A 576,716-nucleotide genomic window follows, 5' to 3' on the forward strand; every position below is an offset into this window, starting at 1 on the left:
ATGACACCAAGCTGAATGGTGTGGTTGACACACCAGAAAGATGGGATGACATCCAGAGGGACCTGCACAAGCTTGGGAACTGGACCTATGTGAACATCATGAAGTTCCACAAGGCCAAATGCAGGGTCCTGCACCTGGGTCCGGGCAACCCCCAATATCAACTCAGGATGACGGATGAAGGGATTAAGAGCAGCCTGCCCAGAAGGACTTGGTGATGGTCATATCCTCCATATTTCATCCATATCCCGATGGATGAAAACCTTGACATGAGCTGACAACATGACCTTGCAGCCCAGAAAGCCAACCATATCCTGGGCTGCATCAAGAGAAGGGTGGCCAGTAGGTCGAGGGAGGTGATTCTGCCTCTTTACTCCACTCTGGAGTACTGCATTGTCCTGATTTTGGTTAAGACAGAACCAATTCTCTTTTAGCGAATTTTTTTTCAGCGAAATTCTTTTAAGTTACTACATTTTTCTGAAGCTGGCTGCATATTTCTCAAACAGTGTCCACTCCAGAGCTGATGATACCTTTTATAGTTTATATATAATTTACAGTTTTACTAAGCTAACGATAGGAACGGAATGCAGAAAAGGCCAGTGTTTGTAATTATTTCTATAGCAGTCAAGGTCATTTATAGACCTCTTATGTTCCACAAGTGGTGGCTCATAAAAGGGTCATACTTGTAGAGAAGGGTGGACAGAACAGGTGGCCCAAACTGGCCAATGAGGTATTCCATGGTGTACAAGTCATACTCAGTTTAAAGCTGGGGGATCACAAGATTCTCGCTCTTCTTTGTCCACGGCCAGCTTCTGAAGAGGACCCTGCTTGTCATCCTGTCTGTGATCGTGATCCATGCATTCCTGAATCCAGTTCCCATCTACTGCTGAGTCCATTCCAGGCCTACTGGTGTCTGCCCTGCAGGTGTTGGCATGAAGCCAGCCCCTCCCCTCCCCCCCCCCCCAATTCTGGAACACCCAATATTGATTTTATATATTTTGGGTTTATATATTTTGCATTATTTCTCTTATTATTGGTATCATTAGCAAAGCTGGTTTAATTTCCAATTTGCAAATCTCTCTCCTTTTTCCTCCTTTTCCCCTTTCCCTGGTGGGGAGGGTGGGGGGTAATAGAGAATATCTGTCACTTTGTTTATTGCTGCCCTGCTTTCGATGGTGACACGAATCCAGCTCTGGAGCCGTCAGCACAGGAAACACAGGGACCTGTTGGAGCAGGTCCAGAGGAGGGCCACAAAAATGATCCAAGGGCTGGAACACCTTTTCTGTGAGGAAAGGGTGAGAGAGTTGGGGCTGTTCAGCCTGGGGAAGAGAAGGCTCCAGGTAGACCTTACTACAGCCTTTCAATACTTAAAGGGGGCTAATAAGAAGAGTGGGGACAAATATTTTAGCAGGGCCTGTTGTGATAGGACAAGGGGTAATGGTTTTAAAGTAAATGAGACTAGATTTAGACTAGACATAAAAAAGAAATTTTTGTCAGCGAGGGTGGTGAAACACTGGTACAGGTTTCCCAGAGAGGTGATAGATGCCCCATCCTTAGAGACATTCAGGGTCAGGTTGAACAGGGCTCTGAACAACCTGATCTAGTGGTAGATGTCCCTGCTCATTGCAGGGCAGTTGGGCTAGATGATGTTTAAAGGTCACTTCCAACCCGAACTATTATACGGTAGATGGTTCTATGAACATGAGACTACTATTGTAACAATATAAACCATCCGAGAATTTCCAGTTGTGGGCAAAGCAAAGCAGCATAGCATGGTATTTTTTGATATGTGATTTCATTATTAAGGAACATTAGCATTATATTACCCATGAATATTACCAAAAGGTTATTGTGATTTCCTCTCAATGTCAGAAAACTAATTTTCAGTTCCATCAACACCCTTTTTGCACTCTTTGTCCACGTTTAATTCATTTTAGGTTTCATATAGGTTCTTCTGTGTGAAAATTTAGAGTTCACTATAGGGATACTGTGTCATGTATACAGAACCCTGTTGTGTTTCCATTGAAGTAACTACTTTTTTTTTTTCTTAATCCTAATTCTTTCATTACAAGTGAATGAAAAATGTGGACAACATTTGAATTAAAATTCAAATACCGAATGAACTGAAAGCCTAATCTTGCTTCTACAGCTTTTGGCATGGACTCCTATACATCTCTAGAACCTTATTACAGATAGAAAAAACAAACAGCCTGCAACTGATCCTGTGTTTGCCCTTACTGAATTCTAGCAAGATTTTTTATAGTTAGTTAGCATCTTGAAAGCATAACAACTGCAACGTAACTAGAGAACTGACTGAAGATTGAAGGAACGTAAGTTAAAAATGTACTCTGATGTAGTTAGGATTTTTTGCATAATGCTTGTTTTTCCCCCGAGTAAATAAAATACTTTGTTGAGCAATGAGAAATGAGGATTTTACTGAAATGTTAATAATATATGCAAGGGCCCAGCTTTTCACCGAGATCAGAATGACTACGTAAGTATTTCCCATAAATTGACAAAACTCCAAGATGAGATAAGTAAGATTATTACGTCTCATAATACTCCAGTTAGTTTAATAGAATATAGAAAATGAAAGAACAGATAGATGGGTTCCCTCCCCTGTGTTTGAGGAAGAACAGATGTGAACTTTGATCCTTCACTTCAGATGAATGGCTTAACTCTTCTTCCTTTTAGAAAATTTTAAATTATTTATGTGTGAGATGTCGCACATGGATCACTGGACTATCCTGGAGATAAGAACACAAAGGTAGAAGGGCTGAAATCCAGTATTTACACATTCAAATTATTTACATAGAGCCGAAAAGCAACACTTTCATATATCCAATAGAGATGATTAGAGCCATTTACCCAAGCCCTGCACAGAAAAAGAAGAGGAAAACATGGTGAGGTGCATTTGGATGAAGTGGGTAAGGTGGGTTCAAGTATTAATTAAAAATTTAACCCTTGTTCTTTTCAGTTAAGCAAGTGTTCTGCCTTCTGAATTGCTGCATTGGAAGCATGAAATACAGCTGCTTCCATCCAAATAGCACTGGGACTACCAAAACCCTGTGTTTGACTGGGGATTTTTGAGCAAATTAACCATTCACTAAGGAAAAAAAAACCTTCCAACTCCACAGTGGTTACCCAGTATACCAAGAATACTGATTTGTTATTTTCTAATATCGGTTAGCTGCCATTTGTCTTGAGATAACTTTCAGTGAGGAGCACAGCTCTGAATTATGTAAACAGAAATGCAGTAGCAAAGCTCTCTTGCTAATGATGATTATTTCTCCAGTAATTGTATGTATCCTTCCAGTAATTATAATGTTATTTATTATGTTAATTTACTACAGTATCCCCATTAATTATTTCTAAATGTGATTGGACTACTTGCTTTTTCTGTCACTTGATGCCTTTAGGAATGAAGTGACCAACATTTTAATTAATTTGTTAATGTTGCTTTTGTTTGGCATGTGCTGTACTGCGTACTGCTTATTTTACAAGTTTTTCTTCTTTTTTCTTCCCTGCCTTTCCTGATGAAGCAGATTGTTGTAAAGCTGCCGTATAGAACAAAGGCATTTGCCAAGTTAAGAAAAAAACAACTTACAAATAAAAGCCTTTGTATATGTTCCCCAGTGCTCAGCTCTATACTTCTACTATTAGACGGAGCCTTAAAAAAATTAGGGATTTTATATGTACATGTTTATCTCTCAGAAACTAGATATAAATTATACAGTAGCACCAGCAGAAAATGACATACAAGATCTTAAATGCAAGATCTTCTTCTCAAGTTTGGAAAGGGTGAATTAACCTCTCGGGAAAGATACTAGAGGTGTTATTGAGCGCTCTGTTGGCAGGGTAGGAAGGGTTTTCACAGCTTGACTGGTTCTCAGATAACTGGGAAAAGAAGTAAAAAGGAAACACTGCCTAAAGGCATTGCACTTTCCCGTGCCTGATCCTGATTTTTCTTCTGGAAGTTATCTGGGCAAGAAATGCATTAAAAAATCAAGAAAGAAATCAACAAGGCTGGACAAGAAAGGATAAGTGCAAGAGGTGAATGACAACTAAAAGTAATCTGAATGAGTACAAATGGAAGTTTTAACTTTAAGTGTCTTGCTAAGCACAAAACATCTCTGGCCTCAGAATCCCCAGAAGACCATCTCCATAGCAGGTCAACCTATTTAAACAGAAAGGTCAGACTGTCAAAGAAACTAAACCACTTCACAGAGCTGTAGAGCAGATGATGAACTGGGAGGTAATTTAATGAACTCCTCCAACCTGCTATCCTTCGATATTTCACACTCGGAGATATTTTGTCTCCACAGTTAGCAGTGCAAACGCTACAAGCTCATTGAGCTTCAGGCAACAGTAATTGACCTGAAGAGTAGTAAAGGGGGAAAGCAAGCTTTAGGCGCTTTGTGCCAGTAAGACCACTCTAGTTTCACAAGAAGTTGTCTTCCATAATCTGTTCGCCTTTTCAGAACTGTCTGATTTTTCCTTTAAAAGCAAATACCTTTGATGCTGGATAATGTCCTTGCTGCCGACACACAGGGAAGAGGAGAACCCTCAGGAGTGGAGCCTTCAGGTCATTCCCCCATCCCACTGTTTTCCTGGTCAGGGACTACTTCTGGTCACTCCAGACGATGTGTGTTGTCACTGGCATTTTCAGATACAACTCAGCAGAACTCATGTTTTTAGCTGACTGGATAGTCTATTTCCTCATAATAAATATGCAATGAAAAACACACAAGCAGGTTCTTTGATATAAGAATTGATGTCAGTGACTAAAAGTACTTTTGTTTTACTCTGTCCTGTGAACACCAATACATTTCATTTCTAGGTTGAAAAAATTTCTTTTCATCAAACTTAAAAGCAATGACAATTCAACTAAAAAGCAATTTTTTATGTGCTGCCCTGCTTCCCAATTCAATGGGCACAAATATACTTGAAAAAATGAAATGTATGTGTGTTTACAATAAATTTTTAATCAATTACTATAATTAATTTAACAGTGACTTACAGTATGTTATCCCACATGAACTAGGTATCTGTGAGAATGCAATGGTTTGCCACTGTGATGAAATAAAAAGCATAGTTAGGAACACATATTCCAAATACTCTCAGTTATCTCAGGCAATGTTACTTCAGTTCTCCGTATAATTTTAAATATTCGTAATTAAATCATCGCAAGCATTTCTGTGTGTACTTTGAAATTGACTCTGCAAATCATCTCCTATTTATTTCTTGTTTGTTGTTTTGAGCAACTTTTGCATTTGTTTAGGATCTTTTCATTTTCAAAGTAAAAAATATTATTAGCACTATGTTTCGAAAAGAGAAATGGGAAAAAAATTGAGGAATGATGGGATCTGGTGTGTTCTGAACCTTCTGAAAAGAACAAATCATTCATGCTGCAAACATTTTGATCCTTTATAAAATGAGTAAAAGCTAACATTCAGACCACTGAAGAAGCTTAAGAAGCTGAGGCTTTATACATCCTTCTCCTAAAATGCAAACAGTTCACAAAATTCATTAAGAAGAAAATAAAGAAAATGTTTGGGTGTTCTTCGATAAAATACAGCTAGTCAAGATGCAATTAGAGGTTAACAAAATTAATAAAGGGCAGTATTTTTATTATTTTGTGTGTATTAATGTACTGTGGGACTCTGATCATAACTGTGTAACACAGTTTCATGCAGTCACTCGTATCAGAACAAATTGCATCATACAAAAAAAGGTCAAGGGTACCTGAAAAGCAAACAACTGTAATAAGTAATTGTAGTATTCTCAAGCTCAGAGCCAGTAAAGAACTTAAAAACTTAAAAGTTCTATGCCTCAAAGCCATAGTGGGCCTGAAGTACAACGGGCTCTCCTGACTGCCAGTAGTGCCCATGAGGGAAGCTAGAGCTTTACCTCACAAGAATGAAAGTTTTCTTTTAGAAGACAGACCAGACTGCAAGTCATCTCTGTCTATGTTTTCCTCTTCTTCTGCTCACAAAGCTGCCCATGAAACAGATGAAGGCCTGCCAAGAAGTTTATAGCTGAGTGTTTTAAAATCAACCAAAGTCCATGATTGGTATTCTGAACCAATCTGGCCTTGGAAACTCCAGTTTTCCTAATACATATACTCATAAACTGAATTCCATTTTGCCTTAACTGTGGCAGTTCTAGAGCTCCTTCAGAGGGCAAACAGGTAAGGGTAGCAACTCCATTATCCACCTCAAGGCAAGTCATTCCCACTTGCAGAAAAAAGGTCTGTATTATCTGTCTGCATTCTTGTTTTCGTACGGTATCTCCGTTGTTATAGCCTTCTGCAGGGAAACAGAATATTCAATTACCTGATTCAATTTTAGCACTTACAGGGAAAGGAGGAAGCAATTAGGCTATACCTGCCTAACATAGTGCACTGACTATGAGTTCAAAATGTGTTTCTAGGCCCTATTGATCACTCCTACTGAATGCTTTGTGCGAGATAGTGATCCTGCAACCATTGTAAGTTCCGCTACACACATTAACTTCTTCTCTATTCAACATTATGTTGCTTATCAGTTTTCCTGAGATTCTGCCTCTAGACACGTATTCCAAAAAAGTCATCACAGCATGTCAAAAGTTGTTGTGCATGTTACCTTATCAGTGGGAAATATTATTCAAATTGTATTGTAGGATCTCAAACCATCTGACCACAGGGCAGCCAGACATAGAAGAGAGAAACTCTCTAAGACTCCAAGACTCTAACTAAGACTTTGTTTCATTTAACCCCAGCGATGACACAAACTACACAGGAGGACTGAGAAGGCTGCAAGAAGTACCAAGGGCAAGTCCTGCCTGACCAAGGGCAAGTCCTGCCTGACCAACCTAGTGGCTTTCTAGGATGGCATGACTAGATCAGTGGACAATGGAAGAGTTATGGATGTGATCTGTCTGGCCTTCTGTAAAGCCTTTGACACAGTCCCTCACAACATCCTTCTCTCTACTTTGGAGAAATATGGATTTGATGAGTGGACTGTTAGGTGGCTAAGGAATTGGTTGGAAGGTCACAGCCAGAAGGTAGTGGTCAAGGGCTTGATGTCCAAATGGATGCTGGTGGAAAGTGGTGTCCCTCAGGTGTCCGCACTGGGACAGGTGCTCTTTAACTTTTTCATCATTGACTTAGCAACCTCGAGTTCACCCTCAGCAAGTTTGCAGATGACACCAAGCTGAGTGGTGCAGTTGACACACCAGAAGGATGGGATGCCATCCAGAGGGACCTGCACAAGCTGGAGAAGTGGGGCTCTGTGAACGTCATGAGGTTCAACAAGGCAAAGTGCAAGGTCCTGCATCTGGGTCAGGTCATCTCCTGCTATCAATACAGGCTGGGGGGCGAAGGGATTGAGAGTAGCACTGCCCAGAAGGACCTGGAGATGCTGGTGGATGAAAAGCTTTACATGAGTCATCAATGTACGCTGACAGCCCAGCAAGCCAACCATATCCTGGGTTGCATCAAGAGAAGAGTGGCCAGCAGGTCAAGGGAGGTGATTCTGCCCCTCTACTCTGCTCTGGTGAGACCTCACCTGGAGTACTGCGTTCAGCTCTGGAGCCCCCAGCACAAGAAGGACACGGATGTGTTGGAGCGGATCCAGAGGAGGACCACGAAAATGATCAGAGGACTGGAGCACCTCTCCTATGAGGACAGGCTGAGAGAGCTAGGGGTGTTCAGCCTGGAGAAGAGAAGGCTGTGGGGAGACCTTATAGCAGCTTTCCAGTTGCAGAGGGGGGCCTGTAGGAAGATGGGGAAAATATTTTCAGCAGGACTTGTTGCGATAGGACAAGGAGTAATGGCTTTAAAGGAGGGGAGATTTAGACTAGATATAAGGAGGACTTGTTGCGATAGGACAAGGAGTAATGGCTTTAAAGGAGGGGAGATTTAGACTAGATATAAGGAGGAAATTTTTTACAATGATGGTCGTGAAACACTGGAACAGATTGCCTGGAGAGGCAGTGGAAGCCCCATTCCTGGAAACATTCAAGGCCAGGTTGGACGGTGTTCTGAGCAACCTGATCTACAGGTAGATATCCCTGCTCACTGCAGCGGGGTTGGACTAGATGACCTCTAAAAGTCCTTTCCAACCCAAAGCATGCTATGATTCTATGGTTCCATGATAAGTACGGCAAAATGGAAGTGAATGTTGGCTGTCCCAGGTGGCCATGATAAAGTCTCTGAATGATGGAAAAATTAGTTTTGCATGGCACTTCGAGTGACTGATGGGAGTATGGGAGTAGACAGAAAAACAGAAGAAAGATTATTCTGACACGTGAACAACAAGGAATTCCAAAAGAACTGTATTTCCTATGTCAGTCTGTACGATCAGACCATGCCTAATTGTAAGGTCATCTGGAAAGATGTAAAGTTAATTTAACGCGTCCTATAGCTGCATATGTCACACAGTTACATATCAGTCAAACCGTAAGTGACTGATAATACAGTCTGTTGTTCTAGTCACTCCACACATCAAAGTGCCAAGGGAAGTGGGGAGAAACTTTTGCTGCCACCGTAGGGCTCACTTGCCACCGGTGGTCTGTAAGAACCGGCTGATGAGCAGGCAGCACCCCTTCCCTCTGCTCACTTGCTACCGGTGGTCTGTAAGAACTGACTGATGAGCAGGCAGCACCCCTCACCTCAGCTGGCTGCTTTGACTGATGAGCACCACCAGTGCTGCTCAAGCAAAGGGCAATTTCTGGCTCTCTTGCCTTGTTCTTTGTCTAGGGTAGGAAATTTTTGCCAGTGTGTTTTTTTGGCAGAAGCTGAGATTAACTGCTACAATGAAAGAATGTACAACAGCAAGCCTACCCTTAAGGTACAAAATACATCTGAAAGTGGTTTATGAGATTTTCTTCCATTTTTTGTCGTTAGTATCTTCATAGAGTTAATTACCAGGCTCAGCTGTACTGTGTTCAAGATTAGGTCAATTTATGTGACTAATTTGCCACAGAAATCTTCCAAAATTATAGATGCTTAAAAATAAAATGCCTCTTAAAAATCAGATTTATTGTGGTACATAAAACAGAAGAAAATTACAGACAACACTCCATTTATGCTATTGTAGCAAGAATATTGGTATACAATGCAGAAAGTATTTGTTGTCTCAGATGAATATGTTTGGTAATTTCTCCTTAATGAGCACGAGAATTGCACTATACACATATCTCCCATAGACATACAGTATGTCCTCAGACAGGTTTTCAGGGAAGCAGTTGCAGAATTTTCAGTTCATTTTTAAAAATCACTTTCCTATTGTTAGTGTACTTCATTTGGAGTATGGAGTTTGGGTATGCAGTAGGCAACCGATACAGCTTATAACCAATCACTGTATAAAAATAGTGGTGCCCTTGTCAACTGGCAAAGAGTAGGTTCCTCCTGCCCTGTCTCTGCCTGGGCTCTGAAGCACCAGTAGCCTCATTTCAACAGGTGGAATGGAGACTTGCTCCCTCTTGTGTTACCTTGTTGCTGTTTATTTGAGACACTTGAAAATTGGAATGTGTACTAACCTTTAAGCTGTCACTTAAAACCTCACCACTTTCATTCACTAAGAGCTAGGCTTACTCCAAGCAGAGTTTTTGTACAGCGACTAGGATGGAGTGGGTCCTGACTAAGCTGCTGAAGCAGAGGAGGCGTTTGCTCAGATCATACCCTGTGCCACTTGCTTCCCTTTGGCTGGGTCTAAGCAGCTCCCTCATCTGCTTGTAAGAGGCATGAATCACCATGTGCAGCCATCTGGAACCATCAGAGAGGATGAGAACCCTCTTTCAGTCCCATGGTATCATGCTGTGACAGCGAGCACCTGGAGCTCTCCGGCCTCAGGTGGCAGTGGTCAGCCAAGGAGATACAAGAGGTTGGTCCAAACATGGGCACAGTGCCTTGCACACCACTCTGGAATCCTTGATGGGATGGATGGAGTTGTATTTTGGGCATCCTATCAAAGAAGTATGTAGCCAGGTAACAGGGAGCATTGATCAGTTTTTGTATCAACTAATGAGTAGAAATCTCTGGAGGGCACATAGGACTGTATTATCCTTCAAAGCAAATGGATGTGCTCTGTAAAAGGAAGATGGTGTGCAGGGGCATCAGGCAGAGCAGGAAGGAGAGTACAAGCAAGGAAAACTGACCCTAGGTTGTGAAAAAAGAGCTTTTGGTAAGTAGCAAAGTTTTGGCCAGCCTTTAAAGTCAAAGACAGACTTTTATTCTAGAGATCTATATATGACTCGGTAAATTTACTTCTAAGGTAGGAAGATTGCAGGGAAGATATCGCTCTGACAAAACATGGTAAGTAGATTTTGTTAGCCTTTTGTTTAAATAGCCTTACCAAGCAGAGCTGAATTTTTTCTGTTTAAAGGAAAAAAAAAACAAACTTTAAAGGACTGTTGTTTTTAGTGGGGAGACATGTTAACAGAGCGGTAAGGCACAGGAAGATCAGATCCTTTGAGACAGGATTTTACATGCAGTTACCTTAGAGTCCAGGTGGAACACTTGGGTACAATATCTGTATTTTTCTGCTGTAAAGCTCCCGGTCAGCTCCTCAGGAGGCCAAGTAAGCCTTAAAGCATGCATACTAGATAATATCACATTATGAAATTGTGCGTGACCCTCATCTATGAGTATGTGTGTATCTTACATAGCACTTACTTAAACAGCAAGTTTATGTAAGGGAGAGAGCTTTTACTAAACCATATCAAAGGACATAATGTATGCTGCATAAGGAGTGCAAGAAGAGAAAAAAAAACTGTGTAGAAATATTCAGTTTTTACCATAAGACCATAGGAACTGCCTTTTGACATATTTTCATCAAAGAGTAGGAAAGCAGACAGCTAATGTTCTGAAACATGAATACATTCTAGCCAAGAGTTCAAAAAAAGAAAATAGCCTTAAAATATTGAAATCAAATGCTAAAGATATATAAAATTGTTAAAAATGAAGAATTGAATGTGAGAAAGAGGAAAATACCTCAAAACATTTCTTTTTCAAGCCTTGAGGCAAATAAAACACTTAGATCACAGCAGATGATTACTCGTAACTGTAATGGCAGGCAAGATACTAAACTCATCACAACAAAAATATTATATTTCTGCCTTTTATCACCTTTTATTATCCAATAATATGAAATACATGAGTGAGAGATTTCCCTTCTCCAGTAGGTAAATTCTTCTGATGCATCATTTTCTGAGAGTTTGACAGTATCACAGTTTCACTGTTCATCTGTGGCAAGGCACAGACAGACTACAAATAGAAAGTGGGCTTGAAGGTACAAGACAGAAAATGCAAACGAGGTGAAAAAGAGAAATTGTGTCTAGCTTGGTTAAATGGTAATTGAACTTGCCAGGGGTAACTGTGCCTGCGTTGCCTCTAAATAACACAAATGACCTACAGAGCAGCACTACAGGAAACAAATCAAATGTGCTGATAATGCAGTAGTCATTGAAACTGAGACCTCTGTTATTTCAGCGAGCAAAAGTAAAAAGCAGTAGTAAATAAGCTGATGAGGCAAGTCATACTGAAGTGATGAATATCAGGTTTAGAAGTGAACGTGCAGACATCTGTAATGTGTCTAAAAACAAAAAACAAACCTCAGACATGCACTTACATTATTGAACAAGTGAGGGGATACATAAAAGCTCCCACAGAAGGGAAAAAGCCTTGCTGTGGATCACAGCCAGTCATACTGAAGATAAGTTCATTCCATACGTGCAAAATGTTGATGTTATTTTCTTCAGCATGCATAGTTACTGGATTTCTTGCAACCCAAATTGCAGCTATGGTAGGGACAGTCTGGTGTCATTTGTGTCTTTTCTTGAGTCACAAGACCTCCTTTGAATGCTTCTCTTCTGAGTTGATCAGGTAGGGATTGGGTAGAAGATTCATCAGGTAAGTATTCTTGCCTTCTATGCAGCTGAAGAAAAGGCAACTTTCTGATCCCTTGGCAGTAGAGATCGGTTAAACAAGTACCTAATTATTTGTAATTGGTTGCTTTATTTATCATTTTGGGGTGATAGGGGACAGGATATGCTGTTACTAGATTTTAATTTCTGTTCCAAAAAGCATATTCTTTCACCACGCCAATGGAGCTCTTGCTTTATATTTCCTGAAAGACGGGTCGCCCAGTGAAGTGTCACATCAGGTTTTGTCAGCCACATTGCCTTGCTTAGTAGTGAAATGAATATATTTCAACTAGAGCAGAAAGTCTGGAAATGTTTTAAAAACAGCCTTGAGGTAACAGTGAACTTGCCCTTTACAAATACCTACAGAGAAACAAATTAGAGAGGATAATGTTCTTGCAAACAGAAGATGCACCTGTTCCCCAGCACCCAAGACAGTGTTTACATGTCATTATTGCAAGTATGATTCCCCAACTACTTGGCTTTAGCCTGCAAATCTGCAAAGCATATTACCTCAGAGCTATTTTGTAAAACCATCTATCAAGAATCTGGATATAAAGATATGTGTACATATAAGAACTAAAAGCTTAAAATTATTTTGCATAGTATTGTTCTTACCTTATAATGAAAGAGTTACTGGTGTGATGAATTTAGAAATAATATGTGATATAGTGCCCTGTTAAACATTGTGGAAATAGGTGCTAAATCACTCGCTGTGAAGCACTTCCTTACTCACTATGAGCACTCTTCCAGTTCATCCAGAAGGCTGCCTTCTGAACATTCCCCCTGCAAATCATCAACTAGCAGAATTGTATATTATATGACCATAGAAAGAGACCTGTGGGTAAAGAAGGGGGAGAAGCAGTTTATCTACTTTTGCTTTGAAACCAAGTCATGATCCCAACTCACTTTTTCAAAGAACAGTCTTACCCTCACAGTGGGACTTCCATGACAGGGTGAACATGTACACTGAAGCTAATCATGTATGTTGCTTCATAGTCAAAGGAGACAAATACATGCCAGTCATCTAACTCATTTGAGGTATCTTCTTTAAGAAGAGATGGATTCCATCAAAAGTCCTCTTTCTCTCCTTTGGCTGATAAAAGGAACCTAGTATGACTAGCTCAGAGGTAGATACTCACATAGTCAATGTCTGAAGTTAGGTGAGACTGTCCCATCTTTACTCCTTGGAGAGGGTTTTCAGTGTGGATTCTAGGTATAGAAATTTCACCATAGTCAAATAAGGTAGTTTCTGGGATATTTAAGACGTACTTATACTTCAGGACATTTCAGGGGTTCTCCTGCCATAAATTTTGTAGATCAGAGTAGTGAAAGCTACCTTGGGCATGGACTCTAGGACAGTGGTAGCATCACGCAGTAGACAGGGAGCTTAAGTATATAATGCAGAGCTGTGAATTTTACTTTAAGGGCCAGATACCTGTATTTTCCTTCAGAATTGCTAAAACTTTCCAATTTCCTCTGAAAACGATCTGTATTCAGAGGGCAGTCTTGTACTAAACATAATGCTACATGTAATATATAACCCTAATTATCGGCTTTGATATCTCAGTGAACTACAATAGAGTCTTTAGCCTTGAGTACCTGGTGACTCACCAGAAGAACTGATAACATGGCTGAACTGCTTAGAAGGATGAAAATATTCTGCTGAGTGACAATGAACCTAGACCTTCTGTGATAAAGGCTAAGTAATTGTTATTATATATTCTTAAAATATGTCTGACTCAAGGACTTTGGTCCACTTTTAGCATGTTCTACCTTTGAACAGGAAGGCTTCAGAGTATGAAATCTGAATGAGGTAGATAGTTTGCAGCTCAGAAATTATGTTTGCAGCTCAGAAATAATGTTTGTGCTCATTATTGGGAAAAAATGACCAAAAATGTAACACAGCTGCTCTTCTATTTTAGCTTGCTTTAAAACAAATGAGGCCACCACTCTTGGCTCACCTAATTAACAACAGCTGGGAAATGCTCTAGGCCAATTTTCCCGTTAGACGAATAGCTATAGGATTTAACAGAGAACAACAGTTATCCCAGCACAAGACTGTAAACTGTTATCTAGGGTATACTGACGGTATGAGAGATGATGATTTGAAAAGCAGTAGATATTTTAAGCTTCCAGTGGAACTTCTCTCTGGGCAAGTACACCAGCATAGTTCTTGCATGCGTAAAAATTGGTATGGATGATAGTAGGCTGGACATATGTTTTCCTTGTCAGATAACTTAATTCCCTAGGGTCTGATGCCCTGATCCACTCTATATGTAATTTGGTTCATTCTTGGACTCTCTTTCGAAGGAAACAAATTGGTTGCTGCTGCATGTAAATTTCAGATTACTTTGCTCCAGGGACTATTCTGTATAGGGAAAAGGAATGAAACTGCACAAAAAATTCACTTTGTTCATCCTACTTTAGCTTGTAAGGCCTACATTGATTCTCCAGGTGGCCTCATATCCATTTTCCTTCATGGAAAGGAAAACAGATACTTAATGTTATGCTACATATGCTTAATGTTATATCTGCAAAACAGATACTTAATGTTATGTTACAAAAATTTCACTTTTGAAAGCCTATGAAACAAGCCTCATTTTCAAGCACTGTAGATTCAGCCTGGGGCCAAGGGTATATCACAGGGAATACAGAAGATAGTTCTGTCACATACAGTGCAGTGTAACAGCAGTCCATGGAGAAGGGTTCATCATTAGTACGGACAGAGGAGCTTCTGCAGTTCTTGGCTTGGAGGCCTGGAATCACTCCCAGGCAGAATGTCTTTAGCAGTTTAAGTATAGTCTGTGCATTTGTCACTGAGCCAAATAATTCCACAGTTTCTGTCTGTATCTGATGCCTCCATTTAAGAAAGACAATGATATTTTGTTCATGACAGAGTTGCAAGAATGATTAAAAGATTAATTAGAAAGTCATACCATGAAAGACTCAAGAAAACCAACTTCTTTAGCTTAACCAGATGGAGGTTAAAAGGCAACCTCATTACAACCTATAAGTAGTTACAAGGACACCAGAGATGTCAGTGTGCCAATATGTCTAAGTAGAAAGTAGAATATAGATATATTCAAGTGAGGAAAAAAAGTCACCATTTTTTTGATAGTGAAGATATTAACCTTTGGAACATATTACCAAGACGAGTGGTTGATTCATCATCATAAAGATTTTTTAAATTGAGACAAGTTTTTATTATATTTTTCCAGAAGACTTGTTCTAGTTCAAACAGGAATTAATATTTAAAAGCTATTTCTTTTTCAGAAGGTCAGACTACATGACCCTTTCTTGATAGGTAATCTATGAATTTATTAATATAACAGAGAAATATGCTGATGATAGAACTCAACCAGCCATTTGTCCTGTTGATAGGATACGTCCTCTATATCGTTCAGACTTATGTTTATAGAACATCATTTAATTTTAATCACAAAAATTCTTCATGTTGGGCTGACCAGACATCTGTTTTCATTGTATAACCTACCAAAATAGCAGCATCTCAGTTCTGCTCTTCACACTGATAACCCAAATTTATTTCTGTACTGTTCACAAAATTTCTGATATAATTAGAAAAGTAAAACTGATTCTTAAATTTTCTCTATTTTATTACTGTGATTTTTATCTCAATTTTTTCTACAGATAAGCTTCAGCATACTTTCCTGTTTCATTTCAGGTTTTTGGCCTCAGTATTCTGTATTGTACTAGTTATATTTTCCACTTAATAGATTCCTTTTAATGACTTCTGTGTGGATCTAATCTATCATGCCTAGAATCCATGTTTTATTTTCTCTTCATATTTTCCTCCCAGCTTGATACTTTCAGATTGTTCCTGCAAGGTTCAAAATCATCCTATCACATAGAAACAGAAGAATTTGTGTCAACATCAGATTACTGCTTAATCTGGCACATGAAAATACACTCATAGTTTGCATGTACTTTTGACTTTGCCCATAACTTCTCTCTCTCAGGGAGAAGAGTTGAAGAAGAAGCATATTTGAGTTTGCAGTAGAAAAAAAAAATACATAAGAAGTTTAGTTTATTTGACTTGGAAAGGCATATGTTGAACTGATATTGAGACATTGTTATCCTCCAGCTTTTCTTCATATCCTAACTTGTGACTCCAAAAATTTAGTGTTTCAGAAATCTCTTTGCACAGCTATTTGTTCTCCCCTGCAATGTCTCATAACACTCTATACGAAGAACATTCTGTATGAATTACTGTTCTGCACACAGATTTGCCATTTTCCCAACAGAATAGATTGGCTTTGCTCTTTACCGGTACTGGGAAAAACAGAAGATTTGTTTGGATTATTTGAAATCCTCCTTCAGTTTCTTATATAAATACAGCAATAAGACTTGACTCTTCAGAAATCAGGATGGAGTGACTCGATTTTGGTACTTGCTTCTGCTACTTCACTCTGTTCTACTCAGATAACTACAGCAAGGAGGATCTAAATTTTTGCAGGAACACTACATTTCTTTGATGGAGATTCAGTACATATATATTCCTTTAGTTTCTGGCTGGCTTTCAGTGGCGGTATTTTTGTCAATTATTTGTTATGAAAAAGAAAAATAATTTTAAATTATTTGGTTTTATGAGAGACCTTTTTGTTTTTCTAAGTATACACATAATATCATGTCCTATTACCACACTAGTCAGATTTTTCAGTTATCTGTATGACACACCGAGACACACGTTATCCAAGTTGCTGATTAAAACGGTACCTTTTTTCACAGAATCACAGAATCACAGAATGGTAGGGGTTGGAAGGGACCTCTGTGGGTCATCTAGTCCAACCCTCCTGCCCAAGCAGGGTCACCTACAGTAGGCTGCACAGGACCTTGTCCAGGCAGGTCTTGAATATCTCCAGAGAAGGAGACTCCACAACCTCCCTGGGCAGCCTGTTCCAGGGCTCCGTCACCCTCAGAGGGAAGAAGTTCTTCCTCATGTTCAGACGGAACTTCCTGTGCTTCAGTTTGTGCCCGTTGCCCCTTGTCCTGTCACTGGGCATCACTGAAAAGAGTATGGCCCCATCCTCCTGACACCCACCCTTCAGATATTTATAAGCATATATTAGGTCCCCTCGCAGCCTTCTCTTCTTCAGGCTGAACAAGCCCAGCTCCCTCAGCCTCTCCTCGTAGGAGAGAAGCTCCTGTCCCCTCACCATCCTCGTAGCCCTCCGCTGGACTCTCTCCAGTAGCTCCTCATCTTTCTTGAAGTGGGGAGCCTAGAACTGGACACAGTACTCCAGATGAGGCCTCACTAGGGCAGAGTAGAGGGGAAGGAGAACCTCCCTCGACCTACTGGTCACTAATTTTTTGATTAATACAGTTCTTTATAATCCTGACTAAGCATAATCTGATATGGATATTGCATATTTCCTGGCCTGACTGCCCTTTTCACACTGAAGCGAGTCCTTTTTTCCCTCAGATGCACATCTCGAATAGAATTCACTTGTGAGGCTGATGTTCCGTTGGTTTGTATTGCATTTCACTGAAGAATGATGCTATCCATATTACAGACTACATTCTTTCTTTCCCTTGATATATACTTCTTGTTGGATGTATTTTGCATCAGTGCTATGTCATGTTTTTCTTCCTATATTTATTTTGGATTGATGTCAATACAAATGGCTGTGGCTTGGATTTCATCTCTGTTCCAATACTAGTCCTGCAAGCAGGATACAAAGATCTTGTAGGGTTATATGATCTAATATTATCCATTATTATTATGGAAAGACTACTGATGTACTGAACCTGTGAAGTAAAATGTTAAATATGGTAGGTACTGGGCAAGCGTGGAACAAAGATTCTCTATCCCAAAACACCTGACAAGATGAATGTGAAACAGAAGACAATATGGGTTATATTGAGAAAAGACATTTTGAGAGGACAAAAATTTACCCTTTCAAGTTTCCAATGTGCGAAATCACTGGTCTTCGTTGCCCATTACTCTGTCTCTGACTGCAGCTCTTAACAAATGTTTCTGAACTGTTAAAACAATGCATGAATAGAATAACACCTCTCCAGAAGAATCCTGGTCAAGTTTTAGCTGCACAACCTTTTGATTAAGAAGTAATGTATTTGCAGTTAATATCCCTTCACTGATATTTCTTCCATGAGACTGTCCAGCTACTTTTCAAAACTATACACAGTATTAGACAAAGAATTTCACAGCTAGTTTATGTGATATGTTAATAAATGTCTCCTTCTATCTGTCACCACATAAGAAGACTTATACCATTATTGAGTTGGATTTTATTTCAAAATTACTTCCACCAATATTTTCAGGTCTTAGTGATTTCTTTTTTTCCATCAAATTAAACTATCATGTATTAAAATACATTTTTTGAAAAAGATAGCGATTTCACTTACAATGGATAGCTGCCATGTTAACTTGTCGTCTTTGAACAATGTTAGTTCCTACTTATAGGCCAGATTCTGCTACTCTTTCTGACACACAGTAGTCATTTAGGGCAGGATGAACAAAGACAGATGTATAAGGTTAAATGTAGGTGCAACTTAAGCACCCAACTCAGTTTTTTTTGGTTGTCTTTAAACCATAATTTAATGACATCTGCAAAGAGGTCTAAAATCTGCAGGTATCCATATCTCGATATGAGAATATCTTCGTTTCCATTGTTTCGTTTCTAACTCAAAAGTGACTTCAACTGTGACAAAGCCAATCAACTGAGTATTTATGTCTGTTTTGGATTAATACATATTTATTTTTCATTCACCCATTTTTCTCAAGAAGCTCCAGCTATTAATCCTTAAATGTGTGAAGTATTGTATGATTCATCAGGTTTTGCATAAACTGCAGTGATATCTACCCCTACATTTCTGAGGTTAGACAGAAAGAAAGGATGAGTTGCCCATTTCTTTACAGAGGGTTTTAAAGTAGATGATTACATCAAATTCTACATCTTTATTTAGAAAGAAAGCATCCCAGTCACCAAACACAAAATCCGTTCTTTCTAAAGAAGTTCTACTTACCAAAAAAGTATATTTAAGATGGGTTGGTTGTAAAGAGCAAGTTGGAAAGGTCAGAGTTGCTGAGCTCTGGTGGGTCAGAGGTAGATTGTATACAAATGTAAATATGCTCATATGTTGTAGTAAATAGACTTATTTTTGGAAATGAAAGTGGAGTAATCCTCCTTCCCTGTGTCAGTTTGTTCAGAGAACAATTACCTTCAGCAAAGAGATTCTGCAAGTAGGATACATAACAATATAAAACAACTACTTATTGCCTAGTGCACACAATGGATAGCTAAGATTAGCTGCTGGGTTAAGCATTAACAAGTTCACCACTCCCAAAAGTCAGCTAATGACTTTTGACTGGCCAGGCAGATGCTACTCAGATGGAAAAGGTTGCCTCTGATGTTCTTTGGAGTGGCCTGGCCCTTTATATTGCTGATTTGGTGTCTCCTGTTTTTTCCCCTTAAAATTTTTTTATCTTACTATGGTAACACTTTTTCTCTTTTATTCTTCAGCTGCTAATAATCCTCATCTCAAAAATCCTGCATCTGTCTGCAGTTCTACCATCCTTATCCTGGATGGTTTTTCTGCTGTTCTCACCGATACTTCGCGCAACTAAACTGTTTCCTCAGGAGCCTGAGCCAAGGTTACACAGCTGGGTCATATCGGAAGTAGGTCTTGTATAACAAATGTTTGAACCCTTGATAACAGTGTTAGGGTGGAATTAATCTGTGTAGGCCAAGAGTTGCTTATATGCTTCTAAGAGTTGCTTATATGCTTTATCCTGCAGCTGTTTAATACCAGTATGCCCAAACTTACTTCCTCACAGTCAGGAAGGGACCTAGAAATATACTCATTCCTCTTGCCCTCTGAAACCCAGCAAACATGTTGTTATTTTCTTCAGAGGAAATCCACTTCAAAGGCTGATCATGCTCCATTCTCTCTCCTCCCTACTCTTCTGTCGTGCTCCTGTTTATAACTGTTTATATTCTGGCTGTTGGTACACTGTGAGACACAGATATTGTGGAACCGAGTGCTTCCAAGCAAAGATAAGATCCTTACTTCACTGGAAAGTGTGAGTGCCTCAGTAATGATATCTTCCTTTCATGTCTTCCGGAAAGATTAATATTACTTAGATTTCCATACCTTGGATTCCTAAAGAAAGTTGCATCTGTCTCTGAAGTGAGCAAAGAGCTGTAAATCCCTAGCAGATGAAATGTCCCATGCTGTCATGATAAGGATTTTGGGGACTCTCCTATTCTCTGCATTTCCTACTAGATATTTTTGTCATGTTCCCCTACAGGACCCTGGCTTTTGCAGAGTTCATTCAGAGGCATTCTCGCAGCTCTGCCCTTAGGGAATCTGTGAGACTGATTTAGGTCTGGATTCTTCTGCGGGGTCAAAAGCCTAAAGCTTGAGTACTGCCACATGCAATCCCCTTGTGAATTTGGGACTTATTCTCTCTGGATTGTTTCTAATTGAGTACCCTGTGATCCTGTCATATACCATTTCACTGCATGGCTGGTCAGTGCTTACACAGTTGCATGAATACAGGCCATTGCAGATTATAGTGTAGTTTTTCTGCTTTTATTTCCTATTTGTGATCACCATCAAGATTATGTAACGTCTTGCCCATGGAATAAGATTGTACATGGATTTTTTGTTGGTAGTTGCTTTGGATATATTATCTCCTGTACCCTTTTAGTATCAGTATGCTCTCACTGACAGCTTGTTAAGTTTACAAGAAAAAGAAATCTCTTGTATTCCCAGATGTTAAGCTCATCTGCCAAACTGAGAACTGAATTAGGAAGTGGATAATTAGAAGGTGACATATTACAGAACATAAAGCAAGCTAAGGTTATACCAACTCAATAGTCTTGAAGTCTACAGAAACTGTTGCTTCCGTTAGTGTTTTATACAAGATTTTAACCTAGGTATTTTAAACAGTATGACACATTTATTATTATTTCTCACTTAAATTTACGTGATTTTTCATACTCTTGAGAGCAAACTGTTGGAGACATTAAAATGTGCAAACATAACTCTACATTGTATTCCAGCTACATAGGTAATTAGTTGGTGTTTCTTTTTTTTTAATGTACACCTCAACTTTTCTTAGTTTCAAAACATCAGATATATACTAAATTACACCTTCTTCTTAAAAATTCACACACCACATGTTGAAAAGCTTAGAAATAAAACAGGTCAATTTCCCATCACCAAGGAGAAATCATTAATACATGCCTTCCCAGAAGACAAAGAAGAGAGGGATTGCTCTCTCAGAAGAGAAATAAAGTAAGTGTTATCAATCCAACCAAAGTAATAAAGAATCTGCAATAAATAATTGAATTTCAGTCAAGTTCAGGCTTTCACTCAGTTTGAGTAATCAAGAACATCTCTTCCATAGTACCGGAAAACGTCATGCAATTTATCCTATTTTGGGCAAGCTTACGACTTGAGCTATTGCACCCAACAGAGAAATAATTCTGTTGCTTATTTTAGGCCAGTTTCCTCAACCAGCCAGAATTGTATTTATATTGCCCCACTTGATATAGTATTACAATGTGTTACAGCCTATAGCCTTTATATGTTCACCTTGGTTACATCCATGTAGAATAAGGAAATAAGACTATTGCCATTTTATGGCAACAAATTGTAGCAGATGGTTCCACAAGGATTTCTAGGCCTTTAAAAATGACGGTACCTTCATTAAAGCAAAGAAGCTAACATAAGTCTTTAGAGACCTATGGTAGAGTTCTAATCTATATGATATCCTCAAGATCCAATCACACTCTGACTTGTTTCCCTTAGGCATTGTGGACATCTCAAATGTGTGAGCATGTTCTTACTGAAGCATTCTTTTGTATGATCCAGTAAAATGTACAAGCATACAAGTAAGTGTGCAATTCTTAATGACTTCAGTGGAGCAACTCATCTTAAAATTATTTATATAGATTCATCTAGTTGACAATACTACTTATTTTTTTTACTGAAAGTGCTTATCTATTTTTATGGTTGTTGATATCCACTATCAGCCAGTTAGCTGATTTCATTGATAATGCCTTTTCTTCTATATGTGAAAGATATTCAGATGGTGATCCTTGAAGGTTTCTGAGAAATTTCTAGCTACTTAAGATAAATAAATAAATAAAATTGGCATGTGAAGAAGAACCAAAGGAAGTTGCTTTGTCTAATCCACTTTTTTGTAATATCGCAAAGGGCTCAGGGCTATCACAGTCTGAGTTTTTTGACCTGAGCCATTTTAAGTCTGCCCATTACTGACACTATGTCTATGTACTCTTGTGTTTCTATGCTTAACCACAGCTTGAAATATTACTGATATGTATTTTTTTGGTGGGAGTTCAGTATTGGTTTTTGGTGGTTAGAAATTAGATAGATCATTGCTAAACAGCAAATCCTGCAGATAATATCAAGAAATAATTCATATTCTTCTTTCATACCTATCTTTTAAGTAAAATTCCCTTCCATATCCCGGTTTATCCTTTCATCACTACATTCTTTACTAAAATCTTGAAGTAAAAAACTAACTGTGATGAAGTCCATGGAATTAGACCAGACATAGGATGCCAGATGCCTGTGTTTCTGTTCATACTAGTCAGAGGAAAAAAGGGGCTTTAACAGAAAACTTGTCAAGATTTCAAGACACGTTTTATAAGCTCTAAAGATATTTACAATGTCCACTTCCCAAGAATAAACCTTTTGTATTTGTACACACAAAACTACATGTATTTTTCCAATTAGATGTCTCTGTAGTCAGTTGTTTGGCTTTCAAATAGTTGTTTTGGTGTGCAAACAGGTTTGTACAAATTTAACTGGCAACATTTCACAGAATCACAGAATCGTACAATGCTTAAGGTTGGAAGGGACCTCTGGAGACCACCTGGTCCACTCCTCTGATCAAGGAAGGCCACTCTTGGCCAGTTGCCCAGAAACATGTCCAGACAGCTTTTGAATATCTCTAAGAAGGGAGGGTCTGCAACCTCCCTGGGCAACTTGTACCAGAGCTTGGATACCCTCACAGTAAGAAACTGTTTCCTGACGGTCAGAGGGAACCTGCTGTGTTTGATTTTGTGCTTCTTGCCTCTGCTCCTGTCACTGGGCACCACTAAAAAGAGACAGGCTCAGTCCTTTTTGCACTCTTCCTTTAAGTATCTATATACATCAATGAGATCTTTTCTGAGGCCTCTCTTCTTGAGGCTAAATAGTCCCACCTCTCTCAGCCTTTCCTTAGGTAAGAAATGCTCTAATCCCTTAAGCACTGTGGTGGCTTTTCATTGGACTCCAGTATATCCATGGCCCTCTGGTACTCTCAAGCCCAGAACTGGACACAGTGCTCCAGATGTGGCCTCACCAGTGCCGTACAGAGTGGAAGGATCACCTCCTTCAACCTGCTGGCAATACTTCGTCTCATGCAGCCAAGGACACAATTTTCCTTCTTTGCAGCAAGGGCACGTTGATGGTTCATGTTCAACTCCGTGCCCACCAGGACTTCAAGGTCCCTAGGTTTGAGAGATTTTTCAGAAAATTTGGTTATATGATGCTGGAAAATATATAAAGTATTCCATTTTACTATCCATTTTAATATAACTGAAGAGAAATATACGTTAAAACTAAGCTTTTTAGAAAATATCTAGCAGCAAATATCTCTGAGTAAATCTTGATTACTAAGATATTTGTGGTTTTACTACTATAATTATCATTATTTTATCTGAGCTTTTGTCTTCTTTATTGTTAAAGAAACATTTAGACAGATTTTTTTGTCAACATTTTAAACAAGATTGTATCGACCAAAAGAGGTTGCTTTTTGAGAAAGTCAGTAATCTGCTGTGTAATAGCTGAGAGATTTCAGACCTAGTTGCGGACAAACTTTTCAGTGAAGAAAATCTCTATACACAGTGGGTTCCAAGTTTTTTATTTTTCAAATCATTATGCATTTCTGTTATTTATGCATTTTGCATAATTTTAACTTTAACAGTAATTTTAATTACTCACTGCTGACACGTTGGTGGTATTTTAACATACATTGTAGGATTGTGAATTGAATAAATTTTTGAATTTTCGTTCTATAATGATCAAAATGATTGTCAAGTTTAAGACTTCCTTATCTATGTTTCTCAAGCCATGTATTCTTAGCCATCCTTTCATCATTCAGCTTAATTTTAATATCAGTTCTTTATCCTTAAGCTACTCCATTACTGAATGAATACTGTTCCAAAGAGATTTTTTTTTTTCCAGATGAATTATATATAAATTAAAGATAACTGTTTTCACAATGGAAATACCTCTCTTCTGCTCCAAAAAGATTTGCTCGCTGTATGCATCTTAGTCTACAAGTATCTATTTTTACTGAATGAAAGACATTTCAGTTTCGTCAGCGTAACTGAAAAAAATGCAAGTATCAGAGAGTTAACTAAAATACTCTATTTTATAGCTTCTCAGTAGGATTTGCATTGCAGAACAAGTTCATTTGTTACATATTAAAAATTCAGAATTGATAAAGGAATCTGTATGCAAATCCTTGCTTGGCAGAAGGGTTTTCTTAAACAACCTCTGAACAGATCTAGAGATGCATGCTTCCATGCTCTTTCTGTACTTGCTGGTCCTAAATGACAAAGTTTTGCTACACAGTTGCAGGCACTACTCAGAAGAGGGGCTTGTCTGATTAAAATGCCTTTGGGCATTTGTCCACAAAAGGCCTTAGCTTCACCCAAATACAGATCCTCTAAATTTCCACTTAACTAATCCCGGAACCATATAAACTCTCCAGAGAGCAACTCTCTCAGCATGTAAATCCCTCTAAATAAGTAAATAGCCTTTTTTTTTTTTCAGAAACTCCTTTCATACAAAGGTAGTTACAAGTTACAGGATTTGAAACAGATAAACAACATACATTAACTTCTTCAGTCATTCTATTTCATAACATCACTCCTATTGCCCATATATGTTATTGCTTCTCCACTTTCCCATTCTGCTCACAGTTGTTTTCTTACACCCAATCTATCTCCTGCTATGGTGTGGTAAATCTGGTTATTACTAAATTCAGTCACTTCAGTTAAGAATAAATAAATGTTTGCTGACAATTAGTTTCAGAAGTATTCAAACTACCACGAAATGCTGTCTTGAGGACATCTCAGTGAAGGTCTTTCAAGGAGTGTCAAACACTTTACATGGAAAAGATTCACCTGTTTAGAATAGTGGATTTCCACATCCCAGATCTTTTGACTCATGTTGAACAGTTAGGATATCATACATTTTTCTTCTTTGTTTTTTATCAAAGAAATCAGACTTGGTTTGTGTGATTACCTCTAGAGGTTGCAAAGGGTTTGTGATCTATGCCTCACCAGATCAGGATTGTGTGAATCCAGGACAGTGTTTGGAAACCTGGGTGTCTAGTCCTAGGACTGTGAGTTACGCAATGCAACAGGGTGTCTTCAGGCTAAGCCAAGAGATAGACCTCAGATTATTTTTGAGTTCAGTTCTTGTACGGACTCACATGTACCTGAACTTGCTACCACGTATTTTCATTTCAGGTAATCAAAGACTCATGAGCTGATTCATTAGCTTTAAACTCCTTCAAACCCATTCAACTGAAAAGTCTTATAATAAAAACTGCAAGGAGTTCTACAATAAAGCAAAGGCCAGATTTCAACTTCTCTTCAGTAGAGACACTGGGCACCATTTGGCCCAGTCCATTTCCTTCCACCCCTCTCCCTGTGTCTATTATTCAGTATTGATGAACTGGAGAGAAACTACAGCCTGAGGCTGAGGCTGGGGACAGGGCTCTGAAGCAGAGAATGGGAGATGAAGGCCAGATGGGAAATGTAGGAAGACTCACCTTCAGTCCCCTGGTGAATCCATATGTGCACAGAAATACGTATACACAGAGAGAAAGCATGCCAAAACATCCATCCTTGGGATGATCCGGTTTTCAGTTGAACTGTAGTTCTGAAGTTCTGCTGGTTTAGCTTCAGTTTGTGTTAAATGAAGAGTTTCACTCCAGTTCCAAGTTATTTAAAAGAAGTTATAGGCTGCTTTGAACTGGGTTTTAGCGTATTTTGATTTTCAGTCTAATCCTCTGCGTGCAGCACTGTAATGCCTAAATTGCTTTGTGCATTTCCCTCAAAGTAGCAGTAGCTTTGTGGCACTGCTACAGTACCAGACACTGTGCGCAAGTCACAACCTTCATCACAGTTCTCAGCTATTCATTCTCTGCTCATTTCCAGGTTCCTCTGAAAATATCTTTGCAGGAACTGGATATGGCAGACAAGGTATTGTAACAACCAGGTTTATTCTTTAGACCGCGATAATTTAGCAATCTGGAAATCAGACACTTCTATTAAATTTGTAGCCTCCTGGATGTTTCAGGGAGAACAGGATGCCCTCAACTCTCAGGACACGCCTGTATCTTACAGAAAACCTTGGGTTAATTTCACAATGAGTGGCAAGGGGGGAAAGCCCTCCTGTAGAGTCACAAGGTTCAGAGTGGACCCCCTTGCTTTCTAAACTACTTCTCAAAGAGAGAAGCCTTGGTGTGGCTATATCCAATCCTAGTCCAAGACTTGCTCAACGGTTTATGTCTAAGGGGTTAGTTATGTAGCCATTTATCAGAGCCAACATGTTCCTGTCAGAGCCCTCCCAGGACTTTCTACTGAGACGGTTTTGCAAAATTGAAACAAGAGGTATAATTTATTCGAGCAACAGGTATCACAGATTTGGGATTGCCATTGACAAACGCACTATCCACAGAAATTGAGCTCAAGTTAATAGTTCAGCGCTTTACTTAATAATTCCTGTGGATATGTCTGACAAAGCTGGAGGCACGACTTTTACAAAAAAGGAACCCCTTCTTGAGGTGGAAGAGTGGTCCAGGCCCATTGACCTGTCTGTCAGCTAAGGTTTTCATTTGACTCCTCCAACAGAAGGTTTTCAGGTGCCAATATTACACTTTTGAAAAACCTTTGACAGAAATTATTGAGGTGGGACTAGGTCAATTATTATGTGATGATTTGCTCTTGGCATAACATGTTGTGTCATCAGAAGCGGGAGTCAGCTCTGTGGCACACCCTTGGGGCAGGGAACTTAGTAAGTGCTTGCGGGGTACTTTTAGTCTTTAACAAAAGCAATACCTGGCTGTGAAGCTTTTGCTTCACCCCAGGTGTCACACAGTTGATTGGAGTGTTGGGCCATTACCCTTTACTTCTGTCTGATAAGATAATGGAAGCTCCTTGCTCGAGTCAAAGGACACCCTTTTGTTAACTCTTTGGTGTTTGACACAGGAGTCTGTGCAAGTCATCCTCTGGCATCGACAAGTCCAGCAAAGCCATCGACCCACAACGTCAGCCACACATTTTATATAGATAGACATGTACAGGCATTAGCAAATAATGTCATATTAACTTCTACACTAAACTACAGGCATTAGACATCAGCTTAAAGTATGATGAACACCGCTTCTATGTAGAAAGGCTGAGAGATTTGGGGCTGTTCAGCCTGGAGAACAAAAGTCTTCGGGGAGATTTATTGCAGCCTTCCAGTACCTGAAGGGGGCCTACAAGAAAGCTGGAGAGGGACTTTTTACAAGGGCATGGAGTGATAGAACAAGGAGTAATGTCTTCAAGCTGAAAGAGCGTAGAATTAGTTTAGATATAAGGAAGAAATTCTTTACTATGAGGGTGGTGAGGCACTGGAACATGTTGCCCAGAGAAATTGTGGATGCCCCATTCCTGGAAGTGTTCAAGGCCAGGTTGGATGGGGCTTTGAGCAACCTGGTCTAGAGGGAGCTGTCCCTGCCCATGGCAGGGGGGTTGGACCTAGATGATCTTTAAGGTCCCTTCCAACCTAAACCATTCCATGATTCTATGATTTTATGATGCTGAGCCACATGGAATACATGAAGTGACATATACCTACAATGAAAAGTTTGGATTTTTTTACCTTCTAGAAATGAAAGGAAACAAACATGAAGCAAATTCCAAGCAGATGCCAGGAAAAACTATTTCATGGAAAAGACTAAAAGTGCGTGGAGCAACCTAGTGGGCATTATCATTAAAGCAAAATCACTGGAACTGTTCAAAAAACAATTACATTAGATGACTCCCTGGGGGGGACTGGAGCTCTGAAGGAGAAGTAAGTTCTGGTAGGATGAAAAGCCTTCAGTCCCTAAGCTTCATATCTATTAAACTTTGACTGTATTGAGTACACCTATGGATCTAAGATGCTTACTGTAGTTAAAAGATATTGGTTTACGTCATCAAAGCACAGGCTACTATGATAAGGTCAATTAATAAATGCCTGCTGCAGATAGATCACCCTGGTCTGACAAGTTTGGGTCGTTCTAAATAATCAGGCAGGCAAACAGACAGACACACACACAGAGTTTGATTATCTGATAAATTGATTATCTATTCAGATTAACACCATAATAAATGTCTTCCAGACATCTGCATCATACTGGATTCTTTTTGAGAGACAACATCTTCAAATTCTCTTTTTCAAAGTGATGTGTCAGTTATTAGATATTGTATATATAAGGAGAAAGCACTGTAGATTACATGCATATACATCCTCTGAAGTCAGTGCTTCCTACTCACTATTTACTGAATATCTGCTGTTGTAGTTCCTCCCTCTTTTTAGTCTTTTTTATCTGTTTGCTATCCATTAAACTTAGGACATATTGCTTCTCCTTTTGTTTTTTTAAGTCATTTTATTTAGATTGCTGTGCTCTTTTAACACTACACATGGCAGTACTACTGTATGATGAAAGCTTAAGAAAGGCAGAACCTATAGCACTATAGTACAGAATCATACAATGTGGATCTATTGAAAGAAAGTTATCAAACAAAAGACGTAATCTTATCAAGGAATCTGTCACTGCAAAATTAAATTCTGTTAATGGAATATACATTAAATATTAATATATTGAACAGGCTGGTGTAGTACTTTTTCGTCCTGCTGGTTAAAGTGACGTTTAGAATAATCATGTGTTTAGAGACTGAAATGCTGCTACAAACAGAAATATGATTCCTATTCAGAGGGATCCAGTTCACATACTGGAATGTCCTGTGCCCCTTATTCACACTTCAATGCTCTGTTTCTAGTTAAGAAAACTCCTAAAATAAATGTCTAGATTTACTCTCTAGTCAGTAGGAAATGATGAAAATTTCATAATAAACTGATATACCCCTAAGATCACCATCCACAGACATGCTGCTAATGCAACAGGGTCCTGTGAGAGGAAGACACAGAACCAAGCTCATTTTGCCCATGATGTGACTTTGTTGAAACTGTGTAGCCACTCAGAGCCATATCATTAATATTGACAAGCTATGGCTGACACCTGAAGCCTGCTAGCCAAATCACTCCCTCAATTTCACCTACAGATTTCCGTCATAAATTTACCAGGCAGCAAGACTTTCCATTTTAACTGTTCAAGTAACCTGCTACTTATGTCTGAGGGAGATTAAAGAGAAACCACACAACAAAATTATTTGGCCTGTATAATGTACCAACAGTTTGGGGTTTTTTTGCATATGTCGTGTGTGAAGGAATATCAATTCTGTCCTAGGGCTATTTATGACATTTTCAGTTTTTCATTCCACTGGGGACTTCCAGTCAGCATCTTTCAAGTGTTTTCAAAGTAAGAAAATTATGTTCAGCTCTAGACAAACAGTATAGTATTTCAGTTGAGAAATTCTTTAGTCCTGGGTTCTCTCATTGTTTCTGATCACAGGCAATCTAAGCGGACAGCACTGTTACAGAGTGGAGCTAATGTATGCCAGTCACTTCTTTCCTGTTTTCTGTGAATTACACGCACAGGGAGTTTGTTAAACTGTGTGTGTCTTTGTTTCAGGCTAGTGGTTTAACCAGCAACTTGGAGAACAGAAGAATGTTTCCAAAAACAAGTAAAATCCCAGACTATCCTTAAACAGTGAACAAAATTTGACTCATTGCAGACTTGACGAAAAATGGCAAATTATTTGAGTGTCTCAATACATCTACTGTTATCTTTAAGATTAACTCAGCAGCTGTGCTCCTCTAGATACACTTTCTATGAGCTCAAGTACATTCTTCAGAAGCTGCTGGTGAAATGCAGATTAATGTTCTTATACAGCTTGCAAATTCTTAAAAAATAATAATTAGTATATATCATCCTTCAACTGGATTCCACCCATGAGCACCTTGGTCAAAAAGATAAATGACCTTGTATTTAAATGGTATGAACAGCGCATGCTGCATTTGATGCAATTCTTAAACTTCTCCTCGTACACTGTAGTTTGTAGGACAGTTCATATAGATTTATGTTCTTTGGCCAGCTTCTGAGTGTGCAGATGGGGACTTGTTGCCAGAACCAGATATACTGAAGTGCTGATGGAGACTCTCATGAAGAAAGCAAGCACAGCTTTGCATATTCCTAAATTCATCTTTTGTTGTACGTCTCTGAGGGCTCACTTGCACATGCTGATTTAACTTGATGCTTACATACAGAGAAGTATCTTCCTGAAGTCTGTCAGGTTCACGTGTAGCCACTTCTGCCCATGTCCTGGGCTTCTACTGGTGTCAGTCAGTGCTGCCACTATCTGGCAGCTAAAAGTTTGTAAATAAGGAGTAGAACTATAGTACATAAAAAAGCAGTTATTTTACTGTAATCGAAATTTTCATCAGGTTCAGCAGTATTTTATGTAAAATATGGAAATTATCATGTACCAAATGCCAACAGCCAACAATTCTTTGTAGGATATTCTAATTATTTCTTTTCACAGAATGTAGGATAATTTGTTTTATCTTAATGCAGGAGACTTTCCACATTTTTTGGTGCAGGAATAGTACCTCTGTAGACTCATTTAATTGCTCAGCAAAGATCTGGCTGACTGATTACTTTGATCTCTTTACATGTCAGCACGTTGCTATTTGCATTTCATATCTGAATAGAAAAGAGGGATACCAGGTATGTCAGTCAACCTCCTTATTTGTCTTTCTGTCTTTCTTTCTGACAGTCTGACTCAGTTTACCCAAAAGGCAGCGTAAAATTTGTAATGCTGGCTGTGTATTACATATCTGATTGGTATCAAATTCAGCTTTCAGTGGAAGTGAGGGAGGTGAGTGGAAAACAGAAGTGAAGACATTGTGGATCTTTACAAACGACCTGGTACCAGTCTCTTCAGTTCAGTGTCTCCAAGCAACTAAAAGTTAATTTAATGTAAAATTAACTTCATAACCACCACCCCACCAACCCTCTATATGGTTAGAGAGGTTTTATCTATTGGAAATTTGACAATGTAACTGAAAGAAACAAAACCCATGACCTACCTGTTACTGTCGCTTTACTGGATAAACAGTAACATCTGCATCACTGGTCAGGATGTATTGCAAGTCCCAGGTTATGCAAATGTTTTTCATGTGAGTTGTGTTTCTTCCCCACAGCAGAGATCTGGGGGTCTCATTTGCATCAAGAGCACTCCAGGCCTTTGGCCCTGGCAGCTGGCAGCTCAGCCCCACCATACCAGGCAGGAAAGGTGACATTACACTCCTGCTCTCCAGAAAAGGTCTTGCTTTTGTCCCTGACTTCATATCTATAGGAAGTTCACCCAGATGGGAAATAGTTCCAGTGATGTTTTCCTACCACATAAAACATTCTGCTGTCATTAGTGCTGCTTAGGGAAAGCCTGTCTCTCAAGCACAACCTCATCAAACGTAGGTCAGGAGCTGGGTCAGGTGCCTTGGTGCTAGGAGGTATACAGTAGGATCCAGTGGTGGAAAATGTGTAAAACACCTGCCTAGGACAGGATTACTTTCCCCAAATGGAGAGAGGATTCATTAAAAAGAGGCCTTCTGCCTATGAACAGCTGATCTTTTTTGTTCTTGAAAGCAAAGTGTGATGTGTTTTCAGGAGCCTTATTACAAGGGGATCATGAATATTGTTCTTTCAAGAAAAAAACACTGGAGCAAGTCATAGTACCGTACTAGAGACTTTGCTTATGTGTAGCACCGCTCTGTACGTAGAACAACCAGAAAGTATGCTGTGATTACTTTTTGTGAGCATATTACCCAGACTGTCTCATTTCTGTTGTCTTAGCATGCACTGAATTAGTCAGACTTTCCGAGAAAACAAATTATTTCTTTCTTTCACCTGTAATATTTATGTTGTTGTTGCCAGTGCTGTTGTTTCTCTCTTTTCTAGTTTTATATGTGGCCTGTTTCTTGAAGTAACAGTTCATTTTTCTTAGGTGAAGAAATAGGTTCTGAAACATCATCATTTGAAACTATCATCTCCAGAACACACTTTCAAGGCATCTGTCCTTAAACTTTCAATGTTTTAGGCAATAATTTATAAAGTACCATCAGCCTGGCATTTGAAATAATCACATTTTTGTTATTGTATCTTGCATATTGTGCACTTCATAGCTGTCATTCAGTGAAAAATACCCTGAATTTCATATAAACCAAATCTTTCTGTCACTGCTTTTTTAGTGTCGTGCTGGAGATGGTGGCAAAAGATGAAAACTCTCACAAGAAATGATTACCTCTGTATATCAAAATGATTGCAACTTGTTCTGCATTTTCAGATAAGTGTATGAACTATAGAAATGAAGAAATAAACAGCATATGGCTTTTAGAAATGTCTGTCACTTGTGATGAAAAACTATGGGGAGATGGGCAGAATATATGGATACAGTTATATTTACAACTCTGTATCCTCTCTCAAGAACAGCACGTCTGAGTTAAACACAGCAGGCAAGCAATGCTAAGGTTTACTTTTTACAGTCTGCAATACGTGTGACGTGTAGAGAAACAGATAAAGAGAAGTATGTATAGGTTTATCTCAGATGAAGTTTTCATATTCTTGTAACAGACAAGTTCCCAAAAGTTTGGCAGTTCAATATATCATATCCATCTCCAACATTCATTTTCACCTGTGCACTCTCTCTTTCTTTATATTTTCGGTATTTTATTAAAATTCTATCCAAAACAAATAAACAGAAAAAGAATATGGGTAGCATTCAAAGACTTATCCAGTGGCTGAGATTTTCTGAGAAAACAGTAAGCCACTGAGACAGACTTCCAGCAGCAGCCTGTGGAAGCTGTCTTTAGATTTGATTCTTCAGTTCCTTTGAAGAAAGCGATCAGGCATCTCTCTAACCAGGAATTTTTTCTGGAGTTGTTTTACCTTCTTTAAGTACTTATCACCCTCTTATTCCTCAGATTTGACTGTTGTTGCTGTGGATTTACCCGATTCATATGTTTTCTTCCATGATACCAGAGTCCATACTTGGACAAAAAGCTCTAAAGAAAGTACAAAAGAGCTACCAGAAGCTGTATTGAAGAAAGACGGCAATCAGTCATAAATAAAAACATATCTATTAGAAAGTTCACCAACGCTGTACCAAGACTAGAAAAAAGAAAATTTGCAAATGAAATAAAAATAATTTATTTTCTGAAGTGTCATACTTATTTAATATTGGCAGGCAATCATCACAAAGACAGTAAAGACACTGCAGCTAACCTGGGGAGTAGGCTCCCAGAGACAGAGTGTATGCTGTATCAGGTAAACAGGAAGCCAAAAAGGCTTTGAAACTAGCATTGCGCATGTAATTTCTTAATTACATCAATCTTGCAGAAAAATTATGCAGAACAACGCTGAACTTTGGCTTATCACCTGTTCAAAGAGGCTCAAAGCACATTTGCAAGAAACAGGAACTGATACAAGCAATGCAGTTTATGTTTTGCTTCCTTTGGGATCTGGATTAAGTTAGTGCACTTGCAGTGTTGTAGATATTAGATGACGCCGTGGACAAGAGACTCTGTAATGTTTGTATTGGCCATCGTGTGCATTTCTAGGTGTGTGTTTCTTCTACATCTGACTGATAAGCACCAAGACCTTCCAGCAGATAGTAATTAAAGCTATCAGACATACACAGCTGAATATGTTTAATATACTGGTGAGCTGGAAATTTAGAGTTAGTTTTGTTAAACATAGTGAGAAAATTTCAATTTTACAGGGAAATTTTCACTTTGTTTTGAAAAATAATTTCCAGTTCCCTCTCAGACTAGGATATGATGGGCCAGAAAGGCTCCAGACATTTTCTGAAATCCCAGCACTGAATTTGTCATTGACAAAAGAGAATGAGCTAATTCATTTGCAGAAAGACAGATGCCATATTAAAGGATATGTTGCAACCTTTGATGCCAGCCTATGTATTGTGAACGAGTGTTAAAATATTTGTATTTTCAGGTCTTTGCAGAATTTGTGTGTACTCCTTGGAAACCAGCATAATATTTTCTTGAATTTCAAAGAAAAATGAGTTTATGTTCTCTTTTGCTACCTCATCCAACATTAGCTCTGATGGCTCCCATTGATTATTTTGTCGTGTTTGCTCTCTGCAGTTCTGTGGATTATGTAAGAATAACACATACTCTGGGCATGTGCCCTTGACAGAAGTCAGCATGGATTCTTTGGAGCTGACACAGTTCTTTTGACAGTGTAACTTTCTAACATTTTCTGCTGCTTCCAGTAGGGTTTTAGGTAGTGTGGTTCAATCACTGCTCCTTTTTTTTCTTTCCTGTCCGTACTCCTCTGCATGTTATATTGCTCCACTTCTACCAAAAGACAAGTCATGTGTGTAATACAAACAAGAGCTTTGTTTGCCGTTCAGAATATTGTGCATCTTACTGTACTTCTAACATTGTTTTAGCTCTGGGGGACACTGCTGTTTTCTCTTCTCTTCCCTGCTGCTGTACCATCAAAAACAGTAAGTTCCTGGGAGCTAACCACCTGCTGTCATACTATAATGCCAAATGAGAAAAACTATTGCTCTCTGTTAGTTTAGTATTTCAATGTGATGGCAGAATTTAGAGTTATCAACATTCATGAAATGTGCAAGAGTTCTGCAGTGACCTTTTACAGACAAACTTTGAAAATCCTCATAAGACTTTCACTGAAACAAGTTTAACACAGTCCTAAGTAGTTCATTTCCTGATTAAAAAAAAAAAAAATAATGGACTCATTATTAAGGCTTCCATTTTCCTTTAAGTTGCCATAACCAAAATGTTTGCAGAGGAATATGTCTTTCACATCAGCCAACTAGTTTTCACTGCACAGATGCAACAGATTATTTCCACCAAAAGTATTTTGCAGTTTTCATTATCTTACTAGTAAATTCATGCCATATAAGAAGCTAAAATTTAAGCCAAGTAAGAAGCTATAAGGAGACAATACAGCTTACATATATTCAGAAGTATAGGATGTAGTCCACAAATAAGCTCTATTCCTTTTTATATTTGCTTTATCCCATTAATCACAATCATTTACTTCCACAGGAAACATAATAAGAATTAGTGACACATATTCTTTGCTCTCGTACTACTGAAATGTCAGGAGAAATTCAGAAAGAAATGGCTTCTTGCTGAGAAACAGACCATTTCACAATTAGATTGCAGGAGGTAATCATCCACAGCAAATGAAACAGCTCAGAAGCCCATGGCAGAGGGGTTGGAACTAGATGATCTTCAAGGTCCTTTCCAACCCAAACCCTTCTATGATTCTATGATATGATTCCGTGAAACATGCATGTAAAATAGGAAATGGTGTTTTCTTGATGCAAACAATTGCAGTACCACAAGTGCTAAAGGTGCCATGAGGTTAGATACCAGTGAAACTGGAACAAGTGATACTTAATTCTTCTGTCATTGAATTTTGCTCTTTAACCAAAACATGTAGATCCATTTGTAATTTCTTAATTATACCACATGGCACATAAGCTATTTGAAAGCATAGTGATGGGTTATCATTTTATTTAGTGGCTGATGTGATGGCAAAATATGCTGGATCATTCATGTACATTTTCAAACCAAAGCATTACAAAACAATGTTGCAAGAAAGACATTTTCTCTTTATCCATCAACAATGCTATGTCTTCCACTTTCACATTCAGCCTTTAAGTATATGCAGAAATTAGTAAATTGTATTCCAATACAAAACATTTACAAACTGGATCTGTTAGGAATGCTTTCCTTCATTTCTTTCCTTGGTTCTTAATAAAAATTTTGTATGTATTCATTGGAAAAGAGACAGTGCTATTAGTTAAAAACCCTGCTGTGGAAATTACTATTTAGGCATGTCTTGAAAAGGGGATTTTTGACAAATTGGCTCATTACTCTTTCTATAGAACAGTTAAAGTACTGTCTATAAATTCTGTTTAATTTCTGGTTCATTGACCTGATGCATGAAGTCATTCGGATCTCATTGTATCTATCTTGCAGTCACAAAACAACATTAAGGACTTGTTCCTGATCTCAGTAAAAGAAAGTTGTGTGTCCTGATGGAGTTGCTTCAGCACACTCGTGCATAAATGACCAGTAATAGCAATTTTAAAACTGTAGTCTGCTTCTTCGTGATCAGAACATAATTTTGTACAATAAAGACTTTGTATAATTTTAGACGAAAAATATGTTACTGTTCCTGCACAAAAGTTTAGCTATTAAACTTCAAGATCTCAACTACTGAATTACTGTGAAATCTGAGTGGACTGAAAATACTTGAGACAAACTCCTATTTTAAAAAAATTTGGATAATCACAATTTCAGACACTGTCTCACTAACATGAATAAGCCATACCCTGCAGGCTTTCATTAGTATAATACTTCAGTCACTGTGCTTTTGTCATATATCTTTTGGTCTTCCCACTGGGACCTCATTCATGACAACACTAGTTTCTTGTGGATAAAAATTAGATTGGAATGTATTTTGACATTGTGTATTGCCCATCTGATTTATAAGTAGAATCATTGGGTGCTTCTGGGTGGTTCTGGCTAAGTCTGCTAAAAGACTTCTGTGAACTTCACTTGGCTTTAGATCAAATCCTTAGCATACAGTATACCTTTGGAGTTTCTGGAACTCTATGGTTAATAGAAGAGAGTAAATCTTGCCAACGTATACTAAAACTAGTATGCATTGGGTTTATCTGTTGGGACAGATTCTTTATCTGAAGACAGTGCCATTGACCAGGGATCTCACCCTGTCACCTGTCTGCAAGACAGAGACACCAACCAAGGCTTTGGTCAGTATGCATTTTAATTTTTCTACAATGAACTGCTCAAATTTGTGAAGCGAGGCAATGAAATTTTGCAGAACCTAAGTTGCAGGTCGGTTCAAGACCTTCACACATTCCTTGTCTATAAATAGAAATCTCTCAGATCTAGATCCTTTTAGGTGTTGAGGTGTTTAACTTCAAGTAGTCCTGAATAGAGTTATCTGTCATAGTCTATATTCCTCTAATGATTTCACTATTTTGTTCTTTTCCCTTCAACAATCATTGTTTCAGATCAGGTGAAAAAAATCCTCTGCAGCTGTAGTTGCTGTGCACTTTCATATACCAGGGAAGGCTAGGAGATTTAACAGTGTCTCGTGTCTCAAAGTCAGGCCAACAGATGATCTTAGCCATCCCATAACATTATCTAGTTCCTAATACCTAATTTACACTGTTTTTTATAAACACGTGAGTGATTCATACACCAGTTACTTGTATACATACAGCATTTTAAGGGTTATTATTGTGAATTAAAATACAGCTAAAAATTGATGTATTATTATTATGGTTTTCCATGACAGCCATTTATTCAAAGCAAATAGTTTAAAAAAGCTATAGTTTAACTGAATGATAAAACATCTGATGTCTAATCTCAAATCTGCTACATTAGAGATAAGACCTTCATTAACTTGAACGGTTTTTACATTAGGGCTATAGGTCCTCAAAAGAGATTTTGAAGGGAAGAGAGTGAAAAGGTATGTGAAAATGGATATAGAATATTTATATTTTAGTATGGTTCTTTCCTATAATTTTTTCTTTGATTTTTCTAATTATATTGTTTATGACTATAACATGCCATATTATGATCATTAGCCAAATCTCAGTTTTGAAATTGTTACCACCTGATTACATCTGCCTCAGGACTATATTTTTTTTGTAAGATTTTTATTTTAACACCTAAATAATTCTATTTTTCTATTTGCGTTCTTTTGCATATACACTAAGACAATACATTACAAGTTTCAACCTGCAGAATCTTTTTGTGTGTTAGATAATATCATTCGTAATGGAAATGTTGATAATGGTTTAACTGTAGCTTCATGAATATCAGTGACAAAGAGAAGAACAAGGTAGAAACAGAGGTTGTTAAAAAAAAAGCAACTAAAAAAAGACCCAAATAGTGATTTTTTTTTTTTGTATAGAAAGATTAAATGATGACTGTTTCATAAAAAGAGAAGAAAACTGTAGGCACAATAACATCAGACTCTGCAGCGATTTCTCTTCTTATTGTTGACTGAATTCACCCACTCTTCTCATAAAAATGGACCTTATAATATAAAAACTAAAGGACAGTGGAAGCAGTTTTCCTAAAGTTCATCATTTTTATACTCATGTTGCAAAATTCTAGCAATTTTTCCTTTCTTTATATTGTACCATTCTCTGGGCCTTGATTTATAATAATATTTTTGGGGGGGATGTTGCTTTTTATTATAATAACTAAACTGGAGACAAAACCCTGATAAGCTCGATAAAACACCACTAAACCTAATTAGAATCAATCATTGAAAAATATTTAATTCCCTCATCTGGACTGTTTGTGTTCAATGATGATTCTGAAAAAGGTATATCAGTCTTGGTTAGAGGCTGTAGGCTGCAGGCTGCAATACCTTAATCAATAATCCCCCAAGTAGGCTCAGGTGGGGTCACAAAATTTAGGTCACCTAACCTAGAAGTTAGAACTTGTAGAGCTGTTTCACCATCTATTGGACAAACAGGATTTGAAGGTTGGAGGTAGACTGTGAAGGTTAGAGGTAGACTCGGCTGCAGTGACCATGAAATGGTCGAGTTCAGGATCCTGCGTGGAGGAAGCAGGGCGATAAGCAGGATCAAAACCCTGGACCTCAGGAGGGCTGACTTTGCCCTCTTCAAGGAGCTACTGGGAGGAATCCCGTGGGCCAGGGCTCTCAAAGGCAGGGGGGTCCATGAGTGCTGGTCGCTCTTTAAACAACACTTCTTCCATGCACAGGAGCAATGCATCCCCCTGAGAAAGAAATCTAGCAAAGGAGGCAGGAGACCTGCATGGTTAAACAAGGAGCTTCTAGCGGAGATCAGGCAGAAGAGAAAGGTCCATGGAATGTGGAAAGAGGGGCAGGCCACTTGGGAAGAGTACAGGAACGTGGTGAGAGTATGCAGGGATGCAACGAGGAAGGCCAAGGCTCACCTGGAATTGAAGCTGGCAAGGGATGTCAAAAACAACAAGAAGGGCTTCTTCAACTACATCAGCAGCAAAAGGAAGGCTAGGGACAACGTGGGGCCGCTGCTGAATGAGGCGGGTGTCCTGGTGACGGAGGATGCGGAGAAGGCAGAGCTACTGAATGCCTTCTTTGCTTCAGTCTTCAGTGCTAAGACTGGCCCTCAGGAATCCCAGGCCTCGGAGGTAAGAGAAGAAGCCTACAAAGAGAACGACTTTCCCTTGGTCGAGGAGGACTGTGTGAGGGATCGCTTAAGAGATCTGGATGTCCACAAATCCATGGGCCCCGATGGAATGCACCCACGAGTGCTGAGGGAGCTGGCGGATGTCATTGCTGAGCCACTCTCCATCATCTTTGAGAGGTCCTGGAGGACAGGAGAGGTGCCCGAGGACTGGAGAAAGGCCAATGTCACTCCAATCTTCAAAAAGGGCAAGAAGGAGGACCCAGGGAACTACAGGCCGGTCAGCCTCACCTCCATCCCGGGAAAGGTGATGGAGCAGCTTATCCTGGAGGCCATCATCAAGCAAGTGGAAGAAAAGAAGGTTATCAGGAGTAGTCAGCATGGATTCACCAAGGGGAAATCATGCCTGACCAATCTGACAGCTTTCTACAACGACATGACTGGCTGGGTAGACGAAGGGAGAGCCATGGATGTTGTCTACCTTGACTTCAGCAAGGCTTTCGACACAGTCTCCCATGATATCCTCCTAGGGAAGCTGAGGAAGTGTGGGCTGGATGAGTGGTCGGTGAGGTGGATTGAGAACTGGCTGAATGGCAGAACTCAGAGGGTTGTCATCAGCGGCGCTGAGTCTAGTTGGAGGCTGGTGACAAGTGGTGTCCCCCAGGGGTCAGTACTGGGCCCAGTCTTGTTTAACTTCTTCATCAACGACCTGGATGAAGAGTTAGAATGTACCCTCAGCAAGTTTGCTGACGACACCAAACTGGGAGGTGTGGTAGATACACCAGAAGGCTGTGCTGCCATTCAGCGTGACCTGGATAGGCTGGAGAGCTGGGCAGAGAGGAACCTGATGAGGTTCAACAAAGGCAAATGCAGGGGAGGAACAACCCCATGCACCAGTACAGGCTTGGGGTGGACCTGCTGGAGAGCAGCTCTGCGGAGAGGGACCTGGGTGTCCTGGTGGACGACAGGTTAACCATGAGCCAGCAGTGTGCCCTGGCTGCCAAGAAAGTCAATGGGATCCTGGGGTGCATCAAGAAGAGTGTGGCCAGCAGGACGAGGGAGGTTCTCCTTCCCCTCTACACTGCCCTGGTGAGGCCTCATCTGGAGTACTGTGTCCAGTTCTGGGCTCTCCAGTTCAAGAAAGATGAAGAGCTACTGGAGAGAGTCCAGCGGAGGGCTACAAGGATGGTGAGGGGACTGGAACATCTCCCCTACGAGGAGAGGTTGAGGGAGCTGGGCTTGTTCAGCCTGAAGAAGAGAAGGCTGCGAGGGGACCTTATAAATGCTTATAAATATCTGAAGAGAGGGTGTCAGGAGGATGGGGCCAAGCTCTTTTCAGTGGTGCCCAGTGACAGGACAAGGGGCAATGGGCACAAACTGAGGCACAGGAAGTTCCGTCTGAACATGAGGAAGAACTTCTTCCCTCTGAGGGTGCCGGAGCACTGGAACAGGCTGCCCAGGGAGGTTGTGGAGTCTCCTTCTCTGGAGATATTCAAGACCCGCCTGGACAAGATCCTGTGCAGCCTACTGTAGGTGACCCTGCTTCGGCAGGGGGGTTGGACTAGATGACCCACAGAGGTCCCTTCCAACCCCTACTATTCTGTGATTCTGTGATTCTGTGATTTCAGGTCACCTGAAGGTACAGTCTTGGATGCAGAACTCACATATCAGGTTGCTAGAAAAAAATCTTTGGAGCTGCTACTGCCTGTACAGGAAAGTCTCCGAAGCTGAAGAGAACAAAGTAAACATTTCATTCAGAAATAAAATGCATTGTTCTTCCATAGCTCTAGAGCAAAACAAGAGAAGAATGTGCTTTTGATCCTTTATAGGAGATGGATATGCACCATTCTATGCAAATGCATAAACTGTACATATCTACTCTATAGAATTGAAACCTGTAGACCAGTGCTGTTCTGTTGTATTCTGAAAACACCCGTTTCATTCTGTAATTCAGACTGTGTGCTTATTTGTATGGTGAGTTACACTAATACCAGTGAGGCTTAATATACTGCACATTTCAGACAGAATGACATAGAAAACGCACAAAATAATTTTCATTCTGTTTGTATTCTACTGTTCAACCAAAAAAAGTGTATATTGGTCTCAGTAAATCTGTTCAGAACAACATTTCCTTTGGACTACTCTGAAACTGGAAGGTATTCATATATCATATACTAATCTTTATGTGTATATAAAAAGTTTATCTGTATATGAAATGTGTTTTAAAGGCAATTCCTATGTATTGTTTTTTCGAAAGCATACTGTTATATTATTATGTATAGATATTACAGACAAAAGATCTGAAATTTTTTGTTGTTGTGGATTGAAAATGAAACTTTATAAAGGTTTCTTGATAAGAAACTGTGCCAATACATTGGTTTTCAGATAAAACATATTCTCTCTCTTTCTCTTTTCGGAAATCCATCCTAGACATGGAAGTCTAACTTGTTAAAACATTGATCTAATCAATGCATTTTCACAAAAACCATCAATTTGATGAGGTATTATTTAGCAAAACAGAACTGAAACTGGTTTTATGAAAAGTTTTTTCAGGTCGCATTTCATTAGCTGCATTACTCAAATGCCTAAAATTAAGCATATATTAATTTATAGGTTTGAGATTGACATGATGTGGTATAGTCGAAAATGGAATTTTCACACAGTATAAGCACATGTAACAAATACACAATACCACAATGTACGAAAGCAATTATCAGTTAATAATTCAGATATTTAAATGCTGGGAAAAACTAACTATGTTTTGTCAAATATCTTGAACACGGAAATTCAGTATCATGCAGTTTGCTGACTGTGCTGCGGTTTAAATGTTGACATGGTGACAGAAGAAGGTTCAGTTTCAGATACTTCAACTTTCATTCATGTAGTTTACGACGCACCACAGCTTCCTCAAGATATGTTATAAAAATACAGCTCCTTTGAAGAAAAAAAGCACAAGGAGTCATCCAGGCTAATTCAGGATGAGTAATATTTAATAACCAACTGATTGTGAAGACCCAGTGACTTGACAAATGATAAATAGCGTACGGAGTGGAAAAGTCTTAAAGAACATCACAGGTATAGTACCAAAGCAGAAAGTCCCCAGCTGTCTTTTTTAAACTTCTTTGGAGGGGTTTATAAACTTGATAGACATCTATAGGAATTTCTCTTTCTCTTTGCATAATCTTTTCTAACGCACACACCACCTTTTGACATGGGAGTTAGAAGATGTGAAGATTGCACATGGACATCTATTTCTTTGATATTTAAGTGTTAATAAGGCAATAATACATATATCCACTAGGTCACCACTTTCCAAACTCTCCATTGATATCTCTCCTGTTATTTCAAAATCACCTTTATTGAGATAAGCATCTGCTACATTCCCCTGTCAGAGACAGGATACTAAGCTGAATAGACTTCCAGCTTAATCCAGTCTAGCTGTCATGAAGTCTTACAAACTGTAAATTCCAGAAATTAAAAGGATTGAAATTATTAGTGGAGGTTCAGAAATAGAATACAATCATACAAAATAATTACTGTCAGGACTCCTTCACTTACAAACATATAAAATGCACTTACTTTGAGGGTGAGAAGGGGGAAAAAATCCTTCCATTAGAAAATACAGTCACAAAGCTTTGAACAAAAAAATTCACGCACTGCAGAGTACACACACACATACATACATGCTGGCATGCACCTATGTACACGCACACATGCACACATACACACACACACATGCTTAGAGTTTACACTGCATTCTTCTGATGCCATGATTTTTATTTTATTTGTACACCCACCTTTACTGCACATTCTAATCAAACAATAGACAAGAGTGTAAGGACTTTTTTTCCTTAAAACTGCAACAAAACAAGTCTCAACATTTGTAAAACATTCCTTTATTATTAGAAATAAATTATTTTGTATAAAAATTAGCATGCGTTGATCATTGCATTTATTTTAGCGTAACCCAGGACTTAATTCAGTCAGCCGTCACAAGAAACAAACTCTTCTTTTACGAGTTGAACAATGTAGGACAGGAAAGGAAATTGTCACAATCACAAAAAAGTACTTACAGATATAACATCAGACATGATTTATTTCAACAGCATTTTTTATCACAAGCTAACATTTGTTTTCCTTTTGTGATTTACTTCCTTTTGTGAGTGAACTCTTCAGAAGCTGGACACTCTGTCTCTGTGTTATAAAACTGGACTGTTCCTTCCCCTGTCTCTTTTGCCTTTTGCCTCTGTGTAATCCGTGTCCTTTAGGAGAGTGACTATTGATTTGAATGTAGTTTACTGATATTTCCAAGACTGAATTCTCGTTGTGGTACAGTCTATGTTTGCAAGATCCCATCCTGCAGGTCTTCCAGTGAATTTCATCCCTGCTCAGTTTGCCTGACTGCTGTAACTGACATAAGTTGTCTTGGTAGAGAAGGCTGTAAATCAAAAAACCAAAAACAAACAACAACAAAAAATAAAGTTCAGGATTTTTAGAATCGACAAAGGAGAAAAAAAACAAAACATATTTAGCATTTGAACTCAGACAATGTCCAAGTATATTTCCAAATAACATCGCCGGTGTTCATGGAATAAAATAAGAAAGTTTAAGCATGTATATAGGCAGTGAGTAAGCTGGATCTCAGGTTCTGTGTTTTTGATGATAACATTTTGTTTATGACTTGGGGAAGCAGAGGTCAATAGAGAGGAACAATGATGAGTGGTTTTAGCATACTTGTAACAGAATTTCATCATACTGTTTGTCTGGTATTATTTTGGCTGACTTCTGTATAGACTTTTTTAATTTAGAGCTTGGATTTTTCTATCTCCTCTGCTGGTTGAAGGTAATTTTGCAGCTACTGGTGGTTCGTCCATCCAGAAAAAGGCTTATGCTCCTTGAAAGGAGCAAAACCTGATACGGGAACCATCTCTCCAAGTTAGTGAAACAGAGCAGCTAGTGCCTACAGCACATATTCTCCAGACACCCTTCAGACACAGAGTATCTACATAGCAGTGAGCCAGCAGAAATGCTTATGAGACCCTAGGCTGTGTTTTAGAGCTGCCATGCTATTACGCTCTCCTTATGTTGATGGTCAGCTAATTATGTCTTCCTCTGAGCAAAGCTGACACCCCTTGTTCAGAATGAGGTAGTATGTTGAGAAAGTTAAACATTTCTATTATTGTAAAAGAGAACAACTGTGAATCATACAGGGAAGTTTACATCATCTTCTATGCCATTGTATCTTACCCCTTTGCTGTTAAAAATATGGCCCAAGTCTCCACTGCTGTGTTAACGTAGTGGTGGGAAGACAGAAATGGTGACACTAGGTCCCACAGTTAGCTCCCTAATTTTAAACCAGTTGGCTACATGGCAAATCAGTCTGCTGGGGGACTAAGTCTCTTTTTTGTCTCTGTAATAAGGTCTATGTCATACAGCATACAGAGGAATTTGGCTTCCCAAATAAGTTTTATATTCCATCTGCTACAGACATGTTCTGCTTATGTTAGTGAAGACTACAACTGGCAGGATGAAAATAATTTCATGGCACAAAAGTTGTCTGGTCTCTAGATTCAAAGATCTTCATTCTGTTCCCATATGTTCCTTCCTTCCTTCAGTTTCTTTTTTTATATAGAATCTGGTGGGAAGAGCTGAGATAGATACGTAAAAGATTCTTCATTCTACCTCCTAAATCCAGTCTAACAATCTGATGATTTGGAAAGAACAGAGTACAGAAACCAAGAAACTACAGCTTGTCTGTCCTGAACCAAGGATTAAACTAAATCAAAGATGACTAAAATTTCTGCAAAATAATACTAGGTAGCATAAATAACTAAGTTTGCTGCTTGCTTCATCTTCATGTTTTCTTTGGATTTCTGAGCAATTTGATTCTGATATTACATTTGACATTTTGTAAGACACAACAGAACCAGACCATTATAATTCACATATAACTATAACTTTTGTTCCCTAAGAATGTATATATAAGAATGAATAATCAAAAGCAAGCTGCATAACATAGTATTTCTTACTTCCACTTGCACAGATAGCTCCAGTACTTTGTGCCTGGAGGAGCTAATTCATGACAGGATTGCTTTTGGCACATTAAGCAAATATTTCACAAAATCAATCACAGTATTCAAGCACCAACATGAAGTAGATTTATTTGCCAGTATTGGGACACTTGAAGCAAATATAGCCTCATTTACATCTTTCAGATCTTTCAGAAGGAATGTACTGCTCCCATCTGAACTCTCCCATGCTCCTACAGCTGGATTTCTGAGAGGATTCTATTTTTCTTTTGGCCTGTTAAGCTCCTTCGAAAATAATGCAGGACTGCTGAAATGGTATGGAGTTCCTCAGAGCATAAAAGCATTTGTTCCCAACTAAGAAATAACAAATAAATGCACATCTGCAAACTCTGCACGCTTGGGAACAAAAGGACAGAGGGAACAAAGCTTATTTTTTTCCCTCACCATGAAAACAGGATCGGTTAGGTGATCAGGTTAGGTTAAGCTAGCTTGCCACATTACCCTTTATCAGCTGAGTTCTACGATAACTTTTTATGTATATGTTTTTAGCCCACAGCGATGTAACATAATCGGATTTATCACAACCCAGTAAGCTGAATTATGTGAGGACATTTGCAAGAAGCTCAAAATGCAAAAATAAGTAGTTACTGCACCTCAGCTGATTGAGAGCAACTTGTGAATTTGCTGTAACATTGCTGTGTATCTAAGACTTAAATAGATTTGACAGAATTAATCTAGGACTGATCAAGAAACAAAAGTTTTCCTACTGAGTTTCAAGTGTTGTTACTTTAAAAAATGACAATGCAGGAAACTAGTGTAGATAGTAATTTTAAATGCATTAAATCTAATCTCTTCTGCAAACAATGTTTTTTTACTTGATAAATATTTCAAGTGTCTTCATAGTTCACTGTAATAAGCCTAGAGTTTCTGTCTGGGGATCTGAAAGCTTCAGCAGCTGCTGTCCTGCTCTTTAAGACTGTTAGTATTTCATAGTAAAAACATGAACCAAATTTGGCAAGCTTAGATGGCCAGAAAAAGTAACAGACTTGGCTCAAAATATTTCTGGGTATGAACAACGTTTTCTAGCTCCAGTTACCACATTGCTGTTGGAATGAGACAAAAAGAAAAAGAATAATATAAAAGAGGATCTAAAGCAATTTAGAGTGATTATTGACATCTCACCTGTATGCATTTAAAGTCATTGCTATGCCTTCTATAATTATATCTGGATTTGTTTTTTCATCCAGATTCCCAGATACAATTTGTTTTCCACTGAATATGAATGCAGTTCAAAAAAAAAAAAAAAGACTGTATTCGTGTCAGGGACAACATGGAGTAAAGTCTGTCACATGGAACAGGACAAACCAGACAGAGCAGATTCGTCTCTGGTTGAGAAGCAAAAGGAATTACCTGACTGTATCATCTTCTTCCTTACCTAGTTATGAGCATTGTTATCACCACCAGTATTTGTGCTTGGGAAATAACGGGAAAAACTTACTACACAACTCTGGTTTACTAGGAATAGCCTGATTTTTTGTGATCAGATTCATATACTGCCAAAGAGAAGACAGATCTACCTCACACAGAGTCAGTGCAAGGCATTTTGCAGTGTTGAGAAGTTGTTACTATGGACCTAGTGAAAAGGTCTTATGTGGAATTATGCACTGATAATTCACAGGAATGATCAAAAGTTTGACAATAACTAATTTGGCAGAAAAGAGGGAAGATGCTCAAATCCAAATGGTACAGAATAATTTTGGGGAAGAGAAAAACCCATCTTGAGGCCAAGAGCTGTATTATATAGGGACAGCTTTCTGGAGCGCAAATGAATTGACTCTGAATTTTTGCCTATGGAAGTATTATGATGCCTGGATCAAAGCCTAGTCAGGATATACTCCTAGTGAGCTCAGAATTATATAGATGTGCTACTGTTAAAATCTTGTTTGCAGCACAGTAAATAAGCATTACCCTGCATACCTCACACTACTGGAGAAGCGGACTTGTTTCCAATAGCAGCTATTTCTATGGATTATGCATAATAATAGTTTAAGGAATATCAGGCACAGCATTTCTTAGTTAGGCACAGTAGATAAACATCAGATACCCAAGACTTTCTTAGTAACGCTCTTTCTCACCCTACTGTGGGATCTCTCCTTTGACATTTCGTCAGAAAATTATAATTTTGCAAACTCAGCAAAATCCACATCACTTTCCCTTCTGAATTTTATTTTCATGGCTTCTGAAGATTTGAGAAATTACTGAGTTCTTCGTATTTCCATACTATTATTTGTTCCACAAGGAATTTCATTGCCTTTCTCCTTTTGTCCTTTGTTATATGTCATAACCTGAAGCTGTATAAACCCTTAGCTCAGTCTAGCAGATATACACATTTTGAAGGGTCATGAGTTTTTTAAGTGAATTGGTTTGCACTCAGTAGCCTCCAAGCATCAGCAACTATAGTATGGTAAACTTATGGACTATATTTATACAGTCTTCGATGTGGCAAACTCTGATTGAATTCAGTGGGGGGTTGCATTTTTCTGAAAAAAGTACAATATTTTTCTGCAGACTAGGTACTGACTTGTCTGAATGTGCTCAAGCAAAATAGTACTATTCAATCTCCTGTCAACATCATCAGAAAGTAATAAGAATTCAAAAAACCCCTCATTTGCAGTAAAATGACTGAAAAAAGGTCTTTAATTATAACAGCTGACGTCCATCCCACGTGACCTCTAACTCCTTAATAGAAACCAATTCTCCATTACTAAGCTCTGGGGGTAAAGTTGCTGGCTTTATTCATATTTGATTATTCTTGTTGTGAAGTCCAGTTTATAAGAGAGTGTGTCTTCATGCGGTGGAATGGAAGCTGTAACCTTTGTTTTCTTCTATACCAGAGCAATTTAGAGACAGGGAAAGAATGAAGAACTTTTCTGACATGGGAAAGAACTTCTTCCCATTACTACCCACGACATACCAGAACACATAATGATTAAGCAGTGTATGAATTACCATGATTTTTTACCAAAATGAAGAAAACCACAACAAAGACCTGGATGGGAAATGTTATTCTGGGAAGTGTTAGTAGTCATGAGTTGTGATAAATGAAAAAGTCAACAAATATTGAGATGGAGAGGTAGAAAGCATTATTTTCACTTCCATGCCTAACTGCAAAATAAAAGCAATGTTAACTGGTTTTATTATTTTTTTTTCAACAAGCTTTAGTTTTGAATATACAAATATGACCATAAAAACACCTGATGAACTGTCAGGACATACCACAACTGGCACAGCAATGCACAACACATCAAATTAGCACTAGCTAAAACAGATCATTTTCAAAAGATGTGCCTTTCCAAAATCTGCTTGTGCTTTTTTTTTTTTTTCACTAGCCTCCTGTGAAAAACAATTTGTCTGAAACAACTCTAGGCATTCCTGCATTCAGCAGTACATGAATTCTGACACATCTCTGGATTCATGCAGAAGAAGCAACAAAAAGAATAGATTTTATTATTATTATAAAGTGCATTCTTGTGAACGTACATCTATTAGGAAGTGCTGCCACTCTTGACCATGGGAAAGTCTACAGATGACTTACTGTTGGTTTCAAGACTTTCACACAGTTCAGTTTTGACCTCGCCATTTGGTCTGTCATTTCCTTTTTGGGTCAGTTTGCTTTGCATTGTGGCAGCTGTCACTACAGCCTTGAAGCTCCGCTTCCGTTTTTGAACATTCTGCTCTGGATGAAAAATGATAATATAAACCTTGGGCATGTAGAGCATGCCCAGAGACACAGAAGCACTTAAACTCATGGAGACAGTAAGTGTTGTTGTCTGGATGTACATCTGGGGAAGGAAAGAAACAACAACATAAAAATCATTGTTATATTGATTAAATATAAGAAGGAAACCAAAGTAATTATCTTAAAATATTAGGTGGAAAGGGAACCAATAACAGTCTTCCTTTTCTGTAGGTATTATCAGAAGGACCCTTAACTTTGGTTGCCTTTAATTATACGAAGTATGGCTGTTTCATGTTGTTTTTTTAACCTTAAGAGTAGGTGGTAGAAACAACCTAATATTTATTGAACTTCATTCTCATAAAAGTAATTGAGATGCTGTAGCAACTACATTTTCAGAAAAGAAAACAAATATGCCTGTACAGGAAAAGAGGAGTGACAATAGGGTTAGCCTTATATCGTCTACTTTAACACACTGAAGCCTCTACAACAAGGTGCCCCATGGTGATTCAGTAGTGTGTGCAACATGGCTCAACCGGCAGCAGGCATAATGCATAATCCAACGAAATCTTTGATATATTCTTGGAGTTTCAAGCTCGGGAAAAAAAAATAAACGTTCTCCATAGTGAAGCTTGAATATTACTGAGTTTCTTGGGGTTTTCTTTTATTTGTTTTTAACATTTCCACCTTACTGCTTAATTCTAGTCACAACTTTTTTGGCATGGCCAGTGTCATAATAAACCAGAAAATCAAGGAACCGTGACATCAGGTCATGAAGGACCTCAGTCCCCTACAGATAAAAAGGAAAAATCTGACATTTCTGAGTGATTCTGTCTATTGTTTATTATTACCTACAGAAAGAAAGCAACTCTGGTCTTCCATAGTCCCATAAAAGAAAATGACAATGATCACTCCATAACAACACCAGAGACAACTTTCTATTTGGAGAAGTATTCAGATAGTATATTAGAAATACTAATTTTAGTTCTGCTGAATATTTCTTTTTTCTTAGGAAATTATGTTTTATTAGACATTTTATGAAACGACAATTTTATTTTACAGTTCTGTGTGATTTCCTAAACTAAGTAGCAAATCTCTCGGTAATCATGTTGTTATCATGAAACAGATACTGAAGTAAAACCTGCTCATTGCCTTGGCAGAGAATTCACTGACATTGTTGTCAGGCATGATTTTAAGCACTGGCCGGTACTAGCATGTTAACCTGGAGATAGGGTAGTAAGGCTGTCTGCAATGTCAGCTTCAGATCATCTGCTTTTATTAAGTGCCCTTGGGTAACTTGGCCCTTGGCAGAAAAGTAGAGATATAATAAAATGGTGTGCCACCACTACTATAGTTGAACACTTTTTAATGTCTTCCAGTTTACAAAGTTTTTTCATTAAGATACTTTCTCCTTGGAGATCACAAATAAACTGTTCTCTCACTTAAAGCAGTGAAGAAATGTAACAAATGTATTTGGGAAGCGTGGACTCTCACCCTGAATCACCTTGCAAAGTATCTCTGTAATCGTACAGAAAACTGCCTTATATTACCATAAAAAGAGGGATAGCCCAATCTAAGAAAAGGCTGACAATGCTTGAAAATTTTTAAGAAGCTGAACCTGCTTTCAGGGACAGAACCAGTCCTGCACTTGGGTCACAACAACCCCATGCAACACTACAGGCTTGGGGAGGAGTGGCTGGAAAGCTGCCTGACAGAAAAGGACCTCGGAGTGCTGGGCGACAGCCGGCTGAACATGAGCCAGCAGTGTACCCAGGTGGCCAAGAAGGCCAACGGCATCCTGGCTTGGATCAGGAATAGTGTGGCCACCAGGAGTAGGGAGGCGATCGTGTCCCCTTACTCAGCACTGGTGAGGCCGCACCTCGAGTACTGTGTTCAGTTTTGGGCCCCTCACTACAAAAAAGACATTTAGTTGCTGGAGCATGTCCAAAGAAGGGCAGCGAAGCTGGTGAGGGGTCTAGAGAACAAGTCTTATGAGGAGTGGCTGAGGGAACAGGAATCGTTTAGTCTGGAGGAGGCTGAGGGGAGACCTTACGGCTCTCTACAACTACCTGAAAGGAGGTTGTAGTGCGGCAGGTGTTGGTCTCTTCTCCCAACTAAGTAGCAATAGGATGAGAGGAAGTGGTCTCATGTTGCATCAGGGGAGGTTTAGATTTGATATTAGGAAATATTCCTCTAATGAAAGAGTGGTCAGGCACTGGAATAGGCTGCCCAGGGAAGTGGTGGAGTCCCCATCCCTGGAGGTTTTTAAAAAGCATGTAGATGTGGCACTTCGGGACGTGGTTTAGTAGGCATGTGTAATGGATGGCCTTGCTGGACTTGTCAAATGCAAGAGGAAAGACAAACTCGGACTGAGGTGTCTCTCGACTGAGGTGTCAAGAGCCCAAGAGCTAACAAAGGAAGTAATTAACTGGTGCTTATCTTATCAGACAAAAGTAAGGGGGGATAGCCCATCACTGTAAACTAAGTGATCTGTGGGACCCACAGAGGCTGCACAGACAGAGATTGCTTCAGAGATTGCTTTGGATAAAGCACAGATGGCCACCGGATGCACATACCAAGATGCCCACTCCGAAGGCGTGTCACACTGCTGAGTCTCGCTTCTGAAAACACGACATTCCATGCCAAGAGCCAATCGATACACAACAATTGACATAGTCCCACCTCGCAAAAAGATTTCCAAACATATAAAAATTAGCACTTGAAAACTCTCTTTGGGAGGAGGAGCCAAGAGAGAACTTCACCTGACAGATGGGTCAATGGACTGAACCTCTTTTCCCCCCCCAAGAAGGGAGGCGTTTTTGGTAAGAGTCGCACCTCTGACTTTGTCAGACGTATCCCCGGGAACACATTGTTAACTAAAGTGCTAAACTATTACATTGAGCTCACCTTTTGTGGACAGTGAATTTATCAACAGCAATTCTGAATCTGTGATACCTGTCACTTGAATAAATTACCTATTGTTTCAACTTTGCAAAACTGTTTCAGTGAAAGTCCTTGGAGGGGCTCTGACAGGCAAGTTGAATCTGAGAAGTGGTTACACACTTAACCCCTTAGACCTAAACCGTTGACCAAGTATGGTACAAGGAGTTGATCCAGCTGCACCTAGACTCTCCTCTGAGAGAGAGTTTAGAAAGCAAGGGGGTCTTCTCTGAACCTCGTGACTCAACAGGAGGGCTCTCCTTTTACCGCTTATCAGACTCCCCTTACCCCCCCTTTAACGCGACAGCATGGTGGTGTTGGGTTGACAGTTGGACAGTCTTTTCAAACCCTAATTATTCTATAATTCTGTGATTCTATTTTTGTTCCTAGAGATGCATATATTTCCTAACGGGATTTTCAAAACTGATATCAATGCAAGTAATACCTTTAACAAACTGTATTCTGTGTGAAAACTCCATTAAATATAAAAAATCCTTTCTTGAAGCCTTATCATTTTTTTAAATCCAACTCATGACAGTTAAGTGGTTAGCTGAGCCTCATCCACAGAAAGTGTAACAATGTCTGGCATTTAAATACATACTTTTTCAGTGCTTATCAAGTGCCCAAGCTGTAAGTTTCATCTTTCTCTCATGGTTCAGTGTAAGAGTTAGAAGAGAAAAAAGGATAAAGAACGTCTGGATGTTATAGGGTAAAATACGTATGTTCATGTAATAGTTCTAGTCACAGTAGCAAAGAATACATGCATTGTGGTAGATCTCACTGCGGTAAGAAGTTCCACAGTGCCTAGCTCTTGCAAATACTAAAGAGAAGAAATGTCTGCCTGAAGATTTACAGTCGAGTAAGCGTCATAAGTGAATCAACTCTAAATCTGATAGTGCATTCACTCAAATAATGACTCCATGCATTTCAGTGCATTTAGTGCAGGTATTTTGCATGAGCTATATCATTACATCTGATGTATCTTCTGTGGATTTAATTGAAATGAGCAGCACAACAGGCTATTTTAAAAAATCCAAGTCACAGATAGTTTCATGTTGCAGATTACTGTTCATACGCAGTGGGATTTATTTCTAATGATTGATGTGCTTTTGAACCAGCCACTATAACTATCAAAACATTAAAACCAGAGAGAGCTGGGAATTTTCTGACAGAACAGTTTTCAAATATTGAATATAGTCTTTAGAGACCTGTGCCCTTGGGGAATATGTTTTGCATGGATCACCCTTACTACTTACTCTTTAATGAAGCTAATGAGAAAGAAGGGCTTTGAGAAACTTGCTAGATCTTGAGAGGAAGGCTTTGAACATATACTTACATGTACATGTTGTGTGTGATGAGTATATCAGTCTGACTCCATACGCTAATGCAATTGCATACTTAGCTGGAGAGTAGCTCTCTCCAGCTCAGAAATCAGTTTGGATCTTATTCCTTTTCCTATTAGAATCATAGAATGATTTTGGTTGGAAAGGACCTTTAAAGGTCATCTAGTTCTACTTCCCCTGCAATGAGCAGGGACATCTTCAACTACATCAGGTTGCTCCGAGCCCCATCCAACCCGATCTTGAATGTTTCCAGGGATGGGGCATCTACCATTGCTCTGGGCAACGTGTTCCAGTGTTTGACCACCCTCATCACAAAAAAATTTCTATCTTACATTTGCAGGCTGAGAGTCTGTTTTTAAGGGTAGGAACACCCCATGTATCTAATCCTTACCGCCTTTGTAATCCGTCTTCTTGCAGCATGATAAAGCATGAGTCTAGCAAACAGGATGCTACACACTTGGTTTGACTTTTCTCTGACTCTTATCTTGTTTTATCCCTGACAAGAGGACAATGATGTTTTATGGCTGTGCATTCTGGGTACTTTTATTATTCTGGGAACATAACTACCTGTAACTTTTAAAGAATCAGCTGCTCTAAAAATCAAGGAGCAACAAAAGTAGTTCAGTTTAATAAGATATGAGGGCTGAATAATTTTTCATGTGTCTCACAGTGGTAGCTCACTCTAAGTTACAGGAGAATAAAGGTTGCTTTCTCACAGCGATATGTAGTTACACAGAAATGGGTTTCAGCACTCCTCACACTAAAATCCTTTCTGAACTACAAACATTTTGTCCAACAATACCATTCACAGATGTAACAAAGACTGCTTTTCTGTTCTCCTTTTTCTTGACATTCAGAAGATATAAGACAGAAAACTAAAATCATGGTAGCACAAGAAAAAGAAAGTCTTTACACTATCGGAAAAACATGAGACCTTCCTATCTCCAACCCCCACCCCAAACCCACACCAGAACTGATACAGGACTTCTTACATGCTGTTTTCCACCTCCACAATTGACAAAGGATCCCTCACAACAGACTGTATCTCATGTAAATTATCAAGATCCCCACTCAAACACATGATCTGTCTGTCTCACAAATGACCTGGATCCTTTCCTCATCAGAAGGATTCTGCAAGCTTGGTAATATAGCTTCTGACTGCCTCAACAGCTAAAATAGACAATGGCTGTGTAGGTATTTGGGGATTTTCTATCTTCTACCATTGATTCAAGGACTATGTATCTCCTTCTTTGTACTTTGAAACTTAAATTGTGACATTGGAAATACTGGAGCATCAAAAAGGCTTCTTCTATTTGGAAGTACTTGAAACTGAATTGCCTCCTTGGTAAGCTGAAAAATTCCTGTGCATCAAAACAGGTCTGTGCACCAAATTGTCCTAGTGCAGGTAGCTGAATGACTATGTCTTAGCTAGACGTCACAGCTTAATGTTTAAATATCCCCATAAGTCCCCGATAGTGTCGCATCAGTTTGGTACTTGTAGAGGCAATGCCATGTACACAGCATACCTCGAGTTCAACACAAAGCAACCACTTTCATTACAGAAGAGAAAACAGTGGTAATATCACAGCTTTTGTTCAGATTGTTTCCTTGGTTTGAGTCCTCCCCTGCTTTCACACATAAGATTACATTCAGGCTCTCTCCAGAATTGCTGATTTTCTCGTGCTATTTATTTTTCTTTACCACACAGTTTTAATAGGTCAAACACAGGGTACCTCCCATCTAGCCTGTTCCCTAATCTGGTTTTAATCTAGCTAGATATCCTAGGTAGGCGGGAGATACATATATTGCGATTTCTTCAGGGAACTGAATCTAACTTTTCCACTTTGGTGCAAGTTCTCTAACTGCTAGTATTTGTAACACAGAAGGTGAACAAGTCCAGCAGTTACTGAAGTGCTAAACCACAGAGGGAAGTCTTGGTACATCTCAAGCTATCCAGGTGCCTAGTGTAGATCCAACTCTGCTACTTGCATTCCAAAAAGAAGTGGATGTTTAAGAAGACGCAGCTGGTCTAATGTCTCTTATTGGCTAATTCTATACAACCTGCCCTTTAGAAGTGCCTTTCTCTGCAGGCTTAAGACACAGCCTCGGTATTAAACACTGGAGTCTGAAACACCTATACCCAGATAGGCACTCTTGAACTTGTCCCACACTGCCAGTAACAGAGCATAAAATTGGATTATGATTTAATTTTTCCCTTATCCTTGTTGCCAAATACTTTATAGATCTTATGTGCATCTTCTTCGCTCCTTCAGCAAGTTTAATTTTTTAAGGCCTGAATGCAACAAGCTTTGTTTCCCACAAGGGTTTTTTGCTCTCATTCTCTCCTGCCACTCTTGCCTTCCTCCCAGCTGTTGGAAGCCTTTACCAGCTCGTTTATAGCCGGAAAATAAATGATACGTCATAAAATAAAGATACACGCCATCTATCCACAGGCATCCCACAGACTGGGAAAGACAGCAAAATGGTCCTGCTCAGTTTGCGGTGGAGAGAGCATGAGTCTCTTCAGTCTCAGAAAAACACTGAAAGCATTCATAGCCATCCTCCCTCCGCTACAGAATCTAGAAGGCTTAGGAAAAGACAGTCTCTTTCTTCTTTTAAAGTCATGCACATACGGTAACACTACGATTGCTTCTGCATGTGTTGCAGCTTGCTAGGGAGCTGACTGGATGATAACACAGGTTTCACAGTTGTGTTCACAAATCAGAAAGAAACGCCGTGCAATGGATTCCACACCGAAAATCAACATAGAAAAGGCCAGCTGCAGGCAAATATATTTGAAGCCAGGAGAATCTAAACAATACTGGCAAGATGCCAATAACTAACAAAAGGATTCATCTTTCTCTGCAGAACCTCCATCCCTGTAAGCTTAAAGCTACAGATTTTCATTGTTTCCAGTGCACAACGTACTTTTCTGTCTGGACCTATGGGAAGAAAATTAATCTTTTCCTGAAGAAAAACATTATGCATGGAAGCCAGTCATTGTTCTGCTCATATAACAACATTATTTGCCAGGTATAAAATATACTTCAGGAAATGAGTCTTCTTCAAACATTTTTTCAGTTGGAAAACATAAGAAGCTACTTAACATATATATTTTTTAACCTTTTAAAAACATTCTTTACCAACCTACCACTTCAAATGAGGCTTTGAGAGAAAAAGTCAAAGCCTTCTCACAAACATGAAAGTGCAACATTCATTAGGTTATTATCTCAAGCAGCAGATGTAGGCTGTAATTCTGTACATTACAAAGAAAACTGAGAACACAAATCCTGTTTACTTTTACCTGTACATTTCAGTAGCTTCCAGAATCTTTAAGAGAAAAGAAATATCTAATAACTGATTTCAAATTAAATGTGTGCCAGCTTTAAAAAGTACGAACTTTCATTAAAGCTTGCATGTGAGAGAAGCTATAAAAGCTTGTAGTCTCAGTGGAACATCTATATACCTGCATTTCAGAAACTGAATTATAGTAACGATTTCACTGTTTAGATTTTCCACTTCAGTCTAATTTTCACCTTTCCTGCAATATTTATAAGTATTCCCTTTCTACCCATAAATTATTTTATGCAAAGAAAGGAATGGCTTTACTAGGCCTTTTTTTAGCATTGTATTTGTTATTTTAAGGTAGGTAGACACAGAGAACTCAGAGTTGTCGACTGCTCATTGGAAACAGTATGTTCCACAGCTGCACATTGCAAAGTTTGCTTTGCATAGTTATCCCTCCAAAGTGTTATGTCACAACATGCTTAAAACTGACTGTAGGTCATCCAAATATTGTCCAGTGATTTCTCAATACCGGATTTTACCACGGAGGTAAAGCAGAACAGATGTATCCCAAACAAAGACAACTCCTGCAACTCAGGTAAATGGGCTTTTGAAGACTCTCACTTCACCAAGCTTTGCTAATTTGTCCTGTCATTTGGGAACAACTTCTCCTCGGACCAGTAATGGCTGTCCAACTCTGTGTATCTCTTCATCTCATTTCCTAAAAAGGCATGATTCCTTTGTCACACAGAGGGTATCAGGATACAATTGGAATGTATCAAATAAAAAGAGGAATAGTTGATTTCTAGGACTGGTAAAAAGCTAATATAAATACAACACTGTGTCTATGTAGTAGACAATGAAACAATGCTATTGTATAGACCTGGGCACTAGGAATTCTTGTAATGTTAAACTCCTGGCATGAGTGGGCTTGGGCCTTGACTAACTCACACTCTCCCAAACCACTCCCAGGAGTTCGCCCACAGTTTGGGACTATTCCCACTATGTGATGTTGATATACCCACACAGTTCTTGAAGAGAAATTAAGAGATTTTAATACCATAAACCTAGCAAGACTAAGACAACTGTCTATATGGCCAGTGAATGTTATTGACAATGTGCAGTTACTATTTTAGACAGAGCCTAAGACAACAACACAGGAGACATCCATGAAAACTAGGGCATGAACTGATTGCGAGCAGACCCAAAGAGAAGTACTTGGGGATACTGGTGGATGAAAAAATGGATATGAGTTGATAATGTGTGTTTGCCGCCCAGAAAGTCAACTATATCCTGGGCTGCATAAAAAGAACCGTGACCAACAGGTCAAGGAAGGTGATTCTGCCCCTCTACTCCACTCCCGACCTGGAGTACTGCATCCCACTCTGGAGTCCTCAGTACAAGAAAGACATGGACTTGTTGGAGCAGGTGCAGAGGAGGGCCACGAAAATGATCAGAGGGATGGAACACCTCTCATATGGAGAGAGGCTGAGAGAGTTGGGATTGTTCAGCTTGGAGAAGGCTCTGGGGAGACCTTAGTGCGGCCTTTTAACGTACAAAGGGGGCTTATAAGAGAGACAGAGAGAGACTTCTTACGAAGGCCCATAGTGACAGAACAAAGCATAACAGTTTTAAACTGAAAGAGAGTAAATTTAGATTAAATATAAGGAAGAAATTCTTTACTATGAGGGTGGTGAGGCACTGGAACAGGTTGCCCAGAGGAGTTGTGGATGCCCTCTCCCTGGAAGTGTTCAAGGTAAGGTTGGATGGGGCTTTGAGCAACCTAGTCTGGTAGAAAGTGTCCCTGCCCATGACAGGGGGGGTGGACTAGATGACCTTTAAAGGTCCCTTCCAACTCAAACCATTCTATGATGATTGTATTCATGATTCTACAACTCTGTCATTCATTGCAACGTGGTACTTCCTCAATATGGTAGACATTAACGCCAGCTGTCACTTATATCGGCAAATGTCACCTCTAACCATAAAATTTGAGAAAATTGTCTTTTTTGTCTTTTTTAATTACTTTGATTTGTTCCTTCCTCTTCCTTTCATTTGTTTCAGTATACAAGCTTCAGATGCTTTAGCTCTTCTGTAATTGTTACATTTGTAAAACTTTCTGTTGATGTATAACTCCTGTAGACCTAGTCTGTGGTTTTACAGGTAGCATCATAGAACATTGCCATCAGAAATCATGCCGTTTTGTGACAAAATATGGAGAAGATTAGACTGAAACAAGTGCTGCATTATCAAATATTCTGCTCATTGGGAATGAGCAACATTTTTGAAGGGGAAAAAAATGTCCAGTTTTACTTCATCTGCCATACTTATTACAATATTTTATTAAGAACAGTAATAAACTAAAGTCTGCTTCTTTACCGTTGTCCATCCTCAGGACGTGCATCTCATGGAAAACACTAGGCACTGCATTCAAAGTAATTTAAAATATTAGAAAGTAATTTGATTCTTTTTTCTTCTCATAAGTGAGGTTAGATATCACACTATCATACAGCTTACATATACCACAGCACACAATTTATTGCAGTATTATGGTTTTTAATGGGCCATGTGATCTCATCAGCCTGACCACAAATAAAGCCACAGTAGTCAATCACTGACCAAAGACCAATCTCTACCATGTGTGTGTATGTCAGTCCTGATGTTCAGGAATACTGAACTCCAAAAGCCCAAGTACAAAGTATGTACTCACAGTTTGTAAAACTAAGATAAGTAATCTCCAAATACCAGTAAAAAAAAAGTCAACATTAAATAACCACATTGGAAAAAGTCTGTCCTGCATGGAAAAACTGAGGAAGGAGATTATTTAAAAGTAGTTCTTAAGATATACATTAATTAAATCTTCAACATAATGTAGAAATAGAATTTTTATGGTATACTGTGTTACACTTAAGATCTTACAGACAAAATGCAAAGCAAAGAATTTACTATTAATCTAATTAAAATCTTAATGGCCTAATCAAAACTATATCAAACATTATTATTAATACAGTTATAATGGTACTAGCTTTTACTGTTCAAATTACTTAATTATTACAGGAAAATCTCAGTAATAATGCAGCTAAATGTGTTATACATGAACATTAATCCCTTTTCTCCAGTGATACACCCCCTGCCCATGCTCCTCTGGTTCCTAAGGACAACAGATTCAACCCCCCACAAGAAGAATAGAGGGAAGCAGAGGTTATGTTGAGTAGTCAACATCCCAAGTCCTTCACCAGGAGAAGATGCATGATGTTGATAACCCATGTTCCCTCCTCCTTAGTCTTGGGTCCAGCTGAGGTTACTTTTACACATTTTGTAACACTGTGTGTGCATTTCGGCGAAGCTACTTAAGGCGAAGGGTTCTGGAGCAGAGGCTCGCGCCGAGGGACCCTTTCTCCGGTGGCAAAACCGCAGCGGCGAGGCGGCTAAAAGCGCCGAGAGAGAAGGAGGAGACCCCAGCCCCCACCCCCCCGCCACGAGCGGGAAAGCGGGAGGTGCCAACGAGCGGCAGCTCTGACTCAGCGGGGGCGGAGTCGAGTGTGACAGCGGCCAAACCCCCTCACGGATAAGAGCAGCCCCCAGGGAGCGCGGGCAAACAGAGCCGGCAAACAGAGGCGGCGCAGCAGCCCGGGAGCGGCGCAGAAGTTTGCGCGGCAGTTTGCGCGGCAGTTTGCGCGGCAGTTTGCGCGGCAGTTGGCGCAGGCAGGGCAAACGGGGAAGGCGACTGGCAGGGTACAGCCGCCCCTTCTGGCAACTCAAGTAGTAGGCATCGCTCTTCCAGGAGATATTCTAGCCATGGTTACCACCCATGGTAAAGCTGTTGCTCGAAGGAGTGTGGGGACCCAGACGGAGGCCCCACGCAAGAACGCGGGTGTCCAGGTCTCTGGCTGCAGGGAGTGCCTGAGCCTGGTGCTCGTACCGGAGGACAGCAGAGACAACGGCTGTGTTCGGTGCGAGCAGGTGAATGACCTGCTCAGCCTGGTGGCAGAGCTGAAGGAGGAAGTGGAGAGGCTGAGGAGCATCCAGGAATGTGAGAGGGAGATCGACTGGTGGAGCCGCACCCTGCCCTCCCTCAGGCCCAGGCAGCAGGAGGCAGCTCCACAGAAAGCAGAGAACCCCCTACCCTCTTGCCACCGAGCAGAAAGAGGGGGCCTAAGAGATGGGGGGGAATGGAAACGGGTCCCTGCTCGGGGGGGCAAGCGAATCTCCCCCCGGCCTCCCTCACCGGCCCAGTTACCCTTAAGCAACAGATACGGGGCTCTGGAATGTGAGGGACCGGCCACAGAGGATGTGGGTGAAGGTGAGGCTCCATCCAGGGGGTTGCCTAGAACGAGTCAGACAGCCCCAAGAATTACGACTGCCTCAACTAAGAAAAAAAGGAGGGTCATTGTCATAGGTGATTCCCTTCTGAGGGGAACAGAGGGCCCGATCTGCCGACTGGACCCATCCCACAGGGAAGTCTGCTGCCTCCCTGGGGCCTGGGTTAGGGATGTTGCGAAGAAACTCCCTGGTCTGGTGCGGCCTTCTGATTACTACCCCCTCTTGGTAATGCAGGTTGGCGGGGACGAGATAGCAGAAAGAAGTCCCAAGGCCATCAAAAGGGACTTCAGGGCACTGGGGCGATTGGTTGAGGGATCAGGGCCGCAGGTGGTGTTTTCCTCCATCCCATCAGTGGCAGGGAACAGCGCTGAAAGGGGCAGGAAAACTCACCTGGTTAACAGGTGGCTCAGGGACTGGTGCCATCGGTCAAATTTTGGCTTCTTTGATCATGGGGAGGTGTACACAGCACCGGGCTTGCTGGCGACAGGTGGAACTCAGCTATCTCAAAGGGGGAAAAGAATTCTTGGCCACGAGCTGGAGGGGCTCATTGAGAGGGCTTTAAACTAGGTTTGAAGGGGGAAGGGGATATTGCCCAGCTCACTAGGGATGAGCCTAGGCTTGGAGTGCCAAGGCCAGGGGTGAGATTGACAGCCCAGCTCAAGTGTGTTTACACCAATGCACGTAGCATGGGCAATAAACAGGAGGAGCTGGAAGCCATTATACAGCAGGACGGCTACGACTTGGTCACCATCACAGAAACGTGGTGGGACAACTCGCATGACTGGCATGCTGTCATAGATGGCTACAGACTCTTTAGGAAAGACAGGCCAACAAGGAGAGATGGGGGAGTTGCTCTATATGTGAGGGAGCAAGTAGAATGCATTGAGCTTGGCCTGGGGGCAAATGAGGAACAAGTTGAAAGCTTGTGGGTTAGAATTAAGGGACAGGCTCATAAGGGTGACATTACGGTGGGTGTGTACTACAGGCCACCTGACCAGGAGGAGAAGGTTGATAAGGCCTTCTACAGGCAGCTGCAAGCAGCCTCACAGTCACAGGCCCTGGTTCTCATGGGGGACTTCAACCACCCTGACATCAGCTGGGAAGACCATACAGCTAGGCAGGCGCAATCCAGGAGGTTCCTACAGAGCATCAATGATAACTTTCTGATACAAGTGGTGGAGGAACCAACAAGGAAAGGCACTCTGCTGGACCTTGTATTAACAAACAAGGAGGGACTGGTGGAGGATGTGAAGGTTAGAGGTAGACTCGGCTGCAGTGACCATGAAATGGTCGAGTTCAGGATCCTGCGTGGAGGAAGCAGGGCGATAAGCAGGATCAAAACCCTGGACCTCAGGAGGGCTGACTTTGCCCTCTTCAAGGAGCTACTGGGAGGAATCCCATGGGCCAGGGCTCACGAAGGCAGGGGGGTCCATGAGTGCTGGTCGCTCTTTAAACGACACTTCTTCCATGCACAGGAGCAATGCATCCCCCTGAGAAAGAAATTTAGCAAAGGAGGCAGGAGACCTGCATGGTTAAACAAGGAGCTTCTAGCGGAGATCAGGCAGAAGAGAAAGGTGCATAGAATGTGGAAAGAGGGACAGGCCACTTGGGAAGAGTACAGAAACGTGGTGAGAGTATGCAGGGATGCAACGAGGAAGGCCAAGGCTCACCTGGAATTGAAGCTTCCAAGGGATGTCAAAAACAACAAGAAGGGCTGCTTCTTCTACTACAGCAGCAGCAAAAGGAAGGCTAGGGACAATGTGGGGCCTCTGCTGAATGAGGCGGGTGTCCTGGTGACAGAGGATGCAGAGAAGGCAGAGCTACTGAATGCCTTCTTTGCTTCAGTCTTCAGTGCTAAGACTGGCCCTCAGGAATCCCAGGCCCCGGAGGTAAGAGAAGAAGCCTACAAAGAGGACGACTTTCCCTTGGTCGAGGAGGACTGTGTGAGGGATCGCTTAAGTGATCTGGATGTCCACAAATCCATGGGCCCCGATGGAATGCATCCATGAGTGCTGAGGGAGCTGGCGGATGTCATTGCTGAGCCAGTCTCCATCATCTTTGAGAGGTCCTGGAGGACAGGACAAGTGCCCGAGGACTGGAGAAAGGCCAATGTCACTCCAATCTTCAAAAAGGGCAAGAAGGAGGACCCAGGGAACTACAGGCCGGTCAGCCTCACCTCCATCCCGGGAAAGGTGATGGAGCAGCTTATCCTGGAGGCCATCATCAAGCAAGTGGAAGAAAAGAAGGTTATCAGGAGTAGTCAGCATGGATTCACCAAGGGGAAATCATGCCTGACCAATCTGACAGCTTTCTACAACGACATGACTGGCTGGGTAGACGAAGGGAGAGCCATGGATGTTGTCTACCTTGACTTCAGCAAGGCTTTCGACACTGTCTCCCATGATATCCTCCTAGGGAAGCTGAGGAAGTGTGGGCTGGATGAGTGGTCGGTGAAGTGGATAGAGAACTGGCTGAATGGCAGAACTCAGAGGGTTGTCATCAGCGGCGCTGAGTCTAGTTGGAGGCCTGTAACAAGTGATGTCCCCCAGGGGTCAGTACTGGGCCCAGTCTTGTTTAACTTCTTCATCAACGATCTGGATGAAGAGTTAGAATGTACCCTCAGCAAGTTTGCTGATTACACCAAACTGGGAGGACAGGTGGATACACCAGAAGGCTGTGCTGCCATTCAGCGTGACCTGGATAGGCTGGAAAGCTGGGCAGAGAGGAACCTGATGAGGTTCAACAAAGGCAAATGCAGGGTCCTGCACCTGGGGAGGAACAACCACATGCATCAGTACAGGCTTGGGGTGGACCTGCTGGAGAGCAGCTCTGCGGAGAGGGACCTGGGTGTCCTGGTGGACGACAGGTTAACCATGAGCCAGCAGTGTGCCCTGGCTGCCAAGAAAGCCAATGGGATCCTGGGGTGCATCAAGAAGAGTGTGGCCAGCAGGACGAGGGAGGTTCTCCTTCCCCTCTACACTGCCCTAGTGAGGCCTCATCTGGAGTACTGTGTCCAGTTCTAGGCTCCCCACTTCAAGAAAGATGAGGAGCTACTGGAGAGAATCCAGCGGAGGGCTACGAGGATGGTGAGGGGACTGGAACATCTCCCCTACGAGGAGAGGCTGAGGGAACTGGGCTTGTTCAGCCTGAAGAAGAGAAGGCTGAGAGGGGACCTTATAAATGCTTATAAATATCTGAAGGGTGGGTGTCAGGAGGATGGGGCCAAGCTCTTTTCAGTGGTGCCCAGTGACAGGACAAGGGGCAATGGGCACAAAGTGAAGCATAGGAAGTTCCGTCTGAACATGAGGAAGAACTTCTTCCCTCTGAGGGTGACGGAGCACTGGAACAGGCTTCCCAGGGAGGTTGTGGAGTCTCCTTCTCTGGAGATATTCAAGACCCGCCGGGACAAGGTCCTGTGCATCTTGCTGCAGGTGACCCTGCTTCGGCAGGAGGGTTGGACTAGATGACCCACAGAGGTCCCTTCCAACCCCTACCATTCTGTGATTCTGTGATTCTGTGTGCTTATTTGCTCTTTTAAAAAATAAGTTCCTATCTACAATCTGTCTGTCTCCACCTATTTACTGCTTCTTTATTGAAATTAAGTCCTGATGTTGTTACTGAGTGGTTTTACAGGTCTGTTAGATTTTTACCATATACAGCATTCAGAGAGCTAAGCTGAAACAACTTAGGTGGTAGTCTCCCAGCTGCTGGACAATCGTTATCACAACGAACACAAGCTCACGGCACGAGCCAAAATATATCCTGAAAGTCCATGTTGCCGGGTCAATACAAAGCCTGTAGCCTTTTCTCAGAACAAAAAATTATACTTATTGGGCTACAAATGGGTAGTCTGTGCAATGGTGAATTTCAACCTTATTTCCAATTTTATTTAATAAAAAATATTCCTTTATTATAAGACTTCCAAAGATTTTCTACCAGACTTGTAGTCTAGCCTTCAAATCACTTTCATACTCCTTTCAAATACTTAGAAAATAAAAACTCTCTTTGGTCAAATGTATTCTGATTTGCACAACTTAGATCAATTCATCTAGATAAGATGCAGCACAACTTAGAGAAAAATCTTATTTTTACACTTTTGTAATTTTTAGCAAAGTTTATTTTTCATACAACGATTATTATTAATTCAGTCTTCAGGTATCTACTTTGAATGCAGATTGTATTTACCCTAATGCTAAATATCAACTAGAAAATGTGGCAGGTAGACAACTATTCAAAATAAATTCGTGTGGACTGGCACATTTTCAATTATAATCCATTTAAAAATATGGGAGCTGACATTTTGGAACACTTGAAACTCAAGGAGCCAGTTGGCAATCCCAAAGTTGTCACCTTCATATGCATAATTTTCTAGTGATGAAAAAGGGAAAGAAAGCAAACTGCCATATAGAGAACTAAGGAACGATGTTACCAGGAAAAAGAAAAAAAGATATGGCTTGGATTTTAGTCATACTCCAGGTTTAAAATAAAAACTAAATGGTTTGCTGTAACACAGAAAGACCATTATTGTTGACTGACAAATTCTTATAACTAGAATATAGTGTTGAATAGAAAACTACCTTTTTTCCTTGTCTAGATCTGAAATTCATAGAGTATTAAAATCCTGTCTTTATAAATGACTAATACTTACTGAAGATCTATTTTTTATATATTCACAAAACACAGAAAAATGTTGACCTTAATTACTAGTTTATAATATTATTAATTGCCTTTTACTTTCTGTTTTTTGAAGTCTTAATAATATGCATTATACCTGAGCTAAAGAGTTAGCTGTGTTCTGGAAATAGTATAAACAATATCTAATTCTGTAATAATTAGCTTGCTGTTAGGTTTAATTTTAAAATGTGTTTATTTACTTGGCGCACATGGATTAAATGTCAGAGTTCAAGCACCTGATAGAGACAAATATTAAGTGAAGTACACTTGTTCAGAAGATAATTTTCTTTAGCATCTTCAAGCAGGGAATAATTAAATTACTCTGTCATACAGAATGATGGAGTCCTAAATAAGTAACAGCTGGTTACCCCAATGGCTGTACAACTACAGGGCAGTCTTTGGCAGAAAAAGCTGTGCAAACACAACCAATACATTATGCTAATGGGAACAATGTAATGAGCAAGGAAGCAGCTAAAACGGAATGACAAAAAGAAAAACAATCAAACAAGTTCCTACAGATCTTAGAATGCATTTCAATTGCAATTTGTGAGCAGAAGTCTTACAATGGCTATCCTCAAGTACTAGTCTTATCTTGAAATGTTTGCTGAGTCCATTCCTTGTGTCAGAAAAAGTTTAATGACAGCAGGAAGAATCCACTATGGTTGCTCTCTGGACTTCAATGAATTTACACTGAATTTCTCCAAGTGGTGAACTGATCAAAATATATAAGCTAATAAAAATATTTTTTCATTAGCTTCTCTCTGATCTTTTAGAAAAAGAAATTACCTTAACTGCAGTATAAGTGGCCAAAATTAGACTTAAAAATACGTACATTATAAAAGTATTTCCTCCCTGTTACTAATAATCTCTTAAATTTTCACTTGAGTATTTACTTGCCTTGGTGTCAATTTGATTTTTTTTGTTCCATAACTCATTGTGACACTGCTCCAGTTGAGTATTTCTGTCAGATTTCATTCACTGCAGAAGGCCATTGTGAATTGTCTGTCTAGTTCTGGAGCAGGATGAAACCCCAGCTAACCTGATTTGGATTTTAGAACCAGGTGCCATGTTCCCAGCTGCAGTGCAGAGGGAATGTTGCATGCTACGTATGATATGTTCTGTGCTGCATCTAACCCACAGCCCCCTTAAATTCTACTCCAAAAGGACATTCAAAATAGGACTTTTAAAAATAAGTCTTTCCAAATAAAACTTTTGAAAGAGCCTATACTGCTTTATAATCTAGGCCAAAAATCGTAATCTAGATTACTCAAAACAGCAGCAGAAGACACAAATTTCAAGGGATGGAGACAAAAACCTGGAAAAGTTTAAGAACAGAGCAGAAACTGGAAGAGAAGGAATACCTTAAGAGCAGTTAGTTTATAAACCGTTGGAGGCAGTAGGAATACAGAAAGGAGTCTTTAACATACATTTTCCCGTGTCTTTTTCACATGTAAGTATAACTCGCTGTTGCTGAAATGCTGGTGACCCACCAACCATACACAAAAGGAATCTGGTGTACATTGAAAATTATGATCTTAGGCAAAAGTCCAATATGAACAGTAACAAAATAAAAAATCTTAGGCAATACATTCACACTATCTGTATTAGGAAGTGCACAAACACAGAACACAGAGCAACTGTGTCCATGCTCCACAGAATTTATTACCTAATTATACATGAGGAATGTCAAAAATATGTCAAATAGCAGAAGACACTGATTTGGTAGAAACTACGAGAGCACAAGCAATTTAGCAAGCAGAACTTTGCTATGGGACTTTTCATGTCCCTCTGTGGTGGCACATGATTGCTGTATAAACCTGGCTGGTTTCATTTGTGTTGGCTACCAAGGATTTATTGGTTAAGTGGCTCTGCATGCTCTGAATTTAACTTTGGCAGTCTTTCTCTGAGCCTAGATTAATGCATATATGCAAAATTTCAGCTCTGTTCCCTCAGTGTCTGTGCACCTATTATGGCAAGTGACCTGAGTACACCAATTCAGAAGAGAAAGGGAAGAACTACCACCTCTTTTAGGTTATACAGAAGTTGGCTTCTGTAAGCATTGTTATTATTGACTCCCTGTGTTCTTCTCAGAGAGAAAGACTGGTAAAAACTCACCACTATTTCACTTATCTCTAGGTGCAGATTTTCTCAGAGGCAAAAAGTACGCCATGGCTAACATATCTTCATTTCTCCCATGGAACTAACTCAATAGCATAGCCTTGCGAAGTGTCATGACTTCAGTTTGCCCTTGTGCCTCCCTGTGCCCAATGTTTTGACACGCCTTCATTACAATACTGGCATCTTCTTGCTCAATAGCTCCATCTATCAGCGCAAATCTTTACACCCAGCAAATAGTTGCATCTATCAAATAAGGGTCGTGCATGGAAAGAGAAGCAGGGGCATATTCTCCAGCCGAAGAAAATTCTATGCCAGAGCATCTGTTTAGTGCTGCAGTACTGATGCCAACCCACAAGCATGGCTGTTCCCGCAGGCACAGACAGGACTGTTTTATGACACCATATGCATCCTTTGTGCCACGTACAACAGCCTGTCATGTGACAAATTAAATCATCAGTTATATAATTTCAGGCTAACCATACTTCTTTTCAAGCCCAACCCTGATATTCTGCTACCATGGTTCAATCCATCTGTACTTACTGAGATCCGAATTGCCTCATTTCTTTCGGATGTGTGTATCCTTATTTTACATACAATGTCATAGGATGGCATGAAGTCCCGATTCTTCATTGTCTGAACCAATATCTGTTCAGAGTCCTACAGCTCCCATCTGAAATGCATGCCTGGATTTCCTGTGTATGGAAACTTTTCTGGGTAAGGGATGAAATGGAAAAATTGCAATCTCAAAAACACGGGCAGAAAGTGTCTGACTTGGCACTAGCCAGGGGTCCAGGTACCTGGGTAGCTATCATACCACAGTACTCCTCAACCTACAGGACAATGACATCAATTTGATTACCACAGTGTTTACTTACACCAGAATTCAGCAAGCAGACCACAGAGTGGTTTTAATGTGGCTTAGCTAACTGTTCCCTAAACTCCTATTTGTCTTTGAAGTTTCTTTATGATCTACAGACTCTTCCCAGTTTCTTTACTAGGTATACACATATTTATGGCATAGACCTGACACAAATACTATTTTTCCGTGAACACTTGGATAAGCTTTACATTTCTTCTTTGTCTGCCTGGAGGATTCTCATGACAAGGCAGGATTTTGCCAGCTCCCACAGAAATGTGCAGTACGAAGATACCTTAGAGGAACATCTCTGAGGTATCTCAGGAAGTGATCTCAGCAGACCAACAAGATAGAGCAGTGATGACATATGTACCTCCCCTTCCAATCCCCCCTATCCATACATACAAAACCTCCTTCTACCTCTTCCAATCCCCCCTACACATACATACAAAGCCTCCTTCTACCTTTCAACTTCTTTTTGCTTTCTGTGTTCAGGGTGAGTCTCACTTCTTTGAACTATTCTGCCACATTATGTATTATTTTTTTAATTCAACTGCAACCGTCTCTGTTGAGGTTCCATTTCATTTCTCCTGGATAATAACACAGTGTAGTGCTTCCACAATTTCTATGTATCATTATCGACAATTATTTCTGTATTTGCACCCTCACCAGCTACTATGTCATCCACAGGTAATACTGGATCTTTACTAGATTCATCACTAGAATCTCTCTGATGTCAGCATCTGACTTCTGCTTTCCCTCTGTCATTCCTAACTGTCAAGAATTTTGCTCCTGAAATAAAACCTAACATGTTAATTTTCCTGGGGGAAATACCAGAGGTAGGAAGTTATGTATAGAAGGTACACAGCAGTAGATGTATCTAAATTGCACTGCCCTACCAGCACAAAGGTGGGCTTGTGACTGATTCAGGACTGACTCTAGTATACTTTGGCTGGTATTACCCAGGGGAACTATGAATGACCCAAATATTTGTGTTACTCTCCCAAACGTACTTAATCACACAAGGTCAGTCTGGTATACTGGGATGTATCCATCTGTTCTTGCTATGGTAATACTATACAGAGAAGACAAGCCAGTGCACTTCCCTTTAGAGATCTGGGATACTTCCTATATAGTCAGTGTCATCATCTGCCACAAGAGAAGAAGAGATTTGTTGTCAGCTTGTACAAGGACAAAACAGACCTAGATTCAAGCAGAATGTGAGGCATAGATACCAAGAGATTTCAGTTTCCTACTGTTCAAGTTTGAGCTCTGAACCTGATAATACGTTGGCCTGAGCCATGAAAAGATGATGTAAAATCATATCTCAACTTTTAAACAGCTGCAGTACTCTTTGATCTACTGTGTTATACAATGGTGTCAGCATCACTTCTGAGAGAAATGGCTGGTTCCTTTTGTGAGTATTCTGTGTGCAAAAAGAAGTTTTTGTCCCAGATCAAGAACTGATTTTTTCTCAAACTGAAAATCCAAAAAAAAAACCATAGAAAACTCCAGATCAGTTCAACTGAAGAATTTGGTCTTACCCTTTCCAAAAAGATTTTGCTTCATTTGTATGTATAGTTAGCTCAGGTTGGAAGGGATCACAAGTCTCTAGTCCAACATTCTCCGCAAAGCAAGGTCAGCTGTGCAGTCAGACCAGGTGTCTCAGGTCTTTATCCAATCAGGTCTTGGAAACCCCTAAAGATGAAGAGAGACTGCACAGCCTGTCTGGGCAACCCATTGAACTTGACTGTCTTCAGAGGGAAAAATGGTTTTACTTTTATCCAGTCTGAATAACTTTTATTTCAATTTATGCCCATGGTTTCCTGTTCTCCTACCACGCCCCACTGTGAAGACAGAATCACAGAATCAGAGAATGGTAGGGGTTGGAAGGGACCTCTGTGGGTCATCTAGTCCAACCCTCCTGCTGAAGCAGGGTCACCTACAGCAGGCTGCACAGGACCTCGTCCAGGCGGGTCTTGAATATCTCCAGAGAAGGAGACTCCACAACCTCCTTGGGCAGCCTGTTCCAGTGCTCTGTCACCCTCAGAGGGAAGAAGTTCTTCCTCATGTTCAAACGGAACTTCCTGTGCCTCAGTTTGTGCCCATTGCCCCTTGTCCTGTCACTGGGCACCACTGAAAAGAGCTTGGCCCCATCCTCCTGACACCCACCCTTCAGATATTTGTAAGTATATATTAGGTCCCCTCGCAGCCTTCTCTTCTTCAGGCTGAACAAGCCCAGCTCCCTCAGCCTCTCCTCGTAGGAGAGATGTTCCAGTCCCCTCACCATCCTCGTAGCCTGGCTCCATTCTCTCAGTGACCTCCATGTAGGCACTGGAGTCTACTCTTCAGGCTGTCCAAAACTTTCTGTGCTTCATGGCTAAATAAGACCAGCTTCATCAGTCTCAGAGAGCAAGTGTTCCAGCCACCAACCATCACAGTGGTTAGTGCTGAACTTGCTCCAGTTTACTGATGTGTGTCTTGTACTCAGAGGCCAGTATTTCAGAAGTGGCCTAATGATCTAGGTAGAGAGGGAGAATCGCTTCCCTTTATCTATCTGTCTGCTTCTGTTAATACAGCCCAGGAGGGTGTTGACCCTGTTTGCAACCATGGCACTGTTAGCTCATGCTCAGTTTACTGTCTGTGAGGCCTCCATGGCCTTTTCCACAGACCTGCTCCCTAGTCAGTCAGTTTCCAGCCTGTATCATTGCAAGGGCTCTGCCTTTCCAGGTGCCAAACTTTGCATTTGTCCTTGCTGAATTTTATAAGGTTCCTGTTTGCCCATTCCTCCATCCTATCTAGGTGCCTCTGGATGACAGCCCTTTTAGCATATCAACTGTTAACACCCAACACAGGACCACATACAAACTTCATGAGAGTGCATGCCATTGCCTCCTACTGATCATTGGTAAAGATTTTAAAGAGCACGGGTTGCAGAACAGACCCCTTGTTACTGGTCTCCAGGTAGAGTATGACCTATACCCATGCCCCTCTGAGTCCCGTCATCCAAACTGACTCTTACCTATTTGGTTGTACACCCACCCAGACTATGACAGCCTAACTTGTGTACCAAAATATTGTGAGACACAGTGCCAAAAGCCTTGCTAAAATCAATGTAAATGATATTCCCAGCTCTCCCCTCATCCACAAACTCAGATGGCCCATCACAGAGGGTAATCAGGTTGGTCAGACATGTTGGCTGTTTCCAGTAACATTTTTCACCTTCATGTGCCCAGAAATGTGTTCCAAGAGGGCTTGCTCCATGATTTTCCCAGCGACTAAATTAAGACAGCCCTGCCTGCATATATACCTAAATGTTTAACAGCTTTTAAAGTTGTTCTTCAAATTGAGTACTACAGGAAAATGGGGGAAGAAAAAGTGTCGCCACAATCCATATAATAGCAGTAGCGATAATTAGGAGGTGTTACATCACAGAAGTCCTGTAATGGTAGTAGTAATAATTAAGAAGTGTTGCTGAATTATCTGTTATAAAAATTAAGATGTGTTACTGAACTATCTAATGATTTTATTAATATTTTTTTCTTTCTGTGTCTCTGTGGTATAATCCTGACATCTTGAGCTTCCCTATTCTGTCTTCTTGAACCAAATAAAGAAGACTGAGACAGAGATCACATTTTAATTTGCTTTAATGTGCTTCAGTTTGCACATTGTAGATATTTAAATATCCTAAATAATAATGATATCAGTAACAAATTAGTATTCAAAATGAAATGATAAAATATGGTGAAACCTGTGTAAAGTAGCTCAATTAATAGTCTGTATTTTATATGGTGTATTTTACTTGACTGCTTTATAAAAATTAAAGGATTCTATTCCTCAAGGTGTTTTATAAAAGTTAATTATTAATATAAATTAGAGCCTTTTCTTCAGTATTGTGCTCCCAGTGCTCAAAACCAACACAGAATTCAACAGATTGCATATTATTAAGATGTTGCCAATGTTTGAAACAGAAAATCCCTTTGGTTCACATTGCTATATATTCAGATTGTTGCTGCACATCTGCTGTAATGACTAAATAGGACATTCCATCTCTGGAGAAAAACCAACTCAATTAAGTGAGAGAACTAAAACATAGTTTTCTTTCCCCTTCTTGAAAATAAATTTAAAAAGACACTTCTGTGTTTTCTACTTTTAAACTGCAATTAATACCTGTATAACAAAATGGCAGAGAGAAATTACATGCCAAAAGGAACATGACCACACAATTACTAGTTACTAAAAACTGATTTTCTGTCATTAAAAAAACTTGTTAGTTATGGTTCCAATGCATCTAAATAAAGGGACCAACACTCCTTGTTCTTTCAAACTAAGGAGATGATCTATTTTCTTCCCTTTCAGTGAACATGATTCAGTGTGCTGGAATGCAGTCTGCAGCCTGCAAAATGGTGGCCACACAAAAGAGTCAAACTCGTATGTTCCCTTAACTGCTTTCTTGAGCTATTCCAAATCAAATCCTTTATCTTGCCAGATCACCCAGTTTTTCAAGACAAAATTTAATGCTTGTCTAAACTAAAAAGCCTCTGCCACTAGCCAATCTACTGGGGCCATGCTGTCAAAGGCCCTTGATGTATGCCAGGAAGAGATGCTCTCCTGCCAGCACAGTTACATCACCCCACTGAATGGCAGATGCAAAACTAACATTAGCTTTTCTCTCTTGGCATAACCACACATTGGGGTTTTGCCAGTGTAACTATGTTAGTCAGCTTTGGTATGTGAGTGTGGGGTTTTTTTCTAGTTTCCACTTTCTTAGCTTTGTTGGCAAGTCTTTGTAGATATGGCCGAAGAATGTTACTATTAATGATCAAAATAGCAGATGATAATAAATTCCATCTATAAGGTATTTAATTTGCTAAAACATACCTGAAAATTAAAAAACTACACTTGAAGACCATAGACTTCTGTTTGATTTGATTAGAAACAAACAGTTCATCAGAGTGTTTCTTCTAGATGCTTGACAGGAGACTCCAAGCAGTAACAGTCTTGATCTGAAATTTTTCTCTGTTGGAATATTCACAAATTTATTCTGCAATGGAAGGATTATATCTTAGAATATTTTATAAGGTGTTGTTCACACTTCAGCTTGTTCCTCTCTTCTCTAGCTGTTCATGTAGCAGTTCTACACTTCTGCATAAAAGTTGGCTGAAACTGGATGCCAAACTATTATTTTTTTAATTTGTGGTGGAGTTAAGATTGCTAGGGTTGGTCATAAGCAAACTTTAAGTACTTTTGATATACAACTGCATATACTGTCCATACTTCATTCTGTCCACCAGAACCTCATGTTAGCCTGACTGTATTTCCTTCTATCTTTCCTATAAACCTGGAGAACCAAGTTGTTGCTGTGATTCATCAGTGGTTAGTAGATCTGGCCTGTATTGCAGACATCTACAATACTCGTTTTCTGAAAGGAAGGGGGTGTTTGTCTCACGCTTTGCAAATCATCTTGCAATATGATGTATGTTTTTATTTTATTCATCATTTAGCTTCATAATTGTATAAATAATCTGGCCTGAAGAAGAAACAGTCCAGCCAAATTTAGCACACCATTATTTTTATGCAGTAGTAGTTTGTGTAAATTGTGTTTGTGACAGGTTATAATAGTATGAGGAAATATTTTGCGGGGAAGTAACAGAGGACTCATGATAATTCTAACTAAAATATAATACTGGTTTAACACAGCTAATAAACCCATCATATTCCATCTACGGAGCTTCACTAAGAGGCAAAATAATACGTAGTGCATGATAAAACAAATATGAAAAGGCAAGCCTTGTTATTTACCGGCTACGTAAATCCTCTAACAGCCAAAAGTGATCCTAACCACTGTCTCCCTCCTGAGCCTTTTAGAATAAAACCTTAGCTCAGGTCAATTCCCTTGTTTTCTTGTGGCCTACCTTGTAACCTCTTTTGCCTTTATCCCTGAAAACATTTTTAGATTTTTGTTATCTGACAGGTCTCCTACATCACTGGTACTGTATCCTGCCTTCACTGTCTTCCCTGATTGGATGACCTAGTTTTTGCTGACAGGAGCACTGAATGAAGAAATTATTAATGCCTTAAGACTATTCGGGTGAAGGCTAAGAGTGCTTTAGAATGGGGGATATAAGAGGAGACAGTAAGTATAGGAACACTTAGGACATTAAAAATAATTTCCTGTCACTCCCCACAGCATTTCCGCCCATCCTCCCAACAACATTTTTTGCTTTTTGCATGAGGTTTATTTTTGGATCTAAATATGAACTCTAGAATTTATATCAGTTGCGTTCCTCCCTTCTGCAGGCAAAAGTGAGAGTGAAATCTAAATCAGATGTAATGTTTAGCAAATTTTGCAGACTCTTGTCAATTTCTTACCAATTAGTTGCTATTTCTGACACCGTTCTCAACATTCCTTTACCAGTGGTGCTCACCCTGATGACTGGCAGCCCCTGGCTTTCACTCCTTGAATATGTCCAAGGTACGTTTGAGGGCTACAAAAAGTTTCCATGGGGCTTTTGCCTTCAAATGATGAGCTCTTGTACCATACTGTTGAGGAAAGAGGTGGTATACAATATTTCTCTTCACAGGTAATTTTTCTGTTGCTCATACATACATGACATTTGTTTTTCCACGTTGGATGATTTGTTGCATATATTGAGCTTGATAAATGCAGATATTTTGCAGTAATGTCCTTTTCTTATCCATATTACTCATAGCCTTCCTCCCCTTCCATGAAAATGCAAAACCTACAAAAAAGTAGGTATGCCAAAGAGGGGTTGAAAGCCCATTTAGTCTCCATGCACATGCTCCAAGCCAAATTGCAGTTTTTGTAGATGTAACAGAAATGTCAGAAAGCAGGGAGAAGTGCTTACTGAATCATAAGTCAAATCACATAAACAGAATCATAAATATATTATTCCACTGTTTCCTCTGCTCTAAACCTGACACTTAACAAGAAACATTTAGCCACATGAGACAGGAAATTGCATCTTCTCACTTATCCACATTCAAGCTCTGTCTCTTGCATTTGATTTGTGTCAGGTTAGCAGGAGAGTGAGGGATGAGGCTAAATTGTTCCTCCCTCTGCAGAGAGAATGCAGAGGTCTCCCAACAGCAAGTGGCTTTCCTCACCATATGTGCTTCTTCATCTTGGCCCAGCAGGGCAGGAAAATGAATTTGAGGATTTTCAACACAATGCATGTTATGTAAGCGTTAGTTGCAGTGCTTTGCTCCATTTTTGCTTTCAGTGGCTTATTCACATGCATTTCACAGAGAGTGGCTAAGCCCAAAAGGTAGAAAAGATCTAGTATGTGTGGCAAGATCTACGGAATTCAAGTTAAAATTATTATAGGAGGGTGAAATTCAGGCTAGCACCTTACATATAATCGTTATGTAGCTCTGTAAGCAAGGCTGTGTTTTTGTGCACATGCAGCATACTTAGTCATCAGTTCCCAGGGTAGTCCAAAATCAGTCTTGCTATTCTCAGTGCTGATAAAACAACGGACTAATTTAAGACAGTAGATTCACTTGAGACAACGTGACTGACTGAATAAGAAAGCATTTGGCTAGTTGTTGCAGAAGTTCTCTAGGTAGGGATTTTGGACAACACAGGAGATTCTCTGAGCAGGTTCTGCTGCCATAAGCCAATTGATAGGCACCGTTTGTATGTTGTTCCTATAGAAGCAGAAAGGGTAATGCAGGAGAGTCTTTTGTAAATAGATATAGTTAGGGGATGCTTTGTACGTAGTTCAAGATAATAATAGGAAAAGTACATGAATTTACTGGAGAGGTGAACTTAGCAAAAAAATAATTCAGGGAGTCTTATCCAAACCAGTTGAAAATGCCGTTGCAAGGACCCAGACAGTGACAAGCCATTCTGATTGAGAGATTCCTTTCTTCACATGAGAATTACCCTATGCAACATATTACAGCAATTTAGGGGATTTTTTAACAAGCATTCTGTTTGTGAATGTTTGCAACACATGAATCGTACAACCCCAAAGGACATTTTCTTTAATGATAGACTATCTTATTGTAATCTCATTTACCAAAATATGACCTCCCCTCAAGAAACAGCATTTCAGATGCAGCATTTAATGTTGTTTCTTTAAATGATAAATGTTCATGTCTATACTGTTTTCACCAAGTTGCACGATGGTCAGACTCCAATTAAGCACAGGTGAAACCATGGCTATCCTTCTTTCCTGCCTGCATTGTATTGATTAGTATTCCTCGTTACAAGAATATATATAGTATTGCTACCAAAAGGGATAAGATCTGGAAGTCCCTGTAATTTTGGTGCCAGTTGTGAAGTCCATACAACTTAATCAATGCCCTTGGAACTAGGTGACGTGCACTGCCTTCTGGAAAAAAATTGGACTGCTGGTCAGACTGTATGATGCATTTTACCCTTGTATCCCCATCCAAGCAAAATCAAGCTGCACCATTAACAGACAAGAAGCCAGTAAATCTTACCTCTGCAACTGTGAGTAAGCAATATACTCCTTAATACTATTTTTATGAGTGTGTAAATGGAGAGTTTCTTAGAAAAGAGGAGATTTAAGGGAATCCATAGTTCACAATGTTGTCCATAGATATTTGTATGCTGTATCCCTCCATTCTTAAAAAACAAATTGTAGTTTGTAAGTAGATGAAAAGACCTTTCTTTCATACTTTTTTGACACAATTTATGTAGCAATCGAATGCTTAGAACAGTCTTTATTCCTAAGCTATTGACAGAGTTGATAAAGACATCTCATATCTATGTAACAGATTTAAGGTCTTTTTCCAAAATTTCAGACTTTAATTTATATCGTATCAGATGATCTTTATCACCTGCAAACAGGCCCATGAAACAGAAACAAAAGTACTCAGCTGTGTCCAGACTAGAGGAATGTAACCATTATATTTGTGGATGCATGTTTTAGGTTGCTAATACTTTGTAAATGATCCCACAAAAAATGCCCCCTCCCTTGAAATAATTGCTCTATGACCACTGCTACTCAAAAAAAGAAAACTAAAAATCAGAAAAATAGAAGTACAAAACTAGGGTAAACTAACTACATATGCCTACATAACTACTGAGCTAAATACATATGCCCCTTTATTTAAGGATTATAAAGTTATATATGATCATTCTGAAATTTATTATTTGTAATCTTGGAAAATGGTAAAGATTTTGGTGACACATTACCTGACTGAAGAAAGCGTGACTATAAAAGTTATGTTTTGCACCAATTAACCGAATATTGAAATGAATTCAAAAAAAGCAATAAAGACTAAATATATCTCAGGAACATTTTTAATCTCAAAGTTACAATGGAAGACTCTTGCTATGATATCATACGTTATCATAAAACTCTTTAAAGTCTCAATCGTGGATCTTAGTGTACTTTAAAATCACAAGTGTCTCCTTTCTTCTCAGTGAAAACCTCTTCTCAGTGAAAACCTTTCATGTTAGCAGCTATTTGAAGATTATCATTTTCTATGAGTATCACCCCATGAGGGTTTTCTACCCATGCCTTTTGGGGGGTGAAAAGTACGCTAAATTTCATTCTTTAAAAACAGAAGCTACAGGGTTGATGTTTGTGGCTAGCAAAAGTTGAAAAATTGATATAGCTAAGATATTTAGTAAAATTGTTGTATGATACAGTAAGTATTTGCTTCTTTAAAAGCCATCATTTTAGACCACTAAAGTGCTCTGAGTGTAAGGACTCCATGTATTTCACTATTTAAAAAAAAATCCTAGGTGATTACTGTGTATTAATCATTTTAGCAGATATAAAATACTAGCTTCTGTGCTACAGAAACATTAATTGTTACATTTGAAAGCTTCCATACATTGCAAGTTCAGAGACACAAAATTTTGTAAATATTGTACTTGTAAATGTGAAAAGATGACAGACAAGTCATTGACAGGTGGGCACTGACATTTCTATGATTATTCTAAATGCGATTTCTAGTAAGACCACGGGTGTGGGATTCAGCATACTGACTATAAGCCTGGGGTGATTAGATTCACATACACCACATGTTTGTATACCATCAAATAAATCCCAGATTATCTGTCTGGAGAACAATTATTGCCATAAGGAAACTGAATTGTCCAGCTCCCTTACGTTAAGCTTGCTAAGATCGTGTGTTTCTTTCTTCATTGAGCTCTATCCACCAACCCTGTACAAATACCCATGTGAGCAGTAAGCAGATAAAAAAATTATCTCATTTACCTTTTTTGTTGAAATATACTGCAAAATGCTTTTTTTTACAGTAAGTATACATTTTAAAATCTGTTTTTAAAAGGGCTTTTCAGCTTACTAGATTTCAGTGGAGATGTTCTACAAAGTCAGTTTAAAAGTGCTGCAGTCATGAGAGAACTCCCATCCCCTGAAACACAGCTATGGAAATGCTGAAACATGTAACGGCAAAGAGTTCTAATTGATGGGTCAAGATGGCGATGCTATCTATTCCTACTCCACTGGAGTGCTCATAGATCATACTACAAAATAAGGCCTAGTTTGCTACAAAACATTATGCCATTCGATTAGTCACCGATGCACATATTACATTCTGCTTGTGGGTTGACTGCAGATTCCCCACGTGCTGAGCACTCCGGCCATCCTTATGCGGAGTCAGGATGCAGTCACATGCTGTGAGGTGAACATGTGCAGAAGAATGCCAAGTGAGGGAGGCCGTCTGTCCCCATTTTACTTCCAAAGCAGTAACTAAGCAGCCTGTCCACAAGCCACACATTATTTTCCCATCAGAACAGGCACCCTGTAGATTAGGGGCCTCCTCTAAAAGAAGAGGTACTTCTTAAACTATTGGTGCCACAACAATTATGTCAAATTAGGAAATTTCACGAACTGCATAAAACCTAAAAGCTTCCACTAGGATGAAAAGTCATATATTATGTATTTTAAAGGTATTAAACACTGTGGTTTGCATTATCAAATGAAAGCATCTTGGAGTAATCACGAATAATTGAGTGACACAAGCATTTGGTATCTCCACTTAAAAAGTATACTGTTACTATGCAAGCGGAAAATCACAGCATGTTTGCAGATGCACATTATCTTAGCTGCAGAGAATACAAATTTCAAACTTTCCAGGATGAAGACATGAATAAATGAAGACATGATTCAGAATGAAGGAATGTTCTTTTTTGTAACCACAGCTACCTAAACATGGGGGGTGGGGGAGGTGGGGGTGTTTGGTTTTACTATCTTATTTTTTGTGTGTTGTGTGGAATGACTGACCAGATCTCTCACATAAAGCAGAACTGCAAAAAACAGATGAGGAACAAAATTCAAAAGCTTGAACATCATAGAAGATTTTTCAGGAGCTCAGAAACACGAACAAAAGTGCCATAAAAAGGTAAACTGAAAAGAAGGGAAAACCGGTGGCAAAAAACCCTCACCCAGTTCTACACACTTCTATTACAAATAGCCATTTTATTTTTAAAAAATATATAATAAAAAATGCAGATTACTTTGTTTTCTAAATGTTTAAGAACGTAGAAGTTACCAGATTAGATTAGCAGTGTGAACCATAGAATCATAGAATCATAGAATAGTAAGGGTTAGAAGGGACCTTAAAGATCCTTTGGTTCCAACCCCCCTGCCATGGGCAGGGACGTCTTCCACTAGACCAGATTGCTCAGAGCTCCATCCAACCTGGCCTTGAACACTGCCAGGGAGGGGGCAGCCACAGCTTCTCTGGGCAACCTGTGCCAGTGTTTCACCACCCTCATGGTGAAAAATTTCTTCCTAATATCTAATCTAAATCTGCCCTCTTTTAGTTTACAGCCATTCCCCCTTGTCCTATCACTACACACCCTTATGAAAAGTCCCTCTCCATCCTTCCTGTAGGCCCCCATCAGGTACTGGAAGGCTGCTCTAAGGTCACTCCAGAGCCTTCTCTTCTCCAGGCTGAACAGCCTCAACTCCCTTAGCCTGTCCTCACAGGAGAGATGTTCCAGCCCTCTGATCATCTTCATGGCTCTCCTCTGGACCCACTCCAACACATCCATGTACTTCTTATGTTGGGGGCTTCAGAGCTGGACACAGTACTCCAGGTGGGGTTTCACGAGAGCGGAGCAAAGGGGCAGAATCCCCTCCCTTGACCTGCTGGCCACTTTTCTCTTGAAGCAGCCCAGGGTACGGTTGGCTTTCTGGGCTGCAAGCGCACATGTGGTCAAATATCCTGTCGTAGAGTGTGGCCAAAGAAAGATGCTTTAGTAAAAGTTATAAAAGTGATCTTGTTGCACGAAAATCTACTCTCATGAAGATCTTATCTTCGTAACTAATCATTAGAGACTGTATTAAACCCTTAAGTATCATATTTTATCCCCTTACAAAATTGTTTCAAGATTTAGCAAATGCTACCATATGCTATTTTTAGCCTTATTATCTAATTCCTTTTGAATATTGTTAGATTCTTGGTCTCTGACAGATCTGTGTGCAGGCTTATCTGTGTATCTGCAAAATTATTAGTTGTTTTGGGATCTACATCCTCAGTTTTGTGGGTGTGTAAAAAACCACAGTGATGGGTATTGGCACCCAGAATTTAGCCTCTCACTCCTCTGCTTACAGGTGCTAAGTATATTTCCCTTGGATAGACAAAAAGCTCCCACCGCAGTAGAAACCCTACAAAGTTCCCTACAGCTGAGGACCCAGTCTGTATTTTTATATTCAGGTACAACTGGACTTTCAATCATGAAGCTGTATCTAAATGTGTGGGAATGTAGGTGTATAACTGCTTTCAAATGTCAGGCACAGTTGTGGGCCAACATGTAGCTGCCTTGGCTGCCACTGTATTTGGGGAGCACTGCACTGAATTCTGCATGGAATTGCCAATAAAAAAAGACTGCTGTCATACTTTTTAATGTCACTAACAGATTTAAGGACAACAATAAATTCAGTGGAGATATCCTGGGATATCCTTTATCTCATGGGAAAGGAGCTGTGCATTTTTTTTTATGTTAGTCATCAGTTTCCATTTACAAGTAATTGTAGCCGAAGGCTGTGTTTCCCCTAAGGCTACTGTAGGATATTGTGTACAGTGCTGCCATGAAGGAAGGGCGAAAAATAGTGAAGTTAAATCAATGATTTTTTTTTTTCCCTCTGATTTTGCAAATAAGCCATCATTTTAAAATTGTTTCAGATTGAATCAAATTTATTTATTTTGGTTTTGCACATAGAAAAAACAAAGTCAATAACATACACCATTTTTTATTAATGAATATTTTATTTGTCACTGAATCATATATTTTATTTTCAGGCCCTTGAAAGAAAAACAAATTAAATCAGAGATATCAGAGACAGAACAGATGGTGACATCCTTTTACCTCACAACTGTTTTTAGATATTGTTTTACCTCATAACCATTTTTTAGAATGGAGGGACTTTGGCTCATATTTCCCAGAACACTAGCTTCATAACCTTGCTACAGATCATCCTGGAATTGCATTTTGCTATAACTTCAAATGGAATTTTTCTATATGAATGAACAATTAAAGATTCACTGAAACTGGAATCCCGGCTTTCTCTGTCTAGTCAGTCTGTTGCTAGTAGTTTTCACAATCAGCTCCTTTACAGAGCGTCATTCTCAGAGGCAATGTTCAGGAGCAGTTCAGGGATAAAACCAACAATCATTTCCAAAGGCAGTATGGACAAAGCTTTGATAAATATGCCTGTCTCCATTTCTACAGTTACTATCCCAGCAGGAAATGAATTCACAAATTCTACATGATCTCATGGTAAAGGAGCCACATTACAAGGTGAGATTTCTGTTACAAAAGCTTATCTCGTATGCTGTATGCCCTCAAATTATTTCAGTCACTTTAAACCAAAAAGAAATGCACAAAAGAGTAATAATTAAGTCTCAGGTCCACAGATGCACCACATGGGACCCAGAAGAGATATATTTTTAAGTGCTCTGTTGTATGGATATAGGCATTGTAGTTTCTGTTCCTGCTTTGTTCAGCACAAAAGACGTAACTGATGAGTCTTATATATTGGAGATCTTCCTTGAATTTTTTTTATTTCTTTTTTTTTTTTTTAGTTGATGACTTTTCCCCATTTTTTTATAAAGAATATTTCCTTTCTCTCCAGAGATTTCACACTAATAATTGAACAATATCTTGGACAAAATTCAGCTATCTAACCCAGGTGATCAACACCGTGCCACTTCAGAGTGGCTGCATCCCAGAGGACACAACATTCCATAGAAAGGTTGTTCACAGTGTTTGAGTTCTACTGTGGACAGTTTTATATTGATCTTAAAAAGGTATGGTTGGACTTAGACGTGCTATGCTCACTAATTTAGATTTGCTCTTCCACATTACTAGTGGTGGGAGATCTGTAGTTCAGACACGCATATTTCTGTAAAAAAGTAGCCCAAGCTCAGAAAATTAAATTCCACCTGACCTTGCACTAAGCAACACAGCTGTATGAAGGTTTCATTGGTCACATAACAGTGCTGCAACTGCAGAGACACATGGCAGTGACTGACCACGCTGCAGGGACACACTGAGGTCCACACCCAGAAGTAATGACTCCTGGTCTTTTCCCTGAGTGCTCCTCTCCAAGGTACTCCAAGCTTCTCAAAGTGCTGTGCAGAAGTAGATCCTCTGATCAGCTTGAGTTATATGTTCTATCTTGTTTTGCAATTAGTCATACTTATCATGTGAGTTGACTGGAACATGGCAATCTCCTACAGCACAGGATAATCTTTTCTCCTAGGAAAAACGATCATCCAAAGCCATAATAAGCTTATCAGATGTTTCTGTCATCACTGTGTCATAAGAGGTCATGTATGCATTACCCTCTACCTTCAGAATTTGTAGTATATGATCTCTTTGTGCAGCTAGTCAATCCTTTCTCTTCTCTTGTGCTCCATTTCGGGGTTTTACATATCCAAAATGTTAGCTTGAATAGAATGTATACTCGAGAAAGGACACAAACTGATATTTTCTGCTCTTTCCCTTTCACTCTTTGGCACAACTAAAAAGAAAAGGAAGCTATTTCAGGAGATACAGAATCTATGTGTCCCAGAGAGTCAAAATTAAGGTTGCACAAAAGCTTCAATTATGAAAACACCACATTTATGGAGAGGTTTCTTTTGTATCTTTGTCAACTTGCATAGATTTTGTTCTGAGGAAAATGGAAATTCATTTACTTTAAACATTAACTGAAAGCAGAAACAGGAAAATCAAAGTAATCCAGTACAGCAGATGTGGCTCTTTGCCCACTTTAAAATGTCCTGTGTGATATGAAGTAGATAACCAAAAGGAGCTCCACACTTCTTGCTAATGAGTTAAATCTTTTTAGTTGATGTGCTGACGTGTTTCATTGGACTTCGTGGTACTAAAGCAATTACAATATCTTGCTGGATTTCCAGAAGTGCACATTTGAATCTGGCCCTGAAGTGGCTAGGCAGTTGGACTAAATGATCATTGTAGGTCACTGCCAACTGAAACATTACGTTCTATTCTACTCTACTCTACTCTATTCTATTCTATTCTATTCTATTCTATTCTATTCTATTCTATTCTATTCTATTCTATTCTATTCTATTCTATTCTATCCTGTTCTGTTCTGTTCTGTTCTGTTCTATTCTATTCTATTCTATTCTATTCTATTCTAGCTCTTTATGTACAGCACTCCTGATGGCCATGTAGTAATGGCTGGTTGAACCATGGAACCAAATGTAGCTGTAAGTAATGTTTGCATGTAATTCCTCTGCGTGCCTTGGGTGTGCAAGCGTGTCAACAAACACACGGATTAACCCAGCCTTCAACTTAAGAAAGTGGCTTAACATAGCTTAAATCCACACAGAAAACTTTTAATGAAACTGAAATTTGAAAAGAGATCTTCAGGCCTGGACTTGTAAGAACACTAGGAACAGAGCTGATGACCAATGACCAGGCACTCTCATGCTGTGAAAAATTATCAGTATCTATGTTCAAAACAGCAGCATTTTCCCTGAGAGGACAGGGGGACATGGTTTCACCAAATGTCTTTCTCACCTTTAACAACATTATAAGTGACCTAAATGTCATTTGCTGAGATTTTATTCCATATTCTCACAAGTAATTTTCCATCTACTGACAGCTAGTTTCTCCTCATCTGCATACTTATAGCAGAACACAGAAATAAAAGAGTAATCCATTACTAAAACTTTCTCCCTGTGCATAGTCCTAGAAGATCTCTCATGACAATCTTTAGCTACTCATTCATTCTCATAACGCAGGAAAAAAGTCCAGGAAGGTTGTTCAGTGAAGGCAGAAACTTCATGCCTCCATAAACTTCCCAGAATTGCTACTGGATGTGTTGTTTCTTCCCAAAATTGTTCTGTAGTCTTAGAGGACAACTGAATATATGTAATAAAGACAAGGAAGGATGTCTTTTGTGCATATTGAGTCAAAAGACAAATACAGCATTAAGGGGTTGGGCTTTGCATGAACTGTATATATCTACCAGACACAAAATTGTCAGGATTAGGAAATCAGGTGTTACATGGCTGGGTTTACAGCAGAATATCTTGTGCATATTCAAACTTTAGGCTTCTGGCCTTTCCAAACCACCAGCTCCTTCTCTCAAGCTTCTCTCCAGCCTGCTCCCCAGAACTGCTTCCTAAACACACCCAACCAGGTTTGTTAAAACATTTCCTTGTCATTCGTTCTGTGTCTGTGAAATACACACATGTCCTAGTAGATAGCTGTTTATTCATCTGAAATAAGCAGACATGATCTCTGAAACTGCAGACAAGTGGATTTTCAGTTGACTGCAACAGAGGGTGACTTGTGTAAGAGAATAAGCAGGACAAGACTCACCTTTAAATACTACATGTACTCTAGTTCCCTTAATGCTCTTTGACAATTCTAGGTACTTTAGGCTTTTAGGAAGCAACAGAGGGTTTTCTTTTCTTTTTCTCTTTTTTAACACAGATATTACTCACACACTTTAACTAGATTATAAGCAAAATGCAGTCATCATCTGAATAAGAAAACACATACACTTAAACCTCTTAAGGAAAGAGCATGTGATTCTTCAAAATAAGTGAGAGAGGCCTTGGTTAAGGAAAAAAAAAGGGAGAGAGAAAGATGAATTTTTAATTTAATAAAAACCTGATTTCAACAAGCAGTCAATAAGGCACAGAGTTTGAGGCCTCTGTGAAATATCCTTCACACAAGTGGATGGCTTTGTAGGAGGAAGACACTGTTGTTTACCAGAGCTGAAAGACTAGAATAAAAAAGGAAAAAATCACAGACAAAATAAGCGCACTGGTGCTCTGAAACACATCACTGTTGCCAAACCTGACAGGTTAGATCTGAGTTACGTCCTTATACTCTGTCATTTTAAACAGCATGGTAGTGCTAACTGCAGTAAAAATAGGTCTTGGTATTGATTCTGAGGCATTACGTGTGTTGGAGAGGTGCCCATGGTTTCATTTTGCAACCATAGGGATCTAGTCTTCTGTCAATGTGTGTGCACAATAACTTTAACGTTAAGAAGAATATGTGTGTTCATCCATGGGTAAAGAGGCCCGAAGAGCTTGTGTTAGTATTTGGATGACACAATTAGAATCAGGCTTAATCCTTCTTATTCTGTAGATAAAAAGTCTATCATAATTTTACAAAAACTTTTATTTCAGTGATGTATAGGAGACAGAAATTATTAATTAAGCTTACAGTCAAAGAGTGTTCTGCAAGATTAAACTGACAGCACTTAAAAATCTCTTTGTTGCAATTAAAAAAAAAAATCTATACAGAGTAGATCTTAAGCCTATTGGCAGTGTTTTGAAATACAAAGAACGTTTTCCAGCAGACAGGTGTAGAAACCACATTAACTTATGTCATACAGAAGAGGCCTGTTCAATTGCAGTTTTGCCATTCTGTTGTATACTGAGATGACCTTGAGCGAAAATGGATATATATAGGCACCTGCACAAGCTCAAGAAAAGGGCCTGCATGAACCTCATGAGGTTCAGCAAGGCCAAGTGCAAGGGAAGGTAGATTTAGACTGAACATAAGGAAGAAATTTTTTATGATATGGGTGGTGAAACACTGGAACATGTTGCCCAGAGAGGCAGCGGAGGCCCCATCCCTGGAAACATTCAAGGCCAGGTTGGATGGTGCTCTGAGCAACCTGGTCTAGTTGAAGATGTCACTGCTCACTGCAGGGGAGTTGGGCTAGATGACCTCTAAAGGTCTCTTCCAACCCAAAGCATTTTATGATTCTATGATTATAAACACTTAAACTCCTAGCTGTGATACTAAAAAGCCCAGCTCTGAACTAACTTCTCAAAGCAAGTGCAGCTGGAGCAACACCAGCGGACAGTGCTTCCCTCTAGGTCACAGTCTAGCCTGAAACCTGTCCAAGTACCCTACAGAGCTACACGGGTACAAAGAGAAAGGCCAAAAAAGGAGTCAGTCAGTCAATGAGATCTGCTTGTTGCATCCCTGCCTAGGAGACAAGAGAAAGCACACCACATATTTCTCTTTCCTATATCTACGCCTCCTTCATGCTTACAAACTTCTAGTGTAACAGTAATGCAATGTATGACACTGTTTAAGGACATAATGTATTTAGTATTTTTCCTGTTTTGGATGTTTAGAAAACCAGACCTGCCTGCAGTATATTTTTATACCATTCTCCTGGTGTGCAGGAGAATTCAAATACACATATAGCTGTGTTTTAAAACTACTCAAAAGCACAGGATAGCCAGCTCAAGACAAAGCCAAGTAATATATGAATTTTATTTTAGATAAACAATGAAAATTATACTGTCATATTCCCCTATTATTTTGTTGTATAACACAAATGCACAAAATTGTAACTTACACAGGTTCCTGTAGAAAAGCTTCCAGCAGCTTGAAAAATAGATGGGATACATACAGAGGAAGAATTAAAGGAAGAGTTAACGGCAGTTGGGGCAGTGACATCAAAGGTTTCTTGACATCATTGGCAAAGCTCTCCCTCACCTGAATGGGGCTGTGGCTTTACCTCAGTCTTTCAGAAAAGGAGCACTAAACAAAGGAATTAAAACTTAGATATGAGAATGCTGAATGAAGAAAGAAGGAAAGAAGGAAAGAAGGAAAGAAGGAAAGAAAGAAGGAAAGAAGGAAAGAAAGAAAGAAAGAAAGAAAGAAAGAAAGAAAGAAAGAAAGAAAGAAAGAAAGAAAGAAAGAAAGAAAGAAAGAAAGAAAGAAAGAAAGAAAGAAAGAGAAAGAAAGAAAATAATTTTGTATACAGAAGTCAGAATAAAATTTTACTGAATTTAAGAGTGAAAGCAACAAACACCAGTAGCAAAAAGCCAACATCAATGTCAGTGAGGGAGCGGAGGAAGAGACACAGCAATAACTGCAGGGTTTAAGTCACACAGAAAACAACTAGGATTTTGCATATCATGGAAGAAAACTGGCACTGGCTGGAATGACTGTTATATCTTGGACAAATTATAAAGTAAGCAAACAGGGAAACACAAGAGGAGGGTATAAACAGTAACAAAAAATGAAGGTTGATAAGGACAAAGGTTATGGCTTTGGCGGTGATTGGAAACAAAGAAATTACAAGCCTCATTGACAAGGCAAATAGTGCAGAAGGAATAGCAGAAAAAATTCCAGCTTGGAAATCTGGAAGCCTTGATGGAGATCTGTGATCTTTCTAGGTCAATAAAATTTTATGCAGTGTGATGGCTCAAAGGGATAGAAAGTCATGTGTTCTGGAGGAAGCTGCTTCAGACTGTACCATAATTTGTACTGTGTGTGTAGGACTTCTCCTTCTAAAACACCATTTCAGTAGATCAGCTCTTAAGGAAAACATATGGTGCAAACAAGTCCCTTACAGAGACTATTTGAAAAGCAGTTTTGGGCTTTAGGACCTATTTCTGTGTCATGCCACATTGGTTTGTCTGTGTCTTTTTGATGACTAGATTAGGAGATAGATGCTTTGCCTGCTGTGAGCTCTTCTGCTATACCTCACTCAATTACAAGTGCTAGCTTACTAGGAAAGACACTTGCAAAATGTCATGTGTTCCTCAGCTTCAGAACTAAAAATCTTTTCCCATATTTGCTATTGAACACCACCTTTTAAGTAGTTTCCTGCTTCTCTTCTAACCTCCTTCTGACCTTGCTGTTTTGTAATTGGGAAATTTTGTGCTGTATCTCTTTGAATGGCATTCACAATACCTGTGAATACCCGCTGTTATTTCATCTGAGTTCAGTGGAGTTAAAAAAAGGACAAGTCCTCTGCCTTTCTTCCCTTCATTGTTCAACTATTCTCATTGTAATATGGTAAAGAGGAGGATATTTTCTGTAAAAAACAGTTTTATGCAGGTGCTGTGTCATCAGTTCCATCAGTGAGTCTGGTAACATCACTTTAATCCCATCCATATTTTTCAAAATATCAAGTAAACCTGACCTTGATAATCGCCATGAAAACAATCATTTGACCATTGTACTAGGGTCAGGTTTCTGGTAAACTGACTGATTATGAAATCACTCTCAACTCTGGAAAGCACTGTTTTAGGAAGAGAAAAATTTGAACTGTATATACACACTGAAAATTCATGTCTAAAGGTAGGATGGTATTTCATAATTAATCCATTTTTAGCAGAATTACTAGGAAAAAAGATAACATTCTGCTACTGTTAAATTCTGACTCTCAGCTTGATTAATATGGATCTCTCTATCGCCATTTTATCTTTTGTTAAGAAGCTTCACTGAAAGAAAAATAGTCTTTCAAAAATATAGATGTATATGACCAATTAAAGTCTTTGTTTTGCAGGAATGAGTTCATATATGTATTAAAAGTTATTTCTTTTGCTTGTCCTTTTAAACTAATTTTTCTGGCTTCATGAAAGAAAGAGTTTACGGTTACATAAAATTAAATATTTGTACATACACACTTACATGCATATTTAATGTTAACAATCTAGTTAAAGATTTATTCCCATGATAGATGTAGGTTTGCTTTTTAAGAGTAAGCATAAAGCTCACTGGTCTGTGTGAAATCAGACTTCCACAATTTTCTGGTTCCTATCATTTCCATTTTCATATGTTATTAATTTAACATTCAGTGTCCCCTACATGAAATTTTAGACTCTTATTGTATTTATCCAATCTGCTAAAAATTATACTGGGCTTATATCTAATTAAATTTCTGGAATGGATCTTGTGGTTTTGATGGATATTCAACTTCTTGGCATATTCTCAGCTACACAAACTATGATAATTCTTAAACAACAGAATGGTAGCAAGGGGATGAAACACACTTCAGCTTACTGTGTTTTACATAACTAACACTTCAGTTGAGTTATAATTGCCCTTGAAAATTTTTTTAGTTTAAAGGACTTGTAGGGTAATGTGGCTTTGAACAGGTTCTGATCATGAGTCAAGTTCCAGATGTGGGACGTGATAAGCTTGTACATGCATCGTTACTGAGACTCAACCTATGCATGGCAATTCACCAGTCCACACTGTTTTTTTCTTCACTTTTACTTTTTAGAAAGAGTTCCAACCCAAGAGTTCCATCCCAGAAAGAGTTCCAACCCAATATCTAGAGAGTGTTCTATTTAAAGATTTTCTATGTTTCTTAACAGAAGTAAAAGTGTAAAAGACAATCACAATTAACTTTTTATTACCCATAGAGATATTTTTTTTCCCAGTATGTGGTTTTATCATGTCATTCTTAACTGAAAAATATCGGTCTTCCTGTATATTTACACATATATTCAAATCCATTTTTCACTAAGCGATGAATTTGCTTAAAGATATTTTCCATAGTTTGTGTTCTCAGTAATTTTGCTTTATCCAAGTTAAACCAGCGCTTCCAATGCCCCAGGAACCTAAGAATTTATAAAGGGCAAGTCACTTCACTGTTTTGAAGCAATGGCTGATAGGAATGGGGTCCTATCAGGCCACAGGGCAGCACTGAAGCTATTCCCTGAAAGATTCATTGGTCAGCAACACATCAAGCTGCTCAGGTCTCAGTCTGAGACTAGACTTCAGTCTGAAATGGAAACCTGAATGAGTTTGTAGGCACATATACCTTTGTGAGGACGAGCTTTCTATCAGGCATCTAAGTCTGAAAATTGCTATATATCCCTTCATTTGAACACAGAACAATGGACTGTATTGAATACAAAATGAGATGCAGGAGCTGCATTTCACTCAATCCATTTTTTGCAGAAGGTCCCATGATGCAACATTTTATGTGCATCCCTTGAATCCCCAAATCCATTCTTGTTGCATACAGAGAGGCTTGAAATTGGTCAAAAGAAATATGATTGCTTTTAAAGAACTGTGAAACACTCTGTGGTCATCTTCAGATGTGTTGTGGCTGGGAGCCAGTTGTCAGTGCTTTACTATCAGGGTATGAAGCAGCTGAGCATGTATTAGAATGTATTATCTACTTTTTCTTTTTATGCAAAACCATTAGTAACTCTGATACTGTCCTGTGCAGAATAATGACATAGAGGACCCCATCTCACAGTTAGACTAGTAGATGAAACAGAATTGTGACAGTTTATAGCATCTTAATACCAGCAAGTGAGCTCCTTCTTACTGTGCAAAGGTCACCTAATACAACTGGAAGGATTTCTGTTTACCTGCATGTGTTGAAGACAATCAGATTTTTGGCACTGAACAAATCAGAGCCAAAAGATCAACATTTTTATGAGGTAAACCTGATTTCTTGAAATACAGTAGATAAGGCATAATTTTTTTTCCAGATTATCTCTGTGAAACATTTGTGGTCTTTCACAAACTGCCCTCTGTGATTACTGATTATTCTTTTCTAAAGTAGATGAAGATGACAGATTTATTTAGTGATCTGTGCTTCACAAAAATATTTCTGCTTCTCAGTTAGAATTAGGTACTTATCACAGAAGCCAGTAAATAGCCAAAATGTTCTATTTAAAGCTCTCTGGCAAGCGTTACTTCTTTGTATACCTGTTACCAGCTCTCTGACATTCCCCAGGAAAAGACAGGAAGATGATCACAGGCTAATTTAATTTTTCTGGCAGGTCTTTCCTGCCTGCTCCTTTCCCAAAGACCCTGAAGCTATCATTCACCATGGGACCAGAAGCAAACATGTCAGACAAGCAAAACACTGGTGTTTCCCATTATGTGACAGGTGCACATCTCTTCAAAGTACACAACTAGCTATGCCAGCTCAGTGCTCATACTGCAACAGATATGTAATCATGCAGAAAAGAACAGGGTATACAACCTTCAGTGTATACATGAGTGTCTCACTGAACTGAAAAAAAGGCTTCATATTTTATTAAATAATCCACCTTTTTGTTAGAGAAACTGGCATTTTCTTTCTTCCTGATACCTCCTAATAACCTTGTAATTAAAATCAGTGCTCAGTGTACATACTTTAAATGTTAGTGGCTTAATTAATATTAAAATAAACAGAGAAATTAAATTACAACCTAAAGACTGTAGACATATCTCAAAACAATAAAGTTGAGACTTTGCACAAAGTCCTTAATTCAGCAAGAACACTCGCTAAAACCTGGCTACACACTATGCTGAATAACAAAAAATCTAAACAGGGGACAGAATTTTAAAAAGTAGCTGCATTCATTCCTCCTCCAGATTTTGTTGAGTGGGTAGCACAGTCTGAAAGAAATTTTCCCCTTAGCTTACATGGACTTTAAGCAGGCAGGTCACACCTACATGTTAGAAGCTGGCAGAAGCAGAGGGATCTTTCTTTTTCAGTCCAAGGAGGTTTCAGCAAACCTTTGCAGATGCATTTCACCTCAAAGAAAGAACTTTGGAACTTTGCCTCTTTGTCATCTAATCATTCACTTCTGGAACAAAGCAGCTAAAGGAGGGAGCAGATGACTACCCCACAGACAATGCTGCAATCTTAAATTATCATAATGAGCATAATAACATCTAAGTGAACAGAGCTCAAGATATCTTTTTGCACACAAGATTGACTTGGCTGAGTACAGTAATCCCTCGTGATTTCTTAGTCTAATGCAGTTTAGATAATTACTCTATAGTACAGTTTAATTTCTAAGAAAGTCAGTACTTGTCCTAAAAGCATTCAGAAATGTTTTTATAAATGTTTCTCTAAATGCAAGTCTGGCATTACAGTCCACAGTTGGTTCAGACATTTTTCACTTTAAGAAAGTGGGAACAGTTTAAAAGTTGTGAAGTTATCCTGTTTCAATTTCAAAACTGCTCTGTTTTCAAAATTAATTTCAAACTCAAAAAGATAGAAAAGTTTGAAACACATAAAAAAGCTTTCTAAGTGCCTACAATAATTTAAATGACCCAATCCATCCATTTTTGTCTCAGCTATTAGCTAATAACTTTTTCCACAATTTCCACTTTTGATTCTAGTGGGAACAGGGCAGCATTTCCTAAGAAACAACTTGTGGAATGGCTTCCCACCAAGTGACTTTTGAAAGAAAAGAGGATCACTATATTTAACTGGTTTCTTATTAGGAGTACCTTTTATGCAGCAATTTATATGGCCACCCCAGAGAACTACGACCACTGGTCTGCCCTCTTGCACCAGCTCATGGAAGGCTGGGGAGGGAAGAGAAGATTTGTAGGACTGCTGCAACCATTATATTTGTTCAGCTGATGGCTGGGCCCGGCTGTCCATCACCTGCACTGCACTGAATATCTTCACCAGCTGGAGGGAAACATGCTGTCTTGGGGATAAGCAAGGAGTGAGGCATTTCCCTCACAGAGGGAAAAGGAGAAGAGGAAGATTGGGAGAAAAGTTGTATCTCTGTCACACTTTTATTCACAATATTTTTCCCACTCTGCTTCTACAGCAGAATAACAAAGTCCTAATCTCTTCTGAGGATTAGGTCACACATCCTAGGAAATTATCAAATTTAGAAATAATTTAGCTCATGAAATATTTACATCTGGAAAAAAATGAAATGATAAAACATTTCAAAAAGCATCTCCTTTCTGAACATACACTTTACAGTGAGAGGGAGGGATATTTCTATCAGACAATCTGGTGAATTTTATCTGATTTTCTATGTTCCAGAATATGCAAAAAAGATTTTATTTAATCCTCTTTGTCCTCCCATATTCTAAAGATTCTGAAAAAAGTCAGCAATTGCACAGAAACTGAGTTTTGAAGAATGATAAACTGTGGAAGGTATCATTTCAGCTTCATACCAGTTTTCCAACTTTGGATCCCTTAATAATGAAAATTAGAAATTGTTCCAAATATCCCTTAGACAAATCCTCATGCTATGCAGAGTGTTGGCACTAAAGGTTCTGATTTAATCAAGCCAAATATTATTCATCAAATGGAAGAAATGGTAACTTAACTTAATAGATAGTTGTCTTTACTTTTTCCTGTGATATGTACTGCACGGACTACCTGCAGAGCTAAGTCTTTGCATATGATCAGAATTAGAAGAGAATGCTCTGAGATGAAGAAATTACTCAGGTTAGCCTGCTTCATTAACACAGCCTGCACTATTAAGATGCATTGTTTCCTTATAGTCACAGGAATACATTTATGCAAGAATTCATAACATAAGCACACAAAAAAAGATGACTAGTCTAAATTTTGTAGAAATGTGGGGCTAGTAAGAGGTCTCTACCTGAATTGTCACTAGCAGTTTTTTGGTTTTATTTTAAGCTAAAGAACATATATTACTAGATTAATGGAACTACCTCTTCCTCCCACTGAGAACTGAGTAACTTCCTCTTGACAACTTCAACAGTATCTTACCAGTCAAATTAATACTGAGATACTCTTGGAACTGTTTCTTGCTTCTTTTACTGTTACTAACAGCTGGATATAAGCATAAGATCCACATGATCAGCAAATCCAGGATGAAAACAGCTGGAATACTAAAATCATAAGGATAATTTATGGGAAGATTTCTATCACACTTTACAACTTGTTTTGACTTTACTGCAGTTATGACGAGAGATCAGACTTGTCAGAATGATTGGAAAATATGTTAAAATTTATCTGCCTTGTTAGATTACACCTTGCAATTGCTTCTGATGAGAGGAGAAGAAAGAAATCCTTCAGCGCTTTCTATGGTGTTCTTTCCTTAGCAGAAAGTGTAACCTCCACTCTGTCACAGTATGGGAAACAAGTATTCCTCTTCTCATTCAAAACCAAGTATTTCCAGGTTATATATTAAATGATGTCTTTATTATCTGTGAATGAATATGATTCACCCACTTGTCAAAACTGGCAAAAGGAAGGAAATTTTAAAAGTTCAATTTGTCAAATAGGGATGTACTTTAGACAGCCATCTAACCTCAGCTGGTTTTTCTGCTGTCTGCCATGGCAACTTCATTTTACTCAGAGGTTCATCAAATATCTGCTTTCACCACTAAGCTAATTTCATTCTTTTTTTCTGTGGCATTCCAGTCATCGTGACATTTTAGATATCTCTATTCCAGATGATCCCAGTACTTCCAGTGTTTTGCCATGTACATGTGCATGACATAGATGAAGGCTATATTCATAAAACGCTTTCTTACAGAATTTCATTCCTTTTGCTCTAAAACACCTCAGTGACATTTACTCAAGTGTCAGAAAATTGGTACGTTATGTCTTTGAGTTACATTTTTCATTCAGTTCAGTGACGCACTGGAATAATTAAATTTTTTGTAGTGGATTCCTTTCGTAAAGCAGCAGCTGTCAAAACAAGCTTGATCGCAAATGGACAAAACCATGAATTAGACAAAAAAATCACACAGGACTTAAAATTAATGCTCTTATTGTTCACTGAAGAACATCTGTAGAAAATGACAGTCTAAAAATGGTGTGTTTCTTAGCATGTTTTTTTTTTTATTCTACTGCTTGAGATTAAGGACAAAAAATAAACATGGAGTTCCATAAAAGCCACCAAGCTTCGGTAATGCAAGGTTATTTCAGATTAGCATTTTAATCTTTTTTTTTTTTTTATTGGCCATGGACATATATTATTTTTAATTTCTTGAATATTATACAGTAGTTTTCTCAATTTTGTATTAGTTTTAAACTTATACTTGAACTAAGATAATATATATGAGTAGAAACAGCATCTGTTATAAAGGGCTATTAAAAATGCTACAAATGTCAAGACTATATATCAACATCTTCCCTGACTCTTGTCAAGCTACCTTAACTTTTACCTTGTTTTCTCTTATGGATGTGTCACACCATGCAGATTCAGGCATTTAACTCAGCTGTATCCACCAGCAAGAGACCCAACTTTCCTCGTATGCACAGTGGAGAGATGAGTTTCCTATCGTGTGCTTCACAGCAAAAACATATGAGCAATATTCACAGTCTGTCTGCAGAAATGTGCTTATGCTTATTTACATGGCCTTCATCATGCATGTTTTAAGCTTGACGGACACCAAGACTCATTTTATGGACCTGTACCAACTATACAGGTTTATACTCCTCTAGTTTCTACCCAGAATCTCTTAGCAAATTTACACTTCTGCAAATTGATCCCAAGGTCACTAAATGTAAATGTAACCTATCCATGATGAGCTGTGCATTTTGGATCTAGCCACTTGATTTTAGCATTAGTGGTCCTGTTTTTTTGTTTGTCAGTGGAAATATTTTGACAGTAAAATAAATATAAAAGGTTCTCAATATGCTTTCTGCTTAATCCGTGTTCATGGAATGGTTAATTACATAAATATAACCTCTCTTTCAAAAAATGCATGACTTCTGCGACTGTAAGCACTACTAATGTTTAGGAAAACAGAAGATCCTCAAAACATTTTGCAGAAGTTTTAACTGCTCTTTATTCAATGAGAAGTGTGTCTAAAGCTAGCGTTTCAATGAATTTCTAGTTGGAAGTACACTTGGCTTGTTATGAACACTATGTTAAATTTTATTACTGTCAACATTTCAAAAAAGGAACCATTGGATTTTAAGACTACTTTAAGTTCCCAAGCTTATTGCTCTGTTCACTCTGAATGAAGTCAAGCCACAAAAAAAAATAATTTCAGGATTCTAAAATCAACTGCAAAGTGAGTAAACACCTAACACCTAACAATTATTTTCCTTTTCATTTTTTTCATCCTTAAAAAAGATCACAATACTGAATATCCTATAATATATGAGTTTGTTTCTAAAATGCTCCTTTTGATGTTGTGCATTAACTGAGAAACCTATAAGTAACTTTGAGTTTATTCAGACAATGTATACATGTGTGCACTAAGATATGACATTTTTGTCCTATTCAGACAAGCAATATAATTGTAGGAATGCACGACCTATTACGATGATGTCCATAAGATTCTGTATGGAAACATGTTTTTATTTGCAGCAAAAGATAGAAGCACTGTGAAAAGAATTATTTGAATTACAGAGCTACTGGGTTATCATATTAATTTATTTTTTTTCCTCCTGAAAGTTGTTATCTGAAGAATAACAAATCATTTAGAAAAAAAGGCAGCTAACAAGTGAAATTTAGTGTTAGAGGCTGTGTGATTTAGTATAACTTGTGTGTTCAGTCTTGGGTTTCATAACAGAAATGCAAAAGAGTTGTTCATTAATCTCGTCTTTAGAGATCAAAACCAAATCATCCTTTACTACAAGCTAAAGTGTACCAATGGTGTAAATGAAAACTCTCTGTATAGTTGCCAGCCAAGCAATATTTTCTGTGTTTTAATACTCAGAAATACATTTCTTTTGTTATAGGTAGTTGTCATAAAACTGACTGGCCCAAGCTGTTAAAATGGAAAGCATCACAGATTTACATATCAAAGTATTTTTTTTGACTCATGTCTACACGTACCAAAAATTCAGTCTTTAAATACAATTCACCTAAACATGTTTTTCTATATCAGACAGGATTTTTTAATCTTTACTTATTGTATATATGTTATGCCATTACCTTTCTACTCACTTCCTCTGACTTAATCCAAAAGGCCATGGAAATCAAGCCTGATCCAAATCGGCAAGCTTTCTTACTTCAATTTTTAGTGAGGAAAATATTTTCCTGGCACACTCTTTCCCCTATACAATTCCCCTGCTTGAATTAGCAGGTATTTTATCAAGCTATACCGACCTATTCTTCAATTCTGCAGGAAAGAGTACCCTCTAAATCAGAAACATTTCAAACTTTTGCACGATTGTAAGTGGACACATGTTGACTTCTCCAATAAAATTAATTAATTAAAAATGTATATTTTAAAACATTATAAAATCATCTGCTAGAAGAAAAGGAGAAAGACTTTATGTAAAACACTGATGACTTTAATTTCTTCTCTTTAAGATTTTCTGAATTGTGAAGGTTTGCTGTTTTGAAGATTGATGCTGGTATTATTGCTCTTTCCTACCTAACTTGTCATTTTCACCACTATCAGCTGGATAAAAGCTCACACAGTCGACATCTACTTCTGCCTTCCCATTAGAACTGAGAGAAGGAAAGTTACGTGTCTGATGTGTTCTGTACTGCTCACCATGACTGATATCAGGAAAGATCCATGCCAGCTGAAGAAGAATTAACAGATATCCAAGTATGCAACATTTAATTTCTCATTAAAACATCAGGAAAATGTTTTATTTTTGCTCTGAGATAATACTTAGTGAATTGTGCTTTGTATGCTGTTACATACACTTCCTTTACTCCTCATGTTCTCTTTTTTTTAAAGTTATATGTTTTAACCAGACAGAAAAGTAATTCTTTTCATTCTGCCCAGGCATTCTTCTTCATTATTTTTGACGAATGCAAGTTGATCTTCTTACACTTTTGAAATGCAACCATTTCTATCAGATCTGTGGATGATAACAAAGATTTATAGTCCTTCATGTAACAGCCTGGAGCATCACTGAAGGGTAATAATAAATGTTAGAAGAAACAGTCATTTAAGGATATATTGAGAAAATGTCAAGATTATTACGCCAGCCAAACCACAATCACATTCAGTTTCTGGTGTTAAAATACAGGAAACCCACCTTTGGAATCGCATATTTTATTAGGTATGAATCCTGAGAGTTTACTTGCAAGAATTACTCATTTGTAAGAGTGAAAATATTGTAGTGCTAAAAGTATTGTGAGATGAAAACAGAAAAATTATAGTATTTGATTCATAAACTTATCATCGCTTACCTTCTCTGCTGATTGGGCCGTACCAAAAAAGATTGGAATAAAAGCTAACCAAATTATGCAGGTTGTGTACATGGTAAATCCAATGGGTTTTGCTTCGTTGAAGGTCTCTGGAACCCCTCTTGTTTTAATAGCATAAACAGTGCATGTGACCATCAAGAGAATACTGTATCCAAGGGAACAAATGAGAGAAAGATCTGAAATGTCACATTTGAGAACTCCCCTGGCATTTTCTGGTTCAAGTGTCCTCTGCTCTCCATAGTCTACAATGGTATGTGGTGGATCGATGGCAAACCAGATGAAGACTCCAAGGAGCTGCATGGATATTAGACTGAAAGTGATCACCAGCTGGGAAGCTGGACTAATAAATTTGGGAGCTGTGACAGATTTTTTACCTTGTTCAAATATTCTGTGAATCCTGTTTGTTTTGGTAAGCAAGGCAGCATAGCTGAAACACATGCCAAGTCCTAAAAAGATCCTTCGAAAGGAGCAGACCACTGTATCAGGAGTTGCAATCATTAAAAAAGTAATGGAGTAACAGAGAAAAATCCCAGTCAAGAGCACGTAACTGAGCTCCCGTCCAGAGGCCCTGACAATCGGTGTGTCGTTGTACCGGACAAATGTCACAATCACAAAGGTGGTGGCAATTATACCGAGAATAGCTATGAAGACGGGCACGATGGCCCAGGGAGAATGCCACTCCAGTTTGATTATAGGAATAAGCTGGCAATCCGTACGGTTGGCGTTTGGTCTCTTATTAATGGGGCACAGTTCACAGTTGAATTCATCCACCTGGTAATGGTATCCCTCACAGCGTTCACAGTGCCAGCAGCAGGGCACTCCCTTCACGGTTTTCTTTCTTTCCCCGGCTTTGCAGGGCAGGCTGCAGACAGATGCTGGATGAGTGTGTTCTCTATTAGCCCACTGCATGTCTTCTACCTGTGGGTATAAAAAACTAATGAGCCTTCTATTTTCCCCCATTTATAATATCCTAATCCTGGCCACAGGTTTGTCATAAATCACTGCATACTGACAGTGCAAATACAGTTTGCCTTAGTAAGAACCTGTTTCTTTCCCTTGTATTGACTTTATGAAAGTGTTAAATGATTGTGTCCAATAAATCATTTATGCCACAGGCTTGATTAGTGTCATTAGTTTCTATTTACCTCTTTACTGCTGACCAAATTGACGTCTGTAAAGATATTTATTGACTCCAGGCGAGTTTAAAAGCGAAAAGCCCTGTATACAGTGCTTTAAAAGTTAATCACATGCAAATACAAATAGCAGTAGTTCTCAAACATTTCATTACAAAATAAGGCTATGTGAGTTTCAAATAAGTTTCTGGTACAGTAAAGATACAAATTAAAATCTCTTTGCATCAGCTGTGGTAGAACAAAGAGTGCCAGAAAAAAGATCCGTGATGCCACCTCTTCCACAGATGCGGATATTTTATACTTTTCCACTTTCTAAGTCTTGAAATACATGAGTGCTTTGTTTACATTTCGAGAAGATAAAGATGGGTGTATGCTACTTTCTGAATAATAATAGAAAAAGATGTCGTGGCTACTACTTTAGTCCTCCTGATTTAAAAAGTCCAAGGATCTTTTTGTGGTACACAACAAATGCACACAATGCAATCTTGTTTCAGAAATCCCAGATTTCTCCACAGCAGTGCATTAATAAAATACACTTTTTTCATCCATTTGCCCACTCTTCCTGTATGTGCTCCCCAGTAAAATCTGAATAGGAAATTAATGAATTTAAAGCACCTTCTGCTTAAAATTACCATTCAGTTTGGTCTCAGCCCTCTTTAGCCCACCCTTAGTAAAACTGTGTTCTGCAAGAGGTCGCACTGAGTGAACCAGAGCAGTGTGGGAGGCAAAGAGCTACTTGTAGGCACCAGAATGATTCTGTGTTCCTCCCATGCTCCACCTTTCATTCCTTTGTTAGGTGGTAAGCACTCAAGGACACAGGACTTGCCTTGTTCTTGCCTTGTTAAGTGCTTAGCACTTTTGTTTAATTTGTAGGCTTTATTTATAAATGAAACAGCAGTAACAAAATTTCACATGTCAGGAATGTTTTCAGCTCCTTCTGGAGGAGGACAGAATGAGGACAGCTTAACAAGAGGGATAATCTTGGTCTTTACAATTTATTTTTCCAGCATTTTTTCAACAGATTTGAGAGAAAATCACAAAGTAACATTGCCAGCCTCATTTGCCTTCCTCGGAGAGCTGGTGCACCGGTTACAGCACCATGCAGAGTGAATAAAGCAGCAACAACGAGCCAGGCTCTTTGTCTTCTCTGTCCACTCCTCGGCACACTGTAGGACTTTGCTGTTATTCGCCACTCAGCGGAGCGAATAAGGGACCACAAAGTAATGGGGAGACAAGAAACTTGCTCATACAACCTGGTCTGTGAATCCCCCATCACTCAAGGGCTTCAGTGTGGTTTGAATTGGTCCTGAAGCTACAGAAGTTAACCATATTTTATGTCAAGGACCACATTAATTATACAAAAAGCAGCATCTGGTGACTATCCAAAAGGAAATCATTTAAGCAATTAGCTTCCTAAAAAGCAGAAGAATTATCCAGTTGCATGAAACCGCTTTGATAGAGCGCTAGCAGAGCACTTGACACTCTAAGAAAATATTCACCTCTGTTACAATCTCCTTGTTCTAATCACTGAAATTCTCAAAACCTGCATAACACCTACTATTTCATCTACTAGACAGGAGAAAAAACATGTTAGGAGGAAATCAGTGTGATAGCAAAGACATATTCTCCTTCACAGTGTTGTTAGGAGAATAAATACATCAAAGCTTGTGATTTAGGCAGATACTATGATAATGGGGGCAACAGGAGGCCATGGTCTTTAATCCAGATCTGTGGATGAGTTTGGGATGACTGAAAACAGAACCGTACTGCATCTTTGCCAGATTATAGCACACAATACAGAATCACCAGGAGAGTACATAACGCCTGATCCAGCATATACTTAGAATGGCAGGGACAGCAATATCTGATCTGGCAGAAAGCCTGACAGGATAAAGCTAAGGTGTCCAATTTTTTTCAACACATTTGAACTAGCAAAGTGAGTTTGTACCAGATCAGCATTTAATACCATGAGGTTACAGTGGTTCTTATCTAGCATTAAGCAACATAAAGCCACATTTACTGTATTGTGAATCCATAGCTGAGATAAGTACACACAATTCCTTTGTGTCTTTCAAAGTTTCTACCTTAATAAAAGTGAAATATATTTTTATTGTACAGTTGCATTTTATTTCACATACTTTTGTCTTGATGGTGCTTTAATTGACTAAAGACACACTTAAAAACTCTTCCTGGCTGGCAACAGTCAGGTTACACATCCCAGTGGCAACAACGGATAATAAATTCCTGTTTTTGAAGGTCACTGGTAAATATTCATATTATGTTTTTCATTCTAGTACATCTGACGCATAAACTACACAAGATATCATTTCCAGCTTGGCAATACAGGGTTATGAATGTTGGAAAACTCACTGGCTAAATAAACTTGAGTCTTTCCTTTTTTAAAAAATTAAATATGAGTATAAGCACTATTAGCTGTTAGCGATGGAATGATTCAAACAAGAACAGACACTTATAGCATAAAAAAATTCTAAATCAATGTAGAGAATAATCAGGATGAATGGCTGGTGCAGGTGCATTTTACAAGGTGTACAAGTTATGTCTTACAATCTGTCTTGTCTGGATTACTTTTTCTAGGCAAAACCTACAGTTGCATTTAGGTTGACCTACATTTCTGAAAAAGCTCAACAAAAATGTTATGAGTTCTTACTCATGAGTTTTTTATTTCATTTTCTATCTAACCAGAAGGAGAAGATACATTCCCAACAAACATTGGCCAGTGTTGGACATTTGAGATCCCCTTGGCGATACTTACAGATCTGAAATTCTGGCATTGTAGAATTTTAACTCTGCAAGTGCATGCAAAGATGGGATTCTCCCATGAACCTAACCATTCTGACAACTCAGTTCATAGTTACATTAACAAGAAACATGACATAGTAAGAGCCGATCCGTGGAGCAAAGGTGTTGGCTCTGAGAACTTGATGTTCAATTTGGTCACTCTTTGAAATTAGTATAGGAAGGAAGGATATACTGAACTAACTTTGACATAGTTCAGTGGACTGAACACCCGGTGATGACTAACGAAGATTAGATGTCCTTCTGGAAAGCATCTTCTGTTTTCATTTCAGCCGAAAGCAATCCTGTTAACATAGTCCAAGGCCCACTCCACAACAAGCAAGTTTGCTAAGTGGGAATAATTAGCAAATTCATTTCAAAAGTAGTCTCTTGTTTGAAACCAAAATACTAATGTGTGTACATGCTCAGACTGCTACTCAGACACTACTGTAATAGAGGCAGAGTAAAGGGCAGGGGAAACTATCTCAGAGTGAGCATTGCTTGCTTTTATTACTTTCTGTCAGGTCTGCTAAGGGTTTCAGTATATACAGCAGTTAAAGACTGAAAAGTCATGCTACTCCTGGTCACTTGGTTCATTCCCAGCTATCCATAACCTGCAGCACTCTTTACCTGTAACATATTTTTGAGCTATTATTTTGCATAATATGAATGTAATAAGGAAATCCAGTACAAGACATAATTCCAATGGTCTTAAAGCTCTATCAGTTTTTACATTCACTGAATGCAAATACGAAAGGATACAGCTTCTCAAACCGACGTAAAAGATTCACCCTGTCACTATTTTTCTGTCCTTAGGTTATAGTACTATTGATCCTGCTTCTTCTCTGAGATTAAATTTAGACAATAAATGATACTAGACATGGTTAAAAAACATGAAAGTGAAGGAGGATCATTGGGGAACATAGAGAGAGGGACATGGTATAATTTTCAGATTTGCTGAAAACCTGTAACAGTCATAAACTTTAAAGGGAGTTGCTGGATGCTCAGCCTCTTTTGAAAATCATATTTTTTTTATGTAGACATAAACAGTTAGTGGAACTTTCAAAAGTGCCAAAGGGAACTTACTTGATCCAGCTAATTAATTTAAATGGGAGCTAAGTGCCTTACCTGTTTAAGTGCTTTTGGAAAATCGCACTATGCTTCCATCTGCAGTTTTCACAATGTAAATACTTTGGAAAACCTGCCCAAAGTGATCTAGAAGTTCAAATGTTACAAAACTAACTTCAGGGGAGCTTAACTTTAGGCACACATTTTTAGTTCTCTCAGCGAAAGAAACTGCCAAAGAAGCCAAAGCCAGACAAAAGCAAGACAGAAAAAAAGGGGTTTTTTTGACATTCAAAAAGAATAAAAAAAGTTCTGCATCTCTTCAGCCCTTACTGAGCAAAATATCTGGGTCTGCAGCAGTCTTTATACTGCTCAGACCCTGCTAAGGCTGGGTGACTCTCAGAATATTAAGTAGCCTTAGGAAAACTTAGTTTTTAGAAGACTTATTTTGTCACCTTCATTTTCATGTGACATCTTCTAGCTACTGTTCTCTACAGCATGATACATGACAAGGCAAAGTTCATTCTTAAATGCATCTGAATTCATCATCTGGGTCAGACAGACTAGAATAGCCTAGCTCTGTATTATTAACGATAATTTAAACATTATTACTAATTTTATTTGAGTAGCTTCTCTGAATTTGAAAAGTGACTGATAGATTGATGTACTATCACGAAATACCTCACATTCCCCTAAGAAGGGGTTTCATTTTCTACTATTGCAACACTTAGCGGAGTGGAAACATCAGAAAGAGTATGACAGCATGTAAGACACGTACTCATTTTCTGTGAAATGCATCATGACACAAAAAGAGAATGGCTTCATTGCTATTTAAATAGACATAAAATCATTTCTATATGAGATATCTACCTGATGGAGCTGCAATTTGCTTTAATTTGCAGCACTAAGATTCACAGTTCACTAAACCATTAAAATACAGACAAAAAGCCATTTCATATCAAAATTGAGTAAACACTTCTATCCTTCATGAACATTACAAATACAATTTCCTCTAATATATAATAATAAAGGTAAAAATTAATGATGTGAGAAGCAGGCTAAAACAAGATGAGATTTACATGGCACAGTAGAAGTAGCACATTCTCATTCCTGGCATCTATGTTCTTCCGATAATCAAGCAACTCATTCATTTAGCAATGCCCTCAGCAACTGGAGGAGACTGATCAAAAATGCTGTTAATAGGTCACATATAATTTCTGAACCATTTATGTGTACAAAACCACTCTGTTTGCCATTCTTAATGATCAAGGAAAAATTCATCACTTGCATAATTCAGCAACCGATGGACATAGGAAGGCACTTGATCAGCCTTCAGAGAATTTATATTAAGGACAAGCGTGGATAATATTTTAATGTTTCTGACTATGTTATATTACCACTTGCAGGAATTTGCATTTTCTTAAATCTTATCTCAGAGATAAATATTTAAACTATTGAAAAATATGTGTTTAAGGATATTATTGTAATGAATTCAATTACAGAAGATCTGGACAGAGGAAGTAGTACATTCTACCAGCATTACAGGAGCAGGCAAGCATCATATTTTGTAGTCAGTTAGCCAAGACTTTCAGAAGCATCAAGGCTTTCACATAAAACTTCATATGGCTTTTAATAGATATTCAAAGTCTCAGTTATAAAAATGACAAAGAACTGAAATTTCATCTCCAGCTGTCACTAAGAGTTGTTCTTATTTTTGTCTCAAATTCCTGGTAATATTTGTCTTCTGACGTAAAAGTTCAGAAGAGGATCATAGCTAGTGAGTGATCTAAGGCAATTTAGTCTAATATTTAGCTTTTTAAATTGTCTAATGAATCTGTTCTCACAGTAAAAGTTCAATTCTCTAATGTACCTTGCCCAATCAAGTCACCTGAATCACCAAAAAAAGAAAATTAAACTGAAACTCGTCCAACTAAAGTGAGTTCATTATGAGCCTAAATATAATGATCATTGCATTCAGTCTGTTAGACAGATTTTATCTCTCTAGAGAAAAGCTGGGTATACTTACAGACTAAACTTACAAATATTTAAGAGGCATGTCCAGAGGGGAAATACATCAAGGACAAAAAAATACAGCTTTAAATTAAAAACCAAAGCCCAGAATTAATCCAGATTATCAATGGCAGTATAAAATCACTGTCGTTACCGAAGATGTGATAATTGCTATCAATTATTTACCTCATTGATCCCATACAGATGTTTTCCTAACAACTGAGATGACATTTTCTGGACTTTCAGGCATAGACTTTCCTAGAGGTTTGCGAAGAATATCTTTGGTTTTACCACATACTGGTTCAAAATTAACGCAGTTGAATGTCAGTTTGACGAGAAGTCTGAGAATCTTGATTAGATGCAATGACCATTAAAGCACCAGTCTGAAATACTATGAAGAAAATCATTCTTTCTCTTTTTCTTTAGAAACAGAAGCACAGGTTGTTCGTATAACCCAGATGGAAGCTGATTTCTCCTAACTGTGAATACACCTGCTAAAGTTCTTCCTAGGCACACCACTTACCATCTCTATCTCACAGCTTCCCTAAAGGAAAAACAAAGACAGTTAAATTTGCTGTCATTTAACTTTCAATATCTATTTGCATGCATGTATGTATAATTATTTATACGCATGTATATTTTTTCAAATAGTTAATACCAGAAACAGCATAAAAATTCTGTGCTTCCTCAGCATGTCAAAATCTTCCTTGTCATCTCCAGCTTCCCAGCACTGCAATATCACCAATCCCTAGAATTACTAAATCTAAGAGAATGTATTTTTAACTTTCTGGCCATATTAACAAGTCATTCTCAGCTAGGACAAAGTAATTAAAGGGAAGGATGCTCTGAGGTAATATATGCAAACAGAAGAGTATGGTGTACAGAAATATAAAATTTCTTATGCTCATAAACAGAAAATATTAAATATTAGCCTTGTTTGATCAATGAAATTATGGTTTTTAGTGTGCTGAGACTGTAATTTTACATCAAAGAAACCAAACTCAATTCCTAACTGCTGAGTACTTACATAGAAGAGCATACTGTGGAAACCTTAAACAGGGAATCATCGTACCACTGTATCATAATCTAAATAGAGTGTTCATTAGTGTTATGCAGTCTTTAAAATCCAGTCTTAAAATGCCTTTGAAAGTTTTGGGATTTGTTTATTTTACTTCTTTTACTTTTACTTTTCTCTAACTGGGGTTTTGTGAAGCTTGGAGGTAGACTCGGCTGCAGTGACCATGAAATGGTCGAGTTCAGGATCCTGTGTGAAGGAAGCAGGGCGATAAGCAGGATCAAAACCTTGGACCTCAGGAGGGCTAACATTGGCCTCTTCAGGGAGCTACTGGGAGGAATCCCATGGGCCAGGGCTCTTGAAGGCAGGGGGGTCCAAGAGGGCTTGTCGCTGCTTAAACGTCACTTCCTCCATGCTCAGCAGTGGTGCATCCCCCTGAGAAAGAAATCGAGCAAAGGAAGCAGGAGACCTGCATGGCTGAATAAGGAGCTTCTAGCAGAGATCAGGTGGAAGAGAAAGGTCCATGGAATGTGGAAAGAGGGGCAGGCCACTTGGGAAGAGTACAGGAACGTGGTTAGAGCGTGCAGGGATGCGACAAGGAAGGCCAAAGCCCACCTGGAATTGAAGTGGCAAGGGATGTCAAAAACAACAAGAAGGGCTTCTTCAACTACATCAGCAGCAAAAGGAAGGCTAGGGACAATGTGGGGCCTCTGCTGAATGAGGTGGGTGTCCTGGTGACGGAGGATGCAGAGAAGGCAGAGCTACTGAATGCCTTCTTTGCTTCAGTCTTCAGTGCTAAGACTGGCCCTCAGGAATCCCAGGCCCCGGAGGTAAGAGAAGAAGCCCACAGAGAGGATGACTTTCCCTTGGTCGAGGAGGACTGCTTGAGGGATCGCTTAAGCGATCTGGACGTCCACAAATCCATGGGCCCCGATGGAATGCACCCATGAGTGCTGAGGGAGCTGGCAGATGTCATTGCTGAGCCACTCTCCATCATCTTTGAGAGGTCCTGGAGGACAGGAGAGGTGCCCGAGGACTGGAGAAAGGCCAATGTCACTCCAATCTTCAAAAAGGGCAAGAAGGAGGACCCAGGGAACTACAGGACAGTCAGCCTCACCTCCATCCCGGGAAAGGTGATGGAGCAGCTTATCCTGGAGGCCATCATCAAGCAAGTGGAAGAAAAGAAGGTTATCAGGAGTAGTCAGCATGGATTCACCAATGGGAAATCATGCCTGACCAATCTGATAGCTTTCTACGACGGCATGACTGGCTGGGTAGATGAGGGGAGAGCCGTGGATGTTGTCTACCTCACCTTCAGCAAGGCTTTCGACATGGTCTCCCATAACATCCTCCTAGGGAAGCTCAGGAAGTGTGGGCTGGATGAGTGGTCGGTGAAGTGGATTGAGAACTGGCTGAATGGCAGAACTCAGAGGGTTGTCATCAGTGGCGCTGAGTCTAGTTGGAGGCCTGTAACTAGTGGTGTCCCCCAGGGGTCAGTACTGGGCCCAGTCTTGTTTAACTTCTTCATCAATGACCTGGATGAAGAGTTAGAATGCACCCTCAGCAAGTTTGCTGATGACACCCCGCTGGGAGGAGTGGTAGGTACACCAGCAGGCTGTGCTGCCATTCAGCGTGACCTGGATAGGCTGGAAATTTGGGCAGAGTGGAACCTGATGAGGTTCAACAAAGGCAAATGCAGGGTCCTGCACCTGGGGAGGAACAACCCCATGCATCAGTACAGGCTTGCGTTGGACCTGCTGGAGAGCAGCTCTGCGGAGAGGGACCTGGGTGTCCTGGTGGATGACAGGTTAACCATGAGCCAGCAGTGTGCCCTGGCTGCCAAGAAAGCCAATGGGATCCTGGGGTGCATGAAGAAGAGTGTGGCCAGCATGTCGAGGGAGGTTCTCCTTCCCCTCTACTCTGCCCTAGTGAGGCCTCATCTAGAGTACTCTGTCCAGTTCTAGGCTCCCCACTTCAAGAAAAATGAGGAGCTACTGGAGACAGTCCAGCGGAGGGCTACGAGGATGATGAGGGGACTGGAGCTTCTCTCCTACGAGGAGAGGTTGAGGGAGCTGGGCTTGTTCAGCCTGAAGAAGAGAAGGCTGCGAGGGGACCTAATATATGCTTATAAATATCTGAAGGGTGGGTGTCAGGAGGATGGGGCCAAACTCTTTTCAATGGTACCTAGTGACAGGACAAGGGACAACGGGCACAAACTGAAGCACAGGAAGTTCTGTCTGAACATGAGGAAGAACTTCTTCCCTCTGAGGGTGATGGAGCACTGGAACAGGCTGCCCAAGGAGGTTGTGGAGTCTCCTTCTCTGGAGATATTCAAGACCCGCCTGGACAAGGTCCTGTGCAGCCTGCTGTAGGTGAGCCTGCTTCGGCAGGAGGGTTGGACTAGATGACCCACACAGGTCCCTTCCAACCCCTACCATTCTGTGATTCTGTGATTCTGTGATTTGTTGGTAGTGACGGGATACAAAAGGGGTGACCCAAACAGACTCTTGGTACAAGAGTTTGTAGCAGGAGCTGCAATATATTCCCTTCTTCAGTTTGCCAAACAACAACTGTTGCATGTAGTACCTGAAAAACAACATTTTATCATTTTATTCTCAGATGCCTTGGGGAGTAGACTAGCACAAAATGCAGTGATTAGCAGGTCATCAAGTAAACAGCTACTCTTACTGCACTTTGTAAATATCCCGTGGAATTTTACAGCAATTTAGTAGGCGCTTCTATTCAATATAAGCACTTTTTTTTTTTTTCTTTCTTGGAAGCATAAATTACAATTTTTAAGCACCTGTTTCTGGAGATAGTCTATTTCTTTACAAATAAGACCAAAAATACAAACCAAAACAAAAAATCCAAACAAACAAAAATCCCCCACCATAACTATTTCCTTAATAATTTTACAACACAGAAATCTCCTACTCAAGATGACACCAGAAGACTTCTTATTTTTTGGAAGTGTCTTGTATGATCTATTGTCTGTATTTTGAAAATGTATAATTACTATCGATGGATCAGACTGCAAACCAGGTTTCCGAAGTTATTCTTCATGCAGGCCATTTTCATACAGACAATGTCTGTCTCATATCCTTACCTAGAGGTCCTCACTGCCCTTACACATACCTGACATGCACTTGAAGAGATTTTAATGAGCATTTGCATATATAACTTACGATGTACACACAGCGACTGAAATCATTACATGTTACCAAAAGTAGCCTGTGCCATAACTTCATGTTTAAAAAAACTTAAATTGAAAAAAAAACTTGTGAGATTTATATTTTTCTTTAACAAAATGCTATTTTGAGAGGAAACTTTCCACCATCACCCTCTTTTGTTAAGTGATAGGTTTTGATCAGTTCTAGTACTAAGGCCATTTGAACCATAAGGCTTGGAAGTACTTTTTTTCCCTGCAGTTGATCATGCAACAATAGCTATCTAGTTCAAAAAAATGTTGTACTTTGAGAAGAAAAAAAGAGCCTAGTTCTAGCAAAAAGTTTTTTAACGTCACTTTCCCTGTGCCTACGGAATCTTCTCATTTTTGCCTAAGGTCTATGCCACCCCTAGTTTAATGGAAGAGTTGTATTTTTTGATGAAGATTTTAATACCCATAAAAAACATGCTCCCTCCCAAATCTGTTGCTTTTATTTACAGTTTCCTCAGTTAAAATTTGAGTTGGCCTGTCCCAGGTCATCCGCTCCATAGCTAGTTCCTTTCCCTCCAATTTGTGCCAGAAGCCCTTCATTCCCAATGGTGCTCAGATTCTCCCCCATTTCACAGCTCAGAATAAACAGAAGCAGCACAAGAGGCTAAGCACAGCCACCATTTCACTTTAAAGGAATTTCACATAGATTTTCTTCTTTAGTGTTAAGACTAATTTGTTTGATAGATCCCATTGTTTAATGAAAAAATAGTAACCATTACATGCTTTTAATCACTCTATTGATTTAAAGGTGTTTCCTCATCAAAAAAGGAAACTGCTGTCCCCAAACACCTTCATGATGGCCTGCAAAAAAAGGTACTGGGCTGGACCTTCTGAGGATCTAGATCAGTCTAGTAACTTCAGTAGAGGTATGCTAACAAGGGCATACACTTATGTAATATTACTTAAGGAGAGGGCCTGTTACCGTTTTTCTTATCTTTAATATTTCATTCCTTAAAACTAGAAATTAGCTAATCACAAAAAGCTTCAATTCAGTATGAAAAAAGCTGTTTATGGGTTTGCATTAGTTTTAATCCTGTCCCATCAATTTTAAATGGTTTAATTTATTTCCTGTTTCTTCATCAGTGCAAAAGATGCTGTGCATGTGAAACTGAAGAATGAATGCCTGTAAATTCCAAGCTGCACAACCTTTCCTACAAAATAAATACAATATACAAATAATATATTCTTTTTATTCCCACACTGCTCACAGACCAAGACCTCAATTGCACAAAGGGCCATACAAATCCGCAAGAAAAAATGATGGTCTCAACCCTAAAGAATTCACAGTCAAACCATAAGATAAAGGAGAGCAGAGTATCAGCAGAATGCAGAAAAGTATATCCTGAAAACAATAAGGCAACACTGACTAGCGTGATAGCAGCCATAGAACACCTTCATACAGATGTTTTTTGAAGAAATTGTAGCAAAAAGATTTTTAATGAGGGAACTGAAAGAAGAGACCAGGGCAATTTTGCATCTGTTTCCTGAGCTTTTCACCCAAGCATAAGCGGCAACAAGACAGAAAGCACAAAGGCAGTAACTTCATCACTGACCTCTCAAAGAATAACAGAAAATGGAGCTGGAATAGTGTGTGATCCTGTGCTTCTCAGTTTCTAAACAGTGTTTCAGCAAAGTAAAGCACTTGAAATACTGAGCAAAGCTGCCCTCACCTCAGCAACTTTGTACCTTAATTGACTGTGACAGAGGAACAGACAGGCTTGGTTGAAATGTAGGCATCCAGTTTATTTCCCTGTCTCAAGAAAAAAGGCACTATACCCAAACTGTTCCTGACATATTTGTCCATATTTGCCCTGGTTTTAGGAAAAAAAGACTGTTAATATATGTAGTACATTCTACCCTGAAGCACTGCAAAATCCTGAACACTGAGACATATGTTGTGACATTTCTTTAAGGTGATTTTCCACTACAATAACTCTTATTTTCTTGGCCAGTTCCTCTTAGTGAACAGTCAGATCTTTCAATGATAACAATTTTGAATTTTCAGCGCTACGTAAAGAAAAGAAAATCACACTGGCCCTTTAAACACAGTTCCAGCCAGATAACAAAGTCACATATACAAAGTCTGAAAATCTGAGCTAGTTCAGAAGTGGCAGAAAACAGACTGTGTTTTATACTGAGATTTTCAGCAGCAGGGGAAGATGTCTCTCTGCCAAGTCTATGCTGCTGCTTAGAATGAAGAGTCAATAATTAAACTGAAAATTCTGTGGAGAGACTTAGTGATTTGGCAGGCAGAAAACAAGCATGTGGAAGAAGTTTAAGCTGAAGAAAAAAACAGACAGCACATTTAGTCAGAAAAAAAGGGTGGAAAAATCCTTGTTACTAACAAAAGACGAACACATTCAAAATGAGAGTACTTCAGGAAGTCAGGGTTTTTCATACGGACTGAACATATTGAGATGCATTCTATATACTTAAAGAACTGGCTGAGGAGATAGAAAGCTCTTGAGACTTTATGGGGAATTAGGGAGAACTTGCAAATGGGAAACCTAGTACTTATGCTCAGAAAAGGGGGGAAAGAAGAAGCCAGGGAATTATCAATCATTCTGTTTAACTTGAATTACCTGAAAAATCCTGAAAGAAATAAACAAACACAGTTCAGAAACACAGAGAAAATAAACAAGACAAATAACAGCCAAAAGGGACCTGTCAACAATGAGCTGTCACATTTCCTTCAGTGAGAGGGTAACAGGCATTGTGGATGAGAGGCAAGCAACTAGGTATCATTTATCTTAACAATAGAAAGATTTTTGACACAATCTCAAATTACACTCTCAGTCATAAGTAACGTATTGAAACAGATCTAGCCCCTAAGGGCTAGGTGCAAATTATATCAGAAAGCTGTGGGAAGACAAAATTTGTCATTGATTCACTGTCAGAATGGAAGGGATGGTACAGGGAGGGGCCTGGAAAGGTCTATTCTTAGTCTGCTATTATTCAACACTTGTAATAACCACTCAGTGCAGCTTGGATGATAAAATAGAGTATCTGGTGATCAAATTTGGGCAATAACACTGGAAAAGGTTGAAGCTATGCTAAAGGTTAAGACACTTATTCCAAATAATACTACAGAGAGTCTGAAAAAAAGGAGCATGCAGTTTAACAGGGACAACTAGCAGGTAGCACATTATGGGTCAGGAAGGACAGATAGACAGCAACTCTTCATAAAAAAAGAGATCTCAGGGCTCTCGTTGATTATAATATGTTGAACCAATGTCATACTGTTACAAAAGGGGCAAATGCCATCCTGAGAAATGCAGATAGATAAAATAATCTTTCGCCTCTACTCTGCACTCATGAATACATGAAATTGTGTTTTTCCTGTACTCTGCACTAGTGAGACTATAGCCAGAGCACTTTGTAAAAGCTGGATCTTTGGGTTTCAGCCTGAAGGATAATCAGACAGAGTCCAGAGGAAATCAGCAAAGATCAGAAGTGTGTCTGCAAAATATGATTTATGTGACTAAATTGAACAAATTCAAGCTATATAGCCTGAAGAAATAACACAGCCTAGCAGGTAAAACAGCAGCCTTCGAATACACAAAAAGGATGTGGATGTGCTCAATGTATACTGAATAAAAGAAGAACTAGCTTAAATTATAGGAATGAGGAGTAAAGTCAGGCATTTATAAGACACTTCTGAGTGATAACAGTAGTTAAAAAAATGGGAGAGAATGCCTTCAGGGACAGTAAAGTTGTCCTGGTTTTGGTTAAAACAGAACTGATTCTCTATCAGTGAATATTCCTTACAGCTAAGTTCTTCTAAGTAACTCCATTTTTCTGAAGCTGGCTGTATATTTTACAGACAGTGTCTGCTCCAAATCTGATGACACCTAATGTTTATAGTTATACTGAGCTAACGGTAGGAAAGGAATCTGTTTATAAGTATTACTATAGCAGCCAAAGTCACCGATAGACCCCTTAGGTCCCACAACTGAGAAGTTGTAAAGGGTCGCAGTTGCAGGGAGGGGTGGAGAAGAACAGGTGACCTGATGTTGACCAGCGAGCTATTCTATGCCATGCATATCATACTCAGTTTAAAGCTGGGGGATCACAAGGTTCTCGCTCTCTTCATCCGTGGCCAGCTTCTGAGGAGGACCCTGCTTGTTGTCCTGCGTGCGATCCTGATCCAGATCCTGACCTGTGCATTCCTGAGTCCAGTCCCCGTCTACAGCTGAGGCCAGGCTGGGACTTCCTGGTGCTGCCTGGCAACTGCTGGCGTCCCACCACCCAGCTCTGGGGAACTCAGTATAGGTTTTGTACATTTTGTTTTATTCCTCTTATTGTTAATATTACTAGTATTATTAGTGCTCTTAGTAAAACTGGTTTTATATTCAATTTGTAAGCCTGTCTTCCTTTTCCTCCTTTTTCCCTTCCTGTGGTGGGGAGGGTGGGGGTTAATAAAGACCATCTGCCACTCTGCTTATGGCCGCCCTGTCAACAGTCTTCATCCTTGGAGTAACACAAGTACAGAAGATGCTAAGTTTATGTAAGGGCTAGATAGTCTCTTGAGATCCTTTTAGCTGTTTTCTATAGTGCTAGGGCAGATTTCAGGCTCTAAATGTTTTGGGCAACAATAAAAAACTAAGATCATAACTAGACCAGCTAAATAGAAAAATTTCAATATATTTTCACAACAGTTAAAATCATTAGACTGCCTTTTGTGGTTTTACAGAATATCTAGTTAAGAAACCATTTTTTAATATTTGTAAGAATAAAGTAAATAAGAATTGCTGATGATCATACTTTTCCTACTTCTTGGCTAATTAATGATGCATTCTAAATATTGTTATGGGTAGAGCTGCTGTATTGCTTTTGGTTACAGGGAAAATGCTTCTCTGGGAAATCACAGAATCATAGAAAGTTTTGGGTCGGAAGGGACCCCTAGAGGTCATCTAGTCCAACACCCCTGCAGCGAGCAGGGTAGGGAAAGAAGTTCTAAGCAAAAGAAATCATCACTGTCACAATAGTAAGCTGTTTTCCACATGGATGTAAAGGAACATAAATCAGTTTGGGAAGTATTAAGCAGCTCTCATGTAAAAAAAGTCTAGTCTGGAGTCCTATATGTGAATGGAAAGCTCTCCAAGGATTCATAGGAAAGCTATCCTTGCCTATTAATAAGATGCATAACCTAAAGCAAGTGAAGATCCTAAATAAGTAACCAAGTTTATAAACCAATAAATCTGTTATGCCATTCTTCTAGAGCTCTTGCTAAAGACACCCACAGTCTTGCATTCACTCAGGAAACTTAGAGTGTAGGAGTCCAGTTGCTTGCATCCCTCCCAGGATTTTCTCAAGACATACAGGAAATCTACCTTTGCAATAGTTACTAGCAAATCAAACAAACCAAACTAACAAAAACCAGAAAACTGAAGAAATAATGCTTGAGAGAGATCTCTGGAGTACTGCTCTGGCCCCAGCTCTGAATCAACTATGCAAAATTAGTCTGTGCAACTCACCTGCTCCAAGCAGCCCATAGTGCTGGGGATTGCCCAGCCTCCCAGGCAATGCAGCCCAGTGCTTGACTATCCCCACCATTAGAATCTTCCAGCATGTCTGCATTAAATCTCTCTTACAGTAATTCAAATCCACTACTCTCCTGATAGCCAAATTGACTAGGACTAACAGTTTGTTCTTTTCCTGAATAATCCTTTTTGTACTGAAAGAGATTAACATAACTGCCCTCACTTCAGTCTTCTCCAGACTAAACAGTCCTAGTTTGCTCAACTTTTCCCTACAGGCTTACTTTTAGATGGCTGATTATTACGATTGCTTGCAACTGGACTCTCTCCAGCTACTCTCCTTTTTGAAGTGAAGTCACAGTTCTGCTAACAAGGTCACAGCACTGGGGAAGAGAACAGATGAATTACATCACAAGTCTAGAAGTTCCTTGCTGCAATGGCCTCTGGCAATGCAAATTTCAGTTAACCTTGCCGAAGCCATTGCTTAGCTTTATGTCCATGCTTTCCATAAAGGGGGTTTTACTTCAATTCATAGAGTTACTGGAAACATTACTGCAATCCTCCCTATTTGACCCAGTCATTCCCGTCACATCCTATTGTCCCACTCAACGCTAAACCTGTTTACTGTGAGCAGAAGTTACAAGGAGATTAGCTATGCATTCTTCATCCCCTAACTTAAACTGTTGTTATAGGTTTGTGTGGCAAGGTTTTGGCAGCAGGGGGGGCTACAGGGGTGGCTTCTGTGAGAAGCTGTGAGAAGCTTCCCCCATCTCTGATAAAGCCAGTGCCAGCCGGTTCTAAGATGGATCTGCCGCTGGCCAAAACCAAGCCAATCAGCAATAGTGGTAGCGCCTCTATGATAACATATTTAAGAAAGGGAAGAAAAATAATCGGTGGTGAAACGGCAGGGTAGAGAGAAGAGTGAGATGATGTGAGAGAAACAACTGCAGACACCAAAGTCAGTGAAGAGGGAGGGAGAGGAGATTCCCAAAATGTCGGAGCAGACAGCTTTCCCTTGCAACTCGTGATGAAGACCGTGGTGAGGCAGGTTGTTCCCCTGCAGCCCATGGAGGTCCATGGTGGAGCAGATCTCCACCTGTAGCCCATGGAAGGGACCCCACGCAGGAGCAGGTGGATGCCTCAAGGAGGCTGTGACCCCGTGGGAAGCCCCGTGCTGGAGCAGGCTTCTGCCAGGACCTGTAAACCTGTGGAGAGAGGAGCCCACGCCTGAGTAGGTTTGCTGGCAAGGCTTGTGACCCCATGGGGGACCCACGCTGGAGCAGCCTGTTCCTGAAGAGCTGCAGCCCGTGGGAAGGACTCACATTGGAGAAGTTTGTGGAGAACTGTCTCCCGTGAAAGGGACCTCACGTCGGAGCAGGGGCAGAGTGTGAGGAGTCCTCCCCCTGAGGGACGAGGAGCGGTAGTGACAACATGTGATGAACTGACCATAACCCCCATTCCCCATACCCCTGCACCGCTCGGGGGGAGGAGGGAGAAAAATGGGAGTGAAGCTGAGCCTGGGAAGAAGGGAGGGGTGGGGAGAAGATGTTTAAAGATCTGTATTTATTTCTCATTATCCTACTCCGATTTGATTGGTGATAAATTAAACTCCCTTTTCTTCCAAAATTCAGTCTGTTTTGTCCATGACAGCAATTGGTGAGTGATCTTTCCCTGTCCTTATCTCAACCCTGCAGCCTTTCATCATATTTCCTCTCCCCTGTCCAGTTGAGGAGGGGGAGTGATAGAGAGGTTTTGGTGGGCACCTGGCATTTATCCAGGCCAAACCAAAACAGCTGTACTGTCACAATATCATCACTATAACCAGCAATACCGTTTTGGAAATGCAGAAAATAATTCACCTCCTGTTTTTAAATGATTTTTAAAAAAGTGTTTGGGGATTTATCAGTCTAAAAAGTCCTGGATAAAGATGACTATCCTAAAGAAATGAAATGAATGCTGTTGCAAGATGAAGAGAAATTGCAGCAAAGCAAACAGAAAAAATAATCATATAGTAATGTTCTGCTAACTGCTATTTATTCTCTTTTATCATATCATAACCACTGAATGTCTCTTTGGTTTTCCATTTAATGATTTTTAATTTAGTAGTAGACTTCCATTATGTAACACAAATGAACAATAATTAAAAAGTCATCTAATCTACCATTTTTGCTTTTAGGCATGAATATTCTGCTTCTAGGTTTAAAGGGCAGCTCAATCTTCAAATTATAATACATATATAAATTTCTGTGTGGGAGAGGAGAAAGATGGAAGAGACTGGGGAATAAACACACTGATACTCCATGTTTCACACTGGTACCTCACAAAGCAATTCACTCCAGACTTGCTGCCAGCCATGCATAATCCAAACTACCTGCTCTGCCCAGTAGCTCTTCATCTATGCTAAAATTTCACAACATTAGCTGGTACCAGGGGAGCAGCTAACCCTGCCCTGAAGCCCCATATATGAATGCAGAACTCTCCAGGAATACATATAAAAGCTCCTGATTTTTCATTGTTCTGTTACTGCACGTTTGGTTTTATTGTGAAAAAGATATCTTAAAACACAAGTCATTTATTATATTTGTCATGCATGGTAAGACCTCCTTTCTGTTTTTTTCAAAAAACAAGAACACTCCACGATCTTGTTGGCTATGGTTATTTAAAGAACAGTTCGTTCTAATCATAACACTTCTTACAAAAGATGATCACAAAAAAACTGTAAAATATCTACCATCTACTCAAGAATCATGTGACAAATTCACAGCCAAGCGTGCAACTGCAACCCCGTGCTTCTTTTGAGAAACCTGACTTTCACTCACCCTGACAAGGTGGGAAAAAATCCCTATTCATCCTAACTCCCAAGCAGGGTCTGCTTCATTGGCAATCTGGTATCATTCTAATGAAGAACAAATGGTTATCCAAGTTCAGGATATTTTCTTTGCAGCTCTCTTTTTTCTGCTCTTGTTGTGTATTTCATTGTGTGTTCTTCGGTTAAACACAGGCCTTAGGTTCAGCAATTTGAAAACATCTATCAATTATATAATAGCTACCACAGGAAAAAAGAGGCTCCCTGGCTTCTTTAATGAAATATAGTGGCCTACAGCAAAGCTTGAAACTTCTTTGCTGCAGTTAGAGAAAACATGAGAAGATTCTTGAATTGTTTTCTTTTACTGTGTCACAAGAAAGGGAACTAATGCATTTTGAATCTGTTTCTTCCAAAAAGAATTGACTAATCTCAGTGTTGATAGTTTCGTTCAGGGTTAGATACATAATTTACAAGAGTCCTAGAAAAGACTGAATCAAATACTGATTCAAATCTTCTTGTGCCTGAAGGGAAGCTCATTGTCGATGTGGGGTTCCCAATTTTTACTAGTTCACCAAACACTGTGCTTAAGGCTGATGATGATTATGGCTGTCTCTCTGATAGCTCATCATATCAGTGTGATTTTAATTTATTATTTTCCTAGTCATAAATCAAGAGCATTGCAGAAAAATGGAAATCCCTAAGTCATTTATAACCTCAGTGTATACACTCCATAAATCTGAAAGTTTAGGCATCCTATTATTTCTAAGAGAATGTTAAAAATTTGTTATTGTATAATTTCTTTTGCTTTTCAACAGAAATCTGGTGCTTTAGTGAAAAAAAAACCCACAACAGAACAAACACAAGTGAATTCTGGCATAAAAATTTCACTGTTTTCACTTGAAACATGCAGTCTTTTGATACACATTGATTTGTTCTTAAGGAATAGTATCACATAAATGGATAGCCACTCAGGTTTTTTAACTGCATCAGCTGAATACATGATTTTGAAAGCACCAATATTTGTGTCTGCCTGAAGTCACATCAGTCAAAATAATTAACTTGGAAGAATATGGATTTGGATCTACATAATTTTTTTCAGATTAGGATCCTTAAACACAGATTTTGGTAGACCAAAACAATATATAAGCTTGAAATGAAACCTAAGAATTCTTTAAACTTTATTATTTTTTTTAAAATCCAAATTATTAGATTTTAAAATTCTTAAATATTTCAACTTCTCTTTCTCCAACTGGCACTTAGGTTTCAAAATAGAACATTTTTAAGGAGGGGGGGGAAAAGTCCCTCAGAAATGAGCCAGAACAAACTGGATGGGTTCCTAAGGAAAGGAAACTAAGAAACTTGTTATTAAAATGTTAGGACTGGGACTATTTCCATTTACTTCCACTGACAAAAACCATTGGTCAACATCTTGATTTAGCCCTTATTACAACAAGTGCAATACAGAACACAGTTTCTAAGGTGGAATTCATTATTAATCATAAAAGAAAATTGAGTTCAAATCATAAGTGCCAGTGAAAGCAAGCTTGTTTTTAACAAATTTCCACCTACAGAGATTACATGGTTGAGAGCTCAAATTTGCTAAACCCACACATTTATAGGGAACTTTTACATGTGACCTGGTATGCAAAATACCATTGCAATATGAATAAAACATAACCTTTGCAGAAACTGCTACCTTTTCCTGGATTTATATTCATTATGAGAACTATAACATTTTTTGGAATAAAGTATATCAACTATCAGAGATTCCTGAAAAATAAGTTATCTTATTCGACTGATAAAGAAAAGAAAATGAGGAAAGGAAACAACAGGAATCCCTGACAGTTAATGTGTAGTCAATGATCAGAAGTTCTACGGCACTTATTTTTTCCTTCAAAGTGATACTAAAAATTTTGAGAGTCTGGTTCTTTCCAATACATTAAGATCATTTAAAGTTAAGCAACCTTAGAGAGTGAAAGGATTTTAATAGGGGTGTAAATTTACATTGTCAGAATCATGTAAATTGACAATTGTATCAAAGGCAATCAGATTCTCTGACATTAGTTTAGCGTTTCTAAATATCTGCTTTCAGAATTGCCTTGCATCTGTCAAAGATTGAGATACCTTATTCAAACTCAAGAATTACACAAAAGTTAAAATTTTGGATATCATAATTCTTTTTTAATTTAACTTCTATACTGTATCTCTCAGCATTGTCGCACATGGTTTTTTGTAAGAATTGCAAGAGTAGTACCGATCAGTAATCGTGAAGTTCCTATCTATATCTGGAAGCTATAGCTGCTTCAGAGGAAACCTGAAATGTCAGTCTGCCTAAAGGAGAGCATTAATATTACTGAGGACTACAGGGAGAAATCAGCATCACAGCCAGAAGGGTCTCTGCAGATGGTGAAGCCTGCTGACAAAAAGCCCCTTAGGGAGCATGATACAGAGTCTTTACCTAGCCAGAGTCAGCACTTTCTGCCAAAAGGGAAAGCCAGCACTGCACCAGGAAAGGAATAAGTTTGAAGCTTGACCACAAGGATCCTGCAGAGTCCATGAAAACTTTGAGGAACCAGAGACCTCCGCAGAGGAATCCTGAATCCTCAGGGTCGGGGTCAGAGACAGGACCAGGGCTGGCCACTGGATTAGGAGATATAGCATGCACAACACTGACCCGCAGCCAAAAACTGACAGAGAAAATATCAAAGAGCATCCTAAGGAAAAAGAAAACAAAAAAAAAAGGGAGAAAAAAATCAGAAAGAAAAAAGGAAACCCTTTGATTCAATTATTTAGATGCAAGACATGTTCTAATCTTAGTTACATTAATTGTTCCAAAGGCTGAACTGTACTAAAAATGTAGTACTTTCATGATTTATTTTTCTGGCATAGAAGATAAATAAATGAATAAAAGATATAAATTTTCTGAAACAATATACCAGCTGTATAGACGAACACAATCATAAACACAGTTGTAGCTACAACACGTTACTGCACAATCTGAAGTAGAAATATCTATAAAAATAGGAGTAGAAATATCTACAGAGGATATCTAACTGACAGATTCATTAAAAATCATAGTTACATGTGTATCCATTAAGAGGAAACTGCAGCAGAAAGAAGGATGCAGTGGGAAAAAATATTATATTTTAAAAGCATCTCCTTTATAGAACAGTAGGGTAAAAGGCGCTCTGCCATCTTAACACTGCTTTGTCTTCAATGAATATAGATGTTTTCACTGAAACCAATGAGAAAAACCACGGTGTTCCCTCTGATCCATCGGCAGTCACAGGCACTACCTAATTTGCCGTATGATGATTTGGAGTATTGACAATCATTCACAAAGACTGCTTGGGTTTTGTACATATTGCCTAGTGAGCGGACGCAACAGCTTTGCCACAGCAGGTCATCTTGCGGCGTAACTACCACTGACATGCTTTAAGTAATTTCTGAATACACAAGCAGATGGAAACTATCTGTAGCACCCCTATTACGACTTCTTTCCTCATTGTTACCACATCAGCACCTGGAAAGACCAAGGGAGAACAGCACCCAGCATCTCAACCCCTGACAAACTTTAACAAAAAAAGCCAAGTCTTCCGTTTAGCAGTCCTCCAGCCTTTAGCTAAAGGTGAGTAAGTCGAGACACAGGAGTAAAAGCTAGGGAGAGAAGCCTTTCTTCCTACTTGCTGAATCGATCCAGTTGCACCGTGCATGGGGGGATGGAGCACTGCGCGCTTGCTCGCACCCTGGGCCGTGTGAGCAGGGGGTGTGCAGCAGAGCAGGGGCAGTGCGACGAGAGCGGGGCCATGGCACGAGAGCAGGAGCAGAAACGCTTGCTGCGGAGCATTGTGCCAGCCTGTTCACATCTCCACAACTCCACAGGCTAGACAGAGCTCACCCACGAATTTGGACAGCCGGTTGTATCCAGCACGAGCCCATGAATGCAAAACATCTTAACACATCTATTCTTAATGAGAGTTAATAAGGGGTCTCCTTACACAAATCCTTTCCTGTTTGCTTTGTGGTCAATGTGGTTAGCATGGTGTGGTTTCAGTAGTCTGAGTAGCAGCATATCCAACACTTTTTCAGAGAACTCCCTGGAGTACACATACATGAGGCAGAAATAATGGGACTAAAAAACTACAGGCTTAATGAAAAATGTAGCAGTCTAGGGGAGGTTTGAAAAAGGCAAATTGGAATGAAAGTAGAACTGAAACAAATTCTGAGGTAGCTTTTAGCTACCTTAGCTATGTAACTGCTCTGTTAGTACTAACACTTGTGCAAAATGTGTGTATCAGTTTTTCATCTTACTTAATAAACACTAACTTTTCAGAAAACTGTAACAATTATGAAGATCTGGAATGTATGCCATAATAATTATGATAAGCGTCTAACTCTAGTGTTTTCCAGAAATTACTATTTAGTATTAATCTTTAAACTTGATTAACCATTTTTTTTCCTGTCATGCATTTCAGCAGACAGATATCAGGTTACTGGAGGGACATAACACTGCCACACAATCTGCTACATGCAGTTTCTGTTGGTAGATTTTCTCCTATTTGGGCAGAAGAATTAAATAAATGAGTCCTTGCCAAGCAGTTATAGATATTAAATGGTAGTTGATTTAACAGCTGTGGCTGAAAATGGGAAGATATCATATGTGTTACTGTGGGTAGCACTCAGGTAATTATTGCAAAGTAATCTCAACAGGAGAATAATTTGCAAATATTTACTACACTGTTACCCTTCTTCAGGAATTTCTCACATGCAAAACCAGAGATGTTTGAAACCTGCTTTTTGTGGTTTGATTAAAATCATTGAGTAAACTCCCTTTGGTGAATTTACACTGTTGCCCTTCTCACCAGCCCTTCGCAAAACAACACTCGATATTTCGGATTTGCAGAGCTACCCAGATGGCTAATGTATCTCAGGTAAATCCTGTAAACACTGCACAACTAACAAGAAAACAGGTTAGCTTTGCTTTCTTTTCTCTTAACTGTAATTCTCCTCATATGGAGACAACTTCTGACAGAAAGCGCCTTGGACCCAACAACTTCTCAAGTTACAGCTGTGACTTGATTGTTAGCTGCCATACAAGTATTCTGGAATGTTATATTCCCTGAATCTTATTGGGGTGGCAATTTTTGAAACAAATATAATTCAATGCACGGGTGGGACTTAACTACTGCAAAATTTGCAGAATATTTTAAGGCAGCAGTTAGAAACACCTCCTAAGGATGGGTGAGTTCTTGTGACTTGTTTCTTCTGCTATTAGGTAGTAAGGTACTATGCTAATTCTAGTTGACTACACAGAAATACTCAAAATTCTCCCTTTTCATTGAAGTAGTTCATCATCCCAGTGTTTCGACTAAATCAGACATTAGAGTTCAAACTTCTCTTACTAAATACACTTTGGTCCAGATCACCAACCTTATCCTGGGCTGCATCAAAAGAAATGTGGCCAGCAGGTCAAGGGAAGGGATTCTGCCCCACTACTCTCCTCTGGTGAGACCTCACCTGGAGTCCTGCATCCACCTCTGGAGCTCTCAGCACAGGAAAGACATGGACCTGTTGGAGCGGGTCCAGAGGAGGGACACAAAAATGATCCAAGGGATGGAACACCTCTCCTAAGAGGAAAGGCTGAGAAAGTTGGGGTTGTTCAGACTGGAGAAGGCTGCAGGGACACCTTATTGTGGCCTTTCACTACCTGAAGGGGGCCTACAAGAAAGCTGGAGAGGGACTTTTTACGAGGTCATGGAATGATGGACAAGGGGTAATGGCTTTAAACTGTAAGAGAGTAGATTTAGACTAGATATAAGAAAAATTCTTCATTGTGAGGGTGGTGAGGCACTGGCACAGGTTGCCCAGAGAAGCTGTGGATGCCCCCTCCCTGGAAGTATTCAAGGCCAGGTCGTATGGGGCTCTGAGCAACACGGTCTAATGAAAGGTGTCCTTGCCCATGACAGGAAGGTTGGAACTAGATGATTTCTAAGGTGCCTTCCAACCCAAACCGTTCTATGATTCTATGATATTCATCCTCATTTTATTTGAAATATCTGGGCAATGCATATGTACCCATCATTTTGTCTGACATTCCCTTTTGTAGGATGAGATACTGTTTCCCTGCCTAACTTCATAGCCAGTCTGAGGAATATAATGTATATAATGATTTTAAAATATCATTTAAAGGAGTAGGTAAATACAAAAAACAACATACTTTAAAATATAAAGAATTTGATTCATGTTATTATGGTATCTTTTGCTGTCTTTTCAAGAAGAGAATGGAAGAGCTATCTTCTGTCAATTGACAGAGTAGAAATCTTCAATATTTTTGCAGTGTTTTGAAATAGAGTATTATTCAAACGAATATTCTCTAATGTCAGCATCATAATCAAGCTAGTACTTACATTTAGACGAAGTTGGTTAGTCCACTGACCAATTACTTTGTATTCTGTACTCTTGTTGGTGATTTGATACTGAAAAATATCATAGCGTCCAGGAGCATCTCCATTTTCGTTGAAGATAACAGGTGTTCCAGCACTCCCTACAAAATATTAAAAAGCAATTTGGATAAATATCTGTAATGCAATTTTCCATAAAATGTATTTTGGAGGAAATGTACTAATTAGAGATTGCCCAGGTTCTTCATAATGCAAGGCTAGTACGGTAATAAATCAAAATATCTCACAAAGAGGAAGTGTGTGTTACTATCATCACCACAAAATCTACCCTATCTATGTATAATGAAATAGTTTTAAAATATAATCTTTTGTAATTTTTTGTTTTGGTTGGTTTGTCGGGGGTTTTTAGTGCGTGTATTGCAGAACATTAGGAAATTCTGTGATAATACACATGCGGAGAAACTCCTTGACTTGCAGAAGGGCACAATTCCACTTCAGGATGTGAATACAGTGCTGTAGGCACAAAATAGCAATCTTGTAATGAACTTCACAAATAATTTCCCTGTTAAGTATGAAAATAATGTCATCAACATAGGAGCCAATGCTTATAAAGGATCTTGAGATGCAAGGGTCTAAATCTGGTCACGGTTAATGTGATCAGTTTCTAGCATTGACCACCTGTGTAAAAGTGCTTTATTAAAATAAATGAAGGCTAGCAGCTGTGATTGTTGCTCTGTCCTCTATACATGACACTACCTGACAGAAAGGGCCATTGCTGAAGCTGTCAAAAGTTATAAACCAACACTCTGTTCCCACTTTGATCAACAAAATGTTCAAAGATTGAAAACTACACTTCTACTCAGGCAATCAGGCCAGCCAAATTAGAACACATTTTGATGAATTCCCTGAAGATGACATCAAGGATCTGCACTCCTACAGAGACTTTTCAAAAACTACACAAAGTAGTAAAACATACTACTATCTTTACTAGAGAAAAAACCCAGACCACCACAAAACCTACCTCCCAATGTTTTCACATTTCTCCATATGACCAGCCAAGAAAAGGAGAATATCCAATTCATAGTATATTCCTACAGTATGACTTGTTAATGTAGTGCTAGTGCCTAGAGGCACTAAGTCCATCGAGAGTGGTTTCCAGAGAATGCCAAAAAAAAGCTTGAAATTTTCCATACGTATAAAGCAGAAGCTAGCCAGTAGAAGTGGGGCCAGCAATTTACATACTCCAGAATTTCAACATAAATACTTCTTCTTGTATGTCTGTCTGTCTCCCATAAAGTATTTTATTGTCTTTTTTTGTATAGCAGCTTTTATATAAAACTGATATCCAGAGAAATAAACAGTGCCTTGAGAGTGACAAGTGGCATATTAACTACTGTGACAATTTCACAGTACTGCCAGAAAAAATCCGGCTGCAAAAATTAGATGTGAGCAACCATGGAAGAAGAGTATCAAAAAATTATGTGTGATAAAGACTCAAGACTCCATGAAGATACAAGAGACTCCACACAAAATTTTTGAAAGCTCTTTGTGCTTTGCTTCCAATTTGACAGAATGAAGGGCAAGAAAAATGCCAGTGTACAATCTTCCAAGCAATGAAATTATTCTTCACTGCTCAAACAGAAGGTTGATCCAATAAATTTCTTCCACCCAGTAACCACATACTCAACTGTTGTTGGTACATAGGTACAGAGGTAACCTTCAAAATATCATTCTCAAGTAATGATGGAATTCATCTTTCCATTCAGCAGCACTTAAAAAGCTCATGGAAAGAACAGATATCTTTTACCAACAGATACGAAACATACTTTGTATCCCTTAAGACTAATGGGAACTTTGGATGTTCTTATGCTCAACAATAACAGTGTAAGCTTATGATCTATTGATGGTTTTAGAAATGTCATATACAAAGAGACAGACTATAGTACAGGCTAGAAACATCCTTCTCTTTGATGTAGTGGTGTTCTCAGCTAGAGTGTTACAGCATCTCACGCTGTGCACCTCAGTCGACAGGGATATAGAATCCTGCTGAATTCAGCTGTGACTCCAGCGGAGTCTAACAAGATCTTTCTCATATAGAAGAAATTAAATCAACCTTTTCCAAGTTAGTAAAATTAATCTTATTAAAAGCTGGGAGAAGTCACAGAAGATTCAGACCCACAAACACTGGGAAGAACACACTAACCCTCTGCTGAATAGCAAATTTTAGAAAGTACAATGACTGTCACAGTGCCTACTGTAAAGTAAATTTGCTTAAGTTCTAGAAATACTGCCATAAGTAGTAGATACTCTTAGCAAGCATTACTAGACCATTATTTCCATCTGCCATGTTTTATATTTTATGACTTATGTATGTCTTTCAGGTCATTGCTGCTTTGTGGAATGAAACATTTAATGGACCTAAACCAAGGAGGTATGCATGGATGGATTGTGCTAATAAACCATTAGCTACTTAACCAGGAAAGCAAAACTTAAAGACATTTGAAAAAAATCTTGGGATTTTACCAAGGGTTCTAAAAATTATGATTGCAAAACGGTAGCAGAAGCATTGAAAGTGTAAGGACATAATGAAACTAGAGGCCTTCAGGCTATAAATAAATCACAAATGGTTAATTAATGTTCTTAAAAAAATGTTAATCTCATCTGAAGAAAAATATACCTTGGTGGATGATCCAGATGAACGGTACATCTGAGAATGGATAGTCCACAAAATCAAACAGTTTTCTAAGAAAATATACATTGTTGGATAGTCCATCAAATTAAAGTGAACACTTCTGTGGAAAAACTGATTAACACTGTGTAGAAATCAGATAATTGAACCATGTGGAGAAACACTGTTGCTGACCAGAACTAATACGATAGCTGGAGACATGTTCAGATTTGGTATATAACACTAACAAATGCCATTGGGTTGTAGAATTGCCTGTTTTCTTGACAACCAGATATGCAGAACTCAGCACTCTTGATATCTGGTTCTGCACTGCCACATACGCTTATACTGTATCATTACCATTACAGGAAATGTAATCTATAAAGCCTTTGACACGGTCCCCTACGACATCCTTCTCTCTAAATCAGAGAGATTTGATGGGTGGACTGCTCGATGGATAAGGAATTGGTTGGAAGGTCAGAGCCAGAGCGTAGTGGTCAACAGCTCAATGTCCAAATGGACACCGGTGACAAGTGGGGTCCCTCAGGGGTCCGTACTGGGACCAGTGCTGTTCAACACTTTCATCAATGACTTAGACTGTGAGATCTAGTGCACCTTCAGCAAGTCCGCAGATGACACCAAGCTGAACAGTGCAGTCAACATGCCAGAAGGATGGGATGCAATCCAGAGGGACCTGGACAAGCTCGAGAAGTGGGCCTGCAAGAACTTCATGAGGTTCAATAAGGCCACGTGCAAGGTCCTGCACAGAGATCGGGGCAACCCCCTGTGTCAATAAGGGCTGCGGGATGAAGGGACTGAGAGCAGCCCTGAGGAGAAGGACTTCGGGGTGCTGGTGGGTGAAAGGCTGGACGTGAGCCATCAATGTGTGCTTGCAGCCCGGAAGGCCAACCTTATCCTGGGATGCATAAAAAGGAATGTGGCTAGCAGGTCAAGGCAGGGGATTCTGCCCCGCTACTCTCCTCTGGTGAGACCTCACCTGGAGTCCTGCGTCCAGCTCTGGAGCCCGCAACACAGGAAAGACATGGACCTGTTGGAGTGGGTCCAGAGGAGGGACACAAAAATTATCCAAGGAATGGAACACCTCTCCTAGCAGGAAAGGCTGAGAGATTTGGGGCTGTTAAGCCTGAAGAAAAGAAGGCTGCAGGGACACCTTATTGCAGCCTTAAAGGGGGCCTGTTGGAAAGATGGGGAAAATCTTTTTAGTGGAGCATGTTGTGACAGGACAAGGAGTAATTGTTTTAAACTAAAAGAGGGTAGATTTCGACTGGATATAAGGAAGACATTTTATGATGAGGGTGGTAAAACACTGGAACAGGTTGCCCAGAGAGGTAGTGGAGGCCCCATCCCTGGAAACATTCAAGGCCAGGTCAGACGGGGCTCTGAGAAACCTGGTCTAGTTGAAGGTGTTCCCTGCTCACCACAGGGGGGTTGGGCTAGATGACCTCTAATGGTCCCTTCCATCCCAAACCATTCTGTGATTCTATTCTATGATCTTAGTTCTAGTTTTATGCACTGTTTAATTGCTCCGCTTAATGGTCGTTGAGGACTGGCTGCTGAATCTATATGCTTTCGTTGTTGAGAACAAGTAATACAGAATACAACATGGACCTGAGGTATTAAGCCCAGGTTATATATATTCCAGCTTAGATAAAAAAATTTGGGAAACCACACTGAATAGTTCTTGGACAGGATATTTATCTTAGAGAATGAACTTGGATATCCTCCTCCAGGAAACACATTTATTGGGCACCACTATAGGAAAACTGTACCTTTTGCTTAGGAAAAATGTCCCTGTAATGCTAGTGTAAACTACCTGAGAAAATAAAAGCAGCCCACTTTTTAAAAATAATATAAATTGATTTTTTTTTTCTTAATTTGTCAGCAATCACGTAACAATATAGTTAAAGAGCAGTGAAGGAACTGTGCCTTTGGGTCTTTTCACATTTTATTCTCTGTGTGGTTATGGTGCCATGAGTAATTTTAACCCATGTTTGACTCAGGTAATTATATTCAATCTGTCACCACCTTAACTAAATTTTTAATGCATTCTGGATGCCTAAAACAGAAGTATGTCATAGAACTTCAACAGTACATAATAAGCTTGGCTAACTATGGAAAATCATGTGTGGGCCTTTAGCTTCATCTTTCTTTCATGCCAATCTTTTTTTTTTAATATATAAACATAGTTACCAACTTATTTTGAGATCTGCTTCTGAAGTCGCTCTTTGTTAAGCAATTCCAGAATACTTTTAGAAAATCTTTATTTTTTTTTCCTGATGTATAACTGTAGAATGACACGTGTAAGCAAAATTTCAAATTTCATAATGAAGCATTGTTCAAAAGGTTTACAGGCTTGTTTTGAAACCACACTCTTTTGCAGTTAAAAAAGTAAAACAAAATAGGAAAATGCAGCTCATTTAATGTCCTTGGTTTGTAACGGAAAGACCAGTAGTTCAGTGTCATGGTTAGTATAGGGTGGAAGTGTTCATTTTTCGTTACAGGATCTACTTCACCGAAAGTGACAAAAGGGATAATATAGAGTGAGAAACACATGGAGACAGAACTCCATCCATTCCTCTGTTTCTTCGAAGACAGCGCAAAGCAGTTACTTTGCCCTGACAGCAGAGCTGTGGCTACGTCCAATAGCGTGATTCAAAATACAAAGAAATACTGGATTGTGCACCTGAACTGGTATCCTGAGATTTTCAAGCCATGAACATAAGCATTTGTCTGCTACTGGGCACCCTTTTAACAGCCATATATACTGTATGTTGTGGTCACCTAAAAGTTTTGGACTCTTTGCTGTATTGCATACCAAGTCGCTTAGATTTTTTTTGAACACTGAATGGCTGATAAATAGATCCTGCTTCAAAATCATTCCAAAACCAGACTAATTAAATAATCTTCTATAAACCCTATAGAAGGATGCTTTGTAGAATAGTTCTGTCACCATTCATTTGAAGACAATCCATATGCACAGCATAGGAGAATAAGCTACATTTTATTAAGCCAAAGAACATATTTACTTATTACAGATATAAAGTAATAATCTGGCACTGAAAGAAATTATCCCTCCTCCTTACCGGTTTACAGCCAGCAGCATTAAACAGCTCAGGGCGTTAAGCTAGCACATTAGCTAAACATTACTGAAGCAATGTGTCTGTGACCTCAGCTGTTTACAAGCCTTTCAAAATGCAGCTTAAACTAGCCAGAAATGTTATTTAGAGAAGAAAAAATGTAAAATGCGTGAGGTTTTTAATTCAGAATCAAAGATGTAATGGATCTTTTTGAATATTTAATGCCTTACACTGATGTCAAGGAGGACTCTTTCTGATAAACAACTATTTTATGACAGGTTCTTTGTATACTGAACTTGAAAATTCACATTCTTCTGAATAAATCCTTAAACAAATACCTTGATATTCTTAAGAAGCTGCTCAGCAACTACCTTGTCCTGCATATGTCTACTTTGTCAAGTTACATTTCACGTGAATTTGAAACATCCCCACTCCTAATGCAACTGGTAATCTTAGTTTCCTGTGAGACTATGGAGTGCACTTGCCCAAATGCCTTCCGGTGAAGTTGTTCTCTTACATGTCAGGTGGTGGAAATGAAGTGGAATCATATGAAAAACACAAGTTCATACGTAGTAGTGGCCAACTGCATATTAAGGTGATTGATCTGTAACTGTTCCCCGAGCTAAGAATAGTGGTGAGCCTTATTTAAAAAAAAAAAAAAAAAAAAACAGTTAAATCAACAACCTTGGAGTTTTCTTATGTGAAAATATTTACTAAAAATTTACTTATTACGAGGCACAGCTACTTCAGTGTCTTGACAAAAGCGTAGAAAAGGGGCTGTGCTGGCAAGTCTCACAACTGCCATTTACAGAATATCCCAACTCTAGTGGAGCTGATTTCATTACAGACCTTGATACCAGATACAAATCTATCACTTTACCAGGTTTCGGTGGTTTGATATTAATTTCATTTTTTAAACTCAAATGAAAATTACTTCTGCTAAGTCTTCATCCTTTGAGCTGCTCCACATAGGCTGTTTTATCTGTCACAAACCCTAATGCAGTCAGCATGGATTCAAGGGTATGTTTAGTGAATGGAAGTCAAGCAGTTTATTGTACACTGTAATAGAGTTAACTGTTGTGTATCAGAAATTTCAGAACGCACCGTCTGTTAGAAATTGCCTTTACTGGAAAACTCCTCAGATTTGTAGGATCTACCCTTATTTCATTAATTTATACTATTAGTTTCAAGTGCTAGAGTTGAGGGTTCAGGGTTGGTTTTTTTGTAATTAGCATTTCATTTTAATTAGCTCTTAAAAGGAAAATGTACTGCAGAGATGTACATGAATTAAATTGTTCATACTAAAGTAGAAACAGGGAGAGTAACCATTTCAACTTGCAGTACTGAGAGTTCCCATAGAAGAATGCATTTGTAAAATTAAACAAGAAATTTGCCACCAAGAAGTATTTCGAGACAAATGAAATAATAGAAGGTTGAAATTGAATCAATTTAAAGAGTAAATACTAGATGTTAAAACATTTAATACTTAAAAAAATATACCAGAGAACTATAAACAAGTAATCAGAACTAACAAAAGTTAATTTGTGAATATGAGGCTGACAGACAGGGGAGGAATGCACAGCGTATCAAACTATGAAAGATTTGTGATAAACGAAGCCATTATCAGCCCAGTGTCCATGCAGCAGACATTTTCAAACAATAAGCAATGTGGTTACTAAAGCAATAAATGATGATTCTTTTACACCCATTCAAAATCTGAAAAGACTTCTCTTTATGCTTACCCTAAATGTCTTAGTTCAGGATTAGGACAATAACACAGGATTGCATGCAGTTGCTGTAAACATAGGCGCTTACTGCTGTTTTAAATATCCTAAGATACTAGAGACATCCACACAGATATGCAGAATATGCATATGACAGAGTACCTGTGCCTTTCTGAGGCAGCAGCTGGAGGCCAGATGGATACCCTGAGGTATCTGAAACGGCATTCGATGCCCGTGTTTAGGCAATTTATCTTACTTACCACGGGGCAGATTCTGGTTGTTCATGTATGATTGCACAAAACAGAACCAAAGAGAAACTGAGAGTGTCACAGGAAATGAATTATATACACATTTAGGGCATGTGTGTTATAAATTGTGGTGGTAACCACTACAAGGCTTATAGAGAAAGTAACAAATCTGATATTAAAATAAACTGATATAAATCAATTCCATGTCAAGCAGTACAACTTTATATTATTAAATCTGATAGACAAGATAGTTGCGATTCTGCAGAGATAGGTATAATTTATTTGATGTCTTGATCCTCAGCACAGAGAATGATTAGAATTATGTACTTCTGTGAAAGGAAGAGTTCATTCCACCCCTGCCTGAGAACATCAGTCAGGGGAGGGTATCATGAGCACATGGTATTTAAAATAAGAAATATCAAGTATGTTTATCAGTGCTTATTAAAAACAGTGATCTAGATGAAACTCTGGTTCATGTAGTCCTTCTGCTACTAATTGCAAGAAAAATATACAAGACAGAAATTCTTCTACATATTCTTTGTTCCCTACATTCTCTTCCCGGACATCTGCTATTGGCCACTCTCAGTAAACATATTACACTCATGAAGTTTTTGTTCATATCTTCTAACCAGTAATACTCAGTCCAGGATATAAAAGAACAGAACTCTAGCTCCACTCTTACAGCACCTTGAGTCTACTCACAGATGAGAAGTATACCTGTAATACAACTGCATCACAGATTAAACTTCATATTTTGCCAGATAAAGAATTAAAATTGCTAGACACCAGTCCTGCTACAGTGACATAGTATCGTGAAGGAAGCTTCTTATTTCCCTGCCTGGGCTGATCCCATTCTTCTCTGCACAGTGAGGCTACGCCTCTACATTCACCTCTCCTCCCAGACGTGGGGCAGTGCTATGTGAATGACTTTCCCCACTCCAGGGCTAACTGGGAGGGTAGGAGATGTAGATGAGCTTCTTCACAGGTAGGTGCTAAAGCAAGACAGGCATTAGCACCATGCTATTGGCAAAAAAATCCATCAGTCCCGGGAAAGGAGTGTGAAGAAAGATTCTGGTGGGGTAGGAACTACTGAGGAACAGAAAACAAGCCCCTTTGGACATCCTCCACCACCTTATCTTTGTTCCTTTCACCTCTGCAAAAGGGACAGCCCTGTCCACACAATTACACTAGAGTAGATAGGAAGGGGGATTTGGGAAGAGAGGAGACAGAGAGTGAGAGAAAAAGCTTGCCATTCCCTACATGTAGCCAAAAAATTCAGTTCTACCAGCATACTTGGAACAATCCAGCATGTTTTTATTCTGCACTCAGGAAATCCATAGAGACAAGTTTGTCTTAAAATCTCAGCATAGATTGTGTGCCAGAGAAGACTGGTTCAGTCCTGCAGCTGAAGAACCCACTAAGCCAAAAAAAGCCAACGGGCTTTGTTGTATGCAATGGGGACACATAACTCAATCCTTTAACAATCAACATGACAAAATTGAACTGCAAGATAAATAACACTCTAGTAACATACTAAAATATTCACAAGCTGGTATGACATCTAGTACAAGCTAACAATTTGTACTGGAAAAGGAAGTTATAAGAGGGTCATTAGGTTTTGTGGGTAACGACTATAGAAATGTGTAAATAAATGCATAACTTTTTGTTTGCATAATATTGTAGACTGGATAGTATCAAATGTTCTTGGGTGGAAAATGTTAATTTTAATGTTATCAAGTATATGTTCATAGTTTTTTAAAATGTTGTTGCTGGGTATTTTTTCTTTTAAAATGTATTTTGCAGCACCAGTAATAGCATTTCTTGTAATCCTTCTGAGAAGAGTTCGTAATTATGATTTTCCACAAGAAAAAAAAGGAAATACGGTAGCTTACACATATACTGGGAAGTAAGTGGGAGTGAAAGTGTGAGGAATCTTTACCACAAATATAAATGCAAGCCATTTGTTTCAGTATTGCCAAAATAAATATACTTCAAGTAGACATGTATTTCTCAACAGAAACACAATTATCTTCAGTCCTTAGCAAAACAATCATACAATAGATGCCCAGTTTAAAAGGGTCTTCATATCATTTACTTTCATTCCCATGATTTTACGGGCAAAAGAACTCTTCCAAGAAGCTGTAGCTACATGGTTCCATTGGAAGAGATCAGAAGAGACTGAGGACTTCCAGGAGTGTCCAAGAACTTCTGCATTAGCAGTTTTTTGTTACCTAAAACTCTATTTAATATATTTCTAGGAAGAACAGAACAATTCACACCTGAACATAAATCTGTCCATCATCTTATCTCAGAGTATACAAGAAGGACACACCAAGATGCGTGAGAACTGTTTGTCACGAAGAGCATGGGTGCGCCCTGCCTGCATCTGTCTTCAGCAATAGCCGGTCTCCAATGCTTCATCAGATACTGATACCTTTTCCATTTTTACTGCTTTCTGACATTATATGGGAAGGCAGTGTGGCGCTTCACCCCTCCTTCACTTTATACTTTTTTTATTTGTTGTTCCTGTTTTACTAGTCCCAGAAAGATGTACTTATTTCAGCACTACCGACCTCTGTCACTGAATACACAGTACTTCCACTGGGGTCACCTGCCATGGTCATCAGGTCCTATCTAAGTAGGTCGAAACTAGAACACTGTGTATTATACAAGAAAAAAACCTGTTCCCTTCCTGGATTAATGCTCATGCATCATTCTACAGCAGTGGTCCTATTACAACAGATACAAGTATGAATATTCTTTTTTTTCCCTCACTCTTTCTTTATTATTTTAATCTTTCAAAGACTTCTGGCCAAAGTTTTGTATGAAATTCTGGTTTTCTAAGGCTCCTCCTTTTTTGCATTGATAATTAACTTATTTCATGTGGAATAAGCATTTCTGCTCAGTTCTAATAAAAGGTACACTTGCAGCACAGTTTCTACTCCGCATCTCACTTTTGTCACTCTGAAACTTTTCAGGTAAGGCCCTATCAAGATGACAACTGGAAGAATGTCTTTCAGGTGATAACCAACTTTTCTCATCAGCTTGTGCTTACTGAATATGGGAAGGCAGAGATGAGTTACAGCTCTCCCATTTCAGACTCCAATCTGAGTATTTACTTCAGGCCAGGACAAAAACGTGCCATGCAGGCACATACACACCTATGTGGACTTTGGAAGTCAAAAGACACTAAGATAAAGTGTTTCAGATAAGGAAGCAACTTTGTGAATATCAGTAACTCGCAAGTGCCTGTACAGTCTCGAAAGATTTCTTCCCTTTCCACTCCAGAACAGTACCTCTGGTACTCAACCATGTGAGAGAAAGGAGAGGGGAGATGTGGAGCTAAGTGAAAGCCCTGCCCAAATGGAGGTGGTGGTCCTGTAAGGAAGTGGATCAAAGAAAGCCACACATTGCTACAGGAATCAACACAGAGACTGTGATGGTCGGGAACTAGTTAAACTGCAAGGGATGTCTGCAGAAAAAAGGATTATCTGAAGAGCTATCTGTACTTCCAGCTGCTGTGGGACAGAAGTTTTGGGAGTTTATTCAGTTTCTCAGGAAGCTCTTCCATACTAACAGATTCCTGAGGCCGATAGGAGGCAAATAAAAGTGCTTTGCCACAGGTGACAGCTGCCTAGGGAGCAAGGCATTATCCTAGTGAGGAAAGGTAACTACCATTTTCAGTAATTGTCAAAACGGCATCAAAATGGGAAAGCGGGTAAATGGTCCTGCTAAGAGACATCATCCTCAGTACAGGGACTTCGCTCCCAACTCCAGCAGAGCTTTTATTTGTGACTCTGCTCCTCTGTCTCCAGACTCTTCTTTTGAAGTCTTCACCTGATGAGCTCTCTGTTCAGCAAAGTAGGGCTTTACATGGAGTTACTCTGCACTAAGGTCACTGCATGTACTGAAGCTGGTGGCTGGGCTTTGACACAGCTTCTGTCATCAGCTTCTTTTTCACCATGATAATTTTAAATAGAAAGTTTGGAATTAGACAGGAAGGATAATAGTCACTCCCTTAGTTAACCTAGACCATGGTCACAGTTCTCAAATATCAAAATGTGATTCATCATGTTAATAGTGATGTGTAATGACTGTGGTATTTCACGTCTAAACTTTCATTCTTTTTGCAGAAATTGCATATTGTTAGAATAAAAATGAAGAGGAAACAAACAAAAAAGAAAAACATTGTCATATTATCACAGTTGAAATAATCGATTGCAAAGAAAATGAACTAAACAATTTCCTGTCTAAGGCTATACAAAGTGTAGTTGATCTACCAAAAAAAAAAACCAAATCCAACATACAAACTTCATCCAAAAGCCATGTCCTATGAGGATGTTCTGAAAGCACACAGGCAATTTAAGATTCCTCAAACAAGACACTTCTGCATCCTTAACTCTGTCTTATTGGGATTGTCATAATGACACAGATGTTACTCCATTAGCATTCAGACACCTGAAACATAAATGTCATTTTCTTCTCTGTCTGACTCAGCTCCACTTCACATTTTCCTTCACAGGCAGCTTAGTATGACCAATGGACTATCAGTCATCCTTGAGTCTGGTTCGTCTTGCCAAGCAAGATCCTATTTGACATCAAGCTATTTCCCGTTGCTTCCTGAGTGCAATAAGCTGTGTGATAATTAGAATAATTAGGCATGTTAGAAGTATATCAGGAAATTTTCTAATATTGGTTTCTATCAGTTGACAGGGATCACAAAAGGACTTCCTTCCAGGGGTTCAGCTGGGGCTTAAACTCTGAGGTTTAGAGAGGCACCATTGCAAAGTGGAATTGTTAAATATCTGTAATTGCTAAATATCCATAACCCATTTTGTAGCTAGATTTCTTTTCTACAGTTTACATCAAAAATGAACTAACTCACACAACCATGCACACATATGCACACACAGGTCACACTTGGGTCACACCTCAATTATCACAAAAATTTTTGAGAGAGACATCAAGCAGAGATGTCCCTGTCTGAATCACAGCTTTAGATTTTCCTAAGTATCCACGGTAACGTTATTTCAGCCTCATGACCTTATCATGTCTTATTGTTTCATGTTTCTAGAATGCAAAACAGTCTAATACAATTCCCAACAAATACTACGTTAGTCATTAAAGTACTACTCTGTGCCGGAAAGATGAGGCAGACTAGAGAGCAGAGCAGTTAGTGAGAAGTCTGATGTGCTGCAGCAAGGAAAAAATGCCTGAAATTCCTGAGTCCTTCAACTCTGCATGGCAATAATTAATGTATTGAAGTCAAAGGATAACATATAATTTCTGGGTTTTTATTATCTTATTTCTTTGTAATTACAGCAACCATTAGTGAGTAACTGGTGCCCAGTGAAAATTTACTCTGTTGCCATGGTTGTTTCAGGTAATTATAGACCTATTAATCTCCAAAGACGCAAACCAATACTAATGCTATATCTATAAAACATTTAAGAAGTAATTTTAATTTACAATGTTTTACACAAAGTTTATGGGTCACAGCCTTACTGAGGAACTGACTGAAATTTGGAAGTGAAGTTATTTAATACAGCTATAACCTACATACTAACTCCCACACTTCCCATTATTTAGAGACTCTGCTTTAGAGATCATATTGACCTTCCAGGAGGTCAGTCAATGGAATCTTTCACTACTTGCTTTTCAGAAACTTCTACAGCAATGTCTATGCTAATTTTGTATCTTCACAGTTGTTGTGAAAGAGTATAACTGATTTTTTTATCACTGACTCTTTTGCCTAGGATAAAAGATTATTCACCTGTTTACTTGGAGCATATTAGAATCTGTTGATATTCAGAGAAGTAATTTACTTTTATTGAAGGCAAATGAGCACAATGTTTTTTAACAGCATAACAAATCTATATGACAGGAACAGTATATTTTCTGAATGGCTAATCTCTCCATTCAAGGAGACTGATGATGAGTGTACTACATTAATACATTTTTACAGGTAAAGTTCTGCATTGTCAGTGAATAACACAGGCCTTAGTACTAACGCAGTAAAGATTTAGATTGTACATCTCAATCTTGTCTACTGCTATAAGAAATTAACGTTCCAAAAATTACAAGTAGAAATACTGACCACTAACATTTTTACTATTACTGAAATTTTACAGCTAATCTTACAAATCTTCTTTTTGGACCCCCGATATTAAGTTCTTCTTGTAAACGTGGGAGAAACTTTTTAGCTTTCTTTAAGAAGTTCTGAATCCTCAGGGCCACAGAGAAAAGCTTTCATATGCAACCAAGATGTTATTCAAAAAAACACATGGTGCAAAAGAATTGCTCAAATTGTATTTTTAATCTTAGAATTTAAAGGCTTCTTTGCGGGCCTGACTCAAGACATCTTGGCTCATGGTATTGGAATACTTAGTTATAGTAAGCAATATAATGACAAGTGCTAATATTAGACTTCCTCCAAATCTTGACATTATCTTCCCTACATAACTAAAATACGCAATGATTAAAAGACATATTCATCAAACAATGTTGAATTCTTCCTTCAGAATCATACGGAAGACATAAACTCTGTTTAATGAGTTAAATCAGGTTTGCAACTGATCTGCACTGTGGCAACTAAATGAAAGTTAGGAAAAAGTTGCAAAAGCAGGAGAGAAATTTTATAAGTATGTTTGGCTCAGAATTTCTAAAATAAATCTTTATAGTTTATCACTGTGCAAGGAGAGTTACATAAAAACATAAATCCACATTTTTTTCTTCTTTTGCCAGGTTATCAAGGTTTTTAACATTTAATATGCTGGTTTACATTTAAATCCTAAAAATATATTATTTTCAAAGTCAGCAACAAAAACGGATACCATTCTTCCCTCAGCTCATACTCAATCATAGTAACGACGCTATCCTGATTACCTGCTTATGACAAAGGGTATTTTTTATCTGATTAAAATGTCAATAGGCCTATCAGAAGCTCATGGAGTGCAGGGACCTGTTGAATTGCCTAGAGATGAAGTCATATATCTTGAGTTGGCAAAAGGCATACCTAGCAAGAGGGCCGAACCCAGTAATATTGGCTTGAAAAACAGACAGACACACACACACAAAAAAAAAGACAAAAATAAGACCATCAGACCATCTCTCTCCTGGTGTAATTCAGTGCATGTAAAAATAAGCTTTTAGGACTGATTTGGAGAAAGTGTAGATTGGGTTATCAAACCCATCTGATTATTTCTAGATGTCCAAAATCTAAGATTACAGCATTTAAAAATAATTCATAATGGAAAGTCTAGTACCTAGATTCCATGCAGTTACTGGAACTCATATAATCCTGGGTTATGTCAAGTATTTAACATAAGCAGAATCTTCCCAGATGTTTGAAGCCTTGTGAAGTCTCTAATAATAGCCACAGATTGCGTGCATTTTGTGTTTCCTTGTCATCATACCCTAGTTTGTTATTTTAAATACGTCAGTAAATCTAGTGTTTTCACTGGTAACTGTGATGCAATACGAATATTTAACTGCTACCATGAAGTATTTCAAAGATCACATAAAAACACTAATTTGCCAATTATAGCTGTACCTGCTTAAAATAATTTAATCACTCTTGTGGTTTGTTAAAGGAAATGCTGTACTATTTTTCTATTGCACTAGGTATGTGCCACAGATACCTGGCAGATTTAAACTGGAAAAGGTCTTGTACAAATTCTCATTTCCTTTTGCTATTTCCCTGTAAGATGGTTGGACTTCTGTACCCTGTATGGGTAAAAATCAATATTTGCCTCTGAGCCTTCAGAGCAGACCAAATCCCCTTACAAAAGAAAGCAATTTTTTTGATCCAAATTTTGCTTTGGTTCAAAAGACAACAAAAAAAAGTGTGATAGTGGACATCTCTTCTTATCATAACCTAAGCAAGTGCAGTGGGACACAGCCTGTGCTAATTATTACAACTTGCACAAGCTTCATTCACAGTTGCATCCATCTATAGGTGGCATTAAGTCCAAAGAGCTGAAAATTTAGAATTTGCTGATCCAGTTGTGTAAATTTCAACACTACACATGACCACTATTTGAGGCTTTTAATCACATTGGCTGATTTCATAAAAAGATGATTTAGAGACTAATTCCCTCCCAGATCCCTACAAGGACAAGATTCTAGATGCTAATCTTGCAGAAACTGCCAAAGAGTTACAAAAAATGCTTCAAGGAAGGATCCTACCTCAGAGAGAGAATACTGTGTTTTTACCACACTTTTACTTTCTTGAATATTTAAACTATAAGTTCAGGCCACTCAAATATTGATGATTTCCATGCCCATATTGTATATCCTTATCAACAATCACTTTATCACCCATTAAAATCCCAATAAAATAAGAGAAACAAAATGTGATTTCACATTCAGGAAAATATCACAAACGCTTTTCAAATTCTTAAAGTAACTTTACCGCTGCAGTTATTTGGAGCCTTTTCAGATTTTTTTCCTTTTAAGGGGAAACTGGATTATGTGAGGTGTGTAGTTACAATCCTAGTAAGTTAAATAAATAAGTAACGTAAATAAAATCCTGTTTTCTTGAAACGCATCTGGGCTTTTTGCTATTTTTACAGCCCAAGGAAGCCTTAGGTCATACTTACAGCTGATTGTCCCAACACATCTAGCCAGGAAAGACTGCAGGAAGGTAATCCTTGAGCTACTGCAGAGAAGCCAGTGCGTTCACATAGTATAGTGCATTGTACCTGAGCAGCACAACCTCCGCAGCCAGCACAGCTTTGTTAGTACCATGCTGGATCAGGTTTAGTAAGCCCCATGTTGCAGCACTGGCATAGATTTCCTGCTCAAAGCAGTCACAGGGAACTAAAACAACCCCTCATCACTGCTTTCCACTGTACATCCTTACTGCCTTTTCACTCTTTCCTTTCTTTGTCAGCCACCTACACAACTCTCTACTCCACCTCATGAAACCTGATAGTGCCAGCCAGGACCTTCACCATATGCTGTGTATCATCTAATCTACTATGGATGTATAGCTCAGTACTTGGAACTATCTCACAGTATTTACTGAAATTTCACTCTTTAAAGGGGCTTTTCTGACACTTGCATTTGGCAAACATGAAAAAGTTCTAGTAAAACAGCTTTAACATATTCTTGACTGGCTCATCTGATTGAAAACATCTCATAATAATACTCCATTCTGTTATAAAAGCTGCTGATTCCTTTCTTTCTCTCACATCCCTGGCTGAAAATATATTGTCAAAAACCATCGTCTCTCATTAAAGGAATTCACTTTGGAAAAGAAGCCAATTGAAATAAAAGAGTGTGCATATACAATTTTTTCGCTCCCCCAAAAAAATCGTAGAATCATAGAATCAAAGGTTGGAATGGACCTCTAAGATCATGAAGTCCAACCATCCACCCAACACCACCATGCCTACTAAACCATATCCCGAAGTGCCATATCTACCCATTTTTTTAACACCTCCAGGGATGGGGACTCCACCAACTCCCTAGGCAGCCTACTCCAATGTCCGACCACTCTTTCAGTAAAGAAATTTTTCCTAATATCCAAACTAAACCTTCCCTGATGCAACTCGAGGCCATTGCCTCTCATCCTATCACTAGTTACCTGGGAGAAGAGACCAACATCTGCCTCACTACAACCTCCTTTCAGGTAGTTGTAGAGAGTAATAAGGTCTCCTCTCAGCCTCCTCTTCTCCAGACTAAACAACCCCAGTTCCTTCAGCTGCTCCTCATAAGAATTGTTCTCTAGACACCTCACCAGCCTCGTTGCCCTTCTCTGGACATGCTCCAGCAACTCAATGTCCTTCTTGTAGTGAGGGGCCCAAACCTGAACACAGTATCTGAGATGCGGCCTCACCAGTGCCAAATACAGGGGCACGATCACCTCCCTACTCCTGCTGGCCACACTATTCCTGATACAAGCCAGGATGCCATTGGCCTTCTTGGCCACCTGGGCACACTGCTGGCTCATGTTCAGCTGGCTGTCCACCAACACCCCAAGGTCCTTTTCTGTCAGGCAGCTTTCCAGCCACTCATCCCCAAGCCTGTAGTGTTGCATGGGGTTGTTGTGACCCAAGTGCAGGACCCGGTACTTGGCCTTGTTGAACCTCATACAGTTGGCCTCAGCCCATTGATCCAGCCTGTCCAGATCCCTCTGCAGACCCTTCCTACCCTCAAGCAGATTGACATTCCTGCCCAGCTTGGTGTCATCTGCAAACTTACTGAGGGAGCACTTAATCTCCTCATCCAGATCATTGATAAAGATGTTAAACAAGACTGGACCCAAAACTGAGCCCTGGGGAACACCACTTGTGACCGGCCATCAGCTGGATTTAACTCCATTCACCGTCACTCTCTGCACTCGGCCGTTCAGCCAGTTTCTTTATCCGGCGAAGAGTACACCCATCCAAACCATGGGCAGCCAGTTTCTCCAGAAGGATACTGTGGGGCACAGTGTCAAAGGCCTTACTAAAGTCCAGGTAGATGACATCCACAGGCTTTCCCTCATCCACTAGGAAGGTCTCCTGATCATAGAAGGAGATCAGGTTGGTCAAGAAGTCTTGCCTTTCATGAATCCATGCTGGCTGGGCCTGGTCCCCTGGTTGTCCTTCACATTCCCGGTGAGCGCACTCAGTATGAATCGCTCCATAATCTTGCCTGGCACCAAGGTCAGGCTGACAAGGCTGTAGTTCCCCGGATCCTCCTTCCGGCCCTTCTTGTAGATGGGTGTTACACTGGTGATCTGTCCGTCATCTGGGACCTTCCCTGTTAGCCACGACTGTTGATAGATGATGGAGAGTGGCTTGGCTAGCTCCTCTGCCAGTTCCCTCAGCACTCTTGGGTGGATCCCATCTGGCCTCATAGATTTGTAAGTGCCCAGGTGGCATAGCAACTCATTAACTGCTTCCTCCTGGATTATCGGACGTTTGTTCCGCACTCCTTCCCTAACTTCCAGCACTGGGGACTGACTACCCTGGGAATAACCATTCTGACCATCAAAGACTGAGGCGAAGAAGGCATTAAGTACCTCAGCCTTTTCCTCATCCCTGTTGGCAATATTACCCCTCACATCCAATAAGAGATGGAGACTCTCCTTGGCCCTTTTTTTGTTGATATATTTGTAAAAACAGTTTTTGTTTTCCATGACAACGGTGGCCAGAATGAGTACTAGGTGGGCTTTTGCCTTTCTAATTTCCTCTCTTCATGAACTAATGAGACCCCTGTACTCCTCTTGAGTCATGTGCCCTGTCTTCCATAGGTGGTAGACCCTCCATTTTTTCTTGAGTCCCAGCAAGATCTCCCTGTTCAGCCAAGTTGGTCGTCTTCCCCATTGGTTCGTCTTGTGGCACATGGGGAAAGCCTGCTCCTGTGCCTTTAAGACTACCTCCTTGAAGAATGTCCAGCCTTCCTGGACCCCTTTGCCCTTCAGCACTCTCTCCCAGGGGACCCTCTCAACCAGCGTCCTGAACAGGCCAAAGTCTGCCCTCTGAAAATCCATGGTGGTGGTTTTGCTGGCCCCGCCTCTTCACCTCGAACTGAGAACTGAGAACTCTGTCATTTCATGATCGCTAAGTCCAAGACAGCCTCTGGCCACCACATCTCCCACCAGTCCATCTCTGTTAGTAAACAGCAGGTGTAGCAAGGCACCTCCCTCGGGAGGCTCACTTATTAGCTGTGTTGGGAAGTTATTACCCACACACTCCAGGAACCTCCTGGACTGTTTCCTCTCTGCTGTGTTGTATTTCCAGCAGATGTCCAGTAAGTTGAAGTCCCCCATGAGAACAAGGGCTAGTGATTGTGAGACTTCTGCTAGTCTGTTGTGGAAAACTTCATCTGCCTCTTCATCCTGGTTGGTTATTCTATAACAGACATCCAGCAGGATTCAACCTTTTCATCACAATCATCGAGCTCTATACAATTGACGCAGTCCCTAACATACAGAGCCCCCCCCCCGCCTCTCTTTCCTCGCCTATCCCTTCTGCAGAGTTTATGGCATCCATCGCAGCACTCCAGTCATGATAGTCATCCTACCACATTTCTGTGATGGCAACCAAGTCCTAGCTGTCTTGCTGTACAATGGCTTCCAGCTCCTCCTGTTTATTGCCCATGCTACGTGCATTGGCATAGATGCATTTGAGCTGGGCTGTTGATCTCACCCCTGACACTGGCATGCCACGCCTGGGCCCATCTCTAATGAGGGTTATGTCCCCATTTCCCTTTGAACCTAGTTTAAAGCCCTTTTGATGAGCCCTGCTAGCTCGTGAGCAAGAACCCTTTTTCCCCTTTGAGACAGCTGGGCTCCTTCTGTCACCAGAAGCTAGAAGATCTCCTGGGAGGGTGATGTTGGGATGCCAGGAGCGGGACTGTACCCTGCCCGCACGCCTTCCCTGCATGCCCTGCCTGCGTCAACTGCTGCACTGCGCCCTGTTTGCCAGCACTGATCACCACGTTCCTGGTCACTCGTGCTCCCCGGGGGCTGCTCTTGTATGCGAGGGGGTTTGGCTGCTGTCGCACTTGTCCCTGCCCACACCGAGTCAGAGCAACTCCCTCTTTCCCGTTCGGGGGGGGGGGCAGGAGGGGCCTGGGGTCTCCTCTCTCCCCCGGAGCTTTTGCTGCCTTGTCGCTGTGGTTTTGCCACTTCAGAAAGGGTCCCTCGGCGTGAGCCTCCACTCCAGAGCCCTCCGCCTTCAGTGGCTTCGCCGAAAAGTCAGTGTCTTCCAGTTTCCCCAATTACGCAGATCAGTACTTGAACCTACATGGGAAGGAAGGCAGATTTGACTTCTAAAAAGGATACCTTTGAAATGTTGTGTACACAGGATTTATTCTCAAAACGGACGTCTGGTAGTCCTGACAGGTACCTCCAGCACAGGAATTAACCTCAGCAGAGCAGCACATGACCCCTTGCTAGTTGTTCGTGACTGCCTTTTCACTTGGGTTTTACAGATATTACTTACAGTTTCAACTTGTACACCTAGACTTAGCAAGGATCAAACTCTCCAAGTAAAATATTGTTTGGTTGGTCACATACCAGCCTCTTCTCATGGGTTTCCTTCTCTTGGCTTACTCTGTGGGTGTGGCTTGCTCCCAGCACTGTTACTGTCACAGCATCCTTACCACCCCTGTTGCCACTAGGGAAAAGCATTCTGTGCACACCATGCAAATTTGTGGAGTCCTGGCTGGACGAGAGGGGACATAGTTTGGTGCGTTGAGCAACCCAGGTTCTGATCCAGAGGTGAGCCTTGGGAGCAGCTGACACGGAACCCTGCTGGGAAGGGAGAGCGACGAGCTCGGGACACTGGAGCAGGGGGAACGTCACCGTTTCCTGCCACACTGTCACTTCCTTCCTGCCACGTTGCTGTTTCCTGCCACAGTACTGTTTTCACTTCGAGATGCAGCTCTGCACCAATCACAACGAGTTGCAGTAGTTTTGCCTATATATGGGTTGGGGTTTTAACCATTCAGATGCTGTAATAGTTTTGCTATATAAACCTTGTTTTGCTGACTAATAAAGGTGTACGATCATACTCATATTGGGGTCACATCGTTACAACGGTCCGTTACCCACGCCTACACAAATTAACCAATTAGTTAGTCTTTCTGCTCCTGTATCTGATAATACCACTGATATTGCTACTTACTCCTAACTATCTGCCAGTTTCTATTCAGCAAAATTCTAAAGCTCGTAGTGCTGCACTCTGATATCATTCTCAGCTGCACTCTGATATCAGTCTCCAAGCATTATATGCAGTTCTGCAGGGTTTAGAGGTTTTCTTGCAATCAGTGTGAATTCTTCAGGTGTACAAGTGCCAGACTGAGAATTTTCACCTCTCTTCTTGCATTCAAAGTATATGCATTCACATGCCAAGGTTCAGCTGGAGTGGTCTCACCTGATGATTATGCAAGATTGTCCCTCATACCTGTCAGATGATATTTCACATTTTGCCTTCTGTTGCTCTTTTTTCACTCTCTTTCTCACTGTGAAAATTTTTATCTAAAGATTATAAAATCCTGTTCTGATCATTACATTCCTTTTATGCTCTGCTTTTATTTCTTATTGCTTTTCTCCCTAGGATGGCTCTCTATCAGAATAAAATCACTTCATGGGGCAGAGTTCCACTTCATAAACAGTTCTTGAATAAATGCAGGTTTAAATATAAGTAATCACCAAAATCATGAGTTGGTTTCTGGAGAAACATCCTCCTGAAATTCATGCACCTAAACTGATTTCCACTGCTTGATAATCTGATGGACTTATTTAAATGAATGAGGAATGGTGTTTCACTGAGCAAAGCAAAGTTAATAAATCCTGACAGATCATTCAAGACCCATCGAAGAGCCTGTCCAGAAAACAGTTTATTCACAGTATTATATTTACAGCTTGTGTCCAGATGTTACACTGTCAAAGCAACGTTAAAAACAAGAACAAAACAAAAAAATCTTCCTCTTTCATTTTGCAAAAAGACACTTATATTTGCCGGATCATTTAGAACATTTTCTTTACAGATAGCATCCAACATATTAAAAAGGTTTCAGTCTTTTTTATACAGGCTCTCTACAGCTACAATCAGCTCTATAAAAGAAGATCCTAATTTGCTCCACTCAGGCTATGCATGGGAGCTAAAATCCACCTGTGCACCATCCGTTCTAGGATTGAGAATGTGGAGCAATGAACAACATTTAGAAGAGCAGGATAATGATTCACAACACCACAAAGAGAGCATCAAGCTATTCATCTAAGTCTGTAATGATCATTTCCTAATACAGTGACCTAAATCTAATCAGTGATGCATGGCAATATATGAACATGCAGTCTTTACCAACTAGCAATACATCTCTCCTGTAATACGTTGCAGTCATTAGACTCCAAGTTATATATAATCAGTTACAGTCTGCTTATCTAAATATTCCTCCAGTGTTCATATAGACTGTTTCTTTCTCCTAGGTCAAAAACTTCACTGACAGCTAAGAAATTTTTGTCATTTAATTCTGCTGAATAAATTTCACCATTTGTTTAAATTGTTCTGGGATGTAAATGTTAATGTACGAAATTAAATGCTCTTCTCCAGAATTGCTGCATATCGTGGTGAGAAAAAAAGACTCTTTAGCAATATATTTTAACTGTAAAGCTCTCTGAGTCTCATGGCACTATATAGATAATGTAACCAGATTTGAACTCAGGATCAGTTTTTGCTAAATTAATTTTTTCTAGTAATTCTTATATCATTTTTTACAAGTCCTGGAGTAAATATTTTTGAAGATAATGAAATGCTTATGAAATGACTCTTCATGCCAGAACTTAAAAATAGAGTTAAGAATAAATATTTATATTATGAAAGCGATCAACCAAAAATCTCTTTCAATGAAAATATTTTTGTGGCTTTTCACTGAAAATTTTTGTAGTTTTGTTTCAGAGGAAATCTAAAAGACTTCTGAATTTTTAAAACAAGTGTTAAATTAATATAACATCAATTTAATATAAAACTGTACACATTTAAAGACAAAGAAATCAAGTTGAGTTAAGGCTGGATGCATTGCATTAAAAAAAAAAGAAAAAAAAAGAAAAAAGAGTGCTATCTGTTCCATCCTACCACAGCAAGAGATTTCATTGTAAGGTTTTGTTCGCAATAAAGAAGAATTCTTGAAAACCTTGGAAAACAAGAAAACAAACCACACTCCCACATGCTTGCTAGATTCCTAGACCACACCACACTGCAGAAGGTTGAACTATCTTTGGAGTAAGCAGAAGAAACTCTGGAAGCTTTCGTGAACAACACACAGTATCTAAACTGTTAGCTATTTACTTATTACCAATTTTAGCACCATTCACTTGGTGGGAAATTTTATCAAAAATTTAATATACATTTTTGTTGTTCAAAGACACGAAACTCCATTTATCTGGCCTCCTAACTACCCCCAAAGAATGTATTAATAAACCATTAAAGCTGCTTGTTGCGAACTATTACATTAACCCATATTAATAAGTACATCACATGTACCATATTTCTCCAAGAAATAAAAACAAATTAAGCAAATTTTTCTATCCTGGTCTTGTGCAAGGTGTTTGAAATGGCTTAAGCAAATCTTGTTTCAGCTTAAGAAAACCATGCACTCATGATTTTATTCTTAATTGAGAAATCCAAGGGTCAGATTTTCTAAGTCCCTGTGTCTGGCATTTTAGTGTCTGGTTTATATGCAGTGAAAGATTAAATGCAGAAAATACAGAACCAACAAAATGCACAAATACGAATCTATCAGTTTCAGATACAATGTTTCAAATACAAACAAACAAAAAAATCTCTCTATTATCGTTCATTGTTAGCATATTTAATACTAAATTGCAGAAATAGGCACATAAAATCTGTGCAATACTCACACAAAGGCCAATCAAATAAATCCTAGTTAGATAGGCTTCAAAATTCAAGGAGATATTTTTTTAAATTTTACTGCATATTTCCCCTTTGCAAAGGGATTCTGCAGGCATAATGGTACAAAGGCATCCTTTTGGTTGTTGAGAACTGTTTCAAAGACATCCTGTGGAATTTATTTGTGGGTGTAATATGGGACACACTGACCTTCCTTAGACTGTGCTTTCCAGGGCTTATCAAATAAGCTGATGATTATTTCTTGTAATATCAATAGTTGGGGAAAGAATAAAAATGCTTGCCTGGAGCTGTCAAAGACAAAGAGCTTTATACCGAGTCTGGGATGCACTTCAGTTTCAATGCACAGACAGGAAAAGTGAATCCATATGGATATACACATAGAAATGACTAAGACTTATGCGAAGTCTATACCATGTTGACTAACATCCCTTTTCATTGATCTGCACATATTTTGACAGATAAAAGACTGCTTTAGACCACAGCTGCACTGAATGTGTTGAAAACAATAACACAAGGACTAGACAAACTATCAAAAAATTTACTATGATACAACATATACAGTAGATTTTGCAATGGTTGTAACTTCACAATCATTATAATGGATAAATGAAACTGTTAAAGCCATTATCTTCCATCTGAAGCTTGTCTGAACACAGAAATTGTGCTAAACCACTTTCTAATAAGCAACTTTGGCTCATTTGGCAGTGTAGACTTTATCACTGAGTAGCAAAACATGACTGCAAAAGAAAATTAAGTTCAAGACCATCTAAGGAACCTGAAGGTGCACAAGTCCATGGGACCTGATGAGGTGCATCCGCAGGTCCTCCTGGAACTGGCGGTTGAAGTTGCTAAGCCACTGTCCGTCATATTTGAGAAGTCGTGACAGTCCAGTGAAGCTCCCACTGACTGGAAAAAGAGAAACACAACCTCCATTTTTAAAAAGTGAAAAAAGGAAGACCCGGGGAACAACATGCCAGTCAGTCTCACCTCTGACAAGATCACGGAGCAGGTCCTCTTGGAAAGTATGGTAAGGCATATGGAAGATAAAGAGGTGGCTGGTGACAGCCAGTATGGCTTCACTAAGGGCAATTCATGCCTGACAAATTTGGTGGCCTGATACGATGAGGATACAGTGTTGGTGGGTAAGGGACTTGACCAAAGCATAAAACGCTGTCCTGTATGACATCTTTGTCTCTAAATTTGAGACACGCATTTGAAGGATGGACCACTTGGTGGATAAGGAATTGGCTGGATGGTGGCACTCAAATGGTCATTACGGTCAATGGCTCAATGTCCAAGTGGAGACCAGGGATGAGCAGTGTTCTTCAGGGGTCAATATTAGGACCAGTGTTGTTTAACATCTTTGTCAGCGACATGGAAACTGGGATTGACTGCACCCTCAGCAAGCTTGCCAACGACACCAAGCTGTATGGTGTGGTCAACGCGCCTGAGGGAAGGGATGCCATCCAGAGGGACCTGGAGAGGCTTGAGAGGTAGGCCTGTATGTACCTCATGAGGTTCAACAAGGCCGAATGCAAGGTCCTGCACATGGGTCAGGGCAATGCCAAGCACAAATACAGGCTGGGTGGAGAGTGGATTGAGAACAGCCCTGAGGAGAAGGACTTGGAGGTACTGGTGGATGAAAAGCTGGACATGACCCAACAATGTACACTTGCAGCACAGAAGGCCAGCCATATCCTGGGCTGCATAAAAAAGAAGCCTAGCCAGCAGGCTGAGGGAGATGATTCCCCGCCTCTGCTCTGCTCTGATGAGACCCCACCTGGAGTCCTGCATCCAGCTCTGGAGTCCTCAGCACAGGAAAGACATGGACCTGTTGGAGCAGGTCCAGACAAGGGCTACAAAAATCATCCAAGGGATGGAACACCTCTCCTGCAAGGAAAGGCTGAGAGAGTTGGGGCTGTTCAGCCTGGAGAAGAGAAGGCTGCAGGGAGACCTTATTGCATCCTTCCAGTACCTGTAAGGGGCCTACAAGCAAGCTGGAGAGGGACTTTTTGCAAGGGCACAGAGTGATAGGACAAGGGGTAATGGCTTTAAACTATAAGAGGGTAGATTCAGATTAGACATAAGGAAGAAATTCTTTGCTATGAGGGTGGTGAGACACTGGAAGAGGTTACCCAGTGAAGCTGTGGATGCCCCATTCCCGGAAGTGTTCAATATCAGGCTGGATGGAGCTCTGAGCAACCTGATCTAGTGGAAGGTATCCCTGCCCATGGCAGGGAGATCGGAACTAAATGATCTTCAAGGTTCCTTCCAACCCACACCATTCTATGATTCTGTGATTGTTATACTTCAGCTCCAATCTGCAGACAGTCCCAAGTTCCCTGAAATAGGAAAAATAAACACAGCTATTTTTTGGCGTGTAGCAGTCCGTATCAAATCTGCCATCAGAAGAAGCTTGTCCAGGCAAAAAGACTGTTCCTTTTGTTACCAGCATTTGTTCTCTAGGAACAGACAAATGACTGCAATTTAAAAATGAAAGCCATGATTTTTGGTGAGCATTTTTTGCATGCTTTCAGAGGAAGGCAAATAAAAAAATATTTGCTACAGATTGCATAACAATAGTTAATAAACAAAGTCTGTTGTACCATAAATTCTGAAGTAACTATGAAAGGAAGGACAAGAAGAAGGGTAGAAATTTTCACTATGCGCTTAGGATAATACTAATTCCTGGGAAAAAAAAGGGTTAAGAAACAAATACCTCAAATATTACTGGACATCTCAACAGGTTTTTGTAATAATTTTGGATTCATCTTGACTTTCATCCCGCTCAAACCAATTATCTCAATTCTTAAATGGAAAGTTGCAGAGAAGAGGATAGAATGACCTAAGATCTTCTTCCATCCTTCATGCCTTCTGTACAAGTATTTATGTTGTAAATAACAAATCATGGGGCTGAAGCCAGAAGTCTTGGAGTGAGAAGGAAGAGAGAAGAGAAGGCTGTAGTAAAGAATAATGCCAAGAAAATTATTCTGGTAGTCTTTTAAAATCTTTTATTCTTTCATTTTCTCTCTCATCTTAAATTTTAGCCTGACATTTAGATGTTTACACATCTGTAGTACTGAAATTCTTACTTCAGTGTAGTTCATTCATTATTTTTTTTTCTCAATTCATCTTTTTTCCTTCCAGAAACAGGAAAGTTGCTGTTTCATCACCACTTAAAAATATGCAGAATTTACATTTTTTAAAGAAGAATTTTTAAGTACTAAGTTATTTATAGTGTAAAATCGAGAGGAGTTATTCAAACATTCTCTCTCTTATACATAAGATTAGCTAAAACTGTTTCAAGTTTAGCTAATATACCAAAACTATTCTCCTACATATTGAACAGATAGAAGATGCAGTTGTTCATGAAGGACTCCTGTTCAGTATCAGGCAGTTCAGGATGACAAGTGTCATGATTTTGTTTTTATTTATAAATACTAAAACTCGTGACGTTTTTAAAGTAAGAGAATTCTTTAAGTCCCAAGATTCTGATCTGTATCTACAATGCATATTCATCATATGAATCATTTTATTAACCTTAAGGGCTATCAATAATCTTGAAGTCAACACAACCCTAATTTTCTATTTATCATGACTACATTTTAGACACAGTCAACCATCTTGGCCATAAATAAATTCTACATTTAGAATAAAGTGTAATCTGCTGTACAAGGCTGTTTTAGACATAATTCAAAGTACACAGACTCTAACCTGGCAGATCACTAACATGCAAAACATTAACTAATAAATTCGTTTGAAGCCTTCCTTCTGTAAGTCTCCCAAAAGGAATATTCATTGTTTGGGGGTTTTCTTACTGATGCTTACCCCCTACTTTCTTATCTGTTCATATGGTAAGTATTATAATTTCAAAAGTACAAGACATTTAACTGTGGTTCTTCAAAATATTATTGAATTTTTTTTTCCCCAGAAAATATCTATAAATCAGGCAAAGAGAAAGTAGCAGGAGGGAGACTAACATAAACTTTCCCTTGCTCTTACGTGTATATCTGTATATCTCAGCCACATCATGGTGGTGTAATTTGATTTCATTTTACGTATTGTGCTGTATTGTATTGTATTAAAACAGCCCACAAGTTTTACCATGCAAACTGTTTTTTAACTTACCCAGACTTCTACCCAAGGAAGTCAGGTAATCACTCACTTCTCACATTTCTGTTGTCCCTCTGGCCATGCTGCAGGTACAGAACCGATGCCGTAAAAACAGTAACATTAAAAGATTACACCTTTCATCTTAGGCTGAATATATCTGAGTCTGAAAGATCATTTTCAGAAAGGATTCAGGTGACAAAATGTAAGCCCACTGGAAGGAGGGATTGGGTTTGCCTAACTTATTTCAAGCACTAAAGACTCCTTAAATTACACTCTCTGGTGTCTCCAGGCAAGATGCAGGAAGACAGTTCATTGTGCTTACACTTTTTGCTACGTGGAAGTAACTTCCAAGCTCAAGCTTTGATTTGCCTTTGTTTGTCTTAAAAAAAAAAAAATGGGACTAAAGAACAAATGAGTAAAATGGTAACATGTTTATCTTCTACACAGCAAACTTTCTATGAACTTATGTCCTCTGCTGCTGAACAGAAACGAGCAAATGGATGGCTAAGCCTTTCTTAATCTGCTCATAATGGAGTTAATCTAGTTACGTTAATTCACTTTTAATTTGTAACAACAGAAGCATATTTTCCTAGCTGGGGTGCATCTATTGAAGGCTTGAGATGTAATCTCCATTAGCTAGAAATACCATGCTGAAAACATGTCTAAAAACAAACAGCAGTGAAATCCTACCAATTTAAAATATCATTGTCTCCCACTTTCCAGTGAAAGCATAAGCCACTGTCGAACATTCTGTAGCCAAGTGAATAAAAAATTCCTTAAGAATGCATAAGAACATAGAACGCATTAAGAGGTATAAGCATCCATTAATAAACTTAACGTAGTGCAGGAAACTCAGATATTCTGGAAGTGGCCCTGGGAAGATCAAGTACCAAAAGAAGGGTGATGTCCTGCCTGACAAACACCAAAGCATTTGATCATGTGAATCCTGCCTCAAATCTGTAATTATGGATTGCAGCATGTCCCAACCCAGAATCCTAAATCATTTTCTCGGTCTCCATTCATTAGGACACAATTCAATGTCCATTAAGTCCATGATTTTTTTGTTTTTAAAAAAAAAATTAATGTAAGGTCCGGAATATAAGTTCACAAACTAAAACATCAATGGATTTCGAGTCACATTCTTATCTTTTGTAACTTTTATCTTAAGCCTACAAAAGATGATAAATCATTAAGCAATGTTAGCAATTAAGTAAAATTATTATTTAATTAATGTCCTGGTGAAGTGAGAAAAATGGAGCTTTGTATACCAAAAGATGTAGAAGAAGCATACTGCAAAAATGTTGATAGCGTCATTAGTTTGCTTGCTTGAGAAGTACTATTAACAGTACCAACATGCAGTGTATAGATTCCTCTGATGCATAATATAAGAGCAAAAACCGAAAGGGAGAAAAAAATAGATATGCCTGTTCAATGCCTAAAGTGACTGCTTAGATACTTTTGATTCTGTTAGAGCATAACCAAAAATTCCCTTGAGCCTGATTAGATTTGCCCTTATTTTTTTCATTTTCCTGTGAAATATAAACTAACTTTGCTTTACATGCTTTATCTGTACTTGTAATAGGGAAATGTCAATATAACAGAAGATTTTCTTTAACCAGATAATATAATGCTTGTACCATTCCAAGTCACATTTTAAATCATTAAATACATAGTGTACCATATACCCGTATTATTAGGTTATTAGTATATCATAACTAGTTCAGAAGTCAGCTCATTAAAAAGTTTTGTAAGTTTCCAAGCCTAGGGCAAGTTTAATTAAAGTCAGTGAAGAAATTTAAATTGAAAGGAAATTGAAGTAGTAGGAAACATAAAATATAATCTACTGATTTCTTTGAAAGTTGTCCAGAAAAAGCAAACAGGATCAGTTGTTAATGATTGTTGATTAAAAAGCTCACATACCTTACAGCCTAGGTTAGAAATAGCAAAGGAAAGACAACTTTGAAGAAATCTGCCTCACATATGTGTCTGCTGGGCTGTAGGAGACACATTTTTAGTTGTATGGTACTTGATGAATTAGTTAAAAGAGCATGGATTCAGTCAGCATGTGTAGGATTCATTACACTTCAGTTAGCTATTTTAAATTATTGTATAATAAGTGGAAAGAGACAGACAGTGTGATTCATCTTATTCTGAAGTTGGTTATTAATACGAGTGGGTGAATCACCCCTCTGAAGATCCCTAGGCTTTTGATAAACTGTTGAAGGAGTCTAAATGGCTAAATTAAACTAAATGCCTGGTTTTGCACAGTTAATGTTAGGTGAAAAAAAAATGATGCCTTAAAAGTTTAGGGTATGTAATGAAAAGTAAAAAAAAAATGTTCTTTAGGCCTACATCTTGCTTTTCTCCAGAGAAAACGAAACTAATTGAAAATGATAAAATTTAATCATAACGTACTTTTGAAATAAAGAGCTAATTTGAATCATTCAAATTCTTTTTTTTTTTTTCTGCAGATGAAGAAAAGATCTTCCATTCAGGAAGATAAGGTTCAAATGTATTATGATATTTTTTGATTTCTTTTCAGAGGATTTAATTTCAAGAGTGTATTTTGAATTGAACAAATGTACTGACCTCCCTTATCAGTTAAAGACTTTCCTTCATCATCTATAGCAGTAGCTATCACAACGTGGAAAATTCAAGTCTTGGTAATCATTAATGGAAAATCCCAATGTCATGGTTCCTACTTTTTTTTTTTGTTTTCAGTTTAGTGGATTCCCCCCAGATATTTACTTTGCTTGTGAAAAGCAAAGCTATTTTTCAAGGCAAGAAGGGATGTTTTGGGCCCAAGAACATATTTTTGTATCAAATGACAAGCTTTCCTGGTGACAAAGCTAATAGTAACTAAAAACACTTGGTGCTGCATTTTTCAGTATACGTATGCAAATGTTGCAGATGCTAAAAGGAAGAGACAAACTATTGAAATGAATGTAGTGCTACATGTCCAGACTTTTTTTATGTTATCTCATTTTGTGTAGAAAGTATATCATCTGTGCAATGCAGTCCTGCCACCTAATCACGAACCAGTTGTTATTCCCAATATAATCAACTGTTGAAGTTAAGCCCAACAGCAGCTGCTTCAATCAGCTTTCCCAGTTTTGTTCCATCCAACTGGACCAGCCGTCACAGGTCTGTTTTTCAACATCCATGTATTTACTGTACACATCCATAGATTAAAATCAGGTTTCACTTTGACATTATATGTATACATGGAAGTTCTGGTTTAGCCTATCATTAATTAAAACACCAAGCTGCACTTCACTCTTTTTTTTCCTATAGTGTTTCTTACTGTTTTAGGGATTATGGCTTTCCTGGATAAAATGCAGCAATAAATATAAAAGTTAGACCCACTGAACATGAAAGTCAGGACTGGGTTACTGCTCTAATGGGTCTCACTTTATCTGCTTTCTGCAGATGGACTGAAAATGTCTTCCATAAGAAGGCAATAACATAAACGTATGTAATAACTTATTAAGAAAGCACAGCATCCTAATTCCTTTAGGATCCAAGCAAAGGTTAGTTCCCAGGCTGCTTTTAAGCAAGCTTCCATTACAGGATTTCAGGAGTGCCTGTTTTCTGACCTGTTTTAACAGCAGATAACTATCCCAAACTCTGAGCTGCCAGTCAGCAGACTGCCAGGATACTTTTACTCGTGTGTTTAAGAAAAACGATCTGGGTAATAGTCTTACAATATTTCCAAACTTTAAAAAATAATCTAAAGGTAGGAGTTTCAAGGCTAATTAATGGGATTCAGATTCCTAATCTGTGGAAGAAATGAAAGAAAAATCTTTTCTACAGCTCTGAAATCACAAACTGGTGAACTATCATATTTATATATATATATATGTATAATAAATTATTACAAATATATGTGATTATAAAATGTGGTGGGTGGGTGTGTACAAACACAAAGAAATTGGTCTGAAACATAGGCTAAGCACAAGTGAGTAAGACAAATATGCTCCATTAATTGCTATAACAAATATTACACCGACCAGGCACTATTGACATTGATTTAGCTGGAAAGGGAGACTGCCAAAGAATTTTATGAGATTTTTCCATATTGCAAGTCATCCTTATGAAAGAAGGCTATGAAATTGATCACTTTACTGAATTCTGATTGTAGGAGTATAACTACATAATTAGGTCTTAATTCATTACAGCATCCTAGACGAACACGTATTTGATACCAACCGTCTAGCAGACCCGGAAAAAAACAAGCATAAGATAATAATATATATTTCTTCACCAGGATCAGGCATCGAATTTAATTCTATAATAGACCCAATACTTTAAGCAAGCAACAAAATAATGTCAAGAGAACTATACACTATTGCTCCCTCTGTTTCCCTGGCGGCTTCTCTCACCATTTTTCTGCATCATACAATTCTGTAAATGCATATGAGGGCCCTGCCTAAAGCAGAAGAGAGACCAAGAGCATCGGCACAGCAGTCTCTTAGGACAGAATTCCATTAGGTTTGACATGAGCTTCCCAGAAGGGAGTCAGCGTAGCTTTAAGAGAGAGCACTGCTGTGGTTTGGTTACCTCCTCGATCACGCTGTCAGAACATATGTTTACTTCCATTTGATCATTTTTCCCCTGGTATTTTTTATTTAATTTGGTATGGCTAGTAGCACATAACAGAATTTGGTTTGTATTTATACTTAAAGTCTCAACTGAATTGTTAGTGTTAAGTCTAACACAATGTAACTTGAATCGAGCAAAGAAGGAATGCTGTAGTTTTACCTTCTGACATCGCTTAACTAGAGATTCTATAACAAGGTTAAATTTCTACACAAAATAAAAATCTCAGTCTATTTCGATGACATATTGCTCTGATTTATATGAGAAGATAAATCTAGACCTTCCAAAGTTAAAGTTAAAAATTTATTTCAGTTATCAGTTCTTGATTCTTCTTCAAACTACTTCATTTTCCTTTTTGCTCATTCTGACTAGTACTTTTTTATTTAAACATCTCTCTTAGTTTCTCTGCTTAGGGTAATAGTAATTACAGCTCAAGCAAAATTTTCCATGCAATAGCAAGTTTTCAGGGTTCTGTCTTAAGCATGCCTCTCACATATTTCTCCTGGCTGGTAGTGATAAAAGGTTTGACATCCAAATGACAGTAATGCCACAGTGAGCTTGTGAAACAAGGTCAAAGAGTTAAAACTTCAATAATAGAATATTGCCAGAGTTTTCAAGGCAAATTACTTAAATATGTTTATAAAAAAAAAATGACCTAATTCTGGCCAGACTCATACCCGGGTTTCAGGTATTAGTTCATCTGACTTGAGTAGTAGAAGGTTATAAAGGCAGGCTGAGGGAAAAGAGAGGGATGGTTAATAAACTTGTTGTGACAATGATTAATTAAAAAATTAGCTGCCTGGGAAAGGTTGTGGAATTGACAGATTATCAAACAAATTTTCCCTGCCCAGTAGTAAAAGCATGGACTAGACAACCTCTCAAGGATTCACCTCACTCTATTTTCTGGCACCAGTATTTGAATATGATAAAAGAAAAAGTCATTCATAGTAGCATAAACATTAACCAGAAGTTTACCATTTCATTTTTATTTCACATTTAGAACACACAGGCAAATAACCCCTGCTCAGATATACTATCCACATACCAATTTGTTTTCATAGCAACGTTCTCTAAAGCAGAATGGCAACCCATAATGAAACTGCATCACAATTGCCAGTGTACATAACATCTGTATTAACCTTCTTAACATTCTTTAAAATTTCCCAGTTTCTTGTTTTCAGCATTTTCAGCATTTATTTTCAGCATTTAGGAAAGCAGAGTAGTCCAAAGTGCATAGTAGTTTATTACCGGGAAATAAATTTCAGATAAAGACATCATTACCTTAGAAGACAGGAAGAAAACACAACTGTAAGTACTGATCCTGATTTTAATGCAACTTAAGGTATTATCTGGGCAAGGAAGCAGTTTTCAGGAAACAGGAAGACTCTATTAGGTGTCAGGAGGAAACAGGAGAACTGAAATAACAGGACTCTGTCCTCTTATTGCCATAGTTGGAAACTCAGTGTGATGCCCAGAGAAGCATATCAAACCTCACCTTTCCAGGGGAAGTGTCATAATGTCAAAAGAACTAAGTATGGCTCAGAAGTAAATTTCCACATCATCACTGAGTCTACAAAACAGTGGAAGAAATTAATCACATGGGAACTTCTTTTTCCAAAGGACTTCCAGAATTTAAACCACTATAAAATGCTTGAGTTGGTGTCCAAAATATGATCTTAGGTTATTAAAATGATTATCACTATGAGTAAAATAATGCATCTATCAAAACAGTCATTAGTTTTCATATCAGACACCACAGCCAAATTATAGTGATTGCATGACAATTCGGGCATTTCTGTATCCAAGCTGCTCACTACTATGAAAAAAAAATCTATCCACTTCTTTTGTGAGCTTTGCTAACGTCATATAGATGAGGAAAGTAAATTAATCACCATAACACCTTTCTCCATAGAAGTGTGTAACTTGGAGACCTTGGCAGTCTTTAATAAAATGTAACCACATAAACAGCATATAAATAGATCAGGCAGGAAACTAATAAATTAGGTCTATGCAGGCATTGTTGTCACTGAAATCACAGCTAGAAATAGGACAAGGTCAGGCCTTACAATCCTGTAACATGCAATAATACTGACAGTATGTTGGTATAACCATATTGATTTCAATAACTATATTTCTGATTTATGCTGGTGTCAGCTCAGAAGCAAGTCTACACACATTTTCATGTCCATCTCAGTTTAAACAAAGCCCACTGACAGAGTCGTCAGCACCAGCAGCTATTTCACACCTCTGCTGTGGACTGCTCACTGCAAGATTGACCTCACTAAGCCACCAGCAAGACTTTGTACTAGCATGCTATCATATCAACATATGTTAGTAAAAAGTGGGTGTAACTTTTCAACAAGCAGCTGCTGAGATAAAAGAGAGTCTCACGCCTGAGATAAAATGTGCAATGGCTGAGTTTTCTTCAGAGATTTCTGATTTGGAGAATTTAAACCTCAGTCCCAGACGGTGAATCATTCATAAAATTATCTTCACTGACATGCATAGCATCAGTTTATCATATATCCCTTTCTTCTTCACTTATGATATCTATGCAATCAATGACTATTACAGCTTCCAGACTGTTTTTTAAAATACTTCATAATTACTCTAGTGACATCCTCTTTCCTGTCTGTGACACTGGGCTTTTACTTTCTGCGTGGTGAATTAATGACATTAATTAGCTGTGTGCCTTGAAAACACATAATTTCTGCCCAAGGTCCTCCTCAAACAAGAAGGAGAATAAGATCAATTAAAACAAATGCACTGAATTTAATGTCTTTTGAAGACAAACAGTCAGATGTAATACATATGGCAACCTAAAGATCTAGATCCCGTTCCTGACTTCAATAATATCACTTCAGGTTTAGACCCACGTGATCAGAATTAGGTCAATTACACACTTTTCAGCCCCAGGGTAAAATTTGGGTGAAAGGTTCATACTTAGTTTGCAAACAGATCAGTTAAATGAATAATAAAAACTTAATTTCTTCACTACTGAATCTACCAATCCTCACAATCCATGATGACTATGGGGTAAATCTCTTGATTTCCCACTTTGGAAGTGCAATTACTCATCTGTTGCTAAATGCATCTAAAGGCAAAGGTTGCTCAAAAAACAATCTCTATATTTAAGAACACAGATCTTGTGGGATGCACAGATGCAAACATAAAATATTTAGAAGTACCTGCAAACTTGAGTGTGTGTCACTCCCCCTAAGCAACACACATCAATTCTCATGTGTGAATTTTGCAAATGCAAATGCAAAAAAAAAAAAAATCTCTAAGTGAACAGGGGCGGCTTTAGAGGCACAAAGTGAAGACACAGCCCATGAAAATCAAGCCCAAAAGACCACACAACACAAGAAATAATTTTACAAATTACTACCAAAGCTGGATTTTCTGTTTGGTCTGCAAATAGCAGTTGCACCCTGAGAAGTAAAATTTTTGCTTCCAAGTATTCACATCATTGCACAAATGGAAAATTCTAGTATGCAAATAGTGCACAAATGCACAGCCCTGTGTGGATGGATGAGAAATTGTATCTAAATGTTCAAAGAGACAACAGAAGAAACTGTAAATATGTTATGAGAAGTATAGAATTGTGATAGCATAACATCAGTTGCACATAAGCATTAAAAGTTAGTGGAGTGCTTGGGCAATCCACGTAACTCATAGAAAAGCAGTGAAGCTGCTTTCTAAGTAGGAGCAAAATAATTGCTTCCCCCCACCCACAGATTATTTTAGACATTTCCTGTCATGTTGAATTTCTGAACTGAAGGCAACGATGATATCCATTTATATTACTGTCATTCTTTTATGGAGTGTGACACACATTATATGAGGCATCTCAACAAGATACAGCAGGCCAGAAAACTGTACCAGGGGCTTCATATGAACTCAGTCTCAGCTCCCCATCACAAAATATATTTTCTGCTTTCCCTCAATATTTTTATACAATAAAGAAGAATTACATTATTTTTTCTGTTCCCCAAACACAATTAAGTGTAGCACATCTTTAGTAATTAATATTTCATTAGAACCTGATTTTCTGTGAAACTCAGAAGGTAAAGAACTGCACTCTCCGTTTACTAATTTAGATGGGATGAGGTCTGGGGGAAAGATTTACTGCACTGATGTGGCCATTAGCACTGTTCTGACTGCACATGGAGAGCTTTGGTCGCCTTCAAAGTCATGCTAGGAATTCTAATATAACATTAATGCAGTGCCACAGTATTTTGAGGGGTAAAAAGGCTTGTTGTTACATAGTATACCCCTCTATCAAATACTGTGCAAATGCCTAATTAAGTTAAGGTTGTTCTGATGCTGCCCTAGTCTCAGCATAATCTTTACTATAGCATTGAGAATTAACATCTCTGACAGTAGGCCTGGCCAAAATAAGATAAATTTTATGAAAGCATTTTCGATTCCAGCATTATATCAATCACAAAACAGAAACAATTTTAAGGGGTTGTGGATTTTTTAGAAAAAGCAAAACAGACAGCCCATATGTTAGGGGATCACAATACACTACCAGTTCAAGTCCTTTCCCTGTACAAGGGTCTCACAGATTCCAGACAAGGAGTTACTGTTCATCTGTTCATCATGTTTATTTCCCACCCCACCCCCTTCTGTTGTTTTTATCCATCTCCATTCCCTGAGAAGTGTTCACATGAAGTTTTGATGATGAAAGTGTGGTCAAAACAGCTGCCCTTCTGCAAGAGTTTAAATTTCCAGAAATTAGCATTTTGAAGTTAGAAAGGGCTTTTGCAATGCTCTCAGCCTCCCCTACATATCCCACTTGAGAATCATGACTATCCCAAAATACCCTGGGGAAATGGAAGTTAATATTTTCATAGTAAGGCTAGGGAAGGACTGTTATTGCATCCCTAAAAACTGAAAGGTCTTTTAAAAGGAAGAAAAACCCTGTTTCAAGATGGGAGCCTTAGGGTGCTTGTTCATGTCTGTCTATTTAAGACTCTGTATTGAACCAGTCACATCTAATTAATGAGTTATTTTTAAAAGATGTAACCTACAATGATAGCTTAATACCCTAACATCTTTGGTTTCTTCAAGCCCACCACATCTCATTATTCTCAGTATAATATTAAAGCTAGCATAGACTGGAAGTTTTTAGGCTGTTTATTCTTCAGATAAAACATTACCTAGGAGCTAAAGAGGAGAGATCAGCAGAAATGTTGTGGTATCAATACAGCCCTATTTATGTCATGCATAATTAGTGTATTAGGGTTTATGAATATATATTTTTTCCTCTCAAGAGATCCACTGAATCAGATAGCTCTTAAACCATTCAAACGACAAGCTTGTTTTGACTAGTCGAAAAGAAACAAGAGACAAACCTGCTTTGGTGAAGAAGCATAAGGCAGACCAGAAAATTTGTTGAGAAGTAGTTTACACAGCAATGAAAGAACAAGACATGTATTGGTGTGAGCAGACTGAAAATGTCTTTTAAAAACAGGTCTGATGCTGACTCAGTGTTGAGGGCACTATTTTTCTATGCTTATATTTACAATAGCCTGCCATTTAGTATGAATTAGGCAGGAGAAAAGCTTCAGCCCGTGGCTGGCAAGGGTGAGTCCGACAGTGGGTGCACTAGAATTAGGAGCCTGCTGCACTGGAGTCTCAGCAATGCTCAAATCCACATTGACGCTAATCCCTCCTCACATCCAGCAGGCTGGCAATAGTCTTCATACTAGTATGCAAAGCCATTTGTTATTGGAAAAATGCAGTTATTCCTCCTTTTCAAGATGTGGATGCATTCACTCCTGTTTATTGGTTAGCTTTAGCAGAAAGTGGATTTGGTTTTTACAGCCGTTCTTTAAACCTTTAGGGAGAATAAGTCCTGGCATACATACTGACCATATGCTCCTAATCGCCATAAAACTTCTTTTTTTCAGACCACTTTTATATGTGGTATGTAGAAAGGAATCAAATAACATTTAAATCATTAGCAGTAAAGGATTGGTTTCTATTACTGTAACACATATAAGAATCCAGCAAGTCTACCTCTCACATCTATGATTTTGGTAATGAGTAAAGGTACTTGTGAAAACTTGCCTTTTAACTTTTTCTGGAGACACAAGCCTTAAAAATCTCATCTACGTATATCATCAGCAAACTAACATTTTTAGGAGTACAATTGCAGTAAATCCTGTGAAAATGTACAGCATAAAAAGGCAGTTAAGAAAATTATTAATGATGATAGCAGCCCAACCGTAAAAGCGTACCTGTTCTAAAGTGCTTCCTACAGAAATCCAATATGTTACTTTATTTTAATAAGTTCTGCCAAAAAGTCTGAAAATATACAAGCAAACTCTCTTAAAACATCTACCTAAGAATAATTTGCTGCTCCAAAAACTATCTGAAGCAATTTTCAGCCCTGCAATTAAACCATGTTTCATTTCCTTTTTGTTTTCTTTTTAATCCTCCCTTTGCAGAGATAGAGGGTTTATAACTTTTACAGAAAACTGTCAGGATGAAAATGAGATACAGATATACAGAGTATTTAAAGACAATCTATTGCAGATTGCATCAGCCCCTGAATTGTAGTTGCTAGTGCATCAGTAATGTAAAGGTGACAGCTTAGCAAATATTTCACGCGGATGATTTCACAAAGAACTCAGTCATAAGAATTCACATTGCATTGCCCCAAATGCTCAGGTGTTATAGGCTTACAGGAAATGCTAGTCAAACACAGTCTAGATAGATAGAAATGCCACTATGAACAGAATCATTTACGTCTTTCAGTTATCACGAATTTTGTTAAAATGACGGATTAACGACACTTCACTCCCCCCCACCTCCACCCCCCCTTTTCTCACACATATACATACACATTTAGAGTTTGGTCTTCTGCATTAAATTTTCCATGCCAGAAAAGTTGTGACTACGTATCGTAAAGTGGTTCTGACAAGGCTATTACAGATTTTAAACTCATACTGATTATAACAGTGAATATATTCATCTTTTTTTTTCTTTTCCCATTTCATTTTCTCTTTTCCAACCACATGAAACACAAAACCAGTTACCAACTGGACTTAGTTACCCATAGAAGTTACCAACACAGGACTTAAAATAGTGAAGAACAACTGATAAGGAAATTTAGAATAAAATGAGGTTTAGAATAGATAGATGTTAATTATACAGGTTGGGGTTTTTTTTATAAACTAGGCAGATGCATAATGGAATGCAGTTATATCATCATTTAGGATTATCAGTTTACCTCATAATGTCATTCAACATCACAGTTGAAAAGGACTTACATTCCACAGTGAGGAAAGAAAATGGTGGTTGTAGTGAACATGTTTTTAATAGTTACCTGAGGAGAGTTGACATTGTAGAGATTCAGTAAGACTGCCCTGGAGAGATGTCAATCATTTCATCCATTTGCTAACTCACTGTACTTTAAGAATGACTGTTATCAATGTTGCCTTTTTTTCTGTTTTAATTAGTAATGAATACATTTGACATTTTCAGTTTGTTCTCTTAATGTTATCAAATGATTAAATTTAAGAGACCACTTCCTCCATAAAACACTACAATTTATTCCAGAAATATTCACTTTTTCATTAAATGCCATAAAAAATAAAAAGATTTCACGAGGACCAGCTGGTCATTTCTAGGATTGTTCTGCATAACCCACTTGTCAGATCTAAAGATGAATATTCCGGAAGTTCTCTGTAGGGAAACTGAAAAGCAAGTCAGCACCGAAATTTTCTGGAAAGGATTGAGAAGGAAAGTTTTCATCACAGAACCTTTTCAAAACTGTTGGTCACAAAAAGCAATCTGATGTCAGTTTTATGAGAACAGCAGATGCTTCTGGCCTTTCAAAATTCACACCCTAAACGTCATTCTTAATATTGCAAGTTTTGAGCACTTCTGTTTTGGCCCTCTTACTGCATCTTCTGTGATTCTTAAACTTCTTTAAATATCATATTGTTCTAAAACAATTGTAAGATTTTCCAAATAATTTATTATATATAGCAATGTGCTATACAGAATAATGCATTAGGTGATACCTTCGAGATTTATTCACATTTCTAAAACCCAGAATTGAGAAAAATACAAATAAAAGGGGATTTTTACTGTGATTAATATATTCTAAACAATGTCTGCTCTTACAGATTTTAATGATCTTCAAAAGTGTTAATAAATTACGATTTTCCTTATTGAGACAATATTCTTAATAAGGACTGAGGGAAGATAAAATTCAAAGAAAGTGGAATTAGCTAAATGTGGTTCTTGACTTGAAGTAGGAAAAGGAGGGAAAAGCCACAAAATTCAAGGCCAATTAGCTCAATTTCAGTTCCTAAAAAGTGGTAGAACAAATAATCAAACACTGTCTGAGCACGTACAAGATAAGAAATATATGAAGATGAGTAACAATGACAGAGGGTTCATCAAAAACAAGTGATTTCAAAATAATTTTTTTCCATAACAGGCCTTTTGGATAAGGGAAAAGCAGTCACACTGTCATATGGCTGCACTTTAGAAAGCCTTCTGATGCTCTCTCACATGACATTTTGATAAGCAAACTAGGGAAACACTGTCTGGATGGAATTACTCTTGTGTCTCTTATTAAGAGTTCACTGTCGATCTGGACAAGAGTTCGCAGTACTGTTCCACAGGTGTTTAAGCACATTCTTTATTTTCTTTAAAATTTCAGATGAAATCACAAGTATGGTTATTACCTATGGAAGACAACACCTTGCTGAGAGAATTGCAAATATATTGGATCAAGGTAATGTTAACAAATTGAAGAAATCTGAAGAAAATTCAGTACAAATAATGGTAGAAAAACTATCCATGTCATTGCAGCATAAGAATAACTGGTAGAGAGCAACAGTATCCCATTAGTACCAGTGGCTCTAACTGTCACAGGATGACCATAACAATATTTTATGCAAAGATGGCATTTTGAGATGTACAAAGAGATTATTTTTAAACACTCTTCCATCCCATTCAAGATCAGCAAGGCCTTAGCTGGAATATTGTATCCAATTTTGAGAACAGCATTTTATGAAGGGTATGAAACAGCAAGAGAAGCTTCAGAGGAGAGATTAAGAAAAGATCACCTACAAAAAGTGGTTAAAGTAACCAGGTCTGTCTAGTCCAGACAAGAAAAGACTGAGAGACAATGCAATAATATGAAAAATCTAAAAAGGTAGGAATAATAAGAAAGCAAAAAGCTCTTATTCTCATCCACTGTGGATGTGACTTTAAAATAAGCCAAAAAATTAAGATCATTATTCCAAGAAATGGAATAACAACTTTCATTTGCAAGAATGAAGACTTAAGTTAAACCTAAGGAAAAACTGCCTAGCAGAAGGCAGTGAAGCAACGGATTGCCTGCAAGGGCTATGAAATCTCTCTAGCAGATTTTTTCTAGAACAGGCTGGACAAGCATCTGTCAGCAGTGACAACAGTACAGTTAATCCTGGCTTTGGCAGTAGAATAGAACTGATAACTCTTCAAAATCACTTCCAAATTTATTTTATACTATTTTTATACACTGATTGATAATTTATTACTACACAAGTAGAAACTTATGGACTAAGTCACAGTGTACAGTATATAGTAACATATTTTTAAAAACTATCTGTAAAATTAACACATATGCTTGACTTCTATGAAACTTGACCAGAGCATTTACTCAAGGTTTGAAACTATGCAAATCATTAAATGAGTGCCTGAATTTCAAATATAGATGTGAGGGGTAACAATGTGAATCTAAAACCGCACAGGTTTCTACTAGTGAATAAAACTGATGGGCAGTTCAAAATGTCATTCTTCCCTAGACTTACATTCACACATCACAGTTGAATGTACTGTAATATTGATTTTGTTAAAAATAAACAAATAAACAAACAAAACTACAAAGAAAAACAAAAACACCAAACTACCAAACCACCAAATAAACAGACAAAACCAAAAAACTCCAGCACCAATAAACCAAAACCAAAATTTTTTTTCAGTTTCAAATATCTAGAGAGTCACGATATTGTGTATCTGGAATGGAAACAGAAATGTTCCACTTTTCACCTCACAACCTGCAGAAACCTGTCTGACAAGTTTTAAAAGTGATTCTGAACCAAATATCAGTCATAAACCACACTGCTAACCCAAACACCACTACATCTGAGGTGAGCCCAGGGGAAATATGTCAGTCTACACAAGCAGAGATTTAGTTCTGCATTAAAGCTTAAGGCTAAAAAGCGTATATCTCAGATCAACAGGAATCATGAAATAAATTATGTCCCTCTTTTTTTTCCCATCTTTCTTTTTTTCAATGGGTTTTAAGTGACTTCTCCGTTAACATTGTTTGTATAATCAGAGCAAATATTGAGCATTATGGAGAAGATAACAGTTTGGTGTTCTCCCTTCCAAAAACAGAGCCCACGTCTTTCTCTTTCAGAAGATGAACTCCTCAAGCCTGCAGGTAATGGTGATTAACAAAATATCCAAGAACTTCTGAAACTGTCACTTCTTCCCTGCACTGCTCAGGCCGGATCTACAGTAGGTAAGGAGCCATAAGGCAGGCTGTTCAAGCAGAAGCAGTGATTTCCAGCTGCTGTTATTCTCCTCCCTGCTTTCACTGGGGTGTCTACTCAAGTCACACCCTTTCGATGGTTCTGACGATGGAAACCTCATTGTCCTTTACCTGGAAATGAGTACAATTTTTTTAGTGACCGTCTCCTGTCATTTCAGAACCCCATTTCTTCAACTAAGTTAAGGGAATATCTTTAACTCTGCACAAAGTCCTTCAGTTGTAAATATGGAGCAGATAACACTTTTTAAAAAAAAAATTACTGTATGTGTTTGACAGCCAAAATCGTACAACGATAATGTTGATTTTTTTTCTTTCTTCTTTTATTGGACTAGAAAAAAGCCAAAGGAACAGGAATGTCAGGGCAGAGCAGAGCTAACAGAGGCAGGCAGCAGATAGAGAAGCTTGCTCAGTGTTTTTTGGGCTCTGCTTGTAGATCTTCTATGAAGTCTTTCTGGGATGGCCGGGGACTCCTGGGAACTCCTGGACAAACAGCAGGATGCTTGCTGTGCCAAGGAAAGGCAGCTGCGGGGGGCTGTGACTTCCAGCAGCTTCTAAAGAGGCTGTTCCTGATCAAAGTGTGCTTTGAGCTTGGAGCTGACTCCGAGCAGGTAGAGTCAAGCACCTGCTCAGCAGGTGCTGGGAGCGCTGCATCTAAGGGCCAGCCCAGACTGTAGTTCCTGGAGAAGTGGTTTCTGCAGAGGGTGCACAAAAGCCAGCTAGAAACTCTGCTGCTGAGGCAAGTGTTCATGTGCTTAGAGTGCATCCCCAGCACACACCTGAGCAACTACCCCAGCATGCCAGGGGCTCAGACCAAGCTCCCAAGGGAGGATGCATCTCTGCAGGCTTCTTACTGAGGCTAAGGCAAGGGGATGATGGGCTCCCTGACTGCTGCAGGTGCCTGCTGGGGAGCATCCACACCACCAAGTAGAGGAGCTGTGCCAAAGGAGGGGAAGGAAGAATTTGTGCTTATTTCGTTCAGAAATGGAGACTGCCAGGATGTTGAAGCCTGAGACTTACAACGGCAGGAGAAAAGCTTCTTCTCTGATCAGCAGCTACAGAACAGGCTCAGTATGCTGGTAGCAGATGAGGTGTTAAGTCTGAGCAGAAGGTTGAGTGGGTGATCCTTTCCCTCTCCTGAGCACTGGTGAGGCCACAGCCGGAGGACTGTGTCCAGTTCTGGGCTCTCCAGTAGAAAAGAGACATGCACTTAACTGTAGTGAGTCTGACAAAAGGCCACAAAGATGATTAAGGGCTTGGAGCATCTGTCATACCAGGAGAAGCCGAGAGAGGTGGGGCTTTTCAGTTTGGAGAAGGAAAGGCTTGAGGGGGGGATCTTATCAGCATATATAAATAGCTTAGAGGGGGAAGTAAAGCAGGCGGAGACAGACTCTTCTCAGTCGTGTCCAGTGATAAGACAAGACAAAAGGAATAGGCACCTACCAAACCACAGAAAATTCTGTTTGAGCATAAGAAAAAGCTTTCTCAGTGTGTAAGAAGCCAAACAGTGGAATAGGTTGCCCTGAGAGGTTGTGGGGTCTCCATCCCTGGAGATATTCAACATTCAACTGGATGTAGGCCTGAGCAACCTGCTGCTGTAGCTCAGTCTGTTCTGAGCAGAGGGGTTTGGACTAGACATCTCCAGAAAGCCAGAATCAACTGTTCCGTGATTTTATGAGCAGTAACTCTATTTCTGAGGTCTAGTGATCCCAGACTTTCAGAAAGTTGCAAACGATCAATGAGAATGACATGAATATTTGCAGCCATTTGGCTGTACCACCAGGCCAGGACAGGTGTAAAACAGCCAGAGTGCGCTGTCTTTGCTGCTTCATTTCCCACTGTTAAACATCAAATGAGGAATTACTGAAAAATCAACCTGTTTCATGAGCCTCATCTCTAAATGCAAAGGAATATTATAATTCTATGCAAATACTGTCTGTGTGAGTCTATGCAGTGCAGACTACACAGTCCTGAATGAGAAAGGAAGATTACCCATGAAACACCTACGCTATTAATTGTTGTCAGCCCAGTGGCAAGGCTTCAGGAGCTCAGCCATCAATAGCTTTGTGTTGGAGGAGCTAGCAAAGGCTCAGGCATTTAAGAAATTATACCTTTAGTCAAGGCACTTTTATGATATGTATGATTCTTATGCTTATTCTGGCATGGAAGTGTATAATGCTTTCTCTTTAGAAGTAAGTAAGATTGAATAAAAAACTAAGTAGCTGAAGATATGTGTAAATAGAAACAAATCTTTTCATCTTGCTGTAAAAATGTAGATTATAAACAGAAATTAATAGGTAATTTTGTTCTAATTTTTAAAGCATATAAAATGTAGATATTACCACAGCCAAACAAAGTTTACAATGTCACTTGCAATTTCAGTTGAGGCAACAGAAGAAGCAGCAGATGACACTTGTAACAGATCCAACGAAATGACGAAAAAAATACATAACACATCGGCAGAGTGAAAATCTTTGTTGCAATTCCACAGATGTTGTCTGTTACAGATAATTCTTGACAACAAACTGAATATTCCATTCCATTCCATAAGAAATTAATATAAGTAATGTAAATAAAAATAGACAATTTTTTTGGAAGTGCTAGTTTTAGAAGACCTGCTTCCAGGAATGAGAGTGGACAGGTTGGTGCAGAAAATTGCATAGAAAATGATATAACCTTAGGATATACACAATGGAATGGGCTGTAAAACTCTTCTGTTACAGTCGTTTTTCTCATTCCTGTGAACTGCTCTTTTAGGATCCATTTAGCAATTAATTGCAGTCCTCACTAGATGATAATGCTGCAACAGAAATCTACAGAATAAATAGTGCCAGAGCAAAAGAGGCAGTGATTGGCAGGCCTTTCTTAATTACAGCATTAGGTTTAGCACTTGTGTTAATCTGAAATTCATTAACATGTCTCCAGATACTACTAGTTAAATCCAGTTTGCCAACAGACAGAGTCAGCTCTGAAACTAGTGCTTCAGAAAACCTTGTTTACTGCCTGCTGTCTTCTGAAAAAAAATCCACTGAGGTCAGGTTTCTTGGTATGTTGTTTGACTCGATTCCCAAAACAATTCTGTGTTATTCTCAAGGGGCAACTCTGGACACACAGAAGCTAGCATGAGGTTTGTGCCAGAACCACTTATCTGCAAGTAAATCTGTTATTTCTTCAAAAAGATTCTTAATTCCTCTTTTCATACTTTATTGACATGATCTTTCATGCTCCATTCTCACAATAAATAGTTATTCTACCCTTACAGAAATCTCCGTAGAAGACGCAGACAGAAATGCAAATGAGAATAAAAGTTACACAAAATTTTCAGAAATGGATCATGCCAATGATCCTGGTGTCTTTCTTTGACAGATAAATTGTTACTTTACAAGGAAAAGCATGATAGATATAATGTCTCCAGAATTCAGAATTTTGTTCCATGGGAAATTACTGATGAAAACTGAGAAGACGGGGATCAGAAGCTGGACTGTAAATTGCATAAGGCACTGATCAAAAAGGAGAACAAACAAGTTGTACTGAAAGTGTCTGGGTATTAGCGGGTTCTCAGTGCAGCTCTTTATAGTTTAATTTTGAAAATATTCATGTTTTCACCAGTGACTGCCCCCAAGGGGAAAAAAAATGCCCTTCAGGGGCACAGACCGTACTAATGAAATGTGCGGATAGTGTGAAGATGGGATGCATCAGTAATACTGAACAAGATCAAACATTGCATTGCTCTATATGTGAGGGAGCAACTGGAATGCATTGAGCTTGGCCTGGGGGCAAGTGAAGAAGGAGTTGAAAGCTTCTGGGTTAGAATTAAGGGACAGGCTCATAAGGGTGACATTACGGTGGCTGTATACTACAGGCCACCTGACCAGGAGGAGGAGGTTGATGAGGCCTTCTACAGGCAGCTGCAAGCAGCCTCACAGTCACAGGCCCTGGTTCTCATGGGGGACTTCAACCACCCTGACATCAGCTGGGAAGACCATACAGCTAGGCAGGCACAATCCAGGAGGTTCCTACAGAGCATCGATGATAACTTTCTGATGCAAGTGGTGGAGGAACCAACAAGGAAAGGCGCGCTGCTGGACCTCGTGTTAACAAACAAGGAGGGACTGGTGGAGGATGTGAAGGTTGGAGGTAGACTCGGCTGCAGTGACCATGAAATGGTCGAGTTCAGGATCCTGCGTGGAGGAAGCAGGGCGATAAGCAGGATCAAAACCCTGGACCTCAGGAGGGCTGACTGTGCCCTCTTCAAGGAGCTACTGGGAGGAATCCCGTGGGCCAGGGCTCTGGAAGGCAGGGGGGTCCATGAGTGCTGGTCGCTTTTTAAACAACACTTCTTCCATGCACAGGAGCAATGCATCCCCCTGAGAAAGAAATTTAGCAAAGGAGGCAGGAGACCTGCATGGTTAAACAAGGAGCTTCTAGCGGAGATCAGGCAGAAGAGAAAGGTGCATAGAATGTGGAAAGAGGGACAGGCCACTTGGGAAGAGTACAGAAACGTAGTGAGAGCATGCAGGGATGCGACGAGGAAGGCCAAGGCTCACCTGGAATTGAAGCTGGCAAGGGATGTCAAAAACAACAAGAAGGGCTTCTTCAACTACATCAGCAGCAAAAGGAAGGCTAGGGACAACGTGGGGCCGCTGCTGAATGAGGAGGGTGTCCTGGTGACGGAGGATGCGGAGAAGGCAGAGCTAATGAATGCCTTCTTTGCTTCAGTCTTCAGTGCTAAGACTGGCCCTCAGGAATCCCAGGCCCCGGAGGTAAGAGAAGAAGCCTACAAAGAGAACGACTTTCCCTTGGTCGAGGAGGACTGTGTGAGGGATCGCTTAAGCGATCTGGACGTCCACAAATCCATGGGCCCCGATGGAATGCACCCACGAGTGCTGAGGGAGCTGGCGGATGTCATTGCTGAGCCACTCTCCATCATCTTTGAGAGGTCCTGGAGGACAGGAGAGGTGCCCGAGGACTGGAGAAAGGCCAATGTCACTCCAATCTTCAAAAAGGGCAAGAAGGAGGACCCAGGGAACTACAGGCCGGTCAGCCTCACCTCCATCCCGGGAAAGGTGATGGAGCAGCTTATCCTGGAGGCCATCATCAAGCAAGTGGAAGAAAAGAAGGTTATCAGGAGTAGTCAGCATGGATTCACCAAGGGGAAATCATGCCTGACCAATCTGATAGCTTTCTACGATGACATGACTGGCTGGGTAGACGAAGGGAGAGCCGTGGATGTTATCTACCTTGACTTCAGCAAGGCTTTCGACACAGTCTCCCATGATATCCTCCTGGGGAAGCTGAGGAAGTGTGGGCTGGATGAGTGGTCGGTGAAGTGGATTGAGAACTGGCTGAATGGCAGAACTCAGAGGGTTGTCATCAGCGGCGCTGAGTCTAGTTGGAGGCTGGTGACAAGTGGTGTCCCTCAGGGGTCAGTACTGGGCCCAGTCTTGTCTAACTTCTTCATCAACGACCTGGATGAAGAGTTACAATGTACCCTCAGCAAGTTTGCTGATGACACCAAACTGGGAGGTGTGGTAGATACACCAGAAGGCTGTGCTGCCATTCAGCGTGACCTGGATAGGCTGGAAAACTGGGCAGAGAGGAACCTGATGAGGTTCAACAAGGGCAAGTGCAGGGTCCTGCACCTGGGGAGGAACAACCTCATGCACCAGTACAGGCTTGGGGTGGACCTGCTGGAGAGCAGCTCTGCGGAGAGGGACCTGGGTGTCCTGGTGGACGACAGGTTAACCATGAGCCAGCAGTGTGCCCTGGCTGCCAAGAAAGCCAATGGGATCCTGGGGTGCATCAAGAAGAGTGTGGCCAGCAGGACGAGGGAGGTTCTCCTTCCCCTCTACACTGCCCTGGTGAGGCCTCATCTGGAGTACTCTGTCCAGTTCTGGGCTCCCCAGTTCAAGAAGGATGAAGAGCTACTGGAGAGAGTCCAGCGGAGGGCTACAAGGATGGTGAGGGGACTGGAGCATCTCCACTACGAGGAGAGGTTGAGGGAACTGGGCTTGTTCAGCCTGAAGAAGAGAAGGCTGCGAGGGGACCTTATAAATGCCTACAATTATCTGAAGGGTGGGTGTCAGGAGGATGGGGCCAAGCTCTTTTCAGTGGTGCCCAGTGACAGGACAAGGGGCAATGGGCACAAAGTGAAGCACAGGAAGTTCCGTCTGAACATGAGGAGGAACTTCTTCCCTCTGAGGGTGACAGAGCACTGGAACAGGCTGCCCAGGGAGGTTGTGGAGTCTCCTTCTCTGGAGATATTCAAGACCCGCCTGGACAAGATCCTGTGCAGCCTACTGTAGGTGACCCTGCTTCGGCAGGGGGGTTGGACTAGATGACCCACAGAGGTCCCTTCCAACCCCTACTATTCTGTGATTCTGTGATTCTGTGATGGCAGAAACTGGGTAATATTAGGGACAGTGACAATAAAAAATAAGATGATATATATATTCTGATGCATTTACAGACTAATAACAGGAATTTTGCTAAGATTAGAGAGTAAATGTGTTTCCAGGCACAAGAGAAGAATCAGTGTGTAACGGTTCAGATAAATCTCAAACTAGGTTTCTGTCTTTCTCTTCAGGCCCTTTCTTCAGGCACTTTAAGGATTTATTATCTACCTTCATAATGTTGTAAAATCATTTTTATTTCATATTTTGATCTCTAATATGATTACACTGGGATTCTTTATATTATCAAAACTTTTTCCCAGGCTAATTTAGTAGACCTTTCTCATCATAATCTCAGAGCAGTGAATTTGATTTCATTTAGATCTTCTCAGTTCCCAAAATAGGCCATCATATAAAGTCACAAAAGACAATCTGTTATTAAACTTTGAAATTCGTCTCTTCTAAATCTAGCTTCCAGCTTTCATTCTTACTTCTTTTTGACTCGCAGATCAAATGATTTTATATACAGTTCATAGAATATACTGCATCCTTTCTTGGAAACGCTTCGTCGTATTGCACTGGATGGACAGATGCCATAATGATGGATTGAGTGAATGTTACAGAACAATTAACTATATAACTCTTTTCCTCATCTCATTTCTATAGCACGATTGTCAAAATATCTCCCTTTCTTAGCAGAGAGTTGACAAATAACAACTGAAAAATAGAATTATCTCATCGGGCTCCCCAAATTCTCCAGAATTAAACAGAATACTCTTCTGCCACATCTAATTCTTTTTCACAGGTAACTTCTCCAGTTCACTTGCATTTCAAATAATAAATAGCCTTGTAAGTACTGTTGCTTGCTCCCATGCTCTTTCTTTTTTTGTTTAATGTTCAGTTCCCCAGCCTTGTCAACCCCTGTCACTTATTGTCAGAATTACTTGTCTAACTGCTATACCAACACACACTGTTAAATTCTGCATTTACACATTTCTATCCAACAATTTTTCCTACTGGTTTCAGTAGGCTCATTGAGATAAATTTTATTTTTATTTTCCCTGAGCTTCTTCCTTATTGGTATTTTCTCCTCCCTTCCTTTCTCATTGTCAGTTTTACAACCTGCAGCTTTTTTATCAGTTTTACAGGTGCTTTCATACAGGTGTAATGTAAAAGCATGTTTGACAAGATGAATCTTAATTATCTTAGTCTAATTTCATTATTAAATAATTTATGGTCATTGTTACTGGTATTGTTACTGGTAATTAGATTAACACCTCTCTGCAAAGTCGTGTTATCATATGGCTTCTGCACCTACTCTAAGTTTCCGCCATTTCTTCTTTCATTTGGTTGACATTTTTCAGATGATTTATAATAATAACTCATCACTTTATTTCTAGTTTCCCTCCTCAAGCTCATTTTCTGCCCAAAATACAGAGTAGTATTGCAGTCATCTCACCTGTCTTTGGAAACAGACGTCGAAAGCTGATACAGTTTTATAGATTTGCTCTCTCAGTGAAGGCATCTCTATAGCACAATTCATCTGCCTTATTTTAGACAACTAAATGATGAGGTGAACCATGCCCCACTAAGTGACTTTCTCTCCATTCAATACAAAAGCAGTGCAGTCAACGAGTTCATGTATAGACATAATGTGAAATAAATTTAATTCCATTCCTATATTGTTTGGCTTTATGAATAGCTGAAGTCTCTGTGTCCCTGTATTATTCTGCTTTTATATTTGTCCCCTCTTCCACTTTATCTAGTTACAAGACACACACAAAATACGGTGAACCAAACAGATCACAGTAATTTTGCTACTACCTTTTACTATGCTAGGAAAAACTGCACCTTTTATCACCTGCATCTTTATGTGTGTGTATTGTTTGCTGTTATTTCTCATGGGGAAAAAATAAAAAAAAAAAGGCAATACCATTATAAATCGCCCTTGTCTCTAATCTATCTACTGTTCAATTTTTGTAGCATGTCAATCTGCTGAAGTTATAAGCCCTTCTGGTTTTCTGTGCCTAACCTTATTACTTTCCATTTCCTGGCAACAAATCATACGGTTCAGGCACCAGCTTGTGACCCTGTACTACGGGAGTCATGTTCATTTGTACTCACCCTCAGTGCTTGTCCACATTTTTCTATTTTTATCAGGTTTCATTATCCTTCTACATTTCCCCACTCAGAACCCCTCCTGTTACATATCTATCTGGCAATTCATGTCAAGGTCTGTGCTCATTCCTGTTAAATACTCCATTAGAAACCATTAGCAAGTCAGAACCATGAAGATGAAAGTTTTACATTTTCAGAAATCTTTTTTCATTGATCTGGATGTTATTGATTCTGAAACAGGGACCTCCGAAGGAGGACAAAGAAGCAATTGTAGCAGCAGCAAGGGAAACAAACTAAGAAAAATTATAATCATCTTTACAACATGTTAAGAGTAACAGATGCACATACCAAACCAAGAAAATACAGGTGAACGTTTATAACAATAGATCTGTATTCATTTTTTATATATAAGCCTCAGTAAAAGATATATGCGCAATCTCTGAAGATGATGAACCTCATGAGAATTATTCCCTTACTTGACCAAGTCCCATTTAACCACAATATATCTATATTTACGAAGTCTGTGTTGTCAGAGCCCAAGGACTTCACAATCTGAAGATCACCCGTATGAAACAGGAAGAGTATTTTACAGGAAAAGGATCAACAAGAAGGTCAAAACTTCAGCTGCCTATTTTGGTGACAGAGACCTGAGTTGAATTTAGTTATCCAAGAACTATCCAAGTGGGACTGATTTGCACCTCCAAGTTTCTGAAGGACCAGCATTTACACTCCCATTTTCAGAAGCTCCTTAGTCCAACCAGTGAGGTGCACAGCTTCTTCTTTAATCCCTTTGCAGCTCAGACCCAAGAGAGAGAGGCAACCCTCTTTTAAGCCTATGTCTCTGATCTGTCTTGTCTTCTCTGGAGAGAATTCAAGAGAAATGCAGTTACAAACTCACAGGGATCCTGGCTGCTGAGGGAGGCAATGCTCAGCTCTGCTGACATGGCACTACCTTGGCACAAGGGAGCCCTGCCCAAAATTCAGAAGGGCCTCCCCTGAAGGTTAGCAAAGTTATAAGCTAAGAGATTCCATTCCTGGAACTGATTTCCCAGAACTTTTCACTCAAGGACCAGAGCCACAAAAAGAGTTCCTTGCAATAGCTCAAAGAAGCCAGCATCCTTGTCAGGAATGTCAATTAATTACTGGTTTTCATTAGTGATTGAACTGATGAGAACATCACTCACCAGTACAGCTTTAGGGCCCAGAGAGATTCTGAATTTAGTTTAATTCAGACCAAAAAGACACAATTTAACAATAAGACAGAAGAAAAAAATATCCTTCAAATCAAAGTCAGGCTTTGGTATTTTTTCAGGTGACACAGGATAAACTGGCGTTCTGGATTCAGCTGGGACAGGATTTAATTTTTACAAGACACCGGTTGGGCTGACCCAAACTAGCCAATCCAACAGGATATTCCTTACCATATGACGTCATGCTCAGTATTTAAGTGTGGGAGATGGCTGGAGCAGAGCGATTTGCTACTCAGGACTCAACTGAGTACCGCGCAATTGGAAAAATGAGCTCTGTATATTCTTTTTATCAGTATTCTTGTTGTTACTTACTTCTCTCTTTCTGGTCTGTATAGCTGTTTTTATCCCAACCCACGAGTTTTGCCTTTTCCTTCTGATTCTCCTCCCGATCCCACTCAGGGGGGAGAAGTGATAGAGTGGCTGTGTGATTCTTTGTTTCCAGCTGGGGCTAAACCATGACAGCTGGATAAACAAATTTCTCTCTAAAGCCCATTTATGCTTTGTAACACTATCTCAATCTAGTGTAAGAATCGAAGTATTTTATAAAGTTTTTTATTTTCTGGGTCTTTTTTACCATTTAATGACTTCAGAATTAGAGTATACTATACTATCCCATGAACTACTGAAAAAAAAACCCCATACCTTAGGAAATGCTTTTTAACGTTTGATGCTAGAAAGCTTGAGCTTAGTACACTTTATTAGGAGCGTATAATGACCTCTTCGCTGCACGGACTCCTAGACATCTGTTCACACAACATGGTATGCACTCAAGTAAGAAATAGCCCCTGGCCATGGAGATCACATGGTATGCATTTATGGGTGTTAGTTGGCTGCTTCTGCAATAACAAGTTGTCTCTTCCTTTCCGTGCATAAAAAAAAAAATCTGTACTTCTCAAGTGACACTGGTGGTGTCCCTCAGGGGTCAGTACTGGGCTCAGTCTTGCCCAACTTCTTCATCAGTGACCTGGATGAAGAGATAGAGTGTACCCTTAGTGAGTTTGCTGATGGCACAAAACTGGGAGGAGTGGTGGATACATCAGAAGGCTGTGCTGACATGCAGCGAGACCTGGACAGCCTGGAGACTTGGGCAGAGAGGAACCTGATGAAGTTCAACAAGGGCAAGTGCAGGGTCCTGCACCTGGGGAGGAACAACCCAACGCACCAGTACAGGCTCAGGGCGGACCTGCTGCAGAGCAGCTCTGCGGAGAGGGACCTGGGTGTCCTGGTGGACGACAGGTTAACCATGAGCCAGCAGTGTGCCCTGGCTGCCAAGAAGGCCAATGAGATCCTGGGGTGCATTAGGAGGAGTGTGGCCAGCATGTCGAGGGAGGTTCTCCTCCCCCTCTACTCTGCCCTAGTGAGGCCCCATCTGGAGTACTGCGTCCATTTCTGGACTCCCCAGTTCAACAAAGAGGAGGAGCTACTGGAGAGAGTCCAGCGGAGGGCTATGAGGACGATTAGGGGACTGGAGCATCTCTCCTATGAGGAAAGGCTGAGGGAGCTGGGCTTGTTCAGCCTGAAGAAGAGAAGGCTGAGAGGGGACCTTATAAATGCTTATAAATATCTGAAGGGTGGGTGTCAAGAGAATGGGGCCAAACTCTTTTCAGTGGTGCCCAGTGACAGGACAAGCGGCAAAGGGGACAAACTGAATTATAGCAAGTTCCGTCTGAACATGAGGAAGAACTTCTTCCCTCTGAGGGTGACGGAGCACTGGAACAGGCTGCCCAGGGAGGTTGTGGATTCTCCTTCTCTGGAGATATTCAAAACCTGCCTGGACGAGGTCCTGTGCAGCCTGCTGTAGGTGACCCTGCTTCAGCAGGGGGGGTTGGACTAGGTGACCCACAGAGGTCCCTTCCAACCCCAAACATTCTGAGATTCTGTGATTCTGTGGTGTTATTCGCTGTTTGGCAAGTATAGGCAATATCTATTACCAGTTTATCTTCCTAGGAAATCTTTAATCTGATTATACGCAAATACAGAACACACAAAAATCTCCTTATGTGTATTTGGACTCCTCAAATAGAAGGTGAATTTCTCAGCTGGAATTTGTTACTTTCTTTCTTTCCCCCTCTTCACCTTACTCCTTTTCAGCAGCTACAACCTCTCATCTCTACATCAGGGGCAAATTCCTGACATTCATACCAAAATAAGTTAGCTTAAATCACCTCTGAACACAGTATCAGACTCTTTATTTAAAGAGAAATGTTCATGTCTTCATTTCAAAAATTTGGTGGACTGAGATAACAGCCAGTTATGTCTGCTACATACCATGCAATATTTCATTAGAGCACTGTAGTTAAAACATGTTCACACAAATGCCTTCACTTTTGCTGTGCAAATCAGTAAAAGCATTAAGAACTTGAATTCCTAAACAACAACAGACATTGTAGGTGCATATTGCAGATGGGTATTCCTACTACAGGATTGCTGGCAGAAAGCACATATCTTTGCTCTGACCCTTCACACCTTGCAGTATTGAACTTTAGCAGACCTGACAATCCAGTTCCCAGAACTTCTGAAACTTACTGGCTAAAAAATCTCTGCATTATCTAAAAATGCCTTGAAAAGCTAAAATGTTGTCCCAGGACTAAGTAAACAAAGAAACAAGAAAACAAATAAATAAAATAACATTTGTAGGTACTTTCTTCTTAGTAATGCAGTAACCCAGAGTCACCGGGTGTCAGGCAAACACAGAAACATGAGAAATCTTCCAGAGATCAGACTAGTTCTAGGACAAATCGGTGGAAATAAAGAACAACCTCAACATTCAGCTGTAACTGGAACTAAAAATTGACAGCTTTCTTAGGTTTGGGAACATCTGCTTGAACATTACTTTCTTTTTATTTTACACATTCCTCAGAATTTTCTGATTCACTGTACAAGGCTCAGGACAACTCACTTACTACAATAAGAATAAAACCATGTGCGTGTTATGCTCAGGTAAGCAAGAAATCCTGCCTAGGCACTTTATGCTTGAACAATATCCCTTGCTGGTGAATGTGCAAACAGTGAATGTGCAAACCAGAGAAAAAATTATCAGTGTTTGAGCCGCAGTTAGTCCATGCATAAGGGAGGATCAATACAACAATTTGTAACTATCAAGAGTTGGAGCCTTTAAACGCCAGCTGGCTTAGCAGAAACCTTCCCACAGTGGCTGTATGTCAATACAAGGGTGATTTCCAAGCACCTTTAGTTGTTTTTCTCCAACATGATAAGCATTGGACTCTAATATCCTGAGGTTTTCTCTTCAGATCTCTGGGTAGGGACTTGGAAGAAGAACCATGGCAGAGATTGCACTAAATAAGCCTTTCAAGTTCACACAGTTTGGCGTGTGCTGAGGAGTCTGACTGCCCTGCAGCTGCATATCCTGCATACAGATGACTTGGGGCTCCATACATCATTTTCACTTTCCTTTAAAATGCATAATAATTACCCCCAAAAGTGGGACACAGCCACAATGAATGGCAATATTATGAACTGTGACTTCATGCCACCACATGTCACATATAAAATGTGATTATGTGTGGCATGGGAACAGTGCCAGTACATTTTTGTCTCTCAACCTGAGATCAAGCTACATTGGAGCAAAGCCAGGGTAGTCCTAACGTGGCTACAGGGCCAAACAGGAAAAGCAAACATTGATCCTGCTGGAGCTCAGAGTGAGCAATAATGTGTCTTCTGTGATTATATCTGTTTGCTTAGCCTTACAGTCATAGAAAGCAATCTGCTACTGAAGTCTCCATAAGATGCAACATACAGAATTGTGGATTTCTTGTTACTTTTAAGAGTTTGATGAGTATATGTATGGTAAACCTTGAAAGAAAAGAAATTCTAAGGAGACAGTAGGATACAGTGAGTGGCTGATACAGAGCTGCTTCCTTTCCACCGAGTCTGTAGAAACTGCCACCTTTGCCTCCCACAAGCAAACACAAACTCCCTCGTCTTTCCATTGAAAAACATATAGCTTCCAGGGGAATATTCACTTAGCGAATGTCAAGGACTGTCTCTTACTGTGCTATTCTTCTGTTCCTGCAGACAGACATATGTGACAGAGAGCATGTCTGCAAACTCAGGATGTTCTGAATTCCCCACACAGGTCAGGTAACCTCTATGTTACTTTGATGCTCTCCACACTCTTCGGAACTGTCTTCCTGCACACAGCAAGCACACCACCTAAACTTGAAACCACATCTAAGTAAGTAGATGATACTCATAATAAAAATAATCAATTGTAATTGCAAATGGTTTTTTTTCTATCTGTTTGCTTGCTAACTGACCTGGATTTTGCTTTAACTTATTTTTTCAGAAATTCTTGAAAATTGTTAGGGTGACTACATTTTTACTGTTGGTTTCCAGTATGGTTGATGAACACCAGTATTCCAGATGCACAAAAATAAACAGTAAATTTTCTGTTGACCATAGTATGGTTGGAACTTCATAAACCTAGTGTTCATAAACATAATATTGCTGGATTTTTGTGGTTAGTTGATAGATTTTCCTTTTCCAACTAAATCACGAACAGGTAACATTTGTTACCTACTTTTCAAGAAATATTTCAGCAAACTGAATGACATTGTTCCATTTCAGAATGTGAAATAAAAAGCATAGCTAATATAACATAGAATTTCAATAATTCTAATCTCAGAGCATTCAGGTTGGCTCAATGTTTTTTAATGCTTCCAGGTAATGGAAAAATCTGAACAATAATCAGCCGTGTTAATTTCAATCTGCTGTGATATTTGCATGTCAGTGTACTTTTAGGACAAGATGACAGGTTAAAGATGAAAAAATTATTTCAGTCATCTTTTAAGAACACTTCTTCCTTGATTAATTTAACTCATGAATAGATCAGAATTTCTACTTCTTTATTGCTGATTATATTGGATACAAATATCTTAGCAACTGTGAGTTCCTATTTGGTTTAAGTTAAAACATGCAGAAAAATTTTACAAGGAGACACGCAGATAGCTTAGACCTAGAAATGCAAATGCAAAAAAGTACTGCAGGAACAGAGACATAGCAAATCTAATGCTTGAAAAACAGCAAAATTCTGGGCTTTTGCAAGAATGGACTCAACCAATCACTCAAATTTCTGCGAAAATTCTTTTAATCAGGGTGCTATCTAATCAAGCTGTATTTCTCACATTGCAAGGATGTTATAAAAACTTTGAAAGATAATAATTTCATGATAGCATAACATCTAACTTCTCATTGCTCATTGAAAGAAAATAAAGTGATTGATGAAATAATCAACCATCATTATTACAAGAAAACATTTTTTCCCTAATATTAAATTCTCTACTTTATATTAAAACTATGGTAATATGTTGAAAGTTTCTTTCTTTAACCAAAGTTACAGAATCTCAGAATGGTAGGGGTTGTAAGGGACCTCTGTGGGTCATCTGGTTCAACAGCCCTGCCAAACCAGGATCACCTAAAGCAGGCTGCACAGGACCTCATCCAGGCAGGTTTTGAATATCTCCAGAGAAGGAGAATACACAGACTCTGGCCAGGGCTCCGTCACCCTCAAAGTAAAGAAGTTCTTCCTCATGTTCAGACGGAACTTCCTATGATTCAGTTTGTCCCCTTTGCCACATGTCCTGTTGCTGGGCACCACTGAAAAGAGTTTGGCCCCATTCTCTTGACACCCACCCTTAAGGTGTTTATAAGCATTTATAAGGTCCCCTCACAGCCTTCTCTTCTTCAGGCTGAACAAGCCCAGCTCCCTCAGCCTTTCCTCATAGGAGAAATGCTCCAGTCCCCTAATCGTCCTCATAGCCCTCCGCTGGACTCTCTCCAGTAGCTCCTCCTCTTTGTTGAACTGGGGAGTCCAGAAATGGACACAGTACTCCAGATGGGGCCTCACTAGGGCAGAGTAGAGGGGGAGGAGAACCTCCCTCGACATGCTGGCCACACTCCTCCTAATGCACCCCAGAATGCCATTGGCCTTCTTGGCAGCCAGGGCACACTGCTGGCTCATGGTTAACCTGTCGTCCACCAGGACACCCAGGTCCCTCTCCGCAGAGCTGCTCTCCAGCAGGTACACCCCAAGCCTGTACTGGTGTATTGGCAGGACCCTGCACTTGCCCTTGTTGAACTTCATCAGGTTCCTCTCTGCCCAACTCTCCAGGCTGTCCAGGTCTCACTGCATGTCAGCACAGCCTTCTGATGTATCCACCACTCCTCTCAGTTTTGTGCCATCAGCAAACTCACTAAGGATACACTCTATCTCTTCATCCAGGTCATTGATGAAGAAGTTGGGCAAGACTGAGCCCAGTCCTGACCCCTGGGGGACACCACCAGTTACCAGCCTCTAACTAGATTCAGCGCCGCTGATGACAACCCTCTGAGTTCTGCCATTCAGCCAGTTCTCAATCCACCTCACTGACCACTCATCCAGCCCACACTTCCTGAACTTCCCTAGGAGGATGTTACGGGAGACAGTGTCGATAGCCTTGCTGAAGTCGAGGTAGACAACATCCATGGCTCTCCCCTCATCTACCCAGCCAGTCATGCCATTGTAGAAAGCTATCAGATTGGTCAAGCATGATTTCCCCTTGGTGAATCCATGCTGACTACTCCTGATATCTTCCTTTTCCTCCACTTGCTTCATGATGACATCCAGAATGAGCTGCTCCATCATCTTTCCCGGGATGGAGGTGAGGCTGACCGGCCTGTAGTTCCCTAGGTCTTCCTTCTTGCCCTTTTTGAAGACTGGAGTGACATTGGCCTTTCTCCAGTCCTCGGGCACCTCTCCTGTCCTCCAGGACCTTTCAAAGATGATGGAGAGTGGCTCAGCAACAAAATCTGCCAGCTCCCTCAGCACCCATGGGTGCATTCCATCAGGGCCCAAGGATTTGTGGTTGTCCAAAATTCTTAAATGATCTCTCACACAACCCTCCTCCACCAAGGGAAGGTTATCCTTTCACCAGGCTTCCTCTCCTCCAGGAACTGAGATTCCTGAGGGCCGGCCTTTGCACTGAAGGCTGAAGTAAAGAAGGCATTCAGTAACACTGCCTTCTCTGTATGCTCTGTCACTAGGGTACCCACCTCGTTCAGCAGCGGCCTCACATTTTCCCTAGTCTCCCTTTTGCTGCTTATGTACTTGAAGAAGCCTTTCTTGTTGTCTTTGACATTCCTTGCTGGATTTAATTGCAGGTGCACCTTAGCCTTCCTCGTTGAAGCCCTGCATGCTCTGAAAACATTCTTGTATTCCTCCCAAGTGCCCTGTCCCTCTTTCCACATTCCATAGACCTTTGTCTTCCATCTGAGTTCTGCTAGAAGCTCCTTGCATATTATCCATGCATGTGTCCTGTCTACTTTGCTAGATTTCTTGCTCAGGGGAATGCACAAATCCTGAGCATGGAGGAAGTGATGCTTAAACAGAAACCAGCTCTCTTGGACCCCTCTAATTCTAAAGCCCTGATCCATGAGATTCCTCCAAGTAGGTCCTTGAAGAGGCCAAAGTTAGCTCTCTTGAAGTCCAAGGTTTTGAGCCTACTTATTGCCCTGCTTCCTCCACGCAGGATCCTGAACTCCACCATTTCATGGTCACTGCAGCCAAGGCTACCCCCAACCTTCACATCCTCAACCAGTCCCTCTTTTTTGTCAGTACAAGGTCCAGCAGCACACATCTCCTTGTTGGCTCCTCCACCACTTGCATCAAAAAATTGTCATCAATGCTCTGCAGGAACCTTCTGGACTGCATGTGTCTGGCTGTGTGGTCTTTCCAGAAGATGTCAGGGTGGCTGAAGTTACCCATGAGAACCAGGGCCTGTGACTGTGAGGCTGTTTTCAGCTGCCTGTAGAAGGCCTCATCAACTTCCTCAACCTAGTCAGGTAGCCTGTAGTAAACACCCACAACAGTGTCACCCTTATAAGCCTGTCCCTTAATTCTAACCCATAAGCTCTCGACTTGTTCTTCATCTGCCCCCAGGCAGAGCTCAATACATTCCAGTTTCTCCCTCACATATAGAGCAACTCCACCACCTCTCCTTGTTGGCCTGTCTTTCCTAAAGAGTACGTATCCATCTATGACAGCATTCCAGTCATGTGAGCTGTCCCACAATGTCTCTGTATTTGCAATGAGATCATGGCCCTGCTACTGCACACAGATCTCTAGTTCTTCCTGCTTATTGCCCATGCTGTGTGCATTGGTGTACAGACTCTTCAGGGAGGAACACAAGCATGCTGGTTTCCCTGGAGAGGTGCAAAAGGATCTGCCATGGCCATGCCCACCCTTAAGGTTGTGCTTTTTCTTCTCAGCCTGGGACACAGCTGAGGAACATTTGTCACTGCTCTGATTGGCCACACTTATTCCCCAGCCAGATGGGATGGCTTGAGCATTGTGACTTTGCCCCCCACCAAAGAACCACGTAGGTTGGTTATGGTTTCGCTTTTTTTGTTTTCTTATTGGACAATAATAAAAAATATTTCTTAGCAAAAAATAACGTTTAAAAATCATGCTAACTTCTCTAATCCTTTGGAGATAATACAGATATATTGTTTTCTTCCCAAAAGGTAATTTGTAATTCATCTGCTATCAACAGAAAATTTTAATCTGAATGAAAATGAAAAATAATCCTGATGTTGATGACAGGTCTTTTATTGTGCATGGTGCACAAAAAAAACCCCTCAAACAAATACACAATATTTGTCCTGTACTGCATTAAAATTTCTTGTTTCATTGCTGGCTGGGTAGAAACATGGAGTGATACATTAACAGCTTCTTCGACTGTGCTTTCGCTGGAATAAAAACACAATAAAAACTATGACTTTATATAAACTAATAGCCACTTCATGCTACTAAGATAGGGTATTCAGAGTCCATTTGGATAGGACTGCTAGGAAGCCTTGCATTCTTAGCTGCACATTGACCCAAATGCAACAAGACTAAAGAATATCCTTTCAGTCATGCCCTATACTGATTTAAGGCTTGCTTCTGGGACATGGCTTCAGTCTCCTTTAGATTAAAGCCCTACAAGTCAATTACTTTATTTCTTTAGTGAAGACTTGAATCCCAGACTAATATGAAAAGTTTAGGGGAAGGACCAAGCTCCAATGTTTCTACCATCTTCATCTCAAAGCAGAGTAAGCACTGCTGTATTAAATATTTCTGTTTCCTTCCTGGAACTGTTCAGAGGCATAAACCTCTTCCCCTTGACTTAACACAGAAGAGTTGTACCACACCCTTTTACCCTCCAGTTGAACTCATAAAATTTAGTCAAGTTAACATCAAAGTAATCCTACTGGATAATAAACCTCACCCATTGCAATTGGCAGGTCTAAGGAGAAAGCTATAATTGGTGGGTAAATTTTGATACAATAGATAAAAGCACGTCCAAATTTTCATATTCTGAAATGTAGCGGAGTATCGTCTATGAATTTACCTTTAAACAAATAGCACAGCTACCAGAAAATAAAACTTTACTCAAGCAGAGTACCCATTAAGCTGATAATTTATTAATAGAGCTGTAAGTAATAGGGAGAAACACCATTTTCAGATCCATCTCACTCTGTAGGCTCCTATGACTTGGCTTAAAAGAGTTTAGGCTTCCAAGTGTAACTAATAATAAAGAGTATTCTGTATTTCCTATATTCAAAACTATTCTTCTTTATTAAATGCTAATATAATTATGAAAGTTAATAACCTAAAGAAATCGACACAAATTGAAAATATTAATATGGAAGCCACACTCTTTGAAAGTGTGCTATGCACAGAAACCACAGAATTGCAACTAAATTCTTTACTGCAGGTAATTTTACCTTTAATTATCAAATGTTCAGTTTTGATGCTAGAAATAAGAGGAGAATTGAGAAAAACAGTCTCTCTATTTAAAATAGAATGCCTTGGGAATTTGTGCATTAAATCCATTTTATTTCAGGCTTACAAGGAAGAGATTTGGCTAAGACTATGGGGAGCAACATTTTGGGTGCAATCTGTTCAGCATAAAACATAACCTGCTGTGTGGCCAAAACGGTTGGGTATCTTAATCCGCAGGAATAACAGAAAACGCTTCCTCTGCTGGAGCAAAGTAGGGAAGCTTCTAAGATAAAATATCTTCCACATATTTAATATTTCATAGTATTAGAAATGCTTTAACCAGCCTTTGAGAAAATGTCTCTGACTCATAGCTGCTTGCAGAAAAAAATACAGAAGTAGATGAGTTGCTGTGGTACCTACATGCTAACAGACAGGTTGCCTTTAGAGATATCAGCCTTTCCCATCAGCTATACGGAGAACTAGACTCTTTAAACTCCACTAGCTACTAAAACTGAGAGAAATCTATTTGCCTGCGAATGATGAACTGAATGCCATCACTTTCCTCTTGGACTTCTTGTTTAGCTTGCTTGGTTTCTCACTGGTTTTACTTAAGATCATATCTGGTAGCACGGTCTAACATGTCTATCTTGCTCTTCAATCCAGTGCTGCTTTGACTATGGATCTGAACTTGATTGACTACTGCTGAATACAACATCTCCCTAGAGTAGAAAAACTAAATAGTGCTGTCTGGTAATGTTGGCTATATCTGTTAATTATAAATTTATTCTCTCCTCACTGTAATTCCTGCCCTGCAGTATTAAGTCTACCTGATTTCACTGTCATTCCCACTCACATAAAGACATGGTTATTTTCCTCCTTATATGCGAATTTAAGATGTGTCAAGATAATTTCACTGACAGTTACCTCCCTGAAGATTTGATCTATTTTTTGAATTTGTCACTTCTCAGCCATCACGATTTTGATCACTTTTTACATAAATGAACTATAAACGGGGCTTATTTATACTACCGAATACCCTTAATAAAATCCTTGTTGCTTTTTTTCCCTTGATATTCTTTCTGATCTGTCTATTTCACTTTGTAAAAAAAAATCGTTGTAGGAAAATGAAAAAAGCTCATATTATTCTGTTACAGAGGTACTAAAAAGCAATTCATTTGCTCTCATGTCTGTCCTGCCTGCTTACAGAACTGTTGTCTTACCAAACAGGTCATAAATTGACATATTGAAAAATTAATAACTCATACAAACATTCTTACTTGATTTGATAGAATCAAGAGGGCATTTTAAATCTAAACATTTAAGTTAGGAAGCTTGTCTAGCTATTCTTTTCCTCAAAACATGTAGAACTCCTTCTTCCTATTAAGAAATGTAATAAAGATATCTGAAGGACTTAATAACACTGCAGAACTGCAGCTGAAATTTTTCTTGCAGTGACTAAAAGATAAAAAAGTTCATGCATCATGTATCCAGTTTCTTTGCACTCAGATACTTTTCCACTCAGAATGGCAAGGGTTAGTTTGTACTGCTCCTCACTGTTGCTTGAGTTTTTCACTTGATTCTATTAGAAAATTGTATTCTAATATATCTGAATAACCTCACCCATCAGGAGATGCAAATCAATTTTCATGGGTAATGAGGGTAAATCCTTTATCACCTTCCTTTACATATTAATTGTTAAAATACCTTATGAATTAGACCTTGTTTCTCAAAACAGAGAATTGACCTCAGTCCTGTTCAACATCATGAATTTTGTATGTGGAGCATATATATCGCTCAATTAATCAGTACTTGAGATCTGTACATAGGCAAAAGCACAGCTATAAATTGCACTTACTTTTAGGTTCTACCTTCCAATTTCATACCCAGCATTTTCATAATCTCTGATTTTAATCACAGGGATTCATGAGGGACTTAAGTATCACAACATCTCCAAGCTTTGCCTGCCGCGCATGCTTACATTATAACCATACATTACTTAAACCCATTAAGAGTGATTCAGACCACTGTGCAATTTTAGACTCTTGTATAGCCACCTGGATTAATTCCATCAAAATAATGAGCATGCCAGAGCAGAACTTATTTGAAATCATCCCCTGCTCATTCTCAAGAATAAATTAACAGAAGTAACAACTCCTTTCTTAAATTAACATAGAGGTATGGAAAACTAGATATCAGTATTCTTTATTACAAATGATCTGCCATAGCCCCAGTGCATTCACTACTCAAATTAGACACCTCTGAAACCATGACAAAAGTACATTAAAAGAATAAGCTCTTTCGAATTCTGGGATTTTGTGAGTTCAGGTCTATGTTAGTTTAAGCTTTAGCCATGTTTTCAAACATTCCTTTGTACCACCAAATTTTTTTAAAAAATTACACAGAATTATGTCATGTGATTAACTTAAGACAGAACAAATATCACAGATCTTATTAAACTTGCAGCAGACATTCCCCCTTCCACTCCCACTCCACAGATGAAAGCAGTATCTGTATTTCTTCAGCAGAGTACAGATTAGTAAAACTAGGGTTGCTACCACAGTGAACCCTAGCAAGGTCAGCAGAGTTCAGCCCTTCCCAACTCATTAATCTTGCTTGTCTATCTGATCTACTCATCTACTATCTCCCATTATACTCAGATAGTTTTTAAGCCCATCAGTATACGGTACCAGTGGCATCGTATGGTGCTGCTTCTGACAGTATAAACCCCTAAATTATGAATATGAATTCATAACTTTAAAAATCACAGACGTGCCCAACTTCAACTATTTAAAAGAGGTTTATTCCTCTATTAGCTGTTGTAGACCTGAGAGTTGGATTTTCAAAAATCTGAGTTTGGAGCATAGCTCCAGTACATTTTAAGTGGGACTTACAGTTCTGTTGGGCTTAATGCCTTAAAAAATGTCAAAACTTATCACCCTCAAAGGGCACTATTTTAAAGCTTCTGTTCTAATGATAAATAAAGATTTGAGAATACAAATTTTATACTCAGTGAAAGAATAGAGAGGTGTCAGCTTTCTTCAGGAAAACGGTGTCAGCTTTCTTCAGGAAAACATTTACAACAGTCTGAGCTGAATATAGTCAGGACAGTTTTGCATAGATTGATGTCTTAGCAACTTCAAAGGGTAACAGGAGAAGACCTATTTTGTAAATGGCTGATTCCACAGTAATGATTGTCTGAAGGGTTCAAAATTCTCTATGAGAAGCCCCATTCTTCATTTTTTTAAAAACTGTCCTTTACTGATATTGCTTTCTCAGAAAAAAATATTACTGTGTAGAGTGATCATTAATTTTCAGTTTACAAGCCTTGACACCTTATTTTGAGTTTGCCTGATAGTTTCTGTTCTTATGTTCTCATTCTCTGGTATTATTCTACCCTTTCAGGATGAAATTTTGCATGTTTGCTCTACACATGGGGCTGATGCTGCATGCTTGTGTGTCTGTGTGTGTGTAGCCAAAATTAATCTTTTCTCAAAGGCATTTAATTAACATCTCTAAAAAGCAAATAACAGCTAGGCTTACTAGTCCACTCAGACTATGAAATTAGTTCCAGAAGAACAGAGTAAAGGTAACATATGTTCATTTACTATTGTAAAGCAAGAGCAAGTGACAGAATTTTATTTCTTTCAAGTCCAGCTAGGGCTATAGAATCAGAGCATGGCTGAGGTGTGAAAGGACCTCTGGGGATCACCTACTCCAACCCCTCTGCTTAGAGCAGGCTCAGCTAGAGCAGGTTGCCCATGTCCAGCCAGGTTTTGAATATCTCCAAAAATGGAGACTCCACAACCTTTCCAGGCACCCTGTTCCAGTGTTATTGTAGGTTTGTCACAAAATCCGAGCAAGCAACAAGGTTGCTTTACTTTGTTCCAGAGAACACCAAAGTATGCAGACCAGAGTAAAGGTTGCACAGTCAGACTCAGCACTTCTTTCCTGAGTCTCCTGTTCACCAGGAGTGGAAATGATGTTGCAGTGACCTCTGGCAAAAGCCGACAGCATTTATCTAAGCATTGGTGGCAGAGGGGAGTCAGCGCTTCCACCTATTCTGTGTTTCCTTCTCACCTATCTCTGCTCATCTAAAAAGATGTCAAAGTAGCAATTATCCCTGTTCTTCCACATGATTAGTATCCCATCAAAGCAAATAAGATGTCTGTTTGCATGTATGAGAGTACAGGTCAAGTTCTGCTCTTACTTTCAAGAATAAATGAAAGACTTATATTGTAATATTTGTAAATATGTTGTGTTATAGTGTGTGATGTTTTCTAGATATTTATCTCTGGAACTACTACAGTGTGTTAATGTAAATACAAATACAAATATGTGACTACAGGTAGGCAAAATACAGCTACCCTATACTAGCTATAAATCCATATATATAGAAAGAGTGAATTTTCTTTTATATGAAATGTTCTATGTATAATATGAGCAATGATCTTTATCTTTGTAATTTAACTATAGATTTTCATCTTCACTTTTGTAGTGGGACAGGGACCCAGTGGGGAGGCAGGCACTGGTCAGTCATATCACTTTGTGTTTTATTCCCACCCAGGAAATAGAACTGTATTCATTCTCTTAATCATAAAATCATAGGTTGGAAAAGACCGCTAAGATCATCAAGTCCAACCGTCCACCCAACACCACCATTCCTGCTAAAGCATATCCTGAAGTGCCATATCTACACGTTTTTTAAACACCTCCAGGGATGGTGACTCAACCACCTCCCTGGGCAGCCTATTCCAATGTCTGACCACTAATGTTGTCGTGTTGTCATCCTTTTTCTTGCTTTATCCAGAAGGAAGTACAAAGAAAAATCTTTTTCTCAAAAAATAAACGAAAACAAACAAAAAACACCTTTGAAACACCTCCATCCACCATAAATGCATGTTCATATACTGTTTCTGTTAAATGATGAGCACTTATTTTGAAATCAGCAGAGCACTTTTCATAAAATGCTCAGCACATGCCAAGGTAAAGACAGAATAATGAAGTTAAATAGAGTGAAAGCACTAGAGAAATGTGATCAGAGAGCGTATTGAGCCGTGCTACAATTACACTATAGTGCATATCACCATTTATAAACATAATTAAAAGAAAAAATATTCAATTTATATAACTTTAAATATGCAGCACCAGTTTCACACAAATATCTCATTTTGTTTGGATACAAAAACTGGTAGCGAAAATCTTTCAAATGCGACACTTCTATTAAAATAAGAACACCATGAAGTCACAACATTCATTTATTTCCTGGGAAAAACAAAGCTAAGTAGGAGCATGAAGCTTTTGAAAGCTCTAACTATTCTTTGATCAAATAGACAGAAAGAGCTGGTTATGGTCTACTAGCAGTGACCGTCAAGAACACAGAGAACTCAATATGCCACATCTCAGCACAATGGATTTGTATTTTCCTGTTGTTTCAAAATTCATTCGATGTACACAGCAATAGGCTGTACCAGTCACATTAGAGGTTTCTTTTCCTATGAAATTAAATTGATTATCAAACTGCCCATTAGAAATGAAAAGCAAGTGGCTTTAGACACCATACTTTGTTGGCTGTCCTAAGAAAAACACAGGCTATAGTAAAACAGGAGATGACACTCAGCAGTAACACAAATCTCATGCACAAATAAATTTTTGTAATCCTGCTACAAATGAAGAAGTTCTACCCCCTTCGAAATCATGCTGAACTGTGAGATTTTATGCATTTAGCATACAACTGGTAGAAGAATATCTAAGCAGAAACAAATGTCGTATCAATTACATCAGTACACTATGCGCCTGTGGTTACGATCACCCTTCAGTCAGGGAGGTGGCATGGAATATCACACAGATGAATCCTTCAGGGAAATAAATCTTCTTCATAATTTTTAAATAAAGATAAACAGAGTAAACAAAAATAAACACATTTCAATGCCATTACTTGAAATTAAAAGCAACAGAGTTACTCCAATAAACAGCAATATGTCTGGCTTATTCCCCTTGCAAATACCCTCTGAAAGGCAGACAGGTGTCCTTCTTAACACAGGTCGTACTTCGTGAGGTGAAACCCACTAAGTTGAATCTGACAGCATATTAATTGGACTTGCACCCACTGCTTACTACCTTGGTTAAGAGGGATATACTGAATTAGGAGAGGTGAGATATTTGGTTTGATATGCATAAGGGTAGAATCTTGTGGAGAAACTGCTACTGAACAAAAGAAAAAATAGCCTGTCTCAAAAAAATGCCAGTTACTTTTTGATATTAGATATTATTATCATCTTGAAGAACGGGGCTCTACTCTAAAAAACAAGAAATGTTGTTTAAGTATAAGAAAAAATTTTACTGTGAAGATGGTCAAATATTGGAACTGATTACTCAGAGAGGATTTTGGAGGTTTTTCCCCCCTCATATATATTTAAAACCTGGCTGGACATGGTCCTAAGCAACTTGATCTGGCTGATCCTGATCTGAGCACAGAGTTGGATTATGTGCTATCGAGAGGTCCGTGGCACCTTCAGCAATGCTGTGTTCCTGTGATTGTTAGGACAGAAAAACACTACCTTAAACGGCTGTGAAAGCTAAGGTTTTCTTTTCATGCATCAGTTCAATTTTGACATACTACGTTATTAGTGACAGAACATAAGATGCATGCTGAAATCAACACACAGCACTACTGTCAACTCCCAGCATAGGACGTCTAGCTACCTACCTATGTATCAGTTCACCTCTGCAAACCAAGTCAGACACAGCAGCAGTGCTGTCCTGAGGAACAGGAATTTGGGATTAATAGGAAAAGGTAAAGGGTTGAAGACTGTCCTCTGCTTATGCCTCCCAAGTCATGACCCAAAAAAAGGAAATATTTGGGCATATAACACACCAAAAAAAAATGTGTGTTATAAAATAGAAAAAATATAATATATATTATATATAAAAAATAGTGTGGACTACCCTAATACAGGGAAGAGCTAATGTATCCGATGGGATATAAAGCTAACTGCAGATAAATATTTCTTTATTTTCTTTTTTCTTTTTCCTCTCTTTCAGTAAACCACTAGTTCAAAAACAGATACTTTTTCATTAGTGTCCAGAATGTTTCATTCCACTCTTTCATCTCCCCTTATTGCAATACTTAGAGTCAGCCAGAGAAATCATGACAGGCATTGATGAAATACAACAATCTAGGGAGGGAAAGGTTTCATATAAAATGTACACCTTACCTTTTTATGCTAAACTTTCATGCTCACCAAATGAAAATAGATGAATTTCCTTGTTCTTTAACAACACAGACCCAGAAGATTATCTAATAGAAATGTAGATAATTATCACTGCAAACCTTACAATATGTTTTGTCATCATGACAAAATTTTCCATTTGCCAGCACATATTTTGCTTCAGATTTTCTTTCAAATCACTAAAGAACTGCTTAAACTCCTATATTTATATTCTTGGAGACAGGGATTCCCTTTTCATGAAAATTACATGGGAAGAAAAGAGGTTTAGAAGAAGAAAAAACTGTCCACTACAGCCAACATTCATATGAACCAAAGGGTCTGGTGTATTACCTAAAGCAAAAAAAAGCTTCCAGTTGGAAGCTAAATTCAAAATGACCTTGTGCTTTTTCAAAAAGGCTGGCAGCTGAGGTCATTGGAATAAATTGTGATAGACAGTGCTTCTCTCTGTATAGTTAGAAGGCATGTCCAGTACGTGAATTACCACCAAGCAGGGAAAAAAACACCGACAAACAAAACACAACAAAAAACATTCCTCCATTTCTTTGTAAAATAATGGTGAATAGAGTCTACTTTAATTATGACTTTCATGAAATAATGTATGTTTTCAGGAACTTTATTTCACCATCAAGGATGCTCTACCCTTTTCAGTTCTACATTAATAAATTAATCCTGTTCTTTATTGGCCTCTACTGTTAACAGCATAAGCATCTGTAACCACATGTCCCCAGCAGGCAGTTCCCAGCTGCACAGATTATGTAGCGTTGTTTAAAAATATATATTGTAGTTGTGTTAAAGGTCACCAAACCACTGAGTCAGAAAGAATGAAATAGAAAAGAAGCCAGAATTGCTACTGAGTATTTTATTTGAGATTAAAATATGCAAATTGAAAGCAAACTCCTCACTATTCACTTTTGTAAGGACCTTGTTAACAGTAACTTCAGAAGAAGGCAATTTTTGTAAGGGTATTTTTTTCAATTCATTCTCTTGCAAACACATAAGCAACCTCTGTCAAAGGATTTTAATCTGTCAACAGGACTGCATGAGTCTTCAACTGGTTTTTATAATAGTAGCTTTTCACTGGAATATTTTGATTGACAGATTCTTATATTTAACATCTGCCTTTTTTGGGAGCAGTTTAATGTTAAGACAAAAAATACACTTGGGTTTTCAAAGCAGGTGGAAAAACTCACAGATCTGATTAAAGGAGAACTGCTTCTAATCCTGTTTTGCACCGTGCCTTAAAGCATCTTATATAAAGCAGAAAACACATCTAGTCACTTCTGAAACATTTAAAGAATAAAAAATAAGGGGAGGGGGAAGAATACATGCAACTTACCATTAAAGTTTACTGCCCGGATATAGCTAAGTAGTTCTTTACCATCAATTGTGCTCATCCTTGGGCATAGACCAATATATCCAGGACAGAGATCTTTATGCATGTTGTGCAGTGCATAGGCCATGGAATATACTGCATCAATTACAAACTGAACTTTTCCTTCTTGCTCATAGGCTGAATCTCTTGCAATTCTTTCTAAGCCTAAGGAATAAAGAGAAAGAGTCAGTTTACTTCTATATGTGCGTGTGTATACATGCATGAGTATTTGCATGCAAAAACTCACAGTAGAACATAAATAATGACAGTCAGATTGATAGGTGAAGTTAGGACTCATATATCCGTCACCTAGATAAAGAAGACAAGGAAAAATGGGGCCATCTGGTTTTGCCTCTAATTGTTGTGTGCTGTGCCAGGTATTAAGACAGAATGTTGAGCTCTGGCCTGGGAAAGAGGACAGAACATTCCATTACTAGAAAAAGAAATACAGATATATGTATTTCTACAATCCAGCAGAAAAACTCTCTTTCCACCTTATTGACTTTCGTTCAACAGCTGTTTATTGTTATTTATAGGACACTTCTACAGCACCCTGCCTTTCTTTTTTAGATAAATTTAAGGCTACCTTGATTTTTATCAGTGTCTATTGTTTGATAAACATTTAAACATGTCAGGGAAAAAAGCTGAATCCTTGCCAAGTGATGTGGCCATCTGTCTCCATATTGAAAAATGCTTATTCTGAGACTTTTTTCCAGTATTTACTAGTGAATTATACTTCACATTGAGAACTGTGTACCGTCTGCTGTTTCCTACAGGGACATTTTTCATTCAGGGAGAATACAGAGCAAATCAATACATTATGAAATTTTGATTCTGTGGGAATTGCCCACATAAATCATCTATGTCTAAATCCAGAGCACCTTTTACATTCATAGGTGACAGGACTAAGTGGAAAAATTAAAAAAATATAGTTTAGGAAAATTGTATTTTAAGTAGACAACCAACACGAAATCCCATGTCCTATGTAGGAATTTGGCCACCTATTTCAAAGGCTTACAATCTTCATTTACAAGTGGAAAGAGGGCTCTGCAGATATCACTGTGAAATCCACCCTGCTGAAATCTACAGTTAAGTTTTCATTAACTCAGTGAACACAAGCTTAAATACCTAGGTTATCTACCAGATTAACAACTTGTTCAGTTTGAAAATAACCCATTCACATTATGTAAGACTATTTATAAATAAATCAAAAAATTACACATTTTCTTTTTATTTTAACATTCTATATCTTTTTTTTTTTATATTTCTTTTTTATCTCTACAGGTGGGCTTTTATCAGTTCAAGACACCAATTTTGTTGTATCTAAATTTTTTAAAGTGCATGCCTGAAAATACACTGCATGCAAGATATTTCTTTAGAAAGCCCATATGACATGTAAAAAAAAAAACAGTCTACTCAGAAGCCTTTCTTCTTTTCGCCTGCTGCATTTCAATGCCACCGTCTGACATTACAATGGTAACATATGAACAAATTTGTAATCTGACAAATCAGCATTGTTTTGTGCTTTTAACATTCCTGAGCACTGGGAGCGATAGATAGCCTTGAAAAATCATCAAGTGCTTTTATTTCTCCTCAGGGATTAGCTAAAAAAAAAAAAAATTACTACCTCTTGAAAAGGTGCTAACCACTTGGAGAGGAAAGCATATAATTAATTTTTGTGATTTGTTACAAGTAACTTCACAGACACTTTTCAAAATATGCTATCTAATGATCAGCAAATAAATAGTAAATAGTGTGACTCTACTGCAAATAAACAGAAAAACTTTTCCTTGCACATGCTGAAAATGACACAAGTATTTGCAATGCATTTCCCAGACATAAAAGAAGATATGAAGGATGGAAGAGATGTGACTTCACTAGATTGCAACTTCATTAACTTATTTCAGTTGAGAACTAGCTTCCAACAGTAAGTGATGGGTAGAGCTCAGGATCCCTACCTTAATTGTCCCGGCCTTGTTAAGGACTGATTGACAAAACTGAAGGAAAGGGTTTACAGAACTTCTTCAGGCAAACAGCAGTCAATAACCTGTATGTGCTCCCATGAGCTTCCTCATCCTCTAAACAGGTTGGTCAGGACAGGAGGAGTTTGAAGGACTTCTATTCATTTTAATTGCTAAGCCAAATGTAATTCCCCTCACGCATCAAATGGATGGATGTGTATGTTGAAGAGTGAAGGGTTGGTGAAAGACAGAAGGGAATAATTTTCTATAATAAATGCTAAGTCATAAAACACTAGATGCTGCGAACACTAATGCAAGTACATTGCACTAAGTGGTACAGATTTTTAAAGGGAAAAAAATCAGTATTACACTCCCCTATGCTATACTGTAGTTTAAACACACACAGAAATTGCATAAATTCTTCTACAGCAGAACATTTTACTTTTACTCTTCACAGATATGTGATCATAAACTACTTTACTTTAGAATGTAAATTACAGACAAATAAAAAAAAAAATTATTAGGACTGAGTGTGTTTCTTACACACAAACCGGTGATGAATATGACAGAATTATCAGTTTTAAACTTGTCAAACCCAGAAGGCAATAGACCAGAAAAGTCTCTGTGCTTTGCATAATTAAAAAAACTAATAAATTGGATTATATGCTCTTTCTTTGAGGTTTCTCTTCATCTTCTCTTTCTAGAATTCTCAAAAAATCTAAAACAATGATTTATAAAGATGACTAGAACTCATCAAAATAAAATACTTTACACTGCCCTAAATAAATTTCAATATATAGTAGTAAAATGATGCATATTGTCTAAGCCATAAATATGGTCAGCTACTACAGAGATAATATTACATATTTGGAAGACATGATTATAATTTTTCTGCAGACTTGTATATTGGGTAATAACAGTTTCATTTGTAGTTTGACTCTGAGCTCTACAAGGATTGTTTCTACACACATTGATGATTTGAATGCGTATAACAATTTGTATCTTGTAATAGAAAAATTTAATTCTTTTGTAATGATGATTTCAATTTCTCATCATACAGTTTTTTCTCTGGAAAAATTGCTTAGGCTGTGTCTTTATCAAAAAGAACAAGAAGATGTTCCCAGCTCTTGAACCTGGGCACTTGATACCACCGTGGTCTGACAGTGTGACAAGAACTGGGCTCACACTGTCCCTCCCTATTCCAATCTCCAAACAAAGGAAACCTAGGGAAATGTGCCATGGTGCTTTCCAGCAGGTCTTCCAGTCCAGCTGTTGAGAAGTGCAAGCTCGTAGGGAATCTCAGCAAGATGCCAAGACTTTTCCCTATCAATGGAGAAAATACATAGATACATCTAATAATGTCACCATCTTGGGCTAGGGAACAGCTAGGAGAGGTGTTTCACTAGCCCAGGATAAGTGTCAACTGTTCCTGGCTCATTCCATTTGAAATCTCTTTCAGGAACCCTAGAGTGAGGAGAGGAATGATCCTATGAGCCTGTACATTCGGAAGAGTTGCTACAGCTACTCTTGCACTTCCCGAGCAAGAGTGAGAAGCTGGACTGCTGCAGGAAGTATTGCCTCCATATCTTCTAATCATTTCCCTCTTTGTTCCTATAGAAAAAGATCTGCATCCTGCTCAGGGTGGTGGAACTCACAACAGGGAAAGATAAGAAGCACAACAGTAGTAAGGTAAAATGTGGATCAGGTGGATAAGGGGGTGTGGCTGGGGTTACCAGTCTGGTGACATTGTCAGTTACCCAGGTATGAACTGGGAATCAACAGATTTCAGGGAATGTAATCAAGAGAAATTAGGCCTTTACAACAGTAAATTAAAATGTATCTTAATTTAAAACTTAATAAGAGCACACAGTAAGTAAACAAAGATTAATGTAGTATAGCTAAGATAATTAATTCATACATGGATGATGATATCACCTGTGGGATGCAAACAACTATCTTAAACAATCAAAGCTCAAGTTTCTGATCTCACCAACAGGGGCTGTTGAGCTCTGCAATAAATGTTGTGTAATTTCTCTAAGTTATAGAAACCATCTTCCTAATGATGATCTTAAGCATATGTAGAAGAAACTTCTGCACACATAGAAGTCCCTGGCAATAGAAAAACTTCAGAACAGAGTTCCTAGTTATTATTCTTTTAAGAATACAAAAACTTCTAAATAAGCCAAATTGATATACCGGCTTTGTGTCTTGTGCAATAGGGAAAAAATATTTCTTTATTTATTTAACTACCCTGTTTCTGGAAATTAGTGGTTCACCTAACATTTCTGAGCAATCCCATTCCTGCTGTCTCACAAATCTTTCTGTTTTCATTTCATATTTTTGAAAGCAATTTACGTGAAAGTGCAGCCTATATTATTTCTCACGGGTATTTCTATAGTTTCAAGAATCCATCCCATACATCTAGTTAAAATTTTAATTTATGCTACTTGAAGACCAAAGGTTGAAGTCAAGGACCTTGTATACAACAGCTAGTTAGAGCTTCGGACTGGAACAATGTTGTGAGGGTCTGAGAAAGGTTTTTGGCACACCTTTGGGACACAGAAGTGGAGCTCCATAGATTAGAGAAATAGAGTTGTCTGGTATGAGCATGAGTGTGCCTGGGTACAGCATCCTAATTTTGACAGAATAATCATCATGAGCTCAGGTTCCAGGCTTAGAAAAATAGTGCAGTCAGAGACAAGAAAGTAGAAACACATAACTAGAGCTCCATGTAGGAAACAGGATGCATCAAGATGTTATCTTGATTTCCTAATCTCTAGTCAATGCCTTTTCTTTTTTCTTATCAATCTCCTTTACTATATTTTTTTATTTGTTTTGTCTAGGATTGATTGGAATACAACTGGCCAGCTCACTTTTCACCTTCAGTTCAGATATTGACTCAGTATAAGCCTCCTTCCATTGTTTTGCGGTACTAATTCTCAAAACTTGTAAAAATCAAAGTTAAAAACACAGAAAACTTCCAACTTCCCTCTTTGAAAACTCGAAGGGGGAAATTATAGAAATATTCTTTTCTTAAACTCTCACCTTTAGTTGTTGCAATGTGTCCTAGTCGTTCACTTAGTTTAAATGTAAATTACTTTTTCAGCATCATCTGGTAGGTTCACATCTTTATTTTCGCTAGCCTAAAAATATTAATGTAATGCTTGTGATTTTTCTGTGCGATTATTTATACATCTAGCAATGGGCTGATATTCTATGTCTGCTTGAAAAACTCAACAGCTGAATACAGATTTCCATTTATCCTATTTTAAAGCCACTTATTTCTATGTCTGCTATTGCTTGATTTATGTATCTTAGTCCGGTGATTAGCAATGTTAGTCAAAATCAGTACTTATCGGGAAAAAAACAACAGCTTAAAAAAACCACCCAAGACTTGCACGCCTTGTCCTTCAGTTGGGGAACAGCAATGTGAAGAGTTGGCTTAGCAGTGACAGAAGGCCTACTACAGGAGGGCCAGGAATCTCCTAACCATGGATTTGTCACCAGCAAGGAAAGATGGCTTTCTGAGAGCTTGTATTCCTCCCTTCTTTCCACATTCCCATCCACTCTTCTGCCTCTCTGGCCCCTCCCATATGTGCTGAGTGATAAATCAGCTCTTTTATGGACTGTGCTCTAAATAAGGAGAGAAATCTTTCTGGGGTAACAGTGGGAGGACAAATAATGTGAAGGAGAGGATAAAACTGACAATAAAAATTATTATGAAAATGGTAACAGGCAAAATGGTCACTCCTGAGCAGCTTTTATTCCATTTGCTTCCCTTCACCTGCCTTTGTTATATATGCTTGTATATGATTACTGCTTAAAGAGAGTTCGTGCATCTGTGCAGCTCATGGGATTTTTTTTCCAGACTTCTGTTTTGACAAGTCTGAGTCTAGGCTATCTAGTAACAACTTTTCAGTTCATAGTTACAAGTCACATTTTTTACTCACTGCTAAATTATTTATCCCCATTACTTGGCTCACAAAACAGTTTTACTTAAGCCGCACTTGGAAGTAAACAAAATCAAAGATAAATATTATTGTGCTGAGATTGATCTCTCTGTGTGTGCCAATCACGGTCACAACTAAATCACAGTAATTTGTAAGCAGGCTCCCACTACTCTTCAGCTCAGGCATGATAGTCCTCTATTTGTCAGAATTGGTTAGAACTTCCCATCTTCGCAGCAACAGTTTTTTCCTCAGAAAGTTGGCGTCTGTAACTGTAAGCCGTTTCAGCAGGCTCAGCAGGAAGCACTAGGAGCATATGTTACTCCCATTGAAGTCTTCCTGATTATTCAGCTGTTTTCCTCACACATTATCGGGTTTTCTCTCTCTGAACAAATAATGCAGTAGAGATCATCATCTTGTGTTACTCAGACTTCAGGGGATGATATACTTTTCCAGTGGGGGAGCTGAGTTTTCTAATAGCTGCGTGGTAAGTGTGATACTTGTTTTGTGCATGAGTTAGTCCACAGAGAGCACCATAAAACCCGTGGCTCTTCTGTAATAGCATGGTGTCAGTTTAGGAAGCAATTCAGAGAAGAAGTTAAGGATTATATCAATTTTCTCAGCCATTCCAAAAAGAAAATTGAGAATGTAGAAGCAGTGACAGTGAAATGAAGCAGTTTGGCTGTCTACTCCAACAACTGACAGATGTGGTTTTGTGGTTTAATGAACTGGCACTTGATGTAATTTTTCTGGGGTTCTGCCTTTTTACGCCAACTCACACAAAAAAAATAAAAACAAGACAGCAAGACCAATTAGCAAAAGTCTGAGAAAGAAACAGTTTTTCAATCCCTAGGACAAAGTAGAGATTTTAAAATATTTCTTACCCAGAACTGGGCTAAAACCTCACATTTTTAAAGAGCTTTTCAAGCAGAAAATAGCAAAAGGAGCATTTCATGTAAGTGAATATGTTTCAACAATTTTCACTTTAACACCACCACAAATGAGAAACTAGATTTTGTTACCTGGGTCTTTAAATGAAGTACCTTAAAAATTCTGTCCCTCCCCACAAACATCCCTCCCGACAAATGAAATACCATGACATATTTCCTGACCTTCACAGTAAATCAGAAATTTTTTTCAGTAAAACACTTCTAACAAATCCACAATAGTATATGTCAAAGTGGAATTGAACCATTATTCTAGTCATCTTGGGGTTTTTTGTTCCTGCTACTAAATGTGACAGCTACTACAGTACTTTTTCTTAGAAAAACAAACTGAAGTTGCATCGCTAATAGAAGATGCTTTTTTTCCTCATTTCTGTGCTCTGAGAGAGTCCCTAACAGCAGTTTGAATGTTGTTATCAGAATGAAAACTTTCCCTTTTCTAGTTAATGCCTTCATATTTTCTGATTATAGCTCCTTGAAACAGTTTCTAGAGTTAGAGAACACAGGCATTCAGAACTCTCAAACATTTAAAACCTTAAGAGTCTGCTACACCTAACAGCAGCAGTGTTGTGTAAAATACCGTCTTGCTAAGCCAAGATTTGCTGTGATGTGTATGTTAGGCTAAACAATAATGACTGCATTCAAATAACAAGGAGACACCGTTGGATATGGTTTCTGCCAACCACACTAAGAACCGCACCACATCTGTAAGTGAAAAGGTGTATTAAAAATACAATGGGATAAGAAATATTTCTTTCAGGCATGTCACTAGTCAGTATCAATACAATTGCCCATGTAGAATACATTATTTGGTGTGGACAAGACTCGAAGCTGTGTATAACGTATTAAAAAGTTGTATGTTCTTGTTGCCAACAGATCGCAGCTTTGAAACTTCAGGCAAAGCATTATCAATATGAGTGCCAGAAGATTCTTGCACCTTAACAACAGTGCACTGGCAGAGATCTGTTCAGCTATACTGGTTCACTTTCTAGCTACAATATGTCTGAAGAGCTGAGAGCGCAAACCCACCTCAGAAATACCTGTAGAAAAAACAAATACATTGTAGAAGTTTAAATACAAAGGAGAACAACTATTGCACTACTAAGCAAGCATCCATGGCAAATAATAAATCTTACATCGCAATAGGTATTGTTATATTTTCTCCAGGTTTTATGCTAGAGAGCAAACCACAGCCAAAGTTTGCAATTTTTCTTTATAATACATTCCATGCCTTTTGTAGGTTTCCTAAACATTTACATAGTTATTTAAGTATCACTCAAGTCCCCTCTTGCTTCTCCTGGTTTTGTTTTAGAAAAGTCACAGAAGTCAGAGATTCCCATATTAGTTTTGCCAAGTCTTATACTTCTGCAAATTTTGAACCATATATCATTTAGAAGTGTTAGTGATCCACTGTCTCTTTCTTTCCTCTTTATTTCCAGACTTAGTCTGTATTAAAATAATGCAATCGATTTGACTCTATCTTACGATAGTATTGCACTTTTTTAATGCTCTAATTATATCTATTTTGCTTTACTTATGAAAATCAAAATCTAATGCAGAAGTAAGTTCAATTTATGTATTTTTCAGATTTAAGAATGTATTTTACATATATCAGTACATAGTAACAAAATTCAGTTTCAAATGTAAAACCATCAATTTTACCTTTAAAAACCATTCCCTAAATTCCACAAATATGGGGCATTTCAGCCTCTAAGGTTATCAGTGTGATTTGTGAGGGAGGAATGTTATTTTATTTTACTGATTTCTTGACCAAATCGAAATGGTACAGGAAAAAAAAGTATTAATTATGTTATATACAGAGGTGTTTAGATATGTTAAAAAGAGAGGTGTCTTTATCATAATTAAACCATGTTAGAATTTTTATTTGAGCTTTCTGAACAAAATCACATGCAGATAAAGGAGAAAACTTGCAATTTTGTTTGCTAACAGAGATCTAAGGACTACTTGATCAAAGGCACTTTAAATGTTGTTTGAACTTTAACTCTCAAAGTTAGGTCAACCTTTTTGACTCTACTTTGAATTTCCATACCCATAAATATGAATGTTTTCATTAATAACATGGAAGCATTTGTCAGCCTCCATTCTACTTCAACTTCTGTAAAGTCTATGAAGAGTTACCACAGCTGTGTATCCTGTTCATTTCATAACTGGGATCCAAAGACATGCTAAGCAATTCAGTCTTGCACCCCAGTAGCCTAGCACACTCCTTTAGGTCTGTATGATAAGAAAGAACACAAAATTTTGGAGAAATCCCACATTTCTTTATCTCTCAGAATAGTGTCAGTATACAGGTGAGCATTAACACAAATAGACAGCCAAGTATTTTGCTGAATTTCTCAAGTTTAAAACAAATCAAAAGAAGGGGCGTGTTTTCAGATCTCGAGGTGAGTATGTAGGCAGAACCTACATTTTCTAAGACATATTACCCATGGGAATTTCTAAGTATGGGAAGAAATTGCTAGTGTACTAGTCCAGGCACGTAGGTGGAACTAACTGATATCACTCTAAAACCCCACAGGCTGCAAGCATTTCTAATGCAGACTTCAGTGTAGAACTACAAAGCCTATAGCGATGGCTACCAGAAAGAGAAAAGATCCAGTACAAGCAACTGAATTTATTCATTGTCTGTTAGCATTAAATCTCAGAGGACCTTCAGAGCATAGAAACAGTATGTATAAAAATCCTTCCCTTTGCTTATTGACCATGAGAGCTTTTAAGTTAAGCTTCAGACCAGAAACTCTAGGGACTTCTGTCCTCAGGAGCATCATTTTTACTTAAAAACTTGATTGAGATCCTGCTTAAGAAAGGCCTTCCTAGCAATTGGAATGCATTTATTGCAAGCATAAACAGATATAGAGGTATCTAAGCACATCACTTTCTTAAGTATTTGTGGCTACTATTTGGTGTGAGTCTATTTGGAGACTATTTGGAGAGTCAAATTACAGCAAGATTTCACCAAAAATATTGCAACATCTGAACTAGTCATATGAACGACTACTGACCAGAGGTTTAAGCATTTTCCTTTAGTTTGATGAGAAGCTCTGTAAAAGTGAACTAGGTTAGGCTGAAAAAAAAATTATCAGCTATTTAACAAAGAAAAGTATCAGATTGAGATGTTATTATACCCTTTTCGTCACCTGTTACTTGTTACTAATCTGTCTGCAGGAATTTAAGGCCTCCTCAGCTGAGCTGAAGGAAAGAGCTTTTATGTCTGCTTCTGCATCAGATGAGGACCATGTGTGATGGATGTCTGCTCTGGCTTGGTTTGAAGTCTGCAAGCTAAGGGGCAGCAACATCCTATCAGGGCCATTTCTGCAGTGAATATCTGATAGCTTGTTTATGCAGAGCATTTAAATATAGATATAGAATGTAGCGAATTCCCACTGAGGCTAAGTGTTTTGACATCATGATTTCACATCAAGTATTGAATAAATTTTGTTGCTTCTCAAAGGGAGCTTTCATCAGCCTGTGGTATTTTCTTGCAGTTAGCTGCTTAGGCAGGCTGCACTTCATGCAGCTTTAGTCATCTAAGAGTTAATTGTCTAACCTAAAGAAAGATTTTTTTGTGTCTAAGCAGAAAATTCACTCACCCTCCCTGAAAATAAGCATTTATTAACATGGGTTAAAGTGCCTTCCTTAACCTACTTTCTCATGTGACTGGCTTAGACTACATAGTTAACTCCTGGAGAACTAGTATTATGCAAGATAAATCACAACTATAAAAAAGCTGGAGCTGGACAAGATAGAAGTACTCATGACAGAGTTCATATGTGGAAATAAAGTGGGTTTATTCAGGTAGAAGAAGTGGGAGAATTTTTTCAACTACAGCAAGAAAGGAAGGGAAAGAAAGATTGCTTTTCACAGAAAAGGGACAACTACCAATTTAAGCATGTAAAAGATCCAATAGCAACTTTTTACAATATTAAATGCTGAAGAAAATTTTAGATTAACTTTTCCATTTGCCCTATCCACTGCCTCTTCCTGCTGTGTCTCATTTTCATGATCCAATCAGACTGTAAGAAGTAGGGCACGGTAAGGAAAAGAAATAGCTGATTTCACTTAGTGTAACCAGTAGGAAGAAATACTACAATGTCATAGAAAATTAAATGCTTTCTTTGTTTACTTTTTTCACTTTTCTTTAAGACAAAAGGCCATTTTTGATGGTCAGAATGGAAAACGTGTTCAAGAGCTTTGAAATGCTATAAGCTGTAATTTATCATGTATTACTGACAAAGTAAACCTATGTGGCTTTCATGAGATGGTCAGATATCACTTCATTCTACTACCTGTGTAGACAACATCTGAAATATAAGATTGTCACAGATGAAAATCTGGAATTTCCTCACGACTCACATTAAAAGTGTTTCTACAGAACCTGGTAAAAATAAGAGCACCATAAAATAGTATCCGAAATGGACAACATTGTCAATGAGGGAACTTTTTCTTCGAGATTGTGATTATCCCTGTTTTGTCCCGGTAAGGATGGGATATGTGCAGCTGTAAGACTGGTGCCAATGGAGCATGTGCAGCAAACCTACTGAGGGACCAAACCCCCTTAATGTCCCTAATTTAGCAATGAAGTCAATCAGTGCAATTAAAGAACCAGCTATCTTCTAGGTTTTGGGAAGACTAGTGTTTGTGGGTAAACTGTCTTTCTGTTCTATATTGAAATCCCCTTCCAGAAGCCAATTGTCCATGTCCTGTTCATGGCATCAAGCAGTCCATTAACTAGAATCATACAATCATAGAATCATTAAGGTTGGAAAAGACCTCTAAGATCATCTGGTGCAACATCAACCCAACACCACCATGCCTGCTGAACGATGTCTTGAAGTGCCATATCTACACGTTTTTTGAACACCTCCAGGGATGGGGACTCCACCACTGCCCTGGGCAGCCTGTTCCAATGCCTGACCACTCTTTCATTAGAGGAATTTTTCCTAATATCCAAACTAAATCTCCTCTGACAGAACTTGAGGCCATTGCCTCTCAACCTGTCGCCAGTTACCTGGGAGAAGAGACCAACATCTGCCTCACTACAACCTCCTTTCAGGTAGCTGTAAAGAACAATAAGGTTCCCCCTCAGCCTCCTCTTCTCCAGACTAAACAACCCCAGTTCCTTCAGCTGCTCCTCATAAGAATTGTTCTCTAGATGCCCCACCAGCCTCGTTGCCCTTCTCTGGACATGCTCCAGCAACTCAATGTCCTTCTTGTAGTGAGGGACCCAAAACTGAACACAGTATCTGAGATGCGGCCTCAGCAGTGCCAAGTACGGGGGCACGATCACTCCCCTACTGCTGCTGGCCACACTATTCCTGATACAAGCCAGGATGCCATTGGCCTTCTTGGCCACCTGGGCACACTGCTGGCTCATGTTCAGCCAGCTGTCACCCAGCACCCTGAGGTCCTTTTCTGTCAGGCAGCTTTCCAGCCACTCATCCCCAAGCCTGTAGTGTTGCATGGGGTTGTTGTGACCCAAGTGCAAGACCTGGCACTTGGCCTTCTTGAACCTCATACAGCTGACCTCAGCCTATTGGTCCAGCCTGTCCAAAACCCATTTGCAGACCCTTCCTACCCTCCAACAGATCGACACTCCCACCCAACTCAGTGTCATCTGCAAACTTACTGAGGGAGCACTCAATCCCCTCATCCAGATCATTGACGAAGATGTTAAACAAGACTGGACCCAAAACTGAGCCCTGGGGAACACACACTGGTGACTGGCCACCAATTGGATTTAACTCCATTCACCACAACTCTCTGGCTCGGCCATCCAGCCAATTTTTTACCCAGTGTAGAGTACACCTGTCTAAGCCATGAGATGCCAGCTTCTCTAAGAGAGTTCTGTGGGAGATAGTATCAGAAGCTTTACGAAAGTCCACGTAGGTAACATCCACAGGCTTTCCTTCATCCACTAGGCAGGTCTCCTGGTCATAGAAGGAGATCAGGTTGGTCAAACAGGACCTGCCTTTCATGAACCCATGCTGGCTGGGCCTGGTCCCTTGGCTGTCCTTCACAAGCCCAGTGAGTGCACTCAAGATGAACCACTCCATAATCTTGCCTGGCACCGAGGTCAGGCTGACAGGGCTGTAGTTCCCCGGATCCTCCTGCTGGCCCTTCTTGCAGATAGACATCACATTGGCAAGCCTCCAGTCATCTGGGACCTCCCCTGTAAACCAGGACTGATGACAAATGATGGAGAGTGGCTTGGCAAATTCCTCTGCTAGCTCCCTCAGTACTCTCGGGTAGATCAAAAGAGGGTATGCTGTCAGAGCTTTTGTAGCAACTTTGAGAAATATTTTGGCTGAGACATGTTAAATTAGATAGTGCTGAACAATATGCTCATGACTAAGCGATAAGCATCACCCGGAAAAGTATAAAGTTCCCTACAGTATGATTTAGGCACCTAATACTAAAAAGTAGTCACAAACATCCTTAACTGCATAAACACCTTTAAACCCTAAAACTTTACCAGAGTATCTGAAGTTCTGCTATTTCACACAGCCAAAACCAGAGGCATCTTGAGAATTTGAGGGCCTTTTCCCTCTGCCAAGGGCCATCTAGAGTTCACAGTGCAAACAAGTTTAATTCCTTGAAGGGGATGAATCCAAGAAATACACATGAGTATACCTAACTTACCCTGAGTTTACTACAATATATAGACATCTGATACTCCTCTTTTCCTTAAAAACCTTTGTAATTAAGTGCTTTCTCAGGAACTAAATCTCTCCTTTAGGTGCTGGCACACTAGTAATAATAACATAAATACACAAAGTACTGTTAAAAGCACAGGCTTGCTCTTGATAGGAGGTACTCACATTGTCACTTTTTACGTATCTATAACAGCAAAGCCCCTATCATGAATCATTACGAGCACAGTGAAGCTTCAGACTTGCAATTCACTGTACAATCTTACAACTGTATTCTGAGCCTGAAGTTTTGTTTTCATCAGTGATTTCTGCTGGCAGTACGTAGAAACATGTAACATTGAGACAGTGAGCACCTGGTTGAATGTTCTAATGCACTCCGAAATCAAATGGAAAAGGACACGACTTTTTAGGTATTCTTGCTTTGAAAGAAAAGACAACCTGTGGTAACCATTATATTATCACAAGCCTATTATAGTAACCTAAGGCTGGTCAAAAGTCATTTTTCACCTGATCTTGAACAAAATTGAAATGCTTCCATCTAGTTTCTTACGACACATTTTACAATTATAGATACACTTTTGTAGAAATCAAAACTCCTCCACAGAATTCCACAATCTTGTGCAGTTCATGTTCCAATTTACCAAGTGCAGTTTGATCTCTTTTTTCTAAGGCTGTTTCATTTCTCCTTATTCCTATAACTTGTATCATAACCTTTAGCATACACACTGGTAGGAAAAGCCTCAAAATCATTGAAGTGTTTCACCAGTGCGTTAGATGTGTAAATGTGTTTTGAACAGCTTTATATGAGAAATATATCAATACACTGGAGCAAGTTCAGCAGAGGGTCACCAAGATGTGCAGGCGGCTGGAGCACATGCTGTCTGAGGAAAGGCTGAGGGAGACGGGTTTGTTCAGACTTGAGAAGAAATGGGTTTAGGGTCAAGTCCCCCAAACAGCAAACCCCAAAGCCTATAGGGAGATGGAGCCAGGCTCTTCACAATGGTGCATGATGCAAGGACAGGACATAATGGGCATAACTTGAAACAAGAGGTTTAGACTGGTAAAAACTCTTTTCCAATGGGGATGCTCAGGCAGTAGAACAGGCTGCCCAGAGAAGATATGTGGTTTCTCTCCATACTTGGAGCTTTTCAAAACCTGACAGGATAAAGTCCTGAGCCACCCAGATCCAACCTCAGACTGACCTTTTATGAGCAGCAGGTTGGACTAGAGACCTCCTGAGGTCCCTTCCAACCTGAAACATCCTCTGATCCAATGTTCAGATGCCACTGCACCAAAAATCTCTTAGCCAATGCTACTGAACAATCCCAAGTGCCTGTGTACATATAGAGTTGTACAGGTGCATGTGCTCATGCAGATAAGCATGTGGAAATCCACAACAGTCTAGATTGAGCTCATTTAGGAGGGGATTCTGGAGGCATCCCAGGTGAAGAACTAACCCCCTCTCACCTTGTCTCCAGACCCAAAAGGCAGATTTGGATAACAAGGGTTCTGACAACGGGGCCTCTTGTTGATTTCCCTCTCAATCCTTAGGTGATTAAGAACAGTTCAAGGAAAACAGAAATCCAGGTAGATTTGAATGAAAAACATTACTAGATTTGACTCCATCATGTAAGATATCTGCATCTTTAAGGACATGTTGAATAGACAGGGGTACAATATATTTAGTGTTTTCAGCTTGGATACTTATTACTGTGACTACAGTATCACATATTGCAAGAGTCATTTAACTAAGACTTTTTCACTCATTCCCATGAGGCTGGAGTCCTGTGACAGTGGGAGGGAAGAAAAAAGGTTTACTGATGGAAAGTGGTGGCGAGAACTTTGGTCCTTTCTTAGATATGTTTCGAACATATTAATCAGTAGAGAGCTCACTCACTGTGACCTCAGTGGATACCAAAGTTTTAAAAAACAGCAAAAAAAGCCAAAATGTGCTTTGGTAAGATCGTTTTTAAGCCAGCCTAATGATCTGCAAGTGACCTGTTTCACGACTTAGAGCATTCGGAGCTCTTGGCACTGATATCTTCTGCTGGCCTAGATCAGCTCAGTTCCAGCAGAAGTCAGTTGAGTAAGGGTGGTTTACAGCCTCTCCAATTTTGTCTCAAAATCTGGTGTAATATGAGAGTGCCAGAGGGCTAAGGACAAGAACTCTATTTTTTTTTAATACAAATTGCACTATTTTCTGTTACTGTAGACTGATTGCTTCCTTACAGTGGACCGATTCTGACATTCTGTATTTTAATTTAATCGAAGAGAGAGCACCTGAAGGGATAGAAATTCATATGATAACCTAGACCGTGTACATCAGAGAAGCTGTGGTCATCAGCCTTTCATTTTAACATTGTCCAGTCTCATGGGTACATGCACTTAGTTACACTAAATTAATTAGTTAGTAATATATAATAGCTGATACATAAATTGCATGATGACCACCACTGTCAGCAATGTAAACAATATTTTGTAATTTATGTTTCCCAAAAGCTATATTAAAGCCTAAAATAGATCTGATAATGTTCAGAAAGAGCAAAAGAAAGGGATGGGAGTCAAACACAGTAACACAGTAATTACTATTCAGGATGGAGAATAACAGAGTCTTTTTTCTAGCTGTAATCAGTGTGTAATTATGGCCCCACAAACAAGACAACACATAAAGAAACAGCTAGAAACTAGCGCCTTGGTCTATGGCATAAATTTGTGGTCTCTTCAGGCTTTTTATCTTCATTACCCTTATGGACAATTGGAAATCTGTATTTTTTAGGCTGCAGCATTCTCCATCAGAAGCACTATTCAGAGGTACATTTTAATGCTCTGGAGAAGCCATTTTACTAAAAAAAGGGCCATGGCAAATGACAAATACAATAGAAACATTTATTTATTTCTTTCTTTTATATAAGGAAAAGCAAGAGGATAAAGTGATTCCATTTTGTGCACAAGAAATAATTCAATAGCAAACAAAAAATAATAGATCTTTTTGTGAAATTAAATAGTAAACATACACCACAGCTTCTTAACACGAAAAAGATATCCAGTTATCTTTTCTTACTGTTTCAACTCTTAATATCTGGAGTTCAAGGAAGCCTTGTCAAACAAAGAGGGAAAGGAACTTTATCAACAGCTTCCTCAGATCAAAAGCGCATTTTCAGAATTCTGTTTTCTCCATTGATTTATAACATATTATTTGGTTAGGACACTGAAGCAAAACATATGAAATGTTAGTGAAATCCAAGTGACGCCATTCCACATTGATCAGTGGAAGATCTGGCCAATAACGGTTGTGGAAAGAGCTGAGAGCTGAAAGATTATTTGCTTCATTTGGTGAATAAATCTACTAATTTATCCTTATTAGTTATCATCGTTATTCAATGCAAAATTAAAAAACAAACAACATGTATTCTACATGAAGAGTATTAGTTCTGGATATTTGGTGATTGGTTAAACCTGATGAAGTTGGCTTTATTACACATTTTCCACTGCTGTAAATAATCCTATTCTTAGAAATGCAAAGATATAAAGATACAAATGTACAGTGTACTGAAAAAGTGGGTTGCAGTTAATCAGTGCAATCTAGCAGACTGGAAAGTCATGACTCAATGCTTGCTATATTTGAAGAAAATTTTTGAATAGCTGTGGTAGGACCTGTGACATGCTGGTATGAAAAACTAGTTCAAGACAACTAGCCAAGAGAAACCAAAATACTCTTGCTAATCATGTAGGCAAAAATGAATTTTTGCTGCCCCAGGATGGGCCACTTTTGCCACAGAAAGAGAAGTCAGAAAAAGAAAACAGAAATCTTGTAGACCTCTGAAAAACTAGGCTTGCTTTTAACACTGTCACCAAAACATTAAACAAAGATGGAAACAGCATTTTCCATAACCACAAGCGACTTCACGCATTTCTCAGTTGAAGCCACTGTTTCTTGTAACTACCAGGGAAGCTGGCAGCAACTAGCTTGGCTCTCCAGGCTGCTGGGTGGGGGAGACATAGCAAAGTCTCCAAACAACAGCTGCTTTTGCCTGAGTCAAGTTTGGTTCCATCTTGCCCTTGCTTCATTCAGAAAACTTTCAGGCTGACATGGACAGAATCATTTAAGGCAGGCAGCTAAACAGGAACAATGGGAGCACTGTGGTTTAAATCCCTCTAAAAAACATTCCTACTATGATCTGGGATAACTGCAAATGAACTTGTAAAATCAGTCTGGTTTCAGTGAAACAGTAACAAAGATCTTACAAAATGATATAAAAAAAGAGTATTATGCAAGAACTTGTACTTCGGCAAAACTCAATGAGAGCTGTCAGGGAACATACCTTGCTAATCCTTTTTCAGGATTTGACCTCCAAAATTATTTTCCGAACAACCAGTCTGCAAAAAGCCTATGGTATTGTTCCCCAAGCCAAAAACAAAGGCTACGTGTGAACAACATGCCACCAGAGGAGAGCCATGGCTGAGGAGGCCTTCTTTGAAACACAGACTTAACGTAGAGATGAGAGCTATGACTAACAGAGCAGTAGCACTTCTCGATAGCCTATCAGTCCACTCATGTTCCTGTTACTACATTACTGTTATAGTGCACTCATCTGCATCAATTCTGCTTTCAGGGGATTGATATAAGGCTAATTTTTTTTATCCAGGCCAGAGTTCTCAACTGCTAACTCCAAAGTAATTACCTTTATTAGCAGTTGGACCTCACAGTCCTGATGTCACTAGGATGTTGGTAGCATTTAATTTCTACATCACTCAGAATCTCCTTTGACAGCATCATACACACAATGAATAAAAGAAATTACAAGATTCACCTGTGTTTTTAAGACTCCACAGCTGACAGCTATTGCTGAAATAACTCAATATTTAAGAGAGGAAACATGATGAGGGCTTGAGCTTTTTTTTTAATTCCAATGACCCTATTAGCAGAATCAAAGCATATTACTATTTTATTTCTCTTTGTTCTAGATTCTTCTGAGAGAAAAACTGTAGTCTTTCTTTAAGGAGTTTAAACTTTTATTCTTTTACGTAAAATTTTTTTCCAGTCTAAAACAACAGGTTCATCCCAGCATACAAGCATAATGACAAAAAATACCACGGATATCGTTATCAGCATTGATAATAATACAAATCGTAAATTTGTTTTTTATTGTCCCACTGATGCTAGGAAAGCAGCACATTAAGCAAAGCTACCATTTTTGTTACCAGGTGACACAAACACTGCATCGGGGAAGAGTTTCAGAACATCCCTCTGCTCTACTGCTGTTTAACTGCATTAAGTTCACAGGCAAGCACTGGTTTGATTTGAGCCCTTATAATTCAAAAGAGCACAGACTCTCAAAAGAGAAAGTCTATTTAGTCTGTCTCTATCACCATAATGACAGTAGGAACACAAAATAGCCTGTGGCTCTGGGTGAGTTCATTATCTACTCTTTTTTTCCTAGGACACTGTCTTGAAATACTAACACATTAACCTTGCAGACTGTTCTCTTAGACCTTCTGTGCAGCATGAGATTACTACAAGTCTCAACTGGTTAGTGTCAAGTCCCCTGCTCTCCAGGGTTACTCAGGTCACTCCTCATTGCCTGCAAGATTAATTTCCCTCTTAGGGACAGGGTAAGTTTAAGCATAAAAACACATGAATTAAGTGATGGAATATATTCTGAATAGAGAAAAACTAAGTGAAACGAATGTACTATTTGTCCTGATGAAACTGAAACACTATCAGCGAACAAGATCTTTTTTTCACTGAAGTATTTATTCATATCTATTCTAAAAATAAATCTAAAGTATCTACTTTAATGAAAAGCACTAGGAGTCTCCAATACTCTTTGGTTTGTCAATACCACAAATGTCATAAGAGTTCCTTTACATAGAAATACAATATATTTATATACCATACAAGGGGTGAATCTTTGTCTGCTCTAAGTCACTTGTATTTGTGATTTCCTTATAATTCTTTATATAACTATCCTTCTTGTAGGACAATGATTCACCAAGCTGTATCAAATGCAAATGCAGTAAATATTTTGCATAATAATTTAACTACGACACAAATATTAAAAACTAAATATATAATTTCCCAGTTCTGACTACATGTTTTCAGTTAAGCTTTTATTTTTTACTTTTCATTGACTTTGGACAATGGAAATGGATCCAACAAATTTACATTTTGGTTCTTGGCATAAACACTACACTCTTGAAAGGACTATTGATTCATTTAACTGCTTGGAAGTGTTGCCTTGTAGCTTCACTGGAAACAGCACATCATTTTTTATTCTTTCAAGTCTGAAGGATTTCTTGGGTTTGCCTTTTATTAGACATTTGCTGATAAAACTTTTATTAATTAAATCATGACAACACTCTAGTTAATTGAATTGTAACTTTTTTAAGAGAGATGCAACATATTGCTATCAAAAAATTAGTATCTTTTCTGAGCAGGACAGAGAGAGCTTGCATTCAGTTTCACGTAAGATGCTTCACCTTTTTGAATCTAAGAGCCTGTTTCTTGATACCAGTGTGGATATCATTGATAACTAAGCAACTGAGCCAAAAGCTTTTAGATCACTGTACAGTTTACAGAATATTGACCTTCGTCAGGAGCCATCACCTTTGTCTACAGGTCACAGAAAAATTTCTTCAAGACATCTGACATTAAGACTCAAAAGAAGGAAGAGACAAACCATAAAAAGATACGGACAGTGGTTTACATCATGCCTTCATAAAGGAGTCTTTGTATACTCTGTATACTTTAGAGATTCTTCTTTCAAGCTCTCACAGCACATATCTGTCATACAATTTCTGGGAAATACAATAAGACTAGTATTACCTTTCGGTAAAATTTAAGTTTTACAAGTTACCCAGTGAAATGTCTGGTTATGAATAGCCATGTAAGGCCAAATAATCTTATAAGGCTGCCTGAAAATTTGATCCCAACGTAGTTTAGTTTTGGAACGAGCAAAAACTGGTCTTCACCAGGAAGAAATTGTAAAAATCAAATTATGCAAATCTCAGTCATATCTAAGTACTACATGACATCCACCGTGCCTTAAAATAAACTCTATCAAGATCACAGCCAAGCTAGTATAGTTATTCTGTAATGATTTAGGTAACATAGTTACAAATCCCACAGAAACACAGAAGATAAGATACACAAAACAGTAATCACGAACCATTTGATTCAGGTGATCACTGTGTGCAATAGAATTATCAGCTTTTAGGGAGCATTCTAATAAATTATTTACTTCCCAAGATGCTCATATTGTTGCTTAGGTGTATTTCTTCTCACTTTTGCTACGATATTTCACTACTCTTAGCACCCTACCTAATGCTGTTTTTGGGAGGAGATCAATCCTGTCATGTCCTTTTAGTCTCAGGCAGAATTGAAAGGTTTAGCAGGTGAAACAGAGAAGTCAGCTTCATCGTACATAGCTCCATAACCCTATTACCTTGATAATATATTCAACAAATTTGAATACATGCATTTGATCGCCATTGCAGTATACAGAAGGCTAAGAAGTCTGAGTTGCCTGAGTAACTTTACACAGATTTGTGTCTACATAGCTGGACAGACAGATAGATATGCACTCACACAAAATACTAGAGTTTCAAAGCAGGACATGGATCTAATTTATTTGAAATCATTTTAAAACACCTCCATTTTTATGATTGATAGCTGAAGGTTCTCAAAAGGGTTTATTTAAGGAAAATCATATTCATCTGAGGTTTTCCTTAAATAACCCCATGAAAAATGCAAATCAGAAATTTCATCTGAAGGAATGAATTCAACACTTAAGAACTATGCTGGATTTTTCTTGTATACAAAGGGATATTGTTAGGCTCTTTGTTTCTCTACAGGATTCCAGGCTCAGATGCTAATTTTATTTGCACACGTTTTGAACCTAAAATAGTATTATTGAAGTAGATTTCTTCTGGCACAATTGGCCACATCTATATTAGTGAATGAAATAGGGCTGGTTTTCTAGCCTAAGCATTAGTGTGCAGTCATCCGTACTATTAAATTTTTAGCCTGGACTAATAATGCCTGGTCCTGTGGAGTACTGTATGCTGCCAGAATGCAGCCATTCTCTTTTGCAAGGGTAAGAATGTTAAGCCGTACTAATGTAAGTTCCCTCACAGCAATATCTTCATCTGTTGCCAGTCTGCTTTATCTGTTCTTAATTGCTGCTGTCACAACCTGACTGGCTTTCCCTGGGTCCCCCTCATCCCACCCCGGGGGCCCAGAAGCCCAGTTTTGGCTCAGCCTCTGGCCCCAGCAATGCCGTAGAGGAGCATGGCCCACATTTGGTGACTGCAGTTCCAGGGTGGACCCCAGAAAGGACAGCCATGCCTGATGATCACTGGCTGGGTGGGACCTGCTGCTGCAACCTCCTGCCTCTGCTTGCACTGCTCAGGGGCTGCAGGACCGCAGCAGTATCAGGGCTGGTCCTGCTGCTCCCCAGCAGCTGAACCTAGAAACATCTCTAGCAGTATTCTGAAAAAAATACAGTTCACATCTACAGGTGGCATAGAAAGAAAAAGTTACCTTTGCGATATTTGGTTTACACCTTTTAAACAACTCTTCAGTAGAAATCAACTTTCAGAAACTGAGTGATACGATTTCCCCTTTTGTCTGCTCATTCTATAAGATTTAATTTTGTCTAAGGTACATTTCAGAAAGGGTCAGTACTAGAATTCCTGAGTTTAGTTGATTTACTAGCTGTATTTTAGCTAGCCTTTGTATGACACACTTCTCTTCTAGCAACTTCAGTAAAATAAACAGCTAGCTCAGCCATTGACACACCTTATTGTCAAAAACACATTCAGTCAGCAGGTGGTTCAGCTATTATTGAATTATTGCTGAAATGTCTTCAGCTTTAATTCCTAAAAACCTTTTGACAATATTTTAGGGGAATATTATTTCTCTAGTTCAAAAAGAAAGCGATAAAAAGAAAGGTGGAATATTTGTCTTAGAGGAATTTCTATTTCTTAAGTCCTAAGACTAGCATTAATAAAATATATTGACAGGACTCTGTTATCTTTCACTCATTTCTAAAGTAAAATTTTTCACTCATTAAAACCCAGGAAGCACCCTATTAGATCCTCTAAGTCAACTTATTAGTCATAAAATAAGTGGAGTTTAAAAATAATGAGCTACTGATGTAGGATTAATGCTTGATTATTTTTGTTAAGTTGATAATAGTGACTCTTACACAGACTTGTCAGAATTAATGGGCCATATGGAAATGACACAGAAAGGGCAGCCATTGCTCAATTATTTTGATTAGAATGTCTTTTTTTTAATGATGGAATGTCTTGCAAAGCACATTATGCTTCACTTTCACTTGAAATCTGAAAAATATGACCATCAAAACCAATGTATCGTGGCTGTTTCTAATTTATACTATAATGTTAGCTTGTTTTGTCTTTTTTAACGTGGCACATATTTGAGAGATTGTGATGGGTACAGGGAAATAAAAGGATTTGCAATTAAAAGATAAAAACAGAAACAAAAATACAAACTGTACACAGCAATACAAATTTCTTTGTATTTCCTTCTGGATTGGTAGTGAAGCAAAGTTACAACATAAATAAGCCAGTGTTAGGTTTCGCAAACCAGAATGAGCCAAAAATATATGGCAGATGTCAATGATACAGGGTTAAGTGTATCCACTCTACCCAATCAGGAGACATACGCAGGCTGTTCTTCAGGTGTCAGTGCTTTAAATTCACCCATCTTTACTCAACCTGGCTATTACACTTATTATTTATTTTGATTCATCTCAAGTTCACAGTCAAGAGAAGACAACGTAAGGAAAGTAATCATACCCTCCCTATTTCACTACCTCCATAGGCTCAGATAGACTTAAAGGCAATACGAAGCAGTGAAGACCAGAAAAAACAGACAGTATTCTGAATTACGGTTGCTGCAGTCATCATAAACTCTCCATGGTATCTGACATCTCCTCAAAATAGACCATCCCGCTTCCTCAGTAACAAATTTCTTTCAAATTTGGTGGTCTAGATTAATTCAGTTGTGCTACTCTGAAGGCTGTAATAAATGTACAAATATATGTATATATACACTTTTGAATTCTGATTCCCTCTGAACTCTCGCAGAGGAATAAGGACTTACAGTAGAAGGACAATCTCATTAATCTGCCTTTTTAGAACAGGATTCCATGTAAAGATTCCAGCCTTGTACAAGTCAATGTAATTTTTACAGACAAAAACAAGGTGAGTGCTAAGTTCGTGGCTTTCTAGTGCATTGAAGTGATGAATGTTTTTATTCCTTCCCTCCCTGTGTTGTATTCCCATCCTGCATAGATCATTCAGACTGACACAAACTATGACAGAAAGAAGGCAATTAAAAAAACAAGGCTTAGATCTCCAGTAGCTGAGGTACTCTCATAAACCCCTATGGCTGTCCTGATCATCCAGAAGACTGGTCTGGTGCAATTAAGAAGTTGCTGTTGTTTTCCTGATGTCTTTGTGCTCAGAGAATCAGGATTAACCTGGTAGCAATTTCTTTTCCTCAAGTGTTCCTCCCAAGTAAGGTACTGTTAGCATAGTAACATCCTAAGGATTCTGTAGGGTGAACCCATAAGCAGCCAGCTGAGCTGAATTTGTGGCTGCTTTCTATTGCAGAACAGTGATGGAGCCTGAGGCAGACGAAAGTTCTTACAAAAATTTCTAGTGCGATCTATTTATCTCTGATAGAGGAAGAAAGAAGCTCAGCCACACTGAACTAAATTACACTGAACATTGATACGTGAATATGGTGTCAAAGTTAAATGAAGTGCTATGTGGAGATAATACTCTTTTTCATTGCAAAGACCCAGAGCTAATCAAAACAATTAACTAAGCTATTAACCATACAGAACATACTGACTAGTGTTGTTTATTATGCTTCCCAAAAGAATTTCTCATGTTTCTATGATGATGGAAGAAGAAAATACATTACCTTAAGTGTGGCAAGCGAAAATTATGATGATCCTAGAACTATCTCTGAAGAGTGTGTAGGAGAGCTAATAGTAAAGGAATTACAGCGAGTAGACATGTTGGCACTAAATGTGTCAGCTTTACACTATTCATGGGGGTGGGCTGTAGAGAAGCTGTAGAATTAGTCTTTTTCAATATACAATAATGTAATTTTTCACTCTAGTTCTTTAGTAAAATGCTAAGCAAAAGTGCTGTTCTCACTTTTATTCTCTTTGATTGATAGACAGCAAACATAATGTGGTAGTTCTTCTCCTGACTCTAAGAAGTTCAGTTAGAGGACCCTAGTTCTACAAAATGGCATTAATTATCATCAATTACTTATTTATCAAAGTGCTGTATGGACCTTCAAATTCTTTAAAGATGTGCAGCAATAAAGTTTTGTAAATTACAGACCCATCTGGATGTTATGACTTTTTTCAAAAAATTATCTTCAGCATATGCACCATTTGGTGAGGCTCTATGGAGTTTGGCTACCATGTAATTCGAATAGAAAAAGACAGACCCAGTTAGCTTGTTCACATCTTTTCCAAACCAGGACTGCACCTGACACTAGTATCTGAAGAGGAGGCTCTTTGCACGTTTACTATTTACCTGTTCTTGGTCTAATGCAAGCCTGACTTTTTAAGTGACTATCTCTCCTTAAGGGAGAATCATCTTCAATTTTCTTATTACTGTTGTTGTGGTACAATGCTGTAACATGACCTTGTGCTGACTCAAAAGCTGATGTTGTTCTGGGAACAAAACGCTGTATAATGAAAAAATAATTTGGCAACTCCTCTGTGTAATTCTAGGCATCTTGTGAGCAGCTCCAAGTTAGCAGCCCCAGTCCTCTGTATCTTCTCTTCTCTTTTTTATCAGAGAAAGTAAACATCAAAGGAAGTTGTTTCAGAAATCAAATTGACACACAGTCTTTCTCTATCAATCACATTGCTAAACTATCCAAAGCTGTGGATTAAAGCAAAAATGTGAAATCAGCCCCACAGGAGTGTCTTTCTGAGAGCCATCAACCTGCTCTGAAACTTCAGCGTGATAGCTGAGTTTTCTCACTCATATAGACGGGTATCTGTAAAGTACCTGTAGCCTCATGAGCAGTCATTCTGTTGGGAAATAGATATTCAGATGTCAAAAAGAGTTCCAAAAATTTCAGCCATCATCTACAGAGCTATCAAGTAAGATTTTAAATGTGTCTGTTCTGCCATCACGAAGAATGGAAATTGCAGGTTCTGCAACAACGGATGGAAATAAATGTTTAAAAGACTAAATCACAACGAAGGAGTTGAATTACTCAGTATATTTTTTTAATAAATTTGACAAAAGGAAAGGAATCTTGATAACTTACATTATGAATATAGCCTTCTCCTCTAAGCATTAGTCTCTATCTGTCACCTCAGTCATAGAGGCACTGTAAGGAATTCACCGTGTCACTTTTATATTAGTATGTAGAATAACAAGTTCAATCACCAAAGTAAAAAGGAACAAAGATGAAGAGTAAAAAAAAAAACAAGGTCCAGGAAATTATACCAATTTGCAGAAAAAAATCTAAAGAAAAAGGCAACTTTGGTTAAATCCTGGAAGTTGCAGTTATCTGAAGGTCAAACTAGTAGTGCAGTCACCGATACTGTTGGCAATAACAGTAACCGCAGCACTGATACCAAAGTACTTTACACTCAGGAAAGCAAAATAAGGAGACTCAAACTTCAAGAAAAAAATATAGCTGGCTCTTTCTGCATCACTGAATGTGCAGTAACTTTCTGTGTAATGTGAAGCTCTGTGCCCCAAAAAGTGTGACAGTTTCAAAAACTTATGAATGAAAAAAGGTGTCATCAAACCAAGTCCAGAAGGCATTCTGATAATATTTAAGACTGTCTCAGTAAAACTGCCAGGCCTTTGAAAATCTTTTGCCTTTTCCACTCTCTAGTCTGTACAAAACATAAAACAAAATGGTATTTTTTGCACAGATTATACTTTGGTACCCAGCGTGCAGTACTTGAGAAGATACTGATGATAGCTGGCTGTGCAGAATAGATCAGTCTGGAGCATTCCGGGAAAAAATCTGCCAGTCAGTTCATCTGTAGAGAGACTGCTGGAATGAAGCGAGGCATTAGCAGGGTGTCAAAAAGGGGAAAGGGAGAAAAGAGAGTGGTGGAAGACTGATTGCAGCAAAAGCAGTGGAAGAAGGAAGAAGAAATGGAACTGGATTGTGAGGCTGAAGAGCAAACGGAATAGCAGCAAGGGTAAAGCTGATAGTGAGAGAAACTCATGAGTAGCATGGTTCCAGATGCTGTTTTGGATTTCTGTGCTACTTCAACATTTGAAATTATTTGGTATAAATCTCCATCAGAGTTTAAATTATATGATGTTGCCATTCTGATTCATAAGCCTAATTAAAACTGAGGAAAAATACTATGCCCTGTATTAAGAGTGAATCTTCACATCTTAAAACCTTATTTCTACTGTTAATTTGTTATCTTTCAGATTACAGTACTGCTTTGAAGTTCCAGACAACATCAGAACTTAAAACAATCCCAAAACACTTAGTCACGTTTATAAAAAAAATTAAAAAATATGAAAGTGAGATACCCCTTTCCAAAAGCTGAGGTGCCCAGCAGAACACTGAGCCTCCCTTACATGCCCATCTTCATGCCCAGGATGAGGAATCCACATGGTTTTAAAGCCTTTAAAAACAATTCACTTACAAATCCACAGTAGCTATAAACCGAGTCAGCTGCCAGCAGCACCAGTAGCCAGTTAAGAAACGCTGGGTGCAGGAATAAGCCAGAGCTGTCCATTGGCTTCTTCTTCCATTTTTGTTTCATTCTAGCTTCATCCTCAAGGTTGAATCTTCTAAACCTGTTCTTTTCTTTCCGCACCTGGTGGTGGTGCTGTTGCTCCTTCCTACATAGCAGCTTAATCTGTCCAGGTTTTACCTGGGATGTGAAAAACCCTGAGTTTTTTACCTAGCACACAGTGTTTAGGGTAGTGTTGCTATAGTCTCCCAGCTTCTCCGTGGGCTGTTAGCTCAGGTGTCCCTTCACTTCATAAGTGTGTGCTAAACACCTTAGAAATCCACTGGAAAAGGACAGTCCTTGTTTTTTAAAAAATGCAGCTTAAATAAGGAAAAAAGACAGTAGGATCAGAGCAGAAAGTCAGTGAATTGACCAAAAGTGTTGAAGTTGGAAAAAGAAGGCAGACCTCCTGGATCTGCAGCAGTGTCATATCTACTTGTTCAGGCACTTTTTCAGGGAGGAATTTCACTCATATTACTAGTCCTATTTACTTCAGAGGACTAAACTTGATGATTTAGATGACTGTAGAGACTGTAAAAATGTAGAGCTGTAAATATACGCCAACCTGCTGTGCATGTATTTATAAACAGGAATTATCATTAACAAGACACGTGGCTGCTAAATCTGAAAGTCTCTTGCCAGTAATAAGCACGGCATAGTTTCTGTATACCTTCACTGGTCAGAATTTCTAGCATTTTATAAGACAACCAAATTCTAAAGGAAGAAGTCTGTTCCTTTGATTTATTGTTTATGATTAGTATCAGGTACACATCACAGGAGATGAAAAGCTTGCTTCAAATGTAAAAACTAATGGTGCAGGCTGAAAAAAAGTCAAGCCTTAGCAACAAGAGAATTCAAAATAAAAACACGGCAGAGCTATGTAAATTTGTCATAATCCTGCTAATTATTTAAGCTTATTTAAAAAAAACACAAAACAAAACAAAAAACAAACAAAACCAACAACAAAGTTCTGATAAGAGAACTCTCTTTTAAAAGTTCTCATATTTATGAGCTGAAGGGTATGTAATTAAAATGTATGAACCAAAACAAATTAAGCACTAGCAAGGGCTTTTTCATGGTTTGCAAATCATCTACATGTCAATATAAAGCTAACCCATTAAAGAAAAAAACAAACACAAAAGACAAAAACACGACTAAATCAAGCAGGACCACATTAACACTTCTGCACTGTAGGTCTGAGATTAGAACACCAGTTTTTGCAATAACACAATGAGATTGGAATCCCAGCTTTCACTAAAAAAGCATGTTTCTCATCCCTGCAGTGGGCAGAAGAAAGGAACAGAGAAAGGGGAGAGCTTAAAAACAGAAATGAGAAGTGATTCATGTCCATGTCTGCAGATAACTCCAATGGATTTAAACTGTGGCTCTGAAGTAAGTCGTCACAGAAAGAGTTGAATCACACTCAAGACAAGGGAAGCAAGCAAAGTTGAAGATGAGTTTTGGTGTTGTCCTGTATTATCTAACACCCTGGATTCTGTTCTTCACTCTTCGCTGACTTGGGTACCATACAGCATATCACATCTCCCTTCTTTCTGCTTCTGAATAATAAATGCACTTAAAAATGAGATACTGAGTGATCTTGCTTTTGAAGAACATTTTTCCCGCCTCTCTGCTCTTCTTTTTTGCTGGTGCACATTTACGGTCTTCAAAACCTAGACAGTCCTCAATCTTTAATAAAATCAGGAAAAAAGAAAGTTCAGGAAGGGTGAAGGAAAAATAAGAACTGGGGAGTAGGGGCAGAAAAAAAGCCCATGTAGCTAAAGGAAGTAAAACCAGAAAAATAATGACTAGTAAGAAGAAAAAATTGCAGTTATCATAGTTATCAAAATATTCAATGTTGAGAGAAAAGAGCACGCAGCAAATGTGAGAATAGCATCATGAGCAAGGATAGACACAGTGGTGATGGGAACGGAATGACTATGCGTCTGCACAACTGCATCTACATCACCTGAGCACGAATTAAGCTTTGGACACGGCAATGTTAATCCAAAGAAAGGAACTGCATCCCTCTCTATTAGTCACACTCATAAATCCATGCTTGTGCAGTGACATCCTTCCTTGTTCTGAACGTCAAGCATGGAAAAATATTTCATCTGACATCCCAGCAACTATATGTCTATGTCAGGGAAATCTTTTCCTAAACTGAACTGGACCGAGACATCCCTTCTCTGCTACAGCAATTGCACAATTTGCACTATCATTTCATGATTCTTTATTTCTTTTTCACCTAGATAAAGCACCTGAAATAGAATAAGAAAATAGAAATTTGCCTTTTCAAAGCACTTTCTCATTCGTCACCAAAATAAACACTGCATCTATCATACCAAAAAAAGTCACAGGCAATCTGCTGCTGAATCTCAGCAAATGAAAAAAGAAATTATCATTGTCCATTCATAAAGTCTGTGATTCGATGTCACTCATTTCAATGTGATTATTACAGTACAACTCACCTTTAGGTGCAGATATCTAAATGTCACAAATGTAGATGTATCTATGTGTGTGATATTTCTTACCCCCCTTGAGGTCATGGGAAATCCAATCAACCAAGCTAATAGAATCTAATAAACTTCCTAACAAACACACCCTAAAAAAGACATTTTTGCATTGGGTGAGCTGCATAGACCTCCAGACTTTTGATTCTCTCTGTTGACTACAAAGAACATCTAAATTTAGGTGTCTGAATATGCAACTGAATTCCACTTCTGGGGCTCAATTCAGTCCTCCCTACATAGGAATAGTGTCTCCAGCTGCCACTCCAGAGGGCACATGTCACTTCAGCCAGACTTGTACAGACTTGTTGGATACCGAGCATCTCAAATGACCTATGTCTGAAGAACTTCATCGATTTACTGAAGTGCCAAAACCAGATGCTTGTTCTGTTTTTGCAAGGATTTATTAAGCATATAGATTTGGTTCCATAAGTTTGTTTAGAGATTTCAAACCCAACCATACATCCGGGGCTTTATTCAGGTTGATGGATAAACATAAATCTTAATCTCACTGACCTCATCCTGACATCACTTGAAAAGTTATGCAAGTTGTCAGAGAAACCCTCTCTGTGATATGTATGGGAAGTGAAGAAACCACTCTGTGAATGTATTTCTCACAGTCTTCCTAAACGGCCTTTTGCTGTCTGGAGAGTTGTGAATTGCAGGGATTATTCAACTTTCTATCAGAAATCCTTCAGCTGAAACTTTCTGCGATTGTATTTGCCTTTTCAAAGCCCGATCACATTAGTAATTCACAACCGCTCTTTGATCGAATACTAAATCCAGCCTTCCATCTCTGTTTCTTCCATGTGATGAATTCTGACTCTACAGTATATATTCTTGTTAGCTTTTTATGAACAATCCTTACTAATTCTCATTCCAACTCTATTCTCCATGCCTCAGGAACTTGGGTTTTTTTAGTATCAGTGCCAGTCTTCCTACAGATTGGTAATGTCTCACAGGTTTTTTTCACCAGATGATTTCCTCAACAAAAATCTTAATTTCTGTCCCCTGGCCACTGATAAAATAGGATGGGTCATAGGGCAAATGTTTGAGAAATCCTGTTAGTCATCTGCCTATGCTTTCCTTTGAATACAACAACTCCTCCCACTCCTTTAGCTAGTTACGTTAGTCTTACAATATAGTAGCTTGATAGTTACAGTTTTTACAGCTCTTACTAATACCAACACTCTCCATTTCAAACTCATTATTTCTCTTCAAGCATTGTGTTAAAACCTAAACTGATAACCTCAGATATGAGATCAGATACATTTTCTGGATTTAGGAAAAAAAAGCAGCACTAAGTTATAACATTCTTTTCAGATGTTTAGGTAAAACAAATACTCATATGAAAACACACCTCCTTCCCCGAAAGCTACGGCTTATCTGTAGTCTAACTGAATCCCAGACAGCTTCAGGCTATGTTTAATATCCTGAAGCATTTTCTGCTGCTGGTTGTGCCTATCATCCCAGAGTTCAACTAGCATTAAGCTGTGCAGAATCCACTTCATACCAAAGCCCTACACAACCCATACAAAGTTTTTACTGGTTATCTCAGAGTCAGGACCTAATCTCAGAAACACAGTCAAAAAAAAAGCCCACTGGGCTTAATACACCACCTAACCAGGAATACGGTGACACTCCTTTTAACCAAGCAGCCAGTCACTTAAAGTACTTACTCATTTTTCTCAGGATATTTATGGATGTAAATGGTGATTCTGTTTTTTTTTCTTTGAGAAATACTGTGGTAGGCAGGGAGGAGGAAGAGGTCATGGCATATATCTGTCTTCATGGTACTGACAGCACCTGTTGAGAGTTTTGACTTCTCAGTCCATTTTGTTGAAGCTCTTCTGTCATCTTTAACAAACTAATCACATGTAATCTAAGCAGAGATAGGCAATAACTTCACCTTAATTGTTCACTGGGCACTTCATTTGCTCCTGTGAACTTTGGTTTTATGCACTGTTCTCTCCCTTTCCAGTGTTTATCTAGACCATCTAGGTCTGGCCAAAGAACGTATTTTAATACAAGTGTTAAAACCTATAAAATAATCTATGAAATACTGTATATAGATTAGGATTCTAGTGCCGTGCTAACAGATTACTAGGAAGTCATGCAACAGAGGAGACCAGAACTTTGTGTGTCTCTGATTTCAGAATTTTCGTTGGGCTTAACCAACTGCCAAACATTTCACAGACTCTGTGATACTTTTTTTCTTGTTCAACCAACACTATATCAAATCTTTGAACTTAATGATGTGACAATGATGTTTGTCCTTGAAATTATTAATGTCAAGATAAGAAGTAACATGTTAAGCAAATGCATATTATTAGAGATTTTCTTGAATTTCATACTCAAAGTTTTGTACCTGTCTTTTTCCCATCTCCTAGGTCACAATACAAAAAGTAGAAACTGAGAAGGAAAACACCTTTTAGAAGTTAGTTTGCAAAAATAGAAGTAGGTAAATTCTAAAACTGAAGCAAAATCAACTCTTTCTGGAAGACATTTCTGCTAATTTCTAGTTTTACTTGTGAGAGAAAGAAAAAAAATGCAGTTTTGAAGGATAGCTTCTTTGGCTTTTTGCAGAGCTGGTTTTGGAGATAATATACTTTAATCTATCAGTCTGGTTCCTCTGCCAAGCATTCCTCAGACAATTCAAATTAATGAATGAAACCATATTACATAGGACTAAACTAAAGTAATGATACAACTACAGGAAAGGTCCAAAGGAGAAGTAACCTTTAAGCTGTTTCCAAACAATGTGTTATGATTACAATTGTGGTCATCTTTCAGGACTTAATTCACAAAGAGGAAGTCATGTTTGACCAACCTGCTAAACCTTTATGATGAAATGACTGACTTGGTAGACAAAGGGAGGAGAGCAGTGGATATCATCTACCTTGGCTTCAGTAAGGCTTTCAACACTGTCTGGCATTAGATCCTCATAGAGAAGATGTTGATGTATGGGCTGGACAGTGAGGTGGATAGAAAATTGCTTGAACAGCTGAGCTCTGAGGGTGGTGATCAGTAGTATGAAATCTAGCTGGAGTCCAGTAACCAGTGGTGTACCCCAGAGGTGAATACTGCATCCAACACTGTTCAATATCTTCATTAATGATCTGGATGACAGGGCAGAGCATACCCTCAGACAGTTTACTGGTAACACAGAAATGAGACAAGTGGTTGATGCAACCAGAGGCTTCTGCTGTCATCCAGCAGGCTGTGGAAATGGGCTGGCAGGAATGCCATGAATTTCAGCAAAGAGAAGTGCAAAGTCCTCCACCTGGGGAGGAACGCTCCCATGCACCAGGGAGTGCATGAGCCACGAGTAAAATAAAATCTAGAAAATTGGAAAAAGAGGTTTCCTTTTCCAGAGGAGATGGATTTTGAGTATTCCAACATTCCTTTCTCCCAAATCTGGCAAAACAGAATGACGGAGGCATTTATAGTTGAAAACAAACCATCAGATTTATAAATTAGATTCTGTAATCTAAGAGCCTGCATTTACAGGGAACTTAAATCAGTGACCCATGAGACATCTTCTAGAGCTTTTCTCTTACATAGATATTTTTTCTGATTGTTATGAGTAATTGAGGATTGCTGCCATATCACAGAACAGGAACTACCATAATCTATTGTTATTGACTTTGATGTATATTTTTATCTTTCTACCATAAAGACAACACAGTTTTTGTGAAGAAAGAAATTGTGATGAAAAATACATTTGTGGTAATCATCCATAAAGCTTCCAACTCATAAAATCAGAAAAAGTTCAACATCAGGCCTCAATGCACAAGAAAGTGAATGGAACAACCTATTTTAAAGTATAATTTTCTATCCATCTGCTTTTCCAACTCCTTTGTTTCAGCTAGGCTTGCCAAGCCTTTCCAATAAAAACTTTTTTTTTCCATGGATTATTCACTGTATGAAATCAGAGTCTGCTTTCCAAAGAAAATTATGAACAATGTCAGGCAAAAGTAGTAAGACAATCATATTTTTATATTTTGATTAAGGTACCTCAACAGAATTTCAGTTGAATCACCTCATTTTCTTGTAACTGTGTATGAGCTGAATTCTGTAGTCTACTTCTCTCTCCCATGATGTGCTGTGGACATAAAACTGACAAGATATGCAGACTCTGCTTATTCAATTAAGAAGATTATGATATTGTCCCATTAGGAACCATATCAGTCTTGGTATTGAGTAAGATACACTGTTCTGTCAGTAGAAAAGGATGGCAGCAACAGGCAACTAGAAATGCATTCCCCTAGAGAAGTGTAACAGCAACGTCAAAGCAAAATATTTCTGAATTTCAATACAATATCATCCTTTCCTCACACACTCCTGCCTGAAGCCACTCAGTGATTGGAACAACACTAATCCACAGTACTCATTCACCTCTGTCTGCCCTCTCCCTCTCTTTATGGGCAGGCACCAGCAACAGCTGAGACCCTGCTCACAAGCAGAACCGGAGCTGGCAGCAGGCTGCTGTAGTGTCTGGAGTCAGGAAAATGCTCCCAGCTGCAATCTGTGTTTGCCAATGGACACACACAGGTGATTCGCGTGGTCCGGGGAGCACACACACAGTGGTTTGGGAAACATCTTACCTAGAAAAATGAAAGCCTTAAGGAGACTCCAACAAGCATCTCACAGCACTCATTCCCAGTACTGTGTTTAGTCTTTCAGATACAGGTGCTCAGCATTGAATCAAAATCCTATATTCCTGCTGACTTGAGATGGAACAACAGGTTTCCCACACAAGCACTGATAAGCTATGAAGGATTCCTCACAGTCTTACGATGACAGGCACACATTTAAATCCTTACCAAACAACAAATTCAGCACACAGCAGTAACTCGCAATAGCTGAAGAACAGACCTCTTTCTTTGACTCCTCACTGGGGTCAAAGCTGCAGAGATGAGTAACATTTGTCAAAAATTCCATCCCATCCAGAGGGAGAAGCTTGAGAAGTGGGCCCATGTGTACTTCATGACGTTCAACAAGGCAAAGTGTAGGGTCCTGCACCTGGGTCGAGGCAATCCCCAGTATCAAGACATGATGGGGTATGAAGGGATTGAGAGCAGCCCTGATGACAAGGACTTGGGGGTACTGGTGGATGAAAAGCTGGACACGACCCTGCAACGTGCGCTCACAGCCCAGAAGGCCAGCTGTATGCTGGGCTGCATGAAAAGAAATGTGGCCAGCAGGTCAAGGGAGGTGGTTCTGCTCCTCTGCTCTGCTCTGGTGAGACCCCACCTGGAGTCCTGTGTCCAGCTTGCAAGCCCTCAGCATGGGACAGATATGGACCTGTCGGAGCAGGTCCAGAGGAGGCCACAAAAATGATCCGAGGGCTGGAACACCTCTTCTATGAGGAAAGGCTGAGAGAGTTGGGGCTGTTCAGCCTGGAGAAGAGAAGGCTCCAGGGAGACCTTATAGCAGCGTTTCAGTACTTAAAGCGGACTTATAAGATAGATAGGGACAAACTTTTTAGCCGGGCCTTTTGCAATAGGACAAGGGGTAACTGTTTAAAGTAAAAAAAGGCAGATTTAGACTGGATGTAAGGAAGAAATGTTTTACAATGAGGGTGATGAAACACTGGAACAGGTTGCCCAGACAGGTAGTGGAGGCCCCATCCCTAGAAACATTCAAGGCCAGGTTGGACGGGGCTCTGAGCAACCTGGTCTAGTTGACAATATCCCTGCTCACTGCAGGGGGGTTGGACTAGGTTACCTCTAAAGGTTCCTTCCAACCCAAACCATTCAACAATTCTATGACATTCGTGCACAATGGAGACAGTGTTTTTCACGGAACACTTTGTGACACAAAGGTCAGATTTGCCCGTTCTAGTTTAAGTTGCCATTCTGACTAGTGACAACTCTTCTGTCAGAAAAGGCAAGTGACTTCTTCTACCAAAGACAATTATTTCAAATTTTTTGCTAAATGATTTCTGATAAAACCAAGGTGATGAACTATTAAACACTCAGTTCATTAGCTGTCATCCAGCTTGACATTTCCATCTTTCAAGCAGTATTGCAGAAAATCAAAGATACACAGGGCTGCACTTCCAAAGCTGCAGAGGTAGCCACACTACCTTCAAGAAAAGAGACCATGAAGGCTGTTGCTAATGGAATGTGGAAGATTACAGCAACCCCTAAGCAGATAAAAAGTCTTTGAAAATGGTTACTTCATGTGTCCTTTAGACACACAGTTCCAAAAGGAACTAACATTAATAAAACAGAATAAGAACATACTAACAGAACTTAATAACTTAATAAGAACCTAACATTCTGGAGACAGAATAAGAAAAAAATCTTGGCACAAATGACTGATAATTAGTTCTGGCACTTTTTTAAGTCATCCTGTGTAAATATTGCACTCTATATCCATGTGAAAGACAGCTATGACGTATAGAAAATAGGTTAAAGCAAAAGTGCTTATTAACTGAACATCTTTATGGCAAAATTCTCATACTAATACATAGGCAGAGGAAATAATCACTGTTCTATAATACATTCTATGTGTTATGTTACAGTTATTCTTTAATAACTGTTTGCTTTGCCTACATTAAGCTTTAAGCGATCTGATATTTGAATCACCTTCTGCAAGGGCTTGTCAACTGGATTCCTAGCTTAGGAACCCTCTTTAAAAATCAAATAAAGTTTTTTGCTTTTCTCCTGTCCAGCTGAGCACTCTAAATATAAAGAAATCTTCATTTTTTTCATATTCTATTATTATTTGCTTCTTTAGAGACTTCTCTCCCTTCTACACTCCCACTTTTTCTTCATGGATTTTAAAAATAATACTTTCTTGGCCTATTTAGAAAACACAAAACCTACTCTAAAATGCCCTAGAATCTACACATTCTTTAAAACTTTTCCAGTTTTCTTCCAGAAGACAAGTACTTTGTGTTTGTCAGTACCTGCTTAAGTGTTCAGGGCATCTAATGCTTCCAGTCATCCTGTCTGCCTCTGTTTTTTGAAGTGCAATCGCCATCTATATGTGACATGACAAGGATGACACAGGTATCAATGTATTGAAAGAAATGTATGATGCCTGTGATTTACTCCCTGGATCAGAAACTGTGTGTGCTCTTTATACTGATTCATTCAGGGCAGCTCCTCTCCATTGGCACTATTAGACTTCAAACTGACTCCGACAGAGTTGTAAGAAAATAATGCCCAGCTCCTGAGACTCCTCAGAAACCATATGTAGAGCAAGCCTGCACACTGCTGCACTCTGAAACTTGTGCTGTTGCTTGAGCTGGAAAGTGCTCAGTGTTAAATCACAGAATCACAGAATCACAGAATAGTAGGGGTTGGAAGGGACCTCTGTGGGTCATCTAGTCCAACCCTCCTGCCGAAGCAGGGTCACCTACAGTAGGCTGCACAGGACCTTGTCCAGGCGGGTCTTGAATATCTCCAGAGAAGGAGACTCCACAACCTCCCTGGGCAGCCTGTTCCAGTGCTCCGTCACCCTCAGAGGGAAGAAGTTCTTCCTCATGTTCAGACAGAACTTCCTGTGCCTCAGCTTGTGCCCATTGCCCCTTGTCCTGTCACTGGGCACCACTGAAAAGAGCTTGGCCCCATCCTCCTGACACCCACCCTTCAGATATTTATAAGCATTTATAAGGTCCCCTCTCAGCCTTCTCTTCTTCAGGCTGAACAAGCCCAGCTCCCTCAGCCTCTCCTCGTAGGAGAGATGTTCCAGTCCCCTCACCATCCTTGCAGCCCTCAGCTGGACTCTCTCCAGTAGCTCCTCATCTTTCTTGAATTGGGGAGCCCAGAACTGAACAGAGTACTCCAGATGAGGCCTCACCAGGGCAGTGTAGAGGGGAAGGAGAACCTCCCTCGACCTGCTGGCCACACTCCTCTTGATGCATCCCAAAAGGTCATTTCTATAACCCGCTATGGTTAAGATTTCATTTAGAAAAGGAAAATGTTACACACTTCATTAGGAATAGGAAATTAAATTTTTAAAATAGTAAATATAAAACATTTGAAATAGTCTCAGGACTTCACAGCCAGCTTACTATGTTTTACTCCTAGTCAATAACTGCTGCATCCATTTTAGTGCTGAGAGTTTGGGAACAACTCCAACACCTACTCCTGAAATTCTGCTTGCTTGAGCTGATCTCCTTCCTTGACCACTGTGCAACTTGAGTGCCTTACTGAGGAAGCTAAACCTGCTGTCTTTAGCCCCGATTTGCTCAGAACAGACCGTTCTCCAAGCAAGACATCTTTTGCCAGAGATAGTCTCCCTTTGTCTTTCAACCTTCTTGGTTTATTTATCAGCAGAACCAGCAGTCAAGATTTATACAAAAAGTTGTTGTGAGGAACAGGGCTTGGTGAAATCTCCTCAGTCTACTTTGAGTACCTAACTGCTACCTTCAGCTTATATGAACCAACTCTCCTACAGCTACCATCTAAGCTACTTACATTCTTTATGATGGAAAGAGGCTGGATGAATTCAGGATCTCAGGTGTAAGAACCGGTTGTTAAGCTTAGGTATCTAAGTTATATTCATGAGACCTTGAAACACAAATACCCTTGTCATTAAAAGAAAAAAGAACTACGGCATTCATTTAAAGAAGACTAATTTGCTAGGCACTTGATATTTCAGTACAGTTAACTGCATATATTAAGCAGAGATAGGTACAACCTCAATTTCTCTCCCCCTTCCCCTTGGAGACGGATTACAAAAATGCTGATTTGATAAATACGACTCTCCTCACACTTGCACTGAGGGTGAGGTTTCTGCTTCATTTTTGTAAACAACTTTGTAAGTTTGAACATACTGCCTTTTTCAGACTTTTTTGCAAGAAGGATCATTTTCAGTATAGTGAGATCAAGTGACATGCCTGTTATTAGACTCATACATTTGAATTCACTGTGACATCTTCAAAGAGTCTGCACATGAAACACTAGCAGGACAAATGACAGATTTGGGACCCAATATTTTCTTGTCTTCCTCAAATTTTGTGAACATTGTAGGTCTTGGACTGAGATTTCAGAAGCTGATAATTTTTTTTCTTATTCTAAATTAATTTACTTTTTAATATCATCACTGGTGATGGATCTGTAACCTAAACCGCATTTGTAGGTTTTTCATAGGGATGACAGGTCACTGATTTCCTCTGGCACTAAAAGGTGGCCATTACTTTTTACAGTTTAGTCATTTTCAAGATTCAGAGTCTGCATTCATCTAACTCAAAGAACTGGCACATATCAATGAGAATCTCTAAACATTTATGCATTCCTGCTAAGATCTCTTTATGTGACTGCATACAGTTAAGTTTATTCCTATGCATATAAAAGCCTGATGGTTTTATTTCCACACAGTAAAACTGAAATAAATACTGAGAGTCATAAAGAGTTCCTTTATTTATTTAGGCGGTACACTAAAGCAGCGCAGAAGAGTCTAATAGGTTCTGCAAAGCCGTTGCTTTTTGCCCTTGTACAAGTGAGCAGGACAGGATAGAGTGACTGAAAAATTATTGTGACAGGCTCTCAGCTGGCAGTAACTCTAAAGTTGGAACCGCTGTACTCTTCCCTTAAAAGTGACCAAACTAAAGACACTAAAATGGCTTGCAGCATCAATGATTTATTAAAACACACACTAAAACAAGTGACTTTTTCACGTCCAGTTAAGTGTAATATGGCGAGACAGAGTAAAATAAAAAGGTTTGCAAACAAATCTTCACCTTACTCACTGTACCTTGCAGAGTAGGTCCTTCCATTCTTGTTTCCTAGGTCAGTAATTTTTAGTAGCTTCCTGGACTCCAAATTCATTATGGTCTGCTCAGAAACCCATCAAGATCCCCTTTCCTGCAGGGATGTTTCTGGAAGCTCCCCTGCAGATTTTCTGCCAGCTCCGTGCTCCCCTCAGGAGTCTCCCAGCCTGCACTTGTGCAGCAGCATCCCTGCTCATGGCATTTGTCACTTCCCGTATGTCCTACCTCATGCGCCAGAATCGTCTCCCCAATAACCATGCTCAGTTGTCCCCAGGGAAAGAGCAATTTCCCCCTTTCCTGCTGGTACCACGAGACCAGTACTGTAGCAGCCTGAGCATTGCCAACAGGCAGCTTTCCTGCCTGTGGCTTAGCCATTTTCTTTTTTTTAAGAATTGGTGCATGTACATGTATAATAAAGTGAGTGATATACGGTACAACAGGTGCCACTTATCACAGTTATTTTCAGTGACTGATCTAGCCTGTGTGCAATTGGTACACAGTTGCATGACGAGATATCATACTTATTATTTTGAAAATCAACGTGTCATGGACTTCTTCAGCCACATTAAGGCTGACTACAGGAACCCAGCCACAGCAGTAGTCTTATTCAAAGAGCAATCATCTGTTCTTTTTAAATTTCCAACAACCCTGCAAGGTAAAACAGGTTGGAAATTCCTGTTTCTCTGAGGCAGGAAGGACATTGCTCTTCGGATGATTTGATCGACACTTATCCATTGCAAGTGAATGATTTTGGGCAGCCTCAGGGTTGGACTACTGTAGGAACAGAAGCTCCACTTTGCAAGGACATAAGAATTGCATTTACCTTATGCAAACGGAAGAGCCTTGCTTTGCAAGAACCAGGAAATGTTCTCTCACAAAGAGGCAAGGTGCTATCGGTCACCGGTATCTTCACCGTCAAAGAAGCAGGATTTTCTCTTGACTCAGAAACATAGGAAGGTACTGGGAGAGATGGGGGTTGTCACTTGGAGCATTGCTTATATTAACACACTGGAGATGCCATGACAAATTTGAACCAGATGCAGTTTATGCTTTTCCAAAGTAGCAAAAAGAAAGCAAAAAAGTTTGTGACCTACAACACCTCTCTCTCTCCCTAAATGCACCAGAGCTGTCCAAGAACAAGTCATCCGTTACTGCTGGCTATCCTACAAATGAGGTGAGGAAGACAACTAGATACTGAACTGTGCTAGGCTGATGCAAAAAATTCGTTCTATTTATTTTCCTCTTAAAACAAGTGATATTTTGTGCTGAAGGTTATTTTGCTGGATATTATTTTAAGGAGTCAATGGCTTTTCAAAATTGCTTTGAATTTCAATACTTGTTTTATAATGAGAACTTCTATCATTAAAAAAATAGCTTTCCTTTCTTTTTTAAGCCCAGTTACATTTTTTCTCTCTAAGCCATTTGGCTATTTTGTGCTCCTGTATGACTGTAAAGAGGAGTATGTTATTATTTTTGGAAAGGTTGCTTTTTATATTCTTTCTTTATTACCTCTCCTAGTCTCTTAATCTTTTTTGGATATGTATGGGTGTTCTATTCATCTGGAGGTTTATTTATTTTCTTCCGTGTACAGTATGTTCTGTACTTCCAGAACTGCTAGATACTACTTTTTCTTAATTATCTCTCCTTAAAAGTTCACCTTCTTAAAATTATCCCTCCTTAAAATTTGTTACTATATGTTGCAGACTTTGGGCTTTCACAAAATACTTTAAAAATATTCATCGCAGTTTCCTTTCCCTCTCAAAATCAAATTTCCCTTTAAAAAAAAAAAAACAAAAAGAAGACTTAATATTTCATTTATAAATGGAAGGGAATAAAGGACATTTAATAATGTGTTAACAGGTAGCATGTATTTTTAATTAAATTGTAATAATGGAAAAAAGCACAGTATTTTAATATTATTGATGGAATTGCAAATCTTATTTCTGTATCAGTTGCCAGATTAACTGAACAATTTCAGGAAAAGCTTAGAATTTTAATATAGAGGGTATATTTCATTTTAGTGAATATTTGTGTATGAGAAGATTAAGAAGACTGATGTAGCATGCCAATGAAGCTTTGTGTTTGCAGTCCAGAGATTGTGAATGTAGTCATCACAGGTGAAATTTGCACAAGTGGAGATGTCCCACACAAAGGCCCCCATTCCTCTTAGCTATTTACCTTTTTAATTTCCACAGAGCTGGAAAGGTTGTGTCCAAACACCAGTTTAGCTCTGTGCTACAGCCTGGTATTCTGGCTGCACCCCGGGGGGTCCCACCCTGGACACCCAGGTGCCTACAACAGGAGCAGGTCACAGGTCGCAGCATCCTGGCCTATTTTGTTCCTGACACAAACTGACACCTAGCAAGTGAGAAATGTTGTGGGTTTTTATCCCCCAGAGAATGAGATAGAAGTGGATCTTCAGTCTTATCCCCAGTCTCTGTCCTTGCAGCAGTTTGTTCCATAAAGATGGATTACACTGATGTTTTTACTGGGACTCATAAGTTGCTTCCATCCTGAACACGTATTCCTTGTTTGACAGCTGTATTTGATTTTTGTTAGATCTCTGGAAGTATTTGTCCGCCTTTATAAGAAACAAAGGCATCTAGACAGAGTGATTCTGCCCACCTTGGGCAGATCACTAGCAGTTTTCTTTCATTTCAGACCCATTCACACTATCGTTGCATATGTTTTGAGTCACTCAGAAGTTTAGGTCCTTAAAGTCCACCTAGAGACACTGCTTAGGCGGTCTTGCTCACAGTCCCGAATACTTCAAGAAAACCAAGGTTATCACAATTCTCCACCTTCTTGTTATTCACAATTGTCAATATTCCTAACAACTTTTTAAATGAATGCAGAAGGAACCATGGACTTTCCGAATACCAAAAATTGTAGTCTCTGTTCCAAAGGTAACATATCTTATTTCTTTGAGGTCTCCAGCCTAAAACATTTCCCATCAGTAGCATTTGGTTCAACCTGGAGTTGAAATTATCAATTCCATTCATGGGTCACAGTTTATAATTATCTTTTCTCTCTCTCAGATCTTATTCATCAGGCAAACCAGCTATAATAGACTTTACAAAAGGCTTTATTTTGCCTGGTTATGCACATAAATACTGTGTTTGTATTTACTTCAGATACAAATGGTGCCACCTGCTCCTCTTAGTACCCTGACATTTGGTGCTAATTAGATGGACTTGCATTATCAACAGCAAAGTAATACCGCTCTGCAGCAGGCATGGTTACCATGGATTCTAATGCACTCAGTGTTCCACAGGAAATTTAGCAGAGCATAAGAAAGAAATCTATTCCTATGTGAACCTGCACCAGTTCCGTGACACTGTTAAGGTACATCCTCAAAGTCTGCTAAATCCAAGGGCAAATACCATTATTATTTCTAATCATTAATTAATGCATTTCACCATTGAGTCACCATGTCGGTGAAACAAAATTGCAAGTTGATTTTAAACACCCTGACAGTGCTAATGGAAACAAGTTGTGCCATTCAAGCTGTAAAGGAGAATGAGTCTCAACCGGGGATCAGTTGCCACAAAAAAGATTACTGGCATCTGTAAGTGAGAACAGTGAAAACAATTCATACTTGTAGGACTGTCGCACTGAATAGTTGCAGTGAAAACTCACGCTATTTGTTCCTTTTCAAGCCTACCTGAATGTACCTAATTATTATACTATGATTATAAAACCTAACAAACACGGGCTAATCCAAAAGTGGTTTCTACAGAGTGATTTGACATAGTTCAATAAACTCTACAGATCAAATTAAATGAGAAGGAGGAGGAAGGGATTATGGTGAGAGCAGAAGGTGAAGAAATAAAACCATTAAATAAGAAGGCAATACAAAAATAAAATTCTTTCTTTTCTCCATTCCTTACAGCAAAATGCATAGAAAACTATAGTTCTTCCCATCTGTTCTAGGGTCGAACCACTCCATATTCTATAGTTGAGATAATTTAGCATTTTCTGCTTCATGCATCAGCCTCAGACATTGTTTTGGTTTCCTCATTCGTTGTCAGAACTATTTGCATTTCTGTCCTGTACACTACTTCGAGTGCTGTGGAGCCAGGCTTCGATGAGCTTTAAGATTTTTTCACAGTTCTACCCAACCTCCCACATCTCAGAAAGGAAAAGGGGAGCACCTGAGTTAAAAATTGCACACCCTGTATTCTCCAAATAGGCCTTTTTAACAAACTACCAAAGGCAAGTTTGAAACTTTATCACCTTCCCCTCGTGATTAGCATGATTTTCAGTAGTATGGAGCAACACACTGCATTCAAGGGAAAATCAGGGAGACATCCACTCCCCAAGGCTGAGTGCATCATAGCACAGTGCTAGAAAGCATGCGGTATGGTACACAGTCTCTCCAAACTCCGGCTGCTACCTCCATGTGAGTCCTCTAGGTTTCCTCACAATTGAATTCTAATTAAAATTTTCAACTCTTAAAAGATGAAATTCATTTGAGAATCACCTCATTAAGCTCAGTTTATGCAAGTGACATAGCACAAGGGAAGTCGAATAAGACAGGCCTGACAGCATCTACAGGTGTAAAAGTTGTTATGGGGTAGCACAGACCTACTGATCAGGAAGTCACAATTAATGTGTCACTGCATGCAACAGATAAGGTATCACGCAGGGAGGCAACACAGGGTTTGAGACAGGATAGAAGTAACATTTCCTCTCGCAGTTTTCTTCTCTCTTTATTGACAGGTATGAATGGACAATGGACCTAGATTTGTAGACGAAAAATCAAAATCACACCCTAAAACATTACCAATCTGTCTACATTTGAATTAGCAATCAGTTTCTAATTGCAGCGAAATTTCTGTATCTAAATTATCAGTAACAGAATTGGCAGTGAAAGCGCAGTGTATGGATACAACACACAGTTTTGAAAGAGTAAATCTCAAAGTTTACACATGGCCTAACAAAAAGTAAAATATCCACTAATCTGCCTGGAGATTTTGCTTTGTTTGGAGCCCTGAAGACTGTTCAGCCTTCAGTCATTAGATGCTTCCCCTCCACTAGAGTCTGCCAGCTGGCATAATTTCACAGCTGGGCTGAAATCTGCGTCCATGTAGCTGAGTGCATTCTTACCCTGAGTGGCTCATGAATAACCAAGAATTTGTGTTGTGCAGCATGAATATTGAAGAGGAAGGAGAGAGCTGCTCTAACGTCTGGCCAAGAACAGTTTATCCATCAGTAAGAGGGCCTCGGTTTTTCTAAATTTTGGAACAATACAATAGTGCCCAGAAATAAGGAAGAACATTAAGGAATCTTTCGAACAATAAAAGCTTCTGTTAAAGATAAGATTTCCACAATCGTCAATGTACTTTGAACTAAAAACAAACACAGAAAACCTCAGTTTTCTTGAACAATAACTTGTTGTGAACCAGATCTACTTCATTTCTAATGTCATGATACTGCCAAAACTTCGTCTTTCAAAAAAGCTGAGTAACACTTCCCTGTGACACATGTGCAATAACTTGTTAAAGTTTTCATCCTAATTTTTTCAGAGGGTCACAGGCCAGGATAAGAGAAGAGACATGAATGTTGCAACTTTAGGAAATAAGTTTAAAACAGAAAAAGTTCTGTAAGAGCATCACATCTGCATTCTCCAGAGAGCTTCAATCTCTTGTAGTTATTGACATAGCTGGGTTTCAAGAAATACATAAATTTTAAGTGGTGAGTATACCCAGCTCCCGCCTGACATTCAGTTCTACAGTCACATGTTTGATTTTGAGGAAGAGATGAAATGCATAACTGAGATATTCTCTTCTGAAAAAATAGCCCCATAGAAAGACAAATCCTTTGTCCAGAGACATGGAAAATTACTAGACATCAATGTCAACATTTTTGTCTGTGATTCATGATAATCAGCATGTCATTTCTACACACTGTCATGATTGTCTCAATCAACTATGTGCTAGATAAACATTTGCACAGGTAGCTGTTTACACATGTACTGTATACAATAAATTATTGTATAGAGCTCTGATAAAAATTACTTTTTCTGGGTCCTAAATCATGCATTTTTTTCTCATCTTAAACTATAGACTTATGGGGAGGCTTTGTTACAGAGTTACATTTCACTAGAGAACATATTTCCATCACTACAAAAATACTTTCTGAAAAACTCACCAACATTTTGGTTTCTAGGGAAAACAACACAGAAAATGAGCACTATGTTGAAAATACAGTTGTTATAGTTTGAAGCTTATGGTTACATGTATTTGATTTTTATGTTTGATAACACACTAGTATTTTCAATGAAGTAGAATAAGGTTTAATTCTCTTTTGCTTTGAATTTTAAAATGGTCTGGTTTAATTTCAATTCCAAATGTCAAATCCTTTTTGAAATAGAAGATTGCTCTTCTTTGCAGTTCTACTTCTCAAGAGGATTTCCTGAATAATAAATTGAGAAAAAAGGTTTTGACCCTTATTCTATTTTTTCCCCACTTTCCGAAATTGCTCCTGAATGTATAACAGCAGTCATTGGAAATACTCTTCTTTCTTGAACAGTTCAAATATAACATCCATGATTAGGAACAAGGGAAAGGGGGACTGGGAGCAGTTCCCGTGTGCCCTGCCAGTGCTTTTCAACACCAAGAGGTCCAGCCTCAAGTCTCAGCTCCCACACCTTCAGCTCCCCTTTCACCAGGCAGCCGGCTCTGACTTGTAATAACTCCATCAGCCGTTCTCCACCTCCAGCTCAGAGCTTCTATGCTGGATTGAATATCAGTAACACAAAGATTAGGAGGAGAGGCAGATGGGAAAGGTAAAATATTTTGGTCCAAAAGCATCCTCTGTGGACTTGCATACAGACAGGGATGACAATGGAATTAAGGTAGAGGGAAAGGAGATTTTATACAGGAGAAAAAATGCATACTGAGCCACATACACATGCATGCTGTACACTGTAGTAATATTTTAAAATGGAACACCCCAGAGAGTAGAACTGTGTGGACGTGAAAAACCAAGGAATAAGGGTGTATCATCCTCCTTTGGTCAGAAAATGAATCACATAAAGCTGAAGAGCAGAAAATATGACCAGTACTAATAATGTAGTTTTTCCAATAATCACCTGCTCTCTAGGAAGGTGTCATAAGAAGGCAAAGTACAGGCTCTTAAAATTACTATTAGTTTGTGGAACTGGCTATGGAATATTTTTACATGGGTAGAAAATAAGTTTAATATACGCTGCATTTTGCCATAATAATTCTTAAGTCCTTTCAGCTGTGGAATGCTACAGAGGTCAGGGCAGTACTGCAGAAATGCATAAGTGGGCCCCATAAAGCCTACCTTGCAGGACTGGAACTACATTTCATATTCTAAATATATTCTATATATTTAAATTTCTGTGAACCTCATGAAGTTCAACAAGGCCAAGTGCAAGGTCCTGCACATGTGTCAGGGCAGTCCCAAGCACAAATACGAGCTGGGTGGAGAACGAATTGAGAACAGCCCTGAGGAGAAGGACTTGGGGGTGCTGGTCGACAAGAAGATCAACTTCACCCTGCAAGGTGTGCTTGCAGCGCAGAAGGACAACCATATCCTGGGCTGCATCAAAAGAAGGGTGGCCAGCAGGTCGAAGGAGGTGATTCTGCCCCTCTACTCCCCTCTGGTGAGACCCCACCTGGAGTCCTGTGTCCAGCTCTGGAGCTGTCAGCACAGGAAAAACACAGACCTGTTGGAGCATGTCCAGAGGAGAGCTACAAAAATGATCAGAGGGATGGAAATCCTCTCCTAGGAGCAAAGGCTGGTAGAGTTGGGAATTCTTCAGCCTGGAGAAGAGAAGGCTACAGGGAGACCTTATAGCAGCCTTCCAGTACATGAAGGTGTCTACAAGAAAGCTGGAGAGGGACTTTTTACAAGGGCATGTAGGGATAGGAGAAGGGATAATGGATTTAAACTGCAAGAGCGTAGGTTTAGGTTAGGTATAAGGAAGAAATCCTTCACTATGAGGGTGGCAAGGCACTGGAACAGAAGTTGTGGATGTCCCCTTCCTGGAAGTGTTCAAGACCAAACTGGATGGGGCTTTGAGCAACCTGGTCTAGTGGAAGGTGTCCCTGCCCAAGACAGGGGTTTGGAACTAGATGATCTCTGGGATCCAACCGAAACCTTTCTGTGATTCTATGGCTCTATGATATTGCATAGTAAATTGTTTGAAGGTATAATTATACCTGAAATGCTTGATGATAATGTAATTAAGTTCCTCACCGTCAAATAAGAACTAATTTAAACTACCATTCAAAAGTCCATTTAAAAAAGGAGGACTTTGGAGAACAAAATCCTAATCAAAAACACATTAATAAAGGAATTAATGTACTGAGCTATAGTAAAATGTACGTAGTCTTATAAAAGGGTTACTAAGCACTTGAACACCATGAACCAGCTGTCTAGGAATGACAAATTTTATCAGATCAGGCACAGAATTAACACTGTATGTTACAGAGCAGACAAGGTAACAAGATAAAATTTAACCTTATCAACAAGTGTCACAGAACTGAACTCCCTGAGTGATCAGAAACACTGAGAGGATGATGATTTTGGCCACTCAGTCACAACAGCAGCAAGAGAAATGAAATACTACAAAAAGTTATAGAGACTGAAGAAGCAGAAAACATGACCTTTTGAAATTTCAGATAGCCACATTTCTGGCAAATAAATATCTTAATGAAGCATTAGCCAGAGATTCTGTAGATGACCCACAAGCAGAGAGCCCCAGGAAGAGAAAGGATACTGGGTCTTATCTGGAAGAGTGCACCAGACCCAATTCCAGATAGGACTACAAATTAGTGCCTTTGTAATCACGACCAAAATATGAACCTTCCTAAAAGAGAATAAAAATAAATAAATAAACCAAGAAAAAATAAATATAGTATTTTTTTTTTTAAGATCAGTATAAAATGGCAAAGATCGGAAAAGCACCATGAAAATTCTGAAAGCTTTTTTTTTTTTTAATGTCACCTGTGTAACCAAAATTAAATGTATAGCCCTGCAAGGGTCTAAAAGCAAAAGCCAATATGATTCAATATTACAGTGAAGGAGGCTGAAAGAAATTTTAATTCTTCATGTCAGAAGAGTGATTCATGCTAAAATGAGAAAAACAAAAAGGATAAACTGTGGAAAACAGAACCACATAACAGCAGACCAAAAGAGATTTCAAGGAGTAATACGCACTGCAGTTCTCTCCCACATACAATTTTCTTTTCATCGAACCTACAGAATTTTAGAACTTAGTACCACTGAGGCCAAATTCTTGGTTGGTTACCCTTTTCATAGGCTGTTCAAACTTCTTGTCTCTATTTCAAGGTTCTGTGCTACCTGTCTATAAAGCTCTGCTTATTTTCATCCTACTTTTAAGGTCTAAATCTCTCGTCTTCTGAAGTGAAAAGCAATGTAGCTTCCCTTCTGATCTTTCCTTTAAAGCTTTTCTTTTGCTACTCAGCCTTTGATTACTGACCTCTCTGTGATTTCCACACAAAAATCAAGTTATTACTCTCATTTGGGGGGGCATATCCTCTCTAATCTCATACCTCTTCATGTCAATAAAGCAACACTTGTGTACAGTATGGAAGATCTGGCCATTATACCTCCTTTGTATTTTATCTCTGTGCAGCCAAGTTGCAAAATGTTTGGTCTCATGTTCCAAACCCTGTTTCCTCTATAAACATCATAAATTACATGAAAGACAATTTCACAGATGTATAAGTGAAACCAGTTCAGATAAAATGGAAAGTGACCTTAGTACTCATCCAAAATTCAAGCCAAATCTTTACGCAGACCTGAAAGTCTCACACTGCAGCTTGCAAAGGTATGGGTCAATCAGAGCCTCTGTAAAGGATCAATGTTTACCAGAAAGTGCCAGGAAAGTTTTACCAGGAAGGATATCCAGGCCATAGGTAGTTCTACTGAAAAAAAGTGCAGAAGCCACAGTGTAATACGTGGGTTTGTTTGCCCTTTTTCCTGCAGGCTGTCAGGTGCCAATCTTTACACTTCACCCTATCCCACTGCACACAGAAATCGCAAATGTTTAAAACCTTTGCATACCCATTTCCAGTTCTGTTAGCTGACATGAAGACTTCTACATTATAATATAGCAAAGTAATTCTTCCTTTCACGCATTTTTTTCCTCTCTCCATTTAAAAACAGTGCTGCAACTACAGATTTCACCTAAAATCCAGTGGAGAGGTATCAAAAGTTCATGAGCAAGTTTTTTCCTATTAAATTTCTACTCTAATATTGCAGAAAAGTTTGAATGATATATACCTGGTCTAGTTAAAAAATAAAAGCTATGATTTCCAGGAATTAAATTCCTAAATGTGTGTGCTTTATCTATCAGTAAATAATTAGCCATTTATACAGCAATTTTAGCCTCCTTTCTCTTCCCAAATTCTGTGAAACCATTTGTAATCTTGTGTTCATTAATTATTTGGAATTACTAATTGCAAAGCCAATGGTTAATTTGTGGTCTGTACATTGTTCTTTCTGGATAGTTTTTATCTAGAATTTGAGGAATGTTACATACTTTTAAGTAGGATGCAGAACCCACGACAGCTCTTTTGTCTCACAGTCATACTATTCAATTTTGTAAATTTCTTTTCTCTGCTGGAGCCTTTTGGCAGATGCTAACATTTCTGTCCAAAAAGTTAAAAAGAAAAATCAATTACTCCAGTAATCTACACACATGGACTGTTTGTTATATTTTCAGATTTTATATGTAATATATCTTGCAAGAAGGTTCAGTGAATTACAGAGCTTATTCTATCACTCTCTGAGACAACACTAAAAACTGTCGCTTTTAGAGCCTCCGACTCTTTTTTAAAATTTAAAAGGAACACAATTAATTTATTGCTTGTTTGCTGTAGTTTCAAAAGTCACAGGAAGAGACAATCTAAAATTTTACCTTGAAATGCTTCTGCTGCTGGAAATTATTTGTTCATTTCAAAATGAGAGAACAATTGTTGATCTATTTGAGAGCCTCTGAAGAACTGCTCTGTCAAGGGTATGGCTCAGGAAGAAGTCTAACAATAGTCAGAAGTGATCACTGAGAGTGAAAAAGCACCCTTGTTTTCTAAGACAAACAATGTTTATGGGGCACTTCAATTCCACTGGACTTCTCCGAACAGGTTTATGACATATGCAAATGCCAACTCATTTTTCTTCCTCTTTGCTTGAAAGAACAGAACAGGAAAACAGTTAAAAATAATAATAAAAAAAAACCAAAACACAAAACCACTCTGCAAAATGCAGTCTCTGGCCCAGACTTTATACTCAAGCACATGGAAAAGTAGGGAACAGACAGGAAGCAAGGGAAACCTGAACAGCATGGTAGACCATAGCCTCAGCACACCACCTGCACCACAGCTGCAGAGCTTTTGAAGGCATTTGGGTCTTGTTATGTTGTGGGGTCAGGTGTAATGTATGTAGTGAATAGGCCTTCCCTTTCACTATCTTGAATTTTAACTGAGACAGCAACAAATCAACCAAGACCATCCTTGGCTGCCAAAACTTCAGTAAATGCTGAAGACACAGCAGAAAAACTCCACAGCATTCATTACCCATTATTTATTGATGCAGCTGAAGACACCACTAATGGAAGAACACCTTATCCCGCAGTATCACTTCAATAAATTGAAAGTAACTTCTTTTCCACAGGGTATGTAACTTGTGAGATCACAACACCAGCTGCTTCAGTCTCAGTGATAGATCACGTACATTATGTAGCTTCATCAAAGATTTCAAAGCCTTAATTTGTCTATCTCCTGGGATTATCTCATCACAGAGTAAAAGGATCTTGGCTATAATTAAATATTTCATTTAATTCATAAATATAATTAAATACTTCTTTTTTAAACAAAGTCTAAATATAAACCTGAAATATAAATATTTGTCAACAAGTCACTTTGAAATATTTTGTGTAGTTCAACAGGATATTACAGCCTGAATATCTATAGAATTATCAATAGGCAAATAGTAACATATTCGGATTTGAGGAATACTTGCTGATAATGTATGGAGGACTGCCATGTATTGCCTTTGCTTTTGTTTCTATCTTTGAAAGTACCTGCAAGCATGCTAAATTACCTCTAAACATTTAAGTAATATGGTCATAATTAACGTAAGCAAATATTATAGTTATCACCAGGATCTTACATGAACTGGGAAGGCAGATTGCTTTGTTGAGAAGCTGGTGATCCACGCAACCATGGAGTGGGATTCATTTCACTTCACTTGAGCAATCTATAAGTGGAGCACCCCATCCAAATTAGTCATCTAGATCTATTTGCAGTCCATAAAGAGAGATGGGCATCCTCGCAGGGTACGTCATATCAGTCCAAGCAGCTTACTAAGACGTGTGGAGGTGGCCTGCCAGAAGTTAAAGAATTAAGTAAATCCCATCTCACAAGCTCCACTCAAAGGCAATCCTGCCAACCTTGAATATGCACTAGTCCAGAGCTAGAATTTCGGTCAAAATCATTATGTCCAGCCATGCAGTTAAACCAGTGTAAGTTCAATGTAATAAATACACCTCTCCTCCCCTGTACACTCATTTTAACACAAACTGGGGACACTTGTGCTTCTACCTGACCTTTCATAAGAACCCTCCACACAAAAACACCTATCTTAAGTATTAGATACAATTAATATTCTGGAAATATTGAACTGTAATTGGTAAATTTAATGGATACACTTATCCATCAAAAGTCAAATTCTGACCTCCTTTCCACCACTGGTTTATACTACCGCCCATTATGTATGCCCCATTGATTTTGCTGGGTCTATTTCTGCAATAAAACTCTACTCAGCAGATTAAAAAGTATCTGCATCTGTTTACAGATGACCATTCTGAACTCCTTTCCACAAAAGGTGAGCAATTACTTATAAATCAGGGGCATTTCACAGGAGAATAGTTATTCCATATATTTAAAATGTTCATGATCTAAAAGCAGTCCACACAAAGTATTTTCATTGCAATTTCATGAAATTCTGAAAACCCTTAGTTTAGCTATACTAATTAGATTATAAAATTAATATAATTATTAAAAATATTTATTTACTTGGGGTGTTTGGGATCTAGCATCAGAATAAGTTGAAACTTTTTTTAATACTGAACAGAATCAGTAGAAAGATGACAACACATAGATTAATTTCCTTTTTTTATCATTTTCTTTTCCCTTGTGCTCGTATTTGCTTTAACTTGATGATATCCTGTAAATCAAGTATTAACTAATAGAGAGAACGCTGTTTTGTGTGAACATCTGCATAAACAGTTTATAACGTAGGTCACTCTCTATTCTTATATATGTGTGAGATGACACTTCTCTGCTGTTACAAAACAGGACTAACAAGCTACTTTTTTTTATCTGCTGAGAAACTAAGTGCTGATAAATTTGAATATATATCTTCAATCTTTGCATACTCCAAGAATATTAAAAATAGCTTATAAATTGTAAGCTGTGTATTAAATAGACTTTTTCCCTCTCAGAACAGGTAATCAGTGGAATAATACAATGTCAGTTTGTAGTTAATGGTCTTCTGCAAATCAGGGCCAAGAGCAGTCAAATCCTGCTTGTTCGCAGGAACTAAGCCCAGAGTGCTTTATATCCTTCTGACTTACTCATAGGGATCAGCGTCATGAGCAGCCAATACAGTCTCTGAAAACGCTAGATGTGGGAGTGTCCACCTTTCTTTAGCTCTACCTGCTCAGTCCCCTGAGTGCAGATATGCTCGTGTTTCATTTGAACAAGGAACGCACTTTTGAAAGAAATTTCCTGACTGCCCCCACTTTCACATGGTGAAGTCTTGCTGTGCACAATCCCAGTGCCTTTCAGAGGAAACCAAACCACAGTATGAGTGCCAGCAATACAGCTATGGTGCTCCAGCTCAAAGGACCATATTAACCTGAAGTAAAATCTCTTGAAAAGAGGACAGTGAGGACCTCAGATTCTTATCATTGACAGCTTCACTCTGCAGAGGTGCACTGTTTGATAACAGAGACATGGTCTCAGGGCACCTGGGCCATCTGGGGAAGAAGGTACTACACAAAGGCCACTCTTTCTCCTCCTGACTGGTATCTGCCACCACGCAGTAGACCAGGAAAAAATGTATCATGATCCACTACTTGTCAATGTGGAAGAACATTTTCAACCAAATTAACACGCCTGCTGCTGATCTGGGACATAGAGTTTCTCCTCCAAAGTTCTCAACCAGATTAGTTCACAGAACAGTGCTAGAGTGATTGGACAGTGGTCAACAGGTCTGAAGGATGAGTAACCTATGAGGTTACAAAGAGCAGATCGGCCTTCTGACCACCTCCAAGGACATTGAAAACTATTCAGTTAATGGCTGTTTTTGAAGACTTAAACTATTTTTCACTGTACCACATGTATTCTAACAAAGCCTCTAGTCAGGTAGCAAGTACAAACACCAAATGTGCATACGCAAATGTGCATACTTATAAAATGCTTAAGCACTGTAACCTGAAATGAATAATGGCAAGGATTATGAATATACCAAATTAAAACTGTTCTTCTAGTTCTTTCACAAGGCAGGATTACAAGAACTTGCTCAGAAGGGAAAACAACAAATATCTTTCATACCTGAAGAAGGATATCTGGGACTTAGGCTTGTACAGAACATGTCTTCCCATTCACAGCAAGGGTCTGTTTGTGGCAGACCAGGAGTACAAACTGATGAAGAACAGCATGCAACACTTCGACTATCAACTTTCCCATTCTACTAGCATCTGTGCAAAGTGGTTGGGCTGCTACTGGAAATGACAGAGTAACTTACTATTGTCTCCCAGGAGAAAGGATTGGGTACAGATGACATTTTTACATGTGTGACATCTAAGTTACATTATAAGTAATACTGGTTACTAGTTTTCTGAGGCTACAGTTGAGAAGATCCAGTTCCAGAGTTCACACAAAATTGTACTTAAAGCAACAATTCATTCACTAGGTTATGTTATCCTTGCAGAGGCTCTGAGCTGGAATAAGAATTTCTAGATTTGTAAGTTACTAGCAAACACATCCACACATATGCACATACATATGCATATTAAAAGTATTCCAACTTGGCAGCAAGGGTATCAAATCTAAAATGGCAAGATACTCTGTTTAAATGATTGTGCAGTGGAATATGACGCATAACTTTGTAAAACACTATAAATCTAGAATTGATACTTTTCCTGACAGAATACAAGACTTGAATTCCTATTTATGAATAAAATTATAGAGAAACAAAGACCTCTATGGAGTATATCAACAATTTCTTCTTCATGTTAGAATAAAAACCTTTTTTAAACTATACATTTTGTAGGTGAATCTAAGCTCTGACAAGAGGACTGAGAAGTGATATTCCACTGGAGGCAGTATAAAGAGATCAAAAAAATACTAACAACTGGTGAAACAACAAAATGGATGACAAAATGAAATTAAGAAATCAAATCAGTGAATGGGCAGGGTATGTTACTCTCAGACATATACTTATGCACATTAGCATTTGCTGGAATGAAATACTGCTCAGCTTGAATCTTCTGAAATTCTGTAGTTCCTGGAATAAGAGCCAGAACTGGCCCTTTGTAAGACAACTGAATATGTATATTTTGATCAAATATACCTTAAGCTATGGTCTTCTATCACTTATCAGTCTATCAGACACTGACAGCAGAGAGATGGCAAGGTTCATGCCTGCCAGTTCTCTACCATCAAAAGAGAATTTGGTCTAAACATTCTGACCTGATGTATAGCATGAGAAAGTCCTTATTTCAGACTGGTTAATTTTGGCAGAATGTCTCTCACCTTTCCCAGACATCAACTTTTCCTTTGGAATTGACTACCCAGGCTTCTGAAATTGGGAACCAGACCAAATTTGCAAAAATGGTGAATTTATGGCCTATGGTATACCATAATAAAGAGATTAAGTTTAATTTAAGTTATTGGAAGAGGTCCTGGTGCCACCTGGAACATCATCTATTTCCTAAAACCAAAAGCAAATGCTTTCTGGCTCCATATATTATTTAATGACACATGATGCAGTTTGATTTAATGTTACATCAGAGGCAGCATGGGACCACTGCAGTGCAGCTACCTGTAACGCACAATTTTCATATTTTGCAATAATGTCCAAAGCAGAGTAAGAAACAGCTCAGACTATGACAAATACTCCTCAAAGTCTTTTGTGTCCAGCTGATGTGATGGGTAGCAAAGATTCAACAGTCAATTTGGCTCCTGCTTACCATGCTGCAAATCTGACTACTGTGATTTTTACAAAGAGGAGGTAGACTCGGCTGCAATGACCGTGAAATGGTCGAGTTCAGGATCCTGCGTGGAGGAAGCAGGGCGATAAGCAGGATCAAAACCCTGGACCTCAGGAGGGCTGACTTTGCCCTCTTCAAGGAGATACTGGGAGGAATCCCATGGGCCAGGGCTCTCAAAGGCAGGGGTTTCCATGAGTGCTGGTCGCTCTCTAAATAACACTTCGTCCATGCTCAGGAGCAATGCATCCCCCTGAGAAAGAAATCTAGCAAAGGAGGCAGGAGACCTGCATGGTTAAACAAGGAGCTTCTAGTGGAGATCAGGCAGAAGAGAAAGGTCCATGGAATGTGGAAAGAGGGGCAGGCCCCTTGGGAAGAGTACAGAAACGTGGTGAGAGCATGCAGGGATGCGACGAGGAAGGCCAAGGCTCACCTGGAATTGAAGCTGGCAAGGGATGTCAAAAACAACAAGAAGGGCGTCTTCAAATACATCAGCAGCAAAAGGAAGGCTAGGGACAACGTGGGGCCGCTGCTGAATGAGGCGGGTGTCCTGGTGATGGAGGATGCGGAGAAGGCAGAGCTACTGAATGCCTTCTTTGCTTCAGTCTTCAGTGCTAAGACTGGCCCTCAGGAATCCCAGGCCTCGGAGGTAAGAGAAGAAGCCTACAAAGAGGACGACTTTCCCTTGGTTGAGGAGGACTGTGTGAGGGATCGCTTAAGTGATCTGGACGTCCACAAATCCATTGGCCCCGATGGAATGCACCCACGAGTGCTGAGGGAGCTGGCGGATGTCATTGCTGAGCCACTCTCCATCATCTTTGAGAGGTCCTGGAGGACAGGAGAGGTGCCCGAGGACTGGAGAAAGGCCAATGTCACTCCAATCTTCAAAAAGGGCAAGAAGAAGGACCCAGGGAGTTCCCTGGCCGGTCAGTCTCACCTCCATCCCTGGAAAGGTGATGGAGCAGCTTATCCTGGAGGCCATCATCAAGCAAGTGGAAGAAAAGAAGGTTATCAGGAGTAGTCAGCATGGATTCACCAAGGGGAAATCATGCCTGACCAATCTGATAGCTTTCTACAATGACAGGACTGGCTGGGTAGATGAAGGGAGAGCCATGGATGTTGTCTACCTTGACTTCAGCAAGGCTTTCGACACAGTCTCCCATAATATCCTTCTAGGGAAGCTCAGGAAGTGTGGGCTGGATGAGCGGTCGGTGAAGTGGATAGAGAACTGGCTGAATGGCAGAACTCAGAGGGTTGTCATCAGCGGCGCTGAGTCTAGTTGAAGGCTGGTAACAAGTGGTGTCCCCCAGGGGTCAGTACTGGGCCCAGTCTTGTCTAACTGCTTCATCAACAACCTGGATGAAGAGTTAGAATGTACCCTCAGCAAGTTTGCTGATGACACCCCGCTGGGAGGAGTGGTAGACACACCGGAAGGCTGTGCTGCCATTCAGCGTGACCTGGATAGGCTGGAAAGCTGGGCAGAGAGGAACCTGATGAGGTTCAACACAGCCAAATGCAGGGTCCTGCACCTGGGGAGGAACAACCTCATGCACCAGTACAGGCTTGGGGTGGACCTGCTGGAGAGCAGCTCTGCGGAGAGGGACCTGGGTGTCCTGGTGGACGACAGGTTAACCATGAGCCAGCAGTGTGCCCTGGCTGCCAAGAAAGCCAATGGGATCCTGGGGTGCATCAAAAAGAGTGTGGCCAGCAGGACGAGGGAGGTTCTCCTTCCCCTCTACACTGCCCTGGTGAGGCCTCATCTGGAGCACTCTGTCCAGTTCTGGGCTCCCCAGTTCAAGAAAGATGAAGAGCTACTGGAGAGAGTCCAGCGGAGGGCTACGAGGATGATGAGGGGACTGGAACATCTCTCTTATAAAGAAAGGCTGAGGGAGCTGGCCTTGTTCAGCCTGAAGAAGAGAAGGCTGAGAGGGGACCTTATAAATGCTTATAAATATCTGAAGGGTGGGTGTCAGGAGGATGGGGCCAAGCTCTTTTCAGTGGTGCCCAGTGACAGGACAAGGGGCAATGGGCACAAACTGAGGCACAGGAAGTTCTGTCTGAACGTGAGGAAGAACTTCTTCCCTCTGAGGGTGACGGAGCACTGGAACAGGCTGCCCAGGGAGGTTGTGGAGTCTCCTTCTCTGGAGATATTCAAGACCCGCCTGGACAAGGTCCTGTGCAGCTTGCTGTAGGTGACCCTGCTTCGGCAGGAGGGTTGGACTAGATGACCCACAGAGGTCCCTTCCAACCCCTACTATTCTGTGATTCTGTGATTCTGTAATTACTGTACTTACACAAAACAGCAATAGACATTTTATAAATACGAATAAAAAGTCAAAAATCTTTCTGCAATTTTTTTATAAGCTACTTTTCAAATGGGAATCGAGAAAATGCCACAGACAGCAAAAGAAAAGAAAGAATAAGAATTGCCCTTTCTACCTCTTATGCCTAAATATATTGGTCACAATACACAATTCGCACAAAGAGGGAGAGCATGCAGCTCTTTCTGTATGCTCAAAAACAGTCCCTCGTGAGCCTTGGTGCCTTCCACGAATTGTAGTACAACTCATCATGTGTCTCAACTGCATCTATCCTGATTTCTTTTAACCTTGGGTAGGTCTCACCCAGAAAAAAAAAACTACTTTAGGAGTGATTTTATGGTAATAGAACCATTATTCAAATTAAATACCAATGCACTGTACCTCTGTGAGATTCACATTCTGCTAGTGAAATTTTCAACTTGTTTTATAAATTTTTCAGAATGTGGCTGCATACACATATGAGTAAATCTACTTCTTTCTGTTCATATTTTTAGGTGCAATTGTATTTTTTTAAAAGGTTAGTTAAGAAAAAAACAATTCAATAACGTAACATATCTGTAAAGTTCCTAGGTATGCATGATGTGTATTATACTGTGCTGTGATTTTCTTCAGTGAAACAAACAGTTCGGTTTGATAGAGCAAACTGAAATTAGACTAATTTACACAGGTCTCTATATGCTTTTGGAAATTCTTCCATCTTTATTTTTAGCAGTGCAGTCAGTCATTATAGGCAGTTAAAGGTTGATTAGGTTTGCAGAGCAGTTAAAATGCTAACCTTACAAAATAAGGGGAGAGACTACTTCTGTAGGGATGTGCACAAAGGAGCTTTTTTAATTAACGCATTCATTGAGATTTTATTAAAGGGCCACATTTTGCTGTTCAAAGACTGTAACTACTATGATAAATGTGTGCCTTGAAGGGATGCTATAGGGAAAATCCAGAACAAATCTTGATGGCACTATATCTTCTTATGTCAGATTTGAATTTGAGGCTATGGTTGTACACATTACAACATGATACAGTAAGCAACTTTACTTCATGTCAGATCTCTATCTGCTTAAGCATGCAAACACAAACAAATATCTACAAGCGTAAGCACATATATATGTAAAGAGGACTTCTTCAGAATGTTTTGTTAGAATGAAATCAAATATTAAAATTCTGCAAGGTTAATGGAAGCAAAACCGAGTATATTTTGTTTAATTTTTAACCTTCTTCCTTAACTCTTCATCATCAATGCTGCTTTATTTTTCTCTCACTGTGTTTTGGTCTTCTGAAAGAGCGATGGTGCATACTGTCAGCCCCACAATTCAATGCAACTTCTAAAAGAATACTCTGGGATATCTTTGTTTCATTTTCAAATCTTTGTATTCACTCTTTCGTACGTTTCTTACAAAACACAAGGTCTAGAAATTTACCTTAAGGTGGGGCTGACAATTAATAGCTCAGCAACCAAGAGCTGGAGTTAACAACACAACACTAGGAATAAATCTGGTCAGTTCACAATGTTTCTCAGTAATGCTAAATCTTCAGCTACCAAAAACTTGGCCCACCAGTTGAGCCAAGTGGGAACCTAAGTGTATGCAAAAATTCTCTAGGGTGCTAAATTTAAAGTAGAGCAAGAAGCATACCATCTCTGCCATCTGCTGCAACCATGGTGCAAGCCCTTCCTCTTGAAGAATGTAGATAATCAAAGGATGAATGCTGTCTCTGTCTTTACAGTCTTCTGCTGGGGCACTGGGATGAGTGAATAGCTTCTCATTGCCTCACTCCTCATTCCCACAAAGAGTTTCCAATGCTAAAGAAAGGCCGTTGAAGGTCCCTGAAAGATTCATGTCTCGCTAAAGACCTTTTTATTGAATACAGAAAACCTGCACCTTGAATAAATACGTAAAGTGAGGTTTCTTGTAACTTCTACAGACAGTTTGATCCATATAGCGCTCCATTCTTTTCCACCTTGTTGTAGTAAGACAAATGAGTTTCCTCTGCAAATGCCTTTCCCCTTCCCCGATTAAAAAATTTTAAGGGTAGTCATTGAATTATTGTTTCATGTTTACTAAATTAATTGCCCAGTTTGATTATTTTTTTTAATTCCAGAAAGGTTGGAACAAAAAAATCTCTAATATTTTTCAATGAACTACTCTAGTCCTGATGATATGATCAATGTACACTCACATTCAGAAATGCATAGAGCTAGTGGCAAAACAATTACTTTTTCAAAGTTCAGGTTAATCATTGCTTTCTGTAACCTGGTAAAAATCAGAAAGTAAATGATAAGGCAAGCTCAGAAGAAACTTATTTTTTTATGTATCTCCAAAGCAGAAATTCTTTTAGGAATATGAAGCAACAGCAATCACAAATAAACAGTATTTTTAAACAGTTCTAATATACCAGTTTTCTTCAAATAAACTAAGCTAGTTTAAGCTGGTACAACACTGGACTATAATAACCAGTAATGTATAACAACGGAAGGAGATAAGAAAGCTTATGCCCTTCTGTAATTCTTAACCTTGAAGGAGAGGAAATCCCTTTCAGGACTTTCAGTGCTAAAAAGACTGTTGATTTTACACGGAAAAGAAAAGAGAGAAATATTTTTTGCTATGAAGCATTTTCTAGTGTCTTCATAGGAAAAAAAATGCTTAAAATTGGATTAGGTTGGTAGCATCCTGACTGCAGGTAGTAAAAATTTAAAGCTATGAACAGATAACTTGACTAAACAGAGAAAAGGGATATCAGTTTTGTTGTTGGGAATTACAAATGTCATATGAGAAAAAGATTCAAATACCTCCTAGCTATGATAAACAGGAATGCCTAATAAAACACATCTCAAGCCTGAGAAAGCTTCATACCTATCAATTTGCCTTTTAACATCTTTGGAGAGGGAGATTTTCAGATTATGGCTCTGTCTGAAGCTTTTGGACTTCTTTCAGTGTATCATTAGCTATTGACATGATATACAAATTCGTCTGGTGGGCAAAAGACAAAGAGGATCTCATTATCTGCAGTGCCCGTATAAAATATGGGAAAATTAGGATAAATGGTGGTTTTAAGTTCAGTCTTCACGTCCTGAACTAGAGATGGGAATACATTCCTTTTAAGAATTGAGCTGAAATTTAGGACTAAGAAAGTGCACATAAACTTTCAGAGAAAAACAACTGGACTGACAACTGGCAACTGGGATAGGCCAAGTATCAGTCTTCAATATTAATTTATAAACAATTAAACATAACAGCTTCTATATCCTTATTGAATTTCGGGGGTTCATTCATTTCTTTCATTCAGCACCATTTTTTCAGACCAGACTTGTCTATGAAGTAACATCTTTGGCCTTTCAAGGGAGAGATAAAATGATAGGTGGGATATTCTCCTCTTTAGTGATGTAGAAGATCACAGTAGACTGACTCATCTGCTCTGAGGGCTGTGGTGTGAAGAACCAGCCAGGATTTCATTGCTGCCTCTCTTTTGTGGACAGGAGGCCATGACAAATGCACTGGGGTGGGAAGATGCCAATTGTGATTCTCTAGGTCTGGACTGGGGGGGTCATTCCCCCATTCTCCACCTAGCTTTCCTCCTTAAATCACAGGAGGTTTATTTTGAACTTCCGCCCTCATCTCTTGATTCAGTTTACTTAAAAAGAACACATGCCTCTTATTTTTATTACACAAGCCTTCAAAATTGAGTTAGATAAGCATAGAGATCATGATGAATCATCAGCTTGTTTCAAGTCTGCTGCTGTTCAAGCATCTTTTCTATTGTGGTCAGCCACCTTTAAGTGGTTTTAGTCAAAGGTCCTATCACTCACAGGTGCACTTGCTTGCAGAAGAATTCATAGCTTTTTCCTCTGGAGGTGAAAATGCATGTGCAACGTTCATATGAGATTGCCAACATCTTAATCCCATCCCTCGACACATTGCTAACTTTCTGGATGCAGAAAATATGTTTTCTTTCTGTTTTCAGGCACAGAAAGTATACCATAATTTTGTTTCATAAAATATACGGATATGCATTTCAAATTGCAAATGACTTTGAATCTATCAAGATACGGACTGTGCATTTTATACACTACTTTTTGCTTCGTAATTCAATTTGACAGATGTGATGAGGCTGAGACAAGTCATACAACCATCTGTGGTAACATTTAGAGCTTCTCAAATTACTGCACATACACCACTCATTGCACCTGAAGATCTTAAAAAAGCATCTATTTTCCACTTAAAATAGTAAAAACAAAATAATCCTTTCCCAGACATGGGTAACTACCCAGCCATGATTTACTGCTATATGAATCCAGGCCAAGGAGTAAAGGATTAGAGTAATGAGCTATCATTTAGCTCAGTGAGGAACTGAATATCATCTCTTTTTTTGTGGAGTATGTGGTAAAAGGCAGAAGGCAAGGCATCGCTGTCGAAAGAAGAGAGTGCATGCATAGCTCTCATATTTCTGTGTGAGATATATCTGTGCACTGCAAAGCCCAGTGCTGTAAGTCTTTAAACGGATGGCATAGTACACATACAATAAATCTGATGGTTCAGGAAGCACAGGACTAACGGTGCATGTACTTGGAGACTGCACGATATGTCTGTCTGACAAACCCAAGAGAAGTGGGGTGCTGGTGTTCAGCTTTTGTTTACAGAAAAAACATGTTTGGAAGGGCATCCCCATAACAAGGGCTGCACAACAGCGTCACCAGGCAGACAGAAACCTTGGAACAGCAAGTGAACAAAACTGTTCACATTCCATGTGGAAAATAGTATTGGTGAAAGAAAAGACCACAAAGGAAATCAAGGCACATGGATGACTTCTGTATGCTGTGCAGAAAATTGAGTATTACTGTTGCCACTAGTCACAGAGGTGGTGGTGACTACCAGTACTGCTGAGGGTGGTGGCGGTAATTAAGCAAACAACTCTGGGAGCCCTGACATCAGGCAATAACTATCTATACAAAAAGTAAAGTAAAGGTAACAATCTTGCAGTAAACCCTGCAAGGAACTGCAAAAAGCAAACATCTCATAGGTGAGATGAAACTCAGAGCTACTGATGCAACTGCTGTATTGACCATTGTGACAATCATGTCTGGATATGATGCCTGTGCAATCAGGTTTGAGAACACCAGTGCCAGTTACATAGAGTTTTCGGTCAAACTCCATAGAGACTTTCAGCTGTATAATAAGATATAAATACTGTTCTTTTCATGTCAGGACAAGTAATAAGGACATATTGATTTGATTTTTACTTCATCCTCAAAAAAGGTTTGTAAACTAAATAAGGAGCTCGTGACTTGACCTATCACCAAGACCTCAATAGTTTAAACAGAAATTTAATTTTCTCTGTATATACTTCGGGGATAACAATATGAGAATTACTGTGATGTGCCCATTCATTAAAAAAAATCACATTGACAATTATAGATTGGGTGAGAGAGGAGGTGATTGAAAACATGAATTGAATTAAAACACAGCCACAGGTCTTTAACAAAATCTGTACTATCATTGTATTTGTATAAATCAACTACTAACTTTCTCAAACATTGCCCATGATTTTTTTCTTCAGGTTTGAGAAAAAAAGTCACACTTCTCATACAACACAATAATTTGTATTGGAGAATTGAAGGGAGCCAGAAGAGTGATCATCAGAAAGCAGTTCCTTTCCCACACTCCAATAAGCAACTTATAGATAATGTTCTACTTCCACAGTTACCTGTGCATTTCTTGATATTGCTATTTCTTTTTCCATGTGATCCTAACTTGCATCCAAAGTTCTCCTCCCAAAATTCTGCAAACCATACATTTCTTCGATTGTTAGCAAGTGTTCGGCTCCGAAAATATCTATCAAATCCTACATTTGTGAGAAGTGAAAGAAGTATTAAAATATGATACAGCATAAAAATAGTATTTAAAGACAATAATAGATTTTGTATAAATATCAGAACAAGAAAAGCTTTAGGTACCAATTATTATAAAATTTTAATATTTAATTTAGCATAGTACTATCTAAGGATTAAAAGAATGGTATATTTGTTACTATCCCATATTTGCTGTAGAAGAAGGTTTTTGTTTTAAATACCTACAGCAATTAAAGAGTCTCTAAAGCTTAACCAGAACTCTATAAATAAAAAAACACAATGCAGATTGTTAGGGATATAGCTTAATTTTTAGTGCACAGATGACCCATATAAATAATTGCATACCTACAAGAAATTAGACAAACTATAATCACTACTTAGTCAAAGATGGTGATCCAAAAAAATTTCATTTTAAGGCCACCTAAAATCACTGGGTGATTTTGTTGCCTCTCTGTTGAACCAGAGAGCTTCCAGGATGCTTAAAGTTCTACTTCTATGTATATGTTTAATGACACTAGCTAAGAAACTAAAGATTCCTGCTTAAATCTGATCAGATTCTGCACCAGCCTCACCCCTACAACCCAGCAGCCATAATGAAATAATGACTAACACATACCATCTGGATTAAGCTCTTTATGAATTTTTCCATGTGGCTAAATTCTCCAAGTAGCATCAGTAGTGCTCAGCTTTTATAATCATTTAGCAGTTTAGAGCAATTATCCAGACACTAAGAGATGTTAGTATGTCCAGTACCCTCCCGGGAATAAGGTGCTTCAAATCAACAACTTCCACTTGATCCACCAAGTCAGAAACTTTGTTAGTATAGTGGCTTCTTAAAGTAAGTTTAGGAGAAGAAAGCAGAGCCTAGATTGATCTCCTCACAGGAGAACGATTTGACATCAGATCTGATATCATCCATCCAATACTCTCCTTTTTTGTCCTACAGACCCACCAGGCTATGGGTAAGAAGCTCTCCACCACACATGCTCTAGTTATTATTATTACAATTATAAGACTGCCTAATTGAAGATGCAACATCTCCTCATCTCAACAGATATATTGAATGAATATTATATCAGGGCAACTCAAGTCACTTAGCTGGAAAGTTTTCTCTGATTTCCTTGTAAACAAGCAGTACGCAATTTTTAAATTACTTTTTTTTAAGAGAGCTAGCGTGCTTGAACATTTTCAGAAAAATGAGGGGTTTATGCCACGTGCATTCCTACCATCTATTGATGTTCTTTTGGGCAGAATGGTTACTGCTCCTTCCGCAATCTCCTCCTGCTGCTGAACTGGTGAAATTTTTGACCCCCAACTGTCTGAGCCAATCCAAAGGAAATGTCCGGATTGATTAGCTTTTTTGGCTGCTTCCAGTATTCGCCTGCAAAGAAACAACAAAAGACTAATTTAAAAAGTGCATTTAAAAAGAACTTGAGAATCCCAAGCACTAATTCTGGCTAAGCACAAGTAGGCTCACAGTAACAAATCAGTCAATTGTTTTCACGGTCTAAAGTGTATTCAGCTGTAATGAACTCAAGATACAGTACCGTACAAGTTAATTTATTTCATCTTTAGCCATATTTTACTAGTATTCTTATTGGTTTCTTCCTTTCCAGTCACCAGATAACAATCTACTGGCAATGCACTCTTAGGAGCTAGGCACAGATTAGATCTCCACAGAATAAAGGACCAGCACACTATAAATTGCAGCCCAATTTCTTGTCACCATATTTCCAGTAATTTTTACATGGATTGAATCTGAAATCTCCTCTGTTACTCTATTCTGCACCAGCCACAGCATCTCTGTGATGAGAGAACATCTTTAACACAAAAAATTAGGAAACAGGCACCTAATATCATCTTCATTCGCAAACATGATCACTGCTCGAGCATTTGGAGTTTCCAATAAGCGCCTGATGATCTTTTCAAATTCTCCTGGTCTTGGTTCCCGAGGGATTTTGAGTGACTGAGCAATGCAAACACCTCCTGAGAAAAATCAAAAGGAAAACAAAAAATAATTTTATCATGTTAAATACCCACACTTCGGACAATCCATAGTTAACCAGTGAGGCAAAGAAAACAAGAAGCTAAACTGAGATAAGGCAGCACAGCCAAAATTTACCCTACCTATTTATTTTGAAATATGCACTGTACAAACTTACACACTCAAAAAGTATTAAAGAGTTCCACTCAGGTACCTGTTACTTCATTTTTAACGTCAAATTTAAAAAATCTTCCTGAGCCAGATCCTAAAGCACCGTACTCTGTCTCAGCTGGACTGTGTTCCACAGACCTACCCCTACTTACGGCAGCTGAGAACCCAGTCTTGACACAGGATTGAATCTAACTGTGAAGCTGTAATTTGACAGTTATCTTATGTTCATAATGTGCTTCTTCAGTATCAGGTACTATCATACACCTCTGCCTTTTCAGCAGAGAGTATCAGGTTAACTATAAATGCTGTGGTTACAGAATCAGGTAGAGAACTTGAAATGTTCTCTTATGAACAAACACATTCAGATCACTTCTAATTGTTATTATGACATTCTTAATTAAATTTTCTTAATTATTAAAGAGATTTTGGGCTGTCATTGAATATTCTAAATTACTAATCAGCAAATGAACACAAACTCAGAGATGATATTTATATCTTCTCCTGACAGAAGGAGGAAAGTGCTAAATGAAATCTGTACATTTTACCTGTCCTACAAAAAGGGACAAATTTCAACATAAACCCAGTAATTTCTAATGGCTTTCATACACCAGTGCAGGGGAATCATGAATGACACTGTTATCAATGTTGAGATGAGGAGCAAGATTTCTTGAGCCTGTGTCATGAAGCACTGAGTCCAGATTGACACCAGCTTCCTATGCCATATTGATCTTCGTGTGATTGTTTGCTGATTTGTTTATTTTAATTATTTATCTTTAAGAACTATTGCCTGATTTGCACTGGTACATCTAATTCCCACAAGTATTTGCTGTTGTTCCAACAAGTATTTGTTGTCATTCCCAAAATAAAAGCAAGAATCTAATTATTAATAAAACCAGGAAATTAAGAAAATGAGAAAATGTTTATTTCTAACAAAAAGTGACATGCTACTTGACAAAGGCAAAGAAAGTGAGAATTTTTGCATCTCTGCATCTGAATACTTCTACATCAAAGATTGCCTTCAATGTAAGAATAAGACTACATTTTAAAGGAGCTGTTCTATTTTTAATGAATGCTGGTATTTAGTTTCTGGTGTATAAGATCATTTGGGGTATATACATGTCTACACATTAAAGATAATTAGACAACTGAAGCCACAGTTAGATTGCTGTGTTGTATGTGGGGAGGCTTTCCAACTTCTCTACAGCCTTGTCATCCTTACCAAAATATCAACCTCATATTTTTCCAAAGTGCTTCACAAATTAGGCTGATACATACTGTCAGTGATAGGATTTGAACAGAAACAGGTGTCCAGCCAGACGCAGCTTGGGATGTAGAGCTACACGAAGAAGTTACAGAGGTCTCATACTAGCTTTCTTAAGTGGAATGTATTTAATCTTTAAGCAAAACAGAGAAACAAAATACAGGTATTTATGAAGCCTTTGTTATTTCTTTTACTCAAATTTAGTCTTTAGAAAATTCTGGGCATTCATTATTAGTTCTTGCTCTGCCTTTGCAGAATCTCATTGACCTCAATAGTTCTCTGCACAGGCAGATCTTAAGTTTGAATCAAGTTTAGACATGCCATAAATGAAGTATGGAATTATCAACTGACAGTATGAAAATAACAACTTTCAAATGAAACCAGCCACTTTCAGTCACAGGCAAATGTATCACCTTTTTCAGCTCTGCATCAGTTTCTTGGGAAGTTACATTATTATTTTATTAAACTGAGAGTTGCATACTACCATATAGATTTATCCTGTATTATTCTCTGCTTTACACGAAAGAAATAATATTTGCAAATCAGAACATCTGCCATTTCTAACAAAAATTGTTTGTACACATCTCTTTATCGTCTATAAATAGTATAAAGGTATAGCATAAATAATTTACTCTTATCTGCTTTAAAATGGAATATAGTGCCTTTCTCTGACAACATATTTCTTCACATTTTTATGAACTGCCTTGTTCCCCATGATGGACAGCTAATTTGCCAGTCAAAACAGATGAGTCCAGATAGCAGATGACCCTCATATTCATCAGATGTCTTTGACAATCCAGTGACAAAAAGATGGACATTGTACCGTGAAAAGCTTTAGCCAATTTTCTAAACTGATACTAAGCTGTTTCATAGACACTCAAAAAGTCCTTTACAACAATCTTTCTCAAGTAACAGGGCTGAAACATAACAGAATTATTTAGCAGACATCCTGTAAATTTAACAAACAGCAATTCACTGTTAAAAAAGAAAAACTGAAAAACAATACCAAGCTCTCAACTGTCCCCAAAGTCATTCAGGCACAAGAAGTAAAATAGATCCTAAAAATGACATAAAGGAATAATTTGTTACCTCATAAATTCTGACAGTGCATTTTTCAACTATTTCTATTCATTCTGTGGCCCTTAGGAAAAAAACATTTGTTCCACATAACACTCAAATGCAAATATTGCAAAATGCGTATATGTAATACATTATAGATATCCATCTACAATCCAAGTGGAATGGATATCAAGCAACGAAAAACTGCAGTATCTAAAAAAGCTATTTTCAGTCAGAATGGTGCAGAAGAAACACCATTCCATCATTGCAGCAGCAAGTTCAGTCATGACTGTACAGAGCATCTTAGCATCTCTACATTGAAGAATGTGTTAAGTACTAATACGAACAAAATAAAATGCACTTCAGCCTTGTTGCTACATTTATAATGAATTGTGTAAGCTATCTCCAACACACACAATACTTTGTGTACACCCTTATCTATATATTGCATATACAGCTGTTGCTCAAACAAATAACAGAGTATCAATTTTCAGCTAATGACGGAATGCTAGATCTACAAAGGTACTTACAACATTACAGTGTCTAACCTCTCAGCACCCTTCTGCCTTTGAAATCCCCAGCCTGGGCTAAGTGCCCAGACAGACAGAGAGATGAGTGTCTAGGAAAAGCATTCAGAAGAGCCAGCAAACTGGGTAAGGAATAATTATTCCTCCAAAACAGCTAGCAGAAGTACAAAAAGGACAGGTTTTAAGGCCAGGATAATCTTACAAAGTATGAACAAAAGAGAAATTTCCCCATATCAAGGCAAAATAGGGTTTGAGAACAGATAGCTTGTACCTGATACCAATGGATTTCCCATTTGCTGCAGAGGTGCCAAAGGGCAGGTGGTTCAGACACCTATTGCCCCTGGAGGATATATGGCTGTGCATCATAAGAACAAACAGTGTCTGCATGTTTCGCTCTGTCAGCATTTCTGACTGATTTGGCATGATGACTGCTTGTCCCTGTTACTGGCTTCTAAAATGTTTGTTATCCTTCACTGTCTGGAGATGTACCTAAAAAAATACGTTGGTCTAAACTTCCTTTGGCTGAAATTATGATTAATCTAGTATTTGTATGAGGAAATGAGAGCTAACTGTCTTCTTAACACAAAGGAAATGCTGTGTTCAAACCTGGTCAATGCAAAGGACTTATGAACAGGCTTCAGAGAAGACTGCACTAAAGGCTGTTACTGAGACTAAGAAGGGAGTCAGCCAGACAGACTCATGTCAGGTGGCTCAGCTAGGAACAGATATCAGTAATTGTACCCACTCCTATTATACCCATTCCCTAAATCATATGTGATTTATGAGATTAAATTAAGGGTTTGTATCTCTCACACATTTTAAAGACATTAAGATGGCATGGATGGAAAGTAGTTCTTCAGTTACTCTGAGTAAAAAAAACCCTCAGTACCAAACTGTGCTAAGCTTCTTTTGTCTGTTCTCAGATCTATAAAAATACGGTTGTACTCAGTCAACCTAGAGCTTGAGTTGAGGAATAAAACAGTTAATGCAAACTGCACTGTGTCAGTGATGATAAGTATCCATTTGTCTTCTATCTAACAGCTATCAAATGGGATATCCAGCACCTCGGGCCAGGGGATGATGAAGAGAGGGAGAGCAGAAGCGGGAGCTGGAAATCAGGCTCACGGCAGGTGCTGCCCCACTCATGATCAGGGGCTCAGTCCAGCCCCTGGGCACCGCGATCAGCAGCTGGTAACTTGTGTGCTTTTTAAACAGGGACATAAACAGACCTGACCTATAATAATATGGGTTTGAGTTGTTTTCTCCGTTGTGATAAAAATCACATCTTAAACAAATTGTTCCATGCTAGGCTTGGCTGGCTTACAGGTGCTCTGTCTAACACAACTTGTGGGAAATACGTTATCATCAAACAAAAAAATGGCAGATTTTGAAGATATTGTCAGTACACTGCATCAATGAGCTTTTTCCTTTCTTTTTGTGCTCTTACAACAATGATTCTACCAATGAAAAAATAAAGTAAAAGGGAAATGTAGTACCTGCATCATTTCGGTGGTTAAACATATGGTGATTTTATAATGACAAATATTCATTTTAGCTCTCATGGGCTCTGAAGTCATGAGATGGCATGCTAATTGTAAACCATTAAATACTCAAGTATGCGGAGGTGGGTGTCAGAAGAAGTGATGCTGAATGTGTATTTGGAAAATAGCATGCAGACTTGCTAGATAATTTGCACTAACAAATCTCCTAAAGTAAAAGCTGAAAGATTAAGCTAAATGTAAATAAAAGGGCCATGTTCTCTCCTTCCGCAGCTAGGATCGAGCACTACATTATGGACTAACTAAGTAGGATACACAGGAAAGGGCAATGTCTTTGTATCAAAAAAGCTGAAGACAGTTTTCAGTTCAAGTGTGTTCAGTGTTGGGACCACAACCGTGCTACTCAGAACCAGTTTACCCTCTAAATTATTTCATCTTCCCATGTGTACAACTAGCCTTACCATTGCAAAAGGGGAAGGGATCAAGCTATGTGCTTGCTTTGACAAGCGATCTGTTTCTTAGCATGAGGAGGATTACCTCACCTGACTCAGTATACATCATTGCACGTCAATTATTTCATGGCAGCTTCATCACAAATCACATTGCTCCTGCAAGACCTCAAGACAAATAGCCAGAGCACATCTGGGACCCAGTCCTACCTGGCAGGACTTTCTCAGCTGCCTTCAAGTATGCATTTTCTTTTTTTAAGATGAAATATATGTGACTGGTCACTAGGCGAAGAAAATTTTAATGCAGGCCTGTGGAAAGTTTCCAAAAGACATTACAGAAATATGTGATGGCATAGAAGTTCTTATTCCAAGTAGGGTAACAGATGTCAGAGACTCAGAAGTAGCCTCGGTAAGAAACTCTCCTGTGAGGCACACCGGGCACTGCCACAGGCGGACACAGCCACTGTCTGACAGGAGACTTCTGACGGTATCACATGATGCAAGAGACCATGAGGAAAACCAGACAATTGTGTTTCTCCTCCTCTTCCAGCCCTTCCCCTGGTTATATTGAAGGTCTATAAAATCTAGACCTGGTTATACTGAAAGTCTGTTCCAATTGCCAGGAATCTAGTTCAGTATGAAGACTGTTGGAGATATTAAAAACTACACAATGCTCCATACTCAAGCTCTGTTGACAAAAATCAGGTTAGCCTTGTGACTTAGTCACAGGTGTGACTTGCTGCCCAGGGAGGTGGTTGAGTCACCATCCCTGGAGGTGTTTAAAAAATGCGTAAATGTGGCACTTCAGGATATGGTTTATTAGGCATAGTGTTGTTGGGCAGATGGCTGGACTTGATGATCTTAGAGGTCTTTTCCAACCTATGATTCTATGATTCTATGATTAGTGAATCCATCAAGACATTCTTTGTAAGCAGACACTTCAGTATTTGACAAATTTGGGTGCTAAGAAGTCTTAATGTTAAAGAAAACCAAGGTATGTGGCTGTTCTGCATAGGAATTTCACTGCTGCTGATAATCAGGAATCTTCAGGAATGACTATTTAAACCACAATCAACTTCTTGCCTTCCTCTTGTGAATCCCTAGATGCCCTTAACAATAATTTTCTAGAATATGAGTCAATAGGGAGTGACACCTAGGAAGATACAATGACAAGTTGAAGATCAAATTTCTCATGCAATAATTCTTCAACAGGTAAATGTCTCCTTCATGCCAAAGTACTATAGCTGGCAATTCTGCACGCAGCCATTTATTCATTCAAGAGCTACCCTCACTTAACTACCCCAGGAGACCACATGATCACCAATGTGGCTATATGGACTTCAGGGTAGCTTAGCTTTATGAATAAGAACCTGAGCCTTCCGCAGGCTCTGCGTTCCCACTGAAGTCCATTCCAAGCCATTTTCTCTGCTATTCCTGTGTAAATTTAGTTAAATAAAATCTCACTGCAGTACACTTCCTTTGGTGCTGTCACAAACCAGCTACTGTATGGAAATATCTAAATCTCTTGTGGCTTTTCACTTCCTCAGAAGTTCACCAAATACCTCAGCAAACAATTCACTTACTTACTCTCACAAAGACAGTTAATTCTTCAGCCAATAGTGGCAATACTCTTTTATGTAAGGTAATAGAATCAAAATAATTTTTTAAATTCAATATTTTAAATAATATTTCACTCTAAATGGAAGAAGTGGCACTCCTTGTCCAATACCCTAAACCATAATGGAGGATGAGAGATTTTGTTCTAATCTTTTAACAGACAAAAACGTTCTGTATTTTGAGCCCATACATTGGTGTTATTTTTCTTTTATTTAAGTAGAAATGCATTTTCTCAAAATCCCTTAATATTTATGACAAAGATGTTTTTGTTGCACAAGCAGGTCGATGATACTTTATCACTAACATGTCAACCACAGTCATAAGCTTTTCTACTCAAAACTAACAGCCTTTAAGAGATCAAAGTCTCTCTCATTTATTTCATTGTATTAGAAAAGGTCTTTTAGCAATATTTTTTGCTGGGTCTTCCTTTTATTCATTCTTTTGGAAAAAAAAAAAAATTAGAAGGCATTCAGTGAAACTGTGAAAGAATACAAAACATCCTGATAAATACAATTCACCCATTCCTTTTAGATCTGTTTTTTTACATTCCTATATGTATTCACAGGCATACAGCCATGCATATTTCACAAATACATGTGCTCACACAGATACTTACATCATGGGCAAAGCAGATGTTAATTTTAAAATAGAAAAGGAAGAAAGAAAAAAAAACAACTGTGGCTCCATACGAGACCGCTGGTGATTGGCTTCAGTCATTAGTCTGTCTCAGGTGACATGAAGCAAGAGAAATCTGTTAGTTTATAATTCCGTTCTGAAGAGTAAAAAACTATTTTCTTTTTTTTTTCTTCAGAAGGAACAGTTCTGAATGTACCACCACAGCTTCCATTAACACCAGCATCTGATGGAAAATAACTTCTCACCATCACCAAACATACTGATCTTTTTTTTTTTTTTTGCAGGTTTGAATAAAAAAAAACACAAACAACACATTTTTTAACCTTTTGACTTTTTAGTGCTATTTGTGTAAATGAAAGCCAGCCTTCACAGTCTTGAAAGTGAGAGGCTAAAAGAAAAATTCATCTGTAGCAGAGATATTTATGAATGGTAAAATCACATACCCAGGAAAAAAAGCCCGAAAATAGTGAATTCTGGAAGGCTGTGCGAGAGGAACTATCATCTTCACAGTGAATCACTGCATAACTACTTCATAAAGGACATGGAATGCCCAGTCAAACTTCAAAACAATCTGTGGCCAAAATAATGTAATTGAAATTGGTTTCCACTTACATTTACTGGTTAGCTGTTGCAATGCTTTCACAGCTATGTCTTTTTTTATCATCACAGTGGGTATGAATATCTCCCTCTGGGGAAACATGGTTCTTGCTACTTGCAGATTTAGAACTTGCAGAGGCATAATATGAAAAAAAACACACCAACCTGCTATTCTCTGTTTTCTGGCTTCATGCCAGGTACATCCTAAACGACGAAAGGAGACCCTCTTTATTTTTGTTTGTTTTTGAAAAATCAGAAAAACATAGGTTATGAAAAGAAATTTCATAAATGCCTAAATTATAAAAGATTTTTGAATTTTTTTAAGTAACATCAGTTCTGATTTATAACAGTAATAGTGTGAACTCAAACCCAGGCCTGTGTTTACCTAACCTATTTTTATCTGAAAGTAAATTTGCTTGAATATGGCCCTTGTTCTTTCTTCCATTTCTCTAAAATTCTCAGTACTAATGGGCCTGAGTAACAGCAAAGTTTTAGATTTGACATTTTAGGGAGTTCAGATGCAAATGGCTGCTTCAAAAAATTCTAGAGATGTGTCAGGCTTAAAAGTCACCAGTTCACCTCCAAGTACATCATGAAGGTGCAATAGGAGCTTATAGCATTCCTTACAACTATGTTTCAGCAGAAGAAGAAACCCCACCACAAGAAGGGATGGATTTTGTAAAAGCACTTATTTCTAAATAAATATAACCTTTCCTCTTTTAGGATAATCTGTTTCCTTTGGGTATCTTGGGCTTAATATTTTTTTATTCCACTCTCTGCTCTGTTTATTTTAAATATTCTATAAGTGACATAAAAGACTGTTTTCAGCTAAGTTGTCCTGGATTGCCTGATTTTAAAGGTAGGCTGGTGTCCTATTTTTCCCTTGCATGCTTCTTACTGCTGCTGTGGTGTTCAGAGATTGCCTTCAATCACCTGCTTTACACTTAGATGCTGTACACAGGCAGCAGAACCTGAGTCTTAATCACAACTTCCAAAAAAAATAGCAGCAGTGATTAAATTTCTCATTCTGAAACTTTTTGGTCTGCTCTTGCAAGTGAAGACTTTCTTCTTCGTGGTCATAAAATAGCCACAGATTTCTCGTATTCACTGGAATTTTTTTTAAAAAACTCCCTTCTGCTTTTTGCTGTCTTCCAGAATATTGGTGGCAAAAGCAATTATTTACATCCTTCTTTAGGTATTCCTTTAATCAAACAGTCTAGCGTCAGGGAATTATTCTTAAAATAAGGCATATGTTGTTTAGCTTAGGCTATCTCTAGTCATCAAATATTTATTTTCTCAGAATTTGAACTATCAAAACATTTTGCATGCAAAGACTTAATTAACTTCAACGAAGATAAGCGTAAGTTTGATTACTGATGTTTAAGCTTGAATGTGACGTTCAAAAAATAGTCTCAAATTTGAAGTAAAACAAAATAACTGTCAGCTAAATTTTCTCTGAAGCTCGGAAAAGAGAATTCTGTGGTTTTGTCTACATGAAATTATCAGCCCAAGTTTTTAGTGAAAATCAAGAAGGGATCACTTCTGACAGGGAATCTTGTAGGTAAATCTAATCCCCAGAAATCAAATTTAACATAGATTCACAGTCTTCTACAACAAAATCTTGCACATGGGGGTAATGGATTTTACAGCAAAAATTCTCCAAATAGCACACCTAAACTGAAGTTCAGCCCATGCTAACATTGCTCGAGTGCTCACTTGCAACCTTGTGCTCAGAGAGCCTAGTCTGCTTTCACGGAAATTGTCACCAGAAGCCACACTGACTTCAGCCATGCAGGAACAAGCCGAGGTTCCTTTCAAGTCGTGATTTTCTTACAGAGATGACATCATATGTGAGGAGCTCTGTTCATGGATTAGACTAAAAAAACAAAAGCTTTTCAGGCCCGAAGAGACAATTGTTATAATCCATTTTGGTCTATTCCACACTTAAGGTAGATTAGAATTTTTTTCAAAGGCCTAAGTTAGATTTTGGAAAGGCAGTTTCACTAAGATTGAAATATTTTGCACTTGTTTGACAAAATTTTACAGGACAAAAAGACATACTGATTGATTTTTTTCCTTTTTCCTTAACAATACAAAAATATTAAGATAAAACATGATTTTTTTTATTTCAAAATGTATCATATTGAGGGATTTTTTTTTTATTTTTTTATTCAGTACAAGATAAGCATTATTGAGAAAAAAGTTAAAAACCTGAGAAGTAAATGTTTTATTTTTACTGTGGAAAATGTCAGTACTTTTTCAATTGTTTTATATCAGAATTTCCAAATGAAATGGAAATACAATTTCTGAAATTTCTGAGTGGTTCCCTGTGTAGTGAGTCAAAGAATGTTACCCTGTGATGTCTGAAACCAGCTGGTTTCCATCTGAGCGAAAGTGTATATAGCTAAAAAAATAAACACTTCAAGGTATGAAGGGTGTGTCACACTCCTGTAGAAGTTTCTCAAATTATTCATAATACTTCTTACTGAAAAGAAAATAAAATGTTCTTTTTCACCAGTTTAATCCTTCTAACTCCAGTTTGTAATAACTGGGTCTAGTTACACCTTTTTCATCAAACTAGAGATCCACCTCCCTCTTTCTTCCAAACACAACAACTTGTACATTATTGAGCTATGGGATTAAGTTACAAATTAAGCAACCTTCTCTTATACAAATTAGGAAGGCTGAGTTTTTTTAGTTAGGTTTCTAGACTGAAAGTTACATTTGCAAAATCCCTATATCTATTTTTATGTTAGTACCTAGCTATATTTATCTGATTTTAAAGTACTTTGAGAGCTGGACACTTGCATAAGACCACCATTAGGATCTAAAAATACTAATGAAATTTATCTGCTGACTTCTTACCATTGAGGGTTATAAAATGTGAAGAGAATAAACCTAAGTATTGTATATTGCTTCAGATCTTTTTGTTTCTTTACACCAGTTGAAGACATAGTGATATTAAGAATGAGCAATACTTCTTTTATAACACAGCAGCAAAATGAAGGAATGAGTTAGCGAGTGAATAAGAGTCTCCTTAGCCTTCCACATAAATAAACCCACATAAGCCTATCTTAATTTTTAAAATGAAACTGAATTAAAGTTGGCTACACAGCCACAGTGGCTGTAAGAAAGTCTGCAACACCATGTTGTGAGATTTGGACCAGAGAACAGTCAAAGAGAGGAGCCTGATGTCTCTATGTGTTTAGTACCAAGTGGTAAAATATCTCTTGAGAAGAAGTTCAGGAGTGAGTGGATCTGCTAATCAGTCTTTTTTCGAAGAATACTGGGATGAAGGATTAGCTTAATTCATAAAGCCCTAGAGAAAAAAATGCATCAGGTCAAAAGTGACTAATGAGGAGACATGCTTAGAGGCCTGCCATGGGCCTGAGGAACTTCTTGCTGAAGGAAGAAGCAAGTGTTCAGAAGAAAGCTTGCAAATTGAACGCGTTAGCCTGCTTTAAGGCATGTAACAACAATGTAGAAATGATGGGAGAAGAGTAAAAACACTGAAATAGTTTTAATTCTGGAGCACAATAAATGCTGAAAAGGTATTTACCTGTTCTTGGATGAAAGGTACCATCTACGTACATAGAAAATAAATTGCAGAAATACAGGAATGTTTACTTTTACTAAAAGTCTAATTACTCACATCTGTCTTTTGTTAGAGGACTCAAAGATCAGATTAATCTTCTGAATTAATCCTGTCTTCTAAATGATACAGCAGGCACACGTCTACTATGTGTTCTCAGTCCTCGTCCAGGAAAGAATAAAGTCCTTATTCAGGAAAGAATAAAGTCCTTATTCAGTAAGAACACAGGTAGCAACTCTGTAACTGGAATCACTGAAAATTTCTTAGATTCGAAGTAAAGATTCTGGATAGGAGGTCTGAGAAGTGATCTGATCCAGGCCCAGTCCCACTATTTCTAAAACAGTGGGAATGCACTGCCTTGCCTTGTTGGGAAGTGACCAGCAAGTAGGATCAAAAACTGCTTTTACATAGCCTGTCAGTAGTTGTACTAGAATGGGATTTAACTTCGTCTATTCTTTTTTCAAATGGTAGAAACATGGCTCCATTCTCACTAACATTCTGAAAGGAACGAAGGCTCTACCTAACATCAAAGAAGGAAAAACATGGGGAGAAAGCTGCTATCCATGCAGGACGAAACAGAAGGACCTGCTCTTTCCATCAAAGCACACAGCTAATGTAAAACCCCCTGTAGAGAACGGCAGCTAATGGGAAGAAAAGCATTTGCTCTCCTAAGCCAAACTTGGAAAGCTTCAGCCAGAATATATGGACCTCAGTCAACCTCAACCAAGCTGCTCAGTGACATCAGATGAACAAACACAACTGTGTTTAGAATTAAATATGCTAACAGTACAATACAGTAAAAGGGAAATCCGGATACTTTCACTAATGTAGCTACCAAATGGATGAAAAGCAATGTCTGTAAGTCAAGGAAGCCTTAGGACACAGAAAACAGATCAAACACTGGGAAAGTGGTTGGACCACAGTTCAGTCCTTGCCACAGAGTTGTACCCTTCTTTGTTCTACCAGAGATTATATCTTGCAAGTGCTCTTCAGGTTTTGTTTCTGCCTAGATTTTAATGTTATAAAATTAGAAGAATTAAGACCCAACTCCTTCCATGCAAATAATAGCTGTGCTACAGGAAATCACCATTAGCTGTAAAAGAAATGGAAGGAAGCGGTTGCTTTGTGATAGATTATGTATTGAAGGTGTTTAGTAACTGACAAAAGACGTCTGCAGCTCACCCCCTTCTAATAAAATATCTGATAGATCCACCATGTTTTGCAGACAATGAAGCAAAAAGAACCATTTACACAAAAAACCCTATAATCACTAAGTATAAAATTACTTTTACTGAATATTGCACAGTAGTGGATACCATTATGCTGTTAATACAAGCTGAAATAAAAGCCTATTTTAATGTGTATCTAGTCTCCACCTAGAACTGTGATCAACTATGTATCTCATGAAGGGCCTGAAGGATTTTTCTATGCCCATGCTACTCAACTGATCACATGGTTTCAATAATTTGATACAACTCTTCTATCACATATAATATTTTTATGCTTCCTTCATTATGTTTTTCTTTTGCCCAAAAGCTATCAAAAATTACACCAGACTAAAATCTATTATCCATGGAGCTCTTATATCTCACTCATTACAACAGAAAAATGCAGAACTAGATGTTTTCCAAATTAATTAATTCTGAAATGTATTGCCCATCGAATCTGTCAAAAGATATAACAAAGGGAAATGAAGGTACTTCAATTTATTCTGAGTTATACCTTGAATAAAGACATATGATTAGCTCCATGGATGTGTGAGGAAGAAACTCCACCTTGTAGTAACAAAAATTCCATTCTATATTACTTGATGAAAGTAACTACTGAGGATAAAAAATGAAGATAACACAGAAGACAGGGAAGATAACAAAGCAAGTAAGGACTGGAGAGGTGTGCTACAATCACTCATTGTTCGGTCTAATGCACAAATAACAGTGCCGATCCTAAAACAAAATCTTCTGCAAATGCCTAGTGCTAAAATAATAATATACCTTTGCTTGCAATGCTTTATGATTAATCACTGTCAACTTTGAAGTGGAAAAAATATGCATTAGGAATGATTCCTTTATTCTCCAGACTTCCAAAGAACTTTCTTGCTCTACTTATTTAAGAATTTTCGTCGGTGAAATACATCTACTTCTGCCAAGAGAAAGAGTAGAGGAACAAGTATAGATCTTCCAAACCCTCCATAATAAAGCTACCTTGGGAGTTTGCATTGAAATAGTCAAGTCAAATGCATGTTTTCAAGTCCCAGAAGAGCTCAGTAAAAGTTACTAGAAATTGGAATATTGAAATTTTAAAATTTTCAAATTCTGAATTCTGGTAGCAGCCAAAATACCACAACCCCAAGGCAATATTTCTGCATATGAGAATGATCAAAATTAGCCAAAGATGTACAAATTTCCACTCAATTTAGTATTTCAAAAGGCAGTTTCATTAGAAATGGCTTTGCAACCATTTAGACAGTTTCCCATGATGGAAAGATGCAAAAGCAGAAGGAAATTATTTTCAACAATAAATAACAAGTGACAGCCCTGAAGAGCACAAACAACTTCTGCCCTCTCTTTTCTTGTGTTTGTTTACTGTACAGATGGACTGACTTATTTTAGAACACAGAGCAGCCAAAAAATGAAAATAAAAGGAATACGGGAGGAAAAAAAAAAAAAATATGAACGACAGAATAGCACTAGTGATAGCCTGTCTGAGGATAAATTTAATTCCAGTGACAAAAAGCGGCATAATATATATATATACACATGTACACAACAGTTTAAGACACCCAAGCACCTGTATACAATATCTCTCTACAACAAGAGAGGACAAGACAAACACAGTGAGCATGCTATGCTCATGCATTTCCACACTGTGGCAAGTGCACGTGAGGTCTGCTACATCTCATACCAGCCATTTGTGTACAGCCTCCGAGACACACTCCAAGTTCAGGCTTCAGATCTGGGCTCTTCGGTCAATACTTACGGATGTCTGTCCAAATACAACTCCTATGAATTTTTGTAAAATCATAAATTGATTACTAGCCTGGGGTAGCCCTTTTCCCAAAGACTGCTTTTACTTCTTGATAAATAAACTAATTATTGGCAAGTTATCCATATGAAGTAAACTGTATGCCTAGCGATCCCAGTGACCAAAGACCAACCTTTTTCCACTCCTACAGTCACAATTATATCCTTCTTTGTGAAACTTCAACTTACTTGCTTTAAAATTCATCTCTTGCATAAAGAAAAGCCATGAAGCATGAGATTACAGTTGGTAGGGGGCAGAGGAGCGAAAAGGGGCACTCAGGGTCTTCAGCTCGTCTGTTAGCATCCTATCACCAAACCAACATAGACATTCCCAATATGGCATAATTCTCTGGAAATATCCTCCAGATGAGAAAACTCACAAAAAACCTACACTGCTGCACAGAACCTATGTCTTTGTCCCATACCATACTTCTCCCATGTCCCATGAGAAGGACGCTGTCCTACATTGTCTTACATGACAAAAAACAGGAATGCTTAGTCTCCTCACCATCACCATACCTGCAGTCAAGTCCAAAAGGATTTCATGAACGAATATGTCTGCCATGCACTGCAATGCTACAGCGGTGTTGGAGTAAAAATCTTACATGCAAAAAGGACATTGAGAGTGCAAAACTACGTGCAGTAGAATTAGCCATTGATTGGCTCCTCTGAGGATGTCTCATTGTTTGTTGGAAAATAATATACTAATGTCCTAGTAATCACACGCAACATCTGTGTGGCTGCTAGATTCAGGTCAGTCCTGTAGAAGCTGAAAGGCAATGCTGCCCATGCCAAAAGCCCAGAGGTAATCCCACATGGGACTTCCTAAATTGAATTCCTGCTCTTACAGTGCTTTCCTACAAGTTGCATGTCCAAGACTGGCATTGCAAGCCAAGCTCAACTTGGGGACAGTGAGTGCATGATTTAAAATCAAAGCAAACAGATTCTGTCCATTTTTTAATAAGGCACAGTGAAGTGATTGTTTATGGCACTGGAGAATATGCAGACAGCCTAGGTCCCTCAAACGGAGGCAGTGAAATGAGACAGGCAAGGATCTATCAAAAACAAGCACAGCACAAGGGCATGTAGGCAGTTACCTACCAGAGTTGTAAATTCTGCGAAGCCATCAAGATCATGTCTTAACAGATAACTTAAATTTCATTCTCATAGCTAGCCAGAAAGAAGCCCAGCTTCTCTGAAGTGCTAAATCTAGTGACTAGTGACTAGCAAATGAGAAGATAAGAAAATATTTTACTTATACCACAGCCTCCTGGTACTTTGCCATCCAGCATATTCTCACTATTTTCAGAACATCTTTCAAAATCTGTCTCCAAGTTTCCTCAGGTATTTCTGTCTACAAAGCCAGGATCATCCTTTCCGAGAATGAACCAATATGATGGGACTTCAATGACCCACTCAGAATCAGTTTTCCCAGAGAGGAATGACTGAAAAAAGGCACTCTAATGTAAGGTTAGGTATGCAGGTTTCCACCACGCCAAGAGATGGACAACGCTACTCTGTCTGAAAGGAAACCTGTTCATTACAGAAAAACAGCATGTATATGGACAGTTACAGTGGAGTTTGAACATAAATTCATCCCCTGGCGTGTTTCACAATAACTTCACAGAGAGGGGAAAACTCTCACCAGTACTTCCCAGACAACATATGAGCAGCAAACACGTTTGCTGGTAATTACTGAAGAAAAATGGTAAGTTCAAAGAATAAATTATTTGTTGCATTTTTTTTGTCACTGTAGGGACTAGGAAAAAGGCATATTGTTATTGTGACTTACAGAAAAAATGGACAAAATGCTTCCCTTCTAATAATATCGCATGTACAACAGGAAAGGATCCTTTTTGTATCTCCTCAGAAGGACTTAGTTCTGTATTTTTATTTTGAATAGTCTTTTCTTTTTCTTTTTCTTTTCTTTTTTTCACATTTGTGGCTGAAAGCTCCCTGCCAGATGTCAGTTTAATTAAATCTTGCTAACAGAGACCAATGGATTTCCAGTTGCAAGGGAATCTCTACAGAAGAGAAGCCATTATGGGTCTGACCAAAGGTTTATCTAGCCTGATAGTCGCTTTTCTGGATATGACATATAATGGAAGAGCAGAAGAACAGAGTGAAAATATGTGCTGGCGGCACATTGTCCCAGCCTTCAATAATGTCCAGCTTAAGGTCTTCTGAGAGAAGATATCTACGTGCTCATTAAAAGTCCTTGATAGAACTTATCTCTGTTAATATATCTAGTCCATTGAACACAGGTAAAATGTATGTTAGATGTTCCAGGGGTTCCCTCAACATCACTAAGGCTAAACTTCACAGTACCTAAAGATCCATTTCCTTTTTCTTTCTCCATGATTACAATCTTAAGCTTCAAAAATCATGGTTTGATCCTAATACTGTGACAAAGTCTTTCAATGTTGCATGTATATTTTGGCTTCGTCTTTTAGTTAAGCTAGTGGTCCCATGCACCATATATACACACCACTTTTTTCCCCTTCTTTTACAAACACATCTGTAAAGTATAGTTAGATACATTTCTATGGAGCTTCTTAGAATACCGAAGTACTTAAAACTCTAGGCATATTTTTATATCACCATATGTGTGTCTGCAGATTTTTTTCAGGGACTGCAGAAAACTGTCCAAGAAAAACAGCATATGCAAGTATCTGAAGGTACAGTCATATATGTACATCTCTAAAGGCTGCATGAAAGTCTTTTGGAAGTAACAGGTTCTTCAGTTTCTAGAACAACTTAAATTAAGGATCTATTATATTTGACATGCAATTTGATGTTCTGGAATCAAGACAACTGTATATTTTTAATGAATGCTTCGAAATACTAATTACAGAATAATCCTGGTTATCTATTCTTTGTGGCTGACAGTTGATCTTGTACTTATATATTGAACTGCTTTATATTATGTATTCAAATTTGGTGATTTCCTATGTCTATTTCTGTTTGTACGTACCTAGTAAGTGCACTGTTTTAAAGTAGAGTTCTCATATGAAATGCTGAAGAAAATTTTTCTCATACATCTAGAATAATTGTGTTTATAACAATAAATTGAACAAGACAAAATTGGTTACTGATTTGAGTTTACCAATTTCATTAAGTTTGCTTCTAGAAGTCCTATTTCATACTGCATAGCTTCCACTGAAGTCACTGAAAGGGTTTCATTTTTCATAGTTTGAAATGTTCATTAGATATTTATATGAAAAATGAGAATGAACTGTGCTACAGTAGATAGAACAAAAACAATTTCATAGGGCAGTAAACACTCTTACTCCAGGGCATAACCCAGCCAGTAATTTATAGGGTTAGACAGAAGCTTTGCTCACAGACAAGTTGTTCTGAAGAGAACACAATTAAATGTTAAGCACCTTCCTTCAAGGCATCCCTTTCAGCTGGAAAGTGGACAAAATATGGTATTGCAATTTCTTTGCCTGAATCTTTGTGAATCCAACTCCCTGCCTGCTGTCCTTGCTCGAGTGACTTCCATAGTTCTCTTTCTCAGTCCAGTCTGCTCTCAGTATTGTTCACATAATCAGATGTCAATTGAATCAGCTGATGATATTCTCTAGGATTTAAAAAGCATTTTCTAGCCATTTTACTTCTTCATTTTACTTTATTCTGTTTCCTACACTCTTTATTCTTTAAAATATGAAACAACCGTTTTATCAAGTAAGCAAGGCAAATTCTCCATATATTCCTTGTATACTGTACAAACCACCCTGAAAGACACCTACATCTGAAAGCATAAGTTACCTTCTTCCCTCATTGCACATGGATTCTTTCAGTTGTAATCCTATTTCCAAAGCACAGATATGTGCAATATCTAAAACTGTTTTGATCAAATTTATGCCAGGTTTGCATTAAATGAAGATAATGAAAATGCTTTTTAAAAGCAGAGAGGTTTAATATGTAAAACATGTACAATTATCTACCTTGTTCTTAATAATCTGAGAAAAATATTGGAAGAAGCAAACCCCTTCATCCACTGCAGCCATTGCTCAAAGGGTCTTTACAAAGCACCAAGATTAACTGTTTCAAAAGCGATCAATAATCCAACTGTCCTTTGAATTCAAAGGTGTTTCTCATTTGCTTCAGCACAATTTACCATACATTTACCTTATAATTTAATATCATTACATCTTTGCACTAATTTATCAGTGAATGTATCTTACAAAATTCCTTGCCTACAACTTCTTTTCTCTTTGGATTATATCCTACTTCTGGTGATAAACTCAACCTTAAACAAATGCTCAGATAAATCATCACAGGGAAGGTATTAAAATAAGGAAAGCAGAAAGTGATTTGAAGTTTTCATGAGAATCCAAAGTGACTGTACACAGCAAGACAAGGGCCTCTCACTCAACATAAAGCAAAACAGCAGTCGAGATCTGGAGTGCAGCACAGTGAACTGTGAAGACTTAGCCATCAGAAGTAAAAATATACTTTCCTGTCCTTCCTCCCCACTCCTTAGAGAAGAAAGCTAAAATGAGAAAGTTTATCCAATTTTAAGTGTACAAATCAAAGCAGGGAATTTGTTCGCACTGCTCCCTTCCATCCAACAACCACGCATCACCGACTGCAGTTAGCTTTTATGGGTGAGCGGGCTGGAGGCAGTTGCTGCTGCACATTGTACCTGCACCAGAAGGAACTGGTGTCAGCTCCTCCCAAAGAGACAGGCACTAAGTTAAGTTCCAGTGAGATATGGCACAGGGACAGCCTGGGGTTTCAGGAGCGACAGCCACGCACTAGCCTCCTCTCCGACTCCGGTGAGTCAGAAGACACGTACCACAGCAGCCAGGGACCTGCCTTGCAGACATCCCAAGCCTGCCCAGAGCCAGAAAACCCACCTTGTCTAGGGTGGTCAAGGTCAGAGATTGTATCTACAGCCTTCTGTTACCCTTTGCTGCCCCCAAAGCCGAGATTCCTCTCAGAGAAGGGAAGTTAAAGTTTGCTTTAACAAGTCCCACAGCATAAACTGCTCAATAACTTAAAATAGGAAGAACTTCTGGGGCAGTCTGTTAAGCTTTGCTTGTCTGCTAAGAGAAAATAAACAAATAAATTCTGCTCAGAAACAGAAATTCTGATCCTTGCATGGCATTTAAGAGTACTGTGCTTTCAGAATGAAGCAACATGATCTGCTTTCTGACATACCCTTGTGTTTGAGATGCCCATCTATTTCATAAGCAACTCCTCACTACCTCACGGTATACAATTTGCAGCTATAGCTCTCTGCAGTTTGGGCCAGATTCTACCATCTGGACTTCAACTGAGAAGTCTGTTAAATAATAACAGAAAACATTTGTCACAGAGCTATATTTTAAAGAAAGGAGGTTGAAAGTAAGACCTTCTTCTTACTTTAAAGGTCATTCTTTAGGTTCACCATGGTTTAGAAAAACTATTGATAATAGGAAAAATAACTTCCCAGTATGATGACAAATTATAAACATAAGAGAAGTTATCTGGTTACTTCTTTGCTAAAAATCCAATATCGGTCTGCTGATGCTAGGTGAAAGGGAAGCATAAGGACAGGTTTAGACATCTTGTATTTCTGAACCCATCCTTGGGACAGCACACATTTTCTTCGGTGTTTCTTTCACATTTACTCAGAGCATGATAAATATATCTATCCAAGCAACTATTTCGACACCAGGAGCTAATTTTACCTAAGATCAGGTGCCTTATGTTGTTATGTAGGTGGAAAGGCAGATAAGTTTCTCCTTCCTTGAGATGAGTAGGTGTGTGGAAAAATGCCATACGAATCAAATTATCTTTGATTCATCATCATAACATTCATATCATACAAAATGATTTGCATTGAGGAAATGTTTTTTACCCCTGCATTCCTGGGAAGTATACAGTACACAAAAGAAAAGATCAGAATCCAAGGAGTCCACTGATTTGCTCTGCACGGATTTATTAATACTTTAACAATTATTTGTATAATACTGTTTAGCAAATTCCTTTTGCAGCCAAATCTTTTTGTTAAATGCCTACTCCAGCACTTAGAATCCCTTTCTTTCAAGTACCTGCAGTTAGAGTAAATCATATTATCTATAGCAACCATCTGAGCTCAGTTCAACTGTAAGTGTTCTTTTTTAATCTACCTGAATGTCCTCTACTCCTCCCTACACATTTTGTGGGCAAAGAAAACCAAAGGTCTTGATTACACAGAATGCCCCACAGTATTTTCTTGTAGAGCGTTCAAGCACAAAATTAGGGACACATTCCACCACTCCTTCAGAAGTCTACAGTAGTGGTATTATCGTAAATCTCAAACTGGCTTCCTTATTTGCTCTTTTCCCAGCATGTGAACATGCAGGTGCTGGAAGCATCTGTGGGATTCTGGATACATGTGAAGTAATGGGCACATAAGTCCCCTGCTGAATGGGTCTTAAATCTGCAGTGTTTATTGTTCAGGCCACTGCTTCAAGTTGACTTGCAGTGCAAGAGGATTCCTGCAGAGGCTTTATTAAAGTCCAAATTCTGCAGTCTGACATAAACAAAATGCAACTTCTCAGCTTGTTACATGCAAAATATGTCTCCTAACAACACTCTATTACAATCGCTTGACGTGAAAAGCCAGTTGGGAGAGTGATCTGTGGGGGAAGAAATAGTTTTGTAGTCTCATTCCAGTCAAAAGATTGATGATGTGTTTCTAGCTGAGCCATAAGCAACTCTGAAGAATCATAACCTCTTCTTCCTCCGTCTGTAAAAAGTGGTATTTCTTATTTCACATGTAGACCAAGCAGGCTAAAGTTTTGTTGATTTGTGATGCTATAGGAGTGAAATTTTTTTTAAAAAAGAGCATTGACAATAAAAAAAAATGGTAAAATGGCTTCTTTATTTGAACAAAAAAAAAAAACACAAAAACATTTTTCCCACACTTATTCAGTCCCACCACAGAAACCACCTAAGCATTGAAAAGTGACAGGAATATACTGGGGAGTTGGGTCTCCAGGTTTTTGCTCACATATTCATATAGCAAATTCAGCTAAAGGTATTATTCGTTCTCTTTCTCCTCGGTTCATCTATCATGGGCCTTTCTGCTTATTCACTCAGTGTTATTATTTCTAGGTGTGAATGCCTTTTCTGTCATGTGAAATTAATACCCTATCTCATTAACATAATATTTCTTTTCAGATTTCATTTTCTCTCTTGTCTATAGCTAGTATTCTCTGTTTTACTTTTTGTTTTCTTGGTTGTTGCCGGTCTTACTCTTTAATGTGTTTTGGAATGTAGTTTACATGAAAGATGCTATACAAAAAGCTAAGGATAATCTAATTTCTTTCTACCAAGGAAAACAGAGTTCTTTGCAGGCAAGAGTTATATCCATTATTGTAGTCATTCAGAGGGGCTAGATGATGAAAAAGTCAGAATAGCTAGTGAGGTTGTATTCTGCATTATTGCTCTTCTGTAAGGGCAGAGGGAATGTAACAGGAAATATTGTTTTGTTTGTGGTCATTAATTTCTGCATTGCAAAAAAAGTAACACTGAGCAGATGCACCTTTTTTTCTGAACAGAAGTGTTTTCTCTTCCTAATTAATTGGGGACTTATTCAGAACCGGATCAGCAATACAGAATTGACCTTTGAAGATCAAAGTGATAAGCCATATGGGGCTAAATCCCGCCTCTCTTATGTATGCAAAATTCTCACACATTTCAGATGAGTTTGCATCAGGAGTTAGACAAGTGGTCATCACATACGATGAAAAACAGCTCCTGGGACAGTTTAATCTGTACAACCAGAACTTTCATGTTTCACTTGATTTTCTCCCCTTTCCCCTCCAGTGTCCACCTCTCTCTTTTTTCTGGGTTTCTTCTGGGAAAGTTTTACCCCTACCCACATCTTCCTCAACCATCCCATTCTGCTTTAGCACAGTTGGCAAGCTTCTTGTTACACACAAAATCTTGGGAGTGAGAATACTAGCACTGCATAATTTAAGAGAACCTCCTCGTTACACTGCCTTTTCATTTCAATTGTTTGAAATTCTTCTGCACCTTAAGGCGTATGTAGAATTCAAACCAGGATCCAAGTGTGCTTACATTATACTACTATTTCTTAAATGAAGTGTTTTAATACCAACATCCAGAGGGTTAAATTAATAATTCAGAATCAAGCAAATATTTTTCTTATGAAATACCTTACAAATTACACTGACTATATAGTTTTGTATTGCATATTTGTAGTTTATATTAAAATATTCACTGCAATAATACTATCTCTGCTGCCATAAGGATTTTTTTATCAATTTTTCCTGAGAAATACTTCTTAAATTTAAAATAAGCTCTGCTGTTATCAGAAGGTGAAAACTGTGAGATCTCAACACCACCAACAACAGCCAAAAGTATATTAGAGATTTGTGTGTTCCATGTACTATACTCCCTTCTCACTGCCACAGTTGTCTTTCATGGTGATTAACTATCCAGGTAGAGAATGTAGTCTATAGTCTATAGTCATTCAAGTCATTAATAAGAAGTCTAAAAAATTCTAGTGTTCTGACATTTTCATAACAGCCAAATGACACAGGTGCAAGGTGTTCAGAGTGTCCTACTAAATCCTCAAAGCCCGTGATTACTGCACATCAGCCGCACGCACTGAGGGCTGCACTGCACCAGTCACACTTTAAGTAGGGACAAAGAAGTTGTTTAAGTTTCAGGCAAAGGGCAAAGTCCTGCACTGGCATTGTTTAGACAGTATGGGAATATACCCTGGATGGTGTCAATCAACATAGTTCATTGATCATCTGTACAGCTATGCTTGATAACACAGCTGTGACTATGACATTTTTAGCCTGGTCACTGATGGAAATAAGAATAATGCAATCTTACTGCATGCCATCTCATAATCGGCTAACAAACTGAAAAGAATAATATTTATCAAGTTGTTTTTATATTAGGAGACAGGAAGACAGGACAGACTTGTAGTTCACCTGGAAAAAATTCCAGGCACTTCAAGCATGGTGATAAGGAGAAACAAAAATACTTATAAAGAATCTGCCAGAAATGCTTTGATAAGACCTTGTGCCTTCAGTGACACCAAAGTCAATTAATATAAAGGTGCCAACTCACAAGAAAACAATCTTCATAAGTTCTACTATTTACAGAACTGTGCCGTAGCCATGCAATGGTTTGCACAGAGCAAAGATTTTTAAGTGTTCATTAATATCAGGTTCTTCTTATTTTAAGACATCTTCCTGGGTGTTGAAAGTGTAGACGGCTAAAAACCACTACTCAAACTCTCCATCAGTGACCTTAGAAGGTCAGATGCTCAGGGCCATTGAGGCAATAAGTATAAAACCAGGTACTAAACTATGTTCAGACTTTGTGCCCTGTTATGCTTTTAGGTTACATATTAAAAAAAAAAAAAAGCCAACATATTAAAGTAAAATAAAGAAGGCCTCTTGAGGGTGAGATGCACCAATGCTGCAACTGGCTGCATTCCATGAAATGGTAAAATATATACCTACAAAAGAGTGGAGCTGTGAGGTTCTCTAAATTAATGTTTTTGAAGTACCTCAGATATCTCTGCCTACATAAATTCTGCACAACAGTTCCACAAAAACACTCAGGATTAAATTCTACACTGAATTAAATGCCCCAGATTCTGTTCTACTATGGGCATCTGGTTCTCTCAGCAGTGACAGAAAAAAGTATTGTAAGACAAAAGGGCTATTTAAATAAACCAGAATGTTAACACAAGAAGAAATGGATGGACACAGACTATGAACATGTTTAGGCTGGAAATCAGAAGCTTCCTAATTAGCTGTGAAACACAGAATATTATTTCAGTAGGTGTAGAGAGAACAGTAAAGCCCAGAGGTTTTAAGAAAGACCTGTCAGTTTATGAATGGGGTCATACATCCTGATAGCCCTGACCAGTGTCCGGTATCTTTTCAATCATATACACTTATAGAGTTATGTGACAGACATTCCCGGAGCTCAAGTCAGAATTATAAGTGATCACAGAGAACCACAGCACTTCACTGCAGACCCAGGAGGATGTGTGATGCTGCAAGCAAACACAGGCCATGCTCTTGCCTAGGAGGCTGGGATGTGACCTGGATTCAGATTGCTGCTCTGTTATTTGTCTCTCTTGTTTCCTCAGGCACATCATCATCCCTAAAGTTTTTCATCTGTGACAGAAGGAAATACTTAACACCATCAGAGGTAGGTACAAGGATCAATATCATATGGAACTTAGATACCAAGGTAACAAAGATCATACAACTACCTTTACAGGGTGCTTTTAATCCAAAAATCTAACTTTTTATGGGCACAGACCCCTCAGCTCTGCTAGCACACCTAGCTGGCATTTGCCTTTCAGGCCAGGTGACAGAAGTGCTGCTAGGAGGGCACAGACCAGCAAGCGAGGCAGCTCGCAGAGAGCAGGCGGCAACCAGGGATGATGCAGCGCCCATGGTCCTGCTGCCGACTGCGACCAGGCTGGAGCCCTGGACTGCACTGCGGCTGCTGCACAGAGGGAATAGGGAGTGTGTGCTTGTGTCTCTGTGTGTCTGTGGTTCTCTGTGTGTGTGTGTGTGTACATGTGTCAGGGGCAGGGGTCAAACTGGGGGGCAGCTTTGGACCCCTCTGAGCATAAGGCATTGTTGTCCTCTGCCTCCCACAGCCCCCCAGCATGAGAAACACATCTGCCTCTCTGGGTCTTTCCACTCAGCCTCCTGGTTCACCTCCATCCTCCTCCACTCCTGCCTATGCCAGGAGCAGCAGGGCTTTGGCCAGGCCCCATCTGTCATCTCTGATGGAATAAAATTCAGTTTCACCTGCTCTGCTGGGAACCGCTGAGCTGGCACCGGCTGCTGCATCGAACGATGACTCTGCCACGGTCACCATCACAGCTGCTTTTTAGTTCGGGGGCCAGTACTCTGGCAGGTTACTGCATATCTGCTGGTTTGGTACTGCCTGCCGGATGCTTTGTGATGACTGCATCCCCAGAAGAAAGCACTGGGATTAATATGCAGCTTATCTGTATTTAACAGTCAGTCAAAATATCAAAAAGCTATGCATAAAATTGTATCTCTGTTGCTACCTAAAGGAGCCTATACTCCTCTGCGTTTTTCCTATGAACACTGCTTTTGTAGTATCTTATCCAATTAGGATTTATTTATACTTATTTTGTAGGTGAAGTCATGCATCCAGCTTGTTAGCCTAAAATTCACAGATTGCCTCCAGTTTTAAACTTCCTCTTTTAGCAGTCCACTCAGATTTCTGTTTACAGAAAGTGAAGGGAAAATATAGCTCCCTGTGGGGCATTTCAGAACATGACTCTAAATAAGCCAAAGACAGTATATTAAAGACCAGATCTTTGTTACAAAAGCTTATAAATTCATGGTAACTGGCAAGAAAGGAAGGCCACAGAAAATTCAAGAAAGTAGACTAAATTCAATAAATACACTTAATTGATGGGTTAGTGGAGAGTAGACAGCACTGCAGAAACAACAGCTTAGAAGACAGATCACTCTCTGAGCTAATAACAGTTCACACCCGTATCTGGCTGGAATTCCAATATCCCCATATGGAAGCCAAGGCTAACTCAAATAATCAAAAAATCAATATAGGATTTGGACTCTAAGCCCAAACCTGCCAAAAGGTCAAGAGAATGGAAGGGCTCAGCGCTAATTAGAAGCTGAGTGCCTCATTTACATCCACAGCTTCTGCATGCGCATAGCGACAGAAAATGAAAGAAGCAAATTTTTTGCAAACTGACTCACTAGATTGTTGTCTTTGAAACATATCCTGCTTCAGAGCTTGTTAAAGTAATTCTCACCACAGGGCCTCCTCACCTTTTTAGAACTGAAATTCAAGTCTATTAAATGCCATGTGATCTCATGACGGGAGTATTTTAGAATCCTTTACCCTCATGTTGAATGAATAGCGTTGAGTGAATGCATCGTGATGCACAACTGGTCATTTTGGGGCTTGTATCTGGTGAGGCTTTTGTGATTTTTATTGTTTTGCTTTGGGTTTTTGAGGGGTTTTGTGGGCTTTTTGCTTAATCACTTGGGCCCCATCAACATTCTTATTTTGCTGAAGTAAGCAATTTCTTTGTGATACAAAATTCTGACTAAATTCTTTAATCAGCTTTTGCTGAGAAGCTGTTTGTTTCCATCTGCATTACAAATGCAGGATTTAAACAATCTATCAACACAGCATAATGTAGCAAGTGATCTTGTCAGTTTGTCCTTTCCTCTCAGGGATGCAGCTACTGTATTCTGTACTTCTGAAGAAAGGAAATAATAGGATTAGAAAAACATTGAGGACAAGGGGATGTCAAACAAAAGAAAAGCATGCTGCAGTTCTAAAGCATTCTCATCTAGTATTGGGAATTGTAATCCATTTGTGGTAAAGACTTTGCCTCTGCTCATTATATGAAAAAACATAAAAGACTCATATACTTTGATACTGTAGTTTGGCCTATAGGGAACCGTAATTAAAACACATTTGAGCAAATGCAATTTTAGTCATTATTAAGCAACCTAAAGCACAGTCAGCCACACAAACACAGCATTATCTAAGGATTACAGTGTGTGAGACAGCCAGCAATCAAACAACCTTAAAAGTCCAGTGCTTACTTAGCATATCAAAAATTAGTAATATATAATGCCCAACTACTTTAGAAAAATTATTCTATACATCTATGAAAGAAATCCAAAATATGGTCCAACAGGAATAACTAATTTCTGTAAGTACTTGCAGCTATTGTGCAGAAGTTATCTCAGTTCATTATTCAAATAAATAGCCTTTGTTGTATAGCATAGAACTCCGAGCAAACCCTCTACTTCCAAACACCGAAAGCCTTCCTTTGTGTGACCATTAGACAGTTTATTTAAAAAAGAAACACTGTTTAAGTCACAGTAACATCAGATATACAGTAGAACTCTTAAATAAAACTTTCGTGGCTTGTTTTTTTGATTGTCATGAGACATGAATCAGGTTTTTTTCATGCACTTCTGTATTGCCTCAGCTTCAGATACTAGATTAAATAAGCATTCACTTAAGACTCAGTTCTGTTGAATTAGGATGGTATGGAGAAAAGTGACCTTCTCTGCATATTAAAGTTTACATAAGAAAGGTGAAGAAACGTTTGTGACCTTGTAAAAGGCCATGCTTTCCATTTAAACAGAGCAGCAAGCAAGTACAGATCATCCTTATGGGTGTTAAGGTTGTGTGCTAATCACTCTAAAGTCTGTAAATGTGAGTGAATAGGGTTTGACTGTTGGTCAGGAAATCACACAAAACAAAAGATGAAACCTACATTTACTGGTAACGTGTCAACTCTAAAAGCAATGTCAAAGCCAATTTTGAAATTCAACATTCAGGCCTAGGATATTTCTCCTATCAAGGTCAAACTAAAAATAGTAAAAACTAAAACCAATACCAAATAAAAAATACCACTTCCCCACCCTTCCGCCTCCCCTGACCCTTGAATAAAATCAACCACAACTAAAACCAAAAAAGCCTAACCACTTTTTCTCAGAACATGTTTTCCTGTACCTGGAATAAGTGAGCTGCGAGTCTCAGAGAAGAGGACTTTTGGGATTGCAAATACAGTAAAAGAGAGTCCAGTGAGACTGTGAGACTCAAGGCATCAGTCTCTCTTACGTCTAGATCAAGGTAATTCAGGCAAGAATTCACCATTTCAGAGATGAGTCGAACTCAGAGCAGAATGGGAGTAATTTGGCATTCCCCAATGCTGCAGTTAGCAAAGCCAACTGATGTTTACAGAGATTGTACCTATTGTTCTCACAATGCCATTCCTTGGCCAGTTCTGGTATGCAAACACCATAACAATATAATATAGTGACACCAGCCTGCTCTAGCCCCCTGTGTTCCTCAGTGCACATTCAAACAAGGCTTATGAGGTTTTGCCCAGATGCGTGTAAATTTCTGTGCACAAAGGTATGCAGAGGAAAAGCCGAGATCAAAGCCTCCTCTCTCCCAGGTGAATCGCAGAGCTACAGAGTCACTCTCCCACCCCACTGAGCTTAGGTATTTATGAGGAGATACAGGATGTACATCCTGTCAGAAAATACTTCTCAAGCAGGGTAAAGCTCTCAGTGAGCACTTTGGAAAATGCTGCTGGAAAGTACTGTAAATGTCCATCTGCTCTCTGCAGACAGTAGGATGTTGAGATGTGGAGATAACGCAAATGTTCACAGAGAAATACAAGTTACTGAATCTTTCTGACCCACTTGGCTGCTGGTGTATCTATAAACTAAAACACTAAAAGCAGTCATCAAATATATGGCTGCCTACCAACTGCAGCAGGGTTTGCAGTTGCAAAATGTTTTCATATTGCTACAATCAAATGAAAGATTGCTTCAGTAGCAGCATTACTGTCAGCTGTCCAACAAATCGTAAAATCATTGGATGCCACCTGGTCTTTCACAAGACCTCTTAGTGTGGCATTATTTTGAGTGTCTCTTCCTCACTCTTACATATCATAGCAAAAATCATGAAAAGCCATAAAGCTCTACTTTTCAGAGCCACTCAAGCATGCTGCAGCTGTAGTTCCACTGACCAGCTCCCTCACAGGTCTGATCGACCTCTGTTTCATAGGACTTCCACCAGACTGCTCCTTCCTGGACTATTTCTAGTGCCTGCCTAACAGCACTTTCCTGAGAACTAGATCCCCTAATCTCCCTGCTTGTTTCCCTGTGCTAACCTTAGAGAGCGTCCCCTGACTCCGCCAGCCAGTCCTTTCCCCAGGCTGCATGCCATAGAGGCAGGAGACTTAACCTCAACCTAACCATGTCACACTGGAAGTATTCAGTACCCAGAGATTAAAGCAAAATTGTTCACTACTAAAGCATGAAAAATACATGGTTCTCAACATAGGTAAGTCTTGCAAACATGCAGAGTTCGATCGTTTTAAGCTGTACCTTAAGTGTCTTCATGACATGTTGGTTCATCTCAAGGGTGACTTCTGAACTCTGGAGTCTTTTCAGCCCAGCTCACCTTAGCAAGACCAATAGCTAAGCCATGTACACACAGGTTACTCAGTGGCAAAGTTCCACCCATTAGTTCCTTTCTTTACCTGCTGTGCTTTTTGCCAGGCTTTCCAGGTGATTCTGGGAGTCTGTCTATACATAAAAAATTTGGCCTCTTTATTCTGTGTTTAGTCATTTTTCCACCCTCTTCCTGCAGATGGACAAAGTATGTTCCTTTTTGGTCAAAGCATAGCCACTGTATTTTAAATATTGTCCCAAGGCTGAAGGGTATGTGTTGGAAACCTTGGCAGTAAATGTAGATAAGCATTTACCAAGAAGTATTCACAATGCAGCAATCTTCATAACTACAGAATAATCCTGTAATATTGATTGGAATCCATGTATCATATGCAAGTTCCTCTAATCATCACATGTACCCACTGATGTCTCTTTGAGCTGCTGCAAGGACGGGCAGCATCTGCAGTTGTTGCAAAATGTGCATTTATATAACAATATAAACGTATCTATTCTAATTTTAGCTCTTGCCAGCAGGCGAAAATGTTTGCAGCTAAAATACAAAGTTTGAAATTTTTCTAAACAATTTATTCATACTTACTGTACCACCCACTATACTCACACATGAATAAAACCCAAAGGATTTTCCTGTTAATTTGTTCAACTTATATTTAGAATTTCAAATATGTTCAATTACAGCTTAGACAATTTTCTACATTTCTTCTTATTGTTGTGTCCCTGCCCTTTAAATGATGAGACATCTCTCTGCTGTAACTGCGGTATAGACAATTTCCTTTCACCATTAATAATCCCATTGAGAAATAGGAAGCAGCCTGGCAAGGTTAGTATAAGCTTTATTATTTTCCTAATTTCCCCAAATTGAGTATTTCCCTAGTTACTACAAGGATAAATTAGATTTACCACTGCTTTGTCAATTCGAAAATATTTTCACATTCAGAAATATTTGCATGCTATCTGATATACTACACAGTAGCAGAATAAAGTGGCAGAGGAGGATGGAGTATCCTTGAATGTGGACAGTAAACTCCTTGCTTTTCTATTCCTTCAGTTTATATTAAGTTTGAGTTAGGGGAGTTTTTGTTTTAGCTGGTTGCCATGTGAACTGGTAATACAGCATATAGCCTTCTATACCTGTTAATGTCTTCCCGTTTTGAGAAAACATAGGCAGCTTTTAATGTATCTCTCTCTCTGAGAACAGACCGTGTTGCAGATTAGACCTCATGCAAAAGAAGAACTCAAGGTATCCTAAGAAACTCAGCAAAACCGCAACTTCCACCAGGCAGATCTGCCAATACATTTAATTTGGAAACAAAACTGCTGATTTTATTGCCCCAAATACAAAATCATCACTAACAGGACTAACAGGAAATGCTAACAACGGAATAGGTCTTGAATATTAGGATTTGGTTATTCATCTGCACTTCATAAGAATTGAGCACTTATGAACGAAAAACTTCTATAATCAGTATCCATACTCTGCGCAACCCACATTATCTTGTAAATCAAGAATAAAGTAAAATTCATGGGAGTATAGAAGTGTTTGTGACAGGGATGGAGAAAGGAAAAAAATGTTCCTTGCAAGAAAACAACACCTAGATTTAATGCCAACAAAATAACAAAATTGCTAAATATGATGGGAAGGAACTCTTACATTCCAGCCATATGCTGAGATTAATCTTTTCTAGAAAAACTGCATTCCATACAAGTATATCTGGAGAAGAGCACTTAGCCGGGTACAAGTCATAGACACTTGTACTCGATTTGTAAGCGGAGGAAATGGAAGAACAAGAGGGAGAGGAAAAGCTATATTCAGAAGTCAAATTGCAGGAGCCCTTTGACAGCTATTACAAACTGAAGAACATCTTCAACACTGAAAACCTGCCATTAATCTCTTATTTACATGGAAAACACATGCTTCTTTTTATCTGAAATACCCACAGTAATGACAGGAGCTGGGACTAGACAGATAAATACAATATGTCTGGTTATCAAGAAATTTAGATTTCTTATCTAAATTTGGGTTTGAGGCTGATATTTGCCTACTGTGAGCAGACAGTGCATCTGCTTAGTGAAGCTTATGTTCCCATCATTTTTACTGTTACTAGCAGTGGTGAAGTAACATTTCCATGGGGGTCGATTTTTCAGCAAGCAGTCATTCTTAATGGGGAGCTAGTCCAGTTACGGAATCCTCCCCTAAAGCACGGATTAAACAGCCTAGAAGTTTGCAGTTGTGAAGTCCAGCAAGAAGTTAGACATAAATCCATAAAATTCACTGAAAAGTTTTCAAGCTCAAATTGTCCTGAGTAAAACATTTGAGTTAAACAAACAGGCATTTTGTGATGCAACCTTTCTCAGAAAATTTCCAGGAAGGGCTGCCTCTTGCTGCATTTTTAATCAGAGTTGATAAATACAGCAGCTGTATGCATCTGCTTCTTTCTATGCATGTCTGATCTGAAAGTGGGTAAATGGGAGTGGCCATGCTTATTTATCATCTTTAGTTAATTTTTTAAGAGTTCTGGAAGCACATGTGATCTTTAACCGTAGACTGTGCGGTCCTTTGAACATCTGTGCTGTGTGATGGAAAACAGTAAGTTTCTGTCTTGCTTAACCAGCTAAGTCAAAGTCAGGAAAACAGAAGGCCTTGACACTACTCATGCAAGGAAGATATAAAGTCATCTCCAGTTTTGTTTTCAGGGTATTTTGTCATGTAATTTATTGGCCTTGATAGAGGCTAACGTACCCAATACACATCTACTTTGATCACAGCAATAATTCTGGTGATTGGCTTGAAGTCAGCACATGGATACTCATGTCACCCAATGTAGCACTTTGAAAGTGAAGGCAGAAGAAATGCAAATATAGCAGTTCAAGCTTAACCCTGTCATTCATTAAAAAGCTACATTTTTTCTCACTGTGTTACGTGTCCATCTCACACTCTCTCTTATTTACATAAAACTCCCACTGATTACACAGATGATGGTAATTAAACTAAACCTGTCTACGGGAGTGCTGCCAAACACAGATAAATCCAGGTCCTGTTGTATATGTGTCATATAATGGGGATATCAATTTAAGTGCCCGATACTGAGCACAGAGATTATCTTATTTTAACATACCCACATACTCTCACTTTTCCTAATTATAAAGCCACAGTTTATCTACTGATCTACAAGCAGATTCTCTGCTGTGGGACAACATTAATTAAGACTGCTAGAAAAGTGTTTATACATATCTCAAGTTTATACTCAGTGGTTCTTTTAATACCATTGAGTTGTACATAAAAAAGGTGTGGGCAATGTCAACACCACGTTTGTCATTTCTTAAGAGTCATCACATCTCTATTCCTAATCCACTAATAAAACTTACTGATTCTTGAAATAATTAGTTTTACTCCTTATTTTGAGGCCTCACTCTTCACAAGCAGTTGAATGCTGTGATGCCTGTGAAGGTCCAAGTCAGGATTGACAGGAGGACTGAGTGACTACTTACACCTCATATGCTGAATGCAAAACGATTCTGCCAGCTGCTCCTGTCATTAAGGTAACATTGCGCCTCTGAAACGAGTTGGTTTATATTTTAATGGTACTCTACTGCTTGGCTTCCTATCTCACGTTTGCTGAATCAACACTATCGCAAAACAGCAAAGCCTGCCAGACATACTGAAGTTTCAATACATGATGATTCATCGTGACAGGACACTGAAAGCCCTGTGGCATGTGCAGAAAAGCTTTAAATAGTACTTAGTTGCTAACTTATTTTAATTAAAAAGGCAAATACACAAGAGAGAAGAAAACAATCTTTCTGTATCACATCACTTCTATTTGCCCCACTTACCAGCACAGGATTGTTTTGAAATTCTATTTTAAAAAAATTTTTCCTTCCCTGCTTTCATATTTTCCTTTCTTTTCTGCATAGCATATCTAAAGGCACACAGCTACTGGCTGCAAATACTACAGAGAATCACTAAATATAGGACAGCATGAAAATATGTTGAATACATTTGTCAGCACTGTATTAAAACAGAGCTGTTTAGCAGAAAGATTCCCACATTGCTAATAGATAATGGCTTTATCACCTTTCCCAAGGTGAGAGCACCCACACAGGTATCATATTCAGTGACGTTTTTGAAAATTGGTTCAGGATATTTTATTTATTTTTCCCTCCATAGAAGGCATGCTTAAAATGTGCAAATGAAGGTTACACAACTTTTTAGTATTATATTATCAGCAGAAATTCATTATTTCATTTGTAACTACAGAGGTCTGAATCTCCCTTGTTTGAAGTGTTGCCAGCACAGCTGCACAGTGCATCTCAGATTAATGGGAGCCATGACAAACAGAACGAGTTACCCCAGTGCAAACTTTCCATCAAATATGCACAGCAGGTAAACAATTGCAAACCTCCGTATTTTCTCTGCACTGTGAAGTCATTGCAGATGACATTCTGTTGTTATGTAGCAAGGGACATCAAAACAGTATGTCACATCAGCAGAAAATCCAGAAATAGCACAAGAAATATTATCACAAACTATTTTCAGCCTTTCCCAGGAAAACTACTGTGAAGGTGCGTGGTAGAGCTAAAAAAATACAACAGTTTGCAGACTTACTAATCCATGATATAGAAATGGACCAGTGTTCCTTAATGAAGAGCCTTTCAGCTTCACAACAGTTCTGCAGAACAGGAGAACAGCTGTAGAATTCTCTATCAAAAAAAGGAGTTTTGCTAATGATATGACTCCATCATTGATTTTTCCCTTCAAACACATCGGTGAGATTCATGGCACTACTTGAAAGTCTCATATCCAGAGCAAAAGTGGCAGAAACCATCCCTTCCCCAGACCTTAAAGTAAGATAGTTACTTACAATCCTTACAGGTAACAGAAACTCCACTGTGCATGTCAAGCTGTGATGAGAAATGTTGCCAATCATGTTTTAACACCATGACTATACGCGAAGGCAGCTCTTGGAATCCACTTTTAATCTGTTCTGTGCTACCAGTTGCTGCTTCTTTAAAGCCTCTTCCAGACCCTGGCAGGGTTAAATGGCTGCCTCGAACATGTTCTACAGCCTATGAAGAACTGATGAGCAGTGCAGGGAAATTCTGTTACTGGTACCTTTCAAAGCACTACAAAGTAGTTCGTACATCACCACTGCCAAAAATCTTATTTCAGAAATGACAAATTTTTTGTGTTGATTTTGGTACAAATAGTTTTGCCATTGGGAATATATAATGAAAGAGAACACGGTGGGGTTGGTAGTAGAAGAGTTTATCTTTGGAACAGCATCTCAACAATAACCAAGTATAGGTATATTCATTTATTAACAAATGTGGAGATCATGACTGTTTTCTTTCTGTTTTGTTTTCTTAACATTGGCTACTTATTGGATCTATGTATTTAGATCTATACATTTAGCTATTGTAATAACTACTAAAAAAAAAAAAAGTCCAAATTCTCTGTCCCTTGATGACTACACATTTGTACTGATTCTCCCCTGTTCTGAGCAAATTACTTGGGTCAAGTGCAAGATAATCTTAATACCATTTGTTACCATGCGGGCTTCTGGTAGATACCAGTATCTTAGGTTTCCACTATCATTAAATGGCCATGTAAGTGTCCTGGTTTTAGCAGATATCTTGCCTACTGTTCTTTTCTTTCCAAATTTAAGTCAAAAATCTTCCAGTCAAATTAGTCATACCTAAAAAGCTTACACCTATCTGCTAATTCACAAAAATAAGTAACAGATGAGATACAATGTTATATGAAATATCTTACACAAAAGAAGATATGAATATGTCCTCTACACCCATGGTATAAAGGGCACAAAGTAATGAGACTAAACTGCAGCAAGCAAGATTCAGGTTAGACAGGAAAAGCGTCCATAGAACCAGGGCAGCTAAAATACTCAAGCAGAGTGCTTGGGGGTGCTGTGTCATGCCTGTCATTGGAGGTATCTACGAGCACAAACAAAAATCTACCTTGAAGTGTTCTAGGTCTTGTCAGTCTTGCTGTGGGTGAGACGGACTAAATACTCCTTGCAATGCTTTCTTTCCCCATCATTCTAGAATGTGCAGGAAACACGGAAAACACAAAGTTCAAAAATTGGACTAAAAAGAGTTTATGATACCCTCTAAATTAGTAGCTGAACTGATCTCTAGAGCCTACTTTGCTCTTTCAACACCTATTAACAGAAAGCACACCCCCAGGGAACTGATACTTCTAAAGCAGAGAGTGGGAGAAGGAAGGGCAGAGAACAAACACTAGATATCACCAACACTACAACTGATAAGAAATTCATCTTCTACTCCTCTTTTCTGGCTGGGATTTAGAAACTTACAGAAGTGACATGGGTCAGGTGAAAAGAAGGAAGCATAAAGAAAGTCCCACCAAAAATGCTATATAACACAACATTCCTTAACATTATGGTCATTCATAATAACAAGGTCTAATTAAAATATTAATGACAATGACACTGTCTTATACCTGACTCAGACATAACTCTTCTACCCACAGTTTCAATTTCTCTAGTGGTTCTCTGCACACCATTAGATACACATTTTGATGTCAGAAACATTTGAAATGTAGTAAAATAAGAAGAACCTTGAAAGCATGTACATATCCAGGAGGAGGCAAGTAACCCAAAGAAATCTGAATCTACGATCCATGGAGCCAGAAGCCCCATGGCACCATGGCAGCAACCACACAGCCTGCTCCACTCCATCGGAGGGGATCACCATCTGCAGTCATCCCCGCGGGCGCCCCTTTCTGCCTTTTCTGATCTGCCAGTGCAGGTTCACTGCCTTTTCTGATCTGTCAGTGCAGTCGTTTGTGCAGCAGCACAATGATAACAACTCAATTCAAATGTGTGATCCAAGCTACAAAAGCTTCTGTAGTCATAACTCGGGTAGGAGTAAACTACTATTTACATTATTTGCACTAGCCCAGCTCAATCTGAGTTCACTACAATCAGCACACAACAACATGAGCAGCTGAGTTCGTTACATGGAGCCATGAAGCCGAAGAGTGACCCAGGTAGCTGGGCTCATACACTTCCTAGCTGGCCCAGCAACATCTGAAAGAGGATGTGTGTTCAGGCCACCAGAGAGCAGGGAAAGGTGATTGTGCCTTTCTTTCCCGCTAGTGGAATGCAACTTGGTGTGACACGTCTGTGTTTAACAGCATCCCTGTCCCGCAACATTGTTCTCTGTGCATGTGAAAATAAATGTCCATCCACAAAGACATTCTCCCACATCCATTTTCTTTTATTCTTTTATTGCTTTAGAATACTTTACCGAGAATTCTTTGGTAAAGATAAATTTCTTCTACTCACTCCTAACCTCAGTCTTTTAAAAAATTGTCATTGTTGAATTCTAGCTCTATTTTCAGGCTACAAAGTAGTCATAAGATTAAAAAGTTAAGAAAAGGCAGCTAATTTTTGTGCGTAAAGAATATTCATGAACAAATTGCCTGCTTTATGGAGACAAGGAAGCTAACAAAAGTTCTCTGATGACAGTTACAAAAGAAACAAGATTTCCATTCTTCAAAGCCACATGGAAAAGATCAGTAGAACGCTCTGGTATTCAATACTTTAATGTAAGCCTCTATTATTAAATGTTAGATTTTCTATTAGAGAAATGATCAGATTAAAGATGGGTTGATCAAAGATTTAAATTTAATTTGGCCACTTTAGATACTCTAATAAAGATGTTCTGTTGATTCTCAAACCAGTAGTACTTAAATTCAGAGCATTTCAGGGAATGCCTCATCACATCATGAACTACGGTATGTTCTTCTGTACTGAGCAAAAAATTCTGTCCCTTTAAGGAAAAAAAGAAAATCACACAAGATTTTATGCTGATCTCTGCAGGCTAAAACAGTAATAAAATTTATACTGTACCCTACCCTTTGCATTTTCTCAGACTAATTGCTCACTACACCCACTGACTCATGTTTCTAGAAAATAATATTTTAATAGACTTTAACCCATACCTTTTCAACAGCACTTTTTATTTTACATTTTAATGTAGAACGCAGTTCTCAGCAGAGGATCAAACCTGTATCAACAATGCAAGCTTCATCCTGTTTCCTGTGTAGTATGTGATGGATAGGCCTGTCAGGATAATGCGGCAATCCCCTTTTTATGTCAGCTAAAAAGGGAACTCCTTGGACACCAATATCAGCTTTCTTTATCTTACCCTGTAAAAGCCTAAACTAAAAGAAATAACTAGAACACAATGGCTTTCCTGCCTTGTTTTAGTAAAACAACAGTACAACAGGTTGCATTCCAGACACCTGCGAAAGAAGGATATCAACAGCATGAAAATTTTAGTTCATAAAAGAGCTAAATGTGTATAGCTCAACTAATTGATAGGACTGAAATTATACAGTAAGTGAACAGCATGAGCAATTAGTCTGTCTACCAGCATTTCAAATACAACATAGACATTCTTAGCTCAACTGCATAACTAACATAATTCTGAAAAATGATTTTCCATTGCATCTATGGCATGTTTCACCACATATTGGGCAATTTGATTATTCGTGTTCTCAAGCCAATAAAATATGTAAATCTGACCATCAGGTATCCTTTACTTCAGTCTTTATTTCTTCAGTTCTCTTCTATTCCTTCGAAGTGGCGCAGACTAAATGCTCATTTATTTCCACTGCCCCAAAGACTATGCAGTCTAACTTAAAATACGTAACGAAGTAGATGTCTACACAGAGACCCTTTATCATTCCTGTCTCTGCATTGTCCATGGAAACATGACACTTGGTCCACACGCATCTCAATGAATTTAAAATCTCTCTCTCTCTTTCTCTCACATGTAGGTAGGTAAGGGTATCTAAACCGAAGTGAGAAGAATCAGGGCCTTAGCTGTAACCATAATCAATATGGATTAAATTATTCTACTTACCAGCTACATAACACTGAATCTGAGCACTGGAAGATATCAGAATCTGAACCCAATCCAAAACAAAAACTTGAATCTGAATCTTAGACCGGATTCTGCATCTGGATCAGTCTTTAAAACACCACCATAGCTAATCCTCAATTGACTCTGAATTCTCAGTTTGGGTTCCAAGTGACTTTCTTTAAAAAAAAAAAAGAAAAAAAAAAAAGTCTGTTCCAAATGTTAAGGTTAAGGTAAATTACTATAAATTCTCCCATGGCCCTACTGATGATCACAACGGGTGTGATTGTTTCAACGGTCTAGAATTACAGAGGAAGGAACTGTAGGCATTATGTTGGATGATCCAACACATAATAGTAGCAGCAACAGAACAAGTTGAATGTCAGGAAAGATTGCATAAAAAAGAATGTCATAAACAGTGAAACAGGTTCATAGAATAATCACAGAGGCAGTAAGACAGAGCAACCTAATGTTAGACATACAAAGGCACGTCATATGGTAGACAAATATACATAATACTCCTATAAGAACAGTTTTTCTTCATCTACAGTTATGCACATACAATTATTTCCTCACACGTATATGTGACAACAAAGGTGAAAAATGCACCTTGTTTATATTTAAAGCTGCACTTGCAGGTGTTAGGGCCAACCTTGACTATTCTCATGCTTAGAATATTGCTGCTTCCTAATCTCCCTTATCACCTGAGTACGGGGAGGGGAGAACTGACAATACACAATGTCTGATAATATGGATTATTTTAAAAACACTTCATTTCTGAATTTATTTTCTGATCAGTCAGATGAGAATTGTAAAAGTTTACAATGCTTCTTAGTTCATATGAAAGGATACCACCTGAATTCTCAAAAGCCAGAATATTTGATACCAATATTGCAAGAGACAATTCTTGAAACAGACTGATAAATCCACATAAAAGAGATTAAGTGTGATTTTGAGAAGAAAAGCACATACACTATGGCAAATAGGTAGAAACACAGACATTGCAATCTGTGCACGAAGCACTCTTCCCCTCTTGATCATTACATCTCAGTATTCCTTTCACAATTGTTTATTCAATTTTTTATGATTTGGAAACTTCCTTTTTATTATATATCCTAAATAACTCTCTGAAACTTTGTTTCTTAACCCATTAGAACGACTTCTTTACCACAAAAAGATTTGAGATATCTAGGTACCCTCCTTAAAACCCCAAAAATAGCACAGAGGAAAAATCTGCTCAAAGCAGAATAATTTTATAGTTTTCTCAACAAGCAGGAGATATCAGAAGCACAAGTAGCATGAAAAAGAATAGAGGCCTCTGGAATTCTAAAAAAGTGATGTAGCCAGGTTGAGCAAGAAAATGGCTGTTTCTCCAACTTCTGCAAAAAATGGCAAACCGCTCCAGCAGAAGGTAGGTAGTTCCATTTGCAAACATGCACATTACTGTTAGGAGTCTTTTGTTTTTAGTAACTTCTGACTTTCACAAGACATATACTTAATGTTGGGACCTTTTTTTTGATCTACTGCTCATCAATCACTTGTGCTGCACTTCAGGTTTTTTTACTTCAAAGCACATCTATATTTCAACATATATTTTTTTAATTTTTCCTTTACCACTCAGTCTTTGAAATGCTTTTACAAATTCTATCTTCCCTCTTTCCTCCTGTTTCCACTTGCTCATGTTCCAGACAAGTGTTCTAAGTGTGAGCTCTGGGAGTGTGAAGAGACATGCCCCTTTCCTACCACCAGGAAGAGCCCTGGGTAGGTCTATCACGAATGTCTCCATACAACCGGGTTACAAAAAAAGACTGTAAGTCTCTCGGACTCAAAAAGGCCAGGATCATTGGAATTTAATCTATGATAAGTAACTTTTTATATAGAGAAAATTCAAAGCAATCAGATAAAGATGTGTAGAAAGAAAGAGAGTTTTTAAACAACTCTCCCCCACGAATAGGTCTTTGATGTCAGGTTTGACTTCAGCCTACTCAGCAGCATAGGAAGGGACAGGGAACTCTGCACAATCCCCACCAGCCCCTCTAAAACCTCTCCCCAGTCTGCTGGGGCTGGTGTTGCACCTGGCTGTTCTCAGCCTCCTGGCAAGATCTGGATTGTCCTCTCCCTCACTGCTCAGGAGCTGGCAGTAACAGAAAGTTGTGATATCCAGTGAAAATTGCAGAACACAGAGATTTCCTTATATCTTGCTCTGAATGCCCAATACTTATTCTTTCATGAAATTTTAATTTGCATTTCTATAAATATGTGAAAACAAGATTTTCCTACCTGAGACATGTCACCTATTCATCCACTCCCAACATGTAGTATCAGTAAAAGCAATCCTTTCTACCCATCTATTGACAGCCATGACTGTTATAGGTTCACCGATTTGAGTCAGCTTGGTTGGCCAAAATTGTTATTACTAATCCATGACATAATTAATCACAGATTTGGAAGCTTCTCTGTAATTGCTTTATAAAGTTCTGTGAACACATTAAACCCAGTGAAGTAATTGGAACTTTTTCTCAGAAATCCAAAATTCATTATACAGGGTGAACTTTTTTTTTTCCTGTTCTCAGTGGTTCATAATAAATGAATAAACCAAACTTCAAGATTCCTGTTCAGCAGGAATATCCTGTCACCCAGCCAGTGACCTGTTGCAACATCTATTATTGGATGCACTATTTAATTAGGATACACACTCAGGAGATCTGCTTAATCAGGATGTCTCCCAGTGAACACATTTAAGTCCAGCAACATTCATCGGCAATGACTTTCATAATGGGAACTGTAACTTTCCTTAATTGGGATGCCTTAGGGTGAGTTAGTGTGTTAACTCGAGTCTTGTACTACTTCTGTCTCCTCTGACAACAGTTTTTAGATTTTCTCAAGCTATGACAGAAAACACATGAAATATGTATCTGCTGCCTCCTCCTAGCTCTAACTGTGAAATAGTATCAGAAACAACAGAGCTAAGGAGTGTGGGTTTGAACCCCCTTCAAGCCAAGTTAAAAAATGAATTTTCAGTGAATGTTATAAATTCCAAAGAATAACATCAGGGAAAAATCACATTTAAAATTAATAACTCAATTTTACGGAAAGTTTTCATATAGACCTGAAAATATCTTTCTGCAAGGGAAAAAAAAAATCTCCCTGCTTGCATTGGGAAGGCTTCTGTCAAACACAGCTTATGTTGTTTGATTTGTACTATAATTCAAGGTACCTACTGCAGGCCTGTAGAACCAGTAATGAGGTTAGCTTAACAAGAGGGATAACACTGAAACATCATAAATTAAAAAAAAAAAATCAATGAAACATCTTATTTTAATATGTTTCTACACAAGGAGAGAAGAAAAGTTTAGGAAAAAGATTATCCAAATTGCTCAGTCGTAGGTTAAACAAAATACCTAGTAAAAATGTGGCCTTATAATAGGCACATAATTTGCAGAGCACAAATGGCAAGCAGATACCCAGCTCTTCAACAGTTTTAAAGTCCCAGCAGAGACACAGTCAATGTCTGCATACAAACTAAATTTTAATAGGCGTATTGGGCCCAACACTTCAGTAAAATGCTTGTGCCTGGCTGAACATTTTGTCCAGTAACACCAATGTAAAAGGTGTTACAAAAAGACCAATGTGAACACTAATTCAGCTCCTAGGGTTTCTGTATCTGAAAATTGGGCAAACTGGGGCTTCATAGTAAGAACTGATATTAGAACTACAGTTTGAATCACAGAGACCCTATTATACATGTTATCAATCACTCTCACCTGCCAAAGAATATAAAGGCACTGAGAAATTGCTAGACTCACTAGAAATCTTGCCTATTTTGTAAAAAGGCTATTTCTTTTATAGTACAAGTCATAAGCATTAATGATACCCTTTAATCTCCATGTCTTAAAGGATCAGCATTTTGGGGAAAATTATTGTAAAATAACAAGATCATTTGAATAGGATTCCTTCCCTGCATATAAAGGTTTGCTGCAGATATTTCACACCTTTGCTTTTGACTAGACTAATTATTTCTTCTATAATATCTACAAATTCTGTAACAGCAGTTAGCTGATCACTATTGCAAAGATGAGGTTAAAAGAATGTAATTTGAAAATTTACTTTATTAGCTCTGTCTCAAATGCAGCATAATTCAAACCAGAAGATATGAACCCAGAGCACTTTTACTTTCCTTACTCAGAGACAATTTTCTTGTGAAGTTTTAAATAGTAATTTGAAATTAGTAGTGACCTTTCTTTCAAGTTTTGCCTCTTCTGCTCATAGCTCTGTCATTACTCAACAGCTTTCAACACCTGGAAATGCACATTCTTTTCATTTCTAGAAGGATCTCAGTTCTGATGGTATTTTGGTATATTCACTTGCCTAAAGCCAGTTTTATCCTTTTAAACTGTGCACTGTTGACAGCTTTATGTCTGAACAAACCATTCTAGATCTTGCATCATGTATATTTCACCAAAAAACAAACAAAGTATGTATTTAATGTTGGCAGATCAGTGCAGCACGTCCCTGACTGTCAGGGCACTCACACTAACTATGTTCATATACAGGGTGCACTTCTGAGTCCATCTGTAGTTTTATTGACCCTTCTTGACTCTGGAGTGAAATCTTTAGTCCAGTTCACACTGGAAAGTGTGAACTCTCTCCAAGTGGAGACCAGTGACGAGTTGTGTTCCTCATGGGTCAGTATTGAGACTGGTGCTGTTTAACACCTTTGTCAACAATATGGACAGTGGGACTGAGTGCATCCTCAGTAAGTCTGACAACACCACCAAACTGTGTGGTGTGGTTGATGCCTTGGAGAGAAGGGATGCCATCCAGAGGGACCTTGACAGGCTTGAGAGGTGGGCCCTTGCAAATCTCATGAAGGGATATCAGACTGCAGCTCATGTACTGAGCCTCAGTGCCACCAGCTCCTCCAGTTGATACTGGGGAATCTGTTCTAGCCCAACATCTGGTGCATCTCGCTTCTTTCTCAGACCTGGTTCAGGCCCCAGTCAAGAGTCACGACCCCCTGCAACACAGGACTGCACCATCTCACTGCTCTAGCCCACTCCCTCCATCTGTTTGGGACAGGACATCGAGCAGTAAACACCCAGGAGGTTTTCCTCTACCTTGCTGCTCCTGGGATGACTCAGTTTACCTTCATGGACGGGCCTGTTTACCCAGCTCACATACTGTACAGTTATTTGGTTTCATGCTTATTTTTGTTCTTTTACTCCTTTTCAAAACACCTTTTTTCCATGTCGAGAACCACTTTAAGGTCATCAATAAGGCCCAGTCATGACAGCTCCTGCTGATTAGAAGAGACCCAAGGCTGAAAGCCATAATCTGTCACATGATGTCAGAGTTTAGAGCTCATTGAGAAAAACTACTCTGTATCCACACGTTAGAGAAAAAGCAAGCAAGCAGCTGTGTTATGTGCCTTGATTAAATTGCCTCTTTATTCATCATCTATTCTATCAGCCTCAGATGAAGAAACATTACCGACAGGCAATTTTTAAAAAGAAGAAAGAAACAAAATCTGCAGTCTTTATGTGCCCATACTCAAGTGTCATCTCCAAGAAGAACATCTATGGAAATAATTTGAGCTAGAAATATGCTGCTCATTGACAATCTAAGATAACCAAGGGCTTATTGATCACACTCCTCCTTCTCCTCCACTAAGGGAAAGAAACAATGACAAAGAGCTGCTGTTAAGATGCACCATACTCAACAACAAGTACCACGCACAAAACTACAAAGTTTGGGATTAGCTGGGTTACTGTCAGCACAGTATCAGTGAATGACTTTTTTTTTTCAGCACTACCTTTGCCTCCTAAATTCTATAACTGATGGAAAGAAAGCAAAGGTAATCTCAGATACTTACATCCTGGGAATGCAAAGTTGCACAAAATACTGTGTGATTGTACAAGCATATCCTCATAAGCAGATGTTGTTACTTGTTCACTTGAGGTGTGAGCTGGCTGGATATAAGCCGGTTCCAGGACAAAAACTACAGAACCATGTTATCTGGTTTATTATTTTGGATTAGCACTATGATAACACATGCTGCTGGCTTGAACCTAGCTATCTGAGAGCACAGATGGAACAGGAGCACAACTGTCCAAACTTGCACATGTAAACATGGCCTGCATGTCTTTGCAGATCTCCATTTGAGGAGCCAGGACAGGTACTCCATGGGATATACACAATGAATCTGATTCTCCCTTCACTAACATTCATACAGGAAGTAATGTCACTAAAGACAATGAAATGCACCCACGAGCACAGATATTAAGTGCAACAAGAACCTGGTTTAGTAGCATCTTCAAAGTATATTCATTGTCCCCACTGTTCTAGTGTTCATTTGTTTCCTGCTCCAGATTCTGGGGTTTTTTCCTTGCATTTTAGTAAGGCCCGGATGGATTCTGACAGCATAGTATATGGCCAAGTGCTATATTTTCATGCCTGGACACTTAACACCACATTAAGGCAGCACTTCATGGTTCCAATTTTCCTGAATATAAATTAAATCACTAAGAAGAAATTATATGGCTAATTTCTTGTCAAGTCACATTGATATTTGGTGCAGAGGTTCTCTGTGTTGTGGCTCTGTCCAGCAGGATACTGAGGATGGTCTGGATGGAAACAGTATTCTGAGCTCTTACTGGTAACTGGGGGCTGGGTTGCAGTTAATCAGCATATTCCAGGAAGAAATCAGCATCTTGGGACATGAAGTAACTAATTCATTGTCCGCCCTAATTGACTGTGTTTACTTCCATAGACATTTGATCAATAAAGCCCACACAAGTAACAGAATGAATAAGATTGGACGCCTTTGGTAATGTTCAATGTCTAGCCGGAAGAAACTACAAGAGAAGTGGTGGAGTTTTAAAATCATATTTTCACCTCTGCGGTGTTTTCACATGACGTATGCACTGGTTTTGTGAATGACTGATCATATGTAGCTCTATCACACTGAAAGAGTCAAATACATCCTCCTTGTTCTTAGCTGTGCACCGAATCAGTTAAAATATGCCTCTTCCCAGGACTTCTTGTAGATTCTTCTATGGATTTCCTAGTTCCTGTTAACTTTTATACATCCAGAGAGAAAAATCTCCTATTTGATTACCTGATGCATCTTGTTCTCACTGCATTCTTTATGACATATCTCCTAGTGTTTTACCTACTCTAACCATAATGGCAGGATCTAATCTGCATTTTGGTGTCTCAGGTGGAATTTATTTTTAAACCAAAAGCAGGAAGCATGGAGAAAACATTTGTTTCCTTCTTGTCTCTGTGGGCACTTCAACCTTCTAGATGCCATTGTTAGTGATGTTACAGTTCCCTGCTGCCTAGAGCCCCACTTCTGCTTATGCTTAGGACTGTCTCACCCTCAACAGGCTTAAACAGTTCAGCATCTATGTCAAATGAAAGCTCTATTAAAATCAAACCTGAGTTCTGATTCCCATTAAAGTCCCTCAAGGGGTTTGAACCATAAGCGCATTTCCAGTCTAACAGAACAGGGCTTTCCACAAAACTGTTACAGCTGTCACTTTCAAAGGTGACATGGTTCGGTGAATAGCCTACCATTTTTTCTATAAAACAGGCTACAAGAGAGACACTGATATTCCATGGCTACTTCAACCTTCATCTCCCCTCAGGTGGACCGAGGACAGCCTTCCAACCTCCAGCCTGTGAAGCGGAGAGTGCCCACTCCTGATAACATTTTAAGAGCAACAATTACGCTCTGCTCCTGCTGAAAGGACTAAAAAAATTCAGTGATGAAAACTTAAAAGGAAATGAGCCCCAACAAAAGTTTTCAAAACCTGCTGTTTCACCTCTTGTCAAGAAAAACAAAAACCTTAGTAGTGAAGAGGAACTTTTCTTTTTTTTAGATTTTTTTGAAGCTGCAGAAAGAAACTAGACACAATTTTCTTTTGCTAGGTGTATAATGACCCCAGTTTAAGAGATTATAGAATAGCTCTGGAAATGATAATCCGCTTGTTACAACAGAGGCCTGCTTGCACTCAGTAAAGGAGGATTCAGTAAAGGAACCCTAACAGTGTGTGCCTTATTTAGTGAGCCTACATGATCAGAACATTTTTCTTTCATGTCTGATCACTCTCCTCTTTCAGCAGCCAGTGTTGGATGTTTTCTAAAATGAAAAGGTTTATACTACTTTTTTCACTCTGTTCCTATTCTAAGCTGCAATCCATTGATTTTAAAGAAAATCTAGAATTTATTGCTAAAGCCTGGTATTATCTCCTGCACAATATACTCTACATCACCCAGAAGTTTCTAATTCAAACCCATACCTTTAGGCTGAACTGGTAAATTCCATTTTCTTTTATTTTCTGCTTAGTTTCTGCATTCCCAGGTGCAAAGATCATCTTTTTGTTCAACAGCTATCACATCACTAGTGCTCTAAAGCATTCAGATGGAAATATCTCCAGACTTGGCTGGAGTTATTTGCTTAACTTTTCTTATCTTAGGTAATGCTACTGGTAAACCAATTTTTTCTCCCTGAATTCGCCCAGCACCAGTTTTAGCTATCGCATACTGTAATATCCTTTGTTCTACAAAGGATATCATCGCTTCCTGAGTTATGCACTGACTAGTTCAAACCACTTCTTGACCTTCTCTTCAGTGAGCTCCTTATGTCTCGCATCTTAAGATATACTATAAGTATATCTTAAGATATACTTTCCAGCTCTTAAACTTTTTCTTTCTCTGAACCATTTGTTTTAACTGCAGTGTTCAAAACTGAATACACTGTTTCAAGATTGGGAAATGATTACTGGGATGAAATTTAACAAGTCCAACTGCTGGATTCTACACCTAGGATGGAGTAATGCTGGGCACAAGTATGAATTGGGAGAGGAGTGGCTGGAGAGCTGCCCTGCAGAAAGGGATCTGGGGGTGCTGTTTGTCTGCAGGCTCAATATGTGTCAGCAGTGTGCCCTGGAAGCCAAGAGGTGGGGTGCATTAAACACTGCATAACCAGCTGGCCAAAAGAGGTGATTATCCCGCTGTATTCAGCGCTGCTGCGGCTGCACCTTGAACATTGCGTACAGTTCTGGGCCCGACAATTTAAGCAGGATGTGAAGGTCCTTGAATGCCTCCAGACATGGGCAACGAAGCTGGTGAAAGGGTTGGAAAGCATGTCCTGTGAGGAGTGGCTAAGGACTTTGGCTTGTCTAGTTTAAAGACGAGGAGGCTGAGGAGAGACCACATTGCTCTCTACAGCTTCCTGATGAGGTGACGTGGGGAGAGAGGTGCTGGTCTCTTCTCCCTGGTACCCAGTGCCAGGATGCCTGGGAATGGTTCAAAGCTGAGTTGGGGGGGGTTATACTGGACGTTAGGAAGCATTTCTTTACCAAGAGGGTGGTCAAAAACTGCAACAGGCTTCCTAGAGAGGTGGTCAATGCCTGAAGCCTGTCAGTGTTAAGAGGCATTTGGACAATGCCCTTAATAACACGCTTTAACTTTTGGTCAGCCCAGCCCCACCCCCTTCTCAAATTTTCACTTTTGTACACAGGAAATACATCTCTGTTTCTGGCCAAATGATGCATGTGGCTATTTTAACAAGTTTACACCAAATTATCAAGTGAATTAGTTATGCAGGTTAAAGTCCTTCCAACTATACACTGTAGATCTTTCACAACGTCTGAGTTTACATACCAGTATAAGGCTCATATTAAGGAGGCTAGACTCTGCATACTGAATCATTTTCCAGAAGACACCGATCTTTCCCAGACTTCATGGACCACCTGAACAGATTAGCCGTTAACCTTGGCTAAGTAAGTTGACAAAGGTTAGATCACAAGATACTCTTTTCCTCATCCTACCTCCACGTGCAGTCTTTTTTGTACAACAAAACATCTGTTAAAATAATATCGTGGTTCTGTGACATAGTCTTCACTTCTCTTACTTCTGCAGAGCTATCTGAGAAAGCAGCTAGGATTCATCTGCAAGAGACTCATACCGAGACGCAAAAGACAACAGCAAGCACATAAACAACTAGAACCCTAAATTGGCTCATAGCTTAATGTCGCACCAGACCCTTACCCATTTTTGCACAATTTATACACCAGACAGATTTTCTCAGCACTTTGTCTGACTTGGAAAACTCTATAAATTCAACATACTAGAATGAAAAGTCCAACTTCAAGTCCTGGTTAGTATTTTTGAAGAATTGTTTTGCAATATCCACACAATCAATATCTGCAAACACCTGTACTATGTCTATGTGCTTATATGCACAAACACACACAGAGAAAGGTAAAATTTCTGTGGAATTTGACAATTAAGCTTAAACAATCACAACTGGGGGTCTGATGTCATGTGCTATGAGTTTTATATATCCCGGGTTATTAACCTGATCAAAATAACATCAGCACTGAATAAAACAGCTTTGATCATTTCATCAAGTGAAATATTTAAATTGGATGTAGGGAAAGAGATCAAAAAATCAGGTTGCCTGACAAGTTCTCCCCATTCCAGACTCCTGTTTTAACTCATTAATACTGTTCTACTCATTCTGCAGAACCCCAAGTGTTGGTTCAGTGTTGTTCAAGTGCCACAAGTGTGCACGTACAGGAGACTATTCTATTTGTATAGGTCTTACAAACACGCCTACCATACAAAAGTATTTGTTCAACCACATAAAGTAAGAAAGACTTAGATATCGAGTATTTGTTAAACAAATACACTTTTTTTGCCTATTTGGAAGAGGATTGAAAGATAGGTGGAAATCTCCAAAAACACCTGCTCAACAGCTTCCTAGCCTTGCTCGTCACAGCAATTCTGACCAGGAAGGTATAGCACCTTACAGTTCTTGAAGCTCAGAAGCTTCTTGAAGCTGAGAAGACATCAATGGGAGTTGATGATGCTAAGTGATCAGCCAGCACCTTAAATAATTGTATGATGCACTGCATATCTCTAAAGTCTGGTCTAGTTACAAAAAGTAATATGAAAAGACTCGTAATGAAACTAGACAAAAATCATCCTAAATAATATTAATCCTTTGATAGTGTACAGACTGATACATACTGGTTGTGTAAAAAGCTCATGTCGCACATTACAGAACATAAAAACATAACAAAACGAGTGCTTTTTCACTTGTGTACATGAAGACATTTTTGTTGAGTAATAGTGCATTTTTGTACAACACACGATGCGTTTTTGCATTTTAGTTGTACGCCTTGTCACAATTTATCATACAACTTGATGCTTTTTCTGTTGTTGCTAAATCAATTTAAATACTTCTACCTTGCATTAACAGCATTTCATGTAGCATAATCCATAAAGACATTTCAATTTTCATCACCTTTTATCCCTCTTCCCCACTCCTCTTCATTGGAAAGATTTGGAGGAATACCGTTCTCTTAAAGACATCTAACAGATATCATTTCATTGGTCTGAAGTGCACAGTTCAGACTGTTATTTAGTCCAAACAATTTCTATTATAATATTTTTGCCTCAAGACTTTAAAGAAAACAAGTTTATATGCTGCTCATGTTCATTTATTATCTTTAATTTAGGTACTAAAAAAAAGAATCAATATCAACCTTCATTCCTTCTAAAGAAAAGAGGATCAAACTTTCAAGGGTACACTCACATAGGGAATTTGAGTATACACAAGATGCATACACAGAGAAAAAGAAAGAAAGTAATTTGTTTTTCAAGGATTCATTCCTTTTTCAGAACACTTTTTTCCCCTTTGACACTAACCAGCTTTTTTGGAGGGCTTCTCCATAAAACTGATATTCTTAAGTGGACAGTCTTACCTGGTAGGTGGGGTGGGGTTAAAAAGGGAAAGGAAAGAAGTATCTAAATATAACAAAGATGCTGTATAATGATAACTCCAGATGGCTGTGTCTCAAACGAGTATGTCACCTGATCTCCATGCACACAAAATCCTTTTCTTGATTCCTGTCTTTATCACTAAGGTCCTGGCAACACTGTTAGAATCTCCTCACCTCCAATACATCAGGTTCTTACAGATATACTAATACTGCTAGGGTGGCCACGTCCAGTCATCCAGAAATGTTTGCTGAAGAATCAGTGAACAATATTCCAGATTTATCATGGGTGAAAAGGCAAGGGCAACTGTGGGGTGGTCAAAACTGGGTGGTCAGCCTCATCTTTTCTGTCCCTTAGAGCAAGATTCAGACTATCTTACATCATCTTAGCTTGAAATATAGAGATTTTAGGCACTGAGGAGCCTCAAGAACAACCAAGAAAACCAGTCATCCTGAACTTATAGATCAAGTCCCATAAACACATAGAGAGCTCAAAACTCTTTGCATATCTACAATTATACATCTGTGCATGCTCAGAAGTGGAAGATTCCTGCCTCGGGTCTACTTAAGGATCCCCTGGTCACCTTCAGGCAGTAGTAAGTCCACCTTTGAAGTCTGCTTTAGTTGACATGCTCTGAGCTTATCGTAACACTACCAAGTGAAACACAAGAGTCATTTAATTCCAGTATTTCTTCTACATGACAGCTGAGCAGCTAACATACAGATTGACACTCTAAGAAGGTAGATGGTCTGGAAAGTTGTCCTAGCAGTCATATAGATCCTCCTTGATTCTTAGACATCCTAGCTAATCTCCTTTCATTCTATACCTCATTTTTTACCTTCCATACTTTTTTGTATATTGATACGATTTTGCTGGATTTCTATCAGAAGTAGAGACAATTTCTGCTCTTTAGAGATGTTGGTTTTTTGCCATCTTCTTTAAAAACAGAAATTAAGAAAGAAAACAATAAGAAGAAATTGAAATTATTTTACTTAAATGCTTTATGTAGAATTTAGTCACACAAAATGGACATTCAGAGCTGTTTTAGAGGCAGCAAGTGCCTAGTCTCCTGTAGACCCAGCAGCATCGGAGATACTGACTCTGCCCTGGCAGGTGAGGCATGGGAGCAACAGGAGACCCATGCCTTTTGGGAGTCATAGCTGGAGAAAAAATGACCTCCCCAGAAGTAACTACAGATCACTAAGTGCCTCTCCTTCAGCCACTGAATTCTGCCCTTTTTCTGATAATGTAAAACCACCGCACAAAATGTAAAATGATAAGGTAACAAGTAAAAATACCACATACCAAAGTAATTTCTTGTAATGTAATAACACCATATATGTTTCTAAACAAAATTAAAGTATAAAGGAGCAATCAATGGAGAAAAATCAAAATTCTATTTTGATAAAAATAAAAATTTTATTATCTCAAAAATGTTTTAAGTGCCTACAAAGCCATATTTTCAAGTGTAGGAAACAACAACAACAATCGCCATCACCACCACAAATAAAACACATTTCCATTTTTTCAAGTTGCATTAAGCAAAAATAATTTCCAGTCTTTACTCTTCCTTCTCAAGGTAATAGTTTCAGGTTCTTCACCACTTTCCTGACTTTATTTAGCATCTTCCTAGTTCTGAAGTGCCAGCACTGTAGCACTTCTTCTAGCTGTAGTGTTAGCAGCAGTTGTCAGAAAGGGGCATTATCACCTTCTGTTCTATCTGTGAGGCCTCTAAACATGTCGCAGTTCTAAACTGTTTTGACTTTTTGCTGCCATATTTCACAACAAACTTTTTATCTAACTGCCTATTATTGCCCATAGGTCTGTTCTTCAACATTATTGATTTCCATCAATCTTCTTCCTGTTGAAGATGTTTGGGATTATTTTTCCCCAGATATAATCAATCTTCTTTCCCACTCATTCTTTAAATCTTCTCTAGGTACCTGCCAGTACAGTTCTGTAAAACACTATCTCAGTGGTCGCAGATGAAAAAAAACACATTGTAAATGCGTAATTATTGTTTTTTAAATTCTCTCCGGGAAAAATAAAGATGATTTTCACTATGAAGGAACAGAAGAATATTATTCAAAGGGGTAGAGCTGAATTACAAAACCACTTGCAGCCAATGACACCTTTCTGAATTTCAACAGAAACAGTGAGATTGCTCCAGTAATTTCGCCACAAAGGTGAGTTCAGGCTGAGTGTGAATGGAGGAGTTCAGCCCACACTGAGCATGCAGTATGACATTGCCCTTCTCACCAGGTCATGTCAGGCACAACACTAAGGTAGCAGGAAGTTAAGAAAGCCACACCAGAGACCCACAGATTTCTGAAGTAACAGGAGGGAATTATGGGACCAACTGCTGAGGACTGAGTCCCTCCTCTGGCACCCTCCTACTTAGAAATTTAGAAGTTATACAGAATCCTATTTAACATCAGTACACACAGAACACCTTAGCCTTTCCATACTCATTTCCATGAAGAACAAATGTAATTGCAGTGTATAACCAGAGTAGCCTTTTTACTGTTGCAAAATAGTTTTTTAGCATTCCTTTATTTGATGGCTATGAAAACCTCATGTTTTGGAGGTGTGCAGTATTATAAAATAAGAAAAAAGTGCCACAATAAACATAGTCTGAGAAACAGAATTTCCAGTGAGATTTTTAGAGCCATTTCTTGATGTGGCGTTAGTATTAACCAATGTAATACCTTGACAAATCTCTATGGCAGAACTGTTCTGTTTCATTTCAAATCTTACTTTTGTAACTACTCTGCTAACGCAACTTGAACAAAAAGAATAATTCTGTCTCCTTTCTTTACTTGCAGTTTCCTTACTGAGCTTGATGACAAGAAATTATTTTTTAGTAATAAAGTTTTAAAATTTTCCATAGAAAACCACATGACATACATCAAACTGTGTCTTATAGTGCAGCATAAAATCTATCTGAACTAGAGTTTCTCTACAGATTTCCACTGCAAGGCCCATGTTGTGATTCAGGTCATCCTGAAGCTTCTTTAATGAGTCCAGAATATGCCACTATTTTCACCAGTAAGGTTGTAATCAAAACAAGATGGTGAAAGCCAGTTATCTTCTGAAAAAAAAAAGGCACCGAATACTTTTTAATAATGGTGTCTCAACCCCAGCAAGATATTCAAACTCAGCTGTTCATTTTGAAAATTCTCCTCTTTGAAGAAATGTTTCAGTCAACTTTTTATTACAATTTTTCCTTCTCCACAAGGCAAGATAGTATCTTTGAAAAATCCATCAAACATTCTCCCTCTTCCCTTTGGAGGAACTCCTCAATACACACTTTTGTTACAACTCCCATGAAATAATCTGTTGATTATCAATGTCCACCTGCTCAGTAGAAAAGATTGTATAGCTACATATTAACTAAAAAGAAACATCTGAAATGCACAGAGAGTGATTTATATTCCTCTACATTCATTATCATAATTTACTTTCTTCCAGTCCAGCCGGCATTTATTATAATTCACATTCTGTTTCCATATACTATAAAGTCATGGGGCAGGGACAATCTCTGTTTATCAATACAGCGAGTAATATGTAAGCATCCCAAATTTGACTGAAACCTTTGGGCATTATTAAGAGCAAAAGAGAACTACAACTATTTCATGAAATTAAGATACAAAAAGACAAGATTGCAGTCTTATGAAGCAACTCAAGCAAACAAGCAGTTTGATTGACTCATAAAGGTTTTAAGAACATAAGCACAAAGCTCTTTCTTGGTTTTGGATGATCTCAAAGTGTCTTAGAACAGACTGGGAGAACAAAACTGGCAAGTAACGAGGCACTTCCCTTTCCAGATGACATTAACTCTATCTTCTCTGTCTTCATTATAAGTAGTGCACTTCATACCCAGATTAACTTTGTTAACGTGAAATGTGAGATCCCTGAGCACTTGCAAACTGAAGCCATAAACACTTCAAACAAGTGCGTGTCCTAAATACCCTCCAATAGAACTCAGAACAGCAGCAAGAGCATTTGTTACTTCTTGTTTTAATGCGTATTTTACGCATTTTTAAGATTCTTTCTACCTCACAGTCTGTGCTCCCCTTTTTTTTGGTGTTATCTATGCTACAGATTCTCACACCTACGCTATCAGTGCTCTCTAGTACAGAAGCAGAAGGAGCATGACTGTTTCTCACGTCAAGATGACAGCTGCACCAGGCAAACATTAGAATGCAAACCAAGCCATCATGACACTAAAACCAAAGGAGTTAGAGCAGTGTGAAAAAAATAGTTTCACAGTAAAAATTCAGGCTTGGACTGTATAGGTCATCTGGTTACCTACGGAACTGGGCCACAGACAAATTACAGATGTGCTGCTACATTAATGTAAAGGCTATTTGCCACTGCTCTGCAACAGATGCTTACATACATGCTCCAGCGACAAGTTACTTTGCATTTAGGGCAGAAGCATGTGTCCAGACTGCTACTGTCACATTATAAATGGTGCTTTAAATTTATGTCCCCTCATAATTTATCCATGTGCCTTTACCTGAAGTGATATATTCCAAATGATGAAATTACAAAAATGGAGATACTTACTGGAGAGCTTGCAACTCTCCCAGAGGAATATCATCATTCAAGTCTTGAAAAGCATAAATAAGAAACCTGAACAGATCTGAAGGCGGAGTTGGGAGATTTTCAGCAGTAACATTAGGAAAGCTTAGCAGATGTTTATGTTTTCCAAGTACAGCCCAAGAATAATGTCCATCATTCTGCGAAAATGGCTACTGGGTCACATCAACTTCTTGCAGCTTTAAATAGTTGATTATTGATGAAATAGAGTCACTGCTCTGCATCAGAAAAGCAGTCCTGTTATAATTAGTCTTCAAAAAAGAAATTCCAAAGGAAAAAAGTAATGACTGGCACGTAAAGGAGATCTGGGAACCGATTTTCAGACATGCTTAGTTCTACCACTCCCATAGACTTAATTTGAAAATTCAGGCACTCAGACGAACTGAAAATCTGTCCTGCAAACCACATTCAAAGATCCCAAATTGCTCTGAAAACTTTACGACTATATTGGAAAAATGGTATGAATGCACAATCTCCCTTATTACTAAAAGTGCAGCCTCTTCCTAACCTAGAAGAGAGGAAATTTATAGAACATAATCTTGACAGTTATTCTAGTAGGAAACTGGGACCGATAGGCTCTGCTGCTGGCTAAACAGGACAATTCCTCCTGCTCAAGCAGACTCATATACAGTTCAGCATCAACTTACCACATTTTATTCCACCTCTGTTGCTCCTATTCTTTCTCCAAGATGCTTCATTGATCTCAATTGACATCTTCTGAAACTGTGTCAGAACTACGCACAACATTTGCTATGGGCCTTTACTGGACTTTGTGATTCCAGCAAGACTAGACCTAGTCCCCAGATTTGAAACTGAAAATAAATAATTTATGACAGCTCATAATCTGGTAAGAAAGGTGAAATATCAGGCTTTGTACAGCTGAAATCCACAAAGCATTATAGGTATGTGGTTTTGCTTTGTTAAGAAGAGGATAAAATCCATTGGCAAAACACACACTCAGATCCAAGCCAAACTGCCTGTCCAAAATGATGGAGGCGTAGGTAGCCTCCCAATTGATCTTGTCTGTCCTACAGGCAACCCTGCCAATAACAGGACTATGTTGTTACTTTTTAAACTTCATAACAGGGGCTCCTTAGCAAGATCTGTTTCTTCATAATTCATGCTTTCTAAATGTATTTTAAAACTTCTTCTTTAACTTGCCTACCTTCTGCTCTCTCTAGACTCCATTAGAGGACATATTGTGTTTTCCACCAAGTGGTGACAGGTCTATCGCCTTGAGAATGCATTGCTCAAGGCAGCATTTACCTCGAATAAACAGGAGCCAATTTGTGCATCAGATGAGAACAACAGAGCAAAAGCCTTTAGTTTCATGAAACCATCACAAATACAATTGAGAGCTCTGACAGACATTCTCTAGCAAATCTCGCTGTCAAGGTTTAAATATTGTTATATTCACTTGATCAGTGGTCTCCAAGGTTTTTTGATCATGCACCCTTATCAGTAAAAAATTTTCAAGCACACACCCAAGTATATTTTTATTTATAAACTACACACATGTACTACTGTATTATTAAAAATAATATACTGTTGCTGTTATTATTACCATATTGATAATAATGTCCTTATAAATATACACAAAACAAAAATTTTCAAAGGGTAAGATAAAGACAGAATAAACACTACTGTTATTTTTTTATTTTATTAATACTAAAAAAAAAAAAAATTTTCCTGCACCCCAATGGGGTGTGCAAACCACACTTTGCAGACCATTGCACTGGACCACCCGGCTTCTCTGCCAGATAAGATCTGTTGGAGATATTCAAGACCCACCTGGACAAGGTCCTGTGCAGCCTGCTGTAGGCGACTCTGCTTCGGCAGGGGGGTGGACGAGATGACCCACAGAGGTCCCTTCCAAACCCTACCATTCTGTGTGTGTGTGTGTGTGTGTGTTTGTGCTATGGTTACACCAATACAGAGATAAAATGTAAGTACAATGCATATTTATAAGAAGTTTATCAACATGGAACAATTGCACCTTAGAGGTGACTGAGACCCAGAAACACAATATTTTCTGCCACCCTTGTTATAGGTACTCTGTTCTATAGCAGTGGGGCTGGGCAGACAGCTGTAGAAAGCAGGGGAGTGCATCCTAAGCAAATCAAAATCAGAGTCACTACTGAACATCTGTTAGTGCCGAAAGGCACTCAGCTGATTGTTCCACATAGACCTCCTTGCCCTTATTTTCATTGTGCTGTGAAGCAGTGTGTGTAGAGTGAGACCGTATAGGGAGAAAAAACAGTCAAAATGTTCCACTAGCCCTAGGCCTGAATATTTTGTCTGTTCTCCAAAAAGTGCACACAAATCAGGTAATCACAAATGACAGCAGTATTAACTAAATTTCAGTGTCTAAAAATTAGATAACATAATACGAGGTAGCCATCCAGGCTGTGCTTATCATCATCGGGGAGAAACCAGCCCTACCAGAGTGCTTCTCATCTGATCCCATTACAAATATTTAAGTCAAATAATTTGGCGTCTGAAGCTTCCTTTATCTTTCCATGTTGTCTGTGAGGCAGATTATGATAACTCATCCCAGCCCAAACACATGGTGTTTGAACCCTTAAAGTAGGGCAGGTGAATACTACCTGGTAGACCTACCTGTTCCACTGCACACGCCACAGACGTGGACTTTTATACTTGGAAATGCTTGAGACAGTTTCCGTCACTATATATAACCAGATTCATTTCTCACCCTACATTCTTCTGATATGAACACCAACGGGACAACAAACACTACCGCAATAACTGTTACTGTCACCCTGTTTTCATACGGTTTCTTATTATAGCTCTTCTTTAATTTGTGTCTGTGGCATTTAGAAAACCCTGTACACCAACAATATCAGTATCCAGAGAGATGTCTTGTGCATTCATAATGAATCACAGCTTTCTGACCTTTAAACAAGAAGAAATAGAGGAATAATTATTCATGGGATTATATACATTTTGGTAATGTCTACAGAGCCATACCATTTTACCATATCCTTTGGACTCACTATTTGCCCTGTCAACCCCTGATTCAAAAAAAAATCAAAAAAAAACCCCACAGTGAACATATGCAGCACTCAAAAGAGTTACTTAACAACAGCCTTTGGTATGACAGTCAGGAGGAAAAAGAAAAGTTAGGAGAAGAAAGTTAAAGAGTAAGGAAGGATAGCAACGAGGAAAGGGAAAGAGTGGGAGGAAGGAAGGGACAGGCAGTGAGAATAACAGTATGAGATGGCACGTAAGAATAAATACACAGGCTGCTAAATGAAAACAGCGGTTTCCAGTGATGCTCCAGCGCGTCCGGAGCAGCCTGTGACCAGCAGTGAACTCAGTGCTTGGCAGGCTGAGATGGTGGGTTTCTCTCTACCACCCAACAAGGGTTTTTAGCTATGGGCAAAAAAATTTATGGCACTTCCATGTATCAGGGCTGCTTCAGGAAGGTCATATTTTGCTACAGCTCCTCTCCCATTGCTTCAGGGATTTTCTTTTCCATCCCAAGAGAGAACGTGTTATCTTTTCCTCCTAAGTCCTTGCTTTAGGGGTTGTGAATTACAAAAATGTGGCAGGTGAAGGTGAAGCATGTGGGTGAAGGCGAAGCTCCATCCAGGGGGGTGCCTAGGATGAGTCAGACAGCCCCATGTATTACAACTGCCTCAGCTAAGAAACAAAGGAGGGTCATTGTCATAGGCGATTCCCTTCTGAGGGGAACAGAGGGCCCGATCTGCCGACCGGACCCATCCCACAGGGAAGTCTGCTGCCTCCCTGGGGCCCAGGTTAGGGATGTTGCTAAGGAACTCCCTGGTCTGGTGCAGCCCTCTGATTACTACCCCCTCTTGGTAATGCAGGTTGGCGGGGACGAGATAGCACAGAGAAGTCCCAAGGCCATCAAAAGGGACTTCAGGGCACTGGGGCGACTGATTGAGGGATCAGGGCCGCAGGTGGTGTTTTCCTCTATCCCATCAGTGGCAGGGAACAGCACTGAAAGGGGCAGGAAAACTCACCTGGTTAACAGGTGGCTCAGGGACTGGTGCCATCAGTCAAATTTTGGCTTCTTTGATCATGGGGAGGTGTACACAGCACCGGGCCTACTGGCGACAGGTGGAACTCAGCTATCTCAAAGGGGAAAAATAATTCTTGGCCACGAGCTGGCAGGGCTCATTGAGAGGGCTTTAAACTAGGTTCGAAGGGGGAAGGGGATATTGCCCAGCTCACTAGGGATGAGCCTACGCTTGGTGTGCCAGGGTCAGGGGTAACATTGACAGCCTAGCTCAAATGCATCTATACCAACGCACGTAGCATGGGCAATAAACAGGAGGAGCTGGAAGCCATTATACAGCAGGACGGCTACGACTTGGTCACCATCACAGAAACGTGGTGGGACAACTCGCATGACTGGCATGCTGTCATGGATGGCTACAGACCCTTTAGGAAAGACAGACCAACAAGGAGAGGTGGGGGAGTTGCTCTGTATGTCAGGGAGCAACTGGAATGCATTGAGCTTGGCCTGGGGGCAGATGAAGAACGAGTTAAAAGCTTGTGGGTTAGAATTAAAGAACAGGCTCATATGGGTGACATTATGGTGGGTGTGTACTACAGGACACCTGACCAGGAGGAGGAAGTTGATGAGGCCTTCTACAGGCAGCTGCAAGCAGCCTCACAGTCACAGGCCCTGGTTCTCATGGGGGACTTCAACCACCCTGACATCAGCTGGGAAGACCATACAGCTAGGCAGGCACAATCCAGGAGGTTCCTACAGAGCATCGATGATAACTTTCTGATGCAAGTGTGTGGATAGTTAGGGCCTGGTGGTCGGAAGATGTCGTGCTGTACGGAAAGGTAGGCCCCCCCCTCCTCTCCTGATAACCAGTAGCGTTTAGCCCATGGTGTAAGCAGACAGAAGTGACGCTGTAAACCTAAGCTATATAATACTGTGCTACCCGTCAATAAACGGCATTTGCTGTCCACCACGTTGGTGTCTGCGAGCTGATGGCCCGAGCGGCCGGGGGGTAGGTCGCCGTGCCGTTCCTGAACCAGGTCGCCACGCCAACAAAGGCAACACAAGTGATGGAGGAACCAACAAGGAAAGGCGTGCTGCTGGACCTTGTATTAACAAACAAGGAGGGACTGGTGGAGGATGTGAAGGTCAGAGGTAGACTCAGCTGCAGTGACCATGAAATGGTCGAGTTCAGGATCCTGCGTGGAGGAAGCAGGGCGATAAGCAGGATTAAAACCTTGGACCTCAGGAGGGCTAACTTTGGCCTCTTCAGGGAGCTACTGGGAGGAATCCTGTGGGCCAGGGCTCTTGAAGGCAGGGGGGTCCAAGAGTGCTGGTTGCTGCTTAAACGTCACTTCCTCCATGCTCAGGAGTGGTGCATCCCCCTGAGAAAGAAATTTAGCAAAGGAGCCAGGAGACCTGCATGGCTGAATAAGGAGCTTCTAGCAGAGATCAGGTGGAAGAGAAAGGTCCATGGAATGTGGAAAGAGGGGCAGGCCACTTGGGAAGAGTACACGAATGTGGTGAGAGCGTGCAGGGATGCGACGAGGAAGGCCAAGGCCCACCTGGAATTGAAGCTTCCAAGGGATGTCAAAAACAACAAGAAGTGGTTCTTCTTCTACTACATCAGCAGCAAAAGGAAGGCTAGGGACAACGTGGGGCCGCTGCTGAATGAGGCGGGTGTCCAGGTGACGGAGGATGCGGAGAAGGCAGAGGTACTGAATGCCTTCTTTGCTTCAGTCTTCAGTGCCAAGGCAGGCCCTCAGGAATCCCAGGCCTTGGAGGTAAGAGAAGAAGCCCACAGAGAGGATGACTTTCCCTTGGTCGAGGAGGACTCTGTGAGGGATCACTTAAGTGATCTAAATGCTCACAAACCCATGGGCCCCGATGGAATGCACCCACGAGTGCTGAGGGAGCTGGCGGATGTCATTGCTGAGCCACTCTCCATCATCTTTGAGAGGTCCTGGAGGACAGGAGAGGTGCCCGAGGACTGGAGAAAGGCCAGTGTCATTCCAGTCTTTAAAAAGGGCAAGAAGGAGGACCCAGGGAACTACAGGCTGGTCAGCCTCACCTCCATCCCAGGAAAGGTGATGGAGCAGCTTATCCTGGAGGTCATCAACAAGCAAGTGGAGGAAAAGAAGGTTATCGGCAGTAGTCAGCATGGATTCACCAAGGGGAAATCATGCCTGACCAATCTGACAGCTTTCTGTGATGGCATGACTGGCTGGGTAGATGAAGGGAGAGCCATGGATGTTGTCTACCTTGACTTCAGCAAGGCTTTCGACACTGTCTCCCATAGCATCCTCCTAGGGAAGCTGAGGAAGTGTGGGCTGGATGAGTGGTCGGTGAGGTGCATTGAGAACTAGCTGAATGGCAGAACTCAGAGGGTTGTCATCAGCAGCGCTGAGTCTAGTTGGAGGCTGGTAACTAGTGGTGTCCCTCAGGGGTCAGTACTGGGCCCAGTCTTATTTAACTTCTTCATCAACGACCTGGATGAAGAGTTACAATGTACCCTCAGCAAGTTTGCTGATGACACCAAACTGGGAGGACAGGTGGATACACCAGAAGGCTGTGCTGCCATTCAGCGTGACCTGGATAGGCTGGAAATTTGGGCAGAGAGGAACATGATGAGGTTCAACAAAGGCAAATGCAGAGTCCTGCAATTGGGGAGGAACAACCCCATGCATCAGTACAGGCTTGGGGTGGACCTCCTGGAGAGCAGCTCTGCGGAGAGGGACCTGGGAGTGCTGGTGGACGACAGGTTAACCATGAGCCAGCAGTGTGCCTTGGCTGCCAAGAACACTAATGGGATCCTGGGGTGCATTAAGAGGAGTGTGGCCAGCAGGATGAGGGAGGTTCTCCTTCCCCTCTACTCTGCCCTAGTGAGGCCTCATCTGGAGTACTCTGTCCAGTTCTGGGCTCCCCAGTTCAAGAAAGATGAGGAGCTACTGGAGAGAGTCCAGCGGAGGGCTACGAGGATGGTGAGGGGACTGGAGCATCTCCCCTACGAGGAGAGGCTGAGGGAGCTGGGCTTGTTCAGCCTGAAGAAGAGAAGGCTGAGAGGGGACCTTATAAATGCTTATAAATATCTGAAGGGTGGGTGTCAGGAGGATGGGGCCAAGCTCTTTTCAGTGGTGCCCAGTGACAGGACAAGGGGCAATGGGCACAAACTGAAGCACAGGAAGTTCCGTCTGAACATGAGGAAGAACTTCTTCCCTCTGAGGGTGACGGAGCACTGGAACAGGCTGCCCAGGGAGGCTGTGGAGTCTCCTTCTCTGGAGATATTCAAGACCCATCTGGACGAGGTCCTGTGCAGCTTGCTGTAGGTGACCCTGCTTCAGCAGGGGGGTTGGACTAGATGACCCACAGAGGTCCTTTCCAACCCCGAACATTCTGTGATTCTGTTCCACTCCTGAAGTGTCTGCCTTTTAACAATGTAGAAAATAGTTCTCTCGTAGGCAAATTGCTACTGCTTTAAAAGAGTTTTAAAACTTTCTAGGAAGGATACATCGTTACATATATTTATGAAACAGATAATAAATGGCAATACATTAGAAAATATTTAAAGGTCCCTTTTTGAAGAGAGGATATTCTTAAAACAGATTATCAGTTGTTCTTTCTTCAGGGAATTTAAAAGCACTGTGTGTTAATTTTTCTTGTGTCACTCTCACGCTTTTAGGACATACAGCCAGAAGTAACACAAGGCACTCTGAACGGCAAAATACCCACTTGAATTAGACAGGTAATCTTATGCTTGGACAGCCTCAAAAATGTCACTTGTTGAAAACACTTATAATTAACTTTTCATGTTCTTCAGTAATCCACATCTTTGTAGCTTCTTGTAACACAGTACAATAAGTATTAAAAACTGAAATAACAAATCCTGTAGGCTTAGGGCTAAATTTTTTCTGTCAGATCCAATCTTTGTAGCTTTTACTCATTGTCCAGCTTCCTGCCTTAATAGCTGTCTTGTTTAAAATATTCTTGGTGACAATAAAAAGAAATAAAAATATACCATGAAAATATATCAGGGGAATTGTGGGGTTTGTATATACAAATATATTTTTAGAAAGCAAGCGAATAAAAAAAGACTACTAAATTTAACAAATGACAAAAGTTAGTTTAGGCTTTCACAAAGACCACTGTATGAAGATACTTTATTTAATGAAGTCTTCAGTACATACTTCACCTCTGCAATTCTCAGCACATTTCAGTCTGCATCTTCAAGCAATTTAGTTTCGGAAAGGCGATCTTCAAAAGAACAGTTGCCATACCACCAGGTGATACAGTGTAAGAACACACATATCGTCTGTTCTTCAGAGAATTTGAGGTACTTTTTTGCATATGTGAGGGCTTTAACCAGTATTTAAATTTTACCACTTAGAAATCCCATTTTCAATAGCTTTAAGATTGTTTAGTTTTGATTTATAGTCTTTTTTGATACCTCATAGAAAGAGCATCTATTCAGTAGTCTCAAAACTTTACAATAATTAAAGTACAGGCTGAAACCCCTGCTTTTGCTTCGTAACCTGGGAAAACATCAAGCAACTACAACAGACACAATTTATCTGTGATTAGTTGCAGTTTCTAAAAGCCTCCTACAATCACAAATATCCGAAAGACCACTAATTCCTACACACAGGGGGGTCACATCGTTTTGCCTTTCCATTCCCCAGTGTAACTAGTGAGAATACAAATATTCTCAGCAGACCCAATGACCAACAGCTTCATTTTGTTATGAGCCAAGGAAAGAGACAGAGACGCAAATGTTGGTCAGGTGTCTTCTCCAAATCCTACTCAGAAGGCTCCAGATTGATTGCTTCCATAGTCTTTATACTATCAGACCAACTAGGTACCCAGTAATCCAGAAGGGATTAAAAAAAAAAAAGTGGGGGTGGGGGCACTGCTGTGAAGGTCCATTTAATACCCACAGACCAGTAATCATAATAGGAAGATTTTCTGAATTCAGAAAGAAGGTACAAAGCTACATATTACAACCCTTCTAACTCTTCTGATTTATGCAATAATAGATCAATGGTATCTCCCAGTCGTTCAAGAGAGGAGAAGACAAGAATATCCTCTACATACTGATTCCACTTTATTTAAAGGCTCTCTTCAAATTTAGCAGGTGGAGAGTTTGGGTCTGTAACCAGCTGACAAACTGAGAAGGGAGAACTTAAAGATCACTCTCTATAGGACTTACTGTTATGGCATGACATTCCCTAAACGCATCAGTTACCAGCATTTCACAATTTCAGATACATTTGTAGGCAACTGTGATGGTTTAAACATTGTCAGTGTTTAAAAATCAGTATCATAATGTTAACTATCTCAAATTTCCATGTGTTCAGATTCCAAAGCAACGTTTACCTCCACATATAAGATCAAAACATATCTGAGCCTTTACTGAGGCTCAGATAAGCCTTTAGGCTAACACTGTGCTGCATGGTGATCCCAGTGGGCCAGACAGACAGGCAGCTTGGCTGATTTCTGCATTGGCAGATATGACCTCAGTTTTATACAGTCCAACAGTCTTTCATATGTCCTAAAATTCACTCCCGTGAAGACTTGTAGTTCTTGAACCAGGCTATTTTCTCTCATAGTGCTTTTTACAGTTCAGTTCCGCTGTCTTAACAAAGATTTTATACACTGTCTGCATTTGTTATTTATATCTACAGTGTATAATTGAACTCAAAGATTAGGATTTGAAATGTAGAAAAAACAACTATTCTCACTATAGTCCATAACACAACCAGTTCGGCTTCTTTACTGAAGTTTTCTAGGGACTGCCATAATAGATTAGAGTTGTAAACCATCTTTATATAGTACATCCAGGGAGCAATCTCAGTTTGAATTAAAATTTGTGCGTTTCTATCACCAGATACCAACAGATGCACGACACTTTGGCTGTCAGAAAGGGTCCAAATTCATCACGGCTGGTATTTTCCCAGATTCTCAGCTCCACATTTTCTTTAGTTGCAGTTCATATTCTACAGTCAAAGGAAAAACTGTTCCCAATGATACTGTGTGACAGCTGCTACACATGGCATCAGTGCATGCACTGACTGTTGTAATCACCACCAACCAAATTAAATGCTACTAAGTGGTACAAAGTTGTAGTGCACGCAGTTGTTCATTTTATTCAAATGACAGTATCACTAAAGCCATTGAAATATTGGAATTTGTCATGTTTTAGTTCTGGAACCTTGCACTGCCTATCATGGAAAGATCTTGAACACGCTGTACATGAATGTAGACACCTCAAGGCCAGAAGCTTTGCTGATGGTACGAATATTTCGGTCAATTACAAAATCATAAATAAATTAATCGCTACAAAGACACAAATAATGTTCCAATAATATTATTTAAAAAAAAAAAACCTATATGAATGTATTGTAATGTTGGATGCACAACCCTAGTATCCCATAATTCTGCAAAAGCCATTTCTTCTGCCACATAAAGAAAAAAATAGCACGTTCAGTGACATTGCACTGGTTCTGAAGGCGCAAACTGCTCGCAGAATTACAGAAATGTCTCGAGATGGAAGTTAAAAGAATAGGCAGGTACATTAGAAGAAATCAAGTTAGGCTGGGTGAGGTGAAAGAAATAATTGACTTCAGAGAGTAACTGAGTGATTTAGCTTGAAAACAGTCTAATAACAAACTTGTCCCAAATGAGATACTTCTATTATGTTGCTACCGATGACTGCACCTAATATTCATGCAGTCGTCAGGAACACATTCTTTTTTATTAGATGATCTTTGGGCAAGGTTTGCATGTGCCTATCATACTCTGAGTGCCCGTGAAACAGCAGTAATTAATGATGACTCATTTATTCATGGATTTTGTCTCTTCTTATGCTTGAATACTGACACAATTAGTCTGCAGTTCTTAGACTCATGTTTTAAAACTGGTGTATCTGATTATTTTCCGTGAACATTTTTTGGTAGGCAGCTTGAACACGAGCTGTTCTTACTGAAAATGTCAGCGCATCAGGGTTTCAACAGGCAGATGGAACGGGTTACATTCAACTGCCTTTGAAGGAAAATGTTTCCAGTATGGCCCATTTCATTATGTCAGATATCCCAAACTCTTGTGTTGAGCTAGGTCATTCATGCTGTCACATCAAGAGGTCACATAGCCCAAGAAAGTAATAGGGGACTCTGCACAATATGCCATGTGCCTCAGCAGGAAGGAAAATGGATGCCATACGCCCGCTCTTCTGCAGTTACAAGGTTAGGGGATTTTGTTGTTTACCACATTGCCTCTAAAAGGCAGTTACACTATGTGGCTTTTACCTCAATGCCAAGCTTGGAACCCATCAGGACAAGCTGTGAAAGCCTTTTAAACGTATTTTCTCCTTTTGTTTCAATAAGGCTGAGAGGGTCTTTTTCCTCACACACATTGCTTTTCCACAGAGTAACCATTTGAGGTACTTGTGTCTGGTTTGGAGTAGCGCAAGGGTACACAGTGTCTCTTGTTCTTCACACAGCCAAAATAATCAGTCTGAAGAAACCACCCAGCTGCAGCTGAGCATCAAAAACTATTCTTAATTAAACTATAAAGAACAGTACCTGCACATTTATACTGCAGCTCTGGTTTCTAAGAGCTTCTGAAAAGCAGCATATAATTTGTGATCTGCAAAAACAGTTGAGACAGACATACCCAAGCAATCCAGCTAATTTTTTCAGTGCTGTGAGGCACTGGGATCCGAATGCAGTCAAAAGCAAGAAGAACTTGTGGTGCCTATTCAAATATGTACAGCAGCCAATCTGTTTGTGAGCCAGAATCCAACTGTAACCCACAGAATACCTTAATATTACTTCTGAATTGTTTATTCTGCTTCCATTTGTCACCTTACAGTGATCATCAGTCTGTTTTCTTCATACCTTCTATGCATTTTATTAAAAAGAGCTACTTCCTAAAGCATCATTTCCATAATTGAACATGAGCACCTAACACAACAAAGCAATGTGCTGAGAGTCACTGGGGCAGAATTATAATGGTATAAATAGAATTCAGCTTTTCCCCTTCTCCTATGGTGAAAAGAATTAAAGACATTCTTTTCTTTTGAGAACAAAATATTATGCTATGGGACTAACCCACGCATTTTTTTCATCCATTTCCAGATTTCAGCATATTTTTTTCCATGCAATCAGATAATGTATAGTGCAATTAGGTCCTTTGGAAAAGGAGTAATAATATTGTTTAAATGTTATGAAAAATCTCTTAAAACGCTAACTGGAGAATACGACAAATGTAATCAATATTTCTTTTGTCACCTGCAACAAACTTAATTCTTCTGAGATATCCTAAAAAAGCTGGAAAATCTCTGTTTGCCTAGAAAAGAACAGCTTTGCTATGTGTTTCTGTCATTCAGAGGACACTACGCTTAGGTGCATAGGAACATGGGATTAGATGGAAGTGGGTAGGTCCCCAAGTCCATTCCCAGTGCCTGCAGACAGTCTGACAAGAGATCCACTGAATGTCACTTTAGGCCCCTGTTCAGTAACAACCAAAAGTTTAAGGCCTATCTCCAAACACTTTCGAAAAAACAGCAAGCCGAAGAACTAACAGCAAAGCACTACTGCAGTCCACATAATGCAACAGAAGAACATAAAATGCCTGCAGTACAATCTTGCCCCTGGGATGAACACATAAAAGCCACTGACAGGGGTTGAGAGCTTACAGGGAAATTTTTTCAGCAGCTGAATTGCAAATTTGCTTTCTAAGGCATCTTTATGCTAAGGTCCAGGTCTGTCTTTTTTACATCCAGAGCTAGCCTGCAGCTATCTAGTCACACAACTGGAAGGTATAGGCAGGGAGAGAAACACCCTTGAGGGAGAAGACCCAGCTCTTTCTCCCTGTGTTGTGTTACAGCAAGGAATGAAAGCAGCATAAAAACACTCGTGGACCAACTCTCAGTACTTCGGTTTCTATCTTTGGAGGAGTACAGGACATACATGTACGAGCTGCTAATGCAGGAACACTGGACAGCACGTGTCAGGCTAATGTAAGGGAGAAGAGGGTTAAACTCTCTTTAGCCCCTTGGTAAATCTTCACATCAAACAAGACCACTCCAGAGGAAAACCATTGCGCTCCCTGGTGCTGGAGAATTAAGGAAAGGTCAGAAAGGGGTGCTGAAAAAAGGGCTCAGGTAAACAAGTATTTTCTCTTCTAATCTGTGGTGCCAGAGGAAGGAGATAACATTGAACTCCTGCAACTTCACCTCAAGCACACCTCCACAACGGAAGCATCTTGGTCATTAGTAACCACAGTGGTAGAACTGACATGGAACTTTGTGCTTAGCACATGGCTGAGACCTTTTACCTGTCCTAGTACAAGCTGGCCTGTTCCTCAGGCAGACCTGGGGCTACCTGAATCTTTTGTGAAAAATGCCCGCAAAAGCCAGAACTGTAAGGGACTGAGTCAGACCTGCATAGTAAGAACTAAATTCAGTTCGCAATTGAAGAAAACACTCTTACACCAGCTGAGAATTTTGCAGGGAGTTAAATTCCTCTATTATTTGTTTCCAGCTGCAGTCTTTGACAATGGCCTCATTATTTATATCCTGCAAAGGTTAGGTAGCATCTAGGCAAAAAGCACACTATGGCACTGACAATTTATTTAACTGTGGTGATATTAAATTGCTGTGTACGTGGGAGGTACATTATCACAGAAACACATTTCTCTTCTTTTTCCTTTTCTCAGGTTCTGGTTTTTACATCCTAAAGCTACATACTAACAACTTCACCCATAGAGCAGCATCAGGTAAACTATGTTGATGAATCCCTTCATCGTGTAACTTCCTGGGGAGATGCTCGTTACATGCTTCTTCCAAAGCAGCAATAAGAAGCCTACGGCTTAGTAGGTGCAATTAAAATCTTGACATTTACCATACACAGCACTTACAGTTACTGCGATATTTACAGAGTGCCACACTGAGTTCTGAATGCCACAAATACTATAGGGAAGGTAAATATTACCATGCATGAAAGATGTAGGCACTGATAGCTTTCAGTGTCTTATAAACAATGTATAAATCCTTGATAAATAAAATCCTTCCTTTTATTCCTTTGTTTTTCTCTTTCGGGGGGAGATAATTTTGGAAAGAGGTTTTTGTCCCCTTTTTATCCCCAATAATTACTTTCTAAAAGGAAAAAAACCACAGTATTTACTACAATGGCCTTAATTTCAGAGGGTAAATTGAGTTTTGACCACATGATTGGCATGCTTTATATGTTCCAGAGATTTTTATTTCTCTTTTACTAAAGAAACTAAGCTTATGCAATCCTGCCATCATATTTTATGTGGAAGGATGTAGCCTTTTTCTGGCATATTGCATGAGGTCTACCATCTTTTTGCACAGTTTTGCCAAATTTGACAGAGAGATAGAGGTCCAAAAGCTTATTAAGTACATTCATCTTTTGTGAAAGCACAAGGCTGATTAGAGACGAGAGATCCAGTTAGTGGTCTCACTAAGGGAAAGACTAATCTCACCTTTTGCTACCCACCATAGCATCCACACAGGACAGAGCCATTTCAAATGCCCCAACAACAGATATAACTTTAATCAGAGTTCTCAACCAATTCAACTATGAAATACCAAGCCATAGTTAACGAGACTACATTATGCCCCTGCTCACAGAAGTTCTTGCTTGTTTAGCATTTAGAACCAGATATATCTGCAGTTTAGAAAATCCCAAAGCCTTTTATCTTCTCTCAGGCTCCTACGAAAATTAAATAAATTCAGGGAGCACAGATTGATCAAATAGCTATTAAACAAAATGGTCCAGCTACAATGCATGGTCTAGGAAACCCTGGTGAATCACTTTACACACACACCCTGTTCCTTAGCTTTTTTTTCTGTGAAATTCCTTTGCCAGAGACAGTTACCTGAGCTATCTGGACCTTTGATTAGACCCCATTCAGCTGCATTAAGGCTCTTATGTTTTGCGAATTCTGGATAATTACTTTAATCATAATTAAATTTCACTGACCTCTCTTACAAGAAAAACCCAGATATTTGCTATCCCTTCCCTTAAATGAAATGGTGTCAGCATTTCATAATATTAAATAATGGATTGATCAAAACCCCCTGATTCCTTTCCTACAATCTATTGGCACACAATACAGATGGGATGAAATACAAGTCTGCTAATGAGGTGATTAAGTTAGGCATGGCCTGACTGAAATTTTAAATGTCTAGGCCCAAATGGGGACTGCTCAATCCACTTAAATTGACTCTCTAGAGAGTTTAGGCAGTCAACAGAAAAATGCAGAGGAAGATCTCGTTCTCCTGTTACACCTACCTCCTTCCTCAGCAGAGCACTGACCCCCTTTTTGTTAACATACGTAAATCTAAAAACGCTCCATTAGAAGCAATGTTTGTTTTTCATATAAATGGGGTCTGTTCACAGAAAAAGAGAAACAGAAATGGAAGAAAAGGGGAAAAGAAGAAAGGAATGAAAGCAAGCAGGTCCAAACCCAACACCAGACACTTTGATTCGTGTAGTGCAAAAATAAAGGACAGGTATAATTCCCCTTACTTTACTCATAAAGCAAAGCGAAGCACTCACTCTCTCACAGACTCTTTCTTTCTCTTTTCCTGATGCTCTTAGAGGCTTCCACCTTTAGTGAGTTGTTTCTTTAACTTGTAATTGGATGATCTTCCAGATTCTGGGGGACTCCTTTGTCACAGGAATTCCTGTGAATATAACCCCTAGTTGATGAAACTAAGAGCTGCTAAATTAACACAGGACTGACTACATATATGATGCTTTGTACGTAGTAGAAATACTGTTTTAACAGTAACTATTTTTAAGGAACACTATAAGAAAATAGATAAGATTGTACATTCATGTTCTTATATTTGATTATCTGCCAAATAAGCATCTCAACTTACAAATATTGTTTTTCTCTGTGTGTGTGTGTGTGCGTGTGTGTGTGTGTCTCTGAAAGTGTGGATCTCAGCTTGCATGTCTGCTACCTTCAACCTTAGAGATCCCAAATGTACAGGCATTACTTGAACTAATTTTCCCAAAACATTTTTAGTTTTGCACTCTGAGTGTGCATGTGGCTTATAATCACATGCAACAGCGCTACAGGTAACAGCACCCTCCCAGCCAGCTGGGCTCTGGCTGCAACCAGCCTGGAGAGGGCATTCACACACCGCCAGAAACCACCATCCACTGGCGCTAGAGTGACCATGCTCTAATGCAAGAGTGAAATGGCCACAAATTTCTCCAACGTGGGTCTTTCCCATGGGCTGCAGTTCTTCACAAACTGCTCCAGCATGGGTCCCTTCCACAGGGTGTAGTCCCTCCCCACCGTGGGGTCACAAGTCCTGCCAGCAAACCTGCTCTGGCATGGGCTCCTCTCTCCATGGGTCCACAGGTCCTGGCAGAAGCCTGCTCCAACATGGGCTTCCCACAGGGTCACAGCCTCCTTCGGGCATCCACCTACTCCAGCACGGGGTCCTCCACAGGCTGCAGGTGGAGATCTGCTCCACCGTGGACCTCCATGGGCTGCAGGGGAGCTACCTGCCTCACCATGGTCTTCACCACGGGCTGCAGGAGAATCTCTGCTCTGGTGCCTGGAGCACCTCCTCCCCCTCCTTTTTCTGACCTTCGTGTCTGCAGGGTTGTTTCTCTCACATAGTCTCAATCCTCTTTCTTCTGACTGCAGATGCTGTTGTGCAGCAGATTTTTTCCCCCTTCTTAAGTATGTTATTACAGAGGCGTTACCACCATCACTGATGGGCTGTGCCTTGGCCAGCAGTGGGTATGTCTTGAGGCCAGCTGGAACTGGCTCTATCGGACACAGGGGAAGCTTCTAGCAGCTTCTCACAGAAGCCACCCCTGTAGTCCCTCCCAGTACCAAAACCTTGCCATGTAAACCCAATACAGTCTTACACTACAGAATTCATTCTCTATTCTTCATCCTTAATTCCTCTTTATCAATGAACTGCATCTCTTGTTTTCCTTCTTTTCCCCTTTCTTGTTCTGAAAGACTGTCACAAGCAAATGAATAAGAAATTAAAGCGCTTTTTTCCACCACAAAGATCTTGTGGTAATATATAGCATCTGTAATGCTTTCATTTCACCTAGTATACTGCCATCAGCTTTGGGACTATGATCACTCTCTCTCTACTTTCATTCAAGCACCATTCCACTCCTCACTGCCACCACAAATATGTAAGCATACACATCTTAAGTTCAGCAACTCATCACAATGAATCAAAAACCCTATAAAAGCAGGAATGACACAGTTCCTGGAGAATGTAGCACAGGATGTGGCATCTAAAACTAAATCAAAAGTAACTAACACCGTGGCAAAAACTTCTGGCAAGTAGCTTAAGCTATGGAAATAGTGCAAGTCCATAAGACACCTTTACTTGCTTTTTTTTTGTAAGTCTGCCACGGATGGACAAATACCGGATTATTTTCTGCCTTCCAAAAGTTCTTTTAGATTGATAACTGTGTTCCCCTTGTTAGCTGCCAGCAATCAAAAATCAAGTAGTTTAACCTGATATTCATTTTAGTAATGAACCTATACTAAATGCAAAATATAGCTGAATATATGCCATTTTAGCATTTTTGTTGTGTCCATTATCTTAGCCCTACAGAACTTCAGAGAAAGACTCAGTGATATTGGATCACTTTAATACACAAATGATAGGTTCTTGTCCTCCATCCCCTCACACTGCTTCTGCAGTGGAACGATTGCTTTCTTTTCCATTTGGTGAGCCGTGAACAATAATTTCAGTAAGAATAAAAAAGTTGATCAAGTAAATTAATCAGGGGGAGAATGAGGCTAATCTTGGTGTCACATCATGCTGGCTGTTAGTGGCATTGGTCTTATTTGTATTCCCTCACTGTCTAAAATCTATTTATTCACATGCATGGAAAGGAATGAATTAGAACGATGCGAAATTCAGTGCTTGTAAAAGTGGAGAACTAATAATGTTGGGTAAGCAAAAGCAACAGCACTGTGTAAATTCTCTCACCGTGCTCTCAGCACACAGCACAGATTGCTAAAATAGTGAATTATGAAGGTCTCATAATATTTTAATATCTCCTGACAGGAAGTTCGGAGACAACAAAGGCTCTTTTGCACCGATAACTAAGATTTGAGCTCACTTGCAGATATGAATGTTTGGTATCACATAAATCTGTTTATTGTTTATGTTATGGGTTTTTTTAGCTACTTAACAAAAAGTCCACAAAAGCGGTCACTGAGATGAAATCTTGACTGCCCTGTAGTCCACAAAACCACAAGTGTTTCAATAGGAACCATTTCTAATTTAAAAAGTGCCTTATACAAAAGTGAATGTACTCTTAAAATCTGCATTCTTAGTTGTATTTGAAAATTGTATCTCATAACGGGAGTGAAAAAACAATATTTGTGGATGTATTTCATTTCTGTTAGTTAAGACAGAGTGAGCTACAGAATAAGGATTTTGTGCATCACCAAAAGGAACATTTACTAAAGACTTGCGATTTCATTTGAATAAATCCATTTAAGGTGGAATAAAACTCCAGAGTCATCAATAAGAATACCATCCTAAAGAAGTGTCAAATTCATGGCTTGAGCAAAAAAAGATGATTTGGAGGGGCATATGGAAGTCAAGCTTCACTCTCAAGGTTGGAGCCTGCACAACCATTCTGTCCCCAGGGCATGAGCAAAGCCTAAGAACAACACAGCATGCGAAGGCATCAGCCGGATTTCCGAGTCACATCCCACACTGCCTCAAGAAAACGTATTGAGCAGTCCCTTTTATAAATTGGTTAAGATCCGTTCTTGAAACTTATTTTGTTTTCCTTCCCATGAATAAATTATATCAAGTTGGGCAGAATTCAGGGTCTTGCTTCCCGGTTCAGCAAAACATTACACTGCCTACAGCATCACTCCCTAAGAAAACGTAACTAGGTTTTGTTAAGTACTTTAGTTTACATTATATTCAGCTTAATAAAGGCCGATAATAGATAACAGAAGAAATCCACTTTGTTTCCCCTTTCTTTATGTTCTTTCTACCCCTTCTTCATTTCTCATTTTCCCTGTTTTCTTCTGTGTAGAGTCTGTAATTGGACTAGGAAAAAAAAAAGCTTTTGGACACAATGTATTTTACATTTAAAGCCTGTACATCATCTCTCTCTTGCAGGAGTTTCTCTATGCCTGAATAACAACTGAAATAACAAATGAGCAAAAAGAGTTATTTAGAAGAAAACAGAAGGCAGCTCTCTACTTGCCAGAGAAGTCCTTGAATGCCTTTCACCACTCCTCCTGAGAGGCACCTGAAGTGCAGGTAGCCCAGAGGGGCTTGTCACAAGCTTGTGATGCCTGTGGCAAGTGCACATATGGGAATGGATGCTCTCCCACTACTAACAGATTTCCCGAACACGTCCAAATGTCCTTCTAACAGACAACTGTCTCCTTTGCAATTGTTTATCACAGCAAAACAAAGACAGCTAAGACAACTCAGTTAAACTGACCTTAGTTAATGAACCTTATAATTTCATGAACATTACTGTGGAAAACCGGCCATTACCATTACTCCCTAGTTGGGAAGTCATTCTACATCTGGATTGAACACTCGCCATCACTTGAAATCCTTCTCCCCCCCACTGTTCTCGGACTCTACCAAAGTCCACATGGGAAGAAAATCATCTTCAGAGTCCCATGACTTTTACAGCCTCTCTACAGACATTGTTGTTAACTCATGTACATCTCATTAACTAAAATATCAAAACAATGAAGGGATTGAATTTCTAAATGCCCATGAATGTCAATAAGAAGTCCATAACTAAGTCTGTAAATATTTGTGCCATCAGTACCATTCTGTAGGTTACTGTTTTATTTTTAAACCAAATTCTTCGCACTTCACTGAAGGAAAAAGAACAAAAAAATCACATGTTTTGCATATGTTTAGCCACAGAAAGAATATCTTCAGGTTGCCTCATCATCTCAGTTCCATGAAAGGGACATTGTACTTTGCAAAACAAATGATTCTGTGAAAAAATTAAAAACATTAACAAATTAAAATAATTTAACTGAAATTAAATAATAGTTCTACCTCCTGAATAAGCTCTGAAAGGATTTAATCCATAAAATACTACAATATAATGGAAGCAATTATGAGGTTTGACAATTCTTATAAATTGAGCAGTGTGATTATCTGCACTTCATTAAGTGCATTAACATGTTGGATAAAATACTTATAATCGTATCACTCAATTTACTGGCCTTAGTAAATGTTGTAATGCATTTTACAGCAAATCCAATATGCTAGCAAAATATATTACAACACACCTGCTAGACCGTGCCCTCTTCTGGCTAGTATCTGAATATAGTAATGAGTGGGGTCTCTGCTTTACGGATTTGTGCTTTATTCCTGTCATCCATGGGAAATTTTAGAAAGTTACTATGTGGAACAAGGATGGCACAGAAGACCTGGGCAGTCTCTGCTGAGTTGTACAGCCTCTCATTCTACAATGAAAGCAGGCTTTCATGGTGCTCATGCCAAACTTCAGCCTAAACTTTCACAAAATGGCAGTTGTTTATTTCCTGCAGCACAATACCATTCCTTCTCATCTTTCTAGGGCCTTTCTATGGGTTTATCGGCATCCCAGGTAGCACTGGTGAAGTTTAACGAGATGTAATTCTCTCAAAGGTTAGAGACTCTCTCAGATGTTCTGAGATGTGCATGCTGTTTTAAAATGAGTAGCCTGTGCAGAAGAGAAACAGAAAGACACATCCCCAGCCCAGACAAAGCAAGAGAATTAAAGGGGAAGATGGGAATGCCTACAAAAATAAAAAACTTTGCTGCGAATTTGGTTAGGACTTTTTGTTCTCATTTTTGAAAGAAAGCAGAGCTTGCCTTGCTACTCCTGAAAACAGCTGCGGTTGTTCTTAACTTGGAGAGCATTTACATCCATGGGATTAATGACATCCTGCGAATGTCATTGATCATTTAATTGCAATTGAACCTTACCAGCATACATGTTTTCAGGAATCTTTGAGGTGTTGGGACAGTTTTGTTTTTCATATCCCCTCCCCCCCGCCCCGACATCTGCAAATTCCATATGTGCATGCACTTCAACGGACTCCGTTCTCAATCTGGAGACAATCTACAACTGCCTTGTTCTTTTGTTTGCAAGGTTTTTGAGTTTTGTTCCTCCTTCTATGACCAATCACAGCATTTTGGCAAGAGAGCCAAGGAGAAGCTGACTTATGAAGGCCTGTGAAGGGTATTTTACATTTCTGTACACTATTGCCATAGTATGCTCAATACATACATGGGGGGAAGTTTTCTGGATGCATGCAGCCACAGCAGCACACAGGGATTTCTCTGCACGACACCTCTGCTACTCAAGGGTATTCTTCTGTAACTCATTCTCTTGGTTAATGCCCAAGTCAAAATATCCTGCTTTAATTAACAATGTTAAAGAAAGGGACAGGCATTTTTGTTAGAATTTCAGCATTTGAAACAATTAGTTCTATTTCAGTTTCTTCTAAGAAGTGACGAAAAGCCACTAATCATTCTATATTGAAAAAATGCTAAAAAGCAGAGGAACAAGCAACACTATTTCCATCACAGAAAATCCTTGAGAGGACTTTGACCCAAGGAACAGTTTCTTTTCTAGTAAGAGCAAAAAAATTATCTTTTTTATAATCTGTAAGGTTTCACAAGATGCATATTTCTGCCATTCTCATTTATAGTGGTGGTATCACAGCTTGTAATTTGCATAAAAGTCATGCATTTCTAACAGAAAAGAATTCAAGGTAGGAGTCTTTCCAACTATTAGTGAAGCACACACATATGCCTGATTTTTTCTGGAATGAGTAATAGTAATACTTTGAAATATTCTATTCTTTGAACAGAATTCTTTGGAGCTCTGTGAGCAGTTCATTAGGTAGCAGAACTGAAGGCATGACATGTAGCTGACTAAAAGGGTTACCCCAGTCTGAACGTATTCAGATTCATGCCAGCATCCAAGAAAGAGCTGTTACTTCTAAGCTACCTCACTGCAAGCTGTTACTTCTAAGCTACCTCACTGCAAGTTTAACAACGAATGCATGCTTGCTGTGACTCAGTGCTCAATATGGCCCCCTGCCCTTCAACACAAGAAAGAAAATAAATAAAATGAAGACAAGAATGTCACTTTGACATTTCCAGTCAGACATTCTTAGTTTGTAATCTTGCAAGAATATTGTCAGCACTGTAAGATTCGACTCATTCAACTCTTCTACATCGTGCAGATGAGCAAAGCTCAAGTGTCTTGTATTAGCAGAGGATATTAAAAATAGCAGTCAGTGACAACTGCAAACTGTTGTTTCTCATATAGGCCCCGAATATTTCTGTATTGGTGAGGAGGTGGGAGAGATTAGAACAAGTAGGGAAAGCCATATAGAAATAAAAAGAGAAGTGAAAATCCTACTGATAAGGCCCAGAACATTGTCATAATGTAAAGGAAGAAGATAGTGGGCATCTCTTTAGTAGGCCATGGTTTGGGTTTGGTTTTATTTATACCATCCTTTTTGTCATCTCTTGGATGTTCCCAAAAAAACTCCAGAAAGCCAATCATAATGTTAAGTTTGGCAAGTCCTAATAATTTTTTTCAGTCTTAAAAAAACTAGTGTGAAGCTATAACAGATTGGGGAGACTTGACTATGTATATATCCTACTACTGAGGATATAGTCATATATGTCACAGCACAGTACATAACATAATGTGCATAAAGTCACATATGTTGTGAAAACATACAGAATGATGAATAGTGATTTTCTTGCTTTGCTTTCTCTTCAGAGAAAAAAACCAAAACACTGTCTGCTTTAACAGCTTCCTAGATCTAGGTAGAACTGACTGGGAAAGCAGACCATATATCATGTACATAGACTATTTATCACTTGTTCTCAAAACAGAATTTGGCCAAAGAAAGGAAGAAGAGCTGATACTTGGGTAGCATTAAGCATTATGTTTATTTTTTTCTGATGGATATTACCATTTAGCCAAAATTGATGAAAATCTTGAAAACAAACAGTTTTAATTTTATTTGTTCATTTTTTTCTTTTTAATATCAGAAGACATAATTCAAAGAAATCAGACAAAAAATTAATTTTCTGTTTCATTTTATAGTTTTGTCAAAATGACGTTATACTGAAATCTGAACAAAATGTGCTTCAGCTGAACTGCAATGAAGAAGAAGTTTGCACAAAAAATGTAATGCAATTTCCCTGTCTCAATTCATAGGGAAATTATCAGTTGTGAAAAGTTCTAAAAAAACAGAAATTTCAAGTTTCATTCAGGGCTAATCTAACACTTGGAAGTAGTTCCCTGTTACATGGGCTTTCAATACGACTGAGTCAGTGGCTTCATGATAACAAGAATTCAACTTAGAACATTTTGAAAGTTACTAACCTTCACCCTCAAACTACCAGCACTATTGGTTCATTAACAGATAGTGTGATCCTGCTTAATAGGGAGATGTACAAGTTTAAACCACCTTGAAGAATAAATGCATTCAGGAGGGCCATATAGTCCTGCAAGATAGATTTCTCAGGTAAGATCAACTCTCTCTGCATTCTGTTATTGTTAGTACTTATATAGAAAGTAACAGTAATTAGTACCAAAGCAGATATATCATCAGCCTTGCATGTAGCATATTAAAGTTCATAACAGAGTTTTTAGAAGAAAGACTTCAGGAACTTGGGATCAATAGGCAGAAATTGCAGGGTGGGGAGAGGGAAAGGACCCCTAAGGATCAAAAACAACTAACAGAAAGAAACAGACAAAATCCAGCACTGGAAAAGGCTAATAAACGTGTACTCTAGAACTGGCTACTAGGGCTTCACTTGCATAATACAATACTCTTCAAAAAGGGAGCAGGAGACTATTGAGCAGAAAGATGAGAAAATTTGAAGATGGTATAAAATTATTTTAAATCAACAAGAGCAGAGAGAGGATGCAAAGTATTCACAAAGCTAAATAAACAAGTACATCATAGAAAAATATTGACTATTGACAAATGCAAGGGAGTGCACACTGGCAGGAATACCTGGAATTGTTCACACACATCATTGAGTTCTAATCAGTTGCAGCCATTTGTTAATAAACCTTGAGTGTCAGAACAGATAGCTTTTGGAAATAATTTGCTTGATACACAGCAGCTGAAAAAAAAAAAAGCTGAAAAAGCACAGAAAAAGCTGACGATTTGTCAGGATGTATACAGAATGGAGCTGAGAATAAAAATGAGATTACAACGACACTACATACATCAATGGTAAGGCTTTACTTCGAGTCTTCAGACATGGCAACACAGCTTAACAGAGATAAAGATGAAATAAAGGATCCAGAATCTGACAACAAAGCTATTAAACTGCAATTAATTCATACATTCTAGCACAGAGTTAAAATAAGTAAAAACGCACTCTACGAAGGCGGTTGACTGGATTCTCTTGCGTACCAAAACAAGAGGACACTCAAGGAGTGAGGTTAAAATGGTAACAAGAAGAAATCATAATGTTTATAAATTTTCAGGCTTTGGGAAATCTCAGCACCAGCCACTAAATACCTGGGATTACAGAACACTGTATGGATAGGTAAATCTGCCAGTGACTGTCAAGTTAGATTTTAGTATCTTTCTCTTCCAAGTAATTGAGGACACCAACAAAGACAAGATACTGACCAGCAGCGTCTCATTCACTTGGACTGTTCCAGTGCGCCGTTGTTTAAACTGCAGACACAGATCATGAAGGCGCTGATACTAAGAGCATACTGCTAATATTCAATCAAGAAATATTTCTCATGTGATTTTTAAGACCTACAGTCTCTGGGTAGAAAGTAAAGCTGCAAAAATGCTAAGCATTTACAACTACCAGCAACTACTTGAAGACAGAAAGACACACAGGCAGGAAAATGCATTTTTCTGAGCAAACTCAAGGGGTAGGACCTTCTCTTTACCAGGTGCAACTTCTTAACGTGAATGAGACTACTGACACGAGACCACTGAAGCACAACCAGGATTACAATTCAAATACTGTGAACCCTTAAATGTGTTAACAAAAACGAATGTTTAAATACAGTCCAAGCCCACGTCACCATGCTTCTTCCTGTCACTTCGCCTGGATGGTTCCCGTAAGTACAGGCTCTCCTTAGAAAAATCTGCACATGCTGGGAAAGCAAAACCATTAAATGCTATGTTGGCAAAGTTCATTCACACAGACTCTGACCAAGGATATGTCATGGTCCACATATTTGATCACTGATTTGAGCTGGACTCGCAACAGTCATTCCCACCACTGCAATACAAAAGGTGCCATGATGAATCCTGTGTGAAAACAAGCTTTCTGCAGAAGTAACAATAACAGAAGTTCATAAAAGCAGTTTTTAGTCAGTTCTTGATAAAGGAGGACAAAAAAAAAAAATCACTAACTGCAAAATCTGTGAAGTTTCCGGGACTTATTATTGACAGATTTATATTCTTTTTAAACAAGTTCAGCACAAACACCATGGAAAATAAGCTGTCAAAGTATTTCCCATAATTGTCCTCTGTCTTGCACCACAGCAAAATTGTAATGCAAAAATCAAACACGGGCAGCTTTATTCAGACAGCAAATCGTATTGCATGTCTTTGATGCCTTCTCTTCTAGTATCACCTTTACAAATGCTTTCAGTTAAAACAAGAATATCCACTGGGATTAACTCTGTTAAAATCCACTTCCTGATGATGGGATTTTTTGAAATTCAGTCATAAACAACTAGAATGGCTACAGTTTGATCCAGACATTTCTGAAGTTTGCTTTCATAGGAGTTTTTTCAGCATGTGTGAATTATTTGCTCTGGGACTCCTAGCAAAAGAGAGTCACAGAATCTAAGAGAAACTACAGGCTCTACAGTAATACATACTAATACACAGAACTGCAGAAATTAAGATATTTCATTTCTGTCTTTGTAAAGATCTGACAGTATATTAATACCTGTGTATTTATCCTAACTTTTACTGAAGAAATTCTGATAACAGTTTATATGTCCAGAAAGCACCCTTATAATCACAGAGGTCTGATTAGCCTGATTGATATGACTGTATTGACTACAGTTTAAGCAGTGATTTCTAAATGTGGCCCAATGTTTTGTAGTGAACTTCCATTTAGAAAGATTTATCTTATTGATTTATTGCTTTAAACCTCAAATAAATACACCAGTATCCCTTAGTATTCTTTAAAGGCTTATTCACATCTAATATTAAACTGCACACCTTGCATCTTATTTGAAATATTTCCCTTATACTGACTTCGGTTGATAGACGCTGAAACTTGTAATCCTCAACCACTGCTACAGAAAGTTCCATATTTGCAAAACCACTTCTTGAAAATGTATAGTCATTAAGACCACCACACACTATATTTCAACAAAAGTATTATTTTAATCTAATAAGATTGCTTTCTTAAAATTAGCATGAACAAATCAATAATTTTGTTTGTATTTTTACATTTGAAAATCTTGAACTAGATATCATGACTAAGTTAAAATGTTCTACAGACAAGCCATTGCACTAACAGCACTGCTGAAATAAAACTTTGCTTCCTGTTTTTTTAACATTCTTTGAATTTGTGCTCACAATCAGTGCAAATATCTGGTGTTCATATGATGTAAAAGAAAAAAGTCATATAGTCACATTACTTCTATAGTACTTACAGGAGTAAGTTAAATATTGGAATATACACATAAAGGTGCAGAGGTCCTCAACATTATAATGAGCTTCCAACATACATTTTTCAGAGTTTTCTGAAATTTCTAGGCATCACTTTGGAAACACTTGTCCTTGCTCTGAGTACTTTACTTGTCTCAGTTTCATTTTTCTCAGTTTTATTTGTTTCCATTTCAAGTGCATAGAAAAGCCCCTGTTTCTTGCACAGGACTGCTTTCAAGAATTAATTTGCAAATTGTCTCCTGTAGAATGCAAATAATTTGTACAAGTAGGGGACCAAGCGTTTAGTGTACAAGCACATTCTTTGTAGCATAGGGATGGTATCTATCCCTAGCTCCAGAATAAAGCCTCCTTGGGACCTCCTTTACCAACTCTCATAGCTACTTAGTTCACTCCAGAAAAACTGAAATATAATGGTGGTTTCAAACATATGACAACATTGCTTAGACAACCCATGAAAAAATTATATTGTCTGTAAATTACTTTGACTTCTTTGTAACTGTTTCTGGCATTTTTTGTCATAGCACCTTAAAAGCACCCCTGTGAGAGATACTATTATTTGAATTTGCCGCTTTGGGGCAGGTACAAAATGCAGTTCTACAGAAGCTTTCTGCCTTTCTTTTTTCCCCTTCCTTTGTAGCTAGTGAGCTTTCTACAGGAGGTTTAAAAAGTACTTCAACTAATTCACTGAAGAAGAAACCCCTCAAGAGCTATTAGAGATAAAGTCCCCCTTCCAGCAAGCACTGGAGGGTCAGAGAGTGTACCAGGAAAGTACCACTGTATGCTTACTGCTCAAAGACACCTCCTTAAGATTACAGAGAAAAAAACACGAAATTAAAGCTGAAGAATGTCATATTGATTAGCACCACTGAGAGAAATTAAAATGGTCCTTCATTATAAAACCCTATATATTACACTGTTCTTTATCAGGTATTACTTGGTACAAATATTAAAAAATGCTGGAATAATTTTCAAGCTTTTGCAATATTAACACACCTACCACCTGATTTTGTAATTTTTCAAACATTACTTTGACGCTCCTTTAGCCAATTACATAGTGTTATTATTAATTAGATCTAGCATCTTGAAATACAGAGTTATCAATAGAGTTCAGCTGCATAAATATAAAAGTAAAACTTAAAATTGAATTAAACTGTTTCCCCTTTGTGAGGGTATGCTAGAATATTATTAGTTGTGAAAATTAATTTGTTAAGCTTGAAACCAGTCTTTTAAGCAGAAATCTCTCTGGGGAAAAAGGTTACATTTCATGTATTGTATTTCTTCAGTCTTCATGCTGGAAGATTTTTTAATCTTCTATTAAATCACATCTTGGAGGGAACAACAAAAAAAGAAATCTATTCACCAGCTTACTTAAAGAGACATAAAAAGCTTTAGCTTTATGTCAAAGACATACAAAGATTACTGCAGGAAATGTGAATTAATCTTAACAGCAATCCATCTTACTTATTTCTAAATTGCCAATGAATAGTCTAAGTGGAGAGGAAAGGTTACACACCCTTAAATTTTATTTTCCTGCTCAATCCTCCCTCACCACTTCCCACTAAACTTTCAATTTATCCACTGAAAGCTTCAGAAGTCCATACGATATAAAAGGTAAGAAGTAATTCAATAATTTGGAGAAAAGCAAAGCTACAATGCACAACTGTAGACACACCAAAAAACTGACAAGATACAAAGATAACCTAAGAACTATGTTAAAGAAATGTCACAGACTGTTCTCTATGTAAGAAAAACACTGCTGGCTATGTTGAAGTCTGAAACAATTTAAATAAAGCTATTGTAGCATTCATTCAGTATATGTATTCATTACAACTACGTATACAGTTATCAAGGTGACTGTAAAGGTAAAATATTACGAAGGATCATAAAGTAACTGTGGTCTCCTCTCAGAAAAATGCTATTGACTTCAACATACCAGGGTAAAGGGAGTAGGTAAAACTACAGACCCCTGTTCCTGGCATTTAAGAGTACACACTGATACAAAGGACACCATTCTCTTCTGGGGTAAAGCTGCTACAAAGCTGTGTCATTTTGGCTCAGTCAAAGATCTGGTGCCAAATCCGCTTTGCTATCTTCTTTACGCCTCTGGTAAGACATACAGAACTGATTGACAAGCAAAAAGGGGCCAGCAATGCCACAGTTCCTCACCTATTCTTAATGATCAGCTAAAGTTCCCTGCCTTTACCGTTTTTACCTCCTCTTCTGATAGTTTCATAAGCATTTCACTGCCAGTATCCATCAGCGCTTCTGTCAATTTTTCGCTGACCACTAGTGAGGATAAAACCTGACGCGTAGCATTTCGTACACTATTTGTGCATGTGTTACATTGTCCAGTACAAACATTCCACTAGCTGAGCAAGTATTCTGACACCAAAGAGGTTGTTCTGAACCAAATGTCTGTAAAAAAGCGAAAAGGATCCCATGGTCTTCTCTCTGATGGTAAATTCATTTGGTATTTAATAGCGGGGGGAATGAACCATTAAAAGAAACCCTGATTAGAGACTTTCCAACATTTATTTTGTCAAACATCATTAACAGCAAAGTAAATACGGGAACAATTTTCAGCAAACAGTTTAATAAGGACTTGGTAAAATGTGCTTCTTTCTTTTCCCCTATTTTCTCTATGAGTCAAGTTTCTCTCAGTTTAATGCTTAAACTCTTACGCATTATCATTTTGTATTAATTCATTCCTTTGGCCAATGTACCAAAATCATTTGATCACAATGCCAAGAAGATTATAATGGTATCATTGATTAACTTTGAAATGGGAGCAGAAAATACTGTAAATATAATCATTGTCTTCAGACAACAATGCATGGAAGAATGCGTTGGAATAAGTACCATTCCCTATTCTCCTTACAATCATTGTCATGTAAAATATTTAATTTCCAGCTGTGCTTTATCCCAGACAGAATCTTTGTCATTAAAATGAAAGTAGGTTTTGATATGTAAGATATTCTGCGACATGTCAGGGTGGCACCACTTTGACCTTTTCAGTATTCCACATTTCATTTGGGAGCCTGTTCCTTCCTTTCTTCTTCTGTTACTGATCAAGAAATAGAAGTTTAACAGAGGGCAAATCAAACTGGAAATTATAGGCCAAGTGTCAAGCTCATGACAAATAAGTACCTGAAATTCCAAGTACATGAAAATAATCTTTTTTTAAAACATTTAAAACCCTGTCCCTTCTTAATTCTTAACTGCCTGCAGAAAACTTAAAACAAACAAACAAACAAAAAAACAAACAAGATTTTATATTTTCAAAACTGCTATCTCACATGTCCTCTCAGGCACTGAACGTTTTTCAGAAATGCATAAAGCAATTTCTTTCACATCCTTTCCTCAAATTTATTGCTTCCCATTATGCTTATCTTCACATTCATTTTTGTTTCCAGTTGTTCATTACTTCTCTTAAAGAGGATGCAAAGCACTGAGAAAGCAGTTGAGCTGTCGAATGGATTTGTATGCCAGCAGCACAGGGAGAGCTGTGTCCTGATTAAGTTCTCCTAACACAGAGTTTGCTAACACAGACTTGGGAAGTTTTGCTGCTTTGTGTGCAGTCTTACACTACGTGATGATTTTTATAAAGCTACCTAGACTCTATAGTCTCAGACCTCATAATTAGATGCTATTGGAACTTTACATTTGAAAAGTGTTTCCAGCCCTGTGGTTCAGGTGAAAAGTCTGAGGACAATAAATAACAGAATCAGGCTGGAAGGGACATTAAGGAATCATCCAATCCACCTCCCAGCCCCAAGGGAAAACTAAGTACACTTATATAATCCTTGGGCAGGTGTTTGTCTAATGCATTCTCCCAGATCCTCAGCAACAGAGACTCCAAAATGTCCTCAGGCAAGCTGGTCTAATGCTTTAATGTCTAGACTTTGAAAGTGGCTTTCTCCAAATCCAAACAGAATCATGCTACAGATTAATTCCATTACTCCTGTTCACACACACTGTATCTGGATGAACAAGTGGTCCTCTACCTTTTTCTGTTTGAAAACATTATTTTTCCATCACCTTCCCTTCTCAGCCAACTCTTCTTCAGGCTAACCAACAACCTTGCTCAGTTGCTCCTCAGACCACCTTTTCAAGATTTGTGATTGTCCTTTGTTCTTGTTTGCAGAGCCTCTCATCTTTTGTGAAAGTGAGGGTCAATAACCTGTACTGAGTCAAAATGAGGTTTCACAACTGCCGGGGAAATTGGAGGATTACTCAAATTGTTGTACAGATGGTATGCCTGTCTGTGTGTTCCAGTGAAACATGAGGAATATAGGCAGGTTATAATTTACTATAAAGCTCAGATCATTTTTTGAGATGGCATTTTCTGACCAGTCTCTCTCTATTCCTCATAGTATAGATTCTTCTTGCTGAAGCACAATGCCTTGCATTTGTCTTTTAAATTACACACTATTTTTCAGACCATATCTTCAGTTTTGAACTCTTAGAGTCTCTTCCAGTACACTCCTAGTCCTTCCCAGCTTGAAGTCACCTCCAGATTTTACAAGCATATCCTTCATTCCAAGTCTACCTGGACTAAACATGAAAATATTGGCTAGTACCAGATCCAGCATAAAGACCTGCCAAATACCACACAACACATTCTTCTTTTTAAACAGAAACCAATGCTAATTACTGCCTGAGTAAAGTTTTCTAAATAGGTCTGCATCCAGCCTATGATATTTTCACCTAGATCACAATTCCTAAATTTGCTCAGGAGAATATTATATGCGACAGTTGAGATAACACTACTAAATTCAGGAGACATGACATCAAGTGCTTCTTCTCCAGCTATAAAGCTGTTATCCTGTCAAAGAAAATTATAAGATGGGTTTGATACTATTTGTTCTTGACAATTCTGCACTGGTTATTGATCATGTCCCTGTGGTTACATATGATTTACCTGATTATTTATTTCAACATTTTTCTAGGAATTAAAATTTACTTGTCTGTTCTGCCTCTCCTCTGCTTTCTTCTTCAAAACTATTCAAGTCCCTGGTACTCATAATAGTTGGTAAGTTGCTATGAGCACAGAGGTTACCAAAATCAAGTGCTCTAGTAGAGAACATAAGTCATAAGGGGGAAAAATGAAAAAAAAAAGAAACCACAAAAAAACACACAAACCACCATTTTTAATGTTTTTTCGTATTACACAGATCTGGTAATGTTTAAGACAGCCACTCATGATTTTAGTTGCTTTGGATTCACAATCATATTAATAATATTTGCTTAATTAATCCTATTAATATTAATTGTTTATCAAATGACAATGGTCTTTTTTTATTCTAGGATCAATCAAGATCCAGTTGACACAAACTCAAGTCATTATGATTATAATGAAATCACAGTTATTGTTCTTGCACCCATCTGAAGAACTCTCGTATTTCTGGAAATGGGAAATGTTAAAAAAAGTCCTGAGCACTTCATTTTAATTGTTTACTTTCAAAACTCAGCAGAACTAGCTGGGCTGCAGATGATTTTAAGAAAAAGTGATTCTGAGCCCGTGAACTTCTCAGTGAACATCTAGGGCAGCCAATCTATTCACTGCTGTATTTGACACAATAGATAAGGTGCCTCTTTAAGATAGAAATGTGGAAGAATTATCCTTTCCTTTGCTAACTCCAGATCAAACCACTGTATTCTAGTCAGCCTTGGCTCTCCCATGAAGACATCTAGGATCTGACGGCATTGATTAGAAGCTAGAAACACAATGTTTATTAGTTAACTGATCGAGCATATCATACACACACTGGTTCCCTGGTATGAATTGTTGCAGTTTTTTCTTACTGCGAAATTGTTGTGAGTAATCGGCAACCTTTATGGTTCAACCGTAAGTACCTGAGACACACATGCAGCTTCCTGTATGATTGAGATGATCTCTACATTTATGTGCGGTTATCGAAAATGGAAGATATTGTTATATTTTCTCACTCAAGCTGACTTGAAGGAACCAGAGTTCATATGTACATGCCCTGAAAGTCAAATCCAGTAGATTAATCCAGGCTTTCTGAGGAAGGACAGGAAGGCTGTCTGCAATTTTTTAAATTTTTTTTGAAAAGGTATTATTTTGTGTCATATAACACTGTACTTAATGAAAGACCAATTCTGCCCTCTTTCAAAGTACCTGCTACTCATCATGTTATTCCTTGGTGTCCAAAACCTACTACTCCTGAGAAATAGCCATTTTTTCAGGCCAGAAATAACTATGGAATTGGGGGGGAAGATCAAAGGGACTTATCCTTCCTGTAATAATGCCCATATTTATATCCATTTCATCCTGAAGGAAAAACAACAAGGGTATGTCTTTGTACTTCACAGATTTTTTTTGTTGTTTTTCAAATTCTTCAACATTAAAACCCTAGATTTATCAGTACTGGAACATGGAAAATTAGGTCTCATTGGACTGTGATTTTCCTAAACTAAATCAATTGAATCTCCTCAAATCTGGCGGCAGTCCAGCCAGTGGTTGCTTTTTGCCCCTATCTGATCAAGGAGCTCCCCCTTTGCAAAAGGGGCAAGAGACCTACCAGGAGCATTTCTTATATTACTGCCAGAACTGTCACCTTGGCAGAGGTGCGAGCAGCAAAACATTCCATAACCCACTCCACCTGAGTCCAGGTAACACACCTGCAGGTGTTCTGATCACTCTGCATAGACCTAGGCGGAGCTCAGCGATGCTCTGTGTAACCTGGCAGCTATAAATACAAAACCTGATAAACATACACTCACCAATTTCTCTGGAGATCTGGGTAAACGCCTCCACACCACTCTCTCCATAGTTGCCTTCGGAAGCCAGTGTCGAGACGTAGTTCCACCCAAGAGCCGTCACAATGTCAACCATGGCCTGTGCTTGGTAGGAGTCCGGTGGGACCACTCGAGAGAAGAAGTCATACCTGGTGTTATCGCTCAGTTCTGGAGCTGTAGATGCATAGCTGACTTGAGGTATCTGCAAACAGAATAACAAGTCATTCAAGACAACCTAATACTATTTGACGCTATATACTTGTATGCTTGGAAGTCTTAAAATAGATTATGTACAGGCATTGCACAGAAATGAATATCTTGTTTTAATTAAATCAACTGATCAGAAAGCATCTCAGATTTTGTAAAATGTCAGTCAAGTCTTATTGTGTAACGCTCTCACAAAGAAATAATGCATTCTGCTTTTCTCCAGGTGTCATGATTCTTGACATGTAAGTGTAACAACTTCTTTTTTGATCTTGGCTCTGATAGCAACAGGTGAAGAAAAAAAAGAAGAAAAATAAAAAAAGAAGAAACTCTTACTATTACTACAGAAGTTTAAAAGGTCAAGTGTGATGACTGTGATTCTTAAAAATGCTACACTTAGATTTGACAAGTAAACTGTAGATTATTCCCACTTGATTGTTTTGTTTATTCATGTACATGCATGTGTGCTTTCCCATTTTATTCCTATATTTCAAGCTTTCTTTGTTATAGATTTTTCATTTTCCTGTTTTAATATGGTATTGTGCATGATTTAAGAATATGGAAACTACGCACTTAATACCAAAAGCTATCTGATGAAAAAACACCTCCCCAAAAAAATTATCTGTATATGGTACACATCTAGAGCAGGAGAAGGGTTACAAGAATTGTAATATTTGTAGAAACCACCACAATATTCTTCATAGGAAAAAAGCCAAAAAAAAACCCCCACTAAATAACTGAAATATCTTTTTAAAATAAATTACTATTTTCATAGGGAAAAAAATATCTAGGGTTATTTTCTATTAATTCTTGTCTTAAATAGATGGTTTAGAAATGTCCAGAATCAGCTGTGTGTAAGCAATATTCAATTATTCTGATGAGTATTTTGGTGCAAGACAGATTAATTAACATTTAAGATAACAAGAGGGGAACGATTTTCTCATTTAAAATGGTAAAACTGATTAAAGTCACCAGCTTGAAACGAATGATACTTCAAATATTGCATTGCATTTGTAATCTATAATATTAATAGGTGCTTAATCCACATTTTACAAAACATAAAATAGTCTTCAAGAAACCAATCTGAAAATAGTTCCTAAACTGATTCTGTTGAGAGCTGAATTTAGTAGTCCCAGGTAACAGGTGATCTGGTAAATGCTCACTGTCAGACACTACAGTAGAAGGTTTCAGTGCAGCCCTTAGGTCCTGTACAGTGCTTCCTAACCAGTACAAACTAAAAAAGGGATCTGAGACAAATATAAGGGATTCAAAGAGTCTGGTCATTAACCATACCTCCAATGACAGCGTAGACTCTCATAGCCTGAAAAAACAGTTTATAGCTTAAGGGATGGCAAAATCACTTCTCAGTCAGAGGCAAACAAACTAAACTCTTCTGTATCTTGGCTATATTCTTCTTTAAGAAATTTTCTACTCATGGGAATGCCTCAGAATAAATAATCTGAAATGTTGTAATAATAACAACCAAAGAGAACAGAAAAAAAGGAAAGAGAGGATTGCTGAAAAAGCAAGCTAAAGGTTATTTCTCATGGAAATCAGTATTCCTAACAGAACAAAGTTGCACCGAGTAAAAATAAAGGATAAATTGTCCTTTCAAAACTTGCTTTGTATAAATTCCCTTTCTTTCAGAAAATGTTTGAAGCATCTTTATCTCTCTAAAGACAAGAGATTTTGGCCTGTAATAACACAATTAGGCACATTTAGAGCAAATGTCATTCTTTTTCTAAACTTGCTCTATTACTCTCTAAACCAGCCACGTTTTTCCAGATGGAAAAAAATAAAGACAACCTCTGTGATTTTATCCATTTTCCTCCTCAGTGTGCCATTTCACAAATACTGTGATGTTGTTGCCTTGATGAAAGTTATTTCATAAAATCAACACCAGTAAAAGATCTTTTAGATGGCTATTTTGTCACTGAAAACCTTGAAGCCTAGACCACAGAGTTATACCCATTAACTTTCTCAGTTCCTGTTTCTCTTCAGGCATGAGATGAATAACAAACCCTAGATATGTGTTTGTAGGAGAGTCATCCGTTCAACACAGCAATGAGGTATTTCAGATCAATAGAGATATTTTATGTACTGCGAATATCACTTATCTGGGGCCTTGGAAAATGCAGCGAAGAGATGCTACTTTCCTATTTCTCAGCTCTTTGTAGTTCAGCCTCTTCCTTGAAGTTATTTCTAATAACAATGTAAGAAAATGGAAGGTAAATACAGTCCAAGCCCAATACCCTGAAATCATTGGGCACACCCAGTAGGCTTCAACCACCACTGTTTTATAACTTGTGCCAACTGTTCACTAGCAGGAAAGAATAATCTGCCATGTAAAAGCAGGCAGAAAGACACTCTCTAAATAGCAGGCCGTCCTGAAGTTTTGAGAAAAATGTTTCATCCAATGGAATATGTAGTTATTTTTCTTATTTGTTTTTGTACACACTCTTCATGGTTATAAACAACACTTTACATTCAAGAGTTTTCTCCCCAAAACTCCAGATCTCCCACCCAGAAATATCTCATGGATTTCTTTCTGTGAAAGCATTTTACTCAAAAGTAAACAGAAACTTCATTCCTTGCCTGCTTTTAAATGTACATTTGTACACAGGGGGGCACTGAAAAATAGCTTTAAAATTCAAGGATCTGGGGTATGTTCCAACAGTTACACAGTTACTGAAAAGACTCAGAACAAGACTCAAAGAAATTGTTTGGCATGAGGACAAATTGTTAGGATTTAGTGGTTCAATAATCCATGAATGAAAAATATATACATAAAAATGTAACAACTGTAGTTATGGACTGTAGGTTTAATAAACCATTTTACATGTCCCCAAGTACATTTTACAAGACAGAGCATAATGCTTCCTAAGCAAGGGAACTGTTATGCTCGATCAATTCAGTAATATGTGTCTTTAAAACTCCCTAAATACAGACTGTATTTATACTTTAAGTTCCACTGGCCCCTTGAGACATAAATTCGCATTTTAAAAGAGACCTGTAAAGGAGTTTTATATTTCTCATTCTAGATTTCTCAATCTAAATTTTAATAAATAAATACAATATGTGTAACATTTACATAGTATTTAAGTGCTATATAGCACTATTAATAGCGTATTTCCTTTTCTTTGGGGGGAAAAAGGAAAAAAACAATGGATTATATAACCACATTTGAATCGATTGTCACACAACAGCTGTCACATTCGCTCACAATCGCTAAAAGCATTCATGTTAGAATGTTCATTGATATATTTTTTTCTGTTCTTTCCTACCATATGGTTTTGCCCCTGCCTCCCTTTAACCTACAATCTGCTGATAAACTCTTGACTTATAGTGGGTGACAGACTTAAACTCTGTGAGACTATTATACAGAGGAATTCACAGAAGCCTTATTTTAATTATTTTTTTAAAGCCTGGGCTATCTATTAAATGTTTAAAAACAAACAGTTATAGTGTGCTGTTTTGCAACTATATCCGGTTTTAGTTACGTACTGGTATTAATCCTGGTGCATACTGACCTACTGCTGAAACTACCAGCAATCGCTCAGTCCTACAATCTAAGTCAGTGGTGGCTTCATCTCATTCTATTATCCAGTCACTGGCACTGGAAAATGATTCTGCATGCTTAAAAAAATAAAACAATTTGGAAAAAAAAAAACCGCACGAAAAACCATTAAAACAATTGTTGATGACAAAGTAGAGCGGCTAATCTTTCAAGATACATTCAAGACAAAATCACCAGTCAAGAATAGTCTCTGGTTTTCCTGCATCTTTTTGTATACATTCCCTAGCTGATTTAAGGTCTGTCTTTAAAGATCTCCCCTTCCCAGAGGATTAGAGAAGATGGAGCAGTTACTTTCAGAACTAAGTGTCCACAAAGCGTGACTGTGGCAGCACTTCAAAGGGGGAAGAACACCTGTCTGAGATATCCACCAGGCATTACTACAGAACAGACTTCTACTCACTGATGGAGAAGGTGTGGACAACTCCAGATGTGCCAAAGGCAGCTAACGTAACTTTTCATTTCTTTCAGCCAAATAATAAGCCACTCGCAGTCCCTGGTACGCTGACAATAAAAGCCACCTACCACTCCCAAATCCAGGACTGTTCATAGGGAAGCACTACCCTGGATCTGTTTGGTGGGTCCACTGCTGGGATCCAAACCCAAAAACAGGTGTTGCACTGAGGACAGTAGAGGAAACTATGTGGCGTAGGCTTGCCCTTCCAGTAAAGTGTCTTCACCACAGCAGGCAGCTCCTAGTATGCCTTCTCTTCAATGACACGCTGTCCAAGTTTTGGACAGAAGTTCACTGAAACCTTTTTTATTGAGCTTTCAAATCCATTTGCATGCTGCATTTGTCAGTGTAAAGTATCAGCTGGTCATTTCAAATGCCATCTTCCTTTATACAGCCTTTCAGCTGAAAGCACGATTTGGGAGCAGAGTAGCAGACAGTGAAATGAGCTAAACTCGTAAGAAAAAAGACTTGAGAAAGAAATCACCAGTAATTTCGGACATTACTGTTTATTAGTTACAGCAGTAACTGTGCTATACAGTCCCGCAGCTTAATGGGCTTAAATCACTCACATCTTCTAGTTTCACTGCACTCTTAGTCCCTATCACTAACATATCAACTAGCATTTTATTTCCCTTTTCCATTCTCTCGTCATTGAGCAGTCATTTTTTTGAGGCATATTAGCAAAAGCACACTAAAAATAGTAATAATTGTAGCTAACAAATTTAAGTCAATAAACTTTAGGTTAGTGATTGTCAATATCAACCAGCATTTTACCACCAACTAATAAAGCTTGCAAAAGGAGTAAAAGTGCTTGTAATAAAATTTGACTGTGGAAATCTATTTTCAACTTGGTGATTTTTTTTTAATTTTAAATGTCTATCATCAATCATTAATAGCCTTTTCTTTTCAAGATTTTTATCCCCTCTTCTGTAGAGCAATAAATAGTTCTTTGTGAGTACAAAAAACTCACAGAAGTGAAATAAATGCTGAGGGCCTAGATGTTGAACGGTTGCTGGATGAGGGCTGAGGTCACTATATTTCAGCTATATCAGTCACATTTGTAAATTGCTATCAGCCAGAGCATCGCCTTAGCCTGCTTTCACTTCTAAAAAACTTGTCAGCCTGCAGTACAGTAATGCTAAAGTCATTCAGGGTAGACATTCAAGATTCAAAAGAGTTTGATGAGACCTAATAATATCTCACACTACACCAAGCAAGATTAAAAATCTTCTTTTTTGTTACTAACTGTAGGAGGAGATGAAATGCACCCTGAAACTGGCCATTTCTCCCCACTGACTATTCACCTCCCACTGGGAGATTTATTCAACTGTTATACACACTAGATAGAACAATACTGTAAACAGCTACGTGTCTTCCACTGAATCTCACAATCCCACTCATCTTGGCTACTGATGACGATTAAGACACCTGTGCACAGCTAACAATCAACTTCCTTCTGCGATGTCTTCACCTTTCCATCTATGACAAAAACTGGATAGGTCACCCATGCCATCATTAGGGACCTAATTTCACTCACTTTCAGAAAAAAACAACATTAAATCATCCTGGGAAGATACAACACATTAAGACCCAGAAATGCCACTGGAGATGTGTGAAGTTCAACGCTGAGAGCAGCTGAGCAGGGTGACACCTTGCCAACTCCACCGGCTACAAACGACCTCTGCTAGACCTGATGTTGTGGAAAAATTTCATCATATGACATTTTCTGATTCAGCCTCTATCCATGGATTTTACCATGAGGAGAAGCAATCTGTGACAATATATTTTCCCAGTAGATGCATATATGTATTCATTTATATTTCTAAACACATGTAAATCTAAACTATATTTATTTCGACTTATATACTTGATGTTCTCCATGTATGTTAAAGAAACACAACCACAGTATTTACCGTGTGTCCAGCAACACCTCTAGTTCAGGAATTACCACTGATTTCCACACTCCCCCCGAAAAAAATATGTTCATATCAGCTAAAGCAAAAGCAAGAATAAACAGTTATGCTTTTCACCTAGATGAATGCAATTTGAAATGTATTTAGCTCAAAGAAGTTTAGTATAGTTTAAAAGCTTTGGAAAGGAAAAGAACAAAAGTATAATATGAAAGCTGCCATTACTTGATTTCACTTAGAAGGCAGGAATGTTTTTAAATCCATTTAAGTTATTTCAAGTCATTCTATTTGCAGTAAATATCACAGCAGTTCCTGTCAAGGGTGCTTGCAATTCATACACTTAATGACAAGGAGCTAATGATAGGGTAGTTTCAAATCTTTTGAAAGTTGCCTATATGTTCGTATAGGTTTTGTGCAAAGATATGGTCCTTCTGATAAAAAGTAACATAGCTATTGCTATTTTTTCCCTCAAACACAGGGACAGAAGTGATCTATCATGTCTATATGTTTCTGAGCTGGGATGGGTAAATTATTTTAGTCTTTCTTTTCACTTCGTATTACTCTTTCACTGGCTTTACTTCACTTCTGTTGCCATCAGTTACCTTCCAAAGACATATTCCTGAGCAGAATATATCTCCAATGAGCTGCACTGATTTTTTTATGAGAAAAGGACATAGCTGAGAATCAATGCAGCACAGTTTGTTGCCAATAAAATTATTTTTGCAACCCTCATATGTTGGTTTGGTATGTGAAAAATTACAGAAGCAGATGCAATTGCTAGCCCAGTGGAAATACGGAGTAAAAATCAAACTTGGAAATCCTCTTTACTGATTTTCTCTTTTTTTCCTCAACTACAAACACAGTAATTATCTATCACACCTATTTCTGAGGTTACCTCTGGTGGTCAAATGGACTAGCAACTACAGTATTCTGAATAAATTGAATTACCCAAGAGAAACTAATTTCTTCTCGTTAATGCATGTAATTGCATAGTATCAGATTACGGGATGAAAAAATACCAAAGCTCCATTGCATTGCATTCTGTCCCCACCAGCCAGAAAATTTGTTTTCTTAAAGTCTAACCAGACATGCTATAGAAAACATATTTCAGTTTGTCACCTGCTGCGCTGCCCTTGTGGAACAGGATGCAACAAAGGAAGAATGCGTATAATATAAAGTGTTTAAATTTGAGAAGTAGTTTCCTCCCAGTGGGTTGAAGTAGGTCAGGGACTCATTAGAAGTCATTACTTTTAATTACACACAAAAGACACCACAGAAGAAAAAAAAAATAATAATGTGATATAAGAATCTCAAATCCCACAATAGACACAGCATCTACAAAACAAATCCACCACTCCAGAAAGTACGGGTCTCTGCGCAGTGTAACGCACTTTAGGGCAAAAACATTAAAAAGATATTTATGCATCACAAACATTTTTACAGCTGAAGCACGTCTTGTCACACTGCGCATTGCTGTGTAACTCCAGGAGGATAAGAATCCATCTAAGGACAGCTTGAACTGTCATCAGTGTTCTGTGCAAGAGAATCTATTGACAAATGTTTAATAATGGCATTTTCTCAGTAAGGGAGCTCTATTCTGATATTTCCACATCATTTTAAATCCTAGGGTCTGCCTCTCTGAAAACCAACTATGTTAAGCTGTTGCACATTAAATTATCCACCATCTGTAGGCAGTCTCTTTCTAAATATTTTAAACTCAGCTGAGGTCCAGGCCCTGAATGATAAACTGCAGAAGCAGCAGATCAAATGAGTAATATTCATACTGAGATCAAATCACAAGGAGAGGGAGTGGGGGGACCTTGAGCTTGGGAATGGCTGTTAGCTTTTCCTTCACAGTTTCTTATGTTCTCCAATCACCAGATCAAATGGGAAGCTGAGGATGGTCAGACAGCTTTAGAGACTTCTTAAACTATTAAAATTCCTTTTCAACTTGTTGGGGAAACACATACTTAATTATGTATATCGCTATGTTAGACTTGTGTCAATCTCTGCTGAGCACAGTGTGAACTCTGATATTTCAAAGCTTTTTTAGCTCTATTTTCCTCATTAGAGCTTGTCATGTCAGTCTCTGAACTGTAAGCTCTTTTGATGAGTTTCAGAAAAATATACAAAGATGTACATTACTTTTGGTATGAACAAACAAAGCCAAGATGTTACTATTATTCAGTAGTAACAAATTTACCCTGTAGCTCATAAAGTACTCCTCAGTCCATATCAGGTTTCCTTTACAATCATTTACTAATTAGTACCATAGAGAGCACAGCAGGCAACTTCAGGACTCACCGGTGGGGACATGCAGCTGTCCATAGCAATTTTTCTGATTACAGAGACCATCACTATGGAAGAAGAGGGTGCTCTCAGCAGGATGCAAGATGGGTGCTCTGCTTATTGGACAGTTCTGATCTTTGCATTCACTTTTTAATGCTGCAAGGCCAGTTCGGCTTACACCACTAGCTGAGAAGTAGTACTATACTTTTGCTATCCATGATACCAGCTTAATGTTATGACATGCAAATGACCAAAAAATATCACAAGGAGGGAAAGAAAATTTTGTACTCTTCACAGCTCTCTGCGCAGTTGTAGACAACATGAAGATATGTAAATAGGGCTCAGCTGGCCAGATGCATATACCCAGTGCTTTAGCAGGTGCTTTCACATGTTCTAGGGTATGCTGCCTACTTTTTAGCTACAGCTCCAGAAAGCCCAAGTTGCCTGCAGTCTGTCTGCCCCACACTAACTACTTGGATACCTCATATCAGAGTTCATTAAAGGAATCCCTATGATTCACCATAGCTAGGGATTCCTTCTGCAGCATAACCAGTTCGTATTGGATTATAAAGCATAATTTTAAAACCATGTATTACAGATTTGGAAGAGTAATGAAAGATGTCCTTTTTGTCTGTGTTCAGACAACTTGTACATTCAGATCAGGTTGGATGGGGCATTGAGCAACCTGGTCTAGTGGAAGGTGTCCCTGCCCATGGCAGGGGGGTTGGAACTAGACGTTCTGTAAGGTCCCTTCCTACCCAGACTATTCTATTATTCTGTGATTCTATGGCCTTTCTTCATTTCTTGAAACAATATGCCTTGAGTGTTAAACAATGTTAGCTTGAGTTTTTAACCTTAAAAGATACAAGTTGAAAACATTCGCCAGGTCAAACCATTTCCAGAAAGTTAAATGTGTCCCGTATTACCACAGTGAGATGCTAAGTCCTGTTGCTACTAGTAGAAAAGTTGAAGAAAAATGCAAAACATTTCCAATCAAAAAATTGGAATTTATTTATGAATTAAGCTCTGAGGCTCATGGTAGTGATATCCAAGCCTTCCTTTCTATTCAAAATGTACTTTATTTTAAAAATAGTAGGGTTGCTGTGAGGAAAAGAAGCATCCTCCTCCACATGGCTCCTGAACACCATATGGCAATGTCTCTTCCATCATTTTCCATTCTGATTTCCGACTTAAGCACTATGGTTTATCACTACATCGATCTGTGGACTATCTCATTAAAAGCATCGTGGCAAGCAGCGAGATGAAAATCCAGGCAACCCAAGTGATAGCACAAAGGTGTATATACAAAGTAGGACTACGTTGCCACTGGTCTGAAGACTCTCTGCAACAGGTCCTACAGAATTTTGGAAAGCTGTAAAAAACCTAAATATTTAAAATCCATGAACTGGACAGGTGCATTGGAAATGAAGGATTCCCTGAGTGGGGTGTGAGGGGAGAGGTGGAAGGAAAAAAAATTAAACAAAAATACTGGTTACATAAATTAATTATGTGATCAAAGTGATTTCAATCAAAAGGAAAAAACTAATATTTTGTTTCTTTGTGTCTAACAGCGTTAGAGTCTGGAATTTCAGGACATGGTTTAGCAGACATGGTGGTGTTGGGTTGACGGTTGGACTTCATGATCTTAGAGGTCTTTTCCAGCCTTACTGATTCTATGATTCTGTGATCCTCAAAAGTACAGCCTGGCTGCCAATGGGCTAATCTTACTCGGCTCTTTTGAAAATCCCAGCCTTGCAACATAAAAATGTGGATTTAAGTGCATTATCTACCATTTGGGGATTGTTCACAAGAATAACTAACACCTTCCCAGTCTAGAAAAATGAAGTCTCATAATACAGGCTCAAAAGTACATTATACACAGTACGGAAGTATACCCTGTCCCCTGCCTCCACCAAGAAACCTATACTGAAACCTGCATGTCCAAGCACATGCAAGAACTTAGCTCCCACCGTTTCAACCAAGGCATTTTGGAAACAGTCTTTGGGGCCTTCGCAAAGTACGTGGTGCTTTGGAGACTGCTCCACCGCCAAAAAGTCAGAACACCACAAACAGTGCTCAGAGTTCATTCTAACTGGGTAGTAAGACGAAAGAACACTTAAAATCAAAGTTTAAAGACAAAAAAAAATCATTTTAAACAGGCTTTATAAAATACCCATAATAATACATGGTACCAAACAGAAAGCAAAACAATCAGCTTTCACAAATACCCATATTTCATAAATTTTGTCATTCAGATAGGATAGGTACAACATCACAAATCATCCTGAACACACACAAAGAGACCACAACACAAGGAGGTTGTGTGCATGGTCAGGCACATCAGAGATACTCTCAGAGTCTGAATTCATCCATCACTTGTTTTGACCCTGTCAGCAGTCATGAGTAAAGTTTCCAAAAAGGAACAAGATTTCCCTGAAAGTCAGAAATTACAAAAGAAATTATTATATTTCTCAATAAAATTATTTTAGTGTATGTATAAAATACGTTCACATATGCACACACATTACATGTCTTGCACCCTTTTTCTTTCCTTTCTGACAGAGTGGTTAGTGGTTTATACTTCCCCACTGGGGAAGTCACCCAAATTTTGATTTTAAGCTGATATCGCTACTGACTCAAATTAAATAAGAATATGAGCTTTGAGAAAAGCACAGCTTGAAGGGAGTTGCCCTTAAGCAACAGATATGGGGCTCTAGATTGTGAGGGACTGGCCACAGAGGATGTGGGTGAAGGCGAAGCTCCATTCAGGGGGTTGCCTAGAACGAGTCAGACAGCCCCATGTATTACAACTGCCTCAACTAAGAAAAAAAGGAGGGTCATTGTCATAGGTGATTCCCTTCTGAGGGGAACAGAGGGCCCGATCTGCCGACCGGACCCATCCCACAGGGAAGTCTGCTGCCTCCCTGGGGCCCAGGTTAGGGATGTTGCTAAGAAACTCCCTGGTCTGGTGCGGCCCTCTGCTTATTACCCCCTCTTGGTAATGCAGGTTGGCGGGGACGAGATAGCACAGAGAAGTCCCAAGGCCATCAAAAGGGACTTCAGGGCACTGGGGCGACTGATTGAGGGATCAGGGCCGCAGGTGGTGTTTTCCTCCATCCCATCAGTGGCAGGGAACAGCACTGAAAGGGGCAGGAAAACTCACCTGGTTAACAGGTGGCTCAGGGACTGGTGCCATCAGTCAAATTTTGGCTTCTTTGATCATGGGGAGGTGTACACAGCACCGGGCCTGCTGGCGACAGGTGGAATTCAGCTATCTCAAAGGGGAAAAAGGATTCTTGGCCATGAGCTGGCAGGGCTCATTGAGAGGGCTTTAAACTAGGTTCGAAGGGGGAAGGGGATATTGCCCAGCTCACTAGGGATGAGCCTAGGCTTGGCGTGCCAAGGCCAGGGGTGAGATTGACAGCCCAGCTCAAGTGTGTTTACACCAATGCATGTAGTATGGGCAATAAACAGGAGGAGCTGGAAGCCATTATACAGCAGGACGGCTACGACTTGGTCGCCATCACAGAAACGTGATGGGACAACTCGCATGACTGGCATGCTGTCATAGATGGCTACAGACTCTTTAGGAAAGACAGACCAACAAGGAGAGGTGGGGGAGTTGCTCTGTATGTCAGGGAGCAACTGGAATGCATTGAGCTTGGCCTGGGGGCAGACGAGGAACAAGTTGAAAGCTTGTGGGTTAGAATTAAGGGACAGGGTCATAAGGGTGACATTACGGTGGGTGTGTACTATAGGTCACCTGACCAGGAGGAGAAGGTTGATGAGGCCTTCTACAGGCATCTGCAAGCAGCCTCACAGTCACAGGCCCTGGTTCTCATGGAGGACTTCAACCACCCTGACATCAGCTGGGAAGACCATACAGCTAGGCAGGCACAATCCAGGAGGTTCCTACAGAGCATCGATGATAACTTTCTGATGCAAGTGGTGGAGGAACCAACAAGGAAAGGCACTCTGCTGGACCTTGTATTAACAAACAAGGAGGGACTGGTGGAGGATGTGAAGGTCCGGAGGTAGACTCGGCTGCAGTGACCATGAAATGGTCGAGTTCAGGATCCTGCGTGGAGGAAGCAGAGCGATAAACAGGATCAAAACCTTGGACCTCAGGAGGGCTGACTTTGGCCTCTTCAAGTAGCTACTGGGAGGAGTCCCGTGGGCCAGGGCTCTCGAAGGCAGGGGGGTCCATGAGTGCTGGTCACTCTTTAAACGACACTTCTTCCATGCACAGAAGCAATGCATCCCCCTGAGAAAGAAATCGAGCAAAGGAGCCAGGAGACCTGCATGGCTGAATAAGGAGCTTCTAGCAGAGATCAGGCAGAAGAGAAAGGTCCATGGAATGTGGAAAGAGGGGCAGGCCACTTGGGAAGAGTACAGGAACGTGGTGAGAGCGTGCAGGGATGCGACGAGGAAGGCCAAGGCCCACCTGGAATTGAAGCTTCCAAGGGTGTCAAAAACAACAAGAAGGGCTTCTCCAACTACATCATCAGCAAAAGGAAGGCTAGGGACAACGTGGGGCCGCGGCTGAATGAGGCGGGTGTCCAGGTGACGGAGGATGCGGAGAAGGCAGAGGTACTGAATGCCTTCTTTGCTTCAGTCTTCAGTGCTAAGACTGGCCCTCAGGAATCCCAGGCCCCGGAGGTAAGAGAAGAAGCCTACAAAGAGGACGACTTTCCCTTGGTCGAGGAGGACTGTGTGAGGGATCGCTTAAACGATCTGGACGTCCACAAATCCATGGGCCCCGATGGAATGCACCCACGAGTGCTGAGGGAGCTGGCGGATGTCATTGCTGAGCCACTCTCCATCATCTTTGAGAGGTCCTGGAGGACAGGAGAGGTGCCCGAGGACTGGAGAAAGGCCAGTGTCACTCCAGTCTTTAAAAAGGGCAAGAAGGAGGACCCAGGGAACTACAGGCCGGTCAGCCTCACCTCCATCCCGGGAAAGGTGATGGAGCAGCTTATCCTGGAGGCCATCATCAAGCAAGTGGAAGAAAAGAAGGTTATCGGCAGTAGTCAGCATGGATTCACCAAGGGGAAATCATGCCTGACCAATCTGATACCTTTCTACGATGACATGACTGGCTGGGTAAATGAAGGGAGAGCCATGGATGTTGTCTACCTTGACTTCAGCAAGGCTTTCGACACAGTCTCCAATGATATCCTCCTAGGGAATCTCAGGAAGTGTGGGCTGGATGAGTGGTCGGTGAAGTGGATTGAGCACTGGCTGAATGGCAGAACTCAGAGGGTTGTCATCAGCGGCGCTGAGTCTAGTTGGAGGCTGGTAACTAGTGGTGTCCCTCAGGGGTCAGTACTGGGCCCAGTCTTGTTTAACTTCTTCATCAACGACCTGGATGAAGAGTTACAATGTACCCTCAGCAAGTTTGCTGATGACACCACACTGGGAGGTGTGGTAGACACACCGGAAGGCTGTGCTGCCATTCAGCGTGACCTGGACAGGCTGGAAAGTTGGGCAGAGAGGAACATGATGAGGTTCAACAAAGGCAAATGCAGAGTCCTGCAACTGGGGAGGAACAACCCCATACATCAGTACAGGCTTGGGGTGTACCTGCTGGAGAGCAGCTCTGCAGACAGGGACCTGGGTGTCCTGGTGGACGACAGGTTAACCATGAGCCAGCAGTGTGCCCTGGCTGCCAAGAAGGCCAATGGGATCCTGGGGTGCATCAAGAAGAGTGTGGCCAGCAGGATGAGGGAGGTTCTTCTTCCCCTCTACACTGCCCTGATGAGGCCTCATCTGGAGTACTCTGTCCAGTTCTGGGCTCCCCAATTCAAGAAAGATGAGGAGCTACTGGAGAGAGTAGAGTGGAGGGCTGTAAGGATGATGAGGGGACTTGGAACATCTCTCCTATGAGGATAGGCTGAGGGAGCTGGGCTTGTTCAGCCTGAAGAAGAGAAGGCTGCGAGGGGACCTAATAAATGCTTATAAATATCTGAAGGGTGGGTGTCAGGAGGATGGGGCCAAGCTCTTTTCAATGGTGCCCAGTGACAGGACAAGGGGCAATGGGCACAAAACTGAAGCCCAGGAAGTTCCGTCTGAACATGAGGAAGAACTTCTTCCCTCTGAGGGTGACGGAGCACTGGAACAGGCTGCTCAGGGAGGTTGTGGAGTCTCCTTCTCTGGAGATATTCAAGACCCGCCTGGACAAGGTCCTGTGCAGCCTGCTGTAGGTGACCCTGCTTCGGCAGGAGGGTTGGACTAGATGACCCACAGAGGTCCCTTCCAACCCCTACCATTCTGTGATTCTGTGATTCTGTGATTGTGTGATTCTGTGAGTGAGATCACTTGAAGAAACAGAGACATCTTGAAGAGTTTTCCTGCCTATACAGCAGAATATTCTTAGCTTCTCCATCTAAAGGAGAGAATTAGAATATTAGGGAAAGCTTTCTAAAAACAGTTCAATGCTACTTCTTAATGAACCGTTCCCTATTTCCTATATATATAGGTAGGTACTTTTCCCTAACATTTTTCTCCTCTCTTCCTATATCTCATACTTACTTTCTTTCCTCATACATTGCATCAACTTATAGTTAGTTCCCTCCTGCTATCTTCTTGATGTCCTCTCTCTTTCCTCCATGTGAACATCTCCTTCTTCCCAGATACCCCTTTTCCTTCACACCCAGTTTCCCTACCTCTTCTCACTCCCCTCTCAAGCACAACCTGCCTGAAGTGAGAAGGAAGAGTGGAGAGTGAATAGTTTCTAAAGAGCTGATTTAGGATTCTCAGATCCAGCTCTGCTTCTCCCCTTCAGCAGCCTATGGATCAGAGATACTCAGTGTTTCCACTTGGCCCAATAGAAAATGCAAAGGGCAAGTCCTCTTCTGTGAAATAAGGCAGGACAGGGTCACTCCTCACTTGTCTACTGAGTAAGGCTTCCTTCCCCAAAAAAGGCATTTTTGCTTTCTGACTGCATGAGGAACGCATCCACAAAGTCAGCAAAAGCAATATTTGATGTAGGAAAAAAGCCTATATTGGATAAGCATTTCACATCATTTCTGCAAATTCTCTTTTCCCTTATTTTTATTCACTGCAATTTAAGTATAAATCAGTTTACTGCTATCACCACCACACAGCCTTTTTTGAGTGCTAGCCTTAGCCTTCCTGGCTAGGGCAATGGAGATTTCCTCCCTAGCTGTGACTCTCCAATATCTCTCAGTCCAAATGGAGATGATATACAAATCCTTTTGAAGGTTCTTAGAAGTCCTCCCCAGTTAGCTTGATCCTGTGAGTCTGGGCCCACCATGAACACCCTACTTCAGCAGCTCGGCAGGATGCTGAAAGAAAAGGGTGTGAGGAGCTTTCGATAAGCTCGGAAATACCCACCACTCATTTTTTCCCATTTCATCAATCCCAGTAACACCCATCTTTCTGACAGGATGTCAACAGTCAGAGGCAGAGCATGCTGATGACCAGTTTCCCCTGCCCTGCAAAGTGGCTCCCCTGCCTGCCTTCACGGCCGCAGTTACCAGCGCACCTTTGCCACACAGCACAGCCGGCAGTGCTTAAGCAGGCAGCAAGGGAACCTTGGCCCTAGGGCTCTGTGCAAACCTTTGCTTCCACCTAAAAGGGGGTGAAAATGCTTGTGTCAGCCTACAACATATTCCACGGAATTCGGTGTCTTTATTTGGGTAGAACAAGAAACCTGTTTGTCCTGTTCTGGCCAAATATTTGGTACATTTATACACTTCAACCATTGAATATTTTTCCTTTGACCGATGCACAACACCTGTTTTTTACGAACCCAGCTTTAATATGGGTCTTTTTAAGACAACCTCACGTTTACCAGACAGTATTTCAGTCCGCAGCTACCTTATGCAGTGCACTGGTGTACTGATCAGCAGTCTTTGGAAATCCCCTTTCGTATACTGTGCTCAAATGATTTGTATTAGGAACTAGAGTGCCACTATATCACTTCTGAATACCATAGCAGCTTTTGATGAGTGAACATCTTTTATTTTGAAATTGTCCTCCCTCAGTCTGTTGCTGCATATGTTAAAAGACTCCACCAAAAGCAAAATTACACTAAACTAGATTTAAAAGTGTCAAGTGTATTGAATAAACATTGGAGACATCAAAAACCTGAGTGGATGCTCCTGATGACAAGTGGTGTGGGAATGCCAGCCTGTGCTGAGCCTGATACAATTCCATTTCTATCTACTTATTGAAATTGCTTCACAAATACATTTCTGCATATCAGTGTCACCTATCCACTTCCAGACACTGGAAGAGTTGGTTTAAAATTGCCAGCCAAAAGAAATCAACACATTTTTCCATGGTATATCAATGTCATCTACATTTCTTCAAAAAAAATAAAAAAAAAACAACAAACCACCCAACCCACACAGCTTTGAAGCACTTGTTTTTGATGTCTTTAGTCTATCTTCTCTTTCACAGTTTGTAGATCTTACTTTTTAATCATAAAGGCAACAAAGCCCTGAGGTTTATTGGAACAGAATTTGCAGGCTCTGTCTGGCACTTGTGCTGCCTGTGTAACATATGGTGAATTTAAGCACCTTGGAATGTGATTCACATGATACTTCCTGAGCTAGCCAGTAGGAAATACCAAGCAAGAGATGTGTCCAAGATTTTTTTTGTGTGTAGGTGGAACCAAGACTGCAGTTAATAGGCCAAAGTCATCTTCCACACATAAGACTGGTTCACACGTCTCATAACAAGTCTGGAGAAGAGGACAATGTTGCCATCCTTATTTTTTAAAGAAAAGCTAGTTGCCACAGAGCCCACATTTATCCACTTGCATCTTCACTCTTAGTTGGGAGCCCTGCTTTTGTATAGGGCTGATGATCTCCTTTAAATCCCTTTCCTCGAGATTAGAAACCAATACAGAAAGGGTTATAGCAAAAGCCAAAGCATGAAACATGGCTCTTATATCACCTTCAGCAGGCATACAGCCCGATCCAGATCTCCCAAAGGATTGCTCTGACACTGGCCAGACTGGAATAGAGAGGACCCTCTCGCCCTCCCGTGGAAGAAGGACCCTGCATGGATGAGTTGCATAAAGCTGGAGAACAAACAAGTGCAGCAGACTTAATTGCACAGCTCTGCAATATATCTGAGCTGGGGCGGGTCCCAGGATCTGGTCCTTACTTCTTGAGGTATGTTTGACACTGAACAAAATATTGTTTGCCAAATATGCAGGCAATAAGCTAACTGCCAAAGTGGCAGCCCTTGTGGGATATGCAGTCACAGAACTGTAAATGCTGAGAGAACATTACTGGCCAAAATTAGACACCAGAAGTTTCACAGATCCAAGAACATCTTTACAGATCACTAACTGAGATGTCTGAGTGCCACTTTAGGCACATAAGAGAGTTGTGTGAGGTCTTTTACTTTTTTTATCTGGGCTAGGTAGTCCAAATGTAACTCTTCAGATTTACAAAAACAATTGAGAGGTCCAGCTGAATTATGCAGTTTCCAAAAAAATCAGCATATCTTCTGTGTCAGATTTCTAAAGAACTGCAATTTCACTCCCTATTAGGATAAGAGAAATTTCTGCCTGGCAGAATTTTCTATACAATGGAATGAAGCTATTCTCTATACGTTTGTACATCAATCACAGTCTTATCTATTATTTCCAAACATTTTTCCCTGCACACTTTATAATGTATATCCTTTCCACTCAATGTGGCTGAGCCAGCAATTAACAATATTTTACTTGAGAGAGAAAAATTTTGGCTTTATGTATACAGGTGTCACAACAATCAGATTCGAACAAAAAGAGGGAACAGTTTCAAATACACTTCTCCAGGTACAGAGGAGAGCTTTGCACAGAATAAGTAAGAACAAAAACAGAGCTACCATCAGTGCTTTTACTGGTGGCCAATGGCCCCAGAGTCCCCCTGCCACCTAGGGTGTCAAAGAGAGGGGCACCTTCAGAGGCTAGCTCACTCTTTGCACTGCCTGATGCACACAGGCCTCCGGGGCCCGCTCTGTCCTGCGGTCAACCGCAGAGCAAAACCTGTTTTTCAGACGGGCAGTTGGCTGCAGAAAGCCAGGCCCTCACGTCAGGTGCTTTGCCTTGCTAGCCAACACGCAGGGAACCATCGGTGAGAACAGAGCGTGGTTCCTCGCCCCAGCGCAGCCTCGCAGGAGGCAGAGCATGGCCGTAGTGCCACGGCGGGCAGGAGCAGGACAGCTCACCTCACTGTAACAGAGGCAAGGGCTTTGCATTTTTTTTGGTCCCCTAAGAATGAAACCCCTCTCTGAGCTTCTGCAACTCAGGTGGGGTGCTAGCGCTGGTGTCCCCCTGTTCATCCCTGTGGGGTCACAGCCAGGGGCCGCACACAGAGAGCACAAACTACAGCGCACGAGCGCATCAACAAAAAGACAACAGCATTTCTGGGACACCACTTTCTTTCTCATCAGGAATACATCACTGAGAACGAGACACTGAGTGCACAGCTAAGTATCATCGCATTAAGGCTTACAAATTAAGTTATAGGGGCACAAAAAGGCTCAGCAAGTACTGGTAGCTGGCTAGACAGGAGGTCCTTTAAGTCTTTGCACAAGAGCTGGGCCAGCCACTTTATACCATCACTTCTTCCACATGGCATTTTTTATTCCCCCCCTCCTACAGCAGGACTGCTAACTCCAAAGCAGAAACTCTTTACGTTATTAGCGATATTTTCTGAATTTTTCCTAAAAGCAAAGAAACAAACAGAAAAACCCTCTTCAGACCTCTGTTTCACAGTTTGGATGCATATGTGTCACAGGGTACAGAAAGGGCTACCAAGCAGCCTTTCTGCATAGAAATTAATGGGTTGTCTCCATGCTACCATTTCTCCACATATTTTGGAAATCTCAGCTCTGCAGAAGAAACTTCCAGAAAGACAATTAACAATCAGACTCTCATGGGATGTGAGCATCAGCCGCTCCTTACCATAATTTTTGAAGTTATAAAACTAATGCGTATTTCCTTTGTTCCTTAAAAGGACTACTCAGAAAATAGGAGGCTGAAGTCCCAAACTCTGTAAGTTCACTGTCCAAGTGCTTATTAAGGTCAAGGAATCTTTTCACAGATGTGGAATTTTACCTGAAAGCAGAAGTTGAAGAATCAGAATCAAACAGATGATCAGAAATGTGATCTTCTCACACATATCTTTTTTTAAAGCTTCTATATACACGCCTACATATTCTCAAGAAATGGGGAGTACTTGAGATTCTTCTCACACTGCATCAATTTCCACATCTTATCTCACTTCAGCTCATACCTGCTGCAGAAAAGAAATCTAAGAAAAAAAAATAGCATGCTCAAACCTACAAGATAATAATAAATTCCTGGCGTATAGTCAGAACAGGTTAATTTGTTTTATATGTTTAGAAGGCAAAAAGCAGCAAGTTAAATACTGAACTCTCTCTCAGAATGTGAAAAATACATTATGCTTTTTATGGCCTGTAAACATTCAATCTAAAGAACAGTTGGAATGTGGAGCCTGGAATACCTGCTTTGATTAGTCAACAGATGCTCTACAGAATCAAAACTTACTTACTCCCTGAGTTTTGGCTTTTATTGTTAACTCAAAAAACAACAAAATAGAAACCTAAGCTGTTTTTCCCCAACTGACTACATCAGCAGCAGCTCACTAAAAACTATCTGTGCTCTAACACTTGATTATATCTGCTTCAGGGAAAGTTTCCTATATCTCAAATAGTTTCCACCTGCTTGTATGAGTCACCTGTTAGTACAGCTGCTTCTTAATGGTAGTGCCTTGCAGCTGAGATAAGAGTGAATTCAAGAACCAAAGATCAATGAGTGATTTGATAGTCTAATACATTGGTTTCTTCCTCTGACAGAAAACTTATTTCCTTATATAAATAAAATCATTACATGATCCAGTAGCTAAAATGAGGAAAGCAGAAAAATAGGACAAGAAATAAGATAAAGATATTTAATGTTGAAAGCAACATATAACTGGAAAACTGTGCTGGACTCTACTGCTTGATATCTAGTGTAAGATAACGCAGTACAGAGCCTGGACTTCAAATCAGCAGACTTCAGCTTATTCAGGAAAATCCTGGGTATGGGCCTATGGCAGCTCTGAAAAATAAAAGAGTTCAGGGAAGCGGGCAGTTCTTTAAGACGGCATGCTACAAGTGCAAGAGCAGTCCTTCCAATAGTCAGGAAGACCAGAAAACTTCTCAGAAAGTCTTCATGACTGAGCAGGGAACTTAGGGTATAGAGACTTTCAAAGGCAATAGACAGGAGGAGGATGCAGGGACCCACTAAAGGAATTTAAAAACATTGCTTGGGCAGGCAGGGACGGTGTCAGAAAATCCAAAGCTCACCTAGAGTAGAAGCGACATCAAAAGCAGCAAGAAGAGCTTTTACCAATACATTCATAGCAAAATGCTGAGCAAGGACAATGTGGGCTCATTGCTGAAAAGGATGGGGGATTTAGTAACAGCAGGCACAGATAATGCTCGATGCCCTGTTTTCTCCATTATTCACCAACAAGGTTTGTCAGGCCTTTCTGGCTAGTGAAAGGGTTCACAGAGGAAAAGAATCTTGCAGTGTATGAGAATCAAGTCATGGATTGCTTACTATAAATCATCCTATGTGCCCGTGGACCCTGTTGGGCTGCAGCCAAAGGTTCTGAAAGAACTGGCCAATATCCTTGCACGATCACTCTCTATCACCTTTGAAAGGTCATAGACATTCGGAGAGGTGAGAGAGAAAGCAAATGTTGCACCCCAGCTTCAGAAAAGGTGAAAAGGGGAACTAGATCCTACAAAGCCTCACCTCAGGCCCTAGAAAAATCATGGAGCAAGTCTTCTTGGAGTACATCTCTGGAAACATGAAGAAGGTGACTGGAAGAAGTCAGCATGGATTTGGATTTAGCAAGGGCAAATCATGCCTGACCACCCTGATTGCTCTCTACAACATAGTGAGTGGGTCTGTGGCCAAGGAGAGAGCAGGGGATGCCATTTACCTTGACTTTAGCTCTCGGCACTGTTTCCCACTGTATTCTTGTATCCAAGTTACAACTTTACAGTCAGGTGGTGAACAACTGTGCAGGTAAAAATCTAGTTGGATGACCAGGAGAGGGTCATGATTAAGGGGCCATACCCCATCTGGAAACTAGTAACAGGCTGAATACCACAGAGGCATGTTCCCATTTAACACTTTTACCAGTGACCGGCAGATCATTCAGATGAGGAAGTGCAGTTTCATCAAGTTTGCAGATGACACCAAACTGGGGGAAACAGTGCATATGCTGCAGGACAGGGCTGTCATATAAAGAGACCTAGGCATGTCTGAGGAACAGGCCAACAGTATCCTCATGAAATTCAACAAGGACAAACGCAAATCCCTGCACCTAGGACGGAAGAGCTCCTTGCAGCAATACAGACTGAGGACTGATGAATGGGGAGCAGCTCTGTCGAAAAGGGCCTGGAGCTCTGGAAGACAGCAGCATGAGCTGGCAGCACCCTGCCAGCAAAGAGGTCCAGCAGCATCCAGGGCTGTAGTAACAGGAGCAGCACATCAAGGGAAGGGATTATCACCCTCCACTCATCACTTGTTAGATCACATTTGGAATACTGTGTGAAGTTTCAGGTACCCCAGTACAAGACTGATACGGATAAACCAGACCAAGTTCAGCAAAGGGCCACCATAATGGTTGGGAGCTGAAGATCTTGCCCTGTGAGGAGAGGCTGAGGGAGCTGGGATTGTTCAGCTTGAAGTTGGCTTGATGGGAACCGAACAACAGCCGTCCAGCATCTGAAGATGCAGCCAGACTCCACAGCCATGCATGGTGTCAGGGTGAAAGGCAATTGGCAGAAGTTAAAAAAAGCAAGGTTCAGGCTGATATGACGAGAAACTTTTTCACAGTAAGGGCAGTCAGACAGTGCAATAGGCTGCCCAGAGAATTTCTCTCCATCCTTGGGGCTTTTCAAGAACCAACTAGATAAAGACATGAGCAACACGTCTGGTCTCATAGCTGACCTTGCTTTGAGCAGGAGGCTGGTTCATCCCCACCTTACTGGTGACAGGACTGAGCTTCGATTTAAGTTGTCCTCAGTGCTCTCTGTAGTTCATGAACAGAGACAGGAACCTCCACTGGGTAATTCACGTCTAAATGGACTGATAAACCTCTACTGGAAATCTATTTGACTGCAGAAAGAGCTTAGATTAAAGTCACAGCCTCAATAATATTCAGATATCTTTCTGTGTACCAAAGAACCAGCAAATATTTGTCTCAATTCTTGTTTAAATTTAGAATTTAAATGAAAATAGGCATTATCTGACCTAATTTTAGTCCTTCTCTATGCTCCAACAGAGGAAAGTAAATATAACACAGTCATTGCAAACGTGCAAGATCCTAAACCTGTACGGATTTTGTCGCTACCTTAGGAATTGCAGCTGCACAGTCAGGTGTTGCGGTTACTTTCTCTAAGACTTCCCATGAGGAAAAGAAGGTATATTAAATTTAATTCAGTAAATCATGAAAATGATAAAAGAGATTTACAAAATATTGCTGAACCTTAAAAAGCAAACAGACCTGAAAGATTTCACAGTAAATAAAGAGACTTCGAACTGTACGGGCAAGACTAGCATGCTGTAACAGCACAAAAAGGGGAATTTGCATTGAACCAAGAAATAAACTCCCACGATTTCTTAAAATATGCACATATGCATATGCACAGAGTATAGGAATAGACCAAAGCAAGAACTGAGGTCCAGGTCCTCTTGGTAAGGGAATACTCCACTGCAGCAGCCCCAGCAGTACCTCTAGCAAAATGCCAAGGAAATTCTTGGCTCCTCGTGCATTCTGATTTTGGTAGCATAATATGGACAGTACATAAGGTAAGGTATGTGTGCACCTCTCTCTGCTAAGGCCCAGTTTCCAGAGGTACACGGCATTCTCATCACTAGTCCTAAAGACCACTAGAAACATGAAGGATGTCTTCCATCTCTTCCTTCTCTTTTTCACATAAAGAAGCAGCATCTTACTGAAAATGGCAGTCTTCACCACCTAGAAAACTCAAGATATGTTAGCAGCATGCTGTTTATGTATTTGTAAAAAAAAAAAAAAAAAAAGAAAAAACTGTGAGGCACACATCAGTTCCATCAACCAGCTAAAAAGGTCAACTTCACATCAGCAAAGAGAGACAAAGACCTTATCTGTATTTCTGCCCTTTCCACATTGTTTTGAAGATGTTCTGTATGAAAAATGTCCACCTCATCTAATCAGTTTCTTTTCCTTAAATACCACTATATTAAACAGCTCTTGGAACATTTGATTAATTTTTATGAGCATTTACCTTTTCTCATAAAGTACATAGTTTCAGATTTATTTTGCTTTCCAACCTCAACTTTTACAGCTGCTCCTCCAGAACAAGTGCCACTTCAGTTCTAGCCTCCCCAACACAATGAGCCTTTGCTTGATACCACTATAAAAGCTCTGTGGTTAATTCTTTGTGAGTGTAAATAAAGGAACTGTTTCCTAAATCTTTCCAAAGGTAAGAAAGAACATTTACTTGTTATCATGCTTACCATCTATAAAGCAAGAATAATTTGTCATTAAGATGTAATGCTCACTTTGCCCATTATTCACCTTTAAGAATGATAGAACTCCACATTACCAAAATTGTCTTCATTTTGTCCAAGGTAAAAACATATTGAATGAAATACTTTAAGAAATTCTCAGTCTTCGTAATTAGTAATCAAATTTCTGTAATATCTTTAAGAATGCAACATATTAAGTATGCTACAAATAAATCAAATTAATTACCATTTTTAATTAGGCATAACAAACAATTAAACAGATGACATTTAAAATTAATTTTCTCTACTGGAGGGAACATGATTTAAATCGGTGCTGAGCCCAGCACTCTCCTTGTGGATATTCCTTCAAATGCAATGACATTCAAAACTGTCACAACATTTTCAGCGACAAGTCTATTTCCATTTTTTAGTGTTTGTTTGAGGTTTCACTTTTAAGCCAGGTTTTTTTCAATTACCAGGCTTCCCTAGAAATGTTTCATGTCTTAAAGTTTCTGCTCAGCTCCATAGTATGTAATTGCTGAACAGCTGCACAGTCATACCAACCACTGATAAAAAGGCATTACCAACTTCTAAGCAAATCATATTTATAATGCATAATATTCAAGGCCAAAGAAAATCAGTAGCACTTCAAGGCAAACTTCTGAATATAGGGCAAGAGCATCTTGGGAAAGATGATGGTAAATACTGCACAGCAATGAAAAGATGCAGCTGTCTAAAACATAACTCCCAAAAAGCACACTGAAAAGAGAATTACCTTACTTTTGCCTGTACTTTGTCTCCCAAATTAAAGCATTATATATAGCTAACTGCTTCAAGGACTGGAGTAAAAAATCTTAGGAGTCCAGTCCAGCTAAGAATAGCTACCTTTAGGAGGTACCCAATTCCGGGCACATGGGTTGTGTCCTTGACTTCGTATGTTTAAATACCTCAAAGATTTGCCCCTGTGAGATATTTCAGGCAATCCAGAAGCCACAAAGAAAATGCTCTATTTCCTACCCTGAAAGCTTTTCCTTAATTCTTCATTTGTAATGGTGTAAGCGAAGAGTGAGTGTGTTGGAATCAGTGGAGTAGGGCACTGTAAACCCAGACAGAAAGGAAATCTAGCAGGTGCACATTTCACTTGCAAGATTTACTGAGTAATTGTCATCACAGGCATACACATTTTCTGCAGCGCATGAAATGCTAAAAACAAAGCAAAGACATTTCACATTCACTAAAAGGTGACAGATGAGTTTTTAGAGACTGCAAAATACAATAGCACATTTCACCCAGAAGATCATTTTCAAGAAAAATAGGAAGCCCAAAATGAAAACATGAATTTAATTTTTGTTCTGCTGCCTGAAAGAACTAAATGTAGAATGGTATCTTCCTGCTTGGACTGGATGTGTGATTCCCATCAGCAGAAATGAGTGCTACGCAAGTGCATTGAGGGTAGAACAATTCTGGGTCTGTATATGCAATCTGGAGTGTGAGAAGGTAGCAGCAGATTCGCTCTAAATGAAAGAAGTGGGAAGGTAACATGGCCATTTTTGTAGCTAGCACATTGCTAGAGACCTTAAAATGAAGGGGTAGTTGGAGAAACCTATTTGTGACGTGTTACATCAGTCAGTTTGTCTATAGCTAGTCTGTTTTATATATATACATATATAAATAAATATATATATCAAAAACATCATACAAAAAAGGATAATTTTTTTAAAACATTAGGATTACAGCATAAATAAGTCTTTTTGCTTGAGGAAAAGCCTCAGGGGAACAGTTGTGCAGACAAGCCCCTGCAAGGAAAATGCTTCAAGGGAATGCCTCCCTAGACGAACCTCCTGCTGAGCAGAATGCCTCTGGCAAAATGCTTTTGGTAAAATGCTTCTGAAAGATGATGACTCTCTTGACAAAACCTGTGCTCTTTCCCTCTAAGAGTGCCCAAAGCCAGGCTTTCATCGCTGTGAGGAACAACCCATCAGCAGGATGAGCTCTCTCTTCACTGTCTCTAACCAATAAAAATAAAAACCAGAACCAATTGCTGTCTGTGTCCCAACAATTATAAAGCCAGAGATTTCCATAATCACAGTTATTGCAAATATTTGTGCTTTGATTAGGTAATAGTGACAAATAACTGTCAGAAGTAAGGGATTTCTGTGTGATAGAGTTATCGAGAAATAATCATACTGTAGTTATGCAAATCAGTCCTCATCAACCAATCTGACTCTAAGGATTTGCATATGTGATTACAAATGTGCAGTCATACATATATAACTTTGGGTTCTGCCTGCCTGAGAGAACACTTCTCCTGTGGAGTACTTAGTTATCTGGAAAATCCTGAAGTTACACTGAAATTTCATCTTGTTTTTTACTTTCCTTGCGTTATCTGATACAAGCGTAACTTCTAAGATATTTTCGTGCCAAAAAAATCTCAAATCATATGCCCACAACAAACAAGTTTACTGTAGTTTCCCTCTTCCTCACTAATCTATTTATTCTCTCATTGTCCTCTTGCTGCAACTGCATCCCTTGAGGGAAGTTTTTCAGTCCCTATGGACACTATTTAAGAGTAAAAAAGCAAAAAGTAGGAATCACCATATTTACTGTAACATAGAAAAGGACATCGGAGCACACAGGTAAGCGTGCTGTACAGATGTTCAGAAAACTTCATGATTCAAGCGGATGAATCACGTTTCAGGCATACTGCTATAGCTAACAAAGGTAGCCATGCTTTTTGCATAAAACCATTCAGGGCTAGAAAACAAATAGCAATCTCTAAGCTATAGTATAAATTTCCCCTATTTTGGATTGCTTGCCTCTTCAGGTCACTATGGTATAAAGACCATTACAACAACATTAACACTAGCTTTTTAGCATTGCAGAGAAAGGAGGGGTGGAGGAAAGAGTACAAATTTACCAAAGATTAAGCATTTTCAATACTTTTCTACCTAAAGAGATTCTATTTCAGTTTACTGCTCAACCTGAACATATTTGATATACCTAATTTTATGCACGTGTTTGATCTAGGCTGATAGCATGGAATATCTTGTCACATCACCATTTAGACTGTAGGCCAGATTCCGCTCTCCCAAATCCTGCCTGATCCAGAATGCCAGCATGTGAATTCCCCCTACACCTCCAACAGCGACCCAGCCCTCCGACCTGCATGCGTAATCCTTTAAACACATTTCTGCTTGGCCTAAAAGTTCCTTTGGTGTCTAAAATATGTCTCCCATAAGAACATATCTATGATGAAATACATTGTCAGTATGTCTAATGACCTTGGGAAAACTGCTTTTTTTCTCATAATGTGAGGAACATCGATTTGTATCATCAGATTTTACAACAGTCATATTTCCTAGAACAAATACAAAGTATGTTGTTCTTACATGGGTCATTTAGATTAGAGACCCAATTGCCATTTCTTATTTGCTTTTCTGTATATATTGTGCTGTTCTTTTTCGTTGTCAGTACACGAACGCATGGAAGAAATTACACAGACGGAAATTTTTGCAAATAGAAATATCATTGATGAAGATAATTACCCTAAGGAAAGCTCTTTACAATACAAAAGACAATGAACACAGCATTTTCAGACACATGCTTATTCAAATAGTTTACAACTAGGTTCTGTCAGAGCTGGGTGGGAAAAGGTTTCTCTACTCCAACAATAAATTCAAGATTTCAAAATATTCTCTGTCCTGCATGAGGATGGAAACAAGACCTGCCCAACTTCTTCACAGAAAAAAAAAAGTCAATTGATGGTTTATCTTATGAGGTGTTTCTAAAAGTTGGAAAACCAAAGTTTAAATGTCTAACTAGGAACTGAAAAGAAATACACTGATACTTCAGCTGGGATTGGGAGCTATCTGGAAGCTATATAGGTTTATAAGCACAGAAACTCCTTAATGGATCTGGAAAACTTCCCATGAACACAGTTTTAGTAAAACTATACACTGCCATTAAAAAGTTTGATTGAATAAGTCATCATTTTCAAATAAAAAAGCCAATATTCATCACAAAATTCCAGACAAGCGGTAGTTGCTAGTATCCAAATGTTGATATAGTACTCATTTTATTTTTATGGGATTTTTTTATTATTCTGTAGCAAGTGAATCATTTGTCAATCAAAGTAAAATTACAGTCAATTTCAGTCTACGGTGCTCACTCAAACCAGCTATCTAATTAGACATAGTCAACGTTATGACTCATAAACTAATGAGATCTCCCCTTTTGATTCTTTCAAAAAGGAATAGGGATTAACTCACTTGAGAAACCGTTTTGCCACTTTAAACATTAGACCATAGTAATCACGAGCTCAAAAGCAATCTATTAAAAGGGTGTATTCCATATGTAATTTATAAACTTATTGCACAATATCGTACTAGGAAATTGTGTGTTCTTATCTACTACTGGAAAAACATTCCAAAAATCACTTGCAGAATAGCTCTTTCATTCTTTTCTTGCATGTAAAAGAAATAGGAACTATAGTAGCAGCCATGACAAAGGCTGACTTGCAGACACAGCAAAGCTCTTTCTTACAAGACAGGACTGAAAAAGTTGCAATCAGTATGCCTCTACACCAAAAAAAGTAGTGGGGATATCAGCATGCATTGGTTCCTTGGCATCACCAGGTATTGTGCAAACAGAATTTAATTCATTTTTCCTATCAATAAAAAATGTGGGGAATGGCTGAGGGTTTCTGTGTTGTTTTGCTTTTTAGAGAAAAGCTTTAATCTCTTTAAATTAGGTATCCAGAATGTTAATGCATAGCTAATATTCCAAATCTATTTCTTTACACTGATTTATTTTAATCTGCTCTTTTTTTGTTACAGAATATAAGCCCACCCCCAGAATGACTAATTTAGGCACTGGTGTATATATATTTCTGGTGCCTGCTGAACTTTGGTGTAATCAATGTGACTAGGTTTAAACACATCTCGTACATTAAGGCGAGTGGCCTCGCCATCCAGCAGCAGGGCACTGGCAGAGAGGAGAGGTGGTGTCAGATTCCCTGCCTTTCTAGCAGGGTGCAACCCAGGACAGTAGCTCTTGCTCCTGAAAACCGATATTCATTTTGCATGACATTACTGTTGGGGAAAAACTACCTAAAAACAAGGGCATTGTCATATAACCCATCTTAATTACAATCAGGTTGCCTTCGTGGTGGCTCCTTTTGGCCCAAGAAATTGGCCCTCCTCATCGCGCAAGCAAAGGACCACAGCCTGATGCATTGTGACAGCTTTGCCCCATGCCAGGGGTTTGACCACCCCTGAAGATGGAGGACATGGGTGGACAGATCCTGGCCAGGCTAAGGAAAACTTGTGGTGTCCCTTTCCTCTCTCTTGCAATCCCACCAGGTTCCATCCCCAGGGAAGACGGCTTTTCACCTTGCTATTATTTAGAGAGTGCCACCACGAAGTTAGCTGTAGCTTCACCCATCACCGATTTTGATAGCTTTTCTGGGACAGAAAGCAGCCTAAGCCCAAATAGATATGAAGCTGAGAAACCTATCTCTGTAGGAAATAACGGTTCTGAGTGCTTATGGACAACATAAGCACTCAGAAGCACATGTAGATATGGTGCTTAGGGACATGTTTAGTGGTGGACTCAGTAGCACTAGGTTAATGGTTGGACTCAATGACCTTAAGCGTCTTCTCCAATCTAAATGATTCTATGATTCTGTGACATACTTCAGATGGTATAGGAACTTTTAGACAACCAAGCATGTATTTAAAGGATTATTCACACAGGTCGGAGGGCTGGGTCGCTGTTGGAGGTGTAGGGGCAATTCATACGCTTGCATTCTGGCTCAGACAAGACTTGGGAGAACAGAATCTGGCCTACAGTCTAAACGGTGATGTGACAAGATATTCCAGGCTACCAGACTGTATCAACATTTTCTAACTTACATGCAGAAAATTAGATACATCAAATATATTCTTTTTAGCAACAAATAATAGCCCGATTTTCACAGATATCCTGTACCTAAAGCTACTATGAATAAAATAATCCTAACCCCTCCAACAGTCTCAGTGATAAGAATTTCAGAAAATGTAATTCCACTGCCTACAAATCCTGTTTTAGTTTTATTTTGAAATAAAACTTTGATCTTTAAGTTGCCACACAGACTGCAGACCAAGACAGATTTTAAAGCACTTGACTCAGTATTTTTGTTTGAAGGCAAATGTTTCACAAATTAAAGAAAACTTTCACAGGATCCCACTTCTAAGTTATCTTCCCATTTCTGATGGTCTCAGAGAGTGAGATTTCTTACTCGCTCACCGTAATTTTCTGTAGTTTTGGGACGCTCTTAATGAAGGTTGCGCATTGTGATGGAGTGTTGCCTTAGTCTGCGACGGTGTTTTGTGGACTCAAAAAACTAAGCATCTGTTACCTGGCTCTTTGTGGTGGAGGCAACAAGAATCAATACTGATTGAGTGATAGATCACGTGACCCTTCCAATCTTCTCATTCTACATTGTCAGACACTCCTAATTTAAAAACAACTAAGCTCATTCCTCCAGGTTTGACTAGCTTTTCAGTGGAGTGAAACAAACTGGCATATTTCTCAAATCGATTTATTGTAACCTCTGCAGGATACTAGGAGAATTCAATCAAGCAGCCACTTAGAGTCCTCTCTGTTCTCTGCCTGCCTCCTTTGCAGCAGGCTTTTGCCAGGGCACCAGTATTTAGTGCTCCTGCCTTTCCTGGCTTGCTGCGTTACGAGATGAACACAAAAGCAGAAAACCAGCTGTGTTCCTGGAAGAGTTTTCCCAGCATTTAGGGACTCCCATTCAGAAAATGTGCAAACAGCATTCATTACTAATTTATTAGCTTTCTGCTGCAGGAGCAGAGCTGGTCCTAGTGTAGAAAATATATTAATCACATTGCATAGAATTAAATCTATGTGCACTGAGGCTGAGCACGCAGCCTGGCTGGGGATGACCCAATCAGTCTTATACAGACTTGAGTCTCAGGTAACAAAGAAGGCTAAAGATTTCCAACCTGACATGTCAACTACAAACTGCTCTGTTTGGTAAGCCTGAAAATCACTAAAAGTCAAAACACTTACTTTCTTCTTTTTTCCTAGCAATCTGTTGAGCTCCTCTACAGCAAATACTTATCCAGACTTCCCTCAGTATAACTGACGTCTTTTAGGAATAATATCTATGAAGGATCTCACAAAGTACGTTAGCTGTAATCAGTACTTCCTAAGTGAAAACTTCTGTGGCTTGGAATACGAGAACAGAAGGCTCATGTGACAGCTCAGCCTGATTTGTAATTAATAAATCCACAGGTTACTCAGCAAGAGTTCCTACTGGAAAGGATTGTTCTTTCAGATACTAAGAGAGGAGCTGACTCCAGCAAGGTTGAGGCTGATGGCCAGCTAATTCGGGTAACACATGATGCTGAGCATCTGCTCCAAAGCAGATGCTAAAGTTTCGTTCTCTTGCAGACACGTTCCTCCCTTCTGTCTGTAGAGGTTCTAGTAGACGGTGCAAATAGAAACCGCAGGGGCATATGGAGAAGCCTTGATGGTCCTATTTATTTCTGTTCCACATAGCTCAAGTTCATAATTCCACCAAAATACTAAGAATCTCTCTCAAAGGACATCCATATCTGTGCTCCACTTCAGACAAGTGGCCTGGTTTTTGGGAGCCTGGTCACCACAATGGGACAGCTGACCACTCAGAAGCTCTGCAAAACATGCCAAGATGAATAAACATTGCTCAGGATGAATCCATCAGTCATGCATGCTTTAAGCGTGCCTTCACCCAAGAGACTTTAAAAATCTGAAAAGGCTGCAAATCTGCTGACCACAATTATTCAGTGACATCTCTAGGAGCTTTGTGGCAAGAAAGCTAGCAGGATTCTGGCAGCGTGTCTGCTAAATCTTCATTTTGGCATGAAATTTGTTTACAAGACAGAGATAACACCCTTCGATAGTTTTTGCCTGAATAGCTCCTAACTCTTTCTACTGAAATTTTAATTGAAAGCTATGACAATGACTCAAAATCCAGTTAGAAGAAATAACTCAGTGGGCAGCACATAATAAGGATAAATCTCATTCAAATTAATAGTTCAGATACCACATATGAAAATAATTTTAATATGCGTTCAGTAAAAATGAAATCTATTCAGTCTAAATGTAGAGAGCTTGGATGTTTGTGCATAAATTGATAAACAGATAGATAAATGTAAATGTCAGTGATAAAGGAAATCCAAGGAGTGGATGTTTTTAATCTTGAGTGTTGAAAGACTATCTTTTCATATTATATTTTGCCTACTTTTCCCATATGTGTTTTCATTTGATCTTAATTCACCTGCCAGAATAGTGGCTATCAATTCTGTGGTGTGGAAATCCATATGTAAAAAAATGAACTGAAAAGACTGAAGTTGCTTCACATACACCATTTAACTATCAGAAGCGAAGAATTTTGATTCACTGCAAACAGCAGCCAGTTTTGAACTTCGAGGTGAAAGTATCCATACTACAAAGCTCAAAAATGTCAGGGGGTTACATTAACATCTGACTCTCACTCAAAATAGACTACTTCTGGTTTTGAGGAACAGAAGAAATCATTGCCCTCTGGTGGCTAAAATGGCATTTTTTAAGCATTATGGACTCAAATTTTAAGCAGGTGTCTTGGTTTCGGCTGCCGCCGGCAACAAAAGCGCCACGCGGCCGCCCCTCCCCCCGCCGGCGTGCGGAGGAGAATGGAAAGAAAGAGGCAGAAACCGGTGGGTCGGGATAAGGGCAGTTTAACAGAACAGCAAACAGAGGGAAACAGGAACAACAACGATACAAATAAGGAGAAAACACAACAACGAACCGTCCGGCCCAGACAGCCGCTCTCCCGAAACAGGACCGGCAACGCGTCCCCCCAAGCCGCCAGCGCGTTCCCGCCGCGCCGCTCCCCCCCCACCGGAGCCCAGCGTGACGTCACATGGTATGGAATACCGGGCTCTGTTTGGCCAGGTGGGGTCAGCCCCCACCCCCCGGCTGTGCCCCTTCCTGGAGTCTGGTGAAAATTAACCCTGTCCTGGCCAAACCCAGGACATTATCCACCCCTTATTCCATACCATCTACGTCATGCCCAGGTCCCCCACTGTCCGGTTGATCACCACCACTTCTCCTGTCTCCAGATATCATTCCTTTAATCTATGGATCATCACTCTAAAGTGTCCGTTGAGTTCATTTAATCCATGACTTCAGGCTCCATCTGTCGTAATGGTCTTCCATGGCGGGAGAGGTGATGTGTGGTGATGGGCGGTCACTTGCTGCATCCGGAGCTCACGGCTGATGTATCTGGTGCGGCCCGTGCCCACAGTCTGCAGGAGATGTTGATCTTGATGAAGTCGCTGGATGCCAGTTGTTGAAAACCAGGTCCAGTTCCATCATCGCCGTGCTCTGCTAGGTTTTCATTGAAAAAGTCCATCCTTCTTTAATCTGGATGATTCTTACTATGCTACTACTGGTACAACATATAACAATTATAACAGTGATAACAGACAGTGACAGGGTTATTTAACAACTAACTTTATACAATTTATTTATGGACTATTCTCGCCCAAAATTAAATCCCCATGAGGTACACATTGGACTTCCCCATCCTTCCGCATTACCCACCAGGTACACCCAGGTCCTTGAGCAAAAGCAATCCCGCGGATGGGCTTGCCTTTGCCCGAGGCAGGACTGACCCAAACCGTCTTCCCTAACATGTTCCGCATGTGCACTACAGGGACTTTATCCCCTTCTACGGGGCGCTGAGGTTTTGACTGGGCAGGACCAGCCCGGTTGGTGGACCCTCTGGTGTTAACCAACCAGGTGGCCTTTGCTAAATGGGTATCCCAATTTTTGAAAGTCCCACCCCCCATTGCCCTCAAAGTGGTTTTTAGCAGCCCATTGTAACGTTCGATCTTTCCAGAGGCTGGTGCATGGTAGGGGATGTGATACACCCACTCAATACCGTGTTCTTTGGCCCAGGTGTCTATGAGGCTGTTGCGAAAGTGAGTCCCGTTGTCTGACTCGATTCTTTCGGGAGTGCCATGTCGCCACAGGACTTGTTTTTCCAGGCCCAGGATGGTATTCCGGGCGGTGGCATGGGGCACAGGGTAGGTTTCCAGCCATCCGGTGGTGGCCTCCACCATTGTGAGCACATAGCGCTTGCCTTGGCGGGTTTGTGGCAGTGTGATGTAGTCAATCTGCCAAGCCTCCCCGTATTTATATTTTAGCCATCGTCCTCCATACCACTGAGGCTTTACCCGCTTGGCTTGCTTGATTGCAGCGCATGTCTCACATTCATGGATAACCTGTGCGATAGTGTCCATGGTCAAGTCCACCCCTCGGTCACGAGCCCATCTGTATGTCGCGTCTCTTCCTTGGTGGCCCGAGGTGTCATGGGCCCACCGAGCTATAAACAGTTCACCCTTATGTTGCCAGTCCAGATCCACCTGAGCCACTTTAATCTTAGCAGCCTGATCTACCTGGTGGTTGTTTTGATGTTCTTCAGTGGCCCGACTCTTAGGGACGTGGGCGTCCACGTGACGGACTTTTACAGCCAACTGCTCTAGCCGGGCAGCAATATCTTGCCACAATGGGGCAGCCCAGATAGGTTTACCTCTGCGCTGCCAGTTGTTCTTCTTCCATTGCTGCAGCCACCCCCACAAGGCATTGGCCACCATCCAAGAGTCGGTGTAAAGATAGAGCACTGGCCACTTCTCTCGACTGGCAATGTCTAAAGCCAGCTGGATGGCTTTCACCTCTGCAAACTGGCTGGACTCACCTTCTCCCTCGGCAGTTTCTGCGACTTGTCGTGTAGGGCTCCATACAGCAGCCTTCCACCTCCGCTGCTTCCCCACAATGCGACAGGACCCATCTGTGAACAGGGCATACTGTTTCTTATCTTCTGGCAGCTGGTTATACAGTGGGGCCTCTTCAGCACGTGTCACCTCCTCCTCTGGCGATGCTCCAAAATCTTTGCCTTCTGGCCAGTCCATGATTACCTCCAGAATTCCTGGGCGACTGGGGTTTCCCATTCGGGCACGCTGGGTGATCAGAGCGACCCACTTACTCCACGTAGCATCGGTGGCATGATGCGTAGAGGGGACCCTCTCTTTGAACATCCAGCCCAGGACCGGCAATCGTGGAGCTAGGAGGAGCTGTGCTTCAGTGCCCACCACTTCTGAAGCAGCTCGAACGCCTTCATATGCTGCCAGAATCTCTTTTTCAGTGGGAGTATAGCGGGCTTCGGATCCTTTGTATCCCCGGCTCCAGAACCCCAGGGGTCGACCTCGAGTCTCCCCTGGTGCTTTCTGCCAGAGACTCCAGGTTGGGCCATTCTCCCCGGCTGCGGTGTAGAGCACGTTTTTAACATCTTGCCCTGACCGGACTGGACCAAGGGCTACAGCATGAACTATCTCCCGTTTAATCTGTGCAAATGCCTGTCGTTGCTCAGGGCCCCATTCAAAATCATTCTTCTTCCGGGTCACGTGGTACAGAGGGCTTACAATCTGGCTGTAATTTGGGATGTGCATCCTCCAAAAACCCACAACACCCAGGAAGGCCTGTGCTTCCTTTTTGCTGGTTGGTGGAGACATAGCTGCTATTTTGTTGATGACATCCATTGGGATTTGACGGCGCCCATCCTGCCATTTTATTCCCAAAAACTGGATCTCTTGAGCAGGTCTCTTGACTTTACTTCGCTTAATGGCGAAACCGGCTTTCAGAAGGATCTGAACTATTTTCTCCCCTTTCTCAAAAACTTCCTCCGCTGTGTCGCCCCATATAATGATGTCATCGATGTACTGCAGATGTTCTGGGGCTTCACCCTTTTCCAGTGCAGTCTGGATTAGTCCATGGCAAATGGTGGGACTGTGTTTCCACCCCTGGGGCAGTCGATTCCAGGTGTACTGGATGCCCCTCCAGGTGAAAGCAAACTGTGGCCTGCACTCTGCTGCTAAAGGGATGGAGAAGAATGCATTAGCAATGTCAGTTGTAGCATACCACTTGGCTGCCTTTGACTCCAGCTGATATTGAAGTTCTAGCATGTCTGGCACGGCAGCACTCAGCGGTGGTGTGACTTCTTTCAGGCCACGGTAGTCTATTGTCAGTCTCCACTCTCCAGTAGATTTTCTCACTGGCCATATGGGACTATTAAAGGGTGAGCGAGTTTTGCTGATCACTCCTTGACTCTCCAGCTGGCGGATCAGCTGATGAATGGGGAGAAGGGAGTCTCGGTTGGTACGATACTGTCGCCGGTGCACCGTTGTGGTCGCGATTGGCACCTGTTGTTCTTCAACCCTCAGCAACCCCACAACGGAAGGATCCTCCGAGAGACCAGGCAAAATGGACAGCTGTTTAATTTCTTCCGTCTCCACAGCAGCTATGCCAAAAGCCCACCGATACCCCTTTGGGTCCTTGAAATAGCCTCTCCTAAGATAGTCTATCCCAAGGATGCACGGAGCCTCGGGGCCAGTTACAATGGGGTGCTTCTGCCACTCCTGCCCAGTGAGGCTCACTTCAGCCTCTAATACACTCAGCTCTTGGGACCCCCCTGTCACTCCCGAAATGCAAATGGACTCTGACCCTTTGAACTCTGATGGCATTAAAGTACACTGTGCACCAGTGTCCACTAGAGCTTTATACTCTTGTGGATCTGACGTGCCAGGCCACCGAATCCACACCGTCCAATAGACACGGTTGTCCCTTTCCTCCACCTGGCTGGAGGCAGGGCCCCTCTAATCCTCGTCAGAGAATTTGCTGCTCACCTGCTGTAAAAATGACTTGGAGGTCCCCTCCAGAGGATCGGAATCAAGGTCAAACTGTCTACCTGGTCTGGAGAGTTGGCTTCTGGAAACTGGAGCGGCACTTTTCCTAACAGAATCCCCTTTGGTGATTGTTTTACCTCGCAACTCACGGACTCGTGCCTCTAGACTTGAGGTGGGTTTTCCATCCCACTTCCTCATGTCCTCTCCGTGGTCACGCAGGTAGAACCACAGGGTGCCCCGGGGTGTATAGCCTCTGTATTCCCTCTCCTGAGGAGAGAAACGCCTGCCCCTAACAGCTGAGACACTGGCCCGTACAGGTGGGGAGTAGGACATATTCCTGTCTAGTCGCTTGACCAGTTTCTCCACGGCTGAGACAAGGGAGGAAGAGAGACTTTCCTCATATTGGCGGAGTCTGACAGCCACCTCGTCCACTGTTGGTGCGTCTTTACCTTTCCAGTTTACAACTGCCAGTGAGTTGGCATGCGAGGAGGGTGCACTCCGCACAAACTTCCTCCACATGGATTGTGAGCACTGGAGTTCATCTGGGTCTGTGGGTACCTGCTCATCGTCTGTGTCACAGTAAACCAGCTCCCGCACAGCTAATTCCCTCAAGTACTGAATACCCCTTTCCATATTGGTCCACTTGCCAGGATAGCATACAAAATCGTCACTGAAGGGGTACCTCTCCCTCACGCCTGACAGAAGTCTCCTCCAGAGGCTGAGGATTTGTTCTTTTTTCCCAATGGCCTTGTCAATGCCCCCATCCCTGGCCAGGGCTCCCAGCTGCTTGGCTTCCTTGCCCTCTAATTCCAAGCTGCTGGCCCCGTTATCCCAGCACCGCAGCAGCCAGGTGGCAATGTGCTCTCCTGGGTGGCGGCTGAAGTCTTTCCGCATGTTTTGCAGCTCGCCCAGGGACAGGGACCGGGTGATGATCTCTGTCTCTATCTCCCGTGATGACCCTGGCTCATCATCATCCCTCCCGGAGCGATCTGCTCTCTTTGCGTCTTTCTTTAGTTTTACGGGGGCGACTGCTACCGGCACAGGTTGGTCACTGGGCTCAGTCACCGTGCCTGTGGCTGGAGCTGGGGCTGGAGCAGCTGCTGTGCCCACCGGGGAAACCGAGGCAGACCCTGCAGCTGTGGCTGCAGCAGCCGTGGTGCCGGTCGGGGGGGCTGTGACTGCCTGCTGGGCTGGAGGGGCTGCAGGGCCGGCTGGGGGGGCAGCGCCAGTTGCAGCGCCTGCCGCTTCGTTTCCCCCCCTTTCCCCTTTAAGGCATTGAACAGTGTTGAACAGGGCTCGGTAGGCGTGGGCCAGACCCCAGCACATTGTGGTGATCTGTGTCTCTCTGGAGTTCCCAGGGTGGCAGCACACTTTTTTCAGATATTTTACCAGATTGTCCGGATTCTGTATTTGTTCAGGGGTGAGTTTAAAACACACCGGTGGTGCCCACTGCTCTAGACATCTGCCCATGCTGTCCCACACACCGAGCCACTCACAGCTATCCAGCCCCGGGGCAGGTCTCTGCACGATGTTCTTAACGACTTGCTTAACCCTAAACAAAACCCAGAACCCGTTCAGGAGGCATAACAAAAGGAGAGTGCTGGCCTGAGCATCCCACGGGTACTCGAAATTCTCAAAAGCAGTTAGGACCAGCCTGAGGAAGAGAGGGGGGGCGAAAGAGTGGGGGAAGGTATCCCCTTCGGCTTTCCCCACAGACTGGGTTTGATTATTAACAAAATCTAAGACATAGGATCCGAGGTACGGAAATGACCGCAGTGCCGCATGCAAATACAAGACTAATTTCATGCACAGTGATGTTATCATATCATATGTCGAAATCGTACAGTACAGCAAAATCATCATCCTGATCTTTTTTCCCGAGGTAACAAACAGCACGGCGGCAAACACATACAGCAAGTAAGGATTTACGTAGCACAGATATTTGATCAAAGTCAGAAACATTTTTACCGGCTACTTTAACTAACACAGTAAATGCGTATAATAAATTTTAACAAAATCTATGAAAGCAGTTTTAACACCAGCTGCTCAGCCCTGCCGTTATCCCCGCCCCACGTCTGGGCGCCAATTTAATGTTTTGGTTTCGGCTGCCGCCGGCAACAAAAGCGCCACGCGGCCGCCCCTCCCCCCGCCGGCGTGCGGAGGAGAATGGAAAGAAAGAGGCAGAAACCGGTGGGTCGGGATAAGGGCAGTTTAACAGAACAGCAAACAGAGGGAAACAGGAACAACAACGATACAAATAAGGAGAAAACACAACAACGAACCGTCCGGCCCAGACAGCCGCTCTCCCGAAACAGGACCGGCAACGCGTCCCCCCAAGCCGCCAGCGCGTTCCCGCCGCGCCGCTCCCCCCCCACCGGAGCCCAGCGTGACGTCACATGGTATGGAATACCGGGCTCTGTTTGGCCAGGTGGGGTCAGCCCCCACCCCCCGGCTGTGCCCCTTCCTGGAGTCTGGTGAAAATTAACCCTGTCCTGGCCAAACCCAGGACATTATCCACCCCTTATTCCATACCATCTACGTCATGCCCAGGTCCCCCGTTGTCCGGTTGATCACCACCACTTCTCCTGTCTCCAGATATCATTCCTTTAATCTATGGATCATCACTCTAAAGTGTCCGTTGAGTTCATTTAATCCATGACTTCAGGCTCCATCTGTCGTAATGGTCTTCCATGGCGGGAGAGGTGATGTGTGGTGATGGGCGGTCACTTGCTGCATCCGGAGCTCACGGCTGATGTATCTGGTGCGGCCCGTGCCCACAGTCTGCAGGAGATGTTGATCTTGATGAAGTCGCTGGATGCCAGTTGTTGAAAACCAGGTCCAGTTCCATCATCGCCGTGCTCTGCTAGGTTTTCATTGAAAAAGTCCATCCTTCTTTAATCTGGATGATTCTTACTATGCTACTACTGGTACAACATATAACAATTATAACAGTGATAACAGACAGTGACAGGGTTATTTAACAACTAACTTTATACAATTTATTTATGGACTATTCTCGCCCAAAATTAAATCCCCATGAGGTACACATTGGACTTCCCCATCCTTCCGCATTACCCACCAGGTACACCCAGGTCCTTGAGCAAAAGCAATCCCGCGGATGGGCTTGCCTTTGCCCGAGGCAGGACTGACCCAAACCGTCTTCCCTAACATGTTCCGCATGTGCACTACAGGGACTTTATCCCCTTCTACGGGGCGCTGAGGTTTTGACTGGGCAGGACCAGCCCGGTTGGTGGACCCTCTGGTGTTAACCAACCAGGTGGCCTTTGCTAAATGGGTATCCCAATTTTTGAAAGTCCCACCCCCCATTGCCCTCAAAGTGGTTTTTAGCAGCCCATTGTAACGTTCGATCTTTCCAGAGGCTGGTGCATGGTAGGGGATGTGATACACCCACTCAATACCGTGTTCTTTGGCCCAGGTGTCTATGAGGCTGTTGCGAAAGTGAGTCCCGTTGTCTGACTCGATTCTTTCGGGAGTGCCATGTCGCCACAGGACTTGTTTTTCCAGGCCCAGGATGGTATTCCGGGCGGTGGCATGGGGCACAGGGTAGGTTTCCAGCCATCCGGTGGTGGCCTCCACCATTGTGAGCACATAGCGCTTGCCTTGGCGGGTTTGTGGCAGTGTGATGTAGTCAATCTGCCAAGCCTCCCCGTATTTATATTTTAGCCATCGTCCTCCATACCACTGAGGCTTTACCCGCTTGGCTTGCTTGATTGCAGCGCATGTCTCACATTCATGGATAACCTGTGCGATAGTGTCCATGGTCAAGTCCACCCCTCGGTCACGAGCCCATCTGTATGTCGCGTCTCTTCCTTGGTGGCCCGAGGTGTCATGGGCCCACCGAGCTATAAACAGTTCACCCTTATGTTGCCAGTCCAGATCCACCTGAGCCACTTTAATCTTAGCAGCCTGATCTACCTGGTGGTTGTTTTGATGTTCTTCAGTGGCCCGACTCTTAGGGACGTGGGCGTCCACGTGACGGACTTTTACAGCCAACTGCTCTAGCCGGGCAGCAATATCTTGCCACAATGGGGCAGCCCAGATAGGTTTACCTCTGCGCTGCCAGTTGTTCTTCTTCCATTGCTGCAGCCACCCCCACAAGGCATTGGCCACCATCCAAGAGTCGGTGTAAAGATAGAGCACTGGCCACTTCTCTCGACTGGCAATGTCTAAAGCCAGCTGGATGGCTTTCACCTCTGCAAACTGGCTGGACTCACCTTCTCCCTCGGCAGTTTCTGCGACTTGTCGTGTAGGGCTCCATACAGCAGCCTTCCACCTCCGCTGCTTCCCCACAATGCGACAGGACCCATCTGTGAACAGGGCATACTGTTTCTTATCTTCTGGCAGCTGGTTATACAGTGGGGCCTCTTCAGCACGTGTCACCTCCTCCTCTGGCGATGCTCCAAAATCTTTGCCTTCTGGCCAGTCCATGATTACCTCCAGAATTCCTGGGCGACTGGGGTTTCCCATTCGGGCACGCTGGGTGATCAGAGCGACCCACTTACTCCACGTAGCATCGGTGGCATGATGCGTAGAGGGGACCCTCTCTTTGAACATCCAGCCCAGGACCGGCAATCGTGGAGCTAGGAGGAGCTGTGCTTCAGTGCCCACCACTTCTGAAGCAGCTCGAACGCCTTCATATGCTGCCAGAATCTCTTTTTCAGTGGGAGTATAGCGGGCTTCGGATCCTTTGTATCCCCGGCTCCAGAACCCCAGGGGTCGACCTCGAGTCTCCCCTGGTGCTTTCTGCCAGAGACTCCAGGTTGGGCCATTCTCCCCGGCTGCGGTGTAGAGCACGTTTTTAACATCTTGCCCTGACCGGACTGGACCAAGGGCTACAGCATGAACTATCTCCCGTTTAATCTGTGCAAATGCCTGTCGTTGCTCAGGGCCCCATTCAAAATCATTCTTCTTCCGGGTCACGTGGTACAGAGGGCTTACAATCTGGCTGTAATTTGGGATGTGCATCCTCCAAAAACCCACAACACCCAGGAAGGCCTGTGCTTCCTTTTTGCTGGTTGGTGGAGACATAGCTGCTATTTTGTTGATGACATCCATTGGGATTTGACGGCGCCCATCCTGCCATTTTATTCCCAAAAACTGGATCTCTTGAGCAGGTCTCTTGACTTTACTTCGCTTAATGGCGAAACCGGCTTTCAGAAGGATCTGAACTATTTTCTCCCCTTTCTCAAAAACTTCCTCCGCTGTGTCGCCCCATATAATGATGTCATCGATGTACTGCAGATGTTCTGGGGCTTCACCCTTTTCCAGTGCAGTCTGGATTAGTCCATGGCAAATGGTGGGACTGTGTTTCCACCCCTGGGGCAGTCGATTCCAGGTGTACTGGATGCCCCTCCAGGTGAAAGCAAACTGTGGCCTGCACTCTGCTGCTAAAGGGATGGAGAAGAATGCATTAGCAATGTCAGTTGTAGCATACCACTTGGCTGCCTTTGACTCCAGCTGATATTGAAGTTCTAGCATGTCTGGCACGGCAGCACTCAGCGGTGGTGTGACTTCTTTCAGGCCACGGTAGTCTATTGTCAGTCTCCACTCTCCAGTAGATTTTCTCACTGGCCATATGGGACTATTAAAGGGTGAGCGAGTTTTGCTGATCACTCCTTGACTCTCCAGCTGGCGGATCAGCTGATGAATGGGGAGAAGGGAGTCTCGGTTGGTACGATACTGTCGCCGGTGCACCGTTGTGGTCGCGATTGGCACCTGTTGTTCTTCAACCCTCAGCAACCCCACAACGGAAGGATCCTCCGAGAGACCAGGCAAAATGGACAGCTGTTTAATTTCTTCCGTCTCCACAGCAGCTATGCCAAAAGCCCACCGATACCCCTTTGGGTCCTTGAAATAGCCTCTCCTAAGATAGTCTATCCCAAGGATGCACGGAGCCTCGGGGCCAGTTACAATGGGGTGCTTCTGCCACTCCTGCCCAGTGAGGCTCACTTCAGCCTCCAGTAGACTCAGCTCTTGGGACCCCCCTGTCACTCCCGAAATGCAAATGGACTCTGACCCTTTGAACTCTGATGGCATTAAAGTACACTGTGCACCAGTGTCCACTAGAGCTTTATACTCTTGTGGATCTGACGTGCCAGGCCACCGAATCCACACCGTCCAATAGACACGGTTGTCCCTTTCCTCCACCTGGCTGGAGGCAGGGCCCCTCTAATCCTCGTCAGAGAATTTGCTGCTCACCTGCTGTAAAAATGACTTGGAGGTCCCCTCCAGAGGATCGGAATCAAGGTCAAACTGTCTACCTGGTCTGGAGAGTTGGCTTCTGGAAACTGGAGCGGCACTTTTCCTAACAGAATCCCCTTTGGTGATTGTTTTACCTCGCAACTCACGGACTCGTGCCTCTAGACTTGAGGTGGGTTTTCCATCCCACTTCCTCATGTCCTCTCCGTGGTCACGCAGGTAGAACCACAGGGTGCCCCGGGGTGTATAGCCTCTGTATTCCCTCTCCTGAGGAGAGAAACGCCTGCCCCTAACAGCTGAGACACTGGCCCGTACAGGTGGGGAGTAGGACATATTCCTGTCTAGTCGCTTGACCAGTTTCTCCACGGCTGAGACAAGGGAGGAAGAGAGACTTTCCTCATATTGGCGGAGTCTGACAGCCACCTCGTCCACTGTTGGTGCGTCTTTACCTTTCCAGTTTACAACTGCCAGTGAGTTGGCATGCGAGGAGGGTGCACTCCGCACAAACTTCCTCCACATGGATTGTGAGCACTGGAGTTCATCTGGGTCTGTGGGTACCTGCTCATCGTCTGTGTCACAGTAAACCAGCTCCCGCACAGCTAATTCCCTCAAGTACTGAATACCCCTTTCCATATTGGTCCACTTGCCAGGATAGCATACAAAATCGTCACTGAAGGGGTACCTCTCCCTCACGCCTGACAGAAGTCTCCTCCAGAGGCTGAGGATTTGTTCTTTTTTCCCAATGGCCTTGTCAATGCCCCCATCCCTGGCCAGGGCTCCCAGCTGCTTGGCTTCCTTGCCCTCTAATTCCAAGCTGCTGGCCCCGTTATCCCAGCACCGCAGCAGCCAGGTGGCAATGTGCTCTCCTGGGTGGCGGCTGAAGTCTTTCCGCATGTTTTGCAGCTCGCCCAGGGACAGGGACCGGGTGATGATCTCTGTCTCTATCTCCCGTGATGACCCTGGCTCATCATCATCCCTCCCGGAGCGATCTGCTCTCTTTGCGTCTTTCTTTAGTTTTACGGGGGCGACTGCTACCTGCACAGGTTGGTCACTGGGCTCAGTCACCGTGCCTGTGGCTGGAGCTGGGGCTGGAGCAGCTGCTGTGCCCACCGGGGAAACCGAGGCAGACCCTGCAGCTGTGGCTGCAGCAGCCGTGGTGCCGGTCGGGGGGGCTGTGACTGCCTGCTGGGCTGGAGGGGCTGCAGGGCCGGCTGGGGGGGCAGCGCCAGTTGCAGCGCCTGCCGCTTCGTTTCCCCCCCTTTCCCCTTTAAGGCATTGAACAGTGTTGAACAGGGCTCGGTAGGCGTGGGCCAGACCCCAGCACATTGTGGTGATCTGTGTCTCTCTGGAGTTCCCAGGGTGGCAGCACACTTTTTTCAGATATTTTACCAGATTGTCCGGATTCTGTATTTGTTCAGGGGTGAGTTTAAAACACACCGGTGGTGCCCACTGCTCTAGACATCTGCCCATGCTGTCCCACACACCGAGCCACTCACAGCTATCCAGCCCCGGGGCAGGTCTCTGCACGATGTTCTTAACGACTTGCTTAACCCTAAACAAAACCCAGAACCCGTTCAGGAGGCATAACAAAAGGAGAGTGCTGGCCTGAGCATCCCACGGGTACTCGAAATTCTCAAAAGCAGTTAGGACCAGCCTGAGGAAGAGAGGGGGGGCGAAAGAGTGGGGGAAGGTATCCCCTTCGGCTTTCCCCACAGACTGGGTTTGATTATTAACAAAATCTAAGACATAGGATCCGAGGTACGGAAATGACCGCAGTGCCGCATGCAAATACAAGACTAATTTCATGCACAGTGATGTTATCATATCATATGTCGAAATCGTACAGTACAGCAAAATCATCATCCTGATCTTTTTTCCCGAGGTAACAAACAGCACGGCGGCAAACACATACAGCAAGTAAGGATTTACGTAGCACAGATATTTGATCAAAGTCAGAAACATTTTTACCGGCTACTTTAACTAACACAGTAAATGCGTATAATAAATTTTAACAAAATCTATGAAAGCAGTTTTAACACCCGCTGCTCAGCCCTGCCGTTATCCCCGCCCCACGTCTGGGCGCCAATTTAATGTTTTGGTTTCGGCTGCCGCCGGCAACAAAAGCGCCACGCGGCCGCCCCTCCCCCCGCCGGCGTGCGGAGGAGAATGGAAAGAAAGAGGCAGAAACCGGTGGGTCGGGATAAGGGCAGTTTAACAGAACAGCAAACAGAGGGAAACAGGAACAACAACGATACAAATAAGGAGAAAACACAACCACGAACCGTCCGGCCCAGACAGCCGCTCTCCCGAAACAGGACCGGCGCCGCGTCCCCCCAAGCCGCCAGCGCGTTCCCGCCGCGCCGCTCCCCCCCCCCACCGGAACCCAGCGTGACGTCACATGGTATGGAATACCGGGCTCTGTTTGGCCAGGTGGGGTCAGCCCCCACCCCCCGGCTGTGCCCCTTCCTGGAGTCTGGTGAAAATTAACCCTGTCCTGGCCAAACCCAGGACAGCAGGGTATATAGGGACAATAATCCTATATCAAATACGTAGAGTGAAAAATCTTAAAGAACACTACTTTTTATTGATATTGATATAAATGGAAGAAAAACACAGTCCTGTCTTTCATAGATTCAGGATACAGGCTCTAATAAAATCCTTAAGCTAGATGTGGTTTTCTCCCCCTGTAAGACTTTTCTCCAGTTCAAATTCCATCTGATTTGTGTGGACATACACCCAGGAGATATCGGCATGTGCTGCCTACCTTTATTCAGTCAGGAACAAAGCATGTTTTCAGCACCTGATCACCTCTATCAACAATAGTTCGTATTTAAACATAGTAAGGCATAATTATACTTGTCTCTGAGAATGCTGGTTTTCTCTAGACAGCCGTCTACAGATGGATGTGAAGTATGAAATCAAGCAACGCAGTCAGTCTAGCAGCGGTTCTTGTACGTGGAATAGCCAGGCAGATGTTTCCCTCAGCCAAGGCAAGGGTTAATTAAATTAATGGTGTGTGGGATGCCATGGTGAGAACAGGGTTACAGGAAGCGAGGGAAGTGAGGGAAGCAGAGCCACTGCACTCAGCCAAGGACACATGCACACACTGTACATGCACCATACAAGCGGATTCAGAAAGGACCCTGCCTTCTGACTCACAGACTGGGCCAATGTGCACACTTTGCCTTTGTGTTAGCAAAGAGCGATGCAAACAGTATACCACAGCTCGCTGCTGACCACAGTCACATACCAGAAGGCTTAAACTACCGCTAATAAGAGCTCCATGATCTTCCCCAAGCATCTGTTGATGTCCTGGTTGCTCATTGTTTTATAGACGCTTTAGCAGGACAGACTCTTTAGGTCACCTCCTTACTCACAAGGCACAGCTGCTCTGTAGATTGTGCTGAAAACTCAGCACAGGAGAAAGAATGATCTGAACTTCTCACACTTCTTTTCTCACAGCCCATCTGAACAGGTCCCACTGCAGCTAAGCACACCCCTGGAGGTCAGCGCAGAAGGCGCAGCCCTGTACACCCTTTCATGTCCCTAACTGCTCCAGGCTGTGAGCCAGCACTCCTGGACCTAGAAAACTCGCAGGGAATCTGTATCCAAGAATTAGTTTATGGACATAAATCTACATTCATTTTATCCATAGGGAATTTAAAGGACTTCTGCTTAGAGGCTGGTTTAGCCCAGTAATTTTCCTGGGAATTAATATTGTCATTTCATTATTTTTTCTCTTAACTTTATTCCATCACTGTAATTTCAGATTCTTATCACTATTTTAAGCAAAGAATAGAAATGACAGCTGAGCAAAAACACTTTGCAAGTAAGGGGGGGGGGGGGGGGGGGGAGAGAAAAGAAGAAAGAATCCAAGCCAAGACAGAGCAAACCCAGAAAAGGGGTCATCTAGGAAGCTGCATGTGTTAGAAAGGAGTCAAATTAAGTAAGACAGAGTAAAAGTTATGTTTTTTCAAGTCTACCAGGTGGCTTTAACAAGGTCTTAAGGAAGACAGAAGTAGGATGGAGAACTCCTTTCTAAAAGGCAGGGTAAGATCTTTATCCTCCGGCCTTAATGCTTCTTCACATAAGTGGTTACTGATTTATGTCAGAACACACTTTTTGTGTTGCACAACTGACTTCCGTGTTCACACGGATTCTAAGCTTAAGTTGTTCTCACTACCTATTTAAATACGGCTGTTTTTTTACCTAAAACATTCTTGTACCAAAACCTGGTCATTTTACCTAAGCCCATCATTAATCTTCATATACTGCACCAGCTGAAGATGTGAAGGATTGGCCTGTGGTTTGGTTTTGTTCAGGCTTTTTTAAAGTGTGAAATGCTTTGATTGGATCTTCATTTCTCTGGTTGTAATTACCTTTTCAAAGAACAATGACAAAGGCTAACAATAAAAGCAGAAGGACAGAATTGGATAAATTTTGTAAATGTTATGCTGTCTATAACAAATGAATTATCTTTTATTCTGAGTATTGGCTGAAATATGACAACTGTCATCTCATAGTGCTATTCATTTCATTAGAGAAGGATAAGCTTATTTCCCTTTGAAAAGCAGTTTTTAATCTTACAGCTGCACAACTCGGATTGTTTTCTTCTGTCTTTCTCAGTAATCGAATACACTTTATTCTAGCTATGCCGACGAAGTACTGAGTGCAAGCAACATTCCTATTGATTACAGTACATAAAAATAGTAATCAAGCACTTCAGGATCTGATCCAGCATCTGGGCTTTCTGGAATATTGACATTAGAGTAGATGTTATGGACTGGTTGTGAAATCACCAGTGTTCTTACTAAGATCGATGCAGATTTAAAATCTGTTATTATTTCCCCTAATTGTCATGAAATTCAGAAATCAATGAACAACTACTTCTAATTTAAGGGAGCCATGCTTATGTTTATCTTCCAAAAATAGGACGAGTGCCTCTCTACTAAATATTACTCACAGCAGAGATATGCCGAGATTGGAAACTCTATCTTTTATCTTTTTGCACAAATACAGTTAATTTTCAAATATACAGTTAATTTTTTAATATTTTTCTATATGATTCTAAGTATTTGTAAAAATCTTTCTCTTTGTGGTCTGATCCTTCATGGACATGCTTCTAATAGTAATATTACCAGGGCTTAAAATACCTGTAAAATTATGACTGCAATCCCATCTGCCTCATGAAAGTTTTGCTGTGGGAATTTCTTTGGAAATTAGAGTTAAATCTTTACCTTACGGTAACAAGTAGTGCATTCATCTTTAAAACTGTGTGAGATGCTTGTGCTAAAGACTCAGCAGAACAGAGCTGCACACATCAGCAGGACATTGAGCATTTCATCAGGAAAATCTCCCAGGGAAATGAGAATTTCATTTGGAACAGCAAAGGCAAGATGGGGCTTTAATAAGAGGACGTGTGCTGGCGTGACTGAGACGCGCCAGGCTGGAGGGTCTGAGGGTGGCACAGCCGAAGCCCTTGCAGCTGCATCAGTACCGTCTGTCCGAGTTTATCTCAGGTAACCCTCTCTTTCTGAACATATTACAACAAAGGCAGGGTTTAGCAGGTTCATAAGGCCAGACGGTTTACCCCTCGGTTTAAATGGATTTTCTTAAATACTGTACATCACAAACAGATGTTGTTGCACTCAGAGATACTTTGCTTTGTTGTAAGTATAACTCATAAGGACTCCTAAGGAGTTCCCATAAGATTCTTTCTGAACTTCAGACGATGAGCCAAGTGTCAGACGGTCTGGTACCTTTTAACTGCAAATAGTCCTCTAACAGCAGTGCTGATGTTTGAAGTCCATTTCACACCGGTGTGTGCAGATACCCTGGTTACATCACACGTCACTGTGCACTCTCACAGATAGTTGTTAGGTTATTTAGCATAGAAGAGGTCAGCTGAGGTTCCTGGTTTAGGTTATCTGCTTGTGGATGGCATCTCTTCTCTCCAAGTTCACTTACAGGCACCTCAAAATGAGCCACCTTATAGCTGGACCTATGGTGCCCCAGATAAAGACAATCCAGCTGCTTGCGCTTGGTTTGTCTATGATGCCAACACCATTGAAAACACAGTATTCAGTTTTGGAAAAGTTTGAAAGAGCACACTTTGAAGGAATGATATAATGATATTTTAGAATCCAAGGCTTGATTGTCATCTCAACAATTCTTCGAAAAAGTGGTCCTGCTTATGAGCCAAAAGCTATGTAAATTGCTGGGTAAGATTCCTCGAACAATTGAGAGTTAGGATTTCTTCCTTCCTTTCATGGAATTTGTTGTGATCAATAGAAAGGTTTTTATTCACATCCCTCCTTTTCCTTTAGCTTTCTTCATTATATGCAGAGTCCACAACTACTCTGATTAGGAAACTTAAAAAGCTTAGACATTAGCTGCTTAAGAATTAACTTCTTAAGATTTAACTTCTTAAGACCATATAAATTTAGATCCTCTCTGCTGTGACATTAGCCCAACAATTTAAGCAAATACATGCTATGATTAAAAGAAAAAAGAAGAGGAAATTAATACAATTCATAAGGTAATTACGCATCTGCCAAATACTCAGAACTGTACTTTATATTCTCTTTCTTTAATCTGAAGTATAGAATAGTCATTTATTTGCAATAAAAGCTTTACTAGCAAGGTGAACAACCTCAGAGCAAAGCTGATCAACTATAAGAGTCTTCCAGACTTCATGTTTCAACCACGTCTCTGTTTTCTGGATCATTAAACCAACAGAAGTGCAGAGTCAACAGTCCCTTTCCCCCTATCATGACTCACAATTGTTTTATCTGATCTACTAGTGACATGTATATACCTTCTGTAAGAAACAGATCTGACTCTTCGGGAGACTGACAATGAACAAAAGACCAGTGCAGATTTGAAGGCTTAAAAATTACAAATAAATTAGCCCATGTTATACTGTTTTCAGATGCACTGAAACATTTTAAAAGAACTTTTGTTTTCATTGAAACACTGATATTTTAGCTCATTGTCATACCTATTTGAATGCATTAGCATTACTGAAAATGGATTCATAAAACTTTTTCTTTTGTATCTAATGCTTTCAGACTTGAAATCCTTATGTCCAAGATGAAAAGGATGTGCCTGAGTATGACTGAATTTCAACACCCTAAACACTGAGAGAGATGCCCAAACCGTATAAGAGAAGCAGGAGATAATAACAGGGACTAATTCTGGCCTTCAGGATTGCCTGTGCAATGCCCCTTGACTTCAGTAGATGTATTATATTCAACTGTAGGACTTGGAGAAATTAAAAACAAAAAGAGCTATTATCTGTTATAAGCAGATCATATATCAGTAAAAGGTATTATTATTATTACTATCCACTCCATCCATCTGTCAGGACAGGATTATCTTTTAAAAGGGCATTTTCTAGCACTTTGCTCAGTCCAGGTTTAGATGTCACATGAGATATGACATATTCCTTTCCCAGGAGGCCAGTTTGTCTCTGAAAATATTGCAGCCATAAAAAAAGATAGTCAAGGTCAATGATTATTTACTTCATTTCATTTGATTACTTATTATAAACTCTAAGACCACCCTAAATCATTCAGAATTATTTATCTGCAAATACGCAGTGCATGAAATCTTCTCTTCCCTGCTGATAAATCAAGGGGGCCAAAATCTCACCCCACTTTATGGATTCTGTAACAGACCTTCTTGGAATTACTGCTGCATCCAGCCGAGCTAAACACAGCCTGAAATGACTGACTTCTTTGAGACCCGGGACTCAGGCCTATTAACTCCTGTGAGATTTCATATTAAGTTGGTAAGCCTTATGTTTCTGTGATTCTCCTGTTTCCTAATTGGAGCTTCCCTATATGTGAGTCTCTCGTGAGGACAATGTGCCTGGAAGGGCAGACAGCCTTGCTGTTGAAACAGGACCAGAAAAGGAGCCCCTCTGCTCCACCAAGTTGTTTGATGCTGTTCAGTTCCACGTTGTACAGGCTGCTTTTGCTCTTTTCCTACATTGCAGCCACTCATCAGATTTGCTTTCTGTTCCATCCTTGTGTCTTCCAAGACATTAAATCTCATCATTTTTTTGGATCACAAAGAATACCAGAGCATTTCCCTGAAATATGATAAATTACATTTTAAAAACTAGGGAATGAAACCTAATTTTCCTCATTTTCTGAGAAAAGTTGGGCAAGTATTTTGCTTCTCTTTCTTGTTCCTTTGTTCTATTTTTGAGTTTCTAATTCCATTCTGGGAATCTCGTTCTACCTTGTCTTTTTTCTTTTATTCGCACTTAGCCTTTAAATACATCTTCCATTTCCTGTTCGCCTCTTCTTATTATTATTTGTTCATGTCTTGAGTTGCTGTCAATCCTTTCTCCAAGATCATTTTGTATAGGAAAGGGTTTAATAATAATGTGTCTGGCATCCTGCTAGACAATTCCCCCTAATTTATTACCTAGATATTTATTATTACCTTTCACTTGTGGTCCAGTTACTAAATTCTCATGTCAAAAGACTATTTGAATTAGCATGAACATTAGGATTTCATGAGACATTGTAAAAAAGCCCTACTAATACCTAGTTTCACTGTCTCAGGTTGTAGTTGTGCCAAGATCAACAAATGCCTTTGTGAAGCTGTCATTACAAGACTTCTTAAACTTTCCGGACTGTTAAATAGTTTCTTAGATGCTTAAGGTGGAAATTTCAGATCTGCTGCACAGTTGGGATACAATGGTTCTTCACTGAGAGATTCAGCAGGGATGAGATAGGAATATTCTTCCATCTCGGAGTGTGTATGGATTTCTCAACAGCTTCCCAAAGGCTGGGAACATGAACTCTGTATCTGTATGTGAATCTGTCTGACCTACCCATACATATGATGTCTTTTCTTTCATTTAAAGACACACACATACTGTCCTTCCTTCCTTTGTTTTGCTTCCCAAGAGTTGTACATGACACAAGAGGTGGTCAAACACAGTCCAAAGCCTGGACTGATATTAAGCCAATTCCTCTTACTTAGAAGTCCTTTTGCAGCTTTTGGAATAAACATGACAAGGCTAGGGACAGACTCTTCCTGGTAGAAATGTCAAGTCCCATGGCACAGTTTTGGCTTCTGTCAACTGCTATCATCCTACAATATGTCCAGAGTTAACTTGGGGAATTACCTGGCATGGCTACTGGCCATCCTGGACAGGATTATAAGTTTGTCACACAGGTGTGAGCTCCTGGCACAAAGAGCAAGACTAAAAATTTAAAGGCTGAAAAACAGAGGCAAAATAGTCTAAACCAATTTTGTCTGTATTTTACAAGGAACAAGATTGTTCCCTCATTCACCATCAGGATTTCTGCTTATTACCTGATCTCCAGAGGTCTATGACATTATTTGCTGGTTAAACTGAACAAAAAGTTGACAGGTCTGACCTACTGAAGGTCGGGTTGGAAAAGATTTATGAAATTTCCTTATCTGTTGGTCTGCCAGCATAAAGACCCATAGTAATGTGCATGTATCTTCTCTGACCTAACAAGCTCCTATGAGAAGACATATCTCTGGTCTTCTTTCACCTCAGTGTTCAAATCTTACAAGCAGTTATTTCTTCTTGTATTTTCCTCTCTCAATCATTGTTTAACCTCTGTACATATTTAGCTCTTTAAATCCTTCCTGATAGTAATTTCTCCAGACCACAATAACTTCTGTTGTTCACCTTTAAAAAGGTGCTCTAATTTGCCAATATAGCAAGAAAAAATATGGGTGAAAAATTATACTAAAGTTTGACATAAACTGCTGTCTCTTTCCTCTGTGTTGTGATCCTTTCATGAAAGCACATTGAAATTACACTGTCCTTTTCTATAGCTTTATTACATAGCACACATATCTAATTTGCTGTGCTTAGTGGATAGTAATTGCTGTTAGCACTCTTCCCTTTTTTACTGTCCTGGAGTTGGGTAATGTCTTTTCTTTTTCTGAGTCTCTAGTGCCATCCTTGCTAGTGGTCTTCGTAAGGGGTCAGATGCTCAGAGAGTTTTAGTGATTAAGTAGTATCTGGAATGATTGATTTACCGCTGTTTACATTTTCCAAGTATTCCTGAATCTGCATGTTATCAATAGCTGTTGTTATACGATCTCAATTGTCTTCTAATTGGCTAGCCTTCCTTTTATTTCCATTTCTTGTTAAAGGCAATATTAAAAAAGGACATCAATCCCCTGGGTATTTTTAAGTCACATTTAATTTTATCTGCTGCTTATTTATTTTTAGCTCCCTTTCTCTCTAATCTAGTTTTCAAGTTACCTTACTTTCTTCTTCAAAGTCTTGTATGATCCTGAGTAATTTCTGAGAGTCAAACTGCATAGCTGCTCCTTCCAATTGTCTAGTTTTTCCTCTTGAAATATTTTTTGAGGATCTCACCAATTTGAAAACTGGAAGCAATGATGCTATTTGGAAGGAATACACTCTTTGCTCTACTTTTCATATGTAAAAGTCCACCTGCTTATCTTTCAGTGCCATCTCCAGCTCAAACACTTTCCCTTCTCCACCTTGGGAACCACTGCTCCAGCCAATACTCACCAATATTTCACCTTTTACTTACTGTTTCTCAGTATTCCCTGTCTCCAGTGTGGGTTTTTGGGCTACTGCTGTCACAGACATGTTGGCAAAGGTAAAGGTAATAATGATGCTGTTGTAATTTACTGTAGCTCCAAAACAGATGCAAGGGATTTACAGGAATTTAAGTACCACACACTATTATTCCCTATCCTATTTGTACAATATCTTGACCCAATCCAAAGAACACCTGCCTTCAGCATACCTTCCCATTGACTTTGTCTTTGGGTTGGTGTCTGTCAGTAAACATGACTGTTAAAGGAAAAAAAGCTTTAAGAACAACTTCATTTGTGAGACTGACAGACACATCAACAGCAGAACTTGCAGTAACTTCTCAAATCACACGCAGTAATACAGATGTAAAGTGGAAGGTTTAAGGTAACCAAGCAATATTTTATGGGAAAGGATCTCCTAGGGGAGGAATTCCTTTTTCATTGGATTAGGGAGAGAAGCATAACTGGTTTATCTGAGACAGAGACTAAGCAGGGAAAGGACCAGCCGTTGCATAAAGTAGAGCTTGTGCAATCCTGTCATGCTGCTAGTTCAGAGCCAAATTCTTTTGACAAGAAGAGGCCCAGACAGTTCAGTGAGTAACATTTCTTGATGAAATGATAAACATGTTACAGTAATAACCTCACAGTATCTCTGAATGCTGTGGGATATTGAATCTGCTTTTCTGCTTAGCAGAGATAAATCTATTTTCAGAAAGATACTCTTTAAGAAAAAAAAAATTTACTCATGTCAAAGCAGTCAGTAACTTTAATTTCTAAGCTATGCTGTTTGACTAGCTGAAGGATCACAGTGACATTCCTCCCATTGATGCTGGGACCATAATATTATCATTTTTATTATCACTATGAGACAGAAGTAAACCAGAAAATATGCTGTGGTTTCTAAGATGTGTGGAATTTAATTCTCTCCCTCTCTTTTTACTGCTATAGCTATGTCACCATTTCCATCTTCTCTCTCTTCTGCTTGTTTGAACCTACCTTGCCCAGAAAATACAGACCAAATCCTTCAGCATGGTCCTGTGACATTAACCCTTTCCTGCCAGCCGCCACTCAGCAAGGGAGCGTTAACAGCCAGAATTTCAGCACTGGATTCGTCTGATAGCCAAAATCCCTATGAATTCCCATTCCTCTAAAAAAGAGGCAGCAAGTTTGGCTTGTGCCCTTTCCTAAGCCATCATACGAGCAGTGAGGCTGAAAGGAGATGAAAGCAAGTACTTTCAAACTCCTTCCACATGTTCTGAATACCTGAGGCTCCCACTGTATTTCCAGAGCTGCCAGCTCCATACAGCAATGACAGATCATTCCCAGTCATGTCAAATGATCTTACTGAATCAACCTGTAAGTGCAGCTTTCTAGGGGTGTTACAGAGCAGTGAGATAAGAAGAGATGCTAAAAGTACCCAAGGATATCGGTGAGGAGTAGATATTTTTCGGCTACCAGTTTGTTTGCTTATTAAAACTGTGGGACTCCAAATGTTTGTCAGCGATAGTCCCCATGAGCTATAGCATTCTTCAAATAGTATGCTTACAAAATTTTTCAAGAGCACAGAAATAATGTATTCAGAATTACTCACAAGTATATGAACACCATTTTTTTTAAGTTAATGCAGAGGGTCTTCAAGTGGTCTGTCTCATTACCTGCCTGTGGCAAATCTGATTTCATTGCCTCATTCTCCAGTGACTTTGGCACACGTGAATTGTAGGTCAAATTCCTTAAAACTGATATTTTCTGAATTTTTCTAATGTTTTCTGCTAAAGCCTATTGACAGCTGGGTCCAAGCAGCTGCCATCAGATAATAAAGCACTCTGGACACAGAATACCTGCATGGATTTTTTGCAGGTACTTAGCGGGTCAGGTAGTCTATCAAATTGGGTAATTCAAAAGCTATTTTTATGTTAATAGATCTGTTTTAAATGTGCACAGCCAAGGTCAGCACATTAAGATTAATTTCTAATGTTCATGGAAGGAGAAAATATTTTTGGAACTTAACATTTCCCCTAAGACAACAAAAGTTACAGCTCCTCTTTATTAACTAATACAGGAATATTTGAAAGGATACAAGGATACCCATTTCCCCTTTGACCAGGATGCCCAAAGAAAGATTTCATAAGTTGTAATAAAACAACATATGTATTAGCTGACAAAGAACAAAGTTTTTTTGCACTTGGAGTGTGAATCCAGTGATTACTTGTCCTGACATTCTGGATATACACTTTTGTAAATTCCAGCTTCATACCAAACACAGATCACCCACAGAAACCTCTGCAGTTCCTCTTACAGTAGCACATGAGAAGGAAACCATATTGGGTCAAACCAATGGTCTATCTCTGACAGTGGTCAGTAATAAATGCCTCAGGAAAGAGCAAGATAAACAGCAGATCTTCTGCCTTTGCACCTTAAGAGGTGGTCTCAGACTAAGCTATTACAGGAAATAAAGGCTTTTTGGCAAGACCAAGGGGACATATACTGCATTATGCTTCACCTCCATTAATGACTTTAAACACCAATTTTGAGGACACGATCTAGCCAAAAAAGAAACGAACCATGTCCACTTTGCCTTCTTGAGACCAAATCCTTATGGAGAACAAATTCACACATACACAAGAAAGATCACTACCTAAATTCTACCTGAGTATGCAATTAAAGTTTCCTTTCATAAAGCCCTGATCTTTTCTTCTTATACATATATCTCAAGCAATTATTTATTTGGAATACTGTAACTGGACTACCTTCATCGCAGAGTGGTCATTTACTTGTTTCAATACAATTACTGTAACCAGTAAGTTAATGTAAGCTCATAACAGAGATGCCATCATTACATAGATTTATGAGAAGAGCACTAAACATAAAATTGAGGTAATTGCCTGTGTACTGCCAGGCTATTTTGCCAGTTAATATAAATAATATCATTCTCAGCATGAGCCACCAGAAGGACATCATCCTTAAAAGTAATTCCTCACCTGCCACTGTCAGAAATTTTCACTATAAACTTGATGAAGAATGTGTTGCGAAGTGTTACTGACAATCATATATTACCAGGGAAAGGTGGTTACCTTGAGTACCCCAAACAATTTGTTGTTTTGGTATGTTACCACATAAAATTGATTTAATGCTGCAATTTTCCATTTCTCTCTGGAGCACAGGCTGCTAATTTATTAGTCACGTATATTGAAATTCCTCCTTTTTCCATTCATGTATAAATTTCCATAAGCAAACTGAGCAGATAGTATTTTGTATGGTTTATTTTTAAAACTTGGAAAAATAAATCACATCTGACACTCTGCTACTCATGCTGTTGAAATGGGTCCTACGAAGCAAGCAAAAGTTAAGAGCCATACAGAAGATCTGAGGTAGGAAATGTTGGTATGCAGGAAAAAAGATTTATGTGTTTTCTTGTTTTATGCCTGCAAATAAAAGCTAAACAGAAATACCAAGAAGAATGAAGTAGAGAGGGGTTTTTTGCTCTTTCTTAGTAAACAATGCAATAGTTGATTTGAATGGCTTTACAATATGTATTTGAATTTTTATTCTAATTTAATTCCTAACTTCTTTATTTTTTTTCAGTTTTTCAAAGAAAAAAATGAACAGCATATCTGAGACAGTGAGTCTAGAGATTTTTGACTGCAAACACTTGCACAGGAGCAAAAGCATGTCCCCCAGCACTCAGGAAAGCTCATCTGTGACCGGTCTCCTCTTCACTCACCAGGCTCACTGTTTATCAGGGGTCTTTATGAGCCCACCAAATCTCACCACAAAGTGTAACCATTGTTATAACTGAACAAAAGGGATTTATAAGCCTGTCACACACCAGTGCCACTGAGTTTTCTGAAATACAGGGTGATGGTCTGAACAGGGTCACTGCCATGCTCTCGTTCACAGTGGGACCTGTATGCTAGCACGTACAGACGAACCCAGGACTTGTCCCACATACTTTTTAAAAGGAGTAAGTAATATTGAGGCATTCTGCAGGTATAGTTGAGAAAGATCTCAAAGAGCTCAAAAAGTAATGAGTATGACGGCAAATTACTCCATGCTTGATCACTCTGCAGCCATTTTCAGAGTGGTGCAAAGTACTTTAAAACCCAACAGCTTTTGGGAGAATAACTAAAGAATAATGAATAGGCTCTGTTGAAGCTAGGGATTCCCAAAGCAAATTTTGTTTGTTCCAATAAAGTTCATGGTACTAGAAAAGGTCTGATATTATTATCTTACAGGGAATGGACTAAGACAGCCACATTAATAATACTCCTTCCCTTGTAAAAGAAAGTTGCAGAGGGACCATGATTTTTGCAAACAATCTCCTATCTTCCCATCACCCTGCACACATCAGAAACCTTCCAGGTGAAATGAATAATAATCAAAGAAGATGTTGGTAGCCTTTTCAAGAATAGCATCTATGCTATTCTTGAATACATCCAATAATTGTAGAAAATTTCAGAGCAAGTAACTTTCTGAAAACTAGTACATCTGCTGAAGACAGTGGAGAAGATGTGATGAAGAAAGCATGAAGCACAGGAGTTGGTATCTCATTATTCCACACCATCCTTTATAATAACATGTTTGGTTATAAACAAGCGCATTTTCTATGCATTTGGGGAAATGGAGTGTTTCCAGGCTGAAAAGACATTTCAAGTGCAAAGCAGCTGAGACTTTATCTATCTGAAAGTCAAGCAGCAGAGATAGATTTCAGGTGACGAATGCTTTCCAGCCAATTAATCTTTTAAACAGTCCTCCGGCTCAGGACCCTGCAGGCCACAATACTGCAGTAGTAAGGTAGTATTGCTCACATGGTGGTTCAAGGCTGAAAAGGATGTGTCTTCTGTCCTCAGTCTCCTGCTGAAATAGCAATGGAACCAGCATTACCATGCCCTGAAAATTTTGCCTTCTATCCATTGATCTTTCATGTATATGTTCTTTGACACAGGACTAGTTTTCAAATATTCTTCCTGACTTCTTTCCCAACCTTGCATTTGCTACCAATCATTAGGATCAAAGCACAAACTAAGCAGTAGCTGTTCTCCTAATCTCATAATAAATCATCAAGGTTTTGATCAGGCTCCCCACAGGACAATTCTAGCAATAAATTCTGTATAAAGTAAGTCTTTGCTCAATTATTTTTTGTTTTAGTTATAGAGGTAGGATTTTATATCGCACCATACAGAACATAAATAATCTTGCAACAAATCCCATTTCTTTTGGCACCGTTTGTATATCTTGAAACGGCTTGGGTGGCTGAGCTAACAGGAAAACAATAAATTCAAATGATACAACTGGTATCAGCTTGCCACACTAATGGCAAGAATGTAAGAACACCTAGTAGAGAGTAAAGAGCACCTTTGCATGAACTGTGTTGAATAGCGGACAAGGCAGCTCAGACAGTACGTCTGGAGCTTAACCACAGGGCCATCCCCTAAGGTAACTGCAAAATGCCAGCACAAGGGCCTGAGGAGCCTACCAATGAGGCAAATGCACCTGATGCAGGAGTGTGTTGTTTCTGGGGCTTATGATTAAACAAAGGAAAGACATAAAATGAGAAACGCAATGCAATATACGAAAAAAACACTCTTTTTTCATTATCGTACTGTTAGGGGGTGAAGAAAAGCTATTAGCTTGGTATAAAACACAGGGTTTAAAGGTAACTTATTTTTTTAAGTAATGACAATATAATTTTAAAAAAATGAACTTTTGGTGTCTAACTGCTTCATTAAGACTTGAGAAGAGGGAGACATTGATAAATGAGGCTGTAAACTACTGTGCATGGGGAAGAGTAAGTTACATAGGTGATATGGGATAACAGCTAGCACTTTCAATGGTTATTATCATCCTGAAAAGAAATGCTTGAGCTTGGAGATTCTGTAGATTAACAATAAAATTGACAGACGATACAACCAGAAATATCCCCCAAAAGACACAAGAAACATACCCTTCCTCCCCTTCCCCATGTGAGAACTGCAATGTTAGCAACTGCTCCTAATGATTTTCAGAGCCTGTCTGTTCACCGCACTCCTGAACAGAAGCAAAGCACTAGTTTGTTGACTCACCAACACCGCTCCCCCAGTTGCTAAAGAGACTGTGCAAACTTGCTGTAACGTCTCAGTATGTTTCCGCCCCTGACACAGCCTTATTTCCTCGCCTTTCACAGGCAGTTCTCTTGCCCTCCCTCCACATTGCTCGCCTCTCTTGGAAGCCATCAGAGAGCTCCTGGCAAATACAGAGGTTTCGGCTCCCACCAGCGTACTCTGTTTATGCCTCACAGATATTCCAAGAAAACCTTAGAAACAAGCTAGATAGTTAAAAAGGTTCAAGGAAAACTGGCTGCAACAACCCCCCAGTTTCTGGCTCATAATCAGTAAAGGAGTGCCCAGAATGGGCTGCAGAGGAGCACTGTCAATCTGTGCAGGAAATATTTCCTTCATTGAGTCAGGCATTGGCATAAAAGTATTATCATCAGTAGTTAGCGGAGAAGGACTTTCCCCCTGAACCTTCCTCCCCATCCCTGAATAAAAGCTTATCCAGATAAACCCCAAGCTACCACTGGTGTTAACGTAAAGAATTGAATTAAAATACGTGTATGTATTTATGATGGTCTTATCAAATCAGGTAAGTTTAAAACTAAATCAGTGACCTCACAGAATGACTTGTGGCGCTGAGGTTTGTAAAAGTGAACGCCAATAGCTTTACAACTCAAATTCTTGCTAAAAAGATAATCAGGTTTATTTGCCAAGACTTATGTTCCATCCCTCCATGTGGACTGGTATTTCTGGTACTTTCATTCTACATTCATATTGTTTTATATCAGCTGTTGAATTATTTTGCCCCTGGCAGGCACCGGTTGCCAGAAAAGTCTTTTTTTTCCCCCCCTTTTCAAAATGTTGGCTTATTCTAGTTCTCAGATATCCCTGGCAGTATTCATCGAGTAAAGCGCTGCTTAGCAGGAGGGATAAGGCAGACACAGCGTCTCAGGGGTAATGCTGACAACAGGAAACAAAAATCGATTTTACAATTTACACAATATTAGCAACCCCATTGCCATCTCGGTACTGCAGTAAGACACAGGGTGTGGAAGATCCCAGCTGGGAGTCTGGGTGCCCAGCCTGCTCCTGTGTCCATGTCTGCAGCTATGCCCAGCAAGTACAGCACTGACCTGCGAGTCTGTGCTGGGGACAGCTCACGCAGCACGCCGAGCCTCACTCCTCTTCTTCTGCTCCTCTTCCTAGCAGAGTCTCAAGCCAACAAACCCCCACGTCTCTAGGGACTGAGCCTTTTTACTCAGCTTTCTTATTCAAACTACATTGAATGTTAGCAATATATATAGGTGAAAAGGGCTGTTGCTATTTAAGTCCTATATATTAATGTCGTGTGGGAGATTCAGAAGTGGATTCAGGAGGAGAAGAAGAAGAAGAAGAAGAAAAGAAGAAGAAGAAGAAAAGAAGAAGAAGAAGAAGAAGAAGAAGAAGAAGAAGAAGAAGAAGGGAGGATGACAAACACCTACAGAACTACATGTGTAAAATGTAATTGAAAACTGTTAACTGTATGCATGTACCTGATCCTTTGCTTTGCAAACACACCATAATTGGCAAGTATCTGCAGATGTGCTAGTAGTGTTACTCAGGTATGTTCTGACTGTCTTATCGAAAGAAAGGTTTTAATGAAATAAATGTCAAGATGATTTCTTGGATGACTGCTTACACTAGGATTTGATCTCTTGTTTATACTTGCTTAATATCCATAAATGACAGCATATGTTTCAGAAGCATGTAATTACACTTGTCATTCTGGGTGTTAAAGTTCTAAGTACTGCAGACAAACTGTGCAGTGATAGATGGCCAGTTCAGACATCATTTACGGCAAGTTAAATCATTTTCCAAAAAACACATGTGACACTGTAAAATGCTCAAAGATATATAGAAGTAATGTTACTTTTGGTTTTAGAACTTGTTACCAGCAGCAGAATTTTACTAACTTTGCCCTTCTACTGGTGCCTACTTGACAATCATTTGCTTAAAAACAGATTGAATGCTGTTAAGCTTTTCTAGGACAAGTCTGTAGCTGCATTTTGCAATTTGCAGTATTACTATCAAGGTTTGTTTACTTGCTTGTTAGAGAGAATTTGCAAGTCACTCATATGATCACCAGCCATATCAAAGTGCTACACTGGCCTGTGTGATGAAAAGACCAAAGTATTTCTTTCACTTTCTTCTAAGGTAGCAATAAATGTTTCTTAATTTACACCATTCCAGAATGCTTTCCAGCAGTAACCAAAGGAAGAGGAAACTTTCTCGTATCATTTTGTACTGAATTTCCAGGAGTCATTTAACGCTCTTAAACCAGCTTCAGACATTTTCATTGCTACGTATGGAAATTGAGCCCATGCCCATGAGAGAACACTTGGCCCACGATACTGAGATCTCCCTCCTGCAAAGCCAGAGTTCAGCTGCTGCAGGCTTTCCTGGCGTGATGGACAACCTGCCGCTGTAGGCAGGATGGATGGTTTTTATCTTGTTGGCTTAGTATAGGCTGCTCCAGCACGTCAAAGAACACACATGGCTGGTTTTTGTAAGCCAAAGCAAAGTCCCTATTCGATACGTCGCCAGATAAAATTTAATGCTAATAGTAGCATATGCACAAGCTGGTTTGAGGTGTAAGATGACTTCACTTCTTCAAAAATACAGCCACTTTGATCTAGGGGTACTGCATTTCTCATGTCCTCAGTCACCCTGGTGCACTGCCCAGGGGTACAGCTGGGGATGTGGAGCACTGCCTGCTTACGGGTCTCAGGCTCCTGCCACCATTTTCTGTTCTCTTTGGCCTGTGGTACAGTGCAGGGAGTGCAGAATTCAGCTCTTACAAAGGGGGAATAAATAGGTCCATGACATTTCTTAACAACTATTTTCCCCTTAATCTTTTCAACAGAAGCTTGTCATAAAATCAGTGAGATTCACAGATATTGACATCTAACTCCATAACTCAATTTTTTCTGTCAGTGGATCTGAAAAGTATTCCAATTAAAGTCATAACTACTGTATTCTTTCATTATGACTCGCAGAAAATGCTGGTTGTATGTTGCCCTTGCCTCCTCCAGCCCTCCCCACATCCTGAGCCTTCAGTTAAGAAATGCCACAGACTTAACTCTTTAGAGAGACTTGTATGTTTAATTTTTAAAAAAGCTTCTGTCATAGTCCAATTATTTTATTTGTCCATTTGATGTTATTTTTATGGTTCATTTTCTGTGTGTTTTAATATTTTAATGATCTTTAGTGTATTATAGGGAGGTGCCTGGAGCACTGCTGCAAATAGGAGCTGTAAAGCAAAATACAGCACTATTTATTATTATTATATCAGTCATATGCCTAAATAACTATAGTATCCACAATATTCGTAATAGCCTGAAGAAATAAAAAATGACTAATCTCACTGTCAGTAGCTGCTGTGGGAGTGTCCTCCAATTTTCTATATTCAAAACAAAAATGTCTACAGTCCTTCCATAAAGCCCTGTGGGTAAAACCAATCAAAAGTAATTACAAGCCTGTTTGTGAAGGACAGAAGCCATCTATATTTTATGAAAGTATGTAAATAAGAAAGTTCACAGCAAGGGTTTTGCACTGCAGAGATATCAGCCCTAGATACTGAAGGACCTGCTTGGCATTTAGACAATTCGAAGTGAGATGGTCAGTACTGTTTAACAGTAGGTGGTTAGAAATTCCTAGTCCTTGGAAGTCACTAGGTCCTTGTCTACAACTGATGAACATACATAGGCGCTTCCAGAAGTCCACTTGCACTTCAGACTCACGGGGGATGATTCAGCCATTCATGTGAATACAAAGGTCTGTCCTTGAGGTCTATGTTAAACTAGGCAGCTGAAGACAGGGACAAGACAAATCTCATGTATACCATTCCAGGCAAGACTTCCAAACTTCATCTTAAAGATGAAAGCTCGGAAATCCATGGCTAAGCATCTAAATGAATATTTCAGCATTCAAATGTGCTTTACTGTTAGGTCCCTCCACGGCATTCAGCAGGACTTCTTTAAAGGTTTGCTGTTGGTTCTGGTCTCTGTCACCACGTATTTGTCATTTTTTTGTAATTTATCCTCTCAATGCACAAGTGTGTTCCAAAAGGAAAAATGAGGCTGTAGTAGCTGCCTGTATTATACTTAATAGCCTGCTGGTTAGACTACTCAGCTGGGAACAACTAACCATTGAATTATAGGGTTTTTGGACATGAAAGTCTCTCCTGCTGAAGCTGTTCATGTTTTCATAAACAATTAAGCTTCCATTGGACCTGTCTGAGAGTAATTCACTGTGTAGTCCAGTATTCAGCAAGGAACAGGGACAGGTAAGTTCAAATCATTGCTCTAATGAATATTTAATGAATTCTAGCATAGATGAAATAAAATGTTCCCATTGTGTAAGCTTATCATCAGTGAATAGACAGCATCTGGCAACAGCAGCATTAACTTGTGTACAGCTGTTCGGAGGGAAAAGAGTGGGAAGGAGTTTTCAAAGAAGCAGATGCACGATTACAGGCCAGTTTTGACAAAGAGTTCTGAGATTAGAGCTCTCCAGGGAAAGTCCTGCTCACAGGAGACTGGTGCGATAAGACCCTTTCTGGCAGAAAGAGGAGTCATGGGGTGGAAGTTCAAGGGAGCTAAATTATAAGGAGAGCCCTGGCATCCCAGTGAAGGAGTATGCTTCTGCGGCACTCTCACCTTCTGTGACTGGAACTCTTAATTTTACTATAAATCAATTTTGTCTGTTGTTGTGGGAACTGGAGTTGACCTGTCCCATCTTCTAAACCATATTTGATTCCCCGCTCTGAATCCAAAAGGAAGAATTTGCCCAAGAGCCTTGTGTAAGTCAGAAGTAAACACACTGTGATAAGAAAAGGGGCACCACCACTTAATAAATGGTACCCAAGACTGGCATTTCAAACCTAGCACTTTTTTTTTAAATATAAAATTTCCAGAACAGAAATGACATATTTTGTTTCATGTGCAATATATGTTAGCGATTAACACAAAACAAAATATTTTGGAGAGCTTTCCTCAACCAAATAAAACAAAAAAAAACAACCAAATAAAGAAGCCCCCAAATCCCAATTCAACATGATCATTTTGGTTCAGATTGAAATGAATGTTTATTTTCAGTTCAGCTGTCAAACTGACTAATTATTTGCACAGCCTTGCTCACAATATTGCATTCATGCTTTGGGCATATCAAAAACAACTAAAAAGGAGAAAATTTAAAAATAGGAATCACCTTTTCTAAAAGGTGTGGGAGGCCCTCTTAGCTCCCGAACCACTCCTGGTAAATAGATGAGGCAGTTATTTGCCACACAGCTGCCAGAAGCTGCACTATTCATAGGGATTTTTACTCAAGCTAAAGATAAGCAAATAAACCTCTAATGAAATCAGCATGAAAAACGAAACAAAAAAATGGTTCCTGAGACACCAAGAAATAAATGGGAATAATTGTCAGCTAGCAAGTCTTTTACAAAGCTGGTTTGACTGTCACTCTTCTCAAGCATTTAAGAACAAAAAAAATCCACTCATCGAAGTAGAACACACATTTGCACACACCCATCTTAATTTTCTTTTATCCTACACTATTTCATTTCATGTTTTGTTGTAATAATAGCAGACATTTGTTTTTCTCAATCACTCTTTTATGGATTGCAGAGATGAGTTTTAACAGTTTTAATTTTACTGGGCAATAGCCCAAGTATTTTTTTCCTGACTCTGGGGCTCTCTTTCTTTGACTGTCATGGTTTCCTAAGGGGGATGTGCAGCCTGTGATTGCAGGTCAGGCAGGCTTCACCACTTGCTCCAGAGACTGATGACTTGCATATTTAAATCATACAGTGAGTTGGATAATCCCTTTTTATAGCAAAACCCAGGGGAGGGAACTATGTAAGAGGATACAAGGAATCCCTCGTTAAGAACTAGCTATCTGAGGTATTTATATGTCCCCACCCCTCACTCTTCTATCTGATTATCGAGGAGCCTTTATATTCGCAAATCCCTCCAGACACAGAAGTGCTATAACCCACACTCTACACTGGGGAAGCAGGGCCAGGGGACCCTGGACTTCAGTCCGCCAGAGCCTCTTGGGCACCGAGCTCCACCGGCAGCAGCCAAAATGCTCAGCATTCGCTTCTGCATGACTTGTCCAAGGTCACAGAGAAAATCTGTGGTGAAGCAAGACAAAGGATGTAAGGCTTCATCGAGCACCACCACACAGCGAGGGATGGTCTGTCACACTCAGACAAAGCTTTGCAGCCTGCCATTGAGACGAGTGATTATGCGACCCATCCCAAAAATACCCCGTGTTTTCATCAGCTTTTTACATCTGTACTTTCATTCTCTTCTGCATGCCAGAATCAAATATTATTTATGCAAAAAGGCAATAAAACAAGTATAACTTGAACAGTGAATCTTCATTCCTGAAGCACAAGTCCTCTGCTATTCAGCCTAAAAATAGAAATAAGGAGAGAATAAAAGAAAAAAAGGAAAACATGAGGTCTGAAACTTGGCAGGAACGGCAGGAAATCATACCTTGAGTCACAGGGCACTCACAGCATCTGTTCCAACTGCAAGCTCTTCACGCTCCCATATACAGCACAGCTACTCTCCCTTCCTATTCCAGTCCCCCAGACCAGCCCTAGAGATGTCATTCCTTCTCTGCAGTACATCTGGTCTCAAATACCTTACACATCCAGTTTCCAAAATGTTGTTCAGTTGGTACTGGAGATGTGAACTAGACGAGTTTTTCCTGTTCAGAAGATATTTGGCAAAACGGTTCCCAGTGGACTGAAACAACAGCTCCGACTGCATTTAGGTTTTGCAACTGGAATTGTTTGTAAGATGCACAAAAAGAAATGCTCATTAATAAGACAAATGTTTACACTTAAACTTTCAAAGGGCATCATCAAATCTTGTCCAACAAAGAAGACATAAACAAATTATTTTTCTTTCATGTTTCATGCTTTCTAATAGCTTTTACTTTCATTATGAACACTTCAGTTCTGCCTGAACTGAGCACAAAGAGAGTCAGCCTTTAATCCTCAGGACAATACATATTTTCCTCACACTTTGGAAAGTAAATATAGCAGCTGGTAACTTTTAAATCCTGTACTTTGTTATGCAAAGGATTGCAAACAGAACCATCAAAGTTAGGAGTGGAACACACTGGCTACTTCACCTAGATTATTTTTATACTCCTATTATTTTTATACTTCTATCCAATCTAATTTTCAGAAAGCTGTGAAGTAGGAAAGTTGGCATTTCTTGTATTCCACAAAACTGGGGTAACCTTCAGACAATGTACAATAGGGTAATTCTTGGCAATATTTTTTTTCTAATAGTCATCCTATATTTTCCCTCCTGAAAAATATCCTAGCTATACATATCTGTGCTCTGCTAACACCTCATGATCAGTAGAATTTCGGGTGTTATATTTGTAGGTAGTCCATATTACCAAAGCCACTATGCAGAAGCATACCTGTGGTGATCAGATTGCCAGCTCCCCTGTGATCAGAAACAAGCCCATCTCTCTTCCAACTGAACATATCCATATTTCTTTGCAGAGACCGAAAGAGCATCACCACGATCATATCTGAAAATGTCGTGAAGCAATAATTGAGGACCCACGTCCACTTTTGCTACACACCTCTTGAACTCCCATACTGAATAGAAAGCCTACTCATAGTAATACCAACGGGATGCAATTTTGCGTAGACACAGGATATTACTTCCCTCTGGATAAAACCAGTTTTACAGTGGTATAATTCACTGTCTTCCCTGGAATTCATTGGTTTCCTGGGGATTCTTCCTCATTTAAATGAGACTAAAAGTAGCACAAAATTCAGACTCCGTTTCCCTTGTGAGTAAACAGAATTCAACAAGCAGGTCCTATACAGCTAGCTATAGAAGAATGTAGTCACTTATGCTAATTGCCTGCTGCTCCTGAACTTGGCAGAAGCCAGATATCCGAATGATAAAACAAGTTGTTGCCCCTGCAGCAAGCCTTCTGCAGTCTTGGGATTCCCAGGCCTTCGCATTTCCCGTTCAGTGTATGATACCAGCCTGTCTGTCTCTGTCTGCAAGACATGTTTTTGTTCGATCCCAGACACCATAGCGACAAGCATAGTCTGAATCTCCAAAATTTTTTATGCTATTCCTAACGATAAATGACTTCTTTGTCTCGGATGACCAAGACACATTCTCTTCTCCCACAGCACTCTCCTGAAATGTTGTTCGGACTATGTAGCCCACAGCCAATGAATTTATGGTACTATAATCAAGTAGCAAATACATGTGTGCAAAAGCACACATACAGCCTTCCTTTCAATTATTAGCCAGCATCTCTTGCCTTACATAGTAGGGCTTCTCAACATTTTAGCCCATGCTTCACTTCACATAATAATCGTTTCATATATCATCCAAATAGGCAAGTCTTGAGACCTCCTGTGACTTCAGCTGCATTCATATGGCACACCTTCTAGACTGGCGAGTGCTTGTCTAGGTGACAGCCCTCAAGGAAGTCAGCTCTTCTGGAAAGGAACTTTCAGTGTTTCAGCACTATCGATAAAGTCAAAGCGTATTCATGCCACCAAAAGAAGAAATAAGAAAGGTAAGAAAGCCAGCCCTTTCTTTATCTCTTTTCTTGCGCTTTGTTTTGGAAGTGTCAGGCCAGGAGAACTATTGCAGGATCCACAGCCTCTTTGAAACGTTTCTCTAAAGAACAGCGTAAGTATGACTGGGGTGATAATTTTTGCTAAGACCTCAACATTTCAAAGGACTTTACAAACAAAAAACACAGAAAATTTATCTGAATAAGAGTATCAATCACTATTGGGGATCAGTGCTACCATAATGCAATGGACTTGCTTGACAAAATTTTACCCAGCCTGGAAGAAGACTGTAATGGCATTTTAAATGTGACAGAGCCACTATCAGAGTAAAAAGCTAAGGGAAGTTGTTAGGAGTTTCTGTAGAATGATACCCAAAATGGGCTATCGTCCTTTTGCTACTTTTAAGTTCACAGAAGAGCAATGTGCATAAATATATCAGAGAAGAAGGAATAAAGATCCTGATTCCGCCTCTACAAACACTGCTGCTACGCAACTAAATGCTTCAGGCACCTTCTATGAAAGAACATAATCCAAGACTCGAAATATGAATTATTCCCGCTCAGAGAAATCACTTTTGCTTCTGTTCCACTGTCCCAAGCTACAAAAGAAATACAATAGGAATAGAGCTCTCGCATATCCCAGCATTGTTATTAGAAATAATTTATTTCAGAGGAGAGTGAGAGCCAGGTATCTATCTGAAGTGCCAGACAAAAAATCCTGCAATGAGGTAAAAAGGAGACACCCTTTTCCCTTTAGGGTTCAATCTCTCAACCAGCATTTCCCTTATTTTCTGTTATCCTGGTAGATGGGTCCCACTCATAAGTCCCCCAAGCTCCAGCTCTTCCTCCTGCTGACTCCCGCATCCTCACAACCCACAGAAACTGAGCCCCAGTCAGAGCCTTGATTATCCAGCAAGCCTGAAAAAAAAAATTGTTTGGAGGCCGTGGAATGAAATACTCACTTGAAAAATAATGCAAACAGTGGTGAAAAAGTAGCTTTTCTTAAGACAAAAAGACAAAGAGAGTCGGGGCAGAGAAATGAAAGAGAAAAGGAGATCAGTAAGACACCTCTTCCAGGAAAATAAGGAAAGCATTAAGAAACTGGCAGCACTTTTGCAGCTGTCTAAAATCTTCTCATAAATGTGTATAGAGCTACCTATAACTTCCATGAAAGGCTTCCAAAGCTTCCCAGTGAGAAGAGGTTCTCTCTGGCCAAAGTACAAGCATGGATCAACCCATCCTCTTTCTGTAAATATTAAAGATGCATCCACACTCATAGACCAGATCTAGTCCCCTTCTGCTCTCTCTATTGAGGACACGGGCAGCCAAGGGCAAACAGCCTCCTAATTTAAGGCCTCACTTAAATGCTTAATTGTCTTGTCAGAAGAATAGGAGACATATTATCTTGTTTTTCTGATCTGGGAGCATATGTAGATCCCAGCCCAGAGGAGCATTTTGCTCTTGGCTATTTAATTCATTCGTGTGGAATTAGTGTCCTTCAGTAAGGCTTTTGTTTGGATGACTATTTTTCTCTGATAAATGCTAGCAAACACAAGGATATACATTTAAGTGCTGTAAACCAGTTTAATCCTAAAAGCACAATGTGCTTTAGGGAAAATAATGAGGATGGAAATACACAAGCCCACAAAATCTACCAGTTGGCTGTAATGCACAATAGCGCCTGGTTTCTGATGACAGAATGCAGGACTATCCATATTGCACAGCTGTCACTGTACTAAAACAATTATACACCAGGGGGAAAAAAAAAGTCTTAATTTAGTTCTCATCGTGGCAAATAAAACTAACATTGCTGTACTAAACCACCAAAACAGCATCAATAATCCTTGCAGTGTCTCGGCTTCCCTTCAGTGTGACGTGGGACCAGAGGAGCTCTGTCCTGAGAAATCAGCAGCGACGTCTGTGCTGGTAAATCACATCATTTCAGAGCGCATCCCTCAACACCAGCTCAGCTGCCTCCACTACTAGACTGTCATAACTCAGCCACGACCCGTGCCAGCCAAGGCTCCCGATTTCCAGACAGGCTTCAGAAGTCAGCGTGGGTCAGGAATCATTCCCTCCCAGTAATTTGCATGCAGCCCCATGATTTGGGGCAATAAAGGAGTTTGTGATACGGATGTGGATCGTCTGTGTCAGCTGGCCTCGGTGCCAGAGAACTACACCAGGTACATTTTTTTTACCAGCAGAGACATAAAGTGCCTCCTATTAACACAAGATCTTTAAAAAGCCCACTGCAGAGTTTGTGTTTCTGTGGATAAGCAAGTTCTTGTTGAACTGCCAGACTCCTCTCAGCCTTTTGGTCTTCTCATTTGTCAAATTACAACTGATACCTATATTAATATAGGTACTATTTAATAAATAATTCAAGGGCTTCCAACACATACAAACAAGCCTAATACAGTGGTAGGAACTCAGCAAAACTTCAGCCATGAAAGGGTGAAATAATTCTCCCTGTATACGCAGTTTCCTTCATGTGAGGGGGAAAATGTGTGTGTGTGTATATGTATATATATATATATATATAGTTTTATATATAAAAAACCCTATATATATAGTTTTAACTGCCCTCAGGGCAGTAGAAAGATATCAGACCTTTGGTCTTTAATGGCTACAGTCTCTTTGTAAGGTTCCACTGCGGTTGTGGAATGACATAAAAACCTCAACATTTTAGGCAGCTTCAGGTTGCCTGTAAGAACAAGGGAGACATCTCAAAGCATTTAACAAACTATAATCAAGCTTCCAATTGTTCCTGTGAAATGGTTAAATACAATGAGATCAAAATGACAACAGAGAAGCACAAAAAGGCCAAGAGAAGATTCTAAAGCCTTGTAGCAAATCAATAACAAACATGGAAAATAATACAGAAAACCAGATTGCCCCTTTGCTCTGACTACTAGTTATAACTCCATCCAGGAATGGGAGAAGACTGAAAATATGAGACCTTCAGAGGAATATTTAAGTAACTAATATACTGTAAAATACTAAATGAATGCATCAAGTTGCTTTTGTATTCCCTTGCCTCAAGCAGCTTAGCACAAATAAAATTTGATGCTAATCAGTCCTAACATTTTTCATAAAATCAGAAAACCTATTATTTCCTCTGGCTGCAACTAAAAAACTTCCCGGCTGTTTCATTATTGATACTTGCAAAGTATCTGTTGCACCTATAATGTTATCTTGGTGTTGACGTGGCATTTGCCTCTTGACCATAACATATTTAACTTGGTGCTGACAGAAGAATCATGATTGAATAAAAAGGAGGGTTTGCATAATCGAGTATTGACTACCACGGAAATATAAAGCGATACGAATACTGTTTCTATGTAAAAGAAGCTGAACTATGAAAAAAACAGAAAAACTGGAATGATTATAACGGTATTTTCCAGCCAATAACAAGACAAGATGCTCAGGCACTAAACAGATATGTGCTTGCAATAAGCTACAAAAAACACTGTAAAATTAAATGGGATATATTCGCAATGGGTTCCTTTTATAATTAAAAATTATTCAGAAAGCAAAAATATTATCTAGAACAAAAGTAAAACAAATCTGTTCATCTTAAGAGCTGATTTCAAAATGTTTCAATCGTCTTCTCCCTACTAACAATTTTTCTTCACACTTCACACAAGATTTTCCACATATGTTTTAACCACCAAAAAAAAATCATCCTATTTCAAATTTCAAATGCTATGCAGTAGAAAATGTTATTGACAAATGTAGCATGACACAGTGAACAGAAAACTGATATATTTTAATCACTGCAGCACATTTTTTATTAATGAGTGCCAATATGTTGGGTAAAATTCTTGAGACTGTTCTTCGTTTCTTACGGAGTATATGGTAAAGCTCTTCCATTATGGAAAGGCCCTGCAGTCAGATACAGAAAAGACTGACTCCTGCATCACTCTAGATCCTCAGAAGTCAGTAACGCTCATGAGGTGCAAAAATTTCCATAGATATAGAGTCAGGATCTATGTATAGTTCAGGCTGCCTCATGAAAGTATGTATGTGCGCTCCTGAAATTACGTGGTAAAATGTTATGACATTTTTTTTACATATTATTCCCTTCAATCATGAGATGCACTTTACCACCACGGTAAAGTACATCGCCCTGTATTTATGAAGTTCAGCGAGGTTCGGCTGTGTACAGCGGTGATTCCCTCACTTCTGGGAGGCCTGCCTGCTGTTTTGTGCAGGTCTGGAACACAAGGTGGCAAGAGCGCCGAATGGCAGCCAAACATAAAAAGACCTGCAACCGAGCCTAAAAAAAGCATCATCCAGGTACAGCCCCAGTAGCTACGCAAAGCTACCAGCCAAAAATGTACGCTAAAACCCAAAACGAGGCAAGGAAACAATCAAAGCAAATAAACCAAATGCTGAGGGAACAAATATCATTCACTTCTAGATTTACAGAAAGAAAATATCCCTTGCATTTTGGATGGTTGCACATAAAGATGAAAGAGTAACTCCATAATGTCATTTGTACTTGTACTTCTGAAGAGGTAAATGTGTATGAAATGTATAAGGCAAATGTGCATGAAGTGAATATTAGTCCCTCCAGACAGCAGCTATTAAAGTGGATTACAGTGGTGCAGCAAGAAGGGAATTTGATCAAAAAGAGGAAATCAGTCATTCAGTCTTGGGGAAAGAGGAGAAAACAGAAGGCAAAGCAAGGCAAAAGGCAAGGCAAAGCGAGACAAGGAAAGGTATAAAACTGTCAATGAATATTTTGGCTTTATACGCGTACACAAAAGTACACACAAAAGCTTAAGATCACAATTCAGCAAGCATACTGTCCACCCATCTCAATTCACATGCAAATCATCATCTCTAGGCTGCTCCCAGCATGACATTGGCTAGAAGATCTGAGAAGGTGACAGATGGAGTGTACCAAGGAGTTCAGAAATAGCATGAGGTTTTCAGATGGGAGGACACTAGCATAAACAAGTGTGTGTCTTTTTTTCCAGCAGATTTTAAGCATTGACATGTGTTATTCAGACATTAAACAAGTAGAAGCTTTGAGCATAGGCAACATAATACATGAAGTGAGCTAAGTTACAGAGTCTCCAGGCCAAGTTTTGAGGGACTGGGACAGACCAAATGTTTGTGAGCGAACAGATACCACCTGGCCGTACCCAAGCACCCTACAGGCAGCCAAAATTTCAGTGAGACAAAGCTAGGGAGGGAGATGAGAGTAAGATTTTGAGTGATCAACTCAACAGAGAAGTTGCCTTTGTACTACTGAGAGCTGACCTATGGGGACAGCCAGACCCTCAATAGATCCTACCAGGAAAACAGAAATCAACTTGGCAGCAGGATTTCCAGACCGGAAAAAAAAAAAAGAAAAACCACCAAAACCAAAACAACGTCACATTCTGTTACCCAGAGGAAAGAGTAGCTCCTGGTGCACCAGAGGAAAGGAAAGAGACTGCCCCGTGCCTGTCTGTCCAATTTTTACAGTCACTGCCATGGGAAATGCTAAAAAACTTTCACGGCCCTGAATGCATTGACAGGATCTGCAACACTCTCCCTTCCCCAGCCCTGGATTTGGGTCATTGTGTTCAAGGTCATCTCCAACACGGTGCAGATCATAGAATCACAGAATGGTAGGGGTTGGAAGGGACCTCTGGGGATCACCTAGTCCAACCCCCTTGCCAAAGCAGGGTCACCCACAGGAGGCTGCACAGGACCTTGTCCAGGCAGGTCTTGAATATCTCCAGAGAAGGAGAATCCACAAACCCTCTGGGCAGCCTGCTCCTGTGCTCCGTCACCCTCAGAGTAAAGTTCTTCTTCACGTTCAGGTGGAACATCCTGTGCTTCAGTTTGTGACCCTGTGCTTCAGATATGTAACCCTGATTCAGCCCAGGAAAACAGCTATGGTGTGAGGAACAACCTCATCAGGACCTCTGTCCCCCTTCTTTGCTCAGCAGCTGCATTTCAGCTCTGCCCCTTACTCTGGGCTCCTGCTTGAGCTATTCTGCTGGGCATTACCTTGCTGACCATGACCTTGCCTTGCTGACCCAACCTTGCCTTGCTGACCTGACTTCCTAGTTGATCATCAACCTGCCTCACTGCTATGGACTTGTCTGGAAATCACTGGAGTGTTGGCTGAACCTGGTTACATGGATGGACCTGTTTTGTTCTTCTCAGTCAGGTGAGGCTCCCCACTTGTGAGACCACTGCCCTTCTTGACTTGTTGACCCCTCGGCTTCTATCTCAGTTTCCTTTGTGAAGCAGCCCACTCCTGATGCTCTCTGTCAAAAGCAACAATAAAACAGTAAAACGACAAGCCAGCTACTTCAGCTCGGGACAATCTGTCCCGAGATCCACAGAGAACTGTTTGAGTGGGTAGCTACTGTGTTACTACCCAAAACATTCCTTCTGTGCTTGCCTCTGAAGGTCCTCTTCTCCTTCCACTGTATTTGCAGCAAGACCCACCTCCAAGTTCTGAAAGCTTAGTAAGCAACTGTTTCACACAATCTTTCGTGAATCAAGCATCAGAGTAATGTAAGGCAAAAAGCCAGCCTCCTTACAATAACCAAGAAATAACAGGTCTACTTTCAAGCAGTTAATTCTTTGAATAAGCGTTTCCTGTTTGTAAAGTACCTCTGAAACCATCGACAGGTGAAATTTAGGCTGTCCAAGTTTGGACCATAAAGTTTTGGACCTACCAAGAGCAGAAAATCACATGCTAAGTGGTGGTGTGCCTGGAAATTCACAACAGGAGGAAGGACAGAGAAGAGTTCAAGGTGAGCCATTTGACCAGGAGAAAGGCTATAGATCAAGGTTATTTTCTGTGGTGCCCTCCCTCTCCTCTTCTCTTGAAAACACTTACATAGAAGGATAGCATAACTATCAATCAGTTTATGCTATCCACCAGATCATCAGATAGCACTATTGACCTGTATGTTTTACGTTGTAAAATCAATAAAAGAAAGAAAAAGAAATGGCAAGAAAAATAGCAGCACGAAAATCAGAGCTGCTAAGGACACTATTTCTCAGGCTATCTTTGTTTGTATATTCACATTGAGTGGTATAACACAACTCTTACAATTTCGCCACAGATTAAAACTTCACTGGATGACAATGTTCTCAAAAAGTACGCAGTCCTGACATTTAGGAACTTCAGAGTAGACATTAAAGCAATACCGAACTTCAAATTACAGGTTCAACTTGCGGAACAGAACTGTTACACAGAAATATGGATGAATCACACTCGTCCTGGATATAATGGAAACAGGCATTTGCATGATGGTGATCACTGACTTCAGTGGAAGCACAGGCATTTATACCAGCTGAGTGCCCAGCCTTGGTATACACCAAGATACAGTAAACACAATTTCATACCTGGAGCCTTTGTGAGCATGGACCAACGTCTTGGTCCTCAGCTGCCGCGCTATGGGGATGTGTCAGCTGAGAATCTCAGCCCATGTCTTTGGTCTGAGCACAACCCAAACTAGATTATACTCCTGTATTTCTGGCAAATGACTCTTAATTTCCTAATCCTCTTGACTATAACCATTGCGAATGGTTTCTACAGCGCTGCTGAATGAGGGCCTTATCCAGAAGCCTTTACTCATGCAGAGATAACAGATCTACTTCCGAGAGGAAGGTGTAAAAACAGACTTCAGATGCAGGTCCAACATCAGACATTAAAGGGTATAATTTGTCATTTTTTACATTATTGAGAATATTTGTGCAGGATCTATAATTAAAACTAAAAGAGATGTCTCCTCCTTTTGCCAGCAGCTGTGTTACATCAATTAAATGGGTAAATAAGATCTTTCCCCAGAGGGGATACCACGTGACCCTCTATTGATTAAGACTGCAGTAGAACGTTATTTGCAATCTTATTGCATAATGGAAATCAGGAGGTAGCTGTCATGGTTTCAGAAGACAAATTGCCGCTATCTTAGACAATTCATAGGCCTCTTTCCTTCTTGCAGCTCTTAATTCACAGTTAATGCATGTCTTACAGGGCTTAGTTTCTCAAATCAGTCTACAGCACTGTATTCAACTCAAAACTGGATGTAAGCGGTAGTCTATGCGGCCCTGCATTATGATGGGTATTAAAGTGACCGTTCCATCTATCATTACTTCAGAACCACACGTCATTTAATAGGGTAACACAACTTCATAAAAGGATGAGAAATTAAAAATAGACACCTCCTGCAGCATGCATGATTATTCCCAGCAAGACATGCCTCCCCTACCAGGCACGGTTCCAGAGGTGCTCTCCATATAGAACATTTTCAAGTCTTAGTTCAGTTTTCTGTACCTGATTTGCACAAGCAAAACATATGGCTGGAACAAGTCCACCACTCTCAAACCTGTGCAGTAACTGCAGTTAGGGATCAGTTTGAAGACTGTAATGAACACCTGACCACAACTCAGCAGACACTTTACTCCTCCACTGAACTGTAAATCCATCATTATGCCCTCTGTGGGAGAACCGGAGGGAAGGACGAAAATCTCCCTTTAAATGATTGAAACACGCTTTGCCAATTTGAGAAATCTCCAAAGAAAAAGCCAGCCTTTACTTACTTCTAATCAATCTCTCAGTCACAACAATTAGAAAACAAGTGCAACGCTTTTTGAAGTAGATCACAGCAATATTTAACATTACCAGAACCTTCCCCACCAAAGTCAAAGAAACGGTCTTTAAGTGGTCTTCAGTGGTTGTGAAGCTGTAGGACATACGGCAAGATTTCTGAATGGAAGGAACTAGTCTGAATAACAGTGGGCAGTAGGACAATAATAGATTCAGACAAAAGTGACAGTCATTCCATGTGTAGAAAAAAGTGCTCAACTTACCATCAGGTCAGCCATCACACAGGATTAAAAATTAAATGTCTGCTGCCTGATCTGTTCCAGCTAAGTTGATTGAATAGAATGTGTTCATCTTCCCATCTAATTTAGCAAGTTTAAAAGTGGCATGTTTACTTTTCTATTATTTGTAGTGCCAGAGTTTAATAAAGTACATGGAAGGAAATGCCAGTAGAACTGCTGTCCAAAAGTAATCTCTCACAAAGTGATAACAAAGTCTGGAAAAAATTATCACCTCATAAAAAATATGGAGGAGGTTAAGATTTCAAGGAAATCAAAGATATTTCAGAACCCTTCAATTGGCTAGACATGCACATCAATAGCACTAGATTGTTACTGGCACATCTTCCTATTTAGGGAAATTATCTGATCCTCCTACAAATGGATTTGTGTTTAAACCTTATATTTCATTTTCCTGGAAATCTGGGAAATCAATGTCAACCTAGTCTTGATGAGCATAAATGCTCAATATGGAGCAAATGTCAGCAGCAAAAAAACAAGGATACAAATCCCTAAAGAACTAAAATGTATTCTGGTTGCTCAGAACTTCAAAAGAGGCATTTGGCACCTTAAATCAGGGTCTGCAATCATTGCGCTTTTTTTTTCTTTCTCTTTGCTTTGAAAAGGCAAGCCAGTCATTACAGATTTCTGACTGAAAAAGTCCTTCCTTTTTCGAAGGTAACACAACACAACCAGCTCACTTTTTTCATTGTGCTTGAAATTTAAAGGATAGAAAATATTCCTTACCTTAAAAAGTCTTAAAATATTTGCGACCATAATGGATACAGAACTTGCTGCAGCACCTATCACACCTGATATCTTGTCTGGCTTAGTGAAAATAGGTGGGTCACCGTTAGCACACTTCACGTCTGAGCCATCTTTTTCTATCAATGCTTGCACAAATGTTAAGGACTGCTCCAATGCATAAGTGTCCCTGGAACACGTATCAAGGATCCGGACACCTAAGGTGATATTGGCAAGAAGATCAGGGTCTTTATTAATCTGATCAATTGCATACAGCATGGCCTCTAGCCTGTGGATCCCCTTCTCCTTCTTGAGCTCCCCACAAGGCACCCCTCTATCCCCTTTTGCATGGACGGGGAACAGTCCTCCCAAGATGATGTCCCCATCCAGTCGGATGGAGTGGGCATATTCCTGGCCATGAGTTCTTTGCATCAGGGTGAGTATCCAGTAGAATTTGACTGTTAACAGGAAGAAACAATGGCAGGAAACTAACCGTTTTCCTTCGTTTACCATTTTCTCTGAAGACGTTGTTGCTATCCAGTATCCAGATTTTCTTCTTGCTAAAGGATGAGGTTGACCATTTGAAGCTGCACTTTCTGGAGGCTACCATCAGTGCCCAGTAAGTAATATAGAACCATGCGGTAGGTAGAAAAAGGATCTCAGCAGAAGAACATAAAATGCGTTTTACAAAAGATGTCCACTGATGTCATGGATTGATCAGCTTTTCTGAGAGGTGGTTTTCAATTGCTCTTAACTGATGGTGAAGTGTCGGGTAGTATGACTGGTCCTGATGCCAAGAGGAGGTCAGTAGCTTATGTCCTTGTATTTTGCTCTGCAGCTGAGATACTTCTGGGGAAAAAAAAAAAAAAGCAAACAGTGAGAAATACCATTTAGTTCAGCAGTTTTATACCTGTCACACAGCGTATTTACTTTTGAATGTGAGTTACATCGGCTCAGTTTTACTTTTGCTATTCTGTAAGGGAGTAATTCTTGCCCTTCTGTGAATTTGAACACCTGGCTGCACTGTACTACAAGCCGGGAAACTGATGATACCAGCAGAGCAAAAGTCAAATCAGGGGAACGAAACTTCTCCTGCTGTTCAGATTCCGACTGGTAATTCGTATTTACTTTTGCATTGCATGACATCCAGAAACAGATTTGATCCATAACACGTTGTATTTTCTCTTTTGCTGTATCATTCTGTTCCAGCCTACAGAAGTGCGATAACTAACTACACTCACGCTCGTGGAGAGGTTCCATTTACGACAATGGAGTAATCAGGGCTCCTGAATTTAAGTATGCTCTTCAGCTTGCAGTACAAGCACAGTCAATTCATTTGGATATTAAACTGATTATTTCTCCAGTGGAATTCATTTTTTTCTGGGCTTACTATACGTCTAAAACGCCTTCCAGATAATTTCTAACACTAAATTACTTTTCTGAAAAGGTAGCTGATTTCTTAAGCAGAAAGAGCACAATGCATTCTGTTAGGAAACCAGCTGAACATCCAGTATTCCCTTTCTGACATTTTACTTGAGCTGAGGTCCAACATTAACCAGGTCTCTATTCTCTGCTTGCATTTGGATCATCTTCTTACATTTAGTTACTTGTTTTTCCTCAAACGATAATACTAAGCTCATGAAAACTGAAGAAGCGCTTTTAAGCACCGGCTATTTGAAGATCTGAGAAAAAGATGCACAATGGCAAGTCATCTATAGGATGTAAAGGTATCACACTGTGATTTGGTAACAGAGCAACGACTTGAAAAAGAAACATGTTTAATGGGTGTGAATAAAATCATTGCAACTGAGAACAGCAGCGCACAGGACTTTCAGTGTGTCCTGGGTTTGGCCAGAACAGGGTTAATTTTCACCGGACTCCAGGAAGGGGCACAGCCGGGGGGTGGGGGCTGACCCCACCTGGCCAAACAGAGCCCGGTATTCCATACCATGTGACGTCACGCGGGGTTCCGGTGGGGGGGGGCGGCACGGCGCGGCGGGAAGGCACTCGCGGCTTGGGCGGGCGCAGCGCCGGTCCGGTTTCGGGAGAGCGGCTGTCTGGGCCGGACGGTTCGTGGTTGTGTTTTCTCCTTATTTGTATCGTTGTTGTTCCTGTTTCCCTCTGTTTGCTGTTCTGTTAAACTGCCCTTATCCCGACCCACCAGTTTCTGCCTCTTTCTTTCCATTCTCCTCCGCACGCCGGCGGGGGGAGGGGCGGCCGCGTGGCGCTTTTGTTGCCGGCGGCAGCCGAAACCAAAACACAGTGCCTCTTCACATTTAGTTTCGCTTGAATTTGGCTCAGGGCTGAATCTAAATGAAACAAAGTCTTTGCTGGTTTATGTGACAATCCCATTGTCCTCCTTTGTCTCTTTCTGGGCACATAGTTTACAAATCTGACCAGGCTTTGGCCCCGTGAGCCGAGCTCAGCAGCAGTCACAAAAGGAGGAACTTGGCTAACATCACTGCGTGAGTCAATCCAGCCCCATGGGATGTTTCCTATATGGCCCACGCTACAGAGAAAACATTCTATTCACTATTAACTAACCACAGCTGTCTGCTGTCTTCATTGCCTTGGTAGAAAAATACAGTTAAGTATTCAAAATAGTGAAAAGTAAAAGTTGTAGTTACACCTAAAATAGACACAGAGGCAATTTCCTTTCTGGTTCCACGATGACCAGCCATCTCACCAGTCTACGCATGGATGTACAACCCATACAGGGAGGAATTCTCTGAGGCAACGAAAGATGAGAACGCACTTATTTATCACTGTACGGAGAACAAGAAAGCACCATTGGAAAAGTGAAAATACTCATGAAGGAAAGAAATGCTTTTTCTCTTGTTCAGCCTCAGGTCAAATTACATATACCTTAAGGGTGGGTGTCAGGAGGAAGGGGCCAGACTCTTTTCAGTGGTGCCAGTCACAGGACAAGGGGCAACGGGCACAAACTGAGGCACAGGAAGTTCCGTCTGAACATGAGGAAGAACTTCTTCCCTCTGAGGGTGACGGAGCACTGGAACAGGCTGCCCAGGGAGGTTGTGGAGTCTCCTTCTCTGGAGATATTCAAGACCCGCCTGGACAAGGCCCTGTGCAGCCTGCTGTAGGTGACCCTGCTTCGGCAGGAGGGTAGGACTAGATGACCCACAGAGGTCCCTTCCAACCCCGAACATGCTGTGATTCTGTGAATTCCTTACAGCCAAAGAATGCCCAGAAATTAAAGCAACTGTCAGTCTTTGTACAAACAAACAGTGATGAATTCAACTACTGCAACCCAAATTCCAATAACAATGGCGGAGCTACAGTGAGCCAAATATCCTCAGTCCGATACCTTATCTGGAACTGACTGAGTGTCAAATGAATTGATAATTAGCATTTTTCCACATTATAGTCTGCATAAGCATTAATTTCCCTGCCCCAGCTCGCATGTTTTCTGAGAAAGTCTGTTTCTTTCCTGCAAGTGTCCACAGCTTGTCTATAAAACAGAAATAAAATTTTTAAATGTTCTGCTTAAAAATTTAAGACCCTTTAGTCTTTTTTTATATTACCTAAGAAATAAAATCTTCTATTACACTGCCTAATTCATTCATGCCACGCTGCTTTTCATATATTGATTTATATTAACTTTTACAGCATGTTGTAAGCCTGTGTAGCTAAGCAGAAACCATTCGATTTAAATTAATTCCATTTTTATCAATAGATTTTAGTGAAAAAGGGTGGGCCCCTGGGGCTATGAAGCCTGAATGAACTTTCCTCATGTGCAGAGATTTCATTCGAAGTAAGATGCTGTCCTTTTCCAATTGACCATAAAAGTTTGAATTAATGCAAATATATTCTCAGTTTACCAGGTTCCCCACTGTAGTAGTTGGTGTTCACTAGAAACACGACTTTAGAGAAGAAGTTCAAGCATTTCCCCAGCACAGTCCAAGAATAAGTGCACCACAAAACTTCTCTTCCAGTCACCTTGGAACACACGCTTCTCTTGGGTTTAATTCATTAAAAATATCTGGCATTATCAGAACATATTGCTATTTTTAAAGTCAGCATTTCAGCACAAACCTCCACTTCTTCTGCTAGAATATCTATTTATTTTTAAACCTAAGGAGGCGGGGTACTGCAAGACAGGGGAGATGGAAATTTCTGCATGTAGTGTCTGGTTCTGAAAATACTTCCTTCATAAAATCATTCAGCATTATGAGATATTTGGTACTCGGCGCTGGGCACGTTGGTACCACGTTGCCAGAGTCAGAGCACTGGCATGTGCCTGGACCGGACACTATTCTGACCACAGACTCACCGCACTCAGAGATGGGCTCACTATGGGAGTGCTTTATGTTAACCAACAGGGCTAAATAATGAGCTGAGAGTGACAGATAAATACTTAAATAAATATAGGCAACGTCTTTATTCTGGTTACAAGGCTCCTGAAAGAGCAACCTTCAGCTGGCACTGAAGTTGTGGCTGAAATCATATAGAAAGATTTGATACGTTCACCTGGAAATACTGTTTAAAAAAATCTCACAGTTACAGACAGCCGCAGGAGCAAGGAATGTTCTCCGCAGCAGAAGCAGGAAAACGTGTTCGCTGAACCTGATGGAACATTTCTTAACTGGCCAGACACACACAAAACCTGTTACTCAGGGGCAAAAAAAGCTATTTAGTGGGGGAGAAAAAATCTGGGAAATAGTATTTAAAATTTTGTTTGAGGCCAACAAATTAATTTGCCATTGCATTTGGAGCAGAGTTGGAACTGCACTAAAATGGAATAAAACCAATATTCTGTGAACTACAAAAGTAGCAAAGGAGGAGTTTTAGGGTGAAAACCCATTGCTACTTTCACACAGTGCCCAGTCAATGCAAAACTGATCCGATTTTACTGAATGAAAACAAAACAACAGCATCTTCCGTTACAAAGTTCTGAGGAGAAAAGGATTCACAAAAATGTGGTTATTTTGACTTTTTACTACATCTGTTACTTCTGAAGTATCAAATGAGAATTATCTTGGCAACGTTTATTTCAGCGTTCATAAAAGTCACCTCTGTCTCCCGCTCAGCGTTCAGCAATGCACAAATAGCTGAATTTCCAGACAGAGCAGGTAAAGAGTTGCCACCTGCGTACAGTAACCTGACACATACAGAAGATTAATGGGTTTTGCTGACAACAGAAGGGAATTTGGAAAACCTTAGGCTTTGACATCGCAACTCCTAACTTGCAGGAGAATTCTTCACTGGTGTAAGCAGTCGTATCTCCCCCAGCTCTTCTGTAATGATTCGCTGTGCCCCTGCCACAGAGGTAATCCTTACACAATAATCAGGACTTCGAGGCAAACCACCCTCAGCATCTCATTTACGGGAACTATTTCTTCCCAGAGAAATGTCTCTGCTCAGCCTGATCGGCCTCTTTCCAAACACCCGAGAGCACCTGCCTTCACTTTCTACCCTGCCAGTATCCATTTCCCAAACCAGCTACCCCACTAAAAACAAAAACAAAAACAAAAAAACAACAAAAAATCAGCCCAGGCCCTTGTGCCAGGGTGACTAACAGGAGTTTACAAATTTTAAAAAGGAAACAGCATCAAGTATTTTCCCCTGCCCTTCTCTGGTCTCACACCTGAATAAACCCCATCAATATCAGCACCTTTAGAGTTGGTTTCACCTCTGGTCTGGCAAGTGAGCATCAAGGAGACTCTCCCGGGCAGCCCAGGAGAGCTTTCTCCGCTGGTTTTGTTGCCATTTTCCCCTCTCCCCACCAGGCCCCGCTCCCCAGCCGCACCGCCGGGCTCAGAACAGGCGCTGCCAGCGCAGCCCGGTGCCCTGCCGGGGGGGCTCTGCCCCGACGAACCCGGCCGCCAGCCCCAACCGTCCCGGGGCATCCCGCAGCAAAGCCCGCCCGCGGCCGCCCACCCCGGGCGCCCAGGTCGCGGCGAGTCCTGCACCGCGCACCGCACGCCGGTGTGTTCTGCAGGGCATCCCGCGCACTGCAACCGCGCATCCCGCGAATCTCACCCCGCACACCGCACTCCGCGCATCCCGTCCAGCACTCCGCAACGCACCCTGCGCATCCCTCCCAGCACTCCACGCCCCGCGCATCCCTCTCAGCACTCCGCACCGCACCCCGCGCATCCTTACCAGCGCTCCGCGCATCCCGCCCAGCACCCCGCACCCTGCGCATCCCGCACAGCACCCCGCACTCCGCACCCCGCGCATCCTTCCCAGCACTCCGCACCCCGCGCATCTCTCCCAGCACCCCGCGCTCCGCACCCCGCGCATCCCGCCCAGCACCCTGCACCGCGCTCTGCCCCCCCCCCCCCCCCCCCGCCGCCCGGCCCCGCCGCTCCCCGCCGGGAGCAAGCAGCCGGCCACGCACCGGCTTTCCGAGCAGCTCCTTCGCGCCCTCCCGGCTGCCGTTCGGCTCCCAAAGCATTCCGGCGCCTCTGGCCGCCCGGGGAAGGGCTGGCGCAGCCCGCCCGGCCCGGCCGGCCCCGCCCGGCGGAGGGGCCCGAGAGCGCCCCGGGGCTGGCCGAGCCGCCTCCCCCCCCAAAACCACCGCCCATCCCCGCGGCGCTCCTCCCTCGCAGGGAGACCCCCCCCTTGTCCTCCGCTTCCCCGAGATATTCATTATTATATTTATCTTTTTTCCACCCCCCCCCCCCTTCCCAGGCTCACCCGTGCCCCAGCCGGCGCCCGCCGTTGCGGGATTCCGGCGCAGCCCCGGCGCAGCTCTCCCCGGGCAGCGACCCCGGGACGGGTTGAAGCGGCTTCTCCCCGCGGCCTTGAGGGCGGGCGAGGCAGAGGGGGGTGCCCCGGCTGGAGCCGACCCTCCGGCGGTCCCGGGTGTGTCCCCTCCCCTCCCCCGAGCCCTGCTCCCCGGCTGGGAGCACCGCACCCCCGCCAGCCGCGATGCAAAAAGGAGCGGTCGCCTTTGGTTTCCAGCCGCCGGCGATTCCTCCCTCCCCCGGCACCAGCCGGCCAGCTTTAACGCGCTCCCGTTCCACCCCCCTCCCGGGGAAAACCGCCGTCTCCTTTCGTGAACCCCCGGTCTCGGAGGTCAGCAGCTCGCAAACTCCAAAACGCCAGCGCCGGCTCTGCCTGCGCTTTGGGTCACCGATCGGTTTTTTTCTTACTTGAGATGTGTTATGGGGGTTGTTTTTTGTTTGGGTTTTTTTCTTTTTTAACCGTGTTGACATTCGCCTGCCGACACTCCGGGCTCCCGCAACAAGCACACGCCAGCGCCCGGGGGATGCTGCTCCGACAGCCTCTCGCCCTCTTCCTTCGGGGGAGGAAGCCCCCGGAGCCCGGCGGGGATCCCCCTCCCCCTTCCCCCTCCCGGGGACACGGGGGTCCCCCTGCCGAGGCGAGGGAGCGGAGCCCACCCGCCGAGCGCTGCGGTACGGGCGGGAGACCCGCAGCTCGCCCAAGCCCCGACCCCGGAGCCGAGCGAGAAGTTGCGGGCGGCGGGGAGGGCTTGGCCCCGTCCCCCCCGGGGCGGTGGGATCCCCGCTTCCCTCCCGGCCGGCGAAACGCGAACAGGATGGCGGGGAGCGCGGGGGAACCCCCGTGCCCCCCCCCCCCCCCCCCGGGGTGGGAGAGGACCCGGTGCAGGAGGCAAGGGGCGGGGGGATCTCACCGGTCGGAAGCACCGGCGTCCTCCCTGCTGGCTCGCTGCTGTGACGGCACCGCGCCCGGGATCTCTCTCGTTAGAGCTGACTGGGGGGAGGACACCGGCGATGAAAACGATCAATAATTACAGCGAAAAACACAAGTCCCCGGCGCCACGAAGCAGGCGGAGAGGATCTCCCGGCTCAGAAACGCGAATCGAGGCAAAACTTGCATGGTTTGCGGACTCCCCCCGAGAGCAGAGCTGGCGGAGACGCACGCACGTACGGAAATACCTGGGTGGGAAAGAGCCGCCCCTCCGCGCTGCTGCCGAGGTCGCCGGGGTCAGCGCCGGCGCGGGTCGGGGCCAGCGCGCCGCGGCCCCTCTGCCACGCTTCCCCCGCAGCGCCGGCGCGACGTGCGGGACCGCCGCCCGGGACGGGTGTCCGGGAGAGCGGCTTCAGCGCTGCCGCGGAGCGCCCGCGCTCAGCCAAGCCCAGCGCGCCCCTCCGCCCGCTCCCTTACTCCTCCTCCTCCCCTCGCCTAAAAAAAAAAAATAAATAAAATAAAATAAAAAAAAAATCCGACAACTTTTCAGGACCGGCCGCGACGGCGCCCGCCCTCCGCCGCCTCGCCGCTCGGTTGCAGCGGCGGCCCCGCGCACCGGCCCGGCCCCCCCCCGCGCCCGCCCCCGGCCCGGCCCCCTCCTCGCTCCCCGGCGCGGTGTCCCCGACGTGACCCGCCCGGCCCGGCCCCCCGCCCTCCCCGGCGCGGTGCCCCCGGCGGGATCCGCGCGGCGCGGCCCGCGCTCACCGCTGTCCTTGGTGCTGAAGGCGGCGGCTCCATGGGAACCCCCGGCCCGCCGCGGCCCACCGCGGCCCGCCCGGCCGGCACCGCACCGCCCCCCCCCTGCCCCGGGCATCCCCGCTCCGCCCGGCACGTGTTTGCCGCGGGACTGCCGAGCGGAGGAAGCCGATGAGGGGGGAGGCGGCCGCGGTGGGGGAGCAAGGAGAGGGGGGACGGGAGAGGGGGTGTCACGGGGGTGTTAAACGCGGCCTCTCCCCGGGGTGCGGGACCTTCAGCCCCATCCCGCCTTCCGCGGGCGGCGGAGGCGTGTTCGCCCCCATCGGGTCGGTGGCACAGGGGAGGTTTCCCGGCGCTTCTTGCCCCATCCCCCGTTTCGGCTTCCAGCTGGGACGCCGGGCGGAGGGGTACTCGCTTCTCTCCGCGCACCCGGGAGGTTTTGGCGGCGCGGGGCCGGGGGCCGCCCCGGCACGGCGAGGGACGCGGCCGGGAGCTCCTGGCCGGGACAGCCTGGAAGTTCCGGCGCTCCCCACGCCGGGGCCGTACCCGCTTGCACAGGGATGCCCCGGGGCGCTCCGCTCCGGCCCCGCGCTGCCCCGCGCCGCCGGGAGGGAGCGCCCGGGCCGGTCCCGCAGCGCCGGCTGGGCCGCATCCTCACCCGGGGCCGCACCCGGGAGCGCCCGCCGCAGCCTCGGTGAGAAGGTTCCACCTCGAGGGCGCTTCCCGCAACTGCACCCGCGGCGCCGGGCTCACAGAGTCGCAGAATGGTCGGGGTTGGAAGGGACCTCTGTGGGTCATCTAGTCCAACCCTCCTGCCGAAGCAGGGTCACCTACAGCAGGCTGCACAGGACCTTGTCCAGGCGGGTCTTGAATATCCTCAGAGAAGGAGACTCCACAGCCTCCCTGGGCAGCCTGGGCCAGGGCTCCGTCACCCTCAGAGTGAAGAAGTTCTTTCTTTCCTTAATCACAGATAATATTTTTCTTTGCTTTGCCCAGAGCTGTGTTGCTTACTTGGAACACGGTCACTGGAAGGAGGAAGAATCCCAAGCGCGCTCCGATACACCCAACCAGGGCTTCCAGGATCGCCCGTGTCACACAGTACCGCCCGAGTTTCTGCACTAACACTCTGCCCTGGGCGAGCCACGGGGCTCAGAGTGTATCTCACAAGTCTTTCAAGCCTGTAACTTCTTTCACGGAGACGATCCTTTACTACTGGAAAATGGCACCGTGAAATCCGCCAGGTCTTAGGCAGAATATATTGACTCCTGCTTGCATTTGTTTTTTTCTCAAAACTTTCCATGAAATGAGACTGAGGAGCTGTGATTTCAGCGATCTTACAATAGAAATCTGGAATACAGCCACACAGGTTGCACCCTGATGTTCAACCATGAGCAAAGATTCCACTTTAAAGTAGAGATCCTCCTTAACCTCCATCAGGAAAATCAGCTACGCATGAGTTATCAGGAGAGCTAGATAGACCAATTTCCAACTTTGTTTAGACTCTGCATCTCCAGCAGCTTAACAGAAAGCTCAGCGGAGCAACACCAAGTGATGTTCCGAGGGCACAGCTGATGCTCTCATGTAAAGGTTGCAGCTGGAGATGCAGGCTGAGGTCAAAAGATTAGGATCGGGAAACCTCTGATGTGTTTCCATAACAGGCCACCAACCTGAATGTAATCTGCTGCCTTGCCCTATCTCTCCCAGCCACATCTTTGCTAGAGCGCAGTTTTGGGGACACTGGGACCATCTCTTATTACCTGTGTTTACAGTGAGCAGCACAATGACTATGTGGGAGTATGATAAATAAATGCATAACCAGAGAGACGTGTGCTGTGCTTTGACTCAACGCAAGCAGAGCAAATAAACCGGGGGAAGGCGAGAGGGGGAAGAAAAGGAAAGAATGAGCAGCTTTACATGAAAACGGTCTTTGGGTGAGGTTAGATGACACAAAAGCAAGGCAAAACACGTCCATCATTCTCTGAGCAGGATTCATTCCGATTCAAGCCAAACGGCAGCTAATGTCAGTTTGTACAGCAGACTTATGTCAGGCCTGCTGACAACTGCTGCCTGCACAACTGACTCGGGAGGGAAGAAATCCCATTCTGGAGACCAAGCTGTCATAAAGGAGCTCTTAAATGATCCTTTTTTGAGTGAGAAGTTCCAATTCTCACAGGAAGCATCTCACATGTTAGGAGACCGGCATGGACTAAAGCCCACACTGAAATGTCAGGACAACAGAGACATGGCCTGAGATGCTTCAGTTTTAATTACTCACTAGAATAAATGTGTGCTCTAAACGTGTCTTTAAAGCCAAGCAAACCAAATGCATCAGTCCGTCTCTGTGCCTCTTTTTCCCTTACCCAGAAGACGTTGAACCTCCGTGTATCCAAGCAGTGATTTTGGCAGTGCCGTTCACATCCCAAAGGCACTAACCCGTAACCGCACTCACCAGCACAGTTTGTAATGACGTTCATATGGGGCTGATTTCTGTGACTTTGAAATAGCGTGAAGTAAGACATTCTGAGTTCTGGGTGGTTTTTTTCATTGCCATCGAAGTGATAGACATGTGATTTTCAGAGTTATACAGACATGGCAATTAAACCTACTGAGGCAACAAAACCACCTGAATAATCACTTTTAGGCAAAGGTCTGATGATTGATAGCCATCAAGGAATGCAGAGCCACGAAGTCAGTGATTCCCATTGAAGTGACAGTGGATACTGGGTTCTGAGTTACAAGATATTTCAGAATATGAGTGTTGGAATTTTTCAAGAAAACACAATCACTAAAAAAAGAACTTGACACTTGTGTGTTTTGTGTGCACTTCTCTGAGACTAATATTTCTTTACAAAATTTATTGCATGGTGGAAAAAATAAAAGGGGGAGAAATGGCATTTCACTCTAGTAACTACGACAAAAAGCATTATCTGGAGGCCAGAGAAAGTGTGCAACCATCTGTAAAATAGAACATAGCTTTGGAAGGCCCCGACTGTGACTTACTTCAAATAAACATTTCAGCAGTGAGCAGGAGATGCCATATATAAAAAGGAAGATAGCCATCTTGTAGGAAAGGCAGCATGGTTTCCAGGGAAGATATTTTCAGAATCAGAATATTTTTAGTATCTGATTTCCAAACGTGTCTAACAAACTCCAATGTGTTAGAAGATTTTAGCAGTTGGAAACCATCCCTCTACCGGAAGGAGCAGCGCAAGAATACTGTTCTGTAAATGGGTTTTTGGATCTCTGCATTCAGGGGGCAGCAGGCGCCGGGAGCCGAGGCGAGCAGCACAGCAGGCAGGGGCAGCGTCCTCCATGAGAGATGCAGTCCCACAGCAGCCAAGCGATGGAGCAGAGCACGTCTGGTGGCAGCAACCCAGGTCAGCACGTCCCAGTGAGTTCTAGACAAGTCGCAGCAGCGAGGCAAGCTGGAGGTCAAGCCGGGAAGTCAAGCCGGAGGGTCAGGATCTTCATCAGAGGGGTACATGGCAAGGCACAGGCATGGCTGCAACAGCTCAGGAAAGGGCAAAGAAGGAGTGTCAGAGCTTAAAAAAGCTCCCGAGTGACTCTGGGGAGCCCCAATGAGACTTCTTAATGCTTTCTCGTGAAGCCGTCTCCTCAGCAGACTGACTCAAGGCCACATCACTGCACCATGGCCCAAAGCAGCAAGGCAGAGCTCCTGGCCCTCACGTATATACTGGTCGCAGCCTACGTCATGTTCTCTTCCATCTCCTTTTTCTGCACAGAGCTAGGGGATGACAGTGACACATCTGTCCTGAATACTGTCATAAAACTTGATAAATTTTCTTAACACACAGTGTAAGAATATGCCTCTCAACGTGACTGAAATCTGAAGGAGACCCATCTGGAGGTTAGAAATGGTGGACTCACACTAAATTTAGGTGAAGGAAATAGTGTGTTTATGAATCAAATACAGAGTTTCCAAAACACAAGTGGATGATGAGCCTGCAAAATCCCCTCCCACACAAGTCAGAACATTGAAGTCAGCAGAGACAGTTGTGAAGGAACATAATATTTGCTAAAGAGAAGAGAGACTCAGTCCTAATTAACTGAAAATTACAACACCCACAAAGGGAGTTATGCATTGTTATACCTGTATAATGGGGACAGTCTCCACTAGCATGTCCTCTAGTATAATGACTGTGTGGTTTTATATCTACATTTAATAAAGTATCTATACAGGTACTAAGTTCTGCGGCTCCTAAAACCTTCGTCTCTCATTTTGTCCTTCGCTAAAGGAAAAATGAAACCATGTTTAAGAGTGCCTTTCATTCTAAGCCACTTTACAAAAACTGACAAAAAGCTATATATAGTGATTACTTCACCAGCCTTTGAAACGCTGACATCTTTGAGGTGAGGCACAAAAAAGATTTATAAATCAGGAAGTAAAGCCACGTTACCTTTTCAACATGTGAGCCATAACCTTTCGTCTTAAATGACAGCAGATGGACACAGCTATTTTACATGAAAAAAACCCTTTGCATTTATTTACCCTTCCAAAGAAGTTATTTGCATACAATGTCATTTGCCAAACGACAAGTGGAGCTGATCGTGCTCTGCCTTGTTCAGCCGCTTTGTAGGCTGTTGGCAAAGTCCTCTGACGTAGCAGTGCATGAAAATAGCTAGTCTTCAAGTCTGGTGTCTCCATCATTTTTGTGGACAGCAGAATTCATCAGAAGCCTGTTTTCTAAACTAAGTGCTAAAATGATCTGCATGCTCCCTAGATAAAAAACGTACTCAAGGCTTGATATAAGGGAAACTCGATCCTACTTTTAATACTGCCTATTATACAGCCAGGAAAGAAACCATTAATCCATCGTCTAGAGTTCAAGGCATTGCATTGCAAAGCCAAACATCTCTTTTCATGGCTTGTTGCAGAAGCAATAGAATTGCAGCTCTAGGAATCATCAAAAACATGAATGAAGACTCACTTGAAGTAATAAAATGCTTTACTTAAATGCGATTGTAGGTTTAAATGTTGCAAGACCCACCCTCAAGCGGCACTGAGCAGGGAGAGCATTTTAAAAGGCTCTGAGAATTCACCTAAAACCATGGCATCCACACAGCATCCGCACAGGCAGCAGACACATGTCCAGCCCCACGTTTGGTCCAAGGTTACTCACTGAATGGATATGTAAACTCACAAGAATGACGTTGAGTAGATTCCGGTGTCACCTCATGTACCCAGACCCATAACAGCAGAGTAAGCAGGTGAACATGTCGTCTCTGAAATGGTTCTTTAAGAATCATGTAAATATATTGTTGGGTTTTTAGTTAGAAGACATTAAAAATGGAGGTGATTTTTCTCAGGCAAAATACACAGGTCTTCAGGATAGATTCTCAAACATTTAAATGTAAACTCCCATGTCTAAAATATTCATCTACACTCCCTGTGTAAAAGCAAAATATGAAAATACTTTCCAGTCAGTGAGTCATCTGATATTACCATAGACACCTAAACAGAACATGTAAATCATGCCTGAGAAGTGTCTTTTTCTCTCCGTGGATTATAAAAAGAGTCCAGACAACTGGCTCAGATGTAAATGTTTGCAATGTAGATGATCCAAGTGAGGTGAGGTATATCCACCACTGGAGCATGGGAAGATGCAGACAGTAGAGAGCAGGTCAGGCTCAGGTTCTGAGAGGACACACCACCAGTTCATGACTAGTTTTATTCCTTGTTATGACTGTTCTGGTGGTAGGTAATACTCCAGCACTAACGATTCCTTCCTCTTCTCTTTCTCTCCTCACAGTAAGTTGCTGACATATAATTCAAAATGGTCTTAAGAAGTTGATCAACCATGTGCCAAGTACTTAAAAGTGAAAAAAACCTTATAAAAAATTATTTATTAAGAAGTTCTATATTTAGAAGGATATAATTCTGCAACTTTTCCCTAGACGTGAATTTAATTGGTACAAAATTAAGCAATCATTTTAATTAACTGCCTGTGAGAAAAGCAATGGTTATGGTAGAGTTTTTTCTTGCTTGACTTTTACATGAACAAGATGTAATTGAGCTGCTGCACAAGATACACATACGATGACTTTTCACATCCATATGGCACTTTGTGGGGGAGTTGATGTTAACGTTTCAGCTTGGATCATGAGCACACTATTGAAGTAAACCTCCTAGTTGTCTCCACTTTCTACGCGCTTTGGCTAATGTAACAGAGTAGTCTTGGGGCTCATGGACTGGATTCCTCTCAGGGGAAACTAGAAGTTGAAGCTGCGCTCCAGGAGTAGCCTAAAGTGTTACAACCACTAACAGACCAAACTAGAGCTAGTCTGAAGTGATCCACGTGTCCACATGTGCTGTGGGCATCAACTCATCAGCACCAAAAATTTTGCTCTATAGAACTGTGCTGGCCCATGCAACTTGTTAAGATGAACATAGCCCACATCACATTGAGGTTACAGTCTTCAAAATTGTCCCGGTATTCCCTTGAGGGCCAGAGCTGAGAGACTGTGCTGAAGTTCTAAGATAGCTAGATCTGGTAACTAATTAAAGGCTAGCACGATGTGTGGCATGTTTCACAAGGAAGTTTCACACTTTATTTAATGGTTACCAGCTGTAAGTAATGTACATGGTTGTATCTTATATGTGGAAAGTGAAGACTGAACTATTTTAATACAGTGGAGGATAAGAAAATGTACATGCAACCATATTTGCTGCAGGTTCTATGCTGCTGAAACAACAGAGAACCCCCTATCAGTGTTGTTGGTAGGAAGATTAAGTGTACAGCGACGCAACATTCATCTGGTGTTCTGCTCTGCAGCTCAAGAATTGCCTTCATTTGTCAAAGATAAGGTGATCTCAATAAATCCCTTCATTATTTAAACTCTGCTTAAAGTACAAAACAATCAATGGCATTATTTTAGCCAAGAGAGACCAATTGCAATGTACTCTTATGATAGTGGCATTTTCTTGTCTTAAAAAAAATAACCTTGGATATCTAAAAGCCACTTTGTCATGTCATTGGTATTAACGTTAATGATTCTTGCTTTCTTGTGCTTCATTGCTCAGCTCTGACCTGAAGACTGGCATAACTGAGTGTTGTACCAGACACTGAGTACAGATGCTACAGTGGCAGAAATATTTCCAGTTCTTAAAAGCCACCTCTTCTGTCTTACTGGGCAACTTTGGGACTGGCAACAGGCATAGAGGTGTTTCAATGTGAAATGCAACTACCATAGCACCATGTTAGATGCTAAAATATTTATCTGTACATTTTCACTCTTCAGCTTCCATTCAGCAAGGAGACTTAAGACACGCATAGGTGGGATTTTCACTAGCATGGTCACGAAACCATTTCAAGGAGGACATACGCTCACATGCGGAAAATGCAGTGGTGGAAGGCACAGCAAACTGTCCCCGCCTTAAACAATTAATTGTCTGAACAGGTCCAAGAAGAGTTTAGGGGTTTTAATAGATAAATGAAGTGTACTATGTTCACATTCCCAGGATTTATAGAAAGTTTATTACATTGTAAAACTCAACATAAAATTTGTCTATTCCTTAATGTCTCTACCTGCTTCTCCCAGATTGCCTTGTGTTTATCCTCAACATTAACTGAATAGGCACAGTTCTGGTGCTGAGAAAAAAACTGTGCGCTCACTGCCTGACCAAAACAGGTAAATGGAAAAAAAGCTTTTGAACTCCAATTGAAGCCCTTTCCTTCAGTACAAGAACTAATTCGAGTAACCATTCACCAGCTTTCAAGAAATAAAATACTCTTTTGGAAACATAGTATCTTTAGATCTCCATCACTGGGGACAATTTAGCTAAGAACATCCATAGGCTAAAACTTATCTGGGGGACTAAATGACAAACATATGAACATAGAGATAGGGTGATGAAATAAGCAATATATATGAATGAAGTCAAAATAAATGAAGTAATTCAGGATCAGACAAAAATATTTCTCCCTCATTTTTTTTTTATTTTAGTCCTTAAGTGATATTATGTTGGTTTGTTGTTTGCTTTTTTTTTTTTTAATTCAACACATCAAAAAAATCTAAGGAAATTTGAAAATGAAGGGCTAGGGATATGCAAGAGGAGAAACTGCTGGGAGTAGATTCCTCCTCCAATCTCGTAGCTGTGTAATTCACTTGTCGTGACAGGAACACATGTGGACATCCTTTCTGACTCACTGCAACCAACAACTAAAACCAGCACTCCCTGACATCAAGAGACTGCTTAATTGCAAGCATACACCAGGACGGGTTTCAATGCATGTGTCTACATTCGCATTTTAACTTGGGTTAAGAGTGCTATTTTGAGGCAAACCTCTTTTTCACCCCTATTTGTAGGACTTAAATTGTACCACAGCGCTGTCTTGGACCAAACTGACAGGATCATCCTCTCAGATGAAGCCAAAATGCATGCTGCGCTCCAGCTCCATCGGGGACCCAGACCACAGAACCAGACTGGTCCTAGTCCCAGGTGACACCTCTGGACCAGGGACAGTGTGGACATGGGGCGCTTAGTGCCCACCCCATAGGTTTGCTCCTATTGTGCTAAATGACTTGCTCAGGACATCTTCTCTCCCTCTCTCTTGTGCAACGTTTTCTGCTTTAGATCCAAAAATACCCCTTGGGCCAGAGAGTGTGTTCAGGAATGGGGCCAGCTAGATGTGCTAACTGGAGGAATATTCAGCCTGTTGCTCAAGCAGCTCAGGAGGCTGTAGTAAATTTGCCCCAGTTCCCTGTTGCTTGGGATATTAGCCTTTCAGCAGGCTAGTTGCAGAAATGCTCTATAAACATTGAGAAAATAATGAAGATTTTCACCAGTTTCAGGCCAGGAGATGCATTTTATCTGGAAATATCTATGTATCGAGGTGTTCCGAACATCTCTTTTCATTATTTTTGCTTCACAGAAAAATTTAAAAACTTGTAATCATTCTCAAACAGAAAAAAAAAAGGGTTGTTTTAAAATATCAGCAATTTTCATAAAAATTAAGTTTCTGCCAGTTCTGTCAGGAGCCAGTTTTGTGCAGACAGATCCACATAAGCACTGTTGCTAACTACTGGATGAGAGCCTGTGGAAGCAATGGCTGCAAGTCAATAGTCTCACTCCCTTCTGCCACTTCTAATTCCTAATAACAGGGGAAAAAATCATATAAACACCACATAAGGGTTTCCAAAAACACTGGTTTGTTGATCAATAGAAAGAAACATTATTTATCATATTATTTCAATGATATATCAATGGATTTACAAGTCAAAGACTTAAAAATTATCTTTCCCTCCTGCAGTTGCGCTGTATGCTATTGTAAGTGGAAACTGTACTCACTAAGGTCTGGAAGCTATACTTCTACAAAATTAACATTACAATATGCTAGCTGCATACTTATTTTAAAATGCAAAAAGATTGGATTAAAGTAGTATGTCAAGGTATCATTATTACTTATTAATTTTTAAACATTAACACAGACTCTTATTTTAAGCTTCAAACGCATGCAGCACTGAGCGAAAATAAAATCCAGCAGCTTTAGCACACACTGAATAAGCTTGTCCATATTCTGCAATGATACTGCTTTTACAAGGTCTAGCTAGTACGTGGTAGGTAGTTACACGAGTGGTTTCAGGCTCAAGTTTGCAAGTCACAGGTGAGGAGCATGCTAAATGTATTTACCACTAAACTGAAGGCTGCATAGTGCATCATGATCTGTGATAAATTTTGAGGACTGACAGCTGTCCTCCAGGAAGTCCCGGGACCAAGATTCACACGCCCCGTTGGCTTAGGCATGCAGTGGTTTACACAGACATATAACAGTAACCCTAAGCTTTGTTATAGACCAGGAAGAGAAATAGTCTTCGCTAGGGCAATCACTTCATCCTCAGACAGGTCTCTTAAAAAGGTTTGGTAAATTGACTCGTAGATGTGGTAGTCTCTCTCCATTGACCACAGCAGGAGTCTCAGGGGACTAAGAAGGAGGATACTAGCTTTACACATCTACAGCCACGGCTATCTAGACATAAGGACCCAAGTCACTGCTGACAAAAAAAGGCAACTAAATCAAAAGTCTTTGCTCCTGTTTCAGACACAGCTTTCCTGGTGGGTGGGTCTGGAGGAGCTTGCCCTTTCCCGGTTGCCCCCAATGTCCCCCCCCACAGCTCCACGCAGACAGCTCGGATGCCCCTGCTCTGAGCCACGGTTCCTCCACCACTTCTTATGAAAGGGCTGCATCTCATCCAGGGGCTTTGGGAAGGGAGAGGGGAGGACAGCCTCAAACCTTCCCACCACCACCCAGGCCCACGCATGGGGCACGCTCTTCCTCCCAGTGAGGGGAGCACGGTCCCACAGGCGGGTCACGGCAGGCATCAGGGCTGCCTCTGCACAGGTGGGCTGTGTTTCTCTTCTGACAGAAGTGGCCATGTCAGCACAAGCACCTTGGCTGACTGTCCCCACTTAAATCCAGTCTCTCTGCCTAATCTAGGCCAGTGTCAGCACAGATGTGCTGGTAGGCAGACAGCTGAAACAGAGGAGCTCTGCAGCCTCAGGTACTCTGGGGAGAGGAAATAGGAGCACACAACTCGATTGGGAACAAGGTTTAACCCCGAGTCAGCACAGGACTTTTTCTCCCTGCAGTCCCATGGGGGCCATGACAATCTCTCTCTTTGTACATCATCTTCCAGAGAGGAACCTGAAATTGAAGCGAGCTGGTACTAGTGTTCAACACATTCACATTTTCTAGAAATCTTCCATTCTTTTGTCTGCAAGTGCCGATTTCCAGAAGGGGGCTCATCTGGATCCAAGTTTCTCAGAGCAATACAGACACATCCCAAGAATTAGCTATTGTCTAGACAGGATTTTAACCCTTAACACTTACAACTGCAGCCTTGCAGAGGACTGTTTGACTTGAGCACACCTTGTCAGGATTCTGAAATGCTTCTGCTTCTGAGCCACATATTTAAAGTTGTCGCGTCCATCATGAAAAGGGTTTAACTGAATGAAAGGAACTTATAATTAAAACATATACACATTTGCTAAAATAAAAAGTAATTTACTCTGGTATTTGCCAGTTAAAAGTAAACCTTTACAATAGAATTTAAAATCTCTAGAGAAGCTAATTAGGTTAATTTGGATAATTTTAAAATCTTTTCTTCAGTGGAGTCAATTTTTATTTTGGGATTAAATGAACAGCTAATAGAGACACTCAGATTTTTTTCCCCTCATACATTTGATGTTTGCTTAAGGATTTTTAATTCACAGTCACCCCTTTGAAATAGCTCTGCCTTCAATGAGTATTTAGAGTACATCTGACTTATTAAAAACTTAAAATAAGCCAGAGGTAATTACATTTGCATCCATTAACACCCCTGCTTTGAGAAATGGCTTTGCTAAAAGAGCATGTATTAATGTGCTGGTACTACTTGCTTGCATAAAGACCAGAGGGTTTTTCCAATTTTTTTAGAATTTAAAAATCATGCAGCCCTTAACCGCTATTGATGTCATATTTGGTACTAACGACACTAATAAAACCTGATGCATTGTTTATGAAATCACAATGCCTGTATACGCTTCATATAACGCAACTCGTCTTCAGTAGAAAGAAGTATGAAATCAAAATGATGTAAAATATTGTGGGGAAAACAAGAAAACTCATCTGTGGACTTCTTGCAAAATTACGCTGGAATATTCCCTCAGAGTTGAAACAGCTAACACAGCCATTAAGCTTGCAGTAAAGCCTCATTTAAAAAATTTCTAGACAGTGGTTTATCTAGGATTAAGTGAGCTGTAATGCCAGGTGAATGAACAATTGATGCATTCTGGAATGACCTGAGAGATTTCTTGTTTTCCAGCCTGATCCTTCTGATACCCACACCGTGCATTTACCACTTGCAGTGTTCGGTAGAGTTTTCTATAACTCAGCCAGGTTCAGTTCTGCAGCTACGATTCAATCAAAAAATCATGTCAGGGCTTACAGTTACATTAGCTAAAATTAGGAATGTTGGTCATTTGTTATACTTGGAGTCATATTTGTCTTCTGGTCTCAGCTTTCCACTGAAGACAAATTCTTCAGGTTTCTGTAACTAAAAAAAAAAAAGGGTTTTTTTTTTTATTTTTTTTATGGAAACTTAGTACATCCTGGTATTTATCCACCCTCCAGGTCTTTACCAATGGTCACATATTTCACAAGACTTATGGCCAAAATCACAAGAGCTGTCAGCACTGACATTTAGCCATCAGCATTCCAGGGTCAACAATTGCAAAGAGAGTATGAGATCATTAGAACTACAGAAGAACTGTTCAGATATTTTTTCTAACTCCCTCTGGATAAGTAAAGGATTCAGTAAAGGATTTAAAGACTGCAACACCTAAAGCTTAGGCTGACTTCCAGAATTAAATCCGGAGCCAGATACCTGAGCTCCTTCCAAAATTTGAGATAGGCCGCTCAGTGGGAAGACCTAAAACTCCTGAACAGTGGTGAGAACCCTGATCTCCCCGTTCCACTGCATCCTGCCTCTCCACAGCTAAATCCTCGTGGGGCTGCTGAGCCTTACTCCCTCCTGGGTTTCACCAGGAGGCCTCATGCTGCACCACGGCTACTGTGCTTTGCTGCAAGAGACGGAGCGTGAGCCTGAAGTCCCTCAGGTTGTGGAGGTCATCCCTCCCATGTCTCTGCCTCCTGGGTGAGTGGTCCAGCCACAAGACTGTTAGGCATGAGATGTTCATCAGAAACATCTTACCCATAATTACCACTTGGGAGGGACACACTTTTGGCAGTGTGCAAGGCAATTACTTCAAAGGATTTTGTATGGTTCTCTGCCCAGTTTCAGGATCCACTAAAGCTTAGGCAGGCAGGCATTGTGGCAGGCTGAGTTAAAGAAGACCTCCAAAGGCATTTAGAAAGCTTCAGGGTTAAGCAGCCACTGGGCAGCGATCTTTGGATAAAAGGCACCAAAAGGTCGGTCCAACTGTCAAACCATAACAAGTGTCTAGTAATGTTTGTCACATCCTATGGAGGTGCCGCTGGGAGACACGACACAGGCCGCATGGGAGACCTCCGCTTGTCTGGAGTGGCAGCCGGACACCAGCAGATACCCGTAGCCTCTTAAATGGAACTAGACCCCTAAGTTTTGGTAACAGAAATAAGCCTGTATAATGATCAGACATGGAAATCTTGTACCTTGCTTCTGGCCTTTAGTATACTGAGAAGATACTGCCAGTAGCAGTAAATACTAACCAATTAGTTAGAGGTGAAAACCAGTTGAAAACATGGCTTCTGCTATATGCTTTATTATGCTAATAAAATGTTATGCAAAACAGTCTGTGCCAAATCACAGACCTAATTCTTCAGCTGCACATTGTGAAGCCTGTGGGAAGTGAGAATACAGGAAAGTGAGATGCCTCCAATTTCACTCTTTTTGAGGTCAGTCAGACCATACAATAGTTTACAGCTATATGGACAGATAAATCTACCCATGGGTCTTTCTGGGAAAAATAACTACTTCTGGAGTGAAAGCCCAGATGATGAGATTTGTAAGAAAAAAAAAAAGCATCTACACAACACCGGGACTGAGCGCTTACCCCAGCAGGCCACTTGTTCTGGACACATGATGGAGAAGATTTTGCCAATTTCTGTTTAGCTTGGCAAACCCCATGGCAAGTGTAGTTACAGTGAACATACTCCTAAACCAGATGATACACATGGTTCCAGAGCTGATACAAAATGGGAAGATGAAGGTTAGAGTATAATACAACCAGTTCAAACACTGTGTGACAGCAATAGCTTTGTATACTATTGCCTACTATGCATTCAGCCTACTATGTATTCAGCCAAAAACAATATCATAAGGATCTCACGTTTCATTCACAGATAAATGGCAGTGGTAGTGAAGTCAAAGATGAAATTATATACAATCGTATATACAGAAAATTTGATTTTTCTTTTTTTTTTAGACACAAGGGCTGATCTTGGACACGTTTGCTAGACAAGACTCACAGCAAAGTCAAACTTCATTATAAAACAGAAAGCAAGACATTGTATTTTAGCAACTGTGCCCTGTGAGCAAGAAGAAGGAGACAATATCAACATGCCCGTTTGAAATCAATAGGAGCTTGGCCAACCAGTCTAAGGCTTTTTTCTGCTATCTTCAAGGGGATCAGTTTACTAAAATAATCATTTAATCCCACGTGCTTCAGCAATATCGGACGTTTGCAGATCTGAACAATTAAATTCTGGGCATTGTGATTCTAACACTTTATGCACATTCAGAAGTTTGCAGCATAGCATTCAACCTTTATGTGGACAATCATACTTTCGCTGTGTGCAACAAATAACACTACGATCCAATTCAGATATTTATGGGTCCAGTAAAAATGGATTTGCTTTACCTAACAAACTTTCTTATTCAGAGTATTAACAAGTCATGAGTTCCAGCTCCACAGGCCAGAGGAGATTAAGAAGCCAGTATACGTATGGTTCATAAAAACCATAGGAAAACTTGAAACTCATTGTGCATTTCTGCCATGTGCTGACCTGGTGCTGTAGCTGATTGGCTTTTACATATTTTACATATTAACCCATCTACTCTGATACTATTCTGCTGAGTCCAAGATGGCCATCAGCTAGCTGATGTCTTTTTAGTGTCATCTTTTTACCAATCTCACCTTGCAGAGAGCAGTGACAATACCTTAGCTTACCACAGCAAAGGTCCTTGCTGCAGTGGATCAAACCAAACAATCAATCAAATCCAGGGCTGCAAAGCATCAAAAGAGTTACTACGATACCAAGTAAAGCAAACTCCTCTCCCCTACTGCCCACACACCTTTATCATGAAGGACAACCCTCAGTCAGGCTCTCCAAGCATGCACACACATTTTGTGACTGTGTGTTTTCCCTCTTTTCCTACCAGAGCGGATGGGGGAGTCCTGGGCTGTGGCTCACAAGTCTGACCAATTGAAGAGGCAGATGTACAATTTGTAAATAATATTTTCAGCTGAGGTGTTTGACATCTCCCAGACAAGCATAGATGCTATCCTTTGCTTTTCAGAAACGGAAGCAGAAAGTTTGTTACCTGAAAGAAAGGTACACCAAGTCCCATGGAAAGAGTGTGGTAGGAGTGGGCTGGCCCACTTTAAGAAGTTACTGAGGTTACAGTCTAATCCATTTCTCCAGTCAATCAAGTATAAAGTTTCCAATTTGCTGGGAAAGTTTCACCTGAAACGTATTTCCCCACCGTGTATGACTGGGTGTAATACAACTGCTTCTCAAATGGCGTCTCAGCATCTGGTAATGGGACCTGTATGAACAGTTTGTAGAACCGCAGCATTCCCTAGCAAGTAGAAGGGCTTTGTCCTTGAGATTCTTCAAGCAACAAGAAAGTTTGGGAGAAGATTGACACTGACTTTTAAGAATTATTGGTATAATGCAGAAAGAAGAAAGAACAGCAAAAAGCTAATTAGATATTAAGAAGGTTAAAAAGGATGACCTAAAGGGATAAACTGGTATTGATCGTACACAAAATGATGGCAGGCTGATAGGGATGCCATTTGCGATGAGTAAGAGTATGGTAAGCATAATTAATGCCATTCAGTAAGAATTATGGAGAACAGATTTTGTCACACAAATACCATTACTGGAGGAGATTAGAAGTTTAGGTGATAAAGGTAATTATACTGACATAACAGGTTTTGACAAGGTATTTTACATCATGCTGTAGCACCTTCTGTTTAAAAGCAAGTTTTGTTCAAAAAAGGTGTAGAATTACAAGACATAAGTTGAAAAAAAATTCCTAGGATTATGTAGTTCATCATCCAGTAGCAGACGCTTTAATATTTCAAATGGAAATTGGATTTATACATTACTAACCAGAAGTTTTTTAAATGGCATTGCACAGATTTTCTGTTCTTGGCTCAACACAATAAAATACCTTTATTATTGAATCAAACACAAAAGAATTGCTGCAGCTAAAGTACAAACTCTGGCAGCATGCTAAATGTAAGAATGGGTCAGCTCAACACAGGGATTGTTGTGCTAGAAGTGCTAGTTTCATTTGAACAAAGAATATAGGTCAAACATCCAGATATGGAAAAGCAGTATCCTGTAATTCAATGACTTGGAGAAGAACTCTAGCTTAAGGGAAACAGCAAATGAAAAATAAGCTCATAACATGACTGTGTGATTGTGAGGGCTAGTATGAATTTCACATGTGTAAATAAGAATGATACTGCTAGAAGCAGGACAATTGTATACTGCCTAACTGCAAAGAGCTAGTTGGGATTTTTTTTTCCCTCGCATTTTTCATCAGAAAATTCAATGTGCTCACAGGGAGGTGGAATTGAAATAAAACACTTCAGAAATAAGTGGGAAAAGGTTTTGGTTTTCATGACACTTCTCTTGTATTTTTAAACATACTTGTTTTGGTTTTAAATTTAATATGCCTTTTAAATTTTGGGTAACATCATATATTTAAAAAATAAAAATACTAAAAGTCCAACTGTAATGAAATATTTCATATTTGCTCTAAGATTACTTTTGAGCCTACAGTTGCAGAAATTGTAAAGATCATCTCTTTTTGTTCTGATTTGGGAATCTCTGAAATCCTGAATTTTCTGTCAGCTGAGATTGTAACTCCAGTATTGGAACCTGAGTCCAATGTCAATATTTTAAGAATATAGCAAGCCAAGAAATGTTATAAACAAGCTGCAAGAAGGATGTGAAGCTGCACTTCTTCAAAACACAGTTTGAAAACAGGGGTCTGGATGTTTGCTTAGCTTACTAGACCAACAGAAGCATAACAAGACCTAACATGAGAACCGCAAGTCAAACAAATTTTGATTAAAATTAAGTGAACATTTTATTTCTCATTAGAACAAATAAATTGTGATTACCATAAATCATTCATTATTTGGAGCCTCTAAGATGACATAATTTCCTAAAAGGCATGCTTGAGCTCAGATGCAATCTTAGGACTTGGTGCTGAATTTCTGCAGGGAGGTCCTGCAGCTTGTACGGTGCAGGTCGTCACAGCTCCTGGGTTTAAGCCTATGAATACGGGGAAAAAGGCAAAGCAGCAATCAGGCAGCTGCCTTCTGTAACCAATACTCATTTGCAAGAACTAGCGTTACCTGTCAAAGGGTCTGACAGGGCAGAAGGGGGCCAGGGTCTGCAGGGTGAAGCACCCGCTGAAGACAAGAGATGAGCCACACAGAAGGAGATACTCTGAAAGAAGCGCAGCCATAAGTCTACGGGTACAGCGCTGTGGGCACAGCACTTTTTATCTCCCCAACCTTTCTGTACAAGAGCTAAAAAGAAAGAAAGATGACCAGACTTCTTTTAATGGCAATAAATCAAATTCTAGGGGGAGTTGTCTGAACAGGACCCAAGGCACAAAATTATTCCAGATAACAACTTGGCAATGTCTCTAGAGGAGTGGGAAAAGAGCTAAAAAATGACATACAGAGAACTAAAAGGAAAAGAGAAACAACACACCCCATCCTACAACACACTGAATATTAGATGTCACAAGAAAGACCACTTCCAGGGCAGATCACCAGCACCTCACGCTGACGCAGCTTCCTCCCTGCCAGTCAGTCCTTCTGAAAGTGTAACTGCAGCCTTAGCTTTTCCTAAATATCTCATATACTAGATAAATTATTTCTCTTACATCTATAGCAATAATGCTTTGGCCTTACAGCTTCAGATAAAGATACACATCTTCACACACTGCTCATCTTTGTATAATTCTTGCTTCAGGAAAACAGACCTATTAATATAGAAAATACAAACACAGATGAAATTGTGAAACTGCATTAGAGCATTAGGTATCTTTCTTAATTTAAGCAAAAAACTTCTTACACAATAGATCAGTCATAAGCAGATGTTTGCATTAGTATCAGATAAGCAATCATCTTCCCAATCTATTAAAAATTCAAAAAATACAGCTAATCTGCATCTATTCACCTCTCTCTATCCTTAGACTGCAAGTTCTCAGACCAGAGACTGTCTTTTCCTGAATATTTGGAAAGTGTTCAGCAAATTGTGGGTACTGGCATAAATAAATAATAATACCATAGTCACTGGGGACATTTAAGTAAAATTACACTCTGCTTTAACTATTAAGCTCCTCTTCCAAAATCCCAGATGAGCAGTCATGTTCAGAATCCTGGTTTTCACTTATCTTGTTGCATTAAAAATTTCCTTCTAGCAAAATACTACTGTAACCTTACATGTCCTGTTCATACACTCTTTCCCCATGCACCCAAAGATGATCAAGAGAATCCCTCTTTCTCAAATGCTGTAGGACAGATTCTGTTCCATTTGCTGCTTCTAAGTTGCTGCGGTTTTCTTTTGAAAATACAGTGTCAGCCACAACTTAAGAGGAAAGAAACTCAATCTTCTTTGGGGAGTTGTTTACGGTCCTTAAGGGATGCGTAAATCAACAGATGAGGCAAGGGAGTCATCACATGGAAAGAGAAGATGTCAAGGAGCACCAAGCAGCCAGCCAGCCCTCAGGGAGAACCACAGAACTTCCCAGGGAAGGGGAGGCTGGACAGAGTTTCTATAACTCAGCAGGTCACTGAGTTGGCTAAAGCAAGGACTCACCTGAAAAAGCAGTTATTGATTCTTTTTTTTCATTTCCTTTTTGCGTTTCTTAAGTGCTTTAAGTCCTCTCAATTTGAAAATGTAATTTTCTAGTTTTTATTCAAATAAAGTTTGCCTTGAGGTTACAAAAAACCCCAATGAACCACCTTTAGTCTTTTGAGAGCATTTTAAAAAAGAATATAATATAAAAATAACATTTAATATAAGGATATAATATAAAAAACTTTGGCTGATGCAGGGTCCCATCACACTCTACAGGGACAGAAAAAGGACGGCCCTCAGTGCTTTCCCCACCACGGGAGCAAGGATGAAGTCTTTCACACCGGGAGGAAGCTTCACTGCTGTCAGAAGTGGAGCAGTAAGTGCCAAAGAAGGAAAGGAGTGGAAAAACAGGAGATCTTTTGATTGATAACAGGCCTCCTCACCTCCCCACACACCAAATGTCCTCCTGCAGAGAGGACAGGTGCAAAAGAGAACAAACAAAAGAGAATGAAGAGGGAAAGCAAAGGAAAGTATCCAAGGAGAACAGTGAAAAGGGAAACGAAGGATAAAGGAAAGCTGGGAATCAGGAGATCACTGGCAGCAAAAGTAGAAAAGCAGAGCAACAGAACTATATAAGCAGGTCTTTCCTTCCATCATCCAGATAACTCAGCAATCCTAAACTGAGTTAATTAACTTTGTGTGATACTGAGTGAGTTCAAGAGTGAGGATGCAGCTACTGCTCTGATGAGATGATGCAAGATCACCTTAGACAGGTGACAAGGGCTGGAGACAGACAAATGTTCCAGAACAGTTGGAAATGGTATAAAATACACACCATGCACCAAAACAAGTGGTCTTCCTTGCAAAGTTGTGTTTTCAGAAAAAGGAAGATGGCATAAATGCTCAAGTCCTTCTTGAGCCCCAGCACCTGGAAATGTGACGTGCTTTTTAGAAAGTTGTTTCTAATGCTCTCTGATCGCCTCATGAAAAACAAAGTTGGAATGGGGCAATGCTATAAGATAAACATAGATTTTGTTGGTACAGACCCAATTTTTAACTTTAAACAAAATGGGTAGTTTAAACAAAATACAAAAAATCACACTCACCCTTTTCTTTAACCACAAAGCCTGTCTTCATTTAAGTTTGCGGGATCTGCTGCCAACTGAGATAAACTGCATCTCAGGAGAGACATTACAGTCGGGGGTGGGGGGAGTAGAAGGCCACAGTCTCTCTTTCCTTTTCTTCCAGTGTATCAGCCAATTTGTCCTTTGCAAACAGACCTGAACAAGTATGCAACAGCAAGTTATCCTTTCCTCAGAGGGGAGCAACGAAGGCTGAGATTTATGTTTGAAAGTAGTGATCCTATCTGTGACTAATACTTTTTCAACTTCTGCATCCTTCTAGATGTCACGATTATATATATTTCCCAAAATTAAGTAGGTAGAATTAATTAATGTAGATACATAAAGCCAGAATAAAGTAAAAATGACAATTCTATGGTGAGAAAATTCTCAAATTTGGAATTTAGGTTTGCATCCTTCCCAGAGCACTGCCATATATGAGTAAGTATCGGAACAGAAGGATGTGTCACCATGGGTTCTCCAGGGGTCTGTCCTGGCTGCAATACATTTCAGTATTTACTCCATGATTCAGAAAATGCATATTAAATTTACAGATGGCAAGAACCTAGAAGGAAATTAAAGTATTGCAAAGGACAAAGTAATCTTCACAAAAATCGAAATAAGGTCTGGGGAAAAAAAAAACAAACTGCATCCCAACAGGGACAAATTGAAGATACTATAAAACCAAATGAATCACACAAATACAGAATGGGAAACAGCTGATTAAAAATCAGTTCTGTAGAAAAGGACCTTGAACAATATCAAACAGGAGCCAAACATAAGTCAACATCCAGCTACAGCAGGCTCCTTTAGGTACCAACAGGATTCTGCACACACCCAAGAGCCGGAATATAGCATACAAAATGCGGAGAACCCCTTCTGCTCTGCACTACAAGGCATGGCTGTGACACTGCCTTGTTCTCAAAATACAAAAATAAGTAAGTAAATAAGTAAAAACTCATGTGTGCCAACTGGAAGGAATGCAGAGGAAAGCTCCAAGAACAGTCCTAGGAAACATGACCCTGGAGGAAAGATGGAGCAGTGAGTTTTTGAATCCAAAGAACACAGAAGACTAAGACATGACATACTAACAGACCTCAAGCACATAAAACACTGCTGCAAGGAGGGATTGAATAGTTAGTTTCCTATGTCCATCCAGGAGAGGGGAAAAAGTAACAGGTTTAAATCTTAACAGCAAGGTTTCCACTTTAAGACAAGGGAATTTTCTCTGTTGGAAAGAATAATGAAACGTGGGAACGGATTGCCTGAAGACGTCAGACAAACCTTCCTCGAGAAAGACAACTGGCCCTGCCTTGAAGTAAAGATAAACTCAGTATGTCCCTTGCAGCCCTATCAGGCTCAGCTTGCATATGTATTACAAAAAAAACACCCAAACAAACAAAAAACCCCACGTCAACATCCTGCATCCTTTAAAAGCAATCTCTTCATCATGACTAGCCAGCCCCTTTCACTGATTAGGTAACCGCACCTTGCCGTGCTCTCCTTTCTCGGCCCTCCCCAGATTAGCACACAGGCTTTACTTGGGCCGGCGCGGCTGCCTCTACTCTCTGATTTCCTGCGCACAACTGGGGCTATTTCTGTTTTCTCTAAGCAACACTCTACAGAGGATACAAAGCCTTTACGGATGATTAATAGCTAGCTTTCAAGGCTTAGTGATCTGGCTTAGAAACTACATCTTGCAGATCAGTCAGCTAATCTAGATCTTGGCCGGCTTCTCTTCTGCTCTTTCCAACAGACAGAGTGAATATTCAGCTCAACATCCCTCGTGCTTTCAGTCATCCTTCTCCATTATTAACCACCTATTCAGATGACTATTCCCAAGTTGCACCACTTTGCTCACCAGACCATGACTAGCACATTCCCAGTGGATAAGCAGGGAAAGCTTAAACCCTGATCAAAACACAAAATGTTACTAAAGACACAGAAGTCCAGTTCTCCGTATTCTGTTTTCCAGTTTTTGGCTCTGCAAAGATGAGACTGCATTATATCTCAGGGAGAAGACACCGTTTTACTACACGTTGGGTAATGTATACAATTTCAAACAGCAGTTGTTCTTTCCTTCTGTTACTGGAAGAAAGATGAATAATAATGTTAAAATTAGTTACAGCCAGTATGTGGTAGATGGACTGCTGCCATATGGCGGTTATGTAAATTAAATGACAAAATAAGGATCTAGCATTTATAGGCAACTTTTGCACACTACAGAAACCCAGTTGCCTGTGCAATATCTACTAGCCTCCACTTCTGGGAAAAGATGAGATCAAAAAAATGGGTTTTTCCAAAGCTCTGAACAATTTTTTCAAGGAAAACACAAACATACGAAGAATATTAAATCCAGTCACCAGTCTTGTGCATTATACAAAGTAGTCTTGTTCTCCAGTTCCCTCAAATGTCTATTTTCACTTGGTAGAATGATCTCTCGACAACGCTTGGCTGCTTTGCCTGTCTGGAAAGGTGTCTGACCATACTTCATGGGTGACTTAAATGCCCGAACTCACGGCAAAGATTATTTCTGTCTGGAGGCCGTCACAGCCACCTACCTTTTTCCTTGACTAGATAGAGAATTTAGGACCAACTTTAGGAGTTCTGATACTCTTACGTACCTGTCATTGAAACATAAAATGGGGGCTTCAAACAGTTGAGCAGGATGCTCCCACACCAAACCCTCATCACCATTGCTCCGTAAACTTTAACTATATTCTAGAGGCAGTATTTCAGACTCCATATGTAGCTATCATGTAGCAAAGTGTAGATGTACTTAGTATGTATAATTTAAAACATTGCTGGTTTTTATTATTTCAGCAGGCAGGGAAAATAGGTATCAAGAGATACAGATAATTGGATCAGAAATCAAAAAACAGTTTCTTCTAAAGCTGGGTCACTGTATTAAGAGACCAAGTCTCATTTCTCAGGTTATAATGAAAGCACAGCACCTGCTATGGAAAATAAAAGTTGAAATTAATTATGGTATATAACAGCTTCATGAATCCTTGACATACAGCACAGATTAGATTCAGGACTCCTACTGTCCCACCACACAAAACCATGAATATTTTTTCTCCAACCATATGCACAGATGCTAATTAACACAAAATCCTTTTTCCTTACTGAAAAAGAAGTCTTCAGGCTTCATTAGAAGAACAGGAAAGCAATTAACAAAAGATTAAAGGGGCTCCATCTGCATGAAGCATGATAGAAATTGCCAAAAGGAGCAGGAGACAGGTAACAGAATATAACAAAACAGAGACGGGGGAAGAGAGAACGAGGAATAGAAGGTTAATATTAAAATCACGACTGGAGATCTTTCTCAGTAACTTGTTGGAAGTCAGCCAGGGGGAACGGGTCTAATGTAGGCACAAGCTTACGCAAAAGTCTATGGCCTCTGCTATTCAGGTCAGATTACCTGATCATAATGGCCCTTTCCAGCCTCATAAATCTAAATTACACCTATATGAAGACAGAAGTGAATACTAAGCATAAAATCAAGGAAAGCTGTAAATCTAAGTCAAACTAAAAACCTTACATTCTCATGACAGCAGAGGCCGTATGTAAAAAGCATTAACTGTTTCCTCTTGCCATCTCTATCCAGGTATATACCCCCCCTATCAGTCTTCGCAGGAAGTGATCAATATCATAGGGAATAGCTGCTTGGCATCTTTCTGAAGACAATAGGACTGCTCTGCCAAAATTACCATCTTCTTTGACCCTTCCATCATAGGGTAGCACTTGGTTTGCAACATATGATCTTCTGTACAGATTTCTAGCACTGGAACACCATTTAAAAGTCAAAAAAGTTGCACAAACCTGTCTGAGTGGATCTAACGTAGCTATTTTCCAGCACTGCTCCATGGAGGTGTAAGTCCCTACGCAGAAGGTGTTTGTGTTAATACAGCCTGGCCTTTTGCCCTATGACAAATCGCAATACATATTAACTGGCTTACTTCTCTCAAGATAAAACTTGGCATACATCTGAAGTATCCCCTTGTGATGGACACTATAGGCTTGGGAAGGGAAAAAAAGGAGGTATGATCTCATCAGTAAGGTTAGTCTCAGGGGTCCCAAGGTCCTTTGACACATACTGCTACAGTAGTCAGAGGTCCTGTCATGTGCACTCATGATATAGCAGATCTTAGATCTACTTAGAAGTTCATTTTGATGGAAAGATGCAGGCACAAGCCACACTGATGAGTATGTCAAACAGTTCCTGCCACGGATGGATTTGTCCCCCTGGAGCTCCACGCAAGAGCCCTTCCAAAAACCGGTGCTGCCATGCACTGCACCACAGCTCTCATGCTGCCAGTGAGCACGGGGAAAGTCGGCACCACGGGACCTGCTGGGGCTCACCAAAAGGCGAGTGTTCCTCAAGGACAGTGACTAGCCTGGTGGATCAGCTGGCAATGAAACCGTGACAGTGAATTTGGCAGGTGGAGCATCCTGTTAATTCATTTCCCTTGCAGATAATAACAGTCTGCATGTTGGATGAATAGCTTCTCCCTAACAACTGTGACTGGCCATCCCTGATATTATCAGAAACACGACGACAGCCCTAAAAGAACAGCTTATTCCCTTGAAGAGATCAATTCTCTTTTCTCTTGAGACAAACCTAAAGAATTTAATGGAATAGAGCACCTCCTTAGTTAAAAAATTGCAGGGCACCATTTATCTATAAGTAACTACTGAACTTTCACTGTTTTCAGTTACAGCAGAAAGATTTGTAAAATCGAAGTGAACAGCAAGGACTGAAACTTCATGCTGGTACTGGTAGCATTTCACTCACCTTAAAGAAACACATAGACTGTAGTAAGAAAATAATAATCTATTCTAACATTGATGCAGCTCATAAACAAATTCCTATGCTGTCAGATGTCTTGTTAAAATCATCTGGCTGTGAGGTACATGCTGTAACTGCAACAGCCGTATAGGGACAATGGTGGGATGGATATGAGCATGGAACGATCCTCCAGCTGAAGCTCTTCAGAGCCTGGAGCACACCCTAAGCTCTACAGAGCTGAAGCTCGAGCTGCCCACATATCTCCAAGCCTAGGAGGAGCAAGAGATCTGAGCTGGTTGAAAGGGCCGGCTGCAAGCAGAGACAAGCAGAAGGCCGAAAAAGGGGTAGTACTCTTGGGAATCACAAATGACATATCTTCCCTCACGCATTAGCCGTAGGTGCGGTGGGCAGTGACAGGCTGGGGTACAGCATGAACACCCCAGGGCAGGGCCAGCTGGGGTGACCACAGCAGCGGTGAGCTGGGCAGTCCCCTCGCTGGCTCCGTGCGCTCCCGCCGCACCCACGCAGCACTCGGTTTTGGTGTGCGACTCAAGCATTCAGTACCTGGTGTGCAATTCAAGCACTTAGTACCTCCATCCAAGATTTCTGGATGTTCAGAACCGCAGATACAACCACTGCAGAGCGCTCATTTCCAGCAAACCCATCGGTTCCCATCAGCATTAAATTTCAGCCATGCGCAGCATGGATCCAGCAAGTCTGAGCGCGAAGCAGTGCAGGGTGCCTGCGCACGCAGACGGGCCCGCAGGCAGCGGATCGGCGTCCGTGCGTTGGATCCCACGCGCCCCGAAGAGGTCAGACAGGACAGCCGAGCTCCCTGAGCGTTTCGAACGGCACACGCAGACCTTTCTCCCCAAACAGCACCACAAGCTGGTCCCTGGCGTGGCACCACGGGTTTTCGCCGCCAGCCGAGCCGCAGAACCGCCCGCACACCGCGCGAGGCCGGCCCGCATGTGCCTCATCACAGCTGCCGCCGCGGCACTGTGCTCCCTGCGGCGACCGCGCAGAGCTCAACAGGCACGGGGATGTCTTCCCTTTTGAAAAAGGAAAACAATAAAACAAAGAAAAAAGAAAATGTACGTATTATGAAAATACATTAGTTGTTTTTGTGTTATTGTTCCTCTTCTCTCGGCAGACGCTTTGCTAACTTGCAGCCAGGCAGCCGCCTTTGCCAAGCGCGTGCAGGCGACGGCAGCTGCCTGCAGCCGTGACCCGGGTTTCCCCGTTCCAAACGCTGCCTGGGAACGCAGGAGGATTTGGGGTCTGAAAGCGACACGTTTGCAGGCGCTGAATAACACCACAGTGCAGAAACTCCTATTTGCGGCATCTCTTCCGCCACCCCCAAGAGACAGCTTCTGCGCTTTAAAAGGCGGAGGTCATTCTGCTGTCAGTGGTTTGCTTTTTAAACGCAGAGGTGACGCTAACCGCGGCTGGGAGCAGGCAGCGGACACCAGTACCGCGCAGTCCCTCCGCCGACACTCGGTGAGGGCCCAAACCGCGGCGCTGAGCTCGGCAGCCACCGAGCTGCGCGGGCTCCCGGCGAGCGGGCGCTCAGGGCGCAGGCGCCGCCTTGCCCCGTCACCGCGCGTTGCCCCCGGCCGCCTCCAGCCTCGCGGGCGGCCACGCGCGCCGGAGGCCACCGCCCCGGGCTCTCCGGCCCCGCGGCCTGAGAACCGCAGCCCCTCACCGGGACGCGCTGGCGGAGACCGGCTGCCACCTCGCGGCCGCCCGCCGCCGCCGCCGAGCCTGGCGGGGCCGAGCCGCACGGGCGGCGTCCTGCGGCGAGAGGCGCCGGTGGGAGCGCCGCTTCCCGCAGGAACTGAGGCAGCCGGCCCGCCCCCGGCCCTCACAGCGCCCGGCCGGCGCAGCGCGCCCGCGGGGCCCCCCTGCCCCGTCCCGCACGGGGAGCTCGGGCCGCCCGCCCCCTGCCCTCCTACCCCGCACACGGAGCTCGGCCCGCGCAGCCCTGCTGCCCGCCCTGCCCCACGCGGGGCCCTCACGGTGCCCGCGGGCTCCCCCCGCACCGCCTCCCCCCCCGCGCTCTCCTCAGAAGCCGCTGCAGACCTGAAGAGCCTTGTTGCTCGCTGTCTCTGAGCTGTCTCTGGCCAGGTTCCCCCATGCCCGCCTGTCCTGCCCAGACCTCCTGCTGCTCTGTTACAGCCTCCGCTCCCACAGCCAGGCTCCCTCCCGGCCCAGGGTCTCCCCACTCCTCTCCCCACATTGCCCTGGTCCAGGGAAGAGGACGCAGCGGTGTGGCAGCAGGTGGACCCAGTTTAACAACCACCACAGCCCTCGATCCTTTCCTGTCCACGTACAAACCCCAAAGCCCTTCGCTCGTGGTACCACGGTGAAGACAAACTGAGTCTTTAAGACTGCGGATGCCACAGGGCAGGAATCCCCCTGCTCCTCGCACACGTGCTGAGTACAAAGCAGCTCAAGCAAATACACCAGCCCCAAATGCTTCCAAGAGTCTTACCACAGCTGCTCAGTTACTCTGCTGAATTTTATTTATTTAATTTGTTCTTGCTCCAAAGATAAAAAGAAGGTGCAGCTCCACAGGCGGCGAGACCGTTCAGAGCAGAAGAAACCAGGGTTTCTTAATGATTTGAATTATGTGCCACCATTCACCGGCTCAGAACGACAAGCTAATGACTACGGGGAAAACAATTCCAGGGCACCAAACCGCACCTGAAAAACCAAGAGAAAAATAAACACTTCACTTCTGATTCAGTGTCCTGGTTTCAGCTGGGATAGAGTTAATTCTCTCCCTAGCAGCTGGCATCGTGCTGTGTTTTGGGTTTGGGATGAGAATAATGTTGATAACACAGGGATGTTTTAGCTGTCGCTGAGCAGAGCTCACACAGCATCAAGGGCTGCTCTGCTTCTCTCACCGCCCAAGAGCGTGCGGGCCGGGGGTGCCTGGGAAGTTGGGAGGGGGCACAGCCGGGACAGCTGACCCCACTGACCACAGGGATACCCCACACCATACGACATCATGCTCAGCAATTAAAGCGGGAGGGAAGAAGGAGGAAGGGAGGGGATGTTCGGAGTGACGGCATTTGTCTTCCCAAGTAACCGCTACGCGTGATGGAGCCCTGCTTTCCCAGAGATGGCTGAACACCTGCCGATGGGAAACAGTGCCTGAATTCCCTGTTTTGCTTTGCCGGCGCACACGGCTTTTGCTTTACCTACTGAACTGTCTTTATCTCAAGCTATGAGCTTTCTTGCTTTAACCCTTCTGATTCTCTCCCCCTTCCCACTGCGGGGGGAGGGAGCGAGCGGCTGTCTGGTGCTTAGCTGCCTGCTGGGGTTAAACCACAACTTTCAGGCACACTGAAATAGTGAGAAAAATAGGGCTGGACAGGACCTGAAGATCTCCAGCCATTTACTAGGTGCCTAGAGCCAGGAGAGAAATATTACTTCTGGCAACTGTTTCTCTAATTTATTCTTAAAGGCATAAATATAAAAGGATCCACATCGTTCCTGCCTGGATCTCTCCCTGCTCTTCTTTGCCTTTTTCAAAACCACCTTCTAGGAGACTCCATAACCAAACTTTAAACTCCCAAATCAGTGGTGTTTGTATCACCTCACTCTCCATCACTGACCCAACACCATCAAATGCCAAGTGGCTTCAAAACAGCTTTCAGAACAGACCAAAAAAAAAAAAATCCTACTTCCAATATATCAAGTTGTTTAAAGAAGCTAAAATAATAAGCAGATAAATAATAAAACTCCACACAACTCAACTACATCCCAGCACTCAAATGTCAAAAATTGGACTGGGGACCGCACAGTTGAGCAAGAAGATGACCACCTCACTACTTGATGGAAACAGAAAACAACAGCACCTTCCACAAGGGAAGAGCTTTTTTACGAAAGAATGAGAAATTGTCCTGTGGCTGTACTACTGTAGCTATCACAGCTACACAGTTAGTTTTGTCCCTTCCTCCTTTAAGAGATCCTTACTCACATATTAAGCCTTGCCCCCCAAAATCTGTTCAAAAAATTATCAACGGTTCTGCTACTTTTAGATTATATTGCCCTGTGTTCCTCTGTTGTGAGCATTAGAAACCAATCCACTGAGATGAGAAAATAAGCTCCAAGATACAAAAATGTATTGTTCTGTACTTCAAGATATGAACGTATCTTAGTCTGGTAGTCTGAGTTTGAAGCCAAAAATGCTAATACTTTGCTTGCCATTTCCTGTCACCGTGGGTCAGTCCATGACTGTGCGTGCATTCACAAAGAGTGTTCCTCCATCCTTCTCGGTACGTGTTCTTTCAAGATGAAACTTCTTTTTGAAAGGAAGTCTCGCTCAAAACATATCGGAGTACCTGACTGCATGGCTGCAGTTAGTTGCCGTAACATTTACAGAGGGATAAGACAAGCAAAACAAATGTCCCATCATTGCATCCTGCTAAGATGACTGTAAACTAGAAGACAGCTTACTGAAAATCAAAATTTGAAAACAACCCTTCAAAGTGGAATATCTCCATTATCACCTCGAATAGCAGAAAAGCAAATTCTAAAGTTAGAATAATGAGACAATGATAATTAAACCGTAACTCACAATAGCAACAGCCAGATGAAGTACAATTTATGAGACGTCTGCATGGCGTTACGCTGCAAAAACTATGGCTTGCACAAATGGAACTAATCCCAGCCTGAGCTTCTACACATTACCGACATTTTAGAAAAGAGTCCATTCAGTCTTTAAGTGCGGAAGACTATTTTCATAATGCCTTAATTTGTCAGTAGTTCCAAGCATGTTTCCTATGTACTTTCTATACCAGCTGCAAGCATTTTCACTGATAGGAATCTGTAACACCACATGGTTGGCTTCAGTTTCTAGAATTGGCACTGCCACCACAACTCTTCTAAAAGATGTTTGTGCATCTACCCAAGGCATTCACTGTTCTGAAATCGGTAACACGATACACTTAAAGTGGATCAATCACCTTAACAGGACCCAGACAAATACTTAGTCCAGGGTAATGAGAGTTAACATTTTCATTAAGAAAAACACATTTTCTCAAAAAAAGACCAAAACCAAAAAACTACCCCAAAACAACAACAAAAAACACACTCAAACAAAAACCCCCTCTTATGATGTTCCTAAGCAGGCCCCAAACACAGACTGTAGAAAGAGTATGTTAAATTGTTGGAGAGTTGAGTCAGAACAGTCAACCTTGGCACTACTCTCATATATACAATGGGCCCAAGAGACTGTATGCCTACCGTCCTGTCCAGACACCACCACATCGCAAGGGGTGAGGCATTTCCCTCAGAAGGGCATTTACAGGAGTCATAGGTTTGCCAGAGGTAATTCTAGCTTTGGACACGAAGAGACAGAGGAGGGTAGTCAGTGCAAGTCACCAAAGATGGCCCTCACAGGGAAGGTTTCTGCTTTGCCATCAGTCTCCAAATAGTTCTCCACGATAGCTCTGTCCCCAAGTAGTGAGGACACAGGTAACGTACAGGCTACAAAAAAAAAAAAAAAAAAAGAAAAAAAGGCACTGGGTTACCATGGGACAACTGCTGCCACTTCCCTGGGCAAGTAGAAGCAAAAAAGAGGGTACTTCCACTGCTCCTTCCCTAAGGATAACTGGGCATGGTCAGCTGGGAGATGCCTCCAGGCTGCTGGACAAACAGATGGGAAGGACGGGGCCTGTCATACCACTAGCAGACTTCTAAGAGAAGCCAGACACTTGCATCAAAATGAAAATCTACAGTTATGGTGGAGAAGAGTCTTTGACAAACCTCACGAGAGACAGCAGGCAGTTGGTGCAATCCAGAAAGCCACTGAGAGTTACCTCATACCAGAAAAAATACACCCGCAAGTAAAGAGGGTGGGAGGAGCTTAATTTTTCAAAATTTTCTACATTTTAACTGACAGATTCTGTTCCAGTATAAAGTATTATTCCTCTACTTTAATATTTTGTGTTCTAATAGCATCTGTATTTCACTGGCTGGAAGGCTACTCTTGTAGCCATTGAAAAGAAAATATGGGACAGTTTCACCTCCAGGCTCTGGTCAACTCAAGCCCATCACCTAAAGATGGATGTATATACCTCAGCTTCGCTATCTACATTCTGCCCAAGTAGCCCATCACCATTCCCTCAACTTTCTCATTTTTATACTGACACGCTACACATGCACAATTCCATGTCAGCATACCAAAAATATCACCTCATGCACCCTTACTTACATGACAACACTCATATCCTTACCCACTCCCATGTCCCACATACCTGCAGAAAAAACTATGAAATAGTACAGAGGAGTCTACCATACACATGCATTCTTTGAGGACCAAGCGACCGTATTTACCCACTGAGATTTAATAAAAAGGAACAAAGCCAGCCACAGGTCAACAAGGGGCAAGGTCAACAGGGGGCACGCACCTTCTCCTCCGCGTTTATACTAATGGGCACAAGTACGCTGAACCAGCATAGACACCTGATCCTAAATCCTGTGAAATCACCTAATCTACTACCAGTTTGACACCATGCAGAGAAATGTCTCGACAAACTTGGAAAGCTGTTCCCACTTCTATACCTGAGAGAAATTATCGATCTTGAGTTACCTGCCAGTATCACGGATGTATTCTTGATGGAAAATGCAGCTTTACACATTTAAAGGATGGAACGGGTCCATTTTAGGCTTGTTCATTCTTAGGTAGTTATGTTTCTTCGCAGAGAGAGTGACAGTTCAGATTCAGATATACTGTTATGAAGGAAATTGATTACTGTTTTGCACACCCACAACTACTTTAAGCCTAAACTGCAACTGACCTGCCTTGCCACAAGACTGTGACTTTACACCATCTCACGCATCCCTTTGGCACAGAAAAGCACAAGCTGAGGACAACTCTAAAACCACAACATCCTGGAGAATAAAACATCTGAGCAAGGGAGGGAAAAATTTTAAGAGCATATGGACACAAGACATCCTGCAAACCCTGGACTGTGCTTTTTGGTCTACATTCTGCCTCAGAGCCCATCAAACTCCTTCAGGTAACATCAACCGCTATGGGAAGATTGTCAAAGCAGACTGTTTTGCCCCTAATCAAGGAGCCGACTCCCAGGCTCAACAGACATGAGTAACGTGAAAAAGCAAATTCAGTTCTGCCAGGAGCTGAACTAGCTGTTGCTCTGGAGAGGCTTGTGCTGAGAGGACAGACCAGGTAAATCAGAGCTCGCTTAAATTGAAACAGCAGGAGAACAACCACCACCATGACAAAAAAATACCCGTATTACCAGATGCCAATACATTTACTGCAGTGGATCATCAGCACAGAGAACCTCAGTCCTACCTATAACTGAGGTAGAAACACTATGAAATCCACTTCTGGAGAATAATCTTATAGCAAGATACTAAAGCACATCCTCTTCAACCATCCGGACTTCAGAACAACTATGCCAGCATTGCTCCTGGCAATGCAGTGAAACATTTCATAGTTTAATCTGTTTTGAAGAAAAATCTATTTGGTCTATGAAAGGCTCAGGCTATCTCCATTTCCCACTAAATCCTCCAAAGTCAATGATATTGTTTACCTCATCTGAGACACGGTTCCAAGTATACAATCGTTTTATTAAGACTACCAGTATCTTGCCAATCCCCAAAGGAATCAATAAAACCAAACAACCCTAATTTCTCAAATTACATTCCACTTTGCATCTATGCAATTACTACTTTTAGACTGCAACTGAGGGCTAATGGGAAGCAAGCTCCCTACAAAAGGGAACTAAAACGTATTCCACATCATTCAGTTTCCCTCTGCTCCCCTTTTCAGGACGGGTGGAGAACCTTTATGCCCAGCCAGCAGTCCCTCTTGAAAGTCTGCCTATTACTACATACACCAGGGGTCCTGCACCAAGGTAATTACTGAGGCCCCATTCTTCTCTACCCCTCATCCCCCAGCCAACACACTGGTCTATCTTTGTGGTTAACCAATTGCTGTATTTCGCTGTTCAGCAAAAGGGAATGATGTAAAATGTCTACCCACAGTTCTTTCGGCCATCAGTCACAACTGATCTCGTTTTCAAAGCACTTCAGGAACTTGAGCACTCATACAAATCCTTCACACAGCAGCGTTAAGTTCGTCCCAGCAAAAGCCAATCAAAAAATAAATGGTGATAATGACCATCAACTATCTAAGCCACGGTTTTGTTTAATTTTCCTGTAACATTGAGGAGACCAAACACTACGAGGACTTCAAGCTCTGGAATCTAACATTCCAGGCAGAAAAGACAATATATGTCTATATATAGACATATAAAATATATATTATTTATAATAAAAACACTCAAAAAATAAAAAAAAAACAAACCAGGAAGACCAGACACCCTAAGATGAGAGATGATTAACTAAAGAAAATGCAGTTTCGAGACAGAAGCCAGCACTTATTAGACTTAGCAAGCCTAAAGCCTACAAGTGAGTTTCATTTGTTGTTTATGCAAGATTCCACATCAGTCAAAGCTAACCCCTCAAAGCCTTAGCATCAGAAGATATGCACAACTTAAAAAAAACAACAGACTTGCAGATAAGTGCCCAAATGGATCTTGACTATATTCAAAGCTTTATTAGAGCTTTTTAGGATTTGTCAAAAAATACATATTGTGTGAATTAAGAGCAATAATTAGCAATCCTTCTCCCTCCAATTTTTTGTTTCCTCCCATTCAAGATGGTTGCATGGAAAGATTTTAAAAAAAAAAAACCACCAAAAAACTAAATTGAACAAGCCCATCATAATCAGATTTTTTTTTTTTTTGTTACTGGAAAAAGAGAGAACAAATCTATTCCACAAGTCATAATGAAAAGTAGACTTGTGCTTCAAAAGAGCTACCCAGCAGATTTAACCTCAGGGAAAGATATTAAAAAAAAAAAAAAGAAGTTGTGGTAATTGCTGATTAGCAACTACACAGACGCAGAATTGAAGATCCTCCAGCAGAAAGCTTACCTTTGAAATAAGAGTAACTTCACCTCCAGGTATTTCAAGATGCAGACTGCACACTTACTGAGAACAGACAGCAGAAACTACAAGGATTAGCTGAGAAATGAAGTTATTCTGTCACTATGCCCACATTTTAATTTCCTAATCTTAATCCACAGGCATTCAGCAACATTAGTTAAAATGCACTTAAATAAAAAGCTTGATGTCTTCCTTTACAAAAGAATAAACACTGATTACGGCAGTTCTTTTCTTACATTCCAACTACAAAAAGAAGTAACACTGGATGCCCACCAACATTATTTGCAATGCAAAACTAGGTAGCCGTATTTTCTTATTAACAAAAACCAGCACAGCCTATCTCCTCCATTATTAATATCCACTTTTGTTTTAAAAGGATAATAAAAAGAAGCTTTGCTCAGTTAAGGAAGAGATACCTTTACATCGAGCAAAAAGCCAGTATCAACAGCATTTTCTAAAAATACAGCAAGGGTCAACCATCAGTGTGGAGAAGCGTTCACTCCACAAGTGCCAAACTTTTAATAACAAAAAAACCCATTTATTACAACAGAATATTACAAAAAACTAGTTTCAGTGATCAAAGAGTAAAACTTTACAAAAATGCAAACACTGTCATTTCCAATTGTGGAGCAAAAGCTATTCCAGGTTTACAAACTTGACATCTTTCTGTTTACACACACTTAGAAGTGATTTCCAGTCTGCTTTATTTTCCATCAAATACGTTTATCCAAACAAAAGCATGTACATTCAATATAGAACATTTTAAGCAACAGCTACAGTCCAGTTCCCATTCACAGTATTTTTAGTGCAATGCACTAAGAGGGCCAAATATTTCTCTATCCATAAAAGTATTTTTACTCCTGATCTTGTGATCAACATTTTTAGATATATTTTATACAAAAAGTATATATGAACATGAGGCCCCTCCCTAATTAAGGGAGTGAACCTATATAAAAAACATGGTAATTCTGATGTACAATACCTTTCAAATTGCAGCAATTTGACACAAATCACTAAACAAAATATTTTCTAAAAGTAAAAAAAAAAACAAACCAAAAAAAACCCCAAACCACTGATGCATGAAACCTGCCAAGAATTTCATAATTCTTAGGTATGCAACTGTTTTACTACAATCTTGATTAAAAGGTTAAAAAAGGGTATCTAAAACATTTTCCAAATTATACAAAGTCAAGTGCTACCTATAGTGGTCATTCATGATCTTGAGAGAAAAAATATTTTGAGTTTCTCCCATCCTATCCTCCCTTTTTATTAATATTTAATGAGATAAGCTAACATTATAAGTGGTTGTGCACAGATTGTCTGTCTAGAATACATCAGCGAACATTCACTACTTTCATATTAACATTAGTGTGTTGATCTTTCAGAAAATAAAACTGAAAAAATAAACTGCAACTATCATTAAAGTGCTTGTATTTTTTTTTTTTTAGTTAAAGAATAGAGGAATGTGGATATTCTTGCAAACTTCCTAGATGTTTACAAACTTTTCCTACGAACCACGTATGGAAAAAAAATGGAGATCTCTGAAGCAACTTCAATACAGTGAAATTCAGAATGTCCCAGAACTGGGAAATTAGTCGATATGAACAAATGGATGTTATGGCAAATACTAAAAATTAGTACAATTCAGCCAATATACACTACATTGTTTGCTCTTATACATTCATTTGTAATAAATTTAAAACAGTATGTAACACAACATTTGCCAAAGCAGGCTATCACCAAAAAGTTAGAGCTGTTCATCAATTAGCAGTACTAGGGAGGACCAGTATGCACGATGAGCTCTCTAGAGATGGTTTCCTGAATGAGGAACAAAAATCTTCTTCCAAAGCTGCTGCTCATTAACTTGCCTCTGTATTTGTTTTAATTTCAGAAAGTTCATTCTATACTGTGTCAAACCTCAACTCCATAGAGGTAACTGCTAATTTAGAAGCACATGTGCATTTCAGCTACTTCAGTGTTTTGGGAGGAGGCACTGTCCTACAAGCAGTCAGAACAGTTATTAATTTAGTGAGAAAACAACAAAAAAAGTTCCTCCTTCTAGTACCATTATCAAGATATTAGCGGTTCCAACAATAAACTAACGTCTTTTTCATTCAAATGAACTCCAAACTTTCCGAACATCACTTGAACCTATCTGAGGAGAAATGGGAATAAATTAATACTTTGAGTTTACCCATATAATTCTGTTTTAAGTTACACAACATAAATAATGTATAATGCTAATTTTTTAATTCCTGATCAAAATGCAGAAGTCACTCCTCCTCTTAAATTCAGCATAATTCAGGGTCCAGCTCAGCTTATTTTTGAAGTTCCGTCCCACTTAGAAGTCACAAAAGCACCAGATTACAACTTAACCTAGGTGGGTGGCAATTCACTACGAAAGCTGAACTCAAATCAAATTACCTCCTGGGAAACAGCATTTCAGAGCTGAAATACAGAACAAGGCACATATACTTGGTTTTCTTTTCAGCAAATACACTAGAAAGATAATTCTGAATGAGGATGTCAAAAACTCTTAGAAGTATCACTCCTGCCTCTCTTCATCACAAGTTTTTGTACCATCCCCCAACCTTCAGGCATCAGTCGGTCATTCTGAAATACAAACTGACCGCATACATATGTTATTTCCTTTTTTAAAAGGTTGTTTTAAAAATAGGCTATGGGAAACTGAGAAACTACAAATACAACCCCTCCAAGTGTAAAAAAATCCCCAGAGTACCATATAAACAGAAGTTTAGAAAATTCTTGGCCAGACTTCTACACGTACTTAGGCTTAAAACAAAAATTCCTGAAGAGATCCAAACACTTTAAAAAAATAAATGACTAGAAGTCTCCAAACCCATGCTTATATAAATAAGCATTAAAAGAATCAAATCCTAAAACTGATAATTTTAAAGGTGTTTGTAGGCACCTAACTCATACTGATTTTAAATCAAAGCAATTAAGCACCCAAATTATACTAAAAAACCCTGTTCTATGTCTGTATGGCAATACATATAAAAATTAAAAACAAAAAAAGCACTCACGAGAATTCCAATAAGTTCATAGAGATTTTTTTCTGTCAACAGCTTTTACTGCAGTACCTTTAGTACTTCTTCAACTGGGTCACAAAGATGTTAATTAACAGTTAAGTTATTAAAACAAAAAAAAAAGTATTGTTAATTTTAAAAAATAACTATTTTAGAAATGTAGATCTATTTGCTTGATTACAACAGATGCCTTAAGGCAATTTAAAGAGTTGACTCAGTATAGTCTCATCTATATTCTATTCCAACTTCCTGTAATGACAAATTTAGCAATTAACTCTTTTCCAAAACACTAAAATTTAATATACAAATTTGAAATCTACCTTAGTATTTAAGCCGCTAAACCATAAAATCCATGGAAAAATGTTTTCGGCAATAAACCAACAACAGCAAATGAAAGGCAATGGTTTTGTTCAGTTTTTTCTTTTAAAGAAAAAAAAAAAGAGAAAAAACACTATATTCTTCCTCACCAGACAACAGCTTTAGATCTTGTACTTCTGCCTTTGGTTTTATTTTCTTCAGGTGAATGAGATACATTTGCTTTGTGGGTTTTCTTATGATGTTCTAGAAAAGCTTTTCTGGCAAACGCTTTCCCACATTTATTGCATCGGTGCAGAGAGAAGTTTTTTGTTACTTTTACTTCAATGCCAACATCAGCTCCTTCATACTTTTTATTGGGAGAATTAGAGGTGACATCCTGTTTTGAAACAATCTGTTTTGTTTCATCCCTCTGAGGGCCTCTTTTTGTCACCTTATTTAGAACAAGATCAATTGGCTTTTTTATTGCTCTAATTTCTAAACTTGCAGTTATTTTCCCAAGGTAACGTGGTGACTTTTTATGAACCACAGTTATATGCCTTATCACATCACGTTTGCGACGTGTTTCATAAGAGCAGAGTGGACACCTGTAGTACTTAACATAAATGTTATTTCCATCTGTGTGTAACTCAATATGTTTTGTCAAGTTCTGTTTAGAAGTAAATTGGCGTTTACAGAGTTTACAGTAAAGCTGCTTGAAGTCAAAGCCAGCTGAAAGTTTTGGCTTCCTGGTTTTTTGCTGGCCACCTGCAGCAGATGCATTGGTTGATTTAGAGGTTGATTTACAGGTTGATTTAGTGCTTGATTTAGATGTTGATTTAGGGTTTTCAGAGTCCTGCCTAACTTTATTTTTCTGTGCTGACGGTGCGCTCTTTTTCTCATTTGAATGATTTGTTCCCTTTAATTCATTCTGCGGAGAAAGGGCAATGGAAGGGGGTGAAGGTTCTACAGAGTCTGCTGGTTCAACTTTTACTTTTATTTCTGTGCCATTGGCAGTATTGTTGGGTCCTTTCTCTCTCTTAGAGTTCTTTCCAGAAAGAGTTATCTTGTGAACAATTTGCATGTGCCTTTTCAGCATTATTTGTGAACTATATTTTCTCTTGCACAGAAGGCATTTGCATGCAGTTAAATTGTATTCAGCCTTTGAAGACGACTTTTGTTTTCGAGTCTTAAAAGATTTTTTAGCAGAAACTGTATCCAAGAACAAAGGTTGCCCAGGCTTTGTAGCTATATCAGGAGTAATGGAATCCCTTCTTAATCCCCTATGAACTTCATCAAAATGCCTCCTTACGTTGGCTTTTGTAGCAAATGATTTATAACATACAGGACAACTTCTGCCTAAGGCTACAAGAACATTCTTATTTCGTCCTTTCGCAGAGCATTGATTTGCTTTCCTTTTTGTTTCGATGTACTTCTTTAGCTCTTCCATCTTTTTTTTGTGCACTTTTCGAATGTGCCGGCGTACACTGCGTCTGGAATGAAATTCTTTCCTACAAAGGCAACATATCAACTGGTGGCCAAAATCAGAATTATCCAGAGAGTCCAACTCATGATTTACTGCTGGAGGCTGTTCTTCAGGAGTAGGTATCACCTTGTTCGTAACGGGATCAGCAGGAGGTAATTCTACAGTCTCCCCCGCTGGGACTGGGGCTGGAGCTGCAACTGTCTTGGGTTGCTCAGTGCTGGGTTCCTGTACCTGTACAGGAGCTTGATCAGGGGTACTACTATTTTCTGTGTTCTCATCTGGGCTATCAGTCCTTGATACATACTGAAACACAGCATTCTGATTAGTTTCTATAGGTTCCAATTTAATTATATATTCTTGCTTATCTACCCTTGGATAGATTGCTTCCAGGAGGTCACTTATGGCTTGACTCTGTTTATCATTTATATCTGGGAGGTCTGTGAAAAAGAGGCAAAGGTATTTTTCAATGGTTTGGTAATTTCACATTATTTAAATTGCAAAGGATCTTTTAAGCACTGTGTCAACTCGGTCACCGCACTTGCACAAATCCTGTATTTGTACCATTTTTCTGACCATTTATACTTACAGGCTTTGAGTAATCATTTTTACCACATCAGTACAAATGACTGTTTTATTAAAAGCCAATGTTCGAAATACATCCTGCTAATGTGAAAGCTATGTAAACTAAAAATTGGTTTGGCTGGAATTAAACTGTTCTTTGAGAATCTGTATCAATTGCAAAAATAACAGCATACAACTGAACTTGTTCTGCAGGTGTGCAACTAAGCCTGAAGTATCATTAGAAACTGATTTTCCTGCTGCTGGAAACAGGCATTCTCAGTAAAGGAACTTAATTCTGGAAATAAGCTCATCTGTGAATTCAGAACAGTCCATAAGAAAGAATGAAACATCTGTGTAACCCGAGCGCTGCACAAAGATGTAAGCAGATAAGAGAGAACTTAACTTCTGGGGCAGGGAAAGTTTTAGTAACACCAAAGCAGTTTATAGGCTCAGTGATACAGTAAGATAGTAGATGTTAACAACAGAAAAATCAGTGGGAAAAAAATCGTACTAATTTCTTAAAACAAAAACTGAGCCAAAGAAGTTATTTCAAGAAAGCATAACTTCACCGAGGTTCACCAAAGGTTCATCCTGTGTTGTGTTCTGCCCTGATAATGAGTTGGAGCAGACCTAAAAAGCAAGAAGGAAGGATGCAAGGATTCTCCTTCTTTGTCCGATGCCAGTAAACTTCTCAAGCTGAAGTTTGCCTTTAAAGCACTGTTTTAATACACCCACTTTCCAAAAAGTTTATTCAAATGCTTTTGAAGTATTTATATTCTTGGCTATCACAACATCAAGTGGTGGATTTTTGCTTGTTTTACCAGAAATACTGATAATTTTACTCTCTGGTAAAATTGCTGAATACCCCACAGTTTTTGTGTACGAGAAAAAAAAAGGAAAACCAAAAGACTGCTCCCATTTACCTTTCCATCATTAATGATTTTACAGGCCCCAGGAATGTCCCATTTGTAAATGCCAAATTAGTTCAGTGACCTAGCTCCCAGCACAATATGCTAAGCTTCTGCACTGGCATAACTCAGAAGCCAGGGTGCTACAGCAAAAAGGTGAGGCACCGAGATGATACAGTTCAAAATTATCCATGATGATCTGAAGATGTCATCCCTGGTAACAGCTAATTAAAATTCCACACTTGGTCAGGGTTGTTCCTTCCACACTGCCAGCAACACACGAAAAGAGCATCAGCACAAGAAATATGCTGTTCTGTTGCTCTGAACCCATCTTTTCACACTGAATTTTTAACACCTTTTGCAGTCAGTTTTAACTGGGACTAGTTATATAGTTTTTTTATCAAAGGTAAAAAGTCCTTCCTATTTTATAGCACCTTTTCGGACCATTTAATGACTACACTAACAGAATAAACCACAAAAAAGTCTTTGGAATTTTTCACCACAGGCATGCTGAACTTTTATTCCTACCTCTTGTTCACTATCTTTTAATTGTATTTACTGAGAAAAACTCCCATCTTTATTCAATAATCGTCACACTCAATTTTTATATAAAACATCAGTACTTCCATAGGTTTATTCAGAGCATTTAGTATTATTCTCATCATTTGCACCCCTCTTAGTGAACAGTGAAATACGAAAGCTAACCTAACCAATTAAATGAAGGCTAGAATGCCAGGAGCTGGGTGGGAAGTCTTTACTCAGGGTATTCTCATTTGGTTTAGAAACTTTTGCATCTAAGTCAGATGCACTTCTAACCTTGCTTTGAAAATATAGCTCACCCCTTCTCACAGAGAAGCTCTGTGACTCTCTGCAACTGGCCAAGCACACCTGTTTAAGGAAGGTGACAGTACCAGGCTTTTCACCTTTCCTTCCCAACCCTAGCTGACACAATGTGGGAAAAGAATCACCTACATAAATCTCTGTTGGTTCCTAAGTTTTGAAATATTGAGGCAGGAAGGCGTTAATCAGGAAAGAAAAATCCTCATTGCACCTATGTCGATCTAGTCAAGACATCAAGATAATTAGAAAGCTTCACAAAACATTTTTGAATGCTCACACATTTCCAAATTATTCAGCTTTCCTCAGATCAACAAAAAGTCATCACTGGCACGAGACTCTTAATAAGTTTATTTTTCCATAAGAATATACTTCTCTGTTTTTTCCTCGTAATTTAAGCTACTTTCAAAAAAGTTTAATTTCTACAACAAAGGTGGTGGGCTAGGCATGATCACATTGAATATCTTAAAGCAGCGCAAGGTGAGGTAAGGCAGTGCGAAAGAAATGGCAGTACTGAACCACAGATACTTAAAGAAAAGGATGAACTTCTACTCTGTGTTTCATAATGAGTAAGACGGAAGGACTGTGTCCATGACACTGAGCGCTTCCCAAGCACAGGATAAAATTACGGATATTGATCCAAGCCACAGGATCCGGCTCAAGTCCATCAGAGCTACGCTGATCTAAAACTGAAAAGCCTTAGATCCACACTTTTCTATGAGATTCATTTCCCAGTCCTTCAGCATACTTTTCGGTATCTTTCACAATAAAGAGGGAAAGGGCAGGAAACAAAATGGAATGAAGGAATACGAAGTGTTAACAGTCTTCATTAAAAGGTTGGATGTATAAGCTAGCTACCGGATTATGACACTGACACGGGTCTCAGTTGCTAATGTACACTGTCCATGCTGTAGCTTCTTTACTACCATGGAAGTTATCTACATATGTTACTACCAAAATCTAATTCCACTTCTCTTTTTGCATTTTGTTTCTGGTGTGTTTGTATAAATGGTACAGAAAGATAAATTACTCAGCTTCAGATTGCTTGATTAAATACCTCAATTAGTAAGACTTACTATCATCCATCTGGAGACTTGGAGGACAATAAAACTTTTTGTGAGTAATTAAATTTGGTAATCCTCTGAAGAGACTCCGGCACAATTTACATTCAAAAATGGTGTCCACATCTTTTAACAAGATATGTTTAAGTTGTTTCGTTCCTGTAATAAAAGAAACATTACACTTGAGGAAGGTTTTCTGTTCATCTTTTAATTCACGTCATCCCATTAAAGTGGAAACAATTTAAAACATGACAATTATAACAGCATTTTATCTTGTGTAAATGCTACTTCATTGCACTGTAAGTTTATGATACATACTCCAAGTTTCTCTATGAAAACAAGCCTAGTTTGAAAAAAGGGAAACAGTCAAGGATTATGAACATTACAGTTTGCATTACAACGATTTACAATAAAAACTAACAGCTGAAGCTAGGAAGGAGTCCGTACTACAGTATCTGGTTGCTCCAATACAATTGTCCAACAGGAAAGAATAAGCACCTAGAGCATTTAAAGAAGACTGCAGTATTTTTTGTTTAAGCTTATCCAAGTGCTAAGAAAGCAAGATATATACAGCTATTTCATGTAAAAATTGCACCCAGTAAGGCAAAAAACTACGGAGCATACAATAAAACAAAGAGAGTAAGTAACAGGGCAAGAAACATTACTACATCTAGGTATCTGACCCAAGGTCAAGATGATGATGCTTGGGCAAGAAAGTAGAACTGCAGACGTATTTTCAGCCTGCTGAAAGGAAAATACATATAATTTAAGTCAGAAACTTTTCTCTTAAAACATAGGCAGTGTGATAAAATGTGCAGGCTTTCCAGACTCTTATAAATTGTATATTCAAAAAAAACCCCACAAAGATACAGTTTGATCTAGCATTGTTGATTTATTCCAGCTCCCACCTCGCATAAACTCTGAATCATTCCGTTGTTTAAGTTACGTTTCAAACCCACTCCCTCATTTCTCATCTCACAAAGACTACTATGAATGTAATGCCTACACTTAGCAATGGATTACTAAATGATGAATACCTTCCCACTCCAAACTGGAAAGAAACACTAGCTAACCAAATTCAGCTAATTTCTCTACCTTGATTTTTTCCTTGTAATGGAATAAATCATAAATTAATAAAAATTAGTCCAACGAGCAAAAATATAACGAAACTGGACCAAAAATAAATAATACTAGACAATTACAGAACAGCACCAAGACATTCTTCAAGCTGAAACCGAAGTTTAAGTTTTCTGTCATCACAGACACTTCAGAATTCCTTTTGAAGATCAAACTCAGTCACACTGCAGAACTATTTCCTAAATGAAACTTTCAAATATTAATACTTTCATAACAACTCATAGTTCTTCAATACGAATGGGCCTTACCAACGTAACTTTTCACTTCCTGATGTAATAGTGGCACTACAACATTTTTTGCAACTGAGTTGTAGCAAAGCACGGTGTCTTCTTCTTCAACAACTGCTTAGAAATGGGACTCAGACTTGACTATTTGAGGCTACCACCCAGTTTCTGTCCCCTCCTATGCCTTTTCTGGGCTACAGCCCTCTTGTCTTTTCCTCTCACTGCTCCTTCCTCAACTGTTACTAACCTCACCTTCATCTGGAAGTGTATTTTTAAAAAGAGACTACTGGACAAATAGTTAGATTTAGTGAAAACCCCAAATTTAAAAATTATACAGAGTTCCCCCAAAAGCAAGTTGTTTACTTATATCTCGCCAACCAACATTTGAATTTCTGCACATAAAGGAAATCACCAATGAAAATCCAGCTGAACAAAACTGAAGATACTCCATGCAGATAAAATTCCAGTACGTTACCAAACTATAATTCAAACAAAAAGCCTCCAATTTGGTGATAGCACACAACAAACCAAAATTTGACCATGCTGTTGATGCATGCCCCAGCCACAAACCCCTCTCCCAAACAAAAAAAAATCATCCAGTTCTCCACTATTTCCCAACCAAGGGACACACAAGTCCCTCATTCTCTCTCCTGCTATGCTGATAGTTAAGTCTCTCTCTGTTCAGGACTGAAATGTTTTTGCCTAATACAAATTATTGGGCTTAAGAATTACTGGGTGAGATTTGAGGACTTATGACATACTGGAGGTCAGAACAGATGACATGGTAGTCACTCCAGCTTCAAACCGTCCTTATGCAACTATGAAGCTTTTAATTGGTGGGAGTTAAAAAAAAAATTGGTCCTTTTTAATTAAACTATAGATGTTTAGGGACTTCTAGAAACAGCAAACAAATTTAAAACGTCCACTGGTTTTGTGGACACAGCGGACAGAGAAGAAAATCATCATCATCATCATCTTCACCAACTGCCAGTTGTGGCAACAAGCAGTCAGTCTTCCGCCAGCATATGCTGCCTCCAGCTTACCAAAGCCTTTCCTATTTCGTAGTCACATCTAGTTGCGGCAGGTGATACTTTGTCAAATTCTACTAACACTTGTAAATGCTGCTGCTAGAATAACATCACAGTAACAAGAAATCGGGTTATTGCAAATACTCCTCCGGCACAAACACCAAAGTTTATGCCTTGAGCAAGCAATTCATTTTTAGAAAAAAAAAATTAAATTCAAATTAATCTGTTATTCTTAATGCTTTGGATGACAGAAGCTTCTGCTAAAACCACTTAAATAGTTATGGACAATACTCTGGCTTTAAGCTCTATTTCTTTACTACGAGAATCAAAATAGTTTCTTTCCATAACAAGATGTTGCTCGTTCAGAACTAACCATCTTGGTCCAAGTCCTTTTGCCTTCTGTCCAACTTCCCTGATGCAGATGACTGAAGACAGTAAGGTAAGCTATCAATTTAACATCTGCCAGTGAGGACAATCTGCAAGTAGCCCAGAGGTAGAGTCCTTGCAACCAGTTTGTACCATTACTAGTAGAGATTCCATTAACCTGCTCCAAGTGAAAGAAGCCTGCCAGGCATATCTGAGGCCTTGGGCAATCTCATCCAAACTAAAAAAAGGTTACTAATGACAATGCTTATACCCAGTCTTTCTTCTTGTACTAGGTTGTTGAAATGCTGGTGGAGAACTTAAATATTGTGCCCTTATACAAGGCCCAGCCCAGACATGCATCCCGCTACATAGCAGCAATGACTTCTATATGAAACATTTCATATATATAACGGCACTATGTGGAAAAATCTACAAACACATAGATAGTAGCATTAAAGCCATCACCTTAATTTTTGTAGCAACTGTTGTGTTCTTGCACCAAGGGATGTGAACATAAAATGTTTGGCTTGCCATATCAGAAGCACAGAAACAGCCAGAACACATTAAAGGTTTCAATGATCTCTGACAAGCTCACCCAAATGCTCAGTTGTTACATCTTGGGTTCACTGCTATGTATTGCAATTCCAGAAAACAACTGAGGAACACCTTAAAAGTAACATGATAAAGCAATTCTAAAAAGTTCAAGGTAAACACTAAATCTTCTCTTCATCTCAGGAGTTTTAGGATAAACTCTTTAATAACAGTAGGAGGGATGACACAGAGCAGAACAACAAACTCACTTTTAATGTTTTTGAAAGGTAACTATACAGCATGAGCTGTATCTTCATTACTTTGTACCAAAACCGTTCTTAAAAGAAACAGCGCCTAATTCCAAAAACCTACAAATATTTTGCAAATATGTAGCAGAAAGTCAGGTGTTGGTTTTTTTAATATACTAAATATACATAACTCTTATAAAAAGGCAATAAACTTCTTAGGAGTCAGGCATAGTTTCATACCTGATCGAAAACACTCAATGATTTGTTGAATACCAGATTTTGATGTTTGCAGAGGCTGCTGTAATAACGGAGGATCACCAGGTTCCAACAGATGCACTGAAATATGTAAAAGGATAACAAGCCATTAGAGAACACTCGGGTGATTAAGATATGGATTTTCTGTGCATACAGTAAACTAGCTAAAAATAAAGGCCAAGACTACAGTAAAAGTTGCCTTACTCCAAAATTTTCACCTACACTGAACAAAGAAAACCAGTAAATACTGAATTTTCCAGCCCTGACACCTTCTGACACTCTGCTGTCATTTTGATTATTTAAAGAAAATGTGTTCAAAGCTACACGTATCAAACACAAAAACATATAAATATGTAAAGCCAAATTAACTCACTAGAAATTTCTGTCAATTAAAGCAGTTCCCCAGAACAATCCACTTCACTCTCATCATTCAAACTGAAACAAATGTACAAAAAAGTACTACCAAACTGTACTTCACAGCATGCTATGTGATTTCAGTGTTGCCAGCACACACCTAAGCACTGACTCCAGATCTAAAGTAGCAATGATCAGAAAAAAACACAAGCAGAAGTACGTAGTATATACCCAAAATTGCTATTATAATATTTTTAACCAATAAAACCACATTCAAGAAACGCTTCCAGTTCAAGCAACCCGCTGAAGTAATACCTTACTTCTGAAGTTTCATTCCACCTCACAATCTTTGTAAAATCTATAGAAACTAAAACATTTATTGATCAGGACGATTATTAGTTATTCCAATATGCAGTATTTATGCATATGAAAATTAATAGCATTCCACTGCTGCATATACATACAGCAATTAAGCTTTGCCCAGAGGGAAAACCAAATTTAAATGAGTAAGAGCACTTCTTCAAGAATGTGTTTGCAAAATCATTAGTAAGGTCTTCTTGTTAATTTCTCAGTGACAAAATAACTAGACTTGTAGTTCATTAATCAGCTCCTACCTCACCCATTTGGTTTGATTTTTAACCTCACTGTGAGGTTTCTATTTTTAAATGAAGCACTGAGCATCTCCAAGAAATTTATTTTTGATGAGGAGCAGCAGAGGCATAGTACAAAACTGTTTAGAAGTACTAAGTACAAACAGATTAAACATGTTTTGACAGTAAAGTTGTTCTAAAAGATGTAAGGTTACAAATAAATTCAAGCTGAAAAGACCCTAAGAAAGAAAAGCAGTCTAAGAAAAGAACGATAGAATGAAACACTCCACCCAACTATGCTGGCCCCATAATATACTATTATATATACGAACACGTAACAACCATTACAAATCAGCTAATCGTTTGGCGATCTCCAACACAATGACATATTGTATTCTACTAGCCTATCCCCTATTCTTCACAATAGTATATTTTGGTTTGTATACTACCTCTAATATGCATGTGCAACACCCACTGACATCAAGAGGGGTGACATATGTGAAACAGACATAACACATCGCTGTGATTTGTAAGGCAAGAAAAGTATTTTAGTTTTTTTAAAGCATTAGAAGAACTCAGAACCATTTCATCTCAAACACAAAGAAATGTTTCTCCTAGCTGAACAATACCTACTCTCAAGTTACATTTAATTAAGGGAGCATTATCAAAGTTGCCATGCTCACGCTTTCAACTATTAATTCCCCAAACTGATGCCTTTCTTTTCAAAACACAACTGAAAGCACCCAAACAACAAACTCTACAACAAGACAACAAGAAAGGAACCAAACTTCCTTTCAGGCTACCAATTATAACACTAGGCAGAACACTTACAAAAAAAACGTAGCAAGTTGGCTGAACCTTGAAAGCATTCATTATACTTTCTGCTGATGGCATCTTCCGTGTCATACAGCAGCGGAATGCAAAAAGACATTTTAGGACTTTGGGTATTATTTTCCTCCTCTGAAAATAAGATCTTTGAGTGCGTCAGAGCTCACCAGAGGGGATGTAAAGTTAAAACATAAACAGCGAATGCAAAAGATTGCCAGAAACGTCATTTTACAAAAAAATCAGAATATTACACTTTTTGGAAACGAAACTGCCAGTCGTTTTACACAACTTCTTGCCTTCCCCTCGCTCCCTGCAAACTGCCCGTGTGGTGGCTGGGGATTACTGCCCGCCCTGCAGGAACTGAGAAATTACCTTCATCAAACAGTTGTAACGTGACAGTGTGAGGGTATCAAAAGACACTTTCCACGCAAAATTCAGAAACTTTTTCTGTCCCAAACTGTCACTAGTGACGCGCGTTTCCAACACCGCAAGCGTCTCCGCGGGCTTTTCGCGCAGCGGAACAGCCGCAGCTCCCCGGGCCCCTGTACCTGGCTCGCAGCATCCATGGTGATGGTGGTCAGTCTGGCAACACTTGTCCCTCAGAGGCATTTTCCGGGCGCTCGGCCTGCCTTCCCTCTACATCCAGCGGCTGTTTCTGCCGAAGCAAGCACGTTAGCTGTCAGCCCCGGAGAGCGGGCGGCTCGGGCGCACGCCCGCGTCCTGCAGCGGGGCAGGCCGGGAGGCAGCGGCCCCCTCCGGGCAGCGGAGAGCTCCCATTGTCTCCAGCAGCTCCCACAACGCCCTCTGCAACGGCCCCGCTCCCTCCCGCCCGCGCCCCGCCACACGGCGCGGCCCGCCCCGCCGCCACCTGCGGAGCAGAGCCCGGGGCCGCCGCCGCCCCGGCCCTCCCCGGCCCCGCCGTCCTCCCCGCCGCGCCAAGCCCGGCCCCGCGCCCCCTCAGCGGGCGGCTCCCGCCGCGCCGCTCTCCCACCGCCCCCCGTCCCCACCTCCCAGCCCTCCTCCCGCAGCCCCGCCACCGGGACGGCGTCCCTCAGCGCCGGCGGGAGCGGGGAGCGGGAAGAGAAACCTGCGTCCCCGGCAGCCAGCGGCGGCAGCCCGCCCGCCACCGGGCCGCGCCGGGCCGGGCACCCCCGCGGCGCTGGCGAGCCCGGGCGGGGAGGGGCGAGCGGCCGGCAGGTGACAGCGGGCGGCCAGGCGGCGGGAGAGCGAGGGCGCGGCGGGCGGGCGAGCCCCTACCTGGGAGTGGACGGCCGGCTTCGCCCCCCGCCGCCCCCCCCGAATAAAACTTTATTCTCCCCCGTCCCGCCGGAGCGGCGGCCGCTGACCCCGGAGCCGGATGGGCACGGGGGCAGGAAGTGACTGCGGCCCTGGCGGCGAGAGGCCGCGCACTGCGCAGGCGCCTCGCCTGCCGCTCCCCCCGCCGGGGCCGCACAGGTGCCGGGCGGCGGCGGCGGTCGTTGGGCGGCCCGGGCTGGGATGGGGCGGCGGGGCGGCGGGCTGAGGCGGAGCGCCGCGCTGCGCTGCGGGCGCTGACGGCGGGAACCGGCGCCGTCCCTGACCCTGCGCGGGGGGAGGACGGCTCTCCGCCGGTCCTGCACGGGCACCGGTGCTTGGACAGGCGTGGGAGCAGCCGCCATCACCTGAGGTGGCGGCCCTGCCCCGTCTCAGCCTGGCCTGCTTAGTTACAGATTTTTTTAAAAAGCGCCATTTTTTTTTTCCTGGTAAATTCACCAGGGAAGAGGGTAGATCGGAGTTCGCAGCACCTGTGACCATCAACTTGTAAGCAATGAAGTCTTCTTTTAAAATACCGACGTTGATTTCACCAACAAGTCTTCTTTTTCCAAAGCAACAGGAGGTCAAATTCAAACTCCATAAAGTCCGTCTGGGTTTTGGTTAATAAGCGGGGGGCACCTGAAGTGTCAGAGTACAGTTCAAGCAGCCTAGTGCCAAGCAGCATCTTAACTCTGAGGCACAGCAGAAGTCGACTGAAACCTTCGTGTTAGGCAGCCAAACGCGGGTCTCTGCGAACGCGCAGAGGTGCTCTCGTCTTGGTGAGCGTGGCGGCATCCTGAGCTCTGCTGTGTTGTAGGCACAGACTGGAAGAAGCTTAAACTCCACCTGGCCTTGTAGCTGCGTTTGGCCCATGTGTAGCACGCTTGCGTAAAACTGCGAAGCTCGTGGGTAGCAAAGTGCAAAGGACACAGCTGTCAGCTCTTTTTCTGCACAGTTGCGTACTGGCTGCTGTACTTGCCCAAGACTTAACAAACTTGGAGAATGAACATTCCCACCTCCCAGGAGATGTAGGTATCAGGTTCAGAGTGAGATCAATCATCTTGCATTCTCACTGATGCCACTGTGCTACAAATGTTGAAATAGCAGAGTAACAGCAGCTTAGCTTTGCGTCTTGATCATTTAGTATGAACATTGGTAGCCTCGTTACGAGTATAATGTTATTGAGTGGTCAAAAAATAAGAGAAAAGCAACCTGCAGATCATAAACTCAGCAGTGGGAATTCAGAAACTTTTGGTTGTATTTCAAGTAACCGAAGAAGTTATGACAACTTCTATGAGTGTCTGAATGCCACCAGCTAGCACAAAAAAAGAAGCAAATACAGTCATTGTTCATTTCCTGGTGAACTACCAGCAGAAAGAACTGGAGTAATAGATTTCTGCTGACCTTTACTGATTTCTTACAATCCCAGCCATCATTTGTCTTAGTCTCAAAAGGGAGATCTGTTTTGTGTGTTTCCAAAAATAATCATCCAAAAGTCCACTCCTGCCTCAGAAAAGTCTTGGCAAAGCATGGTGTCTTCAAAGGTGGACTATCCGGTAGTAGTTCCTCCACCGCTTCCTTGAACTTTGCCAATGAAATCTAATAACATTTCTCAAGATCTGGCTCATTTATGGGGACCATGCTTAAAGTTTTAAATAGTGAGAAAAGGAATCCAGTGCAGGTGAGCCACTGCATGGAATCAAGTGTTGGAGAGCAAGAGTGCCTGCCCAGATCAGTGGCAACGTCGTTCCTTGATTCAGAACCCCAGCAAGGCATTGTTTAGCATGCCATAGCCCTTTGCTGAGGTCCGGCTCACTGTAGAATGTTTTGCTGTAATAGTCCTCTCTAGAATATGGAGTTACCTTGATGTCAGCTTATACATGTCATCTCTTAAGTGCAAGGATCAAAGACAATGGACAAAGCAAAAGTTCATTAGTGCTACTTCTGGCAGTTCTATGACTATATTAATTCCTCTGCAGCTTCACAACTTTGGATATAAGTCAAACCCCATGCAAAATTATAGAGCAATTTAGGCTGGAGGCCATCTTGCCCAGCTTCCTGCTCAGAGCAGGGCTAGCTTCAAGGTCAAATCAGGTTACTCATAGCCTTGCCCTGTCAAGTCTTGAAAATCTCCAAAAGTGGAGATTCCGTAACTTCTTTGGGCTGCTTCTTCTGTGTTTAGCCACTCTCAATGTGAATTTATTCTCCTTCTATCCAGACAAAGCTTCTCTTTTTGCAACTTATGACCATTCCTTCTCATCCTTTTCCTGTTCACCTCCAAAAAAAGACTAGTTCCACCTTTTTAATAACCCCCCCAGTGAAGTGTAGGCATTGTATCCTCTCTCAGTTCTCTCCAAGTTAAAGGAACTGAGTTCCTTTGGCTTCTCCTTACATCATATGCTCCAGCCCCTGGAACCATCATGGTTGACTTCTTCTGGATACTCTTCAGCTTCTAAGTATCTCTTGCATACTTGGAAGCCCAGACTGGACACAGTATTCCAAATGTGGCCTCAGAAGTGCCAGGCAGAGGAGAATAATAATTTCTCTTTGCGTGCCGGCTGTACGCTTGTTCATGTAGCATGATATGTGGTTAGTCTTCATTACCTCAAAGGTGCAGTGCTGACCCTCATTCAGCTTTTTCACTGGGACCCACGGGTCCCTTTTTGCAGAGCTACTATGTCATTAGTCGGTCTCCAGCCTATACCATTGCATGGGGTTTTTTTGTCCTGGGTGCAAGACTTTCTTCTGTCAGCCCATTCTCCAGCCTGTTCATGGTCACCTCATACGGCAACCTTGTCCTCCAGCACATCAGCCACCCAGTTTCACGTCATGCACATGCTGAGGGTGCATTCCAACTCACCATCCAGATCACCGAAATGTTAAACAGCATAAGCCCTAATATTGCTCCTTGAGGAACACCAGCCCTGCTAGCTGCCAGTAAGATTTCAAACTGCCGACTGCAACCGTTTTGCCCCTGACAGTCCAACCAGCTATATGCCGTACATACCTACCGTGTAGCCTTCCCACCCAGTTACGTCTGGATGTGGCTGGAGGTATGCCATGAGAGCCCGTGTGGGTACCCTGGCTGAAATGAAGGTAAATGATACCCTCTGCTTTTCTCTCATCCACAGAGCCACTCATTTCATCATGGAAGACAATGAGATGGGTTAAGCAAAATTTGCCCTTCTGCCTTGCTCTTCTCCAGTTTTAGAAATTCCAATTAAGTTAAGGTCAAGTACTCTACTGTTTAGTATGTTTAAGGGGGTGGGGCGCGGGGAGTTGCTTATTTTTGGAGGATGGCCAAATATAAGCTGAAATCTTCTTCTATCTTAAATGCAATTTCATAACTTTTGTGTTCAGCTCTTAAGGAAGACCAGAAAAACTGGCCAGTATTGCATGCATGTAGGAGTCCCAGTACCTTTGTCGCCTTTGTAACTTGTTTGTGGATGGAAGACCCTAATGTGTATATTATGGTGTTTAATTCATCGCATAGTTTATGATGTAACCAGTTAGTGATGTGGGCAAGCGGATGCACCCAAACTTTGACCAGTCAGATGTGCATGATGGTCATACGCAAAGTGTCTCTGGTACTGATAAAAGTTTCCAGCACAGATCAGGTAGTTCCACCCGATGCAGCAGAAGATGCCTTCAGGAGGGTACTTGCAGTGGGGAGTCCTTGCAGCCAGTGACTGGCCATTGTGTACGAGAACTTCGGATCAAGGTGTCGAAGGTCACAGTAAAGCTCACTTCACAGCACAGCACTGCAGTGGTTCATCCAACAGGATAAACTGGAACTGAGATCCAATTTGAGTTTCGTTGTGTGAGTGAAGAGCAAGCAGATGATGTTTCCTGGCTTTGAAAAATGGAATATTCCTCCATTAGATATGAATGGTAATTGGAATCTATAACTACCTTATAATAAAACTTATTGAAAGAAAAATGGTGGGGCAAAACCTGGGAAACTTTCTTTTTTGTCTTACATGGATAAGAAAAGATTCCATGAAAAGAAAAGAGATTTTTAAAACAGTAAGAAGTAGTTCTTCACACAATCCATAATTAGCTTGTATCCAGTGAAAATGGAAATTCACAGCTAAGCCACATACAGTGTTAAAAAGCGCAGGATGCTCTTCCATAAAACAAAGATAAGGCATGAAAATCCTTTTGAGCCATTTCATGTAAATTCTAGGTATAAAATACATTATTAGGGGAATTTTTTTGAGTTTAACTTTTGTTCTCTGGCTAATGTTCTCAACATAACCAGCAGACTTTGAAACAGCATCTTTGTTTATTCATTGCCTTTTAGATGATATGGAACTGGTGAGATGTTTTGAACTGAGACTGTTGTTACAACTTGATAATCAAATTCTTTTTTAATTGTTTCTCTGTTGTGGTTAATGGGTTTGAGAAATCCAAAATTCAGAGCAATTTCTTTTAGTCACTGGATTGTGCTTCCAAAATGTGTAATGAAGATTTCTAGCAAGGGAGGTATTTTTTGGTAGAGGATACTGAAGCATTATCTCAAATAGTTGTGATAGTAGGTTTAGTGTCCACTGAGAGGTTTTGTTCTGCCAAAGGGCTGGTAGTAACACCTGCTGAGATGCCTTGCCATCTGTTGATACATCTCAGGGCTGTAAGATTTGATTAGTAAAACTTTCCCTCATATGCTGTGACCACTGAAATTTTTTTCTGTATTCGGGATGTATTTTGGATGAACCACCTGGCTTCACAGTAGTTTTTCCTAGGAGAAAATAGTTCTAAGTTGGAGTGAATTAATGCTGTGATGCTGCACTGAGCAGAGTTCAGTTTTACAGAGGTGAAGGTAAAGTTGCATAAACTCTGAAGAATCTCGCAGGTAATGTGTGCTAATCAAGCAGTGTCACAAATCATAGTCATGAAGTGTTTCACAGCAAATACAGATATTCCAGCATTCCTTAATACATCACTCTTAGTGTATCTTACTGATTTGATGTGGCTTCATCTAATGTTCTCGCTGAGAGCATCCCATGATAAGCTGTGCGTTCATAAACTCCAGATTAAATAAATATTAGACATAGATGTGTGAGAGCAATTCAGAGAGTTTCAGGCACATTCAGACTCCCTTGTTAGAGTCTCTGTATCCGTGATGGCCAGATGGGTAGAACGTTCGCCAAGGAACCAGAAGACCTTGATTTCTAAATCCTAAACTACAAGTTAGAGACCCCTTCTGTTAAGCAGAAGGCACAGTTCAATCAGGTATGCAAGAGCTGGGGGGCTCAAGAGAGATTAACAAAGACAGGCTGATTCTGTTGAGAATGCAATTGACTGGATAAAAACAACACTGAGTTCTGGTTGCAGTTCCCAATGCTGTTTATTTGTTGACATCCAATAGTGCCTAAATGGGAAATGAATAAACAAGTCTTTAGAGCACAGACATGTTGACTTTTGGTTAAAGGTGGGATCGCTCAGGCAACTCTTAAGTTATTTTGTCTTGGGTCAGTCACTTTAAGTGCATTGAAAATTTTCTATGCACTACAAATGAAACAATGTGAACTACTTCTCATGCCATTTTATAACTCACTACAACTTGCTTACAATATTCACAGTTTTAAACTGTGTATGAATCACAGAATCACAGAATAGTAGGGGTTGGAAGGGACCTCTGTGGGTCACCTAGTCCAACCCTCCTGCCGAAGCAGGGTCGCCTACAGCAGGCTGCACAGGACCGCGTCCAGGCGGGTCTTGAATATCTCCAGAGAAGGAGACTCCACAACCTCCCTGGGCAGCCTGTTCCAGTGCTGCGTCACCCTCAGAGGGAAGAAGTTCTTCCTCATGTTCAGACGGAACTTCCTGTGCTTCAGTTTTGTGCCCATTGCCCCTTGTCCTGTCACTGGGCACCACTGAAAAGAGTATGTTTATATGCCTCACAGTTTTGGTGGAATCTTAAAATTAAATTCAGTTATATTTGCATCAAATGTACATTTGCATAATTGCAATGTTTACACTATCCTTATACCTTAGCCTTGATGGTATCTTGTGGAAAATCCCTGGGCTAGAATAATTCTGGGTCTTAGTCAATAAATACTGCAGTCTAACAAGCAGCTGCATCTTCATGCTCTGTTCCCCAATTAATACAAAGCTTCATTACACTTTTGGGATAAAAATAAACTGCTACATGTATTATCTTACCCATAATTCATTCATTTACAAAGTTAGTAAAACTCATAATTAATTAGACTTCTCATGAGGTCTAATTCCCTTCTATGCTTTCTGGTGCGCTACTGTAAAGTTTAGCAAAGGGAGCAATTTGCAATGCATCTCTCCCCTAGGAGATCCTCATCATCATTTGATCACAGATTCAACCTCTTCTGTTTTTTCCCTTTATACCCTTCAGCTTTGATTCCTGGTTGCACAGTGACACGGCTTCACATGGAGGCAGGAAACGTTTTCTGCCCTAGAAGTATTTAGTTCGTGATTACAGCACTGCTGTGGAAAGCAGGAGCTGGTGGTTCAGTCTCCAGCAAGGCTGGCATGGGGACTGGAATCCAGGTTTCCCCTTCCAGTGCTGCACCTTCTTCTGACAGTGGTTTCTGGTGGAAGAGTTAGATAGCAGTCAGAGTAAATGCTTTTTCTAGAAAAAGTCTGTGTAGCTAGAAATAACTGAGAAGAAAAGTTTTGGCAAACTGCGGGTGACGGGGAGCGACGATTGTAATGCACCAAGCAGACATTCTGAATCATCATATCGTTGTGGTCAGTAACCCTGTGTTACAAGGAATAAGCAAAAAAAGGTCTAACTGCATTGAAGACGTAGTTTGGGTAGTTGTAAGCGGGACTTGGGCACTTGTGCCATTGGGAACTTAACCTCAACTGGCCAAGAAGTTCCGGTGTTCATGTTTCCTCATGGACCACTAGCAAGTACAGCAGGATTTGCAACTTCAAAAATATTTTGTCTTGCGTACATTTCTTTGAGGAAGGCATCCTTCTGTGTAAATATTCTCCCTTTCTTACTTTTTCTTCCCTTTCTGTTTGCTGCTACCTGCCTAGATGGGTGCAAATATATGCTTCTCACAGTACAGATAGATATTTAACAAAAGAACTAATCTAAGCAATTATATTAGGAAAAACAAAAGACTTGCTTACAGTATTATATAATGAATTTGCATCTTCTTACCACACAGTTTTCATCCAGTCCAGTGATTTTTTTCCCTGTACAGTCTTTCTGTAGAATGAACATAAAGTTAAGTCACGTTCTCATCCCTGATTAATCTGTTTAATACAAAATGTAAATGGATGTGCAACACAATGAGATACATACTTTTAGAAATCATTTAGTTGAGGCATATATATATTGCAAGGGTTTAATTATACCTATGATGTGCACTAGGAAATGGAGGAGAAGGCATCTGGATAAGCAATTTGAGGCCGAATGCAGACCTGGTCTAGCATGCTAATTCACAAGGTGATCAAGTTCTGTACCATGTAGTGTCTATAAAAGCTGTTCCTATTTATGAGTCTAGTGAAGTTTAAAATCAGTATAAAGCATCACTAGCTGTCTCTTTCTTCTGTAGGTGGTGGTAAAGGATGTAGACTCCGGAAGACAGAAGAGGGAAGACATAAGAATTCCTAATCCTTTCAGTGGAAAAGGTAAAGGAGCATACTCCTAAACTTATCTCGAAATGTGCTGGTGAGGGGACAGGACTGGAGAAAATTAGACAAGGGCATATGTTTCTTTGTGTGTGCGTATGTACATATGCCATTGTATGGATGTAGCATGGGAAGGGTTGGGAAGCAGTAGAGTGTGGGAGGTGGTTTAGAGAAATAGGAGAGTGAGAGAAATATGTCTGTCAGGAGTCTTGGAGAAGTAAAGTGAGAATAGGAGAGATTGATCAGAAGAGGGGAGAAAGACTTGGGAAGGGCAGAGGAAAGATTTAGAATGAAAGGATGTAATAATGTGCAATATCTTAAAAACAAGACAGGCAAGACTGACAGCAAGAAGTATAACAGAAAAGGGGAAGAAGTAGTAGGAAGTCAAGAAAGAAAGAACAGGCAGTAGAATTCATTAAGCCAAGTTTCCTGTGGTTTTATGACTTGTAATGAGATGATCCTGTTTGCTGACCATTTTCTTAGCATAGTAGTAAAAGCAAACAGGGAGTATAAACATAAGCATCCAGGCCCTGGGTCTAATCAGAGTAACAGTGCTTAACAAATCTGTAAATAGTAAGATTTCTATTCAAAAAGCAGCAACTATTTTCATAAGCTTATTTATATATGTGTATGTATCTGTATGTAAATCAAGTCCTATATTACAGGACAATAGAAAACTTTTAAATTTTGCTTGAGAAATTCTGATTTCATTAGCAAACTTGCAAGATATTACTCAACATCAAGGGACAAAAAATACAAGTACTTCAAGATGTCCGAGGACAAACCATGAAAACCAAAAAAGTGAGAAAGCTGAATTTCAGAAATAATACTGTCAAAAGTCTTGAGAACAAGAAGTTGCGGAAATGCAATATATAAATTAGCTAAATACAACTAACCCAATCAGGATAAGAATGCCATTTCATATAAAGAAGGACTACAAGTGATAAATCACATGATGAACTGAACGAAAAATGAAATGGTGCGTGGCCTAATGCATGCCGGTGTTAGGCAGCTGATAAGCTAGTCTACGTATGTCTAAGAGAGAGCATATCCATGTAAACGAACCGAGGTGCAGCTCTGCCCTCGGTGGGAGACTGATGGGGTTTCTGCACCCTGACTGGCTCCACTCAGCTTGTGGGAGTGTTGTAACACTGAGACCTTGCACACTATGTCAGATTTGGTTGACATTTTCAAGAAGATTCCAGAGCTATTGCAAGACTCGGACTGACAGCATGTGTAGCAGAGTAAATCTGGCTTCCTTAGGAAGTGAGGCTAAAACTGTAGAAAAGCAAAAGAGGTGAGAGATTTATTCGGATAGACAGTTGATTGCTACTACGTTAAAGCTAAATACAGTTTGCATTTCCACTGCAAATTAGATTTGCTTCTTGGATAGCAGTACATGGCATGTCTAATTTGGACTAGAAGTCCAAAATAAAGGACACTTTCATTAAAATAAAGTCAATGTCAATAAACTAAAGGTACAAATCGGGAGGTACAAAGCACAACACGAATCTGGACAAAAGAGACTGTACAACAAATGCAACAGAAAGGATTGACACAAGGCTGTTCCTATTTCAGTGTTGAAAATCCATGAATGCATAAGAAAGATACACACTAAAAAGTCAGGAATCAGAAGATTAAGAAATGATGACAGAAATAGTATTCAGCAATAAAAGAAGCGGGCGGTTACGTCAGTAGCAACATATTTCAGCAGCCTCTGCTCCGGTTGGACTCAGACAACAATGACAAATAGTCTCAAGGAATCAAACCTCACCCAGAGAATGAATCCCCATAATGAGCAGGACTGATCTACTCCGACGCTGACCTGCTGGGTCTCTCTTTCACATTTTGACAGTACCTGTGGGAATTACATTTATGCTAATGAAACTTAACTGAACTGAGATTGGCAGAGGATATTTTGGCAGATGATATTTTCTCCAGGAAGGAGTGAATCATGGCTCTTGCTCAAACTGTTCTTATCCCGCAACTTTTACTGTTTGTTTTTTTTAATTTGTTAAAGAAAAGGTTGGTGTGCAAATCAGCATTTATTTCATTCATCAGCTTGGCACACTTTTCTGGTACTTCCTCAACTATAACTTAGGATGTGATATTTAATTGGCCACTCAATATACATTGTCCAAGCATCATGCCAGCTGCCTCTCAGGGGAATTAATTCTGTCATTTGCTTCACTTAGAACACATCTCCTTGAACCACTGCACAGTTAATAATCATACTTTGTTAAGCAGTATAGATATTAGAGAATAGTTCCGAAAACCAAGTGAATTTGCTCTTATCACTAGTCTGGTGAACATGTTGTGTCTCCCAATTTTTACTGTGACAGAGCGTGTAGCATAGACTGGGTCCCAGACAGCTGGTGAATTCAGTTAGTTATGTGCAAAGGAATAAGCTATAGCCCACAGAGGATTGTAGTAGCTCTGGGCTATCACATAGTAAAAAAATAGTTGGATTCCATTAATTCAGCATTGATGTTAACTCATCCTGTATTATAAGATATAAACATAGGAATCGGATAAACGCAGTATTTGCATTTAAAGAAGAGGAAAAAGACAAGCCAAGGATTTAACAACCCTGTCAGTTTACCTTCGGTCTCCCCAGATAATGAAGCAAGTAATGGAAGACATTTAGAAGATAGAGGGGATATGTAAAAGCCAACATATACCTGCCAAGTACAAATCATGACAAGTCATCTAATTTCCTTCTTAATGAGTAATAGGCCTTGAGAAAAGGGGAATTGGAATCTAACAAGATTTCAGGAAGGCTTTTGCTGTTTTCTTATGTGGGATTCTCATCCATAAGCAAGCTAACGTGACTAGAAAACCACATGCAAAGAGAAGTTAGCAATGGTTTACTGTCAAACTAAAAAAACTATATTAAGACTCTATCCTGGTACATTACCATTAAATATGTTTATTCATAACTTGGTATGTTTGTTAAATTTGTAGATGACTTCAAGCTGAAGGGTCCACAAGCACACAGAAGGTCAGCATGAGAATGTAAAATTGTTTTGATGAATTGAAAGAATAGTCCACAAAAAGAAGAGATATTTCAAGTTTGGAAATGTGAAATTCTGCTCTCAGGTAAGAATAGACACTGTGTGGGTGGCACACAGGCATTAATTAAAAAAGACATCCAGGGGAATAAGGTAAAGATGCTACCAGAAAGTGTATGTACGTGAATCTCTGTGAATTATATTCCTAAACAGAAGTGTAATATTAGAGCTACAGTTTATCAGACTACCAGAATGGTGACAGTTGTCACACACTGCTGAAGAACTTAGTGAGGTAGAAAATTATAATAATGAGAGAATTTAATTATTTGCTGTCATACAGTTAAGATCCCAAGCAATCAGGAAGCAGGTGTGGATAGCCCATCTTCAGATGGTAATGGTTATGGACAAAATGAGATGAGACTTCTTCAACAGTAACATTCAATTTTTGAGAAGAAAGCAAAAATTTCAAAGGAGCAGATAAAGAAATGTTTGCAATGAATTGGAGACTTTATAAAAATATCGTGTTATAGGCCAAGAGTCAATGAATACCCTCAATTAGGAAGATAGCAAAAGCACTCAAAACAACACTAGTGTGATTAAACTGCAGAAGAAGATACTAAAAACACAGAAATAACTTCAAAGAAACCATAGTCATGTCCAAAAGAGGAAAAAAATCAGAAGAAGCTGCTCTGTGAAGTTAAATTTAAAATCACAGATGAGTCCAAAACTGCTATTTTGAAGAAGCCCTAGCTAAATGTTCGAAGCCATCTTAAGCACATCGAAAAGAAGCAGCTAACCAGACCATCAGTGGAACTGATCAGTAATGACAAGCAGCACTCAACAAATATAAACTATATCAGAAAAAGCTAAATTAATTCTTTGCATCAGTTTTTACTGAAGAGAAGCTCAGGGCAGTTCTTAACACCATTCTTTACAAGTAATGAGTCTGGGGAACTGTCACAATTCAAGCTATTAATAAAAGAGGTTTTAGAACAAACCAATCAAATTAATCATACTCGATTACAGGAACAATGTGGTAATCATCCCAGAGTAGTAAAGAAATTCAAACATGAAATTGCTGAGCCGAAGTACTGTGGTACATAACCTGTGGTTTAGATCAGCCTCTTAGGGCCAGAGGTCTGGGCACTGACAAATGTGACACCAAGCTTATAACAGGCTCCAGGAGAAATTCTGGGTACTACTGGCCCATAAATCTTATTTATTAAATACTGTACTAGTAGATACATGGATAAGTATAATGTACTGACAAAGAGTCAGCAGAACTTCTGTTGGGGAGTCATGCCTTACCAATCTATCAGAGATCTCTGAAGGAACTAATAAGATAAATGTCATCTGATTGGTATGTTTTTCATAGATACTCTTATCAAAGGCATTTAAATAAGTTACACTGTCATACATAAGATATAAAAATAAGAATAAGGTTAAATAATTAGGTTTTACAATGAGAAGAAACTACCAGTGGAGACCCCCTAAGATTCTGAGGTAGAATCTTTGATGTGCAAAGCAGTCATGACAATATGGAAAAGGAGTGAATTCTGAAAGAACAGAATTTTCAGGTGATGAAGTATTATGCATGCTAGACACACATAAAACTGACTGAAAAGGAATCTACAGGGATCACAAAATACTGAAAGACTTTTCAGTAAAAGTGACCAAATTAAATCGTGACTAGTATAATACCATGCACATGAGGTAAAAATACCCTAATTATAAATAAATAACAGCTGTCTTAAACTATGGTGTCTAATATCTTTCAGAAAAAGTTCTGGAATCACTGGAGGTCGAAAAAAAAATGAAGAGAATGTTAGAAATTGCTAGGAATAGGGGGAATGAAACAGAAAATCCCATTATGTCACTGTGTCGACTCACCACAATCCTCCTTTTGAACACATGAGACTGTTCTGATTATATGTTTTCAAAAGAGATCTTAAAGAATTTTAAAAAATACTACAAAGGAGACTCAGTCACTGGGATGAACAACAGCTACTGTACAAGGGAGGAGAAAAAAGACCAAGACTTTCCATGCTTGGAGAAGAGATGATAGAGAGGGATATGGTATAGGTCTGTAAAACTGTAAATGGTTTGAATATGATGAGCAGGAAGTGCTTATTAATTATTTCTAACCTCACAGAAGCTATCAGACCCTTAATGAAATTAGCAGGCAGCAAGTTAAACATTAATAAATCTTAATATAATACGTAACTAAATTGTGGGCCTCATTGCCACAGAGTACTTTGGAAACTAAAAGTGCAAATGATTTTCAAAAGCACTGGATAAATGGATGCGGAAAAGTCCATTTGTGCCTGTAAAACGTGATGACCTTCAGTCCAGGGAGCTCTTAGGCTGAGAAGATAAAGCAGGCGTAGGATCACTGTTAGACTCTTCTTGGAATTTTTGCATACTCTCTTCTGTTGTGAACATGGTTCTGGGTTGTGCTGCCTTTCAGTCAAGCATGAAAGACCACAGGTTCTTGTGAAATGCTTATGATTTTCTGGACAGAAGTTCTGCAGAAAAGTTTCATGGGGATATAGTGGATGAGAAGCAGAGCAAGAATCAGAAATGTCATACTGCTCCAGAAGATGAAGAGCATCAAGTGATGAAGTGTGAACATGAATATGAAGGAATATTTCTCTTCAGCCCAACTCTAGTAAATTATTAGCTGGAAAACTGGCCAGGTTTTGACATTGCATTTCAAGAAAAAAGATCCAGAAGGAATCTGTAAGTATGAAAAATGTTCAAAGAATATGACCTATAAGAAACATCAAAAGCATTAAAGATCTTTAATTTAGACTGAAAACTTCCAATATGTAAAAGGTAGCATCAAAGCAGGAAGAATTGTTCACTAGGTCATAAGAACAAAGAATAAATTGTAGAAGGCTTAAACTGTTGCAAAGAAGATTTAGGCTAGACCTCAGGGAGGATTTTTTAACAGCAATATCCAAAGCATGGGTGTAGATTGCCCAGGGAAGTGTAGAATCTCTATCATCCTAGGGTTTAAAGACATCTGTTAGACCTATATCTTTACAGTTTAAGTGCAGATCGTCCTGACTTATGAAGGTTAGTGGGCTACATATGTGTAGCTGTTAGAGCCCTATTTTTTTCTGACATTTGAGGAATGGCTTGTCTAAAATGTGTGTGATAAATTCATACTATTTTGACTGCATGCTGGCATGCAGCTATTCATGCTGTCTTTGTGTATATTTATTTTCTTTCTCACTCCATCTCTAATCATCTATAATTTTATTTATATGCTCAGCAACTGTTCCTCACAGTCAAATTCATCTCCATTGGCTTGCCAGTCACTGCTTAGTCTTATTCCCTGTATTTTGTCACATTCCTCTAGCTCATTTTTCAAACAGCCAGTGGTGATTTGTTCTTACTTTTATAAGGACAATTTCAAATTTCTTTTTACTTATTTATTTTTAAAAGCACGATATATAACAGTTAAGCATGTTATACTAAGATCAATACCATCCCCTTATTCAGTATATTCTCTCAGGATATACTTTTTCCCGTGTTAAAATGCTCAAGTTAAGTCACCCAAATACTTTGCTTAATTGTGCCTGGGAGAGAAGTACTTTTTGCTTTAAATTTAGTGCAAGCTGTTGGCAGCATTTATACGCTAAGGTTAGGTTTGCAGGATGAGGCAAGGAGCAAAGGTGACCAATATTTACATGTGCTGCTTTATCCCTGGCACTAGCAGCTGCCAGCTGTGGTTGTGCCACAGTGGGTCCATGCGTCCAGACTGGAAGAGCAGAGCCTGTGCTCCCTGCAGCATGGCACCTCCGCGACAGCATGTTCTTCCCTGCCTGGGGAAGACTCAGCCCACACAGGCAGAGCCTGGGCAGGCCCTGAGCTGCTGAGCGGGCACCGGCTTCCTTCCTCCAGAAAGCTCTGAAGCCTGGCCTGTGTCCACACTTAGCTAAATACTTACGTACCAACAAAACACGAATGAGTATCGAGATCACAGTGGGCTAGTGTTCCTGATGTTCTGTGTGCCCACGTCCATGGGCTGGAATGGCTGGGATTTTTGGTGGATTCTGGGTGACTAGAGCAGAGCACACAGGTCAGCACGCTCCACGCAAGTGTGCTTCCTAGTACTCGTGCTAGCAGAAGTGATAGTAGAAAAGACCGGTAGTAGAAGCAAACGACATAATGCACCTGAGGAGGAGATGGGTCTCTTGCCTTCCTTCACAGCAGAAAACCTGAGATAACTTTTTCAGAACCTTCACTATCAGCTACTAACTTTGTGTGCAAGGCCTTAAAGGTGATCAGTTTTTCAAAGGTATTTATCCCTGCTTTCTGAAAATCTAGCCCTGAGAGACCAAAATAAAAGGAGGCAGCATCCAAAATCATCCGTATCTGTGACAATCTTCATTATTATTCAAAGGAACAGGTATCCGTTCACTCAGATTTATCTGCAGAATCAAGACCTGAGTGAGCAATCTCATTTTTACAAACTGTCATTTAAACCAACAAGGTTATGTTTTTGTGAGGAACTACATGGTGAGTAACAGTTCTGTATCTTTTATGTTCCGAACTGATTATTTCTAAAGCTACAAATATTTTTCTTTCTTAATTGGACAAAAGCCTTCAAATGGCTTGGGACAAACTCATCTCCTAGAAGCAAAGGCAGGGAGACACATAATCTGCAAGTTCTTTACATTAAAATAGGATTGGGCAGAGAAATGTGCCACTTCATCCTTCCCTTGAGAGTAAGCCAAGATGCAGCAAATGATGGCAGAATGACTGTGAGGGAGATTACTCATGCCTGATGGAGCAGACCAGGAGAAATCCGGGCTAACCACATCAGTATCATAAAAGAGCCATCAAAGTTTGAAACTTTTTATCATTCCACCTAGAAATCTACTAGAGAATCAGAAGGACTTCCTTTATAGTCATCCCTCTCAATGTACATAATCCTTTGACATGCTTCATGTTCCTTGATTACATCTGCTGTTTCTCCCTTTTGTTGATTGGCAGTGATATTGTTGTGCCAGAAGAGGTTTAAAGTTTTCGTAATTCGCTTCCTTGTTGCAGCCAGCTAAGATCAAGGTCTTTGACTGTCTCCTCTTTGGTTCTCAGAAGTTGAGTTTATTTAACCCTATTGTTTTCACCCCTTTTAAAAAAAATATGGTTTTCACTTAGATTTCCTGTAGATGTCTCACATGGTTTTATGGCACCCCTTCCTGTCCGGCTGCACGAGCCAACCCTGTGATCAGTGAAATACAGTATTCTTAAAGAGCTGCCCCAAACAGCTATATGATTCCTTTCATATATGCCCAGGAAAAGCGTAAGTGTATATAGATCTACCCCAAATCAATGCTTCATGTTGAGTCTCAAAGGTGAGAAGTATTTTTATTGTATTTTCTCCCTGTTAGTCCTGAAGGGTTTTTAAATTCATTTGCTGTTGTTTAATTTTGCATTATTTTAACAGACTAATAATACAAATGTCGGTCTTGGTGTTTCCTGATTCTACTGAAGAATACGTATAGAGGATGTAAAAAGGCACCAAAACTTTCCCTGAAGTGTCTGTTTGTTATTGGAGCTCTGTAAATAGGCATTAGTAAATAACAAGGATAAAAAAGTAAGAGAAACAAAGAACCAAAAATGACCCTTTGCTTTGTAGCTGTTGAACTTTTTCTCACTTAGTTATCATAATACCACTTACTCTTTAGCCTCTGTAGTTAAAACTGTGAAAATTGTCAGAAACTTATTTTTAAGAGAAAGAAATACCTTTGGTTTTCTGCACACATCACAAGATTACAAAGTATGTATATAGATAAGAGGAATTTCAGAAACTGATTTTACAGTATCAAGCAGCATTCTCTATACTGTAAAACAGGTTATGAAATTATCTCAGATAATTTCTATTACCTAAAATTATTCTGCAGTGTAAAAACTTGATCTAAATATCATCTTCTAAAGCCCTAAGCTTAATTCTGCTAGAAGTACTACAGACTACTGCTGCATATAGCAAACATAAAAACTACGTTATGAGAACATTGAAGTTGCAAAGCTAGTGTTCACTCAGTGCCCGTAACGCACTTTAATGACTGATTCTCCAATAAACTGTCTTCTCCTCATTGTGCAGTGTAGCCTATGTCTTATTTATTATACACAGTTCAACTCTTGCTCTGAATCATTAATTTTCTTAGAGGTTCTTCCATAATACACATCAGTACAGGAACTGAATACGTCCCAAACATTTATTTTCACAAATGCAATTAGAGGTACTACTCTCTTTCTTTTACTGACTATGAAACACACAGTACAATAGTACTTACTAATTTTGAGTACTCGGTTTGAGACTCTTATGATGTGATTTTTCAGTGTAAGCAGCATAATACTGACTTCATTTAATTCAGAGTGCATTTCTTAACTTCAGAGGTTGCTATGAGCACTCTCACAAATGAAGCTGCAGTGTTTGAAGTCCAGTATACAGAAAACAAATACAGAATTGATGATCACATAAGATAAAAGAAGCCTAGTTTAAGGCACTTGCATATTACCTAATTGTGTGACAGAAAGTAAAACTAATTCTTTAAGGTTGCCCCATCAGACCAGTCCAGTTTTTCCCTCTTTCCTTTACAGCACTGTCTCCCACATCTGATTGCTTATTGTCTACCATTTATTGCAAGAACAGCCAACCTTTTGGAGCCTGTGAACTGTATGCCAACAGTGATTGAGTAACAGCACTTGGAGACCTCTAGGATGACTGACAGGCAAGAGATGATAATGGCTTCCTATGGATCCCATCGGTCCCTGCAGAATGGGTCTGGATTAGGTTACAGCACTGATTATCTTGGTTTTGTTTCTCACCACACCAAGGAGTTAAAGGAACAAGCACTTTCAGTAACAAAACATTCCTACCACTGATAATGTAAGGGCTACACAGCCCATAGCACAGAATATACCTTTGAATGTTTGAAAACCTGTATATCACTTAAGAATTGTTTGTCCAACTGTGACCCCTTGGTTCTAGGCCCTTCTCTTAGCTTTTCTTTTTATCATCTAGTTGTAGTCTGCCTAGAGAACCAGTCCAGACTTCCCAACTACTGCGGGTGCATTCTGTGTTGCTGCGTCATTCAACACAGGCTCAGTTTCCCCTCTTGTTTCACCTCGCAAGCTCAGCTGGCCTAGTTGTTCCCCTGCACACTGATTGTTTCAGTCTGTTCTCTTCCTACACCACTCTCTGAATTCTACTCTCGATCTATCAATACTTCGTTTAGTGTAAGACAGAATCACAGAATCACAGAATGCTTTGGGTTGGAAGGGACCTTTAAAGATCATCTATCCACCCCCCCTGCAATGAGTAGTGACATATTCAACTACATCACGTTGCTCAGAGCCCCGTCCAACTTGGTCTTGAATGTTTCCAGGGATGGGGCCTCCACTACCTCTCTGGGCAACCTGTGCCAGTGTTTCACCACCCTCATGGTAAAAAATTTCTTCCTTATATCCAGTCGAAATCTACCCTCTTTTACTTTAAAACCATTATCCATTGTCCTATCATTAGAGGCCCTACTAAAACGTCTGTCCCCATCTTTCCTGTAGGCCCCCTTTATACATTGAAAGGCCTCAGTAAGGTCTGCTTGGAGCCTTCTCTTCTCCAGGCTGAACAACCCCAACTCTTTCAGCCTTTCCTTGTAGGAGAGGTGTTCCAGCCCTCAGATCATTTTTGTGGCCCTCCTCTGGCCCTGCTCCAAAAGTTCCATGTCCTTCTTGTGCTGAGGGCTCCAGAGCTGGACAACATATATCCTCTTCCATGTGATCCAAGCATTAATTTTGAGAGCGTAAGGGTGAGAACACAGGACAGTTGGCAACAGCAAACCTTACTCAAAACCAGTTCACCACAGTTAGGTAGGGACTGCCACTTCAGAGAAGTTCTTCTGGCCTGAGATGCCCAGTGCAGAGTCTTTGGGAACTTTGGCTAAGGATCTTAGGCACATCTCTGGTAATATTGGCAGAGTGACAGTTTTTCAGAAGTCTGTAAGATGGCCAGCTATGAGCAGATGTAAAGATCAACAGCATAGCGAATTTCAAGAACCCTGTACCAAAGTATTAAGATAGTAGAACTTCTCAAATCATTGTCAGACTTTTTTTAAAACGGCAAAAAAGCAAAGTTGTCCTTAGACTTGTTGCTGGAGTGAAGATTTTTACTAGTCAGCCTTAGGCAGCAAATTTTGAGCCCAAGCAGTTAATATTTGCAATGTGATAGAGAAATAAAACCTGGATGTTTTAAATGGGAAAATGTCAGACAATAATATTGTAGCAGTGGGAAGCACTGCCTTTACCACATCATTACAGAGCCATGAGCTTCCCCAATCCCATCAGCTTCTGTCTCCCTTTCTGCCTCCAGTGAGCTGGAAAGCTGTGTTTTCCTCGTGCAGTGCCTTAGACAAGCTCCAGGACCGCGCAAGAACTCTGAAGTGACCTAATGAGGAATAGAGGAGGAAGGGAGTGTGCGAGGGGCAAGGATTGGTTGTCTTTCTCTCATGATCAAGGGGTTTTCCTTTGTTATGAACTAGCAAGGACAAGTAGGGCATGCCCTTATGGTGGGACCTGGAAGAAAGATGAAGTTCAGTTCCCTCAGTCACATGGGAACTGTCCCAAATGGCATCTATGTCTTAATTCTTTCCTCTCTGCCAATTATTTCTGCCTCCAGTCAGGGAGCTTGGACTAAGATTGTTTTACAAGAGTCCAGGCTTCTTAACTAGAGACAGAAACAGTAAGCTGCAGAAGAGAGTAAATGTGGGAACAAGGGTGAGCTCTTTCAAACTGTGTTCAGAACCACAGAACAGCTAAGCTCATGGATCCTATTCCCTGGTGATTCCACGGGACTTCACCTAGCCTACATAAGCAAAGGCAACTCGCTTGAATTCAGGGTCAGCATAAGAGATCCGAAATTGTGATACAAACCCACAGATTTCTTTAACTGCTTAAGAGACATTAAATCATGCTCCTTATTCTCTCATCTTTCTTTGCATTTAACTATCTGTACTCACTCACAATGCCAAGAACCTGTCATCATTTCTTATTCTGTGTTAACAAATTCCTAAAGGAAGAAGCCTGAGTTGACTTCAGGTCCCCTTGCTCTTGGCAGACGTGCTATACATTAGGGTAGTAAATGCTGTAAAAAGAACACAAGCATACAAACATAGTATCTTTCACCTTTCCTTTAAAATAATAAAAATCCCTAGCTCCTGACTTTTTTTTTTTTTTCCCAAATGGCCAGATTAGGTGCCCCACTCCAGAAATGGCCAGGCAATGCTTTCCTGCAACCCTGCCTTAGATATATACTTCTGGCAAGGCAAGGGTCCCAGGAGCCTTCAGTTTAGCCCTTTTGCTCAGCAATCCAATGCAGGGTGGTAACTGTGCTGCAGTCCGGTCTGAGGCGCTCAGGCTCCTTTGGACTGTTGAGCACACAATGTATAACTTTTGGAGGAAAGGAAGGCACGGAGCAGTTAGCCATACCAAGGTTGGCTGTAAACAAGACTTCTGTAAACAAGACAGGTGCACAAATTTACACAGGAGTATAAACCGCTCACAATTTGGTTTAAATGCATCTATCATATAAGTACTCTTGAAAATCTTTTCAAAATTGCCAAAGTCCCAGGAAGTCACAGGCAATATTGTAGATGCAGTTTAGTTGCAACACTTTTGAAAATTAAAATGTTATGTATCATAAGTTAAGGTTATAGGGTTTTTTCTTAAGGTCTTGTTCAGATCTTTATGTTGATTTCCGTAAATACGCAGAAATTTGTGTGCCTTCATACCTTAATTTGTATATCTAATCAACTGAGTTCAAGAACTTTCCTTTTTAAAACATCCTTTCACACACATTGCATCAGGAAGAGGATGTTCTTTCTTCTCTTTCACACTCAGCCTTCATTCTTTGGGAAGCTATAGTCTGTCAAATATGCGCAAGGACCTTCTCTCTCCATCCCATACAAAAAATGTCTTTTTCCTTCCAGCAGTAGAAGGTGAAGAAATGCAGCCCCCACAGCTTTGCCAGACTGAATGCTACTGTGGGGTGAGGAGGAGGGTGTCACAAAGGTTGCTGCTGCCACCAAGGCAAGGGGAAAAGGGGCAGAGCAGCAGATGCTGGGTCTGCTTTGGGCTGCAAGTGCACGAAGAACTGTTTAAGTGTTTGGAAAGTGTTTGCTACTCAGCCAGCCTTTCCCATCCACTCTGAGAAACAAGAGCAGATGTGGAAATGTACTGTGTGGTAGATTCAGTTCGTGGGCTAGCTGTTGGATTACATTGATCAGAGACAATAAAACACTTGTGTATGCTTGATTTGCTGCTGTTTGTAAAATGCTTTGAAATCCTGACACATAAGATTTCCTTGTTAATATCCGCTAGAGAACGGTAAATAGTGAATGGATGTGAATAATAGGGTTCTACTGCAACAGCAGGCATAGCAGAAGCAGTAGCTGGTATCTCCAATGTCATGTCACAGTTGTCATATCAGGTGGTAAAATTTGTATGCAGTATAGTACCTCATTTTAGCAGTGTACTCATAAATCAAAATTTTCTATTTAAAGGGATTTGTTTGCATTATATTTTGCAAGTGAATCGATAAGCAATCACTACTTACTTGTTTTACTGTTTGATTTTTTTTTTTTAATTCCACTGCTGTATTTCTTGGAAGTGTTTCAAATGACAGATGGTGAGTGTTTTTCAGTTCTTTGTTGCACTCTTCACAGTCTAGCTCTTTGGCCGTCATTGTAGAACCAGAACAACTATTTTGTGAGCAGAAAAACAGCACCAGAACTTTTAGTATGTGATTCAAAGATGAGTAGAACTGTTCAAATATTTGATATAATTAGGCACTATTATTATTTATTCAGATTCCGGTAGCAGGAGACATTGGCTTGTACCAATCTAACAAAAATCAGTCCCTTCCCAAAAAGAGATGAAAGACAAAAGAACCACAAAAGAGATGGTTGCTGACAGAAATGGGACCAGGAAACAATGAGGCAGTGGTCACAGCACATTAACCTGACAGTGTCCCGTCCAGTCATTTAGCAAACATTATGCAAAAGAAAAACTTTGAGAAGGGGCTTATAGCTGTTGAAGTGGTTCCAGATACGCACAAAGATTTCTTCCCCAGCATGCAGGGCAGCTGGAGCAGAACAAGTGGTTCTCTGAAATCTCAACAAGGGAATGCTGTAGGCTATCACCACAAGCAGATGTAGATATCCACGTTTTGATAGGGAATATGAGAAAGCGGGCTGGAAAATAGTGTTAGCAGCAATAAGTAGGTTCTGATGGAGGAGAAACCCATTTTGTGACATTGACTATGTGACTATAAGACTAAGTCTTAATCTTGTAAAACAAAAAATGTTCTTTTGGAGGACCGTGATGAAGAGAAGGCAAGATGAAGACTAAGAAAAGAAAATGCAATGCCAGAGAAAAATGTATGCTGTTATCTTACACTACAGGTTTAGCTGTGATGCTCACTAGAAAAGGATACACATCAGAGAGAGTCTTAAAGGAAAAATATTATAATAGTTGTGTGTAGAGAAAAAATATGTCTGATATCAGGTTGCATGCTGTGAGATAAGAATGTGGTGTTGATTACAGTACTACAAACAATAGAAGAGAAGGAGTTTGAGCGAAAGACTAAGAATCTTGTTCAACTTGAACTAACAGTCCAGGAAATACTGGAGACATATCCAGTGTGCCTTAAGCTGTAGAATGTTGAAATAATGATGAATGAGCTCCATAATGAAGCCTTCTGTGCTGCAAATAATTATTTAAAACCAGTTAAAGAAAGAGAGACATTTCCAAAACACCTAAGATATTGAGGAGAACTGTTACTGTCAAACTGTCATGTCCTAAGAGCTCTGGAATATCTCCTATAAGTATTAGAATTAATTGCTAGTCATGAAACAAATGCTGAAGGCCTAATTTTATATGACTGTTTCAAGCCAAGCTCACAGACATCACGGTGATTAAGTCAGTGGAAAAGTGCCCAATAACATTTTAGTAAAATAACTCTTGTTATAAAAAGCCCAAACGTGTATTTTTAATCGCCTGTTTTAATAATCTGTTAATAAGATGTTTTACTTGAAATTGATGTGATACGAAATGTTCTGTTAAACTAAATTAACCAGCATCTTTTAGTTATAGTTGTGCTGGAGGAGGAGTTCTGAGTATGTGTTCAGTCTCAGTGCTGTAATTCAGACCGGAATGGAACTGGAGTGATTTACATGGAATGGGCCCACTGCTGAATGTGTCCTGCACAGACATGGGACTCTGCACTACTAAACTCGTCTGCAGAGTCAGGATTTAAAAACAGCACATCTTAGAGGCCACCTTTGTTGAAGACTGAATGACACCACCTCCTGTATATGCTGCTTTTAAGACTTTGACCATCCACAGTAGAGTGCATTACTGCTCATAGGAACACTTTTGTAACTCTTCAACTAATGATAGTTGGAAATGTTTTTCGAATTAGATAGTAACAGCTTGCAAGACAATTAGTGAATGTCAGGTTCACAATTAATGTATTTCTAGAACATCTGAAATCTAATGTATGTCACCTATGCCTCCTCCAAAGGGAAGGATAATTTATGTTGACGAAAGAAAAAAATAGTAAAAAGGAAAGCAAATTACATAGGAAGGAAAGGACAGAAGCTAGGCTACCAGTAACTGCGTTTTCTTAGATGGAATTGTACATCACTGTGTGTATTGGGCTATTGTTCTTTACCAAAATACTGAGGTAAACAGGGGCACGCTAGAAGTTTATTGCTTCCATGACTAAATAAATGTAGTAGCTCTTGAATAAAAAAAATATTCATTGAAGAGGCACCCCTTCTTCTCCTTTATGGCATTGCTGAAACACTCTGGAGAGATTCTACATGGACACATTACAGAGCAAGGACAAATAGCCACCCAATCCCGAGCCTTAGAAAATACAGCAATAAACTGTGAAAATAGCCTATCTGTATTTCGTCTAGCCTTTATTTTAAGTTCACCATTGGATAACTTTTTACTCCTATGTGTTTGCATGCAAAAGCTGGACACAGCTGCAGGCGTTATGATTCCCTGACCCACTGAACAGACGACACTGAGCTGAGTGGTGCAGTTGACGTGCCTGAGGTTCAAGATGTCATTAAAGAGGGACCTGGACAAGCTCCAGAAGCTGGCCGTGTGAACCTCAAGAGGTTCAACGAGGCCGAGTGCAGGGTCCTGCATCTGGGTCGAGGCAACCCCCAGTATCAACACAGGCTGGGGATGAAGGGATTGAGAGCAGCCCTGCTGAGAAAGACTTGGGGGTACTGGTGGGTGAAAAGCTGGACATGAGCCACCAATGTGCACTCACAGCCCAGAAGGCCAACCGTATCCTGGGCTGCATCAAGAGAAGCTTGGCCAGCAGGTCGAGGGAGGTGATTCTGCCCCTCTGCTCCACGCTGGTGAGACCCCACCTGGAGTCCTGTGTCCAGTTCTGGAGCCCTCAGGAAACACATGGACCTGATGGAGCAGGTCCAGAGGAGGGCCACAAAAATGATCCGAGGGCTGGAGCACCTCTCCTACAAGGAAAGGCTGAAAGAGTTGGGGTTGTTCAGCCTGGAGAAAAGAAGGCTCCAGGCAGACCTTACTGAGGCCTTTCAATGTATAAAGGGGGCCTACAGGAAAGATGGGGACAGACGTTTTAGTAGGGCCTCTAATGATAGGACAATGGATAATGGTTTTAAAGTAAAAGAGGGTAGATTTCGACTGGATATAAGGAAGAAATTTTTTACCATGAGAGTGGTGAAACACTGGCACAGGTTGCCCAGAGAGGTAGTGGAGGCCCCATCCCTGAAAACATTCAAGGCCAGGTTGGACGGGGCTTTGAGCAACCTGGTCTAGCTGAAGTTATCTCTGCTCACTGCAGGGGGGCTGGGCTAGATGACTTCTAAAGGTCCCTTCCAACCCAAACCATTCTATGATTCTATGATTCTGTGAACAGAATACTTGCAGGAGATCAGTAATGGTGATGCTCAGAACGCCAAAGGGATGGAGATGCAGGAAGACAGAAATCCTACCACCAGTCCACACCAGTGAGTATAACCAGCTGGCACAGAGAGGTATGCATATAGTGTAGGAATATACACTGGAAACGGCAGAAGTAGTGCAGGTGTATCTGAGTTAGGCTTAGTACCTGTACCAGGGGTGGATTTCAGAGGGTGGATTTTGAAGGGGAAAATCTTTCCTCACCTCCATCCTGTTGTGTGACACAGAGGAAGCTATGCAGCCCCTCCCCGTACTGCCTCTGCATCCATGCTGTACTGGTACTCACACAGCAGGAACAGCAAAAAACTTAGGGGTCCCTGGGAGTCCCTGTAAATATGGTGATGTCTGGGAGTCACAGAGTAAATACGGTGATGAAAATCTGCACCATTCTCACTGCAGGTCAATGTGTATGGGCTGTGGCACGTAACATCTTCACAAATAAAAGACAACTGATGGTATATTTGCAAACTACAGAAATTTTTTCTGCATAAATACATTAACTGACATTTATGCCAAATATATTACATACTCATGTCAAGAGAATGGAGCCCATCTGTACTGCAGAGACGTAATTAGCATTAATTAATATGTTCACATTGTCTGGTGTTCGTATATTTTGCCCTGAAGTCATAAATGTGGCATGGCATTTAGTAAGGCAGCATTCATGAGCCTTCATCTGAATTCCAAACGTTTGGATTTTGTGGTGCTTTTGGTGCCCCTTGTTATTAACTGTTTCTTAGCATTTATGGAACGAGAGTTTTGTTCATTGCAGTGCTTAAGCAATTGCTGTTCTTCATAATGTACTGTTATAGGCAGACAAGTTTGTTCAGCAGTTGACACTCTAGCATAAAAGCAGACAATTATCTTGTGGCACAGACACAGTAACAAAGAAACCTGTATTTCATAACCCTGAAACAATTAACAGCAAATGTTTGAGTAGCTTATTAACAAGCTAGAATAAAATCTGCTCATCCAAGCCACTTGGTAAACAACATCTATATATTAATTGAAATGATATTGCAAGGGATTCAGGAGCAAACGCGCATCACCTACAATAACACAGTTTTTACCACTTCTGCTTCAGCAGAGATCCTCCCTCAAACTGGTGAACCCACTTGTGTGCCCTACTCATGACCAATGTGCATTTGTGGAGAAGGTGCTCCTGTTCTTACCGAAAAACTTTATAGGCCTGTGAGACCCTCTATTACCATTTTTTTTTCTGTCACTGCTAACCTCCCTTCTGATTCTAGTCAGTCAGACTATTGGTACATAAAAGACATCCAAAGTATTTCTTTGGTGGAAGTCCTTCCAAGTCAGTATTACTGCTCTTTAACAAGTCACACCGTGTGGAGGCACTTGTACTTTCTGGATAATTTTCTATAACATTTCCTCCCATCCCTCCATTTCTGAGAGCTTCTTCTCACCTGTTTAGTTTTAGATGTAATCGATTTTTTCCCTTTGTTTGATGCTGCTGCAAGTATTAACAACAATAGGTGAAACTGCTGGATGAGCATTGATGTGGATAGCTTTCACGGAATTACCGGCAGATTGCCCAGAGAGTGAAAGTACCTGGGCTAGCTACCTTCACACAGCTCAGTATTTCCACAGTGAACGCAGCATCCACAGATCCAGCAGAAGCCGTGAAAGGGTTAACTAGTATTTTAAGCTGCCCAAGTGCTTAAAAGCCACAAACACGATTCAGCCTCTAGAAACAACATGGCCCTGCTCTAGCAGTGACAAATTTACCCTTGGATGAATCAGAGGCAATTTTGTCACATTTTAATTGTATGCCTTTCAATACACAGCCTGTTTATTTCTCATGCTTTCAGATGCACAGCTTACTTTGTCATAAGCAGCTGCCACAAGTGTGATTTGCTCCAGTTTTATACATCAAGCCATTGTTCCTGTGTCCATTAGTGCCATAACCTTGTTGGGATTTGGCTGAAGCATTTGAATGTTCCTGATGCTCATTTAGGGTGTGACGCCACGCACCTTTTTCTTGGCAGTAATGAGGCCTTGAGGAATCATCTTCACCAGCATTAGATATTTATTTACTCCAGTCCTAGCTATGCTGACCCAATGGTTTGTAAAGCTGCGTGGAAAACTGGACCAGTTCACTGACACAACGGCAATACAATTTGGCAAGAAGCACAGCTATTCAATGCACTGATCTGATTTACCGTAAGAACCCAAAAACAAGGATCACAGCGTGAGTGAAGAACCAACAAAGAATGGGAAATCATTACATGGAGGTACTGTAGAGGAGTAGGTGCATAGTTAAGTCCGTGCGGATACACACACTGAGGTTGTACCAGCAGGGCCTAGTTGAATCCAACTGCTAAAATTTTGAGCTGCTAATCAAACCACTCTTTGGAGCTGTATCATCACAAAGTGTGGTCACTCTCACTTCAGCAAGGCTATTGTAGGTTACTGCTCTTTAGTCAGAGCAGGTAAGCTGCCTGGAAGAAAGTTAACCCAAATTTATCTGAACTAACTCTTTCTGTAAAGACAAACCTTAAAACAAAGCTTCTGAAGGAGGTCATAGGAAATGCATCACTTGATTGTTTTGCCTGTCTTTTCATTTGTGGTGAAATATGACAATTAGAGTGTAACATGATTTTTTGCAAATTGTAAAAAATAGAGAGGAAAGAGACAGAGAGAAGTTGTATCTTCAGTGCAGCCAACACTGTTTTATATTGGAAAAGGAATCTTTGCTTCCTCTTAGCAGCATCTTTGTCAGCATACTCAGGGTTTAAACAGGGTGAAAATCCTGTTTGAAAGGGAAGAACACTGTGTTTTTCTCCTGGCTTGAACAGAGTCCACATGGGTAGCACATAGACAGGGACAGTTCAAGCCATTGGGCTGGGGAAACACCTGTGATGTAATTTTATTGTTGTAGCAGAGCCAAGAGGAGAGCAATACCTCCTGCATGGACCTTGCAAGCCTAGCTGTTCAGGCACAGTAATAAGCTTGTTATTTCCCTCTCTGTGCACAGCTATGACTCCGTCTTGCATAAATACGCGAGTATCAGTGCCTGCAGAATCAAAATTTGAAGATATTAGTAGAAAACTCTATATGACTGTATGGAGAGTGTTATGTGCAGAGCTTGTATATGCAGAGCTTGGGTTTTTTTGCCGTTTCAATTTGAATTTTGTAAACCTCACACTTCAACTTAGTTATTTGTTCATGCCAAGTTTGAATTATTGCATTCAACAGATTTCTGAGTTATCCAAGAAGAAATAACAACTGAGCAATTTTTGGAAAGTATGAAAACCACAGGGTTCTCACAATATTCAGATCATCAATAATGAACTGAATGGATTTCCTTTTAACTTTGGAGAAATATTCACATCTGAGTGAACAAACATAAGAATTTTCAGCTTATATAGTCACATTCTGGAAAAATTAAATTGCTGAAAATTAAAGAGTAAAAATCTAGGATGCCTTTATTTAAAGGCCTGTAACTGCACACAAACATTGCAATAAATCACATGCAGAAAAGGAAATGTTGCATATCAGCTATTTTATGTAGACCTGTTTCAGGAAAAGATACGTAAGCTTGTACATTACTTGAAGCTTATGATAAGTTCCTACTCCAGTTAGACTACTGTTACTTACGTATGCAATGTACATAAGCTACTGTTTTTGAATGGAGTCATAATTGTCTGAACTTATATAAAACAATTACCTCTTAGTTGCAGGTCCACTATTGCAAACAGATGTTTCTACAGCAGAACAAAGAAATAAAAATGTAAATGACAGAAAGCACATAATAAAGATAAATATTAAGTACATTCATATGTAAGATGTTTACTAATATACCTGCAAGTTTCTGTCTTGAAAATCAACAAATAGGCAAAGAGGTGTGCAAATGTGATTTTTGTTTCTCTTTCACTGTAGAAGGCTCATACTGGAACTGACATTCAATCTTCTTATCAGTAGTAAAAAACATCTGCCATTCAGGAAATTACTTGTTCAAGGAGTTTTCAGAGTCTTTGTCTGGTACCTTTAGTGCAGAAACAACAAAAGCCAGCAATTGCTCTGCCAGTGAGGATGAGTAATTTTTTGTGTGTTCTTTTAACATTATCTCTGAAAATCAAAAGCTGTAGGGGTAATACAATAAGCCTAGACTTCAATATTTGGCACCAGACCTCCTTGGAAAAGGTGGTTGAAAAAGATACTAATAAAAAAAAAACCCAACCCAACAATAAAGGTTTTTGCCTGTAAGTATGCATTTTTCTGTTACATTTTTTATGACATTTTCAGGATGGAAGCGAAGAGGAGATTGTGCTTCCCAAAGGAAAAGCCTAGCTTGACAATTGTCCAGGGTTGTTGGGGTTTTTTTCATTAGCAGGAACCTGAACTGGTGAGGAAAGCACACAAGCATCATATCATTTGAGTGTAAATATCTGCTGCCCCTTTGTGGCTGTTTTTAAAGTCTCCTGAGGTTTTCAAACAAATGTAGTTAATATCTGATTAAATTTACCTGATATAGAGAATTAGCACAACATATATATACTGTTTGAATCCTGTATAATCTCACAAAATTCAGTCTAGACAGTAAACAGGTCATATTAGGACTATTTCAGATGTAAAAGACGTCATAGCAGTAAGAAGAAGCAGCAAGAAGCAGGAGCAGTAGTTGTAATATCCTAAAAATAAAAATGAGTCTCTAAAGCACACGGAGAAGTAATACCCTCATTTGGTTTTGAAAAAGTGCCTGCAAATTTCCAACCATTTTGTATTTCACATCTAAAGGAGAATTTAAACATCTGAAAGCTTATCTGTTTTTTCCAGCTGTATCAATTGGTCTAATAAAAGCTGCTATCTTTCCCTGCACTCGGGTCCATTAATATATAACCACAGTCTGACAGATTTATTTAGACCCTGGCATTTGCAGGGTCAGAGTAGGGATGTTACCCCAGACCTCTCTGCTAGCATGGTCTGTACAAGGACAGTAGAGGAACCAAACTGTCAGCAAGGTGTGCAAGGGACAACATGGATGGGTCTGGATGGCTCCTGCCAATTGCTTCAATACAGGGAAGAACTTGGGATGTAGACAACCCTTGAGACAAGCAGGAGGAGACAAGGTTAGTCCTGGGAGGTACCCAAGAAGTATTCTGCATGTTCACTTGTAATATGCTTCCACGTTAACTTCTGGTTTATTACTTTCATCTATTAAAAAATCTCTCCCAATTACTTGTGGTCCACCCTATGTGGCAATTCAACCCTATGAGGCAACTGAGTTCCTTCAACACTTTCCAAATATAATGAGAATCAAAAACATTTTCCGTTCTGCAAGAAAGGACCTGGAGTTAGAGACAATCCGCTGATTGTTTCTGCCTAGAAGCAGCCTCTTTTTCCCTACTCCAGTGTGCAGTGTGCAGGGCGCAGACAATACTAGGCACAACATGACTCCAGGCCAGCTGGCCACATTTTTGTGCATATCCGCTGCAGGAGTGAAACTCATTCTGTGGTGGGAACCAAAAGGACATTTTCCGTTAAGAGTCCATGAATCAGGACTATGAAGTTAAGCATAATTTGAAATTTATGGGGCATAAACTCTTATACTTGGCATTGCCTGGAAGCAGGTCTTGAAGTATTCCATGGCTGCTGCTGTCATCTAGGAAAATGCCTTTAGCATGTTTTAAATTTTATTCTTTAAAGCCTTTTCCATTTTGCTGAAAAGCTGTTTTACTTTGCTGATTTTAGCTGTGAAAAGTCCAAAAGGGCTATCCTCAGCAATACAGTCTTGTGAGTTACTAGCACCTCACTTCTCAGGACTATCTGTAAATACTCCTGTCTAAATTTTGAGGCCAGAATAAAATAGAAATGCTATTCTCAAAAAGCTGTGTGTGAAAAAGCAGCATACAGAAATACTAGAAAGCTCTGTCCTTTTCTTCTGTGCAAGCAGAACAGTAATACTTTGAAAGACAGATGATACTGTAGCTCCCTTCAGGTTCTTTACAATTAGGCAATATGTTCGTGCGCTGAATGCTGGTGGAGTTTATGTTTATTTCTCATATTTAGATTCCCAGCTGAATTTGAGCCAGCCATATATATAAAATCGTCATGTATTTTTATGAGTCACACACAATTCTTGTAAGACAATTTGGTGATTTGCTGCTGTGTTTCTGTAAAACATGCAGCTCCTAAAGATGTTTATCATGTGGTGTATTGCAGACAATACGGATTTCACAGTTGGGTTCCTAGTCTAGGATGGCTCTTCATCGATGTCCAGGTTAGAAGGGTTTCATAAAGCCTTAGATCTCCCTGTCTTAGATAATATTATTTTTAGTTTCTCAAAAATGTCAGCATCCTTTTCAAAAGGCACTACTGCAGTAGATTTACAGAAACGAATCCCGCACACTATCCAAATTGCTATCCCATATCTTGAGTATGAAGATAAATTCCTTTAATTTGCTTAAAGCATATGAGACATTCCCATCAATAAGTTCCATTTTCTCTTGCATTATGGAATATCTTTTTTTAAAAAAACAGGGGAAGCTGATAGTTTTAGAGAGCATATCTGTAATTGAAGTCACCACAGCTAAGATATTCTTCATCCTGTGTGCTTTAGCAACATAGGGCTGTGTGATGCATTCCTGAATTAAAACAGAAAAAGGGGGCACTAGGGAAATAACAGGGACTATTAAATGCCAATGAACATCTGTCTTCATTGTGATTACTTTTCAGACACGTGCACAGGAAATATCTGTAGTATATACAGCAGTGAGCTGTATGTATCTTGTCATCCTGGTTATTTATACACCACCAGAAGAGGTATAGCTACAACATCACTTGCCTGTTTTGACACAAGCTATCACTCTTTTACCTCACTGGTGTTGATGATAAGCATTACAAATCTAGGGAGTGTGATGCCTCGTGAGAGTCCAATCTATTTCCCAAACTTGAGGGCCAAAGAGCTTCTGTGTTACTATCCAATCCCAGAAAGCTGGGTGGGACCTCCTCCGTGATTCATCAAATTCTTCTTCAAGAATTTAAGACAGCTTTGTTCAATAAAACATTTGTACTGTTAGAATATGCTTTCTTCCAAAGGACAAGTATTTTTAAATTTTTTTTTTTAGCCATATTCATTGGCTTTACCGTTTGTAAAGCTTTAAAACCACTAACAGGGGTGAGTCCCAAACTAAATATCTTGGCCTGGAAAATTACAGACTAAGAGCTAGATATGCTGTGTGTGCAAGTCAGGCCAGTTTCATTAGCTTCAGTAAGATGAAGTGTTTATAGGAGTTCACCAGAGGTGAGAATTTTTCCTTAAGGTATAAATGGATTCAGTTTAATATGAACAAAGCCAATACCGGTGACGCAGTAAAGAGTTGTCAGGCTGAGTGAAAAAGCAGAATACATAATCTGTAAGCTCCTAACTAAGACCCTGTATTCCACCTTCTCAACTGGTGAGTTTTTTATCAAAACTTAGCATTTTTCAAAATCCAGAGGGAAATAAAGATTCACTAATATTTTACATTTCAGGCAGTAAGCTTTGCCACAGCATACTACTATGTGATGTGATCTATAGTAAAGTTTATATTTCTGGATACAAACAACTAGTTCTTACATTAAGCAAGATTTTTGTGAAATATCCTCCAGCCTTTTAACTAATAAATCACACTGAGAATCCAGCATCATTTTTAATTCAATCACAATAAATTGGCCTTGGCGCAAAAGTAAAGAAGCTAGACAGGTAGGATTTTTTTTTAATGAAAATTCCATACCCAAAAGGACAATCAGGCTTTGAAATAAAAGTTTCAAGGCCAATGCTTGCATTATTTGTACCTGGAATTGTACTTCTTATATCACTGGAATAACAGGTCTGTAACACTGTTGTTAAAATCAATATTTCAGAGGACTGTACGGTTACATAGTTTGAACTACAGTAGCCCTGTAGCATAATCTTTCTTTTAAAAGTCTATGATTTTTCAGAGAGGGGGGTTTGGCCAGTTCATCAAGCTTTTCACTGTATAAAGGGAATATCTTCTTAATTGTTGCTTAGATGGCATATTTCATATGAGGTTGCTGTGAAAGTACATATTCATCTTATATATATTTATGTCTCCAGAAGGCTCAAGACTTCTGTTCCTCCCTTCCCAAATGTGTCTTTCACAGGGCACTCTTGCAGCTCCTTGCTTTCCCATTCCTTCCTTCTTTATTAGAAAAGGTATCTGAAAAGAGAAACAGAAATAGAAATCAAGCATTACAAATATTAAAAAATAAAATCCCATCCTGATTTAAAAATGGACAACCTACCTCATCAATCAGCCCTACAGCAGCTGTTCTTAAAATAGCCTAGACTCAGAGTTCGGGGTTAAAGGACCTGGTCTCTTGTTCCCGCTTTCTTCTGTGCACCAGAAAAGTAAATCTTTCTTCACAGTTCTTGCTTTTGTTGACATCATATGGGGATTTTCAACACGGAAATTTTCTTGTCAGTAGAATACACCAAACCCCATATTGTAACATCCCATGAGGAAAAATGGTATAGATTTTATAGCAGAAAGGCATTTCCTTGTTTGCCATGTATTTTTTTCTTTGAAGGTAGGTCTTCAAATAGTCACTTGACAGGACCAAGTGAGGAGGGATTCACACAGTAATCACTTTTCAGATTTTCTGGTCATCTGCAATTCTTGCAGAGGCAGCATTATAAACTTGAAGGAGTCTAATAACTCAAAAAGAAGAATATGGTGGAAAGTATCCACCTGCAGGGAAACATGGAAGATCCATCCAAACCACACTAGATCCTAGGTGTTTGTAGATTTTTTTATATTTCATAAATAGCACTCATAAATTTACTTTCAGTGTTACTTCAAGAAAATTGCTTATTAATTGAAAGCACTTCATGAGGTTACATGTGTGGTGGGTTGACTTTGGCTGGCTGCCAGACACCCACCCAGACACTCTCACACTCCCCCTACTCAGCAGGACAGGGGAGAGAAAATAAGGTGGGAAAAAAAAGCTCGTGTTTCAAGATAAGCATAGGGAAGTCACTTACCAATTACCACCACAGGCACGACACGCTCGCTCGACTTGGGAAAATTGAGTTTGCTTATTGACAATTAAAATAGATTTGAATAGTGAGAAACAAAGACAAATTAAAATAGTATCATCCCCCCACCCACACCTTTTTCCTGGGCTCAACTCCACCACTTCGTTCCTGACTCTTCCACCCAACCCAAACTTCAAGCAGCGCAGCGAGATGAGGAACGTCTGGCACCGGGCAGCCACGGCCTCTTCTCTCCTCACAGAGGCCGTCCCACAGCCCCCACTGCCAGCACTGGGGTGTGGACATCCACTACAACGTGTTACATTCAAAACTTATAGTTCTGAGAACTAGCAATCTCTTCTCCTGCCAACGTGGTTAGCTTTCTTGACTTCTCAAGGGAATACAACTTTTATTCAGATGGTGGCATGAGGAAAACAATTAGAGAATTAAAGGGCATGAATAATAAAAGATGCAAATACCAGACTTCAGATCATGATGCCAGACAAGATAACAAAGGAAAGTAATGAGAAAGTTAGTTGATGTGTATTATCTTGAAATTAGAAGAAAATGATATAGTTTTGTGGTCTGAACATTTATCAACCAGAATCAACACCATTGGAGGGAAATACAGAAACATGAAGTACATTTCTGATGTGATGGAAACCAGCAGAAAGTTGATAGAGCCTACACCAAAAGCTGTCATTTGGAGTTTAAGCAGATTTGGTCCTGCTAGCAGACCTAGAACAGGCAGGAACCATGAACGAAACATCCTACAAGTGGGTCCATATGGGTGTAAGTACGCTGTGTGTGACATCTGGGCCTGAGGTTCTTAAAGACTGGACTCATCTCTCATACATCACCTGTGAAAAGCACAAGAGCTTCTGATATGTCTGTGCTAAATATATATCACAACTGAAAAAAGAAAGGGAACTAGTGCAAGGAGAAGAACCTTTGTGATCTTTGTAACAGCGAGGTGCAAGCTGTAGAAAGGCCTGATAGTCATATCACTGAAAACCAAGCTGCATTTGTATTCATGGACACAAAAAGCTGTGCAGCAATGGACATTGCAAACATGTTTGCAGCTCTCCATCCCAGTCACAAGACCCTAAGCCACAGCCTTTGCTCCAACATTCTGCAGATGTTAGGAGAGGTTAGTAGGAGTTTTGCATGAATAAACTTAGCAGGCTTGAGGCCATCATATTATTAGTGATATAATTTGTCAGAGGGAACCTCTGCAGATATCACTGCTATTACAGCTGAACAAACACAGTGTGAATAATTGGACGGATCAAGGATCTTTCTGTTCAAGAGTTGTTAAAGAGCAGCTTACAGTTTGCTCAATTATATTTGTTATTCAGAGTCACCCAGTGGATAATTAGGTGAACGAGTTTTACTCTGAAGGTTGTTCACAAGCAAGCAGTTCATACCAACCTCTGCAGTATGAAAAGTTTCAATTAAATGTCAATGCTTATGTGGGTCACATACTATTGGATCTGACTCCTGCCAGTAGGAGTGTTGCTCTTAGAATCCAGACTATGACATGAAGATTTACTTACAAATTTGAAACCTAGATTGATCAAATACTCTCTAACATTCTGCACTTCAAAGTTAATACTTTTATGAACATTCCTGCCTTCACAAAATACTGCAGAGAATAATCCCAAAGCACTGGCAACAAAAATTTCTCTTATTTTTTTCACTATTTAGTTTCGACTTATATTTGTGGAATAAATGTCAGATATTTGTTGAGATCAAATGCTAAATTTTAAGAAACATAAAGCAAAAATATTTTGAAAATATCTGAGCGATGATGTAGTTTTGCTGCACTCATTATCTGTATGCTGTAGACACAGTTAAACCCTGAAGCACTCAAATGCAGTGCTTTGACAATTAAAATGACATCTTTTTTTCCTCCTACATGATTTTTTTTGAAGCTTCCAGGTGCCATTCTCTTCAAGAACATGTGGTGTATCTTATGTTTAGGAATGGATAATTTGGAAAATTTCTGAAAGCAGGGAAATGTGTATTTTTTGAGATCACGTTTTTTTCAAAGTTTAATATTTGAAGTTAAAATCTGCAGGCCCTTCTTAGCATGAGTCAGGTCTTAGATCTGCATCAAAGCAAATGAGAAATGTAAATGAAGCCCAAGAAAGAAATTAGACCTAATATTATTATTATTATTATTATATGATAAGCAAAAATCCATAATCTATGAGGTAAAGTAAAATACAGGTGCATTTTTTCCTCATTTGTCCTTTTCCGTGATTCAGAATAATCCATGTATGGTAAGAGTAGACATAATATCTAGGATAACACCATTAAGAAAGAAAAATAAGAAATTCAGCTCCAAGTTATCAAGGAATAAACAGACAGCCCTTCCAAGGAGAACAAGGATAAAAAATACACAAAAAGTAGATTCTACCTCACTGGTGTATTATTCTCCAGAAAATTTCTGGAAATGTGTTTCAACTAAATCATGCACCAGTGGCAAGAGCCTTTGTAAAGCGAAACAGCTGGCAACATGAGACAAAAGAAGAAAACAGTGTTAACGCAACCGTGGTACACTTTCTGCTGCTCCGTGCACTCACACCATCTGCCCAGGAAGAGTAAACACACAAACGGCAAGTCTAAGCCCGGAGAAGGGGAAGTCGCTGAAGTCAATGAGTGTTCAAACTTCTGTAAATTTTGTCTTCCCTTACACAAAAGAAATCCTCAGAGGCACTAGGGACACGAGTTTTATCTCACTGAACTTTCCATTCCTCACTTTCAGTGCATAAAAGCTCAGAAAAAAAGCAGATATTTGGCTCTCAAACTAACAGGCCCCAAATTAATTTCTCTAAAAACAATAGCAAAAAAAAGTGAAGCAAAAATTATGATGCTAAAAATTTATTGACCAAAATTCAGTATTGGTTGAATATATTATCTCAATAAACCAAATGTGTGTGTGTTTGTTGTGCAGAACAAAAGGTGAGTGACAGAGACTGTTTTCTTTCCTACAAAGCAAATTCTCAGTCAAAGAAATAAGACATTATAAATTAAACATGTTTCTTTTTAACTCTGGTAGAGACCTTTGGAATGCTTCATATTCTGGATTACATTTTGCTTAGCTCTGCTGGGTCAAAGACCTAGTACAAAGATGTCCCCATTTTGCTTTCCGTTTAGGGAGGCAGGGATTTCCAGGGCCAGTCCTAAATCTGGAGAGAAGGAGCCTCTCGTTAAGTCTTATCCTGGAAGGGGACAGCAACAGACAGAACAGGTCTGTCTGGAAGGGTTTTCAGTAAATAGTTTGAGACCCAAATAGGCCACCTAGTCACAGAATCACAGAATCACAGAATGGTAGGGGTTGGAAGCGACCTCTGTGGGTCATCTCCTGTCAGCAGAACCAACGGTATCTAAATCATTTCTTACAGTTGTTTAACCTCTTCTTTAAAATCTTGTCTAATTTCTTTAAACCTCCATCTAAGCCATACTTAAAAATCCCTAATACCACGACTGCCTTTGGCAAACTTTCTCGTCAGGGTTTACGTATTCTGACTGGTAAAAATGGTCCTCAATGTTAAATCCAAATTTCTTTTGCTGGATTTTATGGCTGTTTCTTGTCCAGTCTCCAGTGGATGAGGAGGAAGCTTTATTCCTTTCCTTTTTGCCTATTTTATATTTTATCTTTTCCATAGTACAAGATTGATCTCCCTTCAGTCTCTGTTCTTAAAGCTAAAATACATCCTCAAAAAATTAAAGTGAGAATTTCAGCTTCCAGCTCTATTAGGAAAAGAAATGCAGGTCTCAAGCAAAGCTGTGATGACATCTTGCAAGCTTTAGCACTTTTCAGCTGGCAAATTGTTATGTCTCGCATCTTGGCTGATCGCTTTCCTCCTTTTGAAAAACATTTGACTACTTTAGAAAAGAATTTCTTTTGTTTCTTTGTAAGTGAAGAACTTTTTTTAGTTCTCTGGTGAATTTATTTTGTGTATTATGCATTTTTAATTAGCAGCTCTCTGCTTCAAAACATATATTTCTTCAGATTATTGATATTAATAGACCACAATATCAAGTTTGTCATGTCACAATCTGTAACCATGAAAAAAAACTATTTTATCATTTATGGAGGATTATACACTCTAAAAATAGTCAAGATGAAAAGACTTGTCAAGAAAATTATATTAACCAAGATACATAGGAAAGAAAGCATCTCAATTATAAATAGGTTTAAAAAACAACGTTACTGTTACCTTCTTTCACCAAGAAAATTGATCTTCAAAATACATCTCATCTGACGGAAAGTCTCCTAAGGCTGTGACCTATTCAGGTGACAGTTTCATCTATAAAGACTGCTTTTAAGCTTAAATAAAACATTTTGCGTACCACTGTAATAGACTAAGAGCTTGCGGCCAGTGAATTGTGAAGGGGAGTAACTTACTGGAGAATGAACGGTAATTTGTTGAATTACATTGACTCTACAGCCCATATTTGTGCAAGTGGAATTCTTATTATAGACTGTTCAGAATATTGTTCGTTTCGTAGCACCGAGACTTCATGTTTAACATCACACTTCTTCGTATGACTCACATCCTAGGACCTTTTGCATTGTCTCAGTTAGTAGGTGGGCTCTGCATGTTTTGAGACCTGCATGTGCAGTATTGCCTTTGGAGGGCCGCCACTGACACTGCATTTAGCTGCCACACTATTAATAACATTCACATACAAAGCCGGCAGCTAAGAGTAGCAAAAAGTTGTTGCCGTTGCTGGAGGCTTTGGGGGCTGGAAGTGAGGTAGACTCTGCAACTGATTTATGGTTTATGTGCCCAGTGCTGTGATTAGAGCCACACTCTGTGCAACTGCCTGCTGGCTCTCACTAGCAATGATTCTGGGTTAATTTAGCTGTTATCCTGGTAAATTTCTATATCTTAATTTCAGGGTATTGCTCTTGCATTTTAAGTTAATATCTTGCTTTTCCCCTTGTACTTCTCCACAGCCAGTTCATATTGTCATTGATCTCTTTCTCATCTTGATGCTTCATTTCATTTTTACCTTGCAAAGGTAGCTGATTACAGCCTTTTTAAGGTAGTATAATAAAAAAAACACCATCAAATTAGTCCACATTAACAGATTGTGGACCAGAAACAATGCTGTCACTTGCTACCACCTGTGAGCTTTTCAGACAAAACTGAATGGGTGAGACAGATCAAGCTTTCTGCTTGATATTGTCCAAGGCTGGCACATGGACGCAGAAGACCAGGAGTCCACCACGTACGTCCCTGATCCACGCAGAACCAGCCTGGCTCTGGTGAGTGGCACCTGGAGGGAGGTATCTGTCAGAGCCCACAGCTCCTGGCTACCAGCTTCCAGAGAGCTCTGGCTTCAGGGGACGCTGCTTTGCACAGATGCGGGTTATAGTCAGCAAGGTGATCGCTGCTTACGAAGTAGCATCTCGTAGACCCCGCTATAAATTTGAAACTTCACCAAACTCAGGGGCTAGGAATCTACTTTGCAATAGACAAGGGACCATCAGCTGGCAATTTGCCTGTTTGAGAAGCATCTTGTGTCTTCTGTTGCATTTTAACAATTCATTTAATTGTTAATTTGAGAAAGAAAGGCAAATGTTTTCTAGGATGTGAAATTCAGAGGGTTGGCTCTTTTCCAGAAAACTTCACGCAAGGCAGGGGTGTCCCCCTGCCATGGAGGAGAAACAGACTATGGCAGGACCTCCCGACTGTCTGCCAGCAGTCACCCTCTGTGGAAGTCCTGCTACTAATTAATGTCATTCTATAGTTCATTTTTTACACAGAAACTTAGCTGGTTTAATGCAATAGATGGCCACACAATGAATAAAAGTAAATTTTTTGTGGCGGCTCTAATTATGGGCTTTCATAAATTCTGTGTATATGACTTTGTGGCCTTATGTAGTTTCCTTAATTTTTTATCTACTATATACATTTAAAATAAATCAATAAATCCTGTGTTCTGTGTTAATTAAAGACACGGGAAGGCATGGAACAGGCTATGCAAAAATAAATTGGACATATCTCACATATTTTCAAGCATTTGAAAGGTCAGAAAATATATTGCTATTAGGAACAAATACAAACAAATTTCAAAAGAGTGGTTCAGCAAATATCTTGGTCACGCAGTGAACAAACAGCAAGTTGGGCCAGCTGTTGTGGTCAAGCAGGGTTAAAGGCAGGGGACTGATTTCCTTTTCCACTTCACTTCAGGGGCATTTCTGCTGACACAAGGTCAATCTCTTACAGACAATCACGTCCAGCCACTGCTCCTTAAATGGAGTAATATATTTCCATTTCCAAAGTAGTGCCTGTCCTAAGCTGCAAATCTGTTGCTGTAATTATGAAGCATCTTACAGTTTACTTCAGGGGTGGGAACCTTTAGGGAGAGGCTGAGGAAACACTGTCCTGTAGCATTTGCCTATACACTTCCTATGACTTAAATTTAGAAAGTCATCATCCACAGATTTGCCCGTGCACATTTTACAAACTGGTGGTTAACAAATGGCCTTACTTGCATGTGGAGTAATAATATGAATAATTTATATTTAGTAGGGAAGGATACAGTTCACTCAATCTTTTTTAGGTAATTTTAAGTGTTGTCAAGGTAAATTACAAACTTTTAGTGCTTTTATGAAAAGTTCTTCTGAAGCTTTTTTTTTTAATATGTATTAATGTCTATGTATTTGAGAAAGCTAGAGAGTAACAGGACCCCAAAACAAAAACATCTGTTAATTTGACAAGTAAAAATCTGTTGCGGTACATTCTGTGATTTCTTCTGGTTAGTGTAAATAAACAGCTACAGGAACACAACATAATACATAATTTGTCTCAAGACAGTGATTGTACTCCACAGCAGACATTCATTATTTTAAAATATTTTGTTAATATTTCATTTTGGCTTACAAGGTTATTTTTCCTTTGCCTTTTCATTTGTACAACTTACTGTTTTCATTCAAACTTGAATTTAACACTAGAAAAACATGAAACAAATTAGCATTAACAGAGTAAAACCAGTTGAAATAATCAAGTTTTTGCACAAAGTAACTGAAGAGGCACATGACTTACAGAAAATAAACCAGCTAAAAACTCTGACCAATAATGAGCTAAATTTCTCACATTGCATTTACATTTTAGGGTAAGCAATACAAAATAAATAAAACCTAGCTAGAAGAATTGGTGATCTATGCTTATTTAAATTACAAGCACAATATATTTGAAAGATACTGCAGGGACAATAACATTACATTTCTTTCCTCTGTATTAGAAGACTCTTGCCCTGCTTTAGCTAAAAGTCTAAATACCCCCACAGTTTCCTATTTTGAGGAACAAAGGTACTCTGTTTTTCACATACTATGCTAATAATGGTAAAAACGCAGCGAACATAAAAGGAGGACAAAGGTAGATGCCCCATGGTTTCAGAAATGCTTCAAATTGTAGATGATGTTAAAGGGTTTACAAGTCTTCAGAGAATTATTTCTTGAGCACACAATCTGAAGGACCCAGATATAGAGGACAGAGGAGGGCGTTCAGGCAGACTGAAGAGAAGAGCTGTTCAGGTGAAGAAGGAAAGAAAGCATAAACCAGCCTTACTGAGAACGACAAAACTAATGAACCATGATTTCCTGCAGATGTTTTCGGGAACACTTTACCATCCTGCAGTAACAAATCCAAATCCTAAGTCTACATATCCTTTGCAATATCACTTCCATTGCAGTGCCAGAAGCTCCTCTCTTTCACTCTCCTGTTTGACAGTAAGTCCTACCTCACTCCAGTGTCTCCTCCTGCCATCTGGGCAGGAAGAGCTCACCTGCTTGCAGTGGCTCCAAACTATTAATATATTGATCATAGGGATCAATCTGCATGTCAGCACTGACTGGCCAGCTAACAGGCCAAGCAAAGCAGGTAACTGCAACTGGTGGTGATTTTTGTAAGAAGTAAACTTAATTATCTCAGAGACCCTTACACCCTTGTCAATTGTACCTAAAACTGGCAAACTGTCAACATTATTTGCAGAGTACTGGTAGGCAAGCAGGTATATATGTCTGATATCCTTTGGAACCCAGGCTAAACCAGCTTGAAGTTCCATTTCCGTTTGGAGGATGCATTTCAAAACCTTAGGGGAACGTATTCCTGGAAGGCCCAGTGATAACTCTATGAACCGGGCAAGGCTACAGCGAGTGCTGTGCCACCAGGGAAGCTCTGGGTGGGACAGCCAGCTCTAAGAAGGGAAATTCAGTCCCTCACCTGATGCTGGTAATAATATCGTATTTCATTTCCCAGCAGAGTGGTCTAAAAACTAGTCCTATGTAAAATGCTCATGACACCAAAGCTATTTCTGTCTTCACACTCACTATGGCACTACAGACATGAAGTGCATATTCCCCGATAGACTGTGCAAGTATTTTGATAGTATTTGGAACCGTAAAATAAAGAAAATACCCACTATTAAATCACAAAACTTATGCTTTATCATCTTCTGTATTAATAGGAATCATTATATTAATCATTTATACTATGCCTGTCATCTTTCATACTAATATAATAAATTAACTTTGGTACATTTTACTTTTGCTGAGCATGTGCAATTTTGTATATGTAACTTTTACTGATGTTTTGGTTTCGGCTGCCGCCGGCAACAAAAGCGCCACGCGGCCGCCCCTCCCCCCGCCGGCGTGCGGAGGAGAATGGAAAGAAAGAGGCAGAAACTGGTGGGTCGGGATAAGGGCAGTTTAACAGAACAGCAAACAGAGGGAAAACAGGAACAACAACGATACAAATAAGGAGAAAACACAGCCACGAACCGTACAACAGCCGCTCTCCCGAAACCGGACCGGCGCTGCGCCCGCCCCAAGCCGCGAGTCCGTTCCCGCCGCGCCGCCCCCCCCACCGGAACCCAGCGTGACGGCACATGGTATGGAATACCCGGCTCTGTATGGCCAGGTGGGGTCAGCCCCCACCCCCCGGCTGTGCCCCTTCCTGGAGTCCGGTGAAAATTAACCCTGTTCTGGCCAAACCCAGGACATTATCCACCCCTTATTCCATACCATCTACGTCATGCCCAGGTCCCCCACTGTCCGGTTGATCACCACCACTTCTCCTGTCTCCAGATATCATTCCCTTAGTCTATGGATCATCACTCTAAAGTGTCCATTGAGTTCATTTAATCCATGACTTCAGGCTCCATCTGTCGTTATGGTCTTCCGTGGCAGGGGAGGTGATGTGTGGTGATGGGCGGTCATTTGCTGCATCCGGAGCTCACGGCTGATGTATCTGGTGCGGCCCGTGCCCACAGTCTGCAGGAGATGTTGATCTTGAAGTTGCTGGATGCTAGTTGTTGAAAACCAGGTCCAGTTCCATCATCGCTGTGCTCTGCTAGGTTTTCATCGAAAAAGTCCATCCTTCTTTAATCTGGACGATTCTTACTATGCTACTACTGGTACAACATATAACAATTATAACAGTGATAACAGACAGTGACAGGGTTATTTAACAACTAACTTTATACAATTTATTTATGGACTATTCTCGCCCAAAATTAAATCCCCATGAGGTACACATCGGACTTCCCCATCCTTCCGCATTACCCACCAGGTACACCCGGGTCCTTGAGCAAAGGCAATCCCGCGGACGGGCTTGCCTTTGCCTGAGGCAGGACTAACCCAAACCGTCTTCCCTAACATGTTCCGCATGTGCACTACAGGGACTTTATCCCCTTCTACTGGGCGCTGAGGTTTTGACTGGGCAGGACCAGCCCGGTTGGTGGACCCTCTGGTGTTAACCAACCAGGTGGCCTTTGCTAAATGGGTATCCCAATTTTTGAAAGTCCCACCCCCCATTGCCCTCAAAGTGGTTTTTAGCAGCCCATTGTAACGTTCGATCTTTCCAGAGGCTGGTGCATGGTAGGGGATGTGATACACCCACTCAATACCGTGTTCTTTGGCCCAGGTGTCTATGAGGCTGTTGCGAAAATGAGTCCCGTTGTCCGACTCAATTCTTTCGGGAGTGCCATGTCGCCACAGGACTTGTTTTTCCAGGCCCAGGATGGTATTCCGGGCGGTGGCATGGGGCACAGGGTAGGTTTCCAGCCATCCGGTGGTGGCCTCCACCATTGTGAGCACATAGCGCTTGCCTTGGCGGGTCTGTGGCAGTGTGATGTAGTCAATCTGCCAAGCCTCCCCATATTTATATTTTAGCCATCGTCCTCCATACCACTGAGGCTTTACCCGCTTGGCTTGCTTGATTGCAGCGCATGTCTCACATTCATGGATAACCTGTGCGATAGTGTCCATGGTCAAGTCCACCCCTCGGTCACGAGCCCATCTGTATGTCGCGTCTCTTCCTTGGTGGCCCGAGGTGTCATGGGCCCACCGAGCTATAAAGAGTTCACCCTTATGTTGCCAGTCCAGATCCACCTGAGCCACTTCAATCTTAGCAGCCTGATCTACCTGGTGGTTGTTTCGATGTTCTTCAGTGGCCCGACTCTTAGGGACGTGGGCATCCACGTGACGGACTTTTACAGACAACTGCTCCAGACGGGCAGCAATATCTTGCCACAATGGGGCAGCCCAGATAGGTTTGCCTCTGCGCTGCCAGTTGTTCTTCTTCCATTGCTGCAGCCACCCCCACAAGGCATTGGCCACCATCCAAGAGTCGGTGTAAAGATAGAGCACTGGCCACTTCTCTCGACTGGCAATGTCTAAAGCCAGCTGGATGGCTTTCACCTCTGCAAACTGGCTGGACTCACCTTCTCCCTCGGCAGTTTCCGCGACTTGTCGTGTAGGGCTCCATACAGCAGCCTTCCACCTCCGCTGCTTCCCCACAATGCGACAGGACCCATCCGTGAACAGGGCATACTGTTTCTTATCTTCTGGCAGCTGGTTATACAGTGGGGCCTCTTCAGCACGTGTCACCTCCTCCTCTGGCGATGCTCCAAAATCTTTGCCTTCTGGCCAGTCCATGATTACCTCCAGAATTCCTGGGCGACTGGGGTTTCCCATTCGGGCGCGCTGGGTGATCAGAGCGACCCACTTACTCCACGTAGCATCGGTGGCATGATGCGTAGAGGGGACCCTTTCTTTGAACATCCAGCCCAGGACCGGCAATCGTGGAGCTAGGAGGAGCTGTGCTTCAGTGCCGACCACTTCTGAAGCAGCTCGAACGCCTTCATATGCTGCCAGAATCTCTTTTTCAGTGGGAGTATAGCGGGCCTCGGATCCTTTGTATCCCCGGCTCCAGAACCCCAGGGGTCGACCTCGAGTCTCCCCTGGTGCTTTCTGCCAGAGACTCCAGGTTGGGCCATTCTCCCCGGCTGCGGTGTAGAGCACGTTTTTAACATCTTGCCCTGACCGGACTGGACCAAGGGCTACGGCATGAACTATCTCCCGTTTAATCTGTTCAAATGCCTGTCGTTGCTCAGGGCCCCATTCAAAATCATTCTTCTTCCGGGTCACGTGGTACAGAGGACTTACAATTTGGCTGTAATTTGGGATGTGCATCCTCCAAAAACCCACAACACCCAGGAAGGCCTGTGCTTCCTTTTTGCTGGTTGGTGGAGACATAGCTGCTATTTTGTTGATGACATCCATTGGGATTTGACGGCGCCCATCCTGCCATTTTATTCCCAAAAACTGGATCTCTTGAGCAGGTCCCTTGACTTTACTTCGCTTAATGGCGAAACCGGCTTTCAGAAGGATTTGAACTATTTTCTCCCCTTTCTCAAAAACTTCCTCCGCTGTGTCGCCCCATATAATGATGTCATCGATGTACTGCAGATGTTCTGGGGCTTCACCCTTTTCCAGTGCAGTCTGGATTAGTCCATGGCAAATGGTGGGACTGTGTTTCCACCCCTGGGGCAGTCGATTCCAGGTGTACTGGATGCCCCTCCAGGTGAAAGCAAACTGTGGCCTGCACTCTGCTGCCAAAGGGATGGAGAAGAATGCATTAGCGATGTCAATTGTAGCGTACCACTTGGCTGCCTTTGACTCCAGCTGATATTGAAGTTCTAGCATGTCTGGCACAGCAGCACTCAGCGGTGGTGTGACTTCATTCAGGCCACGGTAGTCTATTGTCAGTCTCCACTCTCCAGTAGATTTTCTCACTGGCCATATGGGACTATTAAAGGGTGAGCGAGTTTTGGTGATCACTCCTTGACTCTCCAGCTGGCGGATCAGCTGATGAATGGGGAGAAGGGAGTCTCGGTTGGTACGATACTGTCGCCGGTGCACCGTTGTGGTTGCGATGGGTACCTGTTGTTCTTCAACCCTCAGCAACCCCACAACGGAAGGATCCTCCGAGAGACCAGGCAAAATGGACAGCTGTTTAATTTCTTCCGTCTCCACAGCAGCTATGCCAAAAGCCCACCGATACCCCTTTGGGTCCTTGAAATAGCCTCTCCTAAGATAGTCTATGCCAAGGATGCACGGAGCCTCGGGGCCAGTTACAATGGGGTGCTTCTGCCAGTCCTGCCCAGTGAGGCTCACTTCAGCCTCCAGTACACTCAGCTCTTGGGACCCCCCTGTCACTCCCGAAATGCAAATGGACTCTGACCCTTTGAACTCTGATGGCATTAAAGTACACTGTGCACCAGTGTCCACTAGAGCTTTATACTCTTGTGGATCTGACGTGCCAGGCCACCGAATCCACACCGTCCAATAGACACGGTTGTCCCTTTCCTCCACCTGGCTGGAGGCAGGGCCCCTCTAATCCTCGTCAGAGAAATTGCTGCTCACCTGCTGCAAAAATGACTTGGAGGTCCCCTCCAGAGGATCAGAATCAAGGTCAAACTTTCTACCTGGTCTGGAGAGCTGGCTTTTGGAAACTGGAGCGGCACTTTTCCTAACAGAATCCCCTTTGGTGATTGTTTTACCTCGCAACTCACGTACTCGGGCCTCTAGACTTGAGGTGGGTTTTCCATCCCACTTCCTCATGTCCTCTCCGTGGTCACGCAGGTAGAACCACAGGGTGCCCCGGGGTGTGTAGCCTCTGTATTCCCTCTCCTGAGGAGAGAAACGCCTGCCCCTAATAGCTGAGACACTGGCCCGTACAGGTGGGGAGTAGGACATATTCCTGTCTAGTCGCTTGACCAGTTTCTCCACGGCTGAGACAAGGGAGGAAGAGAGACTTTCCTCATATTGGCGGAGTCTGACAGCCACCTCATCCACTGTTGGTACGTCTTTACCTTTCCAGTTTACAACTGCCAGTGAGTTGGCATATGAGGAGGGTGCGCTCCGCACAAACTTCCTCCACATGGATTGTGAGCACTGGAGTTCATCTGGGTCTGTAGGTACCTGCTCATCGTCTGTGTCACAGTAAACCAGCTCCCGCACAGCCAATTCCCTCAAGTACTGAATACCCCTTTCCATATTGGTCCACTTGCCAGGATAGCATACAAAATCGTCACTGAAGGGGTATCTCTCCCTCACCCCTGAGAGAAGTCTCCTCCAGAGGCTGAGGACTTGTTCCTTTTTCCCAATGGCCTTGTCAATGCCCCCATCCCTGGCCAGGGATCCCAGCTGCTTGGCTTCCTTGCCCTCTAATTCCAAGCTGCTGGCCCCATTATCCCAGCACCGCAGCAGCCAGGTGGCAATGTGCTCGCCTGGGTGGCGGCTGAAGTCTTTCCGCATGTCTCGCAGCTCGCCCAGGGACAGGGACCGGGTGATGATCTCTGTCTCTATCTCCCGTGATGACCCTGGCTCATCGTCATCCCTCCCAGAGCGATCTGCTCTCTTTGCGTCTTTCTTTAATTTTACGGGGGCGACTGCAACCGGCACAGGTTGGTCATTGGGCTCAGTCACTGTGCCTGCTGCTGGAGCTGCAGCAGCTGCCGTGCCCGCCGGGGGAGCCGGGACCACACCAGTGGCTGCAGCAGCCGTGGTGCCGGTCGGGGGGGCTGGGACTGCCTGCTGGGCTGGAGGGGCTGCAGGGCCGGCTGGGGGGGCAGTGCCAGTCGCAGTGCCTGCTGCTTCGTTTCCCCCCCTTTCCCCTTTAGGGCACTGAACAGTGTTGAACATGGCTCGGTAGGCGTGGGCCAGACCCCAGCACGTTGCTGTGATCTGTGTCTCTCTGGAGTTCCCAGGGTGGCAGCACACTTTTTGCAGATATTTTACTAGTTTGTCCGGATTCTGTACTTGCTCAGGGGTGAGTTTAAAAAACATCGGGGGTGTCCACTGCCCTAGGTACTTGCCCATGCTGTCCCACACACCCAGCCACTCACAGCTATCCGGCCCCGGGGCAGGTCTCTGCACGATGTTCTTAACGACTTGCTTAACCCTAAACAAAACCTGCAACCCATTCAGGAGGCATAACAAAAGGAGAGTGCTGCCCTGAGCATCCCACGGGTACTCGAAATTCTCAAAAGCCGTTAGGACCAGCCTGAGGGAGAGAGGGGGGGCGAAAGAGTGGGGGAAGGTATCCCCTTCGGTTTTCCCCACAGATTGGGTTTGATTACTAACAAAATCTAAGACATAGGATCCGAGGTACGGAAATGACCGCAGTGCCGCATGCAAACACAAGCCTAATTTCATGCACATTGACGTTATCATGTCATAAGTCGACATCATACAGTATAGCAAAATCATAATCCTGATCCTTTTCCCCGCGATGATGAACAGCACCACAGGGAACAAGTACAGCAAGTACGGATTCAAAAACCACAACCATCTGATGAAAGACAGAAACATTTTTACCGGCGACTATTTTAACACAGAAAAACGCGTATAACAAAATTTAACAAAATGTAAGAAAGCAGTTTTAACACCCGCTGCTCAGCCCTGCCGTTATCCCTGCCCCACGTCTGGGCGCCAATTTAATGTTTTGGTTTCGGCTGCCGCCGGCAACAAAAGCGCCACGCGGCCGCCCCTCCCCCCGCCGGCGTGCGGAGGAGAATGGAAAGAAAGAGGCAGAAACTGGTGGGTCGGGATAAGGGCAGTTTAACAGAACAGCAAACAGAGGGAAAACAGGAACAACAACGATACAAATAAGGAGAAAACACAGCCACGAACCGTACAACAGCCGCTCTCCCGAAACCGGACCGGCGCTGCGCCCGCCCCAAGCCGCGAGTCCGTTCCCGCCGCGCCGCCCCCCCCACCGGAACCCAGCGTGACGGCACATGGTATGGAATACCGGGCTCTGTTTGGCCAGGTGGGGTCAGCCCCCACCCCCCGGCTGTGCCCCTTCCTGGAGTCCGGTGAAAATTAACCCTGTTCTGGCCAAACCCAGGACAACTGACATGAATAAGACCGAGGTTATATATGGCATTTGATTTTCTTCCATCCATCAAAGCGTGACACATTGCAACTACTGTTACCATCTTTTTTTATTAAAGTTAAACCTACACTCCTGCTCAGTTTGCTTCAGCATGTCCTGTGGAATTACTGTGCTTCAGAAGAAGAGATGTGTCATCTGATATTGCTGAAAGGATTCGGATGACTGCAGACAGGATGTCTTGCCACAACAAACCAGTAAACAACCTTCACTCATTTTCTGTCAGAGAAGAGGGACAGATGCTGATGAGGACCATGCCTTCACTTATCAAGAGCACTACTTTTTTTAAGCAGCAGACAGAAAGTGCAGGGGGGAGGGCAAATTTCTCTTGAATCCTGCATTCTCTACACATTCTGTCTTGATGAGCTGCACTGGGTATGGCTCGAGTAGAATTATCTTTCTTCACAGCAACCTGTATGGGGCTGCATTCTGGGTCTGTGACTCAAGCAGTGTTGATAAGACACTGGTGTTTTGGCTATGGCTGAGCCGTGCTTGCAGTGTGTCAAGACGTTCTCTTTTCCCTCCACCAGTGAGCAGACTACTGCTAGGCAAGAAACCAGGAGGGGACAAAGCCAGGGCAGCTGACCTGAGTTGGCCAAAGGAACATTCCATACCATGTGTGGTTGTGCTTCTCAATAAAAGCTCAAGGAAAGGAGGAGGAAGGGGGGACACTTGTATTTACAGCATTTGTCTTCCCAACTAACAGTTACACATGCCGAGGTTCTGCTTTTCAGGGAGTGGAAAGGAGCAAATGAATGCCTTATTTTGCTTTCCCTGCATGTACAGCTTTTGTTTTACCTGTTAAACTGTCTGTATCTCAGTCCATGAGTTTTTTCACTTTCTTTCTATTTTCTCCCCATACCAGGGGAAAGGGGAGTGAACAAGCAGCTGGGTGGGTTCTCAGTTACTGGCCATGGTCAACCCACCACATAAGCTTTATGATTTTCCCTAAGCCAGAGCAACTCTGATACCAAGCTTCAGCTCAGCCCTGGATTTTCTGGTCATTTATATGGTTAATTTCTTGCTAATCTTAGCAACAGTGAGTGTTACACTCTCACGAGTTATCTTCTGTTGAGTTACAATGCAATACAATGTGCAATACAATGCAATACAATACAATGCAAATATGCTCTGCATCAGCAGCAGCGACGTAAATCTGCTTATTACACGTATTTCTTCACAAACATCTACACTAAACAAAGCAATAAAAAATCTTTGATATCAACTTCTGTTGTCAAGTTCAGCTTTTTCACAACATTCTGTAGCAATGAATTGGAGAATATTTGCTCATTTAGTTTACACACATATGCAGCAGGCTCTCTGCCTCTCCCTTTCATGGTGCCAATGCAATAGAGCACTATGCAGTGCATTTGCAAGTTTTGCTACATTTAAGTATCAGTTGCTTTTTGCTTCCTCATAACCATTGTATACAGCATCAAGTCAGCACATTGCAGCAGGTAACTGATAAGCAGCAGTTATTACTTAGTTCCTGGATACACAGTTTTACTGAAGAAGGCAATTTTAAGTAAACAACTAACATCTTACCGTTGCATGATTATCCGCTTCTGCAGGGAAATAAGGCGCCTTTTCTGCTTTGCACTATGTTGTTTTAAGCATGCTTTTCAAAAGGACAAAGCAAAGCTTCAATAAGTTAGCAAATGTAATCCATTATCTTTTAAATCATGGTTTTAAGACAAGGCTTTGGGGGCTCAGCTTCTAATTTTTGAGCAAATGAGACTGTCAGTACAGTCCTGCATCACACAACTGCATAAATAAGGAAGACTTAGTGACAGACAAATGCATCATTTCACACATTATAATCTATTTTATCTAAACCTTTTTTTTTGAGTTACACACTTTCTTAGATATAGCTTTCACACTGCCCAGGTTAACAAAAGTATAGTGCCACCAAAATATTGCCTTTATGCAGAATGCCCATTTAAACTTCCCTTTTTTATCTCCCCCTAGGTTTTTCCAAAGTCAGTCTTGACTTCCTTAAAGACACCTGTCCTCATAATTTTTTCCAGAATGGTACTCCCAGGGAGTGATAAAACTTGAAAGATGAATCATACCCTACTCATCCAGACAGAAGGTTGTTAATTGCCTGCTAGGTCACAGCAGATAGGATTGAAAATGGGGTAAAGTGTCTCAATACAGTGTTGAAAAGGAAGGGGAAAATTCTTTTGTCCCTGAAGAGTAAACAGATAAAACAGGAATGTCCTTGCTGTTGCATATATGAAATAAGTGAAAGTGAGATGTCCTTGTATTTTGCTTTGTGCCTGTAACTGAATTCAGTGATGCCACTGTGGACTAGATGTGCTCAGATCACCCCTGCCAGGTGAGGCTGCCTGAGGATTTACACATGCAGACACCTAATTTGTGGATTTTGAAGGTCTCTGGACAGATGCAGATGCTGATCTGTTCTGCTAAGCTAAGATGGGAGTGCACCTCTCTTATCTATTAGAAATGTAGGTACCAAACTATGCTAGAAATCGTAGCTTGTGTGAGGAAGTAAGTGAAGACACAAGAAGGCAAATATTTGTGAGGAAGATATGAAGATTCTTTGTAAATCTGTTATTTATGGGCTTAATTATGAATGTAGATTGTAAGTTTAGGCACCACTGTTGAAATATTTTGGCTTTGATCGTTGAAAGTGATCCAGCAAATCTCAGTCCTGTTACATTTATCATACTAATTTGACTTAAAAGTTACTATCAACAATTACTTCTTGTCAGTATCAATAAAATAAAAAATTACTTACTACTGTACAGAAAATAGGTATGAAGTGTTTTTTCCATAACCATCTAAAAAGTAATATATTTAACCATTTTCCTTTGAAGGATCAAGCCAATAAATTATAGACAAGAAGTCTAGCCCTTATTTAAGAAGAGGGTAACTGCCAGTACTGCAAGCTTCCTTGCAAGCTAGACTTACAGTGCTTTTTAGTCTTTCCTTTCACTTTCCGGGCACCAGCAGTATCTAATACTGTATCATTAGATGAGCTTTGTTTAATTTAGCAATCTGCAATATGAAATGTTCTCCTAATAGCCTTCATTACCATGACCAGGAAAAAAGTACTTCTCCTTGTGGCAGTTCTTCAGGACGGGATGTGTTAACGCTATGTGTGGGTCTGTATGTGTGGTGCATTACTTACTGATCAGAGGCTGAGATGTCTAACAAGCAAAGCGGGAACAGACCCAGAACAATAAAATTACACTACAATACTGACATCTGTTGGTAACAAGCCTGCCAAACTAGAACAGCGTCTTTACAGTTCTACATTTTCAGAAGACCCAAGAGCTCAACCTGAATTAATACAACCCCATGTCCACCTGTGAGTCACCTGATTATGAAGCACCAAATGCAAGACAAAACCTGAAGACTTGATCCTTAGTCTTTCTGGAAGTAGAGATCCATATCTGCCGAGATCTGTATGTAGCTGAGGTCTGACAACAATTAAATCATTGCATACCAGTGCATATTGCATGTCTACAGACTGTTTCAGCATTTCTGACATCACCACATCAACTGTAGTAAGCGATACATCTCGTAAAGAACTGAAAGACGTATTGTAATTTAGTCACAAAAGTTTTTCTGTTTAGATCACTGTAAAAGTAAGATGGAACCTGGAAATGAAATACCAATCTTCAGGACAACAACAACTTAAATAAAAGCTGTCTAGGAACAAATCAGCAATGTGAGATCTTTTTCATTGCTCCCTTCCTCCAAAAAAGTCAGATGAGTTTGACCAAAACAACAAAAGAGTGAAGCTGCATTGTGGTATTCCTCCTATCATAGCAGTGGTCTGTGCTTCCACGTAACTTTTTTTATGAGGAACTGCTAAACGAGGAGGTAAGCTCTACAGAAACAAACAAAACAAACAAACAAAGAGGCAACTGGATCTCCTTGCTTTTTAGCATAACAAAAAGCTCCTTTACTCCCCTACTGGCTATCCTCACAGAAGAAAAAGGCCTACTACTGTAATCAGCCACTATAATTACCCTCTGGAGCAAAGACGTGTGATTTGAGAACAGAGGCTTTCCAAGTTCAGCACCTAATGACAAAGCCAGCTCTCATGACCCTGTTCCACAGTGTGTTTAGCAAAGCAAAATGTTGCATTAGCAACAGACATCTAAACTCTTGCTGACCTAAGAAGCAATGTTTCAGTATGTGCCCTGTGTTTTCTACTGCATGACTCCAATATTTCTGAAAAGAAGCAACATCAGCAACAAATTGAACGCTAAATTGAACTGGCAGCAAATCCTGTAGTCATTCAAGGTCACAAAATAGTCTTGTCTTCACTTGTCTGGTGATTGGTAGCCTCCTTTTCAACAGTTCAATAATTAATTCAGCCTTCAGCACATTAAAAGCCAATTCCTCTTCCAAGGTAAATGAGAGTTCAAAAAACCCTCCGGTTCCTGGTTCGTGTCTTGTATGAGCTCCGGTGCTCTCCCTGCGACCTGTTTGACCTCTTTCCTTTGGAGGAATGGTCTCTTGACCAAAGGACATTACCACGTCTCCTCAACACAGGACTAACTCTTGGATGTGCATTGTCACTACTGTGATGCCAGCACTTACAGGAAATGAAGCAAGGGATAGGATCGGACTAGATATGCGAATCTGCAGAAAGCAAGTTAGGCTGGCAGACCATGATTAGTCAAACTGAACTCTGTTCAGAACAAGACCTAACCCTGATAATGCTAGAGGGCTATTCACCCTGGCTGTGTAGTGATTTATACAGGGGAAATTGCCTGTGCCAGTCATTTGTATCTGAGATGCAAAGTACAGAAAGGATAAGATTCACCTGAATGCAAGGTAATCAAGACTTCAAACAAGATTTTCTTTGTGGTATTTCAGCCTGTTTTGTAGTTCTAGAGTACAATGTCTGTGAATGATACCAGACAATGAAAATACTGAAATTTGTCAGACAGAATGGTGAAAGAGAAATGATGCAACCACTTTTATTTTTACTTTCTTTACAGAAAACATATTCTTGTTAGTATGGATCCAGTGTGATCTGAGTCACAAGGGAATGTGGCATTCCAACATCAAACCACAGGAGTCAGTGACTTTAAACCTGTTACTCTCACCTTGTTCAGTAAAAGAAAAAACCTGCATGAACTGGGTTTTAGCTGTGTCACATCATGGAAAAGTGTAGCATAAAATGTCAGGAGGTAAAGAGGACTCTACAATCCTATCATGCCCTCCAGATCTGCTGCGAGGACTGCAATGACAAGTCAGAGCAGTTTCGAATAGAGTACTTTGCTCCCCAAAATCCCCATGGTGCTACGAAGACAGACCCCACCATCTCTGTTTGCCTTGAGATATTTGCCCCCATGCAAGGCTGTGAGTGCAGGGCCCTTTACATCAGCTTCAACAACATCTGTGACCAGAGGATTGTTTCCTGGGATTTCATATAACTCTTGCACTGACAGAGGCTGAGGCGGGAGCCGGGAACAGTCTCATTGCCTTTTTTTTTTGCATTTGCCTCTTTTTGAGAGGTTAACTTTCTTTCTGACACAGATCAACCAAAGGTTAACAGCAGCCTACACTCTTTCCAAACTGGTCTGTGGCAGTTCTGTGCTGTCCTAGGTGCCTCTGCCTAAAGAACCATTCCCATGTCCCTTTTATTCACAGCAGAATAAACGTTTCAAATGAAACTAGTGAAAGAGGAAAAAGAAACTCCACCCAACTTGTGACATCTCCCGTGAAGAGTACCTGTGGACTGTTTGCTGAGAAGACACACTCAAATACCCTGAGAGTGTTAGCAGACTTTTAAGATCATCAGTGCAGGGACCATGTGTTACTACATGGTTGTGAAACAGCTACCATCATAAGTTGTCTACAGATCTAATCAGGGAAACTGGAGATTAAACCAGTGAAAATATGAAGTCCTAACACTTCTGCAGTTCCTGCACAGTCTGCCAGCTCCCTCCAATATACTACAAACAATTCAATGTTAGTCTTTTGCATAACAATTCTCACCACATTTTACTGCTGCAGGGTTTGGGGTTTGTTTTTTTTATAATAAAGGAATTATGCAAGTACTGTATTAAGGGCAAAATGCATAGTTCATGCTGAACTGAAAGAATTGACTTGTGAGTGACAAAATAATTATATATATCCTGAGTATTTAACTATTTTTACATATTATAATTACTAGCTTTGCTGCATCAGGAAGAACACAGTGTTCTCAAAGTTTAATAATATTGTGTGAGTCAATACACAAGAATGCAACTTTCTTAAAAACATATCCTCCAGAAAATTAAACAATTACCTGCCACCAATCAATAAACTTGTGCTGCTGAGCATTTGGTGGTGTTTTTAACCTTATTTGTTTTAAGCTTTTGATCAGACAATCAGCCTTCTTCATGATCCATGTCAGTTTTTGCTACTGATCACTCCAGCCTTTAAGTCAGAATCATTGTTTCAGGATATAATATTAAACATCACTATTGTTTGGTTGTTGTTGTTGCTATAAAGCCACTTATAGCTGATTTAGTGATGAAGCAAGTTGAAGGTGTGTAGGTATTGCTCGAGGATAACAAAGATGCATTTTGTGCTCACACCTGCTGCAGCATGCAATATTAAAAATTAATTCGATGCAAGCACCTACTTTGCACATACTTTGCAGTCATGGATATTGTAGAAATTGTGGCAACAGATTTACAGGTAGAGCAGGAAAAAACACATGGAAAAGTGATACTCTGGGATTTATGAAATCAGGTTTGCAATCTGAAGAGCAAGATAAAAGAATATTAACTGTTTAACCCAGTTACAGGCTTGGCTGCAGATACATTGCAAAAGCCATTTAGAGATTTGACTGATTCCTCATTTTATGAAATCGGGCCTGATAGGGCATAATAGTATCCTACAAACATTTCACCTTTTTCAGAAAAATCAAGCACAAAAATATTTTGTGAATGCTCTTATTAAGCTATCCACAGTGATGAATATAGTTGGCAGTGTTGATCAAGCAATTACCTGACTTAAAATAGATCAATAATATTTTGAAAATGGCATGGTCACGCCAACCTAAAACGCCGGAGTCAGTTTTCAATGAACAAATCTCAGCTTCACTATTACATCATTGTATTACTCTTAATGAATTGAGAAGAACTAAATTGAAATAAAAACAGGCAGAGCATAGCCTCTTATTACAATAAAACAACTCCAACTGTGTGCAGGCAGCTTCTGATCTTCTGCATGAGACATACTATTGATAGGAGGACCAGTCTTTTCCACTAGAATTGAAATGGTTTCATGTCATGAGCCAGGGGAGAGAACAGGGAGGACCAAGGGGAGGGTAAGGTTTCCAGAGTCCAGATTCACTGGTGGACCATGGCTGGTGGATCCATTTGTTTCCAGACATAGCTTGTGCTGCCTCAGTGGCAGCAGAAGAAATTTCAGCAGCTTTTGTGACACAGTAGAAGTTCCCCTCACCCCTCCCCTGCTGCACTGTAGCCAGAATCCTGGATGAAGGAAGGGTTCCTGCTGCTTGATGGTGCATGTTTCCCTTTCTCTGTAAATGTCTTTCCCTTGGCGTGATATACACTGATGCTGTTAAAAACCGTCTTCTAGTTTTAAACTAAATACACCCTAAGTTAACAGCAGTATGTAAAAACTTTATGGAACTCCGTAAATACCCCATGACATCATGTGTTTTGTACATCTTGAGAAGTTTTTTGTTTGCTTTGAATTTCCGTATCTCTATGCGTAGTTTGGAACAGATCAAAGTCAAGTGACAAGCCATAAACTGCCATAACAGCCTTTTTCCTATAAAAACTACAGCCATACCTCCTGTTCTAGGGCAAAACAGCCTCATCCAGAATGTCCTCAAGGACCTGGTGCCAGGTGCTTCTTTCCCTGAGTTCCTGCACGCAGCAGCAAGTACAGTGGCCAGCAGCCACTGCTTCTCAGTGCAGCAAAACACCGTCAAGCTACTAATTAGTGATATCTTGCTTCTGTAATGGATGCTGCCTGCTGGATCACACCTTTGAAGGTGGAGTGAGCTCAGCAGAAGCTGAGAAGTTCTGTTTCTCATATAGGAAACATGCCTCCGTGGTTGACAGCATGTTCTGTTCTAGTTTTTTTTATTACTCCCAAATGTTTTATTAGTCTCAGTAAGGCTGCATTTACTGGAGGGAGGCAACCTTTTCCATCCGCTTCTGACAACGGCATTCCCCATCCCCTCCTGCTGTTCTTGTACTGCATTCTGCAGCGCCACACCATGGCTACTGTCTCTGTCTCCCATGGAATCACTATACTGTTGTTATTAAATATTTAGAGTACTTAAAGCAACAGGATTCACCTGCCAAAACAAGAAGGATTTGGGTTTTCCAATTTGGGATTTTGACCTGTCATCTCACTAGTCAAGCGCGTTGGCACTGTATCTTCTTTGGCATAATTGCAGTCATTTTGCTTGGATGAGGACCTAGCCGCAGTTAGCTGTGTCTATGCTGTTGCCAAATGGGATTATTACAATACATAATACATGTGGCTAGTTTTGAAGACCACCTGGAACCTACAGCTAGAGCAGTATGTGGCTGCCCATGAGATTAGCAGCGTCAGCTCTGAGGCACAGAATACATCAACTTTCCAAACATTCCACTTTCCACCTATTTGTATATGGCTGCAGGGGAAGTAAGTCCTGCGCCAGGCAGCTGCAGGCAGCCGGCCTCTGTCTCACAGGTAGCATTTCAGAGCAACCAAACTGCGCTAGCTAAGAATCTGAGAATGGAGAGATGGGGTGCGGTCCTCGACAGAACAATGTCCTCACCTCTGGCAGAGCCCACAGCTGTTGATCACATGATCAGTACAGTGGAATACACATCAATTTTTCTCAGACTTCTGCTGTAACAATTGGTTTTTAAGCTTTTCGTGATCCATGTATACAGCTGGACACAGGCTGGGGGAGTGATGTATAGTAATGCCCCTAGCAGCAGTAATAGCTTCATTGTTAAATATTTAAAAATCACACAACATTTAGAGATCAGACCATGATTTATTATTGTCAAGAATGATAAAAAGTACTAACCGGCAAACAAGGACATGCAGCTTGCTCTACATTTTCTTCTGTCAATCAGAGATCAAGTAGTTGGGCTGCTTTGGCCCTGCTCCTCATGTGTCCCCACTGTACCTTGTACGTTATTTTCCTGACAAGCCTCATCCCTCATATCACTGGTGGATTTATACTCTCTGCTGAGCTCAATTGAGTACTTAGATAGTCAGAATCTGATCTCATTATATGTGTGTCAGCAGAACTAAATCTGGTGCAGTCAATGGAACCAAGTTAGATTTATAGACTTGGAGCCAAATTTTTATTTCACCACCCAACATCTGTCATAACCTCAAATTTAAATTCTCTGTGGACACGACATACATTCCTAAAGCTTACAGATGGTATTTTAATATTTCTGTAAAAAGAAAAATCTTGTGTGCCAGAGAAGTGCACTCGGTTCTTCTCATCTAAAATATCTGACATCCACCCTAATTCCTCAAGGAGTGTTTATAAGGGCAGCCAGTTGGAGCTAAGACAAAAGGAAAGGGAAAAGAAAAGAAGGCAGCTATGTCAACTGAAATGTCAAGGTGCTGGTTAGACTAAAGCTCAGTTCCAAAACTAATTGGAAAGGGGAACTCAGATATATAGTTTTTCCACATTTCCACCTATTCCTGTGTATTAAAACTTTCAGTGATCTCGTCAAAACTGCGCTTGTCCTGAAAAGTCTGAAATCATCAATCCTTGCTCAGAACAGCTTTGAAATTATTTTTCATGCAGCTTTTGATGGTGGAGTCTAAAACATGTGCTGCTTCACAGTTAAACCCAGAAAGAGTTCTCATGTTTGGACGTACTTTCTCCAGTTAGACTTTTTCTCTCTGCGTTTTACACTGGGAGAAGCATTGATTAATGTGAATGTTTTAGCTGTAGTTGTTGTTTGTGTATAAACTTTTGTTAAAACAAGTACTGCAGAATAAATGACCTTTATACAGACACCTATTAAGGCACTAAAAGGCTTGGCTACATTCATCTGAGACGCGTATACATAACGTTTGGAACAATAAGGGGATCAGCAGCTGCAAGGGGTTTGAATTGAATTCTTTAACAATAGAAAAGTTTTTCAGGCCCAAATACCAGCAAAGAGAATTTTTTTGCAGATAATCCAGGAGAAAGAAAATAATAAAAAAATGCTAGCCAACTTTGCAGCAGTTAGCATAAGGGTGCCATCTGAAACATGTCAGCTTAAGAGTGCCCCATAGTACCATTCTTTTACACAACCATAGTATTCAGAACTGTTTCCCCAAATAATCCCAGATGGCATGCCACAAAATTTCAATTCATTTTAAAAGCTTTCTTTGCTGTTATTATGTGATTGAAAGTGCAAAAGCAAGTTGCCATTCTCATGGCACTATTTGCATTGGCTATTATCCCCTAAAATCCCCTTTAAACAGCTACATTGTCAGCCCATAGGCCTCATTTAGAACTACAAAAAAGCCCAGATTAATTCGATCAAAGGGAGAGCCAAGTACAAAATGCACTTTTCAGACTGTATCAGAGTAGGTTCCCTTTACAGATTGCTGCATGGCTAGAGCAATGCAAAAAAACTCCTGCCTGAACTAAAGCCTGAACACAAACAGAAATAACTGTGCATGTTTCACATTAAGCTTTTGAGGCTCTTCCAGGGTAAATCTCTCACTACAAATGATTAGAATAAAATATATTTAAAGATAAGTCTGTAAATTAGGTAGGAAGCATCAGTTTTTGCCTGTTTGGCTTTCTGCCACCACTTTCAGGAGGCACTGATGTATTGCATGGAGAAGTTAGCCAGCTATAGACATTTCCGAAGTCTGTGTGGATTGGAATTTTTAATTAATTAACCTAACAATAAGCAATGAAACTTCCCAAAGGTACAGGTAATTCCCCCCAGAATTATTTTATTGCTACTGCAAAAAATCATCATCATCATCATCACTGGTGAGGCAATGGAAAAAGAAAAAGCTGCTGGTATCATTTTTGCAAAATATTCTATTCCATAATCTAAGGTGAACCCTTTCAAGTCAAGCATAACACAAGTCCATAGATCTACAGCCAAAAGGTCTCTAGTGGCTTTTCAGTCTCACCTGGGATTCTGATGACAGGCAATAATGCTGAGAATTTTGTTTCTCACAGAAGCTCCTTTGGTGCCTCTGCACCGTCTCGCTCGCTCAGTCTCTACTGGCATTTGCTTAGTGGTGCTGCCATCAGTTCTTTCACCCTTGGTCTGAAACGGTTTCTTCAGCAGCTGCTTTTGTGCACCGAGAAGAACATTTTACGGAGTAAAGAACTGCAGCACAAAGGTAAAGCAACTGAACATGTGCAGCAGTATGTGCCATTGCCTCTTAAAGGACACATCAGGCCAAGAGACACGCTGAAAAGCTGAGCAGCTGCAACTAATATTAAAGTCATTTGCTGTAGGATGAAACTGGATGAATGCTTTCGTTAGCCACTTCCAGTGGGGGTTAGATTTTTGAACAGTACCATTTTAATACAGCTGTTGTATTTGTTTATTTACTTCTTGCATTTTATGGAGTAAGTGTTTGTGTGGAGTCAGTAATAAATGCTGTGTAGCAAGAAAGTGTTCCTGTGGAGACAGAAATAGCTCCCACAGAGAAAAAGGTCTTGAAAATCTATGTAATAAATATATATTTGTAAAAGCTATTAATGCACTGGCATACAAACTGTGCTTTACTGCTTGCAATTATGAAAACCATTATTCTTATTTGTGATACTGTGAACAAGGAAAGTTAATGTAAAATTAGTTACGTATTGGTGCACATTTTTTTTAAAAATCATGCAGTTACACTATGAAAGTACATATTCAATTAGAGACACAGTTTGAGCTTTTAAAAATATGTCAGGTTTAAACATTTATATGTCATTTCACATATTCAATGGAAATTAATACCAGAACTTGTTAAAGTCAGTCATAACAAGGTGCTCAGGTCTTTGTACAGAGCAATATACAGAAAAGTGCTTCAAATAAGCTGCTTTGTCCCAAAAAAAGATCTTCAAGCACTCTTTGTCCCAGACATCTCTTTACCATAAGGCATATGAATTATTACACTATTGCAACACTTTCAGTGCTAAAAAGCAGTTTCAGCCCATAGAAAAATATAAAAATATGATACTTTATGGAATGAGGCCTCAATCCTGTAAACATGCATGTTAAATCTCATTAAAACCCATTAGGTTGCAGAAAGGTTTATAGAATCAGGTGCTCATGGCTAGATCCAAAGACACTTTTGGATGTCCAACTATCTGCAAAAAGACCTAATTTAAACATAAAGATCTTCAAACACATGCTCAGCTTTTTTTTTTGCCTAATCCTGGAGATGCCTAACCACTTACAGATATTTAATTCCCAACAGTAAAGTCCCATAAACTGAATCAGCTTATAAGCATTCCCAGATTCAGGTCATAACATGGAAGCCAATAATAGGGTAAATCCCTCAGGATCTGTGAGCACAGGATCCCTGCCATTTTTCAGCAAAGTCTGATCAAATAGGCATTCTCTAGCTAACCATATCAGATTGCAGTCAGCACAAAGTACAGCCAGATGAGGCAGGGCTTCTGCCGTGCTTGCCTACTAAATCATTCAAGCAATTGTTAGAGCACTCTGGTGGGATGGCAAAGGGATTTGAACCTGCACCATCATCCCCAGGCAAAGGCAAATTGCAGCATGGTTTATTTTACAAGGGGCACTCTGAGCCTCTTGTGCAGGCTGAATTACACTTTAAGTGGAATAATTAGTATAAGGAAGGAAAAGACTCAGGTGTCTGACATACCACTTGAAATATACCAAAAGAAATACCACTTGGCTGTCTAGTATCCAAAATACTCCTCTGTCCAACAGCACATCATCTCCAAGGAACACATCATATAGACCACACATGTTTGTTGATCTGTTTGAAGAGTCAGTCTCAATAGTGAGCTATAGAGTCATGCTCTCTCCCCAGCCAATGTATTACTGTATTTGAAGTGGAATACTTTTAATCCAGGGGATACTAAACATAATCCTATTTGTCCCATCCAATCTATTTCACTTCAGTACCCTGCTATTTTCTATATATAAACCTGAGAATTTTTTAAAAGTCAAGTTCAGGTGTTCTCAGAAAGAATAAGGAAATGAACATAAAACTGTGACGTACAGTCAGCATCAATATCTTAGATTCAGCATCCTATTAAACCATTTAATAAAAATCTAGAAGACAATATCACTATCACTGTCCCCAATTACATCTTTAAAAATGAAAAAATTTTAAAAAAGTTTACTGAATTGTAATCATTCTCTCACTAACTATCTAACACCACTATGCTTTATAAAGGTAGTGACATTCAGCTAACAGCTCGCAGTTAAATTCCAACAGATGAGATGTTTCCATCCAGCCCACTGCTGTTTCCCTAAAAGAGGGCAAGCAATGAATACTCCCCAAGTGGACATACTCTTCCTCCTACTCTGCTAATTGCCAGCTACACAGGCTTGACCGTGGATGTGGATGGAAAGAAGATGAGAAGAGGGAAGCCCAGGCACTACTGTGACTTTCTCCAGCTTTATTGCACAGGCACCTTTCTCTCCACAGCAGAAATGCAGCCCTCTGGGACAGACCAAGGAGGCAGAGGTGACTGCAGTGTGGAGGTCAGTCAGGGGAGTCTGCTGCTGCCCTAGCATTGCAGCAAGAGAGGAGACTGCATTATCAGGTGGCAAAACCTGGCTTTCGGTTAGACCACCTGTAGAGATCATTACCTTGGACAATCTCTAAAAAACCCACGCTGTAACATCCAGCATGGCTATGTTGAAATCCACTTTTGGCTAACCTTTACTAGCAAACTGATGCATCCACTAAGGAGGTACATTTTTCTTGTATATTGAAATTATTTCTATTGTATAGGCTTAGAAGAGATTGAAGTTGACCAACACTTTACTGATGCCAGCATTTTCAAGTTTCTACCTAATTCTCTCTCATTCATATGAGATGCAGACACTTCTAATCAGTTCTTTCCAGGCTGAATCACTGTATTTTCAGGTTGCATAGCAGAACAGTGAAGGAAAACAAAGAAAAAAAAAAAGAGGTGTTTGTTGCCAGGAAGGTTTTATGAGACTGGATATTTTCCAAACAGCTGTAGGCTAAGAAGTGATAGGCTGTGTTCTAGCCTTACATTAGTGCAAATCCAGAATAACTTCATCAAAATCAACGGAATTAAACTGGCATACAGGAAAAGAGGTTCAGACCCATCTGTTTTCACAGTTGTTTCATACTCTACCAAGACCTAAAGCCTTCGGAGCATTAAACTCGATCTGATCTTGATTATCTGTCGTAGAGATGCCCATTGTTTCTTTCATTTACTGTTTTAAGTGTGAGAACATTAGATTTCAAGGTTTCTAAGTGCTGTTATTTCCTTAGACTGGCTGTTTATAAGTCTGTCATCGGTAAAACTCCCATGTCTGTGAAATGGCCAATTACACTGCTTTCTTTGACTGTGTTCCCATTGTAGATTTGCAATAGTATTATATAGTTTTCCTTCAGTATTAACAATCAGAAATGAAGCCATAGGAAGGCTTTTGTCAGACAATCCTGTTGCAGAGAAATAAGGATTGGCAGTGTCTTTCAATTTCACACAGAAATATTTTAATATGTATGAAATCCATAATCATCGGTAATCTTATAAACCAGCACAACATTTTTATCACTACATGTTCACTTTTCACTTTCCAATTTCATTTTGATTTTGCCATTTGTATGTTTATTCTATTGCACAGAACATTTCAGGGAGATGTTTCTCACTAAAAGTTAGGGGAAGGAATATCCAATGAAGACAACTGCTGTATAAAAATGGACTGAGAAAAACTGTGTCCAGTCAGCCTGGGAGTTGGAAGACCCCATATGGGGATCTCCAGGAAATATATCCTGGAATACACAAGGTGAATTGATAAAGAAAAAGGAGGATGAGCAGAGAATGGATAGTGCTTTAGCAGCACAGAAAAATCACTGCACCAGTTGAGTAGAAAGAGGAATATGAGGAAATACAGCAGAGCTAAGATAAGGTGAGAGATTACCGCTATACTCTTGCATTATAACAGAGTGGAGAAAAGGATTGTCTCTTCCCTGTCCTGATCCTATTATTCTCCACCCCACTATTAGCCCATTACTTAATCCTCCCATGAAGAAGATGACAAATTTGGAAGCAGATTTGCACAAAATCCACAGCCTGATACTACAGACAGCCCAGCACAGTGAGGCATGGTAGTCTAGTGGCTAATTTACAGGTGGTACAGATAAATACAGTTTGTGTCTTTCTGCCTCAGTCTCTCAGCTGAGGTAATTGTACTTCCTTTGCAGTGCTGATCACTTAAAGGTTTCAAGTACTTGAATGCATATAATTGCTGAGAATGGTGGGGTTAATTTCTGCAGCTGTGAACAGGTTTCTTTCTGGAGCTATTTTCTGGAAACTTGTCATGAATATATGCCAAGTTATAGACTTATTCTCTGACTCAACCCTTCTCTACCAGTGTAAAGATGGTTTTTGACTCCTCTAGCCAAAAGAAGTGATCATATTTGCAAAGTTCCCATAGAGTATCTAATATCAGCCACATATACACGCATCTAATAGCTGGTTCTTGTCCAAGGTCTTACAGGTCAACCTAAAAATTTAAGGTATCCCCAGTTTTATGTGGACGGAAGAGTAGCTGAGAAGTTTCCATTAGAAGGAGGAAACACTCGTGTCACTCATGGAAACAACAATACTAGTTAATTATCAGAACTGATACAGAACTAAGCATCTGAGAGATTTTGTGTGGTCACTCCTAAGAAATACTACTCCCTATCCCTAGAAGCAAGAAACAAGAAAGACTTGCCACCACTCTGGTCACACGACAGCATTTTGTTTTGCTCCCCCAGTCTGGGGCAGTAACAGAGCACATGAGAGTTTACCTACCTTATTTGCACATTTCTATTTTACAAGACTTGTGCAAAGTTTGTGTGTCCTTCCTGTTGACTGAACTTGAAAAAAGGCAGTATTTAAAAAGACAGCATTCTTTGTTTTCCTTTTCTGCTTTTCTGTTTGGTTTTGGCTTTTTGTAGCTGACTTTATAGAACAGGGCAGCTTTATCTACTTATGATTTAGCTAGGTGAGAGAATCCAGCCAAACAATATTTATTGCTTTTACTTTTGATGACCTGTTCTTTGAACTTTAAGTATAACAATCTGAGGACTTATTTAGATAGGGAAGTCAGCAGAATTCAAGCTTTAACTTGAGTTTCAATATATTTACTACTCTGCACCAACTCCTTCTTTGAATGCCCTCAGAACAATGTAAAGTGATACTATTTAAGGGTCCTGTGGGGCAGCACAGGATCTTCTGTGGCTCTACAGCCAGACAATTACAACTGAAACAGCAGAAAGCTATTCAGTTCTTTCCTGGATTCAGTATCTTACCTGCTGTACTGCAGACATCACCATCGGATTGAGTCTCTTGGTACAACTGCTTTTCTGTGTAAAGTGAAAGGAAGGCAAACATCCTACATATTCACTGAACAATTTATTCTTATCTTACAATTTCTTTCCCAGAAAGCTCCTGTGGACCACAGAAAGCTTCCATAGAGGCAAGACAGGGCCACAGGACAGTTCAGCTGCCACGTCACCCTATTGATGGCCACAGGTGAAGTTCAGTTTCACACAGCAGTAGCGTGCACATGTCATGGGTCTCAATAAACCTGAGAAGGCATACACTACGGCATACATGACTAAGTATTGCAAGACAGGGCCATTGTAATGCAAAGGCTCATAGTTTTCCCCTGCCCCAGTCTTTATCTAGGGCTGTGGAAGTCTCTGCTGCGTGTTAAACTTATTTGTGCTCTCACAATCAAATAAAAAAATTAACTTCCCCATGTCCCTTCCCTCTCCCTGCCCCCAACTAGCAACAAACTAATAAACCAACAAAGAGTGGTTTGCTTTCCAGATCTTTGCCATCAGTAAAGCTCCAGCCTATGAAAGCCTCGCAGAGGAAGCCATTTATTCAGACAGGATGAAATACATAACAGCAAATAATAGCCCATAAGACTCAGCAGTCCATAAGTCTAGGTAGGCACTGCTTTGGGCCTACCCAGAAGATCTGGGTACTCTCCCTGTAGCATAAAGAAATCTCATCTGCATCTGTTGAGAAGTGGGTGCAGAATTCCTTCCTGACACATGAGTCAGCAAGGAGCTAAACCAGTCAGAGTCGCTGTGTTCATGGTGCTGAGACCATCTGCACAGGCCCAGATCAAGCACATACCCATAAGGTCGGGTGTGTCTGCACTGGATATGTGTGACTTACCTGTTTATATACATTCAATACCTTTCTCTATATGCTAGGGTAATTTGGGCAAAAACACCCAGCTGTTGCAAACATACAAAGAAAATCCTGCTTCTCCAGGCTTTCTGATTTGGAGCATTGGAGTTTGTTTTATATGACTGGATGCCAGACCTTCAATTCAGGCTGACAAATCTCAAGTTGGGCATTGGAACAGGCTGCCCAGGGAAGTGGTGGAGTCACCCTCCCTGGAGGGGTTCAAAAAATGTGTAGATGTGGCACTTCAGGACATAGTTTGGCAGGCATGGTGGTGGTGGGTTGACGGTCAGACTTGACCTTGGAGGTCTTTTCCAACCTCAATAATTCTATGATTCTGTGATTCTATAAATGATACCCCACGCCTTACCACAGTACCAATATGGTTCAGGTGCTCCCGTTATTTCCTGCTTTTGTTACAGAGACAACAGCCCTGTGTGAGCATTGCCTTAGCAGTGCAGCACAGGGACAAACAACAGATACCAGAATATTTACTACAGGATTTTCAGAAGAACTTGCAGTTGACCTGCCTCCACTTTCTCATTGAATCTGCAGGAAACCCTCCTTGAAGGAACATGAGGGTTTTTTTCATTTGGTAATAAAACTAAACCATCTCCAAACACTTTTTCAGTGTTTACAAAATCTATCTTTTTGTGTTTCAGAAGCCGACATAAAGCACCACCTCAAACAGCCTTGGGAAGGGGAGGTGCAGCCCTGGTCCCCCCGGGCACGTACGCAGAGCTGAATTGCCCCTTTAGCAACCGGCCCACGGCATAGAAGTAGGCTTTGAGTCTTCAGGCTGATTTAAAGCACAGTCTCACCTTAGGTACGTCACAATAAACCAATGCATTGTAACAAAGGTAAAGCTGCTGTGAGATGGTTCTCATTAAAGAAATAACAATTTCCTGACTAGAGGTCTGCAGGGAAGGAAATCTTGTCTTACCACTACTGCTATTTACTTCTAATTAAGCCAACTGCCTGGTAAAGTATTTATGTGGCAATAACAGCCTACACTTCTCCTGGAGGCTGATACTACTAGGGGTTATGTTGCAGTTCTCAAGATCTGGTTCAATTTCTCACCTGAGTGAAAGGCCTCCATCACACACGTACTCCTTTACACAAGATGGCAGCCACGTCCCAGTACTTCTGGAAGGAGCTGAAATCAGAGGAGGTTTGCCCTTTGCCCTGTGTGCCTCCTTCTTAGTCTGGTCCAGAGACTGCCATGAGCAAAGCCAGCTGCCACTGCCTCTGCTTTGCGGGGAAAGAGGAGCTGTGTCCTGTCCCCCGACAAGATGGCTGCTGGTCTGTGGTGCAGTGAGGTGGGCGGAGCCGTTGCACCACAGAGCGATCGCCATCTTGTCAGGGGACGTGGCTCCACCACAGAGCGGCATCCATCTTGTCAGGGGACACAGCTTCACTCTCCCTGCACAGCCCACAGCACAGGGTCTGTGAGGAGGTGTGCATGCCACAGATAAAGCACATGGGAGACGTGAGGAAACTAAGGAATTGGTTGTCGCAAGGTGGTTTAAAAGTTAGGTGAGACTGGGGGCCGGGCAAACTGCAGGTGATGCTGCTAAGAAGCCCACTACCCACATGCCGGTGGCCACCCGCTGCTTGAAGAAAGCGTTGGAAGCACATCATGGTATCTTCTGGTTGATTATCTCACCACAGCTGCCAGCACATTTAAAGTAGCTTTATTCAACCAGTAGAACATTGCAGGTAGTGTAGATAGCTGTTTCTTGGCAATATTTAAGGCCATCAGCAAAGTCAGGGGAATAGTAAATGTGTTACATGCTGCTCCTCCTCACCCCTGGTAGGTCTCCAGCAAGGGCAATCTCTAGTCAGGAGCTAGAGAAATCAGCCACCAGCAAGTTACACATCTAGGGGAAGTGAAATAGCCACGCTGATAATGGCTCTAGTTTCTTAGTGGTGTAGTTTGCAGGGATTGGTGTTTCGGCAGAGGAGAGCTGCAGCTCTAACCTGGGGCAAAACATCCCTTTTTTCTGAGACTGCTTTTTGGCCTGAGACGGGAGCAAGGGAGAAAAATCCAATATAGCAGAAAGCAAAGGAGAGCGGGAGGAATCCGCTGAGCAGCCTAGGGGCAATGGCATGAAAAAACACAAAATGTGAGAGAAACCTTTTACTTATTACATAATCTTGATGGCTGCTCATTATTATGGTATTAAACTACATTTATTGTAACTATTAGACAATAGTCATACATTTGTAAGTTTATTTTCCTAAGCAGAATTTCAGTCCATTTTATAGCAATAGAGCTGAACTGAGAAACTTTATAGCATAAGGACAGAAGCACTCCTGCCTCTGTACTTATACAATCAGATTTAGATATATTTATATGGCTAGATAATGGACAGAAATTATGCTAATAAATTGAGAATGCTTTACCCTTTTCTCATTTATTTTTTTTAAAATCCAAACTCCTCATTTTGAAATGTGCAATAAGTAAAGATTCCAAACACAAGGGCTATTTTAAATTAAAAAAAAATGTGCTTTAGTTTGGGTTTTCCCAGCAGTTGTCAAAATGACCAATGTGGGTGGTGTTGCAAATATTTCTGTACAAATAAAAATCTTTGTAGGACACGTAACTCTTTCTTCACAAGTAGCTGTAAAACTCAGCACTTATATTACTGATCTGTGGGGGGTTTATCATTAGTTGTTTATTTTCTGTGCTCGTTCCAAAGCCCCGGTAGGGGAGGGGTGTGAAGGAAAGGTAGACAGGAGACCAGGTGGGAAGAAGTCCAGCCTGAAAAAAAGAGCAGTTTAGTGATGTGAACAGAAAGAAAGGAAATCAGGGGAATTGAGCATTTTATGTTCATTAGCTTTAGACTAAGATGTCATTTTTATCACAGTCATGTAACAGAACAACAGAAAAGCTGAAAAACTCTATGACTTTAAAAAAACCTTAAAAATTAAGGTAACATAGTGGATAACAGCATTCAGTAGGTAGAGGGTTAATATGCTCCAGCTGGTACGTCCTACCAGTTTGGGGGCAGATTGTAAAAGAAAGGGGAAGCGGGGTTAGAAAGGGTGTGTTCCCTTTCTGCCTGCCCTGGCTGCTCTGTGGTTTTTAGTTTGATTGTGCAGTTCCCTGACTGCCTCCTGGACAACAAAGCGTTCTCTAAGGGAAAGTCTCTAAAAGAATTTGGGCTGGAAGTTTACTTTCTTTCTCTGCAGTAATTTACACAGGCTAAGGGCTGCTTAATGCCTTGAAATATCTCCTAACGGCTGCTGCTAGAATCAGATACTGGACTCCAGTAAATTAAAGGATCTACTATGGATGTTTATTTGTGCTTATAGCAGTAAAGGCCCTGGCAGCTATATAGGGTGTTGCTGCTGGGAATTCATTTCCATTGTGGTGGCTTCTTTTGACAATGTGTGAAAATTTACTGGCTGCAGTGTGAGATGGAAAGTGTAAACCATACCATTCGCAAGAGTTGTGTTTTACAATACAGACCTACTATACAACACAGACGACTGTAGGAACTGCAGATTAAAACCGATGGGGCGGATAAACTCTGTGTTTGGCTGGGGAAGAAAGAGGTTAAAAGTCTGACCTGCAAACAAATCTGGTGCTAGCCCTACCTCACAACTGCAGCTTTTGGTATGGGATAATGTTTAAGGCAATTTAAATGCTCCCTTAAACAAAGGATCCAGTTTAGTAAATCACAGACTTTCTGACCAAACAGCCTACAATATTTCTTAGCTTTACTTGAAGTCTAACATGTTATAGAGCATAATTTACGCTGAGAGTACCCATGAAGTTAGAAAGGGGCCTTCAGATGAACTTCTGCCATAAGGCCATATAAGAATGGCCAAACATCTAACAATATTCCCAGAGAGCAAATCCTAATAGCATATTGCGTCCACATATTATCATAAAAATTCTCTGCACATTTTCCAGTGGCTTGTAACAATCTCACATTATCCCAATTTTATCTGGATTAAGCTTCAGTCTGGCAACCTTAGTCTAGGCTTCATTATCAACTGGATGCCAAATGTTTATGGAGAACATGCTGGCAACTGAACAATCGATGAAGTAAATTGGTAACCTTTTTCTGATAGTCATTTACATAGTAATGATGGCTTGAGAAGTTGCTAAAGGAAAAAATTTAATAATTCATTTTTTTCACTGAAAATTAATATTAATTTTCTAATTAATCTGGAAAACATTTTTATTTTGGCACATTAGAACATTTGTAAAATATGGAGGTTCCTGTGGGGTCAGGCTCCTAATCTAGTTTTCATGATGACTGACACATATTAATATAGCAGCAAGTTCAGATATGATTGGTCAAAGGTTCTACTGCTCTATTCTTAAGTCATAAGTATCAGTTTTTGTATTTACCTTGTAGTTCATTCATCTTCCCACCTGAATGCCAAGAAACATACTTTGTGTGAGTCATTTTGTCACAAATATATGAGCATATTCAAAATTGTTGATCTACACAGATACTTGGCAAACATTCGTAACTCTTTCGTTTAAATTCTTGCTTAGTGATCCTTAAGGATGGGAAATAAAAATAATTTTTTAAAAAATAAAAAATCATTCAGTGCCTACATTAGCAATGAAATGCCGTGATTTATGCCAGCTAAGAGTAACTTCACAGGTGTTTAAACTGATTTCTAGTTTTATAGTCTGAGCCAATAAATGTTGAATGGAGATGTTGACTAAATCCCATATTTAGACAATTGCTTTCCCATTTGATTACTAATTGTGCTTACAGGTCAAAGTAAACTACCTTGACATCAATCTGCTGCTGGACAGCACTGGCTGATGAACTAATCCAGAGTCCATGTCAACTTAACATTCAAATAAATGTCTTTGCATGCAGTTTCTATTTGTCATGCCAGATGTATGTAATGCTCCTCCTTGCTACAACTGCAAAACCAATATACTGGTGGTAGGCAGAGTTCTATGTACACGTAGCAAAGAACTTGGTAACACATTTTGATTCTAAACAGTATCTTTAGCAATATACTATTATATTGAAAGTTTTTATTCCCAGTCTCTATAAATAAGATTTCAGCTCTCCTGTAAAGCTTGAGATTCATGCTCTTGCTGTCATATGTGTCTTCTTATACCCGCTCACCACATTTTTTCCACTTAGAGAGTGAGAGCATGTATTTTATAAGATGCTTCAGTGAAGTGATGAGCACGTTAGGTACAGTTAAAACATTTTGGCCAACTTGGGTGCTGAGAGGCTGGCAGTTAGGTATATGCCTGTGGAGACCTGCTGCCAAGCATCAGCACCAGTCCCTGCCTGGTGGCCAAATGCCCCACTCTTAACACATTCTTGTGACAGTTTCATCTAGAAAGGTTTCCACTGAAGCATTTCCATGCTCCCAAACACTGTAACATGAGATGTGCTCTGATTTCTCAGGCCGTCTTGACTGAAAAAGACATGAGTAGAAAAGTCCTCTGTGAGAATACGAAAAAGGCTTCTGCATGCACCAGAACAGACTATGACATAGGCTTTATTGTGGAACTACTGAACTACAGTTCACCTACACAGCACAGTTAATGAGCCCCATTTTGCTTGTCAGCTTGCACTCAAATGTGCAACGAAGAACAAGCACTTTTCATTTCAGCAGCAATTTGCGGCTAGATTGGCTTAAACTAACGGTGAAGTTACGCTCAGCACGAAGACAGCAGAAGCACACAAGATTAGATCCACCAGGAGGAGACGGAGATCTATTCAGTGGAAGACAGGGCATCCACAGATGTGCAGACACAGGTGCAGACTGGGTTTGCAACACAAGAACATCTACTAGACATTACCTGAAGCACCAGAGCTGTCTGGCTGGGTACCTATGTGTTCCGCTTTAAATCTTGCCTCACCTTTTTCATCACCCAACGTCAAAAAACCATGAGAGGGCGGGGGTGACTTGAAAAGGTGATGGATCTTGTCAGCTGGCGCAGGAGACACAGAGATGAAGCAATTTCCAGTGAGATTTTACAGGACCTGCAGCTCTTGGGAGCTGTGTATTGCTGAGCACTGTGATACCTGAAACACCCAGGCCCCAGGCAGTTGTCCTAATTTGAAGCCATGTTCAGCTGCCTGGGATGGTATGAGTAACGTCTCCTGCTCATGAGGATAGTCTGTACGCAGCTGTTCATGCGATGTCCGTGGCCACCTTAAAGCAGCCCTGGCAGCGTCAGCTATCGACCCACTGTGAAAAAAATAAGTGATTTTGTTACAGGGGGCACAAAAGGCTAAGGGTATGTCAGTGCCCCAGAATAAAGGGAAAGAAGCCAAGCTCATTTTACACTACCTAACTCACGTTACCTGAGACACCTTAGTTGCAGTAGCATGTTTAGGCCTGGCTGATTTATCCCACTTGGACATTAGCGCTAAGACTGCAGTGACTTCTCGTTCTGCCAGGTTGCTCTCCTTATCCCAGATGCAACCCATCTGATGCTTAAATGAGTATCAACTAGAGGAAGAGAGAAGTTAGGCTAAGGGAAGAAGTTCATATAAGCCTTTGGCAACATGAAGAGAAACCAGTAGTACAATTCTCCCACAGCTGCTTCTTAGCTTGAACTGTTTTGCTGGGAGTCTGAAAAATTCAGTTCACTTCAGAAGGCTGGAAGAAATTCCACAGGTATTTTACTCATGCTAGGAATGGATTTGTTTAAATGACTTCAAACTGAGCCTAAATTGTTTCTGGTTCAAAGAGGGTCTGTAGCATACAGGTTGGTCAATATGTTGGTTAGCGGGCAACGCTAGCCATGAGCTGAAGGAGTCCTGCGTCTTGTTGCATTCACGCTGATTGTCCTAGCTGAAAAGCATGAGAGCTAATGCAGCTTCTCAGGGGCTGCGCTGCCAGGGGCCCTGCACAACACCACCATCAAGCGGTCTCTGCACACAGTACAGTAATATGCCAAGTCCTGCATCCCTTTCAAAATGGGAATAGTGCTAGTTTTCCAAAGATACAAAAATCAAATGTCTCTTCCACATTAGATGAGACTTCATCATAGGAGAGCATTTGTGTTTAACGGCTCCTCTTTTACAATATATTCCACAACCTTTTCTCTTTCATCAAACATGCCAGTGAGCTTATTTCTCATAATATTTGGAAAGAAAATAAACTACTTGTAATTAAACTAGCTTCACAGAAAGTTTTATATTTGGTTTGCACATATTCTAACTAGACAGGTGCTTTCTGAAATCACTGTTCTTTCTCATTTCACCATTATCTATATCAAATTTCTATACTGAAAATGAAAGTTAAGAACATACAAATAAAGTGCAAATAATGCAGTCTCAAGGTATGGCAACCTGCATGTTCACTGCTGACCCTTCCATGATTTCTCACAGAGAATTATGGCTCGAATATTTATCAATTTTTTTCCTACAGAAGCCTATCCACTGATGACCTGTATAGAGTTACCATCTTGATCTTTGTGTTTCAAAAGCATTTGGATGCACCATTACTGCTGCTTACTGTTATGATTTTTGGTGGCTCCATTTTCCTTTTTGTTTGGTCTCATGTGATACTGCTTTTTTGCTGTTTGAAAGGTATAGCACCGAGCAAAGTAATTCAGAACATTTCAGATCAGTGCTTAGTAAATTCCCAATAGCATGTTGAGTTGGAATACATATTACTGTGACTCCCCTTTCCGCAACTTCCTAACCTCTGTCTTTCCACATGCGTAGAATACTATGGAAGGATCTATGTAGTAGTTTTGTTGGGCCACTTAAGAGTCAATATATGTCAGCAGGAATCTAAGTCTTGATGTGGTCCTACATAGCCTAGCTGTTTTCTTGGAAGTTAGCCTGAATCTGCTACTTAACAGCTCTCAGTAGATGGGGAAGTTGCCACCGTTTTCAGTCTAGATTACCCGCTCCTCCTGGTGTTTCACTAATTTGACCTTAATGTCCTGGTCTGAATCTGCAGCACATGCTGAAGAGAGATACATAGATGACTTAAATGTACATCTCTAAGGTTCTTCTTGAATTGCATCTCCTCCTTTCCCTCTAAGGTTCCTTATATATGGACAACTTATCATTTTGTGCAAATTTAAATGGCTGAATAGTAGAGCAAATGGTCTGAAAACTACCAGGAATTCAGTACATCCTCACCTAGGCATTACAGAGTTACATGAGGGTGAGGGGTTAAAAGGGATCCTTTTAGCCAGATGCTAAACTGAGGAGGGTTGAATACATGCCAGCTATTTGGATAGTTTGTCTGAGTCACTCTAGTGGAGATTTCATAGCATTCTTAGGCTCCAGTGCTTTATCATCCCAATTAGACAGTTGTGCCAACTTCAGTACAAGAAAAATGAATTTCTTACTGTTCTTGCCATCTTCTTTACTAAAAACTGCTTTACACAGTGGAAGATTATTATCATATGTACTCCATTACATTTTTCTTCCTTAGGTTTAGCTGTAACAATTCATTCCTGTTCAGTTTCTAAACATCTTTATCTTGTTCTGAAAATCAGGTCACGTTAGCCTCTAAATCACTAGGCAACTTTGAAAATGGAAGCTAGGTATTGTGAGGTTGATCCTTAATTCTTGAAGACAGTGACAGAAAAAGAACAGGCTCTTATGTAGAATGTAAGAATATGAAAATAAGGGGAAATAAATGTTCAGTGCTTAAAAACCAGTACACTCTCATCATGTTCCTGGGATTCAGGGACCTGCAAAAATGTCTTCATGTTGGAAAAGACTACAGACAAAGAAGTCTTACTTCAGATATTTCTTGGGTGTTGCTGAAAATGGAAATATTTGTTCTAACCAAGTATATGCAAGGCAAACAAGCATCTTACTGTCTGGGAAAGGTTTCTGTTTGTTCAACATGATGTTGTGGTAGTATTGAACAGTCATCACAGATGACCTGGTTCACCTTTACTTCTTTCCATCCCTGTGTATATAGGGCAGCTGTTTTAATATAGCAGTATTTAAAACCCACTTTAAAGCACGCAATATTTCAATGGAATAAAGCAAAGGCATGATTGCAAGGGTGTGTAATAAGTGTAGTTTTAATAGTTATACTCAAGATGGCAGTATGAAAACAGAAAACATGCTTCAGGAGGGACTTCCCGGGGCTACATTGGATCTTCCCGATTCTGGATTTTATTGCATTCTTAATAAATCTGAACAATTTAAACCACATCAAAATTAAAATTCAGAATGGCCAGCAATAAGAAACACCTGGAGAGAAAATATTCAAGACAGGGTAAAAATCATTAAAACACACATTATTAAAAATAGAGTAATGATTGAGTAATGAACCTTTTGACAGAAGTTCAGTAACAGAATGTACAGTTTCAAAATGCCAAATCAGAAAAATATTAACATTCAACTAGATCCTAAGTTGCAATGAATGTAGTTGTGATGGGCTGCTTCTCCCATCAAAATGACAGCTATGATATTTTAAAAGAATGTCTTGGTTCTTATTCTGAGTGGCAACACTTTCCTGCATTTAAATCTATTCCTGACCACAGATGTCTCGCTTCTGTCCCTTTGCCTCTCTGTCTTATATCTCCTTCATGCATACAAACACATACACCTTCCTATCCATGCACATGCATTATCTAATGGTTTTATGTCCCTTATATATATCTAATGTATTTATCTACAAACCAACAAAATGAATCCTTTGCCTATAGAGCTGAAAATTATGTAATTTATGACTCATTCCATAAATAGAATTTGATGCTGAGAAGTTTGGTATCATTAAACTCAGATATGTTGAAATGTTCATGTCAAGTATCATCATGAAGTTATTTTATTGTGCTTCATCATATGGAACTGGTGACTGCATAATAGGCTCTAAACTAAAGTAAACCAGAAATTTGACAGTAAATCACTGACCAATATTAGGAAGTATTTATAGAGTGAGAAGATACAATCCATCTGCAGTCAAATAAATGCTTATGAAGAACTTCCCAAAAGAAATTCCTGCAAAAACATAGTATTTCCATCCATGCAGAAACTGGGCTATGTTAACTTTTCATGGCATTGTAGCAATATTAGACTAGCAACAATTAAATACTCCGGGCCCCATTTGTATTGCTAAATCTTCACATCAGCATATTTTCAAACTGTAAATTAAAACAATGTGTGAGAGAGGGATGAAGATGTCTGGTATTACAGGTTATGCTAAACCATCTTTTAGCCCTTCTGAATAATAAAAAGCTTTTCTGTTACTTTTAGAGAAGAATATGGGCAGCCAATTGTTTTGAGAAATGAAAAAAAATTGGCTGAAATCCTACTACAAGTTCCTGATACATGACTGGAAGAAGCTGTTGAATCATCACCTTGTCTTTGAATGTGGCTGGAAAATACCGTGACAGAGTGAATCATCATTATCCTGTAAGATCTCTTTCTTACCGTAAACAATATAGTGTCTGGAAAAGTACTGGAGAACAAACGTTACAACTCTTTTGTAATTCTGGTTTGGGAAGAGACGTTAATAACAAATGGCAAGAGAGTTAGCTCTGTTTGCATCTCTGTAGCTGGAATAAGCTTTTATCTAGAAATTCTCTCAAGAGCTAGTCATTGGTGTCAGAGCCAAGATTTCCAAAAGATGGGTTTTGCCTGTATGTCATTTGCCTGCATGTCATCTGTTAGGTGGTTAGTGCATGTGAGAGTGTACCATTCCCCTTAAGAAACGGATGGCTGCTAAAGTGGTCAAAGAGAGAGCTCTTAGAAAAGGAGTAGCTGGAGCAGAGTTTGCTATATTCCTGAAGACAGTGTAATATTTATGGATTTTCATAGCAATTTCAAGTTTAAAACTGTCCCCAATTTGACAATGTAGGATATATCAAGTAAACAAGTCATCACTGGAAAATGCCTAGACTATGGGTCAGAGTGTTTTTGTTTTTTCTGAAATGGGAAAATCATCTGCAACCCCCCCCAACATCTGCCATTATTTAACAGTGGGGGTATAGTATGGTAATCTCCACTCCCTATTAATATAAGTTATGGGAAAGAGAGGGAGATGTTTGTAGACTTACTTTGATTTCTTAGTCCTCGTCTGCAGCAGCACTTCCAAAGAGTCACATGTAGCCATCTGGTTACCATCTGGGTCTTATCAAATAGTGTGGGACATTTCCAAGAACTTATGCAGCCAAAAGCTGAGCATCCACAGCTTATGCATAAGAGTACCTGAAAGAAATATATATTCTCTGTCATGGAGGCCACACATATTATATATGTGATCCTCTCCAGCTCTGTATCTCATACTTTCTTTGAATATCTAAGGCCAGATTTAGTTTGATGACAGTAACTCCTCTGACTTACCGCAGACTGAGTCTGGCCTTTGCTTTCTGAGCTATAATCATGCCAGCTGAAATTGCACCTTCTGGTATCAGTGAGATAAGATACTACTGTTATGGCACTTCGTAATTACAGAGGGCTTACACCTCAGTTCAAGGCAGCTGTGCAGACTGAGCATGACTTCATAGCTGTTCTTCTGAAGCAACAATTCGCTTTGCAACTCTGCCATGTTTTTGCTCTGCAACAATGCCTACTCCTTGGACTTCTTTGGAGCATTAGAATATCTGGAGGAATGTTACACTTCTAAAATCCATTTCCTAGCCATATGCTTATTTTCAACATATGAATATAACAGGAATGCAGTAAGCCCAGTGTGAACATTAGAGCTTAGAGCCAAATGAATGATTGCATCCCTTTGCAGCTGTCATGGTTGGACAACGGCTCATCACTTCAGATGTAAAGGATAATAAAAATCTGCAGAATCTTGTTGTAGCATGCCTTGATTGTAGCTGCTGGTCACTCTGCCCTTCCATTCTTCTGATGTCTTGCTGGAAGCACAATTAAAGGGCCCTGAATATAGTGATGTAACACTAATCCACAAATTGCCTGACTGGTTCTGCTGAGACTCTACCACATGCAAACAAAAACAAAACAAAACAAAAGAGCAATTAATGAAATAAATCAGATGTCATGGCTTTGATACCTCTTGTCATTCCTCCATATAATATTTGGGAATTGCCTGAAAGGCAGTCCAATGCTATTAAGCTACTATTCGAGGGAGAGTATAATGCACTGATTCTTCCAGTTGCATTAACTGGTGTAGTTTTATTTAAGGTAATGAACATTGCACCCAGCTGAGGATTTAGCCCAAGGCCTACTATGACTTCTAGCAGTTTTCCTGACAAAACAGTATGTTACCATCCCTTCCTGAGACCAAGCTGAAAGGGCTTGTAGAAATGTCCCAGTTCGTGAATCTGTTTTTACTGTTCATCTTCCTTCATGACATTTGTTGCAGTCCTATTACTCCTCTGAGGGATTTCACAGTCCTATGCTTGTATTTGTCTTGAGCTGTAGAAAGTATAACTCTTTGGAGGAAGGAGGAAGGAACATTTCTGTCCCTAGAAGCAAAAAGTCAAGAAGTTGTCTGGACTAGAGTTAGGCAAACAGAAATGGGGGGGGGGGGGGGGGGAGGAAGCTAGCAATATAATTCTAGGTCATTTTAGATTTAGCTAAAGATAAAAAGTCAAATATATACCAGAACATTTCATAAGGGTTCTGAAAGGAACGGGGAAATTCTCCATCCTCTTGATTTTCAGCTGGGATTAAAACCCAAAATTCCCCTATGTTTTGAGAAAGCATATCAATCCATATACAATATTTAAGGTTGAAACTGATGATAATTAATGGCCTTCCATGTAGGAGGAAAATAGGAAACAGGCTGATGGGACAGCCCTCAAAGAACAGAGGAGAGTTCTGCTCTAAAAAAAACAAAATCTAATCTGAAGTAAGTATATAGAGATTTCTCTCCTCCTCCTTTGCCAAAGAGATGCAGGTTGTGGGGACACTATAAAGGTGGGGAGTAAGGAATTGGGGCATAAAAGGAACTAGAATAATGGAAGTGATCCAAGTAATTGCTCTGTATGAGTACACCCAGTGCTCTTTTGGTAGCTATCTTTGCCGAAAAATGATAAGGTAATAAGATCTCTGGAATTCGACAATAGGGTAGGTGACATTGGTATGCAAAGTAATTTTGCCTTTATGAAAAAGTAATTGCATGTTTGCTTACTTAAGACAAAGAGTAATCATTACAATCTAACCAAAGTTCAGTTTCCAACTAAAAAGCCATCAATCTACAATGAAAAAAAATTGTGTGGAAACTGGTTCTTTAAATTTCCTAGCTTAAAGGAAAGAAAAAAATCTTTACACAAACAAGCCTTATGCCAAAAAAAGCATAGCCTGACACACTCAAATTGTCTCATTGATTTATGAAAGATTATTCAATTTAAATAAAGCCCTCTTTCACTGTTTTTTGGAAATTTTATGTTTAAGTTTGTAGAACATTCTAGAATGTTTTGCTTTTTGTTCTGTCACTGGCTTTCGTCCCTTTCAGGTAACATGCTTGAAGCTCTCAGTTCTTTTTCTTCCAAATATTCCCAGCTTCTCAAATCACAACTTTCTTTCATTAGTAGGATTGAGGCATCACACATAATGGTGTTAAGAGAGCTTCCTGCTTTTGACTGATCACAGCTGAAAAATAGCTAACTGCTGAGCCTCAGTGAGCTGACGGCATTGACCCAGACAAAAGCTTATAAAAGCATGAAGTCAGATGCATGGAGGCTAAACCAGAAGAATTTTCTTCATTTCTTTAAAGCTGGGAACTTGTAAGAAAAGACAGTAATGGTGGCTCAACCTTCAGTGAGTAAAATCTCAAGATTTGCCAAGACAATCAGGATTACTGGTTGCAGAGGTTTCAGAGCCTACATTGTCCTTGAGTGGAAACTTCACAGTCAGTTGATGTGTGAAGTATCAATTGACAGAAATCATGAGAGAAGACCCGAGTGCTAGAGTGTAGGCAGTGATCAACACAGAAAGTAAGTGTGAGTTTGAGTATTTGTGGGAAGAATGCCAGAAGCACAAAAAACTTCAGATTTTTCAAACACACATTGGGCAAAATCTGAACAACAAACATAAATGAAGGATCATAAATAAGACCATGTTGGACAGAGGGAGAAGAGCCCAGAGCAAGACAGACTGAGAACTGACTTGCCCTGTTAGAAAATTAATAGAAAATCCAAGACTGTGGTGTAGAAAAGATAAACTGTTTTCACTACATGAGGAAAAAAAAGAGCTGGGACTGAGAGGCCAAGGGAAATATAAATGATTTTTGAGATGTTTTGGGAGGAGAAGGAAACATGAGTCTCAGACAGAAGGGAGGGAATAAAGGACTAAAGACTCTTAAAAGCATTATGAAGAGGCAGGTTTTTATTACCCAAGAGTCCTAGATAAGAAATTGTAGACTTGTCATCTGAGCAGATCCAGTAGAAAATGTGTTGCTTGTCAGGATGCATTTAGTAAGAATATAAATTAGATGAGACTGCACAGTTAAATAGACTTCTGATAAGAGCCAGAAGAATGAACTGATTATCTTTCATGTTGGGACAAGTGACACAAGTGTTCCATTAGGTGAGTCTCCTGGCTGAAGAATACATTCAGTCACTTAAAAGCTCATGGTAGTCACTGGAGTTTTTCAAGTCCTTAGGAAAAAAACCAAAAGCATGGCAAGACCAGGAAGCAAAAGGATAACCTAAGATAGCAAGTGCTATGGGAAAGACTAGAAGGAAGAAGCGTCCGTAAAGAATGCAAAAGTGCACTGACAGAGGGAAGGGAATGAGGGAAAAATTATGTCTTCAAGCACAGGAAATGTATGCATACAGTGAGAATGAAGCTGAGTAAGACCTGGCAGAGGAGAAGAAAATAAAAAGAGCAGGCTTTTTGAGCCATATACATGAAAAAACTCGGGGGGGGGGGGGGGGGGGGGAAGAGAAGCCACTAAGCAGTGACAATCTCAGTTTCTCTGAAAACTGCATGAGGTATCCTCTTCTGTTTTCATTAATGACAGTAGCTCAGAACGCACAGTGAAAGGCATAATGGTTAACAGGAGTTCAAGAAAAGAAAAGCATAGGGGCCTTCTTCTAAGAACTTAATTAATGATTCAAAGTTGGGAAGCATCTGCAGTACAGAGAAGCATCATGCTATCAGGCAGTATCAGATGACCTTGAAGACTCTCAGAACAGTAGCTGTATAGGAATTAATGCTTCAAAATGCTGCAGTTGCAGAACGATAACAAAAAATCTCTCCTATAACGGGAAGAACTTTGTGATTGGGAGGAAAAGAACTGGGATGTCTAGCTGATCAGCTGGGGGCTCTGAATTGTTACACAGAAAGGGCTAAGAACCTAAGACAGAACAGGAAGTGTTTCCAGTATAAGTAGAAAAGTCTTAAGGTCGTCATATAAATTTCATTACTTTCAGTACTAAGTGTGGTACTGATCAACTGTGTTTCAGAATGACAGGCTCATAGTGTAAGAGAAATTCTACCAAGCTGCTGCGTAGCTTAGAAATAGAGCTATAAATAGAGCGACAAGAAGGGATTTCTGTTGGGCAGTGTATATATGTGCATATGTGTTGGTCAGCTAACTTTAAGGAGACTAGTGAGGGACAAAATAAATAGTACCTGTTTTTACACAGCATTTGGATTGAATTACATTATGTAACTATCCAAAAGCACCAGAATGAACATAACCTCTCAAACTCCTTTCTGCTTTTTGTTTCTATCAAAAATGTGAGTTAGTTTTAAGTGGACTCTAATGGGATTTACAGAACTGGCACTGCAGCTTTCCAGTTCTTTCAAGTTAGTGAATTTTCAAAGTGTTGAAGTATTCTGATGCTTATGATAGTAACCCTAAAGGACTACAGAGCAATAGTGCAGGCGAAAAAAAATTCAACCAAATTTTAAACTAAATTTGTTGTACCACCACTGTAAATTAATCTCATTTATCTGAAATATTTACTTGCTCTGTCATTCATCACTGCAATGTGGTTTCCTTTCTGCTGAGTCCGTTTAGTTGTTTCACACCATACCTTCAAGATTCATTTTAATTCACTTCTCCAGTCTACCAACCTCACTCCCAGAATTATGACCTCTCTTGATATCTTTAGACAGCTTTTTATCCGATATCTCTAGATATCAGGAGTGTGACTATATAGAGAAGTGAGGTCTTTTGATCACAGATCTAAGGCTGAGAGTCTTGATGCAAGGAATTCTGAGAAATAACTCATTCTTCATGCCAATCAACATGTAAAACGGATTACTTTCACTTAGGTTTCTGACCACAAATAAAAGAATAAAACTGTATTGACTTAAAAATTAGAACAGCTGTTGTGTTCATATTTTTAAGGCATCTGGATACAGCTGTAAAAACATGAAATAATTACAATGCTAAATTACATCTTAGTGTTGTAAGAATCTCAGCCTATTTAGTACTATAAGAATCTCGACCTGTTTTTGCATAGGTCCTAGTCTTCAAATCCCCATGCAAGTCAAAATATTTCACTGTTAAAGGTTTCAATCACTGGCTTATATCTAAATATATATTAAATTCTGATGATGTTGATAGTCTTTAATAGATGTTTAAAAGTTTCAGTTCAGCTAGAAAAAACATATTCACATTCTTAAGGCTCAGAAGTTCCTTGACTGTACTGTTTTCCTCTTTTGTTGCAATTAACTGTACTCTTCTTATTGCCCTCTTCTTCATTAAAACCATTGCTCAGACACTGTTATGCTTTTGTTGCTGTGCTATCTCTTCCTGTGTGTACTGCAAAGACGACATCTCTCCAAGCTATGGATCAGAATGATACTTAGGAGACGAGCTCAGAGCTATAACCTTCAGGTTTTTTGCAGTATTTGCTGTAGAACTCTTACGTTGCTCACCTTTCCAGTCTGACCTTCATTTTGAACTTGGAGATGTGTAATGATGAACCTCTGCACAGGATGAAAGAAAGGCTCCTTACTGTTGTTAGCATTTGCTTGACTGGTAACAGATGTTCATGACAGAGATAATTTTTTGTGAGTGTTTGCTGTTTCTTTTTTCAGGTCCAATGTATAAGGGAAGGAGATTATTAATATTCTGATCAGATACCATACTTTCCATGAATCCATTTTTCTCGCTGTTCATGGGAGCGAGTTGTCACATATTTTCACAATATGTTATCAATTTAACAGTAGCTTCCATTCAAATCATTTCAAAATCAAGAATAAGCCAGGAAAGCATTACTAGAAACACTATCTGATCTCTTTTAATTCTTTCTCTGTGGCCTATGTCCATTTAAGTGTTATGTGCTATTATTCAGCAATAAGAAAAAGAAAAGTGGCTTGTGATTTTTCACTCTCAAGGACACAGCAGTTCCACTGAGAGTGATCTTTCCTCTCTCATCCCCGTAGAAATACCTGCACCTGTACTTGAAGTCTTTGAGGACTCAGCTAATGAAGTAGGAGCACAGAGACTGTCAGCCTACAATGAGAAAGTGTTAGGTGAAGTCATAAAGCTTCAGTTGCATTCACACAGTTACCACAGCTCAGTTTGTCACAGTAAGATGTTGAAACAGCGATTTGACTGTAAACCTGAAGCCTAAACTTTTATACTTCAATTTTACTCCTACTGGGGAACCTGTAACAAGTCACAAGTTTTTAGGAGATTTGGGCTGACTAGTCTAAACACAAACGTGTGATGCCTTGGCCCACATTCTCTGTGTAAAAGTAGATTGTAATGGTTGTGAAGTTTCCTATGTGGGCGTACTCATCTCTTTTTCCTTTTTCCTTGTCAGCCATCAAAAATTTCAGTCACATAAATTGACTGACTCTACAATCAAAAGTAATATCTTCTAGCTGTGGACTGAAGACATGTGACTGATAGCAGGGAAGAAGTTAGATTGTTGCTATCAAAATTCGCTGAAGAGGCAAGATCCAGGCTGACTAGACCTGACCAATTTTCCCGTGGGCATGCTTGCTCTGGGTGAGGGAGGGGAGAGAGAACGGAAGCAATGAGGATGAGCTAGCTTCCAGAATGAGCTACCCTCTTGGGTAGTTATCCAACAGCTAGCAGGACTCTAGTGTGTCTCTTAAAGCAATGTTCCTGGGAACTGTATCTTGTTTTATGAAATGGAGGACTGGAGCTCCCATTTGTTCTCCAAAACAGAAGAATATGGGATAATTTTCTGAACCTCCACCTGGGATACTTTACTAAGGATTTTTGCTCAAATTAAGTTGACTGAAAACCAAAAAAAAAGGATCTGCAATTTCTCAGGCTGTGTGCACAGCTCTATAGAAACATGCTGTTGTCTCATTCTTTCCTCCAAATAATATACTCCATGTATTCACCTCAGCAGCTCTGCTCATAGCACACTGTGGCACCAGCCTGTTACAACACTGCAGAAGGACTGAAAGGGTCTATTCTAAATGGCATAAACTTCAAGACTCAGCCCTACTGTCACTGAATCTTTGATTTCAAATGAGGGAGAAAGGCCTACTGTGTAGGCATGAAAATGGATAGCCAGAAACAGCCACCTGCTAGGGAAAGGGAGAGAGAATATACTCATCACACATGATGTGCTAGCAGCTATGTTACTGTGTATATGCCTCACATACAGTGCCAACGGGCAGTCTGTGACCCCTGAAATAAATCTGTCCCGTATTTCCTGATCGAAGAGAGGACAGAAGGCTGAGAAATAAGAAGCTTATTTTAGCTGACTGGGTTACTAGAACACAGACATAATTGACAGTTTTGCTGATATAGCAAACCTAAACCTATTTGGCTTATGCAACCAGAAAAACAACAGAGAGCAGTGAAAGATGAGAGGTAGCCTGGCAGACTTTCTCAAGACAAGCTGAAAAGACTCATGCTAATCTGTGTGGTGGCTCTAGTGTTTTGCATTAAACAAGGACTTTGTTCCGTGGCCCTGTTACCAGCTAAGCCTGTAAAACCTTTCTGTCACAGAAGCAGGGTCTGGGATCATCATTTTGGGCACAAACTGAAGCACAGGAAGTTCCATCTGGACATAAGGAAGAATGTCTTCACTCTGAGGGTGACGGAGCACTGGAACAGGCTGCCCAGGGAGGTGGTGGAGTCTCCTTCTCTGGAGATATTCAAGACCCGCCTGGACAAGGTCCTCTGCGGCCTGCTGTAGGTGACTCTGCTTCGGCGGGAGGGTTGGACTAGATGACCCACAGAGGTCCCTTCCAACCCCCACCATTCTGTGATTCTGTGATTCTGTGATTCTATGCAACCTGGGAATCATTAATAAGAGGCATCCTGATGGCTCTGCACAAGACCAGGCCTACTCAGACTATTCATTTGGTACTTGTGTACTCCACTCTTCAGTGCTGCTGACTTGGGGAGGCTTCTTAACTCAGACACAGCACCACAACAAATTTGCTCTGAGCATTATCATGGTATTGAGTTCATTCAGACAAGCCCTCAGAAAATCTGAGGCTGTAAGGTTTTGCAAAAAGACCATTGGTCCATTAGCATCAGCTCTGAATGGGAGCTAAGAAGCCAAATTTGACCCGAGACACTCAGACGAGAATTGGCACTCCACAGCAGGTAACAGGAATAAGAGAGACGCCCACACCAAGTCTGCATGCAGCCAGGTCAGGCTTACATGAGCTGTTGGTGTGGGGTCTGTGCTACATGAAAGCTCATGAAATACTTGAAGTGCACCTGAGTTAATCAAAGCCAAAACCAACCGGCTGTGCAGAGTGCCAGCTCTATTGTCTTGCATCCATGACATAGTTAATCTGCAACCTGGATAAGCAGTCCATGGATAACTGAGAGTGAAGCGCACAATATTTCAGCGTTCTCTTGGCACATTAGAGTACTGACACATCATTTATTTCCCATAGACCGTGCATACAAAGCTGAAAACAGAATGTTTAACTGTCACAGAGAAACTGGGAAAGATTCTCCATTTTTTTGATCATACTTCCGTACAGTTTTGTCTATACATACCAAGCTAATTAATTGTCTGGTTTAGGGAGAATCGCCATGTGCTGTAGAACTGATTCTGAATCCATGTCATTACTAGCCTTAGCTCAGAATATAGTGTGAGCAAGAGTACAAATAAATTATAAGGGTTTGGGTAGTTGGCTAAAACCTGGAAAACAACATTAGTTTCTAGGCTCAAGCTGTAATGGTTCCACACACATACTTTAAGACCTTTGAAGATGGGCACCTATGTGTGATCTGGAACAGCCTTAGAACTATTAGCTTCAGTTTCTTTCTCAAGCCTTATCTTAACCGACTTGCCTTGCATTGAGTCACTGTTTTATTTGAGTTTCAGGGATTTTACAGCTTCCCTCACCAGAACTGTCTTCTAGCCCTGACATCTAAAAGCTCTCTACAGGTTTATAATACCCAGACCCTTCTTATCAGGATTGTTGATTCAGCTTAGCTGTGCCCTAAACCCCATTTGTCCCTGACAGAGTTGTGATATAGTTGTCCTTCAGCTGGTCACGTTAATCCAATGACCTCTGCTTTATGAGAAGAGATAGGTAATGAAGTCCTCTTAAAATGGATACAGGTATCTCTGCTGTGGGGAAAGAAGGATTTTCACAGCTCATGAGTCTAAATTCTAAGTTCTTGTGCCTAATGTTTCATATTGCTTTGTACCTTGTCTAGCTCCTGGCACCTTACGTGGGATGCTCTGAAACATTTGTCCACTGACAAAATATTTGGATATATGTAGAAACTGTGCTGTTTAAATATTTCATTCAGTGCTAGATGAGGATATTTCAGGACCTAACCTCCCACCGATTTCAACGGATCCGGTATGCTCTTCCTACTTAGAACATTAGTCACCTACATATTATGTAGATAGATTTCAAGGGTCATGTCTTCCCTCTGTCCTCAGCAGATTGCCACAACTGCAGGCAAGATAAGACAAAAACACAAGACATCCATGCCAGCACGATCTTGTTTTATATTTGTTGGTGTGGCTTTCATTTCGCACTGTCTACCTGCTTTTAAAATAAGGAGAACACATTTGCTCTTTCTGGTATAAAAATTAAAAAATAGAGAATAAATAATGTAAATCAAATGAAAAACAGTAAACTACAAAAATCCTATGCAGTATGCCAGGAAATCTTTCATCTAGGAAGCTGAGGATTTAAGTGGGAAGTATTACTATTACAATATTACAGCTAATGTTGCTGAAAGGAGAGAGTACATTCCTTCAGCTTTACCTGTCTCCTCATTTTTCTGCAAATCCCAAACACTTCTTACATCTTCAAAAGCTGCAAGAATTCTAAATCTTATTTTTATAACAAATACAATACCTGCAGTAGGCAAGCTGTGGTTGATGGATGATGAATTTATTTTGCTTTAGCCTGTCAGACTGAAAATAATAGGGATTAGGGATTACAGGTTGAAATCCAAATGTCATACCCATTTACAGTCTTTAATATGTCCAATCTACTATGTCTGGGAGAAATAGCATTAACATGCATAGTTATTTATCCAGTTATCGCATTTGCTAGTGCAAAGCTTCACCTGTACAATTAGCATAGCAGTCTAGTATGAGTATATGCTATATAGAACGAGCAAAATGTTTCCATGGAAAACACAAACAAACCTATTTTTCTTCAGAGGTCGTTTTTTTCTGTGCTATCAAGACAGTTCATGTGATTGACTTAGCTTATATGTTTGCTATTGATGACAGGCATTCTTAAATTCCTTGGGAGCTCTGTTAGCTTCTCAGAACTGCACTTAAGTCTTCAGTACTCACATTCTTCTTCAATTTCATTGAATTTTTCTACCATCTGTTTGAAAATACATTTCTTGTGTTTCAGTCTTATATGGAGGATAGTATTGTCTGTACTTCTGTAAGGGGTCAGAGCTGACCTCCTTTGCCTGAGTTAATCAGGAGTCATAAGGACGCAAAGTGAATTAAAGGCTGCTACTGCCAGAGAACAGGCTACCCTCCAGTTTTACTTTTCCCACTCCGCTGGAATTTTTTGCATGCAGATGAAGATGGAAGCTGAGGTAAATCTCTTTCATTTTCTGGAGAGCTTACACTAGTAATAAAGGTAGCCTGTCTAAAGGTCCATTTGTTTTCAATTTCAGTACAAATACTTTTATCTCCTTGAAGCATGAGAATGGTAAAGAAAACAAATTCTTTTTCCATTTCAAAAATTCTGTAATTGAACACATTTTCTATTGCAACAACTGAAGGCAGAACATCTCAATTTGGCTTGTGGCTAGCCCTAGTTGAAAAAAGTATCCTTGAGCATTTCTGTAAACATTGGCATTATATCTGATTAGGTTACAAGCTTCTGATGATAATGTTTTACTAAGTAAAATTATAGTTCAGTGCAGAGTTGTCAGTATGCTACAGAATGGTGCACAGGCATATATGGTTAACCCAGCTACAGTGTGACAAATGGAGTAAAAATGTATAGGAAACAGGTCACAGGAGCGCAATCAATAAGCTAATATTTTTTCTTTTATTTTTCACTCCCAGGGTCCTGTTCTGCAAACACATTAAATTCCTAACTGCCTGACAGAGGATGGTATCAATCTGTGTGTTAGTGCTTATTGATTAGCTTTGTGCTGCCAGCTATAACAAGCAAGAACATTTGGAGTGAAATTGATCACATCAGTCCTAAAAGTCAGAATATTTTTGTGGGAAGTCCTCATGCAGCCACCTGATTTGAAACTTTTTAGTTTTGAAATCAATATCCTTAGACCACAGCTGGAAGAGATTGCTTCTAATGGATTTTTTTTAAAGTTGTTTGTTGCTAAGTACCAATGTCAACATGGTACAAGTAAATTTGAGGTCAAGTTGACCATACTTATTTTATTATCTTTCTACAAAGCCTATGATTTATCTACATTACCAAATAATTTAGCATGTTAGAAGCATATTAGCAATCAAAGCAGTTAATGCAGTGGTCACCATATCTACATTCTGCAAAGTTTCAGGTGTTTACTGCAGGCTAGATTCAGGCTGGTCTCCACAACCAAATGTTCCAAACACACGTGGGAGTCAAGGCTGTCCAAAGAGCCATTTGTCAATTTCGACCTTTGTGTTCCCATTAAAGTGTGGATTACATCGGATACAGATGTCAAGTAGACTTTCTTGATTAGTTTCCTCCGAAGGTGACCTAGTTGACACGCACCAGCATAGCTCTGCAAACTAAACCAATGCACACGGTGACTAAGGATGAGCAGTGGGTACACTTCAAAACTGTTGTACTGCTGCAAACCAAAATGTTAATGTAAATGCAGAAATCTTTATTCTCTGCCTCAGATTTTTTGTACCATAAGCATAAAAAGAACAGAGGAAGGAAGATATACATACTACCCTACTAAGGGGAGGAATCTGAAAAGGACTGTGATTGAGACTTTTATTTTGCAAAGGAGGAGTGAAAAATCCCCATCTTACCCCATTGGAACCACACAAAGAATATAAATGTTTGCCCAGAGTTGTCAAGCTGTTACCATATACCTACAAAACACGAAGCAGCTCTCGCTCAGTGCCACATAACACTGCATCATACATATTAAGCATTGTTTTGGTATTGCTGGCTATATTGTAAATACACAAAAAGGGAAAGAGTGGAAGGCCGTATGATTAAATATAGGAAAATTACTTTTGAGAAAGGTTTGATGAGAGAACACACTATCAGTAGAGGAAGAAATAATGTCTGAATGCTCTATCAGTAAATGCAAAGACAAGGCAGCAGCACAGAGCAAACTGGAAAACGATTAATGAATAAGCAATGGGGCATCAGTGAATATGCCAGGTTACAAAGACTCCGATAGCATTACAGATTGCAAAATGAAACAGCAAACAAGAAAAGGCTAATTAAAATTATATGATGACACCATCACTTGGATATTGTAAACTGTAAGCAGAATTACAAATTCAGTCCAAGGTTCTTGAGCCATTCAATGGACTCTGGGAAAACATGGTGAATTTCTTGTGTTCCTCCCTGAGAAAGGGTGTACCATTCAGTTGGTAGTAAGTTGGGTTACGGCCTGTGGCTCCTTCACAGTGTAAGCAAGGTGAGTCAGTGTTTTTTCATACCAGCACAAGTATTTCCATAAATTGTCTGAATGTGGTTGTACATCACCCAGGCAAGGGGAAACTGGCAGTTCTCTGGTGCGACTGCCAACAGGAGTTCCTTGCTTGGACCGTTGCAGGCTGTGGCTGCACCAGTTGGAGCCCTTTGAAACAGCCTACACCAAGGAGACAGAGTCCCAAGGAAAAGAAGAATGCCTAATGTTACACATAGCACAGAAAACCCCACTGAAATAAATTAATTTATTAGCATATTGACACTATGTGGGGAACAAGCAATTCATACAATACACACATAAAGAAAACAAAACATATATCCTGGCAATAGATTGAAGCATTCTTGTAGCAAGTTCTGTACAAGGGCTGGGATGTCTTCTGGGCATATTTTACCTGGAAATAGATAAAAAAATTCATCAACCGTACTGCTGTCAGATAACTCTCATTCTATCATGAGAAAAAAGACAAAAGAATAATAAAGTGAGTGGAAAAAGTGCTGCTAAACTTAGCTAAACTGCATATTTACATATACTAAAGCATTGTTCTCATGTGCCTTCAGCTAAATTAAAAGTGACCTTCCTTCTCTGTGCTATTGTTGCCAAAGCCAAGAATTACAGGAGAAATGAGTGGGTACTTTCCTGTATCTTGCATAGCACTGAGAAGTTCTAGATATTTGGAAGCATAATTTGGGTTCAGTTTACAAAGGAAGAATATCAGTTTCACCATTAATAAGGACTGCTGGGATTCATGGAAATCCAAATGGATGCACAGCATTCCAGTGTATTAACTTGGAGACAACTTTGAGGAATCTGCAACAGATAGCAATGACACCCAATATTATGATCAGCAACACCAGGGAAATAAATAGAAGTCTCCCCAGCAGGATTACAATTACTGCAGTTCTTGGGACATTTGAGAAGAGATTCAGCTTATCTAACTTCAGGCATTTCTAGAATGCATACACTTGACCTGTTTTGGATATCTGTATTAGGACAAGGTGAAACACTCATTGGAAGTGTCTGTTTCTCACCACTGACTTTAAAAGAGCCTGGACGAGTGGCTTGGGGGATTAGGTTAGATGAATCCCACTCTACTGCCCTTCCAGGCACTCTGACCCGATGCAAAGATTAAAAGCAAGATGGCAGGTGCTTGTGTTTGCCAAAACACAGGAGGACCTAAACAGTCATACATATTCCAGCTTCAGCGAAAAAGTCTGAGGGCAAATTATGCAAGAAAAACTAACAAATTCCCATAGCTACTGTTTTTTTCAGAGAGGCCAGAGAATAAACACTATCAGTCTTCCAGGAAAGTGGACATAATAGATATATGCAATGTGTCCTAAAAATCAGAGTTTCAGATAATAAATCCCAGAGACATTTGTAAGATTTATCAAGAAATGGAAATTCTGCCACACTGTCACTGCATCACAGCCAGTGAAGTGGCAAAAGCAAGCCAGTGATTAAAATTGCTAAGGCTGAATTAAAGACTGCTGCAAAGA

The 576,716-nt window shown here is 40.3% G+C and overlaps 2 protein-coding genes and 1 long non-coding RNA gene across 16 annotated transcripts; 1 reads left to right on the top strand and 2 right to left on the bottom strand.

Moving 5' to 3' along the window:
• Positions 1-42,334: 42,334 nt before the first annotated feature.
• GRM8 (glutamate metabotropic receptor 8) lies at positions 42,335-436,117 on the bottom strand. Of its 9 annotated transcripts, XM_075428850.1 has the most exons (12): positions 436,035-436,116; positions 435,770-435,849; positions 428,152-428,997; positions 350,365-350,581; positions 262,033-262,168; positions 261,409-261,563; positions 260,038-260,175; positions 196,161-196,361; positions 124,695-124,831; positions 98,748-99,683; positions 48,993-49,239; positions 42,335-43,806 (listed from the first exon to the last, which is right to left on the bottom strand). In XM_075428850.1, the coding sequence occupies exons 3-12, from the start codon at positions 428,659-428,661 to the stop codon at positions 43,757-43,759; spliced, it is 2,727 nt and encodes a 908-aa protein (XP_075284965.1). In that variant the 5' UTR covers positions 428,662-428,997; positions 435,770-435,849; positions 436,035-436,116; the 3' UTR covers positions 42,335-43,756. The 9 variants fall into 9 exon arrangements, with proteins under 9 accessions (XP_075284965.1, XP_075284966.1, XP_075284964.1 ...); XM_075428851.1 differs by lacking the exon at positions 435,770-435,849 and having other exon boundaries at positions 436,035-436,117; XM_075428849.1 differs by lacking the exon at positions 436,035-436,116 and having other exon boundaries at positions 435,770-436,001.
• A 27,408-nt stretch (positions 436,118-463,525) lies between these two features.
• On the bottom strand, positions 463,526-485,126 carry ZNF800 (zinc finger protein 800). Of its 5 annotated transcripts, none has more exons than XM_075428481.1 (7): positions 485,017-485,126; positions 484,308-484,414; positions 481,973-482,068; positions 478,214-478,357; positions 473,519-475,268; positions 469,990-470,046; positions 463,526-463,715 (listed from the first exon to the last, which is right to left on the bottom strand). In XM_075428481.1, exons 2-7 carry the CDS (start codon positions 484,366-484,368, stop codon positions 463,673-463,675), a joined length of 2,151 nt encoding a protein of 716 aa, XP_075284596.1. In that variant the 5' UTR covers positions 484,369-484,414; positions 485,017-485,126; the 3' UTR covers positions 463,526-463,672. The 5 variants fall into 5 exon arrangements, 4 of the variants coding, with proteins under 4 accessions (XP_075284596.1, XP_075284595.1, XP_075284597.1 ...); XM_075428480.1 differs by lacking the exon at positions 485,017-485,126 and adding an exon at positions 484,767-484,901; XR_012764778.1 differs by lacking the exons at positions 469,990-470,046; positions 485,017-485,126 and adding exons at positions 466,266-466,508; positions 484,767-484,901 and having other exon boundaries at positions 463,643-463,715.
• Positions 485,127-485,404: 278 nt separating this feature from the next.
• Positions 485,405-503,050, top strand: LOC142362271 (uncharacterized). Of its 2 annotated transcripts, none has more exons than XR_012764896.1 (4): positions 485,405-485,559; positions 492,597-492,672; positions 495,637-495,771; positions 502,299-503,050. It is a non-coding gene; the product is annotated as an uncharacterized LOC142362271 (long non-coding RNA). The 2 variants fall into 2 exon arrangements; XR_012764897.1 differs by lacking the exon at positions 485,405-485,559 and adding an exon at positions 488,875-488,943.
• The last annotated feature ends 73,666 nt before the right edge of the window (positions 503,051-576,716 follow it).

Source organism: Opisthocomus hoazin, chromosome 8 (assembly GCF_030867145.1).
Source record: "Opisthocomus hoazin isolate bOpiHoa1 chromosome 8, bOpiHoa1.hap1, whole genome shotgun sequence".
Lineage (NCBI taxonomy): Eukaryota > Metazoa > Chordata > Aves > Opisthocomiformes > Opisthocomidae > Opisthocomus > Opisthocomus hoazin.

Bases quoted from the DNA above. Each gene is read 5' to 3' on its own strand.
- GRM8 (XM_075428851.1), bottom strand. From the start codon at position 428,661: ATGGTAAACGAAGGAAAACGGTTAGTTTCCTGCCATTGTTTCTTCCTG. The intron at 49,240-98,747 runs GTAAGCGATGAT...TTCCTTCCCCAG, and splicing joins CGGCCCAATCAGCAGAGAAG to ATGTACATCCAGACAACAAC. The intron at 43,807-48,992 runs GTAAGTCATCTG...TTTGATTTACAG, and splicing joins TGAAAGTCTTGAAACCAACA to CCTTCTCTACCAAGACAACT.
- ZNF800 (XM_075428481.1), bottom strand. From the start codon at position 484,368: ATGCCTCTGAGGGACAAGTGTTGCCAGACTGACCACCATCACCATGGA. The intron at 482,069-484,307 runs GTACAGGGGCCC...TACATATTTCAG, and splicing joins CCATGGATGCTGCGAGCCAG to TGCATCTGTTGGAACCTGGT. The intron at 478,358-481,972 runs GTATGAAACTAT...CTTTTATTACAG, and splicing joins CATTGAGTGTTTTCGATCAG to GAACGAAACAACTTAAACAT.